At 40.0% G+C, this 576,716-nt stretch overlaps 5 protein-coding genes across 7 annotated transcripts in view; 3 read left to right on the forward strand and 2 right to left on the reverse strand.

Moving 5' to 3' along the window:
• Positions 1-78,919: 78,919 nt before the first annotated feature.
• Positions 78,920-389,013, forward strand: LOC136858107 (sialin). 3 transcript variants are annotated; one of them, XR_010858600.2, is made up of 13 exons: positions 78,920-79,004; positions 203,322-203,507; positions 263,389-263,461; positions 276,577-276,782; positions 290,797-291,045; positions 310,517-310,604; positions 319,329-319,540; positions 320,360-320,509; positions 325,428-325,557; positions 344,217-344,375; positions 353,286-353,371; positions 366,028-366,137; positions 372,648-372,778. XR_010858600.2 is itself a non-coding variant. In XM_067137406.2 (13 exons), exons 3-12 carry the CDS (start codon positions 263,428-263,430, stop codon positions 372,846-372,848), a joined length of 1,515 nt encoding a protein of 504 aa, XP_066993507.2. In that variant the 5' UTR covers positions 78,920-79,004; positions 203,322-203,507; positions 263,389-263,427; the 3' UTR covers positions 372,849-372,856; positions 388,608-389,013. The 3 variants fall into 3 exon arrangements, 2 of the variants coding, with proteins under 2 accessions (XP_066993507.2, XP_066993508.2); XM_067137406.2 differs by lacking the exon at positions 366,028-366,137 and adding an exon at positions 388,608-389,013 and having other exon boundaries at positions 372,648-372,856; XM_067137407.2 differs by lacking the exons at positions 203,322-203,507; positions 366,028-366,137 and adding an exon at positions 388,608-389,013 and having other exon boundaries at positions 78,941-79,004; positions 372,648-372,856.
• Positions 389,014-459,323: 70,310 nt separating this feature from the next.
• Positions 459,324-461,024, reverse strand: PrBP (Prenyl-binding protein). Its single transcript, XM_067150690.2, has 2 exons — positions 460,852-461,024; positions 459,324-460,696 (listed from the first exon to the last, which is right to left on the reverse strand). The coding sequence occupies exon 2, from the start codon at positions 460,601-460,603 to the stop codon at positions 460,160-460,162; it is 444 nt and encodes a 147-aa protein (XP_067006791.1). The 5' UTR covers positions 460,604-460,696; positions 460,852-461,024; the 3' UTR covers positions 459,324-460,159.
• Positions 461,025-461,339: 315 nt separating this feature from the next.
• LOC136858112 (cyclin-dependent kinases regulatory subunit) lies at positions 461,340-538,158 on the forward strand. The gene is made up of 3 exons (XM_067137416.2): positions 461,340-461,486; positions 477,481-477,608; positions 536,881-538,158. The coding sequence occupies exons 1-3, from the start codon at positions 461,428-461,430 to the stop codon at positions 536,973-536,975; spliced, it is 282 nt and encodes a 93-aa protein (XP_066993517.1). The 5' UTR covers positions 461,340-461,427; the 3' UTR covers positions 536,976-538,158.
• Positions 538,159-540,724: 2,566 nt separating this feature from the next.
• Positions 540,725-546,547, reverse strand: LOC136858111 (charged multivesicular body protein 1b-like). The gene is made up of 2 exons (XM_067137415.2): positions 546,533-546,547; positions 540,725-541,318 (listed from the first exon to the last, which is right to left on the reverse strand). The coding sequence occupies exons 1-2, from the start codon at positions 546,545-546,547 to the stop codon at positions 540,725-540,727; spliced, it is 609 nt and encodes a 202-aa protein (XP_066993516.1).
• Positions 546,548-573,307: 26,760 nt separating this feature from the next.
• Positions 573,308-576,716, forward strand: part of Sardh (Sarcosine dehydrogenase) — a 282,041-nt gene continuing 278,632 nt past the window's right edge. The window contains exon 1 of the mRNA XM_067137412.2: positions 573,308-573,399. The gene's annotated coding sequence lies outside the window, so the exon portion shown is untranslated. The remainder of the gene's footprint in view (positions 573,400-576,716) is intronic.

Genomic DNA, 576,716 nt, shown 5'->3' on the forward strand with positions numbered 1-576,716 from the left:
AATAGAAGATTTGTTCCCAGTGATTTCCGATAAATAAGTAGTATTAGGAAAATGTTGCAATCTTTGGGCTGGGGAGACTTGAGAGTAAGGAGGCGATCTGCTCGACTAAGTGGTATGTTCCGAGCTATCAGTGGAGAGGAATAAATGTTTATAAAGGGAAATGTTTTTCGATAAATTTCCCAGTTGTTTGAAAATATTTAAGAAAAAGCTAGGTAAACAATTGATAGGGAATCTGCCACCTCGGCGACAGACTCCTAGAAGAATATGACACAACATATTTTCTCGTAATTTCGAGAGTCTCCAGTAACTGTTTTTACAATAAATGGAACTGTCTGTAACTCTCTAGTTCCAAAGTTACGTTGTTCTGGACTATTACCGTGTCATGCACAACAGAGCAGTGGACTTATCATCATAATACAGGTAATAATAAATTATATACTGTTAATTACGTGCTTTTACATTAATTAAACTCACATTGATTGAAATATCCGTAAAACTGGAACAAACAACCATCAACCCTATCGGTTGTCCCTACGCAGACATCGACACTAGAAATGTGAGAAGTTTCGTTTTATAGTGCCATTCCCACGTGCGCTCGCATCATTTAGCACACTCAAGAAACGCAACCGACAGTATGAGAACATGTTTTCCACATAGTTCGAGCAAAGCAGTGGATTTATGGTTTCTATACTATTCGTAGGGAGAGGCATTATTCGGCCTCCTTGAATTATCCGCAGTCACCAAGGTCCTAAGTAAAATTTACTACAAAAATGTCCCATTCCACTTCCTTTTATCTGGTCAATGCCAACCTCTCTAAACTTGTATTGCACGCTGCCGACGTCGTAACATCAATGTCAACATATTGGCTTCCTACCCAGTTGGACTGGTTTAACTCCAGGTTCTGCTATGAAAGTTTCAAATACTGTAGCTAACGACCATACAACAATTTATATATTACTACATTTTATATTCTATTTAACCTACTATTAATTATATTCATTATTCTAGAACACGCAGGCCTCCCTCTTATCCATCTTATCCTTGTCCTTCATTATTATCTCCTTTGTATTTATTCTGATTTTTTAATTTCCCTTTTCCACATAATTTTTAAAGTACAAAAATATTGCTGCACTTCCGCACTCTTTATTTAACAGTTTAGCAATTGTATTCTTTCTCGCTTTCTATTTTTATTATATATCCAACTAGTGGACCCGTGCGCTGCTCCACAGGTCAGATAACTCATCTTGATATCCCTGTCGTAGTCATATTGTTTTTCCTGCCCATTTCAATAATTTTATTAATACCGATAATATAGTTTATGGATTTTGCAAAAACAAAAACAAAATGTGTTTATTTTTAAAGAAGATTCCAAGTACTGATTTTAACGTCTGTAACATCTTCAGTTGTACGATCCAGCCCGTATGTGTGTCTTACCCTACAGTTTTCTTTCCCAAACAGTACGTCATAATATGTTTACCATACCGATTGGGAACGAACTTTGACTTACCGGTAAACGGCATTCAGAGTGTCACAGTTCATCTTAGCTACCCCAAAGACTATGAATTCGTCACTAATATCGTCATTTTCGGATTTTTAAGTTTCACCCCCTTCCTTTAGGGGTGTTAGGGGTTTCTTGCCCCTACAGTAAGTTTTCCAGGTAAAAGAAGAAATAAGTTTTAACCCGCGAGGACTCGCGCGCGTAATTGTTACGTGAGGACTCGCGCGTGGTCTTAAGGACCACAATTACGCTTAAGTGAAATACCACTTTAAAATGGGCTAATATTGATTTGTTCCTTTTTATAATGTTTTGTTTTAGGCTTCTTTTGATGCTTTTATGATATTTTACTTAATAATATTGTCTTTATTTGCCATTACAACACACAATATAAAATGAAGTAACATAAGCTACATAAAAAAACAACAAAAATTAGATTAATCAGTATACCAACTAAATTAACAATGCTACATAAATTAAACCATCCCTGAAATTAAGGTGGATATAGTAAATGAAATATATTGAATAGAACAGCTACATAAAACAAAAAAATCTGAAATAAAAATGAAGATAAGAAATGAAGTATATTGAAATGTAACTACTAAATAAGACTAAAATTTTCCAGACCATAGTACAACGTAACGTGTCGTCAAGGTAATATTAACACAGGAATAACCAAAAACTCCTCTTAGTCCTCTTCTTCGGGTTTCCCATTAGCACAGTCCAGACAAGCAAATACTGTGTGCTCCCTGCAAATGTAATTTGAACAATGCACACACGTTGTTTTGGTCTTCCTGTTCTTTATCCTTTCACAGTAAGCACTTATTCCTCGATACTGCGGTTCTCTTTCAGCCGGTTTCGGTTCATTGCTGATCCCTAGAAATTCCTGGACTCTCACTTTGATGCCCCGGGGAATGTATGCCAGTGATGCGCGATACTCCATATAGTCTCTACACAATCCAGTAGAAAGTCTTCAGAAACTGCCTTCGGTTCATCCTGTCACTTTACTTCGGAGAATGACGTAAGTGTTTATGCCACCAATATTTAGAAGGGAGTAGAAAAGAGTTAATGACCAACGGTTGCTGACTCTTGAAACAGAGTAATATTGCCCTTTAACTCACCAACGACGTCTACTCCACCTTTCTTAAGGTTATAAAATGTCAACATATCAGGTTTATTGGCATCGCCTGATGAGGGGTCAATTGCGTCATCTCCATGCATGGACGAGTACAATAACACAACCTTGTTCTTTTTCGGGACGTATGATAATAAAACTCCTTCTTGGTCACAACCAAACATACTGATTTTTTCTGGTCTGTTCTTTGTCTCGACGAAGATAGGTGGAGAATCCCGTTTATTTTTCCTGACAGTACCGACCAATGTAAGTCGGTGATTGGTCAGCAGGCCCTGAGCAAGGAGAATGGATGTTTACCAGTTGTCTGTGGTAACATTTCTCCCGCTTTGTGAAATTGGTTTCACCAGCCTCTAAACGACACTATGAGCACTGTTGTTCAATGAAAACCGTCCATCGGGCTACTTGCCTGCGTATACTTCCATGTTGCAAGTATAATATGTTCTTGCGTCTGCAAGGCCGTAGAGATTGATGCCGTACTTCGCGGGCTTCTTAGCAATATACTGTCGAAATTGACACCTTCCCCGGAACCCCTCAAGCATCACATCTATGGTGACGTATTCTCCAGGCGAATAATTTCTTTTGCAGCTGTCAACAAAGCCTTCAGATATTTCCCGTATCGGAGCAAGTTTATCATCTTTCCTCCTTTCCTCCCTGGTATGGATGTCGTCAAACCGAATAGCTTGCAGAAGTAATTGGTATCTTTTCCGACTCATAGTAGTACGGAATTGTTCAACAGCAGTTCCGTCCGTTGCCCATAAATCTTTCAAATAAGTGTGGGAAGATTTTAGTACCCCAGCTAAGTACAACAGCCCGATGACCGCTTTGATCTCGGCTCTGTTCGTATCGACAGCATCCCTGTCCCTTTCATAATTTTCCCTTGCCTGCGCGATCCAAATATTGGTGTATGTAACAATCTGGTCCATTAAACCATCCGGAAAAAAGAGCATCCAGGATTCCACAGGTGAGGTGACATTCTTAGCCCTGTTCGTAGGTCCAGGCAGGTGGGCAACAATATTACGCCGTCTGGTACGCCCGCGGCCACTGTTTGACCTGCACTGCATGTCCCATATTGTAGTCATATCTCTTCCGGTATACTGAGGAATACTTAAGGGCCGGTTGCATAAAAATCGCTAACTGTAGTTCAGTTTTGATCGAAGATCAGAAATGAACTTCGTTCTTTTCTCTGTGTGAGTTGTATAACACTAATCTCAGATCACTGAACCAAGTTCAGTGTTAAACTAAGGTCGACGAAACAGAGTTGACAACATCGCTAAATAAGAGATATTTGCGATTGTATCGAATCGAGTTATATCGAACTTCGATTTAGATAGGAACGATCGACAATTCTCGACGCCATTCGACATTCATTTGTTTGCGATACGTAAACAAAGCAGCAAAATGGAGAAGCAAGAGTGTAGTAAGAAGACGCGTACTGCAAATTTTAAGAAAGAGGAGAAAGATATGCTTATTGATATTGCGTTAGAACACAAGGGAATCATAGAAAATAAAAAGACCGACAGCTCCACTACGAAGTGTAAGGAGGAAGCTTGGAAACGTATAGCACTGGAGTACAATTCCAGGAACGTGGTCCAGCGGGAATGGAAGTCTCTCAAATTATGTTACACGAAGAAGAGGGCAAAACAAGCAAATGCCGAAGATAAGGTACAGTTATACAAAACCGGGGGTGGTCAGTATGTGCCGCCTTCCTTAGACGAAAGTGGGCAAAAACTTATTGCTGCACTTCATCCCATCGTCAGCGAGTTCGACGATGATGTTGGCTTCCATGCGGAAGTTATCACCGAAGTGAAAGACATTGAAGTCATCAATGCAGATCCCGAATGTCCTTCAAGTTTTTTAGTGATAACTGAAGGTGAGGAATTTCAAGTAGATGGGCGAAATGGAGAGACGGTGTACAGTTCCAACCCAGGACCTTCAACTTCACTGCCTGAAAAGAGGAAGAAAGAAGACATAAGGGAGACTTTTTACAAGAGGAGGCTCGAGTGTCTGGAAGAAGAGCATGCAGTGGAAATGAAGATATTGAACTTAGAACTAGAAATGAAAATGAAAGAATATCAGAAAAATGAATAAGCGTTAATGTCCCTAGTGTAATTAAAAGTTTAGAAAGTGTTAATAAATTATAGTGTAATTAAAAGTTCAGAAATACCTGAAAGTGTTGTTAATCAGTGCAGTTCTAAGTGATGTGTTTTCTCTTCCATTTCCCTGATTTACAGCATGTTCAGGCAGTTCCTGATAAATCATCCTTCCTCTGAAAACAGCATCATCAACATCAGGAGTGTCATCATCTGCATTAATGGCCAAGGTATGTAATACAAATGTTGCCACTATGATAGGTGGAACTCGAAGTAACTTTACTGCTAGTTTCATTCTTAAACACGGAAATCGCCTTTGACAACACCGAAAGACCGTTCGATTACTGATCTTGTCTTCCTGTGTGCTCGTTCTGCACGGCTTTCTTCGTGCATTGTAGGTGTAAGTAAATAGTGACAACAGCGGTAGGGTAATTCCGGTAGAGTTCCCGCACTTTTTATGTCTTTTGTTATATCTCGGTATATTTACTTTAAAAGTTGTTGCAAATTCATCGAGCATAATTTAAAAACATGTACATTTGATCAGGGATGAACAAAATATTGGCAATTGAAAGTAAATGGGAGAAAGGAGGGAACAAAGGAATTGTTGCATCTGCGGCGTCTCTCCCTGGATCCCGGTATAGATGCCGATTTTGCTCGGGAGAGATGCCGCAAGTAAAATAATTAATGACAAAATCAAATTTAAGCCAATTTCTTCAACTTTAATATAACCGAACACTAGAACGTTCTACAAGACAATTATATCCACATAATATTATCATTCAATGGAAACAATCTATCTGATAATTTACAACATTAAATTAATCATATTTTAATTTCGATTTACTATAAATAAGCATGTGCAATGGATTCTTCACTGTGTTATATAAAACCCCACGGCACTTAACACCCTTGAAAGGGCTCTGGCCTGCACAGCGACCGCTGCTCAGCCCGAAGGCCTGCAAATTACGAGGAGCCGTGTGGTCAGCACAACGCATCCTCCCGGCCGTTATTCTGGGCTTCCAAGACCGGGGCCGCCATGTCACCGTCAGATAGATTCTCAATTCCAATCAAGTAGGCTGAGTGGACCTCGAACCAGCCCTCAGGTCGAGAGAAAAACCCTGACCTGGCCGGGAATCGAACCCGGAGCCTCCGGGCGAGAGGCAGGCACGCTATCCCTACATCACGGGGCCCTCGTGTTATATAAAGGAAACATCAAAAGCATAATGAATATAATTCTGTCCTGACAAAATATGTAAGGCAGGATTCTTGAATCAAAAACTGATGTTTATCCTCTTACAAATTGTTACAGATTGTTTCTTAAAACGTTGTTCTCTAGCAATTTTGCTGCAATAGTCGTTATATGTAGAGCAAGATTCATGCAGTCACTGTTTGTAACTCAAACACTGGATACAGTCATCCTTTTTTGAACATCATTTTGACTTCGGTGATTATTGAAGTAGCTATACCTGCTGGACCCAGAGAGTCCTTTTCCAGATTTCGTGACTGCATTCTAAGTTTCAGTGTTCGTTCCGGAATTCTGTAGTATCATTCTGCCTCCCTGATCAGTATTTCCTTGGCTTTCAGTCTTTTAACAGCCTTTCTTAAATTTTCCTGTGTCCATTGAGGTCTTTTAACAGTGCCCTTACTTTTATACTGAGCAGGCATGTCGCAAATTTTTATTGCTGAAAATAATATAGTTTTATATAATAAAATAATGTTACCAATGAAATTAATAAAAATATATTATGTATATCAAGAATCGTGAGACGATAAAATATTCGAATAAAATACCGGTACACTCTGAATAGTATTGAATGTTTCCAGATCGCTTGTAGAATCTGATAGCAATGAGGCATCTCAGCCGGATTGTTGTGCGGCAACTCTCCCAACTATCAGGGAGAGACGCCGCACCCTCCTGTTTTCATACCTCAAGGCTTTCATGGCCCAAAATTAGCTTACTCTCAACTACAGTTATGTTTCTGACGTCTACTGTATTAAAAACGTCTGATTTAAGCATTTGAAGCCAACTTAATATACAATAAATTAACACATGCAAAAACTTTGTCAGGAGGAAACATGTACTCGCCTCATGATATCGGCTATAATTGGCGTAATATACGAGCAAATTTCGTCACACTCGCAGACAGTAGTTCTTCCTTAGAAACTGAAAAACCACACATATTGCCATCTAGCTGTAACGATGGGAACCTTTAGCTACAGTGTATGCGGCATCTCTACCGGGGCGGCATCTGTTCCGGATTTACCTTGTGCACTATCTCCCAAGAGCACACCTTGGGGAAATTCTCCAGCTTCAAATTGGGCATGAATTCTAGAATTCCTAAAAATATTGCTGTCATGTGCAGATCCTGGCCACCTGGCAACAATATTTTGAAAACGAAGTTTTGAATCGCAGACAGCTTGTACATTTGAGGAAAACCAACCATGGCGATTTCTGTATATTTCTGCATTATTGCCACCAGGTGATATAATTGGTATATGTGTACAGTCTATTGCACCTAGTACTCCAGGAAATTTGCAAATGTTATAGAAGTCTCGCATTACCCTTCTTACTTCACCCTCCTCAGCAGGCATCTTGATGAATTGAGGTTTCAGAGCTGCAATCTCCCTAGTGACTTTGTGTATAGTCCTACTTGCAGTTCCTTTATTTACATTGAATACATCTCCAATTACTATTTGGAAACTTCCAGTTGCGTAAAATCTTAGTGTGAGAAGGATCATGAACATTGGATTCAGTGCATGATTTCGTTTAGTTTGTGTCCTTAATTGTAGATGTAATCTTTGTTCTAGTTCTTCAACTACACGTTTTCCTAGTCGAAACCTTATTTTAAATTGTCGATCATTTAGTTCTATAAAGGGATTCTTTCTATGTTGAAACACGCGAGGAGATCTTTGGAGTTCATACTCTCCATTCTCGGATGAAACATCAAGAGTAATCTGAAATCTGAAAATAACATAACCTATAGGCCCTAAGCATAAAACAGTAAACAAACAACTTGTTAACAGTAGGATTATTGTTCAAATAATTACAAATAGCATTACTTACCATTTTACTTTAATCAATAGTAGGCCTATTTGTTCTTTTTCTTCGTTATTATGTTATAGACACCTAACAGATTTATTTCTCACAAAAATAATAATTATATTCCTTCTGCTGAACTTAGTTCAACCAGGTTAATCTGAAAAAATTCACCAGTCAGATTTGATCTTCCATCAAGGAGACATGATCTTGGATTAATGTTTATACAACCAAAATTCTAAGTTCAGCTTGACTGGAGATCAGTTTCAGGTGGTTGAACTCAGATTAAATTTTATGCAACCGGCCGTAAGTGATTCATATTCAATCCATTATCTTCAAAGTCAGCAGATTCCTCGGTGTCGGTGTTGTGGTCACTGTTCTCGACAACATCTTCTACATCGTCTGCCTCTTCCTTCGAATAAAAGTCTTCGTCACTTTCACTTTCCTCACCACCGAACAGATTTCTTTTCACTGCACCTAGTTCTTTTTCTAATTGATCATTACGTAACTCCTCTTTTTCAACACTTTCAAGCAACCTGAAAATGTTTTCTTGTTCAGTTGAATTCATGTTGGTAACAAATTATAGCACACGAGCAATCGCGCGTGGTCCAAAACACTACAACATGCGTTACGTGAGAGCACGCGCGTGGTCTAAAGCACCACAGTCTAACAATCTTCACTCCAGACAAGACTCCTGGCGACTGCGCGACTGCTGTAACAGCAGATTTGCTTGGTAATACTCCCACCATGGATATCGTGGAGGGGGTAACAATCCACCAGCCGCACCAACAATTGCAGAGTAAAAGAGGCAGGATGTGGTCTTTTCTCCACCGCGCGAGTCACCGCGTGTTTTAAGGCACACATCATAATCTTCACATACTGTTGGGTAGGCAACCCACTGATCGGACTTGTCTTGCGGTTTGCTTATCTTCCCCTATTTTATTTTTCACCCCTAAGTGCCAAACTACCAATCAGATTTCGTTCAAACCACTTCATAATCCCTCTCAGGTATAATAAGAACAAACTGTGAAAATTTCAGCGAAATCTGTCTAGTAGTTTTTGAGTCTATTAGCTTCAAACCAACATCCAATTTTATATATATAGATTCCCAGATATTTTACTCTCAGTGCTTCGGTTGCCTTAAAAACTCTTAATAGATGCGCTTCTTCCATTTCTTCTCCAGAGAGTAAACAATGATTTTTGTTATCTCTCTCTCTCTCTCTCTCTAACCCTTATATTTTATAAATTCCCATTAGCCACCACACCATTCCTCTCATTTCTCTGTTAGGAAGCCTTTCGTTTTCTCAAATTGTGTACGATTTTACAAAACTCCAGCACTGTACTTTTAGTTCCATATTCTGCCATAATCGTATGTTTCTCAGTATCCTTCACTCTGACCATTACTTTCTTAGTGAATTTCTTATCTTTATACTGAATCTCTTTGCTTCAGTAGCTTCCCTTTCCTATTCTGTCGAGCATCCTTTTCACTTTCGTTAGCCAGTAATCTTCCTTTAAGTGTTCCATCTGTTGTTTGTATGCTAAATTCAGTATTTTCCTTCTTTCGCCCCTTCTTAATTTTAACCATTATTTTCTTACTTTCCTGGCTATATCTGCTTGAATGCTTATATCCGCACATAGTCTTCTAACTCCACAATTAGCCGGGCATCTGGAAGCCCCATAATTATTTTGCAGAATGTATTATTTACTACATCTCATTTTTTCTCTACTTCAGTGCCCCATATTTCTGCTCGTAGGAAATAAAACGAAGTGAATACCGTACTGTATGAGATAAACGCAGTCTTATAAAGTTAGATCAAAAGTCCCCCTTTTTTCTTGACCTTTTTGCCAGTCACTTGGGGTTGGCACTAATGTGGATTAAGACCAGTTTTACGGCCTGATGCTCTTCTGACGCCAACTCTACGATGAGGAGTGTATTCACTATTGCGTGTTTCTCTGATAGTGTAATGTGTTGCGTGCAAATGATGTTTATTGGGACAAACACAAATAAGAAGTCCTCGAGCTAAAGGAATAAATCAAACGTAGCTAAAATCTTGGGCCCCACCGGATATAGAACTCGGAGCCCTTTGAACCTCAGACCACTGCACTGATCGTTTAGCCAAGAAGCTGATGTATCCACAAAGACGCATACACGAAATGCTGTCAGTTGTGTACACTGTTTTATTTACAAATCATTTACACATTATAGATACATCAATAAACCACCAATTTGAAAACTTGACTGCTACGAAGAAGAAGAAGAGACTGCAACACTTGCATGTCAACCAACTACCAACGCAACAAATTCACATACTCGATTAACGACTTGCACTGAAACAACTCCACTCAATCCTCAAGACAGCCTCTGTATTTTAGAAGGCTTCTAGAAGAATATGACACAACATGTTTTCTCGTAATTTCGACAGTCTCCCATAACTCTTTTACAATGTATGGAATTGTCTGTACCTCTCTAGTTCCAAAGACATGTTCTTCTGGACTATTACCGTGTGTTGCCCAACATTGCAGTGGATTTATACATCATATATACAGGTAATAATAAATTATATACTATTAATTACGTGTTCTTCCATGAAATAAACTCATATTAATATACATACAGCAGATGTTTCATGACATAACCTTACAAATAACACACAAGTAATATGTACACGATTTATACCAAATAAAGTCCGGACATAACTACATAAATAATACTAATAGATGTAAACAACTTCATAGCCACACCTCTCAAGTAATAATAATAATAAAATAACAATAATAATAATAATAATAATAATAATAATGAGAATCGATATTTCCATTATTTACCCATGGGTTAGAGAATTGTTTCCTAGTTATACTAGTCCTTTACTCTTACATCAAAGATGGACCGGATCCCAAGCACCTATGCTACATATTTTTATACAGAGTAGACAGTTTTCTATCCGTAGAGGAGTCTATATAAATTAATGCACAAATATTGTAATTGAAAATCTGTGAGAATCGTATGTTGTGTGTTAAAGCAAAATTCTTGTAAAATAATATTTTTTTGAAACGTTAAGTAAATTGTACATATTTCATCTCTTTTTAATATCCTGTCAGTTCTCCGGAGGCATTCTGTCTGTGCATCGGTTTTAGTGTGTCAGCCTCCGAATTTCAAGTTGGTGTGTTGAAATCTAGCAGGGATAGACGGATTTCTGAAGAGGAGCAGAATGTATTTTCTACACGCGATGACGTGCGTAAAAGGTCTCTGGTAACACATTTGGCGTTCACCCAACAAAATTAATTAAAACTCCAATAAACTTTTCTGCTATCTGGTAGAGTGAACTGAGACGTTCGAAGTGCAATGCAGGCAGCTAAAATGGCCTGAAATTAAAAAATGCTAGCGCACGGTAGATGAATCCATACGATTATTTGTTGTTCTTGCCAATGGGCGAAGTAAGGAACATTATGTTTCGAGCGGACGTTGATGTTTGTCCGGTAATAGTACATGCTCTGGCTGTGTGTCTCCTTTGTCCAGAGGGCTCCTGTCTTCTTACACGCCGAATCTCTTTCTTCTGAATGTTGATCGGTCTCTGATGGCACTTCCTCCTATATCCAGTTAGCCACCGTGTCTTCCTATTCTTCCAGTAGGTGAGAAGGCGGTTGGTCAGGTTGCCGGGATTCGTCTTTGAGATATGACCGTAGAAGGTGAGACTTCGTTTCCTGGCCACGTCTGTTATCTTTTCCGTGTAGTTACAGAGCTACCGATTGTGTCGCCTCCTGTACTCGCCCTCTTCTTTGACTGGGAGCTGACTGTCGAAGCGGAAGGACGTACGTGCCTCTCGCTCTGTTTTCTCTCTCCTTGCCAGGCGCTCTGTATTTTTCAAGTATTAGCCAGGCTGTTGTACTTATTAGTACATCTTCGAAAGAGCATTTGTCAGGGCTGAGCACTTTTCAGTGCTCGCTATTTCTCTTTCAGGAGCTTTATTTTCAGGAGGACCAGGATGGATAAGCTAACTGTTCCAGCGAGACCGGCCGACTACGACTGCGGAAGAGCCGTAGCGAAGCTACAAGCAGCGTTCATAGCTGCGGAAGCCCCCGATCTTCGACGCCCGGCGCTGTTGGTGTACAACCGGTGGGGGAAGCACACCTACGAGGAGACAATTTACATAATCGATCTCCTTAAAGCGATCGCGGAGTTCATCGGAGAGTCGCTCTTCGATATCATCAGCGAGGTGATCCCTGGCTGCGCGGTTATCATCCGCCCTAGAGATGCAACCAGCCTCAGGAGCTACGAAGAGCTGGCGGCCCAGCAGCACCAAGTGGTCCGACTACCAGGACTCAGGGAGAACCTGGACGTCTCAGGCTACCAGGAGGCAACCACCCAGATGGAACCAAGGACCGAGGACGACGGCGGCGCTTCCAAGCGCCGCGACGGCGCGTCCCCAGTTGGACCGCAGTACTTTACGAAGTACACGCAGACCAACAAGTCCGCCAACCAGGATCGTCGACCGGCTGCCAGGGCGAAGTGCACGCAGACGCAGGTCTACCAGGAAGGGCCTGTTACCCGGGCGCAATCCAGGAAAGCGCCCGGGACGGCGGACGGCTGCACAGCAGTGGAGAACGACGCCCCCTGGCGTCTGGAGGCTGCTGTCCAGGCCCAGCCCGCCAGTGTGACTGTCGAGCTGCAGACATCGACGTGCGCCCCACAGGACAGGAAACGCAGTCGAGTGTTAGCACCGATCAACGCCACCGTCGCGACGGTGACGGCGACGCAGCAGAACCACCCGCTACCCCGGGATCACCAGGCTGGGAGGAGGGCCACCAGGAAGAGGCCTCTTCCCCTGCCGAGAAGAGATCCCCGGGAAGAAGACGCCGCCCCAGGACCAGGAAGAAGAAGAAGAAGACGCTGGCCCACCAGGAAAGGGCCGCCCAGCCGCAACCCAGTACTGCTCCCATGACAGCAGCCGAGCGGGGAGCCAACAAGGAGAGGGCCTCAGCGGGTAGCGGCAATCAGGTGAAATTGAAACGTCCCCCTCAGCAGCTCTTGCAGTGTTTCCGCTGTCTGCGGTGGGGCCACCGGTAGGAGAGGTGTGGGCTCCAAGTGAAGTGCAATAGTTGTGGGGGTGATCACCACTACACGGCCTGCGCAACAATTAAGGAGGCGCCGGTGTGCGCCAACTGCGCAGGGGGCCATAGCGTGGGCAGAGAGGAAGGAGGCCCGGCGTCATGACCCACCCCCTTCCAGGAGGTCCCTGCCTTGGCGGGCTTGGCCTCACTCTCCGGGATCGGAGACTGGGTACGAGGGACCCCAAGGAGGTGATGCTGTGCGACGGGCCCTAGTGGTACTCGACGCATGGCTCCGCAGCCGGAAAGGCCCGCGCTAGTCACGGCAGTTCCCAGACGGACTGATCCCCTGGCGGATGGAACGGCGAGACGATGGATCTTGGCTGGTGCATGATACCTCTTCTCAACTAACACTACCACTGGACCTTTTCCAGCCCACATCCTTGAATGTGCTATCACAAGATGTCAGGTTTTACATGTAGGCTATTTCTCTTTCTGCCTATGTGGTTTTTCCCTGACCCTTCAATACCACACCTTAACACTATCCAACCAAAACAAACTTTGCCGTGGTAGCGAGTCTGACTCGGAAACCGACAGATACTCCTTGTATCACCTCCCACTCTTTCCCTGCTCTCTTTCTTCTTAGAAATTAATGGCATGTCGGAGGCCATGTAGATTGAGTCGATGGTCACGCGGGGGGAGCGGGCTTCGGCCCCTCCCCCAGAAATAAAAAAATTAAATAATTGACTGGCAGCAGTATCTTGCTCTTCTTGACCTCCAGTTTGTCAGTCAGACCTTTCCTCTAATGGATCTGACACTCAGAGACGTACCGGACTTCTGGGCGGATGACTGCATGGGAGTTTGGTATTACGGAGAAACACTTTATTATTATTATTATTATTATTATTATTATTATTATTATTAAAAAAGCTATTTGTTCGGGGCGTCGACCCATGTGGATCTTTTGCCCCTACTGGCACCATATTGTATGAACCTGTGTGTAATTGGAATGACGGTAGTGTGGAATGCTGTGTGAGGAAAGGAAAATTAGGGACGTCACAAACACCCAGTCCTCAGGCCAGGGATATTAATCATTACAATTAAAAAACCCTGACCCGGCTGGGAATCGAACCCGGGGCCGCCGGGTGACAGGCGGACGCGTTGCCCCTACACCGCGGGGCCTAACATTATTATTATTATTATTATTATTATTATTATTATTATTATTATTATTATTGGATAGCACAGATCTCCTTCACTCAAGGTAACTATGAGACAGAATTCCCACAAGTTCGATTAGCATTAAGTGTATTTAAATGCCAGAGTTGTGTGCGTCATTAGATAAGAAGCCCATTGGATAACACAAATTTCCGCTCTTTTTTCCTTATGTCAATGACAGTGGAATGGCAAAAAGAGGAGCTCAGCTGAATCCGGCATTGCTTGCACTTAACGAGATTTTCTGACTTTTTCATAATTTAATAATTCATCCAGTGTATAGGTGGTTTCACAGAACTGGGGATAAGTCGAGAGATATTCCAATATCTTGAAAACGCGTGTAGGGTAAAACCTTGCAAGTCCATGTAGAACAGGGCAATATTCTCACAAGTCCAGGGAATATAATGGGAAAATTTTATTATGTAAATATTTCTAGCGTGTAGGTCTGTTATAGCTAACTTTGTCATTTTTGACACAAGAAAATGGAGAAATGGAACTATCATGAGTCTTGAAACTTTAAATTTTGTCTCCTGAAAAAAATAAAAATTGAGACTTACCAGGTTTTTCCCCTGGACTTACTAACACGAGGGATGTGTGAAGTCACTACACGAACACTAACAGCAGTGATAAGAGTGTAGTATATCTAAGAAAACTGATAATAATGTGGGGAGTTTTGTTCAAGGAGGAGTACAACTGTGCAACTTGTCACTAATCAGAGCAAAAGTGGAAGAGATCCGAGGGAACGATCACGAAGGGCGTGAAAACGAACAACTTCCTAGCCCTCCCAATATTTTTGGGGTTGCAAGAGAACAAGAGTTGATGAAGGTGGAAACAATGCCAGACTCCGCTAGGACCCCGTGGTTGCTAATACGCACTCCCAAGTTGACAGCCCGTTTGCGTCACTCCCTACAACACCAGTTGTAGTCTGCTTACCAGAAAACTCTGGTACTGTTTCCTCTTATTTGCGCCAAGCTCCTCCATTTAAATATTTCCTACTGGACCTCCCTTGATCAAACATATTTTCTCTTCCGGCCGATACGATACTATGTTTGCGTGGAATGAACAATCTTTCTATTTCCTACCTCTCAAGAACATTCCCTTCCTTTAGCCTTACTTGCATTCTTTGAGGCTTCACATACGTCACATACGACTAACATTATTTTTCTAGTCATTTAATTTCGCACTAATACTAGAAAAGGGCTAGGATTGGGAAAGTAGTGGCCGTGGTCTAGTATTTGTCTAGTGTGAAAATGGGGAACTACCATCTTTCAAGCTATCGACTGTGGGAATCGAACTCACCATCTCCCGAATGCAAGCTTATGGCTCCGTTACCCGAACTGCGCAGCAGAACCACCACTACCACCGTGCTTGTCAACCAGACGTCAGCCCCTCCCCTAGTGTGTATGCGTCTTACCCGGCTATTCCAAGGATTTTTTTCTTTAATTTTGGCTTTCGGTCTTAACGACTATTTAGCCACCTACAATGGTGTATATTTCTGATTGTTGATTATGAATTGACAGTTCTTTAATATTTCTGATTATTAATTATGAATCGACTTTGATGAATTGAACTTATACATTTAGGACGAACACAAACACCCAGGCCCCCAGCCGTAGAAATTAACCAGACGAAGTTAAAATCCCCGACACGGACAGGAATCAAACCCGGGCTCCAAGGATTTTAAAATGGACAGAGCTGGAATGGCGTAAGCTCAGCCTCGTGACACCGACTCAGAATCTGGCTTACCCCGTTCAAGAAAGTCGAACAGAAATCTCGTAACGGTGATCACGTGATCTCCAATATCTGTAGGTCATCTCGCTGGATAGTAGTCTTCATGGCAGCTAATACTCTTAATGAACTGTATCTGTCACAGTATGCCAGCCTCACGGTCTACGGGTAGCGAGATCCTTGGTTTCATTTCCGCCAGGTCATGACTTTTACCAGGATCTGAGGGCTACTTCGAGGTTCATTCAACTTACATAAGACGGTGAGATAGCATCCCGAGTCTAGAAAGTCAAGGCTAACGGCCGAGATGATTCGTCGCGCGGGTCACGTTTCACCTCATAATTTGTAGGACCTCGGGCTAAGCAGCAGTCGCTTGGTAGGCCAAGGCCAACAGGGCTGCAGTCCCATGGGGTTTGGACTGATGTGTCACAGGTGGTTTAAGGCCTTAACTATGGTAGACAGTCTACTTTAGTGACACATTATAAAATCACACCAAATTACCAGAGGCCGCAATATTGTTTACATTTGAGGAGTTCTTGATTACCTGTGAGCCAAAAATGAAATCTCTTCTTCGTATTGTGTCGCTTATCGTATCGCTACACTGTTCTGTGGTCATCAGATACGAATGCTTTGAGTGTTGTTGTTGTTGTTGTTGTGGTGGTGGTAGTGGTGGTTATTATTTCAAGAGAAAGACCAACTGGGCAACCATCCTCTCTGAACAGGAATCAGAAAGGAAAAAAATAAGAGATCCGACACTTCAAAGAATGAAGGAATCGGGAGAAGAGGCACGTAGGGAGTGAAAATAAAAGACTCCTTAGGCCTGGCAAACCTAATACCATCGCGCTCAGAAGAGAACATGTTTTGAGCAAAGGAGTCGGTTAGGAAAGACGAAATCAAAGAGCCTGGCACAGGTGTACGGAAGCAATGTCAGACTCAGCTAGGGGAACTGCGGGCACCAATCCACGCTCCAAAGTTGAGAGCCCCTGGAGGTTTCTCTTTCAGTCGTATCTTACGACAGTCAGGGGATGCCGTGGTTCTCTCCCCACCCACAGAGGTGATGGTGGATCATGAGACCAGCCTTGTTGGTTACGAATATGGACTGTCTAGCTGTAAGCTTATATTCGTGAAGAGATAGTTTCGAGCCTTACCGTCGGCAGTTTTAAAATAGTTTTTCGTGATTTTCCAATTGTACACCAGGCAAATCCCGGAGCTGTGCCTTAAACAAACATTTTTTGCAATTTGCTTTACGTCGCACCGACACAGATAGGTCTTATGGCGACGATGGGATAGGAAAGGCCTAGGAGTGGGAAGGAAGCAGTCGTGGTCTCAATTAAGGGGATGGGTACAGTAAACAACCTTCAAAATTTGGACATTTTAAATAATTTATATATCAGCTTCTACTGTATGTATGACAATGAAACTTTCTAAATGAAGCATACTACATGTTTACTATGCAAGCACATATCTCAGAATTGATTTTAGCATTATCGAATTCGCCAATTAATTATTCAAAATGGTGGCTCCTTGTGTGTCTGTACTCACCGTTTCCTTCATAGCTGGGCCATTTATCAATATATTAGTGTTCTGCTTTTTTTAAGTGTACTGATTGAAGTGACAGCTACAAAATTGACCACTTCCAGAACTATATTTGCCAAATTAGTATTTTTAATTTTGTGTTACTTAAATATTGCATATTTTGGTCATTTTTTGCATGTAGATAATTTTTTTACGAACAATTATCAACCCTAGGTATATGAGTTAGGTCAGTTTTGTAGACACTATCATTAAGATCATGTGAGAAAAGTGGCATTGCAATACAGCATATAATTTAGGAGTTACAAGGGAAATGGTTTTGAAAAATACAGTTTTGAGAAAATGAGCTCCAAAGTTATATGACGCCTGTAAAGACACAGCAGCCTTCCAGTGTGTGCAAAAATGCTGCTGGGGCATAGAATATTCCCTGTAAAACCGTTTTCTCAGCTTCATATTCCAGTATTAATTTTCTTCTGCTTTGTCTGGTCCCTTTTGTGGCTTCTCATACCCTTTTTCCAGCAGACTTCATACGTATCACGTACTCTTGTAGCATTGCACGTTCACAAAAGTCATCAGGATTCAAGCCCATTTTTTGCAGCAGAGCCAACCTACTCTTCACTCCATCACTAAATGTCATAACTGCAACATTTGTGGCAATCTTTAGAGTCGTCTTTCCACAGAATCCAGTTTTTGGGTACATTTTCCAAATCCTAGCAATGTGAGACTCATTAGCATTCTGTGTATAACCTCCTAAATACTTTTTCAACAGTTTAGTAGCAACTAAATCCTTGAAAACAGGCTTAATCACATCCATAACGGCTGATTGTAATGTGTTTTTGTGTTTGTATTCTTGAACTCTGCCTGTTCTGACAGCGCGCTGGTGCGGGCACCAGGAATTTTCTCCTTCTGGGCAGAAGTAATGAAGTGGATTTTCATCAGATGAGTTTTATCGTACCAAATAGCCCAGATAGCAGTTCTCATATCATTTACTGATGTTGAGTTACTTCTTATAGCATTTCCACTGTAGGTCGTCAAGAGTTTTTATTGCAGAATCTGTCAGTATCTTCTTTCCAGACAGTAATTTGCCATCTGAAAGTTTTTTCCCTCGAATTCTTCAGATATCTCAGTCTTGTGCCCATACGTTTCTGAGCATGTTCAACACATTCAGCTTTGGTGATTGATACACTAGGACCATACTGTTGCATATCTTACACAGCTTTGAATGATTTTGTGTCACCTTCATCAATGTATGCTATGTACCGTACGCCATACCTTATCTCCAGAACGTTCAGAGTTCTCTAAATATCCTATGCAATGTCTAGCATTTTAAATCATAACTCCTAAACTAGTGCAGATATTTAAATAATTCTTTCACCAAAATGAACTAGAAGAGTGTAGTTAAACATTAAAAAATACTTTGAAAAATCAAATTTTTGAAGGTTGTTTACTGTACCGATCCCCTTAATGTACAGCCCCAGCATTTGCCTGGTGTGAAAATGGGAAACGACGGGAAACCATCTCCAGGGCTGCCGACAGTGGGATTCGAACCCACTAAGTCCCGGATGCAAGCTCACAGCTGCGCGGTCCTAACCGCACGACCAATTCTCCCAGTCTTAAACAAACGTGATCTAGACCATATCAGATGATATAATGTATTGTAAACACTATATCTCACCAGATGTATCAGGACTTAATAATAATAATAATAATAATAATAATAATAATAATAATAATAATAATAATAATAATAATAATAATAATAATAATAATAATAATAATAATAATAAAGTCGGGTTACGTGGCTCAGATGGTTTTCTGAGCCCTACCTGGCATGTTCGATCCTGGCTCGGTTCGAGGATATTTCAAGATGTTCAAATACGCCAGCTTCATACCGATTGATCTACAGAAACGTAAAAGAAATCCTGAGGGACAAACTTCCGGCACTTTAGCGTTCCTAAGTATTGCGTGATGGAATCCAAACTATTGGGATGTGACATTTAGTCTCACATCTCCTCCTTCTTCTTCTTCTTCTTCTTCTGCTACAGCCTTTTTCCCACACCTGTGGGGTCGCGGGTGCGAACTGCGACGCACATGTGGATTTGGCCCTGTTTTACGGACGGATGCCCTTCCTTTATAGAGGGATGTAATCACTACTGCGTGTTTCTGTGGTGGTTGGTAATGTGGTATGATGTCTGAATATGATGAGTGCTAGGAAGGACACATACACCCAGTCCCCCAGCCAGAACAATTAATCAGAAGCGATTAAATTCCCCGACCCGGCCGGAAATCGAACCCGAGGCCCTCTGAACCGAAAGCCAGTACGCTTGCCATTCAGCCAACGTGCCGGACACATTCAGTCTCACTAGCAATGGGTAATATTCCAACCACAATCACCTTGACAAGAACCTATTGGTGTAATCTTTTAGTAATCACACGAATAATAATAATAATAATAGTAATAATAATAATAATAATAATAATGATTGGACATCCCGCGCAGGGTAATGTATGATTAGGAAATGAATTTGTAGAGGAAGTATAAACATTTTCCTTCTTTTTTTTTTTTACAATTTTTCTTTGCATCACACCGACACATTGTGACGTACCGACTCTCGCACCACGGATGTGCGGCAATATGTGACGTGCCGGGTCACCTTATTTTTAATATAAATACATACTTGCTCATATACTTCTCCATAAGCAACATCTCATGGGCACCGGCCTTCAAACTTATGGCTTGAAGACAATAGCTGATAATTAATAATAATATTTTTTTATACATCGAGTTGAGCCTCTATGGATTGCTTGGTGGTGGTGGTGGTGGTGGTGGTGGTGATTATTGTTTTAAGAGGAAGTACAACTAGGCAACCATCCTCTATATAACACTAATCAGAGGGAAGAATGGAAGGGATCCGACACTTCGAAGAATGAAGATATCGGCCAAAGGAAGACAAGGGCCACGAAGGGCGTGAAAATGAAAGGCTCCCTAGCCCTCGCAAACCTAATAGCATCGGGGTAGGAAAAGAACAAGAGTTGACCAAGGGAGGTCAGATAGTATAGATGAAAGTGAGGAGCCTGGCACAAGAAAGTGGAAGCAATGCCAGGACTCAGCTGAGGACCCCGTGGACGCCAACCCACGCTCCGAAGTTCAGAGCCCCTAGGTCCCCTTTTAGTCGCCTCTTGCGACAGGAAGGGGATACCGTGGGTGTTATTCTACCACCCCCACCCACAGGGGGACGATTGCGTGGTAACAACCAACTTCATTTTAGTGTCTAGGTCTTGTTCTTGTTCCAGCTTTGACTTCCTGCCAGTATCTTCTGAGCCCAGCGACGAATTACTGTTTATGCTCTTCAGATAATAATAATAATAATAATAATAATAATAATAATAATAATAATAATAATAATAATAATAATAGGCAATGCGACTCTAAATACTCCCAGGGAACACTAACCATTAAGTACACACTAACTTGGAAATTAAGGATCGTTAATAAGAATTTCTGCAATAACCAATTAAATAACTATTTATTAGGGTGAAAAATGTGACGGCGCATATATGAACTCTGAACTTACGGAAGCAAGAGAAAAATGGAATGAAATAAAATTTAATAAACTGAACTGCTGTGCGGAGACTTGCAGTAATTTATGCCATTAGCTCACCATTCGTAGACTCTGTTATCTGGACACGATTTACTGTATGTAGCAGCTGATGTTGGACGGACCTCTCGTGCTGGCGTCGTCATCTCTCGTAGGTACCAGCCCTATTTCTGATTCGTGCATAGCTCACTAATTGAACAATGACTTTATGACTTTAACACTTCCTACAGTACTTTTTACATAAAGTTGTAACGAGTCCTAATTTTAATAACAAAATCACCTTGGGGTACGTTCATTGGAGAGAATACACTTGTATTCTTCCGTATTATAGAACTATCGCGTAACTAAATACATAACAAAATTTCTCCTGTCCTATACCAGTCAAAACCGGTCTATCGTTGACTTTAACTATCGTCATTGAGATAATCAGGTCTCAATGAGAGTAATTTTGAGTAGTGCTCTACTCAGATGCGGAGTGATCTAAGTTAAGATCTTCAGTAGTTAAGACTTTCTCTGATGTCAAGACGTACAGCCCTCCTCCGATGTAATGATAGAATAGGTTAGAATTGACCGATAGAATTGCCCTCTCCAGCTCTTGTCGTGGATGTATATATACTCAAAAATCTTCCTCCATGTGCCATGCCACATGGTCTAGTAAGATCTGATGTACAATCTCTTGTCCTATCCATCGTTTTATATCCACAATCTTGTTCCATAACGTCCATTCACATACGTTGAACTTTCCCGGGCAATCAAAGCGACATGTAGCGAACTTCGAAAAACAGGCGTTAACAAGGCTTTAACTGTCTCCTCGGAGTATGGAAGGGGTAATGGGCTAAAATTAGCATGGTGAGTCCGGTCACCTGACCTCGGCTACTGGAAATTTACCACAAGCTATTAATACGATTGATGTTGTAATACCTTACTCAAGAAGTCGTTCGTACAGAATACGTTATAGCCGTGATGCAAAGAAATGAGATGATGTGAAATGGATGACTAAAACACTATACATAAACATAATAATTAAAAAATGACCTACCACTAATTAAATATAGGCTATATATCTTTCCGATTAATTACACAGTTCGATAATTTTGTACATACTGTGATGTACCAAACATCACAACATTTGGCGACGATGGGACAGGAAAGGACCAGAAGTGGGAAGGAAGCGACCATAGCCTTACTTAAGTTACAGCCCCAGCATTTGCCTGGTGTAAAAATGGGAAACCACGGAAAAACATCTCCAGGGCTACCGACAGTGGAGTTCAAACACACCATCTCCCGAATGCAAGATCACAGCTACGCCTCTCTAACCGGACGGCCAATTCGCTCAGTAGTGGAGTGCTGCGTCAGCATTCTCCCACGAAGTCATTGACCCCTAGTTGAGTAGGCTAGGTAGGCTAGGAGGTTTTGACCCGAGGTCACTGACCCCTAGTTGAGCAGTATGGCTATGGTGGTTCGCGGAGTTTGCGTACGAAAGCAAGCCTAAACTCAGACGCCATTTTGGAGGCTCCTAACCACACGGCCGCCATTTTAAGGTTGAGTAGTTAGGCTAAGTGCATTCTACACCCGACTAGTATGCCAATGTACGTTATTTGCGGAATAACGTCATATCCTTGTGTACAAGAGCAAACCTAACCTCACAGACGCCATTTGGAGGGGCCTAACCTCACACAGGCCATTGGAGGGCACCAGTAGTATGGCTAGGGACATTCTATACCAAGCTCGCGTACGTGGGCAACCCTAAACTCACAGGCGCCATTTTGGAGGGACCTAATCACACACAGACGCCATTTTGAGGTTGAGTAGTTAGTCTACGTGTATTCTATACCCGAGTAGTATGCCAATGTACGTTATATGCTGAATAACGTCATATCCTTGTGTACAAGAGCAACCCTAACCTCACAGGCACCATTTTGGAGGGGCCTAACCTCGCAGAGGCCATTGAAGGCCACCAAGAGTTTGGCCAGGGACATTCTATACCGAGCTCGCGTACGTGAGCAACCCTATCCTCACAGGCGCCATTGGAGGAGCCTGGGGTACTTTTTGTCCCCCTGCTAACCTCACTGAGTATTCTTTGGCCGCATGACGTCACGAGCCACTTTGGAGGAGCCGAGTCGGAAAGGTCAGTACGAAAGCAATGCTAACCTTACGGACCCCTTTGGAGGAGCCGAATCAAACTGGCCCCCTTGGAGGTGCCGAATCGAATGGATCCCCTTGGAGGAGCCGAATCGGACGAACCCCCTTGGAGGAACCGAGTCGGAAAGGTCAGTACGAGAGCAATGCCAACCTTACAGACCCGTTTGGAGGAGCCGAATCGATCGGGGCCCCATGGAGGAGCAACTGAACGTACATTGGCTTATTTCTCGGGTATAGAACGTACCTAAGCTAACTACTCACCAATGGCGTCTGTGAGGTTAGGCTGCTGAGAACGTACATTGGCTTACTACTCGGTTTAGAACGTACCTAAGCTAACTACTCACCAATGGCGTCTGTGAGGTTAGGCTGCTGAGAACGTACATTGGTTTATTACTCGGGTTAAGAAAGTACATTGCCTTACTAGTCGGTTTAATCATCCCGTTTAGCCGCTAATATAATAATTGCAGGTCACCTCCTCTTAACTTTATTAGGAAACACTGGGCCTTCTTTGGTACTCTCAACACTTTCTATCCTACTTATTGCTCAAATACTTTTAATAACATTAGACCGAGCGAGTTGGCCGTGCGGTTAGAGGCGCGCGGCTGTGAGCTTGCATTTGGGAGATAGTGGGTTCAAATCCCACTGTCGCCAGCCCTGAAGATGGTTTTCCGTGATTTCCCATTTTCACACCAGGCAAATGCTGGAACTGTACCTTAATTAAGGCCACCGCCGCTTCCTTCCAACTCCTAGGCCTTTCCTGTCTCATCGTCGCCATAAAACCTATCTGTGTCGGTGCGACGTAAGCCCCTAGCAAAAAAATAATAACATTAAAATCAACAGTAGCAATATTATTCAATCATACGTCTTTGCTATTTTAGCCTGCATGTCAATTTCAACGTTTGCATTACTGTTGATAATCACATTAACCACTGTCACATTAACCAGTGGTGGAAATGATAATAATAAAAGTAATAAAGGTAATCAAATGGTCTCAGCTACCATACGCAGTTATTTGCCACAATCTAGGTTGCCTGCGTGTCAATTTCTACCCGTGCCTTCCTCCTCATTCATCTTGCCCGAGGGCACACGTTTAATCAGATGTGCAAAAGGTCTGCTCCTCACCACGTCCCTCCTCATTCACCCCACGTCCTTCCTCCTCCTTATTCACCTGACAAAAGCGTAAAATGAAAAAGGTGAGTAAAAATGCAGAACACAGCGCCCTCCTCCTTTACCCGTGCCATCCCCCTCCTTACTGCGCTCTTCTCTTTTATCCGAGTCCTCCTCCTCATTCATCTTGCACCAGGGCACACGTTTTATCAGATGGGCAAAAGTTCTCCTCCTCACCAAGTCCCTCCTTGTTCACCCCCCTCGCTCCTCCTCCTCGTTATTCACCTGACAAAAGGGTAAAATGAAAAAGGTAAGTGAAAATACCGAACTGAAAAAAACTCGTGCTACACACATGATCAGGAATGGAACCCAGGGCTCACGTCTTATCAGATGGTAAAAGGTCTCGTCGTCCTCACGGTGTCCTCCTCCTCATTTACCCACGCATTTGTATGTTTGAAGCTGATGTTCCAGTTTGATGACATATCGATAATGTAAGTATTAAGTATAACAGACTTGAAAATGTAAAAAGGATCAAAAATGGTAACTGCTTTTTTATCCATGAGTTTAATGAATATTTCTTGTAGTCAACAACTAATTCTGGTGATAAACGGGATGATTAAACCGAGTAGTAAGGCAATGTACTTCCTAAACCGAGTAATAAGGCAATGTACTTTCTAAACCCGAGTAGTAAGCCAATGTACGATCTGAACAACCCTAACCTCACAGACGCCATTGATGAGTAGTTAGCCTAGGTACGTTCTAAAATGAGTAGTATGGCAATGTACGGTCTATACCCGAGTAGTAAGCCAATGTACGTTCAGTTGCTCCTTCATGGGGCGTCCGATCAATTCGGCTCCTCCAAAGGGGTCTGTGAGGTTATCATTGCTCTCGTACTGAGCTTTCCGACTCAGCTCCTCCAAGGGGATTCCGTCCGATTCGACTCCTCCAAGAAGACCCGTTCAATTCTACTCCTCCAAAGGGGTCCGAAAGGTTAGCATTGCTCTCGTACTGACCTTTCTGACTCGACTTCTTCAAGGGTATCCGTTCGACTCAGCTCCTCCCAGGTGGCCCATGACGTCATGCAGTAAAAAAAACCGCTCATTGAGGGTTGCAGGGGTGTCAGAAAGTACCCCAGGCCCCTCCAATGGCGCCTGTGTGGTTAGGCTTGCTCGCGTACACAAGTTCGGTATGAAATGTATCTAGCCATACTACTGGTGCCATTCAATGGCCTCTGTGAGGTTAGGCCCCTCCAAATGGCGTGTGTGAGGTTAGGGTTGCTCTTGTACACAAGGATATGACGTTATTCCGCATAGAGCGCACATTGGCATACTACTCTGGTCTAGAATGCACGTAGGCAAACTAGTCAATATCAAAATGGCGTCTTGTGTGGTTAGGCCCCTCCAAAATTGCGTCTGTGAGGTAAGAACCCTCCAAAATGGCGTCTGTGAGGTTACGCTTGCCCTCGTACGCAAAATCTTCGAACCACCATAGCCATACTACTCAACTAGGGGTCAATGACCCCGGGTCAAAACCCCCTAGCCTACCTACTCAACTGGGAGTCATTGACCTCGTGGGAAAATGCTGACGCAGCATCCATTGTTTCAGAACGTACATTGCCCTTCTATTTCGCTCGATACACATTTTTCTTCGTAGGTAGCAAATTTTCCAAGAAGAGACTCTTTCTTTCGTCTTCTTATTCCGTTTGAAAATATGAAGTATGTTTGAGGCTTAACTTACAATCACGTTCCATGCTAACAATGTTCTGTTAAATTATTTCACTGCAGTCACAATCTCCGAACATCTGATTTTAAAATTTTTCTTCATGGTGATACAACATATAATGAGCTAGATGATGGCACTCGCAGAGGACCTATGTAAAGTCGTCTATGGCAGGAGACTGGTTTTGGAAAATAAAGACAGATTTTATCAAACGTTTGTCCCTAAGACTTAATGATCTTCAGTGAGAAAGCTAACCGTATTAGGAACTGCTTTCGTTTAAATTAAATAGGCTTGCATTCGTCAGAGGGAGTGTTATTGCTGCAGGTTACGCATTCATTTCATCAATTCCCCGATTTACAAACGAATATTTGCCATAGTCAGTTTTCTGCAATCTAACTTTTACTTTATGTGGATTATCTGTCTTACTTCTGTAACAGGACTTTTCTAGTCGAATGTTCAACTCTCCCCAAACGGGCTTATTCGTGTAGACATCATACATAGCACATAACCGTGTTCGTGTCCGCCTGCGTAGCGTAACGGTTAGTGTTATTAGCTGCCGTCCTCGGGGGCCCGGGTTCGATTCCCGGTACTGCCAGAAATTTAAGAATGGCAGGAGGGCTGGTATGTCGTTGAAATGGTACATGCAGCTCACCTCCAATGGGGGTGTGCCTGAAAAGAGCTGCACCACCTCGGGATGAGGACACGAGTTTACTTTTTTATTTTACCGTGTTCGTTTCCTTCTAGCCCCAGCGACTCCCACCGGAGTTTCTCTGTCATACTTGTCACACTACTTCTAGGATTGAAATCATTAAGCACGAATCTTGCAGCCTTTCGCTGTACCATCTCGAATTCATTAATGAGTTCTGTTTAGTATGGCTCCCATACGGCTGCTCCATATTCCCTGACTGGCGTAATGAGTGATATATAGCCCTGCGCCTTCGCGTGGGAACTGCTGCCCTTTAGCACCTTCACCATTAAGTGTAAGGACTTGTACGCTTTAGAAATTACACTTCCTGCGTGGTTGTCGCATTTTAGATCTCTCTTTGCGTGGATACCTAGGTATGTGCACGAGTTACTTTCTACAAGGTCGTCCGGTACAAGACAGTATTTCAAGTTCCCTTGCCTTTGTTTTTGCCATTCTTATAAGACTGCATTTTTGAGAATTTATTTCCACCGGGTGAGTTGGCCGTGCGGTTAGAGGTGAGCAGGTGTGAGCTTGCATCCGGGAGATAGTGGGTTCGAGCCCCGCTAGTGGCAGCCCTGAAGATGGTTTTCCGTTGTTTCCCATTTTCACACCAGGCAAATGCTGTGGCTGTACCTTAATTAAGGCCACGGCCGATTCCTTCCCACACCTATCCTACCGTCGCCATAAGACCTATCTGTGTCGGTGCCACGTGAAGCAAGTTGTAAAAAAAAAATTAATTTTGTTATCGAATGCCCACTTGTGGAGTATATTTAGATCGGCTTGTAATAACCTGTTATGGCCAGCATTCTATACTTTTCTGTATATTATAAAGTCGTCCGCGAACAATTTGCAGTCACTTCGAATTTCGTTAGGCAGATCGTTGATAAACGCCGTAAATAGAAGTGGCCCTATAAAACTAACCTGTACTACTCCCTATGCTATAGAAACTTCGTCGGACTACTTACTTCCCACCTTTACTTTCTGCGTGTGGTCTCTCAAGAATTCCCGGATTCACAGAACCACCCTTTTATCAATGTTTGTTTCCACCAATTTTGGAATCAGAGTGTCATGTGGCACTACATCAACTGTTTTATCAAAATCAATTACAATAGCATCAACTTCCACACCTTTGTCTAATGACTCGCTAATATATTGAAAGAGCAACAACATCTCGCTCTCGCAGGAGAAACTTTTTCTAAAACCATGTTGCCGGCCAATAATCCACGAACTTTTCTCCCATTGTTTTCTTAGATATTTTGAAATGAGGCGTTCCATTTGTTTACAGACAATGGACAAAAGGTTAATGGGTCTATAGTAGTCCATTAGCAGCCTGATGCTCCCTTTAAAAATTGGGACTCTGAAGATGGTTTTCCGTGGTTTCCCATTTTCACACCAGGCAAATGCTGGGGCTGTACCTTAATTAAGGCCACGGCCGCTTCCTTCCCACTCCTAGACCTTCCCTGTCCCATCGTCGCCAGAAGACCTGTCTGTGTCGGTGCGACGTAAAGCAACTAGCAAAAAAAAAAAAAAAAAAAAAAAAAAGGGACTTCAGTTGCTTTCTTCCAGCCATCTGGAATTTGCATATTGTTGAGGGACACAATGAATAGTATTTTCAAATAGCGTAGAAGAGCTCCACCTCCCAGTTTCAGAATTTCCCGAACAATATAATCAGGTATTAATTTCTTAATTCTTTCCTGATTTTTATACGGCTAATTTGGGAAAGAGTACAGTCATTGTTATCGATGTCTATCGCCAGGCTATTATGCTCATTAAATACGTTTACATACCAATTATTTAATTGATTAGTTATTAGTAGATTGTCTAATTACTTCATCTTCACTGTACATTATCATTGGCACATAATGGCGGTTTCCTTTCCTTTTCCTAAAATCTGGTAAATTAAATTTCTTCAAAGTAGCCCGTAGAAATCACGGAGTTTACGGACTTCTGAAAGGGATCACTTTCTTCAAAATATCTAAGTATACAATTTTTAGATATTGAATCTCTATTTTGTCCCCAAGTTTGTGAACCTTTTCTCGTTCTCTGAAACGACAGATAACTGCAAATAACGTTCGCAGGTAACGTTACGTGGCGTACGTAAGTTGATTCAAATGAAGTACCATGACCAAATTTATCTACTTAATAGAAGATCACGCTGTTTACATGTTGTAAACATAACATAAGTTGCATAATACCTTATTTATAGTCTTAATCCTCCCTTTTCTCTCGTTAGTTAAGTTCACAGAAGGTATCATTCCTTATCCTACATACTAACTACTGGCATGTCCGACTCGTTGGCTGAATGGTCAGCGTACTGGCCTTCGGTTCAGAGGTCCCGGGTTCGATTCCCGGCCGGGTCGGGGATTTTAACCTTAATTGGTTAATTCCATTGGCCCGGGGGCTGGGTGTTTGTGCTGTCCCCAACATCCCTGCAACTCACACACCACACATAACACTATCCTCCACCACAATAACACGCAGTTACCTAAATATGGCAGATGCCGCCCACCCTCATCGGAGGGTCTGCCTTACAAGGGCTGCAATCGGCTAGTAATAGCCACACGAAATTATTATTAACTACTGGCATTCTCCCGATTACCCCTTCTTCTCCCCGTTGTCAGCGTTTACATTTACTGTTACATATTTTATGGTGCACATACAGTAGTAATTCAGTATAGGACTGGTGACCTAAATCTTAAGTCCTTTAAACCACAATCATCATTAGTCATTTGGTATATCTGTCAAGTGTGGATATGCGTTTGTTCATTACTTGAATAGTGGCCGATGATCTCGAGGTTAGGCCCCTTTAAACAACGCATCATCATTATCATCATCATTACTTTAAGTGTCCGGCTCCATGGCTCAATGTTTTACGTGCTGGTCTTTGGTCACAGGGGTCCCGGGTTCGATTCTCGGCAGGGTCGGGAATGTTTAACCATCATTGGTTAAATTCCCTGGCACGGGGTCTGGGTGTATGTGTTGTCTTCATCATCATTTCATCCTCATCACGACGCGCAGGTCGCCTACGGGAGTCAAATCAAAAGACCTGCACATGGCGAGCCGAACCCGTCCTGGGATTTCCCGGCACTAAAAGCCATACGCCATTTCATTTTTACTTTAAGTCAGAACCAAACAGTTCGCATCGTGTGTTTTGAAAAAGCTGTTGCAATTAACTGGTTTTCCTCTTTTTCGTGAAAAATAATTTGTTATTGCGGATGAGATAAATTCATTGGTAACCGGATTACTCTATTTCTTTGATATGGTGAACTCGTGTCCTCATACCGAGGTAGTGCAGCTATTTTTAGACACGCCCCCACTGGAGGTTCACTTCATGTACCACTTTAACCACATATCAGCCCTTCTGCCATTCTTAAATTTCTGGCAGTACCGGGAATCGAACCCGGGCCTCCAACGACGGGAGATAATAGTGCTAACCGTTACACTACGGAGGCGGATCTCGGTCATCGGTCCTATGCTGAATTACCACGCGTGCCATAAAAGTAAAACAAAATGGGAACGGTGACAGAATTCGTCATGATACTCCATTTGAATCAACTCACACATGTAGTTATGCCACTGTTAGAAACCCGTGTATTGCCGTTTTCAGATTACAACTCTAAGTTGACATGGTACATTTATCTACACTTCTGTTTTATCATCATCATCATCATCATCATCTGTTTACCCTCCAGGTTCGGTTTTTCCCTCGGACTTAGCGAGGGATCTCACCTCTACCGCCTCAAGGGCAGTGTCCTGGAGCTTCAGACTCTTGGTCGGGGGATACAACTGGGGAGTATGACCAGTACCTCGCCCAGGCGGCCTCACCTGCTATGCTGAACAGGGGCCTTGGGGAGGGATGGGAAGATAGGATGGGATAGGCAAGGAAGAGGGAAGGAAGCGGCCGTGGCCTTAAGTTAGGTACCATCCCGGCATTCGCCTGGAGGAGAAGTGGGAAACCACGGAAAACCACTTCCAGGATGGCTGAGGTGGGAATCGAACCTACCTCTACTCAGTTGACCTCCCGAGGCTGAGTGGACCCCGTTCCAGCCCTCGTACCACTTTTCAAATTTCGTGGCAGAGCCAGGAATCGAACCCGGGCCTCCGGGGGTGGCAGCTAATCACGCTAACCACTACATCACAGAGGCGGCTTCTGTTTTATTTGGTGAAAAAAGTTCATACCTACTTTTAGAGTGTTTCAGATTTCATTGCTGATGGGTGAGGTTACCTGGGTTGAAATGGGCCAATCAATTTTGTCTAAGTGTATAGAAGGGAAGGAGGAGGGTAAGGAGAAGGCGGTAGATTTCACGTTGGTACTGACAATGTAAGGTAAGTAGGTATAGGTGCCACGATAGTTCGGAATGTGTGAGCTCTGGTTAATGGAGCGCGGGAGAAGTTTCAGGGAGCGGAGATTGTTATCAGTGGAATCTATGTAGGAGGGAAAATGACTGGAAGGTAATCGGGGATTTAAATGAGAATATGGAGGGGTATAGGGAGGTACATTCATGGAAACGGGATGGACTAAGGGGCGAATGACAGGAAGCATGATCAGCAAGGGGTAAATAAGTCAATCTGTAAAAGACAGCTGAATCAGAAAGTGATGGAACCAGCTAGAGGGAATAATATTCTGGACGTGGTGCTGCGAAGTCCAGATTAGCTCTGTAGATAAACTGAAGTGATAGATGGTATAAGTGATCACGAAGCTATTTTCGCCTCACTTAAAAATAAATGCGATGGGAAGGAAGATTGTAAAAGCAGTAGCCAGTACAATTTGATTTATGGACAGGCATGACAGAGTTTTAAATAAGTAAGTATGATCGGTGGAAGACGGTAAATAATAATGTAAGCAGTCTGTGGGATGGGTTTAAAACAATTGTTGAGGAATGTGAAAATAGAACACATGTCTAACTGACTGGCCTGTAATTATCGGGTTTATGTTAATCACCCTTTCCTTTGTACACAGAGTATAATATAGCAACTTTCCATTCATTTGGTATAGTTCATTCGTACAAAGAATAAGTACTTCAGATACGGTTCTATATCCCAACACATGGCATTTAGTACCGGTATATCCCCAGTGTAATATCAATTCCAACTGCTTTTCTAGTTTTCAACATTTTAAATCTTATTTTAAATGTCTTTGTATTGTAGGTTGATTTCAGTACTTCGTTATAATTATTCACCTCCTCTACCTGGGCATTATCCTTTTAACCAACAATATTTATATTCTGCTGACTGAATAATTCTGCCCTCTGTAAATCCTTACATGTGCACTCCCCTTGTCTTTGGTAACACTTAATGTTTCAATTGATCTTATATTCTATGTGATTCCAAATTATCATAAATTCAACAGCCTTTGGGTAATTTTCACCATTAGGTGGAAAACTTTCCATTTCTCGGGCATGAGGCCCTTTCACAGTGCATTGTATTAAACATTGAAACATCTTCCGGCACAATATCCGGGGCCCTATCTATTTTGTCAATTTGACCCCAGAACTGTAATCATTGTTTCAAATAATTACCGTCGAATTTTCGAAAGTTTGAACTTTTGCTTACTCGCTAGATCTTCACTGCTACAATCACTGTTGCCGTCCATAGGATCTTCTCTTGAAGTTGGTAAGGAATAGTGAGGACTCGCTTTATTATAACAGAGAAGTAAAGAGACTTAGAAGGAGGTGCAGGTTGGAAAGAAGAACAGTGCTTTTTGTTTTTTGCAAGTTACTTTACGTCGCACCGACACAAGTAGGTCTTATGACGACGATGGACAGGAAAGGCCTAGGAGTGGAAGGGAAGTGGCCGTAGCCTGAATTAGAAAAACAGTTACGAATGGATGTGGAAGAAAGGAAAATTGGAGGAACTTATTCGAAAATTGAATCTAGCGACGAAGTCAGGTAAGGATAACATGATGGTAAGCATGATTGGCAGTTATGCGAATTTTAGTGAAAAATGGAAAGGTATTCTTAGGTACTCAATCAATCACTACTGATCTGCATTTAGGGCAGTTGCCCAGGTGGCAGATTCCCTATCTGTTATTTTCCTAGACTTTTCTTAAATGATTGCAAAGAAATTGGAAAATTATTTAACATTTCCCTTGGTAAGTTATTCCAGTCCGCCTCTGTGGTGTAGTGGTTAGCGTGATTAGCTGCCACCCCCGGAGGCCCGGGTTCGATTCCCGGCTCTGCCACGAAATTTGAAAAATGGTATGAGGGCTGGAACGGGGTCCACTCAGCCTCGGGAGTTCAACTGAGTAGAGGTGGGTTCGATTCCCACCTCAGCCATCCTGGAAGTGGTTTTCCGTGGTTTCCCACTTCTCCTCCAGGCGAATGCCGGAATGGTACCTCACATAAGGCCACGGCCGCTTCCTTCCCTCTTCCTCGCCTATCCCTTCCAATCTTCCCATCCCTCCACAAGGCCCCTGTTCAGCATAGCAGGTGAGGCCGCCTGGGCGAGGTACTGGTCATTCTCCCCAGTTGTATCCCCGACCAAGAGTCTGAAGCTCCAGGACACTGCCCTTGAGGCGGTAGAGGTGGGATCCCTCGCTGTGTCCGAGGGAAAAGCCGACCCTGGAGGGTAAACAGATGATGATGATGATGAAGTTATTCCAATCCCTAACTCCCCTTCCTATAAAAGAATATTTGTCCCAATTTGTCCTCTTCAATTCCAACTTTATCTTCATATTGTGATCTTTCCTACTTTTTTTTTGCTAGGGGATTTACGTCGCACCGACACAGATAGGTCTTATGGCGACGATGGATAATGTTACGGAGTTATCCGTGGTCGTTAGAGGTGAAAGAAGGTGCTGGGATGAATAGGTCTCAATCTACGAAATTAAAGTTAATTTAAAATTTAACAAGGTTATATTTTCTTTTCAGGATCAAGAAATAACAAATATAACAGGTACTCAGTAGCCGAACAACAAATCGAGTATGTACAATTACAGTGTTACAGGATTTGGGCTCCGAGAGCCAGACACACAATTCTTGAGCAGTAAGCCCAACTTTACCCGTATACAAGATTCAACCAAGGGGCAGAAGACCCCAATCATGCTCCTGAGCACTTGCTCCCAATTACATAGCAAAAGCCTCCTCGAGGCACACAGAAACAAATTTCTTTGGAAGAGCACCCGCTCTCAAAGTTCCAGCCTATCAAAGGCCACACCAAACTCCACCTTCAAGTTGTCCTCTAAGGACATAAATACAGGGGTAAAAATACCCAACCTACTGAGGCCGATTTAGTAAATAAACAGGAAAATTACAAGGCCCCAAAATACAAACTTGAGTGGAGGCGAAACTGGCACTCCAAATATACTTTATTAAAACCTAATTTGGCCCTAGGCCACTTATGCAAGGGCTAATCCCATTCTACGGAGGTGACACGATAGAAAACTTTATGACATTACGAGTAGAAGGGAAACTGTTATGAAAACGTAGTCACCTAAAAATAAAATGAATGGGAGCTCGAGAGGGTTAGGCACTCTCTATCCCAATTTGTAGATTAAAAGGACAGAATTTATACCAAGAGTCTTTTACATTTTAGAGGAAGGTTACATGGTAAAAGTATCGAACCTGCCCCGAGAGTTAAACTGCTGAGCTAGCAAGAAAGCCTTTTATTGGACGGCCAAAACATTACATGTCAAAACTGAGGAAGAAAACCAGGATTGGTGGGAAATTAATTACAAAAATTACTCATTGCTCGAATTCAAAACTGGCGGAAAGTGAAGGGTTATACAGCCAACCTAAACAATGACTGAAAGAAATTTAACAAAGAACAAACTTATGAACCCAAAATTTCTCCAAAAACACAGTTCTTTCACTTCGCACTAGGGTGCATAATTGTAGTCCTTCAGTAGTGCTATCTAGAAGAGAATGTTCACACTTCTTACTACAGGCAAAACAAAAATACATCGAAAACGACATAGTTCAGAACACTTCAAAATTTACAAGTAGGGACATCTTCTGAGAAACTTGAGAATTAACACTGTAGTTAAAGTTCAGGCTTCCTCCAGTAGAGGAGTTTCAACTGGCGCAATGTTTGAATTAGCAGAGCGGAGGTTTACCGCCCGGTACAGACAGGAAAGGCCTAGGAGTTGGAAGGAAGCGGCCGTGGCCTTAATTAAGGTACATCCCCAGCATTTGCCTGGTGTGAAAATGGGAAACCACGGAAAACCATCTTCAGGGCTGCGGATAGTGGGATTCGAACCTACTATCTCCTGGATGCAAGCTCACAGCCGCGCGCCTCTACGCGCACGGCCAACTCACCCGGTTCCTACTTTTAAAGACACCACTCAACCTTATTCGTTTACTGATGTCCTCCCACGCCATCTCTCCACTGACAGCTGGGAACATACCACTTAATCGAGCAGCTCGTCTCCTTTCTGCCAAGTCTTCCCAGCCCAAACTGTGCAACATTTTTGTAACGCTACTCTTTTGTCGGAAAGTCAGGAAAGTCAGTCTAAGTCAGGAACAGCTTCCAAGAAGAACATTCCAGGAATCATTAATGAAGTTAAAATGTTATCAATACTCACTTCCATTTCGAGAAATTGACGTCATCAGCCAGGTTACTCTCGTCGTATGTTCCAATTCAGGAAGTTACTACCTAGTTGCAGGAGCTGGTCATTCTTTATCCGAAGTAAAGAAAAGGACACCTCAACTTTTCCTTTCTTCAGCTCCTATCTTGTCGCCATCAGTTTCACCTTGGAGAATATTTAACTGCCTCGAAAACGGTGTCCGCTTCGCAATACGCAGTTTCACAATTTGTTCTAGTTCACGTTTGGCTACTTCCATAATTAAGATCGGTAAGTAGCCTTAATATTTAAAACATATCGACTGTACTGAGACACTTTCATATTTCAGATTATAAGTCCAAGGATATGGCAGACGTACGGTATCCTTGGAGTTATAGTATAATCTATTCAGAAACCACTAATTTTTTTGGAAGTCATGTAGAAAAATTTAGTCATCATTCATACGGGAAGGAAAATATGAACGGATAATTCATGTGTGGAAAAATAAGATACTTGAACATTTGTCGTCTGCCTCTGTGGTGTAGGGATTAGTGTGATTAGCTGCCACCCCCGGAGGCCCGGGTTCGATTCCCGGCTCTGCCACGAAATTTACAAAGTGGTACGAGGACTCGGTAAGTCAACTGAGTAGAGGTGGATTCTATTCCTACCTCAGCCATCTTGGAGTGGTTTTCCGTGGTTTCCCACTTCTTCTCTAGGTAAATGCAGGGATGTTACCTAACTTCAGGCCACGGCCGCTTCCTTCCCTCTTCCTTATCTATCCCTTCCAATCTTCCCATCCCCCCACAAGGCCCCTGTTCAGCATAGCAGGTGAGGCCGCCTGGGCTAGGTACTGGTCATCCTTCCTAGTTGTATCCCCTGACCCAGAGCCTGAAGTTCCAAGACACTGCTCTTGAGGCGGTAGAGGTGGGATCCCTTGCTGAGTCCAAGGGAAAAACCGACCCTGGAGGGTAAACAGATAAAGAAGAAGAAGAACATTTGGTATATTAAAGCAATGAATGAAATTGGTAGACGTCAGTTTTCGCACGACTTGCGTAATACACCCCAGTATGAAGAAGCACTCACTGACGTTAATTTTGGGAGAAGAAACTAAATGGTTAAATTCATTTCTCAGGCTTTGTATGGCGAAATAAAGACTGAATTCTGATGCTAAAATTTTATTAATTAAATAGAGTCGTGTTGGGAAGTTAAAATAGTCTTATCACTGTCACGTCAAAATGATACATGTACATGGACACCAACATCATCGTGGAACAGACAGACTGCATGTAGCTATGGTGCGGAAGTAAAGACATACTTTCCGTGGTTTCCCATTTTCATACCAGGCAAATGCTGGGGCTGTACCTTAATTAAGGCCACGGCCGCTTCCTTCCCAGTCCTAGCCCTTTCCTGTCCCTTCGTCCTCATAAGACCTATCTGTGTCGGTGCGACGTAAAGCCAATAGCAAAAAAAAAAAAAAAAGAAGACATACTTTGGAAGCAGGGGCACAAAGAGCATTTAATTATTTTTTTTACTTTGGAAGCCGAACGTGCTAGATGCAACTCTTTTTGTTTTGTGCTGGATGCAAGTGAAGTATTGTAAATCGGTCTGATGAAACGCGTCACGCGTCATTTTATTTGGAATAACCGACGTGTCTTGAAAGTGGAGAGTATGCTATATAGTGTAGTTGTTAAATTGGACTTTCACGTGTAATAAATGTGTGTCGTTAGATAAGATTTCTAGTAACGTTATTGTTTTAACGTCCCATTTACTAGTTTTTTCGGTTTTCGGATACGCCAAGCTGACGGATTTTTATCCCGCAGGATTTTTTACGTAGAAGTAATCTACCAACACGAAGCTGACGCATTTGAGCACCTTCAAATACTACCGGACTGAGCCAGGATCGAACCTGCCAAGTTTGGGCCAGAAAGCCGGCGCTCAACCATCTGAGCCACTCAGCCCGTCTGCTTTGTAATATAATGTTAAAGTTTCAGTGCCCAAACGACGGAGACCAGCTCTCAGTGTGTGTGGACCGAGACGTTAGCGTAATGGCTATGTGAACTGTGTGCAGTCCGGCCGTCGAGATGATTCCTAGCTGACGACGACAGCTGAAAAACGGGGGTTCGGCATCAAAAAGATAATTAATAATGTAATGTCCACTATGTAATTTTTCTTTCTTTCTTTCTTTCTTTCTTTCTTTCTTTCTTTCTTTCTTTCTTTCTTTCTTTCTTAATCAGCTTACCCTCCAGGGTTGGCTTTTCCCTCGGACTCAGCGAGGGATCCCACCTCTACTGCCTCAAGGGCAGTTTCCTGGAGCGTGAGACATTGGGTCGGGGGATACAACTGGGGAGGAGACCAGTACCTCGCCCAGGAGGCCTCACCTGCTATACTGAACAGGGGCCTTGCGGGGCGATGGGAAGATTGGAGGGGATAGACAAGGAAGAGGGAAGGAAGCGGCCGTAGCCTTATGTTAGGTACCATCCCGGCATTTGCCTGGAGGAGAAGTGGGAAACCACGGAAAACCACTTCCAGAATGGCTGAGGTGGGAATCGAACCCACCTCTACTTAGTTGATCTCCCGACGCTGAGTGGACCCCGCTCCAGCCCTCGTACCACTTTTTAAATTTCGTGGCAGAGCCGGGAATCGAACCCGGACCTCCGGGGGTGGCAGCTAATCACACTAACCACTACACCACAGAGACAGATTGTAATTTATCTTTTTCTGTATTTTCTCTTTGCAGGTGTAGATTTAGTAGGTTATAGAATAGTTAGCGTCTGCCTCTGTGGTGTAGTGGTTAGCGTGATTAGCTGCCACCCCCGGAGGCCCGGGTTCGATTCCCGGCTCTGCCACGAAATTTGAAAAGTGGTACGAGGGCTGGAACGGGGTCCACTCAGCCTCGGGAGGTCAACTGAGTAGAGGTGGGTTCGATTCCCAACTCAGCCATCCTGGAAGTGGTTTTCCGTGGTTTCCCACTTCTCCTCCAGGCGAATGCCAGGATGGTGCCTAACTTAAGGCCACGGCCGCTTCCTTCCCTCTTCCTTGCCTATCCCTTCCAATCTTCCCATCCCTCCACAAGGCCCCTGTTCAGCATAGCAGGTGAGGCCGCCTGGGCGAGGTACTGGTCATACTCCCCAGTTGTATCCCCCAACCAAGAGTCTGAAGCTCCAGGACACTGCCGTTGAGGCGGTAGAGGTGGGATCCCTCAATAAGTCCGAGGGAAAAACCGAACCTGGAGGGTAAACAGATGATGATGATGATGATGATGATAGAATAGTTAGCACGTGTGAATATGACACGAGATTTAGATGGTGAATCAGATAATGGGATCTTCTGTATATGCAGCACAATTATTTTACCATTTGATTGTTATACAGTCACCTAAAATTATACGAAGGGTATCGAAGTAATATATTATTCTATCTGAATCAAGTCACAGACCTAATTACTTAGTTTGGCAGACAATCTTCTAATTTAATAACCAGTGAAAAGCATACATAGGTATTTCGTAATGAACGGTCAAATTTCTTTTGTATTTAGTGAGTTTAGGTCTCATATTCCACAAAGCTACGATGATATTGTCATGTTAACGCGAAGCATGTTAGGTATTCTTCATGATACAGGTTAATGTTGGACCGCGAGTACGTCATGGTTACGATGAGCGTGAAATACAATGATTCCGTACATGGGAATAATTTCTTCTGTGATAATGAAATGTGGTATTGATCATGGCGTAATTCTTCAAGTGCGTAATTCAGTGTGCTAGGCAGAGTCTTCGGATATGTTAAGGGAATGTTGAATCAGTCTACGATAAGGGCATTGACGTAAGGTCTTCGTGTAATAATTATTTATTATAATAAATTATGCTTTTATAAAGTAACCTGACATTAATGCAAAGTGGATTTTTACTAGAGAATATTGTGTGGTTAATGATCTTCGTGAATATTTAAATAAGTGAAAGTTTGTGGGAATCTACGATGATATGTATATGACGAGTAGTCAGGTGCATGACGAGTAGGGAAGATTGGAGGAGATGGACAAGGAAGAGGGAAGGAAGCGGCCGTGGCCTTAAGTTAGGTACATTCCGGCATTTGCCTGAAGGAGAAGTGGGGAACCACGGAAAACCTCTTCCAGGACGGCTGAGGTGGGAATCGAACCCACCTCAGTAGGACTATTAGGCAGTACCATATGGCTGATAAAGCAGGCATGAGGCAGTTTCTAAAAAGTAACTATGATCGGTGGACAACGGTAAATAAAAATGTAAACAGACTCTGGGATGGGTTTAAAGAAATTTTTGAGGAATGCAAAAACAGGTTTGTACCTTTAAGGGAGGTAAGGAATGGTAAAGACCCACCTTATTATAACAGAGAAATAAAGAGACTAACAAGGAGGTGCAGACTGGAAAGAAACAGAGTTAGAAATGGCTGTGGAAGTAAGGAGAAATTGAAGGAACTTACTAGAAAATTGAATCTAGCAAAGAAGGCAGCTAAGGATAACATGATGGCAAGCATAATTGGCAGTCATACAAATTTTAGTGAAAAATGCAGGGGTATGTATAGGTATTTTAAGGCAGAAACAGGTTCCAAAAAGGACATTCCAGGAATAATTAATGAACAAGGGGAGTGTGTATGTGAGGATCTTCAAAAGGCAGAAGTATTCAGTCAGCAGTATGTAAAGATTGTTGGTTACAAGGAAAATGTCGAGATAGAGGAAGAGACTAAGGCCAATGAAGTATTAAAATTTACATATGATAACAATGACATTTACAATTCCCCCTGTGGGTGGGGGCGGTAGAATAACACCCACGGTATTCCCTGCCTGTCGTAAGAGGCGATTGAAAGGGGCCTCAGGGGCTCTGAAATTTGGAGCGTGGATTGGCGACCACGGGGCCCTTAGCTGAGTCCTGGCCATTGCTTCCACTTACTTGTACCAGGCTCCTCACTTTCATCTGTCCTATCTGACCTTCCTTGGTCAACTCTTGTTCTTTTCCGACCCCGACGCTATTAAGTTTCCGAGGGCTAGGGAGTCTTTCACTTTCATGCCCTTCGTGGCCCTTGTCTTTCTTTGGCAGATACCTTCATTTTCAAGGTGTCGGGCCCCTTCATTTTTTCTCCTCAGGGCTAACAACCTTGAGTGGACAAACCGTCACCCGCTAGGGTGGCCTCATCTGCATACTCGTTGGACTCAAACATGAAAGGAAACATTAATACAAAGAATACCCCAGGTGGTAACAAATCCACCCCCACTTGTGATGGGGCAAGCAGGTCATCGGATTCTGGGGAGCCTGCGCCTTCATGTACTCCACCATGCAAACAACAGCAGAAAAGAAAGAGAAATATCACCTACTTGGCTACAGTGAACATCAACTCGTTGCTAAAGACTGGTAAACTTAAATAGACTCTAGACGTGCTGAACAAATATAACATCAAGATTGCAGCACTACAAGAAACACGATGCACGGACGAAGATGCACTTGAATCCCAAGGATACAGAATATACAAGGGGAAACCAGGCATCGGGGTGATGAAGATAGTCCCACATCTTGGCACTGGTTTTGCTGTTCATCACAGCATGATTGATCACATGATAGGGATCACTTCACCTAATGGTAGGACCTCCTCAATATCTTTGAGGTTTCGCAATAGGGCATATACCATAATGAACTTCCATGCACCCACAAACGACACAAATAGAAATGACCTGGAAGCAGTTGAACAATACTGGAGCATTCTAGAAGCAGCCCTGGACAAGATCCCTCAACATCATACCACCATACTTATGGGTGATTTCAATGCACAAGTAGCAAAGGAGAAAAAAATATCGCAGGATAGTGGGCCTCTATCCAGCCCATAAGAGGACAAATAAGAACGGAGAACATCTTATAGACCTTTGTGACAAATATGGTCTTGTCCTAAAATCAACTGCCTTCAAACACCTGCCTAGGAAGGCGAAGACATGGAAGAGCACAAATCCACTACTAGGTGAATTCCAGATAGACCATGTGGCCATGGACAAAAAGCATCACAATGAGATTCAGAATGTCGAGGTGCTAAGGGGTGCTAACTTAGACTCGGACCATTACCTATCTCTGGTAAAAACCATCCTACAACCACTGAGGAGGCCACTAAATGTCGGCAGAAAGGCTAAAATACCAAAGTTCAACACCCTCCGACTGAGTGATGAAGACTGTGATTTCAAAGTCACTCTGAAAGAAAACACACAGAAGCAAGGGTGGCCCAACCTACAAAAAGCTTTACTGGACGCTGCTCAGAAGACCATCCAACAAAGGAAAACATCCATGGTGGACCACTACATGTGACCATGCTATAGAAGATAGACGCAGAGTCTGGGTCACGTGGAACCAATGCAAAAATGAGGCTATCAGGCCTTCCTTACTCAAAGGAAAATAACTGCCAGTATAGTACGACAGGCTAAGAGGAACCATAACAAGGCTCTAATACAACAGGCGGAAGAGGACTTTAAGAGGCACAACTCAAGAGATTTCTACAGAGAACTCAGAAAACAGACAACGAAATACACAGCTCCCACCCTTCATCTTCGTGGACCTGATGGGAAACTTCAGTTCAACAACAAGGATTGTACCAATACTCTTGCAGGGTATTTCAAACAGCTCCTCAACGCAGAGGAACCTAAAGAGAGACTCGCATCCTCTGAGCCTCTTTCCAGAAACCGAGACTCCACACTGCCAACCATTGAACAAATAAGGGAGATTATCAAGAGCCTAAAAAACAACAAGGCCTCAGGTGAAGACGGTATAGTAGCGGAGATGTGGAAACATGCTGACGAACAATCCATTCAAAGCATCCATCAGATCATAGAGGATATTTGGGCAACGGAGACCTTACCTGAGGAATGGACCTCAGCGGTGATCCATCCTCTACACAAGAAAGGTAGTAATATAGACCTCGACAACTACAGAGGCATCTGTCTAATATCGGTTACGTACAAGATCTTTTCTAAAGCCCTGCAAACCAGAGTGGTCAGTCAACTGGATTTCCAATTAGGTGAATATCAGGCTGGTTTTCGCGCAAATAGATCTTGCACAGAGCAGATACAGAACCTCAAGACAATCCTGAGGTACAAGAATCGTGGCGGACACCAATGGGTAGTCATGCTAATGGACTTCCAGAAGGCATATGATTCAATAGATAGGCAGACCCTCTTTTCCACCTTATGGGAATTAGGCCTGGATGAGAAGACCACCAGACTAATCCAGGCTACGCTGAAGAACACCACCTCCAAAGTAAAGTTTAGAGGTGAGCTCTCAGAGAGTTTCTCTAACAGGAGTTAGACAAGGTGATGGAATTTCTTGCATTCTCTTTAATTGCGTTCTAGAGAAGATTATCAGGGAATGGACTGCCACATTACCTCCAGGAGGTGGACTGCAAATTGGCTACAAGAAATATAATCTCAGTGTACCTTGCCTGGCCTTTGCCGACGACCTTCCCTTATTAGCCAACAACATAGAAGAAGCTACTCACCAGCTACAGAGCCTCTATACCATAGCAGCTAAAACCGGCTTGAGGGTCAATATAAAGAAAACTGAGTTCATGACTAACATAAAGGGAGTCGCACCTACTATGCCACTGGAAAACACCACCATTCGTAAGGTTCCTGCAGTGAAGTACCTAGGGGAGTGGATTTCAGCAACCGAGAATGAGACATTAGCAATAGACACCAGATGCACCAAGTTGGAAAGGATCTACCATACCTGTAAGAGAATCTATACATCCAAGTGTCTCTCTAAGAACCTTAAACTCCAACATTACAATTCATTAGTAAGACCGTCCGTACTATACGCCTCTGAGTGTCTTCTGATGAACAGAAAAGGTCCACTGAGGAAGCTAGAGCTCAAGGAACGAAAAATACTAAGGAGGATTTTAGGACCAATAAGAGAAGGGGATGGTACTTGCAGGATAAGGCACAACAAAGAGATCTATGACCATCAAGAAGACATAGTTACATCCATGAGGAAGAGGCGATTGACTGTCTATGGGCATTTGACTCGTATGAGTACTTACAGACTTACCAGCAAGATCTTTACCACTACAGGCAGAGGGAAAGCGTCCAAAAACAAATGGATCACACAGTGAAGTCCGACTTAGAACAGCTGGGGATTTCAGAACAAACCATACAGGATCGTGTATTATTCCGGCAGTTAACCTTTCAAGGTGTCTTTCCAGAGTCTCTCACCAGCAGACAGAGTACAGGCACCACCCGACCGAAGTGGACCGAGAAAAAGAAACAAGCACACAGCCAGAAGATGAAAGCTTTCTGGGCAAAGAAAAAACAGAATTTCCATACAAGGAGTCGAAACGAGCCCCGTGGTCCTCAGTAGGCCCAAACTACAAGAATAAGAAAAGGAAGAAGACATTTACAATAAGATACAAAAGTTGAAAACTAGAAAAGCGGCTGGAATTGATCAGATTTCTGGGGATATACTAAAGACAATGGGTTGGGATATAGTACCATATCTAAGGTACTTATTTGGTTATTGTTTGGCCGGAGGAGCTATACCAGATGAATGGAGAGTTGCTATTGTAGCTCCTGTGTATAAAGGAAAGGGTGATAGACATAAAGCTGAAAATTACAGGCCAGTAAGTTTGACATGCGTTGTATGTAAGCTTTGGGAAGGCATTCTTTCTGATTATATTAGACATGTTTGTGAAATTAATAACTGGTTCGATAGAAGGCAGTTCGGTTTTAGGAAAGGTTATTCCACTGAAGCTCAACTTGTAGGATTCCAGCAAGATATAGCAGATATCATGGATTCTGGAGGTCAAATGGACTGTATCGCGATTGACCTGTCTAAAGCATTTGATAGGGTGGATCATGGGAGACTACTGGCAAAAATGAGTGCAATTGGACTAGACAAAAGAGTGACTGAATGGGTTGCTATATTTCTAGAAAATAGATCTCAGAGAATTAGAGTAGGTGAAGCTTTATCTGACCCTGTAATAATTAAGAGGGGAATTCCTCAAGGCAGTATTATCGGACCTTTATGTTTTCTTATATATATAAATGATATGAGTAAAGGAGTGGAATCGGAGGTAAGGCTTTTTGCGGATGATGTTTTTCTGTATAGAGTAATAAATAATTTATAAGATTCTGAGCAACTGCAACGTGACCTCGATAATGTTGTGAGATGGACAGCAGGCAATGGTATGTTGATAAACGGGGTTAAAAGTCAGGTTGTGAGTTTCACAAATAGGAAAAGTCCTCTCAGTTTTAATTACTGCGTTGATGGGGTGAAAGTTCCTGTTGGGGATCATTGTAAGTATCTAGGGGTTAATATAAGGAAAGACCTTCATTGGGGTAATCACATAAATGGGATTGTAAATAAAAGGTACATATCTCTGCACATGGTTATGAGGGTGTTTAGGGGTTGTAGTAAGGATGTAAATGAGAGGGCATATAAGTCTCTGGTAAGACCCCAACTAGAGTATGGTTCCAGTGTATGGGACCACCACCAGGATTACCTGATTCAAGAATTGGAAAACATCCAAAGAAAAGCCGCTCGATTTGTTCTGGGCGATTTCCGACAAAAGAGTAGCGTTACAAAAATGTTGCAGTGTTTGGGTTGGGAAGAATTGAGAGAAAGAAGAAGAGCTGCTCGACTAAGTGGTATGTTCCGAGCTGTCAGCGGAGAGATGGCGTGGAATGACATTAGTAGACGAATAAGTTTGAGTGGCGTTTATAAAAGTAGGAAAGATCACAATATGAAGATAAAGTTGGAATTCAAGAGGACAAATTGGGGCAAATATTCATTTATAGGAAGGGGAGTTAGGGATTGGAATAACTTACCAAGGGAGACGTTCAATACATTTCCAATTTCTTTGAAATCATTTAGGAAAAGGCTAGGAAAACAACAGATAGGGAATCTGCCACGTGGGCGACTGCCCTAAATGCAGATCAGTATTGATTGATTGATTGATTGATTGATTGATTGATTGATTGATTGATTGATTGATTGATTGATTGATTGATTGATTGATTGATTGATTGATTGATTGATTGATTGATTGATTGATGTAGCTAGCATAGGGTCTTCGAGAGAATTGCATGGAGTACGAGTCAGATATAGACCTACGATGATTTTTATTTATTTCCTTAAATAGTCTCAGTGAATAGCCACATGTGAAGTTCATCACAGATAGGAACCTATTTGGTTACCCATTATGCGCTACGTAAGTTAAGGCATGAGGAAGGTACGTCAATATTGAGTGTTAATATATTCTGACAATATCAATTTAAATACATGCGAGTATATATATTGTTTTACAAGTTGCTTTACGTCACACCGACACAGAGATGTCTTATGGCGACGACGGGACAGGGAGGGGCTAGGAGTGGGAAGGAAGTAGCCGTGGCCTTAATTAAGGTACAGCCACAGCATTTGTTTTGTGTGAAAATAAGAAACCACGGAATACCATCTTCAGGGCTGCCGACAGTGGGGTTCGAACCCACTATCTCCGGAATGCTGGATACTGTCCGCACTTAAGCGACTGTGTCTATTGAGCTCTGTAATAATATATTCTGCAGTCTTAATTTCTTTTACAGGTATCCAGAGACCGTGATGCAGGAAGCAGATCTTCGAAATTATGTTGGTTTGATTTAATGTGATTTACTGGTATTCTCATATAGGAAGTGTATCTTTTATTATATTTGCATTCATTGCGATGTGTATGTCAATATCCCATTATTCGCTTCACGGGAACTTTTACTGCGCCCATGTATATATATATTTCAGATTTGACGTCCTGTGTATGGACCACATTATGTCTGTATTTATGTCCATTATTGTTTAGTGGTTTCCTTGACAACAACCTTGAATCTTATTTGTGTTTTGACATGCGACATTGATGCCACTTTGGTATTCCAATCTCCTTCAATTGAAATTTTTACTTTATTTATATTTTAAAGGCTTATTATTTTCTTAGTTGAGCATCAAAAGAGGCATACACAAAATGATGGACTTACCTCAACTGAAAGTGCAGAACAGCAATGAATTGTAACCTCGAAACGAATGGACAGGTATTCATGTTGTAAATATTTGTCGACACTAATGGTGAGGTGTATACCCGAACACACGTTACTAAATTCTGTCGGTCGAGTTTTTCAGATATGATTTTGATTTCGACTTTAAATCTAACGTAACTTTTGGACAATATATTATGTTAATTTATCGCAATTGAGCTATGGAATATATAATTGTTTATTTACCTGCCTATTTAAGGCACCAATGGGACTTATCTCGCCAGATGAAACTTCCTTCGACCGGGCGAGTTGGTCGTGCGGTTAGAGGCGCGCGGCTGTGAGCTCGCACCCGGGAGATAGTGGGTTCGAATCCCTCTTTCGGCAGCCCTGAAGATGGTTTTCCGTGGTTTCTGATTTTCACAACAGTCAAATGCTGGGGCTGTACATTAATTAAGGCCACGGCCGCTTCCCTCCCGTTCCTAGGCCTTTCTTGTCCCATCGTTGCCATAAGACCTATCTGTGTCGATGCGACGTAAAGCAACTAGCAAAAAAAAAAAAAATAATAAGCCTTCCTTCGAGATCCTTGATGTCAAATTAAATGTCCACCCACATTTTCCCATAATTTTAAATATATGTAACGAAGGTCGCACAGTTTAGTATAACTAGTGTAAAAATTCACGACGCAATTTGCATCCTTCCTGTTGCCTGATAATGCCATTATTTACATGCCGTTGATTAATGTGTCGCCAATGCTAATGCTACAGTAATTAATAATCACGTCGAGATCCTGTCACGGTCACCATTATGTTTTGCTACCCATGCTCAGCGGCATATAAGGATCGATAAAAATGAAGTTGTCATGTTCATTAAAATCAACATTGCTTTAATTATAACTTTCCTGAACATAAATCATGACACATGTTTTGACTGGTCACGTGTCAGTAGTCATCTTGCATTGTTCAACACTACAAAGAAAAAAGAAAGAGTAAGGATGGACTGTTGCCATCTTTGACGTTAACACATCTTCAATTCCGAATCGTAACACTTAGAATATATAGATTATAATACAAAACGTAGACAACTTTATTCTTCAACATTCTCTATCCTCGTCGTTGAGGATAAGCAGGGTATGGTGTAAGTACAAAGTTAATCTATTCCAGAGATTCGTTTTGAGCGGTGATAAGAGTACAGGGAGCTGGAAGTCAAGTAAGGATGACATAAACATGTTAGTGCTAGACTGTAGAAGTACTGAAAAGAAAGGAATATAATTAAATAATTTAATTTGCCTGGTGACCCAAAAGTCCATTAACATTCCTGTCTTTCTTTCTTAATCTGTTTACCCTCCAGGGTTGGTTTTTTCCCCTCGGATTCAGCGAGGGATCCCACCTCTACCGCCCCAAGGGCAGTGTCCTAGAGCTTCAGACTTTGGGCCGGAGGATACAACTGGGGAGGATGGCCAGTACCTCGCCCAGGCGTTCTCACCTGCTATGCTGAACAGGGGCCTTGGTGGGAGATGGGAAGATTGGAAAGGATGGACAAGGAAGAGGGAATGAAGCGGCCGTGGCCTTAAGTTAGGCACCATCCCGGCATTTGCCTGGAGGAGAAGTGAGAAACCACGGAAAACCACTTCCAGGATGGCTGAGGTGGGAATCGAACCTACCTCTACTGAGTTGACCTCCTGAGGCCGAGTAGACCCCGTTCCAGCCCTCGTACCACTTTTCAATTTCGTGGCAGAGCCGGGAATCGAACCCGGGCCTGCGGGGGTGGCAGCTAATCACACTAACCACTACACCACAGAGGCGGACCCATTAACATTTGACAAGGCAATGCTTCACAGAATATTGGAGGTAGAAAGGTAATAATTGACACACATGATTGGCATGACATGGGGTGTTATTGACACTAAAATAAAGTACACAAAATGACCAATAGATGGCCCTGGACAGCAACACGTCACTGATGCCGCATAAGACCCGTGTACGGTATAAAAGGAGCTGTCATGAGAGAGAGGGTGTCAGATGCGCCTGCAGTCGCGGCATGTCATGCTTGGCCTCCCTCGTCCCCCGACTTCAATCTGTGTGATTATTGGTTGTGGGGTTACCTGAAGTCGCAAGTTACCGCGATCGTCCGACCTCATTAGAGACGCTAAAAGACAACATCCGATGCATATGTTGTTCACAACGTTGTCCCTTGACTACAGGTATTGTTGATGAATGACAGCCGACATACTGAGCATGTGTTAAAAGGACATAGTCTTTTGTAAACCTCAATTGTTATGCTAATTATTGCTTGTGTATCGTATGAAGAACCATCTGTTGGTCATTTTGTGTACTTTATTTTTGTGTCATTAAAACCCCATGGCATGTCAAGCCTGTGTGACCATTTATACCTTACATGTTGCTGTCCAGCGCCATCTATTGGTCATTTTGTGTACTTTATTTTGGTGTCAATAAAACCCCATGGCATGTCAATCATGTGTGTCAATTATTACCTCTCTATCTCCAATATTCCGTGAAGTATTGCCTCATCAGATGTTAACGGACTTTGGGGTCAACCTGTATATATATATCAGATATTGTAATAGAAGTTGAATCATGGCTGCGAACTGATAATATGGATGCGGAAAGTTTCGCACGGAACTGGAGTGTTTATCGTAGAGACAGGAATAGGAACGATAGGGAAAGGGGGAGTATTCATTCTGGTGAAAGAATAATTTATAAGCTTCTTCTTCTTCTACCCCTTTTCCCATATCTGTGGGGTCGCGGGTGCGAACTGTGTCGCACAAGTAGATTTGGCACTGTTTTACGGCCGGATGCCCTTCCTGACGCCAACCCTATATGGAGTGATGTGATGTGACCGTATGCTTCATGTCAAGTGGTCGAATGAAGGGTAGTGTGTCAGGAGTCTGGTTCTTTGTCGGCATCGCACGTGCTTGTTCTTGAGCAAGGCGGCAGGCAGTTTCAAACCTGAAGGGGAGAGCACTAGCTGGATCAGAAAATAAAAATAGAAATAAATGAGAAAGAGAGAAGAAAATAGCTGGAATATGTTCGCGTAGAGTTATACTGGATTAAAAGTCAAGAAAATATTACTAATAACATCGACGGCGTGATATGTGTACATACGAATGTGTATAAAAGTGAAATTAGACTGAACAATGGCAATGATATCACGTGAAAACTACAGTAATACTGTAAGTAATTGAACTTATATTTAATTTGAAAGGTGTATTGGCAGAAAGTAATATGAATCTAATTAAAGAAAACTGACAAGAATTTCGTACTTGAAATGACTCGTACTTCCTACGATCAGTGGAGCATTGCCTTACTTAAAGCGAGTCATACGCACGTTCAATTCTTACTTCGTTGCATTTATTCTTCAGCTACGCTTTGTACACTGGTCTACGAGAACGACAGTTGAGATCTAGTCATCACCTGGAATGAATAGTGGACGCATATCCAGTGTTAAGCCTATATTCCAACTGTGCCAGTCTATACGACTACAATTAGTGTGTTCAACCAACAGACGTCGAATGGAGACAGATAAATAATTAAAGTACGTGTTTTCCAGTAATAATTTGCAGGGTTGTGCCTAGGACTTTCTCTAAATCATCGGGAAATGTAGAGTTGAAGAGGACCTCAACAGCATACATCGCAAGAAGATGGGAGTTCGTACCGGAGTCAACACTTATTTCATCATGAACTGCTAAATCAACGGACCGTCGCCAACAGTGGAGAGATGCAAGGATTTCAACCCTAGAAAGTTCGATTGAGGACGCCAAGAGCTCAACATGAAGCCTCAGTATAAGTTAACTCGACAACGTCTTATTTATATTTCTTCTTTGTAGGTAGCAATTTATTTATTTCCTATTCTTTTGGTGTGGTCTTGTAGTCCGTAGATGACTCATTTTTCATGATATTTCATTAATCGTTCCCTAATGTTCGAGTTGGGACATGTTTAATTCGTGTACTTGGTTCATATTCCTAACCACGTGTTACTGAGATCTGAAATGACAGATCAGCTGAAGTTATCCATGTGTTATCGTAACCATCCTTTCTTATTTAACGAATTTCATTACATTAGTGAGTTAATCTGTGTCGTATGAATTTATTGAGATAATATTTTCCCCATATTTTTCGATATTTCCGTGATATTTGGACTTACATTCGTACCTCGTGGTAATTGTAGTATGTCATCAGGATGTTAATTCGGGAATGAGATCATGGATTTATTAGGAGTACGTGAGTAGAGATATATAATTCTTAATGGTATATTTAATCATCGAGACGAAGTTACTGGAAGTAAGGCTTGTTTCTTGGACGATAACATGTTCTTATGTAATTTTCTGACTACACGTTTTGTGATACACGGTTGTGATGAATATTAGTCGTCGTTGTAAGGTTGTAATTGTACTTTGAATTTATGGTGACTTAGTACATGTAATATGAGTCTTCTGATAGTGAATAGTCACGTGTTTGTGCGACGATATTTTTAATACATGATATTGAAAATGGAAGGAAATAGATAATGGTTCTTCGAGATTATATAAAGTGTAGTCACTTTGATAAAGTCTTCTGATGATAATAATAAGTATATGTCGATAGATGTACTCCAGAATTCTGTCTTTAAATTTAGGAATAATCTTATCCTGTGGTAACTTACGGGAACCATTAATTCAAAGCCTCGAATATTTGTGTGGATATTTCTGTGGTGGTTGGTGGTGTTGTATGTTGTCTGAATATGAAGAGGAAGATGTTGTACAAACACCCAGTCCCCGGGAAAGAAGAAGTAATCAGACACGATTAAAATCCCCGACCGGCCGGGGATCGAATCTGGGATCCTATGAACCGAAGGCCTCAAGGCTGACCATTCGGACAAAGAATAGTTTATAACCTAAGGATGAGAAACATGAAATTCTAAGTTAAAGGATCATCTCTAAAGATGACAGGCAACTTAATGTTTTTGGGGTGTACAGACCTGGACAGGGTAGCAGTGATGCTGATGCGAAATTGTTTGATAAGATAATCAGCTACGTGGGAAACGGTACAGAAAGGAACGTGATTGTAGCGGCTCACTTAAATTGACCAAATGTTAATTGGAAAGTAATGCGAATCAGATTCTGAGTATGGTGACGTCATTCCCGAGCAGATGTAAGGTAGCTTTTTAGGAGAAAAACACTTGAACGGTTCTGCTGTCTGTTGGATGAGGAAAGAGACTTTACCAAATCGTATCCTGGGCAATATTATCACGAGATTGATGATACTTCATCGCTAGCAGATTTAGCTTCTTGGCAGATATCAACTTAAAATTAAAGAGTTAAATCTCGAATTTCAAGGAAAAGATAATAATATTTCAGATACAATAAGTGCTTTAATGTATTTGAAAATAAGTTCAAGTTATGGATTATCCACTTGAACAGAAATTCACATTTCCCAAATTTGAAATCTATGGCTGAAAATTATATGGCACCAAGCGTGATTTTTCATCTCTTGCCAAACATATTTAAACTCTTGGGTCCGAACTAGTAATATATTTAGCCAGTTTTCAATGCTTGAACCACTGATAGATGTTTGTCAATAATCCCTCCGCTTCTGATGACGTTTGTGAGCTTGGAGGTATGGTTTGTGAAATATTCGAAAATTATAATCTTGAAGAATTAGAAATGGATATGATAAGGATTTCAGTCACTCTTTTCAGTAAAAGCCTCTTTCACAGCATCTGGCAATTTCTGGACTCTGGTGGACAGTAAAAAATATCCGATTTTCCACAGTGTTGCTCTGAAAATGTACTCTTATTTTGGTTCAACATATCCTTGTACTACGTTTTCGACTATGAACATAATCAAAAACAAATACCATTCCTGCCTGAGAGACTCAGGCATTGATGACGCGTTATGAGCAGTCTGTTCCAGTTACACACCAGATTTTCTTCAACTTGCAGCGAGAATGCAGTGCCAAATTTTACATTTATTGCGTGAGTAAATATAATTTCATTTATTTGTTAATTCTAGTTTCATAATAGTAGTATTATAATAGTAGTTTTATAATAGTGGTATTTTGTAGGTCGCAGAAGTGAAAGAAGGTGCCGGGGTGAATGGGTCTAACTATAATGTCAAGAATTGAATTCAAAACTTAAACTGAAGGTTATATTTTCAGAACTTCACACATGACAAGATTTTACGACAATATTGCAGGTACAAGTAGCAATCATTGAACAATATTGGGAAAAATCCAAGATTAATGGTTTTAACAGATCATGGGCTTCAAGCCCTCGCTTCACTTTCCTGACCTCCTAGCTCAAATTTACAAAGAGCACAAATTTACTCAAGGGCAGAAATCCCACAATACATGGAGCACTTGCTCCCAAAATTACAAAGTCAGGCCTCCCAGAGGCACTTTTACAACACTTGAAAAAGAGCTAACGTGCTCTCGGTTTTCCAAGCCTACTCAAGGCAACATAGCATGAAACTCTAATAATCTCTGGTCTTACCAGGCGCTATTTAAAAATAGAAAACCTAATACACAGAGGTATCTAGTACCCAACCTACAGGGCCTTAGTGAAGAAGAAATAGGTTAAATAAACGGCCCGAGTACAATTTGAATTGAGTCGAGGACTGAGCTCCAAAATCTTAAAACCTATAGGGCGCTTGGCCGACGAAACAGGGGCTGTACCCAAACTACTGAGGTTGAACGCATGGAAATAACTTTAATACATAGCAGAAACAAAACGTGGCACCCCAAACCAAGATGAAGGGGAGCTCGAGAGGGTACATCACTCTCTATCCCCTATTTACAGTTGAAGATTTTATGAAGTTATTACATTAGCCGGCAGAAAGTTACATTTTTAGAAAAGAAGGTTACATAGATTCGGACCTTTCCCTCGGGTTAAACTGCGAAGCTAGCAAGAAAGAAAGAAAGGTGTTATGTGGCCATTGCCTGGTAGAAGTTCTAGCCGCTGACGAAGAGGCCTCCCGCCTCCTGCTCGACACACATACTCAGTAAGATGACGATCAATTGGCCAAGAGACGTGAAAGTCCGCAGTTTATAAACCCTCGGGGAATGTTCGAGACCATTCAAGATTAAACTAGCCACACCCTCTCAATTTTATTGGTTAATTTAAAAGTTACATTCAAATTCGAAGCAGAAGAAGACTGGTGATTGGTAGAAAATTAATTACAGAAATTATTGATTGGTTGGATTCAAAATATTGCCAACCCAAAAAATTAATGAACATCAATTAGTAAAAAAAACTTTTGAATACAAAAGTTCTTTAAATCAAAATTTCTTTCACTTCGCACCCGGGTGCATGATCATAGTTTTTAGTAGCGACCTCTATGGAAGAATGTCCAAACTTCTTGATGAATGGCAAACAAAACAAGTAGAAATACAGTCAGTTCAGGAAACTTCACAATAACAAAATTACATCATATTTTAGTGGTGACATCTTCTGAGTAAATTTATAAGTTGGTGCAGGTTCAGTTTCACTGTTTTACCAGTCGAGGAGTTCTTTTAGGCGCTAGATTTAAATGCGCGGCGTTGGGGTGTACCTCCCGGTACAATTATTATTATTATTATTATTATTGTTATTATTATTATTATTATGATTATTATTATTATTATTATTATTATTATTATTGTTCCGAGGTATCTGCGGAACAGCAGAGGTGAAAGAAGGTGCTGGGTGGAATAGGTCTCAACAACGAAATTAAAATTAATTTAAAATTTAACAAAGGTTATATTTTCTTTTCGAGATCAAGAAATAACAAGTATAACAGGAACTCAGTTGTATATCAACAAGTTAAGAATGTACAATTACAGTTTATTAATGGATTTTGGGCTTCGAGCCCCAGATTCACAATCCCTGAGCAATGAGCCCAACTTTACTAATACACAAGATTCAACAAAGAGGCAGAAAACCCCAATCATGCCAAGGAGCATTTGCTCCCAGTTACCCAGTTAAGCCTGCTCGAGGCACACAGAAAATACAATTTAAGAAAGAGCAACCCGCTCTCAAAGTTCAAGCCTATTCAAAGGCCACACCAAACTCCACCTTCAAGTTGCCCTCCAGGCACGCAAGAACAGAGGTAAAAATACCCAACCTACTGAGGCCTATTCACTAAAGAAACAGGACAATTACATGGCCCCAAAATACCAACTTGAGTGGAGGCGTAACTTGCACTCCTAATACAACTTTTTAAAACCTATTTGGCTCTTAGGCCGCTTATGCAAGGGCTAATCCCATACTAAGGAGGTGACACGATAAGAAAACTTATTTACATTATGAAGAAAAGAAATACGGTAATGAAAACGTAGTCACCTCAGAACAATATGAGTGGGAGCTCGAGAGGGTTAAGCACTATCTATCCCAATTTGTAGTTAAAGAGACAGAATTTTATACCAAGTGTCTTTTACATTTTAAAGGAAAGTTACATGATAAAAGTTTCGAACCTGCCCCGAGGGTTAAACTGCTGAGCTAGCAAGAAATGAAGTTATTAAAAGGCCATTACCTTGTGGAAGAATTGCTGTCCGAAGGAAGAGGCGCTTCCCGCCCCCTGCTACATAATCACACTAGGAAAGATGTTACTGAAATGGCCAGGAGACAAGAAAATCAGCAGTTTATATACCCTCGCGGAAAATTCGAGACGTTTCATGAATGATTACAACCCGCCCACAAAATTTTATTGGTCGGCTAAAGATTACAAGTCAAAACTGAGGAAGACACCTAGGATTGGTGGAAAATTAATTACAGAAATTTTTGATTGGCTACATTCAAAACAAGCGGAAGGAAAGGATTATATTTCCAACTCTCAAACCACAGAACAAAATTTAGCAAAAACAAAACTTATGAATGTTAAATTTCTTCCGGACAGTTCATTCCTTTACACCAGAGAGCGTTATCAGTTTTGGTAGAGACATCTGTTAGAGAATGTTCAAATTTCTAACTGCAGAGCAAACAAATACACATCGAAACAGGCATAGTTCAGAACACTTCAAAATTTACAGTAGAGACATCTTCTGAGAAACCTTAGAATTAATATGGTTGTTAAAGTTCAGGCTTTCTCCAGCAGAGGAGTATCAACTGGCGCAATGTTTGAATTAGCGGCGTGGAGGTGTACCGCCCGGTACAATTATTATTATTATTATTATTATTATTATTATTATTATTATTATTATTATTATTATTATTATTCGTCGAAGTACCGATAACAGTAGTGTCGAAGTGGTGGAATCGTAACCTGGCGCCCGCGTACCCTTAAGGCGGCTACACACGTTACTGTATAACTGTGTGATTTAACTGCACCAACCGAACTGCGGAGATTTATCTCACCTGTGGGTGGTAAATCGTTGCAGTTATTTCTGCTTGCACAGTTCATCGGTGCAAGTTCATTTTTCTAACCAATAAAACTGTGTCGATTGCGTTTGCACAGTTTTATCGCAACGTGTGGACCGTGGCGACTGCCGATTGCTCAGTTCAAGTAAGTCACTAGTTAAGATAGTACATACTCGCTACAAGTTATCACAACATGTCTCAGGAAGACCAAAGCGGATATTGTGAGCATTTGGAAGCTTTCATTGAATGCTATAGAAATGAATCTTGTCTCTGGCAGACGAAGTCTAAAGATTATCACAATCGGAACAAAAAAGACGCCGTCTACAGTAAGTTGAAAAATATAAATTAATTGACTACAAGGCCAACAGAGACGAAGTTGTAAAAAAAAAGATTAATAATCTTAAGAGTTCTTACAAAAAGGAGTTAAACAAAGTTAAACAATCTAAAATAACGGGGTCAGGCACTGACGAGATGTACACTATGCGTTTGTGGTACTTTCATCTATTGGACTTCTTATATGAACAACACATACTACATGTAACGCTAAGAATAATTTTCTCGTAAAATCAACGTTAAAACGGCTACACACGTTACTGTATAACTGTGCGAAACCGATAACTGGAATGTATTACCTGCAGCTGTCTTGGAGTCTTTTCCCCGAAATATAAGATGCTTAAAGGAAATACTGCAATATCCTGTAAATTTCCATGTGACAGTTGTACTTCCAATGTTGCGCCCTGCCAGGAATAGAACCCAGGACCCCTCTGACCAAAGATCAGCACGCTAACCATTTAGCCATGGAACCGAACCGAACAGGACTAACGTGCTGTTATTCTGTGGTACGAAGATGTTATGTGGCCCTTACCTGGTAGAAATTCTAGCCGCTGACGAAGAGGCCTCCCGCCTCCAGCTTGACACACACACTCAGTAAGATGACGATCAATTGGCCAAGAGACGTGAAAATCCGCAGTTTATAAACCCTCGGGGAATGTTCGAGACTATTCAAGATTACGTGTGAATATTGCTTTCTCTGTAGTAGCCAATCTTTAGACCACACACTGCGTGTCTTCTTTTGCTTTTTCATTATACACACACATAGGCCCAACACCGCTAGTACGTCATCATCGTCCGTCGATGACATGTTGCTTTGATGAGTACTGTCGATCGACGCAGTTATCTGTACCGTGTGGAGGCTATAGGGCTTTCAGTTTTACTGCGCAGTTCATCGTTGCAGTTAAATTGCACAGTTATACTGTAACGTGTGTAGCCGTTTTTAGTTTTCATGCGAAATGTGCCCGAGTACAATAAACGTTGGACAGCCGTGGTTTAACGTGATATATAGTTCAGGGTGCCAATAAACGTCGGACAGCCGTGGTTTAACGTGATATATAGTTCAGGGTGCCAATAAACGTCGGACAGCCGTGGTTTAACGTGATATATAGTTCAGGGTGCCAATAAACGTCGGACAGCCGTGGTTTAACGTGATATATAGATTAGGGTGCCAATAAACGTCGGACAGCCGTGGTTTAACGTGATATATAGCTCAGGGTGCCAATAAACGTCGGACAGCCGTGGTTTAACGTGATATATAGCTCAGGGTGCCAATAAACGTCGGACAGCCGTGGTTTAACGTGATATATAGATTAGGGTGCCAATAAACGTCGGACAGCCGTGGTTTAACGTGATATATAGCTCAGGGTGCCAATAAACGTCGGACAGCCGTGGTTTAACGTAATATATAGCTCAGGGTGCCAATAAACGTCGGACAGCCGTGGTTTAACGTGATATATAGATTAGGGTGCCAATAAACGTCGGACAGCCGTGGTTTAACGTGATATATAGCTCAGGGTGCCAATAAACGTCGGACAGCCGTGGTTTAACGTGATATATAGATTAGGGTGCCAATAAACGTCGGACAGCCGTGGTTTAACGTGATATATAGATTAGGGTGCCAATAAACGTCGGACAGCCGTGGTTTAACGTGATATATAGATTAGGGTGCCAATAAACGTCGGACAGCCGTGGTTTAACGTGATATATAGATTAGGGTGCCAATAAACGTCGGACAGCCGTGGTTTAACGTGATATATAGATCAGGGTGCCAATAAACCCCATTTTATAGATAATCACGGTTATTGAAAATGGTGTTGTGTCAAGTAGCTGTTACGAAAAGGCTATACCTATGTCTTACGGCAGCTCAGTGCTAAGGCGCAGTGATCATATTTCACGGACCCGGGTTCGAAACCCATTGCTCACGAACGTTTATGTCTTGATTTACTATACTGTTTTCTCTTTGTTCCATTTATTTTTGTTTCACAATTATTACTCGTCAAGCTCATTTTATTTTTATAGCACTTTACAACAATATTTTTTGACAAAGACTGTTTATCAGTAAAGAGGATAAAGTACCTTGTAACCTCAAGATGATTTCCCCCGCCACCAAATTCGTGGGACTCTGCCGGTCCTGTGATGTATCCTTTCTTTTTCAGATCGGTGAAGTGAATAACTTTAATAAACCATTGACAAATGTTTCGTTTGTTCTGGAAAGTCGACGACAGATTTCATCTAGGACAGAAGCGCTCAAAATGTTTCATCGTTCATTTTCAATGGTCAGCACAAACTTTTAGAGTTAAGGTAGAGTATGCTTGGTATGTGTCGAAATTAATAAAGGATCGAGAAATGTTCAGTAATATAAACCAGAGCTGTCAAAACAGCCCTTCCTGACGCAGCAGCGTGCTAGACACCGCACAAGAGTTCACGGATCAGTCTAACTGTTTGCCTTTCCCTTGCTTACTTGGCATTCACATTCACTCAGCGCTGGTAACAGGGCGAAACGTGTGTGACTGATGGTAGCATTTCAACTATGGCGAACCTCGGAAAAAGAAGGAAGAAAGCTGAAAGACGTCGGTTTTAAAATAGGAGTAATAGGGTTACATTTATTCATTCCACATAGCAAAAACGCTAAATGTCTTTTATGTGGTCTTGTCATTTTAAATTCAAATAAATATTCCCTCCAACGCCATTATAACGAAAAACACAGGGAAGTCGTCCGTCTTTTAAAATAATAATTTTCCACGTGGTTTATTGATTTGCAGAGGTCAAGTCCAATCCTTACTTATTTGTTGAACATGTGTGTGTGTGTGTGTGTGTGTGTGTGTGTGTGTGTGTGTGTGTGTGTGTGTGTGTGTGTGTGTGTGTGTGTGTGTGTGTGTGTGTGTGTGTGTGTGTGTGTGTGTGTGTGTGACTTTAAGCATACCTTGTAGTAAGAGCTCGTACAACTACAGTGCAATATCGGGCTGAAAGTTAGGTTCGACAGCTTCCCTATTTTGCAGGGGTTTTACGGTGAATTCCTTAATAACTTTACCCGAGACTCCATAAGGAGGTGGTAAAAGCTCTCCCCATGTTCAGTTATACTTACTTTTTGTGAAAGTCTTCTTTTGGCTTTAACGCTCATCAAGCTCAGGTTGTGAGGATCTCTCACAAACGAAAACCTCCACGAGGATTGTAAGAAGCTTCGGTCCACGAGGTGTAAAGATCAGGGACACTATACTACACAGGGCCACTTCACTTTTTTTTGCCTGGCCGGGTACCGCCTCATCTCTAAGTTGCACCTCGCCAGCGCCAACAAAGCACATCGGCCTGACACCCACGAAGGAAGTCGGCCTTCCCATCATGTATACCAGCATCGCCCGTGATATTCCTCCTTCTATCTCCGAATATGACATCGAAATGGAACTCCATCTTACTGGGCGTCCATAGTGTTTCAAGACTTCTCGTCGGCCCTGAACTTTCCTCGGATGTACTGTTTTATCCAAAATGCAGATGACTTCCGGTACATCATTAACAACGGAGTGGTTATCCATCGCAACCTCTATCGTACCGACTCTACTCCTCCGAATATTCAGGCTCAGCTCTTGGACAACACACCAGCTCCGCCTTCAGCAGCCTCGCCACCACGGGAAACATCGCCACAACAGACTTCGTCCTCTCTTTACACCGCACCAGTGACTACTACCACCACCACCACCTCCACCTCCACCAACCTCACTTCGTCGGTTCCCATCTCTTCTCCCGTTCCCATCACCACAACATCCATGTCTCATCCTTCCCCCCTAATGATTTCTTCTCTCCCCGTCCGTCCCATCCCTGAACAACCTAACTCCCAGCACGCACCCCTTCTACCTCCTGAAGAGGAAACTGCCACAGCTACAGTTGATACAGCACGTCCACTATCGTCCCCACCGCCGCCCGACAGCACCACCATCTTCAGCTGCGTGGCCCGCGGAGTGGCTCCGAGTATTCCACCGGAAGACATAGCCCACGAACTTTGCCGGGCAGGACTACCAGTCCGCAGGGCGTCCAGGATTTTCGATGCCGATGGCCCTACCTTTTTGGTTCGCCTTCAGCTTCCGACCTCCGCCGACACCGAGCGTCTCATTGAACATGGACTGCCGCCATTATCGTGTAGAACATTCTCGCTCTCTTCCTCAATCTCCAAACCACCCTCCCACATCGCGACGACGTCCCCTGCCAGCCACTCCCCCCCCCCTCCCTTCTCGCCTACGTTCCCGTTTTTCTCCACCCGCTTCCGGTTACTTTCCATCCCCACCGCCTAACTTTGACCTCCTCCGTCTCCTGCTCAAATCGCTCGTGAATATCTCCTCCTTATTCCACCTCCTGGCACTCCTCACTTCCCCTCACACTCTAGTCTAAATATTGTCTCTTGTACAAGAATGCATTTTAATCGATGAAATAAATAAAGCAATTGTACAATTCTTAGGCATAGACACACTTCCTCTCCCATCTCCTACTTCTTCACATCCTTTACCCACCTCCTTCTTCCATCACCCTTACCCAACCCGCCCGCATCTCTTGGCCAGAGAGAGGGCGTTACCCTCTAGGTGGCCCACCCCATCCCTTCAGAGTGGGGAATGAAAACATTTATGGATAGGTAGAGGTATAAAGTCATTTTAACCTTTGCATGGTACGGCCCGTACTGAAGTATGGTCCACCAACTTAGCATTCCACAACAGCTGAGAAATTGAAGAAGATGCAGAGAGAACAGCGCCACGCCGAAAGGTTAATTGACCGTCACTCCCCCGTCCCCCTCCCCTCCGATCCAGTAAGGTTACCTTACATTGAGACAATAGTCAAATAAACTAACCTGATCTTTCTCCGGATATCCCACTCTGCCCCTGCAGATGTTGATCGATTCCATCGTCTATCGATTGTTTACCGTTCAGCTCAGAGAGACGAAGGAGTTACCCTTTTTCCGCCTTTCGCCCGTACCCCTCCTTTCAGAATAGATTTTATTGACGCTCGGCAAAGCTATGGAACTTGCTGTCAGGGGATGTCAAGAGCTTTCCTCTTTCCAAATTTCAGTTTTATATAAAGATAAATGTAATTTAATGGAAGTGCTGCATGTGACTGTGAGTGTGTGGGGGAATGAGCGATTGACAGAGTGGTAGAGTGAAAGGAAGTGAACACAGGCAAGAGTGAATCAATGAGTGGTTGAGACATTATTTAATTCAATTGTATCACCTTATGTCGCTGTTGCTCGCTTAGCACCACCCGGGGGACACGTGCAGGACAATCAATAGGTAAAATCCTGCGGACGTGAGCAACGGTCATCCCCAATGAGTAGTTAGTTAACTATTGATAGAGAGAAATTATGTATACGTGTATACCAGTATTAGTTAAGTATTTTGTAAATCATGTAAATATTGTAAGTAATATCTCAGTTTAAGATGAGTCTAGGCAACATTTTATACGTACGTGGGGCTCCCCTTTTTCTCTAGACACCGAGCTCGATAGCTGCAGTCGCTTAAGTGCGGCCAGTATCCAGTATTCAGGAGATAGTAGGTTCGAACCCCACTCTCGACAGCCCTGAAGATGGTTTTCCGTGGTTTCCCATTTTCACACCAGGCAAATGATGGGGCTGTACCTTAATTAAGGCCACGACCGCTTCCTTCCCAGTCCTAGCCGTTTCCTGCCCCATCGTCGCCATAAGATATATCTGTGTCGGTGCGACGCAAAACCAATAGCAAAAAAAAAAAATTCTCTAGACCTTCTATATTTCTGCTCAGAATTGTGGTATATAAATAATACTGATAATGTGTGCGACTGGCGATTTCATAGACGTTTACTCTCAAAATAGAAAGGAATATAAATAGAACACATCCGCAGTAAATTACTACAGGCAACACACTACTGTACATATTCAAATAAGCACAAAATATAAGCAAAGCCGAAGCCGGCCCCGTACAGGCCATGGAGACCCTTGCACCGATTAAAAAGGACTATTATTACAAAAATTAATTTGCTTCTCCTACGTATTATTCCCGTTACCATATACTTTATGAGCTCCGATATTAAGTGAAGAATTCGAAAAAACAAAGAAAAAATATTTGTTACTAGACTTCCGCAAATTGCGATTATTAACTATATCGGTATATTAATTGTGAAACAATGTTCGGGTCGTGCAGCTGTTAGCTTGATTTCAGCAGATGGTGGGTTAGAAGTAGAGATTGACATCGGGCCAGGAATCTTAACCCAAAGCACGGGTTCAGCGTACGTTTACAGGACCTTCATGCTTCCCTGTAGAAAACGCCTGAATGATTATGCAACACTGCAATGCCGGTCCATTCGAGCTCCGATATCTAGAAGTCGGGACCGGGCCTCTGTCTTCTCGTCAGTGGATAGGGAACATTAGTAATCCCGTTTCAAAAGTGAGCTGGCTGTGCGAAGATTTTTCTATAAAATCATCAAATGGCACTGAAAAATAAAGAACAGGTGAAAGCAAAATTAAATGAAAATATTTTTTCTTACGAAATTTTTAAAATAGTTCAAGTTCAGTTTGGGCAGAATTTTCCCGGATTGTGAAACCTCCGACAAATAAGTACTGTACGTGGGTTATGTTCAATTTCTGCAATTTTTTGCACATTAATGTACAAATGTAGTTTCACTTCGTCTCTCAGAAAACACACGTGTGCCAAATCCAGATCCAAAGAATCCAAGGACAACATTTTGCTCAGTTTTCTGTGCCCTCGATTTAAGACTCTTTGAAGCTGTGGAAGGGAAAGGCTTCATTAATAGAGCAAACGAGCTGCTCGGACCGGGAGTCATGTACAGAATAGTAGCTGATGGAGACATTCTACCATCAAAGAGCACAGTTTCTTGTCAATTACACAATGTTACCGACCAAGTCAAGAGGGAGTTTCACTTCGAGTAAAGGTGGCTGTTCTTAAGAAATAGTGCTCTCTTACAACAGATATGCGGATTGACAAATACAGACAGTATGATTATCTGATAGTTACGTCCCACCACATACAGCTCATTTGGGCCTTTCAAAAAATGCGTTTCTCACGGATAAAAGTACGGATGATAGAACTAAAACTGAGTTAAATATTAGAGAGGAATTAGACACCAACTCAATTTTCATAAGAATGAACTAGAGAATGTAAAATTTGTCTCAGATCAAGGGGCGAATAGTAAATCAGCACTCTCCGAATATATACAGGTAGCGCATTGTGCTCATTACAACAGACCATTCTATAGTACGTATTCGAACCGAAGAAGGAAAGAGATCAAACTAGATTATGAGATCCTTAAAGAGATGTATTTGCCTTCAGAAGCATCGAAACGCACCGTGATTCATTTGAAAAAGAGTGGTTTGGTAACAAAATAAAAACAGCGTACAGCGACCAGGTAGAAAAGCGGCATTAAAATGCTGGAGTCGCTTAATGATTAATGCGACCATGTACATTACAAATACTACTTACCGGGAGAGTTGGACGCGCGGTTAAGGGCGCGCATCTGTGAGCTTGCATCTGGAATATAGTGAGTTCGAACCCCACTGTCGGCAGCCCTGAAGATGGTTTCCCGTGGTTTCCCATTTTCACACCAGGCAACTACTGGGGCTGTGCCTTAATTAAGGCCACGGCCTCTTCCTTAACATTCCTAGGCCTTTCCTATCCCATCGTCGCCATAAGACCTATCTGTGCCGGTGCGACGTAAAACAAATTGTGAAAAAATATACAAATACTCCTAGCCAGCGAATAGAAAGAATCTGTAACGGAAGATTTAACCAAAGCCTTGACTAACAGGTTTTATAGTATTTCCTTCCAAACCATATTGAGTGCAGTTGTAGCTTAGAGTTGGTTTTACGACCGGATGCCCTTCCTGGCGTCAACCTCATCAGAGGAGTTAATGAGATAAAATGAATGGCGTGATATATTATAGTAGGAAGGGAGAGAGCGAACCCCCTGCCGGCACATAGCCTACTCCTGTCTAATAGCACATAAGGTTCTGTTCAAGTCTTTACGTCCCTCACCGACAGACGAATCACCATCAACGTCATATGCCCTCACTCCATATGAGCACTGCGGAGAGGTTTGGAATTTAATGCAGGCTTTTGGCACGCAATATAATGATTAGATAATGTATACCGCCACCTTTCCTATCCGACCGGTGAACGTCGTATTCTTGTTCGATTAACGGGTCTCGAACCGACTAACAACGGTGTCAGGTCATTTAACCAGCACGCCCAAACGATTATCGCCAGCATGCGGGCTGTGCTAACAGTGGAGATAGTGTGTTTTCATACCCCAGAATGGAAAAAAAGATTCAATCATTTCAAGGAAAGATAGTATTTTTCACTAAATAATTCAAGTATGATCGTCATCATTGCATTGGTCTTGTAACCCATATAACTTCGCTGATAGAAAAGTCGTCGTCGTGAGAGAATCGTAATTTTGTTGTAAAGGAGAGATAAGAGCGTCGTATGCCCTCACACCACACAAACACTGCGAAAAGGTTTGGAATTTAATCCGGGCTTTTGGCACGCAATCTAGTAATTAAAAATTGTATACTGCCACCTCTCCTACCCTGTCGGGCAAGATTCTGATGATAAAATACTTTACGACCAAGAGGACTCGAACCGGATAACCACAGCTTATGTTTCATGCCTTAACGACCACGGCCACCAGACGCGCTGCGCATATTAATGGCAATAATGTGTTTCGATCTCCAGAATGAAAAAAAAAAGTCATTCGTTTCACTCAAAGATAGTATTTTTCACTAAACAGTTTAGACAAGGCACGACTCATGGCGGCACACATACAATAATCAGCATGGCCCCGCCGAGCGGAAAAGAGTGAGTCATAGACTCGCCCACAAGGAGATACTACAACTTAGGGCACGTAATTTTACCAGACCGGCGCGGCTGTGAGCTTGCATCCGGGAGATAGTAGGTTCGAATCCCACTATCGGCAGCCCTGAAGACGGTTTTCCGTGGTTTCCCATTTTCACACCTTAATTAAGGCCACGGCCGCTTCCTTCCAACTCCTAGGCCTTTCCTATCTCATCGTCGCCATAAGACCTATCTGTGTCGGTGCGACGTAAAGCCCCTAGCAAAAAAAAAAATTACCAGACCAAGTTTAAGGATTCCAAGACAAAACATTAAAGTAATATAATCTCATGGCGACAATGACGGAGATGGAATCAAATAAACAATGTGGGCAAGGCCACGTAGAAAGTACCAGTTGAATACAAGACGGAAATAATTTCCGAATGACACCAATTTCTATTGCATGAATGCAGGTTCAAAATCTGGTTAGGGAGAGCTAAAACTCGTCACCAACGTGACACAGTTCCTCACGGCATTGTTCCTGTACCATATCTGGTACCCGTTCGAACGTTCCCGTCTCCTCCAAATATTGTGGAAGGTAACAGAAGTCGCGATGCCGGGATGGTACCTAACTTGAGGTCATAGCCGCTTCATTCCCTCTTCCTTGTCTATCCCTTCCGATCTTCCCATTCCCCCATAAGGCATAGCAGGCGAGGCCGCCTGGGCGAGGTAGTGATCCTCCTCCTCAGTTGTATCCCTCGCTGAGTCCGAGGGAAAAACCAACCCTGGTGGGTAAATGGATTAAGAAAGAAAGAAAGAAAGAAAGAAAGAAAAAAGAAAGAAAGAAAATATCGCAGAATGAATTTGTATACTAATCAGCAACGTCCTAGTGCAAAGGGAAAAATTATGACATTTCAACAACATCCACCTTCTTCCTCTCCTTCTTAATCTGTTTATTGTCCAGGGTTGGCTTTTCCCTCGGACTTAGCGAGGGATCCCACCTCTACCGCCTCAACGGCAGTGTCCTGGAGCTTCAGACATCGGATCGGGGGATACAACTGGGGGAATGATCAGTACCTCGCCCAGGCGGCCTCACCTGCTATACTGAACAGGGGCCTTGGTGGGGGATGGGAAGATTGGAAGGGATAGACAAGGAAGAGGAAAGGAAGCGGCCGTGGCCTTAAGTTAGGTACCATCCCGGCATTTGCCTGGAGGAGAAGTGGGAAACCACGGAAAACCACTTCCAGGATGGCTGAGGTGGGAATCGAACCCACCTCTACTCAGTTGACCTCCCGAGGCTGAGTGGACCCCGTTCCAGCCCTCGTACCACTTTTCAAATTTCGTGGCAGAGCCGGGAATCGAACCCGTGTCTCCGGGGGTGGCAGTTAATCACACTAACCACTACACCACAGAGGCGGACTCAACATCCACCTCCTAGTCATTAAGTATCTCGGCTTAATGATGGACCGTGGTTTGTCCTGAAGCAAGAATATAGAACAGGCCACGGCACGGATGAAAACCTTGTTATCTCTGCTATTTACTAAATGTGTCTCTTCAAATAATGTAAGAGAAACATTTTTATTTAGCCTGTATCAGGCCCATCCTCCTGTATGGCTGTGAGGCCTGGGGCTATATTCCCAAAACTCCACTTTTCAAATTAGAAACGTTTCTAAATAAAACATTACGAATGATGTCCACAGCCCCGCTACTGAAATCTAATAAAAAGATACGAACCGAACTCCGTACTCCGCTCATTAGATATCAGAGTGACAAAATAGTAAAGATGACCATACTAGAATCCTCCTTAGTCAGTCTACCGACCCAGGCATCCTACTCTTAAAACGGGTCGTCGGGACCGAGAAGCCGAACTCTCGTTTCAAATACCACGGCCCTTGGCTAACTTATGACCTGTTTTAACTGGTACCTCTCCATTTTTCGGCCTATTCCAAATTTAAAACATACTTTTCATTTATAAACATCAAAATTGAATTCCTGGAAAGGCCCGTTTGTTATGAATGTTAGCTTTCCTCCCTCCCCTGTCTTCAGTCCCAAATTCGGTAACATTATTTGAATTTAAACATTACTAGCGATTGGGGGGGTTTCTTCTCTGACACGGGGAAAAGTACAGCCTCCATGGCAGATCGTTTTATCCCCCGCCAGTGCAGTGCAATGGAGATTTTCCGACTCTTCGGATATTTCTCGGAAGCACATGATTAAAAGGGCGTAGTTTTCGCCCTGGAACTCTCATGCACTTGCCCTCAACAAAAAATAAAAACCTTGCATGATTAAGAACAGAAGATCAAGGAGGGAGTTATTCGAAGTTCACATTTCTTGCGGGGTTTCACTTGCAGTTGCCGAGCTCTAGCACATGGTCTTCACCGAGTTGCTGAAGAAATTAGAGCCTGTTTTCGCAAGACGCCTTCAAGAATCAAAACATTTAAGATGGCCTCTGGAATTCCCTTGCGTCCACAATTAATATTGTTACTCGGTCGGGGACATCGCTACAGGTTGTGGTATACTATGTCCAACATTTCGACAACATTATTAACATAATTCATGCCTTTAACGAGGAGAAAAATGCCGCTCCACGTGTAGTGAAGTCAATAATTCCAACAAATTTCTTTGAAGAGCTTTCATATATTCAGAATAATTTAAAAATGATTGGGACTACAATAACATATTTACAGTCATCTACATTAAAAATTCCAGCAGCTCTTGGCGCAATAGAACAGGTTTCGGAAACACAGAGTCAAGTACTAGCGGGAACTGTTAAAGAAATTATGACAGATAAACTTCAGAGTGCCGGGCTGAGTAACTTGGACGGTAAAGCTCTGGCCTTCTGAACCCAACTTGGCAGGTTCGATCCTGGCTCAGGCCGGTGGTATTCGAAAGTGCTCAAATACGCCAGCCTCGTATCGGTGGATTTACTGGCACGTTAAGGAAATCCTGAGGGATTTTATTTGCTCCTATTACGTCGCGTGATGTGGAACGTAGTTTTTCCACCTGTGTACGTGATGGTCGCATGCGGTTTACGTTCCACGTTTTCTTTCGTTATTTCTTTCTTTCCTTCTTAATCTGTTTACCCTGCAGGGTCTGTTTTTCCCTCGGACTCAGCAAAGGATCCCAACTCTACCAGCTGAAGGGCAGTGTCCTGAGTAACTTGGACGGTAAAGCTCTGGCCTTCTGAACCCAACTTGGCAGGTTCGATCCTGGCTCAGGCCGGTGGTACCTCACATGCTATGCTGAACAGGAGCCTTGTGGGGTATAGGAAGACTGGAAGGGATATACAAGTAAGAGGAAAGGAAGCGGCCGTGACTGTATTTTGTTTTTGCTATTTTGCTTTACGTCGCAACGACACAGACAGGTCTTATGGCGACGATGGGACAGGAAAGGGCTAGGAGTGGGAAGGAAGCGACCGTGGCCTTAATAAAGGTACAGCCCCAGCATTCGCCTGGTGTGAAAATGAGAAACCACGGAAAACCATATTCAGGGCTGCCGACAGTGGGATTCGAACCCAATATCTCCCGGATGCAAGCTCACAGCTGCGCGCTCCTAACCGCACGATCAACTTGCTCGGTAGATACCTAATTAATGAGTTTGTTTGAAATGTGCAATGCCTTTCTTTGGAATATATTGTATTTCGTGTTGTGGGCTAACAGCGGATCGGAGCTACGGTGCATTCTAAGGCGGTTGACAGGCACTAGAACTACTCCCACACGGCCTTTGTTAGTACATGATGAAGCATTCTTTGTTCCATCTTTCTGACAGACATATTTCTCTCCAAATCTAGTCACCATTTTATGTCGTGAACGAAACCGTATATTCTTCAGCTCTCTAATCAAGAAACAAGCAAGTACACACAGTTGCAGTGAATACAATAATAATCCTTGTTATTTAGATATGAAGTGTACGTTAGTGATCTCCATGGCGTGTAGGCTACATTCTCAACCAATCTGTAAACATGTGGTATTTTTGTATTTGCCTCTCGACACAGATCAGAACAAGATGTAGCTCAGTCTCATTTAGTTGTCTACGCTGTTTGCGCCAAGAATATGTTGGCTTGCGTTCAGGAGATGGTGGGTTCGAACCCAACCGTCGGCAGCCCTGAAGATAGTTTTTATCGTGGTTTCCCATTTTCACATCAAGCAATGTTGGGACTGTACTGTAATTAAGGCCACGGACGCTTCGTTTTAAGTCCTAGCCCTCTCCTATCCTGTTGTCACCAAAAGACCTAGATGTCACTGAAGGCAGAAGAGGTGTACTAGGGAAATACGGAGCAGGTAGTTTCATATTGCTTTCCTCAACGAGTAAGCCACTGCTATCCTATCAGTCTGCCAAGCTCACTGAAAATGCTTACAAGAACCCTCTCTATAAATGACACTTCCTCACCATTCATCACGGGGAGTGGTGTTCCTTGCACACTGCTACATCCAAAGATGAGACTGAGATAGGTAACAAACTTGCTCTAACCCCCACCAGAAGCTATAACTTACCAGAGGTTGGATGTATGGGTGGTGCTGAGTAAGGGCGATCAGTGCGTATGAGTTCTGTGAAGTGGGTTATCCAGAGGGTTAGCGGTGCTGCAGCACGACTTTATGGCTCACTGTAACAAACTTCTCATGCTCACCTGGCTTCGAATAACTTTTTGCGGGAATTATGTTAGCCTTTTTTGAAGATTCAACCAACATTCGGAGTGATGACTTATCAGATAAAATCAATATTCACTTTCATTTCTTTCCGTTCTCATTAACCACCCTTAAAATTAATACAAATAGAGATACCGCTCACAAAAAGGGCTTCAATCTCTCTGACGGCAGTCCTCGAAATGGTGACTTCTAATTTTCTTTATCAATTCAAGGAAAGAACCGTTCTCGTGTTTGGATCTTCAGGATTCACACCCAATTCCACTCTCAATTAAGACTGCCAATGCTCAAACCACCATTGATACACGATAGAATTCCCGAAATTATCAGGATATCCTGAGCTGTCAAATGAAACACTTTTCTTCAGCTTAAGTTTTTCAGATATTTCTGAGATCGTTGGAGCCGCCGGTTTCATTTTGGGTATTGGTCGTTTTTTTTTTTTTTTTTTTTTTTTTTTTTTTTTTTTTTTTTTTTTTTTTTTTTTTTTTGCTAGTGGCTTTACGTCGCACCGACACAGACAGGTCTTATGGCGACGATTGGATAGGAAAGGGCTAGGAGTTGGAAGGAAGCGGCCGTGGCCTTAATTAAAGTACAACCTCGGCATTTGCCTGGTGTGAAAATGGGAAACTGCGGAAAGTCATCTTCAAGGCTGCCGACAGTGGGATTTAAACCCACTGTCTCCCAGATGCAAGCTGACAGCCGCGCGCCCCAAATCGCATGGCCAACTCACCCGGTGGCCTCCCCTTTCTGATTAGTGGGAATGGTGTCCGGCTCCATGGCTAAATGTTTAGTGAGCTGGCCTTTGGTCCACGTGATTTTTCAGGTGAAAATTCCAACATAGGACCGACTGGGATTCAAACATCGGTCATCCGGTTAGAAAGCCAGCAGCTAAGACGCTACGCTTAGCACAACTATTACACTTATGACACTTCTTATGAGATAAATAGTAATTTGGTGCTGCCAGTATAAGTCTGATGCAGTCCTTGTAAGATAGAGTGAATGACGTTCGCCGTGTATGGGTAACCACGCGTTGGTTAGATGGAGGCTGGTGTTGTGGGTGAGTTGCAGGCCTCAGTGAAACACACAGTCCTCGTGACTACGATCCGTCTGTTAATTAAACCCAGGATTCCAAGGTCCAAAGGCCAAGACGCTGGCCAATCCGCCACGGACCCTGTCATTATACGAGATTATCTTAAAGGATAACACATGTACGTTGCTCTAAACAATAATACGTCCTAGTTTCTGGCATTGGCATTCGAGCCTTACTGTACAATATAAAGCCACATAAGCATAGAAACTAAGGATCTAGGAATCACGATCCCTGTATTCCTCTTTTCGGTCTACACATGTCAAGACGTTAGCTCACATGTACTCGCGGAGTAAATTACTATAGTTCCACCGAGCGAGTTGGCCGTGCGACTAGAGGCGCGCAGTTGTGAACTTGCATTCCGGAGATGGTGGGCTTGAACCCCCACTGTGTCGGCAGCCCTGAAGATTGTTTTCCGTGGTTTCCCATTTTCACACCAGGCAAATGATGGGCTGTACCTTAATTAAGGCCAAGGCCACTTCCTTCCCATTCCTAGCTCTGCCTCATCCCATCGTCACCATACGACTTATCTGTGTCGGTGCGACGTAAAGTATATGTAAACATTAAAAAAAACTCCTCGTATCTCATGTAACTTGTTAGCAATTCAACATGGTAATGAATCTACAGCAACGTGAACTCCCTATCGTTTCAGCTATTGGTTACAAAGCGGACATTGAAGAACTCCTTCCGGAATATATTATTATTATTATTATTATTATTATTATTATTATTATTATTATTATTATTATTATTATTATTATTATTATTATTGCGTTCCGACCTTCTAAGGACCACGTTACAATTTCAATTCTTCATCCTTAGTTGTTCTTTCCTTTTCTTTCATTGTTTCACTGTGCTTCTTTTTCCTGTCTTCAGTCCACTTTGTGCCTGTTTTCTTTTCCTTCCTCCCCTGAAATCCTTCCATTTGTAAGACTTTCCTCCTAAAATCTTTCCAATAATTCTTCTTCTCGTATGTTGTTCCATTCCAGGTCTTTCTTCACTTCTTGAATCCAGGTGGTAGTTGATTTTTTTTCCAAAGTTACTTGAAGATTCGTTTAGATAGTCTATTGTCATCCATTCTGTAAATGTGTCCAAGAAATAGCAATCTCCTTTTTCTTATTGTTTCTGATATGTTTTCTATGTTCTGGTAAATTTCATTGTTACTTCTTAATTTCCAAAACTCTGCAATTCTTAGAGGACCTAATATTTTCCTTATAATTCTTCTTTCTAATATTTCTAATTTATCAAGCTTGTAGTTCAGTGCTAGACATTCGCTGGCATACAAGCATTCTGGTTTCACTACTGTGCTGTAATGCTTTATTTTAAGTTTTGTTGATAAGCACTTTTTGTTGTAAGTATTCTTAGTTATACCGTAAGCTCTTTCCATCTTTTGTATCCTCTCCTCTATAGCAGATTTTTCTAAACCATTTTCTTGAACTGTCTCACCCAAATATTTGAATTTCTTTACCTTTTCTATTTGACCAATATTCGTTGCTAAAAACTTCGGGGCACTTTTTATATTCCTCAAAAATTTTGTTTTCTCGGCAGAGATTCTCAAGCCTGTCATGTTGGCTGTCTTTTCAAGGAGATTGACTAGCATTGCTGCATCTGTAAGGCTTTCTGAAAGTATGGCAAAGTCATCTGCAAATGCTAGGCAATTTATTGCAACACCTTTGTTCTTCTTCCCCAGCACGAGTGGCAATATTTTGAATTCTTTCCGTTTTCATTCCAAATTCTTACAATTTTCTCAATGACACAATTGAAAAGGAGTGGAGATAGACCATCGCCCTGCCTGACACCTGTATTTATTTTGAAAGGTCGAGATATTTCACCCATAAATTTTACTTTCGAGATAGTGTCTGTAAGTGTTTCACGAATTAGGTTTGCCAATTCATTTTTAACTCCAAATTCACGGATTACTTTATCTAGGGTTTCCCTGTCAACAGAGTCAAAAGCTTTTTTAAAGTCAATAAATGTTACAACTATGTCTTTGGAGTTTATTAATCTGTGTCGAATTATAGATTTCAGGTTGAAAATCTGTTCGGAGCAAGATCTTCCCTCTCTAAATCTCTCTCTAAATGATGATGATGATGATGATGATGATGATTATTATTATTATTATTATTATTATTATTATTATTATTATTATTATTATTATTATTATTATTATTATTATTATTATTATTATTATTATTATTATTATTTAGTTTGTTTCGACCCGCAAAAGGATTACATAAATCAAATTATGATTTGTTGTTATTTTGTCTTGTTCTTCCAGAATTCTTTCATCATGTCGTTATATTTAGCTTTACGTCCGTCAGTCCATTTTCTCCTAGATCTGCTGGGATTATCTGAAGCAACTTCCCAAGTGTAGATCTTATGTCTGAATATTTTGTGGTCTTCGATATCTGTAAGTGTGATGTTGGCGTTTTGAGATCAGTTTGGACTTGTTTGATCCAAACAGTTGTCGTCTTTAATGTTTGTGAGTACATCGATATTTTCTTTTTTAGTCGGTTGTCATCTAGCCTCATAATGTGTCCACAAAATTTCAATCATCGTTTACGGAAGTCTCAATATTTGAGTATTTTTCTGTGATCTTGTGCTATTGTAGACGATATTATTTATCTGTAAGTTTTGGGCCAAGGATTTTTCGGATGATTTTCCTTTCAGCTTTCTTTATATTTTTGAAATCCCATTTATCATTGAGGTATAAGATCTCATGGGCATAGAGTGTTTCAGGTTTGACGACCCTCGTGTAATGTTGAATACTTGTGTTAATGCTCATGCTTTTTTTGTTGCAGATGTTCGCGGTTCTCCCATATGCATTCCGCATTTTGAGTTCACATGTTTTTGTGCTATTCTTTCTGTACCTGTAGGTTCAATGATTTCACCTATATATATTTGAAATGATGATTATTATTATTTAGTTTGTTATTGTGCCGTATTTTGTTACGAACGATTGTGGTTCAATGTATTTTGTAGCCATGAATGCAGCTTTTGTGAAGGAGATCTGTAAACCAACTTTCCCAGCACATTCTCTGAGGACTTCAATCTGGTGAATTGCCGCTTCCTCATCTCCGGAGAGGATTGTCAAATCATCAGCAAAGGCTAAGCAAGTAACGTTGACATTATTCTGTTTTCTTCCTAACATGACAGGTTTCCAGATGTTGCGACTTTACAATTCTTTTTCCCATTCTTTGATGACCTTATCAAGAACGATTTTGAACAGCAACGGATAAAGTCCGTCACCCTGCCGTCACCGGTCTTAATGGGAAAAGGTTGAGAGATCTCTCCAATGAATTTGACCTTGGAAATTGTGTCGGTTAGAGTTTGTTGGATGGGTCTTCTTTTCTTCGCATCGAGACTGTTTTCTTCGAGTATATTAAAAAGAGATTGTCGATCAACGGAGTCATAAGCCTTCCGGAAGTCAACAAATGTACAGATGGTTGTGAGGTTTCGCGTGGCTCGAAGTTTCAAGGTGGATTTCAGATTGAAGATTTGTTCGACAGCTGATCTGTTTGACCTGAAGCCAGCTTGATATTCACAGATGAGGGGCTCGAGTTGTTCTTACGTACGTTGTAAAAGACAGGCGGAGAGGATTTTATAAGCGATGGGTAATGTGGAAATTCAGATTTATCTCCTGGTTTGTGGAGTGGGTGGATGGGTGCACATTCCCATTCGTACGGTAGTTTTTCACTTCACCAAATGTCTTGAATGATCTGTGTGATTTCTTGTAGTGATCGTGGACTTAAATTTTTCAATAGTTCTGCGATGATTACGTCTTTTTCTGATGTCTTTCCATCCTTGAGTTTTTTGATGTGGTGATAGATTTCTTCTTGCGTTGGTGGTTTGGGTTCGGGTCTTATGCGTTCTGGGACTGTGTGTATGAATCGCTCAGATAGTTCAGGGCAATTGAGGAGGTCGAAAAATAACGTGCTAGTTCTTCACAATTTTCTTGGTTAGTGAATGCTAGATTCCGTCTTGATTTTTTAAGGTAAAATCTTGCGGTACGTAACCTTTAATTCTGTTCGCGAAGGTTTTATAAAAAAACTCGACTGTTGCGATTTCTGAAGTCATTCTAGTTTGATTGTAGTTGCTTAGTTTGGTTGTCCTGATAGTTCCGGTTGACTTTTTGCGGACGTAGAGAAAGTTTGTAGGGTTTCTGTAGATTTGTGGCTATTGTATTTTTGAAATGCGATTCGGCGATCAATAATAACTTCAGGACAGTTGGAATCTCACCAGGGGTGTTTTGCTTTCTTTCTTAGTGGAATCACTTCTTAGGCTTTTCTGATAATTTTGCTGCAGAAGTTCGTCCAATTGTTCACTGGTTCTTTATCCCACTCTTCCGCGATTTTTGTTTCTTATATTTTGGATGCGTCAAATTTTGGGGTGCAATGTTTTTTTCATGAACTCGCTTCGGTGAAAATTTCATTTTTATTCTTGTAAGATAGTGATCCGAATCAATGTTTGCCCCTCGTCGGACTTGAACATCATGCATGGTTCTGTAATGGCATGGGAAATGGCAACATGATCAATCTGGTATTCAGCGAGATGTTGAATGGGAGATCGCTAATTTTTCTGTTGGTGTGCAGGTTTCCTGAAATGGATAGACATAACTTTGAGGTTAAATTGATGACAAATGTCAACCAATCGTATGCCGTTGGTGTTCGTGTTATGGTGTATGGAATTTTTGCCGATGATTTTTCGATAGATTTTACTTTGCCAAGTTGAGCATTGAAATCTCCCATCAGGATTTTCACGTCATCTCGATGAATGTTATTCATAACTTTTTCTAATTTTTTTTCAAAAAATTCAACATTTTCAGTATTTTTCTTATTTTCGATGTTAGTAGATGCATGAGCATTGACAAGTGTGTATTTCTTGTTGGCGCACTGGATGCGCATGGTCATAATTCGATCATTAACTGACCGGGCGAGTTGGCCGTGCGCGTAGAGGCGCGCGGCTGTGAGCTTGCATCCGGGAGATAGTAGGTTCGAATCCCACTATCGGCAGCCCTGAAGATGGTTTTCCGTGGTCTCCCATTTTCACACCAGGCAAATGCTGGGACTGTACCTTAATTAAGGCCACGGCCACTTCCTTCCAACTCCTAGGCCTTTCCTATCCCATCGTCGCCATAAGACCTATCTGTGTCGGTGCGACATAAAGTCCCTAGCAAAAAAATTATCATTGACTGGTGTGATTTCTTTATTATTATCATTAATAACAATAATAGTAATAATAATAGTGATAATCTCCTCACGTCCTACTAACTAATTTTGACGGTTTTCGGAGACGACGAGGAGCCGGGATTTAATCCCGCAAGAGTTCATTTACGTGCCAGTAAATCTACCGACACGAGGTTGAAGTATTTGAGCTCCTTCAAATACCACCGGACTGAGCCAGGATCGAACCTGCCAAGTTGGGGTCAGAAGGTCAGCACCTCAATCGGAGAGCCACTCGTCCCGGCCAAAGTAGCATTTGATACGATCGCACTGTGTTATGAAGATGGATAAAAAGTTAGCAAAATGTCCAAAAGTGGATCATGATATATTTTCCAGGATGTCCCCAAGATCGTATATCATATTTCTGGGTAGCTCCATAAGCATTTTATTCCAATCCATTCAGACGCTTAGGGTTCTAACAGCAATATTGGAGGGCTGACACAAACCTATTATCACCCACGTATGTCGGGTCTTAACTGCAGTACTGGAAGGGTAACACATGCCTACTATCACCCAAGTGTGTCGTGTCCTAACTGCAGAAGTGGAGGGGTAACACACACCTACTATCACCCAAGTGTGTCGGGTCATAACTGCTGTGTCGGGTCATAACTGCAGAAGTGGAGGGGTAACACACGCCTACTATCACCCAAGTGTGTCGGGTCGTAACTGCAGAAGTGGAGGGGTAACACACACCTACTATCACCCAAGTGTGTCGGGTCCTAACTGCAGAAGTGGAGGGGTAACACACACCTACTATCACCCAAGTGTGTCGGGTCCTAACTGCAGAAGTGGAGGGGTAACACACACCTACTATCACCCAAGTGTGTTGGGTCCTAACTGCAGTACTGGAGGGGTAACACATGCCTACTATCACCCAAGTGTGTTTGGTCCTAACTGCAGTACTGGAGGGGTAACACATGCCTACTATCACCCAAGTGTGTTGGGTCCTAACTGCAGTACTGGAGGGGTAACGCATGCCTACTATCACCCAAGTGTGTTTGGTCCTAACTGCAGTACTGGAGGGGTAACGCATGCCTACTATCACCCAAGTGTGTCGGGTTCTAACTGCAGAAGTGGAGGGGTAGCACATGCCTACTATCACCCAAGTGTGTTGGGTCCTAACTGCAGTACTGGAGGAGTAGCACATGCCTACTATCACCCAAGTGTGTTGGGTCCTAACTGCAGTACTGGAGGGGTAACACACACCTACTATCACCCAAGTGTGTCGGGTCCTAACTGCAGAAGTGGAGGGGTAACACATGCCTACTATCACCCAAGTGTGTTGGGTCCTAACTGCAGTACTGGATGGGTAATACATGCCTACTATCACCCAAGTGTGTTGGGTCCTAACTGCAGTACTGGAGGGGTAGCACATGCCTACTATCACCCAAGTGTGTTGGGTCCTAACTGCAGTACTGGAGGGGTAACACACACCTACTATCACCCAAGTGTGTCGGGTCCTAACTGCAGAAGTGGAGGGGTAGCACATGCCTACTATCACCCAAGTGTGTTGGGTCCTAACTGCAGTACTGGAGGGGTAACCCACGCCTACTATCACCCAACTGTGTTTGGTCCTAACTGCAGTACTGGAGGGGTAACACACGTCTACTATCACCCAAGTGTGTTTGATCCTAACTGCAGTACTGGAGGGGTAGCACATGCCTACTATCACCCAAGTGTGTTTGGTCCTAACTGCAGAAGTGGAGGGGTAACACACGTCTACTATCACCCAAGTGTGTTTGATCCTAACTGCAGTACTGGAGGGGTAGCACATGCCTACTATCACCCAAGTGTGTTTGGTCCTAACTGCAGAAGTGGAGGGGTAGCACATGCCTACTATCACCCAAGTGTGTTGGGTCCTAACTGCAGTACTGGAGGGGTAGCACATGCCTACTATCACCCAAGTGTGTTTGGTCCTAACTGCAGAAGTGGAGGGGTAGCACACGCCTACTATCATCCAAGTGTGTTGGGTCCTAACTGCAGTACTTGAGGGGTAACACACGCCTACTATCATCCAAGTGTGTTTGGTCCTAACTGCAGTACTGGAGGGGTAACACACGCCTACTATCATCCAAGTGTGTTGGGTCCTAACTGCAGTACTTGAGGGGTAACACACACCTACTATCACCCAAGTGTGTTGGGTCCTAACTGCAGTACTGGAGGGGTAACACACGCCTACTATCATCCAAGTGTGTTGGGTCCTAACTGCAGTACTTGAGGGGTAACACACACCTACTATCACCCAAGTGTGTTGGGTCCTAACTGCAGTACTGGAGGGGTAACACATGCCTACTATCACCCAAGTGTGTTGGGTCCTAACTGCAGTACTGGAGGGGTAACACACGCCTACTATCATCCAAGTGTGTTGGGTCCTAACTGCAGTACTTGAGGGGTAACACACACCTACTATCACCCAAGTGTGTTGGGTCCTAACTGCAGTACTGGAGGGGTAACACATGCCTACTATCACCCAAGTGTGTTGGGTCCTAACTGCAGTACTGGAGGGGTAACACACGCCTACTATCACCCAAGTGTGTTAGGTCCTAACTGCAGTACTGGAGGGGTAACACATGCCTACTATCACCCAAGTGTGTTGGGTCCTAACTGCAGTACTGGAGGGGTAACACACGCCTACTATCACCCAAGTGTGTTGGGTCCTAACTGCAGTACTGGAGGGGTAACACATGCCTACTATCACCCAAGTGTGTTGGGTCCTAACTGCAGTACTGGAGGGGTAACACACGCCTACTATCACCCAAGTGTGTTGGGTCCTAACTGCAGTACTGGAGGGGTAACACATGCCTACTATCACCCAAGTGTGTTGGGTCCTAACTGCAGTACTGGAGGGGTAGCACACGCCTACTATCACCCAAGTGTGTTGGGTCCTAACTGCAGTACTGGAGGGGTAACACACGCCTACTATCACCCAAGTGTGTTGGGTCCTAACTGCAGTACTGGAGGGGTAACACATGCCTACTATCACCCAAGTGTGTTGGGTCCTAACTGCAGTACTGGAGGGGTAACACACGCCTACTATCACCCAAGTGTGTTGGGTCCTAACTGCAGTACTGGAGGGGTAACACATGCCTACTATCACCCAAGTGTGTTGGGTCCTAACTGCAGTACTGGAGGGGTAGCACACGCCTACTATCACCCAAGTGTGTTGGGTCCTAACTGCAGTACTGGAGGGGTAACACACGCCTACTATCACCCAAGTGTGTTGGGTCCTAACTGCAGTACTGGAGGGGTAACACATGCCTACTATCACCCAAGTGTGTTGGGTCCTAACTGCAGTACTGGAGGGGTAACACACGCCTACTATCACCCAAGTGTGTTGGGTCCTAACTGCAGTACTGGAGGGGTAACACATGCCTACTATCACCCAAGTGTGTTGGGTCCTAACTGCAGTACTGGAGGGGTAACACATGCCTACTACTGTACGCCTAGGACTGCCATGTGTTATGTAAGTCCTGACAGCAAGCAAGTTCGTTGGCACGGAGCGGCCAGTGTCTCAAGAGACTGAGCCGCGAACAGCTCGGAAAGCGCTTACACGTGAGGGTCGCTGGCGCGCTACTAAGGTCTGTAACATCATCTCATGTTTTCCCCTAATTTGTTTTCAGTTTAATAATATTTTTAAAACTTTGCAAAGATATGCCAGTTAAGATTCCACTTAATGAAAAAGTTTATTTCTATTTACAAACTTACCAAAATTACCCCATGTCAAAATTACGAATAATTATCCTTAGTTTGTGGACATGTACCCCACATGTGAAAACTAATTCATAAACAGAAGCGATTTCCATCGTTGCAAAAACAATCAAAATTACACTTTGTACGTACGTGGGCTGAAAGGAAAGAACTAACTCGTTACTAGGGAGCGAATTCGTATGTAATAAAAATGGCAAAATTTGCATGCAAATATGCGTTTAAAAACCAAGTTGCACGCACTAAAAATATATCGTTAAAATACAAAAACAAAATGTTTCTTAGCTAATGTATTATATGGATGGTCCTCCTTGGGTGAATGGTCAGAGGGTCTCGGATTCGATTCCTGACCGGGTCTGGACTTTTAATCACGCCTGTTTAATTATTCTGCCTCGGGGACTGGGTATTTGTGTTTGTCCCAACACTTTAATCTTCATATTCAGACAACAAACTGCACTTCCAACCACCACAGAAACACACAATAGTGATTACATTCCTCCATATATCGTTGGCGTCCGGAAGGGCATCCGGCCATAAAACAAGGCGAAATCTACATGTGCGACCCAGTTTGCAACCGTGACCCCACAAATGTGGTAAACGCTGTATATGAATAATAATAATAATAATAATAATAATAATAATAATAATAATAATAATAATAATAATAATAATAATTTACTATATGGATGGATTATATATTTAAATACATGTACACATTTAAATCCTTAAAATTGTCTTAATTTGTTTCTTGGGATTGCAATAAACTACGATATATTCGTCCCTGTTCTGCCAAAACGGCGAATGTTACAATGCTCTTCCTATCCATTATTTCCCTTAAGACTAGTCACGGCTTCCAGCCACATATTGATATTCGGTCCATCAGAACAATTTCCGCTGAGTTGATTTTCCTATGTGCGTGTGTAAAGGAAAATGAACCTTACTGTACCATACTGAAGGAATGTATGTTTGCATGACATTTACCCACTCCTAGAGTGTGATGTATTTAAGGTTAATTTTCCTTTACACACGCACATAGGAAAATGAACTCAACGAAAATTGTTCTGATGGACCGCAAATCAATGTATAGCTGGAAGGCGTGACCAGTCTTAAGGGAAATAATGGAGAGGAAGAGCATTGTAACATTCGCCGTTTTGTCAGAACAGGGACGATATTTTCTAAATTCCCAGGTAATGAATTATTTATTTATTTATTTATTTATTTATTTATTTATTTATTTATTTATTTATTTATTTATTTATTTATTTATTTATCTATTTATTTATTATGCCTTTGTAGGTGGCGAAGTTAGGGCTCTTGGCCCTCTCTTACACTTAACCACTGTAGTGATACATCATTGAGAGCAGAGTTTGAGTACATAATATTATATAGTAAATAATAACCTACACAAAAATACATTACACTTTTCTAACTCACATTCATTCGATCTTCCAGTCATACAAGTTAGTCATGTTGTCCGTAAGAATAATATAAGGTCCTTCCGATGTCACAGAATGTAATGGGACAATATTTAAGCAACAAACTGTGTGAAATTTGTTTCTCATATCATGGTCGTAGCAACTGTCAACACCTTGCGAAGTAGATGATACGGCGGCTTCTTGGTTTAATGATCTGTCCTTTTATTCTCAACTTTTATGTACGAATCATACTGTCCCAATATTATATATTTGCACAAAGTAAACAACGCCTTTAATTACGCATCCATGCCACATATGGATAATATGCAGTACATCAGAACAATGTGCGATGGGTTCATTTTCCTATGCCAGCTTGTAAAGGAAAATGAACCTTACCGTATCCTACTGTGGGAATGTATATTTTCATGAAGTATTTAGAGACATCTACAGTATAATGCACTTAAGGTTCTTTCTTCCTAACGTTAGCATAGGAAAATGAACACATCGCACGTTGTTCTGATGGACTGCAGATCCACGTGTGGCTGGGAGGTGTGACCAGACTTAAGGAGGATTATAGACAGGAAGGGCATCGTGGAATGCGAGGTATTGCTCGCTCGCGCGGTACCGGGCGAGTTGGCCGTGGGCACAGTCGCTTCCTTCCCATTTCTAAGCCTTTCCTATCCCATCGTCACCATAAGACCTATCTGTGTCGGTGTGACGTAAAGCAAATAGCTCGCTCGCACGGCGACGAAATGCATATACATGCACTTTAATATTGTGCCTCTTGTTTTCGAATAACCTGAAACGCATTTACATAATGGTTACTTAAGATTTACAACTAGAAGAATGCAAATGCAAATATGCTAAAATCCTCCCTCTATTCATTACAGACTGCTATCTCACTCATGTTACTAAAATCGCAAGTTTGGTGCAGCGACTACTCTAGACATGGAGACGTGCAGAGGGTGGATCGTTCATCGGGGTAGACGAACTTACGCATTCTCGAAGAAGTGTTAAAAATTGTGAGTGACGTAGCACTACCTGTCTACTTGAGGCATACTTCCTTGCCTAATCACTCCTAAAGAAACCGAAATAAGTTATTTGCGGCGGGAAGGAAGAACTGTAGCTGAATACAACAACTTCCATTAATACTGTACTTATTAACAGCAAGAAAAGCAGTCTCCGAAGGTCCTGGAAGGAGTGGTATGTTAAAACTTACACTATCTATAACCTTGTAGTTCGCTCTATGCCCGGCCACCTTCCTATCAGAAAGTAATATGGTACTCATTTTTAGTGTAGGATGAGTGAACCTCAGAGCATTATCCCTCTTCAGAAGTGGAACTTTCGTGTCTAAATTACTCGTCTTCTCAACGGGGTATCGAACTAACGTCCTTCCGGGTGAACAGACTGCACCTTTACTACCTTGGTTATTATTAGTAGTAGTAGTAGTAGTAGTAGTAGTAGTGTCCAGTTTTTGGCTGAATGATCAGCGTACAGAACTTTAGTTTAGATTGGCTCCGTGTTTGATTCCCAGCCGAGACGAGGACTTAAATTAGGTGTGGTTGTTTTCTCTGGGTTGGGGACTGGGTGTTAGCGTTCGTCTTAATACACTTCTCTTGATCTACACAACACGCCATTCTACCAACCACCACGGAAACACGCAATAGTGAACACATCGCTCAACACAGATTTGGTTCCAGGAAAGGCATTCAGTCATAAAACCGGACCAAATACACACCAAGTACCGAATCTAATAAACCGCAAAACTGTCAAGAAGAAGAATAAGAATAGTGGTAATGGTAAAGTCATTGTTAAGAAATATTTTGATACCTTCTGACTACAGAAACTTTTTTTTTTTTTTGCTAGTTGCTTTACGTCGCACCGACACATATAGGTCTTATGACGACGATGGGACAGGGAAGACCTAGGAGTTGGAAGGAAGCGGCCGTGGCCTTAATTAAGGTACAGCCCCAGCATTTGCATGGTGTGAAAATGGGAAACCACGGAAAACCACCTTCAGGGCTGCCGACAATGGGATTCGAACCCACTAGCTCCCGGATTCAAGCTCACAGTCGCGCGACTCTAACCGCACAGCCAACTCGCCCGGTCAGAAACATAATACTGTATGTTCTGTCAAAATGCATGCAGATAGATTTGTTATTTCTTACAAAGTGGAATTGCCAGACCGTTTCCATTCTCCCCGCGTGTTGTAAACGAGATCGCTTTAGCCTACACACACTTTGCACACAACCGTATTAAAAACCGTCAACTATAACAAATGACTTAATCAGTTAGTAAGAAAATGTATTGTAGCAAATGCTGGATTTGCTTAGCTATAGTCTGCAGACTAGCGATACAGAAATTGAATAGAACTGTCACACCATTTCCTTGTAGTCCTTGTCCACCAATATCCTACGTTTCTTTCTGGGCCCAGTATTCAACAGTATACCACAATTGCAATGATAGGCAGAAGATGATGAAATAAAATTTGGAAATTGTGGATGTGTTAACGATGCCCTTAAACAAATTAATTGTTGTTATAAATTCATAGAATTAAACTGCGAGTTAACGCCGTCACTGGTTGGATGACAGTTTTTCAATATATTTACATTAACCATCGCACTCTTTTTAATACAGCTATCTTCAGCAGAGAAGATAATGAACATGGATAGAGGAAAGGGTGTCTTCATATTATCCATCAATGTTTTAGACCAGGGGTGTCAAACATACGACTGGAGGGCCGCATACGGGACATGATATAATTCCAAATGGTTTGCGGCAAAACATGAAGTTTCTGTTAAGTTAAGCCTTAATGTTTTGAGTGTTTGCTTAATTAAAGGTTATAATAAATAAATAAATAAATAAATAAATAAATAAATAAATAAATAAATAAATAAATAAATAAATAAATAAATAAATCACACAATATAATACCTCGTTCGAATCTAGACTTATAACATCTTCTTCTCTCCGAAAACCGTAAAAATGAGACGTAAAACCAGTAACATTATTACCTTATTCTTCTCAGTCATACATTTTTTGTAGAGGATTATTTAGTCACAAAAAATGGTAATAATGAGGAGTGTCTTTAAATAGGTACTCATCTTCCCCCGTCTGTTACCGTAGTATTCGCATAGAGGTTTGGTTATATATTTGAATCTATAAGTTCGAAAAGCAGTTATCTCCAACAAAACTAATTTTATAGGAGTGTAAAAACGAACATTTTCAAAACACAGCAGATATACAGAGATGTTTACTTTTTCCAAACTCAAGTAGGTTTAGTTACATCAGACTCCATCAAAGTTTTGTAACAATATCATTTATTTTTTGATCTTTCAATTTTAGAAATTGGACATTGTTTTCATACAAAATATTATAGTATTTTAAACAGAGTTAAATTGAAACAAATCATCATCTTTAATTGATCCTTCATATGCTCACTCAGTTTAATAAAGAAAGTTTTAATACATAACAAAGAAAAGGAAAAACAATACTTTACTGTATCAGTTGTAGGTACTGAATGTAAGAATCAATGGTAAGATGTCAATATACTAATAACATGGCCAACTTTATACCCTGTGTATGTATTAATGTATGAATATTAGGATTAGATGTACATTAGGTCTCTAGATTCAGAAATCTCTTTCTGGAGTATCGTTATCATCAGTGATAGGCTTCATGCAAAAATACAGAAATTCACTTGGGATGTTGGCCTACTGAAGAACTTCCCTGATATCTTCCACTTTCTTAAGGTTTATTGGGACCGTTCCAGAGTATACTTCTTTCAGTGGTAGTGGATCCACTCTCAGATAATTCTTTTTACACAATGAACGTAGCTACTTCAACTTCACGATGCTGAACTTTTGTAAGTAAAGGAGTTATAATTCCACTTAGGTGGAAAACAAGTCATCTCCTGGACGTAACATGTTTAAACCACATAGAGATTTCAATCAATCAATCAATCAATCAATCAATCAATCAATCAATCAATCAATCAATCAATCAATCAATCAATCAAGCAAGCAAGCAAGCAAGCAAGCAATCAATCAAGCAAGCAAGCAATCGATCGATCGATCGATCAATCAATCACCACTGATCTGCATTTAGGGCTGTCACCCACGTGGGGGAAATTCCCTATCCTTTGATTCCCTAACATTTCCTCAATAATATCAAAGAAGTTGGAAACTTATCAAACATCTTCCTTAGTGAATTATTCCAATCTATAATTCCTCTGCCTATAAACCGGATTTCTCCTCTTGAATTCCAACTTTATCTTCATATTATGATCTTTCCTATTTTTTAAAACCCCACTCCAGCGTATTCGTCTACTAATGTCATTCTAAAACACCTCACCACTGATAGCTCGGAACATATCGCTTAGTCGAGCTATTCTCCTCCTTACTCCCAGGTCTTCCCAGCCCAAAGTTTGCAACATTTTCGAAACACTTCTCGTTTATCGGAAATCACCTATAACAAATACTGTTGCTTTCCTTTGGATCTTTTCCAGATCTCGAATCAAGTAACCCTGATGAGGGTGCTATTCACTGGAACCATTCTGTAATTGGGGTCTTACCAGTGACTTGTACGCCCTCTCCTTTATATCCTTACTACAACCCCTTAAGTACCCTCATGGCCATATGAAGATGGTTACCACAATGAAGATCTTTCCTTTATAGCTATTTTTGCTAGTTGTTTTACGTCGCACCGACACAGATAGGTCTTATGGTGACAATGGGATAGGAAAGGACTAGGAATGGGGAGTTCGAACCCACTATCTCCCGAATAGAAGCTCACAGCTACATGATGCAACCGCACAGCCTTGCTCGGTTTTTCAGTATTCTCTACGAAGTAGAGGGAGATGACTTGTTCACAGACCAAACTATGTATCTAAAACTTAGACGAATAGGAAACCAAATAAAAGAAAAAAAGATTGAAAAAATGAAGTGCTAAGCTGTGTCTAAGTCACAGGCGCAAGTCTTCCGGGCGCGGAATACGTCACGCGGAAGGGTGTTAGAAATAAGTAAATGTCCAGAGTTAACGTTCAGAGATTGTTTTCTTCGTCCGTCTCTGTGGTGTAGTAGTTAGTGTGATTACCTGCCACCCCCGGAGACTCGGATTCGACTCCCGACTCTGCCATTAAATTTGAAAAGTGGTACGAGGGCTGGAACGAGGTCCACTCAGCCTCGGGAGGTTAACTGAGTAGAGGTGGGTTCGATTCCCAACTCAGCCATCCTGAAAGTGGTTTTCCGTGGTTTCCCACTTCTCCATCAGGCAAATACCGGGATGGTACCTACCTTAAGGCCACGGCAGCTTCCTTCCCTCTTCCTTGTCTATCCCTTCCGATCTTCCCATCCCCCACAAGGCCCCTGTTCAGCATAGCAGTGAGGTCGTCTGGGCGAGGTACTGATCATCCTCCCCAGTTGTATCCCCCGACCCAGAGTCTGAAGCTCCAGGACACTGCCCTTGAGGTGGTAGAGGTGGGACCCCTCGCTGAGTCCGAGGGAGAAACCGACCCTGGAGGGTAAACACATAAAGAAGAAGAAGACGATTTTTCCCCCTTACTGGGTTCTCCTCTTACGAATGTTGTGAAATCACACTATTTCCAACCTCCATCTTTTGCGGGAATAGGTATTCGGATTTATCTATCTCCATGGGCTAGATGAAACCTTCCCAGTCGTGGCTTGCGGCGCCCAACCATCTCAGCTCTCTTACGCATCTTGGGCTTATTCGATTCTCTTTGAGTCATTCTTTGTATTCGTTTGCTGGACTTCCTTTAAATTAAGATATTGCGACGTTTAGGGAATGTTCAACTATTTCACAAATTTTCAAGCACCTAGCCAAGTTTTCTCGCAAATATTATAACAGACGAAACGAACGACACCTCGCGGTACGTGCTATCAGGTCGAGTTATAGTAATTTTACGGGAATCTCCAAACTCAGATTTCACCACGAAATGGTGGATGCGCGCTCCGCCGACTTAACTAGACTGTTTGGACCTTCCACTTTTCAAGTCAGTTATTATATTTTAGCTGCCTTTTATTAACTCTTTTTATACAAATCAATTCCCCTGTGGGTGGGGGCAGTGGAATAACACCCACGGTATCCCCTGCCTGTCGTAAGAGGCGATTAAAAGCGGCCCCTGGGGCTCTCAACTTGGGAGCTTGGGTTGGCTACCACGGGGCCCTTAGCTGAGTCCTGTCGTTGCTTCCACTTATTTGTGCCGCGTTACTCGCTTTCATATAATCTCTCCTACCTTCCTTGGTCAACTTTTGTTCCTTTCCGACCCCGACTGTATACGTATAAGAGCATTCGAAGCCTAGGGAGTCTCATTTTCACGCCCATTGTGGCCCTTGTCATTCTTTGGACGATACCTTCATTTTTAGAAGTATCGGATCCCTTCCGTCTTTTCTCTCTAATTAGTATTATATAGAGGATGGTTGCCTAGTTGTACTTCCTCTTAAAACAATAATCACCACCACCACCACTCTATACAAATCAAGATTCAAGAGGTTTAATATAGCTTTTATAGTTTTGAAATTGAAGAAAGTCTGGTATACAGTTTTTTGAATCACGCGGACTTTTACCGAAGTACCTAGTTTTGGAACGAAACTGCAGACGTACTATTTAAAGGAACATCAATATTGATACAAAAATCTAAGGAGGTAGCAAATAATCAGTCATTACATGTGTAGAATAGGCTATAAGCTTTTATGTAGATCTGTTTCATCTTCTCTCAGTGTTCATGCAGTAAACCGAACGGCAATTTGCGTGTTTACATCAGTAGGCTAATCATTGTTAACCCATGAAGTGACGTTCTGTAGTTACCAAGTGAACCGAACCCCGAGTAGTACCTGTCAACTTTAATTGTAAGCCATTGTATAATTTACTTTTAGGTTCAGTGAAATGAAATGTTGTATGGCTTTTAGTGCCGGGATATCCCAGGAGGGGTTCGGCTCGCCAGGTGCAGGTATTTCTATTTGACTCCCGTAGGCGACCTGCGCGTCGTGATGAGGATGAAATGATGAAGACAACACATACACCCAGCCCCCGTGCCATTGGAATTAACCAATTAAGGTTAAAATCCCTGACCCGGCCGGGAATCGAACCCGGGACCCTCTGAACCGAAGGCCAGTACGCTGACCGTTCAGCCAACGAGTCGGACTTTAGGTTCAGTAAATCTGGCAGACTGGATTTCAGTCTACCGAACCTGCTATGCAAAGTGTTCAAGCTCATAGATTAATTAAAAAACAGCAATAACAACTTTTGTTGTGGACGCTTATAATGAATGAGTGCATGAAAGCTTTCACTCTATACCTTGAACGGGAACGGCGAACCTCATGGAGGGTGACGCCCTCCCTCATGCCAGAAGATGTGTGGTGATTAGCAGTGCAGTGAAGGACGAAAGAGAAGGGATCGGCCTTGGCCTGAAAATAGGAACTGTCCTGCTATTTTCCTAGAAGTGAAAATGAAAAAGTACGGAAAACTCCAGGATAGTCGACGGTGGGGTTTGATTTTTGAACCCACTCGCCCCCTCGAATGCAGAGTTGCACCACAGCGATCTCCTCGGTCCCTCGTATTACAACATCGCCGTCAACAGGCCCGTCTTCTTAGTCCGCCTAATGTGTTATTTGTGCTGGTATGTGTATTCGATAAGGAAGCAGCTGTGACATAACTTCCTGGCCACCTGGATTTCAGCCCACTTCATTCTTCAGTTGTAATTCTAAGAAACTCGAGTGGGGGGTGGTAATCGAACCTACGACAACTAGATGCAGAAATTACTATGAAAACCCCTACTTATATTTTTCTTCTTGGCCGTTTCCCAATTGCCTTGGGTCGGAACTACGAATGGATTCAATCTAGCTTTACGGCCAAATGCTTTCCCTGACGCCAATCCCATATGGCCGGGCGGTTAGGGGCGTGCAGCTGTAGCTTGTATTAGGGAAATAGTGAGTTCGAACCCCACTGCCGATAGCCTTGAAGATAGTTTTACATGGTTTCCCATCTTCATTCGAGAAAAATGCTAGGACTGAACCTTAAATAATAACACCCACGGTATCCCCTACATACCGCAAAAGGCAATTAAAAGGGGCACCAGGGGCTCTTAACTTCGTCATTGCTTACATTTACTTGTGCTTTGCTCCTCACTTTCATCTATCCGATCCGACCCTCCCTTGGTCAACTTTTTCTTTTCCGACCTCGACGGTATTGGGTTTGCAAATCCCCATTTTCACGCCCTTCATGACCCTTGACTTTCTTTGGTCGATACCTTCATTTTACGAAGAGTTCCCCTTCCACTTTTTCCCTCTGATTAATATTAATACAGGATGGTTGCCCAGATTTATTTCCTCTGCTAGCCTTTTGCTGTCCTATCGTCGCCATATGACTTATGTGCGTCTGTGCGACATAAAGCCAACTATATGAAAAAGAGAAAAACAGCTATTGCGTGTTTCTGTGGTGGTTTATCGTGTGATGTGTTGTTTGTATTTGAATATCTGTATTAAGACGAATACAAACACCCAATCCCAAGCTAGAAGGGGTGATTAAAATCCCCAGCCCGACCAGAAATCGAACCCGAGGCCCTCTAAACAGAAGCCCAGTGCACTTGGACAGTACTTGCATAATTAAATCGTTTATTTAAATAACGTATTTATTTACTTTTCTTATAGACAAATTTATGTACATGTATACATCCTTACATTCGGCTTCATTATAGACTGTTATACATTTTAGCCTTCGGTCTAAAAGCCTTTGTGAATGAACTAAGAGCCTCCACAATGCTCTATTTTCAACTACAACTGTGGTGTCACCTAATTCAACATCCCTTATTTTGAAATAATTGAAAACTGAGTCACCTTCGTCTTCTTCTCACACTCCATTTCTGAATCCATTATCCTCGTAGGTGACATAGCCTCCTCCATTCGTAATAAACAGATAAACGCTAAGTTAAGAATGAACTTGATGTGCGTACGAATCGACTTTGGAGTAATTAAGTCCTCCCACATTTCACTCCTGTGAACCCATAAAATGACGTGCTGGATTTAAGAAAAGATCGATCCCCGACTAGTAGTCTACCTGTCAACTTTAATTCTCAACCATTTCGACCAGACTGGATCCCAGTCTACCGAACCTGCCATGCAAAGTTTCCAAGCTCATCATTTCATTTAAAGGAACAGCAACAACAAATTGTATTGTAGAAGCTTAAAGTGAATGTAATGATGAGTGGACGAATGAGTGAAGTCGGATGAAGTGAATGCGGCTATTGCTAGCCTGGTGCAGCCCTCAGGAGGACGAGCGGCGTCTGCCATGTTTGTGTGGTGGAGGATAGTGTTATTTAGTGGTGAATGAGATGTATGTAGAAATGCTGGGGACATCACAAACTGTCTGTTCCCGAGCCAAGGTAATTTATGGTCTGACAGCCAAATCATCAGTCTGGAGGCTGGGTGGACCGAAGGTCAAGTTGCTGACCATCTGGTCATTGAGCCGGACAGCTACTTTCATCTTAGAACTTACTCCACTGTTACAGAATACTGTTATTGGCAATTAGCTTTGCTTCACCTCGATTCATTTTCACTTACTATGCTAAGGAACACTCATACTAAGTACTTGAAATGATCCACTTGTGCCCGTTTCATATTCCCTACCTGTCATCCTCTTAGATTTCTCCCGACTGGCACCACTTCAGTCTTGTAAATGCTAATTTCAGTCGCTACATTCCTTTTGTAGCTACAGACTTTCAGCACAGTCTGCCGTTAAGATCAAGTCGTCGGTATAGGCCAAACCGCTTACTACATTTCCTTCCAACTGGATGATCAAAGGAATATGCAAGAAAGCTGGTTCCAGATCCAGTCAAAGCCATCCTAATCAGCTCTCCAGCAGCTGAGATGCCCAGAGCTATGGGATACCAATTAAACCGTGCACAGTCGGGCCATGTAAGATGAAAAGAGATGTTCCGTAAGTAAGGTGTACTCAAGACAAACTACAATCATCAGATCTGAATGCATATCTAATCAAGTGGCCGCAAATTTGGGCCATGTACTGTAGAGGAAGCGGTATTGGACCATGTTTACATTAAGTTTGGTGTATGTTACACAAGTATCCGGGCAGTAAAGGTTATCTTATCGCTTGAATTCGTGACTTCCTGATCTACAGTTACCCTCTGCACGTGTTAACTAGTCTCACAGATATTTTTATTATAGGCAAGTAAAGACAGTTATGTTTAAATGAAGCTGCAGTGAGAATTGAGAGCAGAATAGTTTATTAGATATTTCTCTCCTCTCCATTCGCAACAACGACAGTATGCGTTTCAGAATTTTTCTGCCAGGTCTCTTCGGCTTTGGAATAAACTTCCAAATGCAATCAAACAACTAACTATCTGAGTTCTCCCGCTAACTAAAGACTAGTAAATGGCAAAACTGACAGAGTGATACCAGTACACATTTTGGATAAGAGAGAGAGAATTTAATTTAATTTAATTTAATTTAATTTAATTTAATTTATTGACATTTACAAGCCAATGAGGTTGAAAGGTTCTTTTACGTAGCGTCAACATAAAATAAAATATAAGTCAAAGAATGAAAATAAAAAATGAAAATCCACGGCCTGTTTCCAGTCATTTGACCGGGTCAGGAGTGGAATTAAAGAAGTGCCCATCTAGCGCCGATGATAGGAATTGTGACGCTGCCGAAGCCTGTCGCACTCCTCTGGGGCAATGATTAATGACTGAAAGATGAAATGGAATTATAGTGGAGAGTGCTGCTGGAATGAAAGATGACAGGGAAAACGGGAGTACCCGGAGAAAAACCTGTCCAACCTCCGCTTCGTCCAGCACAAATCTCACGGGATTTGAACGACGGAACCCAGCGGTGAGAGGCCGGCGCGCTGCCGCCTGAGCCACGGCGGCTGCAAGTCTAAGAATATACTAACTAAATTATTATAATGTTAATTTAATTAAAAATTAAACTTAACCATTAATTTAAGTTAGGATTGTACTTGCACAGATACTGAATCAAGTTAAATTAAAACATAGAGTGAAACTAAAACATTGTTAAAATAATTTTTGGACTAAATATATTTTAAAATAACAGTGATTAAAACAATTGACTCAGAAATATACGGCTTTTGCGATTGAGAAACAACAAGGTTGCATGTTCTCACCCCCGGGCGCACTCCCCCAGAAAAAAGAAGGTGTTAAGGACTGCTTTAGTTGAATACAGTTAGTGGTATCTGTAAAATCTATTTGTAAATATATTATCTCTGTTATGTACTTACTCCATAGATTTTAAATACATTTTATGTAAAAATATAGTCTCAGTTTTCAGAATACCGTGTGTAACAACAGCTAATAAGATCTCGCGACGTTTGTGAATGTCAACCATTGGAACTATACGGTATGTAATGGATGGTTACGTGTTCATTACACCTGACATTCGCAACGTAATGAAACAATTTCATCCTCTGTGATTTCAAAGTTCAAAGCTGAGAGGGAGAGAAAGAGAAAATACTCGAATGAGACCAATTTATTTTACACTTAATCATTCTAATGTGTACTTTATTCACGGAAACAGAAAGACAAATGTATAAGTTTGGCTCGCCCTTTCTTGATTTTATATCCTTAAATTGTATGACAACATTCGTAAAATGAATTGAATAAATTAATAAGACAAACAAACAAACAAACAAACAAACAAACAATAATATTGCTAACACCTAGACTCCGATAAATTTGTGAATATAATGAATTTCTCGAATAATCATAAACCTCCCTCATCTTTGTAATGCTATACATTCGGGGCGTCGACCTAAGAAGATCTTTTGTCCCTACTTTGCACCTTATGTTAGGCACCTGCGTGTATATGGAAATTACGGAAGTGTAAGGTGTTAAATGTGAGGAAAGGAATATTAAGGACGACACAAACACCCAGTCCCCAGGCCAGGGATATTATTCATTTACAATTAAAAACCCCTGACCCGGCCGCCGGGAATCGAACCCGGTTTGGTTGGTCCAGTATAAATTCATGCACATTCGCCGAGATCTGAATATGATTGATATAATCTTTGTCCAGATAATTTTAGAGTTGACCTGGTCCCAGATCAAGAATTCTTACTAAAGATTCTTGAAGAGGAGATAAGAAACAAATGGCCACAGTGGCTTAGCTAATGACCTGTACTCTGACCATGAACGTTTGAATCTCTGTGCTGGTGAGGTGCTGCCAGTTACTCCAGGAATAAGTGACGGCATCCGGCTTTAAATTCCTGACCAAATCTCAAACTGAATCTCTTCGTTCCACTACTCTGTTATATAAATATGGAAGGATTGCACTGGTGAGCCTTGAATGGCGCTGAATCGAGCACGTGTGGTGATTCTGAAGGCCGAGATCCGGTCATGTAACTGCGATGTCAATCGCACGTTTATCACGTGACGCTCGGGATTGCCAAGAGTGAGAAAACAAGTAGTTCTTGAACTCACAGAGGGCTGTAAGACACTCATTTTCAGATTTATATTTTAAATAAGAACTCTCAATTTTTGAGTCGTAATTTCATCATCAATCCGCCTCTGTGGTGTAGTGGTTAGTATGATTAGCTGCCACCCATGGAAGCCCAAGTTCGATTCCCGACTCTGCCACGAAATTTGAAAAATGGTGGCGGGGTCCACTCAGCCGTCCTCGAAGTGGTTCTCCGTGGTTTCCTAATTCTCCTCCAAGCAAATGCCGGGATGGTATCTAACATAAGGCCACGGTCGCTCCCTTCGTGCCCTTCCTTCCATCTTCCTTGTCTATCCCTTCCAATCTTCCCATTCCCCCACAAGGCCCCTGTTCAGCATAGCAGGTCGGGCTGCGCGGAAGAGGTATTGGTCCTCCTTCCCAGTTATATCTCCCACCGTCTGCTTACACTATTGTATCCTACATAGCAATATGCCATTGTGTAGACACTTTCCACAGCAATGTATCATGGGTTTAGTTCGCACTCTACATAGCAATATGTTTTTGTTTAATATCTATATGCAGCAATGCGTTATTGTTTTAATTTCTGATTATTATACTCAGACTACTTTTCTGCCACGGACAACAGACTATCAATAATGGTTGATTTTTGTATCTGTTTGATTACCAGGTGACAGTATTTTTCTTTTCCTTGTGAGCTGGTTTAGGTAAGATTTGTTATTTTTTCTCCACATAAATGGATCATATACATATTATGTATATCTGGAGAAAGAATAAATAAAGAAAGAAAAAAAGAATAACAGTTCTATCTCCGACCCAATAGTCTCGCGCTCCAGGACACTGACTTTGAGGCGGTAGAGGCGGGATCCCTCGCAGAGTCCGAGGACAAAACCAACCCTGGAGGGTAAACGAATGAAGAAAGAAAGAAAGAAAGAAAGAAAGAAAGAAAGAAAGAAAGAAAGAATTCCATCATGATTATAAGCAACTAACACTTATAAATTATATTCCTACATTATATTAGACTATGAAAATTCCCTTAAGATTCATACAACGATATACGTCCTTTTATTTACCTGATGTAGTTTTACCATGGGATGTTCTGTTCATGAAGTGGAAGTGCTTCTTACTGATTAGTGGTGGCTGGTAATCATATTGTGTTATTTTGTCCGTTAAAAAAACAATCACCATCACCACTACCAACTGACTGATAAGTGATTATGCAGTTTCAACTACTGCAAACGTCTGATATGTTTCAATATTTTAGACCGGTTTCGTGTAACTTAAGTAATCTTTAACAAGCAAACCAATACAAAGAGGTAGGAAGTCGAACAAATGTGTCCATTAATTAGGGTAAATAAGTGTTAACATCTGAGTAATATGTTGCCTACCTTCGAGAAAGTACTTTGAAGTAAGTTTATGAAATCGCTCTATTGTATGTGTAACGTATCACTTTCCCCGCTTCTCTTCCCTACGTATGTGTATGATTATTAATCTGAAATGATGCTTGTCTTTCGAAAATGCTTGTTTGAATGGTGGCATTGCTTCTGTATATTTGACATTTGCACATTTTTATTTATTTATTTATTTATTTGATTTATTGTTTAACAGGCATTTCTGCCCACTTACACAACATTTCCATTTCTTATTTCTAATGTTATAAATAATTTACAATGAAACTTAAAAAATATGAATCCTAATACTAATGAACTATTGACAGTGGTAAGTGTGTGTTACAACGTAATATTTTAATTTCTCCTAAAATATGCATTGTTAATCTGAATTAGGAGCCTCCGTGGCTCCGACGGCAGCGCGTTAGCCTCTCACCGCTGGATACCGTGGTTCAAATCCCGGTCAATCCATATGAGGGACAGGTTTTTCTCCGGGTACTCCGGTTTTCCCTGTCGTCTTTCATTCCAGCAACACTCTCCATTCACGTTTCATAGCATCTATCAGTCATTAATAAATCAGTTTGGGAGTGGCGATCCCATCGTACTAATAGCCTATATCCGCTTCGTTCATTACATCCCTCACCCGGTCAATGACTGGAAAACAGGTTGTAGGTTTTCAATCTGAATTAATCTAAGGACTAATCTATTAATGATACACAAGTATGCTGCTCTATTTACTTTATGTCTTCTCTCTGTGTGAGTTCCCCTCTGACTGACCATAAAAGGACACTCTCCTTGTGAAATATGTCCACGTTTGGGTATTTTATTAATTGAATGACTTATTCTATTTAATAGTTAATTCATGTGTGTTTGACCTTTTAATAAAGAAAGTTAAATTATTCCTATTACTTCAACATTATGCATACAGGTTTATTTGGTGGAGTAAATCTCGGTTATCTGCTTTACCTTTGAAAATTCTATGTACGTATTTTACACTCGTTAATGTTCTTTTAGTATGAAACTTATCTATCCCAAAATTTCTTAAGTCACTATATGCCACATATTTTGCACTAGTTTTAGAGATAAAATACAGATATCTTAGAAATTTAGCTTGAACATTTTCTATTTCTTTTATACGTTTATTACATGATGGATTCCAGACTATAGAATTTTATACCTGTTTAATATCTTTGATATTTTTAAATATGTTTTTGTTTCTCATTAGAAATCCTAGGTTCCTATAGGCCTTATTTATGTGTATACTAGCAAGATACACGTGCTTCGGTACGGTATTATAATGAAATTTATAATTGAATGCTTAACGTTTTATATATAATCCGCCGAAATTTGCGATCTAAATCGTTTTCTGAGAGATTACGGCAAAGTTCCTCCCATTTTTCAATCTTTCATTCCAGCAATCGAATTCGTACTTCCCGGGCTAGGTCCAGGTATTCCACCCGGTCAGTTGGGTCCCTAAATCTTTGCCATCTTTTCCTATAAGCATTTTTAATATGGATCAAATCCTTGAGGAAATCCGGCATGGTGTCGTCTTGGATGCCTTGGCGGTACTCAACCCGCGGCCGGACTGCAATCGTAGTCATTACCGGGCCGGGACCCGTTTCCAGCGCGGTCCGCGCATTTTGGCGACGGTCCAGAATATTATTATTATTATTATTATTATTATTATTATTATTATTATTATTATTATTATTATTATTATTATTAATTGTCTGTAACCCACGCAAGACGGCTACTTGGCGGTAAATAACATCCTCTGCCATTGTCATTGCTGATAATGTGACCAGCACCAACGTCGCGCGTAGGCAAGTGCGCGAAATTTCTGGCGACACGAATGATAAACACAATTACGCGGTCAATATCATTCATATCGTTTACTTAAAATGTATTTAAATTTTTATTTATATGCCAGGAGAATCTACTGTAATCTAACTTTATGTTCTCCTAAGGAAAAGATGGCTCTTGAAAAACGAACCCAGGAAAGATTAAAAATGACCAGTCTATGATGAGAATAGTACATTATGAACAGTAAAATCAATTGGTCTCAACTCCTTTTCACCCCACTGCCGTTAAGTTGATTTACTCCCCCCCCCCACACACACACACACAAAAAAAAAGGCGTGTATCCTTATGTTTAAAGGAGATTCAAAATACCAAAGTTCACGTCTGTTACCTTCAGTTCTGAGGTATCAGTATCCCCATAAAAAGAATTAAGTTTTTTCACTTCCTTTCAACCCCCGCCCCCCTTAAGTGAATTTCCCGTTAAAAATACTTGTCTCTTTAATAGTAAAGGTTCTTCTAAATACCAGTTATCACGACTCTAAGATCTTCAGTTTTTGATATATGTGTCCACATAAAAGGAATTCAACTCCTTTTCACCCCGCCCCCAAAGTGATTTCGCCCCAAAACGCCTTTTTCTTTGTTTTTAAAGGAGACCCAAATGTTAATTTTTACGTCTGTAACAACTTTATATTTATTAGATGTAAGTATTCTCCAATTAATTCAATTAATTTTTCAATTTTTCACCCCCCTTCCCCACTTCATTGGATTTTCCGAGAATACGTGTTTGTTTAATTTTAAAGCAGATTCCAAATACCAATTTTCACGTCTGCAAAATCTTTCGTTTTTGAGATAATAGTATCCTCATACAAATAATTCAACTCATTTTTCAATTTCCCTCCTCCCTTTAGGTGGATTTCCAAAAACGAAAAATACGTATTCCTTTATTTTAAAAGGAAATTCCAAATACCCACTTTCACGTCTGTAACATCTTCAGCTTTTGAGATATCAGTATCCTAATTTAAATAATTCAACCCCATTTTCAGTCACTTTTACCCCTTCACCCAAGTGGTTTTGCAGGAAACAAAAAATACATGTTTCTTTATTTTCAATAGAGATAAAAAATACTATTTTTCACTTCGGTTACATGTTAAGTTTTTGAGATATACTGTAAAAATGCTCATTTTAAAATTTTACCCCCTTTTTAGTCCCCTTAAGTGGAGTTTGCAAAAGCAAATAACCTATGTTTCTTTACTTTTACAGGAGATTCCAAATACCAGTTTTTACGTCTGTAACATTTTAAGTTCTGAGATATACTGTAGATATCGTCTTTATAAAAATTCACCCCAATTTGTCACTCCTGTTTAACCCCCATTAAGTAGATTTTCCAAAAACGAAAACTATGAGTTTCTTTATTTTCAAAGGAGATCCCAAATACCAATTTTCAGGCCTGTAATATCTTCTGTTTCTAAGATGTAAGCATCCTCATTTAAGGCATTCAACCCCTTTTTCACTCCTTTTCACCCCTCCTATTGGGATTTTCTGAAAACAAAAAAAATATATGTTTCTTTATTTTTGAAGGGGAATCTAAATACCAATTTTTGCATGTGTACACTTTAAAAGTTTTGAGATATGTATACGCTTATTTTAAAAATTCACCCCCCTTTTCAAACCCCCATTAATTGGATTTTACAAAAACAAAAAATACGTGTTTCTTTATTTTTAAAAGAGAACAAATATACCAATTTTCAGGTCTGTAATATCTTCAGTTTCTGAGATATAAGTACCGGTATCCTGATTAAAGGCATTCAAATCCTATTTCACCCTTTTACACCCCTCCTATTGGGATTTTCCTAAAACAAAAAAATACGTGTTTCCTTATTTTTAAGGAAGATTGTAAATACCAATTTTTACATCTGTAAACTTTTAAAATTTTGAGATATAGATACACTCATTTTAAAATTTCACCCCCCTTTTCACCCCTTAGCGACGGAATATCCAAAAATCCTCTATTAGCGAGCACCTACATCTTAATATGAATGTATCCCCAAAATTTCGTTATGTCTAGTAGTTTTGGCTCGGCGATGATGAGTCAGTCAGTCAGTCAGTCAGTCAGTCAGTCAGTCAGTCAGTCAGTCAGTCAGTCAGTCAGTCAGTCAGTCAGTCAGTCAGTCAGTCAGTCAGTCAGGATAAGTTATTTTATATGTATAGATTGAACTGAAGTTTACTATCAAATATTACTCCTAAAATCCTTCTTTCCTTCAACCCGTTTTAGGCTGATACTATTCATTTATAAGAATGGATTTTTGGTTTTCTTTTTCTGGTAAAGATCATTGATTCACATTTCTTAACATTGAATTTAAAGGAATAATGTTTTCCCCATTTAACAAGTGCTGTGAGGTCTTGTTGCAATTTTTCGTTACCATGGTTTGAGGAAAGTTTAATGTCATCGGCATAACTAAAATTTAGAATTCTTCAATACAGAACCAACATCTTTGGCAAACAGAATGAACAACAATGGACCTAATTTTGAACCTTGATTTATGCCTGAAGGATGAAGCTACCCCTTTGAAACCAACAAATTGAAATCTATTCCTAAAGTAGTAGTTAAATAATCCGACCAGGTCAGAGCTAAAACCGAAACTGTGAAGTTTGTTTAGAGTTTTATGATGATCAATCCTACCGAATGCTTTTGTCATGTCCGTGTATATGACATCCACTTGTCCTCTTTGATCTACAATAGACGACACATAATTTGTTAAGTTCACTAAATTTGAACTTGTTGATCTCCCTTGCATAAAGCCATTTTGTTGCTTTATGATGACTTTCTCAACATGTCGATAGACATTGCAGTAAAGTATATCCTCAAACACTCTGCATAAGACTGATAGTATTGATATTGTTCTATAATTACACTGACTGACAGAGCAAATGCAACACCAAGAAGGAGTGGTCAGAACTTTATGCCAATTGCAGGGTAGACTGACGTCACTGAGGTATGCTCAAGATGTGAAATGCGCCGCTGTGCTGCGCACGTAGCGAACGATAAATGGGACACGGCGTTGGCGAATGGCCCACTTCGTACCGTGATTTCTCAGCCGACAGTCATTGTAGAACGTGTTGTCGTGTGCCACAGGACACGTGTATAGCTAAGAATGCCAGGCCGCCGTCAACGGAGGCATTTCCAGCAGACAGACGACTTTACGAGGGGTATGGTGATCGGGCTGAGAAGGGCAGGTTGGTCGCTTCGTCAAATCGCAGCCGATACCCATAGGGATGTGTCCACGGTGCAGCGCCTGTGGCGAAGATGGTTGGCGCAGGGACATGTGACACGTGCGAGGGGTCCAGGCGCAGCCCGAGTGACGTCAGCACGCGAGGATCGGCGCATCCGCCGCCAAGCGGTGGCAGCCACGCACGCCACGTCAACCGCCATTCTTCAGCATGTGCAAGACACCCTGGCTGTTCCAATATCGACCAGAACAATTTCCCGTCGATTGGTTGAAGGAGGCCTGCACTCCCGGCGTCCGCTCAGAAGACTACCATTGACTCCACAGCATAGACGTGCACGCCTGGCATGGTGCCGGGCTAGAGCGACTTGGATGAGGGAATGGCGGAACGTCGTGTTCTCCGATGAGTCACGCTTCTGTTCTGTCAGTGATAGTCACCGCAGACGAGTGTGGCGTCGGCGTGGAGAAAGGTCAAATCCGGCAGTAACTGTGGAGCGCCCTACCGCTAGACAACGCGGCATCATGGTTTGGGGCGCTATTGCGTATGATTCCACGTCACCTCTAGTGCGTATTCAAGGCACGTTAAATGCCCACCGCTACGTGCAGCATGTGCTGCGGCCGGTGGCACTCCCGTGCCTTCAGGGGCTGCCCAATGCTCTGTTTCAGCAGGATAATGCCCGCCCACACACTGCTCGCATCTCCCAACAGGCTCTACGAGGTGTACAGATGCTTCCGTGGCCAGCGTACTCTCCGGATCTCTCACCAATCGAACACGTGTGGGATCTCATTGGACGCCGTTTGCAAACTCTGCCCCAGCCTCGTACGGACGACCAACTGTGGCAAATGGTTGACAGAGAATGGGGAACCATCCCTCAGGACACCATCCGCACTCTTATTGACTCTGTACCTCGACGTGTTTCTGCGTGCATCGCCGCTCGCGGTGGTCCTACATCCTACTGAGTCGATGCCGTGCGCATTGTGTAACCTGCATATCGGTTTGAAATAAACATCAATTATTCGTCCGTGCCGTCTCTGTTTTTTTCCCAACTTTCATCCCTTTCGAACCACTCCTTCTTGGTGTTGCATTTGCTGTGCCAGTCAGTGTACAAAGTGGATATGCAAGAGCGTCTCCGCATCCTTTCACTACATATTGGTGTATATTATCTGTACCAGCACTTCTTTTAGACTGTAATTATTTTATGGCACATTTAACATTATCAACAGATGCCTCCGAAATATTTAACATGTCAAGTTCCTTATATCGCAGTTCCTCTGAGATGTACTGCTCATTGATTTCGGTGTTACTTTTGTGTATGTACTTTTGAAGTACGAGGCAAATTCATCGGCTATTTCTGTCTTAGAAGTTAAGGTGCTATCATTCAGTACATATCTGTGAAATTCTTGATTAATGGTTCTCTTTTGCTTTAAAAAGTGCCAAAAGTGTTTGCTATTACTAGCTATACTACTTTCTATAGATTTAGTTTATGCTTTATACGCTATTCTTATTTTCTTTTTAAGAATTGCTCTCTTTGTTTTGAACTCTGTCGTACTATATTCACTACGATGTCTTCTTTTCCTATGATACTTCTTATTTCGAATGAGTTGTATTATTCCCTTATTGTACCATACTGGACTTAGTCAGAGGAACGCAGCAATCAAGAATTTTATAGAATTTATTATAGAAGCACTCTAAAGCACTGTTAACGTCCTCTGTGTCATTCAATTCTGACCAATCACAAGTGTTTAGTAATTCAAAGAGTAATTGGAAATTAGCTCAGTTATAATTATGATGCCTGAAAGTTGATCTACTGTCCAATGTACTAAAGTTTCTTAGTTTAACTTCTATTGAGAGAATCAGTGCAGGATGATAGTCATCTTCAGGTAGCAAGGGCTGGTCATCTCGCTCAATGTGAATTTGCTCTGTTGTAGAGGCCAGAACTAAATACCAACAGTATCCGAATTTATTCAAGATAGTATTTCTAGGCGTTACATTAATGAGATTTAGAAAGTTTTGAAGCTAAATTGCTGCCGACTTGCTTTACTTGTACCACCATCCTGATTTGTTTCTTTTAAATTGAAATCTCCTGCAATACAAAATGACTTATTTTCTGGGTTTATTGCTGATTCAACTATTTCAAAAAATTCACATTATTGATCAAGGTTAGAATTTGGTGGAAGATACACTACTCCTATAAAATATGACCTACATTTAAACTGAACTTTAACCATTACAAATTCGAATTCACGAGAGTAAGAAATAATCTGATGAGTTTTAAATATTTTATCAACGGCTATAAACTCCCCTCCGTTTACCTGTTACTTTATGTTCTCTATCTGATCAAAACACAGTAATTACTAGGGTTGATTTCATTATCATATATAGACTTAGCCAAATTTCGGTTATGCAGATTATCTTATGGTTATTTTCAGAGGCAGCTAAACATAGTTCTTGAGTATTTGTCCTAACTCCTCTCATATTCTAATAACTAATAATTACCCCTTCTTTACTACTACTGTATACCTATCTATACTATTATTCGTATTTTGTTTTGGCATTTTGCTGTATCTTTCCAATGTCTTCTGAGCATTTACTCTGTAAAACCGGATCGCCTGGCTTCCTCCTGACGAATATCTTACCATTCCGCATCCAGCAGAACTGGTTATTGACAGCTTTCCTCTTTTCTCTTTCCTGTGCAAAGAGCTTCTTCCTGAAAGGGGAAAGGCATTCATTGATGAATACCGGCTGGCTTGTTGTCCACCAAAGGTCGAGGGTTGTTATGGTCTTTCCTCGTTTAGCTCTGGCATTCATCAGATTCTCCTTATCCGCTCTCCGCACGAACTTCACTAGGATGCCACGAGGTGGTGTTTGAGTACGCAGTCCAGCAGATGTTCTTGAGGGAAATCTGTGACATATATCGATCATTGATGAATCCATATTTACCCCAGTGGCAACAATAACTTTACCGACCGCCTCCTCCGTGCTTTCACCTTGTGTTTCTGGAACTCCGTGGATCTCTACGGAATTCAGTCTGGAGTACTGCTCGATGTCCTCCACTCGTTCCTTTAAGTCATCCACTTCCTGTTTCAGTTTGTTGTTTTCAGATTTGAGAATGTCAATAATTTCCTGTAGCGGTCTCTGCTGGTTATTCACCGCACTCTGTATGTCGGCTACTCCAGGGAGTACCCTAGGTCTTTTTGCTCACCCCTTAGTTCTTTCAGTTGCTTGTAGATGTCCTCCATTGTAACTGTTGAAGGTTTATCACCCTCTCCTGTTTTCATTTATCCTTTGTTACGGTACTCACAAGTCCATGTTATACTTTTATTTTTCGCAATTGCATCACTCTCATTTTTATTTTCACACACTTGCCATGGTACTCAGTTCCACACTTACCACAAGTCACCTTCTGACCTCCTGTGATCGAATCTTCACATGAGGCCATGTTAGAGATTAGGTCTCCGTGTAGTTCTTTGTGTCAGCCCCGTGGTGTAGGGGTAGCGTTCCTGCCTCTCACCCGGAGGCCCCGGGTTCGATTCCCGGCGAGGTCAGGGATTTTTCTCTCGACCTGAGGGCTGGTTCAAGGTCCACTCAGCCTACGTGATTAGAATTGTGGAGCTATCTGACGGTGAGATGGCGCCCCCGGTCTCGAAAGTCCAGAATAACGACCGAGAGGATGCGTCGTGCTAACCACATGACACCTCGTAATCTGCAGGCCTTCGGGCTGAGAAGCGGTCGCTGGGCAGGCCAAAGCCCTTTCAAGGGCATAAGTGCCGTGGGGTTGGGTAGGGGTAGTTCTTTATAAATGTCCGTGTTACCGTGTTTTGGTGGATCAGCAGAGGCGAAAGAAGGTGCGGGCTGGAATGGGTCTAACTACAAGTCCGAAAGATGAATTTAAAATTTAAATAAAGGTTATATTTTCAATAGACAACAAGATTTAACAATTTTCACTAGGTGAAATAACAAAGAAAAATCAGGTACAATGCAACTTTACAAACGAAAGCACAAGTTAAGGGGTCTTTACAAATTCTGGGCTACGAGCCCCAAAGTTTAACAATTTCTGAGCTCTCAGCTCACAACCACAAATTACCAAAGAGCAGAAAACCCCTCAAAACATGGAGCACTTGCTCCCAGCTTCACATCTCAAGCCTCTCTGAGGCACTTTTACCACAACACCATAAAGAGTTGATCCGATCTCAATCTTTCAAGCCTATTAAAGGCAATACAAAGCTTTACAATCACTTGCCATCGAGGCGCAACTTACACGAATTAAACGGGGGTATTTCGTACCCAGCCTACCGGGCCTTAAAAGAAAAATAATAGGTTAATGAAATGGCCCAAAATACCAATATGAATGGAGGCGTTGCTTGCACTCCTACATTCAACTTGTTAAAACCTAAGGGGCACTAGGCCAATTGCACAGGGGCTATTCCCACATTAGGGAGGTTACTCGTATAAGAAAAATAATTTAACACATTAATGAAGAGAAGAAAAATCGGTTATGAAAACGTAGTCACCTCAAATCCAAATTGAAGGGGAGCTCGAGAGGGTAAAGCACTCTCTATCCCCGATTTACAGTTAAAGTAATAAGAAAATGTTTACATAAGCCGGCACTAAATTACATTTTTAAACAGGTAGGATACTTTGAAAAGGTTTCGAAACTTCCCCGGGGGTTAAACTGCTGACCAAGAAAGAAATACAGATGTTAAAAGGCCATTACCTTTGCTGAAGAGCTGCTGCTCGAAGGAAGAGGCGCAACCCGCCCCCTGCTATACTTCCATACACTAAGCTAGATGTTGTTGAAGTGGCGACGAGCCATGAAAATCAGCAGTTTTTAAACCCTCATGGAAGATTCGAGACCTTTCATGAATAATTGAGACACACCCACAGGCGTTTATTGGTTGCCCAAAAGTTACACATTGAAATTGGAGAAGGACACTATTGGTCCAAAATTAATTAAAGAAATTCGGGATTGGCTAAGTTCAAAACTGGCGGAATGAAAGATTAATATTGCCAACCCATAGATGAAAGAACAAAATTTATAGTTAAGACCAAAACTTCTGAATACAAAATTTCTTCAAGAAAAGTTCCTTCACTTCGCACCAGGGTGCATGATCATAGTTTGTGGTAGAGACATCTGTGAGGGAATGTCCAGACTTCTTCATCAATGAAAAACAAAACAATTCGAAATACACACAGTGACATCTTCTGAGAAACAGTTGAGTTTATTCGGTTTTTAAAGTTCAGAGTTTCTCCAGTAGAGGAGTACTTTAAGGCGGAACATTCAAATGTGCGGCGTGTAGGTGTACCAACCGGTACAGTCCGTATAGTCGCTATCCACGTTAATTTTCAGATATTACACTTTACACTGGCCATGCTTTCCTTAATTTACACAAATTTACTATATTTATGGCAATATCCTCGTTGGTGTCGCCTTACTTCGTCCAGTTTACGGAACTTCACTCGCACACACTTCTACACGACCGCCATTATTTACTCAACGGTGACCAAAAATGCTACGTCGGAAGATGCAGAGTGCGTCTTGGCCCAAAAGTGGCCACGGCTGGTACGTGATCCAACAGCTCTGCACTCTGACCGGCCAACCAAACGGCTCTACCGTGGCTCTACGCCTCTGCATTCGGGAGACGGGACAGGGCTGGACCTCACTGCTGGCCTCAACCGTGGGCTGTCCTGAGAATGGTTTTCCGTGGTTTGCCATTCTCCTGCACCAAGGCGAATGCCGGGACAGTTCCTAGTATAGGGCACGGCCGCCAACCCTCTCACCTTCTCCAAGCATCTCCTTCACCGTAACAAATCTCCCGGCCTGAGAGACGGCGTTTTAGTAGTAGTAGTAGTAGTAGTAGTAAAATGGTACCGAACTTCATAAAAACCGCTCAATAACAATCAGCCATGCGTCATTAATGGAAGTAATCCTCAGAAATGTGGATATTCAAGATCTCGTGGGTAGACCACGTTACCAACGAGGAGGTACTCCGCGAGCCGGGGAATCATCTGAAGTCTTAACCCTCGCGAAACGCGAGAAAGCAGCCTTTTTTCGAAATGACAAATACTGATATTATTGGCCATCAGGCGCTGATTCTCGTTGGGTTCAATGGTTCACTGAACCCCCAGTCACTAGGAAGCAATTTTATTTCCTGTTTGTTGTTTTACTAACGACCGGGTGGTGCATTCTTCCGAGTGCACCAGTAAAATTTGGAAGTTAGTGTTAAGACATATAGGGGAAAGGTGTTTAAAATAAATGCTGAAATCCCCACAAAGAGTTGTAACTCATATACTTCATATCTCTGCCAATCACACTCTCCTCCTCTCTTCAAACCTGCCTGGAACCAACAGAACAAAAGCAGGGTTCGTATCTGTTTCGTAAACACTTAAAGGACGGTATGAGAGATTTTTCTTTTCTACAATTTTCTATACGTAGGGTAGGAGTGGGAAGGAAGCGGTCGTGGTCTTAATAAAGGGACCTGGTGTGAAAATGGGAAACCACAGGAAACCATCTTCAGGGCTGCCGACAGTGGGGTTCGAACAGGGAGAGAATTTGGTGATGTATTTTAAGAAAATTGTTCTCGCTCGTAGCTACAAGATTGCTTTCCTATGATTCAGATGTATGCTAACTACTGTCATTGGGAAAAAGTTTTACATATTTTTCTAACAGTAATAGACTTGCTTGCTTGTTGTTAAACGGGGCCTGACAAACATCTAGGTCATCGATCCCAGTAATAGACTAAAACGTGTGTTTTACAAGGGCGAACACAGTGTTAGTGTTCTACAAGAAACTAGCTTTTCAAGTCTTCCATTAGGAAAGAAACCCTTGAGATCAAGGCTTTCGGAGGCCGTTTCTGCTTCTGAATATTTCACAGGACGGTTTATGTATGGGTGAATCGTTTTGTATAGTACTGGTAATTAAACTTTCAAATTTATTTTCGCTAAAGACATATTTTATTTGCAACATCATCGATTTTCACATTTCTTGTTTAGATGAGTGTTTATTTTATTCTTATGATCTAATATTATGTTTATATCGGAACGAGTTAAATCTCCATTGAAAAACGCTACATTAATGTTACAAGAGTTTAAAATATGTGAGACTCCATCACCAAATTTCACGAGCCGCTGCTGCTGATCACAGAATGGAAATGAGGAGTTAGTGTTGGGATAATCGAATACAAAATAATCGATTATTTAATTTTATTATATTATTCCGTTATATTTCCCATTCGATTATTCATTCGAATGAATGAGGGAATCGAATAGTGAATAGTTTTATCATCACCGGGCGAGTTGGCCGTACGCGTAGAGGCGCGCGGCTGTGAGCTTGCATCCGGGAGATGGTAGGTTCGAATCCCACTATCGGCAGCCCTGAAGATGGTTTTCCGTGGTTCCCATTTTCACACCAGGCAAATGCTGGGGCTGTACCTTAATTAAGGCCACGGCCGCTTCATTCCAACTCCTAGGCCTTTCCTATCCCATCGTCGCCATAAGACCTATCTGTGTCGGTGCGACGTAAAACCGCTAGCGAAAAAAAGTTTTACCATCCCATTTTTTTCGAAACTCCATTCAAATGAATGAGGCAATTGAACAGTGAATATTTTTTTCCATCGGATTACTTTTTCGTTTATTTATTCGAAACTCGATTCGAATGAATGAGGATATCCAATACTGAATATTTTATTCATCGGATTACTTGTTCGTTTATTTATTCAAAACTCTATTCAAATGAATGAGGCAATCCAATAGTGAATATTTTATCCATCGGATTATTTTTCGTTTATTTATTCGAAACTCTATTCGAATGAATGAGGCAATCGAATAGTGAATATTTTATCCATCGGATTACTTTTTCGTTTATTTATTCGAAATTCTATTCAAATGAATGAGGCAATCGAACAGTGAATATTTTATCTATCAGATTACTTTTTCGTTTATTTGTTCGAAATTCTATTCAAATGAATGAGGCAATCGAATAGTGAATATTTTATCGATCGGATTACTTTTTCGTTTATTTTTTCGAAACTCTATTCAAATGAATGAGGCAATCCAATAGCGAATATTTTATGCATCGGATTACTTTTTCGTTTATGTATTCGAAACTTCATTCAAATGAATGAGGCAATCGAATAGTGAATATTTTATCCCTCGGATTACTTTGTCGTTTATTTATTCGAAACTCCATTCGAATGAATGAGGCAATCCAATAGTGAATATTTTATCCATCGGATTACTTTTTCGTTGATTTATTCGAAACTTCATTCGAATGAATGAGGCAATCCAATAGTGAATATTTTATCTATCGGATTACTATTTCGTTTATTCATCCGAAACTCCATTATAATTAATGAGGCAATTCAATAGTGAATGTTTGCATTCGATTATTTTTTCGATTATTCATTCGAAACTGCATTCAAATGAATGAGTGAATGCTTTCGAAATAATCTAATGAAAAGTGATGTTATTAAGAGAGTTAATTCACTCATTTAGTTTCAACAGTTGGAGATACGTTTGGAAAAAGGCGTATTTCTATTTTCGTAAGATTTCATCTATTCGCTTATTTCAATCGATTATCCATCCGACACACTCAAACCGAAAAATTGATTCATGACGCAGCCGAATCGAATATTCTATGCGATACAACTGAATGATATTTGAAACTCGTTCGATTATTTTATTCTATTATTTATTCCACTATTTAAATAATCGGAAGGAGGTTATTCGAATATTAAAAGTATTCGATTAAGCCATCACTACAACTGAATGGTATTTGAAACACATTCGATTATTTTTTCGATTTATTCGATTGATATCCACGATACGGCAACTCTGATACGGGAAACATAAAGTAAGGAACATTACACTGTGATGGTTCCCAACCTCCTGTGAGTAGACAGCACCAGAAAAAGAAGAAAACCTGTAGTACTGTTGTATCTGGTATCATGTGTATATTTATATATTTTGGCCGAGTACAGGAAGGGAAGTGGTCTTAGGAAAGGCATTGTCGTAACATTTTAATCGAGGTGAAATAGGAAGTTTCATTTTACGAACGCTGGGCTGTAGGATTCGAATTCTCCGGTTTCACAGATTATTTGACATCTGAACTACAGAGTCGCTTGAGTGGGGGGCACTTCCACCCCCGCAATCATCGGAGAAGTTTAGTGTATTTTACAATGAGAACCAAATTGAGACGAGCAGAAAGTCTCTCAGATAATAAGAATTAATTGAGACTATATTGGTCCTTGTATGAGTACGTTACGGCTCATCATCATTAACTCCGCCTTCCAGAGATGAAAGCTGGCGACCTGTTATGTAACATGTTTGACTAGTTGTCTGCATTGCACCCGATCCTGTCGGGATATTTCCTTCTGTAGGCCACGGCCGTTCCCCTCTCACCTTCTCCGCGCCTCAGATCACGGCAAAACATCTGGCCTAAGAGAAGGCCGAGCACCTCATCAGACTAAGGAATGAAATCACTTTAGTAGTAGTTGTTGTAGCTTTTGGTTCATGGCTCTGTTTTGTTAGTTCTCCTTTTCACCTGTTTTAATGATCGCATTGTCCGACTCCTTGGCTGAACGGTCAGCGTACTGGCCTTCGGTTCAGAGGGTCCTGGGTTCGATTCCCGGCCGAGTCGTGGATTTTCACCTTCATTGGTTTATTCTAATGGCCCGGGGGCTGGGTGTTTGTGCTGTCTCCAACATCCCTGCAACTCACACACTACACATAACACTATCCTCCACCACAATAAAACGCAGTTACCTACACATGGCAGATGCCGCCCACCCTCATCGGAGGGTCTGCCTTACAAGGGCTGCATTCGGCTAGAAATAGCCACACGAAATTATTAAATGATCGCATTGATCATCTTCCTCGAGATAATTGTTCTTCAATATTTTTCTGTATGACTGTGTGACCAAAGAATTGAAACAATATCCGGTAATAAGTGGAGGACTGGTCCTCCTCCCCAGTTGTATCCCCCGACTTAACGTCTCACTCTCCAGGACACTGCGCTTGAGGCGGTAGAGGTGGGATCCCTCGCTGAGTCCGAGGGAAAAACCAACACTGGAGGATAAATGGATTAAGAAAGAAAGAAATAACAAATAGAGGATAGGTACGGGTCCGCCTCTGTGGTATAGCGGTTAGTGTGATTAGCTGCCAGCCCCGGAGGCCCTGGGTTCGATTCCCGGCTCTGCCACGAAATTTGAAAAGTGGTACGAGGGCTGGAACAGAGTCCACTCAGCCTCGGGAGGTCAACTGAGTAGAGGTGGGTTCGATTCCCACCTCAATCATACACCCACCCCAACAAACAGTACACACACACATACTATCCAATACACCGACACTCCCGTGGATACTTACCTACTTACCTTTCTTCTCGGCCGTGGACGGACTGGAATAGGTTAAAACAGCCTGGAGCTGGACTCGTGCGTAGACAGAGCAATGGGGAACAGGAATAGTAAGAACCCGGAACCCTCCCAATAAATGAAAGAACAGGATCAAAAGTATGGGGTTTATTGACAAACATAAAGTCAAAGGGAAGACAAATAAAATAGGTAGCTTCGAATATTACTTACAGAGAGATGCGTAGAATATATATCACGTACTGTGGGGTTAACATCATTGAATACAGGCAAGAGTAGCCATACTCGCCTCTTATAATCCAATATCCCACAACCTATAGTTGACTTGCCTCGAGTAATTTAAAATACGTGACGTGGGACATATCAATCGTAGTAGTAAGAAGTTGGGCAGACTTCAAAATAAATTCACACAACATCAATGCAGTATGTACATCGCAATCGTAAATTATTATGCTCCGAAACGAGCATCACAAGAGACGCGGCTCCAAAGCAATACACCATCTTGAAGACAGCATCCCAAGGAACAAAAATATAAGATAAAGATCATTGCCATAGTTACGAGGCGGGGTAAACAAAGCCATGGAACAGATAAATTCAAAGGAACACAACAAACGTAACTAAAGAAATAGGCCCACAAATAGACCAAAGAACGAAAATAAAGACAAACACAAGCAAAAATTTAAAAAAACATCGTGAGATGCGGAGAATACTATCAGTCAGGCAGACAGACAGAACAAATGCACACACGCACATACCATAGAGACAAAAAAAATTATGTGTGTGGACCAGAATAGGCAAGTATATCAACGTACATTGCGAATACAAACCGCATAACATGACTTGTAATTTCATGGACTCACGAGCTCATATCAGATGCACAAGGATTATAAAGGATCGCCGCATTGAGGCAAGGCATATCCCAACATTAATCGTAGCAATAGTAATCACAATCAACACGCCCCAAGACGCATCCATATCGCCTCGCCATGGGCGAACATGAATACCAGTCATAGCGTAAAAACAGTACCACATATCAAAAACTCAGCCATGAAAGAAACCGACGAGAAACAAGAATGGTAGGTCCCAATGTAGGTCACAGGCAGACAAACCAGTCATACAACGGATTAATACCATCCTCCGTTCTCACGTGTTTATACAAGGACAAAATAGATCACACAAATAAAAAACCTGCAGTAAATACACACGTAAAGTCTGCAGAATGAAAATATAATAATACCCACGCAACTACAGCAAACCAAAGTATAACACTTACCTGCATAGTAGCTGGATAGAGCGCTGAGGCTCTACGTAATCACAAACATCGACTCAAAGAAAGAGTCGGGCAATAGAATGAATAAATCCAAGGCAGGAACAGCAAAAGACATAAGTTATATATCTTGAATCTCGATATGCCCATCTTTTCAAAAATCGCCATGTTGGCTTCACCGATAAACAACCTCTCTCCAAGGAAGGCAAGCATGAGAATGGTGACACTTCGGCTGATGGCCGGAAGCGCCATCTGTCAAGGAGTACATGAGTTATACGTCACGTCTGGAGAAAAATATCGACAAAGACGTCGAAGGCAGTCAAAGAGTGTGATAATTACCAGAAGTGCATCACCAAGGCAAGCTTGGTGTGGCACACCATCCTGGAAGTGGTATTCCGTGGTTTCCCACTTCTCCTCCAGGCAAATGCCGGGATTCTACCTAACTTAAGGCCACGGCAGCTTCCTTCCCTCTTCCCTGTCTATCCATTCCAATCTCCCCATTCCCCCGCCAGGCCCCTGTTCAGCATAGCAGGTGAGGCTGCCTGGGCGAGGTACTGGTCATCCTATCAAGTTTTATCCCTCGACTCAGAGTCTGAAGCCCCAGGACACTGCCCTTGAGGTGGTAGAGATGGGATCCCTCGCTGAGTTAGAGGGAAAAACCGATTCTGGAGGGTAAACAGATAAAGAATAAGAAGAAGGAGGATAGGTATGGTATTCCTTTACACTGAGACGTTACGGCAAACGGAACAGAAAAGTTTGTGAAGAAAGAACTACCATCAGCAATGTTTATCATGCTTTGATTTATTTACACTTTCACGATCAAGAGTAACATTCCAGGGTCTCTCTGGGAGTGTGGTTGCCAACCAAATATGCCTTAGCTGTGTCAGCACTGCTTCTATTTACCTGTGCCAGGCTTCTAGTTTTATCTCTTCTCTACGCTCTCTTAGTTAATACTTGTTCTATTCTGACTCAGACGCCTTAGGTTTGTGAATTCTAGGGAGTCTAATTTTCACGCTCTTCGTGGCCCTTCTCTTTATTTTGACACCGTCAGGCTTACAAGTACGTGTCATTACAGTTGAAACTCCGATATCAATATACAGTAAATCATATCAGGGGAGAATAGATGTTCAATGGCCACTAGGATCTTAACTATAAGCGTATAAAATTCGTGGCTCGGTTACCTGTCTGGACATCACGATCTGCGAGCGGCTAGCTTTTAGACGCTGCGGTAGCTCGGCGCTAAGACGTTTCCCTGCGGTACACACATTCGGGCACCGGACATCCTCAATGTCATTTATTTGCTATTTTCTGAAGCAAATCTCCCACAATGTTTGAAGTATGCCGTATATGAATATTTTCTTTCTTTATTTATTTATTTCTTAATCAGTTTACCCTCCAGGGTTGGTTTTTCCCTCGGACTCAACAAGGAATCCCACCTCTACCGCCTGAAGGGCAGTGTCCTGGAGGCTGACACTTTGGATCGGCAGATAAAACTGGGAAGGAGGACCAGTATCTCGCGCAGGTGACCTCACCTGCTACGCTAAACAGGGGACTAGTGGGGGGATTGGGAGATAGGAAGGAATAGACAAGGAAGAAGGAATAGGCCGTGGCCTTAATTTAGGTGCCGTACCATCCCGGCATTTGCCTGGGGGAGAAGTGTGAAACCACAAAAATACCTCTTCGAGGATGGCTGAGGTTGGAATCGAAACCCCTCTACTCAGTTGACCTCCGGATGCTGAATGAATGCCATTCCAACCCGTGTACCGCTTTTCATATCTCATGGCAGAGCCGGGAATCGAACTCGGGTCTACGGGGGGTGCAACTAATCACACTAACCAGTACACCACAGAGGTGGACAATGTTTTAATGTGCACTGAGGTGGAGGCAGAGTCAGTTACTGTACGTAACGCGTGTTGGCACATGACGACGTTTCGCCGCTCTTTAACTTTTTATATGCACCGCAAAAAAATAATTGGAATGTGAAGGATGTAGTTCAGTAACAAAGTTACAAAATGTTGATTACTGTATCACAATGACACACATCCTAAATGTACATTTTTACAAACTAACATTTTTTCTTCCAATACCTAACGTAAATAAACAGTAATATTGTAAAGGTTACAATTTGTGTGTTTTTCATTTTAGTGGAGGTTGTCACATCTTCACTTTGCCTTAGTATCGTATATGGCCTCCTCTGGCTTTGTTTAGGTTTCTGAAACGCTGTGGTATGCTTACAATTATTGTATTGATGTAATCTTCTTCTACCATCCGGGTAACTCTGATGAGGTCTAGGAGTGCCTGTGGAGATCAAAAGCAGACATTTTCAACCCATCCCATGCATTCTCAATGCAGTTCATGTCCGGTGAATTAGCTGGCCAATTCATATGGTTGATATCCACCTCTCACATGAAGTTCCTCACTGATGCATCTTGATGAGAGCGAGCATTATCGTTGACGAAAATGAATTCAGCACCATACGCACACCCAAAGATTGTACAAATGATCGAAGAATTTCATCAGTATACAGCTGACACTTCGAATTGATGTCAAAAGTTTACGACGCATGCATAATCCTAGACCAAAACATTACACGACCATTTCCAGATGCATGAACTTCTTAACATGCTGGTACTTTCCACCACAACCTTTACGTTTTAACATACAGTACTTTGTTGTCGTGTATTTGGCTTAAATTATATCCGATTTTCATTTGCAGACACCGAGAGAGTTGGCCGTGCGGTTAGGGTCGCGCAGCTGTGAGTTTTCATTCGGGAGATAGTGGGTACGAACCCCACTGTCGGCAGTACTGAAGATGGTTTTCCGTGGTTTTTGACTTTCACATCAGGCATATCCTGGGGCAGTACCTTAATTAAGGCCACGGTCGCTTCGTTCCAAGTCCTATCCCTTTCCTATCACATCACCGCCATAAGACCCATCTGTGTCGGTGCAACATAAAGCAAAACTGTAAAAACAATCATCTGCAAACATTACATTAAGCCATTCATTCAACCCCTCAGCTAAGACGTTGGTGGGCCGATGACCTAGATGTTAGGCCCCTTTAAACAACAACCACAAGCAAGATGCTGGATGGTTTACCTTCTCCTCTCATCTAGTAGATGACCTTACCAAAGCACTATGCAGCCGACTGCGTATAGTTTGTATAAAAAAAACGCACCCCGATTCCCCTCAAGAAGTCATCTCTTAATTGTTGAGCAGTAGAAGTTGTTACGCGGATACACCGATATTGTCGTAGCGTTGTCACCCTCGGGCAACTTTCTCCCAGTCTGTCAGTCACATCACACGTTTTCAAAGCTAATAATAATTTCGTGTGGCTATTTCTAGCCGAGTGCAGCCCTTGTAAGGCAGACCCTCCGATGAGGGTGGGCGGCATCTGCCATGGGTAGGTAACTGCGTGTTATTGTGATGGAGGATAGTGTTATGTGTGGTGTGTGAGTTGCAGGAATGTTGGGGACAGCACAAACACCCAGCCCCTGGACCACTGGAATTTAACCAATGAAGGTTAAAATCCACGATCCGGGCGGGAATCGAACACGGAACCCTCTGAACCGAAGGCCAGTACGCTAACTGTTCAGCCAACGAGTCGGACGTTTTCAACTCTGCTGTTTGTGTATGTCCACTCTGAATCAATGTCACAATTCTGGTTGAAACGCGTAAATACGCATTGCACATGAAATGTAAACGATAGCTGTATCTCGAAACTACCAGTCTTCACCGGAAATGGCACAGTTCACACCAGGCTCAACAAAGACCTTAGGCAAGGGCGTCTGCTGTACTGTAAACAAGCAATGTGCATACAGTGGTCACTATCACTGACAACAGTACTACACACGTACAACTACATTCCACAATATTCCGAACTGTTATAAATATTATTAACAATAAAGTCAAGAACAACTGGCTAAATGAAATAGAATCAGATTTCCAGGAAATCAACATCAACCAGGAAACTGTGAAGAACCGATCTGCTTTCAGAACTCTGATTAATAATCATTGTTTCGCGGTGCCAAAACTAGAAGTATTAAAACCTGGACAGAAGAACGTAAGAAGAATTTCAATGAGAGGATGAAGAGATTTTGGGAAGAGAAGAAGGCAAAATCATCAGCTAAATAAGTTCAAGCGTGCTCCTCAGTTGGGCATAACGATGTGAATAATAATAATAATAATAATAATAATAATAATAATAATAATAATAATAATAATAATAATAATAATAATAATAATAAATGTTATTTGATTTACGTCCCACCAACTATTTTTACGGTTTTCGGAGACATCGATGTGACCGAATTTAGTCCCACAGAAGTTATTTTACCTGCCAGTAAATCTACCGACACGAGGCTGCCGTATTTGAGCACCGTCAAATACCACCGGACTGAGCCAGGATCGAAGCTGCCAAGTTGGGGTCTGAAGTTCAGCGCCTCCGAGCGTCTTTTTTTTAGGTGTATATGACCATTCGTTTCCTTTTAATCTATATAGACCCTACAGTAAATAAAATTTTAGGGGGTCCGCTGTCTGTAATTTCGTTTCTTTTGCCAATTTTTCAGGTATGTATCCTTTTTAGGTCAACTCAAGACGGTATTAGTGGTTTTTAGCTTTCGTGTCTGTGTGTCTATTGTCTGTTCCTCCATAACGGCGAAACGGCTGGATAGATCTCAACCAAACTTCATATTTAGAGTATACTCATCCAGGGGAAGGTTTAAATATGCGTACAATTTAAAAAATCACTGAAAGGACTGGGGGTTTATAGTAAAACCCGAACAGTTTTCTTCAATTTCCTCTTATACTATTGATTTTCTATAAAAATCCGTGGACTATATGTGTAACGTACCTTCATTTTAAACACTTTTGTTATGTATATAATTTCGCTTACACTTCAAATGACGGAGAAAATTGATTTTCGTCGGGTTTCATGCTCTACATTGAGTGATCGACAGACCGGCAATGAACCTTCCGGTTACCATGGCAAACATCTCCGGCAGGTAAGTAACGTAATGCCATTTTCGTCATCACCCCTGTAATATTGTGGTTGTCAAGGATATTTGCGGGATACCGTTGGAGATTACAATCGTCTTGGAGGGTGGCTGTTAATATTTCAACTGTGCCGCGGATTGTAACCCATTATTTCACACCGTAAAGTGTTCTCTGGTATTTGCAATAATGTTGGGTGGATTTCTCTGCTACTTCCGTTTTTTGCTTTACTTTCTTACCTCCGCCCCTCCTCTTTAGGCTTAAGTAATAACACCGTGAGTCTACTTCTCCGTTTACCTAAGAAACCCTGCGCCTAAATTTCTCTTCTGTTTCCCGCTTTCTTAAATCCGTAACTAATATCAACACAATTTAGTAAGGGACATTTCACGTTTCAATACATCCACTTGGTATCTACATATTTGTGTTATCCGGCTGTCCTCAGTTATAATCCTCTTTTCTATTAATGACAACTTTCTTAACTGTATTACCTCCTTCCTTAATTTTCCCGTATGTATGAGAGAGCCATTCCTTAAATCTGTACACTCTTTCCTTTGATGAACATTTCCAAGATGTTCAAATGTATAACATTTTGGCCCCGGAAAGTACCGAGATATGGAGGCAATTTTAATGACGGTGCAGACCTTCGCTTCGGAGTAATTGGTGGCTAACCGGTATACGGTAAGTCACATCACGAAATAGACTACGCAATCGCTGCTCAGTTTGGAAAGATCTACAACTTTTGTCCTATGACTTTTTTCGTATATATTTCCTTATACGTTAGATAGAGCTGCATTGCTGGATAATAATCAAATTTCTCCAACTTGATTGTGACTGGTATTAGGAAAGGGGGCCTGCCTTTATAATGAAAACTCTCTATCACTATTGTGAATTGCAGTTGACAAGTGAGTCGGCCGATATAGTAGAAACTCCTAAACTCGATAGTAAATAGCAGTGGGAAATGTGGCCTACCCAACGCGCACCTTAGATCGGAAACAACTTATGGGGTCCTCCCAGTTTTGTTTCTCGGATAGCAGTAAGAGACATACAATTTAATATAATCTTACTCACTACGAGTATAGTAATTTACGTAGAAATCCGTATACAAGGTAGATTACCGTAGCGAATCACGGGTACATTTTGAAGTATTTTTATAAAGCGATAGCCTGCCAACCGATATCTTGCTATACGTTGTTCCATTGACTGTAATAATGTGTACAGTGTCGTAAAAACAGTAGCGCATCACATGTGTGCTCTTGGCTCTAATATTCGGATTGCAATTTTTCTATTCGATACAAAATCATGTGTGACAATCCTTTACGAGTTTATGTGCACAACAAGACCTGGTTTCGATCTGCCACGAACATGGGTATCCCTGAACAGAATTAGAACTGATCATGGACGATGTGCTAATTTGATGTACAAATGGCAGAAATTACCTTCTCCAGAGTGTTATTGTGGTGCAGCAAGGCAGAGCATCCTACACATTACCCAAGAGTGTGACATAAGAGCGTACCCTGGTGATTTTCGGACTACATCATAAACCTGGACTTTTCCCTGCCACCTATCATTTTATATTTGGTGAATTCCATTGATCTCTTAATATTTTTCTTTCACTTACATACGTAATATCTTGTTATAATGTTATACTAGCAAAGCAAAGTCACCTCCGTACAGGCCATGAAGGCCCTTGGAGGAGTGGAAGGTAAAGGCATCCACCATTGTTAACCTCGGCATGTGATGGGGTAGAGTGGTTAGCTCTACCCCCGGCAGCCTTTGCCCCCAGGAATTAACCTGGTACTCATTTTTGGTGTAGGCTGAGTGAACCTCAGGGCCATATGCACCTCCGTAAGTGGAAAATCTCGTTTCTTAAATTTTGCGATTTCCTGACGGGGATTCGAACCCACGTCTTTCCGGGCGTATAATGTTATACTACCATACGATAAATAAATAAATAAATAAATAAATAAAAAATAAATAAATAAATAAATAAGTAAATAAATAAATACATAAATGTTGTTGCTCTATGGGGTCAAAGACTGGACACTAACGTATTCGTTAATGAATAGAAATGTGTATGTTTTGCAGAATGCTGAAGATGTATGGGTAGAACGTATTACCAACAGGGAGGTACGCCGTCGTGCCGCGAAATCATGTAAAGTCCTGTCACTCGCAAACTACAAGAAACCAGTCTATTTCGGTTACATCTTCAGCAATGATAAATGCAGTTTGATACAACTGATCATAGAAGGGCATGATAGAAGAGAAACATTGACATAGGCAGTGAAGTTTATCCTATACCCAGAGCCTTCGACACCCAGAATACGGTAACACTGCTACGAGAACCAACCTTCTGGACTGAGTAGAGTAGGCTTCGACTTAACAGCGGTTAGTTTTGGCTAACCTTGAAGCTCTAAAATCGGGAGGTGGAGGAGCTTGACCCCACCGTCTCCTGTCTCGAGAATGGTTTGCCGTGGTTTCCCACTCTCCTGCACTAAGGCAAATGCCGGGACGGATCCTTGTATAGGACATGACCGCTAGTCTTTCACCTTCTTCGCTGCTTAAAATTCACCTCTACAACTAACCTTGGCCTGAGAGAGGGCGTTGCCCTACAGAGGGCCCGCCGTACCCCTTCTGGGAACGGAGTGAAAGCTTGCAAAGAAAGCTTCTATCAAGACAAGGTACAAGGAAAAAATAACAACAAACAACAACAGAAATTGTGTAATGCTGTAGGTTGTTTCAGAAAATACTTTACGTTAAAGAAATCACATAGGGTGCAGAGGAGATGATCGAGAATTTACTGAAGGAGAAGGCGTTTATGGCAGGGGAGAAATTGAAAAATGGAATATATTTACCGGTTTGTATCGTTATTTTGATTTACGAAATAAATGAACAAGTTTATACGCAGTGAAGGGCTCATATTGTGTTTCATATCGGTCATTATCAATGAAGTGATTCTAGATTTATACTGCGTAGATAACGTTAATAATAGCTTCCTTCACCGATCATCTCATGTACCCAAAACGTGACTCTATCAAGTTAACTAGGGAATAACCCAGTAGTGGTACATACAAAATAGCGCTCGCAGGCCAGCAGGTACGGTAGTGCAGCTTGTCGCGCGGGACAGTTTCAGCCCCTGTGCTAAAATTGTTTCCTGGCAGTTCACGTGCAGAAGCCCTCAGAGTGCGAAGCCTTGCCCACTAAGGTTAGGTTATATGACACCGGCGGATGAAAACAGCACTGATCTGATACTCCTATACTCATCACACGCATCTGACTTACAAATAAACTTTTAAGGTTTTAACCCATGTATTTTGTCCACCATACAGAGAATGGACCAGAGGAATAAAGATAGGTTCAAGATGGATGTAAAACATTTGAATCGAGTAACAAACATATCATTCCCGCCATGCAATATAAACAATAATTACACAGCCTGAAAAATTGAGATATTTAAATATGTTGAAATATTTCAACTGATTTGTACGAAATTTCATGTGCTGACTTTAAAAGTGACCTTCACTTCTCTCCATCACGCAGGAATTTTTCTCATATTTAACGCTAAAATACAGTAATGAAATATATTAACACATGGAGTACTAGAATTGATTCATGCGCTTGCAAAAACAAACAAAATTGATTCATTCTCGTGATTCGTTTTAGCAGAAAACCATTCCTAACATTTAATGCCCTTCACAAATTATTTTTTCACTTTCACTCTAAACTCCTTCTGGTACTTCTGCTGTTGTAAGCAGCTTGTAGCTATCAGAGCGGCTGTCACTCACTGAAAGATACAACATAGAATTAAGTATTCTGTAAAAATATCATAGCAATTCTTCAGTGCCATTTAATTAACATGAGACTTATAACATGATCTTAAGTAATGAATCCTGTCTTATAAATATGTCTGTATCATCCTAGAGGCTGGTTGAAACGTCAGATAGCACCACCAAAGTCTGTGCAGTTATAGTGAACCACAAAACCCAATGGCATCACCAAAATGAGGCGTATTTGGCAAGACGAGGAGTGAGGTAGTTTGCCATTGTTTTCCTCACTGGGCTGGACAGTGCTATCGTAGCATGGCTAACCCTATAAGCAACACATTTCATAACACTCAGACGCACTGGTCGTGCTCTGAATGTCATTACTCAGCACTGCCGTAACCCAGCAGCTTCCATATTGTCACATCCCTGGATGAGTCTGGGACTTCGGTGGAAGCTACACTTTGCCTGTGTCAAAAGATGAATGCGAAAGTACTGCATCCATCAATAAATGACAGCAGGCAGCCTATAAATATAAATCTTTTTAAACTAGCATATTTAAAATTGTATTTTCCTTATTACTCAGAGTTTCTGTAGACATTACAATTGGAAATACTAGTTTATGAAGAAATGATGGCTGGTGGAATATTTAAGATTTTTTTTACTGAGTTGACACATCAAAATCTTACAAAATCAGCTCTCACTTTTCAGACAATTGTTCCGTTGCAGACTTGGGTTATACAATGTTAAGCGCAATCATGGGCGAGAAATTGCGTAAAGATCAGCGATTTCCATCTTTCCCTCCTTCAACGCCACCTACCGATAGAATTGACTACGTGGTACGGGTCGTATAATTGTAAGTTTCCTTTTATGAGGTGTTGAGTCACATAGTAGCTCATTTTCTCATAAAGCTGTGTCAAAATTGAGGTCACGGGCGCTTCCCTTCCCAATCCCACTGTCGCCGGAGACTTGTATGTGTTCGTACGATGAACCTCCAGGATAAAAAATCAATGCCAGCTTCTTATCTTTAAAGTTCATGAGTTGGTATAGAAACCACATTCTATGTGGGTCTTAGCAGATTGTTTAAGCTCAGGTACTCTTAGAGCCGCAAAATGCTGATCGCATTGAATGCCTTCCGCGAAGTCCTCGGAATTCAAACATGGAGCACTCTCTGTACTACTGCTGCGATAAATATTTCGAAACATCTGACCTAAAAGGTCTGCAGGTCAAGAATAATGTCCGCCAGATAAGTCAGTACACTCATTTGTTCCCTATTTTGTTATTTCGTATCACTAATATTTACAAAGTTTGATTATCGCTGTAATAATGGGTGCAGCCGGTTATAAGACACACGCGTTCGAACAATGATTACATTCTGATACAATTATGTCACTGTCCAGACGTCAACCAAACTGGGTGTGGCCTTCAACACGAAGTATTTTCTGAAAAGAACCACAGTCCAATAGCCTAGAATAAAGGAGGCCTTGTACGCTTGGTGTCCTGTCTTTTTACTAAGGCAATCTAATACCCGAGTGCGCCAAACTCGGTAAAGAGAACACCGCGGCAAACTTCATAATTTACCAGGGTAAAGTCGTATTTCTGTTCCACCAAGCTCGGTTTCGAGTTCACCGACGTTTTACCACGATATTATGTTTACCGCCCATGAAGGAGAGGTCATATAAGAAAACCGCGGTGAAGTTTTATTTATTGTGTTCTGTGGTAAAGATTCCAGAATTGAGATTAACAACTAGCGGTTATATCTCCAGTATCTTAATCAATTTGAAAGGAATGAAGGACAAGTCATAGAAGAGGCGAGATTGATTTGAATAACTAAGCGATGCTTTGTTCCAAAGATGATTTCGATTACGAAAGAAAACAGTGAGTAATATTTTAGATAGGCCTAAATAGGTGAACAATTGGAATTGCCTACTGGGAGAAACTATCCGATTTCGCCTAGAAATCGTCTTCAAGGAGCGATCGGTGGCGTCTGTGATGTTGACAGAACAACAGCATGCCGCATACTACATAAGGTTTCTGAATTAGTTGCCTCCTTATCGCCACAGTTTATTAAACTCCCACTTACGTAACGGGAACAAAGAGAGGTTATGGAGGGCTTTCATAGAATAACTGGATTCCCTGGCGTACTGGGTGCGCTGAACTTCACTCATGTGAGAATAATCTCCCGGAGGTGCAAATGGAGAGGTATTTGAAACAGGAAAGTTTATTTCTCTCTAAACGTGCAAACTGTGAGCGATATAAGAGATATAGTAGCAAGATACTCAGGTTCGGCTCGCGATAACACTGTATTTCACGAATCTCCGCTGAGAGCGAGTCAGCTAATGGTTATCTTTTAGGGGATGGAGGTTATCCACGTAAATACTTCCCCCTTACACCTATTCAAAATCCCACCGGCCCAACAGAACAATGTTATAACAGAGCTCATATTGTCACAAGAAATGTAAGCGAGAGACAAGTGACTGTCGAAACGATCACTGCCTCCTGAATACTATTTCGAATTTCTTCCGAGGGGAATAATAGCGAAAAAAACAAACGTCAAGAAACCGTGGTAACGAGAGCGAGTGATAGTAATGGTGCACTGCTTTTACGAAAATACCACGGTAAAAGTTTTACCACGGTTTCGTAAAGGCTGATAATTACAGGGCTTTGTGCACTTGAACATAATACAGAGCATGAAGGTCCTTGGAGATATAGAAAGCAAAGTCTCCCACTATCTATAAACTCGGCACTAAATAGGGTAGTGTGTGAAGCCCTGTGTCCGGCCTCCGTTGCCCCCAAGAATTAACCTGGTACTGGTGCAGGCTGAGTGAAGCTCAAGACCCCACGTCTCTCCAAAATTAGATGTCTTGATTCCACATTTCTCGACCTTATGATGCGGAATCGAACCTACGTCGTCCTATATTAACCAGTTACCACCTCGGCTGCACAGTCTTCTAGTAACAAGGAAATGTACAAAAACGATCAAAGCGAGTGATTCGGGCCGCCTTGATGCAAACTTGCATTCGGGAAATGGTGAGTTCGAACCCATCGCAGCCCTAAAGATGTTCCTGTATGGTTTTGCGTTTCCATGTCCGGTAAATGCTGGGGCTGTGACCTCGGTCGCTTCTGTCCCATCGTCGCCGAAAACTAAATTAGAGCGACGTTAATCCACTAGAGAAAGAATGATAGAGTACTGAATTTCGGACATTCAGAATAGAACGGCTGTGATTACAAATGGTTTAAATATAATTATGCAAGTAAATGACCCAGCTACTTATTGTTACTCTGAATAATAATTTATCAGTATCTATGGAAATATGTTACTACGCATGAAAATGGAATTTACTAAGATTTTGTTCACGGAAGCATTTTACACGTAAGCATAATTTACTTTTATATTTTCGTAACAGCCAGAATCAAACTATTTAGACATGAAGATAATTTAAAACATGTTTCTGAAGCATCATTAATTTAAAGATCGAGTCATTTGAGAGTTAAACCCCGTAACTCATAAATTATTCCGGGGTTCAAATCCCACCGTAGGCAGCCCTGAAAATGGTTTTCCGTGATTTTCCATTTTCACACCATGAAAATGGTGGAGATGTACCTTAGTTAAGGCCACGACCATTATCTTCCCAATTCTAGCCCTTTCTCATCCCCCTGTCACCGAAAACCTTCGATGTGTTAGTGACGTTAAACCGCAAGAGAAAGAAAATATTTCGATGGAATTCTTCGTTGGTGGTTACACCGATATCAGTACAGTCAAGCACTAATACATACTGACTATTTGTATGGCTCGAATATGGTGTTGAGTGCGTGGAGGGTTAAGTTATCCAGTAGAAGTAGCAGTGTATAACAGTAACACTAATATTACGCGGTTAATGCACATTAACACAACACTGAAACTGTGAAATATAGTCTCCATCGATGTAATACTTCTAAGTTTACACTATTCTAGAAAGCATTGCTCACAATTCTATTACTAAACACACTGTACTTATTATATACTTACGATGTTGATCTTTGCAGTGCCGTGAAAGATAACCGAAGGAACTACAATAGCTATTTACGTAACAAATATCAAAATGTGAGTGTTTTGCGCACCTTTTGGGCGCGTTGCATACAAGATTCTTTAGACAGCCGAGCTATAACCGTTTGGGGAAAGTTTAGTAATTTTTAATAGTGCCTAAATTGTACCGCCTTCTTAAAAGTTACATCATCAGTAGATGCTGCCGTTTGGCTTAAATAGTGTAAGAGAAGGCCTAATGGCCTTAACTATGCCAATAAAGACATTTATATATCATATAATGAAGAATACTGAACCCTTTAGGTCCATATTGAGGGATACCTACCTTCCTTACCTATCAGCAAAGTTCATGAGATCTGTCTCTTGGGTCGTTTCGGGTTCTTCGTCACTTGCTGAGGTAAAGGTAGGGTTCATTAATTCTAATCTATCTACTGGAATGAAAGGTCTGTTTAAAAGATTCCTATTTATTCAGGAAATTCTGAAGCAATCTGTCACTGGTATCATAGAAGTCAACTGTATCCACTGGACACCACAATCATTTTTACATAATGGTCAGAACACTGGTGTGAGACTTTAACGTAACTGCCTGACGGGCATTCATACTAGAAACCATTGTCTCAATTATTAATCATTTAAGAAAGGAAAGTCTGGAAATCCTTAAATTCGGCTTCCATGTGAGACCACATGTACCATCATAGTGATTCGTTATGGTCCAGCCCTCGTAACACGAACTCTGGACTCTGAGTATAATTAAGGTCGTCAAATCGGTGTGTGCCACACAGTGGTTCTACGGCATGGACCCTTAATTGAATCGATGTGACCTGCGTCTATGTCATGGACCGACATCTAATCTTTAAGTTACTTTAAAGTCATTGTGGATGATGACCGCAAGGAAATGATGCTACGATGGCATATGGCCCTAATCTAAGTCACTGAGGTTGATGACCCCCTGACCATCCAAGTTTCTAGGCTGAAGGCTAAACACAATTAAGTTACATCGGTTTATGACCAAAGTTCCACTTTACTATCCCCAGCACATTCACTGCTCAATCAATCAAAGTTCAATAATTACAACAATAGCAATGCTCACAAACTTAGTGACAGAAAAATCCATTTCCTTCGGATATGTCCCCTTAATCGTTACTTTACATGTTAATATTCCCCAGAAAACAAACTAAAATTTCCAGAATGCATCTCCAAGTTATTCGCTTGATTAAAGTTATTTCAAAATGCGGTTTCACTGAATTTAATAAGTAAATAAATTTAAATGATTTAATGAAATGTTAAAGATCAGTAAATTTTATCTCCGCGGACTCTGGTTTCTTCACAAATTCCTACGCAGCTGTGATGTGAGTTCAATATTGCGATGTTTATCTGGCTGGAAAAGAATTTTACATAATTCATGTCCAGCTACATATATCCTATCTCGTGATATCACGCTTAAAAATCTAATCTAGTCCTAACCGTTATTAACACTTGGATATCATAATAATCTACGTACAAACCAAACAACTCGCCATATAATTACGATGTCATATCTCGTCATCACTGAATTTTGCACACCCCTCGCAGACAAACCGATCGTCACGACCATCGCTCTATATTTTGGACAACCCTGAAATTGGGTTACTCTGTTCCTTATACTCAAAGTTCGTGATTTCAAATGTTCACTACGTCCCCCTTTACAGTATTTCACAATACTTTGATCATTACCGGCTATGAATTTCAACTAAATCCAGCATTTTAACGTTTCCCCTGGCCGAGAATTACAGTACAATCTCAACTCCACTTCTTTCCCGCTATCATAGCTGAGGTCTCTCACCCCATGCTCGCTTGGCAGTTACATAAACCACCCGGTTCGTTCTACCTGACTGACTTCTCAAAATGCTCCCTTTAAACTCTGCCGACATGATTAAACAAATACGATATTCTAACCAACAAAATGCACAGATATGCTTCAAGATGCCCACACTAATTATACGCGTTGCCAATTATACCGCTATGGATTTCTATGAATTTCTTTCCATTCTCAACATTATAAATGTTGTTCGGGTTATCATGTCCCGGCTTCAAATGACAGGACTCTAACCTGATTCGCACATCTCATCTCAACTCATATAAAACATTCCTCGGGCTTCCGTGTCCCGGCTTCAATGACAGGTCCAACCTGATTCACAAAACTGACCTCTGTTTCCCAGCTCCACAATTATCCTCGACAAAGAACTGGGATAAAATCCCCACTAGAAATCCCGACGTCTAATATCGCACAATGCATTAATCATGAATAACTTCGCATAAATGATATCGTATTTAATAACTTGATTTTTACGAGAAATGACTGAAACATTCTACTAGATCTTTTATTGTCAGTCAGACACAGTTTAAAAATGGGCATTAAATAAAAACGTTTCTCTCCGTGACCAAATTCATCACCCTAGGTTCTCATCCGACAGCGCGCTTCCACTCGATTGAAAATGAGTGACCATGGATTATTATTATTAACGTCAAATTGCAGACAGAAGAATTTTACGTCGAATGAACATCTTAATTTGACATCACAAAATATAGGCAGTACACTCACACGGATGACGATCTACATTGGACGTGATATCACTTCGGAACCCTATTCAATAACTTTTTACAACATTATACGGCCCTCGCAAGACTTCAAAAATTTATCCAAGTGGAAAATAAAACAAATGACTCTTTTAGTCGTACTCTCACATTTACAAAACTTAGTAGGGTGACCACTGCGTCGTATATCCCCATTCAAATACACTTTAAGAAATCACGAGACAGGATATAAGAGGTAGTAAGATGGAAAATCACCTACCTCATGTCTTCATGCCAGTATTCGTCTTAGGGCTCACCTGCGACCCTGGCATTTTATTTAGCCATTTTTACATTCATGGCTGCACAAATTTTTTTTATTATTTCTTCAGGTTTCCTGGAATAAAGCATAAAAAAAAGAAAATACCCTTCACTTGTTTGCTTGAACGCACACGATGGACTATAATTATTTCCGCACACGAATTACTTAATCACATTAGAATTTATTCAGTACTTTGACCGTCCTATCTGGTACAATTATTTCACTCAAGAAAACTATCTCCTCATGGAGTCAAGATTTAGCCGCAATGGCTAAAATCTGCAGTTGAACTCAGTCTACTTTCGTTGGTTTGCTTTCGCAGAGCAGCTCAACAATTTTTCGTCCGCTTTGTATCACAAATGCCGGAGAGGGAAGGTTCGTCATGGCGTTCCTTCATATTTATAGCAGTTACCCCCTCTCTTCGGATCTCTCCCTTTGCCGCCAAGAAAATTCCTATAAATTTTCTGACTTACCTAAACTGCAATTTCAAGAGTTTTGAAAGTGACTACATGCTTGCTACATTTCTGGCGGTAGTGTTCATGGACATTTAAAAATTTTACGGGTTCGATTTGTGAGATGATTGACCTCCTTTGATAGGCACTATATTTTTTTGACTTGGCGTGGTCACGCCATGTACACGCGCTTTGAAATAGTTCATAAAAATGACTTGAGATTCTTCCGCCGTCGACACGTGTGGTTGACGTCACGTACCCCAGAGCGTGGGACCGAAGGTAATCAGCCCCTCGTCACGTGTCAAATCCATGCTATCAAGAATCCAACTTTTAGTTTAATTGTTACATTATGCATAATGTTCTTAGGGCACGAAGGTCATGGGTTCAATACTTTCTCGGAAGTCCCGTGGTGAGTGATTAATGTTATGGAAAGATTTGTCCTAAATTTACGGACGAAAGTCTACTTTACATCCAGTAAGAGTAACCATCTCATTACACAGCAAGGATAGCATTGTAGTGGTGCCCTGTATTTTTTCTTTTGCTTAGCAACCACTCCTTTAATTTTAAAAATATTTTTAAAAAACAGCTTTGGCAAATCCGTCCGTCCGTTCTACTGGAGCGATTTGCTCCATTTTTATTCTATTATCTCCGAAATTACCTGCAGGTTAATCATGAGACATTGATAGGTCTCTAGATTCAGTCTACTTTGAATAATCATAAAAACAAATCATTAAATGATCACTCCAATAATTGCAGGCGAAGGGTTAACCTAACCCGCAATACGTTCTGTACTTAGCAGGTTGCTAAGCGACTAACATTTTCATTAGTATTCTGATGTATGATTTTGATTACTACCTGTCACGCCAGACCGTATACACTTCCTTTGATTACGGGAGAATACTATTCCCTGCTAGATGCTCTTTGATTCTTTAACCTTTCCCAGCTTCCAAATATATGCAACTGACGGCAGAGCTTTCATAATAACTTACATGCTGCTAAGAGAATAAAATGTATGTACAAACAGACCCCATCATGCCATACGCCTTAGACATTATTTGGGAACACCTATCAGAGGATAACCTAGCTACACAGAAAGAGTGAAGGCAATAAGTTCTCAGCCTAGCAGGAAAACGCTCCTTCGAGACTAATCAATGAGCTCTCAAGACAACCCTTAGAAGAACTGCGATTAAATATGTCATTGCCTTCTACGACACAATATCGAGCTTTACACCAAGAATTGCAGGATTAAGAAAAAGTGAATATATGGATAGAGTTTTACCAAACAGACGGCGTAACGACGTCAGGATGGATGAATTCTGACTACGAACTGTGGCATATCATAACGCGCTTCTTATTAAATGTTCATAAAACCATTGAAAAGGGCAGGAAAACAATATTACTACGGCAGACATATCAAGACGAGTTATCTGACCTGTGGAGCAGCACCGGTCCTCTAGTATAATAATAAATAATATATTTGTTAATTACAAATAATCATTTTAAACAAAGCTTATTCAAGTGATATTGAATCGGCAGCATTCCCCTGAGCAAGACGTTGTCAGTTTGTACAAATTTGAAAAAGTTCCACATTAATTTCAAATAAATCAAGCCCAACCAAGAGAGTCACTGCTCCTTTCTTCCATTTCTTTTTCACGTTCACACTGTAATATTGGAACGTTCATTTAGTGATACCGCACTTGCTCTTGATGAACATAGGCCAGCCAGTTAAGTGGTATATATTCCGAAGCACTTACTTTTCTTGGGACAAGTGAGCGCTTTCCTTATCCAGAGATTTTTCTAAGACCCATGAGTGTCCACTTCTTATTGCCTTACGTGAACCAAGAGACATATTTGGTCCCTTGTGCAACAGAACATGATCCGACCTTTTAGCATATATATATAACTTGTTAAAAACAGGCAAGTAGGACAAGGGTAATCCTGAACAATGGCGGGTTAACAATCTTTCTCCTAATTTTGAAATAAAAAATCGCCTGGTTCTAGATTCATTTTCATTCCCAATAACTAAATATGTTCATAATTCCAGATCAACATGTCTGGTGCGTCTTCTCTTGTTCAATCTTTTAATGTATACATTTTTCTTGAATGGAAGAAGTTCGCCCAAACGTTTTTTGAGCGAGTTTTAATCGACAATGTTGATATCGATCTCCAGAGCCGTAAGTGAACGCTATCATCAACCTTCATGCGCATATCCATAATCCATTCAGTGCCGCCATATTCAATAACATGATTAAGCATGCGTGAATGCTGAATGTGAGGCTTTTGATGCTCCTGACAATGTTATTTGGGGCACTGAAGATTCGAGTTGCTCAATTCCCACTACACAAACGCATTATTCACCCAATGTGTTTATTGTCGTTTATATGTGTACCTAACAGATTTCTACATCAACACTCACAAACAAATATATGTAAGGACATCTAAAATTGGAAGAAGAAGCATTTTTTATAGCTGAGTTTCCTGTCGTATTCATTATTTGACCAATATATATCTAGGCTCATAAACATGTATAATTACCAGTATAGGCAACTAAAAGTCGCACAATAAGCGTTGATTACAGCTGAATTTTACATCGAATTTGGTTTTATACCATTATCAATCAGGCATTTTGCGAATGTTCTCCAGGTCACAACATGGAACTCATTACGTTTGAAAAGAGGAGGAGGATGATGATGATGATGATGACGACGACGACGATTACACCACGTATTTTAGACAAAAACCTATTTTGGTTCAAATATGGTGTTAGAGGTTAATACACCACATTGAATTACCGTCTCCGTCACATGAGGAGGAAAGAAAAACTGAAAACACTAGTTGTATTTACACGTTTCATGTATTTATAAGGTTAAAAACGGGGGTCTTATAGAGACTAAAAATGCCTAAATTGGCGTTAGAATCTATATTCATACAATTCATATTTTATATTCCTTAATTGATTAAAATGCCCTTTTGCATATATTCCTATTTTTATTCCTAAAGTAATTTAATATGTTTTGAATTTATTCCGAGAAACTGAAATATTTGCCAACTCGTTTTAAGTATCTTGAACTGTATATTCTTTAAAGATTTTTTAAAAACAAAATCTTAAAAACGGGAAGCTGTTAACAATGCTCTCCGGAAGTCCTTAAGCACCCCCAGCAGTGCAAGTCTGTGTCACGAGAGTCCATTGACCTGCTGAAAACAAAGTGTCATCTTATTTAAAAGATTGCAGGACTTCACATCGAATGGTAAAATTATATTCTGTGACGTTTGTAGCAAAGAGGCGAGTGTAATTTGTTTTATATTTCCCCCTAAAGAGTTATTATCAATTAAGGAGACTGAAAATGGTATGGTATTTTAATTGAAAAGTATCTACTGAAATATATAAGCTCCCTAAAAAATTTTGAACATATTTTTTCACTTTTAAGACCCTATTTTAGGCACTCAAATATAAACTTTAGCACCTAAAATTCCGAGGTCATGATGATGACAGAAAGAAAATTAAATGTACGGTCATATGGATGTTGTTTGACTCTCCAGAAGAACGAAACGGGTAGGTAGTCCTCCCTGTGGTAGATACAAATCCTCCTCTGTAACTGATCGCGTTTACTTACTACACGAAACTGCATGGCTGAAATATCTGAGCTTCTATTCCCTGCGCTGACAATAACTACCCATGTGTTGTAACACTATACGTGCTAGAAGAGAAACCGATGTCACAGCCCGTGGTATCTACCTCTACCATCAAAAGCAAATCAGATGGCTCAGGTTACCATTCGATCCTAACTCAGTCCGGCAGTACTTGAAGTTGCCCAAATATGTCAGCCTTGTTTCGATATATTTACCAGTACGCAAAATAACTCTGCAGGTCAAAATTCTGGCACCTCTTTGTCTGTAAAAACGAAAAAATAATAGTGAATAGTAGCAATAACATAATTATTAAGTGCATGCTATCTCCGAACAGACCATAGAGGAGTGGAATGCAAAGTCTTCTACTATCCGCAACGTCGACACTAAGTGAGATGGAGCGGTTAGCTCTAAGTCTGGCCGTATTTCATCCCGGAATTAACGTCATGCTGCCTGAGTGAACGTCCTAAATTGGAAGTCTCGTTCCTAAATTCGACTTACTACAGGGAAACGAACTCACGTCTCTCCAGATGATCCGAGCACGCCTTTATCACCTCACCAGCTACTTAATATTATTTATCAATTTAATAGTAAAGGATAAAAAGCAATGACAACGAAACTGTGCGCAAGTTCAAAGATATGAAACATGTCATAAGCTCGAAACAAAAACAAAAAAACAAAAATCAAAGATTCTGTATAGGTATAGGTTGATTATTTATGGCATTATGACACAAGTCTGCACAGTGTTATCCTCCAAGCAAACCAGACATTATGATTGATTGATTGATTGATTGATTGATTGATTGATTGATTGATTGATTGATTGATTGATTGATTGATTGATTGATTGATTGATTGATTGATTGATTGATTGATTGATTGATTGATTGATTGATTGATTGATTGATTGATTGATTGATTGATTGATTGATTGATTGATTGATTGATTGATTGATTGATTGATTGATTGATTTAATGTCCTTTGCCTACAGCCACGGGACTCCAGCAGCTGAGGAAAGAACATTTCATCTAATGGAACCTTAAAACATTCACATGCAATGTAACAACAAATTATATTAGGAAACAACTGTAATTTAAAAGCTATTTAGTTCGTCAAAAACGTTAAATATAGCATATAACACTATAACATACCTGTAAAAATACACATTGTACAGGTATGTTACAGTGTTATATTACTGAACGTGTGTGTCTGTCATACTGAAAAGCTTTTAAGTTACATTTAACTAAGTCGACCCTGGAAGCCTATGGCTTCCTTCTTAAAAATAATAACGACAATAACAATAATACTAACAATCAATATTCTAATTACTACTGTTTTCCCGTTCATTCTTGTAGTATTTCTAACAGATTTGTACCAACCTTATCTATCTGGCCTTAGTCTGCCGTGCATGTATTTCATGATCCTGCAGTTTTCTTGTGTTTTTATATCTAACTGCTAATAACAACTTACTAAGATTACTAGGTTTAGTCCATTATTTGTGTATCATTCTGATGATCTATAACCATTCTCATCTTGACTTAACACGTGTCGTTCATTACTATTCACAAATTTCCTTCTTATAGTTGGGGACAAAACATGACGGCCTCAGTTCTTAGAAGCGAGCTGGAAGCCAGTAGTCAATCACACCCTGCACCCTGCTGAGTTAAAGAGTTCTAAGTAATCCTTGTTTGTTTTGGAGAGGCTGCCAAACCACGTTCTTCCTCACTATGTGTAGTATTTACCCTTTCTTCGTGTAGAATGCAGTAGCCGATTTGGCAACTCTGGCTGTAGTAGAGGTAGCAAATCCCATAAGTCGCTAATAGACACCGAACTGCCGCTGGAAAGTAGTGGTGTGAGGCGAGGTCGTCATGATTTGTCCCCAACTATATCGCTAGAGTTCCTTTACAAGATCTCAGCACGTGAAAATCTTCCCATGTTTTCATCACAGAGAAGGCATGCTATTGTACCCTCTTACCTGATCCATCCTTCATTTTTATAAATTCCCGTTTTCCACCAAATTAGACCTCGTGTTTCTCTTCTGTTAACATGCACAACAGTTATGTTCATACCTTGACTTATGCTATTGAATTCTGCGAATGTCGCCCTGCTCCTACATTCGGACACTAACTATTGTCTTTCAATATCCGTAAGGCTAAAGGCTATGTGTTGGGATAAAGTGCCATATCTGAAATAGTGGATTACTGTTTGCACGAAGGAGCGATACCAAATGAATGGAGAGTTGCAATAGAAGCCCCAGTGCACAAACCCCTCGAGATAAGCACAAATACTCCATTGTTTTTCCCCCTAACAATTTGTGAAAATATCAACCCAAATCTCGTTGGTAATTTGAACTTTAACTTATCCTCTGTCTCCTCCACTTATTTAATTCTATTCCATTTCTTATCAGACTAGACGTTGGATTTTTAGGTGGTAATAGGTTAGAATGTAACCTAATTCGGCTAATAGGAAGTATCGTGCAATCCCTTCTTCCTACTGTAGCAAGAGTAACAAATTCTACGAGTTCCATAGGCTGTACCCCTAGTAGTTATGTAAATCTCATAGCGTAACTGTTGTACAGGGTAGGGTATACTTCTTAAACGCATTCTAACCTATCAGTACTTAAAAATCCGGACTGTGTACGTATGTATCACTATGATTATTTTTAAAATCAGTGTTTATTAATTCCGTCTGCTCCTGTTGCCATATCCTCTTCTGTTCTACTAAGAGCTCTTTGTATTCTTTTCTTAGTTTACAAAACTTCTCTCGTTTATCAGGATCACCCTCTTGCCTGAAGGCCTTTGGGGCTTTAATCACTACAAGTTTCTTAATTTTATCCAATTCATTATACCGCCCTTTTCCCTTAAATTTTACTCTGAATTCTGTTCATGTGAGCTATGATCTTAAAATGTTTCTATTCCAATTCTACCGCCATGTCCACATTGTTACTCATTAACGCTGCCTCTATTCCATTCTTAATTATTTGAAATTCTTCTCTACTTAAATATTATTTTTAGAAGTGTTACCGCACCGTTTATACAGTATTTATTCTTCTATTATTCTCCTTTTCATAATATTTCCACATATTCCCGTAACATAATAAGAATTGGAGGGTGATGTGATTCGACCCACTCTTTAATCTCCATTTTATTACCCTTTCTATAATATATCCTGCAGAGATAATCAAATCTTAGGTTATTTGCGCTCTGATTTGGCGTCTTTTCCCTAAGGGTAAAAGGGAGAAGGATTGGGAAGGAAATCGGCCTTGGTCTTTTATTAAGGTACCGTCCCGGCATTTGCCTGGTGGCGAAAATGGGAAACCGAGGAAAATCATTTTCAGGACGGCCAGCATGGGATTCGAATCCACAACCTCCGAAGTCCAACGTACACAAATAATAATCCACAATGATCAGGTCATATCACAGCACCTATTCATTCACTCACGATGCATTCCAGTGACGAGTACGTTGATATGTTGCTCATTTATGTGGAAACAAGACAGAACGTAGTCCAGTCGCAACGTCTCTGGCATCACGAGCGTTTTCCTGACAAAATACTACCGACTACGAATACGTTCCGAAAACTTGAACGAAGTTTAATGGTCAACTGGGACACTTGGAATGGTACCTTCAGTTAGAGATGCTCCTATAACGTCTGGTCCAAATGAAGAGGCTTTTTTGTACGCTGTCCAGAACAACCCTCGTATTAGTACACAGACACTTGCACAGCAGACAAACATCAGCGGGGCATCATTTATGCGTATAATGCATAACATTAAATTTCACCCATGCAATCTGCAGTTACACGGACGTGATTTCGATGCTAGAGTAACATTATTTCAATGAGCATGACGTAGTGTGACCAATAATGCAGCCTTTCCGCCAAGAGTCATGTTTTCAGAAGAATCACGATTTCACAACAGTGACGTCGAGAATATGCAATATGGACTATTGGAGCCCGGAGAATCCCCATTGGGTTGGGAGTAAATGTCTGGTATGGGATCTTGGGTGACTATCTCATCGGACCATATTTCTCGAAGGACACTTAATGAGAGCACGCTACCTTCATTTCCTTCACAATGAACTCCCACAGTTGCTGGAAAACGTGGCGCTGTGCGAGCATTTACGAATGTAGTGTCAACAGGACGGGGTCACACCTCACGGATCAGTAGTCGTCCGGAACCATCTTCAGGACGGGGTCACACCTCACTGATCAGTAATCGTCCGGAACCATCTTCATGCTTCATATCCATATAATTGGATAGTAAGGCGAGTACCCGTTCACTGGCCCGCCAGATCAACCGATCTAACACCACTTGACTTCTTCCTGTGGGGTCATTTAAAGCAGGTAGTCCATGCACAAGAGCCTGAAAATCCTGGTCACCTTCGGCAACTGATCACCGAGGCATGCCCAGCTGTTACGCCTGACATGTTACAACGTGAAAGAATGTCTGTACGTGATGCTGAAATCTGCATAAACTAAGGTGATCAAAATTTCGAACACTTGTTACACTGAATTTGCGGGGTACCTCACTTCCTATCTACAGACCATTATGTCGAAGTCCAACCTAGACCAAATAAATTTTCACTCTTTGGAACTGAATGATATGCGGCTATATTACAGTCACTGTAAACGGCGTTGACAAAACAAAAGTGTTTCATCCTGTGAATCGAACATACTACTGGACAGCTTGGTTCATGCAACAGCAGTGCTGCGTGATTTAGCCAACTTAGCTACCGCAAGTCGCAGAGCGTAACTAGCACGTTATAGGTCCTTATGGACACTTCCTGCCCAAACGTAAGGTAGTGTTATTCGCAGCTGTGATCAGTTTACACATTGTAGTTTAAGTAATAGAAATAATACTGCCGGTAATGATTTCTACCACATTCGCGAGCTTTAAATAAACGGCATAGTTGTTCTAAGGCCATAAAGAAGCAAGCACTAATGTTTATCGGATGACTATGATACACGCGTTCGTTGGGTTACCTACCTCTCAACAAATAAAAGACTGGTGAACCACCCGGTATATTCCGTTCATTATCCTGACTTCTGCTTCTTCCTATCATTTGCTCTACTCCCTCTTTACGATTTGCCGGGACTGACTCACCGATCCATGCATTCCAGTCTCGAACTTTAATCATTAATGCTATTTTATATTTATTTCTACTTACATTAATTTCTTCCATTCTATCCTCAAAAAAGTACTACAGTATGTGGTTGCCCTTGCGAATGATTATATAGGAAGCCTATGCATGTAACTCTCTATCTTCTTCTTCTTTATCTGTTTACATTCCAGGGTCGGTTTTTCCTTCGTACTCGGCGAGGGATCCCACCTCTACCGCCTCAAGGGCAGTGTTCTGGAGCTTTAGACTCTGGGTCGGGGGATACAACTGGGGAGGATGACCAGTACCTCGTCCAGGCGGCCTCACCTGCTATGCTGAACAGGGGCCTTGCGGGGGGATGGGAGGATTGGATGGGATAGACAAGGAAGAGAGAAGGAAGTGGCCGTGGCCTTAAGTTAGGTACCATCCCGGCATTTGCCTGGAGGAGAAATGGGAAACCATGAAAAACCACTTCGAGGATGGCTGAGGTGGAAATCGAACCCACCTCTACTCAGTTGACCTCCCGAGGCTCAGTGGACCCTGTTCCAGCCTTCGTACCACTCTTCAAATTTCGTGGCAGAGCCGGGAAACGAACCCGGGCTTCCGGGGGTGGCAGCTAATCACGATAACCACTACACCACAGAAACTCCCTGTCTATCACTCAGCTTAAGTTTTTTTTCCAAAATACATCCTCCATATTTTATAAAGAAAGTTGTATGGGGCCCGCTGTCTGTAATGTCATTTATTTTGCCATATTTTGATATATTTATCCGTTTTAGGTCAACTCAAGATCTTATTAGTAGTTTTTAGCTTTTGTGTCTGTTTGTTTCACCATCAATAGGTAAACGGCTGAATACTGTACATCTCGACCAAACTTCATATTTAGGGTCTACTCATCCAGGAGCAGGTTTTGATATGCATTTCATTTAAAATCACTGAATAGACTGGGTGTTTATAGGAAGACCAGAAGCGATTTTCTTCAATTTTCTCTTGTACTGTTGATTTCTGTAATATATGTAGATTATATGTGAAACGTACCTTAATTTTTTTATTTGCATAATTGCCCGCCTCTGTGGTGTAGTGGTTAGTGTGATTAGCTGCCACCCATGAGGCTCGAATTCAATTCCCGGGTCTGCCACGAAATTTCATAAGTGGTACGAGGGCTAGAACGGGGTCCACTGAGCCTCGGGAGGTCAACTGGTTAGAGGTGGGTTCGATTCCCTCCCCAGCCATCCTGGAAGTGGTTTTCCGTGGTTTCCCACTTCTCCTCCAGGCAAATGCCGGGTTGGTACCTAACTTAAGGCCACGGCCTTTTCCTTTCTTCTTCCTTGTATATCCCTTCCAATCTTCCCTTCCCCCACCAAGGTCCCTGTTCAGCATGGCAGGTGAGGCCGCCTGGGCGAGGTACTGGTCCTCCTTCCTAGTTGTATACCCCGACCCAATGTCTCAGGCTCCAGGGTACTGCCCCTGATGCGGTAGAGATAGAATTTCTCGTTGAGTCCGAGGAAAAACCAACCCTGGAGGGTAAGCCGATTAAGAAAGGAAGAAAGAATGTACATGTACGCTTACTCTTCAAATGACGGAGAAAATTACTATTTTCTGTGGGTTTCGTGCTCTACAGCCAGTGACGGGCACACTCGCACAACGACAGCAAATCTACCGGCTGCTGTGACAAAGTCTCTGTATAATTGCCGTCATGGATATAACGTAATGCCATTTTTGTCGTCATTCCTGTAAACGCGTGGTTTTTCGTTGGGTAGAAGGCGAGAAATGCATCAAGCTGCTATTCTGAGGTATATTGTTCCACCATCACAGGTAAACAGCTGAATAGATCTCGACCATACTTCATATTTAGAACCTCCTCATCCAGGAACAGGTTTAGATATGCATATAATTTAAAACTCACTGAATAGACTGGGGGTTTATAGGAAGACCAGAAAAGATTTTCTTCAATTTTCTCTTACACTATCGATCATATTTAAAATCTGTATACTACATGTGAAACTTCCCTTCATTCTAAATATTTTTTGTTATGCGCATAATTTCGCTTATTTCTAAAATAACGGAGAAAATTGCTGTTTTCAGCGGGTTTCATGTTCTGCAGCCAGTGACAGACACCCTCGCAGAAAATTAGTGGTTGCCATGGCAACGTCTCAGTCTGCTTGCCACCAGGGAAGTAACGTATTACCATTTTTGACACCATTCCTTTCAGTTCGTCGTTTTTTTTTTTTTTGGTTAGAAGGCGAGGGATACGTCAAGCTGCCATTCTGAGTTATATTTGTGGAATACCGGTGGAGGTCACAGTCACCTGATAATCACAGATGTAGAAATCGTTATTAAAATAGTCGTGCGAGAATTAGGGCAATTTCCCCACCAAGCAAATGCTGGTGCTTACCTTAGTCAAGGTCACGGTCACTTCCTTCCAATTCCTAACCCTTTCCTATCCCATCGTTGCTATAAAACCTATCTGTGTCGGTGTGACGAAAGGAAGGAATGTTTTATTTTACCTGGAAAGATTAAGGCCTTCAAGGCTTCCCTTCCATCTAACCAGGTACTGATATATAAATATTACATTTTATTACATTAAAATAGTTAAATTAAATACAAATTCAATTAATAATCCAAATAATGATAAATTATTAAATTAAATTAAATTGAAATAAAAATATATTACGAGAAAAATTCATAAAACTAATATCCTACATGTGTACAATATGTAGTGCATGAAATTTAATAACATTTGAAAATTAAAATGATTAAGAATTGTAAACTAATCTTCTACCACGGTATCCATGACAATAGAATGCTTGTGAGTAGCAGCATCAAGTTGACATATTGATTTTTATTGGTGCATAAAATGACTCCAAAGAGCTTCGTTGAAAGTGTGAATAGCACTTAACACACTGATACGTTCAGGAAGGTGGTTCCACTTCCGCCAACCCACACCGATCAGTAAATATATACACACCACAACACGAATACTTACCTCGTGGACTCGGTAGGAACAGGCTGAAAACTGCCTGGAGCTAAACTCGTGCCTCTTAAATTACGGGGAGGAAGTAATAGAGGCATAATCCCCAATAAAAGAAAAGGGATCCAATAAAAGGATTTATTAACATAAAAATTAAATTAAATGAGTTAATGAATAAAAGCTGGGGATACAAATAACAAAAATTTACATGTTCTGTCCAAGGAATACCATGTGCGTAGTCAATTTCCTTTAAATTCAGAAAACTTTATCTTTTACAAACACTAACAGAGTTGTCATGGAAGTGTTGCGATGAGTGAGAATTACATCAATTATAAAACAACCCTTTTCTCGGAACAGTAAGTCAAAATACGCAGTGAAAAGTAAGACATACGTGAAAGAACACATATAACTCAGAATGTTAAGCAATGGAGTATACGGCAATGTTAGGTCTCAACAGCCACGTCCATTCGAAAGACGCGGGCCACTACAATAATAGCTCTATAGAGACTCGCGTTCCCAGCTATCAGGAAAGCACCGAGAAGCAAAACCCTGGCCAAAAAAAAAAAAAAAAAAAGAGGAAGATGATAGGTCGCCATAGTTACCGAGATCAATCAATATCTCAAATAATGAAACATGTTAACTGAAAGAAAAAATTTTGAAAGTAATAATTAATCGGGCATACAAAGCTGAAAACAAATATAATAAAGAAAAGAAGGAAGGCACAAAAACTAATATTCGCGAGATGCGGAAACCAACACGAATCTCATCAATGCACACAGATACGCACATACACACAACCAAGAGACCAACAAGAGCAAATCAAAGTAAGCATAGGGATCAAGCTAGGATACGAGAACGCTCGCACCGCATGACCAAGAAAACCAGAGGCTTGTGAGCTTGAACAAGGCCCCCATTCACAACGTCGGATGACCGCGCAGTAACCCAGGCTCATTTCGAATACAATCGTGATCCACACATATAACGCACGCTACATTCCATACTCATATCACCTCTCTTTTTGGTGAACATGAGATGCGTACCAATAGCGTACCGCACAAGCTCAGCCAGTCGTAGGCTCGAAGAAAACTTAAACAGGGTTTCAAATCAAGGTCACAGGTACACACATAATTTACGCGTATCGGTGTCACTGTCCGCTCTCGCGCATAATAATGATACACACTGAACAAGCAAGATATAAATTAAAACTTACGAGGTCTGCAGCGACCAAAAGGATAGGGGTCTGCAGAATAGAATCTCAGAACACAAGATCACAATAACTATGACAAACCCAAAAGAAAAATGTAAATAAATACCTTAAACCTCTTGTAGAATGAAATTTGCAGTTTATTTAGTAATCAACATTATCCCAAGGCAGGGAGTTGCGTAGGGCGGATAGAAAATCCACATATAATCTTCTTCCTCTTAATATATGTTTACCCTCCAGGGTTGGTTTTTCCCTCGGACTCAGCGAGAGATCCCACCTCTACTGCCTGAAGGGCAGTGTCCTGGAGTTTCAGACTTTGGGTCGGGGATAAAACTGGGGAGAATGACCAGTACCTCGCCCAGGCGGCCTCACCTGCTATGCTGAACAGGGGCCTTGAATAAGGGATGGGAAGATTGGATGGGATAGGCAAGGAAGAGGGAAGGAAGCGGCCGTGGCCTTAGGTTAGGTGCCATCCCGGTATTTGCCTGGAGGAGAAGTGGGAAACCACGGAAAACCACTTCCAGGCTGGCTGAGGTGGGAATCGAACCCATCTCTACTTAGTTGACCTCCCGAGGCTGAGTGGACCCCGTTCCAGCCCTCATACCACTTTTCAAATTTCGTGGCAGAGCCGGGAATCGAACCAGGACCTCCAGGGGTGGCAGCTAATCACGCTAACCACTACACCACAGAGGCGGACAAATCCACATATAATACCATTTAAAATAAAGCATATACATGCTGCTGCTTAACGAATCCATCTTTTTTTTTTTTATATACTAGCAGTCATTGTTGTTGAATCTCTACCCGGGAGTAAGAGATAAGGAAGTTGAGAGAAATGCTTCGCCGATATTGATGGCCAAAGAGCGCCATCTGCCTAAGAGAAGCGAATATTACGTCACAGTCGGGAACATAAACATAGACTGATGTGTCATTGACATATTACATGAAGGTGATGCTAGAATGGTGCGATAAAAGGGAACCTTGGTGTGGTCCACACTCACGGCAGGCAAGTACAATACTGTGAATGTATTATCGTGCATGGTGGCCGGCTCCATGGCTAAATGGTTAGCGTGCTGGCCTTTGGTCACAGGGGTCCCCGGTTCGATTCCCGGCAGGGTCGGGAATTTTAACCATCATTGGTTAATTTTCCTGGCACGGGGGCTGGGTGTATGTGTTGTCTTCATCATCATTTCACCCTCGTCACGACGCGCAGGTCGCCTACGGGTGTCAAACAAAAAGATCTGCACCTGGCGAGCCGAACCCGTCCTGGGATATCCCGGCACCAAAAGTCATGCGACATTTCATTTCATCGTACATGGTAATTATATGGGTAGGTAAAGAAAGGATGGAATTATTAGTAGTTCTAGTGTTAAGACTGTGATAGGATGGGAGGTATTTGAAATATGAAGGAAGGTAAAATGTCTGTGGAGAATGAAGGAATTTATGGAGATGGCATAGGGTATACACAGTGTAATCGGAGTCAAGATAGGGGTTGTATGAAATACCGTAGGTTACAGACGTATCTCACACATTAATTTTGACCACTTTGCAATGTGTTCAATAAGATGCGCCCAGCATCTCTACAAATCGCATCAGGATAGTCTAAATGAGGGAACACTGGAGTTTCTACCAACATTTTTTTAAGGTTTTAGGAAATATGTATATATACCAACGGAGCATGTCCAATGCAGAAAATGTTTTCTGGGTGATGTTCGTAATATGCGTTGTCCATGACATGTCATCGAACGTAAAGCCTAGGACTTTTACTGATGACATGAATAGTAGGTTAGTATTACATAACATTATGTATGGAATCTCAGGTCGATTGATCTTCGCGAGTAACTTCGTATATCCCAGGATGATGGTTTGCGTTTCTGATGGGTTTATCGAAAGGCCACGTCAAAAACCAGGAAGAAAACGATGTTGGATCCTGATTGATCTGGACATGCGTGGAGATAAATGTGTACATTATCAGCGTAAATTTGGTATTTGCAGTCCCTTATTTCTTGAGAGATATCGTTAATGTAAATGGAAAAAAGAAGGGGTCCACAATGCACGGACCACCAAGTTGACTTGTTTATCCTATCCGAAACACAATCCCGAGAGCCTTGCAGGTAGGAATGCAACCAAAGGACGGCACTCTCCTAGAAGTGGCAGGAATGCAATTTAGATAACAAAATGTCAACGTTAACAGAGTCAAAAGCTTTGCTCAAGTCTAGACGTATTAAAACTGTCACTTCCTTATTGTTCATTGCTTCTCGACCTTCAGCAGTACCGCTGTAGTACTGTGGGCTTGATGAAAACCAGATTGTAGTGAGTCTAGTAAGTTGTAAGTCGTCATGTAGTCTGTTATTTGTCTATAAGCGATGAACTCTAACGCTTTAGATAAAGCAAAAAGTTTGCAAATGGCTCTGTAGTCAGATGGTTCAGAAGGGGAAACTACGTTTCTTAGAGGACTTATACCGGTAATACCCGCTTTCCATGTTTGGGAAATGTGCTGTCTACAAGGGAAGAGTTAAGTATGTTAATTAGTGCAGGTTATATCACGTCCAGAATAATTTTTATCACCTTTATTTCTATATTGTCATTTCTTTTCGCCGTTTATGTTATCCAATTTATAGCAAAACTTACTTGTGTGTGCTTTGCTGGTCAAAAGTAGAAGTTTTCTCTGTCTTTTCGCGTCTTTGCGTAATTCCTGTTTTTAATGTGCAGTTTGATGTGAAATAATCGTTCAGTTTTTTCCAAGGTTATATTTATTTCGTCGTCGTCTCGTCCATGGAAATGCCGAAGCTCTTGATGGATTTCCACAACACAGCTGTTGAAACATTTGGTTGAATTAAACTGTGAGCGTGTCGCTAAATCTGTTGGGTCCTAGCGCTTCTCAGTCTCTTATAGTTACGTAAATTGTCAAGAGTGCAATATTTTCTAAGTCGTCTATGAGCAGCTTCGCATTCAGCCATTAGTGCTCTAATCTCATCTGAGAGCCAGGGAGCTGGCTGCCCTGATACTCGAGTCTTCTTTTGAGGGGCATGTCTATCGCACAGCTCAGTTATGTGTTGGTTGAAAAGTTTCACTTTGCCATGTATGTATTTAAGTTTGAATATGAAATGAAATGAAATGGCGTATGGCTTTTAGTGCCGGGAGTGTCCGAGGACAAGTTCGGCTCGCCAGATGCAGGTCTTTTTATTTGACGTCTGTAGGCGACCTGCGCGTCGTGAGAGGATGAAATGATGATGAAGACGTCACATGCACCCAGCCCCCACGCCAGCAAAATTAACCAATCATGGTTAAAATTCCAGACCCTGTCGGAAATCGAATCCGGGACCCCTGTGGACAAAAGCTAACACGCTAACCTTTAACCATGGAGCCGGACAGTTTAAATATGTCTTGCCATGACACTGCAACTGCGTCTCACAAAATATTTTTGTTAATTCCTCGCAGATTTCGATATGACATTATTTTGGGTTTGAACTTCGGACTTTCAATAAAATAGGCCATAAATATAGTATCATGCCGCGATATACCTGGGACACTAATTTGACCATAGTGAAGAACTAATTCAGGTTAATTGGTGGCAATGAAGTCAATTAAGGTGTGTGATGTGTCAGTGACTTATTCTGGTATTTGAGTCTCTATGTCGCATAAAAAACCCGCCTTCGGTGGCTTATACACTACACCCATAAGACATTTTACTTCACTCACGCTTATTTCCAAGAACATGAACTCAGGTTTCCGCTGATAAGACCTGGATACCTATAGATTATTTTAAGGCGTAGACTGGTCATAACATATGCAGCGGTGCCCCCCGGAGGGCTTGTTTAATCTGTCGGATCTAAGCAATGTATCAATCGCCAGCAGCAATATTTCGATTGCGCGATGTGGTTTTAACCAGGATTCGGAAACTAATATTGCGTAGAAATTGGAAAGGATGAATAAGGTTGTAATTTCATCCATTCGCGCCTTCGCAAGGAAGCTTTGATCATTCATATGGCAAAAATTGCATTTTCACACCAGGCAAATGCTGGGGCTGTACCGTAATTAAGGCCACGGCCGCTTCCTTCCAACTCCTAGCCCTTTCCTATCCCATCGTCGCCGTAAGACCTATCTGTATCGGTGCGACGTAAACCAAATAGTTAAGAACATCCAACTTACTAGTAGTTATTAAGAACACTTTAAGTTTATGTTAACTAACTGCACGAATCCAATAACGTATTCAAGCCCTATTCCTTATATTTCTTGTATTCCTTACAGTACAACAGTGAGAAACCTCCACGTGACTATGACCGAAACTCTAAATTGGACGGAATATCCCGAAAAATGTGTGTCAGAAGGTTTTTGCTTCACTTCATCCATCGAAAAGAAACAGACTTCTTACTACCGGACATGCGACAAAGACTACTGCAGACTTTAATAATTCTTCCTATCCTCGACTACTGTGATACAACTAAAGAATAAAAAAATGAAACTGCAGCAAGCTTTCAACTGTTGCCTGTCTGGTGTAGTGGTTAGTATGATTAGCTGTCACCCACATAGGCCCGGGTTCGATTCCCGGCTCTGCCACGAAATTTGGAAAGTGGTACGAGGGCTGGAACGGGGTCCACTCAGTCTCGGGTGGTCAACTGAGTAGAGGTGGGTTCGATTCCCACCTCAGCCATCCTGGAAGTGGTTTTCTGTAGTTTCCCACTTCTCCTCCAGGCAAATGCCGGGATGGTACCTATCTTAAGGCCATGGCCGCTTCTTTCCCTCTTCCTTGTCTATCTCTTCCAATCTTCCCATCCCCCGCAAGGCCCCTGTTCAGCATAGCAGGTGAGGCTGCCTGGGCGAGGTACTGGTCATCCTCCCCAGTTGTATCCCCGACCCAAAGTCTGAAGCTCCAGGACACTGCCCTTGAGGTGGTAGAGGTGTGATTCCTTGCTGAGTCCGAGGGAGAAACCAACCCTGGAGGGTAAACAGATAAAGAAAAAGAGGAAGAAGAACTCCACTTGCTAAAGTCTGACAGAAAACGTAAATATCACAAACTTGTATTAATACATAAACTCCCACATAGCAACTCGCCTCAGTACATTTCATTTCCTCTCCTTAATTCATAGGGGCTGCCTGGCCAAGGCGGTAAAGGCGTGCTCGGTTCGCCCGGAAGGACGTGGGTTCGAATCCCCGCCAGGAAGTTTAAGAAACGAGAGTTCCACTTCCGGAGGTGCATATGGCCCTGAGGTTCACTCAGCCTACACCAAAAATGAGTACCAGGTTAATTCCAGGGGGCAAAGGCGGGCGGGCGTAGAGCTAACCACTCTACCCCATCACGTGCCGCGGTTAACAATGGTGGAAGCCTTTACCTTTCACTCCTCCAAGGGCCTTCATGACCTGTACGGAGGTGACTTTGCCTTTGTCCTTAATTCATAACGATAATACACGCGCTAGTCTACTCTTGAAATACCTCTTCACCATTCATCTATATGTAACAATTATTTTACTGTGACCGCTTCTAGTCCAGTCACTGTCAGGGACAGTGACTCGTTAAGTAAATTCAAGAGATCTTCCCGAGATTACCAGTTGAAAGCTACAGACTGACGTGTGCACTGTACATCTGGCAGTGTGTATGGCGAAACACTTTCTCTGGTATAATTATGTAGACATAGTTGATAGTTATGTAACTGTGCATTTATTTTATGTGTGCGTTTGAGCAATATTATTTCGTATTGGTTAATGTACAATATACTATTCTTGGAATGAAAATCCACAGCCTGTTTCCAGTCATTCGACCGGGTCAGGAATGGAATGAATGAAGCCCCTATCTAGCGGCGAGGATAGAAATTGTGCCGGCTGCCGAAGCCTGTCGCACTCCTCTGGGGCAATGATGACTGAATGACAGATGAAATGATATCGGACAGTGTTGCTGGATTGAAATATGATAGGGAAAACTGGAGTATCCGAAGAAAAAACCTGTCCCTTCTCCGCTTTGTCCAGCACAAATCTCACATGGAGTGACCGGAATTTGAACCACGGAACCCAGCGGTGAGAGTCCGGCGCGCTGCCGCCTGAGCCACGAAGGCTCTAATATACTCTTCTTACTCCTTTATAAATGTGTAATGAGAGTGAGAGCATGTGCAGACAAGTATCTGGTTGAGTGTAAGAGAAGGCCAGGCACACTAACTTCGCCACTTGAAAGAAGACAAATAAATAAATAAATAAATAAATAAATAAATAAATAAATAAATAAATAAATAAATAAATAAATAAATAAATAAATAAAATGACCTGCGAAAGCATATATTAATCAAAAAGTTTTCTATGCCTTTTCTAATCCCTACCCCCTGTGGGTAGGGGGATAGAATAGCATCCCCGGTGTCCCCTGATTGTCGTAAGAGGCGACTAAAAGGGACCTCAGGGTTCTGAACTTAGGAGCTTGGGTTGGCGATCGCGCGGCCCTTAGCTGAGTCCTGGCATTGCTTCCACTTACTTAAGCGAGGCTCCTCACTTTCATCTATCCTATCAGACCCCTCTTAATCAACTCTTGTTCTTTTCCGACCCCGGCGGTATTAGAGCACTAGAGGCCTAGGGAGTATTTCATTTTCACGCCCTTAGTGGCCCTTGCGTTTCTTTGGTCGATATCTTCATTTTTCGAAGTGTCGGATCCCTTCCCTTTTGTCTCACTGGTTACTGTTGTATAGAGGCGGGTTGCTCAGTTGTACTTTCTCTCAAAACAGTAATCATCACCGCCACTTTCTAATCCCTGCGAGTTCACCTTTCAGGTCCTGGATAGTATATCCCTATTCTAGTCCTTATTCAACTCCCTAGTCATGTCTGCTTGGCTCACCTCCTTTACCACATTCTTAATGTTTCAATATCTTCCCAACTCAGGGACCCAGGATGAATCGCTACTCCTCCGATCACCAACAACACAACACCATTTCTAGGTAATTAATTACATTGTCATTTCACATAGCTGGTATTTTAAGCGGTTATTCCATCGGCCAATGGCCGCCCTGTAGAGTTCAAGAGCTATTCCCATTTTGCTTACATACGCTCACACACACGTCCACTTCGCTTGCAAGGTTCCAATCGACTGATAAACATACCAATAATTACATAGTGCATGAAGCTGTAACGGAGGAGGAGTGGAAGGTAAAGGCCCCCACTTTCCATAGCCTCAACAATAAGCGTGAGAGAGTGGTTAGTTCTATCCTCGCTGAAATTAATCTAGTACTCATTTCTGGAGCAGGCTGAGTGAACTTCAGGACTAGCACCTCTACAGAAGTGAAAGCAGGGTTTGCAGGGCCTGCAATGCAGGTGGCCCGGGCCTTTAAGGGGGTCCACAGAGTCCTCGCAAGAAAATAAATATAATATATAGCCTACTGTATCTAGCCTTATGTCGCTCTGGACGGAAATGGTCAAGGCAATTTTGTAGAATCAACCTAAATAGCTCGTTTTACTATTTGTACGTAGAGGAATTGCCATTTAGTTGCATCTAGCAGCAGTTATTATAACTGTTTTGAACGTAACACAGCGCAGCTGTAAACAATGCTTGCCACAGCGACACGTTCCTCACAAAAGAACTGCAGCAAATTATTTCAAAATAATTACAGCAACGAAAATTGTTACAAAAGTATCATATTTAGTTCGAAAAAGATACTTTCTACGTAGTGCATCTGAGATCGTATTGTGCACAAATTTTGCAGAACATTTAGCTTTTATCACACATTTATTCGACAAAATTGTATAATGCAAATACGTAGTAGATGCGGTGACACTCAGTCAATTCAGTTTCGAACGAGCGGAGGTAATAATAGGCTTATCGAATATGCTCTTTGATATTTTTCAATTTTTTATTTGAACAGTGTTTGATTTGATTTTGTTAATATATTCTTCTGTGTTATAATCGAATAAATTATTATAACTAAGACTTCGGTATCGGGTGCAGTGTATGGTTTCATATTTACTGAAGAATGAAACCAATTTTAAGTACGACCAACTCAATGGTGTATGGTTCAGCAACCCCCTGTGGGTGGGGGCGGTAGAATAACACCCACGGTATCCCCTGCCTGTCGTAAGAGGCGACTTAAAGGGACCTGAGGGGCTCTGAACTTTGGAGCGTGGGTTGGCGACCACAGGGCCCTTAGCTGAGTCTGTCATTGCTTCCACTTACTTATGCCAGGCTCCTCACTTCCATCTATTCTATCCGACCTCTCTTGGTCAACTCTTGTTCTTTTCCGACCCCGACGCTATTAGGTTTGCGAGGGCTAGGGAGTCTTTCATTTTCACGCCCTTCGTGACCTTGCCTTCCTTTGGCCGATATCTTCATTTTTCGAATAATCACCACCATATGGTTCAGCAAGAGGCAGTCAAATAAAACTTATTAAAAATGATTCGTTAATAATCTTACAATAGTGAATAATCCCTTCGTTCATATAATTTGACAGTATGTTGCATATTATCTACGTGCTGTTATTAAATTTATATTAGTTATTAGGATTTACATTTTATTTGACATCTCCATCATACTCTCCTCTGAATATTTCAGTTTTGAGAAGAAAGTTTAACAAAGAATTATACTGACATCACTGCTGATTTCTGCAGTCAATGAATTACCTAAACCATCATTACGGTTGGAAAGGTTTTCTGTATATGATTCTATTTCTGGTAAAATATATATATTTTACGGTGCAGTAGTCTTCTGGTATGGGCTAGAAAATCGTTGCTACTCTCACCGAACTGTCTCGGTTTCATCCTTGGATTTGACAGTGTGGTTGGGACTGAGATATTCAGTTCCTTATGCAGCAGTTCCCTGTGAAAGTATCACTCATACGCTCGGTTGGTGTGCGCGTTTCAATAGGCTTGGCGGACTAATACTGCATGTAACAGCACCTTCTACCTCATTCCTCATTTCCCTAGTACTGTACGCCTCTTGAATGTCTTATCTATGACAGCTGATGGGCGGAGTTGTCGATCAAGCCAGCTTTTGGACTGAAAACACAACACGCCCACAGCTGAAACACACTGGAATGCTGTCCTTGATTATGAATATGTATTGCACACCAGGCAGAAAACACGCAATAAATCCCGAAAGGTGTCCTTATGTGTCATGGAACCAGAATATGGTTTCTCCCCCGCAAAGTGAGGGCCAAGCTTGACCACTGTCCGGTGTATGGTTACAGAAATCCGTTGAAGGCTGGTCCGGAGAAGGCGCAGTAAGCAGGTGTAAGTAGGTGCTGGAATCTAAGCTCAAATGTGGTATACATTTAGAACAGATATCTTGTGAATGAACCGTTGCTTCCATTATATTACAGGTCGTGTACTATTAGCCTCAATGCGTGGTCCTGGAGTTACTTGTCGCTAGGGCCTCTCGAGTACAGGTATCCTTCTTGTCAAGAGTTGGTCCATCTTTCTAGCTTTGGTCTCTGGCTTGTGCTCATATACTGGCACGGCTCAACACCTTCAATTTAGTAAAAATCTCAGCAAATGCAAAATCTACTAAACTTTGCATATTTATTTTACAATTTTTCATTACGTCACGGCGACAATGGATAGGATAGGATATGATTGACATACAGCCCCAGAATCTCCCTGGTGTAAAATTGGGAAACTGCGAAATTTAAATTATCAAGAAATAGATAATTGCTTTAATTCTAATGATTTAAAAGCTTACACAAGTATGAACTTCCTGAAACATCATCAAAATGTAATTTGGAACAGGCACGCTGATCAGGTCATTAGAATAGGAGAATTTTACAGTAAAATGCGAAATATGCCTAAAGATGATGATTATGATGATGACGACAGTGGTTCAATGAACTCTGGAATTGCTGACAAGGATCAACTTCAATTCAAAACATGTCAGTTAATCCGTAAGTGAAGGACGAGAAACCGAGCCAAGACTAAACGGCACACGTATGCATAATGTATTATCAAGGCATCACAGAGTTATAAAACAGCCTGGCAAACTACTATTGTCATTAAATTTTATGAATTAAAGCTGTATTATTATTAATGTTTTAACTAATGACGGAAGAAGGTAGTGTTTGTGGTTACTAAGTTACTGTTGCTGGGTGATGTTCTGTTCATTTTGTTATTCCTATTGTTTTTAAGCGATGTCTCATTAAAAAGGAAGTTATGTAATTAATGTTGTTATTAATACTGTGTATTACACAAACTATGTAAACTAGAGGACCCACAGCATTCCTTATCAACAGGTCAGATAACTCACACTGATATGCTTGTCGCAGTCATATTGTTTTATGAACATTTAGTATTGGTACATAATAACTGTTTCATTCGTAATTTAGTTTATAGCACTTCTTTCCATACAATATTCTCTGCACCTCGACTATTTGGCCGTATTCAAACGATGGCGTAACATAGAATTGGCCGTGGTTGAATACTGCTTCGAGTAAGCAGACTACCCACTCTTTCAAGAGTTTGTCCCTGCGTTTTATTAAAGGTCATACAGAAGGCTAGTTGACTTGATGCCTTCCCGTCTGTACGTACGTAGACTATTTTCTTTTAGCAGGACATACGTTATTAGAAACGTTCTATAGTCTGTTGAGTATATTCAAGGTCAGAGAATCAAAGAGTATCTAGCAGAGAATAGCATTCTTTCATTATCAGAGGAAGTGTATACTCTCTGGCTTGGCAGTATTAATAAAAGTGTTAGTCGCTTAGCAGTCTGCTACAGTAAGTATCCTCTTCAGTCTCGAGCCTGTTGATGCATTTTGCTCAAATAATTTTAAAAAATTCACCATTGAAAATTAGTGTGTTTCACTAAGTTGTTTTATTCATGTAGCATATATGCTACATCAGGACTCAGAGTTGACTTTCCTACCATTATTACTTTTTTCCTTAAATTACTTTGTTTTATTGTAAGTAGACAAAACCAAATGTAGAGCATATGCTACATACGGACTGAGGAGGGTATAGAATGTATTGAGTGTAGGGTAGGACATCAGCTGCAATCATTGGAGTGATCATTTAATGATTTGATATCGAAAATAAATATATATTTTCGTTAACTTTTCAAGAAACACAAAAATTTTCCTGTTTATTATTATTATTATTATTACAACTTCCCCCATGCGGAGGCTGCCACAAGGACAAAGTATGTCGACTACGCAGTATTTTGTCTTCTAAGTTACTGTTGACTTCGCTAGTGTGCCAGGTAGAAGATTCACCAAAAGGCTCAGGAATAGATTTGCAATACGGTTCTTCAGATGTTATATAGATGATTGCGCAGTATGGTCACTGAACCTCGTATTGCGGCGATAGCGATGTCGTGAAGTCGTGTCCGGCTGAGACCGAGAGAATCCCATAGCTGTACAAGAAATTTAGGGATTGTGCCTCAAGCTCCGATCATGAGTCCATGGACGGAAATATTGTCTAGGTGATATTTATCCTTGAGATGATTTGGAAGATTTTGGTACAAACCGCACCTTTTAACTCCCTCTGGTATAAGAGCTTGAGTTTTGTGAAACATACACGTTAGCGTTTTATATAATATAGATGATCCGATTTGGAGTCATAGTTACCTAAATTGGGTCTCAATGGGAAGCCGGTAGAAACACTAATAACAAAACAACTTACACGCGGAAGTGCATAATGTGATGTGAATCTCGAGACTCGGATGTGTGGCTCATGAGTAAGGACATGGTTTTTTCGCATTAATTTATGTTCGATTTCGCTAAAAGGAAACAAATTTTCGCGTTATTTCCCTGATCCCATCGCTTTAATTTCGCTTTAATCATTTCCGCAAATTATTCATAATAAGTTTAATTCGCGAGATTTGTGAATTATGTAAGAGAAGGATAGAAAAATAAAGAGAAACAATGTTGATAATAATTCATTATTCCTTATGTAATCTTGATTAGAACTATAATACACGTAATCATGATTAACAATCAATTGCCCTTTCACTCTACATGGCCGTAGGTTTCACCCTATATGACCACACCATTAAGGGGATTCTATAGAATTTTAATACGAAGAGATACTTCTGTCGAAATGAGAAATCCTTATTCTGTCTTCTGTTTCCCTTCACACACGTGATATTGGAACACAGTTTCAAGATCGTTATTTTCCATGAATTTCGCTGATTTTCGCACTTATCGCAAAATAAGTAAATTTCGCTTTAAACTGGCCTTGTCGCTTTAATTCGCAGTAATTTGCGAAAACAACATCACTAATTTCTCAACCATAATCATATAATTTGTTGAGATCCCTCAAAATCGCTTCAAAATATTTGTTGTCGCGCTTATCGTTAATGCAAAAAAAAAATCATGCCTCTACTCATAAGTGATGACCAACAGAGTTTGCAAATATTACTTTTGTGCACCAGGTAGTGCGATGTTTTGCAAAGCCACACCATTGGGTCAGCAACTGGAGGGTTACAAAACCAAGCAAGTCCTCGCCACCACATGTCGGCGGTGGCTATTTCGCTGCTTTCAATTCTCTGGATAAAATGTCTGCTGGGTTTTCAAATCCAGGGTAGCAGTGCAACCGAGAAGGTGAGGTATGTTACTGTATCCCAGTGACAAGATTGCATACAAATGTTTTCCAGTTCCTTGAATCATTACAAATCCATTCAAGTGAAATTGTGGAATCACTGCACAAAAATGCCCGAGTTGTACCACAGTCAATAGCTTGACATGTATAGTGCAGTAGTCTTGTTTCAACCATAGCAGCCAACAATTCTAGACGTGGAAATCTGGCGTTTTTAACGGGCGCTAATCTATTATTATTGTTATTATTATTTTCAATAGAATGACATGTGTAAAACGTAACTTATTTTGCATACTTGTTTTACACTTTTTTTTGTACGAATAAACGTTTGGGTTCTCATCAATAATCCCTGTTTTTTACTTTGTACCAGCTGAAGGCAACGCGCTTCGATGGGTTTCTTTTGTACACTCGTGAGGTTTTCTCTTTAAAATATGGAAGACGTGCATTAAAAGGCCACACTTTACCGGTTCCTTCTTTTAATTTTATTCTTTTTCGGGGTACATGCATAACTTACATACTAAGTAATTTCATAAAAATACATTCTTATACACTACATTTCATGCCTTGTTGTCTGGCGCATGCACAGACAGATTTTCTGCTCGTACGACACGGGAGAAAGCAACGTAGAGCTGACCATGTGTGAAACAGGAATCCTTCAAATTAACTCCGCAATAGTGGAATGTTTGACCCTGAGCCTTACTGATAGTCATACTATAAGTTAATCTCACTGGAAATTGTAATCGTTTGAAACAACATGGCAAATCATTTGAGATCAGTGGAATTCTTGCTATGAAAACCGGTTATCCTATTTCTTTGACGGTTATGATTACTGCCTCAATGATATTGTTAAGGAGCTGTTTCAGTAAATATCTAATTTATATTCAAGAATTACAGAAAACACTCACAGATGTACTCAAGCAGCAAACTGTTATGGTTCTGAGATCACCGTTCTCCTGCCAAATGAATCACAGATAGCATATAAAACCAAGAGTACACATCATAGCCTTCTAGAGTACGCTCTCACTGCGATCCTTCTTTTTAAAACATTCAATGACGAAGTCAGCTAATTTAAAGCCCCACATTTCCGACACCATCACAGCTACAGACGCGCAACGACTATAGCATACGATGGGAGACTTAAGGCTACTACCACACAAAAACATCAATGGTCTGCGGTGGGTATTTGTGGCTGCAAGGAAAAATATACGAACACACACTTCAATCTCTATATATGTATAATAACATGTCCTGACTGACTGACTGACTGACTCACTCACTCACTCACTCACTCACTCACTCACTCACTCACTCTTCATCGCAGAGCCAAAAGTACTGAACATAAAGAAATGAAATTTCGGGGATACACTTATATTAGAGCATAGGTGCTTACTAGGGAGGATTTTTGGATATTCCGTCGCTAAGGAGGTGAAAAGGTGCGGTGAATTGTTTAAATGAGCATAACCATATCCCAAAACTTAAGAGTTTTCAAACATAAAAATTGGTATTTAGAATCTCTTTTAAAAATAAAGAAACACGCATTTTTTGGTTTTCAGAAAATCCCCTAAAGGGGGATGAAGATATGTGAAAGAAGGGTTTGAATACCTTTTTATGAGGATAATTATACTCAAAAACTGAAGATGTTACAGACGTAAAAATTGGTATTTGAAATCTCCTCTAAAAATAAAGAAATATTTATCTTTTTGTTTTTGGAAAATCTAGTTAATGCGGGTGAACAGCAGTGACGAAGGGAGTGAATTGCTAAAAATACTATATCTACAGTATATCTCAGAAACGTACATTGTTACAGAAATGAACATTGGTATTTGGAATCTCCTGTAAAAGTAAAGAAACATAGATAATTTATTTTCGGAAATTCCACTTAAGGGGAACCAGAAAAGGGGGCGAATTTATAAAATGAGAATATCTACAGAACACCTCATAAACTTAACATGATACAGACATGAAAATTAATATTTTTAAACAAAGAATTCAAATCCTTTTTCACCCACCCCTCACACCACTTTAAGTTAATTTCCCCCCATAAAGTGTGTTTCTTTATTTGTTATTATATTTATTTTTTATTATTCCAAATACCAATTTTCACGTCTGTAACCTTCTATTTTTTAGATATAAATATCCCCATAAAAAGAATTCAGATTCTTTCACTTCCTTCACCTTCCTCTTAAGTGAATTTTCCAAAAACAATAAATAGGTGTTTATTTACACTGACTGACAAAGCAAATGCAACACCAAGAAGGAGTGGTCAGAACTTTATGCCAATTGCAGGGTAGACTGACGTCACTGAGGTATGCTCATGATGTGAAATGCGCCGCTGTGCTGCGCACGTAGCGAACGATAAATGGGATACGGCGCTGGCGAATGGCCCACTTCGTACCGTGATTTCTCAGCCGACAGTCATTGTAGAACGTGTTGTCGTGTGCCACAGGACACGTGTATAGCTAAGAATGCCAGGCCGCCGTCAACGGAGGAATTTCCAGCAGACAGACGACTTTACGAGGGGTATGGTGATCGGGCTGAGAAGGGCAGGTTGGTCGCTTCGTCAAATCGCAGCCGATACCCATAGGGATGTGTCCACGGTGCAGCGCCTGTGGCGAAGATGGTTGGCGCAGGGACATGTGGCACGTGCGAGGGGTCCAGGCGCAGCCCGAGTGACGTCAGCACGCGAGGATCGGCGCATCCGCCGCCAAGCGGTGGCAGCCCCGCACGCCACGTCAACCGCCATTCTTCAGCATGTGCAAGACACTCTGGCTGTTCCAATATCGACCAGAACAATTTCCCGTCGATTGCTTGAAGGAGGCCTGCACTCCCGGCGTCCGCTCAGAAGACTACCATTGACTCCACAGCATAGACGTGCACGCCTGGCATGGTGCCGGGCTAGAGCGACTTGGCTTTGTGTAAAGTATTTACGACCAAAATATCAAAGCAAAGCTAAATACCTCCGTCTACACAATGAAGTCCCTTGGAGGAATGAATTTAAACGCTTTCGCTATCATTAACCTCCCCACCAAGTAGGTATATAATTATATTCCAGGCCACTTTTCCGAGGAATTAACTTGTTACTCATTTTCTCTTGTGTCTCTGTTGGTGGCGGCGGTGATTGTTCTAAGAACTTAAGAAGAAGCAAAAGTGGATAACCATCCTCAACATTAATCAGACTAAACTCTTAAGACCAAGCTAGTTGGCTGCGTGGTTCACATCGTGAAACTGTTAGCTTGCATTCGGGAGACGGTGGGTTCAAATCCCTCTGTCGAGAGCTTTGAATATATTCTTCTGTGGCTTTCCATATTCACACCAGACAAATGCTGGGGATATACCTTAATTGAGGACTTGGCCACTTACTTCCCAGTCCTAGATCTTTCTTATCCCACCGTCGCCAAAAGACCTGAGTTGGAGCGACTTCACTAGAAAATTAGAAGAAAAACATACATAAGAGACAATGTCTCCATAAGACATGACTGATTTTCCTACCTTGTCCATTACCTTCCGGCTTCCTAAGGCCTCATTTTCTTAACGGAGAGTGAGGTGCTCTGTGTGAAAAAAAAATTCACTGGCCTCATTTATTTTCGGACCGAAAGAGAAAATTTTAAAACACTACGTTTGAGGTAGCCAGGGTGTGACACATGGTGTCGTACAAAGGTGATGTCAAACAATGAAGACAATATTGAATAAGATATGGGTAAGGGAATGTCAAGCAAAGCAGTTCTCAGTTAACGTTAAAGACTTACCTGTACTTAACCCCAGGAGCCTTAATTTAGTCCATTCTACGTAAGCTAAGAGAGCAGCAAGAAGGCAAACTGAGTAATCAGTTCTACTGAGCATTTATGGAATGTGTTAGACAGAAAAAATCGAGACGGCCCGGTAGCCCCTACAATTCTTTAACATCATTCTGTACGCTTATCTAAGAATGGAGGAGCCTTCCACAAACAGAAGTCGTAGAGACGTAGACCGATCGAGGACATCCTCATAAGCATGAGGAGCCAGGTGTTTCTATTTGACTATAGCGTCAATTACTGAAAAACTTCTACTTAAGTTTGCAACACTGTATTTGAAGAAATGTAAGCTTGCAGTGTTGATATCCTGATATTGCCGCTCGATCTCAAGTTTTATGTAGAATACGACCCACAGAGCCGTAAGTCATCGTTTAAAAAAAATCCCACATGTGATCTGAACCGCGATCGTCTTGGTGTCTCTTGGCTGTCCACCTCTGTCTATATTGTATTTAATTTGTGTTTATAACATAACTTTCTGCAAAGCTGCCTAAAATCACTTACAAATAATAGTTTTCAAATTTTCACTGTTGTCTCTCTAGTTTACTTCCTTTAATTATTCATTTTCTAATCCGAAATAACTATTACCTGATTTCACTCTACTGCATTCCGTTAATTTAGTTCAAGCGTAAATGCTTGTATTTTTACCTCTTAATCTTTCTCCAAGTTTGTCTCCATGATATAAACCCTGGTATAGGCGTAACGTACCTGTTTCTTACCCGAAGGCCGTGGTTTTGGTTCTCAGCCAGTCCAGGGAGTGCTGGAAAGGCGTTCACTCGGCATCATGAGAACAACTGACACGCGAGGCAGCAAATCCGTCAAGAAAGTCAAATAATATGGTTGAGGATGTCATCTCGTTGACCATGTGGCACTCTGCTTGGCAGCTGTCTCTTTAGATCAAGGCTCTAATGGGTCGTTGGATCATTGTTTATTTGTCTGTATTCATATTATTCATCACTGTCCGTCCTCTGTAGACTCAAACTGAATGACAAGTTTACATCCAATAAATATTTAACATTTCTTTTTAATTAGAAGTAATTATCAAAGGTTTTGGTGTGATGATGAGGATGCTGTTGAACATGTTTTTTTATTCTGTACTGAAGATCAGTACTGAAGATCAGTTTTAATTTAGGTCGTGCGTAGTTGGAAAATAAAAGGTAATAATATGTATTTCATGTATTTAGTTTCAACTAGACTAGCAGTTTCCCGCTGGCTCCGCCCGCAATGTACAAAGTATGGTGTTGTTCGTTACTATCCTCACGGATGTATTTGCAAAGTTTCGAGTTAATGAAATAAAGCACATGATCTGCTGTGGTAATAGAATGTAATATTATGTCAACAAAACACTTGAAAATACATCACACAAACAAATTGAATTAAACGTTCCTTGGAATAGCACTACGCACCGAACGGTTAAAAAGTCCTTCAAAGATCTTCGTCATGGAGACAAATGTACTATAACTTTTCTCAGAATCTACCAATTTAAGTCGTTATTGCCTCAAAAGAAAGCGCTTGATCCACTGAGTGTTTTTAGACCAAAACGAACTGCATACCTCAATTACAACGAAATATATGATTGCTTCAATGAGAAAAATGTTGAAGAAATGAGACGTCAAATTGAATGTGCACTCATAACTTTCCTCATAATCAACCAATTTGAATATTTATCAGCTGAAATGAAAGAGCTTGATTCGCTGAATGTTCTTAGGCCAAAACAAACTCCGTACCTCAATTAGAACCAAGGATATGATTGCCTTAAAGAGACAAAAAATTGAAAAATCAAATAATTTGAAGAAGGCGGAAGTTAAGTGATTTATAGTACCTGATAACAAATATGTGCATGAATACCCTTCAGTTAAAAAAAAATGAAGGAAATCGACCTGATAGAATGGCCGGACTGACTGACTTTAGTTTTCATAAAAAAAATTTAGTATATAGATTTCTATTGTTTCAGTTAACATGTTATAAATGGGATACGCTCAAGTGCGTTTAAAATTTTATTTCATTTCCGTGTCCGGTCAGCATTTCCAAAAATTGCAGCTGCGATGTCCTTGTTGTTTCCTCTAAAAGTGATGGGCATAGGTTGTCCAGGAGGGCACAGATAAATAGGTGGCTTGCGTCTTGTTCAGCAACACATTCACACGAGGTGTCTGCGTTTGCCGGAAAAATTCCCCATTTCTTCAGGATGGACTCCCACTCTTGAGCGGTTGAGGGACCTCCGTACAGGGTAAGGTAGGTCGGCGCCAGGAGCTAGTTCTTCCTTTGGTGACATGTCTGTGGGCAGTGATCTCCTCCATCTGTTAAGACGAGTCGTCTCTGGTATTCTCTTGAGCGGCAGAGTCCTAGCAAGGAAGCTCTTGCGGGATCTGAGGCAAGACCTTGCAGCTTGGTGACCATGGAGTGGTTGTCGATGGTCTTTCTCCTCCTTTGTTCTCTCGGCGTCTGCAACAGTGGCCCCCCGGATGTTGGGTGTGGCTATTCGAACAATCGGGTAGAGTTTCTGCACTGGCGTTGATTTTAGGCATCCCGAGATTATCCTTGCAGAATCGTTGACCGCAGTATCAATCAGCTTAGCACGTACAGAAGAATTCCACACAGGAGCGGCATACTCAGCTGCTGACACACACAGCGCAAGTGCACAAGTCCTCAGGTTGTGCGGACTGGCTCCCAAGGTGCTGCCGATCAGCTTCTTAAGTACGCCATTGCGAGCACTGACATTCTGTTTTGTGTTCCTGTACGTTAAAGCGTGGTCTACTGTGACACCTAGATCAACTGGTGTTGGGTAATGTTTCAGTCGTTCCCCTCGCCATGTGATGTTCAGCTGTCGCCGCGCTTCCTTGTTTCGTTCGGGTTTTACTGAGGTTCGGCTTCGGATGGTTGGCATCATAGTATTTGGAGAGTTCATCCATCGCTGATTTCATCATTCCATCTACTTCTTCAAAGGGTGATCCCTGAGCAGCCGCTGATGTATCATCGGCGTAGATGAAGAGCCTGGTGCTTGCTGGAATTGGCTGATCATTTGTGTAGATTTTGTACAGTGCTCAGATAGCAGGCCGCCTTCTTAAAGATAAATCTCCTCTTGAATGGTACCTTTTCAGACATCGCCACGAAATTTACGGTGCAAATGACAGGCCTATATTGAGTGCGAGGGATTGGGTCTCCCATAGTCTTCACACATTGTCCAGATACTTTTGAAGAGACGAAGGTATTGTCTGGATTGTACCCTCTTTTCCACCCACCATTGTTGAAGGAAGATGGGAGCTTCGGATTGTGGATCAGATGCAAGTCATGAGCCTCAGCCCATGTTTCCAGACTTATTCCTTTTGTATCAGAATTTGGGTATCCCCAAGCTGTGCTTCTACAGTTGAAATCGCCAATGGCAAAGTTTACGTCCTGGTGGTTGAAGTTGGTAGGTGTTTCAAAGCTGAAAATTGCCTCGGGATCTTTATAGACATATGAGATTCAGAAGTATGGATTGCGGACTGTAAGTAGATCGATGTCATTGTCTTCAGTCAATGAGGCTGATATGATGTTCAGGTTAGGTGTGGAAAAGATGGCACTGCCGTATTTGTCGTGAGGCCTTTCCAGGATTAGTTCCATACCAGCAATTCTTGGATGGTACCTGGTTCTCCCCCTGTGTGTTTCCTGGACTAACAGGATGTCGCATATATGCATTTGGCACAAATTAGATAATAGGACTTCTTTCTCTCAAGAAAAATCCTCAATGTTTAAAGAGATAAACACAGGTGGTCTTGAAACAGACCGATTTTGTGCAATGCTTTTGGATAGAGACCGGTTATGAAAGGCTCAGCCAACAGCACATTTCGTTGCATCGTTTGACGTTGCTCAGGGTACAACCGATCGCTATTCATTTCTTGTATGTCTATAATTGCAATCTTCGTCGGCCGTGGCCTTAATTAAGGTACATCCATAGCATTTGGCTTGTGTGAAAATGGGAAAGCATGCAAAACCATCTCCAGGGTTGCCGACAGTGGGGTTCGAACCCATTATCTCCCGGATGCAAGCTCACAGCTGCGCGCCCCTAACCGTATGGCCAACTCCCCCGGTAATAGGGATTTAAATGAGACAATAGAGTGGGTAGTCTTTCATTTTCACGCCCTTCGTGGCCCTTGTCTTTCGGCCCCTTTGCTTTTCTAAGTTCCTTGTTTTTTGTATGTTCTGTCTATTATTTCTTGATATTCTAGTTCCATGCTTGCTTTTCGTGTGTCTAGTCCATTTTTAAGGGATTTGGTATAAAAAATGGCGTCAACACATAAAGCCATACAGTATATTACATATTACGACCAATTTTATTTCATTAAATCTTTGGCGATATACTACCTCTACGACCCAACCGAGTGCCTCATGAGCCTTGATGCAAATTTTGGTACTGATCAGTGGAGGCGTGTAGATTGGTATAACGAACAAACAAACGAACGAACGAACGAACAAACAAACAAACAAACAAACAAACAAACAAACAAACAAACAAACAAACAAACAAACAAACACTTTGATTTTATAGATATAGGTGATAGGTGATATAAGTGAGAGAAAACGAACACTCATTTTAACCATTAGTAGTCCCAGGATAACAGAGAACGAATTTAACTACAGTCTAAAAATCGGACACATCTACACCGTTCTCAACACGTCCTAAATTTTGGTACCCACTTAGGTAAGGAAATTTTGATCTACAGTAATAATACGCATGATCTTTTATGGCAATATAATGTAATATTATATGAACAAACACTGGAAAATACATTACAAATGAAATATTACATTTTTTTCTGCAGTTTGGTAACTTTTGAACTTTTTGCGAATTATTGATATCGATTCGTAATTTTCTTATTTTTTTTCTAATTTGAAATCATTAATCTAATGCAGGCATGTGCATTAAGATAGGAATATTATTCTTTTAAATGTCCATTGCATAAAACAAAAACCAGCACGCTTTTTTCAAATTTGATGAAATCTTAGAAACTCGGGCAACGGGGCGGATGACTATAATCCAGCACGTATGGCAACCTTGTGGTGCAGCCGTGAGTAACGAAGCCAGAAAAATAATAGGTGAAGAGGCAGAATGCTAGGGGAGCCACTATTGATGCTCCTGCTCAACAAGTCCATTGAATGAGCTGCTGTTGGTACGGGAAATAAAAGTTTATAGCAGAATGAAGTATGAAATTGTTATGTGCAAACGTTTCATTCTCATAAACAGTGGAATATAGTATCATGTAGCATAAGTATCTCAACATGTAAAGGTCTAATATCTTGATTTGTTAGTGCCTTTTTTTTTGTTAATGGCTTTACGTCGCACCGACACAGATAGGTCTTATGGCGATGATGGGATAGGAAAGGCCTAGGAGTTGGAAGGAAGCGGCCATGGCCTTAATTAAGGTACAGCCCCAGCATTTGCCTGGTGTGAAAATGGGAAACCACGGAAAATCATCTTCAGGGCTGCCGACAGTGGGATTCGAACCCACTATCTCCCGGATGCAAGCTCACAGTCGCGCGTTCCTAACTGCACGGCCAACTCGCCCGGTGTGTTAGTGCCTTTAGGGAGTTACTATTTTACATGAGAAATAAAATATTATATCTCATAATTATGATTCCCTAGCACATTTTGTGACGTATTTTGCAAACATTTCTTGTTACAGCTAATGCATGAAAAAATGGCACAAATATCTACAGCACCGCACTTCTTTGCATTTGCCTCTGTTCCTTGTCATTTCTATTTAGTTTTCTCTTCATTTATGCGTGTAAAGTAAATATGTATATATTGTACCGGTTACGACCTGTGCATAAGTATTTTTTGAGCATAAGTTACGTTTATTTACCACGCGTAATGTTCCGAGCGCGGATGGTTTGTCTACCAACAGCGAGGACCAGCTAGCGAAGTGTATGACGACTGTGAGCTGTGACGTAGCCACAGGGGCTAGCTAGGCCGCCCGCTCGTCTCAACACGTGTTACCAGCCTTGACTGGTATTTTCTGGATTCCACGTCACTTGTTCTAGTGAGTTCGATGGAGAAAATTTGGAAATTTCTATAATAATTGTGCTAGCGAGTCGAGCGATATGTCATCTTGTTTGGGATCACCTAAACGTCCCAATGCTCGAGTTTCAAGCAAATCCATCGAGGGATTCGGGAGATATTCAATCAAACCGTATTATGACGTAGACATCCCGGATTGAATAAAATGGAGACCTACTGTAGCCTATTCACACAGTCTCAGCTGAGTAGTCAGCGAGGACACTCTTGCTGCTACTATCATCGTGGAACTCTGTCATTATACAAGTGTGGGAAGACGATTCTTCCAAGTTTTATAAAAGTGGACTCATAAGACTTCGAGTGTGGTAGAAATTTTTCTAAGTCTTCGTAATTGAACTTGGAATATTTACAAGTGTTCATTGAATGGACTTGTACTATTTACGTGTCATCGAAGTTGGAATTTTTCTAAGTGTTAACTAAATGGACTTGTATAATTTCCATGGGTTCGAGACCCGAATTCTTCTAAGTGTTCACTGAACATTATTTACGTGTCTTCGAAGTTGGAATTTTTCTAAGTGTTAACTGAAGGGACTTGTGTTATTTACGCGTCTTCGAAGCTGGAATTTTCTAAGTGTTCACTGAATGGACTTGCATTATTTTCATGTGTCTTCGAAGCTGGAATTTTCTAAGTGTTCACTGAATGGACTTGTGTTATTTACATATCTTCGAAGTTGGAATTTTTCTAAGTGTTCACTGAACGGACTTATATTATTTACACGTAAACGAGATTGGAACTTTTCTAAGTGTTCGTAAAATGGACTTGTGTTTTTTACGTGGAATATTTGCAACTGTTGAGGAACTCATTCTTCTAATAGACAGTAATTGATTAACATTGCCAGTGATGAACTTTAGCTTTCCAACGGCTTTGAACAAAGTTAGGATTTCACTTGCATTTACTCGAAGACTTGTACATTTGCCAGTGTTGGTTTAAAAGACTTATAAATTTCGTCAGTGAATTTATTTATGCGAATGGACTTGCGTTTTCGTCAGTGGTCACTCAAAGACTTTATGAGTTTCACCAGTGATTAACTTTAACTATATTCAGACTTCCAAGTGAATGGACTTGTGTTTTTACGTTCGAGTTTAGGCAAAGACTTGCACCTTCGCCAGTAATGAACTTTGAGTTTAACTATAATTTCGCAAGAAGGGACTTGTATTTTTCGTTGCCAAACGTTATTCAGAGACAAAGATTTTCCTAGTGATGAACTCTAAAATTATTAATACCACTCATATCATTTTAGGAGTGTTGGAAGTCTTGATGTACAATTATCAAAATCTCTGCTTATAAGTTGATCATCCAAGGTGTTCATGGACTCAGTGCTACTAGTGACCTTGGGAACATCAATCCTCTCAGTCTAATTGGGCTGAGGTAGTACGTGACTATCTACAACATCGCCTGGATCATCGGGGTTCAACCCGGGCCTCAGAGTTCGAGTCATCTCTACTTGCCGTCAACCCAGACAGTCCAGCTGCCTCTGTCTGGAGTATCTGGAGTCCCTGGAATCCCTGGAGTCTTCTGGAACATGCTTCAACCAGCTTGGCTTGGTGAGCTGGAGAACCCAAGCCATACTATTGGGATACGAGGAAGACAGTCCATTTCTACATATTTGAATAAACTCTTATACAATCAGAGTCAAGGTTTTTCTGTAGATAGGACCCTACCTCCTGTACCGAGCCCTAGCTACGATTAACCCAGTTTTTCACCCTGAGAACTCTATTTCATGCCCCTATCAAACTTAATCTGAGAGTCGGGCTCTTTTACTGGTACAATATGGTAAATATTGTTCAAACTGAGATCTATTTAACACTTTCACCCATTTGTTTTACTCTGTTTTGTTGGCAGTACTGTGAAAATGACTGCAGAATAATGAAGGAATCTGCCACTTGTGCGACAGTCCTAAATGCAGATCGTTGATTGATTGATTGATTGCTTGATTGATTGATTGATTGATTGATTGATTGATTGATTGATTGATTGATTGATTGATTGATTGATTGATTGATTGATTGATTGATTGATTGATTGATTGATTGATTGATTGATTGATTGATTGATTGATTGATTGATTGATCCCGAGCCACGGCACTTTTGGGTAACTATCCTACTTATGTTTTGCCCTGCTAACTGTCGTTCCTATTGTGATTATAGTCACGGGACATCCAGTTTTACGTGGAGTCCGAACCATAGGACGTGAATTTTCATTTTAAAATCCTACATGAATTGGCGGGGATTCGAGCCGTGACCACCGTGGTGAGAAGCCATTGACTATCCCACTCGACTATCACATCCCCTCAAGTTAATCCCCAATCCGCAGTAATTAAATTTATGTTCTTACTATCACAGAGGGCAATAGACAGTTTGCACACAAAAATACAAGGGACTGATGACCATGACATCCGATGCATACAGCAAGAAGTAGCTCGTGACCCAAGGTCAGGTAGAACTAAGAATTCATCCGGAATGGTTGTGGTTACGCTTCCATCCTCGGAGGGACTCGTTCGACTCTGTGGTATGTCAGAGCTTTAAAGCTAGCAGGCAGCTGGTATGAAGTGAAAATGTGACAGGAATTATCAGGGATGGTAGGTCGATGTAAAAGAAAATGCAGGATTTCCCGCACTTTCACTTTCTCGTTCAGTGTTTGCACCAGTAATAATGCAGTTTTATTTTCCTTGACAATGGTTTTAATAATATTGTTTATTAAATTACTATATTATTTTGAACTATAACACACGCGAGAATCAACAATACAATTCTCTCTGCTTAAAAATATTGAAGCTGGGATATTCCTTGAGTAAGCTTCAAATGTACATTTATTGTAAATAAGTTCTTCCTTAATCCATTTACCGTTCAGGGTTGGATTTCCCTCGGACTCATCATCCAATCATCCTCATCATGACGCGCATATCACCTACGGCCGTGAAATCAAAAGACCTGCACCAGGCCCCTCCGGAGGCCACACGCCATTAATTATTATTACGGTACCACAGAGATGGACTGTAAATAAGTTACGTAGTTAATTTCTTTTCATTTGAATAATTTAAGTTCCTAAATAGTATTCTTTTCACACAACTTTTGCGCTATAAAAGTAATCTGAACCTCACAAATGTATTAAAGGACATAGACTCGTAATTTAATTTTTACCGGGCGAGTTCGCCGTGCATTTAGAGGCACGCAGCTGTGAGCTCGCATCCGGGAGACAGTGGGTTCGAATACAACTGTCAGCAGTCCTGAAGATGGTTTTCCGTGGTTTCCCATTTTCACACCAGACAGATGCTGGGGCTGTACCTTAATTATGACCAAGGGCGCTTCCTTCCCATTCCTAGGCCTTTCCTGTCCCATCGTCGCCATACGACCTATCAGTGTCGGTGCCACGTCAAGCAAATAGCAAAAAAAAAAAAAATCTGCATTGTGATGAAGTGAGAGCAGCTTGTAAACGTAAAATGAAGGCTTATCAGAAATAGTTCCAAACAAGGGCCGATGCAGACAGGGAATTGTTCATAGATGAAAGAAACAGAGCGAAACAAATAGTTGTTGAATCCAAAAAGAAGTCATGGGAAGATTTTGGTAATAACCTAGAAAGGATAGGTCAGGCAGCAGGGAAACCTTTCTGGACAGAAATAAAGCATCTTAGGAAGGGAGGGAAAAAGCAAATGAACAGTGTTTTGGTTAATTCAGGCGAACTCATAATAGATCCCAGGGAATCTCTGGACCGGTGGAGGGAATATTTTGAATATCTTCTCAACATAAAAGGAAATTTTCATGGTGGTGTCGCGAAAAACCAAGATCACGGGGACGAGTAAAATGATGGTGAAATTACGCTTGAGGATATGGAAAGGATGGTAAATAAACTCCATTGTCATAAAGCAGCAGAGACAGATGAAATTAGACCTGAAATGGTGAAGTATAGTGGGTAGGCAGGGATGAAATGGCTTCATAGATTAGTAAGAGTATCATGGAGTGTTGGTAAGGTACCTTCAGATTGGACAAAAGCAGTAATTGCACCTATCGATAAGCAAGGGAACAGGAAGGATTACAAAATTATCGAGGTATTGATTAGTATAGCAGGCAAAATATTCACTGCCATCTTGGAATGGAGGGTGCGATCAGTGGTTGAGAGGAAGATGGATGAAAACCAGTGTGGTTTCAGAACACATAGGTGCCGCCAGGATCAGATTTTCAATATGTGCCAGCTAATTGTAAAAAGTTACGGGACGAATAGGCAGTTGTGTTTATGTTTCATAGATCTAGAGAAAACATGTGACAGGGTACCGAGGGAAAAGATGTTCGCCATACTGGAGGACTATGGAATTAAGGGTAGATTATTAAAACAAATTAAAGGTTATGTTGACAATTGGACTGCGGTGAGAATTGATCGTAGAATGAGTTCTTTTTTCAGGGTACTTACAGGGGTTACACAAGGCTGTAATCTTTCACCTTTGCTGCTCGTAGTTTACATGGATCATCTGCTGAAAGGTATAAAATGGCAGGGAGGAATTCAGTTAAGTGGAAATGTAGTAAGCAGTTTGGCCTATGCTGACGACTTGGTCTTAATGGCAGATTGTGCCGAAAGCCTGCAGTCTTTATCTTGGAACTTGAAAATAGGTGCAGTGAGTATGTATGGTATGAAAATTAGCCTTTCCAAGACCAAACTGATGTCAGTAGGTAAGAAATTCAACAGAATTGAATGTTAGATTGGTGATACAAAGCTGGAACGGATAGGTAATTTTAAGTATTTAGGTTGTGTGTTCTCCCAGGATGGCAATATAGTAAGTGGGATTGAATCAAGTTGTCGTAAAGCTAACGCGGTGAGCTCGCAAGTAGCGATCAACAGTGTTCTGTAAGAAGGAAGTCAGCTCCCGGATGAAACTATCTTTACACCGGTCTGTTTTCAGACCAACTTTGCTTTACGGGAGCTAGAGCTGGGTGGACTCAGGATATCTTATTCATAAGTTAGAAGTACAGTAACAGATATGAAAGGAGTGAGAATGATTGCTGGTACGAACAGGTGCGAACAATGGCAGGAAGGTACTCGAAATGAGGAGTTAAGGCTAAGTTAGGAATGAACTCGATGGATGAAGCTGTACGCATAAACCGGCTTCGGTGGTTGGGTCATATGAGGTGAATGGAGGAGGATAGGTTACCTAGGAGAACAATGGACTCTGTTATGAAGGGTAAGAGAAGTAGAGGTAGACCAAGACGACGATGGTTAGACTTAGTTTCTAACGATTTAAAGATAAGAGTTATAGAACTAAATGAGGCCACAACACTAGTTGCAAATCGAGGATTGTGGCGACGTTTTGTAAATTCACAGAGGCTTGCAGACTGAACCCTAAAAGGCATAACGGTCTATAATGATAATGTATGTATGTATGTATGTATGTATGTATGTATGTATGTATGTATGTATGTATGTATGTATGTATGTATATGTATGTTTAGAAGGAATGGTTCGTGTCGTGCCTATAATGATGATCGTCTCCCAAACCTAATCCTCTAAATTAAATTTCCGCCACTGCGGTTGAAAATAACACTCCTTCAGACAACTGTTTAGTCTTCTAACCTACACAATGGAAAGGTGAAATCAAATTCTTGCTTTATTTACATCCATGATGCCTGTACATGCAGTTCACCTCCATAAAAATAATAATAATAATAATAATAATAATAATAATAATAATAATAATAATAATAATAATAATCGTATGGCCTCAGCTACCGTGTGCAGACATTTCAATTTGACGCCATCTGGCTGTCTGCTCGTCAATTTCGACGTTCCGTTTTACTCTAGGCCCCCACTAGGTGGCAGACCGAGTAAACCGAAACTCTCTTGGGCGTCTATGGCTGAGATTTAATGAATTTTGTCGGGTAAACACCAAATGTGTCACCAGAGATGTTTTACATGCCGACATCGTACGGCATGGAGTGTCGAATGGACTTTTTACCGCCCTTCAAAAATCCGACTACCTCTGCCGGGTTTGAACCCGCTATCTTGGGATCCGGAAGCCGACACTCTACCGCTGATCCACAGAGGCAGCTAGTTCACCTCCATTGGACGTGTACTTGAAAGGACCTACACCACGATGAATTTACTTTACCAACAGTTCTAACAAGAGTGGACTTGACGGCTTTGAAGTACTCCGTGTAAGGTAGGTTATGGTCACACTCACTATTAGGCAATGAACGATTGTCTATGAATCAGGTTTATATGTAGTTAACCTTTCATTTCAGGTTCATTGTTAATACTCGTGTTGCAGGTGTTAGGCGTGAGGTCACACCGGTTTTGATAATAGGACAGGTTGCAGAATTAAGACGCCATTCAAATGTCTTTGCCTTGAGAAGGTCGTATGACGTAAGGTAGAACGTAGTCCATGATGTACTACTGGACAAGTTAACCGCTTTTTCTTTGTCTCTAGAAGATATAAAAATCGACAAGAGATTCCTGAAATCAACTGGCAGTCATCAACAGTAATTCCCGACATACATACATACATACATACATACATACATACATACATACATACATACATACATACATACATACATACATACATACATACATACATACATACATACATACATACATACATACATGCATACATACATACATACATACATACATACACTACTTGCTTCACATGACATAAATATCTATGGGCAAAGGGCTGAAAATGATGTTTCGGGAGTGAGTGTTAAAAATTAAAATTCTCCCAATAAATCAACGAGCAGTTTTACAATGTGATGAATCTTGATGTCAATACGTGAACATAAATGGGCATACAGCAATGACGCATTATAGAATGTGACATTTTTATTACCATCTGATAGATAGTGGTGGTGGTTATTGTTTTAAGAAGGAGTACAACTAGGCAACCATCCTCTATTAACACTAATCAGAGAGAAAAAATGGAAGGGGCCCGACACTTCGAAAAATGAAGGTATCGGTCAAAGAAAGACAAGAGAGAAAAAAGGGGGGATGAGGTAGACAAACAACAAAGAAAAAGAAAAGAACAAAAAAGTAAATAACACTGGGAGCAATAGACATTTCCAGACTGGATGGAGAATAGAGAAAAAAACCAGAAAGAAGAGGAGGTAATAACAAGAAAAGGAAATCACAGGGCAAAAGAAAAAAGATCAAGATGTGAAAGTTTTTAAGGATGAAATCGCTTGAGCTGATTCAGATGAAGTTTTTTTAGTGTCAAACAAATCAGTAGTAGATTGCAAATATACAGTGACAGGAGTAGGGAAAGACAAAATACGGTATGGTCCAAGCCATCGAGGAGCAAGTTTGGCAGAGGTGGCATTAATTGCCGAGCTGTGTGGATGATTAGCAACGAGGACTAAATCACCAATTTTCAAGTTGGATGGCTTATGACGAGCATTATAAGCTTTTTTGTGGACCTGTTGAGCTTTTAGCAATTGATCAAAGGCGTCTTTCCAGAGTGATGAAGAGGATGGCTGATCAGAAGATTCAAGGAGGTTGTGCAGATCCCAGGTTAGGGAAAGAGGAGTTTGAAGATCACGACCAAGAAAGAGCTTAGCCGGAGTTTGAGCCGTAGAACTATTGATACTGGAATTAAAGGCTAACGCCAAAGAAGAAAGATGAGAATCCCAGTCTTTCTGGAAAGAACTATGAAATATAGATAAAGCAACTTTGAGATTACGGTGATACCTTTCCACGGTGTTGGACTGAGGGTGGTAGGGTGAAGTCAAAATACGTTTGATACCCAGTTGAAAGCACATATTAAAAAAACACTTGAAGTAAAAATAGAAGCATTATCAGAAACAATATTAGCAGGCAAACCGGTAATAGGAAAGATTTGTTCAGTGAGTAAATTAATGATGATCTTAGTAGAAATTTTCCGTAAGGGTCGAAGGACTAGAAATTTTGAGAAGGCATCCAACAAGGTAAAAATATACAAGTTACCACGAGAAGAACGAACTATGGGTCCAACTAGATCAATGAAAAAGGTTTGGGCAGGATGAGTGGGTGGAAGGGCAGAATGAAGACCAGCAGACTTTATGTTTAAAGGTTTAGATTTTTGACACAATTCACGAGTTTGAACAAAGTTGCGAATAGACTTGCGCATTTGAGGCCAAAAGAAAAGAGAGGCTATACGGTTGTACGTTTTAGTGATGTCTAGATGCCCACCCACAGGGGAGGAATGATAATATTGCAAGATCATGGGTTGAAGAGCCTGTGGAAGCACCACTTTAGGAGAAGCTTTCTTAGCGGGTTTGTAAACCAAGAGATCTTTAAAAATGGTAAAGGGACCCTGATAAGAGGGATCAGAGATGGATTGTTTGAGTTGGATGCAGAACTGATCGGTGAGCTGATGCGACTGACAGGATTGAAATGAAAGAGGAAAGTCTGTTAACGAAAAAACAGCATTAATGGAGGAAGATGAAGGCATCATAGAGACATCCGAGGGTAAATCGTCAGTTCTACTTGACTGAGGAGCGGAAGTGTCAAATAAGCGACTAAGGGCGTCAGCTACAGAATTCTCAGTGCTAGAAATGAACTTAAGGGAAAACTTGAATCTGGACAATCGCATGAGCCATCGGCCAGTTCTACCAATCTTATGTGCATTATGTAACAACCATGAGAGAGCCTGATTATCTGTCTTGACAAGGAATTCTTTATGCTCCAAATATTCAGCAAAGTGTTCTATGGAATTTAATAAAGCCAGGGCTTCACGCTCAAAGATAGAATATTTCCTCTCAGTAGGAGAAAGAAGTCGACTGAAATAGGCGATAGGTAGAGGAACATCATTAACAACCTGAGTTAGAACACCATCAACAGCAAGATTGGAAGTATCAGTATGTATTTCAAAAGGTAGGGAGAAATCAGGAAATTGAAGAATGGGAGCATGCATCAAAAGAGACTTAAGCTGAAGAAAGGCGTCCTGTTGAGATTGAGTCCAAATGAAAGGAACGTTTTTACGTTTCAGATAATTGAGAGGCTCAGCAATGTGAGAAAAGTTAGGAATGAACCGGTGGTAGAAAGAAACCATGCCTAAAAAGGTACGCCTTTGCTTGAGATGTTTGGGAGGTGGAATGTTAGAAATAGCAGAAGTACGTTCGGGATCGACAGCTACTCCCTGAGATGACACAATGTGACCTAAGAATTTTGTAGAAGTTTGCGCTAGGGAAATTTTAGAGTGGTTAACTGTGAGCCCAATAGAACGTAATCTGGAAAGAACTTGGTGGAGATGAGACATGTGGGACTCAAAATCTGGGCTAAATATTAAAAGATCATCGATATAAGGATAGAGAAATTTATACTTAAAATCTGAAAATAGAGAATCAACTATTCTCTGCATAATTTGCGAGCCCAAGTTTAATCCAAAAGGAACTTTTGTAAACTGAAAAAGGCCATTTGGGGTGATAAATGCAGTAAGCCTGCTACTACGAGAGTCCAAGGGGATTTGGTAGTAAGCAGAATTAAGATCCAAGAGAGAAAAATATTTATATTTAGAAAAAAAGTGAAAGGCGTTTTGCATTCTAGGAATGGTGTAAGAATCATAGAGTATTTTGGAGTTCAATTTTCTATAATCAATGACCAGGCGCGAAGAACCATCAGGCTTATCGACTAAAAATGCCGGAGATGCGTAATTGGAAGAAGATGGGACAATGGTACCATCCAGAAGCATTTTGTCAATAATGTCATCCATTTTGGCCATCCGAGGAGGGCTAAGATGGTAAGGAGGCGAACGAACAGGTGTTTCATCAAGTAAATCAATGTGAGCCTGATAATGAACAACAGAGACTAAAGTATCTGTGATAACATCGGCAAATTCAGATTTCAAGGCCTCAATTGCATCTAGTTGGGGAGCAGTGGCATAAATATGCTGATGACTGAATACGTGATTCATAGGGAAATCGAGGGGGTCTACCAAAGGAATTTGAACGTGCGGATTGAAAAAAAGGAGATAGAGGCCATGGCAGTATTATAAATAAGGCCAGTATAAGCAAAAAATCATACCCCAGAATAACAGGAAGTGAGCAATTATTAACCACTTGAAATTCAAACGGCCAAGAAAATTGGGAAATTTTAACTTTAAGTTTTAGTTGACCCATGATTTCAAGAGTGTGTTGAGATATGGAAAGACATCTGAGGGTAGAAGGGCGGAATTGAAGATGCGGATGCGTTTGTAAAAGTTGCTGAAAAAAGGAGAAACTGATTAGGGAAATTGCAGAACCTGAATCTAATAAAGCTAAGGAGGGAGTGTTATGTAACTGTACAAGAGTATACGACTGCGATTTAGTAGCAGGCGAGAAAGGTGAGGAAACATAAGGCAGATTTTGCCCAAGAGGTCGTGAGCTGCCTACTGACGACGGGAATTGAAGTTTCCCAAGGTAGAATTGGTACAATTTCGTGCTAAGTGCCCCATAACCTGACACCGATAACAGCGAAGATGAGAGATATCACTCTGAGAAGATGGACGAGTGGTAGAAAGCATGCGAGTTGTTGAAGTGTTAAACTGGGGAGGTGGAGTAGAAGAATAATAAGAAAAATTACTACGGGTATTTAGAATATCTAGTCGAGCAATGTGGTAAAGCTGAGGAATAGTAGTGGGTGGCGTAAAGGGATTGATGATTTGACGGAAAGCTGGAGAGGCATAAAATCGAATAAGAGAAATAATTTCCTGGGGATGTTGAGCAATAGCTAACACATCAGAATAGCCGATAATGGAGTCAAGATAATCGGAAGCTGATTCCTCTGGACGTTGATGACGTCTGATATATTTGTTACTCAGCTGTTGTCTAATTTCATAAGGCAGAAGATAAGTATGTAAAACCGAGCGAAAATGAGCCCAATCATGAGAAGACTTCATATACTGGAGCCAAAAATTACTAAGATGACCAGAGGTTTTTGGGTAAAGCAACGAAAGCAATTGGGAAAATGGAGCCAAGTCAGTCTGTAGAAATTTGCGAACTAAAAAAAGCCATTGTGTCAAAGTATCAGGGTCAGTAGACTGAATGAGGGGTACCTGGTCAAGACATTTAGTCAAAATATGGAAATTAAGTGGTTGATGTGAATAAGGGGTGTGATGATATGGAGATTCATAAAAATATTGCTGAGAAGGGGATGGTGGTGGAGTTCGCAAATCGGGAGAGTAATGCTGTGCTGATTGAGTTTTATTGGGAGAAGGCGGAGGTGCCTGATTAAGTGGAAGTTTGGATTCAGCAGTAAAAAGAGAAAGATCAGGATAGAGAGGGGTGTTAGGTTGAGGCGGGGTTGGTAAAGGTTCAGAGGATGAACTAGAAGAAACAGTAGTAGTAAGAGTACTAGACGTGGAAGTAAGATCAGAATTACAAGTAAGAAAAGGATTATAAGACACATTAGTAAAAGGATTTGGATCAGAAAAATTGAAATGGGGATCAAACGAAATGTCAGAAGTGTCCGAAGTATAAGGAGAAAAATTATCAGAAAAATAAGCCATGTTGAAAGAGATGACAAAAAGAAAGGCAAAGTCTAGCGAGTAGAAACACTAAACCTTAGAAGAAAGAAATAAAAGAACTAAGGCAGTAACAGGGTGAAGATTTAGAGTGGTAGTAAACTGCGACTTTATACTCTGCTACCATGTGTAACCCTTTATGGGGGTATATGCATATATATAATTTATTTATAATAATACTGCCAAGGGAATCAAAGTATCGGTGACACCGAGTACTCTCAAACATTAGGTAGTAATATTATGCAGCGAGTAAAACGCCAAATTGAGAATGGAGGCCGTGGTAAAAAAAAAAGATCTCCAATAAGCATTCCAGAATAACCTCAGATAGCGCAGTGGAAAGCATGCTAGATAATATTAGAAAATTAAAAGAGAATGGGAGGAGAAATAAGGGACATGACGAGAAACCAAGATAAAATTTGGAAATAGATATATTAGAAGAATTAAATCAAGCTTTTACAATATTACATGAATAGAAGTCTGTACAAATACGGAATTTTCCCAACCACATATAATACAAATTTGTTACACCAAGAATAAGATATCCAAGAGAATGAAAGAAAATAAGAGAATAGGCCAGGAGAGGAAAGGGATAGACAAGAAAAGGATGAATACGGTACAAAGAGAAATGTCGAACAACGAGAATAAGAAAAGGATGTACACAGTTACAAGATTGGAGTATACCAGCATGAAGTCATCTAAGCAAAAGTCCAAATGTAATATGAAAGTCAACACCTCTTCAATTATCACCCGAATAGGCACAAATTAACGTTGTCATGCAGGCGTAAGTCACTGTATACTACAATGAAACAGTTTCGAAGTATGCAAAAACATAAATGGCGAAACACTGATTAAGCACAAGTGTGTATAGGAGTCGCAGAGTTGCCGATATACCACACGCACATTTGGAAAGAAAATTGTCACTAGTTAGTCAATAGAGCCTTAGATATTGAAAATACAAGTGAAATCTCGGCCTGGAAATGCACTGCTTCCAGTTAGAATATGCAAAGAAAATAGCTCCAAATGCAACATAGAAGTATTTACAATAAGGACATTATCAGTTTGTCATACCTCATCTTGAACCAAGTAGTTCTGCCCGAAAATGGAGAGTCCAGGGCACATGTCGCTAAGGACGGAGATGACGTTAAAGGTTCCTCCCTTCACACAGGCCAAAGTCCATCTCAACACATTCAGAGGAAGGCCGGGTATTTATAGTGTGGAATAATGAGAAATATGTCTGGAAGATTCCAGAGGTTAGTGGAGCATGCGTGACAAAGCAGGCGATGTCACATGACGTCAGGCGGCGAAAAGGAAGTTAGTTTACCGTAGATCGTAAAGGTGGATAGAGCAGAGTTCATGCAAGGTATGATGTGTGCAAATTCACATAAGTATGTAAGTTCCAGTAGGAGAGAAAATGCGGTTTATATCATGATGAGGGTAAGTCCATATTAATAGTAGAAAAAGGTTATGTGCGTGGCGAGGTTCATAACAGTAGTTGCCGGTGAAGTGAAGAGTCCGTTACAATATGTAATATACTGTATGGCTTTTGTGTTGACGCCATTTTTATACCAAATCCCTTAAAAATGGACTAGACACACGAAAAGCAAGCATGGAACTAGAATATCAAGAAATAATAGACAGAACATACAAAAAAACAAGGAACTTAGAAAAGCAAAGGGGCCGATGACCTTGATGTTAGGCCCCTTAAAACAACAAGCATCATCATCAGAAAAGCAAAGAATATCTATGACACAATTTAGCGATTTATTCTCTGGAAAATTAACCTCAATTCCATAAATGAATATCAAACTATGATTACTTACAGGTGGTGGATTTTTCTTATGATACAACATGGAACTTAGAATAGCAAGGAATATCAATGCTACAAAAATAATAATAATAATAATAATAATAATAATAATAATAATAATAATAATAATAATAATAATAATAATAATAATGTTATCGTCTTTACGTTCCACTATCTACTTTTACGGTTTTCGGAGACACCGAGGTGCCGGAATTTTGTCTCGCAGGAGTTCTTTTACGTGCCAGTAAATGTTCTATGGTACAAGCTAGCGGTTAATTCTCTGGAGTGTTAACCTTATTTGCACGAAAATGAGTATCAAATGATTGCTTACAGGTGGCGGATTTTGCTCTATGATACAACTTAGCAATTTATTGTCTGGAATATGTCTTGAGTGATTGCTTCCAGGCGTGTTTTATTGACAGTACTGTGGCACGTAATATTGTTTATTCTACAGCATTAATGATTTCAAAGTTAGAAAAAAAAATTAGAAAATTACGAATCGATATCAATAATGCGCAAAAAGTTCAAAAGTTACCAAACAGCAGAAAAAATGTAATATTTCATTTGTAATGTATTTTCCAGTGTTTGTTCATATAATATTACATTATACTGCCATAAAAGATCATGCGTATTATTCCATTACCTCGAAACTTGCAACTTTGCAATATGAACAGCGTGACACATTGCGAACCGAACCCGTGGGTAACTGCAAGTGAGTGCTATTTTACAACAATATTTTAATGGGGAAAAAAAAGCTCGGTGAAATCCATAGTTCTTCTATTGCAGAAACCAAAGGGGCGAAGTCCGGCCCTACTTCACCGTAGCCAACGAAAAGTGCCTAATTTGTTGTATGTTTCGGATTTTATCTGTGTTAGTGTAGCACTTCTATTGCAGCTTCTGAAGTACATAGTGTATGATGCAGTTGGTATCGTGCTTATCTAATTCACTAAATCATTTCAAAGGAACTCATGAAAACAAGCTCTTATCACCAGAATACAACGTTCCAACATGGCAAGCATAACAAGAGTGAAAGCTTTGAAGCAGAAACATGAGATGTCGGGGCAGCCAAAGCCCCGTTACATTTTTCACTGTTAATAGCTCTGTGTAGGACGTAGAGTGAAACTTGCCCAGTGGACTGGAGAGCACAGCGTTCAACAAATCCTGCGCGTATAATACATTGCCGAACTTGGTGTAAAGTTTTATTTGGGTTTTTTTTGTTTTTTTTTTTGGGTTTTTTTGCTTTTTGCTAGTGGCTTTACGTCGCACTGACACAGGTAGGTTTTATGGTGACGATGGGATAGGAAAGGCCTGGAAGTTGGAAGGAAGCGGCCGTGGCCTTAACTAAAGTACAGCCACAGCATTTGCCTGGTGTGAAAATGGAGAAAACTCGGAAAACCATCTTCAGGGCTGCCGACAGTGGGATTCGAACCCACTATCTCCCGGATGCAAGCTCACGGCCGCGCGCCCCTGACTGCACGGCCAACTCGCCCGGTACAGAAATGTCAAGAAGTAGAGAAGAGAGTAAGTAGAAAGGAAAAGAAGTGGCAGATATACTTATATAAAACACTGTATGTCCTTATGGCCGGCTGCCCTTCTTGACGCCAACTTCAGTCGAGGACCTAATGAAGATGAAAAGAATGTAGATGAATGAAATTGGGAAAGGAAGTGCAAGGAAGGCGTTTGCCTGGAAGTGAAAATGATAAACCATAGAACATTCTCAGGGGTTCGAATCCACTCGTCTCTCCGCCCCATAGCCATAGCGAGTCAGCACTCACGGCCACTCCGCTTGGTAGATCTTTAATACATTATTTTAATATATTGTATACGCAGTGTTTTTAATTACATAACAACAAACTGCATAACAATTTGCGCAAAACTTTTGCTATGTGCAGTAAGAATGGTGTAATAATTTGCTCAGCCTTCAGTGCGCTATTACGCTGTGCTAACTGGAATACCCCATGCTGCAAGAGAACAAAACACGTTTATATATAACTATATTCTTCCTTCTGTTAAACGAGGCGGCTCTTATTACACCTTTCTCCAGTTTGCCGAGTCCATTCCTCAGAATGGAATCTTTTAGTGTAGGCTGCATTCTCATCCCCTTCACACTTTATAAATCGAATCATTATTAAATCGATTTTCATGTGGGCCCCCTTACCTTTTTGAAAATATTCTTTTTCAATTTCGGTGGCGTGTAGCGAACATAATCATTACCCCAGCTGCAATTGTTTTTTAAATATAAAAAATCGTAGCCCCACTATACTCTCTAAAGTCAACAATACCATTTTATAAAGCTGCATTTTTCGTTGAAAGGTCTGCCTGAGAAAGTTCTTCCAAGAATATTTTCAACCACACGCTCGCACATATTTCCAAATTGATATTCACGGCAGTAACGACACCATCATAACTTAATCTATGGCAGATTTTAAACAATGTACTTACAGTTTCATCCGGTGACGCTTTATGATAGTTCAGTCATGGTTTTCACAAAAAAGCACTGGGACTAACTATTTGTTTTTTTTACTTAACTCATTGCGGACCGTGGACGGCGTAAGTCGTTTAATGTTCCGCGCGAAGCATTGCTGTTTATATTCGTCATCTATGCATTCTTGCACCTTAGCCAGCGTTACTGGTTGTAGCAGGAAGTTGGTTGACCTTTTTGATATAACCGTCGCGTTGAGTGGGCTTATGTTTATCTTAGCTGTTTTAGCGGGAATATCTCAGCACTTCCTCGCGCGTCAAGACGGTACTTGAGATTTCAATGCAGTGCATGTCGTTCTTACCGAGTGTAGTATAATGGCTTATAAAACAAAGTTTCTTACGGAAGAAAAAGTATTAAGTATTGTTCACAATGATTATTCTGGTACTGATCTTATTCCTGAAATAGACTCAGAGAGTGAAAGTGAGAGTGACGAGAAAATTCCGATTCCCGAATCCGATAGGCCTATAGAGAAAAGTGAAGTACCTGATACATACCATCCTAGTTATTGTCCACCCGTTCCACCATTTACAGAGAATTCAGGTATAAACGTTCAAATAAAATATAAGCAGGATATTTTGAGTTACGTGAGTATTTTTATGAATGACGAATTTTATCAGTATGTGTGTGAGCAGACCAATCTATACGCGAGTCAAATGATAAGTGCGGTGCCGCGGCCTTTCACAAAGATTTCGATCATGCAATCGTGGAAACCGATTAGTCCAAAATCCTGATATAAAAATGTACTGGACCGAAGACCCTGTTTTTCATACTCCGATATTTTCTAATACAATGTTCCGAATACGCTTCCTTCATATTCTTTCATTTCTTCACTTCGGTGACAGTAATCATTATGCCGAAAATACAGATAGGCTATATAAAATTAGACGTATTTTGAAACCTGTGGCACCAGATATCACACCCTAAATATTTACTAGTGGTAAGCACAAAGCATCATTTTTCTAACATTTCTAGTTTAGGAGTAATCGTAAATTGTATTAAGTGATGCAAGTCAAGAGGGCCGGGCATCAAAATGGCCGGTACAGGCATTCAAGTGTCCCGCTCAGAAGCTGGTACTGAACGTGTTTTAAAAAGCCTAATCTAAACAGCAAAATTTAACTGGTATTTTACCGTCGTTGAAGTTTTATAGTTTCACTCGCATATTGAGTGTACGCGCATCAACGACAAACGAGGGAAAATATTTGTCACGTATAGCACACGTTATATTCATGAAGAATGCCACGGAACTCGCGATAAACCTTCCCCTATAATCCAAGAGGAACACTACAAAAATTCACTACATACCACCATCACAGACAACCATTCGCGCTTAACTCTGTTCATGCTGGGTAACCTAAATATTTTTCTGCGGCTATCGGAACACATACTCTACACCTGCCATCAGTGAATTGCTCGAAAAAGCTGTATACATGCCGAAACCCAATACTAAAATATATTCTTCTGTATTACAATTGATTTCATATACCGGCTCTATTTTTATTAGCAAGACCATGTGCAAGTGGCTATACTGTTAAAATGTTTGTATTTTTCTTGCAGTCTCTAGTGTGTGGCGCTGAAAACTTCGAGTGTCAAGTATTAAAACTAACACCCCTTACCTAAGGTAGCTGGCCTATCACCGCAAATCGCTGTCGGGGGAGGGAGCACAGCTCCGCCTCGAGGAACTTCAAGTGCATGCGTCACCCAAGAGACCTTAAATTTCGCTGGGGGTAGCTCTCTATCGTGCCGGCAAGGAAACGCAGCTCGCTGGAGAAGCTTAACTGCGGTAGTGCGAGCGGACTGTCGAGACAGCTGTACTTGGCTTCGCTTAGATGTTCGCAATTTTTTAAACATTATAAAAAGCGTTCAAAGGAATAATTAGAAAATGTTAATACAAAGTTGTGTACCCCAGCAGCGCTGGGCTAGATGGGATTCAGTGCACGCCACTGTTCAATTTGCTTAACGTCGCACCGAGACAGATAGGTCTTATGGCGACAAGAGGATAGGAAAGGCCTAGGAGTGGGAAGGAAGTTGCCTTAATTAAGTACAGTCCCAGCATTTGCTTTGTGTGAAAATGGAGAAACCACGGAAAACCATCTTCAGGGCCGAACCCTTTGAAAATATTAAATGAGAGTAAAGAACGTCACTCGACCTCCGATATAGAATGGTGACCGTTACAAAATTCAATGTTAAAAATAAGCTCACAGGACAAAAGTTAGTCACCCCTGGAGAAATCATTACAAGCTTCATTTAATACTGTGTAGCTCCGCCTCTGGACTTGATAATCGCCTGGATTCGGTCAGGAATTGAGTCCACAATGTTGTGTAGGTACGTCGCATCCAGGTTAAGCTACTCGCTGAGGATTTGATGGCGTAATGTCGGCGTTTAACCCGCTGTCCCAACATTTCCCACAGACTTTCAATGCGGCTCACGTCAGGTGATTTTACAATCCAATCGAGATGAAATAGGGTAGAGGAGTGTTCATAAAACCAGTCACATATGCACCCAGCCCGATAAAATTTGCTGTTGTCATCTTGAAACATCGGGGTATCAATAGCATACTCATCATGTAGAAGTTGACTAAAAAGCAACATCTCATCATCCAAAGTGTTAAAATAAACATGCTGGTTCGTGTTAATAGTCAGCTCAGTGGGCGGGTCCAATCCATGATACGGAAAGCACGCCCAAAACATCACAGCCCAACCTCCGGCTTGAACCTGACTTTGCACACATCCAGGATGAAATGCTTCATTTGGCCTTCGCTGCTCTCGCTGACGGGCGTCATTGGCATACAGGGAAAAACGTGATTTGTCAGACTACATTACGTTCCGCCAGTCAACTACTGTCCACGTTCGATGATTTCTAGCCCATTGAGGACGCGTAGCTGTATGTGCCTTTGTGAGCAATGGCCTCTTGCGAGGTGAGCGACTCCAAATGTTCATTGCATGCAGTTTCTGTCGCAATATTCTCTCGCTAACAGGTTGGGATGGGCCTTCATACACTGACTGCAGCAATTCCTGTCGAGTTTGGAAGTGATTTTGATTCACAAGCCGTGTAACGCGTCTCCAGTCCCTCTTAGTTAGGATATTTTTCCGACCACAATTCTGACATAGTGTTTCGTGGCCACGTGTAGTGCAATGCTGCGTGTAGACACGTTGAACAATCCACTGCGAAACACCAACAAATCCAGCAACACCATGTACCATATGCCACTCCGTCACATCCTTATATCTACCCATGTTGACGTACAATGTCTGCTTGAAACATCAGTGTCTCACTGATCGCTACTACCTTATGCTCACGTAGAGGCAGTGCGCGCAAGATAGAGCACGGTACTCGTTCGCAGCGTCATGTGTACAGGCTAACCTTTTGGCCGGTGAGCTTAGTAACAATGATAGACTTGTTTAAGTCAATATCTCCTTAAGCTGTATTCTCAGACCCTAGGCTTTCTGTATCAAAATGTTCAGTAGTTTCTGTTCAATGTTATTGAAACAGCCTGTAAACGTTTCTGGACTCCTGCAGCACTCAATTCTTCTCCTTCAGCACACCACCTTGGTCTAGGAGTTGCATCCCTTGGCAGACACGGATTCCGGTCGAGATTCCGTCACAAATTTAAGGCTATGCACTCGGTAGAGGTGACTTAATTTAGTTGAAATCCGTTAAGATCCAATCCTAAACGCCAGTTCCAGACAGAACCTCACATATAGACTGTATCCACTTCCTTAGCAATCCTAGACTTCATACCGAGACAAGTTGTCAGTCAGTGGTGCCGCCTTGGGGAGGGAGGGGGGGCAAGGCAATTTCTGCCCTCCCCCCAAAATGGTCTTAGGGGGGTTGCCTCTCCAAGAATTCTCCTCCTACATGTTAAGTCCCCTTAAAACGTGAAGTTTGGTAGTCTTCGGAGGCTGCCAAGGCGTTAAATCTGGAGAAGGTGCTAGATGGTTTTTATCAAGAAATGAGATTAGAAAGCGGGCATTCCTTCAGAGAACTACATTCCCCACTGTAGACTGTTCAGGTGGTACATCTGGTGGTAGAGATTTTCACATTTCGTATCATGAAATTAACAATATACAGTAGTGGGACATTTATTCAGAAAATGTGTTTATGAAGCAAGTTCTACTTTTGTTACTTGTGATTCCTTGTGATAGATTCGTACACAAAACATTCCTTCAAAATATGTATTTATGAATCAAGTACTATTTTTCTGTTTACTTGTGAATATTAGTGAAAACACTGTACATAAGACGCGTTCAAAAGTGTATTTGTGAAACAAGCTCCATTATAGTTCTGATTTTTGTTTGTGAATAATGTTATTATATAGGAATGTTTGCATTAATAGTTGTACCCCATTTCACATGCCTGTGTTCATGTTAATCAAGCCCATCCTCGCCGTCAATAATTACCCGAAGCCTGTTGTCAGTAAAGAAAGAAAAATTTCACATGCAAGGGGCTGATGATTAAAACGTATCAAAGTCCCATTCATGAAACAACATCAAATATCCGCCCTCAAATAAAATAACAGAGGAAAGGAATGGGTAAAGAAATTCAATAACTAGACACATATCTACAGTACAGTGTATTAATTCAAAGGATTTGTTTCAATTTTTAACGGACTTAATTTTGTTTATTGTTTAAATTAAAAATTGATTCTTATAAATTATGCAGTTTTGATTAGATTATGTTTATTTTTTCTGACAAGCGTCGACCTCGAACTAGCCCTCGGATCCTCTTAAAAATCTTTGACATGACCGGGATTCGAACACCCAGGTTATATGCAGGCTCGTTACCCGTAGATCACGGGCCCGGCTAAATGCCAGACTTCTCACATTCATCTATCCTATTCGACCTCCCTTGTACTTTTCCGGCCCCGACGGTATGAGGCATCGAGGTCTAGCGATTCTTTCATTTGCACGCCCTTCGTAGTTCTTGTCTTTCTGTGGCCGATACCTTCATTTTTCAAAGTGACGGACCCATTCAATATTTTCTCTCTGATTAGTTTAATATAGCGTCGTTGCTTAGTTGTACTTCCTTTTAAAACAGTCATTTCCACCACCACTAATACAAAACCAGTATTTTTCTCAAACCAACACCATTTATGTTCAAGACGGGAGACTGTTTTATTTTTCAAGATCGGTTCTTACATACTAAGACGTTCTGAGTGGAGCGGATCCATTTCGATGTTCAATCTTGCCCCACCAGGTGGCAGAGAAACTGGAACTCTTAGGGTGACTCGTAACCGAGTTAATATTGCGTGTTTCTGTAGTAGTTAGTAGTGTTACGTTTACATTTAAATTATAAAGTTGTATTAGGGCGAACACAAACACCCAGTATCCGAACCAGAGAAATTAACCAGACGTGGATAAAATACACTGTCCGGCCAGGAATCGAACATAGGGTCCTCTGAACCGAAGGGCTCAACGCTGTTTTTTTGCTAGTGGCTTTACGTCGCACCCACACAGATAGGTCTTATGGCGACGATGGGATAGGAAAGGCCTACGAGTTGGAAGGAAGCGGCCGTGGCCTTAATTAAGGAACAGCCCCAGCATTTGGCTGGTGTGAAAATGGGAAACCACGGAAAACCATCTTCAGGGCTGCCGACAGTGGGATTCGAACCCGCTATCTCCCGGATGCAAGCTCACAGCCACGCGCCTCTAACCACACGACCAACTCGCCCGGTGGGCTCAACGCTGACCATTCAGCCAAGGAGTCAGACAACAACAACAACAACAACAATTATTATTATTATTATTATTATTATTATTATTATTATTATTATTATTATTATTATTATTATTATTATTATTATTATTATTATTATTATTATTATGCCGTGCGCGTAGAGGCGCGTGGCTGTGAGCTTGCATCCGGAAGATAGTAGGTTCGAATCCCACTATCGGCACCTCTGAAGATGGTTTTCCGTGGTTTCCCATTTTCACACCAGCCAAATGCTGGGGCTGTACCTTAATTAAGGCCACGGCCGCTTCCCTCAAACTCCTAGGCCTTTCCTATCCCATCGTCGCCATAAGACCTATCTGTGTCGGTGCGACGTAAAGCCCCTAGCAAAAAAAAAAATTATAATAATAATAATTGTTTAAGGGGAGGTATGACTGAATTTTTCAACTTCCACAGTTTTCATAACATAATTACCAAATTTTAACCACTTTTATAGACTGTTTCTGTCATCTAATGTTATAATTAATGATTTATTAGCTTTATTAGTTTTTGAGTTATTGCCCTTTTTGTATCAAAAACGTGGTGGCATGAAAAAGCCCCATGCGGCAAGGTTTTTGTTTGATCAAGCTGATTTTTAAAACACATATAGGTAATATGTATAGACACAATAATTGTAATTGGTTTTGGTGTTAGATGGATGCTGTTCTTTCCAGAAATGTTTAAACTCTTATTTTATATATTTTAAAAAATCAGGATAAAAAGTTTGAATCTCCCTATGAAAATTCATATTAAAAATCAAAGCAGTTAAAAATCCAGAACTAGTTTACATAACTATACCCTTAACAACAATCTTACCAAGTTACAACAATATCTGATAAGAATTGCATCGCAAGGAGCATTTTGCACACAGCAAAACATTAAAAATGAGCAATGCGAGAAAAAGCCAAGTTAATATTTACTCACTCAGAACTGCCCTACCCCGTACGCTTCCCCCTCAGATCTCCTTGTGGTTTCTTCCTCAGATATCTTCTGCCATTTTACATGTCTCCTAGTCATTTTCTCCTGATCATGGCTCCTCTTCTGTGGCCGACCAATACGTCGAACATAGAGAAACTGAGGTCATAGGGATGGTCGAATTTTTGATAGAGTGATGGGTTTCCAGAGTTTTGCAATGCCCCATATTGAATTCTGAGACAGTCCTGAGGATACCAAGTTCAAGTTTTGTCTTGGAAATAAATGTCTCCTTGGGGCATTTACTCCACACTACATTATGGAGGGACTCGTTAGCATTCTGAGTCTTCCCCGCTGTACAACGCTGGAATATCTGATCTGAGGCCAGTCGTTAATACACAGGTGCTCTATTCTCTACAACAGAAGGTCTAAGCTTAAAACTCATTCTACTGTGGTTATCAGTTGGTTTTCCTTCTGCCTGTTGTCGGTTGTAGAAACACTAGGAATCGACACCTTTAGGACAAGTCAAATGCTGATGTTTGCGGTCAGTTGACATACAGTGTCTAAGAGTTTCAAAAACTGTCCTCTTCATTTTCCCAACATCTAGAATATTATTGACTGGCATGCCTGTAATAATGAGTCAATTTAGCTATAGTGCTCCTTCAAATCGCCCACCCAGTGTCACACCCTTCGCCCTCCATTCCTTTACAGTGTTGTGAAGAGCTTACCAAGGCGCTTAGAAATATGATTTATGCATTCATCTTTCTCAATCGCTTGTTTTAGTCCATACACTTCAATCTCTTTCAAATGGGCATAGGTCTTGGCATCCCCATCTGACAACACTGATTTGTAACGGAAACCATTCTCGGTGGATCTCTTCCACAGGACCCCTCCAAAGTCCTTTCCATTGCATTAAAGGATGTGTGGGTGTTGTTCTGGGCTCATATCAAATGGCTTGTACAAGCTTTAAAAAGCTGGAATAACTGAAATAAAATCATTCTAAAATAGGAAGAATCGGGCTATTTTTGTAAGAATAAAAAGAAAGAGTGATTTTTGGCTCAAAATACGAAAAATTTAGTCATACTTCCCTTAACACTTCCTGTAGATTTAAAAAACGCGGAGCTGTCGCGTTTCGTCCCACAGAATGTCCTTAATGTGCTGTAAGCTGACACATTATTATTATTATTATTATTATTATTATTATTATTATTATTATTATTAGTAGTAGTAGTAGTAGTAGTAGTAGTAGTAGTAGTAGTAGTAGTAGTATTGTTGTTGTTGTTGTTGTTGTTGTTCCTGGGTGTCCGTGATTCATAGAGGGATAAGAAGCGCCTGGACAAGGAATTAACTAGAGAAGAACTTAACACAACAAATTAGGAAATGTTATTTCTTTCCTTTCCTTTTTCCCAGTTTAAAATTGATAGAAAATCTGAATTAATAACAGACAATATAACAAGTTATTAATGATCTCGTCAGCTCTAACAATATCGGGGACTTATAAGTCCGAAAGTCAGATACAAAACTAGTGATAATTACCAAGCAGTAAATTTACATAGAAAATAGCATTATTGCTCTTGACAGGTACAATATTTTACAAGAGCACTACTCAGGAGTCTGTGGTCTGAAATGCCCTAGTATTACCTCGCAGAGGCAGACAGTGTCCTTTGATAAACTGAAATTAAACTAGGTCACATCGGGTGACCTCACTTTAAAGTTTTCATCAATCTAAGAAACGGTTACCCTAAAAATAATACAGGAGACACAGAAGCGTAATTGCCCATACTACATGACCTTAATGGAAATGGTTGCACATAACCGGCCATAAACAAAGTGCAAGGAGGGGAAACAACCTGCGATCCTTCTAGAAATTACGGCCCGAAATTACGGAGGCTAATCCTACACTACGTTAATGCCAAGACAATATTTAAGAAATTTTGAGGTTAAAAGCTTTAGTCACTCAATGCAAGGTTGAATGGGAAACGACAGAGAGCCATCACTCTTTGTTACCTTACATTACACATTTCCCAGTAGGGAATAAATCCAGTGTCCTCAGACTTGCCGAAAATTCTACATTAAAACCATCAGTTTACAAAAATACATTAAAAGAAAGAGGTTGAAACCTTCCCTTCAAACTATCCGCAGGAGCTGTAACATGTCTAGGTAAATTCTGCCACTACCTTGTGCCGCTGGATCGTTCTCACGCAGGCCTCCCTTTGGTCTCCGTCAAGTCGCACTCTCAAGCAATGGAGCGATTCAAACAAGACGGCCCAGAAGTGTCCTGCTTTTATAGTTCCCTAAGGGGAAGTTTCCACAACTTTTTACTGATAGGCTGGATTCCTGTGCACACCCCCGGTTTTAATCGGCTAGAGAACATATTTCCAAGTGTCTGATAGGTTGATTACAACCGAGGAGGAACCAGCAGAAGTGTTTACAACTTTCGTACTTTAACAAAACAAAAAACAAAAAAAACAATTCTCAGAACCAGGTTTACAAACTTCAAAATAAACACTACTCTATCAAGTAATAACAAATCGATGGTCTAGCCATCTAAAGGTAGATGACAAACTCATTGGAAGTTTACAAGTTCAAGTCCGTTGACATAGAAGGCCTTAGAGAAGGAACACAGTATAACTAGCCGGGGAAGGTGTACCTCTGGTATTATTATTTTTTATTATTTTTCTTTCTTTTCCCTTTCTTTCTTTCTTTCTTTCTTTCTTTCTTTCTTTCCTTTCCTTTCCTTCTTCCTTAATCCGTTTACCCACCAGGGACGGTTTTTAATTCGGACTCACACATCTACCGCCTCAAGGGCAGTGTCCTGGAGCGTGAGACTTTGGATCGCGGGATACAATCGGGGAGGACGATCAGGTCAACGCCCAGGTGGCCTCACCTGCTATGCTTAACAGGGCCTTGCAGGTGGATGGGAAGATTGGAAGGGATAGGAAAGGAACAGGGAAGGAAGCGGTCGTAGTCTTAAGTTAGGTACCATCCTGGCCTTTGCCTGGAGGAGAAGTGGGAAACTACGGAAAACCACTTTCAGGATGGCTGAGACGGAAATCGAATCCCTTTTACTCAGTTGACCTCACAAGGCTGAGTGTACCTAGCTCCAGTCCTTGTATCACTTTTCAAAGTTCGTGGCAGATACGGAAATCGAACCCGGACCTCCAGGGGTGCAGCTAATCGCACTAACCACTACACCACGGAGGTGGACTTACCGATTTTTAACCGGACAAAATTGCAATCCACTACCTACGGATCATTGTACAAACTTGTGATTTATTGCCTCCGTAATACGATCAAAGTAATAGAGTATGCCACGTGATCGTGGTAATGGTAGAAATTTAAATGAACGCCACAAGCAATGATTGAAAACTCTGGCACGAATATTAGCTTTCTAGGTGGAAGGGTAGTAGTTCCAGCGAGTTTCAGGTATGTCGTCATTGGGGGCTGAGACAGAAATGTCCCTGTCACTTATGATATCTGAGTATCGGTAGTGTAGTGGTTCGAATCCAACCCTTACGCAGTTTTATGGACGCCAGATCGTGCCCCATTGTAATGTTGACGATATTATTCACCCATACCTTTCAGATTGCATCACAACACTTCTTTCACCCACGATGTGTTCCAGAGACGAGCATGTTGATAATATTGCTAATTTATTCAAAAACAAGGCAGAACGCGTTTGAGACGCAACACCTGAATCGCGAGCGGATTCCTGACAGAAGACTGTGGCAAGTAATTAAAAGAAATAAGTTTCATAATGATAGATCCGTATTGAACTGTGATTACAATAGAGTAAAATAATATATTATTATTGGTCCACCTTTTCAATACAAAATGAAAATTACATAGGGACTAGTTTCGACCTAGTAATAGGTCATCATCAGCCTGAAGTAAATTAAAGCGTAAATATCGAAGAAAACATAAACAATGTAAACACAAGTACAGTCTTTTTAAAGGTACATACCATGTGGGAAGTTGAGTAGAGATATATTAAAAATAATAACTCTTCCAATTGACGAAGCACTGAGCGGAAGTTATGTAAAGTTCGGTGCGCCGTATATTATAAAAGACCACTGTGCACTAAATGATGTAATAAAGAAGAATAGTAGGTTGAATGCTGGCTTCTTCTTAGCTGTTGTATATTCGAAGAAGATTACGTCGTATTTTATAAGGTATTGATAGACGTCAAAATACATGGATGTTGGAAAGGCTCTTCAGTTTTTTGGAACAAGGCAATTGTTGCGCGTGGAGGCTTAGGAAACCAGAGAAGCGCTATATTATGTTAAAAAATAGAGATCCTTAAAAAAGTCCCGTGCGTCGTATAAATTGTGGAAATGGAAATCGAAAAAACTTGGTTCTTAAGCGATAATGTTGTTCATTCAGAGATCAATTGAAAATAAAGAATCGTAACATTGTCTTCTCAAGATGTTTATAAACTAGAATTAATAGACGATGTGAAGTATGATACTAGGAGAAAGCTCTTCTGCTTCTGGAATCTTGTCTGTGCGTTTTGAGTCACTTAGCTATCAGCTTGCATTCAGGAGATAGTGGGTTCGAATCCAACTGTCGACAGCGCTGAAGATGGTTTTCTGTTGTTTCCCATTTTCATACCAGGTAAATGCTGTGGCTGTACAGTCGCTTCCTTCCTAGCTTTTTCCTATCCCATCGTCACCATAAGATCGGTGATGTAAAGGAAGACTACCTACTACCAACACGTTCTGAAACCTTGAATGACGATTGCGCTCAACCGGGACACTTGGAAGTGTACCTCCTGTTAGAGATGTTCTATAACGTCTGATCCAAATGAAGAGGCTGTTTTGGATGCTGTCCGTAATAATCCTCATACTAGTACATGACACTTGCACGTCAAATCAGCCGGCTGTCTGTTATGCGAATTTTGCAATTAAGTACATTTCATCCATCGCAGTTACACCAGCGGCTCTACAGACGTGATTTCAATGCTCGAATGACATTGTGTGAATGGGTATTATGCAACATTTTTGTCAAGATCCCTGTCTTCAGATGAATAACAACAATGCCATTATGAATCTGCACAATTTGCGCCACTGAAACGCGGAGTATCCCCATTAGGTAAGACAGGACGCATTTCAAGTGCAGTGGGGAATAAATGTCTCGTGTAGGATCTTGAGCAGCTACCTAATAGAATCATATTTCTTCGATAGCCATCTGATGGGAGCACGTTACCTTCATTTTCTTGCAAATGATCTTCCACAGTTGCTGGAGAACGTGCCACTTCTCGACCGATTAGGAATGTGGTTTCAGCAGGACGGGATCAGTGGTCTCCCGGAACCATATTCATGTCTCATATCCTAACAAATGGATGGGAAGGGGAGGACCCGTTCCCTGACCCACCAGATCATCCGATCTTACGCCACTTGACTTCTTTCTGTGGGGACAATCTTAAGCAGGTAGTATATGTACAGGAGCCTAAAAATCCTGTCACCTTCGATAACCGGTCACTGAAGAATGTGAAGCCCTTATACAACACATGTTGCAACGAGCAACTATTTACAACGTTCTACTGAAATCTGCATAAACCAAGGTGATCAACATTCCGAGCACTTCCACTGCTTCGTAGTCCAACCTGGCTACGTAACATCCAGTAAAAACGGTCATTTTCAGGACCAAATAAAAAAATTCTTTCTTAATCTGCTTACCCTCCAGGGTGGATTTTTCTCTCGGACTCAGCAGCGAAGGATCCCACCTCTACCGCCTCAAGGGCAGTATCCTGGGGCGTGAGATTTTGGGTCTGGGGATACAACTGATAAGCACGACCAGTACCTCACCCAGGCGGCCTCACCTGCTTTCCAAATTTCGTGGCATAGCCGTTAATTGAACCCGGGCCTCCGCAGGCGACAATCACAATAACCACTACACCATAGAGGCAGACAAATACAAATCACTCGTTGGAACATTTGTATGTAAACGGCATAAAGCGAAAAAAGAAAAGCGTAACAGCCTGGGACTTGAAACTGTTTCCCGTCAGCTTGGCTGAGTATGAGCGTGATTTAACCACCTTAGCTACGACGAGCTGTGGCGTACGACTGGCACGTATGGAATCTGTTCGCAATTCCAATAGACACTTCCTGTCCAGGCGTAAGATAGTGATATTCACAGCTATAATCGTTTTAAACATCCATTATAGTTATTGAAATAACATTGACTCTAATGAAGTCGTCTCTATTCTCGAGCATAACTCAATGGTCTAGTTGTAGGACTGTAAAGGCATCTTAGTATCAGGCACAAATGTTTTAGGTTGCTATGATATACGATTTCGTTGGGTTGCGTATCTCCAAAAAAAGAAACATGCTCTACAAAAAGACCCCAGGATCACACATATATCTTTAAAAGGTTTCCAACAATATCAGTTTGTATGTGTTTCATTCGTAGAAATCCTTTTAGGTACAGAAAGAGCATTCGTGAGGAAATATATCGACAAAATGCATGCATACGAATAATCGTAGAGAAAAAATGCTCTACGAAACAGTTCCAAGGACCCCATATCTTTCTCTTCCCTGTGGGTGGGGGCGGTAGAATAGCACCCCCGATATCCCCTGATTATCGTAAGAGACTAAATGGGCTCCAGGAGCTCTTAACTTGGCAACCACGGGACCCTTAGCTGATTCCTGGCATTGCTTCCAGTTACTTGTACTAGGCTCCTCACTTTCAGCTATACCATCCGACCTCCCTTTATCAACTCTGCTCTTTTCCGACCCCGACGGTATTAGAGCATTCGAGGCATTTTCAAGACCTCATGGCCCTTGCCTTTCTTTGGCCGATATCTTCATTTTTCGAAGTGTCGGACCCCTTCCAATTTTTCCGTCTGAAGGACGGTTGCCTAATTGTACCTCATCTTAAAACAATAATCACCACCACCACCACACATACCTTTCTTTAGAAGTGCGACCAATAACAGCTTTTATGTTTGTTAATTGTAGAAATCCTGCACTAGATACGAGACCAGCATTCTATAACTGCAGAACCTCTGGGGAGATTCTAATACGGTTTTTACTGCTCTCTAAAATATCTCTGTGTTTGAAATATGGAAATTTGATGAAAAGAAGCAGAGCAGTAGGGACTTCTGCTATTTGCTTTACGTCGCACCGACACAGATAGGTCTTATGGCGACGATGGGACAGGGAAGGGCTAGGAGTGGGAAGGAAGCGGCCGTGGCCTTAATTAAGGTACAGTCCCAGCATTTGCCTGGTGTGAAAATGGGAAACCACGGAAAACCATCTTCAGGGCTGCCGACAGTGGGGTTCGAACCTACTATCACCCGAATACTGGCTACTGCCCGCACGTAAGCGACTGCAGCTATCGAGCTCGGTAGGGACTTCTGAGAAACAACGCCAAGTGAAGAGAGATATTGGCTTACGCTGTCTAAACCGTTAAAGCTATCCATAAACTAGTCAAATAAGGACCGCAGAGCATAAAACGTTCTACAAAACGTCTCAGGTACCACACAACTATCTTTAAATGTTCAACCAGAATTACAGTATCTTTGTTAAAGGTATAAATCCTGTGCTGAGTTCGGGAAGAACTTTCTATAACTCGAGTACCGCTGGAGATAATTTTATCCGGTGTTTACTATTGCCTAGATCTCTCAGGGAAGGTTTCCATGTACACTGACTGACAGAGCAAATGCAACACCAAGAAGGAGTGGTCAGAACTTTATGCCAATTGCAGGGTAGACTGACGTCACTGAGGTATGCTCATGATGTGAAATGCGTCGCTGTGCTGCGCACGTAGCGAACGATAAATGGGACACGGCCTTGGCGAATGGCCCACTTCGTACCGTGATTTCTCAGCCGACAGTCATTGTAGAACGTGTTGTCGTGTGCCACAGGACACGTGTATAGCTAAGAATGCCAGGCCGCCGTCAACGGAGGCATTTCCAGCAGACAGACGACTTTACGAGGGGTATGGTGATCGGGCTGAGAAGGGCAGGTTGGTCGCTTCGTCAAATCGCAGCCGATACCCATAGGGATGTGTCCACGGTGCAGCGCCTGTGGCGAAGATGGTTGGCGCAGGGACATGTGGCACGTGCGAGGGGTCCAGGCGCAGCCCGAGTGACGTCAGCACGCGAGGATCGGCGCATCCGCCGCCAAGCGGTGGCAGCCCCGCACGCCACGTCAACCGCCATTCTTCAGCATGTGCAAGACACCCTGGCTGTTCCAATATCGACCAGAACAATTTCCCGTCGATTGGTTGAAGGAGGCCTGCACTCCCGGCGTCCGCTCAGAAGACTACCATTGACTCCACAGCATAGACGTGCACGCCTGGCATGGTGCCGGGCTAGAGCGACTTGGATGAGGGAATGGCAGAACGTCGTGTTCTCCGATGAGTCACGCTTCTGTTCTGTCAGTGATAGTCACCGCAGACGAGTGTGGCGTCGGCGTGGAGAAAGGTCAAATCCGGCAGTAACTGTGGAGCGCCCTACCGCTAGACAACGCGGCATCATGGTTTGGGGCGCTATTGCGTATGATTCCACGTCACCTCTAGTGCGTATTCAAGGCACGTTAAATGCCCACCACTATGTGCAGCATGTGCTGCGGCCGGTGGCACTCCCGTACCTTCAGGGGCTGCCCAATGCTCTGTTTCAGCAGGATAATGCCCGCCCACACACTGCTCGCATCTCCCAACAGGCTCTACGAGGTGTACAGATGCTTCCGTGGCCAGCGTACTCTCCGGATCTCTCACCAATCGAACACGTGTGGGATCTCATTGGACGCCGTTTGCAAACTCTGCCCCAGCCTCGTACGGACGACCAACTGTGGCAAATGGTTGACAGGGAATGGAGAACCATCCCTCAGGACACCATCCGCACTCTTATTGACTCTGTACCTCGACGTGTTTCTGCGTGCATCGCCGCTCGCGGTGGTCCTACATCCTACTGAGTCGATGCCGTGCGCATTGTGTAACCTGCATATCGGTTTGAAATAAGCATCAATTATTCGTCCGTGCCGTCTCTGTTTTTTCCCCAACATTCATCCCTTTCGAACCACTCCTTCTTGGTGTTGCATTTGCTCTGTCAGTCAGTGTATTAAATATTGAAATGTTACCGGTCAGAAATGATGTCTTTGAAAAACAAGTCGAAGGATATGACGAGAATATTTGAGCATAAGAAGTACAAAAATGGTCAGAGGTCCACATACCTATCTTTACAAGGTCGCTCACAACACCAATTTTTATATTTATTAAAAGTAGAAATCCTGCGCTAGGTATGAGAAGACTATTCCTGAGAGTCGACTTAACGCTACTTGTCACTGTACGATGTTTGTGTAAGAATGAATTAGTATGAAATGTTCTATTAAAAAAAGTCCACGAGACCAGACGTGTAGGCTTATTAGCAAGTCCTCAACCAAACATGTTTCTACGTCTTCTCTGTTTTAAAACGATGATGTAAGTTAAGATAGGACGCAAACTAATATTAATAAACTGCAGATAATACCATAGTCCTCCTCTGTGGTGTAGTGGTTAGTGTGATTATCTGCCATTCTCCGCAGGCCTGGGTTCGATTCCCGATTCTGATACGAAATTTGAAGAGTGTTACGAGGGCTCAGAGGAGTGCGACAGGCTTCGGCAGCGGGCACGATTCCTATCCTCGCCGCTAGATTGGGATCTTCATTCATTCCATTCCTGACCCGGTTGAATGACTGGAAACAGGCTGTGAATTTCCATTTATTACGAGGGCTGGAACGGGGTCCACTCAGCCTCTGGAGGTCAACTGAGTAGAAGGGGGAGGGAAGGTTCGATTCTCACCTCAGCCATCCTCGAAATGGTTTTCCGTGGTTTCCCACTTCTTCTGAAGGCAAATGGCGGTATGGTACCTAACTTAAGCCCATGGCCGCTTCCTTCCCTCTCCCTTATCCACCCCTTCAAATCTTCCTATCCCCACCACAAGGCCCCTGTTCTGCATTGCAGGTGAGGACGCCTCGGCGAGGTAGTGGTCCTCCTTCCCAGTTTTATCCTCCACCCCAAAGTCTCACGCTCCAGGACACTGCCCTCGAGACGCTAGAGATTGGATTCCTAGCTGAGTCCGAGGATAAAAACAACTCTTGGGGTAAACGGATTAAGATAATAATAATAACAATAATAATAATAATAATGATAATAATAATAATAATAATAATCGTATGGCCTCAGCTACCGTGTGCAGACATTTCGATTTGACGCCATCTGGCTGTCTGCTCGTCAATTTCGACGTTCCGTTTTACTCTAGGTCCGCTAGATGGCAGACAGAATAAACCGGATCTCTCTTGGGCGTCTATGGCTGAGATTTAATTAATTTTGTCGGGTAAATACCAAATGTATCACCAGAGATCTTTTAGATGCCGACATCGTACGACATGGAGTGTCGAATGAACTTCCTTCCGCCCTTCAAAAATCCAACTACCTTTGCCGGGTTTGAACCCGCTATCTTGGAATTCGGAGGCCGACACTCTACCACGGATTAAGAAAGAATGAAAGAAGGAAAGAAATAGTACCATTCCAATTTGTGTATTTTCGGAATATAATAACACATCACTGAGTGAGAAATTAGCACAAAGATCATCTGTGTAAACCTTGCTCAGCCTTGGAATTAGTATCTCCCAGAAGTTTTCACCTATCCTCGACAGTCAAGGTTTACCTAAGGTTTATTCAAATCCGTTTCACTGCAATAGCTACAATTTTTTGTTCCACCTAGCGATGATTTCACGTAACCAAGGATAAAAACCGCTTGGATTCACAAAATCCGATCGATGCGGGTGGAGCCGCGGCTAGGAGCTAGTACTGTATATTAATAAATAGACCTTGTAAAGTTGAATGAATAAATACATTTTCAAAATGGAACTAACTTTTCCCTCGGCTATGCACACATTTACATTGTTTTGATTGCTTTGGCTCCACAGTTCTGGGAAAGCTTGGTTTCATATTCAGTTAAAATCAGCCATTACAAAAAACGATTTCCTAGTCCCAACTTTCACTGAGTACTGAAGTTTATGGGAGATGTCTGTCAAACCAGCCACCGTACAGCAGTCTGTGCAGTGCAACCTGTGGCTCAGCTTTTTACACGCCTGGTTCAGGTTATCACAAAAGAATCACAATCATTATATAGAAAGGCGAACATATTTTTATTATGAAATCATGAAATAGAATTCCGGAAATTGCGCTATGGAAATGTCTGTAAGACCACAAAAGTACGCATTGAAAACTACCAAAAGGACAGTGGTTAAGAGAGCCACCTGCTATGGGTGGGGGTGGTAGAATACATTCAGGGTATCCATTCCTGCCGTAAGAGGAGAATGAAAGGATAACAGGGTCTCTCAGCTTGGGAGCGTAGCTTAGCTGAGTCTGGCATTGCTTCCACTTACTTATCCCAGGCTCCTCACTTTCATCTATCCTGTGCGACAATATTTTGGTCGACTCTTATTTTTCTCCGACCCCGAAGGGATTAAGTTTTCGAGGTCTAGAGAGTCATTTATTTCCACACCCTTCGTGGCCCTTTACTTCCCTTTCCTTTACTGATACCTATGCGGTTCAGTGGTACAGTGTCGGCCTCCGGATCCCAAGATAGTCGGTTCAAACCCGGCAGAGGTAGTCGGATTTCTGAACGGTGGAAAAACTCCATGCGACACCATGTCGTACGATGTCGGCCTGTAAAAGATCTCTGATGACACATTTGGTGTTCACCGACAAAATTAATTAAAACTCAGCCATTGACGCTTTATTCTGCCATCTAGTAGGCCTAGAGTAAAACGGAACGACGAAGTTGACGTGCGGACAGCCAGATGGTGAAAAATTAAAATAAAACTGTAGCTGAGGCAATACGATTATTATTATTATTATTATTATTATTATTATTATTATTATTATTATTATTATTATTATTATTATTATTAGCTATTTGCTTTACGTCGCGCCGACACAGATAGGTCCTATGGTGACAATGGGATAGGAAAGACCCAGGAGTATAAAGGAAATGGCCGTGGCCTTAATTTAGGTACAGCCCCAGCATTTGCCTGGTGTGAAAATGGGAAACCACGGAACACCATCTTCAAGACTGCCGACAGTGGGATTCAAACCCACTATCTCCCGGGCGCAAGCTCACAGCTGCGCGACCCTAACCGCACGGCCAACTCGCCCGGTATTATTATTATTACTATTATTATTCCGCCTCTGTGTTGTAGTGGTTTGCGCGATTAGCTGCCACCCCCGGAGGCCCGGGTTCAATTCCCGGCTCTGCCACGAAACGGGGTCCACTCAGTCTCGGTGCGTCAACTGAGTAGACGGCGGTTCTACTCCGTCCTCAGCCATCCTCGAAGTGGTTTTCTGTGATTTCCCACTTCTCCTCCAGGCAAATGACTAGATGGTACCTCAAATAAGGTCACGGTCGTTTCCTTCCCTATTCCTTATCTATCCCTTCCAATTTTCCCATCCCCCTCCACAATGCCCCTGTTCAGCATAGCAGGTGAGGCACCTGGGTGTGGTATTGGTCCTCCTTCCCAGTTATATCCCCGACCCAAAGTCAGACGCTCCAGGACACTGCCCTTGAAGCGGAAGTGGTGCGATCCTTCGCTGATTCCGAGGGAAAAACCAACCCTGGAGGGTAAACGGATTAAAAAGCAAAGCTAAAGAATATTATTATTATTATTATTATTATTATTATTATTATTATTATTATTATTATTATTATTATTATTATTATTATTATTATTATTTCCGACATATTCATTTTTCGAAGAGTTGGACCTATTATTTTCCTTCTAATTAGTGTTAAAAGAGGATGGTTGTTCAGTTTTACTTCCTCTTAAAACAATAATCACTAGAATCACCATCTCCACACATGAGTCGAAATGTGAGAAATGTTTTAATTTGCTTCATATTGAACCCATGACCTTTAGGACTAAAGGGTTCAATATCAACTCCTGAATGTAAATTCCGACCAACGATGTGTACGAATAGACATCTTAAGCCTAACATAATGGTACCATTGCGGTAGACTTAGGACAATTAGGGAGAAGATACAAGATGTACGAAGTTTTGAAAATGACCGAACGTGTTGAAACACATGCTCAGCCATTTGAGTCACTAAGGGCCGGTTTCATCAACGTGGGTTAAACCTTAACCCCGAGTTAAACAGTTTTAACTCTGAGTTTGACTGTTCATTCCGTTTCATCAAGGAGGGTTATTATTAACTCTAAGTTAAAACGGGAGTTAAGTTAACCCGTCCTTTCACCTGGGTTAAACTGTTTATTCCAGGTTAAAAGCAACATGGCCACAGTAAATCATGCATTTGATGCAGAGTTGCTTTATTTAGATTTGTTAAACGGTGTTCCTAACAGAAATAGGCCTATAATAAGAAGGAGAGACTTTGAAAATCTATCTGAGGAACAATTTCTGAAGAGATAGACTTCAAAAATCGTCGTCAGTAAATTCGTCGATGAAGTTCGCGAGAGGTTAGAATACACAGCTGATCGAAACAAACTTGGGCTTGCGAACTAAACTAGAAACTACTGTATATTGACCGTAATAGTAGCAATAGCGGTATTACACAATATTGCTGTGGAGACCCGAGATTAACTTCCCCCACAGGACTTGACTCTGCATCAGTATCTCACAGGAAGGAGAAGGAACAGGAATGTTGGAATTGAGAATGACATCATTCTTCACATTGATAACGACAGCACTGCAGTGGCATATAGGAATGCAACTGCACACCACCACTTCAATAGTACAACACTTATGAACATTGTGCCCGTTCACACGTTCGCGACAGATTACAAAATGGCGCCGACTGAAGGTATGGGCCATGTAATCTATTGCAAGCAAGGAATAGTCACCTGTTGTGATGTTATAGAGGGCCATATACGTCATGGAATGGTCAAGTATTCGGGTAAAACGGACAGTGGACGGTCTACAGTATTGTTTTCAAAAAAATAGAAAAAACTTGTTTATTAAAAAGCTTCATCTTGAATTTTTCACGACGTAGAAAGCGGACGCAATTACCGTCAGCGGAATAATTCTTTTAGGAGAAGCAAAGGATCACGCATAAGAAAAGAAGTATTTTCCAACGGTTGAATAAGAATAAAGAATAAGTTTTCGTCAAGATTCAAAAGCAGTTCAGACAGAAAATAGACGTACTGAATTCATTATCTTACGAAATTGCGGAAACGTCGGAGAGCTACGAAGAAAAATAAAAAGAAATAAAATTAAGGATTAGAGACGTCAGAGAAGAATAGTAAAATGGCTGTATACTGCAATATAATCTTCAACTTTGAGACTGACAAGAAGATGATGAAGATGATGTGCTAAATACACATGATGGACCAACCTGGGAACAGTTCATCTTACCATACGACCAGGCAATGACGAGGAAGGCGACGGGTAACCATCCGATCGAGCCATGACGAAGGAAGGCAACGGGAATCCAGATAGTACTTCCAGAACGAAGGAGCGGATGATGTACCATATGTTCAACCCGTGACCGAACCGAAGACCCAACTACATCCATTTGGGAACGAAACAGCTGGACCAGGGACAACCATGAGCGAGCTAAGTCATTCACAATATTTTATCGCATAATTTTTGGTTTGCCTAGACATGTACCTTAGGTATGTGCCGATGGGCTAATTGTAGACCGATAAATATGGCAATGCAAGTGAGGATTACCAACGACGTGTGAGATAATTAAGTTCGTAGTTACGATTTAGCAATATAGCAGTAGTTACTGATGTAATGGATATATACGTCAATATATATCGACTAAAATACTCGTATGAAGCGTGAGGTTGGAAAGAGAAATGTGGAAACAGCTGATTAAAATGACATACTGGGAGATTATAGAGATTTCATAGAAGTAATGTTTAAAGTTGACGTCACGAGTGGTTGTGCGCGGTGTAGAAAGAAACAAATGGAATTACGCATTGTTTGGTTCATAGAAAGGGCATTGAACTCGTCCGTAGGTTATGAGAAGCTGCGACTTGTAAATGTTATATTAAGAATCAGTGTGGTACTTTGACGTAGTCGAGAATTTGGGAACGCGAAAAATTATTATGGAGGCTACGGTGTTAATATTAGATGGGTGTTGTAATAAGGATATGATTATGGTAATTGGATGAAAGATTCGAGTTATATATAGTGACATGAGATGTTTCACGCGATGCAGGGCCAACGTGTACCTGCAAGTTAAGATATGCCACACTACAAGTTTATTTTATGATTCGTTTACGTAAGATTGCCCTCACCGCTGGAGCGACACAAGCCAAGGTACGAACTGGCTTTACTATTATAGATGTATGCTCGTGACGTAATCGTATGTCAGTGTAGATGATTTATAATGAACATCAGAATACTACGATACTTTGAATAGCTGTAGTTAACCAGATGCATTACGACACCGATATATATGAGATTATGTTTCTAAACCTCGTGGCATAGCGCTTCCATACTAATTGCGAGAGAGAAAAGTAGCTTGCATTGTAGTTGAATGTTATTGGAATATAACTAAAGAAAGGGACATTGAACCTAAAAGGACATGTGTATGACAGCCAAAGATTATGTTGAAAATTAGTTAGATAGCTAGATCGATTAATATTCTCCGTTTGAACGTATATTTCTTTAACGAACTTCAGCTAGGGAAAAGCTAGAGTAGGAGCCGTATTTACCAGGCACTAGGAAAGAATGCCTTAGTTCGTAAGTAGTTATCCACATACAACGAGATCGTTGCAACAAAATCATGACTTCGAATTTTACTCGGAATTATCTTAATTTACTCAGATCTGTTTTCGATTTCCTTTAATTTATTCAGATTTATTTAAATGCATTCCAATTTATTCAGACTTAACTTATTAGTGTATTTGAGATGCATTTCGGCTGGATATTGTGTCCAAGTGAAACTGGTTTAATCAGACTAAGGAAATGAACTATCGTAACAAGTTAATGGTGTTGATGTTACACTTACGTTCAAACTGCAAGGTGGACCTCAGATGTGTCCAGTGATCTATTGTAAATGTGTAAATACTTAACTTCTACTTCACTGATCTTCTTAATAATTTTAAATACTGAATATTATTTTTGTTTTATTTTACGAGCTAGCGCTGACTCATTCTCCATACTTATTTTCAGTCAATTTTAAATAATGCGTCGCATAATATGGTAATTTAATAATTCAATATTTATTAATAAATATCATGTTATTTTTCTATAATTGCTTGTGTCATGAATTCTTTAATTACTGTCTAGCTTGTAAGTTAATTAATAGCTAAGAAAGGTACCGTGCAATTGGGTGCTTCATTTAATCATGGTAAGTTCTCTCGAAGTCAATATTCGGAAAAAGTTGTCGACGATTATTATTATGTCATGAGTGTCGGTAGGTGTCACCCGTGAGTTGGGATTCTCTTGAACTCACGTAAAGCGAATTCTACAGTAAGATTACATGTCTTACTTGCCATAAGAAAACCCTGAGGTATCCGCTGAGCGACTCCATTTCGTCAAACTAGGCTGCCCAACGACGAGTAAATAAATGGAGGTATCGGGTAAAGAATGTAATCCGTCGACGAAGCAGTTACAACATTATACTGTGTATTACGTAGTGGTTATACAGAAATGCATTACTTTCGTGTGTGTTATTGCTGTGAAGGTGTACCAACTTTCAAAACAACTCTTGACACAGAGAAGCTAAAATTTTTTATAGAACTGTTTTAGTTGTTTCGTAGATCGCACTGTAACGTGGGCAATATTATTAAATTCCCCTGTTATTCTTTCCCATGTATCCTCCTTTTCTTTTAATTGTATACCGTCAATCTTCTTGCATTCTATAATACTTCGGTACTCGGTGGCTAATTCAATAAGTAATGATTTTTCTAAAGCAGCAAAATTCGTGCCACTATTTCTCTTCTGCACTTCTTCCATTTTTCGTTCAAGATCACGAAAGAATAATATCTACCACGGACCTGAGGGAGAAAACGAAATACAGCGCAAGAAATAAACAAAAGAACCACGCAGGAAGTGTGTTCATGATCTCTGATTTTTAGTCACTGCCTCCTTGATTATTAGGGCAGCTGTTTCCTGCGAGGGTTAACGCGGTGTTAGTTAACCCTTTGCCGAAATAGCTTGGTGAAACGCGTGACTTGTAATAATGAGTTAAAATATTAACCCTAAGTTAACAAACCCAGCGTTAGAGAATATTTAACCCACGTTGATGAAACCGGGCCTAAATGAGCAGCCAGATAAGTGGGTTTTCAATCAATGATATGAATAGCATTCTTCTTTTTCTTATTTCTTAATCTGTTTTCCCTCCAGGGTTGGTTTTTCCCTCGGACTCAGCGAGGGATCCCAGCTCTACCACCTCAAGGAGAGTGTCCTGGAGCTTAAGACTCTGGGTCGGGGGATACAACTGGGGAGAATGACCAGTAACTCGCCCAGGCGGCCTCACCTGCTATGCTGAACAGGGGCCTTGCAGGGAGATGGGACGATTGGAAGGGATAGAAAAGGAAGAAAGAAGGAAGCGGCCGTGGCCTTACGTTAGGTACCATCCCGGCATTTGCCTGGAGGAGAAGTGGGAAACCACGGAAAACCACTTCCAGGATGGCTAAGGTGGGAATAGAACCCACCTCTACTCAGTTGACCTCCGGAGGCTGAGTGGATCCCGTTCCAGCCTTCGTGCCACTTTTCAAATTTCATGGCAGAGCTGGGAATCGAACCCTGGCCTCCGAGGGTGGCAGCTAATCACAATAACCACTACACCACAGAGGCGGACTATGAATAACATAATAAACAAAAACAATTATCCGATATTTATTTATTTATTTATTTATTTATTTATTTATTTATTTATTTATTTATTTATTTATTTATTTATTTATTTATTTATTTATTTATTTATTTATTTATTTATTTATTTATTTATTTATTTATTTATTTATTGACGTGCTCGTTGCCAACTACGATGCCATTCGTTTCTCTCTATAGTTATCATCAGTCCCTTTTAAATCAAACTGTAACCGAGCTTGTTAGCTGCAGTCGCTTAGGTGCGGCTAGTATCCAGTAATCGGGAGATAGTGGGTTCGAGCCCCACTGTCGGCAGCCCTGAAGATGGTTTTCCGTCGTTTCCCATTTTCACAGCAGGCAAATGCCGGGGTTGTACCTTAATTAAGGCCACGCTGCTTCCTTCCACTTCCTAGACCTTTCCTATCCCAGCGTCGTCGTAACACATGTGTGTGTCACTGCGACGTAAAGCAAATAGCAAAAAAACTGTACTGAACTGATTATCTAATTTGTCTTTTATACTTGAAAGGACTCGCTGTACAAATATCGTATGTACTCTTCGAGAGTTCACTTGAATGTTCACACTTGGCTACTTATCGGGACCCAACAGGTATGCAACCGCTCGAACCTGACATGGTTTGTAGCGCGGGCCGGTATGGGAGTAGAGCACAAGGGAACCTGCACCATTTCGGAGCACATCTCAAACGTGTTTCATATGAACTTCTTCGTTCTCAATTAAATTGGTGGTAAGGTTGCTGTTATATCTAGATAGTGTAGGTTATTGTTTGAAATATGTCTTGTGTATTCATCCACTTACTTCATTCGTCCTTCTTTACAGCCTCTTTGTGCCACTCGGGAGTCATCGATAGTTTTGCCCAAGCCACCTTCCGGAGCAAGAAAACTTCTCCTTCTGGATTGTCAGGTCTATTTATCTCCAGAATACGCATACTTCGTAATCCAGGAAAGTGATGTTGTAGGCTGAATTTATCAGCCACCGAACTGTGAACTGTTCTTCAATACTGCTGTAAGTAACTATTGATAAATATAGGCTTATTATGGTCAAGAGACGCATTTAATTACAAACATGTGTAACAGCAAAATGTAACCTTTTTGTGTGATTTATGATCGCATTTGGTAAATAGAAAATATGTGGTAAGTTTAATACCTGGTGTCAACAAATTCCTTGCATCCGGGAGATAGTGGGTTCGAATCCCACTGTCGGCAGCCCTGAAGATGGTTCTTCCGTGGTTTCCCATTTTCACACCAGGCAAATGCTGGGGTTGTACCTTAATTAAGGCCACGGCCGCTTCCTACCAACTCCTAGCCCTTTCCTATCCCACCGTCGCCATAAGACCTGTCTGTATCGGTGCGACGTGAAACCACTAGCAAAAAAAAGCAATTCAATACTCATACTTCGAAGGATAACTGAAAAGTCCAAATCAAATACACTGACACGCTAAAAGTCATGGGATAGCAGTATGTAAAGGTAATAGTCGGTGGCCCTCTCGTACCGTGACGTGTTGGAAGTGCACAGACCTGTATCAGATGATCTGACGTCTCGAGAGTGATTATAAACACCGTCTGTGCTGCATGTGACAAGGTGACGTGAATTGTCGTCTTTCGAGCGGGACATGATGCCGGAGGCAAGATGAATCAAACATCCCATTGTCGAAATTGTGCGGGCATTTAATATTCCTCGATCGATGGTGTCACGTGTGTATCGGGAAAACTCATGAAAGGCATTACCACCCACTGCGAACAGCGCAGTGACCGACCACGGATGTTTAATGATCGCGACGTCTGGCTAGAATTGTCCGTTTTAACAGACAAGCCGAACTACTTCCAATCACATCCACAATTCATTGCATATCCAGAAGATCAGTGCCAGATTCTTTAACGCCAGTGGGATATAGGGGCGGAATACAGACCACAGTCCCCTTATTAACACCACAACAACGGGCACGCTGCTACTTGGACCCTGGAGGACTGGCGATATTTATTTATTTATTTATTTATTTATTTATTTATTTATTTATTTATTTATTTATTTATTTATTTATTTATTTATTTATTTAAATTTTTTATCCAACATAGGACTACTTAGGTTTGTGGAGGTTTTTCTTCTTTTTGTCAGCCCAATACTGTTTCATCCTTTCTGAACGTAATTTTCTTTCTGCTTCTGGAATCACTCTCCCTATTCTTGTTTGTTGATTTTTGTCTGTAGTCTAGTGTGTTTACCTTTCAATATGTTGAGTGTATTTGTTTTGTATTTTAAATCTATTGGAAAGGAAAGGTTTCGATTACAATGCGGTCGTGAAAATTCAATATTCATTGACTTGGCCCTCAATGGGTGACTTAAACGCACTCCACAGTGTGATGGCAGTAGTGCCAGACCTGTAGCTTAGATCCTTTCCAACAGAACAAAGATGGTCTAGGCCACCATAGCTCAATTGGTAGAGCAACCGACGTGAAATCGGGAGGTTGTGGGTTCGGATCCCACTGGTGTCCGATTGGCCACTTTTGTTCTGTACTTAACATCTCTTCAACACGACCTAATAGGTTGAAAGTCGGTTTCGATTACTGTTCATTAATTTATACATTGTTTTCTTTTCTATGGGCCATTTTGTCAGGTTGTTGATTGCTTTTTCAAGTATTTATGGTAAGTGGTGGTGATATCCATTCACGCCTAAGACCTTGCACCTATAAATAGCTGTGAGTAACTATCCAAACGGCATGGGTCATAATCTCTCCACAAATGTTTCTTCCACTTGTGGAATCGATGCCACGACGAGTTGCTGCGAGTTGCGAGCCTACACGATAGTAGAACCCTCTCCCATGACTTTTGGCACGTCATTGTACAGTGCGTTAGACATGAGTCTCCGCAGTGACCTCGGCTGGCGCTGATATGTAGGCAATGCTCCAGCGGAGCCAAGCGGGATGCAATGCTGTTAAAGTGAAGGTCGCGGGAGGGGATCAGTAGCGTGTGAGACTGTACATGCTTATCACAGATGAACGAACGTTTTTGGTGGAGTGGCTTTTCCGAGACGACAAACGGACGCAGTGAAAAGGAGATTACGCGAACGGTTTCCCGACTCAGTTCTACCGCTTCGTGATACTGTGCGAGATTTAATAAGTAAATTTCTTAGCTGCGGTGCCGTATTCGATGTTTCGAAGAGCGGCAGGCCACCAATTTTAACGGAAGAGAAACGTGTTTATATATTCAACAGGTTCCTTAAAAGACAGCCTTAATCCATGCGAAAATTGTCAGAGCAGACTGTCGTATCTATCTTCACAGAGCACAGAGAAGGAAGAAAGAAAGTAATTTTCTGTCGTTCAGGAATTGAATATGGCGTGTGCAGATAAGAGGTTTGGCGAATGGTTTCAGCGCTTTGTTAATCATCATAAAAAGGAAGTGTTACACAGAACATGTTTTACCGATGAAGCTTGGTTTCATTTAATTGGTTGCATAAGCAGTCAAAATACCTGACTCTGGATATCTGACACTTCACACGCAATTCGTGAAACACAGCTTCATTCTCAAAAGATTGGCGTGTGAACTGCAATCTCACGTTCACGAATTTTTATTATTATTATTGCTAGTTGCTTTACGTCGCACTGACACAGATAGGTCTTATGGCGACGATGGGACAGGAAAGGGCTAGGAGTGGGAAGGAAGCGGCCGTGGCCTTAATTAAGGTACAGCCCCAGCATTTGCCTGGTGTGAAAATGGGAAACCACGGAAAACCATCTTCAGGGCTGCAGACAGTGGGGTTCGAACCTACTGTCTCCCAAATACTGGATACTGGCCGCACTTAAGCGACTGCAGCTATCGAGCTCGGTCACGAATTTTTAACAGCACGGTAGATTCAGAAGTGTACTGTAATGAAATTTTGCAGCCGTTCATTGCAAACTGAATGAAAGAGAAATTACGAACTCATTCTTCCAAAAAGACGGAGCCACAGCACATTTCCAATCGCTCCATACAATGTTTAAGTGATATGTTCGGGTAAAGAATGATTTCACGAAGGCTCTGACCACCACGTAGTCCCGATTTGTCACCTAACTATTTTCTAGATAGCTGCTAAGTCCTCAACTTATCAATCAACTCCCAGAACAGTTGAAGCATTAAAATTAGCCATAACAAATTTTGTGAACCCTGTGCGTAGTGAAACCTTGGTGATACTTCTTAATAACAAGTGCAAACGCGTTGCTCTATGCTTCTTCGTGGTAAACATTTTCAAGATCTGCTGTAAACCTAGTAAGTGTACAACAATCATTAGGCTTAAAATTTACTCCTTTACAAGTTACTTTGTTGCTGGCTTTGTTAACAGTCTATATTTGTGAAGTACGTTGTTACAGAACCGTTGTGCTTTTAATCTCTCGATTTACTGTGTTGCGTAATCTGTCCCCTTGCATCTGACTCTGAACAGATATTGCCACCACCCGAACTGTGCGCTCGGATAGGCCGCAGCTGCATTGCGGAGACTCATTTCTAACGCACTGTACAGTATGTTGTATTGAATAACCATAGGTCAGAAATTGATAATTTAAATACTTTTGGGAATGAAACTATTACATTTCAGTTTAATTGTATTCCTTTACAAAATTGTTCTAAAGTGCGGCCGCCTACTGTAATACGGCATCATTCTTCCGAGCTCAGCCCACTTGACTTTTGTGTGGATACACTTGAAGAGTCTAGTGTAGGAGTTTCCAATTGAAACCAAACAAGTGAGCATCATTCGGGTGCTTGCAACATCACATGCTGGGAGTTTTTGAACGTATATGGCAGGCAATGCCATGTTGTCGTAGAGTTGTAGACTGTACCTTTGAAACTTAATTTTTTTTGTAAAGGATTACACTTAAATTGAAATCAGTAGGCAAATTCTCAATCACGTCAGAGATTTCTGACATATGGTATTTATTTATTTATTTATTTATTTATTTATTTATTTATTTATTTATTTATTTATTTATTTATTTATTTATTTATTTATTTATTTATTTATTTATTTATTTATTTATTCATTTATTTATTCACGAAGCACAAGATACAGCTACACTGAGCAAATTTCACTTGCACTGTCAACAGACTATTTAACAAATGTAAACTTTCATAATAAAATAATAATAATAATAAAATATATAATAAAATATTATCCCTAGAAGTCTGAGTACTGAGTTTTGTTACACCTACCAGGTCTATCACAATTTACCAGTTTCTTAGCCATGCCGTTGAAATTAAATAATAATCTCTTCGGACTCCTTCTCTTCCTTCTCTCTCCGGCCAAGTCTATCGTTCTCCTGCTCAGTTTATTCTCGCTCATTTTGTCCCAGCACGTAAAGTGGCCAAATGCTCAGCTTCATCAAATATGTTCGTGTTCGACGTAGTCACTGGACTTTCATTATGAATACATTTCTGCCATGTTCAAAATCTTATATGAGCTTTTCTAAAAACTTCCACATTCACAACTTGAGTAACGATCCTCCTGCTGACCGACTGATTGTTCAGAAATACAAAATCTCTACACCTCGTACAAGCATTACCTTCAGCGTTTCGAAAAGACAGTCACTTGAAGTGATTTTGAAATTCTGAGCGCATTAATGCATTAAAATGTAATCGACAGCAGTTCAAGATGTTATATGGTTACAAGAGAGTAAGCTGACCGTGAATAACATTAACAGCTCAGAATGCAGAACATGTACAGTCACTCGTATCGTGCGGACAAGGAACGCTTCCCAGATACTGAGATGAGCCTCACAGGATAAGAAGTATGTTTTATTCAAATTCCCATGCACAAATGGTTTTGGAACACCAAGGAGGACAAGTTGTCCACAATAAGTTAAATACATACAAGCATAACACATTATTTTGTGTTGTGACTTTCTTGCGTATTGTGTATTTGTTGACTAGCAAAATATAACCATTTTCATACCAAGAAACTGCCGTATTATATTAATACACTATCATTAATGTCCTACTTTCACTAAAGTATAAGAAACTCGCATTCATCGTAATAAAGATGATCAAGTTTTTGGAACTCTTCATTATCTCAAAAGAAGGATGGAATAAATACAAAATACAAGTGCTACTATCTGAAAATACGTGCCGAAAGTCAGCATTCGAATAGTAAGAAAACTTCCTCCGTAAACTACTTACACACATAAAACGATCATTCCTATGCTTTTTTCTCTGTTGGAAACCTGTTTCAGTTTATATAATATGTTGACAACATTTAAGTTATTAATCCCCATTAAGGTGACTTGACTCATACACGGTAGGAAAATAAATGTCTTAGCCTTGAAACATGTTTATATACGTAACACAGTCACAGTGTAGGTAGCCAAGTATCTCATTAGCGACCGCCTGCTCGATATGCATCCGGCAGCCATTGGATGCACATCGAGCAGGCATTGCCCGCACAACAAATATGTCCGAAACTTTGCCGATGAATAGTTGGGTAGCGGTGAGGGGAGGGGATGGGGTTATTGGGAAAGGTTCCTTCTGAGTTATTCTTTCATTGCTCCATTCTAATTAGCATTATCTATTAATCAATCGATCACGGGGTCTATATGTCTCCTCAAGTGTATCATAGTACTAGGAAGTTAGTCGCAGTGTTGCTATCAAAAAGTAACTTTCCCTGATGTTGTAAAACCAGGTCGGTATAAAAAAAGTGGTTTATTTCGTCATCACTACTCCTGTATTTTCGTTATAATCACCAAAGTTATTCAATCATGGCGAAAAATGAGTGTATTCCTCGGCATCTTGCTTGTTGAACACCAACTAATTTAACGAATGGCTCTGGTGTTGGACTACTTCTCCGTTCTTCGTCTTTCATGATCGTTTGAGCCTTTGTTAAATAGACATCGGTTTTTTTCCTCCATACAGGCACAATCCTCGTGTGAATATTAACCATTTCCGTGCGTTTGCCCACAGAAAATGGATCACTGTATGGACCCCCTCCCGTCAATAATCACTTTGCAACGGCTGTGACTGCACACTATCAGATACATAAGTTGGAGCGAGGGCCGTTCCTCTGTTTCTGATAAGAAAACTTCCTTTGCAGTGCATAGTTGAATGGAGGCTGGTTAAGAGACTGGCTGTCTTAGCCCAACTTGCCAGATTCGATCCTGGCTCAGGTGGTGGTGGTGATTATTGTTTTAAGAGGAAGTACAACTAGGCAACCATCCTCTATATAACACTAATCAGAGAGAAAAAATGGAAGGGGTCCGACACTTCGAAAAATGAAGGTATCGGCCAAAGAAAGACAAGGGCCACGAAGGGCATGAAAATGGAAGACTCCCTAGGCCTCGGAAACCTAATACCGTCGGGGTCGGAAAGGAACAAGAGTTCACCAGGAAAGGTCGGATAGGATAGATGAAAATGAGGAGCCTGGCACAAATAATTGGAAGCAATGCCAGAACTCAGCTGAGGGCCCCATGGTCGCCAACCCACGCTCCAAAGTTCGGAACCCCTGAGACCCATTTTAGTCGCCTCTTACGACAGGCAGGGGATACCGTGGGTGTTATTCTACAGCCTCCACCCACAGGGGGAGATCCTGGCTCAGCCCAGTGGTATTTGAAGTTGCTCAAATACGCCAGGTCCATGTCACTAGATTTACCGGCACGTAAAAATAACTCCTGCGGGACAAAATTTCGACACCATGGCATCTCCGGGAACCGTAAAAGTAGTTAGCGGAACGTACAACCAATAAAATTAGTGTTACTTTCTAACTGGAAAAATAAAAGTAGGCCCTGTGGTAGACCTGATCCTAGTCAAAGAGTGCTCAGTTTGTGAAGTGAAAAATCACACCTCATGCTTCGGTTTCCACCAAAAAGTTTGACCGTTTGCCTTACAGTCATAAAATATCTGAAACAAGACAAACAGTAGACAATCATCTTCTTCTGCTCCTTCCTTCCTTCCTTCCTTCCTTCCTTCCTTCCTTCCTTCCTTCCTCGCCTACTTGTAATGTTGATTAGAATACGGCGTTGGTAGTGAAGTAGATACCGCACTACTGTAGCATGTTGTGCCCAACTTCGATCTTGGAGAAGATGGAAGTATTATTTCCTAGCACTCCGTCAATCATCTCGGCATGTAAAGTAACTCAGAGGTCCCTTGGTAAAATTAATGTGATATATACTTTCTTCTACATAGTTTTAATTTCTCTCTACTAGGACCACTGATTGTACATAAGTTAATTGCCGTGAACTGCTAACGAGAATGGCACGTCGAAACAGAACGCATAAAGTTGTCCATGTGACGTCAACTCGGAGAGTTTCATTCTGACAGCTGAGGTCATACTTCTTTATTATTATTATTATTATTATTATTATTATTATTATTATTATTATTATTATCGGGCGATTTGGCCATGCGATTAGGAGAAGCAGCTGTGAGCTTGCATCCGGTAGATAATGAGATCGAACGCATGAAGATTGTTTTCCGCGGTTTCCCCATAGTCATACGAGGCAAATGCTGGGGCTGTACCTTAACTAAGGCCACGATCACTTCCTTACCTCTTCTAGCCCTTTCCTATCAATTCGTCACCATAAGACCTATCTCTCACCGCGCGAGTTGGCCGTGCGGTTAGGGGTGCGCAGCTGTGAACTCACATGCGGGAGTTAGTGGTTTCGAACCCCACTGTCGGCGGCCCTGAAGATGGTTTCCGTGGTTTCCCATTTTCACACCAGGCAAATGATGGGGCTGTACCTTAATTAAGGCCACGGTCGCTTCCTTCCCGTTCCTAGGCCTTTCCTATCCCATCGTCGCCAGTATTATTATTATTATTATTATTATTATTATTATTATTATTATTATTATTATTATTATGGAATAGCCTAGCCGAGGCGGTAAAAACCTGTTCACGTCACCATAAAGTACTTGGATTCGATTCTTCTCCAGAAAACGGAGAATTTTAGAAACGAGATTTCTACTTCAAGATAAGAGCATGGTCCTCGAAATCGTTCATCCTACGACAGGAATGAGGTACTAGGTTAATACCTGAAGAAAGTGTGGCCAGACATAGCCTAGTTTTTATCAATCTATCATATTTAGTAGCGATAATACAAATTATGGAAGCCTTTACCTTTTACTTCAGCATAGGTCTTAATTGCCTGTTGAGATTATTATTATTATTATTATTATTATTATTATTATTATTATTATTATTATTATTATTATTATTATTATTATTATTATTATTGCTTTTTACATCAAGCCATCTATTTCAAACGCGTACACTAGCGTGAGTGAACCAAATATCAGAATTCCCAATCAACAGAGAAGGCCGTCTAAAGGTTCCCAGTTTGTTCATGGTTCTTTCCACAGAAAACATTCTCCGCTACATTACGTAGACAAAACTTTCAGGGCTAATTTGGTTTGAGATCTGTCGGGTAAAAAAATGGCGTATGGGAGTTTCCGAGGAAATGTTCGGTTCGCCAGGTACAGGTCTTTTGATTTGACGCCCGTAGGTGATCTGCGCATTGTGATGAGGATGAAATGATGAAGACGACACATACACCTAGCCCCTGTGCCAGCTGAATTAACCAATGATGGTTAAAATTCCCGACCCTGCCATGAATCGAACCCGCGACCCCAGTGACCAATGGCCAGCACGCTAACCATTTAGCCATGAAGCTGGACACTTTCCGTGTAACATGTAGGTAGTCCTATACACAAGCAAGTTCAAGTCCGTTGTGCTCGCTACTCTAGAAAATAAGCAAGTAAGTAATGAACACTAGTTCATGTATCCTGCGAAGTAAACTAAGTATAACCACATTCTCAATTCACTCAGCTCCTTAGAACAATTAACCAATTTCAAGCCATATAAGTTAACAACGGACTTCCGCCTTTCAGCCTGCAAAGTAGTTGAATGTCTGGCGGTCTTATCCAAGTAAGGCAAGTAGTCATACAGTGTATCTCCACTAATTGAGGACCTCAGCAGCTACCACCAATGGTTTATCGTCCTGTCCGTCCTATTTTCACACGAATCTCCTCGCACCCAACAGCAGACGGTATTAAACAAAAATTATTTTAATTTCTTTCATAAGGCATGATGATTTAATATTTTATTTCTGTCTGTCTGTCTTTCTATCTTTCGTTCTTTCTTTCTTTCTTTCTTTCTTTCTTTCTTTCTTTTCTTTTCTTTTCTTTTCTTTTCTTTTCTTTCTTTCTTTCTTTCTTTCTTAATCCGGTTAGCCTCAAGGGCAGTGTCCTGGAGCTTCAGACTCAGGGTCGGGGATACAACTGAGGAGGATGACCAGTAACTCGCCCAGGAGACCTCACCTGCTAATCTAAATAGGGGTCTTGGTGGCGGATGGGAAGATTGGAAGGGATAGACAAGGAAGAGGGAAGGAAGCGGCCGTGGCCTTAAGTTAGGTACCATCCCGGCATTTGCCTGGAAGAGAAGTGGGAAACCACGGAAAACCACTTCGAGGATGGCTGAGGTGGGAATCGAACCCACCTCTACTCAGTTGACCTCCCGAGGCTGAGTGGACCCCGTTTCAGCCCTCAGCCCACTTTTCAAATTTCGTGGTAGAGCCGGGAATCGAACCCGGGCCTCCGGGGATGGCAGCTAATCACATTAACCACTACACCACACCCTATTAAAATATAATAGTGAAAAATGTAATTCGTTACGTATAGTGCAAATATACTTGAGGCTGTAGGCCTAAATGTTTATTGACCGGGCGAGTTGGCCGTGCGCGTAGAGGCGCGCGGCTGTGAGCTTGCATCCGGGAGATAGTAGGTTCGAATCCCACTATCGGCAGCCCTGAAGATGGTTTTCCGTGGTTTCCCATTTTCACACCAGGCAAATGCTGGGGCTGTACCTTAATTAAGGCCACGGCCGCTTCCTTCCAACTCCTAGGCCTTTCCTATCCCATCGTCGCCATAAGACCTATCTGTGTCGGTGCGACGTAAAGCCCCTAGCAAAAAAAAAAAATGTTTATTGTATCAGATCAAAATACATAAACTGCAGTGAACAGAAATAACTTACTTATTTCTTACAACGCAAATTGAAAATGACGTGAATTTCTGTCGTCTTTCTTTCATTTCAAACTCGGGTATCGCTGCAGAGATCGAGAGTGACTGGGAGAATTCAGTCCAACCTTCACGGCCTGTGACATACCCACGCTCATGGTCTGCCTGCCCGTCCGTTTACAGTGCTGTGTGCTCCCGGCACGAAATGCCCAGCGTGAGCACCTCTGTTATAGAACAAGCTTTGACAAAAACTTGTGAGAACTACATTCAGCGCCCCTAACGGCAGTGGACTGACAGAATTAGATTGACTGCAGTCTATGGCTTGTGATAGTAATTCAAGTCGCTCTTATCAGCATATACGGAGTGTTTGAAAGAGGACTCCCTAGTTTTAATGTGTCCTAGAATCTGTACAAAGTGGCATACAATATTCTAGTTTGTGGTGTGTGATTTATCAACTCTCCAAGTTTGGCTCCCCTGCAGTTGGCAGGACTGCTTCACCTTGAGACGGCGCCAGTGCTGCTTGTTTCCTCTGTTCCGTCAGTTCAGTCAGGCGTGCGTGCAGTGCAGTGCAGGGGTCTTGGTGGTGGATGAGAAGATTGGAAGGGATAGACAAGTAAGAGGGAAGGAAGCGGCCGTGGCCTTAAGTTAGGTACCATCCCGGCATTTGCCTGGAAGAGAGTGGGAAACCACGGAAAACCACTTCGAGGATGGCTGAGGTTGACAAAAACTTGTGAAAACTACATTCAGCGCCCCTAACGGCAGTGGATTGACAGAATTAGATTGACTGCCAACTGCAGGAGAGCCAAACATGGGGAGTTAATGAATCACACACTACAAATTAGAATAGTGTATGCCACTTTGAACAGATTCTAGGACACATTAAAACTAGGGAGTTCTTTTTCAAACAGCCTGTATTTAAAGCTTCAATATTTATGACATTGCCTCAGTATGGCTGGCCAAATATATGTAATGTTTGGACGTTCAATGGCGTTATAAATTAATATAAATCTTATTTTCATTTTCGTTTTTCAAGAGACTTGAACGGGTGCGCATACTTAACATATGCACACCTTTTCTTTATTCCTGACTGACCAATACTGGACTGTATTTACTGATATTTTACGCAGTTATTTGTTTCTTTTGCCGGGTCCCGCTATCTAGGGGTGCCGTGCCTGCCTCTCACCTAGTGGCCCGATATCGATTCCCGACAAGATCAGGGAATTTTACCCGAGTCTGAGGGTTAGTTCGCTTTCCACTCAGCCTACGTGATTATAATAACTGAGGAGCTATCTGACGGTGAGATGGTGACCCCGGTCTAGGAAGCCAGGAATTAACGGCCGAGAGGATCCGTCACACTGACCATTATTCACCCTATAAACTGCTGGCCTTTGGGCTGAGTCACCTAGTAGGCCCATCAGGGCTGTTGCGCCATGGGGTTTGGGGTTTGTTTGTTTGTTTATTTGTTTGTTTGTTTCTTCTATTTGCCCGCCCAGATGTTAATGTAGCCTACATTTATGTTGCTGGAAAGAATATATTCATTATTGCGTGTTTCTGTAGTGGTTGTATGTACATAAACATGTGTGTTAAGAAGAACACTCGAGCACGAGGAATCAACCAGTCAAACTTAAGATCTCCACCCGCCCGGGATTCGAACCCAGGGCCCACTGAATCGAATGCCATAAAACTGTCCATTCAGCCAAGGAGACGGACTTCTCAACTTTTTCCTATTCAATGAAAAAGCACAGTGCAGAAAAAGTCAAGTAATACGCTGGTTTTATAATTGCAGAAATGAATATTTATTCCCATACTACTATTTTGTGATGACCATCTGAAATTACAATGAACAAAATGAAAAACACATGACACTAGACCCCTAATGGGCCTTGGCCTACCTTACGAGGTGACGCATGGTCAGCGTAACGAAACTTCTGGGTCGTTATACTTGGTTTCATAGATGGTGTCGCCATCTCACCGTCAGATGGCTCCTCAAGTGTAATCACGTAGGCTGAGTGGACCTCGAGCCAACCTTCAGGTTCAGGTAAAATACTCTGACCTGGCTGGGAATCCACCCCGGGTCCTCGGGATGAGAGGCAGGCACACTACCCCTAGACCGTGAGACCGGCTAAAATATATTTGTAATACCATCAGATCCCCTTCTGCCATATCTCTGAGACCCTTACAATGAAACTTTTTGTAATTAACATCCGTAAATTACCATTATACAAAGGCTAGAGAAATGTGGCTACTCCACATCCGCTAGATGGTAGCGCCATCAGTCTTCCACTTTACGTCAATGTCGTGTCCATAGATTTACTGGCACGTAAAAGAACTCCTGCGGAACAAAATTTCGGCACCTCGGCGTCCCCGAAAACCGTAAAGTAGTTAGTAGTGTGCTATAGCATATATGACCCAAATAGTAACTAGGTAATATGGTGTAATACTGTGCATTTCATACAAGAAGGAGTCATGGTGCAATATAGAAGTTGCATAATGCAAGATCTTGGCAACGCGTGGCTTCAGAAATACAGTAACTTCTTATCTTCCATAGTGAGAGCGATCAGCACGGGTATTCCATACGATTCAACCGGGGAATTTACGAGAGTGTTTGAGAGCGGCCGATTCAAAAGAGACCAATCACAGCCCTGGAAGAGAAGTTGCGGAATGATAGGAATATACAGAACAAATGAATCCAGTCCTACCAACTTCGAGATTTACAGTGCTGTACTACTCCTGATTTTATTAGGCAATCTGTTATAAAGCCACACTCCACGTTTTTGATATGAAATAGAAGCAAGTTAACGTTAAAAACTACCTGTAGACAGCTACAGTACTTCATTTTGAACTAATTATATAATTAATATATTTTTATTGATTCAGCGCTTTTCCGAGCAAGCGGCTGAGCCATGGCGTCATCACATCAGTGAAATCCCCGATGATATTACTAATACCAGAAGTTTGGTGAACGCAGCATTTTCTGGATATGGGAAGCTCACTCTGTCTTGGAGTTGCTAACCTCACGGGTCGGTGTTTCTTATATTAAGCCAGTATTATATGAAAGTAGCTTTTACAGTGAGGATTTTTAATCAAACAGGTATACATATTTTTTTGAAAGCTGAAACTTTATTTTATGAGAATATATTACCTAAATGCAAGTGATATAATGTAATTACGAAAGTGTATTGTACAGTAACAAAGCAATTACTTTTGCTATATAGATAAGATCACGTATGATGATGCAGTATGCCAGAGAGCGGTTGTGGCACGGGATTTATTATAACTAAGACGATAGTTACTATCGATATTTCCAAACCCGTATATGTATAGTACAAATATTGTGATCGTTACGCGTCCGGTAACGCGAAGAACGTGTGCGAATCGTCGTTATCGTTTCGATATAATTTAATGGTGTGTGCGAAGCACCACATTTCAAATATGATGGAAGAAGAAAGGACCTGCTGTGTATTTGGTAACGCCATGCAGTTTGTTGCTATAATGGCGTAAATTTTGCAGACACAGCGTCCTGGCACCATGAAGAAGCTGAGACGATACGAGATAAGTTCATTTAAAAAAATATAGGCATGCATAGACAGAAGAAATTAAGGTAATTCGATCCTATAGTAGTTTAACTCTAAATGTCAGTCCTTTTGTGGCTGAGCTATGTTTTCTTTTTATAGTTTAATGTCATGTTACAGGGAAGATGCATGTTTGAACCCTGATGTTTTATATCATTTTATTTCATTTTATAAGATGGGAAAGAGGGAAATGATTAGGTGTAGATGAGAATATATGTATGTCAAGAGGTAACTGTATATTCAATTTTTTGTAATAAGATGTAGACTCTTTTATTAAGAAGGCTGCACAGCCTAAAGCTTGTTTGGGAATAAATTTCAGTAGGGAACCTTTTTTTAAACATGTAGCATGTTCACAGGAGTGTATGGCAGTTGTAACCAGCGTGAAAGTGCACTGTTGAACTAGTATCCTTTAGATCGGCAAAGAGAACTAGCTAATTGATTTTGTGTTATAAATTTACGAGAAAACGACAAGATTAGCCTGATACTGAGATTACAATGTGTGTTAATAGAGGACGTGGGTGCCTGGTATATAATAAAGGGGAAATATAATTGTGTTAGCTGCATGATAAGCGAGAGAGGCTAGATTTGCATTGAATGTTCATTAATACCATAAGAGTCGAACTCATGGACTCCGAAGTGTTAGGCCAGATGTGCCGTATGCCGTATCAGAGCCGTGTTAAATTGGAATATGTATTTAAGGCCATACGAATGTGTATTGTGATGCCTTAAGTTGAGTTCGAGGCCTTGTGTTCGTTTAATGAACAGAGAAGTGAATGGCAGCGTTAATTTATGTTCCCAGATATATTAGAATCTCTCAGGCAGAAATTAACAATCCAATTAGTCAGTGTCTTTTCTTGCGAGGCAGGATGTCTCATAGCTGGAACTTTAGAAGTGTCACTTGGTTTATATGCGGCGTGCTAAGTGAAAGACCAACACATGGACATCTGAGCCAGAAGTTCCGTGTTCTTTTTTTTAATATGAAGGAATTTAGTATCTTATTGCTTGTATTTCAGATAACGGATACACAGATGTTTTGTTTATTTTATTTGCATGAATTTTGCAGGTTTTTTGGAGTGTTTATTTTACACTGACTGTCAGAGCAAATGCAACACCAAGAAGGAGTGGTCAGAACTTTATGCCAATTGCAGGGTAGACTGACGTCACTGAGGTATGCTCATGATGTGAAATGCGCCGCTGTGCTGCGCACGTAGCGAACGATAAATGGGACACGGCGTTGGCGAATGGCCCACTTCGTACCGCGATTTCTCAGCCGACAGTCATTGTAGAACGTGTTGTCGTGTGCCACAGGACACGTGTATAGCTAAGAATGCCAGGCCGCCGTCAACGGAGGCATTTCCAGCAGACAGACGACTTTACGAGGGGTATGGTGATCGGGCTGAGAAGGGCAGGTTGGTCGCTTCGTCAAATCGCAGCCGATACCCATAGGGATGTGTCCACGGTGCAGCGCCTGTGGCGAAGATGGTTGGCGCAGAGACATGTGGCACGTGCGAGGGGTCCAGACGCAGCCCGAGTGACGTCAGCACGCGAGGATCGGCGCATCTGCCGCCAAGCGGTGGCAGCCCCGCACGCCACGTCAACCGCCATTCTTCAGCATGTGCAAGACACCCTGGCTCCTGGCTGTTCCAATATCGACCAGAACAATTTCCCGTCGATTGGTTGAAGGAGGCCTGCACTCCCGGCGTCCGCTCAGAAGACTACCATTGACTCCACAGCATAGACGTGCACGCCTGGCATGGTGCCGGGCTGGTGCGACTTGGATGAGGGAATGGCGGAACGTCGTGTTCTCCGATGAGTCACGCTTCTGTTCTGTCAGTGATAGTCACCGCAGACGAGTGTGGCGTCGGCGTGGAGAGAGGTCAAATCCGGCAGTAACTGTGGAGCGCCCTACCGCTAGACAACGCGGCATCATGGTTTGGGGCGCTATTGCGTATGATTCTACGTCACCTCTAGTGCGTATTCAAGGCACGTTAAATGCCCACCGCTACGTGCAGCATGTGCTGCGGCCGGTGGCACTCCCGTACCTTCAGGGGCTGCCCAATGCTCTGTTTCAGCAGGATAATGCCCGCCCACACACTGCTCGCATCTCCCAACAGGCTCTACGAGGTGTACAGATGCTTCCGTGGCCAGCGTACTCTCCGGATCTCTCACCAATCGAACACGTGTGGGATCTCATTGGACGCCGTTTGCAAACTCTGCCCCAGCCTCGTACGGACGACCAACTGTGGCAAATGGTTGACAGAGAATGGAGAACCATCCCTCAGGACACCATCCGCACTCTTATTGACTGTACCTCGACGTGTTTCTGCGTGCATCGCCGCTCGCGGTGGTCCTACATCCTACTGAGTCGATGCCGTGCGCATTGTGTAACCTGCATATCGGTGTGAAATAAACATCAATTATTCTTCCGTGCCGTCTCTGTTTTTTCCCCAACTTTCATCCCTTTCGAACCACTCCTCCTTGGTGTTGCATTGTCACTGTCAGTCAGTGTATATTGCATTGTGTTATATGTATTTCTTGCTGATCATGTCATTGTCATCGTTGATAAAGACTTGTTCTTAAATATGAGTCCGGAGCTCATTTTATTGGGAAGTGGGCTTTCAAGCCATCCAATTTGTAACAGAACGGTCTGTTAGTAAACTCAGTGTAGCTATAAGTTAGGACCCTGGAGCATTCATTTGTTAATAAGTGCTGTAAATATAATTTTTAGTTATGGATCGGATTTAGCATAATTTTATTCTGTCGCGGTATGTCCTATATCCGTAAATTGAACGATATCCGTCAGGATTCGGTAAGATGAACTTAACTGCGTTGACTCGATGCGATGTGTGTATTTCTTCCCCAGGTTGTCGTTTCTATTTTGTAAATATTTTTATTTTAAAATGGGACATTGCTCATCTTTTTGTGACATGTAATAATTTTGTGCTAATTATGTGCACGGCACATATTGGAATTTCTGGCATTTATTTAAGCCATGGTTTGAATCGTTTTCATATTAATTTGTTTATTTTCGAGTTTCAATAATGTTTTCTTAGATAATAAATCTATCTTACCCCCTTATTTTGAATTATATTTCGGAATGATATTACTGTTTCCCGTTCACATACCCATGGTATATTTTATCCTGAGATTTAATTTATTTTTGCCCTGATCTTATTGTTACGAACCGAACACGCAGCTCTCCGAAGCCGCCGGTAGAATATTGTTTTAGACTGGAACGGTACAGTAGGGCGTAAAGCAAATAGCATTATTCATCTTCTACTTTTATTACTGTGCTTTAGCATAGCTCTGTCATGTCTTAGTATACTAGTAAAAAGTATTTGGTAAGAATCACAAAAAATGTCAGATTAAAGACATTTGAGCCTGACTACATTTTTATACTAATAACAATAAATCCTTTATCGATATCCTTTATCAATATTTCTAACATCGAAGCCTGTAAACATTATTCACAACCATTTTCTGCTTGATATTTTCTCTGCAGGAGACAACTCCATCCAGAAGTAATTAAAATCGTGTATTATTTTTACAATTATAACCCTTTATTCTCAGCATAGAGTGAATATAGCATTTTCTCCTTGTCTCTCGAAGGGGACGAGTGTGTGCCCACTGTCTTGGCGCCAGCACGCAATGTCTGCACCTGGTGTACCGGTAGACGCACATTATTAGCACGCAGGGAAAAATGTGAGTGCACATTATTTGATATATCTAACACACGTTTCATCTTCGAGGCCGCAGTCGGTTCCATTACAATCACGGTTGTTTCCACAGAAAATATCCTCTGCTACTCTGCACTGATCGTGCCTGAGCTCCGTTAACAGACTCTCATTTTGCATAAGAAACACTTCCGCACTTGGATGGACATCACGTCCCTCTCGAGGCCACGTTACAACTCAACAGCCATTACCGTGTGAGTTTATCCGTCATTACTGGGGGAAACTCCATACCTTGTCACGTCTAACATTCGTTAGCCTATTATTATTATTATTATTATTATTATTATTATTATTATTATTATTAATGTTACTTGTTTTTCTATCTTTCTTTCTTCCTTAATCCGTTTAGCCTCCAGGGTTGGCTTTTTCCTTGGACTCAGCGAAAGCCCACCTCTACCGTCTCAAGGCCGTGTCCTGGAGCGTGAGACTTTGGATCGGGGGATACAAGTGTGAATGAGGACCAGTACCTCGCCCAGGCGGCCTCACTTGCTATGCTGAACAGGGGCCTTGCAGGGGGATGGAAGATTGGAAGGGATAGACAAGGAAGAGGGGAGGAAGCGGCCGTGGCCTTAAGTTATGTACCATCCCGGCATTATCCTGGAGGAGAAGTGGGAAACCACGGAAAACCACTTCGAGGATGGCTGAGGTGGGAATCGAACCCCCTCTACTCAGTTGACCTCCCGAGGCTGAGTAGATCGTACCACTTTTCGAATTTCGTGGCAGAGCCGGGAATCGAACCCGGGCCTTCGAGGGTGGCAGCTAATCACACTAACCACTACGCCACAGAGGCGGACAATTTGCTTTTACGCCCCATTAACGACTTGTATAATTATTTTGGAGACACCGAGGTGCCGTAATTCAGTCCCGCCGCAGTTCCTTTTACGTGCCGGTAAATCTACCGACACGAGGCTGACGTATTTGAGCACCTTCAAATACCACCGGACTAAGCCAGGATCGAACCTGCCAAGTTGGTGTCAGAAGACGAGCGCCTCAACCGTCTGAGCCACTCAGCCCGGCATTATTATTATTTTTTTCTTTTTGCTAGTTGCTTTACGTCGCACCGACACAGATAGATCCTATGACGAGGATGGGATAGGAAAGGCCTATGAGTTGGAAGGAAGCGGCCGTGGCCTTATTTAAGGTAAAGCCCTAGCATTTGAAAATGGGAAACCACGGAAAACCATCTTCAGGGCTGCCGACAGTGGGATTCGAACCCACTATCTCCCGGATGCAAGCTCACAGCCGCGTGCCCCTGACCGCACGGCCAACTCGCCCATTATTATTATTATTATTATTATTATTATTATTATTATTATTATTATTATTATTCTTTCTTCTTTATCGTTTAGGCCTACTGAGGACCACGGGGCTCGTATCTACTCTTGGGTAAAGTTGTTGCTTTCTTCTTCTTCCAATACTCCTTCATTTGCTGACTATGAGCCAGCTTTCTCTCCTCGGTCCACCTAGTTCCTGTAGTCTTCTTACTTGTAAGGGACGTTGGGAAAACTCCGTGTCGGATGGCTTGACGGAACAGTAGTCGGTCATGAGTTTGTCCCGGTGGTATATCTAGTTGTTCCATATCTGACATTATTATTATTATTATTATTATTATTATTATTATTATTATTATTATTATTATTATTATTATTATTATTATTATTATTATTATTATTATTATTATTATTATTTGCCTAAAAACATCTATGGTGGAATACGGTTTGCAAAATGTACTGTACTGTATCTTCTAGTACGGGCTAGAACAAGTTTGTTACTTTCATTTTTTATTTCTTTTTCATGCTCGGCTTTAACAGCATGAAAGAGACTTTGATATGAACGATGTTACTAACACCATTCTCAACAAAACCAGTCTCTGTGATGAATGGTGTGACAATGTTACTCATGCATTTCAAAAGGCTTATATAACAGCACCTAGACGAGGTGAGGTAAGTAACTGGAAACTACCTCACTCTTCATTTCCCTAGTACACCTCCTCAGCAATACAGCAGTTAATGGTAGATTTGTTAAGGAACCAACTAACCTTCGGTTTGAAGATTTAACACAGTATTATTATTATTATTATTATTATTATTATTATTATTATTATTATTATTATTATTATTATAAGCAGCTCTATAACTGAGTCGTCAATGTCTTAGCCTTCGGAATGCGGGGTTCAGTGTTCGATTTGCGGATGGGTCGTGGGATTTTAATCGTGAACGATTAATTCGCTTGGCTCGGTGACTGAGCGTTTGTTCTGTCTCCAACATTTCTACGACTAATATACTACTCATAACACTATCTTCCACCACAGTAACACACAGGAAACGTCCCCCACCCTCCATGGAAGGATCTACCTTACAATACAAGGGCTATAATAGTCACGCGAAATTATTATAGACTATACTAGCTGTTGTGTCCCGAGGTGTATATTTTCAATTTCAACAGCAGTGGCATCTAGCGAAGATGAATGGCGGCAGACGAGACAAAGCACACTTCAACTAACAACAGTCAGTAGTGTAACGTTATGACTGTGTTTCCTTCTGTCCCCTTTCTTCAAGTGATCGTTCTTTCATGATTTTTTTTTTCCTTTCGATAGTAAACGTGTAGTTGTGAGCTTACATTCAGAAAATGGTGGTTTAGAATCTCCACCGTCGGCAACCCTGAAGATGGTTTTCCGTGGTTTCCCACTTTCACACCACGCAAATCTGGGACTGTACCTTAATTAAGGCCACAGCCGCTACTTTCCCAATCCTAACCCTTACCATCCTTGCATTGCCGATATGTTAGTGTAGTCCGCTTTGAAGATTAAAACATCGGGCACTATCATGTTGAGTAAAGCAAGAATGTGCGACTCAGCGCAGTGTTATTGTTTATATGAATAACGAAACAGTAAAATATGTTAAGTTTAAACATAAGGAAAAAATACACTGAAATGCACTTGTACGGAAAAAATGAACAAGCCTGGACCTGCCGGAATTCACGAGTGGATCTCAGATACCTTACATCTAAACGTCGACCAGATAGAAGCCATCCAGCTGGACAACATAGAGAATGCAGTTTACATCAAACTTACCAACAAACTTCTCGTGGAGAAAATCATCTCTGCAACGAACAGAATCTCACAAGTACGAACATTTTATGGTTCCTTATCGCAAGTGCAAATTACATTCGCAGATGTAGGTAGTAAACGTATCCGGACAATGAATATTCCGACTGAGCTTCCTAACGAAAGAACATCTTTATTCTTCTGCAGATATGGCAAAGTAAGAGACATTAGGAATGAACGTTGGTCAGTAATGTACATATGTTTACAGTGGTCTCAGGGCACTCCGCGTAGATTGTAAAACTCCTGTCCCGTCAGTGATCAGTATAGAGGGATATAGGGCGCAGTTAGTTTACAACGGACAACCGAAGCGCTGTTTTTATTGCATCTTTCCTGATCACTTCAAACAGGACTGCCCCGTCTGACACAGTGAGAGAAGTACCAAACCGGCCTCAAGCCAAACGAGTGATGTTGTGACGGGTCGCAGGAGATACGTGCGTCTGTTGAACAAAAAAAAAAACAAAAAAAAAAACACTGACTCACCGGTACCTGCACAACAGAATGCTGAATTACTAGATTCTCACTCCACGAGCACAGTAGCACAAAACCGGTCGCCATAAACCTGCATCATACTCACACAACAGTCCCAACCGAACTCCTCAGCTTCGGAAAAGAGAAAAGACTCCTCTCCAACAGCACAAGCAACATTACCAGAAAGATATGATCAGGGGGAAAGTTGCAAAAAGAATCTAATATACCCTTCATATTACTCCAAGACACCACGGAGTCTAACCAACAGGCTCGTCATCAATGGAAGTTAGCAGAGGCCGAGAAATTCACATCTTCATAGCACAGCCAGAATGACGTCACAGTCACACAACAGCTTGACACTGCACAGCTCGAAATAGAAACGTCAACATCTGACAATATGCAACCAAGTATAATTTCTTTAAACTCAAATCCCCTTCCCACATTCTCCAAAATGGAACCTACGGAGCTTGTTGGCCATAACGTCCTCATTCTTATAAACTACACTAGTAAACAACAGGTTTACGGGAGAAAAGCATTACAACAGCACAATCCTCTAGCAGCAGGAATTCCGAAACATCTTACGCCCGACAAACATACCGATAATCTGACCTTCAACACATCAAACAGAAATTGGTCTGACGAAATGGATGACAGTATAGATATACAACCAGAAGAAACAGAAGTCTCAGAAGCAGACATTATTGAAGGGGGGGGGGGAGAACGAAACAGCACTCTTCAAGAATCCCACGAAGGTGAAAACAAGACCATCGAAGGATGGCGTTCACAAGTCCCAACCGTCCCATCCAAACGACCCCCGTCTTCGGGGAAATAACGCTATTGAGAGACGACCTAGGACCTAGGAAAGGGCGGACCAACTAGAAGGTAACGCCTTCTCTCTAGCCAGGAGATTCGGCGGGTTAGGAGATTTGATGGAGTTGGGTTAATTACATATACCTTTATGGCTTTAAATTATGCATGGTATATAAATTGCATTCAAGTGGTGAATGGACTCCATCTACTGGGGCAGTTAATACGTGAGCAAGATGTGGATATTACTATGCTGCAGAAAGTGGCAATAGAAGATCTCGTTCCGATTTTTGGTTACGTATATTAATACAAACGTGGCACTGCTACATATATATGAAAGGTAATATTGAATTATCCGAACCAATTTTTCTTGAAAATTCCCGAAGAATTAGTCGTTGTGTCAGTGATTTATTGATCAGGGTACCAGGGGAGATTTGCGCATAAACATTGCTTATGCCACAGACATCATACATATGTTGCAGAAAAATACTGGGAAAATTATACTGGGTGATGATTTTAATCAAGTTCTGCCTGCAAAAGATCAGAGTGGTCAGTTGTAAGGCTGTCCCAAATTATCCGAACTAGTACAAGGCCTCCAGCTAAAAGACCCATGGGAATTACAAGAATACAATATCCAGGCTATACCTACTGCTGCCCCATTGGCGCCTCACGCCTTGACAGGATATATGTACATTAGCAAGAAATGACAGGAATATGTACGAGAAGCTGACGTATGCCCAGTAGAATTCTCAAATCTTTGTGCTTACATACATATGCCAAATACGGCAACCGGCGCATGGAACACAGCATGGAAGAGATACATGGAAACTCAACAGAAGTATTTTACATAACCATAACGAAGATCTGAAGGAACTGTTTCACATGGAATGATTACCGTTTTCAACACACACTCGACTGGTAACTGAGGTATGCAAAACCAAGAAGCGTACATTTATTGAAAAAGATACAGTGCGGAACGGAGATGTAAAATTTATCACATGACAGAATTCTACCATGAAGGCTTGTGGCAGTTATACAAACAAAATCTTTAAAAAATCACTTAACGTATCATCGCATTAAAAAAAAAAGTAAGAGCTCACCTCTTAACAGTGCACCGGAAGAAAACAGGAGGGTTAAAAGTCCGCTCCAGAGATGTAATAATGTTATTGGCTTTACGTCACACTAACTACTTTGATCGGTCTTCGGAGACGTGGAGGTGCCTGCCTTTAGTTCCGCAGGAGTTCTTTTACAAGCCCGTAAATCTACTGACACGAGGCTGACGCATTTGAGCACCTTCAAATACCACGGGACTGAGCCAGGATTGAACATGCTAAGTTGGGGTCATAAGGCCAGCACCTAAACCGTCTGAGCCACTCAGCCCGACGCTCCAGAGATGAACACAACAGAGCTTACTAAGCACCGTCTCTATACCATCTAGTACGAGAACAAAGACGAGGTCGTCGAAAGAGAATTCAGAAACTTGTATCACCATCGGGAGATGAGAGTACGAGTCAACAGGGAATTAAAGATACTATTGAAAACTTTCATTCACTGTTTGAAGAGACCTTAAGACTTTCATAGGAGACGTTGTATACCAACACCAAGCATGTGGAGTTCCGGGTAGATCCACCATTAACACAGTGCGCTATTCGAGACAGAATGAGCGAATCCTCGATCAACACGAAAAGGGAATTTCTAATCACTCTAGACTTTAACCATGCTTTTGATCGAGTCAATCATGCCTACACACTTGAAGCACTTAGAACCCTAGGATTTGTAGAGAAATTCATCACAGTCATAAGGAATGTTCTGCAAGGAGCAACTTCAAGCTTAAGTTGGCTTAAGCTTGTTCCTCGTGGAACATAGGGTAACAACAAAGCATCTCCATCTGGTCCTGTTGACAACTAGCCAGGTCTTGCCTTCTTCCATCCCTTCCATGTAAACAGATCTTCGCCACGTTTGCTTACTGTCCTATGATCCGATGATACCCAGGTCACTTTATGGCAAACACAAAGTTCCTTTTACCCTGCGGGTTCCAGTCCAGCGCCTCTGTCTCCATTGCGTCGTTCCCCTTCCTCAGTGTATGCCCGATCCATTTCCATTTCCGACGCTTTATCTCTATGGCCATCGCATTCTCATTATCTCCTGTCCTACTCCAGAGTTCATGGTTGGAAATTACTTCCGGCCAGTATATGTTAAGAATCCTTCGCAAACAGCGGTTAACAAAGGTCTGCAACTTGGATGTAACTACTCCAGTCACTTTCCAAGTCTCGGGCCCATATAATAGAAAAGACTTGACATTACTTCGGAAGATGCGTAGTTTCGTCCTGATAGATATTCTGTTGTTCTTCCACACTAGATTGAGCCGAACAAAGGCACCATTTGCTTTTTAATGCGCTGCGAGACATCTTGTGCAGCTCCCCCATCTTTGGCAACCACACCGCCCAAGAAAGTGAAGCTATCCACATCCTCAATAGATTCACCATTCAAGACAAATGGTTCTGATGTGTCGGTGTTAATCCTTAGGGCCTTGATCTTCTTTCAGTTGATAATTAGTCCCACCTTTTTCCCTTCCTCTACCAAATCGATCTTTGCCTGCATTTCCCCACGTACCTTAGACAGGAGACACAAATCGTCAGCAAATTTCAGGTCTTCAAGCCTATTGACTAATCCCCATTGGATACCACGTTTCACATTTCGAGTCACATTCCGCATTACCGCGTCAATCACAACCAAGAACATAGTTGGCGACAGGATACACCCTTCAAGAACGCCTGAACGTACAGATATAGGTTCAGATATATCCCATGAATGAATCTACATGTGTAATCATGGTACGTTTCCTGAATGAGATCGACAATTTGTGCTGGCACTTCATACGCTTCACTTCCTTCCACATGGCTTCTATGTTGATCGAGTCAAAAGCTTTCTCAAAGTCAACGAACACTGCGTAGACACGAGATGACCATTCGGCACACTGCTCCAGAATTATCCTCAAGGTGTTTATTTCGCCGATGCATGAGCCATACGGGCGAAAGCCTGCCTGTTCTCGTCGAAGCCTTAAATTGACATACTCTTTAATTCTGTTCAGCAGAATCCTGGTTAAGACTTTGCTTGGGATTGAGAGAAGCGTAATGGCCCTCCAGTTGTTACAATTAGATGTATCAGCACTTTTTGGCAACTTCACCAGCAAATCACATTTCCAGTCTGCCGGCATTTCTCCAGTAACCCATACCTTCTCGAATAGAGGCTGCAATATATTGGCAGTGATGTACATATCAATCTTCATGACTTCTGATGGAATGTGGTCAACCCCTGCTGTCTTACCAATATGCAACTCCCTCAATGCCTACTTGATTTCTTCTACAGTTGAAATCCAGGTTTTAATCCTTGGGTCAGACTGAATCTCTCCTCCTTCTTCTTCTTCTACTTCTTCTTCCCCACATCCGACTGATCTTCTATAGAGCGGTTTAGAACTGCAGAAAAATGCTCCCGCCATCGTTTCAGTTGAACCTCAGAGTTAGTTAACAGGGTTCCATCTTTGTTCCTGACTGGACGGTTTCTTTACATCTGCTTCCTCAACAATTTCTTCAACCTGTAAGGGAACTGCAACCCCCAGCATACTATGACGTACACAATCTAGCCGCCCATATACGTATTCTAGAACTTGAACATAACTATCTCCTTTCTGATATGCTAAAGACTAGGACATCTTCCAAAGTTGTATATACTGCACCCATAACCGTAACGCATGTTCCAAGGGTACAATACCTTCATACAACGTCACAATTACATGGCGCCAAGACTCACGAAGACTGCTCTTGTGGCGAACTGGAATCTAGTTTGGAGGAGCATTAATCATAAAGTTCTCTGGTACATGGTAGTACACGAACTGATCCCAACTAACAACAAATTACAGCGTGCCCGTATGATAGACAACCCAAGTTGCGCTGTATGCAAGAAAGAAGAGGACACCATAATGCACCGTTTAACTCGCTGCACACAAGTTCAAGCAGTGTGGCGGATGATGAGAACCTTAATAGGAGAGTTAACGGGCCAACATACTAGTCGAATAGTATCCGAATAGATAATAAGACCCAATTTCAGCCTCCAGCCAGCACAATTCCAGGCTACAGTAGTATTCTTGGTGTATAGGACTGGACGTGTACGACTGTCTGGTCAACTGCACAAGATATCCAAATAAGGAACACATTTTAGGTGTTTGCCACATTGCAAAAGAACAGCTAAATCAGTGAAATGAACCAATAGGGATTCAACAAGTTTTGATTGTAATTATTTTCATCATATTGATCTTTTGACCTCATTATTGTCAATATTGCCTTTGTTACTGCTAATCTTAATGTTTAAATGTTTTGTTATTACTGTAAAGTGAACTGATGTAAAAAGAGATAAAATAAAACAAAAAATAGCTCTGACCCTAGAAAGAAATTTAACTCTAAACCACTAGCATTTCGATAGTCATTCCGACAATCTTGCTGATCAATAGGAGCTGATTACCACGCGGTATTTCGTCACGACAACACCACCATTGACAGTTCCTTACCATGTCGATACAACAATATTTTTACGTCAGCCTGGTCGCCACTGGCGGAATTAGCAATGAAAATCTAAACTCGTAAGTATCTCTATTATTATGGCCCGTATGGTAAATATGTATGAGACAAAAAATTAGAAATTGGATTTTCAATCATGTTTCTTATGTACGCTTTTTAGATAGAACTAATATTTGCAGAGATATTCGGAAGTCTGTGAAGAATATAATAATTGCGAGTACAGTAATTATATTACTATCCATCGTAGGCCTACAGTAAAACAGAAAAGATGTGAAATTGTAGCCTGCAAAATTTTTGTTGTGTAGGCCTATAGTTCCTTTTTTTACCATCTACTTTACGTCGCACCGACACAGATAGGTCTTATGACGTCGATGGGCTAGGAGTGACCGTGGCCTTTTTAGGGTACACCTGGCGTGAAAATAGAAAACCACGGAAAACTGTCCTCAAGGCTGCCGACAGTGGGATTCGAACCCACCATCTCCGGAATACAAGCTGATAGCTACGTGACCCAAACCGAACAGCCACTTGCTCGGTGTGCATAGCTCTTCGATACAGCTATTAATAACGGAGAAGTTTGACTTTCCCTATTTACTGTTTACCAGTATAACCTAGTGTACAGCCTAGTAATCCGTGAAGTATCGAGGAGTTCTGTTTAGCCGTTTTTCCGTGATAACAGACAGACGAACATTGAACTGAACCTGCTTTCAATTTTTGTATACTAATCCGAGGTAGAACGAAGTACAGTGTTGGTCAAAACAATTAGGACACCCCTCATAGTGACTTCTTCCTCCTATCACTAATACCGGGCGAGTTGGCCGTGCGCATAGAGGCGCGCGGCTGTGAGCTTGCATCCGGGAGTTAGTAGGTTCGAATCCCACTATCGGCAGCCCTGAAGATGGTTTTCCGTGGTTTCCCATTTTCACACCAGGCAAATGCTGGGGCTGTACCTTAATTAAGGCCACGGCCGCTTCCTTCCCACTCCTAGGCCTTTCCTATCCCATCGTCGCCATAAGATCTATCTGTGTCGGTGCGACGTAAAGCCCCTAGCAAAAAAAAACTATCACTAATGTATTGATAATCTACTAATTGAGAATTATTAGTAAAAATGAAATGAAATGGCGTATGGCTTTTAGTGCCGGGAGTGTCCGAGGACAAGTTCGGCTCGCCAGGTGCAGGTCTTTTGATTTGACTCCCGTAGGCGACCTGCGCGTCGTGATGAGGATGAAATGATGATGTAAACGACACATACACCCAGCCCCGGTGCCAGCGAAATTAACCAATGATGGTTTAAATTCCCGACCCTGCCGGGAATCGAGCCCGGGACCGCTGTGACCAAAGGCCAGCACGCTAACCATTTAGCATGGAGCCGGACAGAATTATTAGTGAAAACTGTAGAAAATTAACCAAATTAAAAACCATCATGGATTTTGGTAGAAAATAAAAAGTTACAGGATTCTTGAAGTTTTACGTACAGCAATATACTTAACAATTGTGTGCACTTCTAAACAGGTGTGTATCGAGCAGGACGTGGTAGCAATTAAGCGATGGCGGAAAATTTATTTTTTTAACAGACCATCAAAAATTGGTGGTTCTCCCTGAAAATTCCAAAGAAATATATGACGCTCTCAGTCAACACCACATTTTCCCAACTTTTTCAGGCTACACTTTTGATAGGATTTTATGAGGTTTATTGGTACACCAGATTTCAAATGTCTTAGAGCCAACGTTTTCCATTAACATTGGGTTTCTTTGCCGTAGGCCTACTTAAACTTTAAAAATCCTGTAACTTTCTTATTTTTTAACCAAAATCTGAGGGTTTTTTCTCTGTGGTTCCCACTGATAATTAAAAATCAGTGCAGACGTTACGGACAGAAGTAAGAAGAAGTCACTTTATGAGTGGTGTCCTTATTGTTTTGACTAACAATGATACAGCAAACACCGAATTGAACCTACTCTCAACGTTTGTGTACCTAATCCGAGGTAAAAATGAAGTATGAACCAAAAATATAAAGAGTATAGACAAAATTATAATTTTATTGGAACTGTATAGATAAAAGCTATCAACTAAGCTAGAAGTGCCTGTTAATATCGTGATAATATCGTGATAATATCGTGTTAATATCGTGTTAATATCGTGATAATATAAATCGAATTTCCAATTTAACGTTGTCTCCGAACCCGACGAGACATTTCATTTCACAAATTCCACATGCATTGGTGGGGACTCGAACCGCGACCACTTCGGTGAGAAGCCAGTGACAACATAGCTCGACTTCATCAAACCCTGTTTCTTTTTCTTTTCTTAATATTATGATTCGTTGTGGCGGCCATCTAGGGAGTGTGTTTGAACTTATTTGGCTCACTCTTTCTTCTTTCTACCCAATTTGTGTTCATCCGTTCATTGAGTTTTTCTTTTCATTCTCCTTTTTTTAATTTTTTTTATATTTTTTGCAAGTTGCTGTACGTCGCACCGACACAGATAGGTCTTATGGCGACGATGGGATAAGAAAGGGCGAGGAGTGGGAAGGAAGCGTCCGTGGCCTTAATTAAGGTACAGCCCCAGCATTTGTCTGGTGTGAAATTGGGAAACCACGGAAAACCATCTTCAGGGCTGCCGACAGTGGGGTTCGAACCCACTATCTCCCGAATACTGGATATTGACCGCACTTAAACGACTGCAGCTATCGAGCTCGGTAAATTCTTATGGTTTCACTTAGGTTTTCCAGCAAATGCGTGTTTGTTTATTAGGATTGTTGATTTTGTTTTATCTTAAATGACTTCTTCGTTAATATCAATTTCTTTGTTTATTTCTGCTAACCAATTGTGGTTTTTCAGGGTAGTGCTACATTTATAATTTTCTTTGTTAGCCAATTGTTATACATTCTGCATAGTTGACTGTAAAATCTTAATCGCCTTTTTCGAATTGGATCTGCGCTTTTTTTTTCTGTTATGTGATAGATTTCCTTTTTTCTTTTTCATCCAAATTCCGTTTTCGCTTTTGAGTCTTTTACATTTTTTTTATATTCGTGATCTTCCGCCAGTTATTAGAGTTTCGGTTGCACAAAGTGTTTCTGGTTTAACGAATCTGTAGTGGTGTCGTAATTTTGCATTTTGTGATTTAGATTTTTGTTGTATCTGTTCTAGGTTATGTTTTTGGTAAAAATGCAACGCTTTCTTTGCTTGCTGATTAATCACCACTGGTTGAATACTTGAATGTATCTACTTGAGAGATTATTCCAAATTTCATGATTAAAGGTTGGATTTTGAATGCTGATTCAGTTCCATATATCGCGTTTTTCATATGAAATTTGGAGTCTTGTTTTTTCCGCTACTTCATGAAGTCTGTCTACGGATTGTACTGTTTCTTGTCTCTTGTTGGACAGGATTGCACGGTCATCTGCAGAGGTTAGACAATCAAGATATTTCTTGTTCTTCTTTCTCTGCTGGCTTTGTTTAAAAGTCTGCCAGTAGATATCCCTTTAGTTTCATTTTTCCATTTGCGAATCACTTTTTCCAGAACCAAGTTGAATAGTAGTGGGAACATCCATCTTCTTGTCTCACTCCTGTTTTAATTTCGAAAGATTCGGAAATTTCTTCTAATTTCGCTTTTGATGTTTTGTCGATTACAGTTTGTTTAATTAATTTCCTGTCACCATATTATGATTATTATTATTATTATTATTATTATTATTATTATTATTATTATTATTATTATTATTATTATTATTATTATTATTATTATTATTATTTCTAAGGTATCGAATGAATGTTACTTGCTCGGTCTTGACCCAAAGAGAGGATGGCAGCCCACTTCACATTTACAGTGGCAGTGTGGGACGTGAGTGCCGAGTCACTGTTTTAGACCAGCGTCTCCCACACCATCTCCAGGAGCTCCAAGTCTGGGGTAGGTGGTGAACAGGAAGTTCGGATGAACGAGCGTCCTCATTAGGTCATTTAGCTCACGGATGGTCAACAATTATACAATAACCAGACACATTCGTGCTTGATTAATAGGGCCTAATTGGTTTTATAGAGGACGACCTAGGTGTGAGTACCTCAAAGGGCAATGCTACTTCTAATAAAGCGCCACCACATGAGCGTCGAGAGATTTAAATGTTAACCAACAAGTGTTATTCCAGTCATTATCAAGAGAATGGAGACATCCAGCTCAGCTCTTACCGATTCTCTTACCAGCAAACTACAAGTATCACATCATAAAAATAAGGATGTGGGTCTCAGTACTTTACATACAACTGGTCATTTATCTGAAGAGAATGATTATGTATTATTATTATTATTATTATTATTATTATTATTATTATTATTATTATTATTATTATTATTATTATTATTATTATTATTATTATTATTATTATTATTATTATTATTATTATTATTATTCTACCGCTTTTCCCACACGTGTGGGATCGTGGGTGCGAACTGCGTCGCACATGTGGATTTGATCCTGTTTTACGGCCGGATGCCCTTCCTGTCACTAACTCTATATGGAGGGATATAATCACTATTGTGTGTTTCTGTGGTGGTTGGTAGTGTAGTGTGTTGTGTGAATATGAAGAGGAGAGTGTTAGGACGGACACAAAATACCCAGTCCTCGAGCCAGAAGAATTAATCAGAAGCTGTTAAAATCCCCGACCAGACCGGGAATCGACCCCGGAACCCTCTGAACCGAAGGTCAGTACACTGACCATTCAGCCAACGAGTCGGACAAGAGAATGATTACGTATGTGCTGTAAATATGGTAAAGCGCACCTGTAGCATCGTATAATGAAGAATTGTTTTTACTTTATAAGAGTTATTTCTTAAGCATAATAAATTGCTGCTCTTTTAATAGCAAATGTGAAGTTTCAAGAGATAAACTCAGATTTTAAATTGTCTGCAACCTACTTATCTATTTTGAAGAAATGTGTTAATGTCGCAACAAAAACATGTTTCAGCCTGCATGTTTTCCAGAGAATCAAAAGAGCTATTCTTTCTGAACCTCTTCCCAATGTGGATTAAGCCAATTTTAACGTATGGATGATCTTCCTGATGAAAGCAGCTTAGGGCAAAGCTTTTTACAGTTGGCCTTACGTCGCTCCGACAAAAATAGATCTGGCGACGATGGTTTAGGAAAGGGTTAGGAGATGAAAGGAAGCAGCCGTGGCCTTAATTAAGGTACAGCCCCAGCATGCGCCTTGTGTGAAAATTGGAAACTACGAAAAACCATCCCCACGACTTCCAACAGTTAGGTTCGAAACCACTATATCCCGAATGCAAGCTCACAGCTACGCGCCCCTAACCGCACGGCCAACTCGCTCGGTTTAGGGCAAAGCGAATAGAAGAGGATACGATGGTGAGTACTAAACGAATAGGACTCTAAGTTTCTGGACTTATAGAGACATTCAGTATACTTTGTTCCGTGGTGTCACGTGTGTATCGGGAGTACGTCACTGAAGACTGTGTAGTTGCTGACCATGATTTCTTAATGATCCTGACCAGGTGTGTCTAGCTATAATTCTGCATACAACCAGAGCAGCAACATTAAATTCAGGAGACCGAGCGAGCGGCTGCGTCTGGTCTGGTACCACACTCGTTTTCAACCAACTTACTCTCAACCACTGGTACACTGATCAAGAAATACCTCGATAATTGTTGCCATCCTTCCTGTCCCCTTGCTTAAAGATAAGTGCAATAACTACACTAGTGTCCAAAAGTTAAGCAGAAGTTACGAGTAAGCATGGCAACAGAAATAGACCGCAAATCGCACGACATATGCACCTACCAACCTTACGTGTTTGCTCCGTTTAGGAAAGGGGTGTTCCCTGCTTTGACTAGCGGCGTAACCGCGAGGTAAACACATCCAATGCCTGCGCCCCATATTCCCTCAGTTGTGTTTGCCCTCTTATAGTGTACGGAGTGTAGCCTCGTGGTGAACGTGACAACATAATGGCACAACGACGCCATATGGACCCCGTTTTGCAGGGAAGAATACTCGGCCGCCTGGAAACAAGCCAGACACAGACCGAAGTCGCCGTATCCTTGAATATGCCACAAAGTGTCATTTACAAACTTTGGAGACGATTTCGAGACACAGGAGATGTTAGTCGTAGGCCAGTACCAGGTCGACCAAGGGTAACCACCCCACAGTAGGACCGATATCTGGCCTTAACCGCCCGACGAAATCGGAGTGCACCTGCAAGACAATTGGCGGAGCTTGCAGCCGTCTCAGTGGTTGCCGTTTCCCGGAAAACTGTGTATTGGAGGCTCAGAACAGCAGGGCTGTTTGCCCGACGCCCAGCGGTGTGCGTCCCGCTCACTCCAGCACAGAGACGGACCCGTTTACTGTGGAGCCGTCAACATCGAAATTGGACCATTAATGAAGGGAGGCATGTGCTCTTCACAGATGAATCCCGCTTCAGTTTGCAGAACGATTCCCGTCGCACATTAATCTGGAGAGAACCGGGTAGCCGATACAACCAGAGAAACATCGTGGAACGGGACCAGTATGGTGGTGGTGACATTATAGTGTGGGGCGGCATCATGTTGAATGGTCGTACGGACCTGCACATCTTAATGGGTGGTCCTAGGAACACTGTTAACGTTCGGAGATACAGGGATGAGGTACTGAGACCACATGTTCGACTCTTCAGAGGTATGGTTGGTCCAGACTTCCTCTTAATGGATGATAATCCCCGACCTGACCGCGCTGCTCTGGTGGATGAATTTCTGGCTGGGGAAGACATTCATCGCATGGACTGGCCAGCTAGGTCTGTGGATCTGAATCCTATATAACATGCCTGGGATGCATTGGGGAGGCAAATTGCATCCCGTCAGCCTCCACCAAGGACCCTCCAAGACCTTCACATTGCCCTTTCGGAAGAATGGGATCGACTGCCACAAGAGCTCTTGGTCCATCTGATAGAGAGCATGCCACGTTGCTGCGAAGCATGTGTGGCCGTTAGGGGTAACCATACACCCTACTAACAGCATATTTTGTTGTGAAAGTCATTGCCAAGTTTTGTTAGTTGTTGTCAAAGGTGTACCTTAGCTATCAGAACCTTCCGACAAGTTTGGACAAGTTGTGTGTGATATGGTGTATGAGTCAGCTTCTGTTTCTTCAGCAATCCGTCTGACATTCCTGTCATGCGGTATGGCCTGATGATTATGCTTAACTTTTGGACACTAGTGTACGTCCGTCCAATCAGAAGGTACCGTACTAATATTCCATTGTAATCTCATTACTGCATGCAGCCATTTCATCCAAGACTTCCCGCTGTACTTCACCATTTCAGGTTTAATTTCATCCCTTTCTATAGCTCTTTGAGAATAGAGTTTATTCACCATCCTCTCCATTTGCTCAAGCGTTATTTCATCAACATTATTGTCCACTTCTCCATGAGTGGCTGTTCGCGACGTCACCAGAAACATTTCCTTTTATGTTGAGAAGATTTCAAAATATTTCTTTCACCTATCCAGTGATTTTCTGGGATATATTGTGAGTTAACCTTATTATTTACCCAAAACACTGTTAATTTCCTTTTTCCCTCCCTTTCTACAGTAATATTCTTTATTATTGTCCAGAAAGGTTCCCTGCCGCTTGATCTAGCCTTTCAAGGTTATTACCGAAATCTTCCCACGACTTCTTGGATTCAACGATTATTTATTTCGCTCCCGTTTCTTTCATCTACGTATAATTACCTGTCTGAATCAGCCCTCCTTTGGAGCCGTTTCTGATACGCCTTCTTTTTACGTTTACAAACTGCTCTCACTTCATCATTACATCAAGATGCTCGCTTTTCCCATCTTTACACACAGTTGATCCTAGGCATTCCCTTGCTGTTTCTACTACAGCAACCCCGTATGCCTCCCTCTTTCTATATCCTGAACCCGCTTATTGTCCACTGTTTGGATTTTATTTTCTAATCATATCCATGTACTTCTGTCTAATTCCCTCGACCTGGAGATTTTATATCGTTATTCGCCTGCAGACAGATGTGACTTTCTCTATCCTAGGCCTATAGATACTTAGTTCACTACAGATCAGATAGTGGTACGTATCATCAAAAAATCCCCGGAGTACCCGAACATTCGTAGCAGACTTCCTGAATTCAAAGTGAGTTATGATATATATAGTTTATTATGGATCTGGTGGCCCTACCCTCCTATGTGCCGCGACTAATAGCCTTATGCGTGAAGAATGTATTTTAACTGCTAATCTCATAACGACACAGAAGTCCAGTAAAGGCTTCCCATTCCTGTTAGCTTGCGTATCCTCCCTACATTTACCCATCACCTTTTCGTATCCTCCACTTCTATTTCCGACTCTCGCATTGAAATCGCCCATTAGCAGTATCCTATCCTTCCCGTTGACCCCGACTACGATGTCATTCAGTGCTTCATAAAACTTGTCAACTTCATCCTCATCTGCCCTCTAGCGTGGTGAGTAGACTTAGATCCTCCAACAATTGAATCTGCCCCTATCTCTCGCCCATGTGCATGTCTAATGTTGAGTGTAATAGTATTCCTGATGAACAGTCCTACCTCACACTCTGCCCTTCCATTTTTTACACCTGCTGAGGATATTTTATAATCTCCTCTTCGTTCTCCCCTGATCCGAATACCATTAACTCCTAGCACATCCAGATGCATCCTCTTTGCTGACTCAGCCAGTTCTACTTTATTCCTTCCATAATCCCCATTAATATTGGTAGCTCCCCATCGAATTCTATTTCGTTCGCCAAGTTGTTTCCAAGGAGTCCCTCTTCTTTCAAACGAAAGTCCCATAGGTCCGAGGCGTGCATAAAATGTTCTGAGCTCGATAAATTCTGTGAAGTAGGATGCTACCCTACTTACACATAGTCCAAGTGAGGATCTCTCCTCTAACGGGTTAGGGACCACCGGTGTATTGTACAGTCCTAGCCGTCTGAGCACAGAGGGCCATGACTCAGAATATGTCCGAAATTCCCATTCCCATTCCAACTGGTATCCCGACTCTTGGAATCACTTACTAGGCCACTCAGCCGTTGTCCATGGTTTACGAACTAAGTCGTGACTACAGTAACCCACTCCATGAACTATAAATAATAAAGTAAAGAAAATATGAAAACAGGAGAACTGTTCGAGTTCACCAACGCCCGAATGAAGCTTAGCAGCAACACGGCCCATACCACGCAGCCAACTCTCTCAGTTCAACAGACCAATGAAGTGCTCTATAGGAGGATTCTTCATGAGATTGCCCCTATTAGTAGCGTGACACGGGACTCAAAACTCAGCAGAGTAAGGTACTTTTGGGGATGTTCCGACGAGTTTAGGGATGATTGCATGATGTGAGTTTGAGGACGAGGCCATGGCTCCACCGGCCAGTCAAACCACGACACTGAACCCCTCCTTGGTGAACGTTCATGTCAATATTTTAACGCAGACTTACGTTCCTCGACAACGGGTATATGGAAAGAAAAAGTTTAACACGCTTTTAGTGTTCGGGTAGAACGTGTAAATCGCCAAGAGTATTTACCTTACGATTATGTTTAACGCCTCAATTAACAGATAAAAAAGGAGGCTACTTGTTGCAAATTTAGAAAAATGAAAATCTTAAGCGTACTTTTCATGAAAGTGCTTCAAAGTAAGGCAAAATGTGTGCTAAATATGTGACGTCACACGCATACTCTGATATAAGATGGCGCTGTGTTGACTTGCGCGCTCACTTGGAGATTAGCTGTCGTTGTGAAAACATTCTAGTCAGTTGTATAGAACAATAAATAATAAGTAAGTCTACGAAACCCTCAAAACTCTGCGGCCTTTACAATAGTTACAGCCTACCCCTAATGTTTTCAGGACGATGGATATTACGACAGGACAAGGAAATTTATGTCTCTGGAGGAATAGTATCCCATTATTTCTCGAAAGGCGCTGTCATAGCAGTTCATGATGTGATTCGAGGGAGAGGACAAATTGGGGAAAATATTCGTTTATAGGAAGAGGACTTAGGAATTGGAATAATTTACCAAAGGAGATTTTCAATAAAATCCCAATTTCTTTGCAATCATTTAAGAAAAGGGAATCTGCCACCTGGGCGACTGCTCTAAATGCAGATCAGGATTGATTGATTGATTGATTGATTGATTGATTGATTGATTGATTGATTGATTGATTGATTGATTGATTGATTGATTGATTGATTGATTGATTGATTGATTGATTGATTGATTGATTGATTGATTGATTGATTGATTGATTGATTGATTGATTGATTGATTGATTGATTGATTGATTGATTGATTGATTGATTGATTGATTGATTGATTGATTGATTGATTTCTGGTTTGCGAAACCTTCTGGAGCAACAAATAGAGTAGCCAACACGTTCACCCAATATTAGCTCAATTAGTGGCACATAATGGAGAGGTCCTCAGAACACTCAAGTTTCTGCACCAGTTTTACTTCCTCTTACAACAATAATCACCACCACCACCACCATCTGCGAATATGGGGGAACTGCGGAGAAAAGTTCTGATAACATGGCTTAACATCCTTATAGGTCTTCTTGTGCGGAATCTGTATCATCCTCCGAGCTAAACAGGGCGCTACACGTTATTGGTTAGGTATGCCGTAACTTTTACAATGCCAGTGTAAAGGCCGATTGAGAAGCGTAGTGGGCGTTGAAAGGTTGTCGTATTAAAGATCATTAATATGCAAAAGAACCGCTTCAGTGCGTTTACTGATAAGCTGAACACACCATTAATAAAATACCAGCAATAGACATTTAAATGAGACTGGCCAAAACTTCACTTTTTGACTTTTCGCCAGGTGTATTTATGTCTCTAGAGGAACAGTATCCCGTTATTTCTCAAAAGATGTTGCCATAGCAGTTCATGATGTGATCCGACAGGCTCTGGAATATTCATTTTCTATTGTTGTTACATCGCACTGACTCAGACAGATTTTATGGCGTCGATGTGGTAGGACACGGCTAGGACTCGTTAAGGTAGCGACTATGACCTTCATTAAGGTACAGTCTTAGCATTGTCTGATGTGAAAATGGGAAACCACGGAAAGTCATCTTCAGGGCCGCTAACAGTGGGGTTGAAACCCACCATCTCCCGTATGCAAGTTAACAGTTACACAGCTCGGACGTCGCAGCCATCTCGCTCGGTCAGGAAGAAAGAAGTCGGCATTCATTTTCTATGATGCTCGGATTTACAAGGATGTAGTTAAAAGGGGGAGTTCATGAGGTCTAGATTGTCTCCCTCCCCCCCCCCCCCATACACACACCTCCTACCCCTACCGCTGCCGTATTTTTAAGAATTTCCATCTATATATGAATACTTTCCATTACAAGCTGAAGTCATCGGCTGATGAGCATCCACTAGAATTTGCACTGTCTAGAACAGGGCCTCTCAGGGTGCATGCGCCCGGTGCAGGCACTGTGCACGGTGCAAAAGATGACTTCGCTTGGTTGACCAGAGTGCAGACCCCCCACTCCTCGATTTGGAGTAATAGCGCTTAATCTCCCTTTCCTCACGCCTGTCTCGCTCGTTCCCCCTGTCTCCCTCTTCCACACTTGCTTCGTAGCGCTCCAAATCCGAGCTGAGTTGCGCCGAGTAGAGCCGATGGAGCCGAGCTTAGCCGAGCTTAGCCGAGTAGCCCAGAGACGAAGTGTTGGTCCGAACCAAACCGAGTGGCACCGATGCACAGAGCACGGAGCTCTTGCGCCTCGATTTGCATACGTGAGATTTTGAGCGTTTGAGAGGCCCTGGTCTAGATTATATAATTATATAACGATGTATAGATGTATAGAGCAATTTAGAAATTAAGTTATAAATCTATTCGCAGCCTACAGTGATCTGGACCCGAACATGACAATTTATCTTTCCTTTTGTTATTGGAGTGGTTAAAAATTCAGAAATGTTTACCTAGTTGTACTTCCCCTTAAAGCAATAATCACCACCAGCACAGAGTGAAATGTCAGGGTACTGTGGAGGAAAGTTCTGAAAACACGGCTTAAAATTCTTCCAGAAGTCTTCTATATGCTTGTGCGGAATATGTACCATAATCTGGGCAAAACAGAGCCCTATTCGTCCTTTTGCTGTAGAGATGACTCGAAGAGCCGTGTCATTTCACCTCATCGATCGCTGAGATGCCGAGGACGGAGTTCATGTTCGTTGAAGTAATTGCTAGTGCACAGAAAATACTTATCGGAGTGGTTTACCGACCACCTAAAGTAAAGAAGACCGAGTTTGAAGCATATCGTCTTAACTTGCTACCAATCTATCAACATATCATTATATTAGGAGACATTTTACCACTAATCTACTGTACTACCGGGCGAGTTTTCCGTGCGCGTAGAGGCGCGCGGCTGTGAGCTTGCATCCGGGAGATAGTAGGTTCGAATCCCACTATCGGCAGCCCTGAAGATGGTTTTCCGTGGTTTCCCATTTTCACACCAGGCAAATGCTGGGGCTGTACCTTAATTAAGGCCACGGCCGCTTCCTTCCAACTCCTAGGCCTTTCCTATCCCATCGTCGCCATAAGACCTATCTGTGTCGGTGCGACGTAAAGCCCCTAGCAAAAAAAAAAATCTACTGTACTTACAAAGAAATACGACACTAAGAAATTAGCACTTGTTTTCCTCGTGTGACTTGATTATCCTCCCCTCTGACCCTACTGACTATGTACATACTACCACCATTTCCCACACCTTAAATCTCAAAGTGACAAACAACCTTCAGAAAGTGGTAATTCACGGAAGAATTCTAGTACACGCCGTGTCTCGCTTAATCACTTCGCATTCCAAAATATAAATATAAAGGATTTCTGAAAATAAGTTACGAAAAATGTATAGACATAATAAACCCAATAACATAAGAGAGGATCCGTCATCCATTTTTTCTTACACCCTTTAGTTAATTGCCAGGTGTAAGTGGTTCATATTTTTTTATGTCCTACCACGTAGCGCACTGAATTCGTAACATAACGTTAATGGTGGAGTATTAATATTAGCATTTAAAATTAGTAAATTATTTACTTTTGCAGATTTACCGAGCTCGATAGCTGCAGTCGCTTAATTGCGGCCAGTATCCAGTATTCGGGAGATCGTGGGTTCGAACCCCACTGTCGGCAGCCCTGAAGATGGTTTTCCGTGGTTTCCCATTTTCACATCAGGCAAATGCTGGGGCTGTACCTTAATTAAGGCCACGGCCGCTTCCTCCCCGCTCCTAGCCCTTCCCTGTCCCATCGTCGCCATAAGACCTATCTGTGTCGGTGCGACGTAAAACAAAAAAAAAACTTTTGCAGATTTAAAAAGTCATTCCACGGAAAATTGTAGGTATCATACCTTAATTCATTCGTGCAATATCCTTCATATTCCTCCACGTTATATACAGAATGTCTGACAATAAGTTACGGAAACTAAAAGAGGGGATTGTGTTCTGAACCAAAAAGCGATCTATGGTGTTTTTTACTTCCTCCTCATTAAAGCTCACCGGAAAATCGACAAAGAAATGTAAGTTCAACCCTGGGTAACTTCTGTGTCAGCCCATGTAGTGTGTAGCCGGCCAAGCTGTCTTGCTTGAGAAGGTTGGGCGGTGCGCTACCGTAATATTACTGACGTGTCGCTCGCTCACATGCAACCTTGCGAGTAGGCCTACTGGCGGCGAATCGTTGAGCAACATCTGATCATCATGCCCGGATAATGCAGCGTCTTTATTCTCATTATTATTATCATGCACTAAGGTATCTTGAACCGACTGGCGTACAAAACTGGAATACTAAGTAGTTATAATTGGATGGTCCGGCGGCTCCCGCCACCACACGCCCCTGGACGAGGCCTGATCCCGGGGTTACGTCACAGCGTGGTGCGGGCTGCTGCCTAACAGCGCTCCTAACCTCACATGACGTAACGCTAGCTACATGTCTAGGCTTAACCTTACAGAGCCCGGATTCAACCTCAGGCCTAAGGGGATTAACCGTAGAGACCCTAGTTCGAAGCCTTAGGAGTACAAGCTTAACCTAAGAGGCTCAAAGTTCAACACCCGGGGGCTAACCGCATAAGGGTGTAAGCTTAACCTAACAGACATCAAGTTCGATACCCGGGCTAACTACCTAAAACTGCGGGCCTAACGTTACGCTGACCACGCGTTTACCTAAACTAACCTTACCTCTCAGGCTAATCGCATAAGTGTGTAAGCTTAACTTAACAGACTTTAAGATCCATACCCGGACTAACTGCATAAAAGTGCAGGGCTAATGTTACGCTGACCACGCTTAATCTAACCTAACTTACACCCTGACAAAAGTGCAGGCTTAACCTTACGCTGACCAGGCGTTAACCTAACCGGTTTTCCTTCCCTACACTCTGGCTAATAGTGCAGGCGTAACCTTACGCTAGCCAGGCATTAACCTAACTGGTTGCCCTCCCTTACACCCTGGCTAAATGTTCAGGCTTAATCTTACGCTGACTAAGCGTTAATGCGTTATTCATAGACGTCGTAACGTTGGAAGGCACCCTCAGCGGGCTTGGAGCTGAACTTGGAATCTTGAACAAGATAGCGGCTACACGTTGCACTATAAGACTAAGGAGATGGTGTAAGACTTAATACATATACGTTACTCATAGGGGTGTAACAATGGAAAGCAACCTCAGGGGCTTGGAGCTGAACTTGGAGAAAGATGGCGGCACGGGACTAGGGAGATAGTGTAAGGCTTAATACATATTCTTTCTTCACAGAGGGCGTAACGTTCGAAAGCGACTTAAGGGAGCTTGGAGCTGAACTCGGAACAAGATGGTGTCTGTGCTGACGCGTAACGCGCTGTTCGTTTATTTAGTGTCTGGAATACTCAATTTTTGATTTGAAATTTAGAGCTTATAGATTTGAACTCTAGAGACGGTAGCTTACAATATTGTTCATATCACCCAGAGACTGAACCGTTGTGTTCAAATCCGAAAACTGTTTGTGCTACTTACCGGGTACCTAACTAGAGAGGTTAAGTCTTACCTGATACATACCGACGACATTTCCAAGACATGTAACTAGACCATAATTTTTAAGACGTAAGCATGAAATAATACTTACCAGTACCACAATGCAAAAAATATTATACTGGATAGCTGTGGATATGTTCATTGATGAAAGTAGATTGCGGTATTAGGAATGGCGAATAAATGGATAGCTTATTGAAATAAGTAATTAACTTTTTAGTTTATGACATATATTATCACATCTGAGATACAGCTTTAAAATAAATTTCTTAATTCACGCATGCAGGGTCTACAGTCCTTAATCACTGGATTTGATCCATCTCAATCGGTATTATTGTTTTACCTCGAATCTTGTAGTGTTGCTGGCAACGTGTGCATGCAACTACTTCTAACGATATCTTACAATGGAACGTAGCATTTCCCAAGCGGAATGTATATCGTAAGCAGCGTACGTTGATAGAAAACCACATGGTAAATACATAATAAAATGCTTCGGCATACAGCGTAATCGTTTATGTTTATAGAAAGCTGTAGTAGCCTTATTTACTAGTGTATCATTTGGTTCAATGCAAGATTTGCTCACACAAGTTTTTTTACTTCATCGTATCTGCTTTCTTCTTTCCTATACGTGATCCTCGGTGTAGAAACACACAGACATACTAATAATAACGTAGAAGTATTATTTTTAAATAGTCTTATGACGATAATCGATAGTGGACGGTAAGTGACACCGGTCATGTGAATAATAATGACAATAGGCTGTAGTGTTAGCGGGAATATTTTCAGATGTTTCAAATTCTAGACGAATATTGACAGGAGATTCTTTTATAGACTCTTCATGATAAGAGCAGTCTATAACTGCATTCAGTGATTAGTTTTAAATTATTAAAGAGAAAATACGGCAAGCCAAATTTATTTTTCTTGAAATTAATATCCATGTTCTCGTAGGGATAAGTAACTCCGTTGAGGTATAGTCTGACATTTCTTAATTTGCAGTGATCAAACTGAGAGCTATATTTATCATGGTTGAATTTATGATCCGTTTGAAATCCATGAATAACGTAGAGAGGTTTTTCAGTGAAACGTGATGTTTTTACAGCCCAGCTATGCTTGTTTGCAAGTTGTAACACAGGATGCATATGCATCTTCCAACTTCGAAAACGTATTGATAATGGTGTACCATTTTCTACAATCTTGAGCAAGGGAAGTTTTCCCTATCAGATAATGTTGCATTTGTAATCCTCCACAAGGTTCGTTGAAAGGCATACAGTCTACAGGTACAGGTACCGCTGCTGTTGGAAGCTTTTGGACACCATCCTGCCATCTGTAAAAGATTATTCTTCAGTACTAAAAGAGGGTAGAGTTTCATTGCACTTGTAATACCAATATACTTTGATCTACTTATTACCAGGCAAGTATGCCGTGCGGTTAGGGACGCGCAGCTGTGAGCTCGCATCTGGAAGATACTGGGTTGGAACCCCCCTGTCGGCAGCCCTGAACATGGTTTTCCGTGGTTTTCCATTTTCACACCAGGCAAATGGTGGGGCTGTACCTTAATTAAGGCCATGGCCACTTCCTTCCCATTCCTAGGCCTTCCCTGTTCCATCGTCGCCATAGGACCTGTCTGTGTTCGTGCGACGTAATGCAAATAGCCAAAAAAAAGTCTATTTATTCCAACACTATTTATTCACAACGCGCTTCAGAAAAGAGAAAAACTAGACCATGGTTGTTTATTTGGGATGTGTTCGACCCACTTCCACCAGACTTATCTATTCGTCCTTTCAGCAGGTAGGGTGTATACATCTTGCTGATTTCAATTCTTTCACACACACACACACACACAAGTGGATTTTCTGACGACAAAAGAATGTGTGTTTCGTTATTTTTAAACGGGATTCCAAATACCAATTTTCAAGTCAACATTTGTAATTAAGTATCCTCATACAAAGAATGCAACTAAATTTTCAATTCTTTCAACCCCCTTAAGTGGATTTTCCGAAAACAAAGAAATACGTATTTGTTTATTTTTAAATGAGACTCCAAATACCATTCACCTCTATAACATCTTCAGTTTTCCAGATATCACTATCCTAATAAAAATAATTCAACCATTTTCAGTCCTTTCTACCGCTTCCCCCCCGTAAATCTTCTTTTCGAAAATAAAAAATTACATGTTTCTCTTTTAAAAAGAGATTAAAAGTATCAAATGTCACGCCTGTAACATGTTTAGTTTATGAGATGTTCTGTAGATATTCTTATTTTAAAAATTCTCCCCGTTTTTCAGTTCCCCTTAACTGGATTTTCCGAAAATAAATTATCTGTGTTTCTTTACATTTACGGAAATTTCAAATACCATTTTTCACGTCTGTAACAATTACTGTACAATTTACTGTAGATATAGTCTTCTTTTTTTATTCCCCCCATTTGTCACTCCTCTTCACCCCCCATTAATTGGATTTTCAAAAACAAAACAAAATAGGTTTCTTTTTTTAAAGGATATTCCAAACACCAATTGGCATGGCTGTAACATCTTCAGTTTTTGAGATATAAGTATCCTCATAAAAGGTATTCAACGCCTTTTTCGCCTTTTTCACCCTCTTAACAGGGTTTTCCGAAAACAAAACAAAAATGCGTGTTTCTTAATTTTTAAAGCAGATTCCAAACACCAATGTTCATGTCTTTAAACTGTTCAGTTTTCGAGATATAGATACACTCATTTTAAAAATTCACCCCCGTTTAACCCCCCCCCCTAGCGACGGAATATCCAAAAATCCTCCATTAGTGAGCACCTACATTGTAATATGAATGTACCCCCAAAATTTCATTTCTTTATATCCAGTAGTTTTAGCTCGGCGATGATGAATCAGTCAGGACAAGCTATTATATATATGTATATTATAGATTATTGTCTCCAGAAAAGCACATTACTGACAGTCTGGAAGAACGCTAATCTAATTCTACAAATAAGAACCCATGTTCAAAACTTCTATCCAATTACCGTCCCATTTCCATTCTCCCTGTTCTTAGAACGGTTAGTACATGCTCAAATACTGAAATACCTCACACTCACTCTTTTCTACCGAGCTCGATAGCTGCAGTCGCTTAAGTGCGGCCAGTATCCAGTATTCGGGAGATAGTAGGTTCGAACCCCACTGTCGGCAGCCCTGAAAATGGTTTTCCGTGGTTTCCCATTTTCACACCAGGCAAATGCTGCGGCTGTACCTTCATTAAGGCCACGGCCGCTTCCTTCCCACTCCTAGCCCTTCCCTGTCCCATCGTCGCCGTAAGACCTATCTGTGTCGATGCGACGTAAAACAACTACCAAAAAAACCACTCTTTTCTGTAGCCACTAAAATCTGGCTTGAAGAAGGGCCATAGCACAGAAACTAGCTTGTTCAAAGCGACGGAGGATAACAGATAAACAGTGGACGAAAGACAAGTGACAATATTCACACTCCTTGGCTTCAGCAGTGATTTTGACGCGATAAATACCCAAACATTGTTGAAAAAACAATAATCCTTTTTTTTTTCGGTAATGAGGTTTTAAAATGTTTCACCGCTTATCTTTCAGATCGTATGCAACGTGTTATAGCACAGGATACTGCATCACAGTGGCGACTCAAGAAGACGGAAACCCTACAAGGCTCTAATCTTAAGCCTCTTTTATTTTCCTGTATATTAATGACATCTCCTCAGTAATAAAATGTAATATGCATCACCTTTGTACGGATGATCTCGAAATTTACTGTCACATTGGTATCAAAGATATATCGAACGCGATATGAGACGTAAACACCTACCTACAACAATCCAGTGTGTACGCCAGTGATAACTCTCTACTTCTCAACCCCAAAATTACCCAAGTTATTATAATCGGTTCACAGGGATTATTGAATGTCTTGTATGAAAACCACGCTATTCCTCCAGTGACTTTAAATGCAACTGAAATCACAGTTAGTAAGATAGTTAAGAACCTTAGCATGACTCTGACTGGAACTCTTCACTGATCTGCACCTGTCGGCCTGAGTGGGTCAGACGGTTGACGCCATGGCCTTCTGACTACAACTTGGCAGGTTCGATCCTGGCTCAGTCCGGTAGTAAGTTATTTGAAGGTGCTCAGATACTTCGGCCTCATATCGGTAGATTTACTGGCACGTAAAAGAACTCCTGCGCGACAAAATTCCGGCACCTCGGAGTCTCTGAAAATCAGGAAATTAGTTAGTGAGACATAAAGCAAACAGGATTATTATTTTGTACTATCTGCACATGTACGGTACTTGCAGCAAGATGTACGCGCTGTGTCCCGCCAAATCCACTCAGCGGTAAAAGGACATTTAGACACAAGACGTGAGGATGAAGCTTATTGAGACTCTGATACTACCAACACTTTGCCATTGCGATGTGAGCTCGTTGACGCGACTAGTGAACCAACTATGAAACTGTAAGGAGCATTGGAACTCTGATCTTCGGTTTGCTTTTAATTTGAGTTACTATGTTCACGTAACTTCTAACTACAAAGTTCTTTCCAGGCTGAGTCCTGAAGGGCGGCGGAAATTTGATATATTGACGTCAGTATATAAAATTCTGGTTGAAAATCTCCCCCTGTATATTTCTTTAACATGTCATTTTCTGTCCTCATTCCATAATCTCAATGCTACATCTAGTTCTTCCCTCGCCATTCCCGCCAACCGCTCTTGTATGTACGTGCAATAAATCCTCACTTATGATCGGATCACAACTTTGGAATACACTTCCGGGTGATGTCGGTAACTGTTAGTTATATACAAATTATAAGACTGTTTGTCGATATTTCCTTCTGAACACCACTGACAGTTTCGTGTGATTAATGATGTATGATGAGTTGTGTCGTTGCGTTATTATGGTACGTACGTTATGATTTCACAATTAAAATATGCTGTTCATTCCTACAATAATTACTATTATTATTATTATTTTCTTTCTTTCTTTCCTTCTTTCTTAATCCGTTTACCCTCCAGGGTTGGTTTTTCCCTCAAACTCAACAAGGGTTCCCACCTCTACCGCCTCAAGTACAGTGTCCTGGAGCGTGAGACTTCGGGTTGGGGATACAACTAGGAAGAAGGACCAGTACCTTGGAGCCTTGTAAGAGGATGGGAAGATTGGAAGGGATAGATAAGGAAGAGGGAAGGCTTTAAGCCCTTAAGTTAGGTACCATCCCGGGATTTACCAGGATGAGAAGTGGGAAACCACGGAAAACCACTTCGAGGCTGGCTGAGGAGGGAATCGAACCCCCTCTACTCAGTTGACCTCCTGAGGCTGAGTGGACTCCGTTCCAGCTCTCGTACCACTTTTCAAATTTCATGGACTTCCGAGCCTCCAGAGGTGGTAGCTAATCACACTAACCACTACACCACAGAGGCGGACATTATTATTATTATTATTATTATTAGTAGTAGTAGTAGTAGTAGTAGTATTGTTGTTGATGTTGTTATTGTTATCTCAAAACTAGCGTATACATGTATAACATTTAGCTTTTAATTCGTGTACATAGAATTTAAGAAGTTATTGTTTACCACCAGACCTTTTTGTTTGTATCATGTATAGGACTAGTATGTATATGAACAGTATGCTCTAGTGTTCTGTTATGCTTGTTACCATATCGCACATTACTTGTTTTCATTAAAACGTACTGATTCTCATTACTTTTTAACTATTATGCCTCATAGTTTTCTTTGTATGATGCTTTACTTATTTTGTACTTGGTTGTTTAAAATTGAATGATACTATTTCTTTGTGTTGTAAGTGTAAGAGAGGTCCACGAGCCCAAACTTTACCACTGCTTAAGACATGAATAAACACAAACATTCATTCAGGCACTCCAACGTCTCTTAAAAGGAATAGCAGTTGAAGAGATTCTAAACATATAATTTGTATACTAATAAGAGTAGCTCGTACTCGGATGATGTTCCAGTCCACCTCACGTTTCATTCCCACACTATAGAGCAGGACTGTACAGATGATGTGTTATTGACAGCGAGTAGACAGGCTAGCAGCAGAGGTCTTTGATCCTTATTGCCGTTTTGAACTCAATGGGAAGGCTTGTATCTGTTTATTGAAGCTGAAGGATTGACAAAATGTTTAATCTGCACATAGTATAAAATACAGTCCTCGAATCTGTCTGTCTGTCTGTCTGTCTGTCTGTCTGTCTGTCTGTCTGTCTGTCTGTCTGTCTGTCTGTCTGTCTGTCTGTCTGTCTGTCTGCCTGTCTGTCTGTCTGTCTGTCTGTCTGTCTGTCTGTCTGTCTGTCTGTCTGTCTGTCTGTCTGTCTGTCTGTCTGTCTGTCTGTCTGTCTGTCTGTCTGTCTGTCTGTCTGTCTGTCTGTCTGTCTGTGGCGGCTAATCTCGAGGACAACTGGATGGATTTTGACGCGGTTTTCTTCATTCTATAAATTATTTCTCGATAAAGGTTTCTATATAGAAACATCCATCTACAGTACGACCGAAGGAAGCCGAGAAGTAACGATTTGAGTGGAGTAAATGGAAGGAGAAACGATCGTCCTTGCGCCTTTTTAGTTTGCGCTGGCTAAATCATTAAATATATCCTTACTGTGAGGGTAAGAATTGTTCAGTATAAAAAGTTTTACAAAAAAGTACAGGACGGCATACAGGGTGTATCAACGATATACCGACAAAAAATCACATATGCTTTTTCGTGTTATGTTAAAAAAAGATGGTACAATCGGATTGGCGAGGAAAATGAGGTTGCTTTGTTATTTCCAGGCGCGCGATTCAAATTGACGAACTCGCCGTATTTGCTACGCCAGGGCACAAGAGAAGGGGAGGGAGGAGAAGTGGGGTGTATGATGGAGACAGAGATAAATCTCCGCGCGTATGCGTAAGTTTGCTAGTTGGACTCGCACAGGATTGTCCTTGACTCTTACAGGCAATATCCACAGTTCGTTTATGAAATAGCCTAACTGCACACACAGTGCAAGAACACACTTGTCAGTCAAGGAATGCACCAGATCGTTTTTCCTCTCATCTGATGCCGCAGTTAACATGCTCGAAGATGCAACGCTGCCGCCCCTCGATTGTGTATTCCTTCACTCGCAACATTGTAAATGACCGAGCGAGTTGGCCGTGGGGTTAGGGGCGCGCAGCTGTGAGCTTGCATTCGGAAGATAGTGGGTTCGAGTCCCACTGTCGGCAGTCCTGAAGATGTTTATGCTAGTTTCCCATTTTAACACCAGGCAAATGCTGGGGCTGTAGCTTAATTATGGCCACAGTTGCTTCGTTTCCACTCCTAGCCCTTTCCTATCTCATCGTCGCTGTAACACATATCTGTGTCGGTGCGACCTGAAGTTAAAGAAACATTGTAAATGGAATGAAATGCTGAACGAAGGAAACAATTTGCCCAATAATTGATTACAGTAGGTGTTCAACATGCCCCTTCTGCTTTGATGCACAGTTCACAAGGGCGTAGTAGTGACATTTGGACTCTGTTCAGATGTGTGGTGTGTCACGAACGACCTGAAAAGCTGCCTGTATTCTTGGTACAAGTTCATCTTTTGCAATGGGATTCACATAGCAGTCAGTTTGTGCAGAATTTTCTGTACTCTGCCTACCAGAGCTGGGGGAAGTGACTATGCGAAATGAACGAAAACCTTGTGCTTTCGCGCCGAGCATTACCTCTGTCTCCCACTTCCCACTTCCCTTCCCTTCTCCATCGAGCTCGATATCTGCAGTCACTTAAATGCGGCCAGCATCCAGTATTCGGGAGATAGTGGGTTCGAACCCTACTGTCGGCAGCCCTGAGGATGGTTTCCCGTGGTTTTCCATTTTCACACCAGGCAAATGCTGGGGCTGTACCTTAATTAAGGCCACGGCCGCTTCCTTCCCACTCGTAGCTCTTTCCTGTCCCATTGTCGCCATAAGAGCTATCTGTGTCGGTACGACGTAAAGCAACTTCCTTCCCTTCCCTTCCCTTCCCTTCCCTTCCCTTCCCTTCCCTTCCCTTCCCTTCCCTTCCATCCTCTGACGCACAGCAATAAGGAGCGGCTGACTCTGACTCTCTGGCATAGTAAATGGGCAAGTTCATTCATTTGAATTGCGCACCCGGAAGTAAAAACATAACCTCATGTGTCGAAAAAAATTATCCTGCCAATGCAATGTTAAAATAGACATCGCATAATGGAGGACTGATATCAAGAAGGCTTGTGTCAAAAGCTCTTCTTAAACCACATCATACGGCAGCTCATATGAGGTAGACAACAAATAATAGCCCATTTCATCAGGAACAGTGGAAGCGTACACTTTTTTTCTGATGAGGTCACCATAAGCTTGCACTCTTACAACATGAGCCTTGGAGTCTGGAGACGATCCTGTGAGAGATGAAACGAGCCCTTCATCCCGGTGCGCCACCACTAGCAAGGGACTTCCGGCATGCTTGGTCGACGTATGTTTCTAATTCCTATGCAAGGTACAGTAACATGACTGGTCTGGTATACAGAGACAACGTCCTCCAACCTGTAGTTACAGGATGTACTGCCACTGTGGACAAGGGCTTCACACTAGTGGATGATAATGCTCGTGCCCATCGAGCCAGAATGGTCAACCAGTTCCTTGAGATGCATGACAAACAACGAATGGTATGGCCGGCGTATTCGCGGACATGAGCTGTGTTGAAGATGCATGGCGTAAACTGGAGAGAACAATCGCCAACCGTCCTAATCCTGATGCTAATATTCAGCAACTGATTAATGCTGCTATCCTGGACTGGGATAATCTGCTCCGAATGATCTCCCGAATTACGTAAAATACTCTAAATAGTTTTATATGCTGACGACTTTAAGATATATAGTCAAATTTTAAGTGTGCATCGTCGTCTACCACAGACAGCCCATGTAGGACTGAGGCAAACACAGCAAGAGTACCCATTCCTGCTACTTGACCGCATTCGAATTGTAACATGGTTGCAAGATGGATGGTGATAAGTGCACGTTGTGTTTTATGAAGACCTTTTGACACAGGCCTCTATCAGTCAATCAGTCAAGCAAGCAAGCAAGCAAGCAAGCAATCACCACAGATCTGCTATTAGGGCTGTCCCCCAGGCAGCGGATTCCCTATCTGTTATTTAACTAGTCTTTTCTTAAAGAATGCAAAGAATTTATAAATGTATTGAACATCTCCCTTGGTAAATTATACCAATCCCCGACTCTTCTTCCTATAAATGAATATTTGCCCCAGTTTGTCATCTTGAATTCCAACTTTATCTTCATATTGTGATCTTTCCTACTTTTAAAAACACCATCAAACGTATTCGTCTACTATATCATTCTACTCCATCTCTTCACTAACAGCTTAGAACATACCACTTAGTCGAGCAGCTTGTCTTCTTTCTTCCAAGTCTTCCCAGCTCAAACTACGCAGCATTTTTGTAATGCTACTCTTTTGTCGGAAACCACCCAGAACAAATCGAGCTGCTTTTCTTTGGACGTTTTCTGGATCCTGAAATAATAACCCTGATGAGGGGGGCATAACTGGAACCATGCTCTAGGTGGGGTGTTACCAGAGATTTGGCTACATCTTTTTTTTTTTTTTTTTTTTTTTTTTTTTGCTATTGGCTTTACGCCGCACCGACACAGATAGGTCTTACGGCGACGACGAGTCAGGAAAGGGCTAGGAGTGGGAAGGAAGCGGCCGTGGCCATAATTAAGGTACATCCCCAGCATTTGCCTGGTGTGAAAATGCGAAACCACGGAAAACCATCTTCAGAGCTGCCGACAGTGGGGTTCGAACCCACTATCTCCCGAATACTGGATAGTGGCCGCACTTAAGCGACTGTAGCTATCGAGCTCGGTCCTTTACATCCTTACTACCCTAAATAGCCCCATAGCCATGTGCAGAATCCCGTTTATGTGATTACCCCAATGAAGATATTTCCTTATATATACACCTAGGTACTTATAGTGATCGCGATAAGGAACCTTGACCCCATCAACGCAGTAATTAAAACTGAAAGGACTTTTCCCATTAGTGAAGCTCACAACCTGACTTTTAACCCCGTTTATCATCATACCATTACCTACTGTACATCTTACAACATTGTCGAGGTCATTTTATAGTTGTTCACAATCTTGTTACTTACTTATTGCTCTATACAGTATAACATCATACGCAAAATGCCTTATCTCTGATTCCAGTATAAGAAATCATAAAGGTCCAAAAATACTGCGGTGAGTAATTCCCCCTCTTAATGATTAAAGGATCAGACAATGCTTCACCTACTCTAATTCTCTGAGTTCTATTTTCTAGAAATATAACCGCCCATTCAGTCACTCTTTTGTCTAGTCCAGTTGCACTCATTTTTGCCAGTAGTCTCCCATGATTTACCCTGTCAAATATCGTTATACAGTCTTGACCTCCTGGATCCAAGATATCTGCCATATCTTGCTGGAATCGTACAAGTTGAGCTTCAGTGGAATAACCTTTCCTAAGCCCAAACTGCCTTCTATAGAACCAGTTATTAGTTTTGCAAACATGTATAATACAATAAAGAAAGAATGCTTTCCCATAGCTTACATGTAACACAGTCATGTCATACTGACTGACCTGCAATTTACGGTTTTAGGTTTGTCACCCTTGCCCTTACATACAGGAGCTACTATAGCAACTCTCCATTCAATTTGGTATAGCTCCTGCATGCAAACAATAATCAAATGAGTACTTTAAATATGGTAATATATCCCAACCCCATTGCCTATAGTATATTCCCAGAAATCTTTCCCTTTATAGCAGTCCTCTGTCGTCCAGTCTCAGAGCCCGAGGTGGCTATACACAGTACTAACGTGCCTCACAATGAACGATATGTGTTCAAAATCTCACATTACCAACTTAACGCCTACGTTGCGTTTATTTTTCTCTTGCATTTGCAGAGTTTACTATACAGCATATTGGTTTTTTTTATATATATACCGTACTCTTCGTAATGTTTAATAAATGTACATACACATATCCTAAACTTTCATTCCTTTATAAGACAGGATTAGACGAGCTATGGTGTGTTAATCAAGTAACGATCTTGGAGTTGTGTTCGACAACAGTATGTTGTTTTACCCAACACCCCATCCCACCCCTAAATGCTAAAAATAACAACTGAGTCGTACAAAGTGCTGAGTTTTTTTTATGCGGAATATAAAACCCTTAACTAAGACATTGACTATGATCACTCTATACAACATACATGTTAGATTCAAAGTATTGTTATGTGCCAGCCCTGTGGTAGCCCCGTTCGGTACTTCCTCGAATGAGTCAGCCGACCGGACAGCTCCCAGCTGGCCTGGGGGGCATGACTGACATTTCGGTGTATTGTTCTCTTCGCCAGCTTTCCTCGCGGTGCAGTGAGAATGTTCCCTCTCTAACCACATCGCGAATATTCCGGTACACATCACCCGAGCTGTGGTGCGGTGGAGTCGGTGGCTGGGCTGAGGGTGACAGCGATTTTTGCTGTCACTAGTGTCCCATCGGAGTGTGAACGAGGATTTGTTGTTGTTGTTGTTGTTTTGTTGCGTCAGAGTGTATAGTGAGTGTCTGGACTGGAACGGCTGTCGATGCCCCATCGAAGTCAGGGTATCATTTAGTTGTTTTGTTCAATCAATCAATCAATCAATCAATCAATCAATCGCTACTGATCTTCATTTAGGGCAGTCGCCCTGTTGCTTCCTAGCCTTTTCTTAAATGATTTCAAGGAAATAAGAAATTTATTGAGCATCTCCCTTGGTAAGTCATTCCAGCCCCTAACTCCCCTTCCTATAAACGAATATTTGCCCCAATTTTTCCTCTTGAATTCCAACTTTAATTTCATATTGTGATCATTCCTACTTTTAAAAACACAACTGAAACTTATTCGTCTACTAATGTCATTGCACGCCAACTCACCGCTGACAGTTCGGAACATACCACTTAGTCGAGCAGCTTTGCAACATTTTTGTAACGCTACTCTTTTGTCGGAAATCATCCAGAACAAATCGAGCTGCATTGCTTTGGATTTTTTCCAGTTCTTGAATCAAGTAATCCTGGTGAGGGTCCCATACACTGGAACCATACTCTAGTTGGGGTCTTACCAGAGACTTATATGCCCTCTCCTTTACATCCTTACTACAACCGATAAACACCCTCGTAACCATGTGCAGAGATCTGTACCCTTTATTTACAATCCCATTTATGTGATTAACCCAATGAAGATCTTTCCTTATATTAACCCCTAGATACTTACAATGATCCCCAAGAGGAACTTTCACCCCATCAACGCAGTAATTAAAACAGAGAGGACTTTTACTATTTGTGTAACTCACAACCTGACTTTTAACCCCGTGCATCATCATACCATTGCCTGCTGTCCATACCACAACATTATCGAGGTCATTTTTCAGTTGCTCACAATCTTGTAACTTATTTATTACTCTATACAGAATAACATCATCTGCAAAAAGCCTTATCTCTGATTTCGCTACTTTACTCATATTATTTATATTTGCTAATTGCTTTACGTCGCACCGACATAGATACGTCTTATGGCGACGATGGGACAGGAGAGGGCTAGGAGTGGGAAGGAAGCGGCCGTGGGCTTGATTAAGGTACAGCCCCAGCATTTGCCTGGTGTGAAAATGGGAAACCACGGAAAACCATTTTCAGGGCTGCCGACAGTGGGATTCGAGCCTACTATCTCCCGAATACTGGATACTGGCCGCACTTTAGCGACTGCAGCTATCGAGTTCTGTATTTGTATATATAAGAAAACAAAAAGGTCCAATAATACTGCCTTGAGGAATTCCTCTCTTAATTATTACAGTGTCAGATAAAGATTCACCTCCTCTAATTCTCTATTTTCTAGAAATATAGCAATCCATTCAGTCACTCTTTTGACTAGTCCAATTGCACTCATTTTTGCCAGTTCTCCTTTTAATGCCAATGTATGCCCATCACGTCCCACAAACGAAGAGAAAAGTGGACTTCGAGTGTCGTGCTTTTAAGGCAGAGTAGAGTGATAATTTATTATTTTGTTACTGAGTTAGATGGCAAATTGAATGGATGAAAACCATAACGGTATAAGTAGCATTTTGGTCATTCAGAGAAAAAGGCATTTCAACATCTTAACACTCGTATAAAGCATGCTATTTGTAGTTATACCACCTATCACTAGAGCACAGAATATTACCGCTATCACTTGTATCTCTTTGCTGGTGAAAAGATACATCCTCCCGGAGTTACATCCTGCACTTAACTATTTTTTTAAATGTCACTTATACCGTTATGGTTTTCATCCATTCAATTATTATATTTATTGTGCAGTGACACTATATCTGTACTGAAATAGAGTACAGTACACATCGGCATTATAAGACTAAGCATTCGTCACAATATTCCCAACTTTCAGGGAAGGAATGATCAAAGAAATTAGAAACTTTAAAATGTAGTATTTCATTACAGTGCAGTTTCTTTACAAAAATGAAAAATGAAAATGGGGCTGCAACTGAAGTTTTAGGAGTAGCTCAAGTGTTAGCAAAGGAAGAAAACAGTTTACTGATGGTGAGTTAATTAAATCATATTTGATTGTAACATGAAAAGAAATGTGTCCCAAGAAATTGAATTCATTTAATACAATGAGCCTTTCTGTGGGAACAGTTATTCGAAGAGTCGAAGACATTGAGAGCAACATCAGAAATTAACTAACAATGCATATGATTTTGAATGGTAGTCCTTGGCTTTTGAATAGTCGACAGACTTTTCAGCTGCTGCTATTATTCGAGGAGTTAATACAGACTTCGAAGTGACTGAAGAATTAGCTTCTATGAATACTCTGCATGAAACAACTACAGGCGAAAATATTTGCAAGGAGGTTGAGAAAACGTTAACGAAATACAATCCGAAGTAGAATCAGATAAAAATATATCACAACTGATAGTGGTAAAAATATGTATGGAACAGGCAAAGGCTTAGTTGGAAATATTTTCAAGCTTTCTGAAACTGCAAGGTGTTCAAAGCCTATGGTTATTCGTTGTATTATTCACCCGTAGGTACTTTCTGGGAAATATCTGGATCTATAGTTTGTTTTTCAACCAGTTGTGTTAATGGTGAACTTATTCGTTCTCGTGAACTCAGCCATCGTCAATTCCATGATTTTTCGTCAGAAGTGGAAGCCGAATATCCTGACTTTCCCTACCACACAGCAGCTCGATGCCTCAGTACTGGTAGAGTTTTATTAAGATATTTTGAACTCAGATCGGAGATTGATTTTTTTCTCAACGAGTAAACCACCCTCAAACACCGTTTTCGAACACTGGATGGCTTTGGCAATTAGCTTTCACTGCTGCTATCATATGATTTCTTAATGGATTCAACTTGAAAAATACTAGGCAAACATTGCTAATATGTAACACTTTTATTGCAGTAAAATCATTTTGATGGCAATCGGCTTGAGTCACAAATCATGTCAAACTGCTTCGTGCATTTCATTTCAATCAGTCACTACTGATCTGCATTTAGGGCAGTCGCCCTTCTGGTGTTTTCCTAGCCTTTTCTTAAATGAAATTAGAAATTTATTGAACATCTCCCTTGGTAAGTTATTCCAATCCCTAACTCCCCTTCCTATAAACGAATATTTGCCCCAATTTGTCCTCTTGAATTCAAACTTTATCTTCATATTGTGATATTTCCTACTTTTAAAGACACCACTCAAACTGATGTCATTCCACGCCATCTCTCCAGTGACAGCCCGGAACATACCACTTAGTCGAGCAGTTCGTCTCCTTTCTCCGTCATAAATGAAAAGAAGTGAAATCTCCATTTACACATAAAATTTCCAGGCGATTTATTTGCTAACCTCAAACAACATTTCCAGCAATGTTTTTGGGATCTTGATGCAAGTGCAGATGACATTTCAGTATTTCAAAATCCATTTGACTGTACAATTGAACAACGTCCACTTAACCTTCAATTGGAAATGATTATTATGCAATGTGGTACCGTACTAAAAGGCAAATTCCAAGAGAAGAATCTAACAGAATTCTACAAGCGCCTTCCAAGTGATGAATATGGTGAAAAAAGATCATTTTCTCGGGGGTTTATCTTTGTATTTGGTAGTACCTACCTGTACGAAAAAAACATTTTAAAAGATGACATATGTAAAATCTTCATACAGGTCAGTTTTACGATGAATATTTGTAATCAATTTTCATGATAGGGAATAGTAACTTTAACCCCCAATTTGGTGAAATATCTCCAAAAAAAAGCAATCTCATTAGTAAAGCTGTGGTTTAAACAAATTGTGGTCTACTTAGTATTTGTATTATGCTACATATTAATCAGTAAATTTGTGCAAACGTGTTTATCTTGTTTTTTAAGTATACGTACCTTAAAAAAGTCCTCGAGTTACCTCATGGTCCGCAGAGCGTATGTAAAATATTTAATATGTGGCCCTTTATAAAAAAAATTAGTATGAAAGCCTGTCTTCGACAGTCGAAATTACTATCTATAAAGCAATTCGAAATTCTAAGTGGTCTATCGATATGTCTTATGAATGACAGTTACAATTTCCAGGTTTTATATTTATTTTAATGGAATCTAAACGGGTATTTTAGTATGTCCTTACAAACCATATTGACTACAGTTGTGGCTAGGAGTTTTACTTTGACGTCTATGCACCTGCGTATTCTTGAGAAGGCTACATACAACTTTACAAAACACTGGAGTGGGGAGATTCATCCCAACTTTAAAGCTTGTCTTAGTGGCATTGTGGACAGCGAAGGCTATATTTAGAGGAAATTACCTCCATTTAAGAACGAGTGGTATACCCGGGTTCACAGGTGCTAAATCCATTCTTGTTTACTTTATTTTCAATTATAATTACAAGTATATTGATATTTTATTTTATTAATAAGATCGGATTCATCCACAACTTCATCGGTTACCCTTTTGAATGAACCTCCACGAACTCGTTTCTTCGGCATGACCTTCTTACCGGCCATGAACACAATACCAGTAGTAAAAACAATGTTATATGAGATATCAAGGAAACAATTATGAGAATCTATTATAAAGTCACCTATTGTTGAAATGTTATGTTTAAAACAGAAGATACAAGTACCACAATAAAAAAAAATATTATATTTTAGTCGGTCCTTAGAATTACCAACGGGCGAAGAAGGTCGTCTTTCATTGTTTAAAGATAAGGGCAGAGAAATGACATATGCAAGAGTAGCTCTCATAAGAGTGTTATATTTGCTTCGTTATTTCATGGTTCAAGCGTTCCATTGTTTACTTCATTCTCAGTCACATATGAAGTACATGTATATTGTATTTTATTAATTAGATCATTAATTCAAAAGTGAATTTTTATCCTTTTGAGTGGCTCGAGTAGCTCTCTTAAAGAATGCTGTCTTTACTGCGTTATTTTATGGTTTAATGGTTAGCAGTCTGTGGTCTTAGTTGCTAAATATAACTCTGATTTGTCTTTTGCCTTCAGATGGCTTTCGCACGACATAACAATCGAACTGGGTTATGTTACGGCTAACGCAATCTTACAGAATTTGATGAAGTTGTAGGCAACCCTTCTAACACCTGAAAATAGTGACGTCTCGCGGAGACAAGCTGAACTGAGTGAAGTGTACTGAAGTTTTAAGTTCATTAAAAGGTGTCTGTACTTTTGATGTTGAATGCCACATAAGGACTTGGATTGTGTCCAACTTAGTTGAGAGTTGCTTCTGTTTTAGGGTTGGCACAAAAATGGCTCAAATCATTTGTTTCTTTATTGCCACTACTGCCACTTCATTTGTTTTTCTACACTCTGATTTACGTCAAAACGACAAATTTGGCAGGAAAATGTGAAAAAGGAAGGGCCTATACAATGGACAAAAGCACACCAAGAAAAAAATTAATTTAGAAAATGTGTTCAAAATTATCTTTACTTTTGATCAACTCCCTTTTCGAACAACAACAACAACAACAACAATTGTTCAACAACCTTTAACTAGTAGAATTTACAATACCATAAGCTTTCGAGCTTAGTTAAGAATAAGAGTGGGGGGGGGGAAGAGGAAGCTCCCATTTACAACACAAGACTTTAGAGTCTAGAAAATCTTTGGTATATGTGGGTTAAATGATGCTTGAGCCTCTACTAAGTTACACTTAGAGGGGAATTTATTAAGCCCTCAACTTGAGTAGTGACATGTCAGGAGGGTCTCGAACTCTGAATTACAATTTCAATTTTCAACGACCGTACGGACCAAGAGTTCACATTAGGATAACTCTTATTATACCCAGCTTAGCAGCTTTTAAACCATTGATACTCGCTAGCCTTACTCAATAGGGAAGAAACTACACAATATGTGGTTTGGAAGGATCCAGAATACGGGAGCCGAACTCATACTAAACGGCCAAGGAAGGAAAAATAAAAGGTTAATAGAAAGGCTGAGAACAAAATGGAATGGGATTATGATCACAACCAAGCAATCCCGTGACATGACTTGTCATAAAACCTAATGGGGCAGAAGGCCCGGTAACACTAAGGATAAGCCATACTACGTGTTGACTAAGAAAAGAAAGAACGTTAAAGACCAAAATGCAGGATAGAAACAGCTTTGGAAAAGCTTAGTCACCAGAAAGCAAAGTGAATAAGAGAAACGAGTGTACACGCTCGTACATTCTAAATTACATAGTAGCCACAACAGGATTGCACTCCGTCCGCAGACAGCCTAGAAACCTACATGATACAAACTGAAAATAAAGAACCCTACGTTTAACAGTAAGGTAATTGCAGCACGCTTTTGATTCGGGAACTGGTTGTTTGTCTTCTCTTCATCTACATACAACACATTACACTCCCAGTCACCACAAGAAACACACATAGGGTTGGTATTTTCCCAGTTTACTTGAATCGGCACTTTATGTGGATTTGGTCCAGTTTTAAGGTCGGATGCCCTTCCTGACACCTACCCTATATGGAAAGATGTATGGACTATTGTGTTCCTATGGTGCAGTGGTGGTTGGTAGGACGTGGTGTGTTGTGTGTTGATGAATAATGTGTTAAACCAAACCCCATGGGGCAACAGCCCCGAAGGGCCTTGGCCTACCAAGCGACCGCTGCTCATCCCGAAGGCCTGCAGATTACTATGTGGAGTGTGGTCAGCACAACGAGTTCTCACGGCCGTTATTCTTGGCTTTCTAGACCAGGGCCGCCATCTCACCGTCGGATAGCTCCTCAATTGTAATCACGTAGGCTGAATGGACCTCGAACCAGCCCGCAAATCCAGGTAAAAATCCCTGTCCTATCCGAGAATCGAACCCAGAGCCTCCGAGTAAGAAGCAGGCACACTACCCCTACATCGCGGTGCCGGCTTGAATAATGTATTAAGACTAATACAAAAACCCAATATCAAGCAAGAGGAATTAACCATACGCAGTTAAAATTCCCGGGAAGCGATCGCAATCCTAATTCTATGCACAAGAATGTGAACCATTATTGAAACAAATATTTTAAAATGAACCTGGGTCTGATATGGCCAGGTGCTGTATTTTTGTACGGCATCGACTGAAGGTGTTATAAAAGGTGTTCAACTATTAACTATATTCATAGATACTGCTTCTAGAATTTTAGAATTATTGCTTTTAGAGCTTAAAAACCTATTCTTGAACAGTATATTCTTTATGTTTTAGATTACGACACCTGATACTTGAAAGCCTGCCCCTAGAAGAATGGGCTGCTTGGAGCGTATCACCAAAAGGCGGAGTGAGTAAACATCACATCTTGCAATTCCTCACCTACAACATCTGTCACGCACTGTCATTTAAGAGTTCTTTATTACGATGCCTTCCAAGTAGGTATTTCTACTCCTAAATAGCATGCTTCATTTAACAACGGTGTTAGAGAAGACATGGTGCATCCACAGGCTTGGTAAATGTTGTACGTAAAACAAGTCACTAGCCTGCGAAGGCCAGCGCTGCCGTGGTCTTCTTCAAGGTACTTTTCTCCACGTTTATTCTTTAAAAATGTGTAACACCACCTCCTTCATCTCCCACCCCATGTTAACAACAATTTTCATCAGTTGTGCATGCTTCACAGACATCAGGAATTAAACGTACGCGAATTTCTGCACTACACTTAAGACCAATTTAGAAAAATACTATACATTGTTCTCATATTCTCATTACTCCATTCGTTCCTTTCTTTCTTTCTTTCTTTCTTTCTTTCTTTCTTTCTTTCTTAATTTACTACTTCTTTGAATTGACTTTCCTCTTAGTGCAATTTGTTCTCAACATTTCCTGTCATTCTTCTATACAGTATGTCGTAGTCTATATAAATTAAGTACCGTCATCTGCGTACTTGGATCACATATAACTTGCCCACCTCCGTTATGTAACGGTTGGCGCTATTAGCTGTCATCCTCGGAGGCCTGGGTTCGATTCCTGGTACTACTAGAGATTTAAGATTGGCAAGATGGCTAGTATGTGGTAAAAACGATACATGTAACTCACCTCTATTGGGGGTGTGCCTGAAAATAGCTGTACCACTTCAATGAATATGAGGACACGAATTCAAATTTAACATATATCTTCAATTTGAAAGGGATATGTATTTTGTAAATATTTTGTGACATATGGAACTTTATTTGGGATTGCCTAACCGAGGCGGTAAAGGCGTGCTTGGGTTACCCAGAAAGACGTGGGTTCGATTACCCGTCAGGAAGTCGAGAGATTTAGAAACATAGTTCCACTTCTAGAAAGGCACATGGCTCGGAGGTTACCCAGCCTACACCAGGCGTGAGTACCGACCAATGATTCAATTTCAATAATAATAATAATAATAATAATAATAATAATAATAATAATAATAATAATAATTTCGTGTGGCTATTCCTAGCCTGGTGCAACCATTGTAAGACAACCCTCCAGCGAGGGTGATTGGCATCTGCCGTGTAAGGGAACTACAGTATGAGCTTTTGTAGTGGAGGATAGTGTTGCAGGAATGTTGGGGACAGTACAAACACCAAATACCGTATTACTTATTATTATTATTATTATTATTATTATTATTATTATTATTATTATTATTATTATTATTATTATTATTATTATTATTATTATTATTATTGAAATGAAATTAATGACTAATACTCGCGCCTAGTTCAGGCTGCGTAACCTCCGAGACATGTGTCTTTCCAGAAGTGGAACTATGTTTCTAAATCGCTCGACTTCTTGACAAATAACCATTTAAGGTTAAAATTATCGATTCGGCCGGGAATCGTACCCGGGACCTCTTGAACCGAAGGTTACTATGCTGACTATTCAGCCAAAGAGCTGAATGTCTAGAACATACTATATTCTTAAGTCACTTATTTTCACTGAGAGTAGGAGAGCAAGGCCGGTTGTGGATACATGCGTCAGCATTGTTCCTGCTGAGACAGCACCCGAGGTCACTGACCCCGTCCAAGGTCATTGACCCATTGACGTCATGACCACGTGACCGTGACGTCACATTGTTTGTAAACAAAGACACGTGCTTGGCCACGTGCCTTTTGACTGCTGTCAAGGTGACAGCTGTCATCTTGACGGACCCTAACCTCACTTGTAAGGACAACAGAACATCGCTTACCTCACTGCTGATATCTTAACGGGGCTAAACCTCACTGTTGCCAACTTATGCACCTGGTGACGGGCAATTTAAAAACCGCGTGCTTTTGAGAGCTGTCAAGATGACAGGTCCTAACCACGTGGGAGCGGAATTTAAACAAGTAAAAGTCGCTCACCTCAGAGCTGCCACCTTAACATGACAAAACTTTACAGCTAACACCTTAACCGCGTAGGGGCGCGGAATTTGAAAAAGTGAGCATGGCTAAACTCATAGACGGGAGTTAACCGCGATCTGAGGTGCGCAAGAGTGCAAGGCTAAACTCAGAGAATTTTTGTGCTTTATTGAATTCTGGGGGGAAGGGTAGAGAGGTAGTCCTCTTTTCCCAGCTCCCCTACCAAAAATAGCGGATGGGTGAGTGAGAGATGTGCTCTCTCTCTCTCCCTCTCTCTCTCTCTCTCTCTCTCTCTCTCTCTCTCTCTCTCTCTCCCTAGAGCTCTACTGCCGTAGCGATGAGCCCTCTACAAAAAAAATATTGCCCTGGCTAAGATGTCAGGACACGGGCGCCTCTTACGAGGCTAGCGAGTGAAACTGCAACTTGCAGTTGTATTTATACCAACGTTGAGAGGGTGGGAGGATGCATAGATCAGCATACAGTGGGCGCACGCATTATAAGGCGATGGTTGCGCACTCCAGTAAAAGAAAATAGAAACTTATCTTGAAACTTTCGATTGTCGATGCATGCACTCTGGTAAATGAAAATATAAGCTTATTTTGAATTTTTTCTATTGTCGACGTGCGTGCATCGATTAACAGTTGTTGTGCACTCTAGTAAAAAAGAATGTAAGCTCATCTTGTATGCGTGTGCATCTTAACGGGACTTAGCCACACATCATATGCTTTTAACACATATGTGGCGCGGAATTTTGAAAAAGAGAACGACACTGTCTTTACTGCTGTTATCTTGACGGAACTTAGCCATGTGCAGGCGTGGAATTTTGAATGAACCCTAACCTCACTGCTGTTATCTTGACAGGACTTAGCCACGTGCAGGCGCGGAATTTTAAATGTGGAATGTGCTTTTGACAGCTGTCAGGTAATAACCACGTGGACAGGGATTTTAAACAAGTAAACGTGGCTAACTTCAGTGCTGCCACTGTTGCCGTCTTAACCATGTAGAGGGCACGGAATTTAAAATCCACGTGCTTTTTGACAACCGACAGGTCCTAACTACGTGCACTTGTTTGGAACGTGGCTAACCTCAATGCTGCCATTTTGATAGGACCTATCCTCACTGCTGACACCTAGGAGCGCGGAATTTTAATTTATCTTGCCGGGACTTAGCCACCCTGCGGAATTTTTTGAACGAGGACATAGCCAGGGGGCCTAACCACAGTGGATTTAGGCAAGCTATCCTTCCCGTTACCATCATGGAGGAGTCTAAGTTTTAAGGCAAATTGCCCTTCACGACGAGACACTTCTCGACATAGTTTTCATGCAAACTGCCCTTCTCGACAAGACCCTTCCCGGCATAGTTTTCATGCAAGCTGTCCTTCTAGACAAGACCCTTCCCCGAGCTGCCGTTCTCGACAAGACCCTTCCCAACATAGTTTTCATGCAAGCTGCCCTTCTCGCCAAGACCCAACTCGACATAGTTTTCATCCAAGCTGCCCTTCTCGACAAGACACTTTCCGACATAGTTTTCATGCGAGCTGCCCTTCTCGACAAGACCCTTCCCCGACATACTTTTTATGCAAGCTGCCCTTCTCGACAAGACCCTTCCCGACATAGTTTTCATGCAAGCTGCCCTTCTGGGCATGACCCTTCCCCGGCATAGTTTTAAAGCAAGCTGCCCTTCTCAATATGGTCCCTTCCCTACACCATTTTGGAGAGAGGATTAAGCAATCTGCCCTTATCGACATTAAAAGAGCTACTCATTACGATCTCCTAGTCTAAATGGCAAAGAGAGGATTAGTAAAATATTACCTTTTACCAGATATACTTACATTAAAAGTATGGTGCGGCTTTGTCGTCTTGTTCTTTTTTACCTCATCGCATAGGTTGTTTACTTACCCCTTCTTACTCTTTTCGATTGAGAAGGGAGTGGTAGGAGGAGAATGCGGTAAGGGGAAGGTAATACTTTTTTCCTTTTCGATTGAACGCACACAAGAATATAGAATTGAATGTAGGATAAGCAAATGCTGTATGTCTCCATCCGACAAGAAAAACATGTGTACAGATTCAATCCTGTTACACAATGCAATTAACACACAAGCAAAAATATAGATTTGATTGTTGAACAAGCAAATGCTGTATGTCTCCATTCGACATGACAAAACATGTTGACAGGTTCAATCCTGTTACAGAGGACAGTTGTTATCTTTGAATGGACAACATACATTTTCTAAACCTTACCTTGAATGTATGATAGGAGGAGGTGGACGCGCGGTACCTCGTTGATTGATATGATTTTAAAGTGTACAGTTGCACTTCCTCTTAATCACTACCACTATGCAGATAAAATAATTTTTACTACGTAGCAAGGGATACCAATGAAAAATCTTTGTCCTACCTATATTTTGTTAAGGAGATGGATTTTGCGGGATTCAAATACTGACACATGCAACAGAAACAAAATCTGTATTACGGATATAGATTTCGTTCTCTGATTTAGTTACCAAAAAAATCATGGATTCAATCCCTGTTCTCTTTACGCAAACACAATAGTAAACAAATAATGGGATTCGAACTTTGATCCATTTCTATTAGAAACACTGACGCATGGAACAGAAATGTTTAGAACACTCTATGTTTAATTGCAAACGAATAATTTGCTGGTGTGAAAATGAGAAACCACGCAAACCTGCTGCTGACAGTGGGGTTTGACCCCCGCTATCCCCGACCTACGTTACCCAAACCGCGCAGGCTCTTGTGGTTTTTCATTTTTACGGCAGGCAAATGCTGGGGCTGTACCTTAACCGCAGAAAGCCATTATATGTGTGTTGCAGAGTTTACAATTAAACATTGAGTGTTCTAAACACATGTGCTTGTAATAATGCGGTCGCTACGCAGTTTGGGTGACGTAGCTATCAGCATGTATTCGCGAAATAGTAGGTTCGAACCCCACTGTCAGCAGCAGGTTTGTGTGGTTTCTCATTTTCACACCAGGCAACTTATTCGTTTACAATTAAACATTGAGTGTTCGAAACACCTGTGCGTGTGATAATGCGCTCGCTAGCACAGGTTTCCGTGGTTTCCTATTTTTACACCAGGCAAATGCTGGGGGCTGTACCTTAGCGTAGCTGTAGAATCATAATAATCATATTCGTATACTGTAAATTAGCGTTATGTGTTAATGCCATTGCAACACCGAGCGAATTGGCTACCCGATTAGGGCATGCGTTGAAAGTAAGAGAGGAGGTAGAACCTATGTCATCAGCCATGTTAATATATTGATGTGGCTCGTCAGCCATGATAACAGATTTACGTGGTTTCCTATTTTACCTAGTAATAACAACATTACACTAGACAGTTAAATGTCTCTTGTATTCAGTATCTTATAGATGTTACAATCAAAATTCTGTGTTCAAAACATAACACACCTGTTGTAAGTGGCGACTAAAAAAAAAAGGTGTCACCTGAGTAGCCGTCCGAGCTATTCTGCGTAACAGATTAATTTTTTTATGTTCGATTTATAGATAGATTAGATCGCCTTGCCTGACGTAAGTAGTAACTAAAATCATTTTATAAACAAGGTAAGTTAAAAATACATTTCCAACCACTCTCACAGCTGATGTAAAATTATTTCACTTCCATGATGATAGTGATTATTGATTTAAGAGGAAGTACACCATTCATACTTCTATTTCTCTCCCTTTTATTATAATTATATAAACTAGAATCCCGCAAATCCATCCCCTTAACACAATACGATGTAAAATTAAAGAAGTGTGCTTATCATCATGTTTTCAACAGAGAGATTAGCGTTCGAATCCCATAACGCATGTATTCGAATTTTTCTCTAATAGAAAGGGAAGAAATTTCAAATCCTATATTTATTTATTCTGTCACGGTAACTATTGTGTTTGCGATAAAAGAACATGAGTTTGAATCCATGATTTTTTATTCTGTTACGGTAACTAAATCAGAGTTTGAAATCTACATCTGTAATACGGATTTTTCTGTTGCATGCGTTAGTGTTTCTAATAGAAATGGATCAAAGTTCGAATCCCATGATTTTTACTCTGTTACGGTAACAATTGTGTTTGCAATAAGAGAACAGGGTTTGAATCCATGATTTTTTTAAATTCTGTTACGGTAACTAAATCATAGATCGAAATTTATAATATCTGTAATACAGATTTTTTTTTCTGTTGTACGCGTCAGTGTTTCTAATAGAAATGGATCAAAGTTCGAATCCCATGAATGTTTACTATTGTGTTTGCGGAAAGAGAACAGGCATTGAATCCATGTTTTTGGCAACTAAATCAGAGAACGAAATCTATATCTGTAATACAGATTTTTCTGTTGCATGTGTCAGTATTTGAATCCCGCAAAATCCATCACCTTAACACAATATAGGTAGGACAAAGATTTTTCATTGGTATTCCTTGCTAAGTAGAAAAGGTTATTTTATCTGCATAGTGGTAGAGAGTAAGAGGAAGTACAACTGTACACTTTAAAATCCTATCAATCAGCAAGGTACCGCGCGTCCACATCCACCTATCATACAATCAAGGTAAGGTTTTCCTGTTTAGAAAATGTATGTTGTCCATTCAAAGATAACAACTGTCCTATGTAAAAGGATTGAACCTGTTAACGAGTTCTGTCTTGTCGAATGAAGACATACAGCATTTGCTTGTTCTACAATCAAATCCATATTTTTGCTTGTGTGCTAATTGCATTCTGTAAAAGAATTGAACCTGTTAACAAGGTTTGTCTTGTCAGATGGAGACATACAGCATTTGCTTGTTCTCCAATCAATTCTATATTTTTGTATGCTTTCAATCGTAAAGGAAAAAGTATTACCTTCTCCTTACCACATCATCCTCTTACCGCTCCCTCCTCAATCGAAAAGAGTAAAAAGGGTAAGTGTACAACTTATGCGATGAGGTAGAAAAGAACAAGAGGACAACGCTACACCATGCTTTCCAATTTAATGACGTAAGTATATCTGGTAAAGGGTATTATTTTATTAATCCTCCCTTTGCCATCTAGACTAGGAGATCGTCATGAGTTAGCTCTTTTAATGTCGATAAGGGCAGCTTGCTTAATCCTCTCTCTAAAATGGTGTCGGGAAAGAACCATTTTGAAAAGGGCAGCTTGTTTTAAAACCATGTCGGGGCAGGGTCATGTCAAGAAGGGCAGCTTGCATGAAACTATGTCGCGAAGGGTCTTGTCGAGAAGAACAGCTTGGATGAAAATTATGTCGAGATGGTCCTGTCGAGAAGGGCAGCTTGGACGAAAATTATGTTGGAGAGGGTCTTGTCGAGAAGGACAGCTCGGGGAAAGGTCTTGTGGAGAAGGGCAGCTTGCATGAAAACCATGTCAGGAAGGGTCTTGTCGAGAAGGGAAGCTTGCATGAAAACTATTTCGAGAAGTGTCTCGTCGTGAAGGGAAGTTTGCCTTAAAACTTAGACCACTCCATGATGGTAACGGGAAGCGACATGTCAAGAAGGACAGCTTGCCTAAATCCACTTTGGTTAGGCCCCCTGGCTATGTCCTCGTTCAGAAATTCCGCAGCGTGGCTAAGTCCCGTCAAGATACATTAAAATTCCGCGCTCCTAGGTGTCAACAGTGAGGATAGGTCCTATCAAGATGGCAACAGTGATGTTAGCCACGTTCAAAATAAGTGCACGCGGTTAGGGCCTGTCAGCTGTCAAAAAGCACGTGGATTTTAAATTCCGCGCCCTCTACATGGTTAAGATGGCAACAGTGAGGTTATGATCTGTTAAGATGGCACCACTGAAGTTAGCCACGTTTACTTGTTTAAAATCCCTGTCCACGTGGTTAGGACCTGACAGCTGTCAAAACCACATGCCATATTTAAAATTCCGCGCCTGCACGTGGCTAAGTCCTGTCAAGATAACAGCAGTGAGGTTAGGGTTCATTCAAAATTCCACGCCTGCACATGGCTAAGTTCCGTCAAGATGACAGCAGTAAAGATAGTGTCGTTCTCTTTTACAAAATTGTGCGCCACATATCTGTTAAAAGCATATGATGAGTGGCTAAGTCCCGTTAAGATGTACACGCATACAAGATGAGCTTAGATTCTTTTTTACTAGAGTGCACAACAACTGTTAATCGATGCATGCACGTCGACAATAGAAACATTTCAAAATAAGCTCATATTTTCATTTGCCAGAGTGCGCAACTCTTGTCAGTCCCTGTGCATGCATCGACAATCGAAAATTTCGAGATGAGTTTCTATTTTCTTTCACCAGAGTGCGCAACAATCGTTAGTCGATGTGCATGCATCGACAATCGCAAATGTCGAGATGAGTTTATATTTTCTTTTACTAGAGTTCGCAACAAACCGCCTCATAATTCGCGCGCACTGCATGCTGATCTATGCATCCCCCCCCCACGCGATCAACGTTGGTATAAATACAACTGCAATTTACAGTTTCTCACACAACACACCTCGTTAAGTGGACATACTCTCTGCCGTCGCAACTTCCAAGTTTTTGCTCGGCCAGGTGGCCTTCATCTCTACCTGCTACCTAACCGACCTCAATCAGCATATAGGTTGACGCCTCGCTGGCTGTTGACCTCCCCAAAGCCATGGCCTTTTGTATCATCCCCGGAATGGATCCAGCCATCTCCGAAGAAGACATCATCGATAACCTTCTCTCCGCTGACTTCCTGGTAAATAATGCCTACAGTTTGACGGATGGCCACACCTCTACATCCTCTACGCAGATTCTAGTGCATCTCAGCGGAGAGAACGCCCTCCGCCGCCTCTTCGCTTCCGGCGTGACGATTCATTGTAAGAACTACGCAGTGGTGCCAACCCCTCCGTACATTCGACCCAGCTCTCTGAAACTCCAACCCTTGTCCCAGTTGTTCACGAGCCCACATCCCGGACGACGATTCAGTCATCAACACCCTCCTTCCCAACAACCACCACAATTACCACCACGACTTCCGCTGGTATCCTGTCTTCTCTTCCTGTCACAACGGTTACCACCTCTCACCCATCGCCTGTTATGTTGTCATCTCTCCCAATTTCTTCGCCCACTGCCCTTCAGCAACTCCCTGTTAGCGCGCCGTACTCAACTGTCACCGCTTCGCCATCGATATCTTCGCCAGCCAACACCGGAGCCGCCCAGTCATCATCGACCCAGTCATCTTCACCGTCCCCTCCAGCTGTGTATAGCTGTGTGCTACGTGGAATCCCACCTGAAATCTCCGACAGGGACGTTCTACAAGAACTTCGTGCAGCGGGCGTTCCCGTCCGATGCGCTAATCGGATTCGGAACGTCTATGGCCCTACATTTATGGTGCGGCTCCAGCTGCCTCCTTCCGATGCCATCCACCAGCTCATCACTACCGGTGCCAGTGTCCACCGCCACCATTATCGAGTGGAACCTTCTCATCCTCACCCGGTCGCCAACCCTTTGATCATACGTCTCGTCACTCCCGGCCAGCCCCTCCTCCTGTTTAGCCATCTCCGCCAGGTTGTCCTCCCCTTCCTCCAACTGGTATCAAGTTCCCACCCCTCCCAACGTTTGAACTCCTTCGTCTTCTCATCGCTTCTCTTAATCATATGACAGCTACCCTCCATCTCCTTACCTTGCACCTTTACACCGGCACATCTTTCTGAACTTACTCTCTCCCACTTGCACTCCACTTTCTCCCTCACACCCTTCCGTCTCACATGTACTTCTGAATTAAATAAAGCAATTGTACAATCCTTAGGCATAGGCACAATTCCTGTCCCATCTCCTACTTCTTCACATCCTTTACCCACCTCCTTGTTCCATCACATCTCCCCAACCCGCCCGCATCTCTTGGCGAGAGAGAGGGCGTCACCCTCTAGGTGGTCCGCCCCACCCCTTCATGGTGGGGAATGAAAACATTTATAGATAGACTAGCTGATGTACCCGTACTTCGCTACGGGATTTTCAGAAAGACTGACTTTGTGGTTTTCCTAATATAGCGATTAAAAGCAATGTTTTCATTAAAAATTGTTAAAATTGTTTACAACATTTAAGTCCACGTGAGTGTGTCGTCAAAATGAGTTAACTTATATTTCGATTAAATGAAAAACCGCACATTTTCTCACTTTTAACGAACAGTACTACAGTGCCAATCTAACAGTCCAAAGTTCCGGAGCTGAATGACCAGACCGCAGACAGCCGTAAACACTCCTTTGCCTTTATTCCGTTAAATATGCACTCTGCTTATTCCAATCAGTGCCTCAGAGTAGGGACTGAATAGCTCAAATGCTTTGATGAACCAGTGCGTTACATACCAGTACTACCAGAAAATTTATGAACCACAGGAATGGTATGTTAAAGAAGAAAGTTATCTAACTCCCACCTACTTCCCGCCAATATTCAGGCAGGCTGTTACACTCGGTTCGACCGGGAGAGTTGGCCGTGTGGTTAGGGGTGGTCATCTGAGAGCTTACATCCAGGAAACAGTGCATTCGAACCCCACTGTCGGCAGCCCTGAATATGGTATTCCGTGGTTTCCCATTTTCGCACTAGACACATGCTTTGGCTGTACCTTAATTAAGTCCAAGGCCGCTTCCTTCACATTCCTAGCCCTTTCCTATCCCATCGTTGCCATAAGACCTATCTGTGTCGGTGCAACGTAAGGTAAATTTTAAAAATATACTCGGTACGCAGCAGTAATCCTATCTATAGGAGAAGAGTGGCAACAGAAGACATAAAGCACATCACAACAAACAATGCTCAATGTAATCTTCTTCTTCTTCTTCTTCTTATTCTTCTTCGTCTTCTTCTTCTTCTTCTTGCGTTACGGCCTCTGTAGGACCACGGACAGCTCCTTCATGGATTGCATTTTCTTCTTGTCCTCCCAGAACCTCTTCATCCTTTCTCTTCTTCTCTCCCGCTCTTCTTCCGAGATATTCAGTATCCTCTTCTCTTGTCTACTCCACTGGTGACTCTCAATCCTTTTCCTGTATCCATCCCTATCATTGATCTCTGGCATATTAGTCGGTATGTACTTGCTTTTCCAATTTTCCTTTTCTTCCACCTTGATCCCCAATTCAGACCAATCTTTCCGGAGTTATTGTTGATCAATTTTATGAGCTGTCTATATTGTAGGCCTTCGCATTTAGTTTTCTTTCGACTTTGTGATATTAGGGCGTCTTATAAAATTATTTATAGCATAGACTGTAGTTCCTTACTCTCCGACTTTACAGAACGATTGTCATCAACATCTGTTTACCCATTTTCTTGTGACTCAGCGCTGATATGGATTTGGTAAGAAAAATCCAAATTCATGAATATCTCTGTGATAATAGTCGGTACGGTAACAAGACATAAATGTTCGTAAATTTAATACTATATAACTTTAGTTATGTAGTATTTATATCGATACGAATACTAATAACACGAATTTATGAGAATTAAATTTTAGGCCTTCCCCTAAAATACCATTTCACTCAGCGTGAATTAAACTATTTATGGCCTAGATTATAGCGACTTATTCCCCAAATTTGTATACCGATTTTCATTAAAATAGGACCACTAATAACATCAATATTTCAGAACTAAATTTTAGGCCTTCCCCTAAACTACCATCTTCCTCAGCCTGAATACAATTATTTATGGCTTAAATTGTAGCGAGTTATTCTCCGACTTCGCCTACCGACTTTCGTTAAGATATGACCACTAATTACAAATATTTGAGAATTAAATTTTAGGCCTTTCCCTAAACTACCATCTCACTTAACGTGAATACAATTATTTATGGCCTAATTATAGCGACGCATTTTCCGACTTTGAATACCGATTTACATTAAAATACGACCATCAATAACATAAATATTTGAGAATTACATTTTAGGCCTTCCCCTAAACTACCATTTCACTCAGCGTGAATACAGTTATTTATAGCATGAATTATAGCGACTTAATCATCGACTTTCCATACCGATGTTCATTAAGATACGTCCACAAATAACGTAAATATTTGAGAATTAAATTTTAGGCATTCCCTAAACTACCATTTCAATCAGCGTGATTAAAATTATTTATAGTCTAGATTGTAATGACTTATTCTTCGACTTTGTATACCGATTTTCATTAAATTCTCTTCAGCCGTTTTCTCGTGATGCGTGTGCATACCTAAAGACAGACAGACAGACAGAAATTACGGAAAATTAAAAAGTGCATTTCCTTGTTACTGTGGACACGACTGATACAGAAATACCAACCTTTTTAAATTTTGAGCAATGTACAGACAAAACTATTATTTTATATATATAGATAGTAGTTTAACTCGCCTGCCTAGTAAGAGGCCGTCGTACCCTGGCATCTTAGCCGGGGCAATATTGTTTTTGTAGAGGACTCATCGCTACGGCGGCAGAGTTCTAGGGAGAGAGAGAGAGAGAGAGAGAAAGAGAGCACATCTCTCACTCACCCATCCCCTATTTTTAGTAAGGGGAGCTGGAAAAAGAGGACTACCACTCTACCCTTTCCCCGAATTAAATAAAGCGTAAAAATTACCTGAGGTTACCCTTGCACTCTTGCGCACCTCACAACGCGGTTAACTCCCGTCCATGAGGTTAGCCATCCTCACTTTTTCAAATTCCGCATCCCTACGCGGTTAAGGTGTTAGCAGTGAGGTTTGGTCATATTAAGATGGCAGCACTGAGGTGAGCGACGTTTACTTGTTTAAATACCGCGCCCACGTGGTTAGGAGCTGTCATCTTGACAGCTGTCAAAATCACGTGGATTTTAAATTGCCAGCCACCACGTGCATAAGGTGGCAACAGTGAGGTTTAGCCCCATCAAGATAGCAGCAGTGAGGTTAGCGATGTTCTGTTGTCCTTAAAAGTGAGGTTAGGGTCCGTCAAGATGACAGCTGTCACCTTGACAGCTGTCAAAAAGCACGTGGCCAGGCACGTGGCTTTGTTTACAAATAATGTGATATCACGGTCACGTGGTCGTGACGTCTTGGGGTCAACGACCTTGGCCGGGATCAATGACCTCGGGTGCTGACTCAGCAAAAAAAATGCTGACGCCTGTATCCAGAAACGGCCTTGCTTCCCTATTATTGAGGAATCTCTCTGTTTTCAGATCAAATTCCAGCCCGTCACGTGCTATGTTTCATGCTCTTCCTGGGGTTTATGGCCACATTCCTCTTGCGAGTGAATATTAACTTGAGTATAGTCGCCATGGTGAACCGCACGGGTATGGATAGCGGAGCGACTATCAACACTAAAACTTCCATATCTTCAGAGCAGCAAGAAAATATGACTACTAACACGTCTGACGATGCCCACGTAAGTAAACATATTAGTACATTGACATTTATTTATTTATTTATTTATTTTATTTATTTATTTATTTATTTATTTATTTATTTATTTATTTATTTATTTATTTATTTATTTATTTCTTCTTCTTCTTCTTGCGTTCTGGCCTTCTAAGGACCACGTTACAATTTCAATTGTTCCTCCTTAGTTGTTCTTTCCTTTTCTTCCAGTATTCTTTCATTGTTTCACTGTGTTTCTTTTTCCTGTCTTCAGTCCACTTTGTGCCTGTTTTCTTTTCCTTCCTCCCTTGGAATCCTTCCATTTGTAAGACTTTCTTCCTAAAAATCTTTCTTTCCAATAATTCTTCTTCTCGTATGTTGTTCCTTTCCAGGTCTTTCTTGACTTCTTGAATCCAGGTGGTAGTTGATTTCTTTTCCCAAAGGTACTTGAAGATTCGTTTAGTTAGTCTATTGTCATCCATTCTGTAAATGTGTCCAAGAAATAGCAATCTCCTTTTTCTTATTGTTTCTGATATGTTTTCTACGTTCTGGTAAATTTCATTGTTACTTCTTAATTTCCAAAACTCTGCAATTCTTGGAGGACCTAATATTTTCCTTATAATTCTTCTTTCTAATATTTCTAATTTATCAAGCTTGTAGTTCAGTGCTAGACATTCGCTGGCATAAAGGCATTCTGGTTTCACTACTGTGTTGTAGTGCTTTATTTTAAGTTTCCTTGATAAGCACTTTTTGTTGTAAGTATTCTTAGTTATACCGTATGCTCTTTCCATCTTTTGTATCCTCTCCTCTATAGCAGATTTTTCTAAACCATTTTCTTGAATTGTCTCACCCAAATATTTGAATTTCTTAACCTTTTCTATTCGACCAATATCCGTTGCTAAAAACTTTGGGGCACTTTTTATATTCGTCAAAAATTTTGTTTTCTCGGCAGAGATTCTCAAGCCTGTCATGTTGGCTGTCTTTTCAAGGAGATTGACTTGCATTGCTGCATCTGTAAGGCTTTCTGAAAGTATGGCAAAGTCATCTGCAAATGCTAGGCAATTTATTGCAACACCTTTGTTCTTCTTCCCCAGCATGAGTGGCAATATTTTAGATTCTTTCAGTTTTTCATTCCAAATTCTTACAATTTTCTCCATGACACAATTGAAAAGGAGTGGAGATAGACCATCGCCCTGCCTGACACCTGTATTTATTTTGAAAGGTCGAGATACTTCACCCATAAATTTTACTTTCGAGATAGTGTCTGTAAGTGTTTCACGAATTAGGTTTGCCAATTTAGTTTTAACTCCAAATTCACGGATTACTTTATCTAGGGTTTCCCTATCAACAGAGTCAAAGGCTTTTTTAAAGTCAATAAATGTTACAACTATGTCTTTGGAGTTTATTAATCTGTGTCGAATTATAGATTTCAGGTAGAAAATCTGTTCGGAGCAAGATCTTCCTTCTCTAAATCCACCTTGATATTCACCCAATTGACTGTCCAGTGTCGATTTTACTCTATTTAGTAGTATTGTTGAGAATATCTTGTAAGCAACTGGCAAGAGAGATATACCTCTGTAGTTGTTGACATCCTGCTTGTTACCCTTCTTGTGTAATGGGTGTATTAGAGCCACTTTCCAATCCTCTGGGATCTTTTCTGTTTCCCAAATTTCTTCAAAGATTATTTGTAGATCTTCTATAATTTTTGGTTCAGCCCATTTTAAAAGTTCAGCTGTTATGGAGTCTTCCCCACTAGCTTTGTTATTTTTAAGATTTTTTATTGCTTCCTTTATTTCTTCCGCTGTTGGAGGTGAATCAGCTTCTAGATTTTCCTGAATTTCTGAAAATTCTAATTTATGATTTGGCTCAGGGCAGTTCAGCAGGTGTTCGAAGTGTTTTGCCAGAATCTCACAATTCTCGGCATTGTTAAGGCCAATATTACCATTTGCATCTCTGAAGCAAATGCTCCGGGATTGATAACCTTTCAGGTTATTCTTAAAGGTCTGATAGAAATTTCGGGAGTTATTTCTTACAAAATTATTCTCAATTTCTAATAGCTGCGATTTTTCAAAAGATCTTTTAACCTGCCTTATTATTCTTGTTGTTTCCTTTCTTTGTTGTTTAAATAGCTCATAGTGTTCATTCTTTCCGGAACATTTCCATTTTTTCCACTTTTTCACTCTTTCCATAAGTGCTTCCTCACATACGTTATTCCACCATACTTTCTTTTTAGTTTTAACTGATCCAAATACTTTCTTCGCTGCACTATTAATCTGTTTAGATAATTCTGGCCATTTGCCATGCTGAGTTATTTTAATTTCTTCCTGAAAGTTTTCTATAGTTGCTTGTGTAATGTTGAGCCTATCTATGTTGTATTTCATTAATTTTCTCGGCCTTCTTTGATTCCTGCGAGGTAGAAGCTTTAGCTTAATTTTAGAGAGGTAATGATCTGAGTCAAACTCCCCACTTCTTATTACTTTAACATTCATAATTTCCTTAATACTTTCTTGAGAAATAGCTACATGGTCCAACTGAAACTCACCTAACATCGGATTTGGGGACACCCATGTTTTAGCCTTTCTTGGAAGTTTCTTAAAGAAGGTAGACATTAATTTTAGGTGAAAGGATTTACAGAGATTAATTAGTCTCATGCCATTTTTGTTTGTTCTTTTGTGTGCCGGATATGCCCCTACTGTTTTGCTGAAAACTTTTTCTTTGCCTACCTGTGCATTAAAATCACCGAGTAGAATAATAACATTTGATTTTGGAATTTTTGACATTTCATCATCTAGAAGACTCCAGAATTCTTCAGTTTTACTTGGGTTCTTGCTATTATCTTCATTTATTGGTGCATGACAGTTAACAAATGTATACTTTTTGTTCTTGCATTTAAGTGTGAGAAGAGATAACCTTTCTGAACTAGATTTAAATTCCATAACATTATCAACTATTGCTTTATGGACATAAAAGGCGGTACCTAGTAGTGGCATTCCTTTCATAATTTTGACTGCTGGTTTACCTTTAAAGATTCTATAATTTTTGGTTTCTGTTACATTCTCATCCATAAACCGTGTCTCTTGAGCTGCTAAGATCTGGATTTCATGTCTATCTAAGAAAATTTCCAGTTCTTTCTGTTTGCCAGTTTTTAGCAAGGAATTTACATTAAGAGTGCCTGCAAAGAATTTCCTCTTAAATTTAAGTCTGAAAGGATTCCAAGGATGCTCCGACTCACCCTTATTGCAGATGTTGGGACTCCCCAGAACCCTAGGTCCCAATGCATTGCATAACGCAATGGTGGATTTCTCTTCCGAGCTACCACCTGGGGTAGTGCTTTCATTCCGCGGACTTTCCATTCTGCAATTGAAATTGTACATTGTACAAGGTAGGAAATTAATTCCAAGATAAGATCGGATTGTTAGTCCGAAATGATTTTTTATTCGTGCTTTACTCCACTAGGTTCTTCCGCTCTCTCCGCCGTTGGGACATTAAATTCCTCATCCGCCTTCGAGACCGTTGACCAGGTTTCACCTGTAACCCTAGGCAGGGGCCCTTACAGGGTGCTACCATCCGGAGCCAGATGGACCCAGGTTTTTTTACGAGGTTGTTACTCCTCCCCCTCCTCCTACCCCATCACTTGCAAGATTTAACACGAGTTATTTCAGGAAAACTTTTCAGAGAAAACTCGAGGACGAAACACTCAGCTCTGTAAACTAGCAAGGAAGGAAACCAGACACGGGTGAATATAAAATCACTACATGATGCACCCGTGCTTCGCTACGGAACTCTACATTGTAAACAGAATTCTAGGTGAAGTATTGTGAATAAGATTCTATTAAATTGCAAACCTCTTAAGCGTTACCACAGGGACACGACGGGAAGGTCGCCATACGTCGTTTCTCATGTGAAGCCGGGGTTAGGGAATTTCCATTGTAATGGTAGGCCCCTTTTATACTACCGGTTACAATTGATTTGGGGAGTTTTCGTTATGATGACAGGATCCCTTGCCTACTGCCAGTCAAAATGAAGTTGGGCAGTTTTCTTTATAATGGCAAACACTCACTGTCCACCTGCCAAATGAAAGAAAATCCAGCATGACTAACGCATACAAGTGGTTATTAATACGAATCCTCGTAGGTACAAATTCATATGAACAATGATTAATGGTTCATTTATGATTATAGTCACGTAGAAAATTCATATACACTTGTTTTTTGGCGAATCGAATTTTAAGTTCACTAGATCTGCTACATTGTTTTTAGAACTAATTTTCCGAGCAGCTTATTCACTTTTAAGATTCCCAGACGTAGATTTCCGCTGACTTGCTTCACATTTTCTTTCGCTACATAATGCACTTAAAATACGTGATAATAAATAGCCTGTGTGTTAACCAAGGGTATTAGCTATAAGCTTTCCAATTTTGAGCTTTATCAGTCAATTAGCTTTTACGAGAAAAAACACAGACAGGCAAACAAATTTTGGGATTTATAATTATTGCCATGTTTCCCTTAAATCCAGGTTCTCGTGGTCACCCTTTGATACTCCGGGATTTTACGTAGCTATGGTACCCGAAATTATATTATCTTTCAAATGCTAAAAGAAATGTTAAAATCAGTTCAGTAGTTTCTGAGATTACCCTTTATACATGAATAAACTCACAGTCTCTCTTTATATTTATTATTATTAATCACAAACAGTCGTATCAGCACACTATTTTTAATCATTTAATCCAAAACCGGTTGTCAGACTCTAAAGTCCATTATCACTGTTAAAATTGTTTACAACATTTAAGTCTACGTGAGTGTGTCGTCAAAATGAGTTAAAATATATTTGAAAAAGTTAAAACGGGGCCCTGTTGAGATCAACATAGGAAGGGTAGGCTTATCCTCGTGTTTAACTTTTTAAAACTTATTTTAACTCATTTTGACGACACACTCATGTGGACTTAAATGTTGTAAATAATTTTAACACTTATGATGCACCTCAGAGTCTGAAAACCGGTTTTGCATAAAATGGATTAAAATAGTGTGCTGATACGGTTGTTTGTGATTAATAATAATTACTATCATCAGCACTGTTTACTAAGATGAATTTGATACTTTATAATTATTACAACTCTCTTTATATATTAGTACAGAAGTACAGTTAAGCTATTTTGAAGATGGTTAATATAGTTATCGGGAAGACACGAGAGCTATAGCTCGTTGCGGAGTCCGAAACACACAGCCAAAACAAACTTTTGTCTAAAATAATTTCGGTAACATAGCATTTGAATGCATTTAATACAATCAACTGTACTTCAAGTGTTTCTTTCCTATTACAAATTTTATTTAAATCTACCCATGAACTCTGCACAAGTATTATTCTGTCATTTAAGAAAACAGTCAAATCTTCGTAGTCACCTCAGTGAAATCAGGAATAACGGAAGATACCTGAGACAGTGGTTTACGAGAACGTCCTTCCCATATCCCGAAGACAAATTGCCTTTATTCTATTCCCTAGCCGCATACAGTTGCACAGCGTTCCTTGAAGATACGATGATCGAACTGTACTAGATTCCTCTGGAAACTATAGGTGAAATAATACCGCTCGTTGAGTTCTTCCAACTATGGAAAGATCCTTACCACTCTTCTTATTCTTCCACAGTTTGGTGTGAACACTGTCTCGCAGGTAGACTTTACGCTGCTTTAAATCCAGGTGCCCTTCCTGGTGCTAACTCAAAGTGGAGGGATATATTCACTGTTCCGGAGATCTGAGGTGGTTGGTAGTGTTGTGGTCTATCGCGACAAACACAATCACCCAGTCCCCGAACTAAAGGAATTAATCAGACGCGGATAAAATCCTTGAACCAACCGGTGATCGAATCCAAGTCCTCTGAACTGAAGGCTGCAGTACTGGCTATTCGGTCAAGAAACCGAACGAACCTGCTTATCAGTATTTAACAGAAAAAAATTAACGTTTCGTTAGAAGACAACAATCAAGGTTTTATACAGGGAACATTTTCAGCCAACAGAGTCTTCTATAAATTCCAATTTTCATCTTCACAACTCCGCAACAAAATAAAATATTCCTGATTTCCGAACAGCTACACAACTGAGTGACTCTGGAGTTTTATTATCTGTTAAGTATTTTTCAGATAGAGCCCTGTATCAAGTCAAAGAAATGTGCATTTGAATGTTTCAGTCAACACCAGTCGTCGTCGTCGTCGTCGTCGTCGTCGTCGTCCCCGCTCCCCCTCAACCTTCTATTTTTCTTTTAATCCTCGCTGAAATCAGAAACAGAGATACCAGATTGCAACAGCGAGATATACTCTTGTGAGGTGTGGTTCAGCGTTCCTAATATAACCCAGTATTTCCTGCAAATGCATTGAGGAGAGAGTTTCTTAAGGCAGAACCCTACTGAAATATTGGCCCAGAAATGGAAAGAACCTTGCTTGTTAGTAGATACTCCAAAACTTGGCGTGTGCAGTGATGTCTCTTCAGCTTGAAACGTCATTCAAATTGAGGTCGGGAATCTCCACCGAAAAATCAACGCGACGCTTTTCATGTAACGCTAAAAGTGATTAGAGCTAAAATATTATTACATACTTGTGTTACTTTTCCATGTTAAATTATTGAAATATCATCTATGTAATACTTGTTGTAACTGGAGTATAAATCTGTTACAGGCATATACAATAAATAAGTAAATATTATTTTAAAGTAGAAACATGAATACAAAATCCTGATCATGGTAATGACGTAATGTAGGCCCTATATGACGTCAGCGATAAATGGCCGCCCTGTTAAGGTATGACTTTGGTGATCAAACGTCCGTTAGCGCGCGGTGTAGCTTGGCGTGTAGATGTCATGCAGAGACGATCGATGTGAAATTTGATTGGTCCTTACGAGACCTATCATAAAGCACGAGAAGGAAATAAAATGTAACTATAATGAAGGTTTTATGACAGAAAATAATTGTTTGAATTTTGGTGTACTCCACAAATGAATGTTCAAAAATGTATAAACGGGTAAAAGCCTATATAAAACGTATAGAGGAGGGTAAGGAATCTACCTTGCTGTAAACAAGGATATGACGGTAAAGATGACATACAGAAAAGGAGGAAGGCATGTACCTGCGGATGACGTCCATTTTGAAGGACAACTTTTGACCAACAATAAAAGAATGAAATACCTGGGAATAACCTCACTTAGCAATTGCACTACATACACAGCCGACGTTAAAGATAGGGTAGCAGCAGCTACGGTAGGGTTGAAACTGATTCCTGCCCAGGGTGTCCCTGCTTAGGTACCTGGATTAAAACTCCAGTACTGAACTGAACGTCAGCATTCCAGAAGTATCTACCAGTCAACATGTCCCAATCGCTAGATTCAGAACGGTCTTTATCAAGACCAACACTAACCATTATATCTGCAAATAATGAAGGCTTGTCTCCATCTAAAAAAAAAAAGGAATGTTATATCAGCTTTGTCAAACGTACGAATGTGATATATTATGCCTTCAGGAAACTCACAGGGATGAGCAACTACGGTGACCAAAAATAGCGGGAATGAGACTCGTGGACGAGATGCCCCACAGACAATATGGCACCACTGTTTTTTCCAAACCAGATTTTAAAAAAATTCTGTTGCATCCACCACAGAAAATCAAATAGAGACAATAACTGTGGAACTCAGTAACTGCACCGTTTCGGGTGTCTGCAAACCACCAAATGTAGATTTCTCCTTCCAAACTCCAGATAACTACTGCAAGCAAAAGACAAACTTTGTGGCTGGATACTTCAACAGCCATAACAGTGCATGAGGATATACAGATGATGATGATGATGATAATACGATCATAACGGACGGGCTGTGTTAGAATGACCTGATGACTTCCAATTACAACTTATTTATGACCCCAAACTAACTCCATCCTTTTACAGCAGTAGATGGCGATGAGGCTTCAACCCGTGAACACGTAGCACAGCAATGTGTGAAATTAATGTGCAATCCCATCCCAAATTTCCAGCATCTGCCCATAATGTGTCAACTTTTCTCACCAATTCAACCAATAAAGGTTCCATTTCGAAGGAGGTATAATTTCAAAAAGTCAGACTGGCAGAATTTCAGCTCAACTCTTGATAAAATAATATCAGATATCCATCCAACACCAGAGTTTTATGATCAGTTTGTTGAAGCTGTGAAGGAAGCTTTCCGCGTTCCCATACCACGAGGATGCAGAGCTAACTACATACAAGGTCTAACTTCAGATCCAGCTGCTCAAATGAACACATATATTTCACTGTTTATGGAAGATCCACTAAGTGAAGACACTATCTCAGCTGAAAGGAAACTGCTTTCATCAATTGCAGAGGCAAATAAAGATGCTTGGATCAAACTTACGGAGGAAAGAGACATATCAAAGGATATCTGAAAGGCTTGGAAGCTTCTCGAACGACTCAACAACGATCCAACCAACGGACCAGTCCATACAAATGTTACAGCAATCCAAATCGCAAATGAACGTGGCATCAATGGGAAAACAAATTACCCAATAATAAAAATAGAACGTAATATCATAAACAAAGATAATGTGGCCCAGTAACCTATCCCAGTCATTTGAAATAACGGAATTATAGAAAGCGATTCAATGTAGCAAAAATGTAAAAGTGGCAGGATTAGATAATATCACAATAGAGCAAATAATACACTTCAGTTCAACCACACAGGCATGGCTTTTGAACTTCTTCAACAACTGTTTTACTTCCCTGAAAATTACAAAAATATGGAGAAAATCCGGGGTGATCGCATTTCTGAAACCTGGAAAGGAACCTTCGGACCCCTGAAATTTCAGACCAAACTCCTTACTCTGCCACCTACACAAAATAATGGAACGAATGTTGCCCATTCGCTTAATGGGAGTAGTAGACCAAGTCCTAATCCCTCAGCAATCTGGCTTCCGCCCAGGAAAGAGTTGCACAGCACAAATTCTACATGTAACCCAGCACATTGAGAACGGGTTTGAAATTAAGAAGATCACTGGGGTGGCTTATGTGGATCTCTCGGCCGTCTACGATATAGTAAATCGCAGGATATTATGACACAAGCTTTACAGAATGATTATGGACATCAAGGTAACCAAGATGATAGCTACTCTCCTGGAAAATCGTCGCTTTTTTGTTGAATTCTAAGGACTCCGAAGCCGATGGAGAAATCAAGGCAATGGACTACCTCAAGGCAGTGTACTGGCTCCTATTCTTTTCAACGTCTACACTAATGACCAGCCATTACCAGAAAATACCAAAAGCTTAATCTATGCCGAAAACCTTGCACTTACTACTCAAACTGATACCTTTGATGAAGCAGAGATCTCTTTCACTGCTACATTAGAATAGCTAGATATCAATTATGAGAAAAACCAACTGAAACCAAATCCAGCTAAGACTCAATTTTGTGCGTTCCATCTGCGGCACGCACAGGCCTCTCACAAACTCAAAGTACTATGGAAAGGGAACTTACTGGAACACTGCTTTACACCAAAGTACCTGGGAGTTACGCTGGATCGCACAATAGCATATAAGAAACATTGCCAAAACTTAAAACAAAAGGTAGCTGCTAGAAACAACATTCTATGCAAATTGTCAGGAGCAAGTTGGAGAACACAACCACAAACAATTAGAACAGCAGCTCTACCTCTATGCTACTCTGCAGGAGAATATGCCCCCCCGTTTTGGTACAGGTCAGCCCATACGAAGCAGGTAGACATCGCTCTCAACGAAAGTTGCAGGGTCATTACTGGCTGCTTGAAACCTACACCCATTGAGAAGATCCAACTTTTAGCTGGTTTTGCTCCCGGTGAGATTCGTAGGGATGTAGCAGCTAACAAAGAAAGGCTCCAATAATCTACTTCAGAAGCACATCCTCCATATGGATACCACCCAGCCACATAGGTGTAAAATCTAGAAAAAGTTTTCTCCGCATGTCAGTTAAGCTTGAGGGGAAAGCAGAGAATGCTACGATCGAAATGTAGAAAGAATAAATAAACCACTTTTCCAACTGGGTAGAGCTGAAGGAAAATCTTCCATGTGGACACCAGTAGAAATGGACAATCTGGAAAGCCCTTAACAGACTCTGTACAGAAGTCGACAGAACAAAAGAAAATTTACGGCAGTGGGGTTTCTCAAACGATTCATTACTTTGTGATTGCGGAGAGCAGCAGACGATTCAACATCTATGTCAGTGTGTTTTATGTCCTTCAATGTGCATTGTGAAAGACTTGACTGCAGCCTCCCCCAATGCTACTTTTTTTTTTTTTTTTGCTTTACGTCGCACCGACACAGATATGTCTTACGGCGACGATGGGATAGGAAAGGCCTAAGAATTGGAAGGATGCGGCCGTGGACTTAATTAAGATACAGCTCCGGTATTTGCCTGGTGTGAAAATGGGAAACCACGGAAAACCATCTTCAGGGCTGCCGACAGTGGGGCTCGAACCCACTATCTCCCGATTACTGTTTACTGGCCGCACTTCCCAATGCTATTGGGCAAGAATCATCCAGCTCTCGAATTGTTGCTTTATCTGTGATTGTTTGTATAATAGACCTGTATATTTGTATAGTAGGGATGTAGATATTTTAAAGTATCTATATGTAAAGTTGGTACTTCTGACACGAATAAAGAAAGAAAGCAGGTACAGTTACGATGCGTGGCATTATCTTCCCACAATAAATTTATAGACAGCGCTAAAAGGTTTCAAATCAAAATTGTTCCTGTGCGTATCTACGGGCTTCCAATCATTTGACAATACCTAACAAAAAAACACATAAAAATATTGAAAAAGTAAAAGTGACATTCTTAAAGCGAGTATACTTTCCCAGGCTGAGTGCAATCCGTTCTTGAGTCATAAACCTGTAAATACGTCGTCGAGTCGGTAATCGAACAAGAGCCAATCAGATGGTAGAGGTGGTGGTAGTGATTATTGTTTGAAGAGGCAACCACCCGCAATCAGATGATTAGACACAGTACTATCCCTTGGGCCCTCTGTAGAGCAAAACGTCTGAGATGATTTACCACCTTTTCTATGTACCTCATGCCATATACAAGTCTCAAGTACCGAGCAAGTTGGCCGCACGGTTTGGGACATTGGCCGTGAGCTTGCTTTCGGGAAATGGCGGGTTAGAGCCCCACTGTCAGCAACCCTGAAGATGGTTTCCCGCAATTTCCCATTTTCACGCCAGAAATATGCTGGGGATGTACTTTAAGGCCACAGTCGTTTCCTTTCCAATCCTAGCCTTTTCCTATCCCATTGTCGCCAGAAGACCTGTCTGTGTCGGTGCGACGTAAACAAATAGCAAGTCTCAAGTTTATATCGTACCTCCTAACTACTTTCTCTGATGGCATAGATGATACTGAAGCTCTGCTTGAACTACAAATTAGTTAATTTAGTGGCCCTTCCTACGTCTAATGTTCTGAAATAAATTCAACAGTTTCACAATATTTTCACCTTACAAACTGCTTCACAAGTGCATATAAAACACTAAGTATCTATCACATGCACGACAATCTTCTTTACTCACTGATTCTAAATAAAAGTTTTATCTTTGATGAACTTCGCCCCTCTAGTGTTTCAGATGAACTGGTACAACTTCCTGGAGTGTGGTTAGCACTGATATTATTTAGGTCTATATCAGAGCTATTATGAGAATTATTATACCTATTGCAGTAAAATTTACGCTTTCCAAACTTCTTAATCCTGCCCATCCCTAAAAATGTGATCAAAACCAAAGAATGGGAAAGAACACTATATATACAACATAAATAAAGTACCCCGGCCACGTATTTCTATAGTTTCAATAAAACGATAGCCAGACCATAAAGTAAACAAAGGAAGCCTTCCTACTGTCTATGCACATGACCAGTGCCTCTCTTAGTATCTGCAATATCCTCATGGATAAGTAGATCAAAATAGACACTTAACGTTTTGTCAATGTTGTTGCTTCATGTAAGAAACTTGGAACATCGTGGTCAACAGTATAATGTCCGCCTCTGTAGCGTAATGGTAATTAGCTGCCGTCTTTGGAGACGCAAGTTCAATTCCCAGCACTTTCAGAGATTTAACAAAGACAGGAGGGCTGATATGTGGCTTAAAAGGTGCATGCAGCTCACCTCTATTGGGGGTCTAGCAGAAAAGAGATGCACCTCCCCGAGGAATAGAAGGGCACTAACTTACTTTAGTTGACGGTTTCGCTTCTTCTTCTTTCCTTTAGCCGACGATTGAACGAATTTTACCTCGAAGCCAATGCACTGCTGTGGGGTCCATTGGTTCACGAAAGTTATTTAAAACGATTTTCCAGACCTGGCGACTGAGGGCTTCGTGTTTGGCGTCGGTAAGACTTCCGTTCTTGAGGTGTTTGCCCATATTTTTCTAGAAGCCATTATTTGGACCTTCAGATGAACAGGTCTCTATCGCCAAAAATAATCAGTGCAGTAATCACCGTTCGGACATTTGGCACACATGACCAAACCACCACGATCTCCGATCTTTAATTCATTCTTCGATAGGTGTTTGGTTTCCACAGTGCAGTCTGACGGTTCCATTACGAAGCCGGTCACGCAAAGAGACCCCCAGTGTTCGCTGGAGACTTCGAATTTAGAGTAATTCTAGTTTGTCCATGTTTGCTTTTAGCATTGTCCGCGTTTCAGAACCGTACAGCAGAACTGAAAGAGCACATGAACGAATGATGTGGCTTCTTTACGTCCATTACGTTGGACAGAAGCAGTTAAAATGAACTGTAATGTTATCCCAACTCGATGTCTCCCTGGAAGCATCCTTAATACATCCTGTAACAGAAGATGCAACAAGTTCGAAATCTTACCTCATGTATTAGGATTAACTTCCTCGGAATAAAAAGAAATCTGGACGTCATCCAGACCATAGCGGACTCTATGCTAAAAGATTAATGGCAATAATTTGTAGACACAACGTGTACTCCCTGACCTTAAATACCGTGTAGGACTACTGGATTTTTTCCAGTAAACTCAGAAAGAGAAAATCCGCCTGATGGTTGACAGTTTCAGTTTTGAGTCATCAATCAAACCACTCTTGGAAAATAAAATAAAATATTGTTCATATGTACTGATTAGGAGGCCGAACATTTCGATCCCATAATAAAGGCGGCTATTAAGTGAATTAATTCTTAAAAATTATGTAAGCAAAGAACTGGAATCACACATAAGGCTGTTTGCGGATGATGTAGTACTGTATAGAGTAGTAAAAAAGTTACAGGATTGTGAGTTAACCTCGACGATATTGTAAGATGGACAGATGGTAAACGTGATGAAAAATCAGGATGTAAGTTTCACCTAGAGGAAAATTCCTCTCAGTTTTCATTGCTGTGTTGATGGGGTGTAAGTAACTCATGGGATTACTAGGTATTAATATAAAGAAAGATCTTCATTAGGGTAATCACATCAACGGGGTTGACTGTGGATAGATGGTTCATACGGCTAAGTTAATTTCAATTTTGCCCGGTGATACTAAATACGCCACTAGCGATCTTGAACATGTCAGTAACAATAATTACACCACGATTTCCTACTTCCCTTCAAAAAATCGTCTACCTCAACCGGAATCTTACTCTACCACTGAACTACCGTGGCAATTACCATCCAGTGGCTTACCCTGTCCACTCGGACTAAACTCTCTGAAGAGTCATTTCTTTATAGTTACATAATAATCTATTTTGTCAGACACAACAAACGAGCGAACTGGTTGCGTGGTAGAGGCCACATTGCTGTTAGCTTACATTCAGAAAGTGGTGGTTGCCTCCCCAGTCTTAGCGCTTTCCTATCACATCGTTGCCAAAAATCTATCTGAGTTAGTGCGAAGTTAAAACATCTCCCAAAAAAAAAAAAATCACCAGACTTCCTTAACATTCGTTACATTGAATTATTCTTCATAATTGACCTGCATTAACCTCTTGTGTTTATTATACTGTAATGACTGAAAACCTTGTTGAACACTTGAATATAAACTACAACATGGATGATATTGTGATATTGCAGGCTGATAAAGTGTCTCAAGGAGAATTCAACTGGAACGAAATGCAACAAAGTATCATACTGGGTTCCTTCTTCTGGGGATACCTCATCTTCCAGATTCCTGGTGGACGGGTAGCAGAAGTGTACGGGACGAAGCGAGTCTTCGGTGGCGCCATCCTGTTAAATGGTCTACTCTGTTTACTTCTTCCCATGGCCGCAAGAATGCACTGGTATCTTCTTCTTATTATTAGAGCTCTCCAGGGACTGGCTCAGGTAGAGTTATCAATTTACATCAGTAATTACAAATTATACAAGCTAATGTACATTATTCTATAATAAGCAAATAATCGCGGTATGCATTGTCCTTTACTGCTGTCAATATTGATATTTACTTACTTGATTTACTTGATTTTACTTGAGATATTTCCTAGATTTAGTAAGTTATCTAGTCCAGGACACCGTTTCCTTAACTACATGCAAATTTCTCCGTTTTCACCTACTTTAGATCTTTTTTACAAATTTCTCTGACAATCTATATCTACTGAATATATATAAAAGAACATGTCCTGACTGACTGACTGACTGACTGACTGACTGACTGACTGACTGACTGACTGACTGACTGACTGACTGACTGACTGACTGACTGACTGACTGACTGACTGACTGACTGACTGACGCATTCATCATCGCCGACCCAAAACTACTGGACATAAAGAAATTACATTTTGAGGATACATATATATTACAACGTAGGTGCTCGCTAAGAGAGGATTTTCGGATATTTCGTCGCTAAGGGGGTGAAAAGAGGGGTGAATGTTTAGAATGAGTGTATCTATATCTCAAAACTTTAAACAAAACAGTTAAAAATTGGTATTTAGAATCTCCTTTAAAAATAAACACGTATTTTTTCCGGAAAATCCCACTAGGAAGGGTGAAAAGGGTGAAAAAGGGATTGAATGCCTTTAAAGACGATACTTATATCTCAGAAACTGAAGATATTACAAACCTGAAAATTGGTATTTGGAATCTCCTTTAAAAATAAAGAAACACGTATTTTTTTGTTTTTGGAAAATCCAATTAATTGGGGCTAAACAGGACTGACAAATGGGGTGAATTTTTAGAAAGACTATAATATCTACAGTATATCTCAGAAACGTAAAATGTTACAGACGTAAAAATTGGTATTTGGAATCTCCTGTAAAAGTAAAGAAATATAGGTGATTTGTTTTCGGAAACTCCACTTAAGGGGAACTAAAAGAGGGTTAAACTTTAAAATGAGCATGTCTACAGTATATCTCAAAAACTTAACATGTTACAGAAGTGAAAAATTGTATTTTTAAAATCTCTATTAAAAATAAAGAAACATGTATTTTTTTGTTTTCGGAAATCCTCTTAAAGGGGTGGATTGAAAAATTAGTTGAATTATTTGTATGAATATACTATTATCTCCAAAACTAAAGATGTTGCAGACGTGAAAATTGGTATTTGGGATCTGCTTTAAAAGTAAAGAAACACATATTCCTTTGATTTCGGAAAATCCAATGAAGGGGGTGAAAGAATTGCAAAATTAATTGAATTAATTGTTTGAGGATACCTACATCTAATAAAAACTAAAGTTGTTACAGGCGTCAAAATTGGCATTTGGATCTCCTTGAAATACAAAGAAAACCGTATTTTGGGCTGAAAATCGTCTTGGGGGCGGGGGTGAAAAGGAGTTGAATTCCCTTTATGAGGACACATATCTCAAAAACCGAAGATGTTACAATCGTGATAATTGGTGTTTACAGGATCCTTTACTAATAAAGAAACAAGTATTTTTTCCGGAAAATTCACTTGAAGGGGGGTGAGTGTGAAAGAAAGTGAAAAAGTGAATTTTCTTTATGGGGATACTGAAGGTAACAGACGTGAACATTGGTATTTAAAATCTCCTTTAAACATAAAGAAACACGCCTTCTTTTTTGGGGTGAGGTGGGGGAGGGATCAACTTAACGGTGGTGGGGTGAAAAAGGAGTTGAGACCAATTGCTTTTACTGTTCAAAATATTACTTGATTCTGATCATGAACCGATCATTTTAATCGTTCCTGGATTCGTTTTCAAGAGACATATTTTCCTTTGGAGAACTTAAAGTTAGATTACAGTAGATTCTCCTGGCATATAAATAAAAATGTAAACACATTTGTAATAAACGATAGGAATTATAGAAACATTTAAGCTCATTAACTCTTTAGGCTTTTTCAATCGTGAAATTACCAGCGTTTCACCCCAGTGTAGCAGTGGGCTCTCAGCTGGAATGCTACACCTTTCCAAGTCGCTGGCGCTAGTACGCCGTTGACACAACCACTGCAAGCCTCCTATGTAGGACAATACACTGACGATGCACCAGGGGAAGCATGTGCCTCCACTTACATAAATGCCTCTCTTTGGCCTAAATCAAAAAATAAGGTTCCTAAAAGGAAACCATAATTTAATTTCATCGATTGCATGATGTTAAAAACATTTAAGCTCATTAAGTCTTTAGGCTTTTTCAGTCGTGATTTTTTTATAGGAATGATATTGACCATGCAATTGCTCACCTCTATAATAAGGTCAATAATACACGGATGTATATCATTCGTATCGCCAGAAATCCCGCGCACTTGCCTACCCGTGACAATGGTGCTGATCACATTGTCAGCAATGACAATGGCAGCAGATGTAATTTGCCGCCAAGTAGCGGTCTTGCATCTTGTTGCAGGGTCCAGAACATCAATAATAATAATAATAATAATAATAATAATAATAATAATAATAATAATAATAATAATGTTTTGAACCGTCGTCAAAATGTGTGGACCGCGCTGGAAACGGGTCCTGGCCGGGTAATGACTAGTCTACGAATCCAGTCCGGCCGCAGGTTCAGGCACCCAGTACGACACCACGCCAGATCCCCTCAAGGATTTGATCAATATTAAAAACGCTTATAGGAAAAGATGGCAAAGATTCAGGGACCCAACTGACCGGGCGGAATACCTGGAGCTAGCCCGAGAAGTACGAAATCGATTGCTGGATAGAAAGATTGAAAAATGGGAGGAAATTTGCAGTCAGATTGCAAATTTTGGCGGATTGTATATAAAATGTTAAGCAATCAATTATAAATTTCAGTATAATACCGTAGCGAAGCACGGGTATCTTGCTAGTAATATATAAAATAACTTGTCGTGACATTCATCATCGCTGAGCCAAAACTACTGGACTTAAAGAAATGAAATTTTGGGAATACATTCATATTACAATGTAGGTGCTCACTAAGGGAGGATTTTTGGATATTCCGTCGCTAAAGAGGGGGGTGCAAACGGGGTTGATTTTTTAAATGTGTGTATCTATATCTCGAAAACTGAAATGTTTAAAGACATGAAAATCGGTATTTGGAATCTTCTTTAAAAATAAAGAAACTTTTTTTCTGAAAATCCTGTTAAGTGGGATGAAAAAGGTGAAAAAGGGGTTGAATACCCTTTATGAGGATACTTATATCTCAAAAACTGAAGATGTTACAGACGTAAAAATTGGTGTTTGGAATCTCCTTTAAAAATAAAGAAACACTTTTTTGTTTTTGGGAAATGCAGTTAATGGGGGTGAACAGGAGTGACAAAGGGGGTGAATTTTTAAAAAGACTATTTGTACATTACATTGTACAATAATTGTTACACACGTGAAAATTGGTATTTGAAATCTCCTGTAAATGTAAAAAAACACAGATAATTTATTTTCGGAAAATCCACTTAAGGGGAACCGAAAAAGGGGTTGAAATTTTAAAATAAGAGTGTCTACAGAACATCTCAAGTTACAGGCGTGAAAATTGATATTTTTATCTCTTCAAAAAAATAAACATGTACTTTTTGTTTTCGGAGAAAACACTTACGGGGGAGGGGTAAAAAGGACTGAAAAGGGTTGAATTGTTTTTATTAGGATAGTGATATCTGGAAAACTGAAGATGTTATAGAGGTGAAAACTGGTATTTGGAGCCTCCTTTAAAAATAAACAAAAACGTATTTCTTTGTTTTCGTAAATCCACTTAAGGGGGGTAAAGGAATTGAACATTTATTTGCATTCTTTGTATGAGGATACTTATATCTAAAAAATTAAAGATGTTGCAGACGTGAAAATTGGTATTTAGAATCTCCTTTAAAAATTAAGAAACACGCCTTCTTTTGTTGTCAGAAAATCCACTTGTGGGGGGGGGGTGAAAAAACTGAAAATTATTTGTATGAGGATATCTATGAAAAAGGCTAAAGATGTTACAGACGTGAAATTTTGTATTTGGAATTTCTTTTAAAAATAGAGAAACATGCATTTTGGGGGGAAATCAACTTAACGGGGGTGGGGTGAAAAAGGAGTTGAATACTTTTTTATGAGGACACTTATAACTCAAAACTGAAGATATTACAGACATGAAAATTTGTATTTGGAATCTCTTTTCAAGACAAGGAAACACGTATTATTTTGTTTATGGTAAATCCACGTATGGGGAGTAAATGAATTGAAAAAATAGTTGAATTCTTTGTATGAGGGTACTTATATCTCAAAAACTATGTTATAGATGTGAAAATTGATATTTGGAATCTACTTTAGAAATAAAAAGACAGGTATTCTTTTGTTTCTGGAAAATTACTTAAGGGGTCGGGTTGAAGGAATTGAAAAATTGCTTGAATTATTTGTATAAGGATACTTGTATCTGAAAAACTAAAGATGTTACAGACGTGAAAACTGGCATTTGGAATATCCTTTAAAGGTGAAGGAACATGCATTTTTCTTTTCGGAAAATTCACTTAAGTGGAAGGGTGAAAAGAAGTGAAAAAATTAATTCTGTTTATGAAGATAGGCCTACTTATATCTCAGAAACTGAAGATGTTACAGACTTGAAAGTTGTAATTTCGAATCTCCTTTAAAAACAAAGAAACACGTATTGTTTTCGAAAAGTCCACTTAAGGGGAGAGAGGGGTGGAAAGAAGTGAAGAAGTTGAATTATTTTTATGTTGATACTTATATCTCAAAAACTGAAGATGTTACAGACGTGAAAACTGGTACTTGGAATCTCCTTTTAAAAAAGACACACATAGTCCTTTTTTATTTTCGGAAACTCCACTTAAGGAGTGAAAGGAATTGAAAAGGCACGTGAATTTTTTAAATGCGTACCGGTATAACTACAGTATATGTCGAAAACTTAACATGTTACAGGCGTGAAACTTGGTACTTGGAAAGTCCATTAAGAATACAGGAACATGCATTTTTGTTTTGTTTTCATAAAATGTACTTAACGGGGGTGAAAAGAAGTGAAAACTGAGTTGTATTATTTTTTATGTGGATACTTATATCTCAAAAACTGGAGATTTTACAGACGTGGAAATACTGTACGTATTTGGAATCTCTTTAAAAAAAATAAAGATCTCTTACTTAAGAGAATACTGTTTCTCACATATACAGTTCTATGTCGCATGGTCATCTTAGACCGCTGGGGCTGTACCTTAATTAAGGCCACGGCCGCTTCCTTCCCATTCCTAGGCCTTTCCTGTCCCATCGTCGCCATAAGACCTATCTGTGTCGGCGCGACGTAAAGCAAAATAGCAACCAAAAAAATAGCATCTTAGACCCAAAAGGCAGTACAACAAAGGTGGCTTACAAAGAGATTCTGGGGTAAATGAAACTCAATTTTTCGGTGAGTTTTTATACTTTAGGGATTTTTAGATAATGTCTTAGGACAGTACCGAGGAACGATTACTTTTAACAAATTACGAAATCCATGCGAGCGAAGCCGCGGCGGGTAACTGCTAGGGTTAAATAATTTTGCTGTTATTCCTGAGTTCTTTCATTCTCTGTTTAATAGATTGGCAAGTGTAAAGTTCTGGTTCTGTTTCAATCCATCTATATATTTCTTTCTGACATTTCTCTTTCTTTACAGTCATCAAGCAGATGTGCCACTTTCATATGTGTATTACATAAAATCCACTTATTTTCGCTATTTATCTTCTAACGATTTATTTTTGTCTACTCCCATCAACCACCAAATTATTCCTCTCGTTTCTGTTTTTGTTAACATTTGCGTCCTTATTGCCATATTTTCACTTATTTTGCAAAATTATATTAGTGTTCTCTTGCTGTTACATTCTATTCACGTTATTTGTCTTTCTACGTCTTTCAATCTTTGGACTACCGGTACCTTCTTACACAATCTCCTGTCATTCCTTGATAAATGTATTTCCCAGTAGCACCTCATTCCTAAGTCTTCTAGTAGCTTCTTCACCCCAACCACCCAGTAGCCCACATTTCGATGTTTCATTTGGTGCTGAAGGACATGTCGGGCTCGCCAGGTGCAAGTCTTTCGATTTGACTCCCGTAGACGACCTGCGCGTCGTGATGAGGATGAAATGATGATGAAGACGACACATACACCCAGCCCCCGTGCCAGAGAAATCAACCAATGATGGTTAAAATTCCCGACCCTGCCGGGAATCGAACCCGGGACCCCTGTGCCCAAAGGCCAGCACGCTAACCATTTAGCCATGGAGCCGGACCATTTGGTGCTGATGTGCTATGACTAGAATTTCCCCGCCTTATCGTTTCACAATATCTGTCCGTATACTCATCCCTTCGCACCATTCTCTCTCCACTATCTGCTGTTCAGCTTGGCAAATCCAAAAAACTACGATTCCGTTATCTACTCCTCAAATTTCAGCTCTATACGATACCTTTCCTTTAACTACTGAATTAAATACGTTTCTCTGTACTTTATGTTCTATCTTAGGCAGCGTTTTATCCACTAATTTTAAACCAGCTAAGGCACTTACTCCCTTAATTTTTGCTCTCTTTATCTTTCCTGACCATCTACTACTGCTGCTTATAATCGTCCTAAGTATTCAATTTTTTAACAGTTTCTAGCTTTGTCCTACCCAGCCACCACTGTTCACTCTTTGAAAACTTCTCACCCCTTTTGGAAACCATTACTCTTGTTTTCTCTGGATTAACCTTTAGATTTCACTCTTTACAATAGTTGTTTCTTTCATTAATACTATTTTGCATCTTGACAGGAATTGATGCGAATAGAAGGATGTCGTCAGTGAAGATCAGGCCTGGAATATCTTGATTCTCGAGACATGGAGAAGCTCCTTTCTGAAAGCCTTTCGATTGGAAGATATCATTAACAAACAATTAAAAAAAAGAAATATAGGTGACAGTTTACACCCCTCTTTGAGACCCAATTTTGAGATTATCTCCCCCACTACTACCCCATCTACTTTGATAGAACGTTTACATTCCGAATATGTATTTTTCATTGCTCCTATCATTTTCTCTGATACTCCGATCTGCCTTTTGGATGACAGCCCGTCTGCTCAACGAATCAAAAGCTTTCTCTAAATCGAGTGCAGCAATGTACATCTCGCCTCTTTCCTTCTTCATTATTTATCCATTATTGTTGTTTTCTTTTTCTACCATTATGTTATCACTTGTTCTTATTTCCTTTCTGAATTCTGATTGGAGTCTCAACAGGATTGAACACCCCTCTGCCCAATTTATTAATCTTTTCGCTAATATACCTGTACAGATCTTGTTTTATAAGTCTAACAACGTTATACATCTATGGTTACTTGGATTAAATATTTTACTGCGTTTCTTATTACAGGACAGTTGATTATTTCTTGCCATTATTTAGGAAATCTCGTTCCATCAAAAATCTTGTCAAATAATTTGATTATGCTTCAAAAATGATAAAGTTATTCTTGCCTACTTCCTCCCAGAATTCATTGCTGATACCTGAAATTGCTACTGGAAATGTTTTAGAAATTGATTTCCATTAAGGTTGGTAGATTTCCATTATGTTTTGTAAATTTCGTGGGAGAGTAAACAACTCAGGAATTTAGAAATAATATTGACCCTAAAACCTACCCAAGGACAGGTGAGTTCTAAATATGAAATTTTGTTTAAATATATTCAGTACTTTTTCAATTATAAGAACTCATACAAACAGACATATGGACACCAAAGCTAAAAAATAAATGTTCATTATTACAACTAAACGGATAACTATAAGAAAATTTCGGCAAAATAATCACTCACACGGTCATTAATTATTTATATAGATGATATATGTAATTAATTCCGAAAACCCGTGCTGGTAAATTAAATCATTGTGTGCAGGTATGTGTATATTCTACAATGTTACCAGTCCCAAAATTCTTAACTGTTCTACGAGTAGTTCACGTTCAGAATTTGATCTACGTAATTCATAAGTTGAAAGGAATGAAATAATGATACCTTTTCAAAAACTGCCTATCTTCCTTAGGAATAAAATATGGTGTTACCGAGCAAGTGGCTGTGCGGTTTGGGTCACGTAGCTATCAGCTTGCATTCGGGAGGTAAGGGATTCGAACCCCACTGCCGGCAGCCCTGAAGATGGTTTTCCGTGCCTTTCCATTTTGACACTAGATAGATGCTGGAGCTGTACACTACTTAAGGCCACGGTCGCTTCTTTTCCACCCCTAGTCCTCTACTATTCTATCGTCGCGATAAGGCCTATCTGTGACGGTGCGACGTAAAGCAGATTTTTTTAAATGTTGTTTAATCTGATCGATTGACTAGTTTATTAGTGATACAACTTAATACACAAGGAATGTCTGAAATTCCGGTACTGCAGGTTTATAAAGCCAGATGACTTTCCCCTGATAGTTACGTAGCTCCCCAGACAGAAGCCGTAGTAACAACTGGCGGCTTTACCGAAAGCCTTAAATGAGCCAAGGATATATTTTGCTTTCACCCCTTTGTCAATCCAATTATTCGTATTATACAGATTACCCCTGCTTAAGAAGCGTCACGTTTTTCGTCCAAAAGGATTGAGTCATCGCAGTGATATCATTATCATTATATAACGAACGCAGCGTATCGAATTATGTGTCCGGGAGTCTTGTCTATGCCACCGAAACTAATAACAGCACGGTAATCGGGTTCGTTCATATATCGCGTAGAAATATTTCTTAAATACGGTATATTCTTGTAATGTTATACCTGTTCATTTAGGCCTGTCCACTTATTTATTTATTTATTTATTTATTTATTTATTTATTTATTTATTTATTTATTTATTTATTTATTTTAATGGTAGGCAAGGCGTTCTTCTTCTTCTCATTTAGGACCAGAACTTGGTATGGACTTGGCTAGTTTTACTGTCAGATCGCCTTCCTGACCTATATGGTGAAATGTACTGACTATTGTGAGTTTCTGCGGTGAATGGTAGTGTGGTGTGTTGTATGTAGATGAATAAAAGTGTATTAAGGCGAATCTTGAGCCAGATGAATTAACCATACGCAGTTACACCTGGGCCGGTCGGGAATCGATGCCGGGACTCTCTGAACGGAAGGCCACGATGCTGATCATTCAACCGAGAATCCGGACATATTGAGAAACAACTAGCTGACTGTCATAAAAATCTCATTCAGAAATCAAAAAGGCAAGCGTGTTTAATATGACTATTGATATCATTATCATGTTCATGAAATTCAAACTCTCATATGCATTAACAGAGACTCGAACTGCGCTCGCTTTGGAGAAAAGCTAGTGATAATGTCTCCGAATTACTCGCTATAGTGTCTAATTCATAGTCAAATTCATTAACTGATTAATTAGCACCGGCGGCATAAATGAACTATTGTACAATTACACAAAGTTATACTGTTAGAGTCATTTGGGATTCGAACCTGAAGCTACCACATACACTCTAATCTTTCAACTCGTACCAAAAAGAGCGAAAAAATTGTAATACATGATTATTTCACCGGAATCTCCTGTTCTTTCGCGCTTAGATCACCTCGTTTTAGCCCTATAACCAGTAAATCTGGTAACCCTGGAAATACGGTAAACATCGAAAGACCTAGCTTTCAACTTTACAGAGTCAGAGAAGTAATTCTGCATTGAATGATGAGTGAAGTGACTACAGGCTAATATGAATTGCCAGCTAACCTTGATAGCTGAATCAATCAATCAATCAAACAATCAATACTGATCTGCATTTAGGGCAGTCGCCCAGGTGGCAGATTCCCTAACTTTGTTTTCCTAGCCTTCTCTTAAATGATTTCAATTACATTGGAAATTTATTGAACATCTCCCTTGGTAAGTTATTCCTATCCCTAACTCCCCTTCCTATAAATGAATATTTGCCCCAATTTGTCCTCTTGAATTCCAACGTTATCTTCATATTGTGATCTTTCCTACTTTAAAAGACGCCACTCAAACTTATTCGTCTACTCATGTCATTTCACGCCATCTCTCCACTGACAGCTCGGAACATACCACTTAGTCGAGCAGCTCGTCTTTTTTCTCCCAATTCTTCCCAGCCCAAACTTTGCAACATTTTTGTAACGCTACTCTTTTGTCGGAAATCACCCAGAACAAATCGAGCTGCTTTTCTTTGGATTTTTTCCAGTTCTTGAATCAAGTAATCCTGGTGAGGGTCCCATACACTGGAACCATACTCTAGTTGGGGTCTTACCAGATACTTATATGCCCTCTCCTTTACATCCTTACTACAACCCCTAAACACCCTCACAACCATGTGCAGAGATCTGTATCCTTTATTTACAATCCCATTTACGTGATTACCCCAATGAAGTTATTTCCTTATATTAACATCCAGATAGGCTACTTACAATGATACCCAAAAGGAATTTTCACCCCATCAACGCACTAATTAAAACTGAGAGGACGTTTCCTATTTGTGAAACTTACAACCTGGAAAAGTCCTCTCAGTTTTAATTACGATTCATATTTGCTCAGTAAGGAATAGTTTATGCTTAGTTTTACGATCACAAGACAGCTCCTTCGAGTGCTGACGAACTGCTGAATTCGGAAAGATACTGATTCATTCTAAGAGACGAATGTTTTTACCGCAATTTTCCTGCTCCTCAGTACTGCATCTTGGTTTGGTTTCGTTACCGACATTGAGCATTACAGAGGAAAAAGGAGAATCATTTTTCTACATCTGGATGTATGAGCCCAAATAATAACGAAGCTTCTTAGATAGGCATTTTTACCCTGTGTGTTAATGTATACAGAATGATTCAAAATGTTGCGCAAAAACTGAAGTAAAGGAATCCAAATGCAACTTTCGAATAGAAACCTATGGATTAGGACGAAACCCTGCGTTTTACTTCCCAGCATTTGTGATGCAGGGGAAGAACAGTGACTCATTCCCAGACATCGTGTTTAATAGCCGCAGTTATCAAATACCTGGTCAGGGTGGTGGCCTTTATTTCAGAGGGTCCGGGTTCGAATCCCGGCTGCATTGGGGATTTTAACTTCGTCTGGTTAATTTCTCTAGCTTGGGGGCTGCGTGTTTTTGTTCATCTTAATATACATACTGTATTTACAAACAACACATCACAATGCAAACTACCACAGGTTCACACAATAGTAAATACAGTACATCCCTCCACATGATCAGGAAAGGCCGTAAAACAAGGCTGCATCCGTATGAAGTGCCAATCGGACATAATTGGGAAATGGCCGGGAAGAAGAAGAAGAAGAAGAAGAAGAAGAAGAAGAAGAAGAAGAAGAAGAAGAAGAAGAAGAAGAAGGGTCACTCTATACTACCGCGACATTCAACCGTTTGCCTTTGAGTAAATTACAACCACTAGATTGCAACACTACCTCATGTAGGTTTCCGGTGACGGTGGAAAGGCAGCGGCCGTTGCCTTAATTAAAAATAATTCTCAGCATTCGCCTGGTGTGAAAATGGGAAATCACGGATAATCGTCTTCAAGGCAGTCGAAGGTGCGGTTCAAACTCTCTATCTCCCGAATGGAAGCTTGCAGATACTAGGCCCGTAACACTCAGTGTTGAAGGGTTTCAAAATTATCGAATTAGAAACAATATGTTTCTTTTTCACGCCTTCAAGTCCTTGTTTTGAGTCCATTTTAATATGCTTCCAGATACTTTAAATTCTACTTATTGGTGCTCTGTTGGAGTTTGTAATAACTTATCTACAAGAATATATCTTGACCTTAATGGTCATGAACTCGTAGTAAGTTAGTCACGTGATCTGCGGCCGCACGACGCGCCAAAGTCCAAGTAACCACTGTAAACAATGTTGCATACTTGCCGAAACTTGATATTTCTGGATCTGTATTAGCTCAGTGTTAAAAGATCAAATGCAGCCAGCTCTACTTTCAATTACGACAAGTAAGTTGATTAACGAAGACCGAATTCGATCGAGTTAATATCCGAATTAATTGAAGTTAATCAGTAACAGGTCACCAACAGAAGGCATTGTCCTTAATTCAAAACTGTTAAAACATATTCGTGAGAATGTATCAATTGTCAAGGAGCGATGGTTCGAGAATCGCGAACATTGTCGTCGTTGCTGTTGTTTCTTTCAGACGTATTAGGGCAAAGACAAAAATAATGAAATTCAGAAAAGGAGGAAATTTGGCAAACAATGATAGATTCACTTGCGGGGAAGAAGTAATAGAAATAGTCAAAAGCTACAAGTGCCTAGGACTCACACTGCAAGTGACAGGAGATACCTTTTCCAAGCACATTGAAGACAGAGCTGTAAGAGCAATAAAGGTGACTTTCGAGATAAAGAAACTGAATCTACTATCCGTCACAACAGCCCTGAGACTATTCGACATAAAGATTGCTCCTATTGCCTCATACAGCTTATATGGAACCACCTCACATACTCGAATCTGACGCGATTAGAGGGAATTAAAACAGCCTACCTGAAAAGAATGCTTTGTTTCTCAAAATACACAACCTTCTTTATAGAAGACCTGATGAAAGCCCATAAACTGATACCAACACCACAAAGCACCAGATTCCTAGAAGACAGGCGACAGAAAGCGAGGGACATGAATCCCGGACTCCTCACCACCCCAGCGATGACAGTTATCGGTAACGAATGGAAAAAAGGCCAACTACCAACTGCGCATTTATATACGAGAGTGGCAGCCCACGGACTACATCACCGAATATGCTCAACCAAGGGATACCACAGCCCCACCGACAGATGTCAGTGCACCATATGTGGAGGACCATGCAACACGTATCATATCACTGAGTGCAAAGACAGGACATTGACTTTGTCACACTATGCAAATGATGCTAATTTCGTTTAATTAATTAATACCTTGTACACAATGTGTTTAATAAAATTATTATTATTATTATTATTATTATTATTATTATTATTATTATTATTATTATTATTATTATTATTATCCGACTCCTTGGCTGAATGGTCACTGTTTATGCCTTCGGTTCAGAGGGTCCCGGGTTTCGACTCCCAGCCCGGTCAAGGATTTTAATCGCCACTGATGAATTCTTCTGGTTCGAGGACTGAGTGTTTGTGATTGTCTCAACACTCTCCTCTTCATATTCAGACAACACACCACACTGCCAACCATCATAGAAACACGCAGTAGTGAATGCATCCCTCCGCATACGCTTGGCGTCAGGAACGGTATCCGGCCGTAAAACAGGTTCAAATCCACGTGTACGACACAGTTCGCGACCATACAGGTGTGGTAAAAGCAGTAGAACAAGATGGAGATTATTATTATTATTATTATTATTATTATTATTATTATTATTATTATTATTATTATTATTAGACTATTATTATTAATGAATTCGTTGGCAGTAACCATCCGATTTTTAGACTTAAAAATCTTAGCACAGGCATTGTGGTATCTAACGAGAGCCCCAGAACTTATCCAAAGAGAATCTAGAGCTCGAGTTGTATTTTTTATTTATTTAGTGAATAACTACGAAATGAAAGAAATAATGATAATAAACGTGCATAACTATAAAGCATTCATTACCTGTACAGAGAACAAACTCTTCAGCACTGAAATATACTGTTTTATTGTTGTATCTAGACTCTTCACCTCCTGAATATCCATGAATATCCAAATCAACACCCAATGCCCTGGCTATTTGTATTACGATATCATACACATTTTCTTTTGCCATTTCTGGCACTCCACTAATTAAAAAATGGTTCCTGTTGGTATACTGTCTAAGGTCTTTTGACCCATCTAAAGCCTGTTTGGCATCATTGCTTATACCGGTACTCTCCAGAGATTTTTCTAATTCAGATGTTCTTTTCCTCAACTCACTTGTGAGCGTTTTGAACTTCTCAAACTGGTCATTTATAATTTATGTCGCTTCCTTAATAACAGTGAGTTCAACCATGAATAAAGTTTTCAGTTCTGTAACAGAAAATTGTATCTTCTCCGTAACATCCTTAACTACGGTACGTCACATTCGCTTAGATTAGGTGGCGGGTGACAATCGTCACGTTTACATTTCCATATCTTTTCCGGATCACTTCTTACCGCCTCGTAAGTTCCCTTTGACATTCGTGTGCATTCCTTGTGAAAATTACGTCCACAATCCCCTTAATTAACGAATTCCTCACAATTTCTCACTTTTTTGCCGCACGGAGAACAAACATTACTAGCCGCTGTCGCCATTTTGATTCTGTGCAGGTAGCTAGGCCTATAATAACATTTATATTGCAATACATGTGGCATAAAGTAGTATAGGCTTGAATAATGTATGTGATGCCTGTAAAGTTAGTCTACATTGAAATTTAAAAAATTAACATTACCATATTCCAGATTACATGGTTTTACATGTCAGAATATACAAGGCAGTACCATCAAAATACACATAGAAATGTACTTTTTGCATATGACTTATCGGAATGTATATAATCTTAACACGTGCAGACGATAGAAAATAATTTGATTAGTTAACCGATGGGTAGACAAAATTGTATTACCTAGCTCCATATAGGCCTAAGTTAACATAATATATTTGGTAGTAGTAAATAAGTCCCTGTGAAAATATGCGTACCGGTAACTCCAACTAGAAAATCTCCAGAGAAACGGATGCTAGTTTCATCATAGCCACTTGAAAATGGAGAAGTACCGGTACTAAGTTAGAATGGAAAAGGACGCCAAGGCATTTATTTTTTAATCAACAATTGGATTTCAATCCACTTTATACCAGTCACCAGCTAGAAGTAAGGGCTACCTGTTGAGTGCACTGACTTGGTTATAATATCCCAGGATAAGGGATCCCAGATTTGGGATGGGGAAGAATGCAGTGACTCTCTTTTGTTTTTGTCTGCCGTACTAAAGAAAATGCATCCGCCTGCCACAGACACTCGTATTCCATTTGCTAATAAAGATCACCAAAAGTTTGTGTCTTTGTGTGGTGTTAAACTAGGTTGTGAACAGAAATACTATGTTCAATACATTTTAAAAAAAACTGTTTTAGAAATTTTTTAATACCGTAACTGAGCAATACCGCCTGAATTTGGTTAAATTCCTTGAACAGTTAGAGAGGGCATTATCAATCTTATTAATGAAAGCATGAGCGTTGTGATTGTTAGAAAAACTGTGCTGGTGGAGTGAGCTATTAGAAGCAAGTTCACGTCCTATTTTTCTTAGGCATGGAGCCTTCACATTCTGACGCACCGCTGGCATGGAAAAGAAAGAGGTTTAGGATGGCACTGGTTCTAGGATGAATTGCTCATGATTTGAAACAAAGTGATGACAGTGACGGAGATTTCTCTCCAGTACCTGATGATGACCCTACATACGGCTTCATCTTTTGTGATATTTTGTTATTAAGCATAATATGAAAATAATCAACATACGCGTATCATATTCCCATCAAAACAGATCATTGAATGAGAAACTAACATTTACTGCCGGGGTAATTTCTGGGTCACGCACTTCTTGATTTGGAAAACTGTCCCACAGGTAAATACATCAGAATGTCTCCTCAACAATAACGCACACAACAAGTGCTCCAGCGTTGTTTTGGATTTTATAGAATGGACTAACCGAAGTCAAATTCGTCAGGTGAACCGAACCGATAATACCTACAGGCAGCATCGTGTCACCGGTGGGCCGATATGATGTAAAATTAAGTCATCAAAATTCACTGCCACAGGTAACGTGTTAACCTAGTTCTTAATCAGGATCATCATCGGAATTAGAACCAAAGAATTTCCTTAGCAGCTCTTCATCCTTTTCTTCTTCTGATATTTCAGTTCTTGTGGAAAGAATTCCACATTTGCAATACTGGATCCACACCATTTTCATCTAATTTACTTTTTCTCCATTTTCATGGTGTAATATTTTGTATAAAATTAAAGTATTGCCATTTATAGCATTTATAGGGACTTTTACACTCATAAGATATGCCAAAATTCAGGAATAAATCAACATTTGGATACATTTCAAAAGTTGACAGCAGTGAATTAGTTTTTTTTGGGCGGTGTGACTAAGCAGAATTCTTCTCTTTATCCCTATATCTTATTCTTGTCTGGCTCCATGGCTAAATAGTTAGCATTCTGGCCTTTGGTCACAGGGGTCTCGGGTTCAATTCCCGGCAGGGTCGAGAATTTTAACAATCATTGGTTAATTTCGCTGTCACGAGGGCTGGGTGTATGTGTCGTCTTTATCATCATTTCATCCTCATCACGACGCGCAGGTCGCCTACTGGAGTCAAATCAATAGACCTGCACCCAGCGAGACAAACATGTCCTCGGACACTCCTGGCACTAAAAGCCACACGCCATTTCATTTCACTCTGAAGCTTGTGATACCGTAACCAGTTATAACTGCCTCATTGGGAATCCCCATCTTACATATTCCCTTAGCTTCCCTGATGTTTTTCTTTATTCAACAGCACAATGTGGCACCGCTTCAACCCCCATGCACTCTACACTTAGTACATCTTAGAGTCTTAATATAATGCACATAACAGTTTTAGTGCATATTTGTACATACATACATACATACATACATACATACATACATACATACATACATACATACATACATACATACATACATACATACATACATGCATACATGCATACATACATACATACATTATTATTATTATTATTATTATTATTATTATTATTATTATTATTATTATTATTATTATTATTATTATTATTATTATTATTATTATTATTACAAATTGCTTTACATTGCATCTTATGGCGATGATGGGATAGGAAAGGGCTAGAAGTAGGAAGGAAGCAGCTGTTGCCTTAATTAAGGTACAGCCCCAGGTGTGAAAATGGGAAACCACAGGAAACCATTTTCAGAGTTGCCAACAGTGGGATTCGAACCCACTATCTCTAGAATGCAAGTTCACAACTGTGCCCCTAACCACACAGCCAACTCGCTTGGTATTATTATTATTATTATTATTATTATTATTATTATCATCATCATCATCATCCTTCCAAGTATTGGGCCATGTGTCCCGTTACAGTCTTGCATTTTCTATCTCCCGGATGCAAGCTCACAGCTGTGCGGCCCTAACCGCACGGCCAACTCACCCGGTTTTATTATTATTATTATTATTATTATTATTATTATTATTATTATTATTACACAAAGCACTACTAGATATTCATGATAGAAAAAAAATGATACATTGTAGATCAGTCTAATTGAGAGAAAATTGATAAAAAGATTAATATAAGTGGTTTAGATTTTGCTAAAATGAGACTTTAAAGAAAAATGTGGAAAATTTAAAGTGGGGGAAGGATGCCGAGACTGAACGCTAAAACCAGTATTTAGTCATTTATATTCATGATTCGGAAATTTGTTTGCAATATAATAGAGTTTATGTTTGCATAAACCAGCTTCAATGGTTTGGTCATGTGATACGAATGGGAGTGAATAGGTTTCTTAGATGAATAATGAAGTCAGTTATGGAGGGTGAGAGAAGTAGAGGGAGACCAAGACGGCAATGGTTAGACTCAGTTTCTAATGATTTAAAGATAAGAGGGTATAGAACTAAATGGGGCCATAGAATTGGTTGCAAATAGGGGATTGTGGTAGCAGTTATTAAATTCACAGAGGCTTGCAGACTGAATGTTGAAAGAGTATAACAGTCTATACTGAAGCTGTAATGTATGTATGTATGTATGTATGTATGTATGTATGTATGTATGTATGTATGTATGTATGTATGTATGTATGTCTGTATGTATGTATGTATGTATGTATGTATGTATGTGTGTGTGTGTGTGTGCGCGCGCGCGCGTGCGTGCGTGTGTGTGTGTGTGTGTGTGTGTGTGTGTGTGTGTGTGTGTGTGTGTGTGTGTGTGTGTGTGTGTGTGTGTGTGTGAAAACATTTAAGATAGTATGGATTGACTGGGCTGGATGGTAAAACATCTGGCTGTAATTCCAATCATATCTGCTTTAATGAGAGACTATGACTATTCACTGACTCAGTTAGGTTGTCCATTTGAGTATATACTGTACTTGTATGTAATCCTTATTAGTGTGGTATTGAACACGTGGATCCATTTTACCTTTGTTAAGAAGGGAGCACCATTTTTTGAACTCATTTCTTAGTCTTTCCCTGATAGCTTTGTTATTTGTTTTTGTTATTGTTTTTCCCGCAGCAATGTTCAAATTATGCAAGCAGTCAGCTTTTTCTTTCTCAGTATTTCTTCCATAGAGTGCATGTACGTCGTTAGATTTTTCCAGAATGTTTACCACGTTAAAGTAAACTCGTGTCCTCATCCCGAGGCGGTGCAGCTCTTTTCAGGCACACCCCCATTGGAGGTGAGCTGCGTGTACCATTTCAACCCCATACCAGCCCTCCTGCCATTCTTAAATTTCTGGCAGTACCGGGAATCGAACCCGGGCCTCCGCGGACGGCAGCTAATAACACTAACCATTACGCTACGGAGGAAACTCGTGTCCTCATCCTGAGGTGGTGCAGCTCTTTTTAGGCACACCCCCATTGGAGGTGAGCTGCATGTACCATTTCAACCACATACCAGCCCTCCTGCCAGTTTTAAATTCCTGGCAGTACCGGGAATCGAACCCGGGCCCCCGAGGACGGCAGCTAATAACACTAACCGTTACGCTACGGAGGCGGACTACCACGTTAAGATGTTGAATAAATGCTTCCCACTGGGCCTTAACTAATGCTAAACCTTTGAATTTTGTAGGTAAGTAAATCATGGCATCCAGGACATCAATAGGAAGTAAAAGAATCTCTTTGAGCGCGCTCTTTAACAACTGGTCTATGTCCTTAAGAAATCCTCTTTTGGCAATTTTTCAAGCAGGGCATTCTGTAATACACAAATGTTGGTCATATGTGGTTATTTAGTAACTTTAACTTTTTATCAGCTTTCAGAATTGGAGTGGCAATCAAATTCTCCAGTTTATCTTTCAGATTATTAATAACTTTATTGTGATTTATGGTGATCATCTTAGAAAAATCTACTCCCAAATATTTAATTGTTTCACCATTGCCAACAAACAACAAAAACAGAAAAATAAAAGAGATATACTGATTGTTGTCATAACAAAGAATAGAAACATGTTACCTTGCTCATCTGCTTGATGATTTGAGACATGAACAGAATTATTATTATTATTATTATTATTATTATTATTATTATTATTATTATTATTATTATTATTATTATTATTATTCCAAATTGCTTTACATTGCGTCATATGGCAATGATGGGATAGGAAAGGGCTAGAAGTAGGAAGGAAGCAGCTGTTGCCTTAATTAAGGTACAGCCCCAGGTGTGAAAATGGGATAATTATTTGGTTCCTTTATTTGCACTTGTTTGTTAATTTTTAATAATGCATTATGATAGAAGTATTGTTTGTTGTTAATAGGGGTTAACTGTTTGTCTTTCTGCAGGGAGTGCTATTCCCTGCACTCAGTGCCTGTGCAGCACGATGGATACCATTAAAAGAACGAGCCAAGTTCTTAGCATTCACTTGTTGTGGTGAGTTTTAACCCTTGAATACGTATTATTGTTTTCATGTTGATTACAAGAGAAAATTACAAATATTTTGTCAATTTTATCTTCCCATTGCTTCCCTTACATCATGACATCAACGCAGATCCATTTCTGTTGAGATGTAGCCCTGGTGTGGACTATAACAAGTTTTTTACTTTCATTTCATTGATCTGTCTTAGTTTCATCCTTAGATACGACAATATGAAGGTGACTGAGTTATGACAGTATAAATACTACTAGTAATACCATTCATTATGGTGCCAGTACCTGTGATGAATGGTGTGAAAGTGTTGCTCTTCAGGTTGGTTAGTGTATACATTTCAGTGGGATTGGTAGACTGATATGTAACAGGACCTTCTGGTTCATTGAGGAAAGCAACAGGAAACTACCTCAGTCCCCATTTTCCTAATACACCTCTTCATTGACATCTAGGCTACCTATGACAGCTGATGGTGGATCTGTTAAGGATCCAACCAGGCTTTGTGCTGAGTACTGAAGCAAGCAAGCAAGAAAGAAAGAAAGTAAGTTTGATAGGTAGATATATATATATATATATATATATATACACCAGTATATAAGTTTTATAGATGTCTGTAGACTAAAGCTGATTGGCTGGCAGATGCATGCAAACTTTTTGATGGCTTAATCATTAGCTTATGTAATATGTATAACACTGTAATAGTGTTTCTTTGTTAATATTTCTATATTATACATCTTTCCCTTGCTTTCTTAAACTTTCAGAAGTGATTTTAGTATCTGCATATATTTCCCATATGCCTCAACTAGTTGTGTATTTTTGTCTTCTTTTTTTTTTTTCCTTCTTCACAATTACTATATTGTTTCATACCAAGTTTTGTTTGAGTGTTTTACAAGCATAGCAATTAGAAACAGAGGGTTGATAATTTCACTGTTTTACCCTAAGAGCAACAAATACTGTACCACCACTTACGAAACAGTTCCAAAGCTTCTGTCAAAAAAAAAAAAAAAAAAACTATCATTCAACTGAAACATACTGTAAGTGTAGTGTACTGTAGTCATTGGTTCAATGTGCCTTCATTGGAGTTTTGTTACTACCTGTAACTAGAAGTATATGTTAGTGAATTTAAGTTTAATATAATTAACATCAGTCAATACTGTGGCATTGGTTCCTCCATGCCACTTCCGAGCCAGGTGTACCAAGCTGCTCTGGCCCCGCCCACCAGCAGTGACGCTCTAGCTGGGCTATTCTCTCAGGAAGGAGGAGCTCGTAGTGGGGCATGCCAGTTTCCCTATAGTGTCCCTCTTTAGCCGCTTGCATTGACCAGAAACAATGAGAACCAGAGCCTCTCCAGAGGCTTCCATGGGCTTCTATTGTCCAAAGTCTCTCAAAGGGCCATCCGGCTATATAAGACACGTGAGACTTGCCAGGGGTGGTTCAGTTGAAATGGAGAGATCAGTTGTGTTCTGTCAGTGAGCAAACCTGATGTGAGTGAGTGTTGTTGTGGATATTGACAGCCTGAGGTTGAGGAGACGTCTGTGGAGTATTCTGTCCATGAAACTGAGTGTTCGTTCTGCTATCTGTCATCGTGGAGTTGTCTCTCGGGCCAGCTGCTGTGACTGAACATTGTGCCTGTGGTGCACGGCATGAGACAGTGAAGGAACTGCGGACAGCATACGTCATACCGAGCTGTGAGACTGTCACGTGTGGGCTGTGAAAGTGGGAATGAGTGGGACTGTAAGTGTTAGTGAATGAAAACTAAGTGAGAATTAGTGTGACTGAATACTGAGAACTGTTTAAGTTGTGGTTCTGGTATGCCAGATCACCAATGGCTCCATGGCTAGATGGTTAGCGTGCTGGCTTTTGGTCACAGGGATCCTGGGTTCAATTCCTGGCAGGGTTGGGAATTTTAATCATCATCGGTATAATATTAAGTAATATATAAGTAATAATAATAATAACGTAAACGTTTCCACCTTATGGTACTACCATAACATCTCATTTCACTTGTTATTCTTTAAAATAACATTGTCTTAGGATTTCGCCACAAATGATCTTTGCTCCAATACGGCTGATGATGACCCCTAGATGGGTCGAAACTAGTACCGTATAATTTGTAATTTTGTGAATATATTGTAGTATTGAAAAGGTGGAAACGTTTACGTTATTATTATTATTACTTATATATTATTCTCAGTTCAATACGGACCAAAAACATAAAATTCATAACCATCAATAATATTAAGTAGTTAAGTGGTTAGATAATAAATTTATAGAAGTTAAGCCCTACTGCTTTCTGTGTTTATTTAATTACCCTGCCAACATGCAACAATATATTTCAGATTTAGGATGTGAGTCTCTTCATACATTTTTAGTCTCATGTTATGGCTTCACATCAAGAAACATCGTTAACATCCTTTGGTTCTGTTCTTTATTTTTGTTTCACAAGTTGCTTTATGTCGCACCGACTCAGATAGGTCTTCTGACAATGATGGAATAGGAAAGGGCTGTGAGTGGTAAGGAAGGAGCTGTACCTTTAAGGTACAGCCCCAGTATTTGCCTGGTGTGAAAATAGAAAACCAGCTTCAGGGCTGCCAACAGTGAGGTTCAAACCCACTATGTTCTAATCTTCTCACAGCCGTTATGAACATAATGGCTTTTATTTTTAATCTTTTAACATTTTCCTTTGTAACTCCAGATTTTGCTGAATATGCTAATGAAGTTTCATATGATATTTTTTCAGTGTGCATGGACCAGTCATGTTCTTATGTATACAATAAAATACAATACAATTGAAACACATTCCAATTTACTGAGTCTGGCTGATTGACTAGAAGACTCAATATGAGATGGAACATGCTTGAATGATGATCATCAACATGTTCTTCAGCGCTTGTCCCACCTAATGGCATGGGCCATTACGTCGCTCCTGTATCTCCAATTCATTAAGCAGTTACCTCGAGTTGACAAGTTACTCTGAGATAGCATGTTGTTGAAGTGTTGACCAAATTTTGTCACTGGCAGGCAATCGCAAGATTTCTTAAGAACCAGGAAAGCAAGATAGAGCAGTTTGTTCTTCTCATGGTGTTTCTCAACTATAAGCCATTAGCTGCGAAGTTTTCACAAATCCATCTTGATACTTCCTCCTTTTAACAATTTTACAAACACATTTGTTCAGAATGCATTTTAACATTTTCATTGTATTAGCTTAGGCATAATATTGGCTGGTAATTAGCACATTGATGAGACCCTTTATTTTTGAAGATGGGTTGTAATTTCCCATTTACCTTAATTAAGGCCATGGTCACATCCTCCCTTCCTTTCCTATCTTATCATCGCCAAAAGGCCTATCTGTGTCGATGCGATATAAAGCAACTTGTAAAAAAGAAGATGGGTAGAGTGATGCTCTGTTTTCAGAGCAACAATATATGGTCAAATTTTGTCAGATCATTCACCTCTTACAACTTCATTCAGTTTTCATTTGTGCTTTTCAATTATATTGCTGAATTCATAATTCAAAGGTTTCTATTTTTTTCCTGCACCCAAAACAGTGCAGGAAAATGGTGACGTAAATATCTGAAAATATCTCTGAAGCATTCAAATCACTGATTAAATCTTCCATTTACATAGTAAGTTTTGCACAAACATTGCATTATATTTCACGTACATCCAATAACTCACTCCATGCACACATCTTCAGTAAAGTATTTCTAATATGCATATGTATATTTGAGGTGAGCCAAATTTTTCTTCTTTGTTTGACCTAGTCCCCATTTGATACTAATCTATATTTCTATCATCATTGGTTATTCTACCACAAAAATAACCATATTTCTCCATTTCCATTAAGATTTAATTTCTTAATATGATATTTTAAGGCCACGGCCACTTCCTTCCCTCTTCCTTGTCTATCCCTTTCAATCTTCCCATCCCCCACAAGGCCCCTGTTCAGCATAGCAGGTGAGGCTGCCTGGGCGAGGTACTGGTCGTCCTCCCCAGTTGTATCCCCCAACCCAAAGTCTCACGCTCCAGGACACTGCCCTTGCGGCAGTAGAGGTGGGATCCCTTGCTGAGTCTGAGGGAAAAACCAACCCTAGAGAATAAACAGATTAAGAAGAATATGATATATCCTGAATCACCTGACTTCATTTGACAGCATTCCATTACTATTTTAGATTTAAGCCTATTCATTTCTATCTGTTCACCTTCGCCAAGTCTGTGTCCATACTATTTATATCAGCAGTTTCAAACTTGCAGCCTGCGATAAGTTTATCATTTATTGTAAACAGAAAAGCAACACAGTACCATAATTGAAAGCAAAACAGGTTTATTTTATGTTCTACAATTTAAAAATTACACCAGAATGATAAACAATTCATATTTTATACTGACAAGTTGACTGTCTAACATTTTTTCCATATAAATTTTGGTCAATGTAATGTTTGTGCAAAAATTACTATGTAAAAGAAAGACTTGAAACAGTGATTTGAATGCTTCAGAGATATGGAAAATATTTTAATATATTCATGTCACCATTTTTCTTAGATTTAATAGACTTTCAATCTGAATTTTTGTTGATGGAATCCACAGATGCAGTCCTACAGAATTCTACAGTTAAAACATTGATGACCTAGCCACACAAATTTGTCTGTGTTCAGAATAACATATTCATGAGAAAAATTGTTTTGAAGAATGAACCAAGTGAAACCTCTTTAAAGGAACAATCATTTGCTTTCAGTTGTATAAGTCGCATATTCCAAATACATCTCTTCTAATATTGATTTCTTTAATGAAATGGCTAATGGCTTTTAGTGCCAGGAGTGTCCGAGGACATTTTCGGCTCGCCAGGGGCAGGTCTTTTGATTTGACGCTCGTAGGTGACCTGTGCATCATGATGAGGATAAAATTATGATGAAGACGACACATACACCCAGCCCCGTGCCACCAAAATTAACCGATGATGATTAAAATTCCCAACCCTGCCAGGAATTGAACCCAGGACCCCTGTGACCAAAAGCCAGCATGCTAACCATCTAGCCATGGAGCCATTGGTGATCTGGTGTAAGAAAAGTAACATGTTGCATAGGCCTTCTCTACCTAATAAATTAAAATATCAATGTTTCAACCACCATAGATACAATCTGTGTGATGTAGAATTTAAAAAATTTAATACCAGTAATGTGTTTTCCGCTCTAACATATAACCTTTAAGTCCAGTTCCTTGCCTGTTGTCAGCGTACTGGGCTTCAGTTCAGAGGGGCTCCAGGCTGAGGATTTTCTTTCTTTCTTAATCTGCTTTCCTTCCAGGGTTGGTTTTTCCCTCAGACTCAGCGAGGGATCCCACCTCTACCGCGACAAGGGCATTGTCCTGGAGCTTCAGACTGTGGGTCAGGAGATACAACTGGGGAGGCTGACCAGTACCCTGCCCAGGCAGCCTCACCTGCTATGCTGAATAGGGGCCTTGTAAGGGGATGGGAAATTTGGAAGGGATAGACAAGGAAGAGGGAAGGAAGCAGCCGTGGCCTTAAGTTAGGTACCATCCCGGCATTTACCTGGAGGAGAAGTGGGGAAACCAGGGAAAACCACTTCCAGGATAGCTAAGGATGGAATCGAACCCCCCTCTACTCAGTTGACCTCCTGATTCTGAGTGGACCCCGTTCCAGCCTTCGTACTACTTTTCAAGTTTCGTGGCAGAGCCGGGAATTGAACCCGAGCCTCCGGGAGTGGCAGCTAATCACACAAACCACTACATCTCAGAGGCGGATGCTGAGGATTTTAACTGGTTAATTCATCCTTTTTTGTTTTGCTAGTGGCTTTACGTCACACCAACACATATAGGTCTTATGGCGATGATAGGATAGGAAAGGCCTAGGAGATGGAAGGAAGCGGTCATGGCCTTAATTAATGTATAACCCCAGCATTTGCCTGGTGTGAATGTTGGAAACCACGGAAAACCATCTTCGGGGCTGCCAACAGTGGGATTCGAACCTACTATCTCCCGGATGCAAGCTCACAGCTGCGCACCCCTAACTGCACGGCCAACTTGCCCGGTGTTAATTCATCTGGCTCGAGGACTAGGTGTTTGTGTTTCTCTTAATACACTTCTCTTCATCTGCATACAACACATTACACTACTAACCACCACAAAAACAAACAATAGTGAATTCATCCCTCCACATAGAGTTGGCATCAGGAAGAGCATCTGCCTTTAAAACTTGGCAAAATTCACAAGTGCCAACCCAATAAATTTGGAACAAGGCCAGAAAGAAAACATTTAATTAATAACAGAATTATATATTTCATTTCCAAAAGAACATAATCAATTCTATCAAATCACTTTTATTTTTCATGTTTCAGGCCATGAAGGCACTTGGAGAGGTGGAAGGTAAAGGCTTCCACTATCCATAACCTCTGTACACCTAAGATGGAACCTCGGCCTGCAGGAAACACTCAAACTCATACTAGCCAATGATGAGAGTACTGCTGATCTCGTAATTTGCTATGCATGTGAGAGTGGATTAATGAACCGCATATCAATTTCAAGTGTCCTCTTACTCAGGGAACCTACGTTCCCTTTTGATGTGTTTGTGTCTTTTTTGGTTTTATAAAATAATTTGTTTTATTTTTAAATTCATTTTCAAATGTCCTCATGTAATAAATGATTTTATTTTATTTTTTTGTGTCCAGTTAATTTGCTTAGAGAGGATGGTTCCCTAGTTGAATTTCCTCTTAAAACAAAAATCACCATCACTACTGCTACTACTTGGTGGGGTAGAGTGGTTAGCTCTATGCCCAGCTTTCTTTAATTGATTAAGAATGGGTGATTATAATAAACAAGGGCAAAAACCTGTAATTCCTCTGTTCAGTGCCTCAATGAATGTTGAAATGTTTTTTTAACTTATTGCATTCCATTTACTGTATTCATCTGGCTCCATGGCTAAATGGTTAGCATGCTGGCCTTTGGTCACAGGGGTCCTGAGTTCAATTCCCGGCAGGGTCGGGAATTTAACCATCATTGGTTAATTCTGCTGGCACGGGGGCTGGGTATATGTGTCATCCTCATTATTTCATCATCACAATGTGCAGGTCGCCTATGGGTGTCAAATCAAAAGACCTGCACCTGGCAAGCCGATGTCCTTGGACACCTTTTGGCACTATTTTCATTTCATTTCGTAAAAAAAAAAAAAAAAACCAAACCCCATGGCACTACAGCCCTTGAAGGGCCTTGGCCTACCAAGCGACCACTGCTCAGCCCGAAGGCCTGCAGATTATGAGGTGTCGTGTGGTCAGCACGACGAACCCTCTCGGCCATTATTCTTGGCTTTCTAGACCGGTTTCATTTCATCAACTGTATTATAATGTCCTCTCCTCTCAGTTGTCAAGTCCTGATGGCTCGTACAGTCCTTGTACTGTATATCTGGACTTTCCTTACAAATCCTTAAGGCATCTTCCTCCTTTGCGAGCTGTGCAAGATTTCTCTTGCAACATTTGAGCCTTGACAGTTGCAAAGAGAGGACATAAAAGAGACAGAGTGCAATAAGGTAAGTTCAAAACACATTTCAACATTTATTAAAGCATTGAAAACTGAATTTTAATAAAAAATATGTTTGCCCTCATTCATAATAATCATCCATTCTTAATTGATAATATTAAAAAATTAATCATAATAAAAGTGATTTGATAACATCTGACCATATTTCTTTACGAACAAAACATATCATTCTCTTATTCATTAAATATTTTCTTTTTGAGGTATTTTCTAATATTTCTTACATTAGTTTGGACAGACTGGAAAACTGAAAGCTTTATATTATACTTATGTTAACGAAGTTGAAACTGAAAACAAAATGATTTTGATTTAAACAAAGCATGAACAAAACAGAAAAACCTATATTAAGTACAGTACTTAGGCATGTAAACAGCTAAGTAGAAGTTCTTACCTCATAGAAAATTGTCACTTTGCATGCCATCTGCTTACCCAGAGGCCTTGGGTTCAATTCTCAGCCAGATCAGGGATTTTTACCTGAATCTGAGGGCTGATTCAAAGTCTACCTTTGAGAATCATTGAGCAGCTATCTGACAGTGAGAAAGTGGCTGTAGTCTCGAAAGCCAAGAAGGTTTGTTTTGCTGACTATGCTTTACCTCACAATATGCATGCCTTCAGGTTAATTAACAGCTGCTTTGATAGGTCAAGACTAATCTGGACTGTAGTGCTATGGTGGGGAATGTATCTCTGGTATTGCGATGAGTAATATACTTTCAATGACATGGCTCTATTTCACATGTATATTAGCCATGGATATTCATTAAGCACAGCATAAATAACAGAAGAAAAATAAAGTAGGCTACTATTTTAATCAAATTACTAAAGGGTTTGTTTTGGTATCTATTGTAGATTTGAAAGTTCAAGAGCATCGTTCCATACTTGAGCTTTGTTGTGGATCACTAATAATTGCTGTTTCTTTTCTGGTCCTCTCCTAGGAGTGTCCAAGGAATTATACCTTTTCTCTCAGAATTTGCTGATGACCGACAGAAGCAATTATGATATTCAATCAAAGAATCCAATTATTTAGATGACATCTCCACCCAATCTCTTAATTATATTCAATTAAAGCATATTCACAATATTCAATTTATAATTAAAAGGGTGAAAAATATAACTATATGGGCATATGACAATCACAGGAAGAAACTTCAAGACTAATTTATTGAATGCTTCTTCTTCTGTCATAGGTGCGTCGATGGGAACAGTTGCTTCAATGCCACTATGTGGAGCAATCATTGCTAGCTGGGGCTGGGAAATGGTATTCTATGTCAGTGGACTGTTGACTGTCTTGTGGAGTGCTGCGTGGTGGGTGTTGGTCTATGAGTCTCCAGAGAAACACCCACGCATCTCAGAAAGAGAAAAGCAATATCTGGCCAGTAGCCTTGACAACAAAACTGAGGTAAGGAAGGATGCTTTTAATATGTCATAAACTCAGGTTTGAACATTCATAGTAAATAAGAAACTTTGAAGATTTGTTTCTCTTTACCATTCCATGGTCTATATTAATTTAGGCAAATATGGAACAACTTCTTAGCCTAAAATTGAATATGTTTATATCAGAACATGCGGTAGCTTATTGCTTTTGTGCAGGAAATATTAGATGAATACATGTAACTTTAATAATTTGACTCACATGTTTATACTTAAGTAACTCTCCAAGTATTGGAAAGGAGCAACAAGTGTCAAATGAAGTCGTATACAGAGAGAGAGGAACCTGTTGGGATCCTTTTTCTCCTTTTGTGTTTGTCCTGTGTTCCTAATTTTTTACCACCTGTGTTTACCTTACATTTCTTCCCCTTTTCCTTTATTTATCCAGCTTTCTTCTTATCCTGCAATTTCAGTATTAAGACAAGATCTGTGAAGATCTCCTTACAATGAGTGTTAATGACCATCCTCCTGATGAAGCTGGGAAAAAGCTGACTGAAGACTGAGAAGAGATGGATTTTGAATAACTTGGATTGGTATGGAGAGAGCCTGTCTATCTGAAGACAGCAGTGTATGAAGATGTGGACATTGTCCTTGCCTTCTCTTTTTAATACTCTCTTTTCCCACACTGATCTGCCATCATGTTTGTCCTGTTATGTGCTCCTTTTCATGTTCCTGTCTCTCTATATATTGCTTATGTAACTACAGTATACAATTAGTATTATGTTCCAATTGCTGTAGAATTTTTTATATTTGTGAAATATTTCTCATAATTATATCTATTCGCCAACAGACTTTGCCAGTGCCATGGCGTAAGGTGTTAACATGCAAGCAGTTCTGGTTGGGATGTAGTGCATCCTGGGGTAATGATTGGGGATTCCACACTCTCATCACTCTGGCTCCCAAGTACATTAAAGAAGCCTTGGGTTTTGATCTTTCAAAGGTAAGACAAAGGAAATTGGATAAGGTATTATAACACAGCCAGTGGCATATATAATATGATGGATGGGTAAAGTGTGTTATGTCACAATTTACTAGTTTTGAGAAAATCAGTTTTTAAAGTTTAATTCGAAACCCAAAATCGAGTTGACAGTAAATATGTTGGAAGATGGTCCGCCTAGTCAATACTATTCATTTATTTACCTTTCACCTTAACATCTAGTACATGTTTCGAGAATATTATGCATTCTCTTCCTCAGCTAGTGGATTAAAATTCAGTATACAATAAGACCTGACTAAAATAGGGGGGCCCCCCATTAAAAATTCAAAACAATGAGTATGACAATGTAACACTTAAAAATTTGGATAGTACAAACATAGAATTAAAATCCCATTTTGTCAAGTACAAATTAAAAACACAATATAGTAATGTCTAATTAAATACAACGTCTTGTGATGATATGAATTCACAGAGTCCTTGAAGTTGCCTTGCGTAGTTCAAAAAAGTTGAGTTAGGAATGAATGAAATTGCACTAAAACTTGAAGTCCTGCCGATATCCACCGTTATTGGGTGTTGAAATGATGTCTATTTAAAATTAAAATATTGGACACAGCATCGTATAATGATGTGAATTTACGGTGTCCTAGTTGCCATACATCAGGTGCCTTCCCATCTATCTAACACATGCATGCTACACGTAATATTTACATCATCACACAGACCATTTTAACCTATTTTCAACCTGGCTGCATAATACATCTATCAACCGAAGATAATGGCAGGACTCCAAGTTTTAACGCAACTTCACTTATTCTTGTACAAATGCAATTGAACTACGGAAAATAGTATTATAATTCCTAGGACACCGTAAATTCACATCATTATATGACGCTGTGTCCAATATTTTAATTTTAAATAGACATAATTTCAACACCCATTAACGGTGGATATCCGCAGGACTTCAAGTTTTAGTGCAATTTCATTCATTCCTAACTCAACTTTTTTGAACTACGCAAGGCAACTTCAAGGACACTGTGAATTCATATCATCACAGGATGTTGTATTTAATTAGACATTACTATATTGTGTTTTTAATTTGTACTTGACAAAATGGGATTTTAATTCTATGTTTGTACTATCCAAATTTTTAAGTGTTACATTGTCATACTCATTGTTTTGAATTTTTAATGGGGGGCCCCCCTATTTTAGTCAGGTTTTATTGTATACTGAATTTTAATCCACTAGCTGAGGAAGAGAATGCATAATATTCTCGAAACATGTACTAGATGTTAAGGTGAAAAGTAAATAAATGAATAGTATTGACTAGGCGGACCATCTTCCAACATATTTACTGTTACTAAGTCAATACGGATCCAATCCCGACCATCATGGTCAAGATTATTAATAATTGTGGAATATGAGTAATTTGAATTATATCTTCAGAAACCTAATACTGTTCACAACAATAGGGTAACTCGTCATAATAAATTCCATGTCAATTCATGTAATTAGGAGCCAAACAACTTGGGTTGTCGAATAAATTATGACTTAACACAATTTACACACCCACATTTAGTAATATAATGCAATGCTGCACAGTAATATGGATATTAATGAACAATATCACATCCAGTATTAATGCAGATATTATTTACATAACCTACTCGTAATCTGTTTGTAAGTGTTTGATTAAACACAATTCACGTCACAAAATGTCACATTTTGTTGACAGAAACACCTTATTCACCCAACATTGTGTTGTTCATTATCGCCATCATTGAGGGTGTCGGGGTGCAAGTGTCTTACTGTGCTTGCCGAGGGAATCTCTTTGTAGAAGTTATGGAAACCTGGCAAGATAAATTGGAGGAGATCCATTAAATCTTTCTTCTGCTTGCCAGAGATGGGAACTGGACCATTGTAAGCTACAGGTGGGTTTATAGTGGCATGCTTACCCCTCCTCAAAAACGAGACCTCTTCGAATTCACTGGCATCATGTTTTGTTTTATAATGAATGGTGCCAGTGTCACTTTTGCCAAAATGCAACCATTTCACTTACCTCCAGTTGAGATGACCTCAGTTTTTGTTTACTTTTCTGCATTGCAAAAGCGCTGAAGAAATCCAAAAATTCTTCCCAGTTCATTTTCTTTACAGTAAAGGGCTTATTCTTGGTGGACTACCTAATCAGTTGGGCCCAATTATGAGGGTGATCAATGTTTCCATTGAACCTCTTCTTTGCTTTTTCTATCATATTGTGATCACAATCACATTCCATATGGGTATGGCCAGGGACTAGGACTTTATGTTTGATGCTCTGCAGCATTTCAGAATCTTGCAAAGCCATCATACTCATTGCTGAGACGTAACTGTTTTTGTCTTGCCCACTGACACTTTTCCACTTGTGTTACAGACAGGTCCAGTTTCTTCAAAATCATGAGAAGGTTCATGCACTGACATTTCAACTGTGTGGAATTTTTGAATTAATGCAATGTCACTGACTTTTATCTCAGTACTAGGTTCACTGTCTGAAGGATTTAAGAAAAACCAATCGGACCTTCCTTGTATGACATTCTCTTCATTTTTTCTGGCGTGTACCTTCAATAATATCAGAACATGATGAATCAGATGAAAAGTCAATAATACCGAAATCTTGGTCCTCCTGAGAATCATCGGAGTTCAAAATCTACTGAAGTTCTTCAGGAATACAAGGTGCAGAATTTGAATGTATAAATTAGAGAGAACTACACAACCATTAGTTTTACAGCATGCTATAAGAATCATCTATTCCCCAATTATAATTATCAATAGTTTTAAGTTTTAAAATAACAAATTTAGCACATTCTAATTTTGTGCTTCTCGTGCTTTCCAGTTTTCAGTAAAGAGTTATTATTATTATTATTATTATTATTATTATTATTATTATTATTATTATTATTATTATTATTATTATTATTATTATTATTAATAATATTATTATTGTTTTGTTTCGGCCAACTAAGGACCACGTCATTTCAATTGTTTCCCTTGAGCTTTAATGTTGGTCCAGTACTCCTTCATTCGTATACGGTGTTGCTCCTTTCGTTCTTCCGTCCATTCCTTTCCAGTTTTCATCTTCGGCTTTGGTAGGAAACTCTGATGTTCTTGGAATTTTTTCTTAAGTGGGACACGCTCCTGGATATCTTCAAATGAGATCCCAATCTCCTGCAGATCTTTCTGTACCTCACTGAACCATGCCCCCTTTGCCTTTTTCACTTGGAGGAAATTGAAAATGCGGTTGGTTAACCATGTTGAATTCATTCAGGCCATGTGTCCATAAAATTATTATTATTATTATTATTATTATTATTATTATTATTATTATTATTATTATTATTATTATTATTTCCCTCTTCTCTCTTGTGTTCAAGCATTTTTGAGTTTCAAGATTCTGGCTGTTGGGCTCTTGGATGTGAACTTCATGAATTGATTTTCTGTCTGAATGTGGTCCATGTAGTTGCCAGTGGGTCAATATTAATTTCTGCAAGGTCGTTTTGAGTGTCTACCAACCAGCGTAATTTGGTTTGTCGGGTTCCGTTAATGATGAAGAAGATTTTTTTGGTCAGTCGAGAATCGTCCATTCGAGTTATATGTCTGTAAAATTTCATACATCTCTTCTGTGCAACTGAGGAGAATCGCTCAGTCAGAGAATACAGTTCTTTTGAGCTTTTACACATCCAGATAGCATCTTGAATCTTGGGTCCAATATCTTCCCGAGTATCTGCCATTCTATTTTCTCTATGTCCTTGATGTTGATTGTTAACGATGACATCTCAGTTGCATAGAGTGCTCCTGGCGGAATGACTGTGTGGTAGTGACGAAGTTTGGCTTTGGTGGAAAGTGATTGCTTATTGTACATATTCCAAGTGATTGTGTAGGCTTTACGTAATATTTCTGTACGTGTAATGTTAGCTATTTTTTTCACTTCCAGTGTTCTTGATCATTTTACCTAAGTACTTGAAGTGGTTAACTTGTGTGATGTTGCCATATTTGGTTGCAAGTGGCATCAGGCTTTGGTTCTTGGAGTCCATGTATTATGTTTTCTCGTAAGAGATATGAAGGCCAGTTTTAATGGCGATTTCATGAAGTTTCTCGATAGCATATCTGGCTTCCTTAAGAGTCCAGGTAATTATTGCTAAGACATCAACAAAAGCAAAGCACTTTATGTTGATTCTCTTATCTTTTATTCCCATACTTATTTCAGCTACTACTTTCTCCCAGGTTTTGATGATCTTATCTAGTACCAGGTCAAACAAGAGTGGGACAACCCATCACCCTGCCTTACTCCTGTTCTGATTTGAAAAGTTTCAGAGATTTCACACATGAAGTTTACTTTAGAGGTTGTGTCTGTCAAAGTCTGTTCAAGTAATGCAGTTGTTTTGCTATCCACACCACATTCATTCAGTATACTGAACAGGGTGATGTGGTCAATAGAGTCATACGGTATGTTTTTTAAAGTGTACAAAAGCAACGACTTTGCGGTTCAATTGGCAGTGTTGCAATAACATCTTGGGGTTCCAGATCTGTTCTGCACATGATTGGTGTGGTCGGAAGCCTGCCTGGTATTCACCAATCAAATGTTCTGTCTGTTGCTCCAACCTGGTGAAGAGGACAGGTGGAAGCACTTTGCAGGCAATTGATAGAAGTGAAATACCTCGATAATTGTTTGGATCAGTCTTGTCACACTTTTGTTGTTGTTGTATCAAATACAATAAATGAGTTATAACTAAATTCCAATATCCATTATAAAGTAGCAATCTGGAAAGAAAATTATATATCAGGTAACCAGTCACTGTGTGATTCACAACCATAATGGTGTCTGACAATAGCATGTATGAAATCTTTTCCTTACTTACATTAGTAAACTAATGCTAGTATATTGTCACAGAGCAGCTGGCTCTCATCACTGCCATTCCTGTGTCAGTACCTGTTCTCTACCGCATATGGCATTCTGGTTGATGAACTAGTGGGGCGGGGCATGCCTCTCCTAATGGTACGGCGAGTCTCAACTGTCATTTGTGAGTACACAATATGTTGCATTATATGTAGTGTAGGTACTTACCAACTGCATCAACTTGAATGATTTGTTAAACATTAGAAGTATGTTCTGGTGATTGTTATTTTAAGAGAAGTATCTGTTCAACTAGGCAACCATCCTTTCAACATAAATCAGAGGAAAGATGGAAGAGGTCCAACTCTACAAAAAGTGAGGTGGTAGTGGTGATTATTGTTTTAAGGGAAAGTATGACTCTTATTAACACTAATCAGAGGGGAAAACAATTAATGGGATCAAACACTTCAAAAAATGAAGGTATCGGTCAAAGAAAGACAATGTGATGGTGATTACTGTTTCAAGAGGAAGTACAAATTGACAACCATACTCTGTTAATGCTAATCAGAGAAAAAAACGAGAGGGATCCGACACTTCAAAAAATGAAAAAGAAAGACAAGGGCCACAAAGGGCATGAAAATTAAAGACTCCCTAGCCCTTAGAATCTAATAACATTGGGGTCAGAAAAGAACAAGAGTTGACCAAGGGAGGTCAGATAGGATAGATGAAAGTGAGGAACCTGGCATAAGTGGAAGCAATGCCAGTACTCAGCTAAGGGCGCCAATGTAGCCAACCCACACTCCCAAGTTAAGAGCCCATGAGGCCCCTTTTAGTCATCTCTTATGACAGGCAGAGGATTCCATGGGTGTTATTCTACTGCCTCCACCCACAGGGGGACAAAAAATGAGGGCATCTGCAAAGGAAAGTAACAGACAATGAAGAGCGTGAAGATGAAAAACACTCTACGCCTCCCAAACCTAAAACTGTCGAGTTGAAAGAGAACAAGGGTTTACCAATGGAGGTTGGATAGGTAATATACCACTGAGGAGACTGACACAAGTAAGAGGAAGCAATTGTAGTCTCAGCTAGACGAGATCCCCTCGTGATCCCACTTTTAGTTGCCTTTTATGACAGGCAAGGGAAACGGTGGATATATTCTACCACCCCCACCCACAGAGGATGACAACTGTGTGAAATATCACAGAATAATATTCTCTATAACTGCTCATTTTACAATACATTATTTATACTTCAGTTCAGATCCTCTCATCTTGCCTTGGTCACATCTTGTTCTCTTCCAATTTCAATTGTGTTTTAGTATGAGAAAGCTAGTGCATCCTTCATTTTCTTACATTTCATTACATTTTTCTAACTAAACATTCACTGTTTCCTCTTCCCATAGTGACCTGCCATTATGCATTCAATCTAATATTGTCGAGCTTGAAAAGAGGCGCCAAAGAGTATGATATGAAAATTAGCATTTCCAATACTGAGTGATGTCAGTAGTGAAGAAACCTCAGAGGACTGAATGTCAGGTAGGAAATACAAAACTGGAACACGTGGACTGTTTCAAGTATTTAGGATGTGTATTCATGAAGGATTTTTGTATACTAAGAAGTGAAATTCAATCAAGGAGCAACTATGCATAGATTTTGCAGTTGCAATTAACAGTATTCTCTAAGAAAGAACTGAGTTCTTGGATGAAACTCTTTACATTGGTCTGTTTTGAGACTGACTTTGCTGAATGAGAGTGAAAGCTGGGTGGATTCAGAATATCTTATTCATAAGTTGGAAGTAACAGGCTTGAAAGTAGATTTGGGTTTTAAAACATATGGGATCAATGACAGGAGGGTACTTAAAGTGAGGAGATAAAAATGTAGTTAGGAATAAACTTGACGAATGAATCTGTACAAATAAACCAGCTCCAGTGATGGGCTTAAGTGAGGTGAATGGAGGAGGATACAGTATCTAGGAGAATAATGGACTTGAATAGGGAGGGTAAGAGAAGTAGAGAGAGACTAAGGCAATGATAGTTAGGCTCAGTTTTCTGATGATTTAAAGATAAGCTGTGTGGAATTAAATGAAGTCACAGAGCTAGCTGCAGAGGTGCTTATTCATTCACAGAGCCTTGCAGACTGAATGCTGAAAGACATAACAGTCTTTAATGAAGATGTGTGTGTGTGTGTGCGTGCGTGTGTGCGTGTGTGTGCGTGTGTGTGTGTGCCCGCGTGTGTGCGCGTGCGTGTGCGTGCGTGCGTGCGTGTGTGTGTGTGTGTGTGTGTGTGTGTGTGTGTGTGTAATTTTCTATCTTCAATCAATCAATACTGATCTGCATTTAAGGCAGTTGCCCAGGTGGCAGATTCCCTACCTGTTGTTTTCCTAACCTTTTCTTAAATGATTTCAAAGAAACTGGAAATTCATTCAACATTTCCCTTGGTAAGTTATTCCAATCCCTAACTCCCCTTCCTATAAATGAATATTTCCCTCAATTTGTCCTCATGAATTCCAACTTTATCTTCATGTTGTGATCCCTCCACTCCACCCTAAAAATTGGGGGGTAGAGGATTCTCCCCCTTGGTCCTTCACCAGTTCACCAAACATTTGCCAGCCTCCGTAGATGTCCACCTCCTCCTCCTCCTCCTCAGGCTAGATGCCTGAGGTGTGGTGGACTGATGAGAGAGACCAGCGATGGTTACACTCCTGCTGACCATGGGAAAGTAACAGCTAGTAGTGGGCTCCAGGAGTTTTATAGACTTGGTGTGGATGGGAAATGGATGGTAAGATAGAGGTGGGGTGTTGCGCACGCATATGCTATCATTTATAAGCTTCAGCATGAATTCATCACCTCGCACTCTACAGACAGTCATATATCAGACACCCTAGTGGCATTACTCCCATGAACAGGAGGGACCAGTGAATGCTCACTGGCCAGCAGTTGGTGATTTGTTGGTGGGGAGAGATTAGCCCACTACCCAAACAATAAAGCATAACTGGTTACTGACCTGCCTGTGCTCAAGCTTCTAGGCAAGATGGCTGCTATACATTATTTTTATGGGACTAACTCTGGAGAGCTGGCACAGAGGCTAATGTTTATACATTGCTCTTATAGGTTTAACTGTAGGAATCTGCAGAGGGCTACCTCTGGGTCTCAGAACTGTACTAGAACTACTGAACAAGATGACAACTATACATTGCTCTTATGGGACTAAATCTAAGGAGCTGGCACAGGGAAATACAATTAATCATAACTGGTCTGCTTCCCCCTTTTTTAAGTTGATGATTGAAACTCAATTTTACAGTCAGCTGCCCTTCTCTATTTATAATGTCACACATATTATGGTAATATTTTAAGGATGAATGTCCTTCTCTGTTCAGGGTTTATGAAGGGGGTGTAGGTTTATGCCTGACTACCTTTCTCCGTTTGGAACCTGACCAGTCTAAGTTCAACTCTCCGACCAACCTTGCACGCCAAATGTTATGTGCGCCACTTGTTTTCTGCTGAGTAGTCAGCATTTTGCCTAGTGCAGGCAAGGTCAATGTCATCTGGCCTTCTAGTTGTCCTCTACACAAGACTCTATGTCTGTTGTTGGTGATTAGAATACTCAATTTATTATGTTAACTGTTGAGCTTATAGATTTGAATACTAGAGTTTATGGTAGCCTACAGTAGTTTTTTCATCACTCAGAGATCAAACCCTTGCGTTCAGAACCAAAAAACTGTTTGCACTACTTGCCTTTCTAAAAGAGGTTAAGACTTACGTGATATACTTACGACATTCCTGAGATGTGTAGCTAGAACATAATCATTCAAGATGTATGCATGAAATAATACCTGTAGCACAATACAAAAAAATTAGATAGTTGTACATATTGATCACATAAACTTTGGTGCAGACTGAACCAGTGCCCAAAACCTATGAGACTGCATGATAGAGACTGAGCTCAAATATTATGTGTGGTCTTTAGAGATGAAGGTCCATTTTGTTCATTTCTTGCTTGTGAGATTGATGGGACCAGGTAGTCTTTCAACTCTGTTCTCATAAGAATTATGGTGATGCCATTGCCACGGAGGTGTACAAGGAAATTTGGCGCGGAGATATTTCTATAATAATTAAGCCTTGATAAGATTTAGAAGTAGAAATTCTAGAGGATTTAGAGGTGATTGCTTTTATGAGTGAACCAAGAAAAAGTTATATAAAAATTTCAGGAAAATAAAGATTTCGGAGAGACATGACAATTTCAACAGGAACTATAACATCGTCAGTAAAACCATGGATTTACATGCCTAATTCAAATCTGATCAAACTACTTAAATTATTCTGGATGAGGTCTGTGGATGTCACATTCTATACAACAGTGGAATTACTAAAATGTGTGAAATTTTATGATTGAAAGGATTGGTGACATCAGCGGCCAAGCCTGGAGAGAGCCGCTGAGATGATAAAACCAGGTTAGCCATTTTAGATTCTTTTCAGTATTTTCTGAGAGAGTACCTCTATATAAGGTCAAAAAGCATCATTCTGTAGGCTAAGTCTGAGTTAGGAATTTAGACTTTGATCAAGGTGTAAAGCGGAGAAACATAGCCGCAAAATGCAGTAAGAAAGAACTTAGATGGGGAGACTCATTACAGCTTGTAGTTTACTGAGCACCCTCAACACAAGAGCTTGCATTTGAACAAAAGTAGCTTGTTAACAAAAACACTATATTTGGAAGCAGATTGTCTTTGACGTCAATTCAACTTTTTTTTTTCTCTATTTATTCGGGGCGTCAACCTAAGAAGATCTTTTGCCCCTACTTTGCACCATATGTTGTGAACCTGTGCGTAATTTGGAAATGGCAGAAGTGTAAAGCGTTGAATGTGAGGAAAGGAACATGAAGGACGACACAAACAGCCAGTCCCCAAGCCAGGGATATTAATCATTGACAATTAAAAACCCCTGACCCGGCCGGGAATAGAACCCAGGGCCGCCGGGTGACAGGTGGATGCATTGTCCCCTACACCGTGGGGCCAGACAATTTGACATTACTTTTTCTGTCTAACTTTATCTTCAACAGAGAGGACTCTGTAAAGATTTCTTGGTCAGTCTTTAAAGAAGTATACCAAATATATGCATACATTTTTTGCCAGTTTTTGTGGTAGAGAAACCATGTAATTTTCAAGGGAAATTCACTTTTTGTTTATTCAAAATATTGGCCATCGGCTTCTACACACTTCGCCCATCTTTCAGGTAAGTTATAAATACCATGCCAGAAAAACTGCTTGTCTTTTGCGGCAAACCATTCATCGAGCCATTTTCCAACTTCCTCAAAATTGCTGAAGTGCTGCTCTGCGAGCGCATGCACCATTGATGTGAAGAGGTGATAGTCAGATGGCACAGATCGGAGGAGTACGGCAGGTGCGGAAGGATGTCCCATCCAAGTGATTTCAAGATTATTTCACTGGTTTTGCTGTGTGAGACGACAAATTGTCGTGTGACAAAATCACTTTGCCATGTCTTCTGGCCCATTTTGGTCATTTTTGATCAATGCGTGATTTAAATTAATCATTTGTTGGTGATAGTGTTGTGCGTTAACGGTTTCGCCGGGCTTCAAGAGTTTGTAATACACAATACCACTCTGGTCCCACCAGACACAATGCATGGCTTTCTTGCCAAAGTGATTGTCAAAACCATGTCTCACATGTTCTAATTGATGGAGCGTGTTCACCATATGTTTCTTCCAGCAAACAATGACTTTCCACGGCCTTTTTCTTTTGATTAAATCAGAAAAACAGTGCGTGTCGCAAATGTTCTTTTTCAGGCACAAACGTCAGCGTGATCACTGAACGATATAACACAGACGCTCGTGTTTGGCGGACTCAACTTGTGTGCCTTGGTACGTTAATGTCAGACGAACAAACTGACGTATGTGTCAAATTCATACTCTGCGTACTCTTTGCTGGCGCCATCTCTTAATAAAACCGGAAAAGACTTATGCATACACCTGGTAAATGGCACTTAATGCTTAGGCATGATGGTGAATAGCTGGTTTGCAGACATTTATCACTAGTGCTGTGATTTTGAGTTATAGTGAACACACGAAACATCCTGTATGGAAAAATAATCCGGAAAAATGATTGTCAAAACCAGGTTTGTTTCTTCAAGAGAGAAGAGTAATCATGTGAAGGGGATTTTTTTGCCTCATTATTTTCAGGTAAAATATTGTAAAACAAGAATAAATACTCAAGAGAAAATCCTGAATGAGGAAAGTGATCAATACTAATTATCTTGTCAGGGTGGCTTGCTAAATTAAAACGAGGTAGCTGGTGGGACTCACGATGAAGGAGGATGTTCACTAACAAGGTTGGCAACTCACCATGTCTTCATAAGTGACCTTTACCATGTCTTCATACCGGTAGTGAACTTTCTTTGCTAGGTCACTGTTTCCTTTTGTTGTGTGGTGAATTCTGGTCACCCATTCATTTTTTGTCAAGACTGCAATGATGTGTAATTTCTATGTCATTTTTTTTAATGTGTGGGTAATCTATCATGGGGACAGTGATGTTTTGCATTTGAAGTATGTCACCGTATTATTAACAAGTACTAGGATGATTATCTCCCTGTTAAGACGGACACAATTGTGATAAACTGATATAACTTGAAAACAGTATTCTTTAACCCACGGGTAAATAATGCCAATATTGAGCTTGAATTATTATTATTATTATTATTATTATTATTATTATTATTATTATTATTATTATTGTTACGGAGTTTTTCCGTGGTAGGTAGAGGTGAAAGAAGGTGCGGGTGTGAATAGGTCTCCAGCTACGAAAGCAAAATTAATTTAAAATTTAACAAGGTTATATTTTCTTTTCAAAAACAAGAAATAACAAGCATGGCAGGTACAAAGTAGCAAGTCAAAAAGGGTAGTTACAATATTTACAGGAATTGGGCTTCGCGCCCTGATTTTACACAGCTTGGGCAATCAGCTCAGTTTTACCCCAAACACGAGTTTTAACAGAGGGGCAGAAAACCCCATTCATACCTAGGAGCCCTTGCTCCAAATTACACAGAAAAGCCTCCACGAGGCATACAACACTTAATTTTCAAAAGAGCCACTCGCTCTCAAAATTTAAGCCTCTCCCAGGCCACACCAAACTCCACCTTCAAGTTGTCCTCACTGGACATAGACACAGGGGTACAATACCCAACCTACTGAGGTCTATTAAATGAAAAGGGGCAATTACATGATCTCTAAAATAACAATTTGAGAGGAGGCGATCTTGCACTCCTAATACACTTGTTTTTAAAAACCTAATCTGGCTCTAGGCCACTAATGCAAGGGCTAATCCCATACTACCGAGGTGACTTTAGAAAAGAGCAATTTGTTTTACATTAACGAAGAATAGGTTGAGAAAATAAGTTCACCTCAAGACAATGTGAGTGGGAGCTCGAGAGGGTTAGCACTCTCTATCCCAATATGCAGCTTTAAAAGAGAATATATGAAAAGAGTAGTTACATTTTAGGAAAAGATTACATGGTTGAACGCTTAGAACCCGCCCCGAAAGTTAAACTGCTGAGCTAGCAAAGAAAGAATTTATTAATCGGCCATTACCTTATTGTTGACCGCTGCCGGAGAAAGAGGCGCTTCCCGCCTCCTGCTATGTACTTAATACACTGAAAGATGGAACAGAAGTGGCCCGGAGACCCAAAAATCAGCAGTTTATATCCTCTCGCGGAAGGTTCTAGGTGTTAGGGGAAAGAAAACACCCTCCCACAAACTTTTTATTGGCTCGGGTACAGAAACATATCCAAGTTGGGGGAAGATACATCGGATTGGTCGGAAATAACTCAAAGAAATTCAGGATTGGTTAAATGCAAAACAAGGGGAAAGAGAGGGGTATACAGCCAACTTAAACATTAACTGAAAAAAAATTTAGCAAAGACAAACATTTGAAATAAAAATTTCTCCAACAAAATAGTTCTTTGACTTCGCACTAGGTTGCACTATTGTTGATCTTCAGTAGTGTCCTCTAGAAGAGAAAGTTCACACTTCTTACTTCAAGCGAAACAAAACCACATCAAAAATGACACAGTTCAAAAACTCAAAATTTTCCACGTGGTGACATCTTCTGAGAAAGTAGAGAATTAATAGCGTAGATAAAGTTCAGACTTCCTCCAGCAGAGGAGTTTCAACTGGCGCACATTTTAAATTAGCGGAGTGGAGGTGTACCGCCCGGTACAGACCTCCCCCCCCAAAAGTTCCTCCCGGGGTGACACATGAAATTGTTTGAAAACAAAGTCCAAGTTTTGATGTAGATATGGAGATTAATTGCCAAAAAAAAAAAATTTATAAGATTTTCTTAATTTGGTTTGATTTAGTTTCAAAATTTTGTTGTTGCAGATGAAGTAAAGTTTTTAAGTTTGTAGAAGTAGAATTCCGAAGATAGACTTTTAATACTTAAAAGTGATGAAAAATTTTGCTATGTCCACCAAATATTGCTGTTGAATTCCCGAGTGTAGTCATTGCTTATCGTAACTGTCCATGTAGTTGAGGTTGATGAAGTTGGATGGCCAGACCGGCCGTTGCAGCTTGCGTCCAAAGGAGGCCGCTCGGACCCCTCGAGTACCCTGAGATACCGCTCGCCCGCACTATGAGGGGAGCAGTGGTGTTGAAACACGCCGCGCCCGCGGTGATGGAATACAGGCTGCGGGCAAGTAGCAGGTCGTGCGCCGCACATCAGCCTTGGCCGGGAGGAGAGCTCCGGCTCGCCGTGCACATGTCGTCCTCGCTGGGGCCGAGGGGGCCCGTCCTCGAACCCAGCCGCGGCACAGCGCCGCGCGGCTGCGGGGGCACTGAAACATTTAAGCTAGGCGGCAGAATTGTGTTGGACCATCATGTTTCTTTTGAGGGCACAGGCATGTAGAGAGATAGAGGGGCCAGCGGCGTGCAGATATCCATGGCATTTCATCTAAGCCAGCCACTGTGTGTAGTGGAGCAGGAGACGGGAGCGTGGTAATGGCCGTGGCAAGGACAGGATGGCAGTTTAACAAATCGGGGGAGGTTTTACAGAAATGCTTACATATAAAATAAAATAGAAGGAGCAGAATGCCTTAAGAGTGGAACTCTTTAAAAAAAAATATATAACCTTCATATTCCTATCAAATTATATGAAGCAAGTTGACACAAAATTTACACCGGTTTCACCTGGGACAGGTGAACCCTAAATATCCTCTCGGTGGCTGGATTGCTTACTAACAATGTACCCGGCGTAAGAAAATCGAGAATGATGCATGGCCCATGAAATCTGGGGGCAAGCTTGCCCGCGGGAACAAAATTCTTGACCATCACCTGGTCACCTACCTTCAAAGTGGTGGGTCTCCGTCCACGATCATACTTTTCCCTAACCTTTTCATGAGATACCTTAAGATTGGCTTTAGCCTTCTTCCAAAGATCTTTAATATTATCCGGATCTATTGTCTCGGGTAGAATGTCACTCAGAGACCAAAGGTTAGAGAGCGGCGTGTTGGGAACAAACTTGAACATCAAGGAAGCTGGAGTGAACTTATGAGATTCATGAACCGCCGAATTCAAAGCAAAAGCTAACCAATGCAGGGACGTGTCCCACCTGGAATGATCTTCATGATGATAGGCAATAAGTGCGGACCTGAGATTACGATTAACCCGTTCAGCCAGAGATGGTTGAGGGTAATAAGCAGAAGTAGTTACATGAGAGATGGATAAGTCAAAACAGAATTTACGAAATAAGTTAGATGTAAAAGCCTTCGCATTATCAGATACAATATATTGGCACGGACCAAAAGAAGCAAAAATAGAATTTAAGCAAGTAATGGTAGACTGAGCGGTAGCCAGCTTAGTCGGAAATAACCAAGAAAATCTGGTAAAACCATCTACACACACAAGGATGAACTTGTTGGCATTACCCTTTGACTGGGGGAAGGGTCCTACATAATCAATATACAGGCGTTCCATGGGGCGCGACGCTTGCTGAGAAGACAAGAGGCCTACCTTGGTGGACATGGTTGGTTTACTAAGCAAACAGGATTTACAAGCCTTTACTAGTTCACGGATTTCACCGTCCATACCTTTCCAGATGAACATATCACGAATCTTTTCACGAGTTTTAAAGATACCAAGATGCCCTCCTAATGGGGTCTCATGATAATACTTGAAGATCATAGGTACAAGAACCGCTGGAACAACAACTTTCATCATCTTATCATGCCTCGAAGGGCAACATAGAACACCATTCCTCAGAACATAAGGGACAACATGTTCCCCAGAAGAAAGGGTTTCCATTATCGGAGCCAGCGTCGGATCTTCACGTTGGTATTTCTCGATATCCCTAAAAAGCATGGGAGCCTCTGTTAGGATGGCATTAACCTCAGATAGTATGGACTCAGAATGTGATGAACTGTCGACCGGTTCGTGGGTCTCGACGTCGTTAGAAAACATACGGCTGAGTCCATCAGCAACAACATTTTCGATACCTCTGATATGTCTAACATCAAATTGGAAGGCAGAAATACGGATGGCCCAACGGGCTATACGACCAGTACGACGCGGTCTACCTAAGACCCAGCTTAAGGCTTGATTATCTGTCTCCAGGTCGAATTTGACGTGTTCCAGATAGAGACGGAACTTTTCTAAGGCGAATAAGACTGCCAAACCTTCAAGCTCATATATGGAGTACTTTGCTTCTTGAGCCGAGAGAGTCCTAGATGCATAGGCGATGGGGCGCCTCCCTAGTTCAGTCTCTTGGAGAAGGACTGCAGCTACCGCCGCCGACGACGCGTCGGTTTGGACGATGAATTTCTTCGAGAAATCAGGCATAGCAAGTACAGGGGCATTACAGAGAGCTAATTTAATGTCTTCAAAAGCGGCTTGTTGAGAAGGTCCCCACTCGAATTTGATGCCTTTCCTACGAAGAAGGTTTAAGGGCGCCGCTCTATTAGCGAAGTTAGGAATAAACTTCCTGAAGAAATTCACCATACCAATGAACCTGGCGATACCTTTAATGTCCTTGGGAGGTTTAAAATCACGGATGGCCTGTGTTCTAGAATGATCGACTGCTACACCATCGGGTGACACAATATGCCCTAGGAATGACATAGAGGGCTTAGCAAAGGCAACCTTGGACAACTTAACAGTTAACCCAGCCTTACGAAGGCGATCGAGAACTTCTCGCAGATGATCTAGATGTTCTTCAAAAGTCTCTGAAAATACGACGACATCATCTAAGTAGTGATATAAGTACTCGAATTTGATGTCGGAGAAGACCATATCTAGTAGCCTAGTGAGCACAGCTGCCCCCGTGGGGAGCCCGAAAGGTACGCGGTTGTATTCATATAAATTCCAGTCCGTGGCAAACGCTGTAAGATGTTTAGACTCTTCGGCAAGGGGAATTTGATTATAGGCCTGATTCAAGTCCAAGATGGTGAAGAACTTGGCCTTACGAAACCATGAAAAACAAGAATGAAGGTCAGGAAGGGGCACAGATTGCAACACCACCTTCCGATTGAGAGCCCTGTAATCAATGACAGGCCTGAAGCCTCCTTGGGGTTTCGGGACTAGAAAAATAGGCGATGAATACGCCGACTTAGAGGGCCTAATAATACCGTCCTTCAACATCTGATCGATGATTTCTTTTAGAGCCTTCATTTTAGGTGGAGATAGCCTATAAGGTGGAAAACGGACAGGAATCGAATCCGTGACCTCAATTTTGTATTCAATAAGGTCAGTAACACCAAGAGTATCAGAGAACACCTCGGGAAACGACTGACACAGTTTGCGAATACTATCAGCCTGCTCCTCAGGTAGATGTCTAAGGTCTAACAACATCTCATCCTGGGTAGGCGAAATAGACGAACATGACACAGAATTACACTTTAATAGTGGGATTTTACAATTAGAAGCAAATTTGAATGTGCACGACCTAGACTTGAGATCGAGCACAAGACCAGTGTGAGAAATAAAGTCAGCTCCCAATATAATGGGGCAAGACAATTGCTTGGCCACAAACAATTTAACTTTCCATGTAAACTTAAAAATACGAATTTTGACCAGTAAGGAACCTAGAATTTCTAATGGAGATGAATTAGCCGATACGTATTGAACAGGAGAAGAGACATAGTCAGGAAGTTTACAAACCGTTTTCAATTTAGAATACCATTCAGCCGAAATAATCGAACAAACACTGCCTGAATCTAAGAGAGCTGTTATAGGCTCGTTATTTAACTCAATCTTAAGAAAAGGAACAGGTGCGGGGGTATCCGCCGCAATCCTAAGACATTCTTTAGGGCATTCAAAAGATGAATTTGAAGGCTGATCGTTCTCTGCATTTACAACCTGTTTACTAGGGGCTGAGTCTCGGGAAGATGGATTAGTCGACTCAGCCGAAGCCACTAGTCACTTTTTATTATTGGCATAGTTGGAATTTGCACCGGAAGTTGAGCAGGAGGGGGTGCTATTTGAGTTTGGGCAATTCTTGGCGATATGTGAGAAGGCCCCACACTTAAAACAGCCTTGTGATGACCCGGCTCCATTCCTTGTCCCACTTGACTTGATCAGAGGACACTTGTTGCGCAGATGGTCAGGCGACCCGCAAGCGTAACATTTACGGGGATTGACTGGTCGGCGAGGTGGAGGCCGAGTGTTACTAAAAGAAGGCGGGGGTTCTTTCGCGACACGCAAGGAATCGGCGTATCTAACTCCTTCCGCTGAGACGGCCAATGCTTCAAGTTCAGAGAAACTTTGCGGGCACGCCGCGAAACACAAATATGACCTATAGGGAGGTGAAATTCCCTCTACAATAGCCTGTACAATCTGATCTTCAGGAAAATGAAGGGCAAACACCCTAGTATAAAACTTAATGTCCTGTATGAAATCAGCCAAGTTTTCATCCAAGCGCTGTACACGATAATAGTACTTCTGAATAAGGGAGGACCTGGCCCTAGCTGGGATGAAATTAGCTAGCAAATGGGCATGGAAATCCTCTATAGATGATTGCTCGGCAATGGCTCTTACGATTTTATCTGAGAGAATACCAATAGCATACGGATAGATAATTTGCAAAATTTGACATGGAGAAAGAGAAAACACAAGGGCATGATCCTGAAATTCAACTAGAAATCTTAAAATGAAATTACATCACTGGTGGTATTAACAGAAAATTTAGAAATACCTCTGAGCAACATTGCCAAAGGATGAGGCAAGCTGCTAAACCCGGGTGACATAGTAGGTAAAGGTTTCAATGGCAAGGAAGTTAATTCAGAACGGATGTTACTCAATGATGCACGACGTTCAGATTCGTTGTCCAATGGGGCAGGGATAGTTTGAGCAGCAACGGTTATCCTATTAACTTCTCCCTTGGGAGGCGCTTCCTCACTACCTGCATTCACTATGGTGGGTTGATCAGATTTGGGAGGAACTTCCCCAGTTAACAATTGAGTGACCTTACTAGATAATTCGGAAATATTTTCCAGGAGCGTACTAGCTTCCTTCCTCTGAACGTCATTCAGTTTTAGAGACAACAGATCGTTAACCCTATTCGAAAAATGATATAGCCTGCCTTGCACACGCTTAATTTGATTAGGAGACGGATCATTTTCATCAAAAAAACTAACTACAGAAGCTAGCCCAGTAATATTCTCGACGATCGTGGAAAGAGAGTCATCAATTTCTTTCTCTCCCAAATTGGGGATGGAAATGGGCAAATCAAGGGACTCTCTAAGCTTGTTAGTGTCTACTGCAACCGTGCCTCCAGATTGCACATTTCTGATAGTTAATTCATAGATCAACTCCTCTTTGCGCAAATAATTAAGATGGAGAACATCGCGAGGGCCTGGCATGATGACAGAACAATTTTGAAAAAGTCAAAAAATTCCAGCAACTGAGAAAATGGTTAGAGTTCGGATCAAAACAATGTGTAGCCGTCAAAAAGGGGCTAAATTGAGACCCATTCAACCACGCTCTGCTACCACTTGTTACCGAGTTTTAGCGGTAGGTAGAGGTGAAAGAAGGTGCGGGTGTGAATAGGTCTCCAGCTACGAAAGCAAAATTAATTTAAAATTTAACAAGGTTATATTTTCTTTTCAAAAACAAGAAATAACAAGCATGGCAGGTACAAAGTAGCAAGTCAAAAAGGGTAGTTACAATATTTACAGGAATTGGGCTTCGCGCCCTGATTTTACACAGCTTGGGCAATCAGCTCAGTTTTACCCCAAACACGAGTTTTAACAGAGGGGCAGAAAACCCCATTCATACCTAGGAGCCCTTGCTCCAAATTACACAGAAAAGCCTCCACGAGGCATACAACACTTAATTTTCAAAAGAGCCACTCGCTCTCAAAATTTAAGCCTCTCCCAGGCCACACCAAACTCCACCTTCAAGTTGTCCTCACTGGACATAGACACAGGGGTACAATACCCAACCTACTGAGGTCTATTAAATGAAAAGGGGCAATTACATGACCTCTAAAATAACAATTTGAGAGGAGGCGATCTTGCACTCCTAATACACTTGTTTTTAAAAACCTAATCTGGCTCTAGGCCACTAATGCAAGGGCTAATCCCATACTACCGAGGTGACTTTAGAAAAGAGCAATTTGTTTTACATTAACGAAGAATAGGTTGAGAAAATAAGTTCACCTCAAGACAATGTGAGTGGGAGCTCGAGAGGGTTAGCACTCTCTATCCCAATATGCAGCTTTAAAAGAGAATATATGAAAAGAGTAGTTACATTTTAGGAAAAGATTACATGGTTGAACGCTTAGAACCCGCCCCGAAAGTTAAACTGCTGAGCTAGCAAAGAAAGAATTTATTAATCGGCCATTACCTTATTGTTGACCGCTGCCGGAGAAAGAGGCGCTTCCCGCCTCCTGCTATGTACTTAATACACTGAAAGATGGAACAGAAGTGGCCCGGAGACCCAAAAATCAGCAGTTTATATCCTCTCGCGGAAGGTTCTAGGTGTTAGGGGAAAGAAAACACCCTCCCACAAACTTTTTATTGGCTCTGGTACAGAAACATATCCAAGTTGGGGGAAGATACATCGGATTGGTCGGAAATAACTCAAAGAAATTCAAGATTGGTTAAATGCAAAACAAGGGGAAAGAGAGGGGTATACAGCCAACTTAAACAATAACTGAAAAAAAATTTAGCAAAGACAAACATTTGAAATAAAAATTTCTCCATCAAAATAGTTCTTTGACTTCGCACTAGGTTGCACTATTGTTGATCTTCAGTAGTGTCCTCTAGAAGAGAAAGTTCACACTTCTTACTTCAAGCGAAACAAAACCACATCAAAAATGACACAGTTCAAAAACTCAAAATTTTCCACGTGGTGACATCTTCTGAGAAAGTAGAGAATTAATAGCGTAGATAAAGTTCAGACTTCCTCCAGCAGAGGAGTTTCAACTGGCGCACATTTTAAATTAGCGGAGTGGAGGTGTACCGCCCGGTACAATTATTATTATTATTATTATTATTATTATTATTATTATACTGTTCTTCAGTTCTTGTTTTCCAAATTTTGCCATTTATGGACCACATAAAACGTAAGGCTTCTTCAGTGTGTAACATCTGTTCTACAAATGGCGTCTGTTCTCCAGGTTAGGGGTGGCCTTATGAACTCTGGAGCTTACAACCCCAGTTTTAGCTCTTAGGAGTGGGCTATTACCCACCTTCCCAATTATCTTCAACTTAGGGCATGATCGAAACACTTTTGGTAAAGACTGTTCTTCAATAGGTAACATGCATGATCCGGGGTATTAATTAAAAATATGCTAATATGATTCAAAATTTCATGCAGAATTCAAAAATGTGATCAGAATGTACAAATAATAACTCCAAACATGATAAAAATCTAAATTAAAGTATGAAAATGTCACATGACACAAGTACGCGATCTCATTGGTCTGACGTCATCGTACAGGCTGACTGAATTAGCAGACGAAATAACACATAGTGTACTGTAAGAAGAAGGATACCCTTTGCGTATTTCTACTTTATGTTAGTGTCTGGTATAGTTAAATTCGAGGTCTATACATTGGATAATATTCTGAGTGGTATATTTTAGACTTAAAATGAATCCTGCGCAGACAGTAAGGCAGAAAACTTATAAATGTTGTATAATTCTGATGTGCAATAGCACATCACATACCATCCCAAACAAATTGTTTATTATAAATGTTCTAAAGATGCTAAAACTAGGGAGAAATGGATTTTGGCGAGCCGGCGAAATGCTGGTGATATATCGGAAAAGTCCACAGTCTATTTTTTTGAAGATCATTTTAACGTAAGTTGAATTTGTTAGAATTTTCAATCAGTTTTCCATGTCAGCTCTTCTAGCGGTAAAACTTTAAATTTTAATGTATGATGCTTTAATTAAATGCTTCAATTACATCTTGGAATATGAAAGTAATAAACAGTGCATTAATTAATGCTGATTATTAAAGTATTCTCCAAACCTAACCTATGTTTTGGGTGATCCATGTCAAGGTAATAAACCAAAGGGGTTATGAACCATATTGACAGCTCTAATTATACCAATTTATCTTGGCATGCAACAGTTATTTATGTCTTTATTGAAGAGCTTACATTTGTAAAGAAATTTAGGCTATAGCTAAATACTCTATAATATAACAAAAAAGAGGAGTGTACATCATGAAAGAAAACAACGTGAATTTAACAAATCTATATCTCTACACAAAACCAAATAAATAACATAATTGCACACGGATGAAAATAGTGATGTTGGTGTTTAAAATATTATCCAACTTAGCCTACGTTTTAGGTTATACAAGCCAAGTCAATAAACCGAAGGGTAAAAATACCGGGCAAGTTGGCCGTGCGGTTAGGAGCGCACAGCTGTGAGCTCGCATCTGGGAGATAGTGGGTTTGAACCCCACTGTCGGCAGCCCTGAAAATGTTTTCCGTGGTTTCCCATTTTCACACCAGGCAAATGCTAGGGATCTACCTTAATTAAGGCCATGGCCACTTCCTTCCCATTCCTAGGCCTTTCCTGTCCCATTGTCGCCATAAGACCTATCTGTGACGGTGCGACGTAAAGCAAATAAAAAAAAATAGTAAAAGTCACAGCACCCAAAGACATTCCTGTATTGAATGACTAAAATGTCACCAAGACGCTTTTCTTGCGAGATATGCTCAGCTTGTTAAAAGCCAAATGTAATTAATGTTATTGGCTTTACGCCCCGCTAACTACTTCTACGGTTTTCGGAGACGCCGATGTGCAGGAATTTAGTCCTGCAGGAGTTCTTTTACATGCCAGTAAATCTACCGACACGAGGCTGACGTATTTGAGCACTTTCAACTACCACCGGACTGAACCAGGATCGAACCTGCCAAGTTGGGGTCAGAAGGCCAGCACCTCAACCGTCTGAACCACCAGCCTGACTTGTGAAAACTAAATGAAATCATATTTAATCTTTATCATGTTTAACTTTTTCCCTCCACCAAGATATTTAATGTTTCTCATTCATGGGCCCCGGAAGTGGGTAGGCCAGTTGCCCCAACCATAAATATATATTTGTTAGGGAATGATAGATTATAGACCTATAGTACTATGATCTTTCTTTCTTTGTTAGGGAATGATAGAATATAGACCTATAGTACTATGATCTTTCTTTCTATCTTTCTTAATCGGTTTATCCTTCAGGGTTGGTTTTTCCCTCGGACTCAGCGAGGGATTTACCTCTACCATTTCTAGGGCAGTGTCCTGGAGCGTGAGACTTTGGGTATGGTGATAAAACTGGTGAGGAGGGCCATTACCTCGCCCAGGTGGCCTCGCCTGCTATGCTCAACAGGGGCCTTGTTGGAGGATGGGAAGATTGGAAGGGATAGACAAGGAAGAGGGAAGGAAACGGCCGTGGCCTTAGGTGCCTGGAGGAGAAGTGGGAAAATACGAAAAACCACTTCGAGGATGGCTGAGGTGGGATTCGAAACTCCTATACTCAGTTGACCTCCCGAGGCTGAGTACACCCCGTTCAAGTCCTCGTACTATTTGTTTTCAACTTTCATGGCAGAGCCAGCCTCCGGGGGTGGCAGCTAATCACATTAACCACTACACCACAGAAGCGGACTAATACTATAATGCTACCTATATGTTTATGTTAGTGCTGAAATCCGATTTCTTACTTTAGTAATGCTGAAAGCCCAAAAATATAATGTTATTCTTTAATATGGGAATCAGTCTAGAAGGAAATGTTGAAAGTGATGTGATTTCTATCCAGGTTCGTTGTTATCCTAATACTATCAGTTACAGTACATTGCACGTATATAAAAGATGCCACTTACAAACTTGCTTTTTATCCGCGAATTTCTGCGGCCACAAAAGTCACTATTTTTCAAGAATGATGACATCTACACATAGTAGATTGTCTGACTGTGCTGTTTTGAACCTTTCTTCTGTCATTTTGAAGTTATTCGCGATCACGAATAACAAACAATCGGCTTTTAGTAACAGCTGATGCACAATGGCTGGTATGGTAGAGCTGCATGCGGTACTGGATCGTGACGTCACAGCGCGCCGCTTACGTCAGAGGCCGTTTCACTCGCCTTGCGGAAAGGCACTTTTAAATATTTTTCTAATGATAGAAAACAAGGCAACTTACCACAATGTAATACGTTTACATACTATTTCATTGGTGTACTTTTCAAAAAAAATATTTTTGAAAATTATGCATGTTCCCTATTATAATGCTATATATTTAATGTCTCTTCAACTACTGATAGTCTTAAGAAAATGTTTTCCAATATTAGCAGTTGTCTCAAAAGGTCATTAAATACAGTATTAAAAAGCCAAATCATATTGTTTTATGTTCTAGCTCATCTCCTACCAGCTATTGGCCTTGTTACCTTGGCATCCATCAATTGTGATCAGGTCACCTTGTCTATTGCTCTCCTCACAAGCTCAATCAGCTTTATAGGAGCATATGCAGCAGGATTCTTCCAACATCCACTTGATATAGCTCCAAACTTTGCAGGTAAGTTATTCTAATTTATAAAAGGGTTAAGAATTTTAGGTGCTAATATAAAAAGGGAAATTAAGAGAACTGAAAAAATACTTAAATGATCAAGATCAATTACTTTCACAAAAACTAAAGCATGAAATGGAGTCTATCATGATAATGATTGTTGTTTCAAGGAGTTATTTGGCTCTGAATTTATCACTTGTAGGTACAAAGAATAAAATGTTTTAATAATATTTTGAGAATTAATTTTGAACCATCATAGCTCTGAGCCATTACTTTTACAGGGGACATTTGTACCTCCAGTTAATCTAGTTCGGCAAATGAAACTTGCCTAATTCCGTATACATGTAATTTTCAGATCAGGTCCACAGTGATGGTACCATTTAAATGTAATCATCATTGTATATCCAAATGGCAAAAGCAGCTGATAAGGGCAGCCTTAAGATCTCCATTTACTCTTCTCTTTTCTGTCAAAGTTGCCAAGAAAGAGGTGTGTGAAAAAGTACTGTGGTTGTTCCTCCAACCTAACAGTCAACTGGCCGCCCCTGCCTTTGAATTTCTAATTCTGAAAGCAATTAACCTTTAAGAATATGAAGAGAGTACACTCTTTATGTAATGTGGTAAGAGTGAGTTATGAGTTGGGGGTCTTGTACAACTACATAATTTTAACTGAGGCCATTTATCCTGGCTAGTGGCCCTGCTATCTCTATTTGTTTTGGTTGTAGGCTGTATCAGGGTATAGATTTTTATCTTTTCTTGTCATTGTGTAGTACACTTCACTGTTGCTTATATTATTCATCACTTCATCTAGAATATATTAATCTTTCAGATGCCCACCTCATTAACCCGTGAGTGGTCACTACAAATTATTTTTTATTGTGATATTATTTCACAGTGATGAAAGAGAGGTGACTGTTCCCTCCTCTAGCTGAGTTTATAACTGTCGTGAGTAGAGCGATTCACATTTGAAGTCAGCTTCATGGTCCATATCGCACTTCAATAGATTCACAATGAAGTATTTATTTATTTTCCACCTAGTCGATACAATGATTGCCTAAGGCAATTTTTATTGGTCAAAAGTGGTACATGTTTCGTATATTATCAACATCTTCAGCCACATAACACAGTTTAGATGAAAAATATAAAATTGACAAAGTAATGCTTTAGAGGAAGTGTCCTTGAAATTAACATAAGATTGACAAGATTAAAACAAACAAATAACTCAAGAGAAAATATATAAATTATTTCTACAATAGAAAGCAGTCGTCAAGGAAACACTTGTACAATATTCCATAGAGAAATTGTCCTAATAAATATTCTCAGTGGATTTTTGCAATCTAGTTAAAGATTTTAAACTTGGATCATCTCACACGACATGTTCGTTTGACATAACCAACATGTATACAAACATTCCAATAGAAGACACTATCAGAATCATTAAGAAGAATTTAACGAAGAACAAATTAGTAAGCATACCAGAAATTGAAGATTTTATTAATGTTTTAAAATTCGTGTTAAATCAAAATTATTTTACGTTTAATAATAAAATTTACCAACAAAAAGGACTTTCAATGGGAGCCCCAGCATCAGGAATATTGGCTAATATATACTTAGACTATTTGGAACACACGAAAATTATTAATCAAATAGAGGGTTTGGATTTTTGGACACGTTATGTGGACGATGTTTACGCTATAATAGATAACAGACTCACCGATAGCAATAAAGTTTTAAATATATTGAATAATTTGGATTCCAATATAAAATTCACTTTAGAAGAAGAAGTTGAAAAATCACTGAATTTTCTGGACATAGTCACAACAAGAGAAGAAAAAGGATTTTCTTTCAAAATACACAGAAAATCCACTTTCACACTGACCACTATCAAGAACAACTCGTTACACCCTGAGGCACAGAAAAGATCAGCATATTATAGTTACATTAACAGAGCGTTTAGTATTCCTTTATCCAAATCTGAAAGGAATAAAGAACTGTTGTTTATCCGACAACAAGCCCTCTTGAATGGTTTCAACAATAACATGATTGATAAAATAATTAATAAATTTTCGGAGAAGCAACAATCTAAATTAGCAGTCGAACCTAGTAAAACTGAAAAATATATCAAGTTCACATATAATAATCCAAACATTCATGTAATAACAAATTTATTTAAAAGAAAAAATTTCAAAATTGCATTTTCCACCAATAACAACATGAAACATAGTATTTTCAACCATGATACAATAAATCTCTCGGAAAAAGATAAATTTTTTGATTCCGGTATATATAAACTCACATGCTTTGAATGTAAGAACACATACATAGGACAATCTGGCCGCAATTTTAAAGTTAGATATTTGGAACATGTGAATGCTGAAAAACATAGAAGATTCTCAGCAATGGGATCACACATGACTGCCACAGGTCATAAATTTACAAACATAGAACAAGACCTGACCATCATAAAAAAGTTAAAAAAGGGCAGCTTAATGAACACATATGAAGACCTGTACATTCATCTAGACCAACATGTAAAGAAAAATGATAACCTTAATGAGGCTGTAGAATATAAGAATCCATTATATTATCAAATTCAAGTATATTTGAAAATGCTTGAGAAGGATCAAGAAAAAAGAATTGGAATTTCTCCACCTACAGATAGCCCTACAACTTGTTCCTCCTCAGTTGAAGCTATAGGTGACAGCAAGGAAGTTCTTGACACACCTATATCCCCCGCTCCTCCTCCTCCTCCTCAGGTGCAAGAACAAGGAAGAACGCATCATCAATATTACACCCGGCGCAAAACTGTGAAAGAATGACAGGAGTTACTGTTCCAAAGGAAAGCAGGCTTAATAAGATTTGACAACTAGGAATTAGTTATATTTTCATCTACATTAATAATAAGAGCCGCACTGTGATATCAGGATTTCTTCATTTCGATAATTACTTATAAAATGTATAATTTTTAATTTATAAATTGATCTTTTTTCATGGATTATTAAGAAAAGAATATTTATTAGGACAATTTCTCTATGGAATATTGTACAAGTGTTTCCTTGACGACTGCTTTCTATTGTAGAAATAATTTATATATTTTCTCTTGAGTTATTTGTTTGTTTTAATCTTGTCAATCTTATGTTAATTTCAAGGACACTTCCTCTAAAGCATTACTTTGTCAATTTTATATTTTTCATCTAAACTGTGTTATGTGGCTGAAGATGTTGATAATATACGAAACATGTACCACTTTTGACCAATAAAAATTGCCTTAGGCAATCATTGTATCGACTAGGTGGAAAATAAATAAATACTTCATTGTGAATCACATTTGAAGGGTAAGCACTCCCTCCCCTAGTCAGAACAAAGGTTCCTATGGGTCCGTGCGTGCTGCATGAGAGTTTCTCTCATCGCGCGACTAATGACGTTGGTGTTATTTTGAAGTGGACTGGGAATTACTTCTGTTGTACATGTTAGTATTTGTATTATGAGCACTTCTTGTTTTTGAAAATGTTAATGTGTTCAGAAACCTTGCTTTGTACGTAAATATTACTAGATATAATGCATGTGTGAGATTTTATTTTTTACAACTTCAGGACGGAGTTATTTTTATGTACATTGCATATGTTATTTTAAGTAGTAATTTGTGTCTTTAATAAACAGCTAATCATGGCCGGCTCCATGGCTCAATGGTTAGCGTGCTGGCCTTTGGTCACAGAAGTCCCGGGTTCGATTCCCGGCGGGATCGGGAATTTTAACCTTAATTGGTTCATTTTGCTGACACGGGGGCTGGGTGTATGTGTTGTCTTCATCATCATTTCATCCTCATCATGACACGCAGGTCATCTACGGGCATCAAATCAAAAGACCTGCATCTGCCAAGCCAGACTTCTCCTCGAACATTCCTGGCGCTAAAAGCCATACGCCATCTCTCTCACAGCTAATCATTTCATTTTTATCTAAAATATATAAGGTAGAACTTGCGTTTAATTTCAGAAGTAAATTTCAGCCTTATGCCCCACAAAACTGTGAAAAATGTCATATTTATTTTAATGTGAAAGAAAGTCTCACACGCGACCACTCATGTTACATTTCGGCTAGCGACCACTCACGTTACATTTCGGCTAGCGACCACTCGTGGGTTAAGTTAGCCATTGTCAGCAACTGTACCCCCTAGATATTTGAACTTCATCACTCATGACAGGTCTTCATTTTTTATTTTCTTTGATTTTTGCGGGTCTGGAATTATATATACAGTTTTATTTGTAAGCCATTTAGAGAGAGATAGTAATACAAACAGGGACACACAACAGAATAAGCACAGTGACAGATCAGTACCTATCAGAAGAGGAAGAAACAGAAGAAGAGACAAGGATGAACATGAAAGCACACACACACAAATAAAAGAAAAACAGGGACAATCTCCACATCTTCAAATAGGCTCTCTGCTCATAAATCCCACTTCTTACACATCCATTTTTTCTCAGCCCCTGACAAGACTGTTTTAACTTCCCAGCTTTATCAAGGGTGTTTAGGGGTTGTAGTAAGGATGTAAAGGAGAGTGCATATAAGTCTCTGGTAAGACCCCAACTAGAGTATGGTTCCAGTGTATGGGACCCTCACCAGGATTACCTGATTCAAGAACTGGAAAAAATCCAAAGAAAAACAGCTCGATTTGTTCTGGGTGATTTCCGACAAAAGAGTAGCGTTACAAAAATGTTTCAATGTTTGGGTTGGGAAGAATTGAGAGAAAGAAGAAGAGCTGCTCGACTAAGTGGTATGTTCCGAGCTGTCAGCGGAGAGATGGCGTGGAATGACATTAGTAGACGAATAGGTTTGAATGGCGTCTATAAAAGTAGGAAAGATCACAATATGAAGATAAAGTTGGAATTGAAGAGGACAAACTGGGGCAAATATTCATTTATAGGAAGGGGAGTTAGGGATTGGAATAACTTACCAAGGGAGATGTTCAATAAATTTCCAATTTCTTTGAAATCATTTCGGAAAAGGCTAGGAAAGCAACAGATAGGGAATCTGCCACCTGGGTGACTGCCCTAAATGCAGATCAGTATTGATTGATTGATAGTAAATTTGAAAATTTGAAAAAAAAAAAAGGAAAAAAAAAGAGCCTTCAACACAATGAGGGGCATCTTAATCTTCACAAAACCTTCACTCCATTTTTGGGTTCAACATTAGTGGTTAAGCTTGTTATCAATGGCTAACTTGACATCATCGGTATAAAGGAGGTCCTGGATATCAGCCTCTGCAAGTCTGCAATAACAGTGCCCATTAAAAGGATAAACAGAAGTAATGGTGAGCCAAGCACTGAAATATGTCAACTGTAATGCTGAAGTTATCAGACACTCATGTATCAACTTGAACACCGTTTCTCAGCACTGTATAAAATGCATTCCAGGCATTATTATTATTATTATTATTATTATTATTATTATTATTATTATTATTATTATTATTATTATTATTATTATTACTTTCTTGAGTGTGCACGGATGTGACTAGCTAATCCAATCCTAATCTTATTTGTTTGCACTATGCACAGTACAATATTGTCCAGTGTCATTATATTAGTTCATATACGATGACTTTGGCGTAGTCTTTTTGAGATGATGCTTCGCATCAAGATCTTGAAGATGTATCTGTTCATAGGTCCAGACACCCACCTTGATCTCTTCATGCCACTGTGGGTTTAGTTGTGCATGTCTCTCGCAATTGCTAACCGATATGCTGCATGATATTAGTTGTTGCTTCAGGATGTCTTCATAACACAGGTACTGTCCACCAACCTTACGTTTACCACTCTGAAGTTCTGAATAGATGACATCATTCACGTGCACCAAATGTCCACATCACTTTAGTTGGCCTTACACCAGCAGGGTCTCCATGCCATACATGTTGGATCTTTGCAGAACCTCGGATCTTACCACTTACAGAATTATCGTTAGGCATTTCATGTGGAAACTGTCTAAACATTTATATAGGCATTTATATAGGCACTAGGTCTCCGAGGCATACAAAACAATAGGCAAGATTATTTAATACCTTATAAACAGCCAACTTGATCTTTAAATGTATATCATGTGATTTCCAAACTCATTGGTTGAGCTTACCAAAGGCATCAGCAGCTTTGGAAATACATGCAGCAATCTCAGTTTCCAGCTGGTTATCACACAGTCTATAGTAGGCTATATTATGACTTTCTTCTTTCATTGCTATTCATATCATATAATATTCACTTTCTGTTATACATTTTCATTTTACAAACAAATATGAATGCATTTTATTAGTTTTAGAAATGACCTTACAGTTTATCAGCTAGTCCAGTGATCTCAAAGATTACAATATGCTCATGCTCACGTCCTGCCTTCGTGCAGAACACATTATTTTACTAAAAGGGAAAGAAAGAAAGAAAGAAAGAAAGAAAGAAAGAAAGAAAGAAAGAAAGAAAGAAATCTAATCATGCCAAATGATGTTTACAATCTCAATGCAACCAAACGCCACCATATATGTGTAGACATCTGTTGCATGTTGTCAACTAATAACAGCAAGAAAATCTGAATAAGATAGCACCACACACCAAGGTACCTGGTTCAAGGGGCCACAAGCATGAAAAAAGTATGTGTTAAGAAAATAAATATAATTATTGGGATATTTATTTCAAATATGAACAAAAATTATTCATTGCTCCTTTCCACAAAACTTTGTTGTTGCAGGAACTGTTCAATCATTCATTTTGAACAGCTTATTTGTTGCAAGACAGCTGAGTGTCATTGTTAAAAATTCTAGGAATGTGATCAGTGTCCTCCTCTACTTTCACCACCTGCCCTTCAATGCTCAACACTTGTTTAGTACCATGTCGCATGACGTGCCACTTTACGGTCGACTGTTGTGTCGGTCAGTCAAAGCCAAGCTGCCTGCTCAGTGTGATCATGATCAATGAACTGGACTGTGCTTAGTATTTGTGTATGTTTCTGTTTATGTCATATTCCTTTCATTTACAAGAAAAAATTAAAATCCGTTAGAAACACAACATGCTATTAACAGAATTGCTAGTATTCTAAAATGCAATTTTTTTAAAGGCCTGGTATGTGACTTGTTTTACACTATTAACTGCCTAACCTTCATTTGTCTCTAGCATTTGATAAGTTGAATGCTAGGAAAAATCTATAGCCTAATTTAAAAGTGTTTTATTTCTTAAATATTTTGAAGGAATATGAGAGTACATTGTTTTTAGCTACTGAAATAAAGTGTAATTAATGGAAATAAATAAAAAAATAATTTAAATGGGATATATTTTCACCTTAATGCTTAGAAGAGGTATAATTTTAACTTGAAAAGTTGTTTCTTAAAGGGTTGTATATGTGCATACACCACCACTTCAAATTTTGGTGACAGTGGTGGAGGAAGTAGGGGAGGGGGCTCCTGAGTTAAGTCTTGCCCAGAGTGCCATTAACCTAAGCTCATGCCCCATATAGCACTCTGAGCAACATTAACTGATGGCATATTACCTTGACATGGTGAAGACAAAACTTAGCAATGCTCTTCCAAGCATAAATCACATTATTTGAAAAGGTTAATCACGTAAATTTTACCTTGTAATGCTTCTGGGAGAGTGGTGTGTTATTATCAAGGTTAGAGATTATTATCAAGGTTAGAGATCTGCCAACCTGCCCCAGGAAATGCCCCTTGAAAATATATTAGGTAAGTAACTCAGGGAGATCAGAAGGTAAGCCACATCTTAATATTACACCAGTCATTCACACAATTAATTTCTTCGTACGCGCGTGTTTATACACTTTTCTTTCTTCCCGATTGCAGAGCGGGTTTCAAAGACAATCATAAGACTTCTCAGCATGACAATGGCAACGTTAGAAGCTCCCTTTCAAACACTACAAGAGTAATGTACTAAAGAAGGACACCAAATAATCGTACACTTAGTGAATTATAGCTAGCTTTGCTACGAATATTTTATCAAGAAGTTTTTGCATAACACATGAACAATAACAATGGCAAACTTTATAGCTTTAAACTAATTTTATTAGCAAGATGTTTTAATGAGAATTAGTTAACCATATTCCCTTTCCATCTTTGAATGTCCCCACTCCCCCTTCTTTTTTCTTTCCCTTGACATACACTTTTTTGTATTATTAAGTTTTAAAAATGTTAATTTTTTAATGTGTGTTTTAATATTAAGATAGTAAGAATGTGTCCTTGTTAATGATACAATATTGCCTAAACATATGTAGCCAAAGATGTATACTAAGTAGACGAAACATGTTCTACAGTTTTTAATTTGCCTTAAGCAAATAAACAGCATCGATCAGATGGAACCATTGTGTTTGTTTTACATCTTTTAATGGTTGATAACTTCATACAGTATCATAAACTGTGTGTCATTTTCCATATACCATTGGCATCAAGAGCCACTGCCATTGGTTGAAATTTCTACAATGTGACATCACCCTCAAAATTCATCACAAATAGATGTTATCACCAACTATGGCACAGTAAAAACTCCTAAATCAATGGAGATAAATTAATACACACACTCCCAAATGAAGTCTTAACTCCTAATGCCTCCCTTTGCATGACATATATGCTGAAAATAATCCAATAGTGGTAAGTTTTCAAACCCTGTATGTCGTAAAGAAACCAGGGATGAAAAATTAAACTTACCTTAATGCTCTTACTTAGTTGCAGCTCCAAGTACATCTCTAGCATCCCACAGTGGTACCTGCTGGAGCGATGTGAGCAATGCATGCTAGGGAGAGCATTGTTGTGGTTTACCCAATGATACAGCATTTAAGTAATTAAATCTTAACTCTAATAGGCGTATACAGTACCTATAATATTTCTAAAATTCACAAATTTTCTTGTTTCAGAGCTCAATTTGCTTCTTTGTTGCAGGTTCCCTCACAGGAATCATGAATGGTTTTGGTGCTGTGACGGGCGTCATATCACCTCCTATAGCAGGAATAATTCTCCATAACACTGTAAGTTTTGTTGCCTGAAATTAAACTACCATAGATGTAAAATCTACCTCACTTCAAGTGATTATATACTTTCAAATAATATTTTTAATATTTTTGTCAAGGTAAGAAAGAAGCATGGTAAATTTGAGCATGGACAGGGGGAACATAATTCAAAATAAATTTATTTATTTGACTATTTAAAAAGAACTAAAAGATAATTTTGTTTAATAAATCATAATAATTTCACCCAAGTAAACAGAAATGCAATAAATTGTTTGGGGGTGAAACATCAGGGATATACGAAGGTCGATCAAATATAAACAGGATGTTTGTTCCTGAACATCAACAGTTGGTAGGACTAACCCCACGCTTCTGCTATGCTTAGGCAGGACCGTTAGTAGTAGGGAGAGCATGCTGTTATATATTTTCCGCTGTTTCATCAGTAACGCTCATGATGTCGGAGCAACAGGTGCACCCCTCCACTGCGCAATGCATAATTATCATTTCTTGCTCTTGAAGGAGAAATTTGCCAGAGATTGACTGAACAGTTTGGTGATGAAACATTGTCAAGGATGCGTGTGTTTGCCTGGCATAAAGAGTTCAAGGAAGTACGAGAACGTGTGGAAAATCAGCAACACGATCGCCAACCTCGAACCAGCATTACGGACAAAAACATTCGAGCAGTTAAAGACATTATTGACGATGATCGGCGGGCATGAGCGATGCACAGTCAATGCTGCTTACTAATATGAGCTGTTGAACAAGGCGAGGGTTGCATATCGCCGCAAAAGCAAGGCCAACCGATTCGACAGGGCATCCTCCTCCACGACAATGTGCAGCCCCATACTGCAGCTCTAACCGTCTCCAAGCTACAGGAAATGCACTGGACTACACTTGATCACCCTCCTTACAGCCCGAACTTATCGTCCTGCGATTTCCATTTGTTTGGACTGATAAAGAAGCTCTAGGAGGGCAACAATTTGAAGATGACGGGAGTGTGGTAGACTTTGTGCCTGTTGGCTGTCCTGAGAATGGTTTTCCGTGGTTTTTCATTCTCCTGCACTAAGGTGAATGCCGGGACAGTTCGTAGTATAGGCCACGGCCGCCCACCCCCTCACCTTCTCCGCACATCTCCTTCACCATAACAAATCTCCCGGCCTGAGAGGCGGCGTCACCATCTAAGAGGCCCGCCTCCCCTTCAGGGGAGGAATGAAAACGTTTAGTAGTTAGTTATCTCTAGATGAGCCAATATAGAGTGCACTGCTATTGTGCATGATGTCACAGGGGAATGAAAAATAGTTTCTTCTTTAATAATTTAAAAATATGTTGTTATAGTCAGACCATTTCCTTATTTTAAAGGCTCACTGCCAGTGTTTGAAAGAGAAGTTTAAGACCATTCCGAGGCCAATAGGTTTAGCTGTTCCTTTGAAAGAACTCCTACAAGATTGCTGCTTTGTATTAATTGTGTACTGTACTGGACTGTAAGTTATACCAATACTCAGCTTATTATATATTGATCAACACTACGAATAATTGCAGAACAATCAACGGAATTCCAGTCATTCCTCAACATATTGTTCATCGATTTGCAGAAGCGTTTTGACAGCATTGTTAGACCTAAGAAGTGGAAAACCATGAAGACTTTTGGCATTGCCAAGAAATTTATCAATTAAATTCAGAGCATGTATGACAATTACACATGCTAGTTTGAACACCAGGGTTATCTGACAGTACCAAGTTGAAGTGAACAATGTCATGAAATAAGGATGCTTCCTCCTAAGTATCTTATTTCTTATGGTTCTACACACTGCCATAACAAGTGCAATGACCCTTTTTTTTTGGGTATCCAGTGGAGTAGTTCTCAATGTCTGGAATAATATATACTTGCTGGTTCACAGCTGCATGGATTTGTAAATTAAACTTAAAGACCTAAAAGCTGAAGTTGAGATTAGCACTAAGAAGACAAAAAATATGTGCTCAGAAAATTGAAACAGCATGCAATTACAGGTTGATGGACAGACTACAGAGAAGTTAGAGAGTTTCTAATATTCGAGAAGTATTATTATAGCTAAACGAGGCATAGCTGATGATGTAGCCAGATGCATAAATAAAGTCAGCCTCATGATCTTTCATGTCACACGGAAGTCAACAGAACTCTGTATTGGAACCTAACTTTGGATCTCTATTAGTAATGTAAAGTCTGTTTTGCCATATGCCTGTGAAAAGTGGAAAGTAACCAAGCAACTAACAAAGAAAAACCCAGTCATTTCTTAATAAATATCTTGGAAGCATATTAGGCATACACTAACCTTTGAGGAACAGTGTCCAAATGAGGAACTATAAGAAAGATTACACCAATTACAGATCGACCAACAGGACATGCAGTGCTAAAATATGATGACATCAACAAACAAGCTCTTCATTGCAATCCACAGGGATAGAAAAGGGATAGAGCAGCTTAAATATAGTTGGAGAGAGCTAAAATCACATAGCTCAGTATAGAACCAGGAAGCAAAACCAGGCTTTGGCCATATGCTCTTCTTCAAGAGTTTAAGGAAATACTGTAAGTAAATCTGCTTTTATTTTCCAGCTCAAGGACAAGTTTACAATAAAATGTGTGAACACCAAGTACAGTACTTATATTTATTTCCAAGATGCCTTTTTATTTCATGTGATTTAAGGAAGCTTTATTGCACACAGGATGTCATTTTGAGTTTTGTATGGTCTCAGCTTTTATAGTTAACAGTGTGGGTTACTATAGTCACATCCTAGTTGCTGAATCATAGGCAATAGCTGAGTGGCCTAGTAGAATCAGGATACCAGTTGCTATGGAATAGGAGTGGGCATTTAGGGCATATTCTGAGTTGTGGTCCTCCTTGTACTCAGGTGGCTAGGAATATACAGTCCACCATGGTCCCTTGACAAATGGAGGAGAGATTCTCACTAGGGAAATGTGTACCTAGGGTAGCATTTTGCTTCACAGAAGTTACTGGGCTTAGAATATCTTCAGCAAGTCTCAGGGCTATGGAAGTATTGGAGTCCCACTGTGGAAACTACTTGGCAAACAAAATAGAATTTGATGGGGACTTTCAAAATTAATAGGTCTTATGGAAAAAAGAAAGACAGTACAACTGAGTCAGCAAAGAGGATGTATATGGATGTTTTAGGAGTTAATGGCATTTGGGTAACGGGAGAAAACAAGGAAGAGTAGGAGATTATAAACTGTTCTTAACAGCTGTTAAAAACAGAAGAGCAGGCTGTTCATCAGGAATACTATTGCACACAGCATAGTTTCTGTTAGATATACTGTATAATTGAGCAAATGATGCTGGTAGATTTAGCAGTTCGAGGAATTACCAGGTGTATGCATAAGTTTTTGCCAGTTTTTACGGTGAAGAAAAAACATAATTTTCAAGGGAAATTAATTTATTGTTTATTCAAAATATTGATCATCGGCTTCTACATACTTCCCTCATCTTTCAAGTAAGTTATGAATACCAAGCCAGAAAAACTGCTTGTCTTTTGTAGTAAAACATTCATTGAGCCATTTTCCAACTTCCTCGAAATTACTGAAGTGCTGTTATAAAATGTTATATGTTATAAAATATTATATGTTATAAAATGTTATTATAAACCCCACTTAAAGTATCAAGCATTTCCCTTGCCCCTACAGCATAATTTGAGTGAGCGGCAGAAACGTCTCATTACTAGCTTTAAAATGTATTTAAACTCCACTTGGAGTAATCAGCAACATTCTTCATCATTATTCTGACGTTTGAACTGTTTAGGATCCAAACTTATCTCTAATGCCCTCAACCAACACAGGGCGCCGCTTTACAAGATTCAACGTAGCAATTTGCGTTCTTATAGAACTACCAATATACAACTTGTTACCACATTTTTAGACAAGGACATTCAAGAAAGTGTATAAATTACATCTATTCGTTTGTAAGACTTTATTAACACTTTATTTTTAAGAATATCTTAACTATTTCCTACATCATCCTCACATTCATTTGTATTTTTTTTAAATCAACCACAATTAAGAACAATCAGGATCCTGATTTTTTATCTTTCAGATTGAGATTTAGACTGAAGATGCCCTTAAATAAAGGGCAAAACATGTCCCTATAATTTAAAATCACTTTTTATGTATTGAATAGGTGGAATAAATAAACATTAATATTTCTTTGACTTTATTGTACAATTCTATATGGACCAAAGTATGAGAATTATAACATGTAAGCCTGTAGTAATTGTGCAGCAGTGCAGTTGTTTCACGAGTTATACCTTGAAGGTAGCGTGTCCTGCAGCCTCTGGGAATTGATGCCCGTGAACAGAATTCCATGATATCAATGAATTTGTCATAATCTTGGGGTATAGGAGAAACAGTTTTTATCCTCTCATCCAACATACTGGAAAACCTTTTCCAGTCAGCCTTTCAAAAGTTATATCTCCGTCTGAACCGAACTTCGTGTGGTCTTATGGATGAAGAGAGGTGACATATTAGTAGCTGGTGTTTTCTTGGGATTGGTGAACCCATTTCTTTAGAACATTGCTGCACAAAGCAGTTGCTCACAAAGAGAAGATCTGGGTTATACCCTCAGTGCCATCTTCCACTGTTGAAGGAGGAGGGAAGCTTACTGTCATGAATAAGGAAAAGCTCCCGAGTTTCAGCCCATGAAATGACGATCTCTCCATTCTCATATTCTTCAGTATATCCCCAGACGTGACTATGGCTGTTAAAGTCACCGATTACTATTGACTTTGTTTGATTACCAAAATTTGCAGGTGGTGAGAAAGAGAACTTTTCATTTGGAGGCTTTTACACAGATGTAATAGTCATGTTGCTTAGCTCCACGGTGATTATTTTGATGTCGTTATCTTCAGTATGATGAGTACTGCTGATCTGGAGGTCTGGCTTTACAAATACAGCACTGCCATATTTCGCATGTGGCCTTTCTGCAACTAAAATCATTCCTGAAATCTTTGGACGTTTCTGATGTTCATCCCTATGTGTTTCCTGAATGCAAAAGATGTCACATTTCTGATCTTGGTATAGTAGTTGCAAGAGTTCTTCTTTGGCAGCTGACAAGCCTTCAATATTTATGGATATTATTGTCATGGATGGCTCTGAAAAGAGCCGTTTCTTAAAATACATTTTAAGATTGATTAGTTCTGTTTCTGGTGTGAGAGAATCAGCCGTCTAGGAAGAGTCCTAGTCCGTTGCCCAGGAGACACCCGGATGTATAACAATATCACATGCAAATACACCTAAAATGTTGAAATATAGTGCGAATGTATGTTATGTTGGGTATTCAGCCCGAAGGCTGGTTTGATCCTCTGCAGCTCCGCCAACAGCTGTCATAAATAGCCTAGGCGTTACTGAAGAGGCGTACTAGGGAAATGAGGAGTGAGGTAGTTTCCCGTTGCTTTCCTCTCCGAGCCAGCCGCTGGTATTACATATCAGTCTGCCAAGACCACTGAAATGCATGCACCAACCGACCCTATGAGCGATATCTTCACACCATTCCTAACAGGGACTGGCTGCATAAGCAATGGTATTACTAGCATCACTCATACCTCAGTCACTTTCATACTGTCAAAGCCAAGGATGAGACTGAGACAGGTCAATGAAAGTAACAAATTTGATATAGCCCATACCAGAAGACATAGTGCACTGTAAGCACTACATCTCGCCAGCTAAGGCATTATAGTGAGAAAGTAGGGAATAAATGGCTTCATTGAATAACAGGATCAGTGTGGAATGTTAGTAAGGTACCTTCTGATTGAATGAAAGCTGTAACTGCACCTATGTACAGTATAAGCAAGGGAACAGGAAGGATAGTGATAGCTATTAAGGTATTTCATTGATCAATATACAGTAACATGCAAGGTATTCACTGGCATTTTGGAAAGGAGGATGCGTTCAATGATTGAAAGTAAGTGATTAAATCCAGTGTGATTGCAGACCATAGAAGACCTGTTCAGTACAGTTTTTTTAGTATGTGCAAAGTAATTGAAAAATACCATGAAAGGACTAGACAATTATATTTGTGTTTTGTAGATCTAGAAAAGATCTTGGTTCAATGTAGTTACAGGAGTTAAACAAGGCTGTAATCTTTCACCTTTGTTGATCATAGTTTACGTGGATCATTTACTGAAAGGTATTAAGTACCAGGGAGGAAATAACTTAGCTGAAAATGTAGTAAGAAGTTTGGCTTATGGTGACAACTTAATCTTAATGGTAGACTGTGCTGAAAGTCTGCAATCTTATATTTTGTAATTTCAAAATAGGTGCGGTGAGTATGATATGTAAACAAGCATTCCAAAACCTAAATGGTATCAACAGGGAAGAAATCTAAGAAGAATGAATGTCAAGTCAAGAATACAAAACTGGAACAGGTGGATCATTTCAAGTATTTAGGATCTGTAGAATGTCCATCCATCCGTTCTACTGGATGATAGTATAGTAAGTGAAATAGTTTTGGAAAATAATATCAGCATGGTTTATATTAGACTGGCTATATTTATTACAGACATAAATCACAGACGGATACAGTGAAACAACATGGAGATTATAATCATAACATGTCAGAATGGAAGGAAAAAACATTGTGTGTAGGTAACACCACTCGATGTTGGCTCAGCTGGAGTCATATTATTATTATTATTATTATTATTATTATTATTATTATTATTTCCGATGAGGCCTGCTAAGGTCCACATTTCAATTTCAATTCAGTTCTTCATACTGTGTTGTTTTCTCTTCCGCTCCTTCCAATATTCTTTCATCCTTTCACTATGCTGTTTCCTTCTATCCTCGGACCACTTCGAACCAGGCTTCTTGTTCAATCTTCCTTGGAATCCTTCCATACTTACTACCCTCTTTCTAAAAATTTCTCTGTCCATAATTTCTTCTTCTCTTATATTATTTCTTTCTAAATCTTTCCTTACTTCTTGAATCCAGCTAGTTGTTGCCTTCTTGTCCCAAAGGTACTTGAAAAGCCTTTTTGTTAATCTGGAATCATCCATTCTGTAATTATTATTATTATTATTATTATTATTATTATTATTATTATTATTATTATTATTATTATTATTATTATTATTATTATTAAAAGAGTTAACCAAAAACATTTTTGGAAAATCCATCTGTCCGTTCTACTGGTCCGATTTGCTTCATTTCTGTTTTATTCTGTCCGGAATTACCTGCCAGTGAATCATGAGACATTGATAAGTCTGTAAGTTCAGTCAACTTTGAGTGATCATAAAATCAAATCATGAAATGATCTCTCCAATAATTGCAGGCGAAGGCTTATCCTAACCCACAATACATTCTGTACTGATTTTCATCCTTAGTAATGTCATTGGATGCAGCCATGTTTGATTACTACTTGTCAAACCCGAGAGTATATACTTCCTCTGATCACGGAAGAATTCTAATCCCTGCTAGATACTCTTTGATTCCCTAACCTTTCCGAGCTTCCAAATATATTCAACAGATGGCAGAGCATTCCTAATAACTTACATGGTGCTAAGAGAATAAAAGTCTACGTACAAACAGACCCCATCATGAAATACGCCTTAGACATTATTTGGGAACAAGTATCAAAAGATAACCTAGCTATGCTAGAAAGAGTGAAGGCCATATATCACAAAAAAGTTCTCTCTGCCTGACAAAAGTGCTCCTTTGAGACTAACTTATGAGCTCACAAGATACAGAATAACTGGTCCTGAGAGTTGGGGTAGCACTTGCTATGGATTAGGGAGTGGGCATCTTGGACATATTGTGAGTCATGGCCATCCTTGTGCTCAGGCATCTGGGACTATACAATCCACTGTGGTCCCTAACCCATTAGAGGAGAGAGAGAGAGAGAGAGAGGAGAGAGTAGGGTAGCATCTCCGTCTGAACCAAACTTTGTGTGGTCTTATGGATGAAGAGAGGTGACATATTAGTGGCCGGTGTTGTGTTCTTGGGATTGGTGAACCCATTTCTTTAGAACATTGCTGCACAAAGCAGTTGCTCACAAAGAGAAGATCTGGGTGCCATCTTCCACAGTTGAAGGAGGAGGGAAGCTTACTGTCATGAATAAGGGAAAGCTCCTGAGTTTCAGCCCATGAAATGACGATCTCTCCATTCTCATATTCTTGAGCATATCCCCAGAATTTACTGAACTCAGAATATTTTAAGCAAGCCTAAGACCTACGGGAGTTACAACAGTTCCTCTTCCATTTCACAGGCAAGGGACTTCTTCGATACAACTTGGCAAACAAAATGGAATTCGATGGGGAGCTATCAATATCAGTGAGACTTACAGGAGAAGGACCGTAGAACTGGCTGAGTCAAACAGAGGATGCATCTGGATGGGTTAGGGGTTAATGATATCCGGGTAAGGGGAGATAACAAGGAAGAGATAAGAGATTATAAAGTCTTTTTCCCAGGTTTAAAAACAAGTGAAGGGCAGAGTGTGAGGTAGCTCACAACATAGTTTCTGTTAAAGATAGAAATGAGCGAAAGACAATACCATTTGCTTTTACGTTGCAATGACACAGATAGGTCTTATGGCGATGATGCGATAGTTAAGGGCTTGGAGTGGGAAGAAAGCGGCCATGGCCTTAATTAAGGTACAGCCCCAGCTTTTGCCTGGTGTGAAAATAGGAAACCATGGGAAACCATCTTCAGGGCTTCGAACCTGCTGTCTCCCGAATGCAATCCAACAGCTGCATGACCCTAACTGCATGGCCACTTGCTCGGTTTGAGTGAAACATGTGAGTAGATTTAGTAGTTGGAGGAATTAAAATGAGAATTGTCTCAGTCTATTCACCATGTGACAGTGCAGATGAGAATGAAGTTGACAAGTTTTATGAAGCACTCGTTGACATCATAGTCATGGTCAACAACAAGGATAGTATAGTGCTAATGGGTTACTTAAATGCGAGAGGTGGAAATAGAACTGCGGGATATTAGAAGGTGATTGGTAATTGTGGGGAAGATATGGAACTAATAAGAATGGGGAGCCTTTACTAGACTTCTGTGCTAATATGGGATTAGCAATCATGAATACATTCTTCTAGAAGGCTATTCACAGCTACACTTGGAAGGGTAGGGGCACCAGATACATAATAGACTACAATACATCATAACTGATTTTGAATTCACATAAGTATAGGAAAGGAACATATAAGTGTCAAATCAAGTCGGAGAGAGGGAAGGGAATCTAACTAAAAATGGCAGTGTATGAAGATGTGGAGACTGTCCTTGTCCTTTTGTTTCCATATTTTTTCCTCATCTCCTATTTCTGTTGCTCCCTCTTGCTGCACTGACCTGCCATTGTGTTCATCATATTATGTGGGTTCCTTTCTATTCCCCTCTCTCTCTCTTTCTCTGAGTTGATTTTGAATTCGGTAAATCTGGAATGTGAGGGTATCCAGGAATTCTTCAATGATACAGACCACTATCTGATATGGAGTGAACTAAGCATCTCTAGACCTAGGATTGACAGAGAAAGTGAAATATGTCTGTAGAAAAATAAGAGTAGAGATTCTCCAGGATGAGGAAATTAGGCAGAAGTACATGGTTATGATTACCCAAACGTTTCAAAGAATGAACAGTAAGCAGGTTCAAGACAGAGAAGAAAAATGGGTGGCACATAGGGATGCTGTAGTAGAAACAGCAAGTGAATGCTAGGAACAACTTTGTGTAAAAATGAAAAAATACAAACATCCTGGTGGAATGATGAAGTGAGGGCAGCTTGTAAATGTAAAAAGAAGGCATATCAGATATGGCTCCAAACAGGACTGATGCAGAATTGTACACAGAAGAAAGAAACATAACAAAACACATAATTGTTGAATCCAAGAAGAATTAAAGGGAAAAGGTTGGTAATAACCTGGAAAGGCTTTGTCATGCAGTAGGAAAACCTTTTTGAACAATAATAATCTTAGAAAGAGAAAGAAAAAGAAAATGAATAGAATTATGGGTAAACCAGGCAAACTCATAATATATACCCAAGAATCATTAAACAAGCGGAAGGAATATTTTGAAAATCTTCTCAGCATAAAAGGAAATCTTTCTGGTGATGTTGTGAACAGCAGAATTCATGGGATGGAAGACATTGATGTTAGTGAAATTACATTTGAGGAGGTGGAAAGGATGATAAACTCCACTGTCATAAAGCAGCAGGAATAGATGAAATTAAACTTGAAATAATTAAAAATAGTGGGAAAGCAGGGATGAAATGGCTTCACTAATTCATAAGATTTGCATGGAATGTTAGTAAGGTACCTTCTGATTGGATGAAAGCAGTAATTGCACCTATCTATAAGCAAGGAAACAGGAAGGACTGCAATAACTACCCAGGTACTTAATTGATCAGTATACCAGTCAATGGGTTCACAGGCATTTTGGATAGGAGGGTAGAGTCAGTGGTTAAGAGTCAGTTGGATGAAAATCAGTGTGGTCAGGGTTATATTTTCAATATGTCCCAGGTAATGGAAAAATGCTACAAGAGGAAAAGACAGTTATGATTATGTTTCGTAGATCTAAAGAAGGCAAATGACAGAGTACTGAGGGAAAGTTTGTTAGCTGTACTGAGGGATTATGGGATTAAGGGTAGATTATTAACACGCAAGGGGTCACGCCCGCAGCAGTTTGCTGCACTTTTAAAATATTTGTTAATAATTTCGTTGCTAGCTGCTGTAGGGCTTAGAGCGGTCGTTTCATCCTTCCCCTCCCCCTCTCTCACCTGACATTGATTATCGGCAATGTATTGCCTGCTGCATTCCGGAATAGTTGAAGTTTTCTTTCACTCTTGCATCTGCCGTGGCAAATTGCCTTCGTGCGACCCCTCACATAGTGCATTCTTACATGACTGCATTTCCAAGAAAGTTTTTTTAAGTAAAGTTCACGAAGATTATGGTGGCTTTCAGTGAAGTGTGGTGCTGTAGTTTTATTTTGAATTGTGACCAAGTCATTCATTGAAATATACAAATGCAAATGTTGAGGCAATTTGCTCACGCGCGACCTCTCGCGCTCTTTAAAAACTCACGTAATTTTACCAGATTTTGCAAAAAAATTCATTAATCTTTTTACATTGAGAAAATATTGTTACTGGGTAATTATGTTAGTACTAGTTGAAAGGCAGTTAAACAGGGTTCATATTTATATTTTTATCAGAGCATTCAATGCAAAAGAAACATAGCAGCTCATTAAAATATCAAGCGTGAGCAATTTGCCTTAGCGTGACCTCTCGCGTTCTAAAACGGGCGCGACCTCTCGCGTGTTAAAAGCACTCATAGCCATTTATGCTGACTTGGGCTGCAGTCAAAATTGATGGTAGAATGAGCTTTTGGTTCAAGGTACTTACAGGGTTTAGACAAGGCTGTTATCATTCACCTTTGTTGTTTGTAATTTGCATGGATCATCTACTGAAGGTATAAGTGGCAGGGAGGGATTCAGTTACATGGAAATGTAGTAAGCAGTTTGGCCTATGCTGAAAACTTGGTTTTAATGGCAGAATGTGCCGAAAGCCTGCAGTCTAATATCGCCGCTGCTGAGACAAAACCTCCTATGTGAAATATTTTAGTTTAGAACTTTGGCCGGTAATGTTCTGTCATCTAAGGTGCAATATTGTGTGAATATGGTAAAGGCATTCTCACTCTTCATAATGTGGGTGTTGTGGGTCAGTATATCACCAAAAATATTGTCACAAAGGAGGTTTTGTCCCGGCAACGACAATATATTGGAAGTTGAAAAGACGTGCAATGAGTATGGTAAGAAAATTAGTATGTTCAAGACTAAAGTGATGTCAGTAGGGAAGAAACCTAAGAGAACTGAATGTCAGGTTGGGAATAAAAAACAAAAACAGGTAGATCATTCAAGTACTTAGGATGTGCATTTTTCCAGGATGGTAGTAAGTTACCAGTACAGCAAGCAAGATTCAATCAATGTGCAGTAAAGCTAATGCAGTGAGCTCGCGGTTGCAATTAACAACATTCTGTAAGAAAGAAGGTAGCTCTTGGATGAAACTATCTTTACACCAGTCTGTTTTCAGACCAACTTTGCTGTACAGGAGTGAAAGCTGGGTGGACTCAGGATATCTTGGTACATAAGTTACAAGTAACAGACATGAAAGTAGCAAGAATGATCGCTGTTACAAACAGGTTCCAATGGTGGGAGGATACTTGGAATGAGGAGATAAAGGCTAAGTTAAGAATAAACTCAATGGATAAAGCACTACGTATAAACCAGCTTCGGTGGTGGGGTAATGTGAAGCAAATGGAGGGGGATAGGTTACCTAGGGGAATAATGGATTTGGTTATGGAGGGTAAGAGAAGTTGAGGGAGACCAAGACAATGATGGCAAGATGGAACTAAATGTGTCCACAGAGCTAGTAACAAATAGAGGATTGTGGAGGTGTTTAGTAAATTCACAGAGGCTTGCAGACTAAATGCTAAAAGGCATAATAGTCTATAATGAAGATGATTATTATTATTATTATTATTATTATTATTATTATTATTATTATTATTATTATTATTATTATTATTATTCATACAGATTGTGTGAGAAAGGTCCCTAAGCCCCAACTTCACCTGATATCTAACAGTAATATTCCACCAAGCATGAAAATTTAATTTTTATTTGGGATATAATAATCATGTCTCTTGTACAGAAATGATGTGTGAGAGCTGATACCAGTAATCCTGGAGTCTGAACAAGCATGCATTACTGTAAGAATTCTTGGACTCCAATCGGGAGAGACACTTCAATAACTGAAATAAGGTATTGTCCCAAAGTTTTTGGAAAGTGTGGATGAAAAAACCTTGATAGACATTTATCAAACCACTATTAGTGCCTTTTTTCCCAATCCAGATGCTGCTGGACTGGGACAAATGCAAATCTTTTTACCACAATGTTCCAGTTTCAGTCCTGCCATAACCATCCATCATAATCTGCATCTTCCTTGACTTCTTTTATTTCATTTGTATTTCCATAGTTTGTTTTGGCATTGTTCTTTCATCCATTTGTATTTGAAGTTCTCCTCAGCTTTACCTTTTTCTCTAATTTTCTTTTCTCCTTTTCTTTCTCTTGTTATGTACCCCTAGCTTGCTTTATTAAAAACTGTTCTCATTCTTCAATGAATTTTCCCATTTTTTGCATCAAGCTACTTTCGTACTTCTCTCTCACCTTTATTGAAAATTAGCATATGATCAGAAAATAGCACTGTGTTCATTCTTGTACCTAAATACTGTATATTATGCATTTGCTGGCCTCATCTTTCACAGTTATTAACAGTAAAGATGGCAGCAAACATCATCACTCTTTTTTTATGTAATACTGGAATTTGAAATTTAATGTCATTTTTATAACCGAAATACAAGTAAGCCAAGCTCATTGCATTTTCTTCCTTCAAGGCATCAATCAGATACTTAAAGGGAAGTCTGCACCTCATCTGTGAATAAACAGGTGGCAATGACATTTGCAGTACAGCAGTACTTTGTGCTATTTGTTTCTTCATTTAAAAAAGGAAAGTCATTCTTTAATAATTATGTATAGGTAATTAATAATAGGGAAAATAATATTGAAATGTTTACATAATATATAGAATGAGTCAGCTAAGTTGTTCACCTTAAGTAACACGTAAACTGTTAAAGATATTGAGAATCTGCCTTCGGTTTCATTAATGTTACCAAGGGACTCATAATCAAACATGCAGTATTTTTTCCAGTGTGTCAATATCTGCAACAATTTTGGTACTAACTTTGTTTTGTTAAATGTAACTACATTTTCTACTCCTAGCATTAGAATAATGGACATTACATTTTCAGGGATGTCGTTATTTTCAACATCAAACAAGTAGTTCTTGAGAAAACATAAGGTATTTAATCATTCTTTATTCACTAGCCATGGGCTCCCCTATTTGAATGAATACAAAATTAGGTGGCCAAGGCACACACTCCATATGAATCATGAGTTACTTCATCCTTTCTTGACAGCTAAGTATTTGCCCTAATGTACATGTAAATATTTTATTGATGAATACACTATGATAACATACAGTACAATACACTATGATAACACAGGTAGACCTACTGTAGCATGACCTGAAACATGACATTTAACTAATGTCAGTGAATGTTTAAAACTGAACCAAAGTTATATTTATTCAGTAGTAACATAACATGAATAAACAAAAAATGGTAAAGGTACATGGTTAACATTACATGTCAGGATTATAATATTGTGCCTTAGAAGTCATTGTGTATCAGTAAAGGTTGCATGCTCAATTTTGTCCTCTCTTCCCACTACTCTTCTTGTACATGATTTTCACCTTCACTTGTCTTCTTCTAATATCCTCTTTAATCTGGTTCTTCCATCTCTTTCTTGGTCTCCCTCTCAGTCTCTTTCCCTGATATCTCTGCTCCAGAGTTATTCTTGGAAATCTGTCTGCTTTCATTCTTTTAAGATCCCCAAACCACATATGGTGACTTTTGCTTGTGTGGTCTCCCAGTCTTTCAACATCTAGCACCCTTCTGAACTCCTCATTCCTGACTTTGTCCCTTCTTTTTCTACCTTTCATACTTATGAGGAACTTCATTTCCAAAGCCTGTATTCTATTCTCCTTCTCGTGGAGAAGTATTTGCTCGGTGACATAGGTCAATACCAGCACGTAATACAGCTTGTACAGGGTTTTCTTACAAATCAAATCAATCAGTCAACACTGATCTGCATTAAAGGCTGTCAGCGAGGTGACAGATTCTGTACCTGTTATTTACCTAGTCTTTTTTTCTTAAATAATTGCAAAGAATTTTGAATATTTATTGAACATCTCTCTTGGTAAATTAATCCAATATGTAACTCCCCTTCCTAAAAACAAATGTTTTCCCCAATTTCTTCTCTTGAATTCCAACTTTATCTTCATACTGTGATCTTTCCTACTTTTAAAAACACCACTCAAACTTATTTGCCTACTAATTGTCATTCAACACCATCTCTCCACTGACAGCTCTGAACATACCACTTACCTGCACAACTCGTCTCCTTTCTCCTGTCTTCCCAGCCCAAACTTTGCAACATTTTTGTAATGCTACTCTTTTGTCGGAAATCTCCCAGAACAAATCAATCTGCTTTTCTTTGGATTTCTTCCAGTTCCCGAATCAAGTATTCCTGGTGAGGGTCCCATACACTGGAACCATATTTTAGTTGGGGTTTTACTAGAGACTTGTATGCCCTCTCCTTTACATTCTTACTACAACTCCTAAATACCCTCATATCTATGTGCAGAGATCTGTACCCTCTATTTTCAACCCCGTTTATGTGATTACCTCAATGAAGATCTTTCGTTATATTAATACGTTGCTACTTACAGTGATCTCAATAAGGAATGCAGTAATTAAAACTGAGAGGGCTTTTTCTGTTAGTGAAACTCACAACCTGACTTTTAACCCCATTTATCATATTGCTGCTATCCATCTCATAACATTGTCGAGGTCTTTTAGCTATTGCTCACAATCTTGTAACTTATTTATTACTCTTTACAGTATAACATCACCCGCAAAAAGCCTTTTCTCTCATTCCAGTTCTTTATTCATATCATTTATATATATATATATATATAAGAAAACATAAAGGTTCAATAATACTGTCTTGAGGAATTTCCCACTTAATGATTAAAGGATCAGATAATGTCTCACCTGCTTTAATTCTCTGAGTTCCATTTTCTAGAAATATCCTATTCAGTCACTCCCTTGTCTAGTCCAATTGCACTCATTTTTACAAGTAGTCTCCCTTGATCTACCCTATCAAATGCATTAGATAAGTAAATCACGATACAGTCCATTTGACCTCCTGAATCTAAGATATCTGCTATATCTTGCTGGAATCCTACAAGTTGCGCTTCAGAAGAATAACCTTTCCTAAACCCGAACTGCCTTCTAACGAACCAGTTATTAATTTCACAAACATGTCTCTTATAATCTGAAATAATGCTTTTCCAGCTTTGTGTCTATCATATTTTCCTTTATACATAGGGGCTATTTTTTAAATATGCTATTTGTTCAGGGCGTTGACCTATAGAGATCTTTTACCCCTACTTGCACCATGTAATATGAATCTGCGTGTAATTAGAATGGAGGAAGTGTAGAGTGTTGAATGTGGGGAAAGGAACGTTAAGAACGACACAAACACCCAGTCCCCAGGCCAGAGATATTAATCATTTACAATTTAAAAACCCTGACCCAGCCAGGAATTGAAACCGGACATACACAGGGCCTACTATAGCAATTCTCCATTCATTTGGCATAGCTCCTTCATGCAATTAGTAATCAAGTAAGTACTTCAGATATGGTACTATATCCCAACCCATTAGTATATCCCCAGCAATCTTATCAATTCCAGCTGCTTTTCTAGTTTTCAACTTTTGTATCTTATTGTAAATATCTTCATTATTGTAGGTAAATTTCAATACTTGTTAGTATTACTCACCTCCTCTACCTGGACATTATCCTTGTAACCAACAATCTTTACATACTGCTGACTGGATACTTCTGCCTTCTGTAGATCCTCACTTGCCATCATGTTATTCTTAGCTGACTTCTTCGCTAGATTCAATTTCCTAGTAAATTCCTTCAATTCCTTCATTTTTAACTCTATTTCTTTCCCACCTGCACCTTCTTTTTAGTCTCTTTATTTCTCTGTTATAAATTAGCACGTCTTTACCATTCCTTACCACCTTTAAGGGTACATACCCATTTTCACAATCCTCAACAACTGCTTTAAACCCATCCAAGAGTCTGTTTACTTTTCTATTTACCATTTTCCACCAATCATAATTCCTTTTTTAAAAACTCCCTCATGATGTCTTGTCGGTAGAACCCAGATACTTTTGTAATTACATATTCCACTCCTTTACTTGTAGACAACTGAAAGTAAATTGCAGTTCTGACATTTTATACTTAGTTTAATTTTACATATTTTTATATATTATGTGAAGAATGTAACATTTTTTTACATATATAGGTAATTTCACCCAAAAAAATAAGGTTCAGTCCATTTTATTTTTCTGACGAATTTCCTTTTGTATGAAATATATTTCAATTGCTAAAGTTGGCTTAAGAGAATAATTCCTTTAAAATTGGGATTTCCAACCCTTTGTCTGTGAAATTCAATAGGTCCAAGTGCCTCAACTCTATCACTAATCATCCTTTCTCAGAATACGGGGTTATGATGGTTGACAAGTGTATATTATTAGTGTTCTCTTTAGATTGTTAACTTACATGAAGTGGACTTATTGAAAATGGCTCTAATTACATCTATAGTCTTGCATCAAAACTAAGATTGTAGTTGATTACTAAGGAATGTTTTACAATGAACAGGAAAATGCTAGTGTGCCAAGTGTGTTCCATAAAGTCACAACCTGACCAACATTTACATAGTGCATTGCACACAAACAATAAACATCCTGTGTCTTCTAAGTAGTTACTCTTAAATTAAACAGGACAGTCAGGTTCAGACAGTGAGTTTTTCAAAGATATGTGCCAGAATATTGTTCATTTCTTGAAAAGTATTGCAATAGGTTAATTCCAGACAAGTCTATGCTTTGGAAGAATTATCTGGATGACTGTTACCAGGATATACTGGAATCTGTTTGAAGTGATGTTCAGTACTCCTGTATGTGGATCGCAGTAGATAAAACGACAGACACCTTGGGAAGCTATATTGCCAACATTATTGTTGGGAAACTAGATCCAGAAACTCCCTCCAAGGCACACTTAATCTGTTTGATAATAACCCTGGAGCAAACAAACCATGCAACAATTGCATAATGTGTTAACGAAGGGTTTAAAGTTTTGTGGCCTGAAGACATACAGGTATATACCGTAATGTACTTGCTTTGTATTCATATGCTGCAGCCTATGTACTGAAATCCACTTAAACACTGCAAGTCTTTTTACCCTAACACTGTTCATTTCACATGTTAAAACTCACATTACAACATGTGGCTGAAGAAGTGAGAGTAATTTTACAAATGTAAATTAAATGTAAATAATTTCATAGCGTCAACAAAAATAAGTATTTGTAAAAGACACAATCAGAATTCAATATTATAAAGGACATCTACCACACAATGCCTTCCACCTGAACCTATCTTAACACAACAGGGCACTTGGCTTTTGAAGCTGTTAAGTCACTTGTAGATTAATTTCCTCCTCAGTCAGCATCATCAGTATATGCAATAGTGCATACATTCAGAGCAATTTTACTTGGATTGCAGAAGGCATTACAAAACTAGAGGGCACTGGCATTCCACTTCAAGCATCCATCGCAGTTATGGAGAATGTTTAATTGAAACTTAATAGTACTATATCGGCATCAGAGTTTCTAATAAACTTGATGCGGTCTTATGCAGTCTATCTTTCCTGAAAGCCACAAAAGCTACTTCCTCATCTCTTTTCTACTACCCATGCACCTGTTCCACCTTTATTTTCCTATCCTCTACTCTACATTTCCCTTTCCTCCTACTTCTGCACTCCTCAGCAACAGTTCCCTGTTCATCATCTTCCCTCTGTTGTTCTGTCTGCAGTGACTCATATAAATTTCTAACAGATACCTGTCCTGAATTCTGTTCCTGAATAGAGTCCTTAGCCTGCAATATTCTTCCTTTTAAAACATTAAACCACCTGTCTTCTACAACTCCCTCCTTACCTTCTCATCCCTCTTATACACCTACCGCATTCCATTGGAACATCATCTTTCCATACCAAATCTCTTACTCTTCAGTAGAATCCTCTATCTTACTGTATTCGTTGACTTTTCTCCTTTAATAATCCTACCATTCATTATCACGCTTTCCAAGTACTTGAAGCTATCTACCACTTCCAGTGCTTCTCCTTTCAGTCTGATTATCCCCCCTCCCTCCTCTTCTGTTCCTGTTTTCTCTTGGCATGACCAGGATCTCTGTACTCCTCTAATGTCTTGTTCCAGGTATCCATTTGAATTTGGCTTCCTTTCGACAATCCCCAAAGATTACTATGTCATACCTAGTGCATGCCAGTAAAAAGGTAGTTCATGATTGTGTGGTACTTTAAGTATTGCACAAAATCTATTAATCTATCATTCACCATTGTTCTGGATAATAGGAGAACAGAATTATGTTAACCCATACAAAATAAATGTATCTGTTATAACATAATAACACAGAGTAGACAAAATTCTTCACCTCAGTCTAATCTAATAAACAAGTGAAAGAATAAATGATATTACATGAAATATTCTGAATGTAACTTTTTACAGGATCCAGTGCAGGGTTGGCCCATTATCTTCTGCATAGCAGCTGCCATGTATACAACCACTAGTTTGCCATACTTGCTGTTTGGAAGACCAGAGGTACAGCCATGGAATGATGTAAGAGGTGAAGGTTACACCATGACCTCATCTGCTGAGGACCATGGTGAAGAAAAACAACCTGAACTTGAGAAGCTACAACCAGCATGATATGCCATGTGAGTGTTTCACAAACCTTAAAGACTATAACTGATTTTAAGGCTCATAAAAGCTTCACATTTTATAAATTCATAGAGTGTAATATTCTAAACTTGCTTTACAATATTTCCGACTGCTAGTCTAGCAAGATTGAAAACAATGGAATCATTATAAGCTCTGTTATAGGCTCTATTTACTCCATGATGATCTTAGTCTTGAGTAATTTCTACCACCTCCTTTTACCTTAGATCCCTACTGCATCATGTCCTCTCAACATGGTTAATCATTATTTTGTCCCTCCATGTGTGAGATATCTTCTTTTTGTCCACTCTTCAAAAATTCTGTCTCATTTTGAAACATTCTCCTTAACCCAATGAACTTGGGTGATGAGGCACACCTGCTTGCATTCATATGGCCTACAACTTGGATAACGAAGTGAGCCCACACATTGCCAAGGCTCACATATCTTCTTATAGTGTAACCCGTTTGTAACTGATGGAACTTGTGTTAAGGTTCTTGAATACTATAAGGTTGGGGCGAGGGTTTTTCCAAGTTTACCCCTGTTTGATCTTCACAGCTCATGCACAGTGTGACTCAGAAATATTGCAAATTCCTTCCAAGCCAGTAACCATTATGGCAACTAGTGGCGCACATGTTTCTGTACACAAGGAATTACCGAAATTAATAATAGTGTTTCAGATAGTGATTCAGAGGATATTGTAAGTGAAAATATTCAGGAATTATAAGATGATAATTTTTATGAGGAAAGGGTGACAGACATAAAGCTGAAAATTACAGACCAGTAAGTTTGACATGCATTGTATGTAAGCTTTGGGAAGGCATTCTTTCTGATTATATTAGACATGTTTGTGAAATTAATAACTGGTTCGATAGAAGGCAGTTCGGTTTTAGGAAAGGTTATTCCACTGAAGCTCAACTTGTAGGATTCCAGCAAGATATAGCAGATATCATGGATTCTGGAGGTCAAATGGACTGTATCGCGATTGACCTGTCTAAAGCATTTGATAGGGTGGATCATGGGAGACTACTGGCAAAAATGAGTGCAATTGTACTAGACAAAAGAGTGACTGAAAGGGTTGCTATATTTCTAGAAAATAGATCTCAGAGAATTAGAGTAGGTGAAGCTTTAACTGACCCTGTAATAATTAAGAGGGGAATTCCTCAAGGCAGTATTATCGGACCTTTATGTTTTCTTATATATATAAATGATATGAGTAAAGGAGTGGAATCGGAGGTAAGGCTTTTTGGGGATGATGTTATTCTGTATAGAGTAATAAATAATTTACAAAATTCTGAGCAACTGCAACGTGACCTCGATAATGTTGTGAGATGGACAGCAGGCAATGGTATGTTGATAAACGGGGTTAAAAGTCAGGTTGTGAGTTTCACAAATAGAAAAAGTCCTCTCAGTTTTAATTACTGCATTGATGGGGTGAAAATTTCTGTTGGGGATCATTGTAAGTATCTAGGTGTTAATATAAGGAAAGACCTTCATTGGGGTAATCACATAAATGAGATTGTAAATAAAGGGTACAGATCTCTGCACATGGTTATGAGGGTGTTTAGGGGTTGTAGTAAGGATGTAAAGGAGAGGGCATATAAGTCTCTGGTAAGACCCCAACTAAAGTATGGTTCCAGTGTATGGGACCCTCACCAGGATTACCTGATTCAAGAATTTGAAAAAATCCAAAGAAAAGCAGCTCAATTTGTTCTGGGCGATTTCCGACAAAAGAGTAGTGTTACAAAAATGTTGCAAAGTTTGGGTTGGGAAGAACTGAGAGAAAGAAGAAGAGCTGCTCAACTAAGTGGTATGTTCCGAGCTGTCAGTGGAGAGATGGCATGGAATGACATTAGTAGACGAATAAGTTTGAGTGGCGTTTATAAAAGTAGGAAAGATCACAATATGAAGATAAAGTTGGAATTCAAGAGGACAAACTGGGGCAAATATTCATTTATGGGAAGGGGAGTTAGGGATTGGAATAACTTACCAAGGGAGACGTTTAATAAATTTCCAATTTCTTTGAAATCATTTAGGAAAAGGCTAGGAAAACAACAGATAGGGAATCTGCCACCTGGGTGACTGCCCTAAATGCAGATCAGTATTGATTGATTGATTGATTGATTGATTGATTGATTGATTGATTGATTGATTGATTGATTGAGTTGAGTGTAAATAGTGTAAATGAGTCAAATTTGTAAAAATCACTAGTGTCCCCGTTTCAACCATCAAGGTAATTTGCCCCAGACTAGTCAGCCAATCCCAGGCGTGTTCAGTCCAAACTATGATAAAAAATAATGCCCTAAAATACACACACCCTGGATCTTGATAGGCAACATATAACTAAATACGGACACGGTGAGGTCAATTAAAACTACAAATAAAGCAAGGCAAAGCATGATGTCAGTTTTGGAGGAAAATCTGTTTATTAAAATAAACAAGATAAATATTTTTAAAAAATAGCAAAAGTATCAAATAATCCAGATTTACATTACTTAGATTGTTCAGTTTTTTTCTCAGCTTGATAAAGTCCATCTTGAGAATCAGAATATATTACAAATTTTCAGTGTATGCCGACACACATACTTAACATATCCAATCAAATCTTGAAGTTTCATTAATTTTAACACATGGGCTTGCATGCTCACACTACGCTCCTGGCATTACTTTTTGTTAACACTTTTTAACTGTGGATGAGTACGTTCCCCATTTCTGCACACTTGACATTGCAGTGGGGTCCCTAACCTTAAGAAAAGATGTGATCTAATGCACAAAAGGGAGGACAAAACTAACCTAACTGTACAATATATAACACGCTGAGTGGTAAAACATCCTACGCACACAATATATACATCTCGAGTCATGAGCAATCTCATGAGCACTACAAACAATGTGGATCGGAACCACACAAATCAAAAACAGGTAAATGGCAATATATACATTCAAAGAAACAAAAACATGATATTATATTTTTCAGGGTTCACCAAGGAAAGCATGCGACATTCACGCGACTCGCGTCCACTCAAAGCCTGAACAAAAATAAAGGAAACATAATTACATGTTAAGCAACACTTTCTATTCAACACAGGTTCCTGAAAAAATAATTACATGACACCAAATCAATCAACTGGTGGACTTTACAATATCATGCACAAATCAACGTGGATTCCTGAAATGAAATTACGTGACCCAAATTCATAAAAAATGACAGAGTAGGCTTTACCTTTCAATACCTAATTCAATGTTGTATCCTGGAAGAGATTACATGACACAAATATTCCTCAGTGCGGTTATATCATAAAAGAAAATCTGAACAAAACATCACGATATAAAACTCACGTCAACTACAACAACCATAGAGACATGGACAGAAACGATAAAATCACGAAGTACGGGCCGCTCAAATAAAACTCTCCTCAGTAGACAAACATATCACCCTCGCCAACACACGGCGGAATGACTCAAAGTGGAGATCCACGTCTCCCAAAATAAAGCAGCAATACAAAAACCACAGGGTCCAACCCTTTACACACGCTGCTCAAAAGTCTACCCCAGGCAAGTCACACAATCAAGGAAATGCAGGCCCTTCCGATGAGGAATGCGTCCTCTTACTCAAAATCACACAAAATAATATCTCATGTCCTAAAGTTGCGTAAAACTGAAGAAATATGAAGGACGTCGTCTAACATTCACTCGCATGAAAGAAACACGACCGCGCTGGTCACAAATCAACGCGCTTGTGCACAAAGTAAACATGAATAATAAATTGGCCAACTCTGTAATAAATATGATAAACTGAAACTAAGAAATTGCCACATTGACAATCGGTCATGTCGGAACATCAGAAAGTTACTGAAATATCTCAATCCTACATCGCGAGAAACTCATATTGATAATAGTAATAATAATAAATTAATAATAATAAATTTTACAGAAATTTTATTCTAATATTCGGAACTCGAAATACGCAACAGCGTTCGTGGAACTCGTGAATCCATTACTAATTTACAACCTCGACATACAAAATAGTCATGAAGATGACGCTAACCAATTCGTGGATCCACACTCCACCGTCTTACACACTCTCATTCACACATCGTGCAATAAATCCCAGAAAATGTGACGGCATGTTTCCATACATTTTGAGTTCCCATTAATAATACTTTAATCTACTCCTTCCTGACTTTAATTTGAATCCTTAATTACATTTACAATTAAGCCCCGAGACGTACACTGCGTCTCAAATATCAAAACAAAACAAATCAAAAAAATATATAAGGCCAAAAGAAAAAGACTGACTTGTAAAAATCATGACGCTAACCACTCAGCTAAATAAATCAGAATAAAATGTAAGAAAGCAAGCTGGGACCTCATGCAAATGGTCCACATTTATGTTACAATTTATATTTACATAAACAAGCTTCCTATCATTTACTTTAAACAGGATGTAGTCCTTCCAAACAAAGCTACATCTACAGAAATTAAATATCAAGTTCACCTACCCCCTTTTGCAATATTAAACACGTTCATACTCACATAATTACATTAAAACTCTGTACTCATCTGTTTTGTTGACTTATGGCCGCTCGTCCTCAGGAGACAGCCGACCCCATCTTGTTTTTAGCCAGTCATATCGATGATGATGCTGCCTTCAGGAAAGACTTGGATCAGTCCTTTTGTCTCCATCGAGGGGAGGAAAGGTGATGTCGTATTTTCCGTTGCTGCTTCTGCTCCCGGATGTCGTCTAAAATATCCGCTCGTTCATGATGTAGAAAGTAGGTCAATATCAACCTGCCGGTTACTATAATACTACAGCCGGGGGGGTAAATCCCACTGACCGTGAAACCAGTACCCATTCAGTCGCTTCTCTTATCTACTCCCATAACTAGGTCAAATATTTCCCATTTTATAAATGGCTGGCCTGGAAATTGTATAGTTTATACCCTCGGAAACTATTTACACAGGCAGGCTACTATGCATTTGACATGATTAAATGGAACTGTTCCCTCCCTTTGGTAATCGTAAGTTAAATGCCATTCTCCCAGTATTAGAAAACTTGAGTATATCAAATTCAGACTGAGCGTCTTCCAACAAAATCTTACAAGTCCACACACAATCACTCGCGTGAATAAAAACTTCTTCTTACGATGTTACCTGCACAGAATCTCACTGAATAATAGGGTAACTAACTGACACGATCATTGTTTTTATTAACTCGTCCTCGAAGACGCCATCGTATCCTCGATTGGGGCAACCTCTTCCCTAGATCGAAGCCTTGCCATATCGACGGTGGCTCTATCCTTTCATTGGCTCAACACATCGCGTACCTGACGCTTACTTCAAACATCTCTTATAAGTGACCCTAGTCTCTCGCTGGGCATCGGAAATGTTGTCTGTTGGAATTCTATTGTTCCCTTGTTCGGCTTTGTGTGTGTCATGTCAAAATTCCACCTTCCAAACTTAACTGGTGAGCAAACAAACCAGAGTTCCACGCTCCCTGGAGAAATTGCGACATGTGCTGCTGAATGTAGATGTTTCCTGCCGGTTACTAGTACTTAATAAAATGAAATATTCTCTGTACATTCAAATAAATGACTGATTAATTAAATGAGCACTTCAATAAGGGCTCAGTAGTGATTTGGAAAGTGATGATGAGCATAACTTTCACATTACTTTCATGCTGGACTCCAAACTGTTTCAAGGTCTATCAAACAAAAATCTCATTTTAAGTGAGTAATTGTAAACAGTTACCTACTGCCAAAATTTCATGTTAATATTGTATATGGTTCTCTTTTTTTTTTTCAATATATTTTCCCTTGTGTTGCACAAAGAAGCTCCTCCACTGGGATTTAAATATGAGCCAGTGTGACATGCAGGTATGTAACTATGTATTTGTCAACAACCTTTTTAACACCCAATATTCTACAGCACTCAAAAACAAAGTTTTGCAAATGACGATTTAACACGATGTAGATGCAGAGTGGATCTCTGCCCACAAGTGGCCATGCTTCTACGCCTCTGTATTCGGGAGACGGGAAAGGGCTAGAATTCATGGCTGATCCCCACCATCGGTTGTCCTGAGAACGGTTTACAGTGGTTTTCCATTCTCCCGCACTAAGGCACATTCCGGGAAAGTTCCTAGTATAGGCCACAGCCGCCAAGCCCCTCACCTTCTCTGCGCATCTCCTTCACCGTAACAAATCTCCCGGCCTGAGAGACTGTGTAACCGTCTAAGAGGCCCACCTCCCGCTACAGGGCAGGAATGAAAATGTTTGAGTAATAGCAGTAGTAGTAGTAGTAGTACAAGTTTTTTTTGTGGCAGGGGAAAATCTTCCAAAGACACCACGCTGTGTGGGAGTTGGATTTCCACCAACTAAAAACCCCTGCCCTCTTCACTCAGCCCATTCTGGAACTACTTGATGGCATGACATGAGAATGGAGTGATTTATATTATTATGTTCCTCCTTTCTCTTCTTTCTCCTTCATCCCCATAATGCATGTCGCCATTGCCTTTACTGTGTTCCAGGCAAGCGGACTCTCCAACATGATCTGAATCAGATTCCCTGGCATGAGTTGTCGGCCAAGTTGTTGCCAGGCTTTCCTTCGTTCTTCTTCCCACCGAACACAGTAGAAAAAAGTGCGTTCTACTGTATCCCTTTCAGAACAGTACCAACAACCATTTCCCTCCGTCTTTTCCATCTTCATGGCGTGTACGCCAAATTTTCCATGTCCTGTCAGGACCTGTGACAGGAAGTAACCTACCTGCCAATGTCTACTTTTAAGCCAGCCTCCTATGTCGGGTATTAGCTTTTTTGTCCATTAGCCAACATTGGTTGTGCCATCCCATTGGCCTTGCCAGTCTAGTAAGAGCTGGTTCCTCAAGGTTTCTTTTCTTCAGCAGATATAGCCACACCCCTTTCATGCCAAAGTTTTCTCTTTACCACAAACAGGTCAATTGGAATACTGGCAGCTACAACTTGTAAAGCTGCTGTCAAAACAGTTCGATAAGTACAAATAACTCTGAGCAGCATTTTCCTTTGTACTCTTTCCATAGCTCTTCGGTGAATCTTCTTCCTGAGTGCATTGTGCCAGATAGGTGCAGCATAAAGTAATGGAATATACTGCAGAGCACATAATCTGTCTCTTAACTGTTCTTGGTCCTCCGATGTTAGGCATAAGTCTAGCTAATGCCAATGCCTTCTTCTCTGCCTTTTGAGTTACTGCCTTCACATATGCACCAAATGTGCAATTCCTGTCAATAAGAACCCCAAGGTATTGTACAGACTTCTCTGGGACAATCTCTGTATCATTTAATAAGAAGCAGACATTGTTCCAATTCCTGGAACCTTTCAAAATTACAGCTTCAGTCTTATGTGATGCCAGTCTCAATTTATTATTTACCATCCATAGGTTAACTCGTCTCAGTGATTCGTTTACTCAGAAGGTCAGTTCCTCTACATTCTCTGCTATTATCAATATTGCAAGGTCATCTGCATAACCGATAGATATTGTCCCTTTCGTCAGCTGCAGACGTAGGACGCCATCATATAGAATGTTCTACGAGGTGGGTCCTAGGACAGATCCCTGTGGAATGCCAGCACTCATTTCAAGGTCTTCTAAATCATCAAGCCATATTCTTCATCCTTTGAAGTACTTAGCAATTATTTGTTGTAGATACTGAGAAATGTTCTTCCTACGAATTCTCTCAAAATAATGCTCCAAGAAGCAGCGTTAAAAGCATTTTTGACATCTAGTGTTATCAAAACAGCCCATTTCTCGCTGCTTTCTGCCTGTATTTGAATCACCCTCTCAATAGTTTGGGTTGTGTTTCTGCCCTTTCTAAATCCAAACTGGTTCAAAGAAAGTCCTCCCTGTTGTTCAAATTCTTTCTCCAGTCTTGTTTTAATCAATCCTTCGTAAAGCTTGCTCAAGGTGTTTAATAACCAAAGTGGCCTGTACGCTGATGGATCTAATGATAGTTTCTCTGCCTTCAATAACAGCATTAGCATGGCTACTTTCCACTCATCGGGAAATTCATGCTTTCTCAGTAAGTCGTTGAAGACTGATAAGATCCAATCAAGTACCACCTCAACTGCAAACTTGATGGCTTCTGGTGGGATGCCATCTACACCAGGTGCCTTACCAGTCTTCATATTGCATGCTACCTATTGTAACTCAACCACAGTAAACAGTCCTTCAACACTAAAATCTGACTCCATTTCAAGTCTGTCATTAGTACAAGGAAACCACTCCATCACTATGGCTTTCCTTCCATTAGCTGGGATCTGAACTGGTACCCTGTTGATTAGTCGACCAGTTACTATCTTATATCCCGCCCCCTAGATATCACTGTCCAGATTTCCACATAGCTTTTGCCAGAGATTTCTTTTAGAATCCTTTATTAGCTTCATTAGCCCTTTCAGTCACACATTTTTTCTAATCGACCAACAATTCTAAAATTTGGCACACTTGCTAAATGAAACCTTGTGATTAATTATATCTGAGCTTGGAACACCTATGTCGAGCAGTTTTAGAGATTTTTAATGTGCACTGTAATGTACACTGTGACTCGAAGGTTGCAGAGTACAAGACATAATTAATATTATTTATACAGTTTTATTCAATCTATCCAAGTAAATATTATGTAAATTAGTCATAAAATAAGTTCCAAAACAATATATCAAAGATTCTAAATAAGAATATACCAAAATATTATTACTAAAAATCCACCACAAAAGAAAAAAGAAAATTTTTGAAAAACGGCCAAGAAGTAACACAAAAGTTTGGTATTGGCAATTCAGAGCCTAAGATTGCATTCAAGTTATCTGGAGACACTAGTCAATAGCACAGAAACAGTGCCTGAAGAATGAAAAAACTTTCTTCCTCTACAGGTTTATGGAGTATGATAACTCTGGAGGCAATTGTGTTCCCTCATTATGCAAAGGTGAACTTGACATTTTAGGCACAAGAAGTGCATTCTGTTGTTGCATTCTGAAGCCTTGCATCTTGATGCAAATTTTTTGTCATCAAACCCTGGCACGTGGTTAATTTGATCCAAACGTACTTCATTGATTGGATGCTGCTCAGCTTGCTTGTGTCTCTTCACTTCTGATACATCACGTTCTGCATTGGCACTTGGACGGCCACACTTTTTGAGAGAGGATCAAAGATTCACCGATGTGTTGCCTGAAGTGAACCAGGTCCAGAACGTTCTTTCCTGGTACACCAAGTACTTTAGCATCCTTTTTATATTCCAACCAGCTGTTGGTGCAAGCCTGGGGTAATCATCCTAAGTGTCCACTTTCTTGTTCATATGAAGATCCTGTAAATGCTCATCAGGTTTCATGCATGCCTTCAATTATTGTCGTACTTTATGTTCTTCCTAATACTGACAGGTGGTTCATGACTTTTCTTGTGATGAATAATGTTGCATTTCAGCATGCTTTCACTGTGGTTGAAAACTATTAATTTGATGATAGTCAAAGCAGGGTGGGATGCTGCTTATGTGTAACCAAGGAGTAAATAACACACTAGAGCCAGAAGTTCTGGAGGAATGCTTGCAGTCTGTTGATCATCATTCCAGAGACTATCAAATGTTTTATTTATTTTTACTAGGATATTACCTTTCTAATTTGTTTAATGTATCTTTCACATGCAACAGCATCGTCATCCAGGTTTTCAGAATGAACATTTTGAAAAATATTACCATGATCTCGATACAGAAAGAAATCTCTGCCTGAAAGTTAAGCTTTCAGTTGTGGGAAGTGATCAAGAATTCTCTCACGTAGATGGGTAGTATGTGCATTTTGAAGGTCTTTACTTTCCACACCCTGAAGATTTGCTACTATTTTGCTATTTGCTTTACGTCGCACTGACACAGATAGGTCTGCAATGCCCCCCTTCCCTAGCAATATTCTAAGACGTAAAATCATGCACACGTAGGGAAAAATGAGGTGTGAACCGCGACTAGAAAAGGCCAGCAGAGAACAGTCTTGAGCTGGAAACAATCCTCATTATTGATGAATAAGGATATCACATCAGTCTAAAATACAACAATAAAATTTAAATAAAATTTAAATGGAGGTTTATTGATGAAAGGTGGTGGTGGTGGTGATTATTGTTTTAAGAGGAAGTACAACTGGGCAACCATCCTCTATATAACACTAATCAGAAGGAAAAATGAAGATATCGGCCAAAGGAAGACAAGGGCCACTAAGGGCGTGAAAATGAAAGACTCCCTAGCCCTCGCAAACCTAATAGCGTCGGAGTCAGAAAAGAACAAGAGTTGACCAAGGGAGGTCGGTTAGGATAGAAGAAAGTGAGGAGCCTGGCACTAGTAAGTGGAAGCAATGCCAGGACTCTGCTGAGGGCCCCATGGTCGCGAATCCACGCTCCAAAGTTCAGAGCCCCTGAGGCCCTGTTTAGTCGCCTCTTACGACAGGCAGGGGATACCGTGGGTGTTATTCTACCGCCCCCACCCACAGGGGGATTATTGATGAAATAAGATTGAAGCAGAAAGGTAAAACTGTGATGTCAATAACATTAAAAAAGGGCAAAATATTGTATCATAAGCATACCTCGTTCAATGGATGTCTGAACATTACGGCGTGAGTGCGGCATTTTTACACTCCATGATAGAAATAAATATTACCACAAACTTGCCGCCTCAAAAGTAACCAGGTTACATCATGTGCAGGTAATTATACAGCTCACACGGCCCAACTAGGTCGTTCTTTTTACGAGATTTACTTCATTCACAGCATATCCCTCTTTGCGCTCATTATCCACACAACAACAATAGTCATAGCTCATCCGAAAAAAGGCTCCATGCATAATTGAGGGGGAAAAAGGGTAAAACCAAAACGTTAGATAATAGCACGCCAGAGAGAGAAACGTCTCTAGACCAAAGAAGTGAATTAAATCAAAAGGAGAAAACACAGGCATGCACATACTGTAGCCCAACAGAATAAAAGAAAACAATCATGGCTGCCTCAAGGCAAGCAAGCGCCCGAGACAGAGACCAAGATAGAATAAGCAATACTGTACCAGGAACAAACAGAAGGTACAGTAACAAAATCACAAACGAAAATACAACTGACCGATACATTGTCTTTCCACTCCCCTCACTCACACACACACACACACACGCACCCAGGCACAACACCAATTCATATAGGGTGACTCACCTGGTCTCGAACTCACCAGACAGCAGTGTGCACGACGCAAACAATAATACAGAGGGGTCGGAGGAATCCCGTATTCATAACCATCATGTCACGCGCCTCGTACGACGAGAATGAAGCTTCCAGTCGACACGGAGAGCATACATATATTTGATGGTGAAATACCATACGATGCAGTGCACATAAATAGAACCAAATTTTGAGACCCAGTTACTAACATGGCATAGTCACAAACACACTATCAGACACACGTCCCACTCATGCTGTTTGTGGCAGAAGACGCATACCAATCAGCTATATTCAATAGGGCCAATAGTACTAAAGAAAGGTAAAAACAAAGAAACAAGAATTAACGTACCTCCATTATGAATAATCAAAATATTAAGATGCATGTTAGTATGAGCTTGGTTTGAATACACTAAACGTCCATTTATAAGATAGGAATGCAGCTCTTTTCTGTGCGGGCTCCATTGTTAATTAATCTCTCATAAACAAAGCAAAGATTCCCTTTAAAGAGATAATACTCCTTGTCTCGCAAAAGGAATGATCTTCCATGTTTATATCAGACAGTGCTGCCCTCTCTATTACTTCATCAGAAACGCATAAGTCATTCTAATTGAGGCCATAGGAAGCCATTTACATATTTGAAAAAGTCACATTTATGAACATGCCACCAGGCATGGTTCAGGTCTTATGGCGACGATGGGATAGGAAAGGCCTAGGAGTGGGAAGGAAGCAGCCAAGCCTATGTCTGACAATCAATAAAATTTTGTCCGAGGATTTTATCATGTATTTTTGTGATCAGACAAATCTGTACGCAGAACAGGTAATTAGTACAGTGCCATGATCATTCACGAAGTATTCAGTAATACCAATATTCAGTAATGCCGACATGGAAACCAGTTTCAGAGTCAGAAATGAAGCAATTTTTAGGGCTAATGTTCATTACTGGTATTATTAGGAAGCCAGATGTAAAAATATACTGGGTGGAGAATCCCACTTTTGAAACTCCAATTTTTTCTAAAACAATGCCTAGGAATCGCTTTGAAAGTATAATATCCTTCCTTCATTTCAATGACAACAGACAACACGACATTGCAGATAGGTTCTACAAAATTCAGCCGATACCAGAACAGCTTAGTGACCAGTTTCCTTTAGTGTACACCCCAGAGCAAAACCTGTCGCTAGTTGAAGGAATGCTGGCCTTCGGTTCCAGCGTGGCATCTAAAAATCGCTGGACTGCGAGAGACAGTGCCCATGGATGGAGCTGGGAGCGAAATGTGTTAACAATTTTCCCTCAGGAATTATGACGACCTGAGTCACCTGAAAAGCTGCACTACATCACAAAGGACAAAAGCTGAAATTATAAACTCAGAATTGCATAAAGTTTTGTTAAACATGTTCATCTGTTGCTGAGTTAGTCACCCCTGTCAGGATTTTTTGAGGCAGGCTCAGTGATGTTAGCAAAATATGTTGCGAATTACAACATATCAATGTATTTCTCCTCCAGCTCATTTCATATAGCCCACAAAGGCATTGCTCAGGCACTGATTTCTCTAAACTAACTTATTTGCAAAGGCAATTACTGTTTTTTCTTTATGATCCCAATTGAATTTTGATCAGGCAGAATCTCTATCATGTCAGAGAGAGAATTATTTCACAACTTTTTTCTCGGCACCTTACCTCTGAAATCATAACTGAGCAATTATCAGTGCTAACACCATCACACTGATCCAGAGATATTTCAATTTTCCTCTGGAGAACAATGAATATTCCAGCTAATACCAGTACCTTAGCAATGAGCTATCTTCTGGCCTTGGTAGAGTCGTTGCTGCTGTGCAAATCGATATCCTCAAGTCATGTTGATTGACACACACAGGGATGGGAAAAGTAAAAGAAACAAATAATTGGGCTGAATTACAGTTACATGAGAATTATTTTAATCAGTTACAATTACAGATTACTTTTTCAACAAGTGTAAAATACAATTCCCCAAGCTCGATAGCTGCAGTCGCTAATTGCGGCCAGTGTCCAGTGTTCGGGAGATAGTGGGTTCGAACCCCACTGTCGGCAGCCCTGAAGATGGTTTTCCATAGTTTCCCATTTTCACACCAGGCAAATGCTGGGGATGTACCTTCATTAAGGCCACGGCTGCTTCCTTCTCACTCGGTGCAAAGTAAAGCAACTTGCAAAAAAAAAACAAAAAAAAAAAAAAAAAACAATTACTTCATAGAATATCAGTCTTAAGGAAATCACTTTGCCTGCTGCCATTTCTTGATGGATACAGTACTTTTGTATCCATCTTTTGGCACAGGCCAGAGTAAAGTGTAGCTTTCACCGAAGTCCCAGTCTCATCCATGGCTGTGACAATATGGAAGCTGCTGGGGTATGGGTGGTGCTGAGTAATGGCATTCAGAGCACGACTAGTGCATCTGAGTGTTATGAAAGGTGTTGCTCATAGGGTCAGTCGTGCTGCAATAGCACTTTCTGACCCAGTGAGGAAAGCAATGGCAAACTAACTCACTCCTCGTCTTGCCTAGTACGCCTCATTTTGGTGCTGCCATTGGTTTTTGTGGTTTCCTTGTAACCGCATAAATTTTGGTGGTGCTATTTGAGGATCCAACCAGCCTCTGGGCTGATGACCTAACAGACAGACAGAAGGAAATCACTGACTTTTTTTTTTTCCACATGAGGCTGGAATGATACCAAAGTTCACAAAGAAATCAATTTTAGTTCATTTTTTGAGGGTTTTTAAATTACTTTTTATCATATTGGCTGTTATCACCAAGTAAGACTAAACATGATACCTTAAAACCTTCAAAATTATATTTTTCCATCATTTTTATTTTAGTAAGTGAACTTCAGCATTTCAAATAATTTGCTATTTGCTTTACAAAGTAATTGGTTCTTAAAATTCTCATCACTATTCCTTGACCTCTTGGCAGAAAATACGTTGCTGAATTTGCTGAAAAGATATCCAATAGGAGTCCTTGAAAAGATATGTGTGTATGGGTAATTTAGGATATTTTATTTGGAGTATGGCTTATACAGACAATATCAGTAATATATATATAGACATATTTACAGATGAGAAACAAAGTAATTTGTGCTTCACAATTGTATATCTAGTTCTTCAATCCAGCGTACAGCATCTGGAGTTACCAGCAGGAAGTCAGCTTCATTACCGTGATAGGCTCGAATCTTGCATTCCCTGATGATATGATGAATAGTCTGGTGTGGAGTTTGATGTCTTTGGAAGTATTGAAAACTGGAGAGGTATCTCATGCAGCACTGGTAAAAGCTATTGACTCTGCTGTAGTTGAACTGAAAGTGTTATCATCACTTTATTTTTCTGTTTCTTCTTCCATGTATATCAGTTACTAGAATGAAACAATTACAACTTTATTTCAAGAAGTAAATTTTGAGTAAAAAGTTAAATTTTGTAAGAAATAACAATTACAAGTAAAAATTACTCAAAAAGTATTCATTACAAGTCATTTCAGTAATTTTACTCTGGATACACATTAATAAAGGTAGCATAATTCTTTCCTCATTTTCAAAATTGTACTGGAGGGATAAAAGCAGTCAACACCTAGTCCTGTAACACAGCAGACCATGCAAAGGGCCAGTGTTTAGGGTAGCTTTACTTTAGTTGTCTTACCACTATCCCAATGTCTTAACAGAGTAAGGTTGTATCAAGCAGCACATATCGTAGTTTCACTGAGTATCTGGTTCCTAATTTACTTTTCCTGAATTTCAACCAATTGATAAGAATTAAGGCGGTTGGTAACTTTAATTTTTGGTGCAGTTGGTAGCTAACATATTTCTATCAGCTTCAATAGCATTACAATGATATTGACATGCTTCCTGATACAGCAAAATTCCAGTGTTACCAGACAACATCGAGAAGGTCTTTGAAGCAACTTTCATAAACGTGGCCAGCTGCAACGTGGAATGTAACAACCTCTTTTCTTTCCAGCAAAATAAAAGTATTATGTACAGTGTAACGTGCATGAGAGAACATTAGGCACTAGTTATCCTGATCTCAACATGCTACACAGTACTAAAAATCGTGGTTTGTTCTTCTGATGAAGACAGGTTAAGTGTGTGGTCATGTGAAGACTGTAGAGTATTTTCCTATAGATATTGTATTTTGTAACAAAACTGGTTAAGTTCATATGAAACTTATATCACACTTACTTATTTCAAACAATGATTGGTGACTTGCATCACAAATCTTTGTTCTGCATATTGTTGGTATTTTGAAATACCTATCTTTACTCTTGGGTAGAGTTGAAACTTTAGAAGGAATCAGTAGGAGGTATCATTTTGAAAGGTATTTAAGTTTTTGGTGTCATCATCTGGAGATATCAGCATGGATGAATTACAGCAGTATCCACAATTTACTTGTAGAAAGCCTAAAGGTTCAGCCACATGATCAAAATAACCAAGGCTATCAGATAAATTTCATTTACAATTCACAACCTAGTTTAACTAAGATTTGAGGAGACTCTACCCCCTTAGAATTTAAAAGAGAAACTCTCTGAATCAATTTATGTAATGTTGCAGGTTCTACTTCATTCGGAGAGTTCCAGCTTGCAGAAGAAACTGCCGTAAAATCAAGAGACCTAGCCATGTTATTTGCATGGAATTGGAGATACCATTGTATTTTTGCATATATCTACAACAGAGTTTTTATCATTCATTCATTATTAAAACATCCTACCTAAGTAATTGGTGACAAAAGTTGTAACACGTCCTCCCACTTCTTACAATGTATTGTAGCACATCACTTAGTCTGTACAGTGAGGAAAAGTAATCATCTACTTGTATATATGTCACTGCACATCCATCAGTCTCAGTCTGAAACATTTCTAATTTTTTATACGTATTAAATAAGTACAACAGTCAGAATTTGTATGTATGCATCAGTGTGTGTTCATTGTAGTCAACAATAAATTATTGTTACTTAGAAGGACAGTACAGAACCATACTAATATAGTATGATATTGTAGTTCTGTACATTTCATATACAGTCGACTCTCGATAATTTGAAACTCAAAGGGACCAGAGATAAAGTTCAATTTACTGAGAGTTCAAGTAACCAAGAGGGAGGGAGGGAAAAATTCAAATAAACAAGAGTTTCACTTATACTTACTCATTTCCTTCACAACATTTGTACAATTATGAAATGTTCATACAGAAATGTTCATTTGAATGTTCATACAGAAATGTTCATTTTGAAAAAAAGTCCGTAAATTTCTTTTGAGTGAGCGACTTTCATTTATCATTGTCCAATGAATTTTCGATAGTGGTGAGAGCTGAGAAGAAATCGTCATTTGTGCCCCTTCTGAGGGCTTAGGAGCATAGGGTAGTAAGAGATGTCCTTGCCTCACTCAATGTGACTAGAACTGGTGGGTGTTCTTCTTCGTTTCTTCCTCGTCCTCATCCAGAGAGGCTAAATCCAACAGTTCAGTATCGGTTAGGGTACCGTGGACACCGATGTCATCGTCAGCTTGAATGTAATCCTTAAACGTTAACTCTTCACAATTAGGTAGAAGTCCCCATCCTGAGTCAAAATTCGTTTGGCGGCTCTGGTGGTGACTGTTCCACGTTTTCAGTTTGCTTAAACCTGCACTTTTTGAAGCAGTTATAAATGGTGGTAGGGTTGACATATTTCCAGACCTAATCAATCATGATTATAGTGGTTAAAACTGTTATGTTCGCCTTCTCACCTTTTTCGATGCTATCCAGCACAAGAGAAACAAATTCTCTGTGGTAGAGAGTTTTTAAATTTTGAATAATGCCTTGGTCTAATGGTTACAATCTTTTGTCGTGTTGGGTGGAAAAAAAAATCAGTTTTACGTGGTCTAATGGTGTTGGGTTATCATGCATGGTGCAGTGGTCCAAAAACAGTAAGATTTTGCATTTTTCCTTTTTCATGTCACTGTTAACTGAGGTCAGCCATTCATTAAACAACTCTGCCGCCATCCATGCTTTTTTGTTTGACCGATAAACTGTGGGCAGCGATTTTATTCCTTTGAAGCAGCGTGGTTTCGCAGATTTCCCTATAATGAGTGGTTTCAACTTTTGAGATCTGTCCATGTTACATGCTAGAAGGACAGTTATTCTTTCCTTGCTCAGTTTTCTTCCATGATACTTCTCATCTTTGAATGTCAGAGTGCGGTCAGGAAGACATTTATAAAAAAGCCCAGTTTTGTCTGTGTTGAATATGTTCCTTGGGTCATTTAAAAGTTCATTTAGTTCGTCAATCCATTCAGAACAAATGGAATTATCCATGCTGGCGCTCTATCCGCAGATCTTTTTAAATGTGATGGTGTGTCGGTTTTTGAAATAAGCTTCTAGTTGCTTTACATCGCACCGACACAGATACGTCTTATGGCGACGATGGGACAGGAAAGGCCTAGGAATGGGAAGGAATCGGCCATGGCCTTAATTAAGGTACAGCCTTAAATCATTTTCAGGGCTGCCAACAGTGGGGTTCGAACCCACTATCTCCCCGATGTGAGCTCACAGCTGCGCGCTCCTAACCACATGGCCAACTCGCCCGGTTTTTGAAATTTGAAAGCCACCCCTCATTTGCTGCAAATCCTTTAATCGCAAGAGACTGCACAAAAGACTTGGCTTTTTCCTTCAACATGAAACCGCCCAGGGGCACGTTTTGTCCTCTACACTGTCAAATCCACTTAAGCAAGCACTCTTCAAGATGGGGAAATTTACCCTTACGTGACCTTTTCCTACTCGCACTTAAGGGACTTTCGGTGACGCGATCTTTATTTTTCAAAATCATCGACAATGTCGATGGTAAAATACTGAACTTTTTGGCGACATTTTTTTAAAAATTGTCCATCCTCCACAGCTTGAATCACACGCTTTTTTTTTCACTTATGGAAAGACACTTGTTCTTTCTTGAACTCATTTTGATACATAAAAATTACACAAATCAAACCTTAACATACTGTAACACACTTTAACGTTTGAAAGAAGACTCAAGACTGCAAACTCATTCATACATTTCATTACTGATGTAAACAAACGACAGGTCTGTGCACGATAACAATACATACTGTAATCACCGACTTCAAATTATAGAGAGTAAGGAAGCCCGACTTCAAATTATAGAATGTCGGCGAGCAAGATGCCATTCCTACAACTTCAAGGGGACCAAATAACATTGAATTTTTTCAATTTATCGAGTATTTTTCACAGGACAAGGAAAAAACTTCAAATTATTGAGGGATTCAAATTAACGAGTGTCAAATTATCGAGAGACGACTGTACAAATTTATATATATATAAATATATATACTGTATATATAAAATAAGAGTTTTGTCTGTACACTGCTCAGAATTAAAAGAATGGTATTTCTGCATCAGTCCACATTAACCCTTGAACGCCTGAATTTTTTTCTTCCACAGGATCCTTTTTTGTGTTTATGTTTGTACTTAACAATTACACTTAAGTATGAATTTTCTATTTTGCGTCGCTCAGCACCCCTGCTTGTGAGAAACAGGTGGGTGCCATGCGGCACTACTAGGCACTCCTGTAGTCAACAGATGCAATACTTCCTTAGCTGTTGCAGTATTGGAAGAACTTGGCTGGCCTTTACTCAGTGCATTATATTTATAAGTAGAAAGGGTATTATTATTTATAATAAATTGAATAAATCTACTACAAACTGATGATTATACCTTTCAAAATGCACACACACAAAATCAATGTTATACAGAAACTTATCAATTCTATACTAACATACTAATATATTACAAAGAATGGAGACAGCAATCTGAAATATCCACAATTAGGGAGTACTGCTTGCGAACATGGGACTTAACAGAACATTGCACACAGAGTCCTACTTGACACTTCAAATACTCAGTACGTGACTGAGAGCTGCATTCTTCACACACACATTTCCATCTTTCTGAATTGTGCGAGTCGTCATCCAGTCATTCGATAAATTACCAAGTTCTTTAAAATCATTTTAGAAAATACTAGATAAACAATTTATAGGGAATTTGTCATCTGGACGATAGCCCTAAATGCATATTAATTATGACTGATTGATTGATTGATTGATTGATTGATTGATTGATCGATCGATCAAGAGCTTCCTGTAGTGCAAGAGCAATCCGAAAACAATACAGGAAATGTATGTAACAGATCATAATAATTTATTTTATTGTGTACGTATTGTTGGAAATTGTTAAGAATATTGTTCTAGAGTCTGAAGACAATTAGAAATGTTGTATAGAACAAAATAATTCATATTTCTATCAGGTAACAGACAGTTATACAGATAATAACACTAATGACTCGCTGCTACGACAAACGCCTAATGGTAACAAATGGCACCTGACAACTAAAGCTATAGAACCAAAGAAAGTGCCACATGTACAAATAATGGTAAAGTATATTACAGTATGATGCAAGGAGATACTAAACAAGAAAAGAAATGCTTCAGTCCGTGAATCATTGTTATGAAGACAAATACGCTGTTCAGTTCATTGTCTCAACAATCAGGCTTCTGTGGTATCGGTAGGGAAACAATGACGCAAACACTTAGGCGGCACTCTCAGACATGAGTTGTAATGCCACAGTAATTCACATGAAATGAATTTCATTTTGGTCCGTATTGATGATTTATCACTATCAACAAGGATGAGGAGGTCCACCTATCCAATACTGTATATAATATGTTGACATTATTTATTACATCCTCCTCTGCGAACCATGTGACCTTGCCGCGGTGGGGAGGCTTGCGTGTCCCAATGATGCAGATAGCCGAGCCGCAGGTGCAACCATATCGGATGGGTATCTGTTGAGAGACCAGACTAACGAATGGTTCATCGAAAGGGGGGTAACAGTCTTTCGGTAGTTGCAAGGGCGGCAGTCTAGATGATTGACTGATACGGCCTTGTAATAATACTCAACATGGCTTAGCTGTGTTGATACTGCTACATGGCTGAAAGCAACGGGAAACTACAGCCGTAACTACCTCCCGAGGACATGCAGCTCTCTCTGTATGAATGATGTACTGATGATGGCCTCCTCCCGGGTAAAATATTCCGGAGGTAAACTAGTCCCCCATTCGGATCTCCGGGTGGGGACTACACGAGAGGGGGCGATCATCAGGAAGATGGATACTGACATTCTGCGAGTCGGAGCGTGGAATGTTAGAAGTTTGAATCGTTGTGGTAGGTTAGAGAATCTGAAAAGGGAGATGGACAGACTAAAGTTAGATGTAGTTGGTATAAGTGAAGTATGTTGGCAGGAAGAACAGGATTTTTGGTCAGGCGACTACCGAATTATCAACACGAAATCAAACAGGGGAAATGCAGGTGTTGGTTTAATAATGAATAAGAAAATAGGGCAGCGGGTAAGCTACTATGACCAGCATAGTGAAAGAATTGTCGTCGTCAAGATAGACACCAAACCAATGCCCACCACAATAGTGCAGGTCTATATGCCTACTAGTTCAGCGGATGATGAAGAAATTGAAAGAATATATGAGGAGATAGAAGTTTTAATACAATATGTAAAAGGTGATGAGAATCTAATTGTGATGGGAGACTGGAATGCAGTGGTAGGCCAAGGAAGAGAAGGTAGTATAGTAGGAGAATTTGGATTGGGACAAAGGAACGAAAGAGGAAGTCGGCTGGTTGAATTCTGCACTGATCATAATTTAGTCCTTGCCAATACTTGGTTCAAACACCACAAACGACAGCTGTATACGTGGACGAGACCTGGAGACACTGGAAGGTATCAAATAGACTTCATTATGATTAGGCAGAGATTTAGAAACCAGGTGTTGGATTGCAAAACTTTCCCAGGAGCAGGCGTGGACTCTGACCACAACTTGTTGGTCATGAAATGCCATCTGAAGTTGAAGAAATTGAAAAAAGGAAAGAATGCAAAAAAAATGGGATCTAGACAAGTTGAAAGAAAAGAGTGTGAGGGATTGTTTCAAGGAACATGTTGCACAAGGACTAAATGAAAAGGCTGAAGGAAACACTATAGAGGAAGAGTGGAGAGTCATGAAAAATGAAGTCAGTAGGGCTGCTGAAGAAATGTTAGGAAGGAAGAAAAGATCAACTAAGAATCAGTGGATAACTCAGGAGATACTAGACCTGATTGATGAACGACGCAAATACAAGAACGCTAGAAATGAAGAGGGCAGAAAAGAATACAGGCGATTAAAGAATCAAGTGGATAGAAAGTGCAAGGTAGCTAAGGAAGAATGGCTGAAGGAGAAGTGCAAGGATGACGAAGACTGTATGGTCCTCGGAAAGGTAGATGCTGCATACAGGAAAATCAAGGAAACCTTTGGAGAAAGGAAATCTAGGTGCATGAATATTAAGAGCTCAGATGGAAAGCCACTTCTAGGGAAAGAAGACAAAGCAGAAAGATGGCAGGAGCATATCCAACAGTTGTATCAAGGTAAAGATGTAGATAATTTGGTTCTGGAACATGAAGAGGCTGTTGATGCTGATGAAATGGGAGACCCAATTTTGAGGTCAGAGTTTGACAGAGCTGTGAGTGACCTAAATAGGAACAAGGCACCTGGAATTGATGATATTCCCTATGAATTACTGACTGCCTTAGGAGAAACCAGCATGGCAAGGTTATTTCATTTAGTGTACAAGATGTATGAGACAGGAGAAGTCCCATCCGATTTTCGGCAGAATGTTGTTATACCTATTCCCAAGAAAGCCGGTGCTGACAGGTGTGAAAACTACCGCATCATTAGTTTAGTATCTCATGCCTGCAAAATTTTAACACGTATTATTTACAGAAGAATGGAAAAACAAGTTGAAGCTGAGTTGGGAGAAGATCAATTTGGCTTCAGAAGAAATGTAGGAACACGTGAAGCAATCCTGACTTTATGTCTGATCTTAGAGGATCGAATCAAGAAGGACAAGCCCACGTACATGGCATTCGTAGATCTAGAAAAGGCATTTGATAATGTTGATTGGACAAAGCTATTTATGATTCTGAAGATGATAGGGATCACGAGAACGAAGAATTATCTACAATCTGTATAAAAATCAGTCTGCAGTGATAAGAATTGAGGGCTTTGAAAAAGAAGCAGCAATCCAGAAAGGAGTGAGGCAAGGCTGCAGTTTGTCCCCTCTCCTTTTCAGTGTTTACATAGAACAGGCAGTAAAGGAAATCAAAGAGAAATTTGGAAAGGGAATCACAGTCCAAGGAGAGGAAATCAAAACCTTGAGATTTGCCGATGATATTGTTATTTTATCTGAGACTGCAGAAGATCTCGAGAAGTTGCTGAATGGTATGGATGAAGTCTTGGGTAAGGAGTACAAGATGAAAATAAATAAGTCCAAAACAAAAGTAATGGAGTGCAGTCGAATGAAGGCAGGTGATGTAGGAAATATTAGATTAGGAAATGAAGTCTTAAAGGAAGTAGATGAATATTGTTATTTGGGTAGTAAAATAACTAACAATGGCAGAAGTAAGGAGGACATAAAATGCAGACTAGCACAGGCAAGGAAGAGCTTTCTTAAGAAAAGAAATTTGCTCACTTCAAACACTGATATAGGAATTAGAAAGATGTTTTTGAAGACTTTCGTGTGGAGCATGGCATTGTATGGAAGTGAAACATGGACGATAACTAGCTCAGAAAGAAAGAGAATAGAAGCTTTTGAAATGTGGTGTTACAGAAGAATGCTGAAGGTGAGATGGATATATCGAATCACAAATGAAGAGATACTGAATCGAATTGGTGAGAGGAGATCGATTTGGCTAAATTTGACGAGAAGAAGAGATAGAATGATAGGACATATCTTAAAATACCCAGGACTTGTTCAGTTGGTTTTTGAAGGAAGTGTAGGTGGTAAGAACGGTAGGGGTAGACCAAGGTATGAATATGACAAGCAGATTAGAGCAGATGTAGGATGCAATAGTTACGTAGAAAGGAAAAGGTTAGCACAAGATAGGGTGGCATGGAGAGCTGCATCAAACCAGTCTATGGACTGATGACTCAAACAACAACATTTATTACATCGGGACTAGTTTCGATCCTTGTATTGGATCATCTTCAGCCTTAAATTATAAATGGAAAAGAACATTAAAAAGTAACTTGAAAACACTATCGCTCTATTTGGCATGTCTTGTGTGGTTACACGTGAGTCCATTGAAACTGATGTCTCTTACACATATCACCAACACTTTTGTGTCACTTTTCCACTTCTCACTCCAACAATAATGCAAGATAAAAGCTACACAAAATGGACATCATAATAATTCACTGTTTTATATTAAGACTATGATTTCCTTAAAAGGAAAAGTGACACAAAAGTGTTGAATATATGTGCCTATATCAACGCCAAGTTACAAGAAAATGGCTTGACATAACTGAATGAAAATCAGTATGAAAAGTCAGGAGTAAGGCTATAAATGGGTGAAATGGTAGTTTAAGGGAAGGCCTAACATTTAATTCTCACATATATTTAGAATTTTGTTGAAATGGCATATGGCTTTCAGTGCTGAGAGTGTCCGAGAACAAGTTCGGCTTGCCAGATGCAGGTCCTTTGATTTGACGCCCCTTAGGAGGATTTTTGTTGCTTAGTCCATATCAACACCAAACACCCTTAATATGGAAATATTATTCAATTGTTGGTGATGGTGGCAGTTTCTGTCATAATTGTCTGAAGGTGAAGAGCCGCGTGGTCATCAGCCCATATTGACAAGGAAAATTGTGAAGATAACCACCAAAATGAAAAAAATAAATAAAGGAATGATCACTTGAAAAATAAGTCAGGAGGGAGTTATGAAAGGAGAAAGAAGGACTCCCTTTACATTGGATGCCCTGATATCAGAGAGTCCAAAGAAAACGAAATGTGAAGGTCTACAATATTGAAAGCCCATAAAATTGATCAACAACATTACATTGGCTATTGTTTGTTGTGGTGTGCTTTGTCTCTTTTGCTGCCGCTCATCTCTGATAGATGGTATTACTGCTGCATACTGCAGAGTTACCTACCATATTATCATAATAGCCTGCCTAAGTAATGGTGGAAAGTAACTGGGAAGTTAGATAACTTCTTTTAACCACTCAACGTGGAGTGCCGTACACTGCACGCAGACTCCCCAACGTTCTCTGTCGTGGAGTGACGTACATTGCACGCGCGTAGCATCTGCTGCTTTGTGCTTTTATCTAGTGAATAGTTCTTGAAGTATTACAAATGTAATAAGATGTATCTATAGACGAAGCATCAGTCTTTCATTTGTTGCGCATGTCTATCGAGTTTTTATCGACTGATTTGACATATCGCAAATGAAAAACCAACAAGTTCTGTTGTTGACATCATGGCAGCTAAACGTTTTTTCGTGATCGGGAATTCGAAAATTAATGATGTTTCGCCAACTGATGGTAAAGAAAGTTTAGTTTCGTTAAACAGGGACTAGGATATAGAGTTTGAGAGTAAAAAGTAGTGATCATGATATTGATATTCCTTTTGATACGCGGGAAATTATTGGCCGTAATATTATTGATGATGGGTTTTCGTGAGAACGTATGGATAGTTACAGGGAGCAAAGATAAATTTTTATGTCAGATTAAAGGTCTTGGAATACTGCAAAGAACTGCTTATATGCTGTGTGGAAAATTTTCAGTTGTTTTCTACTATCAATTTCGTAAAGAGGATAGTAGAATAGGCAGATATTTATGCTCAACATCACATGCGGTACACAGTATGTTATTTACGTTCTCAATGAGGGTAAATGAATGTGTACCGGTTTCTGTGGAGAAAATGTATGTAGTTGCATTGTGTATGTTAATAAGCATAGTCAGAAACCTGTATTGAGACCTTATTTCTCAAAAAAATGGGTACTAGCTACTCCTATATTTGGTTCAGCCATATCTCTTGTTCAGCCGGCCCCATGGTTTAGGGGTAGTATGCCTGCCTCTTACCCAGAGGCCCCGGGTTCGATTCCCGGCCAGGTCAGGAATATTTACCTGGACCTGAGGGCTGGTTCGAGGTCCACTCAGCCTACATGATTAGAATTGAGGAGCTATCTGATGGTGAGATAGCGGCCCCGGTCTAGAAAGCCAAGAATAACAGCTGCAAGGATTCGTCGTGCTGACCACACACACCTCGTAATCTGCAGGCCTTTGGGCTGAGCAGTGGTCACTTGGTAGGCCAAGACCCTTCAAGGGCTGTAGTGCCATGGGGTTTGGTTTGGTTGATATCTCTTGTTCGATTTGAAAGCATCAGAAGATTCCTCCACTTCACTGACCTTAGGTAATTCCAGTAAATTGTGCTGTTTGTGTGTTTATGCACTAATAACAAACTGAACATTTTGGTAAAATTAATTTGCCAATCATTTGCGAAAAAGTCTGCTCCTACGCCATAAGAGCAATGCAGTGATACTGAACACTTTCAAAGTTTTTCTGTTTCAAGCTTCTGTCCTTATTGTCAAACGCACTTATAATTTTAGAATATGTATCACTCTTCATTTAAATGTTCATTACTGTGTCCTTCCAGCAACAAATTCTTGAACTAATCTTGATCCACCAACACCATCTTTAACTAGTCTATTTTAAATTTATCGGAAAAACATAAAATGACTTATGTTCCTTCAGACGTACAATCATTCATTTCATTTCAATACCTGCGACAAGCAAAGATTCATACGCCACTGACGGCAACGGCAGTATTGCTAATTATGTCGGAGTAAAAAATAGGTAAACTTTGGATGAAAAGAGTTACAATTGGCTGAAATGGATCTAAATTACAATTATAATATATTTTAATGATATTTCTGTATTTTTGGATGCAAGGCTGCTGACATAGGAAGGAGAAAACATTATTTTGTCACAGCACTTGCGGATATACATAACGCAGATATTTGAATTTGCTGACTGGGACACTTTCTGTTAGCCGATATTTCTATTGATCGACATTCAGATAATTGATACTTTACTGCAGGCATGTTGATTTAGTTTTAAATTTTAATTTCATGTAATGCCAATAAGATAATGGGAATGAGATTGTATTAAGTTCTGTTTTGTAAGTCGATTTTATAGTGATGATAAGACAAATGTAAAATATGTTTTGGCATTATGAAATATTAACATGAAAAATAGAGAAAAATTGTAGTCTATTTCAACAGTTCCCTATCCATCAAGTAGTTCTACAACGACTTCAGTATGCTAGTCTTAGGTGACGTTACGAAGAAGGGGCCCCACATTTTTAAATAGTCCAGGGCCCCCAAACACCTTTATCTGGCACTGCTCACTAGGATTACTTGATTCGAGAACAGGAAAAAATCCGAAGGAAAGCAGCTCGATTTGTTCTGGGTGATTTCCGACAAAAAAGTAGCGTTACAAAAATGTTGCAAAGTTTGGTTTGGGAAGATGTGGGAGAAAGGAGATGAGCTGCTCGACTAAGTGGTATGTTCCAAGCTGTCAGTGGGGAGATGTCCAGCTCCATGGCTAAATGGTTAGTGTGCTGGCCTTTGGTCACAGGGGTCCCGGGTACGATTCCCGGCAGGGTCGGGAATTTTAACCTTAATTGGTTAATTTCGCTGGCACAGGGGCTGTGTGTATGTGTCGTCTTCATCATCATTTCATCCTCATCATGATGCGCAGGTCGCCTACGGGTGTCAAATAAAAAACTTGCATCCGGTGAGCCGAACTTGTCCTTGGACACTCCCGGCACTAAAACCCATACGCCATTTCATTTTTTTAATTCTTAGGGCTTTTTGCCACCACGCCATCTATAAGGCCTTGAGTTTCAGAACTTTCACTTTTTGCAGGGTACATGTTTCTGACCCATATCTTACAACATTCCATACAAAACTTTTCATGAAGTGCTTTCATACCTCCATACTAATGGTCTTAGATGTTAATACACACTTCCTTTTTTTGAGAACGCTTCCTTCATCTGTGCAGTCTCCATGTTTACTTCTCTCGTATATTTTCCATCAGATGTGATCAGACATCCTAGATACCTGAATTCCTTTACTTGATCTATTTTTGCTCCATCCATCAACACATTGGCAATTTGATCATCATCCCTTGTACAGGTCTTCTTGGTCTTCTTTTCGTTTACTTTCATACCACACCTCTCTTTTAGCAATTCATTCATGTGATTTAGTGCCTTTTCCATTTTCTATTTATTTTCAGTTATCAGAGCTATGAGGGCACATCAAATATAAACGGGAATTATTTTTTAAAATTTATTGCATCAACCAAAAAAATTACACATATAGAGATCACTTTTCTACATAGTTTCAAGCCTTCAATACACATTTTCTCTATCAGATTGGTAAGTTATTGATGCCATCCTGATAGAGAAAAGAGGGAGGCGGGCAGAGCCAGTTGCGCATGAACTCTTCTATACTTGCATCATCATCAAACCGCTGTCCTCCTAGGTCTTGTTTGAGTGGGCCAAACAAATGGTAGTCACAGGGCGAAAAAATCTGGGCTGTATAGAAGGTGTTCCAGAGGTCTCCAGTGAATTTCCTCCAGTTTTTCCCGCATTAAAGCGACAGTATGCGGCCTTGCATTGTCATAGAGAAGAATGACATTTCAGATCGGTGCCGGCGTCACTTGTTGCGATATGCAGCTTTTGTTTTATCCAAAAGGCAACAGTAATAGGCTGCATTAAATGTCTTTTGTTTGTGAAGTCCCAGAAAACGGTTGCAAGTACCTTTCCAGCAGATGGGGATGTTTTGGCCTTGACCGGACCTGCTTCATCTCTTCGCCGCCACTCCATGCTTGCTTGTTTTGACTCATAGGGACGCAGGAGTCTCTGACAAACTTCCTGGTATAAAGTATTTGTTCCTGGTTGAGGAGACTAGGAACCCACCTGGGAGACAATTTTCTAAAATGGAGTTCATCTCGGATGATGGTCTGAACACTTCCGTAACTTATTCCTATGGCTAAAACAACTTGCAAAATTTTTATTTGGCGATCTTCACCAATAATGTCCCGAATGGCAACAATGTTGTATACAGTGATACTTGCCTGCAGTCTCCTTTCATGAGGTTCATCTTCCATAGCTTCTCTCCCTGTAACAAATTTTTTAGCCCACTCATACACTTGAGTCTGCAAAAGTGTTTCTTCCCCAAAATGTGCGCGGAGCCATCTCAAAATTTTGGAAGGTCTGGTGCCCTCTTTTGTGAGAAATTTTATAATGATATATAGCACAAGAGACGTGTGCACCTCTTGCTCACTCATGGCGTAGTGAAGCAGCCCAGCTTTCCACTGTTGTTCGTGCGTGCAAACTCTCCAGACAGCCCCACCAACATCCTGACAAAGCCCCGCCACAGAATTATTACTAACAGCAGCGGTACATTCAAATTCCCGTTCATATTTGATCCGCCTTCGGATAATATCTGCAAATCGTATCATACAGTTTGCCATTAACTTGTTTGCCATGATTGTTGGTACTAAAAATTCCTTTATGGCTACTTCTATACAGATTTTTAATGGTAATAGTCCACATCCTTGTCTTAGACCTTTTCCAATTTTTACTTCTACTCTTTGTTTGCCTGGTAATGCTGTCTAGTTCTTGTAAATGTGGTAGAGTATTTTTCTGTCTTTGTCTTTATAGTCTATTTTCAGCTTTCTTAGGATTTCAAACAGCACATTTCATTTTACGTTATGAAATATTTTCTCTATATCAATGAAATGAAATGGCGTATGGCTTTTAGTTCAGGAGCACCCAAGGACAAGTTAGGCTCGCCAGGTGCAGGTCTTTCGATTTGACTCCCGTAGGCGACCTGCGCGTCATGATTAGGATGAAATGATGATGAAGACGACACATACACCCTGTCCCCGTGCCAGAGAAATTAACCAATGATGGTTAAAATTCCCGACCCTGCCAGGAATCGAACCCGGGACCCTTCTGACCAAAGGCCAGCACACTAACCATTTAGCCATGGAGCCGGACTCTATATCAACGAACACAATTAACATTGGTCTGCCTACTTCAAGAGGTTTTTCGATAATGACGCAAATACTTAGGATGGCTTTACATGTGCCTCTTCCCTTCCTAAATCCAAACTGTTTTTCTGAAATATTATCATCTATCTTCTTTTCTATCCTGTAGTAGATAATTTGCTCCTACACTCTTTGCACTGTACATGGCTGCCATGCTGCATGAATCATCTGCAAACAACTTAGGCATGAATATTAAATTTCGTTTTGAAGGAGGCCTTTTCAATCTGGCAAGACTTTGCTCACAAAGACGTACTCTGGTTACCCAGTGACAGAAATGCGGTATGCCGATGACACCGCATCTCCTGCTCTAACACCTGCAGAACTACAACAGTCAGTGAACTGATTTAAAACTGCATGTGATCGCTTTGGTCTTGCCATTAATGCAAAAAAAATGAAGGTATTTGCACAACCTGCCCCAAGATTAACAATTCCTGAGTTCAGTATTTCCATCTTAGACACATCACTGGAACAGGTTGATCACTTTTCATATCTTGGAAGCATCTTGTCTAAATGGTGTACTTGTGAACAAGACGTTGATAAAAGAATTGGGGCTGCTCATGCAGCATTTGGACGGTTAACGCACAGAGTCTTCATGAATAACGACCTAAAACTGCATACCAAACTCATGGCGTACAAAGCTGTTGTCATTTCCACACTGCTGTATGGCTATGAAACTTGGACACACTATCGCCGTGATATAAAAAAAACTTGAGCGATTCCACCAACAGAAAATGAGATTCATCTTGAATATTAAGTGGGAGGACTATGTGACCAACACGGCAGTTCTCGACAAAGTGCAGCTAAATAGCACTGAGGCAACAATCTTCGCTCATTAACTGAGATGGTTAGGCCATGTTCACCGCATGGGTGATACCAGGCTTCCGTGCCAAATTCTTTATGATGAACTTTGCTCCGGCATTAGATGTGGGGTCCTTACTTTTCAGGACATCTGTATCCAGAATTCCTTGGTAGAGTTCTTATGTGTACTCCTTCTAATGTAGTGCAACTTCATTTCCTTCAGTTACGGCTTTGCCATTCTCACTCCATACGATGTTTAACACTTTTTTTCTTGTTCTAAATTGTTTTTTGTATCTCAATGTATTCTCTCTTGTTATAATCTTTCATCATATTTTTGTCTATGTCTTTGCACTTCTTTTCATACCATTCTTCTCTTATGCTACTTGCTTCTCTGTTTATCTTGTTCCACAGACTTGCATATTCTTCCTGGTTTCCTCTTGCCTTGCACTTTCTACTTCTTCTATTAACTCCAGTATATCTCCAGTGATCCAAGGTTTGTACACTGCCTTTTCCAGTCTTCCAATAACAGCGGGCTTTTATCATTATATAATCTATCTGGTATCTGTCACCATTACATGGCATGAGCCATGTGTAGCCTATCTTCTCCTTTTTGGTTGTTCAAAGCATATATTTGTAATCGCTAGCATACGACTTTTGTAGAACTCAATCAGCCTGTCTCCTCTTTCATCATTTATATCAATCAACTAACATTGATCTACATTTAGGGCAGTTGCCCAGGTGGCAGATTCCCTATTTGTTTTCCTAGCCTTTTATTAAATATTTGCAAAGAATTTGGAAATTTATTCATTCCGGTTTCCAAGATCATACTTTCCCACACAGTTGCCTACTCTATCCTCACCTACGACAGCATTCCATGATGATTAAGTGATCATTATCACAGACGCGCAGGTCACCTATACAGCGTCAAACTAAAAGAGCTGCACCAGGCCTCTACGGAGGCCACATGCCAGCATTCATCATCATCATCAATGTCGCACTGCAGTCACGCGGGTGTGGTTACACGCCATTATTATTATCTTTAATTTTCATTAATAATTCCTCCAGCTATTCATATATATCTTCAACTTCATCATCAGTGTGTCTAGATATGGGCATGTAAGTCTGGATTAATACTGTGACCTTAGGCTCTGTCATTATCATCATCATTTCCCATTATCCAGCTGTAGCTGGGTAGGGGCAAATATGGTTCCCCCTCCATTTTCTTTGGTCTTTCCACCACTCCTCCTCCAACACTGTGTCCCAGTACAGGTTTCTTTCTCTAATACTGTGTTGGATTGTGTCCTTCTATCTCAATCATGGTTGTGCGTGGACTCTCCTCCCTTGCATTTGCATTTCTATCACTTTTTTTTGGCATTCTTTCATCATTCATTTGCTTTATGTGCCCAAAGAATCTTAGTCGGCTCTTCTCTTCTCTATTCTATCATTTTTTTCCACACCAATTCCTTTTTGCACCATACTATCCCAAACTTTAGTCCTGGGGACACTGTCACATACCTCTTCAATGTCAATGAACATCATCACCATATCATTCCCATACTCCCATTGTTTTCCATTAGTTGTCTCATAATGAGAATGGGCTCTATTGTTGACCTTCCACTTCTGAAACCAAACTGATTTTCCAGTATCTGATTTTCAACCCTCAACCTTATCCTACTTTCTACAATCCACTCCATTGTCTTAGTAACATGGGATATCGAGTAATTCCCCTGTAATTCTTCAATACTTTCTTATTGCCTTTCTTCAAAATGGGATGATTATTCCTTTTTTGCCAATCCTCAGGGACTTCTTTATTCTCCCAGACCATCCTGAGAAATCAATATGTCCACTGCAGGCCTACAGCTCCAGCTGCCTTTATCATCTCCATTGAAATTTCATCTATTCCAGCAGTTTTTCCATTCTTCATCTTTCTTACTGCCATTTCAATTTCATTCATTGTAATTTCTTTATCCATTTATTCATCAAACAGTTGCCTTTCCTGGTGGTCAATTGAATGACTGTCATTAGTTCTCATGTCCACCAACTTCTGAAAATACTCTCTCCACATATTTCTTCTGGCTTTGTTAATATTATGCCACCTTAATCATTCACAAATATGGTGTTTACTTGATCTCTCTTTTTGTTTCTTAAGTTATCACACAATAATTTCTTGCTGCCCTGCAGATAATCACTCAATTTCCTCTTTTCTTCCTCCACTACTTTCTTGGCCAAATTCTTTGCCTCCACATATTTTCTTCTACTTTCTTCAGTCTTAGATGTTTTTCATGCCATGCCATTTTCTTTTCCTTCACTTTAATCTTTACCCTATCATTCCACCAATGTGCCTCTTTGTCTTTCACATATCCTAATGTTCTACCACATACCTTTCCTGCACATCCAACCAGTACTTCCTTAAATCTTTTCCATTCATCTTCAACATTCCCCATCTCTGTCCTGGGTATCAAGGGTATTATTTCCATTTGAAATTCTTTTTGTATGTGTTTCTCCTTCAACTTCCATTTTTTTCTCTCATCTGAATGGGGGATTTTCAATCTTTCCCACTTTCAGTTTTTCTATCATAACTCTATGATCTCTACCAAAGGCTTCTTCAGGCATGGCTGTAACATCTAACAGGTTCTTCTGGTCTTCTTTCTCTATGATCATATAATCAATCATGGTCCTGGTTTGTCTATTACCTTGTAATCTTCTGACCGTTCTTCTTCCTAAACCAGGTGTTTCCAACAATCACTTGGTTCCTTAAGCAAAAATCCGCCAATAACTCGGCTTCTGGATTTACATTTCTATATCCAAAGGGCCCTACAATATCTTCCTTTCCTTGTCTTTCCATTTCAACTTGTGCATTTAGATCTTCCATCAATAGCACTTCCTTGTCTTCTATCTGTCTCTCCACTTCCTCTAAAAAGTCATCTAGATGTTCATCTATGCAACCCGTTTGTGGGGCATACAACTGAAATAGATCTTTCATCCCATTTTCAAACTGAAGTCTCATAACTATCATCCTATGGCTGACACATTTTGTAGACTCCACATATTGTTGGATTTCTTTTCTAAGTATGATGGCCACTCCATTTTTTTGCTTCAGGTCCTCCGCTGTAATATAGCCTGTATACTTCTTTGACAGGAATCTCTCCCATACTGTACCATATCCTGTCTTAAATTCGGCTTAGCTCAGGGTAAATGCATGTGGTGCATCCGTATGTGGGCAATAAAAATCTCTACTTACTAACATATACTAAAAATATATGGACAGGAAATACATACATATAAATCTGGTGAATGAGAATGCAGGTTAACTAGTAGAATAGATTTATTAAACTAAAAACAAGAATTAAAATCATACTAAATAAATAACAGATATCAAACAAAGTGAAGAACTGACCATTATGTTGGTCAAAGAAAGTGACACACACAGTACATGAATTAACATTGTTAACAATCATTTACAAATTAGAAAAAATGGGTAACGAAGCCGAGAAAATAACAAAACATGTTTACATGGAATGGGTTATGTTATTTCATTATGTTGACTGCCTCGTTAAGTCCCTAGTTCTTAGCCCGAAGGCTCGATCTAAACTGTTCATGAGATGCAAGAGTAATATCCGATACACTAGTAATTGGCCTAATTTACATATGAGCCGTCTAGTATCAAAACTGGCCAAGTCACAAAATTTAAGAAAATGAGTTAACGTTATCAATTTGAAGTAGAAGTATAGCACTATCACATGAAACAAGAATATGCTTTAAAATCGTCCATGTCTTCATGTTACACAGCACTGAATTTTAGGTCATGCAACAGAATGGGCCAAGTCATGCAGGCAGTGAATTCAAAACCGGCCATGTCATGTTGCAGCATTATTGTCTGGAATCTTGTGTTGTTACATTAAGCAACAATGTGATAATATCGGTAGGCAAAATCGTTCCTTATATTATATATTCTTTGAAGTCATAATATTTCGTATTTTGTTCGTTTGCAACACTGATTTATGCATTCGCAGACTTCTTACATCATTTGTGCGAAAGCAATCCTTATTCCAACAAAATGTTTCCTATTTATTTATAATAAGGGATTTTACTTGAACTGTATATTTTAAGACAACATTTTACATGAATCATATATATTTTTAAAAAAGTGTTTACGTAATTGTACTTTTAATAACAGCCCATTTACATGATTTTAGGCCTAAAAGATTCACCTACACATTTTAGATTATACATAGTCGAATTTACCCTGAAGTATGCTCAATTAGAAGTAAGATATATCCTATCATTATGACTATTATTATGGACAAGGCAAATCAACTAATTTGATTTATGTGAAGGTAACAGTGTACAGCTGAGGATGACTACATGTAAAGAGTCGAAACCGGTACTGTAGATACTTGTATAAATACATTTGTATTGATAAGGTGGACCCTTTCTCGTCTATAACTTAAGCAATCCTATTTCCTGTGTGCTCATATTTTGTCATTATTGTGTAGTATAACGTGTATATTTTTCCGAGTGGTGAACTGAAAAATTTCTTTTCCTACCTTGTCCTACAAAATGGAATAAATAGATGAAACCACCAGATCAAGTGCAAAAAAGAAAACAAACAGTGGAAATCACAAACAAACTAAAGTGAGAGTAGTAAGAATAATACTTCATTTTATTTTACTACAGATTATCAGTTTCTCGCACAAAATTCTGTTTGTGTAAATGTTGAGGTATTTTACAATAATGATCTTGGGAAGTACTGAAGTCTGTGTAAAAGAGGAAAACTGCTGGCTTAAATGACACCTCACACAGTGATCAAAGGCATTACTCTTCATGCCTCTAAAATAGAAGGCATAAAAAAAATCTCCTGCAGAACCACTTTGGCTCAATGTGGGAAGATCATCCATCACTGCAGTTTCATAAAACTATAAAATTAGCAAGTGAAACAGCTTTTACTGGTTATGAGAGTTCCAACACTGTCTCTGAAGTCTGCATCAGTAATCCATGTGAAATGTCTGACATAGTATTATAAATAAGAGCAAACTGAAGACTTAAAACAACAATATTACTTAGTATGTGTGGAGAGTACCTACCTTAATAATGATTCTATTAATATAACTGACTATTATTGCTTTTCATTTTCGTTTACTTGGTCAAGACTTAAGTGAACTATGAACTTTTAGTGAGAGAAATCCTGTTTTGTATTCTCCTCAGCTTTCTGCTGTTCTTCTTCATATATTATTATCCCATGTATGCTGAAATGCTTTTTTTAAATTGCAATAAAGAAAAGTAACTACAATGTCAATTTATTTTCATTAAATTGCCCTTTTTCACAAGGGTATGGAATGTAAATTGAATACAGTTTTAGAAAAAAAGCCTAAAATTATACAAAATTGCAACAAAAACGGCCAAGTCAAAATTTACATTACCGTAACAAAAAAGATGGGTTCATTATGAGTCAGATTTCTCAAAACAGCGGAACTTAAATATTAAACCATTAAGGATATAACTATGAAAAAAGGCTTTCGTGACTATCATTGCTTTGTCTCTACATGTTTTTCATCCATACTGAAAAATATGCCTTCAGTGACTTGGCTGGTTTTGATACTAGACGCCTCATGTACATTCTGATCATTCGGACACAAATATATAAAACACTTATTCAAGATTGCATCTAAATTACACATCCAAAACAACACAGATTATAATCATATAGGTTCGCACCCATGAGCACTGAATAAGGACAGAACCTTACTTTGCAAAATTAGCCATCAGACTAAGTCATCCCATTAATCAACAAAAGATAATATCACAACACAGAAATAAATACACTGGACACAAAAATAAACAGCACAAGATAAATATATACAAATCACACCTGCAAAAAAAGCACACAGAATATGAACTGAAGTTCATAGAGGCATCGGGGCTCAATCCCAACATATCCAGGCTCCGAAGATTGCATGTCTCACGTGGACACATTATTTCAGCATAACTCAACACGACAGGGGAGATCAACTTGTTAACAACAAAACCAAGTAATTGGGTTTCATAGTTTGGCATTTCACGCAAGTAACGGTATCCTTTGTGAACACTTTCACTCTCTGTGCTCAGCCTACAGCTGATTCGAGGGATTCTTCCTACCTGGGAAGCAATTATCTCATCAGGGCTTGGCTGACCTTCTTGGTGCTACATAATGGCACAAAATTCTCACTGACAAATATAGCTCAAACCTACAAATTCTCTCACATAAAACAGGTTGGCTAAACTATACATATAAATCATGGCTCCAAATAAAGCACCATGGCTTTCATAGCATTTCTCTTATCATTTTTAGTCCCGTAAATATCTAATGGTAATTCTAGCCTCACACATAAAGGATCCTTGGTTCGATAACTGCTACATTCATGAATTTGCCTGCCACCGCATTTGAAGACCCTATTCTACTTTTGGAGTTGAAAGCTCTCCCGTTCTGTCTCCTTGCAACTGAAAATTCATGCGTCATGCATAGAAACATCCTAACATTATGCTGTCTCTACTCTAATCCTTTTAATATTGCAACCTTGATAGCGTTCAGCCCATTAAGTATTATGAAGAATCTGCCCAACAACTCTTATCTAAAATCAACACATAGAGGAAAACATACTAACAACTAATGCACACACCTATATCTAACCTATTCTGTCCCTTGTTAATAATAATAATGTTATTTGTTTTACATCCCACCAACTACTCTTTTACGGTTTTCGGAGACGCCGAGGTGCCGGAATTTAGTCCCGCAGGAGTTCTTTTACATGCCAGTAAATCTACCGACATGAGGCTGACGTATTTGAGCACCTTCAAATACCACCGGACTGAGCCAGGATCGAACCTGCCAAGTTGGGGTCAAAAGGCCAGCGCCTTAACCATCTGAGCCACTCAGCCCGGCCTGTCCCTTGTTCCCATCTAATTTATACACAACACTTAGCTAGGGGCCTTAACATGCATTCAGCCCTGAACGTATTTAATTTTACTTAAAATGAGCAAAGCAAATGCCACTCAAACTTACATTTAAAAATTAATTTACTTGTTTCAGAGTGACCCAAGTGGATGCTTTTTTGGCTCTGAGAGGAATATTCTTTTCCTAATTTTAAAATTTGTAGAATATATTTTTTCATGCACTAAATTTATTTATACCACAACTGTGTTACGCTTACCTGAGGGTATTGGAAAGTTGAACAGCATCTGTTGGTTGTAAAGTTGAATTTTCTTATTTTTTGTCCTTTCACTTAGTGCAATAACAGCACAAATCACTGCAATTTACATATGTACACTATACACTATAAAAATTAATTACTTGTTTAACACGCACTGTACGAGTAAAACTCAATCATTTCTTCCAATAAATATTTCAACAGGGATAATAACTCCCACTTGACCATCTTTTGGATCCAAATGATTACCATACTAACATAAATAAACATCAACATCAGCTAGCTTTGACATCTCAACATTTTAACATTAGCAACGTCTCCTACAAGAAGTCCCATCGTCTTTTCTATGACTTTCTGATAAATTAACCGTATATATTTTAACGCATTTGATATGTTCACACTTCTATTTTAAATAACTGACATTGATTTTACTATCTTGAACTCATGTTATGGGAGTGGAACAAATATCCCCCTTGGATGATTGTGATTTTACACTCAAGGCCATCATAGTCCTAATGGTGCATAAGAAGAGGATCCATTTTGGTTTTAAACGCTCAAATATTCTAGATTAACCCTGTTGTAATCTTCAAAACTGTTAATTCACACTATTTTTGACATACTTTCTATGCATTATCCTCATTTTAGATGTCATAGTATGACATTTTTATGAGATCACTGTTCAACATTTTATTCCATACCTTAGAAGATTAGAAAGATCCCATATCCAATAACTTTTAAGATTGATATAGGCTGATTATGCCCGTAAAAAAAAAAGGATGAAACATGTACCTATGACTTTTAAGTATTATGTATAAATTTTAACCACATGAAATAGTAGATTGTATTGTATTGAACAGGTGGATCTATAAATATTATTATATTTGTGATATACTTCATGGTTGTCGTCTGCTTGATTCTGGTCGTGTCTGGAACTGATACATTATGTCAGTACATCTACTTCACTGCTTGGTGTGATCGTACACACAATTACAACCTTAGTGTTTGGCTACTAATGACTATAGCCTCCGTGCAGAAATTACAGTAGTCCCATCTGTGCATCACTAATTAAAGGGAACCAGCCTGGTTGTAATCAGTCCTTGACAATAGTTATATCTTACACGACTTGCACACATTATTACCACAATTTGCACACGCGTTAAAAAATACTTATATTATTTTATATCGTCACTAGCTCTTGTGAGCTAACTCACGGCGATTGTACATTAGCCTGACAACAGTTTCACAAATAAATATGTCTAATTTGCTAGCGAATTATGCCACGCCGCACCTGGCATTTCAAAACAGCGGGTTAATAAGACAATGAGACTTTGAGCGATTGACTGAGACTCGATGAGCAAACGTCAAGTGAGTGTCAACTGAATGAGCCGACTGAGACACAAGCAAGCGAATGAGAATCAAGTGGGACACAAGTCAGGGAATGAATGAGAGTGCTTTGTTTTTTGCCGTAGACTGTATAGTCTTAAGAGGACACTGGCATCGAGGGAAAGCTCCGTCTAACAAACCCTTTGTAACAGCCATCCAGAAGTCAACGCCTGCTGCTGTGAACACGCACCTCTCTCAATCCAGCTCAAGTAAATAATGTTATCGACTCCTGGTACTCGATAATGCTGATTTTAATTATGTGTGGTGACAGATCTGTGGAATTTAGCACAGTGGCAGATTAATTGATTGGAATTCAGATGATTCCAGCCCTGGGAAAGAGAAGTTTGTCAACCTGTGGCAATTTTTCTGTACATCCCCTCATTTAAATCTCACCCCCTTCATGTTGCTGTGCTTTGGTTTGGTGGTATAATAGGTATCTACATGATTTAAATTATGGATTGAAGCACAATTCCAACTCGAAGAATTTGTTCCTTCTGGAGCAATACAGGGTTTTCACGGACTATGGCATGGCCATCCAGGTTTCCATCCTTCACTCCCCGTGACTATATGGTGTGCTAAATAAAATTATGCCACAGTGTTCTTATAAATAAATTGGTCTCACAAAGTCCACGTATGGCTATATCCTTTTCTTTCATGAAGTCAACCATTTATTCCGTCTTTCCCATCAGTGTCAGGACATTTACTGTCACAATCTTAGGCTCTGTCCTTAGAGTAATAATTATATTGCTTTGGACTTGATATGCTAGATTCAGTTTTAATACGAAGGTAACACCTCCTATTCCATTTTCACCCTCTGAGTAAATAATTCTGTAGTCACTACTCCAGAAATCTCCACTCTTTGACCACCTCACTTCACTTATTCCTAGTATGTCAGTCTCAAGCCTATCCATTTCCTTTCTCACATTTTCCAGTCATTTTAAAGGATCGAACATTCCATGTTCCTATTCTATAGATTTGATTGTTTCTTTGTATCCTCTTACTTCATCCCCCCCAGACATCCAAGTTGAGAAATTTTTACCATTATGGATGTTCATTCTTGGGATATTCTATGGATCTTTAATGCAGTGGTTTCCTCTTGCCTTCTGCATCCTATACAATTGGCCATCTAGTGGTATATCTGCGTTAGTACAAATTGAAAGGAAAAATGATGATCAATATTAATTTCTTATTATTGGAATATACAAGGGATAATGGCCTGCATGTAGATATTGTGTAAAATGGTTCCCTAAAGAACATGTTTCCAAGAAACATCCCTACAATTTGTCATAATAACATGGAGAATGTTAAAAATCAGAAAGGCTGTGACTGGGTGAGAGACAAAACAATCTCTGTTATATTGTATTAGTGCAGTGTCTTGCAGTGAACCTCCATGCTGTGATAGCTGACCAAGTGTATGTCTGTTTTTGTTTTGTCGTTTGTTTAATCTATTCATGTTTCTTGCCAATCAAAGGCATTCAAAATTAGATAGATTCACTCGTAATGCTGATGTATGGTCCTCAAATTGAAGTGGAGTCAGTAGTATACGGTTCGTACTTGGTTACTGTGTAAAGTAAAGAAAAGGTGAGAGCATGAATAGGCGCTGAAAACTACACAAAAATGTGTGTACCTGTTCCTGAATGAAATAGCACAGCTTCTGACATTTTTTGGCTTATTTTGTTAGTTTAAACTAAGGTCATTGCATTGCAGCCCTCAAAAGTAGACGCCAAACCACAGAAAATAATAATTCTTGGAAATTATTAGAGTTATGAGGTTAATTCATATAAACTTTTTTTCTGACAAATCAAATTTTAAGTACGCCTGCTCTGCTCCAAGGTTTAATAGGACTAACCGTTCCAACAGCTTATTCACTTCTAAGGGTCCCAGGCATACATTTTCCTCTGCCTTACTTCACTTTTTTTTTTCCCACTACATGGCCCGCTTAACAGAGAGTGTGATAGTAAAACACAGAAAAACATATTTTTCTGGAATACTGTTTGAAATACAAACTTTTTTCTAGGATATAAAATAAGTACACCCGCTGACTGCATTATTTAAATGAACTAACCCTTCAGGCTGCCGGCCCCGTGGTGTAGGGGTAGCGTGCTTGCCCCTTACCCGGAGGCCCTGGGTTCGATTCCCAGCCAGGTCAGGGATTTTTACCTGGACCTGAGGGCTGATTCGAGGTCCACTCAACCTACGTGATTAGAATTGAGGGGCTATCTGACGGTGAGATAGTGGCCCCGGTCTAGAAAGCCAAGAATAACAGCCGAGAGGATTCGTCATCCTGACGACGTGACACCTCGTAATCTGCAGGCCTTTGGGCTGAGCATTGGTCGCTTGGTAGGCCAAGGCCCTTCAAGGGCTGTAGTGCCATGGGGTGGGGGGACCCTTCAAGCTGGGTTTTCACTTTTAGGGGTCCCAGGCATACATTTTTCTATGACTTGCTTTTATGTAACCGTAATTGGGATAATACATCTACAAGTAGTAGTAGTAATAATAATACCTGTTACCATTATGTAACATCGTTGTTACACACAAACAGAAATGAACGCAGTTATACATGAATATTAATAATAATAATAATAATAATAATAATAATAATAATAATGCAGATTTGAAACGTTATATGCAGTTAAAGATATTAAAACACATGCACATTTTCACAAGAAAACAACAAACAGAAACGGTCAGGTTAAGCAACATGACGGCTAAGGAAGGAAGGAAGGAAGGAAGGAAGTGGAAAGCGGATAGGAATCATATCCAGGCGTTGAAAGGTATTGGCAATGCTGAAGAAGCTAAATTAATGGGGATTCAAAATTAATGTGCAGTTTACTTGAAAATTTAGATGGAAATAAACACACAAATGATCAACAAAATTACACCTTTTAAAATCTGAAACAATTCGAACAATAATTACAAAAATTAGCTAGCAAGTTCGAATTCAGTTATAAGGAACATCGCACACAATGTACAAGCTTCATGGCGGAACATTTAAGTGACTTAATACTGTCAGAAAAAATAACATTTTAGTAACATAAAACAGTCATTAGGATATATACGAAATAAAGGAAAACACATCTTAACGCAGAGCATCTTTAGGAGGCAGCCCCCTCAAAAACACTTCTGAGAAAGGGTGCCCGTCCTAAATGTGAATACTCTAAGATGACGCAGAACTATGAGACACCCCCAGTGGGGAAATTTACACTTACATCGAGAGGTGTTGAACACACAATTTGTGAAAAGAAATGGGAACTGTCTCCTAACAATATGACGTGACTTGCCGTAAAGCCTTAGTCATATTAAGAAAATATGGCGACTGAAGGAAAAACGGGTAAGCTCTGGCAAAAACAGAAATTAAATGGAACACTACATTTGAAGATTACTAGCCGAAAAATGGATCACTTCCCACAACTGAAAGTTTAACTTTCAGGCAGAGATTTCTTCCTGTACCGAGATCATGGTAATATTTTTCAAAACGTTCATTCTGAAAACCTGGATGATGATGCTGTTGCATGTGAAAGATACATTAAACAAATTAGAAAGGTAATATCCCAGTAAAAATAAATAAAATATTTGATGGTCTCCAGAATGATGATCAACAGACTGCAAGCATTCCCACAGAATTTCTGACTCTAGTGTGTTATTTACTCGTTGGTTACACATAAGCAGCACTCCACCCTGCTTTGACTATCATCAAATTAATAGTTTTCAACCACAGTGAAAGCATGCCGAAATGCAACATTATTCGTCACAAGAAAAGTCATGAACCACCTGTCAGTATTAGGAAGAACACGAAGTACGACAATAATTGAAGGCATGCAAGAAAGAGGCCTCTCAATATCACCAAACAGAATTAGGGAGATAACAGAAAGTCTTGCTTACCTGGAGATTCTCAGAGCTCAAAAAGGTGTCACTTGCCCCTTAAACATGCTTCATGGTCTTTTCGTGATTGGTCTCTAGGGGCCGATGACCTAGCTGTTAGGCCCCTTTAAACAACAAGCATCACCATCATCATGATTGGTGAGGACAACACTGATCATAATTACAGCAGCACAACTACAGAATCATCTTTCTACGAAACAGCAATTTCTATCTTTCAAATTCCTGCCAAAGGAGAGGTCAATGAACCTTGTGAAATTGCCACAAACATTTCTTGTACTGATCGCAGTAACAGAAAAGTGCCAGAACTTCCAGATAACTACAATGTTGTCGAGCGTGTAATATTGCCCTCGACAGTCACCTACGCCAAAAGCAAACCAAACCACCTCTTTCAAAATACCAATTTCAGAATTTGGGTTTGGAAAATGGAATGGGAATGGCTGGACCACATTCATACTGACAGAAAAGATGTTAAAAAACTTATTTTTTCTTCAAAAAGTTGCAGTCTACAAAGTCTGGCCCTCAGCAAAAGAAGCACTAAGGCATCATTGTCTTTGTTCAGCATACCAGGCAGGACAAGTTTGGGGTCATGTGTGCTCAGTGTTGGACAACATTTCAGAACCACAGGGATGGGGCTGGACCATGGATGCTGGGGAGTGGACGCCAGTCTGGTCTTCTCTTCCTTCTATTATGGCAGCCTGTGGAGAATTGGTTAAGTGTAGTTGCTACGGATCGTGTACACGATGCTCCTGTTGAAAGTCCAAGGTTCCATGCACGCTACTTTGTACAAAGCACACTGGGGGGCAAAAAGGTAGCAATACTGAAAATACAAAGAAAGGTATGGTACCGGTATTTGTTTAATTGACTATTTTTAAATTTGTTTCACAATCAAGACCATATTATTTTGTTGATCTAATGCCATAATATAGAGAAACTGTATCTTCACAGAAAACAGGTGGAGATTGCAAGTAAGTCGTTTTAAGTATTATGTTATTAGTTACCTGGTTTAGTTATTTTTCCTGTTTTTTTCCAGGGATGAACTGAAAGATGAAGATGATTGCATGATCTAGAGTCATAAGAGCTGTATAGAAGCAGTCAATATATATGCATATTTCTTAGTATTTAATCATTTTTGATTGTAAAAATTTGTTTTCTTAAAGTAATAAATGTTTTCAAAATAATTAACATTGCTGTTGTTTATGAAAACAGGTCTTTTGTAACATATATGGAACCCCCACATACGTAAACCCTTTTTTGTAGCGATTCAAATTCACTGTAACAGCAGATCACCCTCGTTGAAAAAATATGGTCCCATTATCCCAAAGCTGCTCACACCACACATTCACTGTGAAGGGGATCCTCGTGCAGGATGTGTGGATTTGTATATGACCAGTATCAAAAGTTCTGTTTATTCACATAACCGGAGAGATGGAAATGAGCCTCATCATTCAACATGATAATCATGTCATCATTCATTATTTCCAGCACTTTCACTGAGAAAGCTCTTCGATCTTCACAATCACGAGGACTCAACTTCTATGTAGCCACCAGATTGTAGGGGTTGAACTTTAAATCTTTATGAAGGATTCTCCTCGCCGAATGTTCAGAAAGATGCAGAGTGACGAACGTTCAAGGCTGTTCTGAAATTTTTGCCTCACTGCCTGGATGTTCTCAGGTATAGAGGTGGTTCTTGACTTTCCTGCTGATTTCCATTTGGATGCCGATGCAGTTGTTCTGAAATTGTTAACCCACAGCAATATCGTGCTGTGGCTGGGAACTCGGCCATGTTGACACACACTGAAATGTTGCTGGAATCTTTGCTGTGTAACAGTTATACAGTCACCTGTCTTAAAAAATGTCTCCACAGCAAACACCTGATCCGTAGCGTTCCACGGCTCCATCACAGATAAAATGGCAAGGAAAGTGGACTTCATCCCCTTCTCGCCCGTCTGTGTGCGCCTTTTCCAACCAAAGCTACAGCCAGTCTAAAAACATCAGATCTTTTTGTTGACCTTGTATAAAGAACAAGCTGACCGCATATGGCATCAAAGTGTATCCTTTGGCACGCGAAAAAATATTTTACCCAGTTAATATGGAGGTGTACGCAGGAAAGCAACCTGAAGGACCTTTCAGGGCTGATAATTCAGGACCTGCAGTTGTAAAGAGGATGATAGCACCCATAAGTGGTACAGGGCAGTCAATAACTACTGATATCTGGTATACTTCCACACTTCTTGTGGAGACTCTGTTGAAAGACCATAATCTAACATTAGTAGGAACTCTGAGAAAAAACAAAAAGGATATTCCTCCTGCGCTTATCAGAAAAGGAAAGCCAGTAAATTCAGCTTTTTTGCCTTCAGAGAAAACCAAACTATGGTGGCTTATACTCCAAAGAAAAACCAAAGTCGTGATTCTAATTTCCAGCATGCACAACAGTGATGACACCAACCCAGAATCAGGAGATGCTTCCATACCATGCTTTGTGATGTTTTATAATTCAATTAAATGTGGTGTTGGTGTAGTGATCAGCATAAACAGAATTACTCAGTTTCACACACAAGCAACCATTGGCCAATGACCTTGTATTTTTACTATCTTGAATATTACTGGTCTGGGGGATAAAGTTACTCAAGTCCGTAGCACTCTAAGCTATACGTGTCCCACGGGTGGTGCAAAATGAGTAACAGCGCGGCAACTGTATCTCAATGAAAACCAATTGCCTTTTTCAAGGCAAAATCAACCTATCAAATGAAAAAGGATGAAAAGAAAATACTAAAAATCCTCAAATGGAATGCAGGAGGCCTCTCGAATCCAAAGATGACTGAACTCAACAAGACACTAATAGGAACATAGATATTAATGTAGGATGCTAATTAGTTTATAACCGGGCGAGTTGGCCGTGCGCGTAGAGGCGCGCGGCTGTGAGCTTGCATCCGGGAGATAGTAGGTTCGAATCCCACTATCGGCAGCCCTGAAGATGGTTTTCCGTGGTTTCCCATTTTCACACCAGGCAAATGCTGGGGCTGTACCTTAATTAAGGCCACGGCCGCTTCCTTCCAACTCCTAGGCCTTTCCTATCCCATCGTCGCCATAAGACCTATCTGTGTCGGTGCGACGTAAAGCCCCTAGCAAAAAAAAAAAAATTAGTTTATAATATCACCTAGTCCTCCAAACAACAAGAATCTCGATCTTGATATACTCCCAACACATAAAAACATGAACAAAAATTACACGTCATTGAGTGGAGACAAGAAAATGCAATATTGAAAAGAAAAATCAGCAAAGCCAAGAAAACAACATGGGACAAATTTATTAACACAATAGACTACAGAAAAGATGGATCCATAGCAAACTACTGAGCTCATTCAACAATAAGTACCCAGAAAAATACAGCCACACTATTAAAATAAATGGCAATGTTATCACAGATATGAAGAAAATTGCCAACAAGTTTAATACATTCTACCTAAAGCAATATAAAATAAATAAGAAGTTGAAAAATAAAAAATGAAAACTAAAAAAAAATTGAAAACACATTTGGGAGCACACATCTAAAAGAGGTGTTTACACGAGAGTTCTCCAAGGAAGAAATGGATGAAGCAATTCGAAACATACAAAACAAAAACCAACATGGAGATGACAAGCTCTTCCTAGAATTCATAAAAAAATTTGGCCTCAATGCAGCAAAACACTTCTAAAAATTTACAATGTCTTTTGGCTTAATGATTTACCCGTACCAACATACTGGACTAAAGGCACTATCATTCTAATTCTAAAATCTGGAAAAGATGAAAACAAAATGGAGTCATACCGACTAACTTCAATACTTGCTAAAAATATGTGAAAAAATGGTATCAGCATGCCTCAACTGAATCGGTTATTGCAAAAAGGTCATAAGCCACTTTGTTTTATTTTATGAAAGTTTTGTACAGGAAATATACTTGCAAGGGTAGATCTAACAGCCTGTGCGGTAAGGTCATAATTCATGAAATACACTGAGGGCTGGGCCTCGAAAATCCTGGTCCTTGCAGAAATGTCATGGGTCATGGACTGATGTCCTTTCTGAATGGATCAATTTGAGTTATCGACAGTATGGTAGTCTTATTGCATGCTTAATTTCAAGAATATTAACACTTGTATTATTGAAAAAAATTGTTTACTGAAGTTTAGACATTTACCAGCATGTCACTAAACATGACTGATAGTGACTCCTCGCATTCTCATAGTGAACATAAAGGGAAAAAGAGGAGAACAAATACGAAAAATTATAGAAGGAATGTTATAAGTAATTTAATAGTTGGACTGGAATATAAGAACTGGTGAGGAGAAACTGACTTTCACAGAAAACAGGTGGAGATTGCAAGTAAGGTGTTATAAGTGTTATTATGTTATTAGTAACCTGGTTTAGTAATTTTTCCTGTTTGATATTGTGGATTTATGTTTTGCAGCTGCAAGAAAGGTTGCTTTTCCCTGATGGATGATGGGACGAAGATGGAAATTATTGCTCACCTCAACAATTTAAATGATAAAGATCAACAAGACATCTATCTTCAAGGGCTCATCAAAACAAATCAAATGAAAACCAGATGACCAAGAAAGGACTATCCTAAGGTGAGGAACATTAACTTTTTAAAATTTTATTTTGATAGGAAACAAAAGACTAAACGTGTGCAAGAAAGCATTTATTAATTTGCATGGCATAACAGAGAAAAGAGTTCATAGAATGTGTATGTTGCTATCTGTTGGGGAAAGTCCTCAAGATTTACGAGACAAAAATCTGAACGCTAATGTCACAAAGGGAGAAATATGTCAAAAGGTCTATGATCATATTGAATAATTTCCTAAGAAAACAATACATTATTCAGGTAGGGAGTTGCATTATTCTGACAGCAGATTAGATGTAAAGCAAATGTACAAAATGTTCTTAACGCAATATCCAGGTGAAAATGCCAAGTACAAATTTTATTTGAAGTATTTTCAGGAGAACTTTAACTTAAGAATTGGACGACCACAAGTTGACAGTTGTTCGAAATGTGAAGAATTGTCAGCAAAGATACGTAGTCCACATCTTTCCGAATCTGTCAAGAGAGCTGCAGTTGCAGAATTAATGGTTCATTGTAGAAGGTTGTGCCCGTTCGCATCTCGTAGACCATTTACAAAATGGCGGCGTATGAAGGTATGGCCCATGCGATCTATTAGAGGCAATGAACTTCTCACTAATGCGGTATATAGAAGACTATGCACGTCTCGGAACGGACCAATTTGGAAGCCACTACAGGACAGTAGAGGGTCAATTGGATTGTTCTACGAAAAAAATATAGCAGCGGAGTAACTGTTAAAAAATCTTCACTCTAAAAAAGTTTTCATCGGTGGAGGAAGGACGCAACTTCAAGCCAAGCTTCACATCTGAAGATTATTCAAGATTTCCGAAGAAGATATTGACTATTTTATGATCGACGTTCAAAACAGACGAAATAATTCACCGGCGCACAGTATAAGAAGAGCCGAGATATTACAAAAATAAGTAAAGTACGGTGAGCTACATCTGACTTGGATCCCGTGAGCAACCATTCTGCGATTGGCGAAGAAGGACTCACTGTATCAGAGGACCGATAACTTCGTATGGGCAGAAGATTATCCCTGTTGAATTTAAAGAACAAAAGTACATTTCGAATTCTGAAGAAAAAGGCTGTTACATAAATTAATATATATATACGGAGAACTTATTTCCGACTGAAGAAAATTTCATCCCTAAGAATAAGAAATAGAACAATCGATTGGGACAGATCATCAAAGAAATGGAATATATCATGACTGATTTCTCCGCAGAAAGAATTTTCTTTGCTGTCTGCAGAATTGGAATGATGACTGCTTGCTAAATCTACAAGATGGACTGAACTGGGGAAAGGTACCTTCCCAACCAGACGACCAGCCGATGAGGAAGAAGGCAACGGCCAACCAGACGACCAGCCGATGAGCGGGAAGGCGATGTCCAACCTGAGATCCAGATCCTAACAGAGGGTCTAACCACATCCAAGCAATGGAGCGACAACCAGACCAAACATAACATCTAACGAGCTAAGTCTTTACATTTTCTAGTAGAGTAGTTTCTTTCACTCTGCACCCTCACTCTAACTTTGGCATGTGCTGATTAATTGGTGATATTTATGAATTAATTAAGAACGTGTGTGAATTATAAAGTGAAGTGTGAGATATTTAAGGCTATAACATAAGATGGCAGTGTAGAATTAGAGTTCTATTATATCATATACATACTACCGCACTTGCACACAAATAGTAGAAACTAGCATGAGTAAATGAAAGAAGCGTTTCCTGTGAAGATCCGATAGCAATGAGTCTATACAAGTCGTGAAACTTCGATTGATCTTGTATTAGTTGTACAATGATTACGTCACGATTTACCTGCGCGGCAGACATGAATATATATAAGTTACGTACTCCTTGCTTTATAGAAAGAGGGCATTGAACTTCGATTGCAGTTAAAATATAAGAGGTTATTGAAATGCGTTTATAATAAGGCAATTCTAAGATGCTTGGCATAGAGCTTGAAGAGTAATCGGTGATATGCGTACGGTAATAAGTATGCCAGTGGTATGATAATGTATATTGAAAAGGTGTTATAATATGGTTATTTCTCGGAGTATATTAAGGAATATTTGAAATGCAGAGGTTTGTTTATGTGCTGCGGTATGAAAAAGAATTGCTATTTGCTGCGGAAACGTTACGTTAGATTAATATGAGGTGAGTTCTGTGTCACATAGAAAGAGTACGTTAAAAGAGTGTACATTGCGCAGATGACCCATTTTAAGGTAAGATTGACATGTACTATGGTAGAATTGTGAATCGTGACAGTTTTATCTGACATTGGTAAATGCCGTGTAGTATATACGAGAGAGTTCTTTAACATACGGTTTAACTATGCTCATGGCTAAGTCTACATATGATATTCTTTGGTGCGGTGACATATTTCAATATGAATGAGTATTAATTTCATTCTGTACTGACCATATGAGTTGAGTAGCTCGCATACATGAGAGATATTGAGTAATAGGAGATAGCTAAAGCACATCGAGCCGATGGTAGAGGTGTGTGTGGATCGGAAACTACCTAAACAGTTAGATAGATGATTTATTTCTTTTAACGCAGAGATGAATTGAGTTGAAGTTCTTAAAGAATATAATGAGTAGGAAAATGGTAAGCTAGGAGCCGTATGTCGTAGGCTCTAGGGAGGTATTGTCTTAGCCCGTGAGTTGTTATTTAAGCGTATTCAAGAAGAAGGACCAAATAATCAGAGTTCAGATTTATGAATGCAAACTTAAGAGAGCAGTTTTATGATTTCATAGTCACGCTAGAGTTTACTTGGGAGACATATAAGCAAAGATATGCTCAGATTTAGATTCACAATCTGACTTTAACCCATTTAATTATTATTACGCTTCATTCTAGCAAACTAAACGTTTTTATCACACAGAATTGACTTAAATGTGGTGAGAATAATTAATGTAATTATCGTGACAGTATTCACATTAACAGACAGAAGTATTTATATGGAGACTGTGATTGCTCAGTGATCTATTGAATATAATTAGAGTAATTTAAACTCATTTCGGAACATGATTACGAATATAGACATAAATAATGAATGTGAACTTGAACATTGAATGAGAATGAGTGTAAATAATTTAAAAATATCAATTATTTTACTTTTATTTGAGCCAGCTGACTCTGATCCCTTATGCATACAGGTTATCAAGCTTATACTACCCAGAATCCACATCAACTTTTCATTGAACGTTATCTTATTCAAATAAATCTTGTTATATTATTTTTCTAGAAAGTGTCTGTGTTATGAATTCTTTTTGGTAACACCTAGTTTATAAGTTAGCTGTTAAGTAGACATAAGTAACTGAAGGATTTGATGAATGAAAGAGATTCATTTTGAGGTTTTCGGCCGTTGGTACTTACTCGAGCGAATAGGTTCCCCAGTGATACGTGTCTCAGCAGACCGAGTCTCTTCCGAAACCACATTAAAAACAAACTAATATAAAATCTCAGATTTTATGAGCGATAGATAGAATACCCTGAGAAGAAATAGAGCTACCGGGAGAATAGTGTGCTGACCGCATGACAGCGGGTACAAGGTCAAAGAAATTTTACAGAAAAATAGAAGAAGAATCATCTCATTGCAGGTAGGAAGACAACACCATAAGCTTAACATTTAATTACATGCAAAATTTACCTCTGCTGAACATCCATGTCCAGGAAATTAACGATTAACGAATTCGGTATACACATTCTATAAACCATTATGTGTATCATGAGGGTAAGGCAAAAATACATCCCAGAAAATGTGACAGAGCTACATCTGTTCTCTGATGGCTGTTCTGGTCAGAACAAAAATCATACATTGGTTTGTTTCTGTCCATCTCTGATCTCGAGTGAGAGATTCAAAATAATCAAACATTATTTTCCCATAAGAGGATACAGTTTCCTTCCAAATCGCAGAGATTTTCGCATCATAAAGAAAGTTGTAAGGCACCATGATAGGATCTACCTCCCTGAGGAATACTGTATAATGTTACAAAGAGCATTAAAGAAGTTTATAGTTGAAGATAGTAACACTATCCCAATATTAGACTTCAAACACTGGTGGCCTGTTCATTATAAGAAGACATGTCTTTCAGTTCCAAGCATGGGAAGAATTCCAAAGGAAATGAAAATATCTTTCTCCCCTTCCAAGTGAATGACCTTTGAATACAACGCTCGCACACCTGGCCAAGTGGTCACAGAAGAATTCATTGATGGTCTTAACAGAGAAAGCTTCCATCTCCTTGATAATATGAATGAGAAACCTACACTTCCTACAGATTTTTCATATCAATCAGGTAGAGTGCCTGTCAATATCAAGAAAATAAAGGATATATTAAAATTAAAGAAGCACATAGTTTCAGAATATGTAGAATTTTATGAAGAAATTTTAGTGTGGCCAACTGAAACAGCTAATGATGATATTGATGGGGAAGATTATATTTTAAATTTGTTACTAGCAAATAGCAAGCATAATGTATGTTTTATATTTTTATTCAATTTTCTAGGATAATAAGGACTTTATATAGCATCTCATTGATATTTTACCTTCACAGATTGTTCGTTCATTGCAGAAAGGACATGAGTCTTACCAAGAAGCAAATTTGTTGAACGAATAAAAGATTAACAATCAAAAACTAGTAGCAGCTTTTGGCCCTTTAATGATCATACACCTAATAACATTGTATTGAGAAACAAATATCCATTTACAAACTGCCTAAGATATTTAATGTCTCCTGTAAAATTAAAATCTTGTGACTCATGACCTTTCTGCAATGAACGATTCAATTGGTATTTGGAGAAACAAAAATACCTTTTTGAAGAACACGCAGGATTCAGAATGACCAAGTCAACCTTAAAAGCAGTAACAAAACTTGTGCAAGACGTGAAAAAAGGCTTCGACGACCAGAAGAGTACATTAGCAGTCTTCATAGACTTTAAAGGAGCCTACAATACCGTTTGGAGATCAAAACTTATCAGCAAGTTAAAAACTATGGAGTAAGAAAGAACATGCTGAATTGGTTTGAAAGATTCCTAAATCAGAGATGGACAAAAACAAGATGGGAAGATACGGAATCATGTTACAAACAGTCTAAAATTGGTTTACCACAAGGAGCGACATCTAGCACCACACTTTTCAATATTTATATCAATGGCCTACCAAACAAGTTTTAAAAAGTCAACGGCATTAAGGTCAGCACATTCATTGATGGCGTCGTTATCTGAACATCAGCCATTAACAAAAGCAACAAACAGAAAGAAAGGCTAGAACAAACCATGAATGCAGCCTTGGAGGAACTTACCTCATGGACGGCTGAGAACAATATGATTGTCAGCAAGACAAAAACTGTGTAACAGTTCTTCACATTTAAACATGAAAATACTGAGTTCAAACAAACTGGAACACGACCATCTAGAAAAGAGCAACAGCACTAAATATCTAGGTGCGACACTGGACAACAAATTAAATTGGAAAATCCAAGTAAGGAAAACATCTGAAAAAGCAAATAAATGAATTAATCTGATGAACAGACTATCAGGCACTAAATGGGGATGTACACAAGACACACTCGATATCACCTATAACACATATGTGTAACCTATAATTAAATATGGAAGTGAGGTAATAGTCACAGGAAATAAAACATGTCTAGAACTGGAAAGAATACAATCAAATGCCTTAAGATTAATATCAGGAGTTAAAAAAAAATACCAATCACAGCACAACTATATACAAATAACCCACCGATATAAAGAGAAGAAAAAAGCAAGCTACAATAAACTTAGAATGGAAGCATCCCAAAAAGCAAACTGGATACCGAGAATAAGACACAATGAACGACTAAAAACCCAAGAAACACTGATAACCACTAGTAGAAATATTTTAAAAGCAATAAGTATACAATATGAAATTGAAACCACTCTCTGAACCAATAAGCCCATTGGACTACACCTCAATACAAACCAACCTATCTTTCCCAGATAATCTCAGAAAAGAAATGGTATCCCAGTAATACTGAGAATCTCAGCACTTAGTATGCTAAACGAAGAATATCTTGAGGATCAGTGGTTAAGAGTCTTCACAGATGGCTCAAAAATAGATGACAGAGGAGCAGGCGCTGTAGTTTTCTGCCAATTATTCTCACAATATGCTCCAATAGGCAGATACTATAACTTTGATGGAGAAATAGAAGCCATATACCTTGCCCTACAAAATCTGATTTATAGAGTCTATTCATTTGGAAAAGCAGTCCTATCTCACAGATTCACTAGCTGCCATACAAGCAGTATCCTCAAATACCAAACCTCATTCTTTAAGAATTCACGACATTAAACATCTACTAACAAAATTAAAAACTTTAAAGAGAAACATCACTTTACAACCGACCCCCACACATGTAGGAGTAGAAGGCAACTGGCAGATGGAGAAGAAAAAAAAAAAAAAAAAAGGGGCACTAGTACCTACAGCTACCTCAACCAAGAAGATAATCACAAATAAAAACCTTGAAACATGGAAGAAAGAAACTACCCAACTTACTACAATGAAGAAATGAAAGAAAATAAATGACCAATGGGACAAATATAAAAGAAAGCCGAGGAAAGAAACAGTGGCAATCTTCAGATTGGAAACAGGACATGACTGCTTAGCTGCACATCTAGCTAGAATCAAAATATAGGCTACCCAATGGAAAAGTGTACCATCTGCAAAATTACTGAATCAGTGATGGACCCAAAACACCTACTTCAATGCACAGGACTCAACCCAACCCAACAAGAACAAGGAAATTTACCAGCCCTATACTGGACAGCCAGGAACAAGATGAAACAAGGTTCTGTTCCCTAATACATCTGCACATTATTAATATTATTTGTATATATCTGTTGTTTAGAAAAATCAATTTTGTATTGGAGTTACTTGCCAATAAAGCCATAGGTTACAAACAACAATATTACTGGTCTTAATTCGTATATTATTTACAAGCATGCAAAAGGTAACTTTGACATTCAAAGGCATAATTATTTGAAAGAACTAAGCCAACAGTTATGCAAAAGATATTTGCAAGAACACAATGCTACTCAAACACTCCCCAATGGACTAAAAAGAAACATTTGCCAAATGTTAGGATTGTCTGCAGCTCCACAAGAGCTAGAAGGACCTGGAATATGCACCTACTGCAACTGGGTAAAAACAAAACAGAAAAACCACGAACTAGATACAGTGTTTGTCAACGACATATCTGCAAAGAACACTCAGCAGTGAAATGTATTCAGTCAAGAATCTAGTGATGATGCAGAATGAACGTCAGTTGTTTAACATCCAATCTTTATATTGTTAAAATATCTTTGAACATTATTTATAAGTTGGCTCAAAATTATTTACTACTTGTACTACTTTGCTTAGTGTCCGACTCGTTGGCTGAATGGTCAGCGTACTGGCTTTCGGTTCAGAGGGTCCCGGGTTCGATTCCCGGCCGGGTCGGGGATTTTAATCGCTTCTGATTAATTCTTCTGGCTCGGGGACTGGGTGTATATGTCCGTCCCAACACTCTCCTCATCATATTCAGACAACACACTACACTACCAACCACCACAGAAACACGCAATAGTGCTTACATCCCTCCATAGAGGGTTGGCGTCAGGAAGGGCATCCGGCCGTAAAAACAGGGCCAAATCCACATGTGCGACGCAGTTCGCACCCGCAACCCCACAGGTGTGGGAAAAAGCGGCAGGAAAAGAAAGAAGACTACTTTGCTTAGTGTGTGCTATTTTTTTGTACCCCAGTTTAAACCACCATGTGCACCTCCTCATAGGATTATTTTTGCATGCCTCTCCAAGGTTAAAATAACTATTTGGCATATGAATCGTGAATATTGACGGGCAATTTTACGGCCAGATGCCCTTCCTGATGCCAAAGCTATGAAGAAGGATGTATTCGCTATTGTGTGTTTAAGGGATTGGTAGTGTGGTGTGCTATGTATGCCCTATAGATGAGGAGATGTGTATGTATGTTAAAGACTAACACAAACATCCAGTACCTGAGCCACATGAATGAACTCTGGAGTTAAAATCCCCAGCCCAGCCAGGATCAAACCTAGGGCCCTCTGAACCGAACACCACCATTCAGCCAAGGAGCTGAACAGAAAATGTAAGAACATATAATGCTTAATATTGAGGTCACTGCTTATGGGAGTAGATGGCCGAGGATTATGTAAGATAATTAAAAGGCAAAACGAAAATTTTACCAGGTTAACAAGCTATTTTCTCTTTGGGAGTGGCGACCCCATCGTACTAATAGCCTATATATGTTTCATGCATTACATCCCTGACCCGGCCAATTACTGGAAAACAGGTTGTAGGTTTTCAACAAGCTATTTTTTACTTCCAGGTTAATTTTACGGTTAATTGATATCGTGATCATAGTCACGGAATCTATAGTTTTACTTTGAATCTGAAGCACAGGGATGCAAATTTTCATTTTAAAAATCCCCACATGCACTGGCATCTACAGCTGCCTCAGTCAGAAGTCAATTATGATGTCAACCTGATACAAAATCAATTATATTTTGAGGGTTGGAGTTGGGAGGGGTAAGAAAGTCCCACATATATATAAAACAACAATAAATTCACTTATAATAATTTATTTCACATAACTACAGCTTTAAAATATGTGTTTGTGAATTAATGAATATTTAGGCTTATAGTATTTCGTTTCTGTCGACTATTTCCTTCTCTATGTAGCCTACTACATAGAGATTAGTTTCAAATAACACCAAACAAAACAAAGATGTACAAAAAATTTTACTAGTCATGATTTGTGCTTATTAGAGAACGAATTCCTCAATAAAGCTATGAAGATAGTTCACAGTGGAAACTTATTTAAGAAGTCCCGAAATGGCATGGAAATAAGAACACGAGTTCTGTCAAGTCCTGTCTTCTTTCCATCTAACAGCAGCGTCATACAATAACAGGTATACATTACATCATTTCATGAGGAACCTACATGCAGTGATGGATAACAATTGTGCAGTTCATACCTGGACAGAATCACTGGCTTAGCCTGAGATATACACATACAGTACATATGAAGAGTATAAAATTGGTCCTTCAAAATTGTACCCGTATGGGTGAAATACAAATTATTGTTACGAGAATCCACCTATCATAGGCTGTTTCTCGCAAACTATAAAGAGAGTAAAGGTAAGTTGTCTACAAAAGCACCAAGTTATCCGTTGTATTTTATAAATAATTAGAACACACATTCCAAGCTACACTTCGTAGATGATTCTAAACATGTTCTGATAACTTACAATTCCAATAGCTAAGCAATGTTATAAATTAATTGCTGTGAAAAAGAAGGAAGAATTTAAATAAAAACATATGTAAGAAATTCAGCCTTCAAAAAGAGAGTGGATTAAAATGTATATCTGATGGAATTGCAATACAAATACTTTCCTGTCAATTCACTCTACCTCGAATGTGTTACCAAAGCTTATACTGTACTACAATGAACAAAATTAACCCTCTTTGTCATGCAGTCTTCCTATGCTTATATTCTACATCTTGCATCAGCAAACAAATGTCACAGAATTATGCAACCTAAGGCTCTGTATCATAAAATTACATGTCTGACATGTAACAAGCTACAAAATTTGGATGATAATTGTAACTGTTTGAAACATTTTGAGATCATTCTATAAATTGCCCAAATAACATGTTAATATCATAAAGTTTAGCTGTGACAGGTACAATCTTGACAAATTTGTAGCACAGGTGACTCATTTCTTTGTGCAACATTTAAGTACTCATTTTCTACATGTTCACATGTGTCAAACCACCATGAAAATGAATGTGCAATCGTTATAATGTTCTATTACTTTGAAATATGAACTCATGGATCATGTTCATTCTGTTGCTTTAAGAATAACTTTAAACTGGGGTACATGAACAGTCTATAAATTCTGATTATAGTAAAGGTCCTTGACAGTAATCCTATTGCTGAGTTAATTGAAAGTGTTTTAGACAGTGATTCGAAGGACAGTGATGGCAATTATGATAATACTGAAGAAGAGATTTTAAGTGAAAGTGGCAGTTCAGTTACACTTTACTATGCCGGTTATGAAGATGGATCATTTACCTTTCTGGAAATTTTACACATTTACAATACACTTGAACTAATAAACCACAGGATTAGGAGTTATCCACAAATCTATTGAGTCAGCTTTGATATTCCGCTGTCAATATTTTTATCCCAAATTTTAAAAATTGCTATTGTTTTATATCGCACCAACACAGAAAGGTCTTGTGGCAATGATGAGATTAGACAGGGCTACGACTGGGAAGGAACTGACTGTGGCCTTTATTAAGGTTCAGCCCAGGATTTACCTGGTGTGAAAATAGGAAACCACATAAAACCATTTTCCAGACTGCTGACAGTGTAGCCAGCTCGTTTCGTCCTAGGTAGAACACCAACATTACTGTAGTAGGATTAATCCTTTGCAAGACCTTGGCTGTAATGCACAATATGAAACACAACACCAAAACTCGACTGAACAATTTTAATTAAATTGCTTACTTATATTTAATCTATGCTCACAAGTTGTTGGAAGACACAAGCATAGCTTATGATATTTTTCCCCAGAGTTTTGTGTTTGTATGGCTTATATGTTGATGTAATTTAGCTTTACCATTTATTTATGTACAAACCAAAACTTTTTCTTTATAATAATGCAATGTTTATGAAAAGGCTTAAGGTATAATGTTCATAAGATGACTCTTAAAAGATAATGTATTTTGTCTTACTGATAGCTAGGATCAAGAAAGAAGTGGTTTTAGCCTCTATGAAAGTTAACATTTAAATTTTTGCTCGGAGTTTGCATGAAATGGCATTGGAAACCAGTTCGAGGATGGTCAAGGGTAAGATTCAAGCCAATATATGTCTCTAGTCAATGGATTTCATCACACCAGCTAGTGACTAAATGCATCTCACTATGTTGTACAACCCCAGTGGAGAACATTAAAAAGGGCCCTTCCCGAACTGCATTAAGGCTGTACACCTCAGTATCATTAGTCGTATAGCAATGAGAAGTCAAAAATCTCTTTCACCTGCGACAGAATTGAAGCTTCCAATGTTTGGTCTGGGATAACTTTTTAATTCTCTGTGAATCAGCTTTGGAAAATTCACTTAACCCACTTGCCTAATTTGATGTGAAGTTTATGCAAGCGTTGCCTAAGCCTTCGACTCAAATGACGAGACATTCACGTGCTGCGCCAAGTCATACATACTACAGTAGTTTATATTTTGACCACCCCTGCAAGGGTTTCCCTTTTGCGAACTTCTATGAATAGAACAGGAATGTGGCTTGTTTACAGCTTTCCTTCTAAGAACTTGTACTGTACAGTAATTTACTGCCCAATTGTAGCCACGGAAAGTACAAACATTTCATCAGGTGTCAGTCAGTTTCCTAGCCACGGCCTCGTGCGTAGTACAGGCCATTGACAGCAATCCTATAGCTGAGTTAAATGAAAATGTTTTAGACAGTGATTTTGAGGACAGTGATGGCAATTATAATACTGAAGAAGAGATTTTAAGTGAAAGTGGCAGTTCATCTGGTACAAATGACTGTGAAATCATACCTAAAGTTCCATGTGCGAAAGCAAAACATAGTGACTGGATGTGGGTTAGTAATCACTTTACGAGCTCTCCAGTGGTGTCACGAGAACTGAGAGATAAATATTTAGATAATTCTGTATCAGAGTTGTCTGTATTTTTGCAGTTTACGGACCCGTTGTTTTCCCACATTGCGCAGGAAACAAATATTTATGCTACGGAACAATTATCGGACCCAGATAGGAAAGAAAGAACAGACTATGACAAGTGGTTTGACACTAATGAGGATGAAATTAAGGCCTACTTTGCCCTCTGCATTCAGATCTTCCAGGTTCGTTAAATCTCGCATCCAATAATAATAATTTCGTGTGGCTATTTCTAGCCGGGTGCAGCCCTTGTAGGGCAGACCCTCCGATGAGGGTGGGCGGCATCTGCTATGTGTAGGTAACTGCGTGTTATTGTGGTGGAGGATAGCGTTATGTGTGGTGTGCGAGTTGCAGGGATGTTGGGGACAGCACAAACACCCAGCCCCGAACCACTGGAATTAACCGATGAAGGTTAAATTTCCGACCCGGCCGGGAATTGAACCCGGGACCCTCTGAACTGAAGGCCAGTACGGTGACCATTCAGCCAACGAGTCGGACTCGCATCCAATTATACTGAAGCAAAGATAAATGAACTGAGACCCCAAAAAGTCTAGTGTCTTTACATATACCCAAATGTTTCGACATTTACCACACAAAATCTTCATTCTGATGTCGTTATTAGTTTAATACAATTATTTTTGAATGTGTCCCTGACAACTGTGCATGAAAATTCTGGCTGCTATCCCATTTATGGCATTTATTTCACAGCAGTGCACAGAAGTTTTGACCAATTGGCTTACTCAAGTTGAGGGCAATTTAAATCTGATTTCTAAGCGAGTGCACGGAACCATTAAACCTGAAGAGACTGGGTTAAGAACACACATTTGTTTTGCACATTCGACTACAAGAAAAATATAATAGTTATTATTATTATTAATCGATACGGCCACCTGTGGGCCACGTTTACACAATCTTCCTTCTGTCACGCAGACTGATACCCTTCTCTTTACACTCTCGCCAAAGATTCTTGAGTCTTTGACTTCTTCTTGCTCGTTCTTCCACCGAGATGTTCCGTGGCTTCGCATGTTGCTCTTCAGACGCATCCCTCAATCCCGCAACTTTCTTCCTAAATGATGTCCTTTCTTTTATATCCTCCTCCTTGATACCTATTTCTGCCAAGTCATTGTGCACGTGTGTAAGCCATCCCGGTTGTTTTTTCCACCTTTCCTGCAGAAGAAGTATCCTGTTGGTCAATCTCTCAGGGTTCATTCTTTTGATATGTCCATAAAACGTCAGTCTCCTTTTTCTCATCACAGTCGTGATTCTTTCTACTGTCTTGTAGAGCTCCAAATTCGATCTTAAAATATAACAGTATTTTATCTAATTTTATCTTTCTTAATAGCATTATAGGTATGGCCCAATGCACTGGACCTATACATCTGATGAAGACAAAATTTAATAAAGTCAATATTATAGTTAAATTTATAGTGAATAATAAATAGCATATAGGGTCAATGTAACAACTCTATTTCATAAAGTCTGACTCGTTGGCTGAATGGTCAGCGTACTGGCCTTCGGTTCAGAGGGTCGTGGGTTCGATTCCCGGCCGGGTTGGGGATTTTAACCTACATTGGTTAGTTCTAGTGACCCGGGGGCTGGGTATTTGTGCTGTCGCCAATATCCCTGCAACTCACACACCACACATAACACTATCCTCCACCACAATAACACGCAATTACCTACACATGGCAGATGCCACCCACCCTCATCAGAGGGTCTGCCTTACAAGGGCTGCACTCGGCTAGAAATAGCCACACAAAATTATTATATTCTTTCATAAAAACATAATTGGTGGTATAGGCAAAAATGGTTCCTTATCTAATTTTAGGACCTTGTAAAGCACATCCTGAACAAACAAAGATACAGAACAGCACATTCCATAAAGGCTGTTGAAGCAGACTGTAACAGTGTCAGTCAGGTCTGAACTGAAGAAGTTCATGACATTCTACTGAATCTGAAAAACAAGAAAGCATTGAGACCTGAAGGCATTCCTAGCAAGCATCTCAAGGCATCAGCTGATACACTACTTCCAGTCTTCACAAACCTCATGAATTTATGTCTGCAATTAGGACATATTCCAACTATGTGGAAAATGACCACAATAAAGATGATCTACCATACACAGGGAAAGGTGACGCATGTGACCCTAACTCCTATAGAGGGACTACCTTCAAAAACAACCTACTGAAATGACTTTCTAAGTTAAAAAGAAGATTCTTTGCAGAAATAGACAGTAAACTACCAGAAGAGCAGTCCGGCTTCAGAAAAGGTAGAAATACGACACAAGTAATAAGAAACCTTCTGGATAATAAGGAAAATATCTTTAGATTACCTCAGGTAAAATTCCATAGTGTGTTCATTGACTTTTCAAAAGCCTATGACAGCCTTAACAGGAACATCATCCCCATGAAACTAGAGTCGCTACTAGAGGAAAACAAAGAGCTTACTGTTGCGATCCATAACATGTTGAGAAATAACACTGTCATAATCTCAGACAATGTAACAATTTCTAAAGAGTTTGTGCAAAGCAATGGTGTGTTACAGGGTAACTCCCTGAGCCCTTTGCTGTTTAATGTTGCCACTAATGATGCTGTTCGAACAATAAGAATCAAAAGAAGTCAGGATATATTTATATGCAGATGATATGGCTATAGGGTCACAGTCATCAAAGAACTACAAGCGGCAATAAATGAGCTAGAGAAATGGGCAGACACAAAAGAATTAGAGGTGAATTCAAGGAAGACTGAACAAATGATTTTTAGGAAGGGTGGATAGGTATCCCCATGTGACAGAGCGATCTTCAAGCAAGAGGCATTATGCAATGCAAATAGCTTTTTAAATACCTTGGTTTAACCCTTCTGATGACACCTACCTGACTTCACACAAGGTTAAGAGCAGCAGTTGCAACAAAAGCAATTTACGACATCAGCTTCATAAACAGATTATCTCTCGAGACTGCCATGCCACTATTTGATGCCAAAACAATCCTTATTCTCACTTATGGGATAGAGATTAAAGGGACAAGTTAACAAAGAAAGTTAAACCCAATCATCAGTGTACCTAAAGAAACACATTACAAGTTGTCCATTTCATGACCGTATCGATGAGTATAATCAAGAAGTTAGTATAAATAACCACCTAATCCATACTTTATTATTGCCTCAGGCAAAACTGAATATAAATTAACACTTACAGGACATGTTTCGACCACTTAGAGGTCCTCTTCAGCTGTATAAAGAAAGAATTGAGAAGAAAAAACATTAGAATTGAGAAGAAAAAACATTAGGACAATAAGCACAAATAATTAAAGTTCTTTGAAGACTCCTTTGTTAAAAAATGGAGGTCATCAGATCAGGACATCTTGCCCCTCGTTCTTGTTTGGAAAAGATGTTTATTCTGTGCTGTGTAGAGGGTCTGTCTTTGAGCGCGACCTGGTGAAGTAACGATGTGACACAGTCTGACAGTTCATGCAAAGCTCTGGAGAGAAGGGAAGTAGAGTTTTGTCGTCATCTAAAATATCATGTGAGGGAGGAGGGAGATTGGGCTGTGCTTCTGCGATGTTGTGTTTGATTATATCTCCTGTTCGTCTTGTCTGTTTCATGTCTACCCATTCCAAGTATTTACTAATATTCTCATATAAGATGTTTTCTTGCTCGTTGTTTTTGTTAAGATTCTCTTCACCGTTTTCTAATTTATCAAGAACGATGTGGATGTTTTCCAGGTTGTTCATTAGATTTGCTTTATTTATCATACAGATAATTTGAAGGTCCTGTCTGATATTGGTGAATTTGTGGTTGGACTCTTTCATATGGGATCCCATGGCAGAGAATCTTTTGTATTTTTCGGTCCATGTCCTGTTCAACACGGCCTCTACCATGTAGAATTCTGGTCAGATCTCCTTCCTTTACTTTCCACAATGTTTTTCGAGCTATCCATACAAGGGAGGATAATTTGAATCTCAAATCTTTGATTAGGATGGACTCCCCCATCAAGTTCACACACAAATCTTGAGTCCTCCTGCCACATTGTAAATTCTCTGGTGGTGGATGGCTACCACCATACGGTCTGCAAGTCGTAAGTTCCGAGTCTGACCAGACCTGTGTCTGTGAACTATATGAACTGCATTGTGATGGATATCATGTTGCAGTGTGCACAAAACGAGCAAAGTCAACTAAGTAAACCTCTGTACAATTTGTGCGCTTTATTGTTTAAATACAATTTCAAATTCTCCTCACATACTTCAGAAGGGATTGTGCAATAAAAAATATAAACGTGTCTAGTCTATTTAAATCTAAAATATAAGCTGAGCTGATTTGATGAAACCAATTCCTTTTTTTTCAAATTAATGTTATCTATCACCCTTATATGAACCTCATTTTCTATAGTGATGTCCAAAGCATAAATTACAAGTCTACAATATATCAAAACAGAAAATTTGATACATAGGTCAGTTTGAATCCAAGCACCTCCTTAAGGAATAACTTATTATAAATAGTAGCAAAAGAAACTGAAATGCTACACTCAACTCAACTAGGAACTGTTAAGAGAGAGAATATACATATCAATCAGAGAACAGTCTCCATGCCACCAATTCTGATGAACTTCTCACAAATGTTTAGCCAGTCGGTTTCTTTTGAATTAAACAAAAATAAACAAATATTCTGACATATATAGACAGAAAAAGTTACAGAGAGATATTGTACTGTTTTAAAAATATAAGGGTTGTTCAACTGAAACATACACAAGACTGGCAACATTGCAAATAACTGATGGACCACCAAGAGTTGGCAACACTGCATGGTTTTGTGTTTACAGTAATAGCTCAAAATGTGGTCAGTTCAAGACATGCGTCTAAGTAGTCGAAAAAGTTGAATCAATATTTGTGTTTACTTATGTCTATAAGAATATATGATTAAATTCTTGTGGAAAGGAATACTTTGACTGAGCAAACATCACAAAGTGTGTTTGTGCTCCACAGTAACACGTGTCAACATGCTGCCAATGCAAAAAACAGACAGTCTGTGCTATTTTGCAGTGGTCTTATGGATACCTTCTATCATGCTCTGCCCACTTCAGGGAACTATCGGAGTGAGATAACTTTATGCTGATGCGCTTTAGTTTGTTAAGAAATAAGCCATTTGATGTGATTTAGTGTAAGAGAATCTGCAATCTTTTGTTATGACAGTAGACAGTCAGCTGCAATTGTTATGAAAGCGATGTGTTGTTTTGAAGTAATACAATCTTACCTTGAACAAAATATTTAGCATATTCTGTGTCTGTAAATAATAAATTAAGATTACCAGGTAGGATTTCTGGTTCAAAAAGAATATTAGTGGCGACCATGTCAGGACTGATTTGATTGAACGTGAAGAAAGCCGTAAGTAGGGGAAGATGGATAGACTTGTAAAACTGAAAACCTGTACATGTAGCATTCACAAAAACATTTGACTCATTAATAGTGGAAACACAACCCAACAAAGCAAGATTACTTTCTTTTCTTTTTTTTGCTACTGGCTCAACATCGCACTAACATATAGAAGGTTTTCGGTGGTGGAAGGATGGAAAAGGGCTAGGATTGGGAAAGTAGTGACCATGGCCTTAAGGTACAGCCCCACCATTCGCCTGGTGTGAAAATGGGAAACCACGGAAAACCATCTTCAGGGCTGCCAACGGTGGGATTCAAACCCATCATCTACTGACAAAGTTTTTTTTTTTTTTTTTTTTTTTTGCTAGTTGCTTTACGTCGCACCGACACAGATAGGTCTTATGGCGACGATGGGAAAGGGCTAGGAGTGGGAGGGAAGCGGCCGTGGCCTTAATTAAGGTACAGCCCCAGCATTTGCCTGGTGTGAAAATGGGAAACCACGGAAAACCATTTTCAGGGCTGCCGACAGTGGGGTTCGAACCTACTATCCCCCGAATACTGGATACTGCCCGCACTTAAGCGACTGCAGCTATCAAGCTCGGTTTTGACAAAGTTAGAGAGACTGGCTGTTGAATTAGTAGAGGCTGATGAAAATGAAATGGTGTATGGCTTTTAGTGTCGGGAGTGTCCGAGGACATAATTGGCTCGCCAGATGCAGGTCTTTTGATTTGACTCCCATAGGCGACCTGCACATCATGATGAGGGTGAAATGATGATGAAGACCACACATATGCCCAGCCCCCGTGCCACTGAAATTAACCAATGATGGTTACAATTCCCAACCCTGCCGGGAATCGGGACCCCCGTGACCGGCCAGCACGCTAACCATTTAGCCATGGAGCCGGACAGTAGAAGCTGATGACAAAGTGTTAGACATATTTCTTAACAGTAGCGATTGCACGGATTATGAAAATGAATACAACAAAGTGCAAAAATATCATGACAAATTAGATGAGGCACATCTCAGAGACGTTGATGTGTTGAGCCACAATTCTGGTATCAGTAAGACATTTTTTTAACCTAAGATTGAGCTCGGTAAATTCAGTGGTGAAGTTAAAGACTGGTTAGGTTTCTGGAGCCATTTCTATAGGATACATGACTATCCAGACGTAGAAAGGGAAGATAAGTTCTAGTACCTAATTCAGGTAACTACAGAGAGCAGTAGGACAAGAGACATCGTAAACAGTTTTCCATCTACAGCTGATAATTATGAGGAAGCAATCCAATGTTTGCTGAGTTGGTTATTTAGAATTTCACAATGTCTCGGAGACTCCCCCTCTGCAACTTCAAGATCAATTAGTCACATCTTAGGTTGCTAGAATCATGCTGGGAATGACCAGTGATAAATATGCAGTCTTTTTACACCCCCTACTTGAATCATCACTCCCAGAAGACCTACTATAAAAGTGTGGTTACGAACTACCATTTTGTTGCCTGTCGGTAAAGCACCAGAAAAGCTTTGCGATAAATTGTTAATAACTTTTTCTGAAGAACAAAGTGGAGGGAGAGCAGAAAATTTCTGGAGGGAGAGCAGAAAATTTCTCTCACCCAAGGGGGATTCCATGAATCTCCACAGAAGCTGGGAAAGCAGAAATGTAAATTACCTCAATCTGAAGCTACACTCACTGCTAGTAATTAAATCTGTTTGCAGGAGAAGCAAGAGGTAAATTAAATGGATGCAATTGCTTTTTCTGTAAGAGAAACCATGATGCAAAAGAATGTTTCAAGGCACAGAATGCGACTGTCTGACGAGGGGAACACTAAGTGTAACAACCCGATTTTCTACAAAGTTTGATCAGTGAAGGCGGGGTCAAAATAAGTGAAGATGTTAGCTTATCCGTAGATACTCGACAGTTTCCGAGAAAATGACGGTTGAAGTTTCCGACTTGCTTTAAGAGCCTATTAGTGCGTAGTAAGTTCAACCGACATGGTGATGCAGGGGCTTTTACCGCAGCTTCACACTTTCGTGCTACATGTTCAAATCCTGATGAAATGGGTTTTTTGTTTCATTTATTTACTTTTGTCCGTTGACTATTACTACATGAATGGTTTTGCTTAATGAATTTTAAAATATCATTTTTCTTATTTGTCTATGCTCTATCTGGTAAATAAATTTTACATCATCTGTAAATGAATGAAACAACTTATTTGAAAACGTTTTTGGAAAAATGCTCCATTATGGGCGATATGTCGCAAACTTATTGCCAACACGTGAAATCTTCAGTAATTTTAACGACATTCCTTTCCCGAGCAATATTCCCACCCAGAAATTTAACCGTGGCAAACTTGCCTCCAGGCGATGCTCGTGGTGTGCGAAATTTCTATGTTTCGAATGTTTCTACAATTGATATCATCCAAGGGAAGGCAACTTATCTCCCTGAAGCGTTAATATAAGAATGAACTTTTAAAACATTGTAATCCCTGAAAAATAACATAGGCTACACATATATGTAGGCTATGAATGATACGATTTTTTGTGAAACCCAGTTGTAATTTTACAATCAACATAATGCCCCTATATCCACTAACTTGATAAGAAACATTTGTGTAGTAATCGTCAATGTACATAAGTAGATAAATGAAAAAAAAAAAAGGGGGATTTGAACATGAGGTGCAAAAGCGTGAATCCGTGGCAATAGCCACTGCGCCACAACCCCAGACAAACTTGTTACGCGCTGTAAAAGGCATATAAAGCACATCAGAAACTTGGACCATCAAGTGTCTATGGATAAGCCGAAACATGCGTTCGCTTATTTCAAACCCTCGTTCACTGAGCATAGTTTCTAGGAAATCGGGTTATTACACTTGGTGTGTTCCCCTCGAGAGGAAAAGAGTTTGATGAAAACGGGGTACTGTTACCAGTGTCTGAAACTAGGTCATATGGTTAAAACGTGAAGTGCAAATGTGCAGTATCAGGTATGTGGGAAGAGACATTGTGTTCTTGTGAGTCGAAGCTTGCTATTGAAGGAGATGAATGAAAAGCAAAAATGGGAGGAGCCAAATACAGAAGAACACAGTGCAATGTTGAACGGTTAAAGCTAAGATCAGGAGGTTCTCCTTCAAACCCTGATGGTGAAGATTGTAACTTGAAGACAAGAATGCATTGTCAGGGTCTTGATCGACAGTGGATCGCAGCGATCTCATTTACTGGAAAGAACTGCTGCATCTGTTAGACTTCAATCCTCATGTATGAAGACCTAAATGCATGCTTTGTTTGGAGGTAATGAGACCAACAGGTAGTTACATTTGACTTACCAGTGGAAGATCTACAATGTGGATGGGAAATATTTTCCCGTTTTTTAGTCAGCCTGTGATTTGTGGTGAGATCTCAAGGGGTCTGGATGGAAGGACTGAAATAAAACATTTTTCTTTCTCACTGTGGTCCCAATAGACATGAAATTAAATTGCTTCTGGGAGCTGATGCATATGAGTTGTTACTGACAGGTAAAATCAGTCTACCAGTAAGTTTTCTGGTTTGAATAGAATACCTGCCTAAAGCCTCATTCACAATGCAAACGTAACGTAACGTAAACTTAAAATTAATGTTAACTCAGAAGTTAGCGGCCATCTTATCTAATGGAACCATTCACAATGCGCCGACGTAAACTTAACTGCGAGCCCGTAAAATTAAGGGATTGCAAACTCCAAGCTCTTGCGGTTAATTTTACGTTAACTTTAAGAACCAGCCAATCAGAGCAGAGGTAAACGTTGCATTTTGTGCACGATATAATGACTTCTTTCGATGAAACACTTGTAATTCTCTTTCAGAACAATCTTTGGAGAAAGAATTACAAAGACGCTGTACAGAAAAATTATAGATGGAAATAAATATCCTGTAGCAATGAAATCTAACGGGTAATGGTGGGAGACAAGCTTGCAGCGCTGGTGAACGGACGAGAGACAATCCCCGTCATAAATAAAACAGTGTTCCTGTATATTTCCTAACATTATATGGACTACTAGTTTACGAAAACGATATCATCCAAACAAATAGATCCATACATCTCATCGGGGTGTGATAGATAGGGGCATAGATGTCGGTAAAGGAGACTTTACATTTCGTTTTTATTAGAAAAGAGGAAGTAAATCGTAAGAAAGGCAAACAGTTCAGGTCTCATCCACATATCCAAAACGAACTGATGAGGGTCATTTCTTACCGAAATAGCACTGAGGTAACCTTTGATTCAAGGGGTGAACCCATTTTCTGCACCGTTGTTTAGATCGCCTTTTCCCAGGAGCACAGCAATAGATGTTTGAAGTAATATGAATTCTGCTACCATGTTGTTTGATTCCATCGAGGTATTGAAATATAAAACTGCGAGATAGTCCAAAACCCGACTTTGTGCTAAATAACATGGCAGTGTTTTGATTGCCTGCTGTGTACTCTTTACGTTAATGTTACGTTCCTCCATTGTGAATACCACAAATTTTATGTTAATTTTATGGTTACGCTACGTCGTTAAGTTTATGATTACGCTTGCATTGTGAATGGGGCCTTACACCCATGATCTCTCACCTTGCAACAATCATGTCTTTGGTCTGCTGAAGATTGTCCTCAGGAGTAAGCGTTTCACCACTGACAAAGCAGTTCCTGATGCTGTGAAAGACTAGTTCAACCAGCAACCTTCACTGCAAGGATATAGAGAAATTTTTTTCACCATTGGGACAGGTGCCTGAACAGTGCAGACTATCTTAAACTAAAATCGGTATACTTTGTGACTAAGTTGTGTTGTTAATATTCTTTTCCACTATTTCCAGTTGTTTTGGCATATTGTATTACATGCCATAAAAGATGGGTTTAAAAGGAATCTCCCTATATTGGATAAACTAGATGATGGTATACAAAAGAAGATATGTATCGTAGATCCATTTTTTACACAGATGTACTAGCAAAATCTTTTAAGAATAATCTGGTTAAATCCATAGAGTGTATTTAATACTGAAAGAAAATAGAACAATATGAAAAGAAAGGTCATGAAACATTTAAGCAAACCATCTTCAAAACTATTAAAAATAAAGCTGCTAGTCTTGTCAGACTTTAAAAATGCCTGATCATAAGTTACAAGATGTAAAGATTTATACAAATATGAACCACTTAAATATTACACTTCACTCTAGAAATCCTGCTAACAAACATTTGTTTTACAAAATATATTGAAAAATAATTTGTTTACATACAAGCAACATTACAAAATAATTTTTTTAAATTTGTTTGAAAATCAAATGATTCATCTTTTGTGGTCAACAATATAGTAACTATACAATAAACTAAACAAAAGTTAAGATGTTGTACATAATTCTGTGCTTGGTAATTATAACAATTTTAATAAAATAAAACTGTAAATTTGTATGTTCCTGGACCTTCCTGTCCCGTGATTGTTTTTCATATTTCATTCTAATCAAACTAATTCAAGTTATTAAACAAATAAAAATGTACTTTCAGTTCATACAAATATTGCCTATCATTAATATTTTTTAAAAGAGAGGGAAAAGTTACATTTTATCCTTACAAGTGCCTTGCAAGGATTTTATCATCACCGGTTCTGTCAAAGCTAATAACTGCTTTGCCATCAGGTAAATAAAGGGCCAAAAGAGAGGTTAAATATTTCAAAAACTTTCATAAATGCACAAAAATTGAGTCCATTACAGACTATGCACCATCGTTCATCATGTGTACTCATTCACCTAAACCTGGCATTAATGCATCTACTTGTTTTTCTCCTTCTTGACAACAGAAGGGAAGGGACTATCCATGTTGTGGAACTATAAAAGTATATTATACTGGTAGTGTGTCAGCAAGCACGGGGGGGGGCATGATTAGCTCAGTGGCTTAGCTGCTGGCTTCCTACCCGGAAGGCCAAGGTTCGAATCTTGGTTGATTCTGAGTTTAGATTTTCATCTCAAAAATCTGGTTAAAGCCAAAATGAGCCTAAGTGGCTCAAGTGACCCCAAAAATGACTGGGATAAACTGAAGAAAGTGGTGGTTTTTTTTTTTTTTTTTTTTTTTTTTTTTTTTAGTGGGTCAACCTACCTTTCTCCATTTAACAGCCTTGACAATCAACAGTAATTTCTTCCTTTGTAGGAAACTGGGACATTGCCATCAACAGCTCCAACTACTTATATGTGAGAGCCTGTTAATCACGTATGACTGATGTCCATGCCAGTATGTGCATTATTAATGGAAGCAATAATTGTGAAGGAAACGGACCAAGACCAAGTTTTGTATGATCCATGGATTCCAAGAGCTGAATTCGCAAACCAATTCTAGTATAGCTTTCAATAGGATCTTAATCCATATCATCTCAACAGTCATCATGCAAGCCCACAAACCAGAACAACAGCAGAGTCAAAATTCAAAGATGGACTAACTGGACAATTGAAATAAGACCACTGAACAGCACTGGCAGATGTAGGATAAATCACAAGGTTTTCATACGTTATGGTAGTGATAATAAAGCATTTCACTGTGCAGTCTCTCTTTTAACATTTACAAGACCCATTAGCAGACAAGATGTTCAGTTCAGTTTTTCATCATTTCTATATTCATAGACTGCCACATGGATATACAGTATGTGGATGGTAATCAAGGCCCTGTTATAGATGCATTAATTTCAATAAGATGGTACTCACAGGAAGAATGAAACTCTACAACCCCTGAGCAGGTGCCCTGTGGCATCGAACATGACAGTTTTAGTACTATGTGAAACACGAAGACAAGATAACATAAAATCACTGCAGCTTCCATCAGGAATGCTTTGCTGAGTAGTTTAGATACCAGATTTTACAGGTTCTGCAACTTTCTGGATAAATCTGTTATTAGAATACAAATTCAACTACCTACTATTTCTATGTGGTAGCTGCACTGTGTAGAACTTCAGGGTTCTCAGATAACACAATGCAGACTCCCACAACTCAATGCTGTCTTATTGCTAGCAGGTTCCTTAGATGCTTACACATGATACCAACTACTAACGATATGTCTAGTGAAACATGGCATAATGTCAGCATAAGGGTTAGACTTCGTTTGGATGTGTGTATGTTTTAAGGTTTGAAAGGTCATCTGTTTATATTCCTCACTTGGGATTATTTACTGTGCTATAGTTGGCATTATGACAGACAATGTCATTTGCAGATGATGTTATACTATACAGAGTAGTAAACGAGTTCCAGGATTGTGAGTGACTGCAGGGGGACATAGACAATATTGTGAGATGGACAGTAGATAATGGTATGGTGGTAAACGGGATGAAAAGTCAACTAAGTTTCACCAAGAGAAATCTCAGTTTTAATTACTGTGTTGATGGGATGATAGTGCCGCATGGGGAACATGTAAGTACCTAGGTGTTAATATAAGGAATGATCATTGGGGTAATCATATTAACAAGGTTGTTAAGAAAGGTTACAGATCTCTTCACGTGGTTATGAGTAGGGATGAGATTTACAGACTAAAATAGGCAGGCAATCAGCCACTAAAAATTGCTAACTTAGACAACCAAATAGGCATGAAAAAGTTAATTTAATGTACACTCAATGACGATGGAATGAATGTACAACTAGCAACTTTTCAATGTTTTCAGGTAATAATCGTGTTCTAGTATCATGAAGAATGGTTATATAAATCTGGTCTCTCAACATCACGTTAACTGATGGGAGAAAACTTAATGAAGCCGGTTCATACAAGTCTTCTCCAACTTTGTCCGACTAACTACTTTCACAGTTTTTGGAGACGCCAAGGTGCCAGAACTTTGTCAGGAGTTCCCCTGGCAGCTTGCTGATGTTGCTTTCAGGAATGCCCAATCCGATCAAAGTGATGGGCATGACATGGCTTTCTGCAGTGTTGATGCACATGATATGATTTGTTTGTGTATTTTCTTAGAAAGTCTTTAAATACTGGATGCTACAGTGTTTGCAGTGGGATAATGTCTCCCACAATTGCAGTGGGATATTTTCTCATCAATCACTACTGATCTGCATTTAGGGCAGTCGCCCAGGTGACAGATTCACTATCTGTTGTTTTCCTAGCCTTTTTCCACCATTGCAGTACACAGATCTGAAGTAAATTGTTGGGGGTCGCTGTTCACAGGGTGTGGTAGAAAGTCTGCATTGATACAGTCTTCTGCACTCAGTTCAGATTCAATGCTGTAGTTATACACTGATCTACATTATGTGGTATTTTTTTCACATTTGATCTGAAAAATAATACTGACTTAAGTGACAATGTTCCTATATCTTAACTTTCTATTTCTACTGTTGGGCTAATTGGCATTAATGCTTAGCATACATCATGCAACTGTCTCATACACCGGGCTGATTGGCTCAGACGCTTAAGGTGCTGGTTTTCTGAGCCAAAGTTGGCAGGTTTGAACCTGGCTCAGTTCGGTGGTATTTGAAGGTGCTCAAATAAGTCAGCTCTGTGTCAGTAGATTTACCAGCACATTAAGGAACTCCCACAGGACAGATTCCAGCACCTCAGTGTCTCCAAAAACCATTATAGTAGTAAGTGTGACGTAAAACCAATAAAGTTATTGTCTCATATAAAAAGAGCAAAACGATTAGAGAGGATAATGTTTCCAGAAGTATTAAGCTATACAGGAGTAAGGGAAATCAATTGGTAATTTACAAGGAGATATGTTAAGGGATTTTCAGTTACAATTTAGCAGTCATATAGAGTTCTCCAAGTTCTTATTCTTCAAGAAAGAAATTGGTAAAGTTGCATTGTATATCTTTGGTGGTGTAAGTGTACTGGTTCTTTCCCTCTTTAAAAAACTTACTTCTTGAAATGCTCCCTCATCAAGGGTAGTCTTATAGTAAAGAATGCCCGATCTATCCTGCTTGTAATGTAGTCACTTGACTTCCCTCTAGTTCAGCGTGTTCAAAGTTACCTTCAAGCTTTCTCTTGAATTTTTCTAAAACATTTTGAACCATATCACTTTCCACATGTACCAGGCAAGTTGGCTGCGTGCGGTCAGGGGCGCGCAGCAATGAGCTTGCATCTGGGAGATAGTGGGTTCGAACTTCACTGTTGACAGCCCTGAAAAGGGTTTTCTTTGGTTTCCAATGTTTACACTAGGCAAATGCTGGGGCTGTACCTTAAGACCATGGTCATTACTTTCCCAATCCTGGCCCTTTTCCATCCTTCCACGACCTAGGCCTTTCTTATCCCATCATTGCCACAAGACCAATCTGTATAAGTGCGACGTTAAGCCAATTGTTTAAATTTTTTTTTTTTCCATATGTGTATGACCGGGCACCAGGAAAAAAATTCTTAAACAGATATCCTGAAAGTCTCTTACATTAGGCAAATGGGGAAGAAATTTACAACTAGATATATGGAGCATGTCAATGCCAGTAGACACCGGAAATTTCTTCGATGACTACACATATGGAGAAATGCAGCATTCTTATACAACTACTAGCCAGGGTTTAGCCATCCTTAAGAAAGTTCAGTTTAATGAATGTATACAAAAACATACATTGGAATAGATCAGTTATTTAATAAGAACAAGAATTCAAACGACATGCTGGAAAGTAAAAGTCTGCTGTACGATCAAATACCTCATGCCTTAGATTTATTAGGGATTAATAAAAGACTACAGCCAAGAAGCAAACCTGCCCTCCCTAGTGTCCCTCCCACTAGCAAGATTCCTTCCCATTTCCCCTCCTTCACCTCCAACTAGCCAGGTTCCACTGTGCAAAGAGAAACACAGATATTATACAAGACAAACAGGAGTGGCCAACAAGTTGGGTGAAGTCACTAAAGGTAGTCAGCTGTGTGGAGGAAGAGAGGAGCAAATCCAGTTTCTTTTCTCATAACAACATGCCACCTATACTATTTCAAGTTTCTAAAGGTCTTCTTCCAGACTTTGATAAAATTAGAACACCATATATCTACTAAGGTTCTTAAATAATGGTATACTAGGTCTGTGTTGGTTTATAATACACCTTGAGAAGACCCCTCTTCCCTACAGCTTGCAATAATACTACAGCAAAAACATCAGTTGTTGTACATTCAGCAAATATTGAAGAGTTGTTTATAAAAATATTGTCCAATTTTGCATAAACTCAAGTCCAGTTTTTAACAAGACAAACTAAGTGTGTTTAAATAAATGTCTTAGAATAAAATGTATAAATATACTTAACATTGTTTTTAAGATACTAGTAACCGAGGACTTTTTCCAGAGAGAGAAACTCTACAGGGAAGATTGAAAATAAATATTAAACATATAATAAGAACACTCTCAGCGGTCGCTCTAGTATTGTATATTAGTCTTAATGATCTTTTCCTTTTCTTTTTTTCTTACGGCTGAGGATGTCTCAAAGACAAGACAAAACATGTCCAGTGTTTTAATAGTAAGAAAATAACGCATACGTAATCTATAAGATTATAAGTTTACTGATTAGGTGGAACCTCACTGTATCTGTTAAACAATTTTTTTCAAGTAATATCCTGTCAATACAGACCTAAAAGTGAAGTTTATAGTATGCAATATGTGGTATGTTTCGAGCTATCATTGGAGAGATGGTGTGGAATGACATTAATAGTTGAAAAGGCTTAACCGGAGCTTTTAAAAGTAGGAAAGATCCTAATATGAAGATGAAGTTTGAATTCAGTGAACAAATTAGGGCAAGGAAGAGGAGCAAGTGATCGGAATAAATTATCGAGGGAAATCTTCAATACATTTCCAAGTTCTTTGAAAACGTTTAAGAAAAAGCTAGGTAAATGACAGGAAATCTGCCACCTGGGCAATAGCCTGAAATGCAGAACTGAATTCTAGGAGTGGCATTATTTTATAAAGTTTAGCCAATAGCAGCAGTGACTGACTAGCAGTTGCAAGATTTATGAAATTCTTCTTAGAAAGTATATTTCTAGGGGTAGGTTGGTGGGTCCTTAGCCTTAGCAATAACCACATCTCTCTCTTACAAGTAATATGATCCAAGATTTATGTGGTTACCTTTCAAAATAATGTCATTTAAGCTCGAGGCCCTATAATAAAGTCTTCCTGTACATGCCTGAATGTAGGCAGGAAATTTCTGTTTTTGTTTGGGTCATCAGTCCATAGATTGGTTTGATGCAGCTCTACATGCCACCCTTTCTTGTACTAAACTTTTCATTTCTACAGTTACCTCTCAACATGGTGAATCAGCTGGCAAGTGAGAAGAATCATCTGACCATTTGTAATAATAATAAATATATATATCGTATGGATTTACAAGTACACAAAATATCAACAAGAAATGTCCAAATTTGAAAATCAGTCCAGAGCACTCAGAGTCACTTGGTGTAGAAGCCTCAGATCACTGTTAAATGTTCAAAGTGGGTACTCCTCAACAATGTTTTCCAGTGTCTGCTTCTCCGCTCCGCAGTCGCAGTTAACAGATGAATGGAAACCCCATTTCCTCAACATGTAACCACACCTTCCTTCGGTTCAGCTTTGATCAGGTCTGATGCGAAGTTGAAATCCTTCAACCTTCTTTGTTAGGTCTTGAACAAAGTGAGCATTGTTGAGTGGATGTTCATGCCAATGTCGCCCCTCAGAGGTCATGTTGAAAGAACTGATACTTTTAAAATCAGTCCAGGTGGTTTGCGTGATTTCAGACGAGTTGTTGGTGGGTCTTGTAGGGCATTGTACAAGGCAGACTTCTTATGAGAGGAGATCTTCTTGAGAAAGTTTACCTTAGTTGCTTTCCTCCTTAGATCTTGCAGGGCACTAATAGCTGACAGGTAACCACTGAATGGGAGTAGATCTGACAGTACCAGTGATAACTCTCATGGCTTCATTAATCTGTACATCAATCTTTATTGTGTGAATGCTGTTTTGCCATGCAGGAGCACAGTATTCACCAGCAGGATACATAAGAATACACAAGAGCGAGTGCATCAGAGCACAGGGTATTGGCGTCCGCATGCCAGCTACTTCAGGAGTAGATTCACTCTGGAGCCAAGTTTCTTAGATAACGTGATGCACTGTTGTTTCAATTTATGGAAGTAGTCACTCAATTTTGTCAGTACATTCTCTCAGTGCATAAAATATTTACTCCGGAAGACTAATAATAATGTTATTTGTTTTACGTCCCACTAACTACTTTTTAAGGTCTTCGGAGACGCCGAGGTGCCGGAATTTAGTCCCGCAGGAGTTCTTTTACGTGCCAGTAAATCTACCGACACGGGGCTGTCGTATTTGAGCACCTTCAAATACCACCGGACTGAGCCAGGATCGAACCTGCCAAGTTGGAGTTAGAAGGCCAGCGCCTTAACTGTCTGAACCACTCAGCCCAGCACTCCGGAAGACTAATGCTAGGTCGTACGCATACTGGATTTTCAACGAGTCCAGTGATTCCTAGATATTTTGGATTGTAGTTATGCGGTACTTCAGTTCCACTGAAAGTCACATGTAGCTTTCTTTGGGCTTCCTTATTATTTAGTTGGAATGCAGTAACCTCAGTTTTATTTGGGTTAGGCTGAAGTCTCAATTTATGGAAGTAGTCACTCAATTTTGTCAGTACATTCTCTCAGTGCATAAGATATTTACTCCGGAAGACTAACGCTAGGTCGTATGCATACTGGATTTTCAACGAGTCCATGTCTGGCATATCATGAATATACAAGTTAAACAGAATGGGAGCCAGAACTGATCCCTGAGATAAGCCATTATTTAGAGTCTTCCACCTACTAGATTGTCTATTCAGAAACACCTTAAAGCGTCTGTCAGAGAGCATGTTGTTCACTAGAACCACCAGCTTTTGACATGGGATGAATTCAATAAACTTCAACATCAAGCTGTCCCTCCACACAGTGTCATAAGCTGCTGCAAGGTTCACAAAAACTGCAGCTGATCGAGACCTTGTTGAAATCATGCTTCAACTAGAGTTGTCAATGTTAAAACCTGGTTGCAGCAGCTCCGATGTTTTCTAAAACCACCTTGTTCAACAGGGATGATTTGATCAATGGCCTCTTGAATGCGATTTAGAATAAGCCTTTCTAATAGCTTATAGGTCATGGGTCATGCTGAGAAGCGATACTGGTTGATAGTGAGAAGCATCGGTTCCATCTTTGCCTGGTTTCAGGATGGCAATTATCTTAGCTTGCTTGAAAAGCTTTGGTAATCTTCCAGTCCGTAGAATTTCATTGAAGAATTCAACGAGCCACAATTTTGTGTTAGGTCCGATGGCTTTAAGAAACTCTGGATATATGCCATCAAAGCCAACAGCTTTATTTATTTTCAGCATATTCAAGGATATATTAAGTTCCTCATGCCGAAGTCACCCGAGTAGTCAGGATGGGGTGTTAGATTGGATCTCTTTATGTACAATTCATTTTTCACAATTCGTGTATGTGCCTTATCAATTTTAGCTTTCGAATTCTTCATTAGTCTGGATGCAACAGCAATGGCATTCACACGTGGGACTGTGCTTGACAGCCTTGGATCTGTATCAAATTTTCTTATAAAGTCTCAGGCTTTGAGACTAGAATGTGTAAAGTTAAGTTCTGCCACTGTTTTATGCCATTTTTCTCTTCTGTTCTTATTGAGAGCTCTCAAAAGGTCATCAGCTGTTGTATCATCGTGAGATTCTTGATATTTATTTAGATATTCTTGAGACCATCCGAGAATGTACAGGAATGGATCGAGGAAGAAGCCTCCCCAAAGATTGTGGTTACTGCAATCGGGCATTCCCTGGGCAGTGGTTTAACTGGCTGATTCTTCCACAAAGGTGCTGCTACACAGAAACAAGTATGCAAAAGAACTTATTTGTAATAATAAAGAGGTAATTACAATAAACACAAGGTCAAGGGAAGTCAACAGTAATTTGTCTGCATTTGAGGAAAATGTGATATTGCTACCATATGTTCCGAAGTAGTATAGTTGTTTTGAAGATACTGCATAATAAATATACCATTATCTATACTAATATTATAAAGAGGAAAAATTTGTTTTTAATGAATAGACTCAAAAACTACTGAACCTATTTTAAAAATTTCTTCAACTATAGAAAGCTACATTGCGAGTGAGTAACATGGGCTGTATTTTGTTTTCAAAACAATTTGAAGTGGGGGGCATGGGGGGAGAGATAAAAATAATAGGCTAATATAGGCAAAATATTGAATTTGTCGTATAAGGACGAGACAAAGCTCAATTTAATCCTCTCGACGCAAAGAACAAAACTCGGCAAGCCCTACGGGCCCGAAAACCATGTTTTAAGGCCTTAAAACCAACCGTCACGGAGATATTGGTACCACTCTACCCCTGCTATAGGAAACGGATAAAGTAACGAACTGCAAGGGTTATGAATTTCATGTTTTTGGTCCGTATTGAACTGAGAATAACATACGAATAATAACACAGTAAAGGTGTCCACCTATTCAATACTAATATGTATTTACAATATTTTAAATTACATGGAACTAGTTTCGACCCACCTAGGGGTCATCATCAGCCATATTAAAGCATAAACAACTCTTGTTGAATCCTAAAACATGTTATTTTAACGGTAAGAATCTTATGGATTTAAAATTTATAAAGTGAAGTGTGGTAATGAAATGAGAAATGTTAGTATGGTACAGGTGAGTAATAATTAATAATTATACGAGGAATATGCATACTAAGAAGTTTGGAACAAAGTATAAATGGGGTGCTTAGTGTTGTAAAAATTATACACATACTAAAATTATACTCATACTAAAGAATACAATGTAAAATGACACATATAAAAATATATATACAAGTATGTACAAAGTCTGGAGAGTAAAAGGTGATACTCTTTATATGCCGAGTAACACTGATCAGCTTAAGCAGAGAAATTAGGCATTTGGTGTATTAAAGCTGTGTTGACCGGCAGCATTGTTGATTGTTGGACTTGAAGTTATTTTTGAATTTCTGGTTAAGAAGAAGGTGGATACTGCACGTGGAGATATTAATTCTCAGTTCTTAGCGGAAACCAAATAGAACCTCGCGCTGCAGTGTGTGCAGTTTAGCTGATGGTGTGCGACCAGTATCCACCTTCTTCTTTTACGATCATTGTAACCATGAAACCTCATTTATACTCAGATTCATTATATGATGTGCGACATGAGTGACAAGCCCTGAGAATTATAATTCTCGATAATTACAGTAGTTTCTTTTATGCATCGCATATTTCCTTTATCATTTGTAATAGTTATGAAATGTTGGATCAAACAAATACATTCAATAATATTTATATTTGTGGTTCTATCTGGCGAAAGTATACTTACACTAAACCTGAGCTTTGTGAAGGGAGCAGGTATATCTAAGTGGGAATGAAGGAAAAAGATGGTAGCAAAAGATCTTAGAGGTCGACGCTAATTAGGAACTAATATTTAAAGGCCCCCATGAAGAAACGAAGAAGATACACTATAATTCCAAACATGACAAATAATTTCTACATACTTAAGTAAATACACCAGTGATATAAATATCTAGTGAAGTCAGTCACACCGATAGTACGAGTAACTAAAGCCAGTTTCTGATAACCCGTACGAAGAACGGGTACTTCTGCTAGTTCCCTATTATAATCAAAAAGTAAACCTTTAAATCAAATGAAGCAAAAATAGGGGAATAAGTAATTCTGAATGTAATAACAATAGTGAGTGCAGCACTCACCTGCAAGTTAATGTTGTGACATGTAACGAATGAATGCAATGATGATGAAAGTTCCCAAATATGGATGACAATGAATGCTCCCAGTTATCCGGCTGAATTCTCTAATACCTTTGCTATGCTGTAATTTAATTTTCCCATCTTTACCCTTTTTTTTTTTTTTTTTTTTTTTTTCCTAGTGCCTTTACGTTGCACCGACATAGATAGGTCTTATGGCGACGATGGGATAGGAAACGCCTAGGAGTTGGAAGGAAGGAAACCACGGAAAACCATCTTGAGGGCTGCCAACAGTGGGATTCGAACCCACTATCTCCCGCATGTAAGCTCATAGCCGCGCGCCCCTAACCGCATGGCCAACTCGCCCGGTTCTTCACGTTTTAATCATTCTTCTATTCTGAGAATTTAACTATGCTTTAGCCACAAAAACTTGTTGGTATGTATATATACAGATATACAGTGATGGGAAAAGTACAAGAAAAAAGCAATTGGGCTAAATTAAGTTACTTCAGAAATAATAAACTCAATAAATTACTTTTTCAACAAGTAATCAATAACACAATTACTTCATAGAACTCCAGTCTTAAGGAAAACACTGATTTCTTTCTTTGCACGATACCAAAGTTTGCAAAAAAAAAAAAAAAGACAATACTACTTACATTGTGTTTTTTAAATCGCAGACACATTCAGTGGTTAACATTGCTAAGTAATCATGATACCTCGGAACTTTGCTTTCATAATTTATTTTATTTAGTAACTTTTAGCTTTTCAAATAATTTGCCATTTACTTTCCAAAATTGGTTCTTAAAATTCTCATCACTAAACCTTGACTTCTTGGGAAAAAGCACATCATTACATCTGCTAAAAGATGCCCTACAGGAGCACCTGAAAGAATACCTTTGTTTAAATTTAAGAACATCCCCAGCAGTGATGGATTTCTTAGGATAAGGTTGATGTTCTGGAAGTACTGGAGAGGTAAGGAAGTACCTCATCCAGCACTGGTGGACTTACTGGTTCAACTGTAGTAAAAAAGAACAAGTCATCACCATCATCATCATGTAATTGTTCCCTAGTTCTGGTTGCATGAATTTTTATCGTTTACGAGAAATACCGATTACAATTTTATTTCAAGAAATAAATTGCATATAAAAATTACATTTAGTAAAAAGTAACAATTAAAGTATGGTATTCGCTATGAGTAATTCAATAACTTCCCAACTTTATGTATCTTACACCTCAAATTCCCAGGCAATATTACTGTATCTTTCCTTTTTTAAATTGTGATTTAATTTTGTTTCTTAGAATGATTCTTCCTTCTATTGTGAGCAAAACCGTAGGATTAATTCTGACTAACAGCCCTGAGAGCCATCCAAGTTTTTAAAATAAGGTTTGTAAGGACTGGGATACCTTTCTCCTCAAAATAAATTTCATGGCTCTGTATTTTACTTGGACAAGCCCTTAGTCATTGAGGGATTACAGTGGTCTTCATTCTTTACTATTAACAAGATCGTATATGATCATATTAAATCCTAGAAGATAGCGTAGAAGCCATCCAAAAAATCATCAATCAATTATTAAACTTCTAAAATTATAATGAATTAATCATCACTAATAATCTATTCAACCTAACTTCAGAAAATAGCTGTATCTGTCAATGATATCCCAGCTAGTGTAGTTATAGGATGAGCACAACGCACACTTCTGGGATGAGAAATTATTACCGTATATACCAGACAATCTCTGCATATTTTTTTTCAAAATTTAGTGGCAGAAATTTGGGGTACGGGTATTATTTGCATCAAGGTCGCTACAGTACCCTGACACAGAAATGTGAAACCTGGGAGTTCGTATTTTTTCCACCCTCTCCGTTGGCAAATCTGTTCCTGCCAAAACTGAGAAGCGTGCCACGTGCATACCGAGTCATTTACGTAGTGTACATGAAGTAATATCACATTTATCGGTTGGCCCATGTGAGTTCTCGTCGTAGATCATTCACTGATAAAGGAAAATCCCATATTAATGAAGACAGAACAAAATGGCAATCACACTTCAGGAAGAAAGTATGACATGGATGAGAGTTCCGTCTGTGATTGAAAGAAAAATGAGGCTCATTTTGAACAGACAAGCAGTAACCGCCATATGTTCTGCAGACAAAAAGTGAAGTTTCTAGAAATCAAAAATAGGATTATGCAAATATGCAACTGAAAAGATACAGGGTGAATATGTGATCACAAAAGATAAGTGTTGGCTGAAAACTATAGTAAAAACAAGAGAATTAAGACCAGCCGTGGATGGCTCACGTGTTTCTTAACAAAATAACTTCAGTTTTTATATGGAAACTAGCAGGGTAAGATGTCTCCCAGCCAATTACAAAGAAAATTTTGTGAATTTCCACAGAGTTGTTATCGGTTTGAGCCAGCAAATTTGCAGATAGGTAATGCAGATCAGACAAATCTATTGTAGGCTACTGTAGTTTATGGTTTTCAATAAGTGGTAGTAGAAAAGAGAAGAAAAAGAAGAAGAATGCTATAGTGAGTATGGCATATGGTGGGAACCACATGGTAACGACAGGCTATTTTTTTAAATGCCAAATGCCACTCGAACCTTTATGGGTGTGGGGCACAGATGAAGAATACACCCACGGTATCCCCTGCCTGTCGTAAGAGGCGACTACAAGGAGCGAGCAAAGGATAATCAAATTAGAACCATGATACTACTTGTAATTAGTACCACCACGCAGGGAACACCATGGGTCGCTTTTACTTGCGCGTAGTACCACTATGTTAGGTACACAATAGGTTTGTGACTAGTAGCGACTCTGTGTGCTCAGGATGCATTTTACATACCTGTGATTCGTACCACTATATGAGCGACACCATGGTTCTGCCTTGCCTACGATTAGTCCACTTCTGTCAACACCATAGCTTTGCGTTGCCTGTATAGGTTTGCGATGCCTGTAAATAGCGACACAATGTGCGCATTACATTACCTGTGAGTAGTACTATAATGTGTGGAATACTGCAAGTCTACGCTACTTTTGATTCGTACCGCAACATGACAAATAACATGGTTCTACTTTCCTAGTGATAAGTATCATTATCAGAGGCCAAATACCTGGATTTTGGATCCATTTAGACTACAAGCATCATCGATTCAGTATTGTGCTTCCAAAGCAGTCCCCTGGTGAGTAATACTATTGTTTAACACTAGTTTCAGGGAATGTGGAGCATTGCGGGTCAGATCCACTGATTGTTTTAACTTCTTATCTGTCCACTTATTCTTCGTCCTCACGTTTCGAATTCTGGTCAGAGGAGGATTATGGATTTTTAATTGTCCTTACATTCTGTCTCATTAGGGGCTGATGACCTAGATATTAGGCCCCTTTAAACAACAAGCATCATCATCATCGTAATGCCACTCGAAAATTCCTATATTAAAGTGTGTAATATACATTGGTAACAATGAGAACCCTTTCACCGATTCATCTGTTCTGAGTGACTATGAGCTCTCCTACAGATATTCAAAGGTGCTGTTGAAGTCAATTAGTAATGTTGACTCAGAACGCTGAATAACAAATAAGATGCAGTATGGAAACCATCCACGAAAATGCAACTTTTGAGCTAATTGGTTTCCACTTCATACCGATTTTAATATATTTTTGTTTGCATCTTTTCTGAATTTTATAAAAATAAAATATAACAACAATCCACTAAAGTGAATTAAACATTGTTTGAAAATTTCCTTTCTATTAGGATGTGGGGATTACTTTATGGCAGGGATTATTGCGGTTTATACATCTTAGAATGAAAGTGACTGTGGAAACAGAACATTACTTAATCTAGTCTTGCTCTACTTTACATAACATAAATTTAATACGGATTCACACAGAATCAAACCCAAATTACCGAGATAAAAGATCAACACCTAGATACACGAAGCTTGGAGTAGTCTATGTGTATCAAGTAAGGTGCAGGGTGGCTGACTGTCCTCTGGATGTCGTACTGTAGTATTTCCAGAATATTGCAAGAAATGTCATGCTTTAATATCCCTTAATTCTACAATCTATTTCACATATGTAAATGCAAAATGCAGCTATTACAGAATATAGTACTAATGAAAAATATAAGACTTGTGAGCTAGTACAAATAACACATAGCGTGGTAGGGCAAAGTAATCTAACTGCCAAAATGCGTCAAATCCAGTGATCTATGAGCTGCCAGTGCTGTGCTGAGTGATCTATGTCCAGATATTCTTTCCTCCTACTTTTAAAAACGCCTCAAGATGCAATGCTGTTGCTATGTCCATGACCATCTTGTATCTTAGTGATCTACATCCCACACAGTCACAAATCGCAATTACAAATGCATTTGTTGCATGGAATGCTTCCCAGTTTAGCCACGTAAAGGTTTGTTCTTATTAAGTATTTACGTAGATGGGAAAGTAGTGAAAATGAATCATAAAAGATTGGAAGAAAGTGAAGCTAGAATAATAGGAAATACATAACTGGTTTTGAGATTTAGATCACGACTTTGCTCTGATAATCTATTATTGTGTTGCACAGACTCGGACAGGTCTTATGGTACGAGGGAATAGGAAAGAGCTAGGAATGAGAAGAAAGCAACTGTAGCCTCAACTAAGGTACAGCCTCAGGATTTGCCTGAAGTAACAATGGGAAACCATGTAAAACCATCTTTAAGGCGGCTGATAATAGGGCTCAAACCCACCCTCTTCAGAATGCAAGCTGACAGCTATGTGACCCACATGCGTAGCCACTTGATCGGTTTTACTCCGTTAAAAAAAAAAAAAATCACTAACTTACATAATGTAGAAGTCGTTGAGAAAGCCTACACTGGCATTATGTTCAAAATTTGTGAGCGAAGAAAATGATATCCTGGAAGATATACCAAGTGTCCAGCAGTCACTGAACAGATTTTATTTAGATCATTAGATTATATCAAACACTCAAATTCAGATTTTTTCCTTCATAGACCATAAGGACTTCCATCACTTTTAAAGTAAAGTGTTTATAATTATTTTTTCACATTCTCCTCTTTGTTTGTGCATACCAATGGTTTTAAGACAGTAAACAATTCATAAATAAAAATCTGTTTGAATATTTACTGGCAGACAGCTCCTCTTCCCCCCCCCCCCCCCCCACAAAATATGAAGATAAAGTTGGAATTTAAGAGGACAAATTGGGCCAAATATTTGTTTACAGGAAGGGGAATTAGGGAATGGAATAACTTACCCAGGGAGATGTTCAATAAATTTCCAATTTCTTTGCAATCATTTAAGAAAAGGCTAGGGAAACAAAAGATAAGGAATCTGCCACCTGGGCGACTGCCCTAAATGCAGATCAGTAGTGATTGATTGATGACAAAACGTTCCTCTGGCACTTGGATAACTTTGCCTTGCCATTCTTCAAATGTAATTACCACCAATACCTAATGCAAAATAGGACTTTTGTCAATTAAATTCCAGATAATATTAACAAAATGTCCTTATTTTAACATTATAAAATCTTTTCCCCATTTCCTTTATTAAATAATTATGGTTTTAAATTTCATTACACTAAACATAAAATTGTGTGTAGGCTATGCTTATGGCAATGACTTCCAAAGTAATAAGGTAATCTACACTGCAAAAGTAATGGTTCCATATCACACAATAAAGTTCTATTACAAGGAGGCACTCAAACATTTCTTAGTCAGTCCTTTTAGCGCAACGTCAAATATCAGAAATTTGAACATATTCCCTAAATATGGATTGAAATTTACTATCTATTAAATGGTCACAATTTATTTATTATTATATATTATATATTTTTTACAATTTCCTTTATGTTGCACTGACACAGATAGGTCTTATGGCAACAATGAGATAGGTGGGAAGATATGTTTGCCTGGTCTGAAAATGGGAAACCAAGGAAAACCATTTTCAGGGCTAGGCCTATTTCCTGAATGCAAGCTGACAGCTACAGGACTCCAGCCGCGCAGCTATTTGCTCGGTGCAATTTATCTCAAGAATAAACAATAACAGCACACACATGGAATTCAGCTCCAACGATCACAGCATTTTACCACTATCGAGAAGCCCACTAGGCTGTCACTGGAAATGGCCATGAAGTTATTCTAACTCCAGATATCCCCAATGATAAAATACGGTTTAAAGGAAATCTGGGAACACCTTATGAAGAGCAACCTTAAGGAGATAGAAAAAGCCAAGGCACTGCTCATGAAAAGAATACTGGGCCAATCGAAGTTCACCTACTTACCACTGATTTACATTTTGACAAGGGAGCCTTTCTATTCAGAAGATCTATAACAACAGCTACCATTGCCCTCCACAGAGGTGGATAAATCGTTGATGTAAGAATTTAAGACAAAAGAAGAGTAATATGGCCAGGGTTCTACTCCAATGGATGCAATGGTTTACAGATCACGGCAAACTACAAACTGTGATATCAGGACACTTTGAGAATTTCACGTCATGCACCACCGAGTATGCATGATGGAGAAATTCCAAGACCCAAGTGAGAACTGTGTGAGCAAACTGTGCCAGAAATGCTGTTAACATTATCATTATGTACTACAAGCTGAGCTAAAAGGAAATTATCACTAAGAAACTGAGGAACTATGAAAATTGTCTTGAATAGTATCGATACATCTAAAGATATTATCTAATCTAACAAACCTGCTAACTATAATTACTGTAAAAAATATTTTGTTGGCATTAATCATGCCCATTACAACCTGGAAATCTCAATAATTATGAAAATATATCAGAGAATGTTTTATTTCAATCATATTAGAAATTGGCATTTTCTTCAAATAGAACCAAACCTTATAACAGTATGAAAGCTGTGAGTAGATTTCTTAGGCAAAATAAATATCTTTACTTGTTAACATCACAGCAGGTTTAAAATATTTAAAAAACTGACATTGAAATATAGCACTGCATAGAAGAGATAAAATAAAAATGACAGAGGGAAATTCCTTTGATGCCCATACATACAGGTTTTATAATAAACTTATTGCTACCTTTATCAAATAGCCTATTTACAGTAGTACATGATGTCTATTATGCGGTGTGGGCTGACACATAAAATGGAGAAACAGCTCCTTTCACCTTGCTAAGGTACTCGCAAAATAAGTAAATCAGTGAACTGATATTTGATCTTGATAATTCTCAAAGACACAAGTCACACTGAAGACTGTCTTCATCCTTATACTGCTATAGCTATTTGTGACTAGATGAAACAAAAACTGCTGCTTATAAGCTGTGCTAAATGTTTCTACAACATGGCATGTAAGTAATACACTACACATATCTGTATTGAGCACAGCCACAGTTTTAGTCATTAAATCACAGCTGCAAACTTGACACTGAAATGCATAAATTATACAATGCAACAATCATGTCCTTAAACCATGAAATATTCTGCAGTCCATACTTTACCCTGTAAAATATCAGTAGATATGCACACTTATACATAATACAGTCGAACTCTTGACGTAGATATCAACAGATCATCGTCAAAAAATTTTGTTTCTATCACAACATTCCCATTTAGGACATTGGCTGGCATCATTTGTGATTCAGGTGCAGCTTCTATCATTGACTGCCAAGTATTGGTCGAATTTGGAATAACAAAACCGAACTCAAAAAACCATTCTTCGAGACATCTACCTTTAAATAATATTTTTTGTTCTAATCTGAACTTTTCCATTGGTTCAACTGAGGAGAAGTTAATTTCACGCGAAACAGCTCTACACTTCAGGATCTTCTTGGGCACTCGAGCTTCGTGCTCCAAATCGGGGATTGATAAATCCTGGTATCCTTGCCATAGAATTTTCCCAGTGTCAGCATCTCGCAGCACCATCCAATTAACCTGAAATCCTTTCATAATATCCTCACTTTTCGGAGACATTTCTATCAAATTTTGTACAATGGTTCAGCCCACTAACAGTCTGCAAAACGGCAACTTGTACAACGGGAGCGGTGTGGTAAGATATTTCCAAACCTGAAATTTGATTAAACAAACACGCTTATGAATTTACAATAAACCTCCAGTAGACACCAACCAGGTGCTATGGCAACAACATTACAAAACACAACTCGGATTTGCAACTTTATATCTCAAATACGAAACAGAGAGCGCAAAAAAATTACACTCACACTATCCTAGGTCCACCACTAATATTCAATTTTCTGAAAATTCTCATACTACAGCTCATATGACATATTAGTTACAAAATAAATCGACAACACTACCACACCAGAACTGCATGAAAACGTCTGCGGGTCTGCATCTGGAAAAAACACGACTAACGATTGACAGGAACGCCAGTATGAACAACGTGATAGCAGACAGCACAGATTGGCACAGATCAAGGATCATATGAGAAATACCTAAGATAATTAGTAGAGAAATGCTCATGTGGCAGAGATCAAAATATCCAATAAAAACAGAGAGTAGGTCTGGAGAAAGACTACATTCCAATTCTTTTTATCTTGTTCCTTTGTTAATGTCATAATGACCTTAAAAGTCACGAATCATTAATATGTTGCCATTGACGATGTTACACTTGAAGTTATATTTTTCTGTTTACTATCTTTGACATTGTAAATCGGGCGGGAAAACTGTTTTGTTTACTTCCCTTCACGGCGCCATTTATTTGCGTACTGCATGGCGAGTGTGCGGGTGTTTGTAGAGTTGTATACCGAATTTGAGGACATTGTGAGAAGTCAGAAATGCCAGCTGATCAAATCCAATATTCTGAAAAGTACTGCGATGACCAATATGAATATAGGTAAAGTATTAGGGTTATGATCTTCGTAGCAATCATATTTGCGACATAAAACTACCCTACAGTTGTCATAATTATGCAATAGTTGGTTTTATCTCAACTTTAGTGATAATGGGATAGGTCAGTGCTATTGTAGATTCAATCTATTTCAGAAATTGTGGAATAAGTAATGAATTCAATTGCCACTTTGTTTTGCCGTTAATTCCGTACAGAATGAATCTCATTGTGCAGTGCCGAAATATATCTTATCCATTGTTACTGTTTTCATTTACGATGGTAATTTCACGATGTTTTAAATAATGGCTTATGACCTCCGGAGAAGCCTGGTGCAGGTCTTGCGAGTTGACGCCTATAGACGACCTGCGCGTTTGCAGGGATGTTGCTGTATACATTTGACAAATTCTAATGTTGACGACTGCGCACACACACATACACACCCAGTCGGAATTAACCAATGAAGATTAAAATCCCTGGCCGTACCGGGAATCGAACCCGGGATCCCTTGTACAAAAGGGCAGCACGCTAACTATTTAATCATGTTGTTGGAACACAGATGAACCTTAAGAACTCTCTAAAATAGGAGAAGAGGTTGCACAGTGTGCATGAATACAAGTATACAAAGTATTACACTGACTCACAAAAGTTTCTCAGAGATTCTGTTCTCAATTTACACTTTAGTACTGGTATCTCTTGCAGAGTTCACCACATCTTTTGCACTTAGTCATGGCAGGGGTCATGGAATTGCTTGGATTCACACAGTTTATGGTGAAAGGCATACATGGCGAGCCTTGTTAATATATGTCTTAATTCATAACCCCCTTGCATCCACTCTAAGTTAATCATTGCGTCACCACTAAGGTAAAAATAGTCCGATATGTTGTTCCTCTTTTGATGAAGTTCCTGCAGTAGTGCCTTATACTCCGTGGTGGTGGGGAGCAGGAACTTCAGACGCCGCTCTTCTACATAGAACAGTTCTCTTGTCAGCACGTAAGCGAGGCGTGAAGGAGTGTACTTGGATAGACAAAGTGATCTCTTGAGAAATGCTGATTTTACATGATCTAAACTTTGCAATTGTGCCTTGGTAAGATGCACCCATATGTTTTCTATCCCGTAGGATGCAACTGGACTAACTTGAGATGAAATAACTCTCTGGCCGTCGTCAACGACAAGCTGCTGAGAAGTTTGATATCACCCATTACTTTAATGACTGTGTTTACTCTTTCTTTGACATGAAGGGAAAATTGTTTTCCAGCTGGTTGAAATGTTATTCCCAAGTACCGGAAACTTGATACTGCTTTTTTTTTTTTTTTTTTTTTTTTTTTTTTTTTTTTTTTTTTTTTTTTTGCTAGCGGCTTTACGTCGCACCGACACAGATAGGTCTTATGGCGACGATGGGATAGGAAAGGCCTAGGAGTTGGAAGGAAGCGGCCGTGGCCTTAATTAAGGTACAGCCCCAGCATTTGCCTGGTGTGAAAATGGGAAACCACGGAAAACCATCTTCAGGGCTGCCGATAGTGGGATTCGAACCTACTATCTCCCGGATGCAAGCTCACAGCCGCGCGCCTCTACGCGCACGGCCAACTCGCCCGGTGATACTGCTTTTAACTGCCGGTCCCCATAGTAGAATGTTCCCTTCTTGCCTCCTCTCCTAAAAGTCGGCCTTATCCTCATTCAGTCTCAGCTTAGTTTCTTCTGCTCATTTACTCACTTTGTTAAAATTACTGTGTAGGTCAGACTTTGAGATGGACGTTAAGGCCATGTCATCTGCATACATGAGTAATTTGACATTACTAGACGTTATCGATTTTCTAATGTCTGCTGTTGCAATAATGAAGAACAGAGGACTCAACGGGTCACCTTGGAGTACCCCAATAGTTTGTAAAATAGGATCTGATCTGGTAATGCCGTCACTGATTTCTATCCAATTGCTGATGAGCAGATCTTTGATTGGTGGAAGAAGATAGAAACTCTGGTCGGTGATCTTTTATAATTTTTCTAAAAATAGTTCTGTCAATCGTGTCAAAAGCCGTTGAATAATCAATGAAGAAGGCATGAAGTTTTCCTCTAGGTTGATCCAAGGCTTCCTCTAGGTCCTGTTAAAGGCATTGAACTGCCTGAAGTGTAGACCTACCACTCCTGAAACCAAATTGGGAATCTGGAAGTTTGTCCGCAATGAACTCCATAATGCGTTTATGAACTAAAGCAATCAGGGTCTTTAAGAGAATACACTCCAGTGCAATACCTCTGTAAGAATTGGGATCTGCTGTATCACCTTTCCCTTTATATAACATCTTAATTGTGGATCGTTTCCAACTTTCAGGTACTCTACCTCGACGCAAACATTCATTTAGCAGTAGTGATATAGAGTTCTGTAACACTGGAAAAGTAGCTTTCAAATGTTTATTGAATAAGAGATCAGGGCCACACGCTTTCTTGTCTTTCAGGTTGTGAATGGTATCTGATATTTCATCAAGTGTGAATTCCTTGTAATGGACGCTGGCCTCCGTGTGGGGTAAATGAAGGTTAACCGGCCACGTATCTCTCTCCTGTAGGATTGCAGTTAGATGCGTCTCTCACACACTCATCGGTATATTCCTTGGGAACGGTGGTTGCCTTGGGCGAAGGGCTTTATATGGATTCTGTTTCACTTCCTCAATTAGGAGTGTCTCTGAACTGTTGTTTTTCTCTTTTGCGACAATGACTTGATAATCTCTTCTTAACCTAGCGTAAACTGCTAACCGTTCCTTTGTCCGTTGCACTTTTGCATCCTGTAAGGCTTGTAAAGCAAGTTTCCTTGCATTGAAACACGCCATAATGAACCAAGGCTTCGCTTTTCTTTGACGGATGTCGTTGGAGATGACAGCCTTTTTAATGATCTTTTCTAGTTTTGTTTCTGCCTCTGACAGAGTGCCACTTTGCTGTTTTCAATAACTATCCTATTGTCCGAGTCACCAATTAAGGGCAAATCAATCCGCCTGCTCACTTGAGTTGGTAGTACTTCTGGGCACGAGTAAAAGCTAACTAGTTTCAATCTCTTCTCAACTTTCGTGCGCGTTTGTGTGATTTCTGTCAACATGGCTAGCTTACAGTCGAAGAAAGGGAAGTTTGTTGGGGAACACCGAGTTAAATGAATTCTTAACTCGAGAACTCACTGAAGATGGTTATTCTGGAGTGGAGGTTCGTGTCACCCCAATCTGTACAGAAATCATCATTATGGCAACTCGTGGAACTTACATCTGTTGTTCAGAAACAATTTAACTTTGCAGCTACTTTTAACATTAACTGTGTAGTTTCAACGACATTTGGTATTTACTCCTGTCATGGTAGTAGTAATGGTAATGATAATAATAGGGATAGCTCACAAATACACAACGTACATTTTGATATCAACCTTCCTTACAGAATTGTGTTGGTTACTTCAGTCATTCTTCACAACTTATGACATAATATCTGTCACATTGTTTTTCACTTAACCTGGATATGCACTGATAGTCTGGTTGATGAAAACTCTTGTTCCTAAGTTATTCTTTGGTGAAAATTGTGCACTGAGAATCGGGTCACCACATGTTGCAAGCTGTGCGATTCCTGCGTCCATTTCCGCGAAATCATCATGTCCATGCAGAAGAAGTCTCTCGTATTTCGCTGTGCTTTCGCCCATACTGGTCATTATTTCCTTGTATACTGGTGTAGACGACAGATGCAGTTGGAGTCTCAATTCCTTGACAAAAGGGAGTTCTCTTGTTGAGGCAAAGGCTAGTCACGAAGGTGTAAATTTTGACAACCAAAGAACTCTTTTTAAGAATGTCGACTTAACCTTCTCTAGCTCTGCAAGATGTCTGCATTTCAGATGTGGCCATATGTTCTTTAATGTTCTACCTAGTCTTTTAAGAAAGCAGAGTAATTAATTCTAAGTCAAGAAGAAGTTTTCATGTAGGTTTGAATGTTGGAGTAATCATTGTTTACAGGGTGTCCACCCGTATGGAAAACCTGGGAAACAGGGAAATGTTAGGGAATTCGATAAATAACGGGAAAACCTGGAAATGTCAGGGAATTCAGGAAAAATTCTGGAAATTCATTCTTCTGCCAGATCCATGTAATATAAACACATTTTTCAGTTTTTATAACATTACTCTAGGGCATGTATTTTATGCCAGGAATAAATCGTAATGAAAAGTTAATAAAGTGTGATCTCGAATGTGAAGTAACCAATAATATCAATAGCTATATGATAGATTGATCGAATTTTCAATGTTTTGATCTGCTTACTATTGACTATTCTGTGTTGTTGAGGAATGGCGAGCTTGATGAATTTGGCCTATGTTGCGTTCTCAGTTTTTCTAATCGCTTAAATGCATATAGACAAAATTTCACAACCCAACGGATGACTGGGTTTGTTTACTATGTAATGACTTGTGCGATAGTTACTACCTCGTAAAATGTAAAAACAGACACAAAACACTGACTGAATGCAGAAAAGTGTGAAATTCTCTTAAACTTAATACTCATTCGAGTGCTCATGATCATTATTATTATTATTATTATTATTATTATTATTATTATTATTATTATTATTAATATTAATATTATTAAATGCGCTGACGTAGGTAAGCCTTATGTAAATGTGTAGTGCATCGTAACACCATTTGGGCTGCGCCACGTTGAGTTTCCAACCTATCTGTCGTGTGAGGGGTTCGGAAGTTTTGAGGCACGACTAATAGCTTGTAATATCATGTGTAATTTTGTGAATACAGAACAAGATTTAAAATAGTGACATCACATTGTGAGATGAAGGTTACCGGGCGAGTTGGCCGTGCGGTTAGGAGCACGCAGCTGTGAGCTCGCATTCAGGAGATAGTGGGTTCAAATCCCACTGTCGGCTGCCCTGAAGATGGTTTTCCGTGGTTACTCATTTTTCACTCCAGGCAAATGCTGGGGCTGTACCTTAATTAAGACCACAGCCGCTTCCTTCCCATTCCTAGGACTTTCCTGTCCCATTGTCGCCATAAGACCTATCTGTGTCGGTGCGATGTAAAAATAAAGGATGAAGGTTGTTTGTTGGTTAAGAGATTTTGAGTTTGTGAAGTATGTTTGGATGTATTCGGTCTTGATCCAGCCAATCCCAAGCTGCCATTCATATCGATTTATATCGGTTGAGTGCAGTTTCGAAACCTGGCTGACAATTGTATTGTCTACACCACCATGTGGTTAAGCTACCTCACTCTGTGTGTGTGGTATAGGTTTAATAGTGTTCGGTGTAGATGGAATTGTATTTACATCCGTGTGTTGGTTAGTATATACAGTAGTTAGTCTGTGTATCATACCTCAGTATAGTTCATGAAAGACAAGTGGCAAGAATGTGACTCAGCAAAAATTAGCACCGTGGTCTCGATCAGCCATATAACATCCTTCCTATGCCAGTCATTAGTCGCGAATATTTTTTCTTTTATTCTTATTAATAATGTACCTATTCGTGTTTGTGTCGGATATTGTTAGGATTTGCGAATTTGTTTTCACTTGTGATTCGCATGTGATTTTTGTAGTACGGTATTACATTTTACGAGGGCTGTGTGCCGCAGTTATATTGCATCAGCTATTATTGAAGCAGTAGAGTGCTGGCAGCATAGATAAGGCAGTGCTCACAGCTTTTACGGACTGTCAATTTAGAAGAAAGCTGTGCGGAATTTAGGACTAGTTAAAAGATTTTTACAATATCCTTATTTTTCTTCTTTTTTTCAGCTAACAATATCTTCATCAAAGCCAAGGAAAACTCTGTTTAATAAAAGGTGGCTGCTTGATGGTACTTTCAGAACATGGTTGAAACCCATGCCTCAAGACAAATTTTCAGCATATTGCATAATATTGTAATCTGCGTAATATGTAAAACATCATTTACTGCTAGCAACATGAGGAAGCAGGCATTGAAAAGTCACATGGGAGGAAAGATCATGCCAGTTGTGTCAAGTTCAGCCAGTTCTCGTCATCCCTTTCGAGTTATTTTAAAAAGGAACATTTGAATAGTGAAGTAACAAGAGACTTAAACTCAGTAGAAAATACCTGGCCATGAACAAGTTGCCCTCTGCCTGCCACAGCTACCACAACGAACTTTATCACATGTGACTCCACTTCTTCTTCCATTAAAGAAGGTTCACCAGAGACGAGATGTCTACAGAATTATCTTTCAAGAGAGCAAGTAACGAAAGCTGAGATTATATGGTGCATGCATACTCTCATGCAACACCATTCTTTACGTGCCAGTGAAGCTAGTGTACATTTGTTTCCAGTAATGTTTCCAGACTCTGAAACAACTTCGAAAGTTCAACTGCACATAACAAAAGTTGCGTATAGAATCATTCGTGGTTTAGCTCTCTATTTCCATAAACAAGTTCTTGAGTAAGTGCACACATTTCACCGTTGGATTTGACGAGTCACTGAATAAAGTTTCTCAGATGGACCAAATGGATCTTGTTTTGATTCCATGTTTCTTGGTCACTCTACCTCCTCAAATTTGTTAAATGGTTTTTTTGCAAGCACAGCAAGGACTCTATCTAAAAAAGACGTATAAATCTCAATGGATGGTCCAAATGTTAATAAAAAGTTCCTTCAGAAGTTTGGTAATTTATTAAAGATGATCTAGATGCTCCTATTTTGTTGAACATTGTATCTTGTGGCTTCCATACTGTGCACAATTCATATAAAATGGCAGTAAAAGAAATCCTAAAAGTTTCAGACAGATCTTCCATTTGCATCACTCCTTTATGAATCTTTTATTGATGATAAGTCATGACAAGGTTTGTTAAGTCTGAGTTGCTGCAGTCTTCAGAAAATGTCCTAAAACGAATTTAGACAGTAAAGAAAATCTTCTGCCTGCATCTAAAATTGACATAGGTTCTGCTGCTAAAGCAGCACTTCATGGCACTCCTGGATTAAATGATAGAGATATGTTAGTGTTTCGCACAGATTGTCTAAGAGGAATGGTAGCTTTATGCCAGAAGTTACTGGAAAGGTCACCGCTGGCATATCATAGTCATCATCGTCTGCAGTTTCCATCTGTTGGCTGGGTCTGCTCACCGCTGGCATATAAACTGACTAAATTAATTTCTTGTTTCGATCGAAGTGTAGCCAAGTAGCCTGTAAGCAGCAGGCTGCTAAGGATAGCTTTAAATGCCTTTGTTGAAAACAAATGGATCTCGGGTGATGAAGCCGATCATGTACAAAGAGGGTTCACTTCTGTTTGTGAGAATAATACTTCGAAAGAAGAAGTGAATTCTTTGACTTCTAAAGACGAGAGGTTAGATCACTTTTGGCTTCGCACTGTTTTTCCAACAGTAAATTTGAAAACAGTAAAGTGAGCTTCATTAATCAAAATGATACTAATATTGTTTCATGGAAATGCTTCACTTGAACGTGGTTTTCCTTTTAATAAAGAAATTATAGTCGAGAACATGCTACAAGTATCCCTTGTAGCACAAAGAATAATATATGATGCTATCCCAAACCCTGGTGGAATTGAAAAGGTCTCCATTAATAAGAACATGCTCCATGCTGCAAGGAGTGCTCATGCTTTGTATGTTCAAAATCTAAAGGAGAAACGTGAAGCATTGGAAGTAGAAGATTCTTTGAAAAAAAAAGAGAGAAAGGCCGCTTTGTTGCTGAAAGAATTAGAAGAAAAGTAGCGGAGGGTGATGGCAGAAGCTCGACAGTCGTTGGTGGCTATGAAGAAATTTCTTCGCTGAAGCAGTAATGGTAGTACATTTTAAAAAAACAGAAAAACCTGAAAGTGAATTTAATTAGACTAAATTAAACTTCCAAGTTTTGAAATTTAATATGCACATTAATTGCTTTTTAAAAAATGTATTTTAATATTACTATTACTTCGTTTATAATTTTGTTTTTTGTCATTTTGTGTCAGGGAAAAAACTGGTTTTTATGTCTGGAAAACAGGGAAATGTCAGGGAGTTTTAAAATCTGGATTTGGTGGACACCCTGGTTTAGCTCCCATCAGAGAAATGTAGGCTATATATATATAAAAAAGTACCGAGCTTGATAGCTGCAGTCGCTTAAGTGTGGTCAGTATCCAGTATTCGGGACATAGTGAGTTCAAACCCCACTGTGAGAAGTCTTGAGGATGGTTTTCCGTGCTTTCCCATTTTCACACCAGGCAAATGCTGGGGCTGTACCTTAATTAAGGGCACGGGTGCTTCCTTCCCACTCCTGGGCTTTTCCTGCCCCTTCGTCGCCAGAAGACCTATCTGTGTCGATGCGACATAAAGCAACTTGTAAAAAAATCTTTTAATGTTACCAGTCTATCCGTACAAACAGCCATGACCTTTTTCCGTGATAAAGTAACTCCAGTCTTGACATACGGCTTAGAACTGATCTGGGAAATGCTATATCTGACTGACCTACCTGCCTTAAGGTGCATTTTCCAAGGTGCGATTGTAGCCGCAACGGCAATTGTAGCCTCACGGCGACAGCAGTCTTCCATCTCCGCGCATGCGCAGTTTGAATTTGGTCTGCGACTCGCTGCGGTTGCGGCTTGAGCCACCACACTGGTGCAGTGAGCAGTGCTAGCGGCCGCAGTCTCTGCGACGGAAGTGACAATTGCGCAACACCTCTTCCGCAAGCACTCTCCTCTGTCAATCAAGGGCTGATAAAAGCCGAGCTGTGCTCAGATGTAAACAGTCTTCATATCTTGTCAAGATTACTGGGTCATAATTTATAGGAATTAATATACAGTGTAATATGTACTTCTAAATAAAATGCAAATCCCACACTGCATTCTCATTTTTATGTGTTTTTATTGATTCCCTCATTCCCTACATTACACCGATGGATTGGCATGCAAATAATTGACATATTGGCGCAATTAATGTTGTGTCACTCAATTAAGTTGCGGGTTTGTTAAACTTGAAGTTTACCGGGCCAGTTGACTGTGCTGTTAGGGGCGCGCACCTGTGAGCTTGCATCCGGGAGATAGTGGGACCGAATCCCACTATCGGCAGTCCTGAAGATGGTTTTCCGTGATTTTCCATTTTTACACCAGGCAAATGCTGGGGCTGTACCTTAATGAAGCCACGGCCACTTCCTTCTACCTCCTAGGCCTTTCCTATGCTATCGTCGCCATAAGACCTATGTGTGTCGGTGCGACATAAAGCCACTAGCAAAAAAATCTTGAAGTCTATTACGACCACAGATTTACTGATCATTATGTCTTACTGTAAAAACACTTATTCAGCTGAGCTAAACACTGTTAAAATAAGATTAAAATATCCGTACCTGAGAGTGTGTGCAAGTTTCTCAGCTGGGCCGATAGGCTTCTTGTACCGATTGCACGGGGTTTTTAAAATTTCACTTTTTAAAAGTTACAGAATATAACTAAGCACTCAGTCTGAAATACTTCCTGAACTTTGTCACATCACTTAACAGATGCCTGTTAATTAAATTGTTATAGCGTCCTTCCTCATAGTGGATTCAAATATACTGTTGACTTTCCTTCTTTTCAGGCCGAGATACCACATTGACAGTTCTTCTCCTCCTTCTTCTTCTTCTTCCATTAAAATGTCAAGTAAATCCCTGCCACTAACGAAATCGCCCGTGCTCTGGTCCATTTCTGACGGACTGGACTGCGGGACTAGCGGCTGGAGTCATGTCTAAGAAAACACCCCACGTGCCCGTCGCTTGCGGCTGCTGTCGCCAACGTATATGGCGACCCCAGTCGTTGCGGCACTGGCCGCCGTGGCGGCTACAGTCACACCTTGGAAAACGCACCTTTAGAAGGACGTAAAAGCCTGTTACGTAAAATGAACACTGGGAGTAACCTTAACAGTCCCATTGCGACTTGTGTACAAACTACTGACGGTACCAATCTACATTGAGGACCTACTGATCAAACTGCCATTACTATCTACCATACAGGCGATGAAGCTACTGAAGATAAAGCAACAGAAATGGGAAGAAATACTACAAGACTTTATGCCGCGGACGAAATGCTGGACAATTGAAAATCAACCCCTTGCGCTCTGTCCTAACGATACTTGCAGTTCGCGGTTATCTTCTTTAGATATACCATAGGCCTAATGAAAAATAACATGAACCAAACTGAGTGGATGTGTTTACTGTGCAAAGTGATGATTGTTTTAATGGATGGAACAATATTATCAGCTCTTCATAATATCAAGTTTTACAAATCTGAAAGAGATCATGAGTTGACTAGGGAAGGGAAAATTTGGATTTTAACTTGGTAAATAATAATATATATTGCAGCTGATTGCCATATACAAAGAATAAACAAAATCATTCAATGCAGAACATGTAGTTCCGTTTCTATGAGTTTCGACTTTCGATTTAACCGGAAGTCAAACATTGGTGCCGAATTGTTACGAGTACAAACAGCTGATTAACGACACACAACACGAACGGAAATGCCAGTTCAGCTTAAGCCACAGTCGAGCGCGGACGTATAGTGTGGTGGGTCCCGGGAGTGGGAGTAGGGAGAGAGAGTTCTGAGTGCTGGAAGGTTGTGTGGAGTTGCATTGACAATGATTGGTGTGGAACAATATAGAGCTACTATAGGAAGATGGCAGGGGAGAAAGAAGAAAGAAGTGAAATCAGGTGGGTATAAAATGGAAATGGAGATTAAAGGAGAATTATTGCTTTCAGCAGCGGTGGTTATGATGTTGCTGTGGATTGGGGGGGTCGAACTGAACCCAGGTCCGACATCTAGTAGAAACGAGGAATGGGTAGACTTTGAAGAATTCAGAAGCCTAGTAAAAGAAGTGGTTGAAGAAGCCTGCCCCTTTGGGCAACTGAAAAATATGATTCAAGAACAAACTAGGGAGTTTGAGAAAATGAAGGTATGGTTACGGGAAAGGACTGATGATATAACATCTCAGGTGAGGAGTAATGCCGAAGAAGTGGCAACATTGAGAGAAAAAATAGAACGATTAGAAGAGGAGACGCAGAAGTGGAGGCTAACACTTTAAATCGAAGGAAGAAGTGCCTATTTATATATGGTGTGCCGGAGGAGCGGAGAAAAGACAGAGTGTTTACAACCTAGAAAGTAGTGGACTTAATACAGGGGAAATTGAAAGTTAATTTTAGTGAAGTGGACATAGACGATGTGCAGAGAGTGGGAAGAATTAGGGGCAACAGGTCGATCAAAGTTCAACTATTTTCTACGCTGATGGCTGATGCTGTGATAGACGATGCTGGTAATATGCAGAGGGAAAAAATATGGATTAAGAGAGACGTGGGAAGGGAGGCGATTAGGAATGAAAAAATACTTAGAAAGCACAGGATTCTAGCTATAAATCGGGGGCTGAGAGCAACTATCAAAGGACAAGAACTGGTGGTGTCAGGCAGCAACTGGAAGAGAATCTGGACTGTGAATAGCTTGATGGACTTAGAAAGGAAGATAAAACAAGACGAAGAAAAAGAGAGAAGTGCTGCGATCAGTGGGGAAGAGAGGCAAAATACCAAAAGTAACAGTGTACTGTGTGAACAGAGGCAGGGAGAGGTACCAAGTGAAAATGTGACCAGAAACAGTGAAGAGGAAAGGCAGGAAAGTGAAGGCAGTGTAGTAAGGGAAGCACAGGGGAAAAAGGCAAGGTCAGAGACAACTTGGGGGAGTCTTGACCTGAGTAGGAGCAGAAGCTTAAGGGAGCTGAAGTTGGTGGCAAAGGAAGTCAACAGAGTGAAGATAGTGATGAAATGGCGGCCAAGAGAGATGGTAGAGAAGCAGGAAGGAATAAAAAATTGACAAACATGTGAGGTACAGGTGGAAATGAAGGGGGTGTTATTACGCGAAGTAAAAAACATTAGAGTTTTGAATAGTGATGTCAGAAGCTGAAATTGGTTGTATAATGTGTAGTTTGTGGAGGGCTATTTATTGATGAAATATGTGAGTGTTGAGAGTGAGTAGAGTTGGGATTGTGGAGGTTGAAATGTGGTGACGGAGAAGTGATGTTGTAATTGGATGTATAATGAGGAGTGTGGAGAGGGAGCAGAGTCATGATTGTGGAGGTCGAAATGTGATGATGGAGAAGTGATGGTATAAGAGAGCTTGGTATGAGTGAGTGAAGATGGGAGTGTGAGAGTGATGAGTTAATGATGTGTGGGTGTTGAATTACGAGTAAATTGTTAGTAAGGAATGAAGTCATAAGTGGATGTTGGTAGAGTGATGGTAGATGTGTTGGTATGGAATTTAAGAGCAAGAGGTTGTATATGTATTGTTGTTGTAGGATTTATTGATGTGTAGGTATTGGAAATAGGGCTAAGATGTTAATTTGTGGCGAAATTGTGGAGATGGAGTGGTGTGTGATGTATTTATTGTTATGATGTGGAGATCGAGAATAGATGGTAGAGGTATATCTTTTAACTATATGGTATTTTAGAGAAGTAGTACATAGGTGTCTATATGTATTTGTGAGAGTTGGGAAATTGTGGTTTTGTGGACGAGATGGCAAATTTAATGTTGAGTATGGATTGGTATTTGAATTAGATCAAGCATGGTTAAGCAAGGATGAAGTTGCAACAGGAGAGGAAAAATGTAAACAAAGACACGGCGGGTGAGGTATGGTTGTCTGGGCTCAGCACTCTGGAGTAGTTCAAGCAGAAGAACAATGGCGGTGATGGAATGTGCCGTGTCGACAAAGACAGTTGGGTAGAAGGTGTAGTCTTGCTCCGGGATGGCATATGTGGTATTCTATGTTTATTTTTAAGTATGCGCTGGCCTTTCTTTTTGTCTTTTTTTCCTTCTTTCTAATGATGGTGTAGATGGCAAGGAAAGAGGGACAAGGGTGAGGAGGACTCACCCGTAAGAAGTCGGGGTGGGGAAGGGCCCAAGACAAATATACTTAGGCGGGACATGACATGAAAACACTGAGGACGACTACTGGGTGACCCTATCAGAGGGAGTCACATATCCAGAGTATCCGACGGACTTCATGGCATGTCCAAGGGGTACGTTTAGAAATGGAATGGTGAGAGGGAAAACATTGTCATCTGGTTAGATCTTGGGGCCGTCAGGAGGTCTCCACGGGCAGGGCCGGTCGGGTCATCATCGGGAGGGCGGCCTTCTTCTCACCAGGGGTGATGACTCGGCCGGACAGTAGGTTTTTATGTGGTGTTCTTTTCTTTTTGTCTATGCCTATAATCTGTGGTGTTCTTTTCGTTCTTTGTATGTATATTAACTATGTCTGTTTGTTTTAAAGTTAGTAGAAGTTTGTGTGTGTGGCTAAAGTTGAACGCTGTTATTTTTCTCATTCAATGGATCAATTTGGTATTTGTTTACTGTGATCTAGAGAAAAATAATAATAAAGAACGGAAATGTGCACCATATACTCGAATATGAGTCCAGAATCAATTATTCTTTGTAACAACATGCATAACTCACATAAGATTAACAAAAACACATAACATATTTAGGATAATGCTATAAGATAAAAATAGATCAATGTTCGAACAGATAAAACTCAAGAAAATGAAATGAAATTTCTACTCATCATTTAGAATTGATTCAGTTTCTCCTAAGGAAGAAAAAATCCTACAAGGGGAATACATCACTCATTTCTGAGTGACTGTCGGCATTGTCATCGTCTGTTGAGGTTTCACTCTTGCTTGACCGTTATGAGATAATAACGTCAACATAATCGCCTGTGATAAACTCCTTCTCCCAAGCTTCACTTATCTCGGATTGTGTCTCACAACCTCGCTCCAGTCTTCCTCACTTACACGGCCTGTGGCTTCCCAATCGTCATGCGACCTCTTCAAGTCAGTGTAATGTAAAATAGGAGAAAAATTCTTTTAGGCTCTGATTTTCTCATATATTTAATTCATCACTAGAGATGTTATCTTAAATTGAATAATCATGTGACATAGTTACTGCCCTGCTTATCATCATCATCATCATCATCATCATCATCAGGTGTTCTACTTATTGGCAGGTTTCTGACAACATAGCTGTCTCCATTTTCTCCTGTCCCAGACCAACTGTTTGGTAGTACTGTTTCTGCATACTATCTTTCTGTTGTATACTGCTCAATTTCTTTTTCACTGTCACTTTTGCCAATTGGTCCCTCATAATTTATTCTTCTGTTTTTGACTTAATTTATAAGTTAACGGGTGTGCATTAACCAGAATATAATATGCTTTCCCCTTATGTGTGAAACAAGAACTTTTAATGTCAAAAAATGCTTTCACAGCCGCAGATCTTAAAATCACAGCAATAGAACCAGCTTTTGGGTGGTTAGGCCGTGTGCATTATGCAGAGTTTCGTCCAGACGTGCCATTTGGACTCATCAGCTGGAATGGCACGCCCCTCCAGGACTCTGCTTAGCAGGCAGACCAAACTGTGTGGCCCCGCCGAGTTAGCAAATCAAGTTTGCTAACCTGCTAAAGGAGAAATCATTTCTCCGTTCAAAAAATGCTCCCCCATTGGAGATACAATGTCAAAAAATGCTTTCACAGCCGCAGATCTTAAAATCACAGCAATAGAACCAGCTTTTGGGTGGTTAGGCCGTGTGCATTATGCAGAGTTTCGTCCAGACGTGCCATTTGGACTCATCAGCTGGAATGGCACGCCCCTCCAGGACTCTGCTTAGCAGGCAGACCAAACTGTGTGGCCCCGCCGAGTTAGCAAATCAAGTTTGCTAACCTGCTAAAGGAGAAATCATTTCTCCGTTCAAAAAATGCTCCCCCATTGGAGATACAATGTCAAAAAATGCTTTCACAGCCGCAGATCTTAAAATCACAGCAATAGAACCAGCTTTTGGGTGGTTAGGCCGTGTGCATTATGCAGAGTTTCGTCCAGACGTGCCATTTGGACTCATCAGCTGGAATGGCACGCCCCTCCAGGACTCTGCTTAGCAGGCAGACCAAACTGTGTGGCCCCGCCGAGTTAGCAAATCAAGTTTGCTAACCTGCTAAAGGAGAAATCATTTCTCCGTTCAAAAAATGCTCCCCCATTGGAGATACAATGTCAAAAAATGCTTTCACAGCCGCAGATCTTAAAATCACAGCAATAGAACCAGCTTTTGGGTGGTTAGGCCGTGTGCATTATGCAGAGTTTCGTCCAGACGTGCCATTTGGACTCATCAGCTGGAATGGCACGCCCCTCCAGGACTCTGCTTAGCAGGCAGACCAAACTGTGTGGCCCCGCCGAGTTAGCAAATCAAGTTTGCTAACCTGCTAAAGGAGAAATCATTTCTCCGTTCAAAAAATGCTCCCCCATTGGAGAGGCCACACAGTTTGGTCTGCCTGCTAAGCAGAGTCCTGGAGGGGCGTGCCATTCCAGCTGATGAGTCCAAATGGCACGTCTGGACGAAACTCTGCATAATGCACACGGCCTAACCACCCAAAAGCTGGTTCTATTGCTGTGATTTTAAGATCTGCGGCTGTGAAAGCATTTTTTGACATTGTATCTCCAATGGGGGAGCATTTTTTGAACGGAGAAATGATTTCTCCTTTAGCAGGTTAGCAAACTTGATTTGCTAACTCGGCGGGGCCACACAGTTTGGTCTGCCTGCTAAGCAGAGTCCTGGAGGGGCGTGCCATTCCAGCTGATGAGTCCAAATGGCACGTCTGGACGAAACTCTGCATAATGCACACGGCCTAACCACCCAAAAGCTGGTTCTATTGCTGTGATTTTAAGATCTGCGGCTGTGAAAGCATTTTTTGACATTGTATCTCCAATGGGGGAGCATTTTTTGAACGGAGAAATGATTTCTCCTTTAGCAGGTTAGCAAACTTGATTTGCTAACTCGGCGGGGCCACACAGTTTGGTCTGCCTGCTAAGCAGAGTCCTGGAGGGGCGTGCCATTCCAGCTGATGAGTCCAAATGGCACGTCTGGACGAAACTCTGCATAATGCACACGGCCTAACCACCCAAAAGCTGGTTCTAAGAACTTTTAAGTTTATACTATTTCATTTTTCTGTGTAATGTTGTTTATTTTTCACTGATTGACGTATTGCATTATATTGTGTTTTTTGTGTTAAACAGGCATGTGATTTTGCCCCCTGATGTGGCCCGGAATGTTCCTAAGTCACATCTCATGACTGAAACAGAGTGGCGTAATCTTGGGGTTCAGCAGAGCCCGGGCTGGGTACATTACATGATGCACACCCCGGGTAAGTTACAAATCATCTGTGCTTTGTTATTGGAAACTACATGAGTAAAAATTATTTCAGAATAAACAAGGAATGCTAAATCAATGGGATGGGTCTTTCCTCCACTACTGTAGGGTGTGCATTGTGTGAACACATTCACTCATTATCTGGCACTGGTGTGTAAATGGCCATGTGGTTAGAGGCGCGCAGCTGTGAGCTTGCATCCGGGAGATAGTGGGTTCGAACCCCACTGTCGGCAGCCCTGAAGATGGTTTTCCATGGTTTCCCATTTTCACACCAGGCAAATGCTGGGGCTGTACCTTAATTAAGGCCACGGCCGATTCCTTCCCATTCTTAGGCCTTCCTTGTCCCATCTAAGACCTATCTGTGTCGGTGCAACGTAAAGCAAATAGTGAAAGGTGTATAAATGTGCCCACAACTAACCCATCTGCATCCTGGCTTTCACAAGCTTTTGCGCTTTGACACATGCTCCCTTTTTGTGCATACTAGGGAGTTCTCGATCAAATCTCTTTTTTTTGTAAGGTTCTAAATTTCTGACCTTCCTACCATGCAACGTTTATGACCATTGAACAAGGGAAATAACCATTCAGATATTTCACATGCAGTTCAGCTACCAGGGTTTCATGTAGCAAGTGTCAATGCATATCAGCTTGGGAGTGTGATAAATAAAATTTGCAACAGGTGACGAAATGATTTCACAATTACATGAGCTTGACAGTGATAGTAATGTGATAAAAAATTATTATTGTGAAAGTCCACGTGGTCGGGGCCTCATACATTAGTTGCATGTCGTGTGTTATTATTTTCATGATGATCCATATTGACAAGCAGTTACAATATAAAGTTAAGCAACAGTCCACCTATTCAGTAAATGTGTATTGAATGGGTGGACTTTAGCTTAACTTGATATTGCATCAGTTGCATGGACAGTCTGCAACATTTTACCAACAGTAGGTCAATTTCACATAATTCCTTGACAAAAATAGGTAAAACTAACCCAGTCTCTTTCCTCAACATTTTTCTGGACGGGGATTTACTGAATTCAGTCATAATTGAAATGAATTGGTATGTATAAACGTTGATCAGTACACATGATTAGTCTCCTAACTTGTGATATCGTAACTACTAGGATGTTACTTTGACATGTCTGGGAATTCTGTTTGTGAGAAGTAGACAAACATCCCACTATTGAAGGATATTGGTCCACTAGACCCTCATTTATGTCCCAGAGTACAGACAAAACTGTCTTTACATTGTTGTCAATAGGTGTCAAAAGACCTTTATTTTAAGAATAACCAAGACAACCAGCTGTCAACATAGATTGTACAGCAATAGACCAATTAAGTCCCATTCACAGTGCAAACATAACCGTCAACTTAAACGATGTAGCATAACTATAAAATTTGCAGTATTCACAATGGAGAAACATAAGAACTAAGACTACATAGCAACCAATCAAAACACTGCCATGTTATTTATCATGGAAGTCGGGTTTTAGGCTATCTCGCAGTTTTATATTTTAATACCTTAATGGAATCAAACAACATGGTAGCGGATTTCATATTACTTCAAACATCTGAAAAGGCGAAGTAATCAATGATGCAGAAAGTAGGTTCATCCCTTGAATCAAATAAGGTTATCTCGGGGCGATTTCGGTAATCTACTGCAAGAAATGACCCTTGTCAGTTTGTTTTGTACATGCGGATGAAACCTGAATTTTTGACACTATCTTACTATTTGTGTCCCCTTTTCTAATAAAAAGAAGTGTAAGGTCTCCTTTGCCGACATCTATGCGCCTAGCTATCACACTCCGATTAGATGATATCGTTTTCATAAACTAGTAATCTGTCATAATTTTCAGTAATATAAGTTACAGGGACACTGTTTTATCTATGACGAGGATTGTCACTCGCCCAGTCAACAGTGCTGCAAGATTTTCTCTCGCCATTTACGGTCAGATTTCATTGTTACAGCCTATTTATTTCCATGTATTCTTTTTTGGTACAGGATCTTTGTATTTCTTTTTCCTTTCATCGTACATACAAACAAGGATTGTGTTGAAAGAGAATTGTACAAAATGCAATGTTTACGTCTGCTCTGATTGGCTGGTTCATAAACTTAACATAAAATGAACCGCAAGAGCTTGGAGTTTGCAATCCCTTAATTTTACATACTCACAGTTAAGTTTACGTTGGCGCACTGTGAATGGTTCTGTCAGATAACATGGCCAAAATATTCTAAGTTAATGATAATTTTAAGGTTACGTTACGTTTGCATTGTGAATGGGGCTTTATAGATTCACAGGTGCCTACGCACCTGAAAAAAAGAAATTTATAACTGTTAGGTTCTTTAGTCTACTGAAACTAATTTTGAAGAAAAAAATGTATAAACTATCTGAAAAATAAACCATATGGTAAGAGAATTACACCCACAGACTGGCAATGCTTTAATGTAAAATAGCCAGAATATGAATACTGGATGCAAAATAATGAACAACACATCAATATAATTAATAATAATAATAATAATAATAATAATAATAATAATAATAAATTATTATTATTATAAACGTGTGTGTCAGTTAGCTTTATATCTAATACATGAATGCTTAAACTTAAAAACATACTGGTATCTACAGTATTTCATATAAGACTCTTTAGCAGGTATGTTCTGTTTCATGTCTGCTCTTAAACCATGTATTCTCTCTAAAATCCATCTTAAAAGGGAATGTTCAGGTACAGGAGATCTTGCACATTTTACATACTTACAGTAGGCCTATGTGGAGTTGACTTCTTGAATATAAATGCGAGCTTACTGCATTAGCTTTACTACAACTTGATTCAGTCTCACTATATTATCATCCTGAGAGAACACGCAACCTAAATACTTAAAATTATCTACCTGTTCCAGCATTGTATCACCAATCTGACATTCAGTTCTGTTGTATTTCTTACCTACTGACATCAATGTAGTCTTCAAGAGGCTAATTTTCATACCATACTCATTGCACCTATTTTCAAGTACCATCTGACTGAATACCTGCCTGCCACTTTATACCTTTCAGTAGATGATCCATGTAAACTACGAACAGGATGGGTGAAAGATTACAGCCTTGTCTAACCCCTGTAAGTACCCTGAACCAAGAACTCATGTTACCATCAATTATCACTACAACCCAATTGTCAACATAACTGCCTTTGATTCATTTTAATAATTTACCCTTAATTCCATAGTACCCCAGTATGGCGAACATCTTTTCCTTCGGTACCCTGTCATATGCTTTCTCTGTCTATTCCTCTCGTACTAGTTTTCAATTACCTGATGCATACTGAGAATCTGATCCTGACAGCCCCTCTGTGGTCTAAAACCACACTGGTTTTTCATCCAGCTTCCTCTTAACCACTGATGTCCAACTCGTTGGCTGAACAGTCAGCGTACTGGTCTTCGGTTCAGAGGGTCCCGGGTTCGATTCCCGGCCGGGTCGAGGATTTTAACCTTAATTGGTTAATTCCAGTCGCACGGGGGCTGGGTGTATGTGTTGTCTTCATCATCATTTCATCCTCATCACGACGTGCAGGTCGCCAACGGGAGTCAAATAGAAAGACCTGCACCTGACGAGCCGAACCCGTCCTGGGATATCCTGGCGCTAAAAGCCATACGACATTTCATTATTACCACTGATCGCCCCCTCCCTTCCAAGATGCCAGTGAATACTTTGCCTGGTATACTAATCAATGAGATACCTCAATAGTTGTTGCAATCCTTTCTGTTCCCTTGCTTATAGATAGGTGCAGTTACTGCTTTTGTCCAATCTGAAGGTACCTTACCAACACTCCATGCTAATCTTACTACTCTGTGAAGCCATTTCATCTGTGCCATCCTACTATACTTCACCATTTCAGGTCTAATTTCATCTATACCTGCTGCTTTATAACAGTGAAGTATATTTACTGTCCTTTCCACTTCCTCAGGCGTTATTTCACCACCATCATTTCCCTCCTCCTCATGAGCTTGGTTGTTTGCGACACCACCAGGAAGATATCCTTTTACGTTGAGAAGATTTTCAAAATATTCCCTCGACTTTTCCAGTGATTCCCTGGGATCTATTATGAGTTTACATGAATTACCCAAAACACTGTTCCCTTCCTAAGATTAATTATTATTGTCCAGAAAGGTTTCCCTGCTACTTGACCTAGCCTTTCCAGATTATTACCAAAATCTTCCCACAACTTCTTTTTGGATTCAAGAACTATTTGTTTTGCTCTGTTTCTTTTATCTACGTACAGTTCCCTGTCTCCATCGGACCTTGTTTGGAGCCATTTCTGATAAGCCTTCTTTTTACTTTTACAAGCTGCTCTCACTTCATCATTCCACCAAGATATTAGTTTTTTCCCTTGCTGTTTCTGCTACAGCATCCCTGTATGCTACCCATTCTCTTTCTCTATCCTGAACCTGCTTACTGTCCACTGTTCGAAACTTGTCACTAATCATATCCATGTACTTCTATGTAATTTCCCCGTCCTAGAGATTTTCTACCCTTATTCGTTTTCAGACAGATTTCACTTTTTCTGTCCTAGGCTTAGAGATACTTAGTTCACTACAGATCTGATAGTGGTCTGTATCATTGAAAAATCCCTGAATACACTGAGAGAATTCTCATCCTAATTTCTCCAGCTGCCAAATCTACCCACAGCATTCGCTCATTGACATGCCTAACATAAACTATGTTGCGTGCAGTGGTATTCCTGATAACAGCCCTACCCCATACTCTGCCGTTCCCTTTTTAATACCCATCAAGTACACTTTATAATCTCCTGTCTCTTCTTCGTTATCTCCCCTTACATGAATATCACTTACTCCTAGCACATCCAGATGCATCCTCTTTGCTGACTCAGCCAGTTCCTTTTTTTTTTCTTCCATAAGCCCTATTAATACTGATAGCTTCCCATCGAATTCCATTTCGTTCGTCAAGTTGTTTCCAAGGAGTCCCTCACCTGTCAAATGGGAGTGGGACTCCATTACTTCCATAGGTCCGAGGCTTGCTTAAGATGTTCTGAGCTCGGTAAATCCATGAATCAGGATGCTGTCCTACTTACACATCCAAGTGAGGATCTCTCCTTTAAAGGGATAGGGACCACCGGTGGATTGCATAGTCCTAGCCGTTTGAGCACAAGGACTGCCATGGCTCATAATATGTCTGAGATGCCCACCCCATTCCATAGCAACTGGTATCCCTACTCTCAGAACCACTTACTAAGCCACTCAGCCATTGCCCATTGTTCAGGAACTGTTACATGACTACAGTAATTTACACCATGAACCATTCAACTGTTTTAAATCAACTAAATGTATAGCGAAGTAGCACGTAGCTCAGTAGGTGCATCCAAGTCTTGTAATGAGAGCATTTGCTGGTTCAAGTCCATCTGTGTGGATGGTTTTCTTTTTCTCGCTCTTGTATTCCATTCAGCATATATTCTAGGTAAGCTTATTTATAATTGTTCTAAAGTTGAGTACTGTCCCCTATTTCCCGGACAGGCTCAACCGGTGCACGAGAGTCCCAGAGGTGGATCGTTCGTGGACTGGCTTCACTTATTTTAGGGACATTTTAAGGAACAAGGACTGACAACAATGGAAAAACACACAAATAAAAACAATAAGGCTTGACATTTATTATAAATAACACTCCTTTTAAACAAAATGAAACAAATGTTTATAACAAAATCTTGATGTTTGAATTCTTATCTCTTCTCGTAAGATATTTTGAACAATTCTGACTATCTGCTTCTCCTACACTGAAGCATGATTTACACTGAAAGGTAAATAAAATCAAAATTAGCCTCATCTGACTTGTTAACAAGAAAATAGTTTGATGATGAACCTCATCCTAACGTTCCTGAATTAATTCATTTAACAAACTGGCTATCGCAATACAATATTTTCGATTCAGAAGTATAAATTTCATTTAATCAAAAATAGTTCTGAATTGCTAACAACATCTAGAAAATCTCATAAATAATGCTGAAATATTTGTATCATAATCTCGTCTTAATCATGATTAAATTCCATTTAATCAGAGTGATTTTTACAGCTCAATTTTGAATAAATTAAATTCCTTCGATATGATTCAAAATAATTCTGTCATTTATAAGTTAATGTTGCACAACGCAAAGAAAAATTTACAAGTATTCCTGTCTACAGAACTTTGTTCGTGCGAGGTTGAAATAATACGGGCCTATTCATTTTTACTATCACGTTGACCGGGCGAGTTGGCCGTGCGCGTAGAGGCGCACGGCTATGAGCTTGCATCCGGGAGATAGTAGGTTCGAATCCCACTATCGGCAACCCTGAAGATGGTTTTCTGTGGTTTCCTATTCTCACACCAGGCAAATGCTGGGGCTGTACCTTAATTAAGGCCACGGCCGCTTCCTTCCAACTCCTAGGCCTTTCCCATCTCATCGTCGCCATAAGACCTATCTGTGTCGGTGCAGCGTAAACCCCTAGGAGAAAAAAAAAGAAAAAACTATCATGTTAATATAAAATGTAATTAATTATCCTATAAAAATTCCTAAACGCAATAAATTCAACCAAATAACTCAGCACGAACAATGCCGAAATTCTAAGTTAAGAAAACAGTATTGCTCTTATGGCAACAGGGTTGCCATATTGAACGGCTCTGCTCAACACCATCATGGGAAAACGGCTTCACATAAATTTATGAAATTCAGTATTTAAGTTCAAGACAAAAAGTGGAAGAAACTGAGCTACAAATTAATTTTATGAACTGAAGGGGACGGGGGCTATTTTTGTTTTGTACAGAATCAGAGGTAAACTACGACACACAAAAAACCTCAGCATTGAAATGTAAGGCAAATTGGGGGAGAAAATATAGAAGTATTTTTTATGGGCTCGAGGGGTGAGGAATGCATTTAATCAGGGGTAGAAGAAAATAGAAAAAAAATCAGTAGCCAACCCCTTTTTACCAGGAGCCAGCACATTTTTCGCAAATATACATTACTAGCAAATGTACCCGTGCTTTGCTACGGCATTCTACATTGTATTCGAATATTGAAGTAAATACTGTACATACAGTAAATACGAGGACTATTTTTTTTCAAGCTCCGATTGGTCATGAAATGAAACAGCAGTACAAATTTGACACTTTTCTATTAGTAACACTTACTGATACATCACAGCTATTTTTCAACATAGTCGCCTCGCAGATTGAGACATTTGTCGTAGCGTGGTACCAACTTGTCAATGCCCTCTTGATAGAACGTCGCCGCCTGCGCCTGTAACCATCTTTGTACGCCGGTCTGCAGCGCCTCGACGGTGTCAAAACGCTGTCCTCCTAGCCAGCGTTTCATGTGAGCAAAGAGGTGAAAATCTGATGGAGCCAGGTCCAGACTGTATGCTGGGTGATCGAAAACGTCCCACTGGAAACGCTGCAGGAGGTTCGTGGTGGCAGCTGCAGTGTGCGGCCGAGCATTGTCATGGAGGAGGACAATGCCTGATGACAACATCCCTCTCCACTTATTCTGAATTGCCCGTCGTAGACGTTGAATAGTCGCACAGTATGCGGCTGCAGTGATGGTGGAACCACGTTCCATGAATTCCACCAACAGAACTCCTTTCCGGTTCCAGAACACAGTAGCCCTATACTTTCTGTTGGAGAATGTTCGCTTGAATTTCTTTGGCTTACTCGGGGAGTGCGAATGCATCCACTGTTTGGATTGCTCTTTTGTCTCATGTCTCATCCCATGTGACAATTTTGTTCAAAAAATCCGGTCCTTCATCATGGTAGTGCTGGAGAAACGCTAAAGCGGCGCCTATTTCACTGTGTTTTGTGACGGTCAGACAGCATCTTCTGAACCCATCTCGCACAAAGTTTGCGGTACTGAAGTGTCTCACTCACAATTGTGTAGAGAGCTGACCTGGAAATTTCAGGAAACGAAGCACTCAACACAGAAATTGTGAACCGACGATTTTCTCGAATTGCCTGATCCACACGCTGAACAAGATCATCGGTTGACACATGCTTCCTTCCCTGGCCGCCTGCATCATGGACGTCTGTATGCCCTGCTGTAAAGTTCCTGCACCATCGTCGCACTTTGCTGTCGCTCATGCACGTTTCACCATACACACGACTTATTCGGCGATGAATTTCGGCTGCATTGCACCCCTCAGCCTGAAGAAATCGAATTACACCGCGCACTTAACACTTGGCGGGCGAAGCGATCGTTGTAGCCATGTTTACGAGCGCGCTGCACGTTCACTACTGACGGGACTGAGGTGAGGCGCATAACGGTCATTTCAGAGACGTTGCTCAACACATCTGCGCAGCGGTTCATCATATATTTGCGGGCGTTTGACTGTCGCGACCGATCGGACCTTGAAAAATGAATAGCCCTCGTAAGATTGTTTTAAAATGTCATGTCTCTTAGCGTTATCTGAGAAACAGCATAGGGAGGTTCCCAATATGGTGTTTCCAATGTAAAGTGCTTCTTACGGATTTGTGATGATAACGGCAGGCTCACTTGCCTACTGCCATTCACAGTCGAGTTGGGAAGTTTTCATTATAACTGCAGGCCCCATCGCCTACTGCGCGGTCACAATCGATTTGGGAGTTTTCGTTACAATGGCAGGCCCCCTGTCCTACTTCCAGATAGATTACAGTTTTCATTAGAATGTTTGGCAACTTCCCTACTACCAGTCGAAATTGAGTTGTGCAGTTATAATGACAGGCCCCTTTTCCTACAGCAAGCCAGCTTACTACCAGTCACACCAAGTTGGTGCGTTCCATCAAAATAACAGGCCACTATGCCTAATACCAGTCACGTTTTAGATGGATACATTTGTTTATAAGGGCGGGTACCCTTGCCTACAGCCAAACACAATCGGGTAGGGGACTTTTAAACAATGCATGCTCCCTTGCCTTCTGCAAGTCAAATCGAGAAGTGAATTATTCACTTCAATGGTAGGCCTTCCTTACTAATGCCAGTTACACATGTGTTGGAGAAGGACCCCATTCCTACTGCCAGTCAAAGTCGGTGTGGAGAGTACTGATTACAATAGCAGACACGCCCTTTCTCGATCGCTACAAGACGACATCAGTGAATATATATAGATCGACATGCGATGAGTTACGATATGTCCACATGAAAAAATGAAATGGCGTATGGCTTTTAGTGCCGGGAGTGTCCGAGGACATGTTCGGCTCACCAGGTGCAGGTCTTTCGATTTGACACCCGTAGGTGACCTGCGCGTCGTGATGAGGATGAAATGATGATGAAGACGACACATACACCCACCCCCAGTGCCAGTGAAATTAACCAATGATGGTTAAAATTCCTGAACCTGTCGGGAATCGAACCCAGGACCCCTGTGACCAAAGGCCAGCACGCTAACCATTTAGCCATGGAGCCGGACAAAGATTTTTATGCAGCTCTTTTCAGGTACACCCCCATTGGAGGTGAGCTGCATGTCCCTATCCTGTTAGAGAAGAGATCCTCACTGGGACTATGTTTAAGTCATAATAGCATCTGCTTTGCAGAATTTTCACTGACCATGCTCAGACATTTTACAAAAACCTCGGTGCTATAGAAATAATGGAGTCCCACTCCCATTTGACTGGCAAGGAAACAACTTGGCGAACAAAATGGAATTTGATTGGGAGCTATCCGTATTAATGGGGTTTATGGAAGGAAGAAAGTGGAACTGGCTGAGTCAGCAAAGAGGATTCGTCTGGATGTAAGGGGAGATAGCAAGGAAGAGAGAGGAGATTATGAAGTGTACTTGATGGGTGTTAAAAAGTGAAGGGGACAGAGTGTGGGGTCGGACTGTTCATCCAGAATACTATTGCACGCAATGTAGCTTCTGTTAGCCACATAAATGGTCAAATGATGTGTGTAGATTTGGCAGTTGGAGGAATTAGGGCGAGAATTGTCTCAGTTCATCACCGTAAGACCTTACTGTGTTGGTGCGACATAAAGCAGATTGTAAAGTAAAAATTAAAAAAAATTGTCTCAGTTATTCACCGTGTGAGGGTGCAAATTAGGATAAAGTTGACAAGTTTTATGAAGCATTGAGTGACATCATAGTCAGGGTCAACACAGGGCAATTTCATTGCGAGAGTTGGAAATAGAACTGAAGGATATAAAAGGGTGATTCGTAAATGTCTGGAAGATATGGAAGCTAGTAAGATTGGGAAGGGTTTACTGGACTTCTTTGCTAAAATGGGATTTGCAGTTACGAATACTTTCTTCAAGCATAAGGCTATTCACTGGTACACATGTGAGGGTAGGGGCACGAGATCCGTAATAGACTACAGGGTGATCCAAAAGCCCATTAACTTTTGACGAAGCAATACTTCATGGAATATTGGAGGTAGAGAGGTAAAAATTGACACACATGATTTGCATGACATGGGGTTTTATTGACACCAAAATAAAGTACACAAAATGACCAATAGATGGTGCTTCATATGACAAAAAAGCAATAATGAGGATAACAATTTGAGGTTTAGGAAAGACTATGTTCTTTATAACACATGCTCAACATGTCAGCCATTGTACAGCATATCTGTAAGTGTTTTGGAGCAAGCTAATACAACCAGCATTGAGGCTCTCATAATAAAAGATGAGCTTCAATGGAGAGGTCATGTAATTCGCATGCCTGAGTTACGTCTCCCAAAACAAATCATGTACTGTCATTTGACATTCGGACAGAGAAAACAGGGTGGACAACAAAAATGCTATAAAGACCTTCTGAAGGCAAATCTAAAGAAATGTCAGATTCACCCTGGAAATTGGGAGGTTGTGGCATCCACTCATCCAAAATGGTCGCCTCATCCACGAGGGGCATCTATCCTTTGAACTACAGTGGAGGAAACTTCTGGCTGACAAACGCAGTGCTAAGAATGAGCGTATGAATAGCAGAAGTATCAACCCTCAAGGACCAGTGGTTACCCAAGACACCATGTGCCAATATTGTGGAAGAGTCTGTGGTTCCAGAATTGGATTATACAACCATCAGAAAACTCATGTGATTTGAACTTTACCTTTGGAAGACAATCATACGTGTTAACGAGTGATAGCCTAATACAGTTGAGTCTCGTTAATCCGAACTAACTGGGACCGGAGTCCGTTCGGATTACGAAATTTTCGGATTAACCAGAAAGCCTTTTCTAATAATAATAATAATAATAATAATGTTATTGTTTTTACATCCCACTAACTACTTTCACGGTTTCCGGAGACGCCTAAGTCCCAGGATTTTCTCCCGCAGGAGTTCTTTTACGTGCCAATAAATTTACTTGCACGAGGCTGACTCAAATACCACCGGACTGAGCCAGGATCGAACCTGCCAAGTTTGGGGTCAGAAGGCCAGCGCCTCAACCATCTGAGGAAAATCGTTTCTACAATACAGTACAGTACATACTGTAATTTGAAATGTCCATTCGTTAGCAGTTACATTAATAAAATACTGTGTAAAATTGCTGTAGGATAGTTAAGAACCCGTAGAGAAGAACACGACAATGAAAATGACATTAGTGAGTGGATGGAAGCTGACTGTCATCAATTATAAACAGCTATGGTTGAGAAATAATCTGGAGTTGATGAGGAATAGAGTGACGATGAAGAAGACCACAATGAACAACTAGTGTCACTTTCAGATGCCGCGGCCTACTTAGAACTTACCATATGGTACATCGAGCAACACTCCGCTGCTACGCCCACTGATGTGATGTTTATGAGACGCTGGTTTAACACTGCATCTTTGAGTAGGTTCCAATCACAGCGGCAAAAGAAACTAACAGACTTTGTAAAGATAAACGACCAGTGATTGATGGTTTATGATGTGTAATTATGTTTACCTTAAGTTATTCTAGTAAAATATGACTAATAAAATACAAGTGTATTTCTTCATTCTATAATATGTTCTTTCATTTCAATAAGGATATTTTTTTTAAAAATTGAATATTTCAGTTCGGATTTACCGGACTTTCGGATTAATAGGACTCTAGTGTAATAATATAATACACAGCATATCCTTAGATATGGTGAGCAGTTGGCGTCAGATTTTGTCTATTAGTTTCCCTAATGAGGTCAGATGATTGCAGTAGTCTTGCGACTTCAGTTAACCCCACAACCAGTAATCACACAGATTGAGGTCAGGGGGACTGGGGAGGCCAAGCATGACGTGCTGTGATTTTTGGGGTGAGTCTGACGCCCTCTCTCACGATAGCTCCTTTTGTACCGTACACGGGTTTCATGCGGCATCACTAATGTGTTGCTGTCCAGCACCTTCTGTTGGATTGTTTGCGCACTCTTTGGTGTCAGTAAAACCCCATGTCATCTCAAGCATGTTGTTAATCCGAACCCTTGTCCCATTTCCCTACGGGGTCGAGTATGGGGTGAAATGAATCTGTCGTGGCGAGTTTTTATGACCGGCCATTTGTACCAGACATGTTGCTTTCCAGCACCATCTGTTGGTCATTATTAGAGGCATGATTTTTTTGCATTAAGTTTTGAACGATTTCACGAGAAGGATGCTAATTTTCGCGTTATTTCGCGAAATAGGTATTGCCGTATCACTTTAATTTTGCTTTAATGAAATTCTAAAATAAATCATTAAAGGTTTCATTACTATCACTGATCGTTGATTGTGGAAGTTTAATTGATAGACGGTACATACCTGGTACTTACTTTTGAAGTCATTTCCGGACTGCAGGGTCGTCTGCCTTCTCCAGCGGGATGTTGGCTTTGAGTAGCATTGCTGTTGTTTCGTGAATAAATTCTATTTTTTCACACTAGCTTTCATTTGCATATCTAATAAGAGTTCTATTGTTGCCTGCCGTTTCACTGTTGGAGTGCTAAGTTTACGTTCTGAATGTTCCTTATTTTTAAAACAATGTTTTGAGACGGTATCTTTTTTCTCCCACTGGATATGAACATTACAAAATTTACCCATTAAAATATTGCTTTCCGAAACGTATAAACCTTCACTCGTAAACTGTTTAGCTCAGCTGTGCACCGTAACACTTGTCAAGCGACACTTCTTCGCTACTGTCTGTGATCACTTTCTTAATTTTACGTGACCACGAAGCCGAAATACACCAGTCAGTTGTGCTGCTTGTAGACGTCATTAGAGATTCCAGGATTGCATAATGCCGTGAGCAGACAGGCTGGGGTGGGATTACCAGCCACCACAAGAACAACGTTCCAGATATTTTGTTTGGCAAGAAGCCTGGAATCTAACGGAAACAAGAGAGGTCCACCTATTCAATACTGCGCCCTCCTCGTTTTATTCCGCATGGAGTCCCACTGTTGGGTGGCGCTGCCCCATAGATTAGCACTGGGAGCACTCTACACCCAGGGTCTTGACGGGTTCTTTTATTGTTGTGGGGCTATTTCGGGATCACAGGACTTTGTATGTGCCTCAGCTAGCTAATATGTTCCAGTGAACAAAAATCGCATCAACAGTGGAAAATTGGATTCGGAATCCTATCGGGCGGCTTATTTTCAAATTATTATATTAATGTTTCTAAGCCAATCGCTGTTGTGTTTGCATTACCTACTTTCATAATTTATGACATGCTTATAATAATCGAGACTTTGTCTTGATTTAAAATTGATTATACCAAATATGATCTTGGAATTTGAATTAATTTCATAAGTAAGGCCATAAATATCCATTTTAGAATGAAAAGACGGAGATATTCTGGATCGGATTATATTTATTAATTTAAATAATCCTACTAGTTAAGACGAAACCAAAGTACAACCTAAATTAAAAATATTACCGAAGAACGAATTGGTAATGACATAAATTAGCTGTCGTAATTAAATTAATTTATACCCGATTCAACATAATGCAGTGATTTCAAATTGATCGTTCCTCATTTGTAATGGCTATTTGAGATTCCGAACTTAAATCTATAATTATTCATTAACATGCCTAAACCTGAAAAATTACCATAATGACTGTATTCTTTCTATTACTCCACAAGTTTAGGTATTCTTTTTCCTTCAATTTGATTTGATGTCAGATTTTCAATAGGAGAATTTCGTTCATGTCAAATTCAGCTGATAATAATGTCTTTTTATATGTGATGCCTAACCTAATTAATAATCATCACCACCATAACTAACTCGTACGTCCTGATGAGGTTCGCCTCAACGCGACAATAATTACACGCCCACCCTCGCGCATACCTTCGAGGATCATGTTACCTTAATGTTAATGCATAAAATAAATAATCAAAAAATAATATACATAAAGACAAGAATATATACACTTAAATGTTAATAAAACCACATACGACATCTCTACTACAGCTACTAAACTACCATGTCCATGAAGTAAACATCTAACTTATTAATATCACGTCATATATCCTCGAAGCTGTACGCGTGGTAAGCTTTATGCACGCCTCGATCACGTCGCCGTCATACCGACTAAAAACCCTAATGATTGACATAGATTTTGAATATGACATCCGAAACGTAACGATAATCGATAGGACAATTGTGGCCAACATCTGATTGCAATTAGTAATTATCCGCCTTAACATCTTAGCCTACACTTACATAACAACATTACGATCCCAGCATTCACTCATGTAAGAGCATTATAACCTTGACATCGTCTTATTGTAGGGCATTACAATTTCAGCATTCGCTTATATACAAGTGATACACCTCCTTTTGCTTTATCTAATTTCACACTGGCATAAAGCAATTAAATAATACGTTCCATGCGGCGATATCAAGATAAACCTTCATTATCACCTCCCATCTTATTAAATAATCCACAACACAACACTTTTCACTATTTCAACCACTAAATTATATGTGAGCTAACCCACACACCGATGGCACATCACGATATCTTCCCCACGTTTTATTATTCATCATCATAATAACTATTACCACCACATGCACTTAATACATTTGAATTATTCATCAACACAATGACCACCATCACCGCCGGTACTTAATATATCTGACACTCACACCATTATTATTATTATTATTATTATTATTATTATTATTATTATTATTATTATTATTATTATTATTATTATCTCACGTTGATTCACACCAGTGTCATTACTCACAACATTACTACATTTGTACCACTCACCTGCAATACCAAGGTTAGCTTCGCGATAAATATGCTGATTCTATGTTGATGTTGTTACATATGTATACATAGGCTCACGTTTTCCAGTAATTACGGCACTGTAATATAATATAAACGATATCGAAGTCATCCACTGACATAACCGTTCATTCTCTCGCATGGTATCGTATCATTTCGAATGCCGAGTCGCCTAACGCGTATAATAATTCCTATATTCCAAATAACATAATATCATGCCGCTCGAGATGTAATTACTATTACGTTTTGGCGAACTACTTCAGGACATGTACTACATATACACTACTACCTACATTAAATAAACTAGTAACTAAAATAAAATACAGATGAATGTTGCATCAAATAAAATGCACACAATAAAAAGACATCACTATAATGGAAAGCAGTTACTGACTTGAATAGCCAGGGTTATATGAATCACTGGCTTAAGTTATCCATCCCGGTAACCACATCATTATTTCAGCTGGACCCGCTTGTACATAATTTAGCACTCCATATTCTCCTTTAATTTAGTACTTCCTTTTAGACTCATGCTGATTACACCTGAAAGAAGATAATATTAGTTCTTTGACAACACACAGAGCCACTAGTAAATCAATCACGCATATACTTTCAGTTATACGAAGTTATTTACGATACGGACAATCTCTATTATATATCGTATTGTTCCTTCTGTAATGGCTTGGCCTTTATACAGTCATAAACGTATCACCGTTATTTTAAGCCTGGTGCATTCGCTTAACTGCATATATATAATCCCTATTAATTTCCTTTGCATACAATTTCTAATTTTCACATATCATTTTTATACCACCATCACATTGACAATAACAATTAACAAGAATACTTTTACGATTTTACACAAGTCATAGAATAACAAAATTAGCTACTAGATATGGAACTCTATCTTAGGTGCTTACTTACATCTACTGACATCTAGATGTCGCTACCGTTCTTATTAGCAAATATCGATATTTTGTACTCCGTATATGCTGGGGCTGTACCTTAATTAAGGCCACGGCCGCTTCCTTCCACCTCCTAGGCCTTTCCTATCCCATCGTCGCCATAAGACCTATCTGTGTCGGTGCGACGTAAAGCCCCTAGCAAAGAAAATGTACTCCGTATCATTACTCTATGTGTTAAATCTTTGGTTTCGTCTTGTTTCATACATTATACATTTTACATTTGACTTAATTCTAACATTATTTACACATATATACGCGTTTTCTCCGCTTAGAGATGAAAGTAAAGTCCTTTCTTCACAATCACTTCATTGCGTATTCGACATTTATAAACCAGTCCTCGCCTAAACTGCTCCGGCGCCATATTTCTGGACCTCGCGCTAGTTGGTTTTGTTCGCGCTGTAGCATGTCACACATGAAAACGGCACAATACGATATAATGTTATATGATAAATTATAACATTTTATTATACTTAGTACCGGTTTCGATGCTGGTGTGCATCATCATCAGCCAAAAATAAGAAAAATATACATTGACAAGGTTACAAAAAACAATGCATAAAGTATACACAAATTTTACAAAACTGGCAAGACCTCATTAAAAACAAGATCCATAAACATTAGCTTATGACCTAAACCTAAAAATAGCACCAACTGTCTTAAAACTTTGAATATACGTCCTCTTGACAAAAGTCCTCTGAATCTAAAAACATTAAACCATGTGCAAGCAGATTAAATTGAGCCGAGGGCAAACAACCAATGCTTCACTATCATAAAAGTCCAAGAACAATTTTTATTATTTTGTAAGAACATATGTGTAAAAGCTTTTCTTGCTGAACATCCACTGAGTATTAGAGTAACAGGTGCAAGAATTAAGAAACCATTTTTCTATTGGTTAAAATGGCTGTCATTAAAATAACGTAACCAGTCAAAAGACATAACTTCCAGTACTGGTTACGTTATTTTAATGACAGCCATTTTAACCAATAGAAAAATGGTTTCTTAATTCTTGCACCTGTTACTCTAATACTCAGTAGATGTTCAGCAAGAAAACCGTTTATACATATGTTCTTACAAAATAAAAAAATATGCTCTTGGACTTTTATGATAGTGAAGCATTGGTTGTTTGTCCTCAGCTCAATTTAATCTGCTCGCACATGGTTTAATGTTTTTAGATTCAGAGGACTTTTGTCAAGAGGACGTATATTCAAAGTTTTAAGACAGTTGGTGCTATTTTTAGGTTTAGGTCATAAGATAATGTTTATGGATCTTGTTTTTAATTAGGTCTTGCCAGTTTTGTAAAATTTGTGTATACTTTATGCATTGTTTTTTGTAACCTTGTAAATGTATATTTTTCTTATTTTTGGCTGATGATGATGCACACCAGCATCGAAACCAGTACTAAGTATAATAAAATGTTATAATTTATCATATAACATTATATCGTATTGAATAGGTGGACCTCTCTTGTTTCCATTAGATTCTTGGTTCAGTACGGAATTAACATGAAGTTTTTAAACTTGAAAGAAGCCTGGAGCCAACCCCTTTTCTTTGATGCCATGTCATAAAGAGATTTTCCAGAACATTAATGATAACATATTTCTTTCCTGTTGATGAATCATTCTTCGCTCTTCCGTTTCTTTTCATACATAATCTTGGAACAAAATGTCAAGTTCGTTAATCACTACAGATTTTGCTGTAATATCGCGCTTATCGCCAAATGATTGAATTTCGCTTTAAAATGGCCTTATCGCTTTAATTTGTGAACATAATATCCATATTTTCTTAACCAGAAACATGATTTGTAAAGATGTCGCAAAATCGCTTCAAAATATTTTTTGTTGCGTTTATCGTTAATGTGAAAAAATCATGCCTCTAGTCATTATGTTGGTGTCAAACCCTCATGTCATCCCAATCATGTGTGTCAATTATATTCTCTCTACCTCCAATATTCCGTGAAGTATTGCCTCGTCAGATGTTAATGACCTTTTGAGTCACTCTGTATATTTGAACCAACTTTGAATTCAGGAAATCTGTTGCAAATGTTCAGATTTTCCGGGGTTTATGCAATGACATGGACCACTCTCTTGATCTGAAGGGCCGTAAGTATCTCTAGGCCTAGGATAGAAAAAGTGAAATCTGTCTGCTGATGAATAAGGGTAGAAAATTTCCAGGATGGGAAAATTAAACAGAAGTACATGGATATGTTTAGTGAAAAGTTCCAAACAGTGAAGAATAAGCTGGTTCAGTGTAGAAGGAGAATGGGTGGCATACAGGGATGGTGTAGTAAAAACAGCAAGGGAATGCCTTGGAACAATTGTTTAAAGATACGAAAAAGCAAACATCTTGATGGAATGATGAAGTGAGAGCAGCTTGTAGACGTAAAAAGAAGGCATATCAGAGATAGCTTCAGACAAGGAGATGCAGACATGGAATTGTACGTAAAGAAACAGAGCGAAACAAATAGTTGTTGAAGCAGAGACGTAGTCATGGGAAGATTTTGATAACAACCTAGAAAGGCTAGTTCAAGCAGCAAGGAAACCTTTCTGGACAGTAATAAGGAATCTTTGAAAGGGAGGGAGAGAGGACATGAATAATGTTTTGAGTAAATCAGGTGAACTCTTAATAGATCCCAGGAAATCACTGGGCAAGTGGAAGGAATATTTTGAAAATCTCCTCACCATTAATGGAAATCTTCCTGGTGACGTCGCGAACAACCGAGCTTCTCATTTAGAAGAAGACAATGATGTGGGTGAAATTATTCTAGAGGAAGTGGAAAGGATGGCAGATAAACTCCATTGTCGTAAAGCAGCAGGAATAGATTAAATTAGACCTGAAATGTTGAAATATAATTGGAAGGCAAGGATGAAATACTGTAGCTTTATATATTAATAAATATGATTAGCACGGGGTGGCAGTGAGGTACCTTCTGATTGGACGAAGCAGTAATTGCACGTATCCATAAGCAAGGGAACAGGAAGGATTGCAACAACTATTGAGGTCTCATTGATCAATATACCAATCAAGGTGTTCACTGAGATTTTGTAAGGAAGGATGTAGTCATTGGTTGAGGGTAAGTTGGATGAAAGCCAGTGTGGTTTCAAGCATCTGAGTGGCAGTCAGGATGAGATTTTTCAGCATGTTCTAAGTAACTGAAAAATGCTACGAGAGGAATAGACATTTATCTTTCGTAGATCTGCAGAAGGCATATGACGGATTACTGAAAGAAAAGATGTTCACTATACTAGGGATCCATCGGATTGAGGGTAGATTATTAAAATCAATCACAGGCATTTTTGTTGACAGTTGGACTGGAGTGATAATTGATGGTACAGTAGAATGTGTTCTTGGTTCAAGTTACTTACAGGGATTAGACAAGGCTGTAGTCTTTCACTTTTGTTGTTCATTTTTTACATGGAGCATCTGCTGGAAGGTATTAAGTGGCAGGGAGGGATTCAGTTAGGTGGAAATGTAGTAAGCAGTTTGGTTTATGATGACGACTTGGTCTTAATGGCAGGTTGTGCCGAAAGCCTGCTATCTAATATCATGTAATTTGAAAAAAGGGTGCTATTAGTATAATATGAAAATTTGCCTTTCCGAGACTAAATTTATGTCGGTAGGTAAAAAATCCAAAGGAATTGAATGTCATACAAAGCTGGAACAGGTAGATAATTTCTAATATTTAGGATCGTCGCCGTAAGACATATCTGTGTTGGTGTGACATAAAGCAACTTGTAAATTGTTTAGGATGTGCGTTCTCCCAGCATGGTAATATAATAAGTGAGATTGAATCAAAGTGCAGCAAAGCTAATGCAGTGAGCTCGCAGTTGCAATCAGCAGTATTCTGTAAGAAGCAAGTCAGCTCCCAGACAAAACTATCTTTACATCGGTCTATTTACAAACCAACTTTGCTTTACGGGAGTGAAAACTTGATGGACTCAAGATATCTGATTAATAAGTTAGAAGTAACAGACATGAAAGTAGCGACAATGGTTGCTGGTACAAACAGGTGGAAACAATGGCAGGAAGGTTCTCGGAATGAGGAGATAAAGGAAAAATTTGGAATCAGCTCGATGAATGAAGGTGTACACATAAACTAGCTTGAGTAGTTGGGTCATATTAGGCAAATGGAGGAGGAGAGGTGACCTAGGAGAATAATTTACTCTGTTATGGAGGGTAAGAGAAGTAAAGGGAGACCAAGACCACGATGTTTAGACTCGGTTTCTAATGATTTAAGGGTAAGAGGTATAAAACTAAATGAGGCCACAGAACTAGTTACAAATAGATTGTGGTGGTTGTTATTACATTTAGAGAGGCTTGCAGACTTAATGCTAAAAGCCATCTATATATATAAAATAAGAGTTTTGTCTGTACATTGCTCAGAATTTGAAAATAATGGTATTTCTGTATCGGTCATGTCCACAGTAACAAGAAAATGCACTTTTTACTTTTCCGTAATTTCTGTCTGTCTGTCTGTCTGTCTGTCTGTCTGTCTGTCTGTCTGTCTGACTGACTGACTGACTGACTGACTGACTGACTGACTGACTGACTGACTGACTGACTGTATGTATGTATGTATGTATGTATGTATGTATGTATGTACACGCATCACGAGAAAACGGTTGAAGAGAATTTAATGAAAATCGGTATGTGAAGTCGGGGGATGAGCCTCTACAATCTAGGCTATAAATCATTTTACTCACGCTGAGTGAAATGGTAGCTTAGGGAAAGGCCTAAAATTGAGTTCTCAAATATTTATGTTATTAGTGGTCGTATTTTAAAGAAAATGGGTATGCAAAGGTGGGGAATAAATTGATACAAACTAGGCTATCAATAATTGTATTCACGCTGAGAAAAACGGTAGTTTAGGGGAAGGCCTAAAATTTAATTCTCAAATATTGTTGTTGTTAGTAGTCATATCTTGATGAAAATCGGTATGCAAAGTCAGGAAATAAGTCGCTATAGTCTAGGCTGTAAATTATTTTATTCACGCTGAGTGAAATGGTAGTTTAGGGGAAGGCCTAAAATGTAATTCTCAAATATTTCTTATTAGAAGTGTAGTCGATGAATGCTAGATAACTAAGGTTATGTAGTATTAAATTTCCTATTATTCATGTCTTATACATTGTTACCGTACTGGCTATGATCACCAAGATATTCATGAATTTGGATTTTTGTTACTAAGTCCATATCAGCGCCGAGTAACGAGAAAATGGGTAAACAGTATTTAATGAAAATCGGTATGTAAAGTCGGAGAATAAGAAACTATAGTTTACGGTATAAAATATTTCACAAATCACAGAGTCGAAAGAAAACTAAATGTGTAGGCCTACAATACAGAAAGCTCATAACATTGATCAACAATAACATTACATTGACCATCGTTTGTCGTGATGTGCTTTGTGTCTTCTGTTGCCCCTCATCTCTGGTAGATAGGGTTACTGCTGCGTATAGAGTATTTTTATTTGATTTCCGTCGCACCGACATAGATATGTTTTATGGCGATGATAGGATAGGAAAGGGCTAGGAGTGCCTTAGGCCTTAATTAAGGTACAGGCCCAACATTTGACTGGTGTGAAAGTGGGAAACCACGGAATACCATCTTCAGCGCTAGCGACAATGGGGTTCGAATCCACTATCTCTCAGATGCAAGCTCACAGCTGCGCACCGCTAACCACACGATCAACTCGCCCAGTCAGACAGTGTAACAGCCTGCCTGAATATTGATGGGAAGTAGTTGGGGAGTTAGATAACTTTCTTCTTTAGCATGCCATTCCCCTGGTTTGTAAATTTTCTGATACTACTGGTACGTAACACACTGGATCATCATAGCATTCGGGCTATTCAATCCGTACTCTGAGGCACTGACTGGAATGAACAGTGTGCATATTTAGCGGAATAATGGCAGATGAGTGTTCATGGCAATCTGCGGCCTGGTCATCCCAGCTCTGGAACTATTAGATTGGCACCGCAATCTAACCGCAGCACTGTTCGTTAAAAGTGATAAAACGTGCGGCTTTCTATTTGACCGAGTATTTTATATGATAGCATTGCTTTTAATCCTACATTCATACTTACGTTTTTGTAAAGACCTATGTTGATTTCAGTTAGGAAAACCACACAGTCTTTCTGAGAATCCCGTAGCGAAGCACGGGTACATCAGCTAGTAACAGTATAAGGAAGATCGATGTGTGTGTGTATGTGTTACATGGAATAGAAATGCTGCTCCTGTCCCAAACAATCCTGTGTTCAAGAACTTTCTTACAGCATTCCATGACCTCTTCCGCCATCAACTCATATTTGAAGCTACTCGAATCGCTGAGACCTCCCATTTGACCCTTGGTTTGTTCATTACTCTACTGGTACCTGAAGTATGTTTTCATAATAAATACACTCTGAAGTTAGGTTAACTGACGCTGTTTGAGTAATAAAAATGAAATGTTGGCCACAGAAATTTCAGGAGTGATACTATTTTAATTTTTAAGAATGTAATTGAACATGCCCGTTCACATAGTATCGGAATTTAGAAAATGACTAGTAAGCCGCAGTGTGGAATTGATTGCGTAAACTTTTGAGAAGTTACAAACTAACTGGTTTTCATTTCATACCAATTTGAATGCCTTTTTTTTGTATCTTTTTCGACTTTTAGGAAAAATGGGATACAATGACTATCTGTTAGAGCTAGAGCCATGCACGGATGCTGATATCCGCAAAGTTAGTGTCTTGGTGAATGCAAAAGGTCTTGTGGATAATTTTGCTGATAATTTTTAATTAATGAAGTTTATTGATTTTCACTCGGGTATACTCTTACTTTTTCTTGTGATTAGGCGACCCTTGACATTGGTATGGGAGAATGGTGATTTATAAGGAGCCTTGAGTCCTTATCGTCATAAATTTAACCTAAGGCTAACTGGCTCCTGCTCGCAATTAGTGAGAGGAAGGAACAAAGGTTCCAAAAGGGAACCGTTCAATACGTTGGTAGTTATCGCCAGAGGATATCCCTCATAAACTTGTGACGGTAGATGGTCTGGTGACAGGTATCAGGCATGTTGTTTTGTGTTAACGGATCTATCCATTTCAATAACTTGGGTGTAATACAGTTAAATAGTTGCAATATCCTCGGATAACCATTCGCGAATGCGGACAATATTTTGTATATCCATGCACAGCTCTAGTTATAAGAAATAAATTCTTTGTCATTATGAATTCTTTCTAGAATGGACTTCTACTTTATTAATATTTAACAAAGCTCTCTCCCTCTCTCTCTCTCTGTATATCCAAAGGGCGTACTATTTTGTTTTACACTTTATTTTTTTTTCTACCCAAATGAAGTACATTACTCATCAGTTGTTACGCCCACCTTCTCAACATAATCTCCTTGTAACTGTGTGCACTTTTGCCATCAATGTGTTAGTCTCACCTGACCTTCCTGAAACCATTCTTTCGGAGTGCTGCGTACCTATGCCTTGACAGCTGTGTCCGGTTCTGAAAAATCCGCAGTGCTCCGCATATATAGTCCACTCGGCCATAATTGAGGTGCCACTTGATGGTGAGATGGCGGCCCCGGTTACGCATTTACACATTTCCGTAAATGTGATGCATTTATTTCCTTGGATGGCCTGTTCAACCCGGGCAATGTTGGCTGGTGTTGACACTGTCACATTCCTTCCAGAACTGGTTCCCTTGTCCACCAATGTGCGCCCTGTTTTCCAACCTTCCACCCACTTGTAAACTGTTTTCCGTGATGGCACATGTTCTCCACAGACTGCCATCAAGCGCATATGAATTTCTGCAGTGGTCACGCCTTCTTTCCATAGTAACCAAGTCATATAGTACTGTCGCTGACAGTTGCTTTCCATGTTGTCGGCTCCTACACTGACAATGTTGTTATGAAATGGCTATGACGAGTGCATTCATTGGCCACTGTGCGTGTACTGCTACCAAGAGGTGGAACAAGACTCTAGGTATATCACCACCTTCAAAAGTGAAATGTGAACAATACCCCGACATATTAAAAATAAGATGTACAATATTAGAAGGATCCACCTTTCAATACTTCGTTGTAAGTTGAACTAAAAAGAAGTCACAACTTGTTTATTGGGACCGGTTCTGACACATTACAAGTGTCATCATCAGCCGAATAGTAATGTGTCGAAACCGGTCCCAATAAACAAGTTGTGACTTCTTTTTAGTTCAACTTACAACGAAGTATTGAAAGGTGGATCCTTCTAATATTGTACATCTTCTAATTTCTCTATTCAATACGGAACGATCATATAGTTTTTAACTTTAAAAAAATATTAAAAATAATATATGACGCCCCTCGTATATAGTAGCCGACCCCACAGTATAGGCGTAGCATGCCTGAGATACCCAGAGGCCCTAGTTTCAATTCCTGGCCAAGTCAGGAATTTTTACCTAGTTCTGGGGCTGGTTAAAAGTCCACTCATCCTTAATTGAGGAGTCATTTGATGGTGAGATGGCGGCCCCGATCTAGAAAGCCAAGAATAATGGCCAAGAGAATTCGTCGTGCCAACCACACGACACCTCGTAATCTGCAGGCCTTTGGGCTGAGCAGGAGTCGCTTAGTAGGCCATGACCCTTCGGGGCTGTTGCACCATGGGGTTTGGTTTGTATATCTACAGTAATACGTAGGTGGATCAAAAGGTTAGTTGCACTAATGCACCGCAGCAGTGCGTTGTGTGTCGCAAACGTGGGCACATCGGGGAAAGGGACAGACACTGCCCACACGTCTGTTAGGCAGGTCTCTGTGGTGTCTCGTTTAGTATTGTGGGAATAGCGGTCAAATGCAGTGGCGCGTCGACTGGACGTTCACTCCAAATATGAGGTGCGTGCGACAATCCGATTCCTATGGGCCAAAAGGAAGAATTGCACGGATATTCATTGTGAAATTAGTGCTGTATATGGGGAGCGGGCCATTTCCCGGCAAGGTATCGTAAAGTGGTGTCAGCAGTTCGAAGCCGGACGCACGGATACCACGGACAACCATCGCGAAGGCAGGCCTGCAACGTCCAGGACCCGAGCAAAGGTCAACAGTGTGAATGCGATCATTAGACAGAACCGGCGCATTAAGCTGAGAGAAATCGCGACGCAGCTGGTATTATAAATTTACTCATTCGGGACAAATAATTTAGGTTCCTCATGGGAATCAACATCTACATCATTTGATGGCCAGGCAGGCATCATTTTTTTGAAAATGAGACATAGCTCTCATAGTGCATTGGCACTGCTGGTAGCTTCAAGTAGCCTATGCAGTGGCCTCCACGGTATGCACTAGCCTTGCGTCTTGGGTGGTATGCTAAGTCCCAACTGACGAGCCTAACTTAGCACACGAGGGCGAAACGCAGGCAACCAAGAATGAGTTAGCTGGAAAATTTATAATGTCCAGTAACGGACCATTATATTGGTATTATAAATTTACTCATTCGGGACAAGTAATTTAGGTTCCTCATGGGAATCAACATCTACATCAGCAGCTGAACATGTCGTATGGCAGTGTGTTCGCCATTGTTCGCGAGGACCTTGGATATCGTAAGCTGTGTCAAAGATGGGTCCCACGTCTTCTCACCGATGAGCACATGGGACAACGTTTCCAATCCTCCCTGGCATTTTTGCAGCGCTATGTCGCAGACGGCAGCGGGTTTCTGCGGCGAATCGTCACAGGCGACGGAATATGGGTCCACCACTTCACCCCCGAAGCGAAGCGAACATCAATGGAATGGGTGCACCCCTCATCACCACAACGAAAGAAGGCCAAGGTTCAACCTTCAGCCGGTAAGGTTATGGCGACAGTGTTATTTGACATGGAGGGTTCGCTGCACGTGGAATTCATGCCGAAAGAAACGACGATCAACGCGGCATCATATTGTCAAACGTTGCACCAGTTGTGTAAAGCGATTAAAGTTGAGCACCGGTGTGATTTTGTTGCACGATAACACAACACCTCACAAGGCCCGCCAAACAAGAGAACTGCTGCAGCGTTTCAAGTGGGAGGTCTGGCAACATTCACCCTATAGTCCTGACCTAGCGCCATGTGACTTTCATCTGTTCGGTAAGCTCAAAACGGAGCTCGGTGTTCGACGTTTTCAGACCGATGAGGAGGTGAAGGCCGCTGTCTCCGAGTGGTTGCAGAACGCTGGAGGAAATTTCTATGCATCCGGCATCTACAAGTTGGTTGTGCATTCGCAGAAATGTTAAGAGTCTCTTGGAAACTATGTGGAAAAGTGACGTTACAGTGTATGTCGTTATAGTGTTGCTGTTGTATAGGAGGTGTAATAAATGGCCATAACTGGGAAGTGCAACTTATTTTCTGATCTGCCCTCGTATTAGGGTGCGGGGATTATTTGTGTGTATATGGTATTTATCGTGTACAGTATATTGTATCCGTTGGGCTGATGTGACTATTACCTTGGTGTTATAGACCTTGATAACTTATGTGATGTCATTACATTTGCAAAACTTTTCGGATATTAAAAATGAAAGGCCACAATTTCTATAACACTCGAGAGGCTGCTGATGAACTGCTAAATTTGAAGCACATTGAGATAACCAAGCTTGCAACAATAAGGGTAGACGCTAAATACTCTGAAGTAAGAAGTATCAAGAAAATATCCATAGAGATCTGGGGAATAGTTGATGGCAGCAACATGGTCACGCAAGTAACAAAGGACTACTTTCTGGCTGTGGTTGGTTATTTGCTAGATGGAAAAAAAAAAAAAAAACCCATCAAGTATTTTACCATAGAATTTGTATTTAAATACATTATACTCTTAGTGTTATGGTTTTCAGTGCAAATCTCCATGAGGCGAGTATTTAAAAAAAAAAAAGATAAATTGTCTTATATCTCTGAACTTCTTATTTAAATAATATTGTTACAAGAGATAACCTATGACATTTAGCCCCTTTCAGAAATTGTATTTTTAATGTTGTCATAAAGATTGTTTGTTCGTATGGTTTTCAATAACACTTTCCTGTGAACAGCAATATTTTCCAAGCCCGGGGAGTGGGGCAACTTCAGTTTTAAATGGAACCATGTTAAAAAATAGTTTCACGTGGGATTCCCTCAATAAACTTAGCAACTTTTATTGAATTCAAATGACTGGAAACATGGAAGTATAAATAACAAGAGTTGCTTAAAGGTGAAATCAAAAGTGAATGACGAAAATGCTATAAATATCCTTGCTACTGTAGAAGTAAATCCACAGATAAGAAAGGAAAACGTGCACCATCACGGAAAACAGTTTACAACTGTGTGGAAGTTTAGAAAACAGGTCGCACATCGGTGGACAAGGGAACCAGTTCTGGAAGGAATGTGACAGTGTCAACACCAGCCAACATTGCCCGGGTCGAACAGGCCATCCAAGGAAATAAATGCATCACATTTACGTAAATGTGTAACCGGGGACGCCATCTCACCATCAAATGGCTCCTCAATTAAGGCTGAGTGGACTTTGAACCAGTCCCAGATCCAGGTAAAAATTCCTGACCTGGCCAGGAATTGAACCTGAGGCCTACGGGTTGTCCATAATTATTACGGATTTCACCTCACACTTACGGAATTACGGTCAAACGGGAAATTATTGCGGAAAAGCTGACATTATCTCAAAAAAATAATTTTTTACAGAAAAAAAGAAAGGAAAGAAGGAAAAATCTTCAATCCTTTCAAGCCTTTCTCCTAAATCTATCTCGTTTCAATGTTTGTGAGTTGGCAATGATACTTATTCGATCGTGAGTTCCTTTTGCTACTCATAAGTGTTGTAAAATTCATTGTGAGTGAGGGAGCTCAGGCACTCCTCTTTTCCACTATAAATCCTTCAGTAATGTTGTATTTGCTGCGTTAAGTGTATCTGACAGTTGGCAGAAAGATTGAGAAAGAAGCGAGGCCTACATTAAGCACATCTGCACTGGAATCTCTTATGGTTCAGAAGACGAAAACGTCATCACAGTGGGAAGGATGCTTCAAGAAAAACTACAGTGAAGAGCAACTGCTGCGTGAGAAACAAGCTACAAGGAATATTTTATCACAGAACTAACAGGTTGTGTGCAAATGTTATTGTGTAATATGATATACTTTCGAATAGATTGCTAGAGGGAAGGGCAAAAGGGGTGTCATTACCGAGAAGGAAGGAGCGTGCTTTGGACTTGACTCTAAATTTTTTTTGGGAGTGGAGGGCGATTACTGATAATCCGCTTCAAAGGTTGGCACCTCTGGATTAGCTGCACTTCAGTACAGTGGATACTGAAGCTGCCATAAGTACCAGAGTGTTACTTTGTAGAGCATACATGTTGTTGTTTGAGTCATCAGTCCATAGACTGGTTTGATGCAGCACTCCGTGCCACCCTATCCTGTGCTAACACTTTCATCTCTACGTAACTACTGCATCCTACATCTGCTCTAATCTGCTTGTCATATTCAAACCTTGGTCTACCCCTACTGTTCTTCCCACCTACACTTCTTTTAAAAACCAGCTGCACAAGTCCTGGGTGTCTTAAGATGTGTCCTATCATTCTATCTCTTCTTCTTGTCAAATTTAGCAAAGAAGTTAATTAGGTAGTTCTTTATATTAACTTCTTGATTATACTCATCGATACAGTCATGAAATGGACGACTTGTAACAAATTTAGCCAAATCGATCTCCTCTCACCAATTCGATTCAGTATCTCTTCATTCGTGATTCGATCTATCCATCTCACCTTCAGCATTCTTCTGTAACACCACATTTCAAAAGCTTCTATTCTCTTTCTTTCTGAGCTAGTTATCGTCCATGTTTCACTTCCATACAATGCCACGCTCCACACGAAAGTCTTCAAAAATATCTAATTCCTATATCAATGTTTGAAGTGAGCAAATTTATTTTCTTAAGAAAGCTCTTCCCTGCTTGTGCTAGTCTGCATCGTACGTTCTACTTACTTCTGCCATCGTTAGTTATTTTACTACCCAAGTAACAATATTCATCTACTTCCTTTAAGACTTCATTTCCTAATTTAATATTTCCTGCATCACCTGCCTTCGTTCGACTGCACTCCATTACTTTTTTTTTTTTTTTTTGGACTTATTTATTTTCATCTTGTACTTCTTACCCAAGACTTTGTCCATACCATTCAGCATCTTCTCGAGGTCCTCTGCAGTCTCAGATAAAATAACTATATCATCGGCAAATCTCAAGGTTTTGATTTCCTCTCCTTGGATTGTGATTCCCTTTCCAAATTCCTCTTTGATTTCCTTTACTGCCTGTTCTATGTAAACATTGAAGAGGAGGGGGGCAAACTGCAGCCTTGCCTCACTCCTTTCTGGATTGCTGCTTCTTTTTCAAAGCCCTCGATTCTTATCACTGCAGACTGATTTTTATACAGATTGTACATAATTCTTCGTTCTCGGTATCTGATCCCAATCACCTTCAGAATCGTAAATAGCTAGGTCCAATCAACATTATTGAGTGCCTTTTCTAGATCTATGAATGCCATGTACGTGGACTTGTCCTTCTTGATTCGATCCTCTAAGATCAGACGTAGTCAGGATTGCTTCACGTGTTCCTACATTTCTTCTGAAGCCAAATTGATCTTCTCCCAACTCAGCTTCAACTTGTTTTTCCATTCTTCTGTAAATAATACGTGTTAAAATTTTGCAGGCATGAGATACTAAACTAATGGTGCGGTAGTTTTCACACCGGTCAGCACCGGTTTTCTTGGGAATAGGTATAACAACATTCTGCCAAAAATCGGATGGGACTTCCCATGTCTCATACATCTTACACACTAAATGGAATAACCTTGCCATGCTGCTTTCTCTTAAGGCAGTCAGTAATTCAGAAGGAATGTCATCAATTCCAGGTGCCTTGTTCCTATTTAGGTCTCTCACAGCTCTGTCAAACTCTGACCTCAAAATTGGGTCTCCCATTTCATCAGCATCAACAGCCTCTTCTTGTTCCAGAACCAAATTATCTACATCTTTACCTTGATACAACTGTTGGATATGTTCTTGCCATCTTTCTGCTTTGTTGTCTTTCCCTAGAAGTGGCTTTCCATCTGAGCTCTTAATATTCATACACCTAGATTTCCTTTCTCCAAAGGTTTGCTTGATTTTCCTGTATGCCGCATCTACCTTTCCCAGGACCATACAACCTTCGACATCCTTGCACTTCTCCTTCAGCCATTCTTCCTTAACTACCTTGCACTTTCTATCCACTTGATTCTTTAATCGCCACTATTCTTTTCTGCCCTCTTCATTTCTAGCATTCTTGTATTTTTGTCATTCATCAATCAGGTCTAGTATCTCCTGAGTTATCAACTGATTCTTAGTTGATCTTTTTGAGCATACATTCCTTGACTAATTAAACAGTTTGTCTTGATTAACTGTATTTCTTGTTTTTGGCACTTAGCTCCTTATATTTCAAGCCTTCAATTGTGAAAATGTTGGTGTCGTGCTTAATAATGTGTTGTTTTACTTTATTTGAACTTCGTCCTTAACTTAAAGGTTGCCTGACAAACAAAGCATATTAAAACACCCCATGCGTGCATAAACTTAATGCCTGGAAATGACATTTAAACCTAAGAATTTCATTTTTTGTCCGTATTGAACTGAGAAGGATGATAGGAAAAACTTAAAACGGTCCACCTTTTCAATACAAAATGTTATATTTTATTTATAACATGTATTTGTACTTGGAACTAGTTTCGACGCTGTGTTTGCGTCATCATCAGCCAAAATGGGAAACAGGCAAGCATGCAGGCATTTATGTTACAAAAGGCGTTACATTAAACAATACACATCTTACAAGGAGATAAAAACAGGGACGAATATAGAAAACAAATGAATCGTTGAGAAAACAAAAGTTATACAAATTAAAAATAACCTTAACCACACATCTTGCAGTGCGAAAGTGTTCTTCTTGAATGATTCCTGAATGTAAAAGACACGCGCACACATTTCTGAGGAGCCAGCAGGCAGGACAAAGTAAAGTGAAACCTTAAGAGTTCTTCTGAGAAGAGTTCATCATTTTTCTATGTTCCGACTAACTAATGAAGTCTCCCTTGAGTTCCTGATAAACATACACAACAGGAAATTCTCCTTCACTCTCAACAATAGCTATAAAGAACAACGGTAAAATTTTAAATATTGCGCAGAGACGTGAAAGCATGATTTTGAACATGATATAACTCCTTCAGATAACCCAGTTTTTACACAAGGTGTTACATTAATTAATACACATCTTACGAGGAGATAAAAACAGGGACGAATGTGGAAACACATGCATCGTTGAGAAAGCAAAGTTATACATATTAAAAATAAGCTTAACCACACGACTTGCAGTGCGAAAATATTTGCCTTGAATGATTCCTGAATACAAAACGCACGCGCACACACTTCTAAAGAGCCAGCAGGCAGGAAAAAGTAAGGTGAAACCTTGAGAGTTCTTCTGAGAAGAGTTCATCATTCTTTCTATGATCTGACTAACTAATGAAGTCTCCCTTGAGTTCCTGATAAACATACACAACAGGAAAATTAAACAATACACATCTTACAAGGAGATAAAAAACAGGGAAAGTTATACATATTAAAAATAACCTTAACCACATATCTTGTAGTGCGAAAATATTCGTCTTGAATGATTCCTGAATACAAAACACACGCGCACACATTTCTGAAGAGCCAGGAGGCAGGAAAAAGTAAAGTGAGACCTTAAGAGTTCTTCTGAGAAGAGTTCATCATTTTTTCTATGTTCCGACTAACTAATGAAGTCTCTCTTGAGTTCCTGATAAACATACACAACAGGAAATTCTCCTTCACTCTCAACAATAGCTATAAAGATCAACGGTAAATTTCATTTTAAATATTGTGTAGAGACGTGAAAGCATGATCTTGAATATAATATAACTCCTTCATTTAACCCAATTTTTTACACAAGGTGTTATATTAAACAATACACATCTTACGAGGAGATAAAAACAGGGACGAATGTAGAAACAAATGCATTTTTGAGAAAGCAAAAATTATACATATTAAAAATAAGCTTAACCACACAACTTGCAGTGCGAAAATATTTGCCTTGAATGAATCATGAATACAAGACGCACGCACACACTTTCTAAAGAGCCAGCAGGCAGGAAAAGGTAAGGTGAAACCTTAAGAGTTCTTCTGAGAAGAGTTCATCATTCTTTCTATGTTCCAACTAACTAAAGAAGTCTCCCTTGAGTTCCTGATAAACATACACAACAGGAAATTCTCTTTAACTCTCAACAATAGCTATAAAAGAGCAACGGTAAATTGTATTTTAAATACTGTGCAGATATGTGCATATATCTTGAACATGATATAACTTCTTCATTTAACCACCTTTGAAAGTTTCTCTCTATATTACATAGCTTCATTAACAACCATTCTGTAGATGCACAAATTAATCTTGTAATCTTCATAGGTCCGGTATTCAGCTTGACAAGAATATAAAATAGGTATTAAGGAATACGTTGTTGAGAGTTTGGAGGTTGACTGTGCCAGTATTGGTGGTGTATTGTTGCAGCGTTACGTGTAGGGTAGGGGCAGGTTTCTATGATGTTTATTGCGGGACATAAGGCGGTAAAGCTATGGCGCGAGATGAAGAGGAACAGAGCGTGTTGGATAGTTTAGGTCTGGGCAGCGGCCGTTGTTGGATTAGGAGGGGAGAGGGGAGGAGGGGTGGAAGGGGGGGAAGTATGGAGGGTGATGTGGTGAAAGTGTGTGGCGTGACAAAGTATTATGCATGATTTGAAAGACAGATCTGTTTTTCGGGATATTCATGTTTTTGAAAAATTCAATGAGAAAGTCGAATAGGATCTTTGGTTTCTCTGAGATATCATTTAAGTTTAGGTTGGGATTGAAATATTGGTCTAAATGAATATAGAGGTTTTCAGTGACGTCTAGGAAAGAACCTTTGTTTAGAATATCTAATACCTCAAGATCTTGATTTATTTCAGTAAAGTTGTGCTTAAATTCTTTTATATGTAGGCCGACCGCGGAAAAACGGTTGTGTTTTATGACATTGACATGTTCTGCATATCTGATTTTAAAGCTGCGTCCTGTTTGCCCTAGGTAAGAACTTTTGCAGTCTTGGCAAGAAAACCTATATACACCTGATTTAGAAAAAGGACTACTTTTGTTTATTGATGAAGAGATGTGTAGGATCTCTGTGCTTCTATTGTTAGTACGAAAGGCTATTTTAACGTTGTGTTTTTTAAAAACGTTAGTGACGTTGTAAATTTCTTTATTGAAGGTAAATGTGGAAAGCGTGGCAGTGCTAGTATTGTCTTTTATTAGGGTGGTTTTTGGGCGGTGTCTGAATTTATTGATTATTCTTTCAATAAAGGATTCATTATATCCATTGAATTTTGCTATAGAGCGAATGGTGTTCAATTCTTTATTTAAGTTTTTTCTTGACATTGGAATTTTGAATGCTCGGTCTACTAAGCTATTATATGTAGCCGCTTTGTGTGTTTGGGGGTGTAGTGAGTCATTTCTTATAGTAGTGGCCGTTTGAGTGGGCTTTCTATAGATACTATATGTGAACGAAGAGGGGTGCCTGTTGATTGTTAGGTCTAGGAAGTTGATGGAGTTGTTTGTCTCTGATTCTAAGGTAAATTTAATGTCATGATCAATATTATTAAGGTTTTTGAGGGTGGAAGGCGCGTCTATGGAGCGTTCATCTAGGATTATAAATGTGTCATCGACGTACCTTGCCCAAAATTGGATATTAGCAAATTTGATGTTATTGTCGATGGCGGTGTGCTCTAGGAAATCAAGGTAGATCTCTGCTAAAATTCCTGAGTCTGGTGAACCCATAGCCAAACCATCTTGTTTGTAAATGATCTTATCGAATGTGAAGTAGTTATTGTTAATTAGTAATCTTAATATGGTCATAAAGTCTTGAACTTCTAGTTTACTTAGTTGATTGTTAGCAAGTAAGTTCTTTTCGATGATCGGGAATAGTGAGTTGGTGTTTATACTGGGATACATGTTGACTATATCAAAGGAGTGCATTGAATGATATGGTTGAAGCTTGAAACTGTTTAGTTTGTTCACTAATTCTACAGTGTTCCTGATGGATTTATTTGATGAGAATTTATAATGTTTATTAAGAAATTGTTGGATAAATTGAGATAATTTATATAAGGGGCTTGGTCTGTAGTTTATTATGGGTCGAATAGGGACACCGGTTTTGTGGATTTTGGGTAGTGCTTTAGCTGTTGGTAGGCCTGGGTTCATAGTAATTAACTTTTGTTTTTCTTGTTCAGTGAGGAGAAAAGATGTGCTCTTTAGAATTTGTTTCAATTGCCTTTGAATTGATTGTGTTGGGTCCTTCTTAACTATTGAAAAGGATTCATTATCTAAGAAAGTTTTGGTTTTTTGAATGTAATCTGTTTTATCCATAATGACTGTTGTGTTGCCTTTGTCGGCCTTGGTAATGATGAGGTGGTTGTCTTTGACTTTCTTTTTAAGATTGAGAATTTGTTTTCTTTCAGTAAGGGAGTCTTTGTTGATTTTGGTGATAGGGGTCGCAGTACGGTTTTTTGAGAAAAAACTTTTGTTTAATTGTTTTTTTACGTCCATTCTGAGTTCATCTTGTAGTTCATATGGCATTTTGCTGATAGCAACTTCTGATTCAACTACGAGTTTGGAGGCTGTAAGGGCCGAGTTGAAACAAGGCCAGTTGTGCTTTGGACCTTTCGAAAGAATTCTTATATCGTCCTCATCTAAGTTGGTGGTGGAGAGATTAATTACTGGAGGGTGGATTTGTTGTAGATTGTCATTAACGAGGTTAGGTTTGCTGTTAGGTTTTGGAGGGGAGTTGCTGTGTTTTTCCTTATTTTTAAGTGCTACAAGTTTTTTCTCTAGTGTTATCTGTTTTTTGGACAAAATATTGAACAACTTGATTTGGACTTCGTCTTGAAAAAGATTCCACTGAGCATTTGAAAGTAAGGTGGCTGCCTCTAAGTGAGTTTCATATAAGCGATGATTTAAAAACGACTTTTTCTTATAGAGAAATTTTAGTTCATTTTCTAACCAAAGTTTGTTTGTCCTAACTTGAACATCTTGTTGATGGGGAGGAACAAAACGTTGTTTCGTGACGCTTTTTAAAAAATTAGGGGTTAAATTCTGTGTAATGCACTGTTTGATAAATGCTATATCCTTGCCTATTTCCCCAATTTTGATTTTTAAGCCCAAGTAATGATAGGCTAACGACTTTGCCTGATTGGCTGCTTCATTTAAACCTAAGAATTTCATTTTTTGTCCGTATTGAACTGAGAAGGATGATAGGAAAAACTTAAAACGGTCCACCTTTTCAATACAAAATGTTATATTTTATTTATAACATGTATTTGTACTTGGAACTAGTTTCGACGCTGTGTTTGCGTCATCATCAGCCAAAATGGGAAACAGGCAAGCATGCAGGCATTTATGTGACATACCGTACCAATTTTGCATATGATGGATATTATGGGAAGGAGAACGGCCATCTGGATGACGGTGAATGTGTGCGCCGTTCGCTCCATGCTGGGAAAGTCCCAGGATAGCACCCTCCGTCGGTATTGCCTCAGAGAGTACGAAACTGTTGCCCATGTCCTGGGTGCTTGTCTTCACGGAGAGGTATTGAGAAATTCCTGCCACTTGGTACGGCACATGATCACGAACTCGCTGAGATATCACAGTTTCACAATGCACGAAAGAGGTTTCTGGCCTAGCTACTGATGGGAGTAACAGGTGTATTGGCATGATAATCTTTCAACCAACTAGCAAGCAAGAGCTGATCTTAAGTCCTACACTACGCTTCGAGTCGCACATTGGCCTGCCTGAAGAGGTAGACACCAAGAAGAAGTTGATTTATCAGCCAGCTGTGAACTATTATAATAGCAAATCACTTAGCTAACATCTCTGTCCATGGACTCATGATTGGTGCTTGAGGCACAATCCCTAAATTTCTTGTACAGCAGTGGAATTCTCTTGATCTCAACCAGATATGACTTCACAACATTGCCATTGCCTCAATAGAGCTTCAAGAACCATACTCTGCAATCATCTATATAGCATCTGACGAGCTTTACATTATGCTATGTTCCATATTTAGAGCCTTGTGATTGTTGTTATCTCTATCTGACACATTCCATCAAATTTACCAATATCTTTGTAGTTGATATACTTTGTCTTTGTGGCAGCCTCCTTATGGGGGAAGTGTTATTAATAAATAAATAAAAAACAAAAGGAGTACCAAAGAGACAAAAAATAAGACATAAATCCTTAGAACTATATAAGTGATGGCGTAGAATGGCGACAAATCACTGATCTTGCTGTGTCTTTGAAAGTACTGCACAGGATGCTCGGCTTTATGCAGACATTCACAAATAAACCTGGAATGGTCCCATGAACACCTATGAGCGAACCAGTTTCTTCAGTTTGGCTCAGGTAATATTTTTGTTTGTAATATGATACTTTAGGCTCATAAATGGCCCTTTTCTCTTTTTAGGATGTTCTAAGCCAACCCTGAAACACATTTTATCCCGAATATATCCTTTATTGGACCCAGGTTTTAAAGGCTATGATGTCGATTCACCTTGTACTTCCTTGTTTAGTGATTCCTGTTACTTCCACATAGGTGATGTATCCAGCGTTCTGATGAGAGACAAGTACCATTTGGTGGATGGTGTGATGATTATTTCATAGGGCTTCACCACGTGAGCAGAAACCAAGGATGGCAACACTGACAGTGGTTACTGTCCTGGGTTCTACCCGGCACAGTTCACACTACTGTCACATTGTGGAACATTATATGAGCATCCTCTTCAGAGCTCAATAGACCATTGTGGTGCCAGATCCATTTGTTTACAGTTGTATAGTCCTGCAAAGGATTGCACCTTTACCCTTATGTGTTAGCTCTCACTGTATCTTGTATTTCCTATCCCGGTGCGCCATACCTTACGTTGAAAACATAGTGGAGTGACAAGCAAAGCAGAGAGCAGAGCGTGTTAAAATTTTGCAGGCATGAGATACTAAACTATTGGTGCGATAGTTTTCACACCTGTCAGCACCAGCTTTCTTGGCAATAGGTATAACAACATTCTGCCAAAAATCGGATGAGACTTCTTCTGTCTTATACATCTTACACACTAAATGGAATAGCCTTGCCATGCTGGTTTCTCCTAAGGCAGTCAGTAATTCAGAGGGAATGTCATCAATTCCAGGTGCCTTGTTCCTATTTAGGTCTCTCACAGCTCTGTCAAACTCTGACCTCAAAATTGGGTCTCCCATTTCATCAGCATCAACAGCCTCTTCTTGTTCCAGAACCAAATTACCTACATCTTTACCTTGATACAACTGTTGGATATGTGCCTGCCATCTTTCTGCTTTGTCTTCTTTCCCTAGAAGTGGCTTTCCATCTGAGCTCTAAATATTCATACACCTAGATTTCTTTTCTCCGAAGTTTTCCTTGATTTTCCTGTATGCAGCATCTACCTTTCCTAGGACCATACAACCTTCGACATCCTTGCACTTCTCCTTCAGCCAATCTTCCTTAGGTACCTTGCACTTTCTATTCACTTTATTCTTTAATCACCTGTATTCTTTTCTGCCCTCTTCATTTCTAGCATTCTTGTATTTTCGTCGTTCATCAATCAGGTCTAGTATCTCCTGAGTTTTCCACTGATTTTCTTAGTTGATCTTTTCTTCCTTCCTAACATTTCTTCAGCAGCCCTGCTGACTTCATTTTTCATGACTATCCACTCTTCCTTTATTGTGTTTCCTTCAGCCTTTTCATTTAGTCCTTTTGCAACATGTTCCTTGAAACAATCGCTCATGCTCTTTTCTTTCAACTTGTCTAGATCCCATCCTTTTGCATTCTTTCCTTTCTTCAATTTCTTCAACTTCAGATGGCATTTCATGACCAACAAGTTGTGGTCAGAGTCCACGTCTGCTCCTGGGAAGGTTTTGCAATCCAACACCTGGTTTCTGAATCTCTGCCTAATCATAATGAAGACTATTTGATACCTTCCAGTGTCTCCAGGTCTCATCCATGTATAAAGCCGACGTTTGTGGTGTTTGAACCAAGTATTGGCAAGGACTAAATTATGATCAGTGCAGAATTCAACCAGCCGACTTCCTCTTTCGTTCCTTTGTCCCAATCCGAATTCTCCTACTGTATTACCTTCTCTTCCTTGGCCTACCACTGCATTCCAGTCTCCCATCACAATTAGATTCTCGTCATCTTTTACATATTGTATTAAATCTTCTATCTCTTCATATGTTCTTTCGATTTCCTCGTCATCTGCTGAGCTAGTAGGCATATAGACCTGCACTATTGTGGTGGGCATTGGTTTGGTGTCTATCTTGACGACGACCATTCTTTCACTATGCTGTCATAGTAACTTACCCGCTGCCCTATTTTCTTATTCATTATTAAACCAACTCCTGCATTTCCTCTGTTTGATTTTGTGTTGATAATTCGGTAGTCGCCTGACCAAAAATCCTGTTCTTCCTGCCAAGATACTTCTCTTATACCAACTGCATCTAACTTTAGTCTATCCATCTCCCTTTTCAGATTCTTTAATCTACCACAACGATTCAAACTTCTAACATTCCACGCTCCGACTCGCAGAATGTCAGTATCCATCTTCCTGATGATCGCTCCCTCTCGTGTAATCCCCACCCGGAGATCCGAATGGGGGACTAGTTTACCTCCGGAATATTTTACCTGGGAGGAAGCCATCATCAGTACCATACATCATTCATACAGAGAGAGCTGCATGTCCTCGGGAGTTAGGTGTGGGAAACTACAGCCATAACTTTCAGCTGTGTAGCAGTATCAACAGAGCTAAGCCATGTTGAGTATTATTACAAGGCCATATTAGTCAATCATCTAGACTGCCGCCCTTGCAACTTCCGAAAGGCTGCTACCCCCCTTTCGATGAACCATTCGTTAGTCTGGTCTCTCATCAGATACCCATCCGATATGGTGCACCTGCGGCTTGGCTATATGCTTCATTGGGGCACGCAAGCCTCCCCACCGCGGCAAAGTCACATGGTTCGCAGGAGAGGTGTTTATTCATAGTGAAGAATTTCATGGAACTCTTAAATGTTCAGTGAATGCATCAGGTTTATCTCTGCAAGAGTTTCCTCTCTTGAAAAAGAACAGTACTGCAAGGTTTCCCCATGCAACTCAGAAACTGTATCCAGAAGCCCTGCAAATCAAGGAAGTAAAATTTCGGGATGTAATGGCACTGGCCGAACGCTATGTACCTCCCACTGACGAGTGGTATTACAACAACATAACTAGCCAATCAAAGGAAAATAATGTGAAGATCTCATCTGAAAGTAAATAACATAAACTTAATAGTGGATACACTTAATATTCAAGGTTCTTAAAATTTCTGTGACTTATTATGAAGTGTTTGCTTATTGAAATACTGTCATTTATTTTGCAAAATAATACAGTTTTTGGTAAGTAAAAACATAGAAGTCATTGAATTAAACATTTTCTCTGCAAGAACCAGGTGGCTCCAAAATTAATTTATTGCTATAAAAGACAAGAAAATTGAAATTTCTGCTACAGTACAGATTGAATGCATCAAGGAGGTCATAATTAATGTAGAGACAGAAATAAGTATTTATACCATCATTCATAAATATTAGTTCCTGGAAAATTAAGCAAAAATGGAGCTGCCTGGTTCTTGCATCCAACCCTTCAATTAGAGCAATAAAACAGACAGTGTTTTATACCTAACAGTATGTTTGTAGCTGTGTGAACTGCCCTGAAACAAGGATCAACGTACAATGCTACATCACCGGGTGAGTTGGCCCTGCGGTAAGCTGTGAGCTTGTATCCCCACTTTTGGCAGCCCTGAAGATGGTTTTCCGTGGTTTCCCATTTTCACACCAGGCAAATTATGGGGCTGTACATTAAGGCCATGGGCGCTTCCTTCCCACTCCTAGGCCTTTCCTATTCCATCGTCGCCATAAGACCTATCTGTGTTGGTGTGACGTAAAGCAAATTGCAAAAAAAAAAACAATGCTACATCTCTCTCTAGACCTGGATTCCCTTCATGCCTTCTTCCCTCTAGCATTGGACATACTGCAACACGTCCTCATTGGGTTTTGCTTCTTATCAGTTGGAGGTATCACTGACGGAAAATGGTGGCCAGTAAGTTGCTTTGGAGTTGCTTTGCTGATTGACGACCTGCTGCTTTTGGAGAAAATTCCTCCCTGTGAGGGTGTGCAATTGTTTTCTCAATAACAGCCACACGAAAGTCCAACCATTCTTCTTTCATCCATGTTTTTTGAAGAGGACAAAATAATTCCATACTGCTCATTCCAAAAGGTGAAAAAAATCTTCTCATAAGAATTTTTTCCTCTCTTCTTTGGCAGCGGTTTAGTAGCAGTGTATGATCTACTTTATTCACACACTCCCATTGTTTCGTTCTATGCGAACACAGATTTTGGTTTCACAATTTCTCTTTTCCGTCCTCTGCATTTCTCCTCCATTTCTGCATTATGGATAGTAGATAGGATCCAGATGTCTCTCTTGTATTTCCATTTTATTGCAGTCAGTTTACCTCTCTAGAACACTGGAATCTCCCCCTTCTTGAGTTTGTTGTTCCAGAAAGTTGGAGCAGATTCTGCTCTCTTGGGATGCACGTTGCCGAACATATCTGTGCGAATGCTAATCAGAATGTTGGCCAGTTAGGGAGAACTATAATAGTTATCCACAGTTAGACAGTACCCTTTATTCAGCAGGGATTTCATCAGTGATTAAGAACACTCAAATTTTGCAATTCGCGAAACTCACCAAATTTTCAAAACTGTTAAATATGGTGGGAGAGAGACATATAGGATATGTGTTACAAATTTAAATGTGATTTGACACATCTATTCACAAAATTTTGACATTTCGGCTCCACACACAAATTTTTAGGTTTACTTGCAAAATTTATCGCAACTAGAGAAGCAAGAATCTCTATAACTGTAGCCGACCTTCTAAGAGGAGATGCCAGTTGAAGAAGAAGAAGAAAATGAGAAATAATCATTCATTGAACCATTATCCGACTGTTAAAACCTTTTCAAGGTGTGGGCATAAAACATCATCGGTGAAGATACGAAGATATACAGAAATACCTGAATGTGCATGTGTTAGTGTTTATTTTGTGATTCGCATATGAAGATCGTATCTTAACGGCCAAGGCCCATGCACGTAACACATCGTCATTGGTTTGTTACTTCTGTGATTCTCAATTAAAGCATTGCATCACGGGGTGGCTTGTTTTCAAGTGCTCATCAACGCTTTGCATGGTCTCATTCAGTTCTATTCTGTTGGAGCAGCAGCAGGGATAAGTAAACACACACGCTATTTTTTCAGGATAGTTCGCCGTGCCATTGAAAGTGAGCTTATATGAACGAATAACACAGTTCTTACAGGACGGAATAAAGAGGTGTGGAGAAGTAATGCTCTGTGGCTTTTGCAATAAAAGAATGGCATGGGAAACTTCTGATTGATGGTGTAAAAAAGCACATTTCTAGCCGGCACCACGTTGAAGCAGCAAAGGCACGCAAGCGGCAGACGACAATGTTTGAGGCAGCCGAATGTTCAAAAGGAGCAAAGGACGTAACATTCAATTGTTATATTATTGTGAATACTTTTATTTTGTTGCAGGTGACGTTACAACTAACAGCCGTGGTCTGTTACCTGCCAACTTTGGCAGCAAAATGGGTTAGGGATTGTAGGTAGTTATCTGTTTGCAAAATATCTTTAGTAGAGTTGCACGCCATTTTCCCCGCTCAAGCAGTTGCCAGATAGAAATTAATGGCCTATTTATGCACTGGGCAGCCCGATACGTGTTCCAAGCTTGTGTTTTTGTATAAGCACTTAAATAAGGAAGCTATAAAATATGTGGCTGAAGATGAAGAACTAGTTTAGAAACAAGCTTAGTCTAAACAAAGTTTCTAGTTTGTGTTTCTTATTTAGTCGTGAGACAGAAAAACTAGTTTTAAAATATGTTGTAAGCTAATATACCATACCTGATTTCAAAATAGTTAAAATATTAACAAAATAAATAGGCAAAATTCAGAACAACAAAATGGAGAAACAACTTGTAATAGTAATGGAATTAAAGTTGTAGACTTAGATTAGTAAAAAAATAATGAATACAATTTTTCCACACAAGGATAGCCCCAAGTTCACATGGTCAGGTACGAATCAGAAATCCATCATTGGTTATGTCATCTGCAACCAAAGACTGGTAGAAGATCCTGAAATGGAAATGATAGTAATGTTTTTGGTTTTACGTCCCACTAACTACTTTTACGGTTTTTGGAGATGCCAAGGTGCCGGAATTTAGTCCCGCAGAAGTTCTTTTATGTGCAAGTAAATCTACCAACACAAAGCTGACATATTTGAGCATCTTCAAATACTACCAGACTGGGCCAGGATCAAACCTGCCAAGTTGGGGTTAGAAGGCCTCAACATCTGAGCCACTCGGCCTCGCTGAAATGGAAACAGATTGCTACGTAGTAGTTTAACCAGTCTGCTTAAAGCCAAGATGGATGAAAAAAAAGACATCCTGTTCAGAACAAATTGAAGTATCTTACAAAGTTAGCCTTCTGAGACCCAAGTATAAAATGGCTCTATCAAAATAGACTTAATAAAGTAATTCAGTCAGCATCAGTGAATACCAGTGTAGAGAAAGAATTGTCAAATATTAACTCAGCTTTGAAACAGGCAGCTCTTGAAAGTTTAGGAATGACAAAAAATTGGAAGAGAAAAAAAGGCTTGAGAATCTCGGATGAAGAAATTTGAAATTATATCAGATAAAAGAGAAGCTTACAGGAAATTTTATCAACTGGTAAAATAGAGGAGAAGTTGAATTACAATCATACGAGAGCACTAGCAAAATGGGAAGTAAGACGAAAACACAAAGAAAGTTGGGAAAATTTTGTTTCGACATTAGGAACAGACTTAACAAGACCACAACCACAAACATGTAAAATTCTGAAGAAATTAAATAGGGAAACAAAGGAAGTTATAAAACTTGATGCAATACCATCAAATGAATGGCTTAAATATTTTCAGCATTTTGTAGAAGTCCAAAAGATAAAGTGTCGACTTTGTCAATATCTAACAACTATCTAATAGTAGAATCTATTACTTTAGAAGAATTAGAACTAACCTTGAGGAAACTTAGGATTGGTAAAACACCTACTGTCGGATTTTTTATTATGGACACTCGAGTTTAGGCTTTAATTACAAACGAACCAATAGGCCTATTGCAATGCGAGTTATACCGATGTTTTCCTTGTTTAATTCTACATTAGCGTATATAAGACACATTGTTTTCGACGTTCATTAAATATTTTTTATTTGTGGTTATAATAAATATTGCCCGGGTTTTTGGCTTCTCCTCTAGGAAGCGCTCACTTAGGAATATATACAAGGAAAACTACTTGTCTGATGGTAATGAAATTTTTATATGTTATAACCACATGTATTTGTAGTGTAATACTCAAGTTGCAATTTTTTTCAACCACCCCGAAAAAAGTTCTTATCATTTTTCTAAAACAACTCTTTCTCAGCCCCGGATAAACGTACAACAGCAAGCATGGGCTTGTTTTGAAGCACTCAGTCATGATTATCAGAAACTACAACAACTGTAACCGTACAGTTTGGTACCGAATTTATGAAGAGTAATATTGGAAGGAGGTTTTGTGTACGCCGAACCGTGTGATTAACAGCAGGCCGGGTGGTGAAAACGGGCGCAGTGTTGCCGCGTTCAGTAGTAATCACGCGCGCAACGAACACAGCTTTTCGTTTACTTTCAACCTTTAATTTTATTTCCTCTTATAAATTCCACTTCCCATCACCTTTTCTCATAAGGGCTTTGGACCTTCAAAGGCAGGTTTAAAAATGGTTGACTTATTTAGAAATATCACACTGTACAATTTTTACAAGAGTTATTTGCATTATTATTTACATACATTTACAATATTTAATTCTATCAATTTTCTTCGTCTGAAAAATCACTGTATTCCAATGAATCGGTGCTGCTGTCATTCATGTTGATTATGACTGGCTCGAAATAAGGGACGTTTTCAGACAGTCCATCTTTTTCCCAGTAGTGGTCTTCAATTTTCTTAGCGTGTTTAATGCATTGTTTCCAGAGTTCAGGGGTGACGGTACGTAAGGCTTCTCGGCATAAAGCGTTAATTGCTTCCATACCTCTACCATTTTCTAATGTGTTAGCCATATTTGTTTTTGCTATATTCCCTTTTACGTAATCCCAAATGAGCTCGATTGGATTAAGCTCGCAATGGGCCACTGGTAACCAAACAAGCTGTACATCTGGTCGAAGTCGTTTAGTCAGTTGTTCCAGCTTCTTTACCGGTGTTTGAAAATAAGGCCTGGCAAGGACGATCAGCTCTGATTTCGTTAATTTGTTATAATCGTCAACTCCAGGTGGTAGTGAAATATTCTTTGATGTTATCCAGGATATAATTTCAGGTTTCAGCCATGACATGTTCGGGTTTTTAGATGAAGGATCGACCATCGTATGATATGGAGCTTGATCTATAACGACAGCCGACTTTTGAGGCAATAAACTCAGGACTTTCGTGAACCATTCTTCATAATGAGTCGAGTTCATCTCATTGTGGTAATCACCACTGCCTTTCTTGCCAATAAAACGAAGTTCTGCACCGTCAAGAAATCCTTCTTCACTTCCGATGTGTAAAATTATGATGCGTTTCCCAGCTCCAGACGGTGTTTTGAACCCTCCACGCCATCCATAAATTTGCTGAATGTACCCTCTGTACAGATTATAGTTGTCAAAGTTGTTTTCTAAAGCTTCAATCACGTTTTCTTGCCACCCATATTTCATAGTATGGTTCTGTCCGCACAACGTCTCGTCTGTAAAGAAGATCTTGTAGCCCTGTGCTGTTAAGTCTCTAATTCGTCTAAGGTAGGTATGTCGGGATGCAGCAACTGTCACAGATTCCATTAGCACTGGTTTCCTGTTTAGTTTTTTGAATCGGAATCCCAAGCTTCGAACTACTTTCAAAAGCGTAGAAATTGACATATCGGGAAAATCCGGCATATTTTCTAACAGTTTCATGCGGAGGCTTTTAATTGTGGGAAATATCTTATTCATATAAAAATCGTGCATATTTCTTCGTATTGTGCCCAAAGTAAAATCATCTAGATGGATTTTCGGACGCCCCGGTCTCACACACTGCTTCTTTCTTGACCTGGATGACGTATTTCCATCATTCTCCTTTGAAGCGGCTCCTACTCTCTTCACTGACGACAGCAATAATCCAAGACAATCTGCCACCTTCTTGTACACAGGGAACCTCTTGTCCCCTACTCTTTCCCCCTCACATTGAAAGAAACAAATAGCACTCAAAATCATTGCAAGTTCACCCTCTGATAACGGCGAACTTAGAGGCATCTTGAAGTGACGTGGCCAACATGCAGAACATAGGACAACTGAAAATAGCTTGCGGATAAACCAAGGTCATGGGCATTCCGTTCCACAACTGCCCTGGGCGAGTGTACTGTGTTCGTTGCGCGCGTGATTACTACTGAACGCGGCAACACTGCGCCCGTTTTCACCACCCGGCCTGCTGTTAATCGCACGGTTCGGCGTACACAAAACCTCCTTTGAATATTACTCTTCATAAATTCGGTACCAAACTGTACGGTTACAGTTGTTGTAGTTTCTGATAACCATGACTGAGTGCTTCAAAACAAGCCCAACTTTGCTGTTGTACGTTTATCCTGGGCTGAGAAAGAGTTGCTTTAGAAAAATGATAAGAACTTTTTTCGGGGTGATTGAAAAAAATTGTAACTTGAGTATTACACTACAAATACATATGGTTATAACATATAAAAATTTCATTACCATCAGACAAGTAGTTTTCCTTGTATATATTCCTAAGTGAGCGCTTCCTAGAGAAGAAGCCAAAAACCCGGGCAATATTTATTACAACCACAAATAAAAAATATTTAATGAACGTCGAAAACAATGTGTCTTATATACGCTAATGTAGAATTAAACAAGGAAAATATTGGTATAACTCGCATTGCAATAGGCCTATTGGTTCGTTTGTAATTAAAGCCTAAACTCGAGTGTCCATAATAAAAAATCCGACAGTAGAGAAGATGGAATAAATTCTGAACCGTTCAAGTACTCAGGTGAACCTTTCAAACAAACATTCTTCAGTGAAAAAGCAGAGGGATTAACATTGTTAATTCAGGTTATAAAATTTATACAAATGTCATTAAAGAAATGAATATTGAATTTTCACGGCCGCATTGTAATCGAAACAGACTTTCAACGTATTAGGTCGTGTTACGTACATGTAGTACGTGTTGAAGATGTTAAGTACAGGTTTTGGGTTCGGATCCCACTGGTGTCCGGCTGGCCATTTTTGTTCTGTACTTAACATCTCTTCAACACGTATTACATGTACATAACACGACCCAATACGTTGAAAGTCTGTTTCGATCATTAAAGAAAAATTGCACAAACATTACGAAGATAAAATGGGGAATGAAACAAGGTTTACAAAAAGGTTGCTCCTGCGCTGATGCATATTTCACTATGAAGATATTAATAGAAAAACATAGGGAATTCAATTTGGAAACCCACATTGCATTTGTAGACTTCAAACAGAAATAAATTGCTTGAAATTCTAAATAATGTTTCTCAACAGATCATATCCAATCTTATTTCTGTTAAATTGGTAAAGAATCAGACTGAGTGGAATGGAGGCATAAGACGAGGCTGTGGACTTTCCCCTCTACTTTTTATCATTTATATGTATGCAATAACGGAAACTTGGAGGCAAGGACGTCATCACCATTCAATACCAATCATTCGATGCCTCAAACATTTCGATGCTCTTTACTATGTACATATATATTTAGTTATTTTTTTATTGAAATATGGAATTATATATGGACTTAAAATTACACATATAACATAAATTTCTATTTAATATCGAAGTTCAACGAAGCTAAACAAAGTAGATCTACATGCAGCATAATGTTGCACTTCTCATTTTAAAACCCCCTCTAGGGACACCATGACCTTGAAGTCGGTGTGGGGGCTTGTGTGCTTGTTGATGCCGAGGGCTGTGCCAGCTCAGGGTTACCCATGCTGGATAGGCCTCGGTGTAGGGCCAGACTAACAAGGTCTCCCCCGAGTTGCTTGAGAGGTGTTTGTGCTCTTTATTCTTCATCACTATTTCTACCCCTCTATTCTCACCATCTTTAATTTCATTCCTCTTCCTGTCTGGCCACCCTCTCTGCCTCGGGTAGATTAGGTTAGACATTACAGAAAAATAAAAAATATAATTTTTTTAAATTAAAAAATTAAATTAAAAAAATAATTAGGTTAGTACGGAGGTTTTATCCTCCCCCAATCACAAGTTTCGGGTCGTGGCGAGGTGATGCATGGCTACTGGGAGAGTAGTTCCAAGCGACCCCCTCCAGATACCGGGCGCCCTCTGGAGTATATAGCCTTGCCTCCGGTAAATCTCCTTGGCTCTGCCGGAGGTCGACCTCTTATTTCCGTGAGTACTCGTGGGACAAAAGACGGAACCTCTTTCTCTTCCTTCTTTAACAAAGGGTGGCACCCTTCAAAAAACGGCGTCTAAAATTGGTAAAAAACGTAAGCGGTATACTCCAGTTCCTGTAGACTACATGAGTGACGAACGTCTTCCTCGATTCCTGGTTGCTTCCAGGGTCGATGGTAAAAGTTCCCTTGACGAATGTCCTTTTATGATAAGCAATTCAATTGAAGAAATTGTTGCTGGTGAAGTCGACGAGATGCGCAAGCTCCGAGATGGATCCGTACTTATCAAGACATCTACGGCTGAGCAGTCCAGACGGCTACTTAAAGCCAAGTTATTCGGTAAGGTAGAGGTGAAAATCGAGAAGTACCAAACCCTTAACTCCTGCAAGGGAGTTATATTCCACAGGGATTTGGTTAAGTCTTCCGATGATACAATGATCCGGTACCTAGCACGTCGGGGCGTAACCGACGTGAAGAGGTTGAAGAGGCGTGTGGGTGATAAGCTACTCGATACGGGTGCTTTCATCCTTACCTTCGACGCTGAGACCATACCTGAACGAATAAAGGTAGCAATGTATCGCCTGACTGTTCGTCCGTACATTCCGGCACCAATGAGGTGTTATAACTGTCAAACGTTTGGCCACACCTCATTGCGATGTACAGGTTCGACGACCTGCAAAATGTGTGGGAAGTGCAAGCATACTGGGGTTGAATGCACACCACCACCTGTGTGCGTCAACTGCCCGGGTACGCATGCTCCAATCTCCAAGGAGTGCCCCACATTCAAGCGGGAGAAGAAGATCCAGGAGATAAAAACGCTGGATAAACTATCTTATCCAGACGCCCGGAGGAAGTTCAAGTCCATGGCTGCTCCGGAGTTCTCCATCTCATTCGCGGAAAAGGTCGCAAACGTACGGATCACTCCACAGAGTTTTGTACAGAACACCGGTACTGAAAATGCATTGAAAAGTCAAAGCCAGCAACAAAATTCAGTAACTAAAGAAACTGGAGATTCAGCATGTGAAGCACCGAAAAGAGCGTTACTGTCGACGTTGTCTGGGAAGGGCCCTTCCCAGGAACGTTCGGCTGGGAAGTCCTCTCCCAACAGGGCGGGGGGAAAGACTTCCCCAATTAGGGCTGGAAAGTCCAGCCCTCCTTCCAATGCCCAGATCATAAAGGAGGAGAAGGTGAAGCCACAGAGCTCCCTTAAAACATTGGAGAAGAAGCCTTCTCCAACTCAGTCGGGGTCCACAGGATCACCGAAGAAATCCGGCAAGCCATCTGCCGGCTCTCCTCCCAAAAAGAGAGAAACGGTGGGCAAGAGCGAGAGGCCCCGACGCCCTCTTGTTCGATCACTTTCTGGAGAACCTAGTTCTCCCAGGAAGAAGGCCCACTGTTCCAGACCAATGAGATCACCGTCCGTGGAGGGTCCAGTCACCGCGCCTCCTTCTTCTGAGGAGACAATGGAGACTGAACCACTCATTGTCGTGGATGGTGACGACAATACCTACAACAACGGCGGAAAATGGCAGGTAGTTGACAAAAAGAAGGGCAAGCAATTGTCCTAATTTCGCAACACTACCAATCCACACAATGGCACTATTGCAGTGGAACTGCAGTAGTTACCACTGTCGCCTAGCTGAGTTACGTCAACTGATATCCGTCTATGCGGCCTCCATAGTCTGTCTACAAGAATCTCGTTTGAGACCTGGACACGACACGACTATGAGAGGATATCGTCTTTATTCCAAAGACAGAGTAGCTGTGGATGGCGCGGCAACTGGGGGCGTTTGTACCCTAGTTCGCTCCGACATCTTCAGCGAAGAAGTACCACTCCATACTCAGCTAGATGCAGTTCCAGTTCGCACTCCGTTGCCAGTAATGACAACGGTTTGCAACGTGTACTTTCCACCGGATTATAACCTTGATATGCATGCACTACAAGATTTTATCGCTCAGTTGCCTCCTCCTTTCCTCATGCTGGGGGATGTGAACGCCCGCAACACACTATGGGGCTCTCCGTCTTCCTGTTCTAGGGGGAGGATGCTTGAGCGAATGATCAACCTATTTGATCTTTGTGTGCTCAATACAGGGGAACCGACACATTTCAGTAGCGCGCATGGCACATTCTCACACCTTGATGTCACTTTGTGAAGCCGCGCGCTAGTTCCCCTGCTACGGTGGCAAGTTCACGACAACCTCTGTGATAGTGACCACTTCCCAATAATTATGTCTCTCTTGAATCAAAGACAGTCCGAAGTACCCAAGCGCTGGTTACTTCGGCGGGCAAATTGGCCAGAATTTACAAAACGCGCAGTGATGGCTGATGATATGCTGGAGTCTGTTGACGACCACGTCTCTTCCATTACTACTGGAATTTTGGCTGCTGCAGAGGAAACAATTCCTTCCTCGTCCGGTATTCGTCGCCGGAAACAGGTCCCATGGTGGACGGACGAAATTGCAGCAGCCATACGTGATCGCCGACGGGCTTTTAATATTATTGTCGGAATCCTACGATGGCCAATCATATCGCATTTAAGCGTCTGCGCGCGAAGGCCCGTTTTTTGATTCGAGAAAGTAAGAAAGCTACGTGGGAAAAGTATGTCATCCATCACGGCACATACTCCGTCATCACAAGTGTGGACAAAACTCCGCCGTATTGTCAGCGTACAGAATGTGCCCTCAGTACCCGGAATCTCCATTAATGGAGATATAGTTACGATTCCTTCAGTCATTGCAGACCACATCGCGTCACATTTCGCAGATACGTCCAGCTCTAGGAAATACGACCCTGCATTTCTTCCTATCAAGCGCGAAGCAGAGGCACACCATCTCTCTTTTGCCTCTAGTGCTTCGCATCCCTACAACGTGCTCTTCACGGAGTGGGAGTTGCGAAGTGCACTTGCGCTATGCAGAGATACGGCTCCTGGACCGGACAAAATCCATAATCAAATGCTTAAGCATTTGAGTGACAGATGTCTCAAGGATATCCTCACCCTATTCAACAGAATATGGAGTGAGGGAGTGTTTCCATCTCAATGGCATGAGGGAATTGTAATACCAATTCCCAAGCCAGGTAAAGATCCAAAACTTCTGGATAGTTATAGGCCAATATGCCTTACAAATGGTCTCTGTAAGCTATTTGAAAGGATGGTTAACCGGTGTCTTGTGTGGGCCATGGAAAAGGAGGGTCTCTTGTCTAACTACCAGTGTAGTCTTCGCTCTCATCGGTCTGCCACTGATCACCTGGTCAGATTGGAGAGCGCCATTCAGGAGGCCTTTCTCCGGAAGGAACACCTAGTCGCCGTGTTTTTTGACCTGGAGAAAGCTTACGACACTACCTGGCGATATGGAATTCTCTCCACACTACACCAGTGGGGATTTCGGGGAAATTTGCCAACGTTTATTAAGAACTTCATGTCCCTCCGTCTCTTTCGAGTCCGTGTAGGGAATGCTTTTTCTCAATATTACGTTCAGGAAAATGGAGTACCTCAGGGATCGGTACTGAGTGTCACGCTGTTCGCAATCGCCATCAACGGCATAGTTGCCGCTGCTGGGCCCGCAGTCGTTCCTTCGCTGTATGTAGACGACTTAGCTCTACATTACAGCTCCGGAAGGGTGGCGTTTGCTGAGAGACAGCTACAGCAAGCTATTAACCGAGTCGACAGATGGGCCCTGCAACACTGTTTTCGATTTTCAGCAGCGAAAACCTCTGTTGTACACTTCTGTCGACGTCGGCCTGTGCATCCCGAACCAGAGCTCCGCTTGCGAAACAGTGTCTTACCAGTGGTTGACACCTGCTGATTCCTGGGTCTTCATTTTGATAAGAGACTTACGTGGCAGCCCCACATCCGTCAGTTGAAGGTTGCCTGCATGAAGAGACTTAACATGCTTAAGTTTCTCAGCGGCACTTCATGGGGGGCTGACCGTGCGGTACTGCTGCGATTTTACACGGCTACGGTCCTCTCCCGAATTGACTATGGAAGTGCGGCTTATGGCTCAGCATCAAAATCTACGCTGAGCCTTTTAGACAGTATTCACCATAGTGGAGTAAGGCTGGCAACGGGTGCTTTCCGTACTAGCCCCATTCCCAGCCTGCTCGCTGAAGCGGGAGTTCCACCTTTACGGATAAGGAGGCAGCAGTTACTCCTAACGTACGCTGCCAAAATTCGTGAAATGCCGCTACATCCAAGCTATCAATGCATCTATCGTACTCAATACCACCAGCGGTACCAACACCGGCCAAATGCCACACGGCCGGTTGGTTTTCAGATTGATAACTTGTGTCATGATTTGAATATTGATATCGGTGGTTGTCTTGAAAGATCTGTTAGCGAGGTACCTCCGTGGTTGGTTCCGCGACCGGATATACGTCTAGATCTGCTCCGTGGACCCAAGGTGAACACGGATTCCTCCGTTTATCGGAGGTATTTCCAGGACTTCGTTCACCAATATCCGGCTGCGAGACTTATCTTCACGGATGGTTCAAAAATCGGAGATAATGTTGGTTGCTCTTTCGTCATTGATGATATGAGTACGATGATCTCGCTCCTTAAGGTATGTAGCGTGTATACTGCAGAGCTTTACGCCATCTTAGAGGCTCTGCAGTTTGCACTGCGTGACGAAAGAAGCCACTTTCTGTTGTGTACCGATTCGTTAAGCTCTCTGCAGTCTATTGAAACCTGTTTCTCGCAACACCCACTGGTGCGGCAGATACATGACCTTCTAGCCAGGTTATGGGATGCTGGCACCAGAATCACTTTCACATGGCTTCCAAGCCACGTTGGGATTGCGGGAAACGAACTTGCGGATGAAGCTGCAAGGGAAGCTGTACTTTTACCTTCAAGACCAGTCAATGTACCTGCTAAGGATATTTGTTCTCAGCTACGTCGAACCATCTTGGCGTCCTGGGAATCGGAGTGGCTAGATATCCGAACTTCCAACAAGCTGAGAGCAATTAAGAAGACAACTACCGTGTGGCGGTCCTCTTTCCGACCTTCACGGAGAGAGGCCATAGTACAGTGGAACCTCGATTATCCGTTCCCGGAATATGCGTTCAAATTACGTGGTCCCGCGAGCATCGTAATTAAATCACGTTGTAAAAGTCCCGCATTATCCGTTCTTCGAAGAAATGATTTCCCGGATCAACCGTCCAGAAATTCCAGTCCCATCAACGCTAAATCCTCGATCAATCGTTTTTTCATAAACTGTATCTCACGAAAGGACGGCTATGGCATATTTATGGATCTTGGCGTTAACGCCCCGTCACTGCGATAATTAAAGCAAGTACTGTACCGGCACTGAAAAGCGATCGGCGGTGAACTTGCATAAGGGACGATCTTAGCATCGCATTCGGGTGGTATTGTTTAGAGAATCTCGGAAAATCATAAAGCAGAGAGTGGCCACAACTGCAAGGAGACACGGCGCATTTCGACAGCTCTGCTTGAAGACGGAACGAGTTTCGTCAAATGTTCGCACTTATAAAACGTCCATATTATGTCCAGGGTTAGATGTTTATATTTTTACATTTTTTCGATCGTTCTGCCGAAGAGGTTTTCGGCACTTCGCTCAGGGCACTGCAGAGTAACTGGGCTTTTAGGCAGGAATCGAAACTGCTCCTTCTTAATACAAATTCAGTATTTTTCATATTATCGTACATGATTATGTTAGCGAGACCAAAATACATGTTGCACCTTACATTAAAAAAAAAGAAAGCCATGGGAGGTATTGGGATTGCCTATTACTGTTTAGGTCCTAATGAAAAGACTGGGAATTTTACGTTTTCGTGTTAAAATACCAAAAAACCGCAGTCGTTTTATTTGCGCACGTTACATTTTAAATGGTTGGTATCATTTCAAACTCGTACTGACGTGCAGCGAGCGCGCTTTCCAGATGACCTCAAGGTCACGAATAACCGTAATTTTGATATTTCTTTTATCTCTCCTATTTGATTGGATTTGTGACGCGCAGAATGGAATATAATGCATTCGAGAACTTTTAAGAATCGATACTTACATTCGAAACCATGTTTTCGAGTTCAACATAACCTTTAAAAGTCGATGTAGGCCTAATTTGCGCGGTACGAGATTTCCGGAAACTGACTACGAACAGTATACCGGAGACCAAATTACAATGAAAGATTAAGAAATGAATGGATTTCGCCATCATTTTGGGTGCTTTTGTATCTAATGTGCTTTATTTTATGAGATGAGAGAATTAAAAACTACTTGTGGTCGATTGTCGTTTGGCTTGGCGTTATTAGATTTTTCGAAGAGTTTGGCTAGCCTAATCAAAGTTGCTGAACTGAAAGAAGTTTTCATGGGAAACTGACGAAGATTCCCTTGTAAAACTCGCGTACCGGTAATTAATGCGGTTTCGCGGTCTAACATGCCCGCCTCTCATCCAGAGGGCCCGGGTTCGATTGCGACCAGGTCAGGCAATTATACCTGGATATAAGTCTGGTTCCTGTTCCACTCAGCCTACGTGATTACCTTAACTGTGGAGCTATCTAATGGTGAGATGACGACCCCGATCTACAGAGCCGGGAATATCGGCCGAGAGGATTCGTGGCACTGACCATGCGCACCTCGTAATCTGCAGGCCTTCGGGCTGAGCAGCGGTCGCTTGGCAGGCAAAGTTCCATTGGGGCTGTAGTTTGGTTTGCTTTAGGAGTTTTTGTAAGATTATAATTATAAATATTTCATTTTTGTGATGTTTTGCCAAATTGTTGATGGTTTTCATTCATTCCCGGATTTTCCGTTTTCCCGTGTTGTACGTTTTATTTTCATGGTCCCTCGAAAAACGGAGAATCGAGGTTTCACTGTACTATGCAGGCTGAGGATAGGTCATTTACGATCCACGCACTCTTATCTCCTAAAGAGGGAAGACCCCCCAGTGTGTTCTTGTGGTGCCGACTTCACCGTGGCCCACATCCTCACAGAGTGCGCCGATCTCTCTGGCCTAAGACGGAGCCTCGGCCTGCAGGAAACACTCGAACGCATACTAGCCGATGACGCGACTACTGCTGATCTCGTCATCCGCTTTATGTGCGACAGTGGACTTATCAAGGGTATATAAATTACAAGTGTACTGTTACTCAGGGAACGTACGTTCCCTTTTGATACGTTAGTAATCCTTTCGGTCTAATCCTATAATTGCTTTTTGTTTTATTTTGTACTGTGTTTCCAAATTACTTGTTGAATAAATTATTTCTTTTTTATATTTTAAAGTTCTCTTCCACCTATTTGTTCAGAGAGGATGATTACCTCGTTGTACTTCCTCTTAAAACAAAAATCACCACCACCACCACCACCTCATTTTAAAATATTTGAAGAACACACAATCTTTTATTCTTAATTACCAAAACAATGGATTACAAAATGTTCTTTTATGTGCTGGAAAGTGAATCTTCTATTATCTCTAAGGACAGATTTATGTTGACTGAAACTGCGTTCAACATCGGAAGAGGTAATGGGGGCATAATTCAACTTCACAATATCTGCTGGGGTTAAATCCAATGTTAATTTTACACTTAAATTTCCACTCAGCATTGCAGCAACCTCTGTCATTTCTTAATATCCAGGGTTCTTTGAAAGTACAGTGGCCATCTTCATGTTTGCTACATCTGCAACTTTACCTGTTCCACGATTTAGTTGTTCCACAGTTTTATTCACAATTTCACAACTTTCAGACAGTGAGAGTTGCGAGTTTTGGAGCCTTTTCAATGTTTCTGTGATGCATGAAAAGTTATGCTGAATGTAACATAAGTCATTTCTCACACTTGTATCGTAGACAACTGTTTTTGCGGTTTCAATTGAGGCTGCATCTTCAGAGTCCATGGCATGCAGAACGTTCTTAATACAGTCTATATATTCAACATAATATTCAACTGCTTGCAGCCACGTCCCCACCTAATTAGAATTGGCTTAGGCGGCAATGGAATCTCTGGGTACATTTTTTTCAAAAGATGAACTCTTCTGTGGGCTTTGAGAAAAACTTTTTTCATTGAGGAAATCAATAAATCTACTTTGGGGTAAATGCCTCTTACCACTTCTACCACACGATGAAAGGCATGTGCTATACATATTAAATGAGTCATCTTAGGATATACAACACATAATGTATCTCTGGCTTTTATCATATAAGGTGCGGCATCGCTTAATAAAAAGTAACACTTTATTATACTCAACGCCCTGTGGCCAGAGGATACCCATAGCCTCGTTGAACAGTTCTGCTATAGTTTTGTTATCTCATTTTTCTAGAACATCACAGTGTAAGAGAATCTGTTTACTATAATCTTCGCTTAACAAACCAATGATTACGTTGCCAGTTAGCCTGCCTTCTTTGTCTGTTGTCTCATTAATGGAAACCCAAATTGGACCATCTTTAATCTCTTGCCTTATCTTCCGAACAGTTTCATCGCATATGGCTGAACAGTACGTTTTTGTGAACGTTGACTCATCCGGATGGATCGTTTAGTATATTTCTTGAGGAATTCCCTGAAGCACTGATTATTCAGTTTGAAGAGAGGTATGTCAGCAGAGATGAGAGCACGGCAGAGATCGGTGTTGAACTCGGATGTTACACTGGAAGTTGGTGGTGTGTCAGAAACAACTGTCTCTACTTGGAATCTCGTTGTTTGTTAGCCTGGTGTTGACTGGTTGAAACGTACTGTTGCACAAGGAACCTTTGAGTAGATGTCACTGTACAATGATACAAATTACAAAATAATATCTTACTGTCAGTTGATAAACCATCTTTTTAAAATTCAGATACATAACTTTTCAATTTTAAACTGGTTGACTGAGCTACTTTAGGCATATTGTAACAACGTTAATGTCTTCAATGAATATCAATATACAACTGCACACACTGAACGTACAAGAACATTATGATCCGTCTCACTGCTAATTCAAACTGTGAATGACTGGTAGTGACTAGATGGAGTTATGAAGCAATCAAAGGGAATTCCCGAATTACGAATTAATCCGGAAACCACTAGCACATCGTCGATGAATGAGATTTCCCTAGTTACGAAATTATGGCACAGACACAGTCGATGTTATGTAATGCAGCTTATCAGTGCTGTAAGTGTGATTCAGATAGTCACAGTACTGACCGGCTGATCTTCACCACTTCTGGGCTCAACCTCTCTCTTTCTTCGCACCGCTTATGAGATTATTTTATCAGCCCAGACGTGGACAGGCGTGATGATGACGTACATACCCAGTTAAAATAATAATTTTTCGAATATAGATTAATTTATTTCTCCATTATTGAGAGGACTGCTAATTTAATATAATTTAATAATTTTTAGCTGAAATATGGACTATATTGATCTTAATGACGAAGAATATGGAACATGTGCTAAACTCCAAAATATGGAAAATGAATACTCCATTTTTCAACTCCACACGTCATGATTCGTAAAGATTATGCAAAATATAATTAATTTTAGCTTCCTAAAGAGATATGTATTTACATATAAATCCGTTCCCTGCTGATGATGTATGTCCAACCTTTGTCCCATTTCTCTATGGGATCGGGTATGAAGTGAGTTGAATGTTGCATTATTGGCTTGACAGAAGATGAACTACAGATATCAATATTTAATCTTAGTCATGTTTCCTCGGAATTCAATGTGATTATTTCAACAGAAAATAATGGCCTTCAGGGGAAGAGATCCATCCCTAGCAAAGTATGTTTAAATAATACAATATTAGAAGGTTTAAATGTGTTCGGTTACCTAAAGAACAACTTATCATACCAAACAGAAATAGATATACTTGCAAAAATGAAGTAGTTCATAAAAACATCAGGAATAATCACATCATGAAGCCGTCATGTGTGTAGATGGCTTCTATACACGTGGGGCATGGACATTAAGAACTCAATATGTTCGCAGAATGTAGCACGAGAAGTGACATTCATGCACTGTACTGCAGGATACACCAAGTGGGATCATAAAAGGAACAGAGAGGTGCTAAAAGAACAGAAAATACAACCAATAACTGACCACATCTACAGTTATCAGGAAAACTGGAAAAGAGATATATAAAGGATGGAACCTGGAAGATTGCCAAGAGAGATTCTCTGATATCAACCCAGGGGGAAAAGATCTGTCGGGTGCCCGATAAATATGTGGAGTGACAATGCAAGATCGTGATGGGACACATGGCCTAATGCATGAAAGGAAGATTACGATGATGATGTTAAAACACAGAATTTAGATTGATTCATTGATTATTCATCTTTTGTACTTAAACAGTGAAGCATACATCAGTCCGAAAGTATTAAATAATTAGTAAAAATGTAAAATTGAAGAAAAAGCGATTTTGATTTTTTAAATAAAAATCATTATTATAAATATTCAAGCTCTTTAGTGCTTTTCAGTCGTCAAATTACCCGTGTTTTGCCTCAGTGTAGCAGTAGGCTCATCACTTAGGTTGCTTCACCTTTCCAAGACGCTGGTGGCTAGTGCACCATTGAGACACCTCTGCAAGCCTAAGATAATGCAGTGATGGTGCACTGGAGGAAGCATGTGCCTCCACTTGAATAATTATGTTCCCAGAAGGTCATCATAACTTAATTTCATCTATTGCAAATGTTTCTGCTGGGAACTTAATTTTTGAGATAAAAATCATGATTTTTTTAAACCTTTGTTGTAAATAAAGTTGTGAGGGTATTTAGGGATTTTGTGGGGATGTAAAGGAAAGAATATACAGTCACCAAAACCCCAATTAGACTATAATTTGAATGTATGGGACCTTCGTCAGGATTACTTGAGTCAAGAACTGGAAAAGATTCAGAGGAAAGTAGCGCAATTTGTTCTGGGTGATTTCCGACAAAAGACTTCTTTTATGAAAATTTTGCAAACTTTGGGCTGGGAATACTTGGGAGTAAGGAAATAAGCTGTTCGAGTAAGCAGTATGTTTGAGCTGTCATGAGTAAGCAGATAAGCTTGAATGGAATTCAAGTGGACAGATTGGAGCTAATATTTGTTTATAGGAAGAGGAATTAGGGATTGGAATAATTTACTAAGGGAGATGTTTAAAAAAAATTCCAGTTACTTTGAAATCATTGAAGATAGGGCTAGGTAAACAATTGAGAGAGAATCTGCCACCCAGGCAACAGCCCTAAATGCAGATTAGATGTGATTGATTGATTGATTGATTGATTGATTGATTGATTGATTGATTGATTGATTGATTGATTGATTGAAACTGAATCCAAAAAAGTCAAGATTTCCTGCTGTGGTTCCATTCACCTTTTCACAAAGTAGGTATTTTATAATAATTTTTAGTGTAGTTATTTTTCCATTAAGCCTTTTACTTACCTTTTACGCTTATCACTCTAGTAATTTCATGTGATAATTCAACAGAGACAAACCGACAAAAATTTAATTATGTTAACTGTAATTGATCATTACACACATCATCCAAGATTAAAATAAAGGCTTTCCCTAACTTTGAAATTTACCAGTAAAAGGATGATTTTATAAAGAGAAGTTTTGTCTATTTTTAATTTTTTGTCCTTTTTTTTTTCAGAGCCCCACGTGCTGCTGTTTCGAAGACTTCGTCCTGATGTTGCTCGCCCATCTGCTAAACAAAATGCTGGTGGTCAGTGTGTTTCAGTGAAGTGAAGATTGCAGCAGAACCAATGGACAATAAATCCGTATTTTTCCTTCTCACTTTTAGAACTGGTCTTCCCCCCTGAACTGATTTGGAGAGATATGTCATAGTATTGTGTTCATTACCTGCCAATTATGATCAGAATAAATTGCATTGCTGATGATATGTTTATCAGTAAAACAATTTATTTGATCCTGTGACTTTCTTTCATAAATTACTCAAATTCATATGCTTTTAAGTTTGGGAAGATAAGTTGCCAAATATTTTCACGAAAATAAATGCAATTACTGCCTCCTTTATTTCATGTGCTTCCTTATATGAAATACTGAAATTGTGCTAGAATATTTACCTTATTCTTTATAAATATTATTTTACACATAAATCCTTTTTCCTGAAATTGTGATTCATTTCTAATTTTCTTTTCTAGCAAGAACATTTTTGATACTACTATATAATATTTCTGTATCACATAATTCTTTACATTTGACTGTACATTTTACATGAGATAGTATCCACTCTTTATGTGTAGAACTAGTAACAGCCAACATGGAGTGAGTAAATTTTTTGATCAGTGCTTAGAAAGTTGCTAGTAATACCCAGCAATTTTAGTCTGATGAAATATTCTACAGAAGTACTAAATTGATTGGAAAGCATTAAACTACAAATATTATAAAATCTGTCTTTGTAGGCTGATAACTTCACTTAGAAGAAGACTGTAAAAATGTTAACAACTCAGATACCAGTAGTTTAAAATATTACACAATATTACTGTAAGTAAAAAAAAAAAAAAAGAAAGAAAGAAAAAATGTTGGTTTTATTTTGTTGACATTATTAGACTTACACTTATAATGATTGCCTGTAACAGTATAAAACTTAGAAATGGTCTAAAATGTTATCTTTTCCACCTATCACTATTATTTATCTTTTCCACCTATCACTATTATTTATTTCTTGATCATCAGCCTTATGTAGGTTGAAATGATCAATTTTTACTCATTCATATAGTTGCATATTTGTAATATTTAAAAACTGTTTTCAAAAAAGGTTCATGGGCTGGTAACATGTTAGTACACTTTTGAAACTGTGAATAGAGAGGTGGTGGTGATTGTCTTAAGAGGAAGTACAACTGGGCAACCATCCTCTATGATAGCTATTATATCTTGATTAATGTGATAATGGCAGTGTTTTTTTTTTTTTAAATACGTTAATGAAGCTCAGATACAAAGTTTTACATGAACATAGGAGAGCTGTTGAATACATGCAGTCTTTGCATTTGTCTTTGACTCATTTTGGAAGATAATGATCTAATAAGAAATAATTTTATGGTCATAAATGAGTATCATCCTACTGTCTTTTTAAACGAGAGAAGAATGCCTTCTTCCTTAACATTGCATTATTTTTTCTGTCCATGAGATAGTGTAGTAAAGGGCTTGTCATTCTCACTCATGTAGGAATTTATCCTCATGGAAGCGAGGATTCATTAACACCAGTAAACTTTAAGGTTCTTCTGTGATGTCTGCCATAGCCATAGGAATCAAATTGGAACTCATGGCTTCTAGTCCATAAGCATCGAAACTAGGCCTAAACATATATTTCTGTTAAACATCACTTTGTTCAGCATAATATCTTACCATAGATGGTGAAGGTGTACTTCAGTCTCTTTCTCAAAATCACACTTGTGTTCTGTGTATGAACTTCAAAGAATTTCAGGTAATTATCATTGAAATTTTATATGTAAATTTTGAGGGGTTATTCCCAAAGCTGGCCGGCCCCATAGTGTAGGGGTAGTATGCCTCCCTCTTACCTGAAGCCTCAGGTTCAGTTCCCAGCCAGATCAGGGAGTTTTACCTGGATCTGAAGGCTGGTTTGAGGTTTACTCTGTCTACACTGGAGCCTCTGTGGCTCAGGCGACAGCGCCCCAGCCTCTCGCACTGGGTTCCGTTGTTCAAATCTCGGTCACTCCATGTGAGTTTTATACTGGACAAAGCGGAGGCGGGTCAGGTTTATCTATGGGTACTCTAGTTTTCCCTGTCATCTTTCTTTCCAGTGACACACTCCAGTGTCATTTCATCTGTCAGTCATTAATCATTGCCACAGAGGAGTGTGACAGGCTTCGACAGCTGGCACAATTCCTATTCATACCGCTAGATGTGGGCTTCATTCATTCCATTCTTGACCTGGTCAAATGATTGGAAACAGGCTGAGGATTTTCACTTTTCACCCTATGCTGACACCTCTTAAATGGCAGGCCTTTGAGCTGAGGAGTGGCCGCTTGGTACGCCATCACCCTCCAGGGTTGTTGCACCATGGGGTTTGGGTTTTTGTTTATTGCTAAGTAATTCTTTTAGTAGAGATCACATTTCACTCTGCAACCCTTAGAAGCTAGTTCTGGTGATGAAGGTTTTAAATGCCCTAGGGAACAAGTACCATTGTTGTGTATATGCTTGCACTGATTGCACCAGGAACTTAGAGATGTGGTGAGTAGGTGTGTTAATTTGGTTTGGATGGAAGCTCGAGGAAGCTAGCTCTTCCTTTTGATGTACAGGGTGTAAAGACAACAGGAAACAGGACTTTACTTATCCAGTAACCTTTTTTTTTTAATTAATGAGCTTTAGTGTTTCTTTACCTGTTAATTTGTCATATTTTGTTGAAATTACACAGTTCATGTTGAAATACCTTTGGGATATCTGTCTTGTATAGTCTGACATGCCTGTTACTCTGTTATGTAGATTCCCATGCCTTCTGGCTACCCTTTCCAGTATAAGCTTCTTCATAACATTAGAGAATCCTGTGCATGCCACATTAACTTAGAAAATTGGAATCAGAAACTGCCCTGTTTTATGATTGTTTTGTCAGATTATTCTTAACTTTATGCTTTCTGAAACATCCCATTCCATCATCTCAAAGAACGGTCATTATATAGGCAGTGTTCAACGCAGTTACTGGAAGAACAGTTTTGACAATGTATCATTATCAGAAAACTTGAAAGTAAAGGAGCAATCAAGAGATTAACTTACAGAACCAAAGATTGAAAGAAAGGTGGAAGATTGCTCCCTGTATTATGGCTGAAACAGTTTTAAATAAAGCTCTGAACTAGAACTAAATAGAGGCATAAGAACCATCATGGGATAACAAATAATTGCAGCAGGCATAATTTTATAAAGATGTTATTGCACCTGGACTCTTTGTAATGAACTAACTGAACTGATGTTCACAAGGAAAATTCTTATAAACAGGGTAAGAAACTAATTAATTTCTTTGATTAAACATTCATAAAAGATCTGTATTATGACAAATTCCCTGAAGAATTGCACTAACAAAGTAATTATTGAAGGGAAAATATCATACCATGCCCATTTTAAACCATAAACTTAGTAATTGAATTATACTTAAAATAATCTAAAAGATGATTGGAAGACGTACATGTTTTGAAAACTCTCTACCTGAGCTTCATAAATTAATCCATGCATTTTATGTCTTAGTACTCTTTATTTTTTATTTTCTGAGTGATTTAAGATTTTGTCTAACAGGATTCTACCCATGCTTATAAACATTTTCTTTTCAATATTCTACTAGACACTCTCTCCAAATCAGTTCAGGTTGGGGTGTTCACTAATTTGAAAGAAACCCTTCATTGTACTTTTTTATCACAAGCTGAGTCTAAAACTGTTTTTTATACATTTTCTTGAACAAATGTTCATGGAACATGTTTATATTTTGTACATTTGTATGTTAATAAAACATTACTAAAAGTGAAATGTTAATCTGCTTTTCGTAGTTGATTAAGCCTCCTCTCCAAACTCTCTCGCACTTGTGATGCTCCTGTGGAGATTCCGACAGTGTCCATATTTTCATCAGGTAGTTGTAGTTTTAGTTCCAAACCAGCTTCTTCTGCTATTTGAATCATTAAATGTTCAACATCATCAATTGGTATTGATGTTGTATTAGTCTGAGCTATTGCCGAATCCACTACTCCTGTCTGTACATCAAGGTCTTCACATTGCTTCTCAAAGTTATCTAACAAAGTGGTAAGCTTTTCCAGATTCATTGTTTTTACTGCCGTATCCATTGCTTTGGTAACTCCTGTCATTGACTTGGTAACTTGACGCATAGTCGCAGCAGTCTGCACTCGAGTTGCCACTGCATCCAATCGAGCACTCATGGTAAGGAAATTTAATGCTTGATTTTTCTGTCTGATAGCATTTTCTGCATGTATTTTTGCACATTCTACATTTCCCTTCTGGATTGCTTTCTTACACTTCTCTTTCTCAGATCTTTCTTCTTTATAGCACTTATTTGAATTTCTTTCCATTTCTTTAGCAGCAAATTTTAAATTAAATATGTGTTTATCTAACTTTTTTTCCATTTTTTACTGATTAGTATGTGGCTTATATAACAGTGATGATCATAAGTTACTATTTACTAGCAGTATCATGTTATACCCACCTGTGTTACCTTACATTTTTATTTGATGTACTGAAGAGCCTCACCACTAGCACATTTCTCTGTTGCACTTATATTCTTCTCACTTCTCATCCATGTTTCAGTCCAAGATTCAAATGAGTGAAGGTAGTAAATATTAAGTCCATATTATTTATGGCTCATATTTAATCAACATATTCTTCTGCTATGACACTGGTGTAAAGGTAGATTTTCAGAAATTTTAACTGACATATTCTTGACCTACCCAAAATCAAGTTCATTTTTTTCTTTAAAAAGTTCTTTCATCTTATTCCAGTTCTCTTCATTGACATTTGCTGTAAAAGTTGATTTATGTACCACATAGATAATTTTTCCATTGAAAGAATTTCTATCCTATTTATTGAATCAAGCTGATTTCAGTACCAAAATGTAAATTATCTTGTAGATGGCCTTGGAATGAGCATTTCTTGTTTTGTTTTTTGTTTACATTTTGCATGTTGTTTGATTTATTCTTCTGTCTTCAAATAATAGAAAGTATTGAAATATTACTCCATCTATTGACTGGAGTGAAACCTCCATCCAAAGTATGAATTCCTGTGCATATGATGGTAATATTGTGCATATTTACTGTATTTATCTATTCACATCAGAATAACAAGGAAGAAGAAGAGGGAGAAAAAATTATTACATGCTGGTACTTAATATAGTGATTAACATAATAAATAATAATAATAAAGACAATTGACTGAAGAAACCATTAAATGTTGGCATTATTAGCCTTATGGGGCTCTCTTCAACTTCTAAAGAATCATCTTTTTAACTAGCAGTAATGCCTTGCTAACAATTGCATAATCTTTCTAAATTTATAATGTAATATGTTTACAGACTGATATACTGTAGAAATACACTTGGTCTGGTATACTTTGTCCTGTGGTAACTCATAAATTGGGAAGTATGAATAAAAAAATCAACACAATAAACACAGTTGGCTCAAAATTACTATACTAATATGTAGGGAATAATGGGTTAGATTTTGGTGAAGTAAAGAGAGATTCTTATTTCTTCCCAGTGGTTCTAGTCCTACTGATTTGAGATCGCTGAATCATAAAAAGAAAAGCCTTACTGTATATAAAATTGTACTATCTTTTCAGTTCAAAACAATTCTCTGCAGAATTCTTAGAGAATGTTGATCAGTAGCTTGAGGGATATGTGTTAGCAGGGCCACATTATGATGGATGTTGATCTGTAGCTTGAAGGAAGATGTGTTAAAGTCAAATTTGATTGGATGACCCAGGTAAACTGCAAACTGCTGTCAGCATAGGAAGCTGGGAGAAAAGGTCTTTTTAATAGAAAATTATCAATAAACAGTTTTGAAAATCTACCTTTAGGATACAACAGTACTTAAGGATAATTGGAAACACCCTATCGGAGAACTATCTCATATAAATAGCAAAATAAGATCCAAGACCTCAGCTTCAAACAGTAGGTGTGTTGCAAGATGACCCAATAAGCCCTCTTTTATTCAGTGTGGCAACCAATGATGTAGTTACGGCTACCAAAACTGATAGAGTTTAAAAAAGAAAAAAAAAATTTAAAGAGCACATGCTATTGTGCAAGTTCCTCACAGGTACCTACACATTTCTCAGGAGCAATTGAACATATAGATGCAGTATGTTTATTATGGCTATCCACGGGGTTTGTACCTACTGTACATCGGTGAAATATTATTTTGATAATAATTAAAATTAATGGGCCATGAAAACGTCCGATTCCGGTTATGTAGCGCATTCCTTTCTATGAAATATCACTGTAATATTTGTCCCAAATGGAACCTAATAATGGCTTTTACACAAGGTTCCAAGAACAGGTTCAAAATAAGCTTATTATTTTACTTGACATTAAACAGACAACATTAGCGAAAAAACTTAAAATACTACAGAACGAAGTAGCTTCCAGCAAACCTCCCCTTCAAAAAGTTAAGCTTAGTTCCAATGACAGATCAATAGGTCACTTCCATACTCCAGTAATTAACCTGTCTAAAATTGACTTAAATGAGGATGAAAAGATTATTCTTGCTAAGGGGCCAAAACATAACTGGCCTAATTTTAATTTGGCCAACATAGCCTCTAAACTAGTGACTGAATCTGAAGTTGCAATTCGTAAGATGCCGCATGATTTGCAGGATGATGTCGGGACAGACGTAAAAAGACAATTACACAAAAATTTTATTACAAATAATAATAACAAACCCGGCGTTATGGATAAAGCCTCCCTTACCGAAAGAAAGCATATCCTCGATCTTAGGAAGAAGATTAAAGGCGAAGAGCTTATTGTAACTAAAGCTGACAAAGGTAATACGACAGTAATCATGCATAAGGCCGATTACATTAAAAAAACCAAAATATTTTTCGACGATGGGACCTTCACAGTTTCCAAAGAAAGATCCGACACAACTACTTCAAAAACAATTAAAACAAACATTAAAGAATGCGGTTTTTCTCTTTGCGGAACAAGAGAAGAATAAATTAATTAACATGAACCCGGGACTTCCAACAGCTGAAGCTCGTCCAGAAATCCACAAGGCCGGAGTCCCCATTAGACCCATAATAAATTATAGACCGAGTCCTTTTTACAAAGTGGCACAGTTTATTCAGAAATTCCTTAAACAACATTATAGATTCACGGCTAATAAATCAATCAAGAATACTCTAGAATTAGTTAATAAATTGAGTGATATTAAATTACAGCCCTGTCATGCAATACATTTGTTTGATGTTGCTAACATGTTTCCAAGCATAAATACCAGTAAGTTACTACCGATCATTAATAAGAATTTAAAAACTCATAGTCACCTAAGCGAATTGGAAATACAGGATTTTATGTTGTTCAAGTTGCTAATCAACAATAATTACTTTGTCTTTGACAGTGTAATTTATAAACAAAGTGGGCTATCAACGGGGTCTCCGGCCTCGGGGATTCTAGCAGAAATTTATTTGGACTTTTTGGAAGATTCCATAATAAATAACGGAAACACGTTCAGTAATATACATCATTGGTCTAGGTACATAGTTCTAGATGAGCGGATAACAGACGCGAATGCCACCTTACGAAAACTTAATAATATACCCACATATTAAGTTCACATTGGAGTCCGAAAAGAATGGATCAATTAATTTTTTAGATTTAACTATTAATAGACAACCTTCAGCTTTCACGTTTTAACATTTATAGAAAGCCCATACAGACTAATATTACCATAAGACATGATTCGGCACACTCACAAGCCCAAAAAAGAGCTACATACATTAGTCTAGTAGATCGTGCTTTTAGAATCCCATGTCTAAAGCTGACTTAAACAAGGAGTTGAATACCATCCGCTCTATAGCTTATGCTAACGGCTACAAAGATTCTTTCATCGAAAGCTTAATCAGTACGATTAGAGATCGTCCGCAAACCACGCTTAGCAGAGATAAACCTAGCCTCAATTCCTATTCAACCTTCACATTTAATGACAACATTTATAAAGTCACTAATATATTGAATAAGAATAAGGTAAAGATATCTTTTCGTACTGATAACAGGATTACTGAGGTCTTACATAATGCAGCCACTATAAATAAATCCAACCCTTATCTCAGATCAGGAGTATATAGATTTCAGTGCAATGACTGTGGCAGTGCCTATCGTGGGAAAACTGGGTGCAACTTCAAGATAAGATATGCTGAACATGTTAATGCCATGAGATATAATAGATTCTCTGCTGTAGGCCAACATGTCCATGAATTAAAACATAATTTCACAAGCTTGAAGCAAGACATTCAAATATTAGAGTAAGTAAAGGACCACTGCTGGATGTTACTGAATTATGTTATATCCATCTAGGCCAGTATTTCAATGCAAATCTCAACCTTAATGATATATCCGAGACACCAAGAGTTCTCTTTGATTTCCTTATAGCATTTTTCAAAAATGTTCAAATTCCAAACAAGAATTTAATTTTACATATACGCAACAAGTTTTCCCAACATTTGTTTCGTAGTCCACGCCCACCAGATCCCCTCTACACGCCCTGCTTCGGCCTACCCCTATCGCCCCTCCCTTGTTCCGTCTGGTTATGCATACCTGACTCGAGCTGTTCATTGTTTACTGCACGTTACTTGCAATACGATCGGTCTACGGCCGTATGAGGTGAGTCTTGCATACATTTATATTATATTATTGAGTAGAGCCTCAACACTTCCCGCTTCGAATCGTTAACAGCGTTTATTTATTTTTCATAGGTTTCACATTTGAACTGAGAAACATAAATCATATATCCACCTTAAGGAGCTACTTATATGTTTCCACCTCATAGACCTTAGACATAGAAGAATTCCATCATACCTGAATTTTATCCAGCAATATTTATGATTTTTAAGATGACTCTGCAGTTCGTGAACCGTAGTTGAATGGACACAAAATGTTTTATTAATTTAAACCGCACGTCAAACTTAAGGAACTTACTACTGTATGTCCACAGGGACATCATTCAACTTGAGAACTGTTCAGTATATGTTTTACTCGCAAGTCTTCTACTTGATGTTAAAAATTAAATAACTGGAAAGGAGGTTCAACCTATTCAATACTCAAAAGAAAGAAACGTAACAATCACATTTCTATTTAAATGGGACCGGTTTCGACCTTAGTCTAGGTCATCATCAGCCTAACAGAGAGTGAAACTGACCTCCAACATTCATAAACATTTTACATGTTTTTTATGGCTGATGATGACCTAGACTAAGGTCGAAACCGGTCCCATTTAAATAGAAATGTGATTGCTACGTTTCTTTCTTTTGAGTATTGAATAGGTTGAACCTCCTTTCCAGTTATTTAATTTTTAACATCAATAATTTCAATACGGAACAATGAAATTTTTATCTTTAAGTCTTCTACTTGTGCAATAAGTTTTTATTGTGTGTCATTGTTTTTATTATAGATTTCATTGGGTTTTGTATTATGCACTTTAAGGTATGTCATGAGTTTTATATATAATTTTGCATATTTTCCATTTCTTTGTACAGATGATGACACAAAAATGCGTCTAAACTAGTACTGTATATAATTACTATGTTGTAATTACATCTGTATAACAACATTATTATTGTACTGAATAGGTGGACATATAAAGTTTATTTATTGTAGTTATCTGTCCACATCACTTTTTTCCATTCTTCTCCACAACCATATTTCAAAACTTTCCAAATACTTTGTTTCTTTTTTTCTCAGTGTTCATGTTTCAGCTCCATACGACACTACACTCCACACAAAACACTTTGCGAATCTCTTTCTTAAATCAGTAGGGATTGCCATAGATGTCAAAAGCCCTCTCACCTTTCCAAAGGCTACTTTTCCCATAGATATTCTGCTTCGTATTTCTTCTGTACAGCTTCCATTCCATTTCAACAAACTTCCCAATTATCTGAATGACTTTACTTGTTACAATTTCTTTCCCACTAAGTGTTATATTAACAGCAATCTCTTCCTTTTCTATTCTCATCACCTTAGTCTTCCCAATGTTTATCTTCATTCCAAACTCTTTGCCCACTCTCTCAACATTTTCCAACATGACTTGTAGATCTTTTTCTGATTCAGCTAATACCGCCACATCATCTGTGTATTTTATTGTCTTTATTGGTTCTCCTCCCACTACAACACCTCTTGCTTTTTCCAGGTTCTTCTCTATCAGTTTTTCGGCATATATATTGAACAGAGCTGGTGACATGCAACATCCCTGTCTCACTCCTCTTCCGATACCCACTTCTTCTGTTTCATATTCATCTACTCTAACCATCACCTTCTGATTCTTATACAACTCTTTAATCAGTCTTCTGTCTTTTCAGTCTACACCAGTATCTTTCAGAATCCTCATCAGAATGCACCAGTTCACTCTGTCAAACACTTTTTCCCAATCAATAAAACATATACACATTTCCCTGTTCACTTCCAACATCCTTTCCGCAATCATCATTAGGCATCCAATTGCATCTCTGGTTCCTCTTCGCTTTCTAAAACCAAACTGGTCATCTCTCATATTCTCCTCTATTTTCTTTTCTGTTCTTCTCAGCACTATCTTGGTCACTGCCTTTGTAACATGACATATAAAACTGTTCTATAATCTTTACATTGTTTAGCATTTAATTTCTTCGGTAAGGGAACCATAATGGTCCTAAGAAGATCTTCTGGCCAAATGCCTGTATCGTATATTGTGTTCACCAGATTGGACAGTCTAACTATACCTCCATTTCTTAAAGCCTTTAATGATTCAGATGGTATCTGGTCACAGCCCATCGCTTTCCTTTCCTTTAGGTCCTGGATTGCCTTCTCCACTTCCCATTTTTCTATCCTTGGTCCTCTGGATTCTCATCCTCCAGTATCATTGTTCCATGATCAGCTTGATGATCATATAGGTCTTTTATATATTCCGACCGAGCTCAATAGCTGCAGTCGCTTAAGTGTGGCCTGTGTCCAGTATTCAGGAGATAGTGGGTTCGAACCCTACTGTCGGCAGCCCTGAAGATGGTTTTCCGTGGTCTCCCATTTTCACACCAGGCAAATGCTGGGGCTGTACCTTAATTAAGGCCACAGCTGCTTCCTTCCCATTCCTAGCCCCATCCTGCCCCATCGTCGCCATAAGACCTATCTGTGTCGGTGCGACGTAAAGCAATTAGCAAAAAAAAAAAAATATATATTCCATCCACACCTCCTTACTTTCTTCTAAACTTGATGACACCTTTCTGTCTTTGTTCATTATTCCTTGTTTACTTATCTTCCTTGGTTTTCTCCTCATCAAGCTCCTTGCTGTTTGATACATCTCTTGTATTTTTCCCTCCTTTTCCAACTTTTCTATTTCTTCACATTGGTTTTTAATCCATTCTTCCCTGGCCTTCTCAGTTGTCCTTCTCAGCTCATTGTTTAGTTTTCTGTATTGTATTCTTCCTTCATCTGAGGAGTCGTTTTTCCATTTCCTCTATTTATACATTTTATCTAACACCACCTTTGTTATCCATTCCTTTTTATATCCTTTCCTTCGGACTTTACGTACTTCTTCTTCTCAAGTTTTTACTATTGCAGTCCTGATGGTGAGCATTCCTCTGATACATCCATACTCATTCTCAAGTTTTCCAAATTTTCTACAGTCCTTATATAAGACCCGACATTTTCATTCTTCAGTTTTGTTACATCCCACTTCCTTTCAGGGTGTTTATTTCGGATATGTTTCAGTCGTGTTCTTATATCTGCCACTAGCAAGTTGTGGTCTGTATTTGCTTCTGCCACAGGGAATGTTTTAGCCATTTTGATGCTGTTTCTGAACCTTTGATTGAGTATAATAAAATCAACCTGATGCACTTTTGGTGAGTTTCGATTTGGAGTCCTTGTTCACTGAAGTGCCGATTGACTCGGTCATGTCTCATTGAACACCTGTTTTCTGAGGACATTATTAAGCTATTTTACCACTGCATGACTTCCAGCTATTTCTTGTGGGGTGGGAATTTTTACGAACAGACGGACGGAGTGGCTGTGGGAAGTCCACTTTTACCCGTCGTGGCTAATTTTTTTATGGAGCATTTTGAGGAGGAGGCTATTGCTTCGGCGCCCGTCGAACCTATGATATGGTGGAGGTATGTTGATGATGCATTTGTGGTCTGGACAGAAGGTCCTGAGAAACTTCATCTATTTCTAAACCACCTAAATCAGCAACATCATTCAATAAAATTCACTACGGAGATGGAGTCGGATGGATGCCTTCTTTTCTTGGATGTTCTAGTAAGAAAGAAACCAGACGGCTCCTAGGACATACCGTCTATCGTAAGCCTACCCACACAAATTGCTATCTTCATGCAGATTCTCACCACCATCCCGCACAAAAACAAGGCATTCTCTCGCCACTCACCAAGAGGCCGAGACGAATTTGTGAGCCATCACATATCCAGGTGGAGATGGACACGCTCAAACTCGTGTTCAAGAGTAATGGTGACAGCGATTTGCAGATTCATAGAGCCCTGCATCGCAGGGAAACGACCAAGCAAAGTTCACAGGAGGAAGAAGTGAAGGGAACTGCCTACTTGCCTTACATTCACAACACCACAGTGTGATCGAATTGCCAAGGTCCTCCGCAAACACAATATAAAAACCGTGTTTGGCACCGTCACTAAAATTGCTCACAGTGTGAGTAAAACCAAGGACAAATTGTCCCCACTTTTACAACCTGGGGTATACAAAATTCCTGGTACTTGCAGTAAGGTAGACATCGGCCAAACATGCCGGTCCATTGGTACCCGTATCAAAGAACACGCATGTACAACCAACCAGACAAATCGGCAATAGCTGAGCATGTTCTATCGTCAGGTCATGATGTCATGTTCCAAGATGCTCGAGCTCTTACCCACACTAGACACTACAGGTCCAGGATTATACGGGAAGGTGTGGAAATACGTAGAAATCCTAACAATTTCAACAGGGACACCGGCTATCAATTAAGTAATGCCTGGTTGCCAGCCATTAAGAATTTACGTAGGTAGTTCCCTTCCCTGTCTTTTCACTATTGTTATTTCGTCTCGGTGATTTCCAAATTTGTACGTTCCCCGGTGCCAGATGTTTCATTCCAGGCTTGTGTCTATATCATACACCTGTCAAGTTCATATGTTATGCACACACATTATGTGAACCGCTTAGTGTGATGGTTCGGTCAGCTTCCGCTTTGAATGCTAGCGTTGTGCCACGTCGTGGGGGCCATCTGGTGGCGAATGAACGTACCGTTTCCACTTCTATTGTAATGTCTAAATTTTAAAGAGTCATTGTTTAGGAAGCCTTTCTCATGGACAGTCGAGATTTCTTCTGAGGACGCAGGGCACAGTTCCTTGCGAAACGAAAAGAATTTCACCTTATTTTCTTGACACGGCATAAGCCCAAAAGCCTATACAGCATCATGTCTATAAGTACAGGCTGTGAAAGCATCAGTGGCAACATAATAAAATCTATCTGATATCTGGCTTTATCACCAGGACTCTTCCATGTATACAGCCTCCGTTTATGGTTCTTAAACCAGGTGTTAGCAATCCAAAGATCAAGGCTCTTGCAGAAATCAATTAGCTTTTCTCCTCGTTCATTTCTTCTCCCTAATCCGTAATCTCCGACCATATTACTCTGTCTTCCACTTCCCACTACACTATTCCAATCTCCCATCATTACAGTTCTTACTGGACCTTTTCCATTCTCCTCAAACACCTCCTCTATCTGCTCATAAATCCGGCCTACCTCTTCCTCGTCCGCATTCGTTGTAGGCATATGCACTTGAATGATCAGTGTATCAAGAGGGTCACTCTGTATCTTGATTGTCAGTACCCTATCACTTACAGGCATCACCTTAATTATACTACTATCTAGAACTTTTCTATACAATAGTCCTACTCCTCCTTGCCTGTGTTCTTCTCCCTTATAAATTATCTTGTAATCTCCAGATACAAGCTCTCCTTCTCCTTCCCATTGCACTTCACATAATCCTAAAATATTGATGTCATATTTCTCCATTTTCCTCTTCACATTCTTGAGTTTAGCTTTTTCATTCACCGTTCTGACATTCCAGGTACCAATCCTCAACAGTTGAGATGTCGTCGTCTTCTTCTTCTTCCCATTTCGTTCAATCTTCACATCGGATGGTTCTCCTGATACAGCGCCCACCCGGAGATCCGAATGTGGGCGTATTACTCCAGAATTGAATTTCTTCTCAGGAACAGCCATATACAGTACATGGATTTTGTCCAGTGGGACTAGGAATACTACAAGAGTCTTAAATGCGATGGTTTCCCCATGCCTTCTTCATCCTTTGGCGTTGACTTTCAGTAAGTTCATCTGCTTTTAGGGGTGATTTCTCACCCCAAGGACAAGAGGGTGCCCTTTTCTCCACCCACTCATCCACCCTCTTAGGAGGCTGTTGGCCCTTTGTATAGGGGGACCACTTATACCAGAGGCCGTTGGGTTTCTTTAAATTGTTCTCATATTAATTCCCAAGTCCAGGGTTGCCTCTTCCGCCATCTCCACCGTACCGAAGTCCACCTTCTCTGCCGTAGATGCCGTTGAGGTCTTCACTCGTAACCCTGAGCTGGGTTCCATACCAGATGTTACAAACCGGGTCAGTGTGCTCTGGGACTCACATAGGCATGGGCGCCACTCCCTGGGTAGGGCTGCCTCCGAAGAGGGTCCCTACCTGTTTTCTTATATACATATCTAAATAAAAGAACATGTCCTGACCGACTGACTGACTCATTCATCATCGCCGAGTTAAAACTATTGGACGTAAAGAAATTAAGTTTTGAGGATATATTTATATTACAATGTAGGTGTTCGCTAAGGCAGGATTTTTGGATATTCCGTCGCTAGGGTGAATTTTTAAAATGAGTGTATCTATATCTCAAAACTTTAAAAAGTTTACAGATGTAAAAAATGATGTTTAGAATCGCCTTTAAAAATAAAGAAACACACATTTTTTTTGTTTTCGAACAATCCCACTAGGAGGGGTGAAAAAGGGGTTGAATGCCTTTAATAAGGATACTTATATCTCAGAAAATGAAGATTTTATAGACCTGAAAATTTGTATTTGGAATCACCTTTAAAAATAAAGAAACACATATTTTTTTGTTTTTGGAAAATCCAATTAATGGGGGTTAAACAGGAGTGAAAATGAGGTGAATTATTAGAAATTTTTAAAATGAGTGTATCTGTATCTTAAAACTTTAAAAGGTTTACAGATGTAAAAATTGGTATTTAGAATCTCCTTTGAAAATAAATAAACACGTATTTTTTTGTCTTGGGAAAATCCCACTACGAGGGGTGAAGAAGGGGTTGAATGCCTTTAATGAGGATACTTATATATCAGAAACTGAAGAAATTACAGACCTGAAAATTGGTATTCGGGAATATCCTTTATAAATAAAGAAACACCCTTTTTTGTTTTGTTTTTGGAAAATCCAATTAATGGGGGTTAAACAGGAGTGCCAAATGAGGTGAATTTTTAGAAAGAATATATCTACAGTATATCTCAGAAATGTAAAATGTTACAGATGTAAAAATTGGTATTTGGAATCTCCCGTAAAAGTAAAGAAACATAGGTGATTTGTTTTCAGAAACTCCACTTAAGGGGAACTGGAAAAGGGGTGAAATTTTAAAATGAGCATGTCTACAACATATCTTAAAAACTTACCATATTACTGAAGTGAAAAATGGTATTTTTAATCTCTATAAAAGAAACCTGTATTTTTTGTTTTTAAAATGACTGAAAATGGAGTTGAATTATTTTTATTAGGATACCAATATCTCAAAAACTGAAGATGTTACATACGTGAAAATTTGTATTTGAAATCTCCTTTAAAAATAAAGAAATACGTATTCCTTTGATTTCGGAAAATCCAATGAAGGCGGGGTGGGTGAAAGAACTGAAAAATTAATTGAATTAATTTTATGAGGGTACTTACATCTAATAAAAATTAAAGTTGTTACGGACGTGAAAATTGGTATTTGGATCTGCCTTAAGAACACGGAAAAACCCATTTTGGAGGGAAAGTCATCTTGGGGGGTGGGGTTGAAAAGGAGTTGAATTCCTTTTATGAAGAGACATATCTCAAAAACTGAAGATGTTACAGTTGTGATAAACATAGAGAAACACGCCTTCATTTTTTTGAGGGGAGGGTAAATCAAATTAACAGTGGTGGGGTGAAAAAGGAGTTGAGGCCAATTGATTTTACTGTTCATAATGTACTTGATTCTGATCATAAACCGATCATTTTTAATCTTTCCTGGGTTCGTTTTCAAGAGCCATCTTTTCCTTTCGAGAACTTAAAGGTAGATTAGAATAGATTCTCCTGGTATATAAATAAACATTTAAACACATTTGAAATAAACAATAGGAATGAAATTGACCGTGCAATTGTTCACCTCTATAATAAGGTCATTAATGCATGGAAGTATATAATTTGTATCACCAGTAATCCTGTGCACTTGCCTACGCATGACAATGGTGCTGGTCACATTGTCAGCAATAACAATGGCAGCATGTATAATTTACCGCCAAGTAGCGGTCTTGCATCTTGCTGCTGATAATAATAATAATAATAATAATAATAATGTTCTGGACCATCGTCAAAATGTGCGGACTCCGCTAGAAACGGGTCCTGGCCGCGTAATGACTATGAATGTAGTCCAGCCGAGGGTTCAGTACCGCCAAGACACCCAAGACGACACCACGCCGGATCTCCTCAGGGATTTGATCAATATTTAAAATGCTTATAGGAAAAAATGGCAAAGATTTAGGGACCCAACTGACCGGGCACAATACCTGCACCTAGCCTGGGAAGTACGAAATCGATTGCTGGAAAGAAAGATTGAAAAATGGGAAGAACTTTTCTGTAATCTTTCAGAAAACGAGTCAGATCATAAATTTTGGTGGATTCTCTCAGAAAACAAGTCAGATTGTGAATTTGGGCGGATTATATATAAAATGTTAAGCATTCAATTATAAATTTCAGATAATACCATAGCAAAGCACGGGTATCTTCCTAGTATATAATATGAGTAAAGAACTCGAATGAGAGATAAGGTTATTTACAGATTGTTATACTGTATATGTAGAGTAATAAATAAGTTACAAGATTGCGAGCGACTGTAAACAAACCTCGAATATGTTGTGAGGTGGACATCAGGAAATGATATGATGATAAATGGAGTGAAAAGTCAGGCTGTGTGTTCCGCAAACAGGAGAAGTCCTCCCGGTTTTAATTATTGCATTGATACAGTGAAAGTTCCTTCTGGGAATCACTCGAAGTATCTAGGTGTTAATATAAGGAAAGATCTTCATTGGGGTAATCACATAAACAGGGTTGTAAATAATGGATACAAATCTCTAATAACAATGCTATTGTTTTTACATCCCACTAACTACTTTTACAGTTTTTGGAGACACCAAGGTGCCAGGATTCTTCCCATAGGAGTTCTTTTATGTGCCAGTAAATCTACCGACACCGGGCTGACATAATGAACACCTTTAAATACCACCAGACTGGGCCAGGACTGAACCTGCTAACTTGCGCTCAGAATGTAAGTGCCTTCACTGTCTGAGCCACTCAGCCCAGCGGTTACAGATCTCTTCACATTGAAGGTATTTAGGGATTTTAGTGAGGGTGTAAAGGAGAGGGCATATAAGTCTGGTAAGACTCCGATTAGATTGTGGTTCCAAAGTGTGGGGCCCACACTTGGGTTACTTGATTCAAGAACTGAAAAATAAAAGAAAAGAAAAGCAGCTCAATTTTTTCTGGGTGATTTTCATCAAAATATTAGTGTTACAAAAATGCTGCAAACTTTCTGCTGGGGGAAGACTTGGGAGAAGGGAGATGAGCTGCTCGACTAAGCGGGATGTTCCCTCTGTCAGTGGAGAGACGGCGTGGAGTGTCATTAGTAGACGAATTAGTTTGTTGATTGGTGTTTTTAAAAGTGTGAAAGATTATAATATGAAGATAAAGTTGGAATTCAAGAGGGAAAACTAGGGCAAATATTTATTTGTAGGAAGAGGAGTTAGGGATTGGAATAATTTAGTAAGTGAGATGTTCGATACATTTCCAAATTCTATGACATTATTTTAAAAAAGTTTTACACAAGTTCATGGTCTATTTTTTCTGATTTCCTTCCTTGTTGATATATTAAGCATTCCTCTTAAATCTGAAAACGTTGTTGGTATAAATAATATTAAACTGAGTCATTGGCAGGATATAATGGCCAATCAGCATTATCACTGCCTTTTCACGAAGGTGATTGTGATTCCAATCACAGCCAATGTACTTGGGTCATGTTAGTCAAGCAACATTATTACTGCCTTTTCACCAAGGTGACTCAAAAAGAGCCAATGTATGTGGGATTTTTGAAACAAAATATTGTGTCATCGTCGTTTGGATTCCGTGAACAAGAAAAACAATTAACTATAATGGTCCACCTATTCAATACATGTTTATTGTGTAAATATTACATCACATCTCTCTTGGTGGTTCTAGTTTCAGTCACGAGTGACCATCATCAGCCGAAGGACAATAATTAGACAAGACATAATTATAAAAACTACTAAAGTAAGTGTGTATGTGTATGTATGTTTAGTCCTCAGCCCGAAGGCTGGTTGGATCCTCAACAGCTCCGCCATCAGCTGTCATAGATGGCCTAGGCATCACTGAAGAGGCGTACTAGGGAAATGAGAGGCGAGGTAGTTTCCCGTTGCTTTCCTCACCGAGCCAGAAGTTGCTATTACATATCAGTCTGCCAAGCCCACTGAAATGCATGCACCAACCGACCCTATGAGCAATATTTTCACACCATTCACAGCAGGGACTGGCTGCAGAAGGAATGGCATTACTAGCATCACTCATACCTCAGTCACTTTCATTTTGTCAAAGCTAAGGTTAAAGCTGAGACAGATCAATGAAAGTAACAATATTGCTCTAGCCCATACCAGAAGACATAGTGCACAGTAAACACTAGGTCCCGCCAGCAAAGGCATAAAAATGTGGAACGCTTCACGATTTTGCATGTCATCCTTGCGCAGGGTATAGGCACAATTTGACATAAAAGTGCATCATCAGATCGACTGTGATAATACTGTATAAACACTCCTATGGCATGTGATACAAATTCATGTTGCGGAATTAAAATTGAAGACAATAAAAATTTTAAAAATTTTCCTTCTTGTGCGAGTTGTTACCTACGGCTGTTTGCGCACGGCCGTAGGTGTAATGTACATACGATGCTGAGATAATATAGTTATAGAATTAGTAAATATATATAGCTTAAGCATTCAAGTCGTAGAAGAAGAGGCACAAATAATAATAATAATAATAATAATAATAATAATAATAATAATAATTGAACGGTGGAAACATGCAGTGAGAAGAAACTGGGCCAAGAGAAAATAATTTAGGAGCAAGAGAAAACCAAAGATTAACAATATAAATAAGATATATTTAACAATAAATAAATAAATAAATAAATAAATAATTAAACATTTGACAAAAAGATAATAAATCGAAGACAAGAGTTTGATAGACAGTTTATTTATTTAGCTTATGGCTAGTACATAACTCTACATACAAATATTAAAATATATTACAAACAATATGACACTTTAAACAATCAACCAATCTCAAAACCAGTTCATAAACTCAAATCTAAGCTGTCCAACCAACCACAAACTCCTTCAGCTGACTGGAGTATGACCTCCTTGGACATTCAGTGACAATATGATGGATGGTCTGTTTCTTCTCACCACAGTCGCACTCAGGGGAGGAGCGCATACCCCACATATGCAACAATGACCCACATTGTCCATGATTGGTTCGGACTCTGTTGAGAAGAACCCAAGTTCTTCTGGGGAGATTAAAACCAGGTGGTGGGTGTTGAAGACTAAAGAGTGTCTGCCATTCATCTGGAGCAGTGTTGGTCTGATAGACAGTGAATTATATAGAGGAAACCTCAGAAGATAAGGAAAATGTGGGATTTTTAAAACAAAATATTGTGTCATCCTCGTCTGGATTCCATGAACAAGAAAAACAATTAACTATAATGGTCCACCTATTCAATACATTTTTATTGTGTAAATATTACATCACATCTGTCTTGGTGGTACTAGTTTGTCACGAGTGACCATCATCAGCCGAAGGACAGTAATTAGGCAAGACAGTGAATTATATAGGGGAAACCTCAGAAGATAAGGAAATTGTGCCACATTTACAATAAAGATTATAAGAAATGCATAAAAAACCGTATAAATAAATATAAAGCGTACAAAGAAGAGTAATAAAAGGAAGCAAACCTGAAAGAAAATGAGAAAAGAAGGGAAAGGGGAAATGTAGCAGGGATCAAACTGGGGAAAGGATTCTCTTTTTGCCGGGTGTGTTTACGCTGCAGGATCTGATATTAATATTATTGCAGAAAGTAGCATTGGTCCTAGGAAGTAGATAATGTGATTTCAAAATTCCATTGTCCGTAATACAGTTCGTGATTGAAAAGTTTTAGTAGAAATAATGTCTTGCATATATAATTTTGATGCCGAAATAAGCCGGCAAAAGCGAAGTTCAGCTGGGGCAGATGGCCCAATAAAAAATTTAATGTCCAAATAACATACGATAAGTCTTGATCATCAAATTACTTGAAGAAATAACAGTCCAGATGGTAATGACAATATAGAACGTAGCACAGTTGTTTCGGTGCTCCAGCACTCCGAGACGAAGGCAGACTCCATTTTTAGAGCGGTGAAGCAAGAGTATATATCAGAGAAACATTGAGAAAAGTAGAGAAGCTGAAAGCCAGCATGTTCCAGAAACGTCATAATCACGAGTCCAATAGAGGTAAGCACCAGCACACACACAAGTGGAGATGACGACGTCAGAGTCACGTGATGAACGGGGTAAGCAGATGACAGGTAAGCAGAGCAGTAGAATGAGTGAAGCAGCGGCGGCGTGATCGGAGAAAGAGCAGCATGAAGGTAGGGAATATACGTAGTATTTGAGGAGATCGTAAGAGAGTTCAAGAAATTGTCCAAAAATATTTTTCATATAACATGCTAAAATTCTCATTTCTTATAGCTTCCATGCATGAGGTTAAATAGCACTCAAATGGAATGACCAAGGTCTTAAAAATAAGATACATTAGATTGTAAGTATAGTCCTTGTAAGGTTCCTGTTTGAAATAGAGCTTCATGTGGTAAAAATTAAATAAAAGCAGAACACAAATAATATATCGTTGATGACTGGAGCTTAAGTATCACACATGTGATGCTTAAATCAGACCATTCCTATAAGGTAGTTTTGTGTGTGTGATAAAATTTGCAGTTCCAAATGGATCGTAGACTGCGGAGTATATCTCCAGTTGAAAAGCACATTGTAAAACTCACCCTGAGGACTATACTTACAATCTACTGTATCTTATTTCTAAGACCTTTGGTTGCTCCATTTAAGTGTTGAGAGTTATTGGTATGCTTAAGGGTGTGCAGTATTATTTTCTTTCCCTTGACAAATTTTCATGGTTCATAGAGTGGGTTCCTGTTGTTATGTCCTGGTTTGTGAACCGTGGTCAACAGCTGGGTGTGGTTCTGAGAGTTGGGATACCAGCCACTGGGGAATGGGAATGGGCACCTATGACATGCTGTATTTCCAAGTCATGACCCGTTCTACTGAGGTGGTTCAGACAACCAGTAGTCCCTAAACTGTTAAGAGTGAAAATTCTCACAGGGGCTGTATGTTAGGCTAGCACCCAACTTAATTTACCAAGCATGCTCAGAGTGTGTTCACTAAGCCTTGGATCTATGGGAGTGACGATCCCACATTCATTTGATAGGCAAGGGACTCTGGGAATTACTTGGTGACCTAAATGGAATTAGATGAGATGTTATCAACTGAGGAGCTTGTGGAAGACTGTAGAATCTGTCAGCCAAGAGGATGCATCTGGATGTGTTAGGAGTTAATGATGTTTGGGTAAGAAGAGATAAGGAGGAAGATATAGGGCGAAGCTGCTCATAACAGATGTTAAAAAGAAAAGGGCAGAGTGTGGAAGGACTGTTCATTAGGAAACCCCTAGCAATAACATAGTTTTTTGTGAGGCATATTAATGAACTAATGACGTGGATAAATTTAGTAATTTCAGGAATTAGGATGAGAATCTATTCACTGTGCAAGGGAGTTGAGGATGAAATAAACACGTTTGTGAAGCACTAACTGATTGCATACCAGGACAAGCAGTAAGAACGGGATAGTGTTATGGGTAGTTTCAATGCAAGAATTTTAAATAGAACTAAGGATATGAGAAGGTAATGGGGGGAATGTGGAGAAGATAAGTTATTAGGAACAGGAAGTTTTTATTCGACTTCTGTGTCAATATAAGATAGCCATTAGTGAACACAAGCTCCTTAACAGATTATATTACAAGTGAATTGAACTTATTAGCAATGAATGGGTATTAGGGGATCTTTGTGTTACAGACCACTATCTGATATGCTGTGAACTAAGTATCACTAGGCCTAGAATAGAAAAAGTTAATTCTGTCTGCAGATGGATAAGGGTAGAAAAATCTCCAGGACGAGACAATTAAATGGGCATACATGGATGAGCAGGTTTAGGATGTAGAAAAAGAAAGGTACAACATGGGGTTACTGTAACAGAGTCAGCTAGAGAATGCTTGGGAACAACTGTATTTACATGAATGAAAGAGCTAAATACACCGTTTGTCAGAAAAGTTCTGGGACAAGTGTTGTATTTCTGAGGTTGCAATACAAACAAAGGAACAAATGTTGGTTTTATGTTGCCTGGTATGCATACATTCTGAGATGGCCTTGGCCATGATTCCACGCATACGCACTAAGTGGCAGGGCTGTGCTTAGCAGCACACTGTTTGGTTTAGTGACAGTGTATGGGACCCTCACCAGGATTACCTGATTCAAGAACTGGAAAAAATCCAAAGAAAAGCAGCTCGATTTGTTCTGGGTGATTTCCGACAAAAGAGTAGCGTTACAAAAATGTTGCAATGTTTGGGTTGGGAAGAATTGAGAGAAAGAAGAAGAGCTGCTCGACTAAGTGGTATGTTAATACCAATATAATAGTCCGTTATTGGACATTATAAATTTTCCAGCTAACTCATTCTTGGTTGCCTGCGTTTCGCCCTCGTGTGCTAAGTTGGGCTCGTCTGTTGGGACTTAGCACACCTTCCAAGACGCAAGGCTAGTGCATACCGTGGAGGCCACTGCATAGGCTACTTGAAGCCACCAGCAGTGCCAATGCACTATGAGAGCTATGTCTCATTTCCAAAAATTGATGCCTGCCTGGCCATCAGATGATGTAGATGTTGATTCCCATAGGGAACTTAAAATATTTGTCCTGAATGAGTAAATTTATAATACCAATATAATGGTCCGTTATTGGACATTATAAATTTTCCAGCTAACTCATTCTTGGTTGCCTGCGTTTCGCCCTCGTGTGCTAAGTTGGGCTCGTCAGTTGGGACTTAGCACACCTCCCAAGACGCAAGGCTAGTGCATACCGTGGAGGCCACTGCGTAGGCTACTTGAAGCCACCAGCAGTGCCAATGCACTATGAGAGCTATGTCTCATTTCCAAAAATTGATGCCTGCCTGGCCATCAGATGATGTAGATGTTGATTCCCATAGGGAACTTAAAATATTTGTCCTGAATGAGTAAATTTATAATACCAATATAATGGTCCATTATTGGACATTATAAATTTTCCAGCTAACTCATTCTTGGTTGCCTGCGTTTCGCCCTCGTGTGCTAAGTTGGGCTCGTCAGTTGGGACTCATTCAGGACAAATATTTTAAGTTCCCTATGGGTATCAGCATCTACATCATCTGATGGCCAGGCAGGCATCAATTTTTGGAAATGAGACATAGCTCTCATAGTGCATTGGCACTGCTGGTGGCTTCAAGTAGCCTATGCAGTGGCCTCCACGGTATGCACTAGCCTTGCGTCTTGAGAGGTGTGCTAAATCCCAACTGACGAGCCCAACTTAGCACACGAGGGCGAAACGCAGGCAACCAAGAATGAGTTAGCTGGAAAATTTATAATGTCCAATAACGGACCATTATATTGGTATTATAAATTTACTCATTCAGGACAACTATTTTAAGTTCCCTATGGGAATCAACATCTACATCATCTGATGGCCAGGCAGGCATCAATTTTTGGAAATGAGACATAGCTCTCATAGTGCATTGGCACTGCTGATGGCTTCAAGTAGCCTATGCAGTGGCCTCCACGGTATGCACTAGCCTTGCGTCTTGGGAGGTGTGCTAAGTCCCAACTGACGAGCCCAACTTAACACACGAGGGCGAAACGCAGGCAACCAAGAATGAGTTAGCTGGAAAATGTATAATGTCCAATAACGGACCATTATATTGGTATTATAAATTTACTCATTCAGGACAAATATTTTAGTTCCCTATGGGAATCAACATCTACATCATAAGTGGTATGTTCCGAGCTGTCAGCGGAGAGATGGCGTGGAATGACATTAGTAGACGAATAAGTTTGAATGGCATTTATAAAAGTAGGAAAGATCACAATATGAAGATAAAGTTGGAATTCAAGAAGACAAACTGGGGCAAATATTCATTTATAGGAAGGGGAGTTAGGGATTGGAATAACTTACCAAGGGAAATGTTCATTAAATTTCCAATTTCTTTGAAATCATTTAGGAAAAGGCTTGGAAAGCAACAGATAGGGAATCTGCCACCTGGGCGACTGCCCTAAATGCAGATCAGTATTGATTGATTGATTGAGTGACACAATGGGCACTGATTGTGAACAAAGAGCGAACATTAAGTTTTGCGTTAAGCTCAGGAAAACCCCTAGTGAAACTTGAATCAATCACTACTGATCTGTGTTTAGGTAGCCGCCCGGGTGGCAGATTCCCTATCTGTTGTTTTCCAATCCATTTCTTTGTTCTCAGAGACATGTGATCATGATGAGTGTTTAATATCCAAATCTTTACTTGTCTTGCACTGAATATCAACAATACATGCTTGCTCAGTTTTGTCTATAATTTATGCCTTGCCTTAACATGATTGATTTTGACAGATGATGGTCTCTAGCAAGACCGAAACTAGAATGATTTTGACTGATGATGGTCTCTAGCAAGGCCGAAACTAGTTTCATCATATATATGTAACTCTTTTAAGGTTAGAATAAATAGTATTTAATAGGTGGAAACCTTCAACTTTTGTTTACATTATATTGCTCTTCAGTATGGAATAATGTGAAATTTATTACCTATGAAGAAGTCGTGTATTCAAGAGGCACAAAAGGTTTTGGGAAGGCAAAGATTCAGTGCAAGACGATCCCAGAACTGGCCAACCGTCTACAGGACATTCCGATTCAAATGTGGAGCACGTAAGGCAGTTATTGCAAGAAGACCATCGTGTAACTTTGTGTGCAATATCAGAAGAGCTTAATTTGAATCGTGACATGTGTCATAAGATTTTACACGACGATTTAGGAAAACAGAAACTGAATGCAAATCTTGTCCCGCACACCCTAAAACGCAACCGGAAAGAGGAAAGACGAAGAATTTCTGCGGAACTGTGGATAGAACCAGAACATGATCCCACATTTCCAACAAAGATTATTGCTGGGGATGAAAGTTGGTGTTACCAGTGTGACCCCTACACGAAGTGTCAACGTGCAGAATGGCGGAGTCAACCCTCGAGAACACAGACCACATTGATCCCATTCTTGTTGTAATCACAAAGACACACACACGAAATACTGTCAATTGTATACCCTGTTTTATTTACAAATGATATACATTATACACACACATTAATGAACCACCATTTTGAACACTTGACTGCTACATTAGCATGTCAACCAACTACCAACACAACAAAATCACAACATGAGTTCACACTCTGAATTCAATTAGCAACTTTCACTAACAAGTCTTGCTAACGACTCAAATACACTTGCAAGACTGTCTCTTTACATACCCTGCCTGGCCAGGCTTCTAGAAAAGTATGACATAACATGTTTTCTCGAGTCTCCAGTAAACTATTTACAAATGGATCGAACATTCTACAGAACTTGAGTGACAAAGATTTGTTGCACTGGAATCTTGCCCTGTGTTGCACAACATTACATTGTATTTATACATAAATTTACAGGTAATAATGAATTATATACTATTAATTATATGTTCTTACATTAAATAAAGTCATAATAATGTACATACAGCAGACATGTCCTGACATAACCTCACATGTTTTGTTACACAAGACAGATCATACAACACACAATAAATGGTATGACCACGATTAATGCCAAATAAAATCCGTACATAACTACGTAAATAATACTAATAGACGTAAACAGCTTCATAGCCACACCTCACAAGTCATAATAATAATAATAATAATAATAATAATAATAATAATAATAATAATAACAACACCTAATAATCGAGTTTGATATTTTCACTATTTACCCATGGGTTTAGAGAATTTTTTCCAAGTTATAACTAGTCTATTACACTTGCATCATCCTTTGATAGTAAAGGGTTAGTTCACCATGAGTATGTTCCACCAGGTGAAACAGTGAACTAAACTCTTTACATCAAAGTCTTGAAACGTTTGCGACAGGCAATTCGATATCGCTGCCCTGATTTGTGGCCATTGCTGGACTGGTTCTTACTGCATGACAATGCAAGACCTTACACTGCTTTATCTGTTACAGAGTATCTGGCCAGACATTCTGTCACTGTTGTCCCACATACACTATATTAGCCCGACCTCTCGCCTTGCATTTTTTCTTGTTCCCACGAGTGAGATTGCGACTGAAAGGAAAACTTCATCAAGATATCGCAGACAACAAACGGGCTGTGACACTGAGCCTACAAACATCACAGTTGACAATTTCCCTGCTTGCTTCCAAGACCTCCAGAAATGCTAGCACTTGTGTATAGACAGCCAAGGGGACTACTTCGACAGGAGCTAAGATCATTACTTGGTAAGTGCAACTTTTCTACTTTTTATGATCTCAGTCATGGAACTTATCTGACATAGGTTGTACAGTAATTATTTGTAGAGTACAAGAAGAAATCATGGGAAGATGTTGGAAGTAACCTGCAAAGAGTAGGTCAAGCAGCAGGCAAATTTATTTTTCTTTGATGTGGTTTACCATTGCTATAGCCTAGATAGGCTTTCAGCAACAATGGGCTAGGAAAGGGCTCGGATGAGGAAGAAAGGAAATGTGGCTGTTATTTTTGCCTGGTATAAAAATGGAAATCCATCTTCCCACGAACCTACTATGCTGGCGTAGCAGGGGGAGCGGTTATACTCCTACATGGCGCGTCCCAGGTGGCGGATAACAGAGTCCTAACCGGCTAGCCGGCGGACTTGAGGGAAATAAAATACCTCCCGCGGACCAAACACACAACCCCCTGTGGGTGGGGGATGCAGACGAAGTATACACCCATGGTATGCCCTGCCTGTCGTAAGAGGCAACTAAAAGGGGCGAACCATGAAACTTCTTGTGATTAGTACCACCACGCGGACAACACCATGGGTCGCTTTTCCTTGCGCGTAGTACCACTATGTCAGGTACCAAATAGGTTTGTGATTAGTAGCAAGCAAGAGTGGGACGGCTTTTACAGTACCTGTGATTAGCAGCACTATATGAGCGACACCATGGGATGACGGAACCCATGGTTCTGGCTTGCCTATGATTAGTACCCAGTATATGAGGGACACCACAGGATAGTACGAGTCCCTGTGGTTAGTACACTTAGGTGATGAATACCATAGGTTTGCGTTGCCTGCCAATGGCGCCAGAATGTGTGAAACACAGTAGGTCTGTAATACATGTGCGAACTTCATTACCTGTGAGTAGTACCATAATGTGTGGAATAACGTGAGTCTACGCTACTCTTGATTAGTACCACAACATGACAAATACCATGGTTCTACTTTTCTAGCGATAAGTACCATTGTGAGGGGCCGATGACTTGGATTTTGGACCCCTTTCGACTATAAGCATCATCGATTCAGTATCATGCTATAGAAGCAGTCCCTTGGTCAGTAATACTATTTTACGACAGCTTCTGTGCATGTGAGGCACTGTGGGTCGGTTCCACTGATCATTTTAAATTCATACCCATCCATCCATTCATTCTTCATCCTCACGTTTTGAATTGTGGTCAGTGGAGGATTTTGGGTTTTTAATTTGTCATTTCATTTTGTCTCATTTCGTACCATTAGGGGCCAATGACCTAGATGTTAGGCCCCTTTAAACAACAAGCATCAATCAATCCAAACCATCTTCAGGGCTGCTGGTGGTGGGGTTTGAACGCATCATGTCATCTAATGTAAACTTACAGCTACATGGCCTACTGCATGCAGCCAAAGAGAAATGTTTCTGGACTGTAATGAGGAATCTTCAAAAGGAGGGAAAAGGGAAATTAATAGTGTTTTTGGTCCATTTCCTTGCGAATTCCGACAGCTCCTTCAGACTTCTTTGTAGTTCCCCCTCCTGTTATAGCCATTAGAATGACCGTCTGCGAATATCAATCCTGGGATCTCTAGATTGTGTACTACCGGCACTACCCAGTTTTCTCCTCCGTGCCCTTCCATAATGTTATTATTGAATAATAAAAAAATAACATTGGCAGATCCCACAGGATCTATGAGTTCACCTTATTTGCCAAAAGGCAATAGTTTACAACCTTGTTTCAACCCAATCTTGCAATTTATCGGCCTACTAATTAGATTTTCTTCTAGTTTAATACAACAATATACATTTTGGTAAATCGCTTCAATCACCTGTATCATCTTCCTTGAGACTCCCAACCTACCTCATTTTTCTATCAGCGCTTTTCTACTCACCGTGTCAAATGCTTTTTCATAATCTATGGCCGCTAGGTAAACACAACCTCTTTCCCTGCTTAAGTATTTCTCTCTTATCATTATTACTGTCATAATGTTATCTGTTGTCCTCCTTTCTTTTTGAAATCCTCCCTGGAACACTGATATTATCGAGAACTCTTCGGCCCAAACTCTTAACCTATTTGCCAAAACCCCTGTGTAGGTCTTACTCAGTGAATCTAGAAGCATTATCCCTTGGTAATTGCATGGCAGTTTTTTGTTCCCTTTCTTTTTGTAAATTGGGCAAATAATTCCACCTTCCCATTCTTTAGGTATTTTACCACCATTGAAGATCCTGTTAAATAACTTTACTATTCCCTCCCCCATCTCTCTGTGCTTATTTCTTTCCAAAATAAATTGTTTATACCATTTCTCTCTCCCCCCCGCCGATCTGCCCTTAAGTTTACCTAACACAACCTGTACTTCCTCTATTCAGATTTAAAATCCTTTAAAATCCTCTTTGTGTCTCTCTCCCTTTCTTCCCCTACACTTCTTTCTATCCTTACCCCTACCGGTGCATGGTGCGATTCCAGCCAATCTTCTATTTCTAACCTTATGATTTTCCCTAACATATCTTGCGAACACATTACTAAGTCAATAAAACTTCCCCCCTGTGCTGTAATATATGTCGGTTTACCTTCTAGGTCTCCTTCCCAAAAACCATTTAATATATAGTATTTTCCTGCCTCACAAAATTCCAGGAGCTTTCCACCATAGCTGTTTCTTTCCTCATCTTTACTTTTTCTATTTACCTTTAAGGTATGTGTACACCCAGAAATTGCCAAAAAGTCTCATTTTTTCGAAAGCGACTTTCAACCTATTAGGTCGTGTTACGTACATTTAGTACGTGTTGAAGAGATGTTAAGTACAGAACAAAAATGGCCAACCAGACACCAGTGGGATCCGAACCCACAACCTCCCGATTTCGCGTTGGTTGCTCTACCAATTGAGCTATGGTGGCCTAGGCCATCTTTGTTCTGTTGGAAAGGATCTAAGCTACAGGTCTGGTACTACTGCCATTACACTGTAGAGTGCATTTAAGTTGCCCATTGAGGGCCAAGTCAATGAATATTGAATTTTTATGACCACATCCTTATATTATTATTGAGATTCTTTCAATACGGAAAATAAAATGATTTTCATTACTTGTAAAAATAGGCTTATAGCATGAATCTTGAACAAAATCGAAGATATGATTCCCACTACAGCAGAACTAAAGATGAATATGTAGCATAGTATTTTTCAAAGCTGCCCTGCAGAAAAGTTGACAGTATGCCTAAATGTCTTTTTTGTCTGCGATAAATTAGAGTATAGTAATGTAGTATAATTACAATGGAATTAAAAGAAACAATCTTACTTGGAATTTTTGTAGTGTATTATATATTTTTAATATCTACTACAATTAACCCAGGAGAAGGTAATTAATGAACTCATTTTAAAATATTTTCAGGAGTCAAACACAAAGACACATTCTGTTTTTAAAACTGTTATAACTGTTTGAAATAAAGTTCTCAGGTTTTAATAAACCCTACAGATTTCTGTAACACGTATTTTTATCACCAGGAGGAAACATTGCATTGCTACCCAAGGTACTAGCCTCCAAATTCAAACTTAATTTCTGCCTTTTCTCATGAATATATTTCAATTGTTCCAACAAAACCAGACACTGGTTTCATCAGTTTCATGAACATCTAGTGATGACTGATTGCATTTGTGAGACTGAAATGTTGCACAGGAAGATTGGGGAGATGTGAATTGTGTTGATTCATCAAGTTCTTCTGTCTCATGTCCCTCACGTTTTTTGCTCAAGGTTGACGAAGCACCTGAAAGAATAAAAATGTAGACAAAATCAGTATTTGACTGCAACATATTTAATGCTACAAAGTAATGTAAGAATAATACCAAATTGCTATTATTCCCTTGTTAATTAGAATATAGAGGTAGCAAGTTAGAATTGTAGTGAAACAGTCTTACCTGGGATTGTATGAAGTGTGGATTTCTCCCTCCAGCCTCCAATATTTTCAATAATTCTTCCTCCCATGGCTTCATTACAATCTTCTTACTCCCAGTTGCTTTTAAGTCAGTTTTTCTTTTTAACTCCATTTTCATGTTATTAATTTTTTCTTCACTTGCTCTGTGGAAATGAAAATGAAAACCTACAACCTGTTTTCCAGTCTCTGACCGGGAGAGGGATGTAATGAATGAACGAGATATATAGGCTGTTATTACAATGGGGTCGCCAGTCCCAAGGTGATTTATTAATGACTGATAAATGCTATGAAATGATAATGGAGAGTGTTGCTGGAATGAAAGATGACAGGGAAAACCGGAGTACCCGGAGAAAACCTGTCCCGCCTCTGCTTTGTCCAGCACAAATTTCACATGGAGTGACTGGAATTTGAACCACGGTATCCAACGGTGAGAGGCCGATGTGCTGCCATCTGAACCATGGAGGGTTTCTCTGCAGAAATACATTTTCCAAAATTTTTCTCGTATGCTTTTACGAATCTTGCTATTGAACTACTTTGACCACTTTTCATAGGTGGAATTTGCGACTTATTTAATAATATCTTTCCCTCTTTTAGGAACAGAACAAATACCAGCTGGTAGCTCAAACATTCCTGCTCTTCACTTCAATCAGACGTCGTTCGACCTTTCCACCTTTCTTCCCACCCACTTGGAATACAGTGGAAGCCAAGCACAGTATTGCTGATCAACAATAGGCTTACGTGTCCAGCAAATATTTCCAGTAAATACTCGAAAATTGTAGTAAATACTTGAAGTTTTTCTAGTATGCACTTACAAGTAAGTTTTATGCATACAGATTCAAGGATATACTACTACTACTATTACTCCTACTCCTAAACGTTTTCATTCGTCCCCTGAAGGGGGGGGGGGGGTGGACCTCTTCGACGGTGACGCTGTCTCTCAGGCCGGGAGATTTGTTACGGTGAAGGAGATGTGCGGAGAAGGTGAGGGGCTGGGTGGCCGTGGCCTATACTACGAACTGTCTGATATTCATCTTAGTGCAGGAGAATGGAAAACCATGGAAAACCATTCTCAGGACAGCCGACGGGTGGGGCCAGGGGTGAAGTCCAGCACTGTGCCCCAGGCCATGTCTCCCAAATGCAGAGGCGTAGAGCTACGTAGAGCCGTGGCCAACTTTCCTCTTCAAGGATTTACTTTTAGCTTTAACTTTTATGTTTGTAAATGCTTCTATTTATAAGTATTTACTACAAATATTTACTCACCTTTATGCATATGTCCCAATGATTGCATTTTGCTCAGTCAACTTCCTTTAATGTGCTTTGAAGGCAGCTAACACCCAAGTGCAGTGGCTGGAGCACACTTAGGCAGTACACAGGAAAGAATTCCATTTGGAAACATCGAGGTATCTGTGGTGGGTGGCAACACACCAGTCCATAAGAAGGGTCTTTTTGTTTCTATTTTTCTTGAATTTGTTTGAGTTGATGAAACCATTTTTCCAATGCCAAATTATTTTTCTATAATTTACAGTAAACTCTTTCCAAGGTTTCTTAAAATATCCAGAAACAGAGAAGAATAATGCCAACTGCACATTCTACATAACTATCTTCTACACCAAATAGGGATAAATGCCCTATGCTCCACTTAGGAGATACAGGAATTAAGTCAAGTAAGTCAAATTGGGATGAATCTTAATGTATTTCTTATTGCAAAAAGAAATCATTTGTGAAAATAAAATGCTGTTATATGTGATTTATAAACTATTAGAAATGATATTATGTCCTTGAATTAGAGTAGGAATATGACTTACAGTGTTTCAAAAATGCAGAGAAGAAATACGTTTTCTTCCTAAAAGAAACACTCCACAACTCAAATGTTGTTCTAAGCAAATCAACAATTGCATCATGCACAAGCTTGAACAAGTCCTGGACAACAACAGAAAGGACAAATTGGTATTAAAATTTATGCAGCAAAAGAATCCCCAAATGGGGATCTTGGCAGTTAATGGGTTTTGGATTGTCATCTATCAATATCTATTCACCTTACAGTCAGTAGGAAGGGTCCTAAAACTCTTCAAACATCTTGGATTTATGTTTTCCCAATTATCAGCTGATGAAGCTTATCAGATTCATTGGAAACCATTGCCAGGAGACCGTTATTTTCCAACATGAAAGGGTTCTGCTTACTCAGCTGTAAGAAAATTATGAGAGACTTGTCATTGTTGCAAATATATTCACGTTGACATTTCTTCAGAAGTTCTGAAAGATCATATTTTATTCACTGCTCAAAGACATACCTGAAATTTCAACAAGATCTTTGATTTGTGTCTTCAGGAGAAACTATGACCGTCTTAGAAATGCTTGCTGAGTTGTCTCCCTTTATGCATGAGGGGAATCCAAAGACTGATTCATTGGCATGTCAAGGTGAATTTTATTTTTGGTGAGGGAAGTAGGCTACGTAAAATGTTTGCAGGACTGAAATTACTTACTAATATATAATATTGTGTATACCTGTTTTCATGATTGTGAGGTTTAATTTTTCAATATATTTTTGCAGTAATTAAATAATTTTTAATATTTTAACATAGGACATTGGTTAAATTCATTCTCAAGTAACAGACCATGTCCAGTTCCACCAAGAATGTTGTTATTAAAGCTATAAACACTTGCGGGTATGAGTGAGATAAAATGGAAGGCAGCTCAGCTGCACCAAGCGAGTTGGTTATGCGGTTTGGGTCACATAGCTGTGAGCTTGCATTCGGGAGATAGTGATATTGAACTCTACCATAACAACCTTGAAGATGGTTTTCTGTGGTTTCCCATTTTCACACCAGTTAAAACAAAGAAGCAAACAACTGCCAAGATAGTTTCTCAGTGAAGATTATCTATCTGCATTTGGACAAAGATAATTGCAACAATAAACACTCAGGAAAAATGAAGAAAGACATTAAATTGAGGTAAACGGAAAGAAGATCAATTTCCAAATGTTTGTAAACATCAACATTTTATAATTCCATTTTCCTGGGTATGGTGTACAAGCACTTGCTATCTCTTCTTGTCTGCATACATCTTCTGTTCCATGACATGTTATCTGAGACCTCTCTCCTCTACATCAGATTTCGCTATCTCTATCCAACATTGTCGTTCCCCTTGGTCTTTTTCCTTGTACAGTAAGGTTGAAGTATTGGCAGGTCTCTCGCTCTTCATTCTCATAATGTGCCCATACCACTAAAGCAGGGCCTCTCAAACGCCCAAAATCTCACGCGTGCAAATGGAGGCGCAAGAGCTCCGTGCACTGTGCATCGCTCCCGCTCGGCTCGACTCGGACCAACGCTTCGTCTCTGGGCTACTCGGCTAAGCTCGGCTCAACTCGTCTCAACTCGGCTCAGATTTGGAACACTACGGAGCAAGTGAGGAAGAGGGAGACAGGGAGAGCGAGCGAGACAGGCGTGGGGAAAGAGAGAGACAGCGCTATTGCTCCAAATCGAGGAGTGGGGGGCTGCACTCTGGTCAACCAAGCGCAGTCGTCTTTTGCACCGCGCACAGTGCATGCACCAAGCGCATGCACTCTGAGAGGCCCTGCACTAAAGTCTACACTTCTTTATTATTCTGGGACCTCAGTGCCAACTACCCTCCTATTTACTTTATTCCTGAATTTGTCCTTTTGAGTACTTTGATTCATATTTCTAATTACTTTCATTTCTGTTGCCTGAATTCTGCTGTAGTCACTGTTTATTAGAGTACATGCCTCTAAACCATAGGTGAGAACTGGTACAAGGTAGGTGTGGTGCAGGGTTGTTTTTCCTTTTTGTGGTATTTTGCAGTCCCAGAGTAGGTTTCTGACTTGATTGTATGATGCTTTCTGTTTCCTGCTGAGTATTTTCTGCTTGACAGTATTGTCTTTTGAGATTATGCATCTGAGGTGCATGAAGCAAGAATGACTCTAATGAACTTAAAGTTTTTCCCTTTCATTACTACAGTCTATGTTTTACTCATCTTCAGCTCAAAGTTATTGAATGTGTTGTTCCATTCAGTCAGTTTTCTTCCTGTATTTTGGCTCTTGTTTCTCCCTATAACAGCAAATTATTAGCAAATGGTATTTGCTCTACTGTCCATTACTGTTATGAACAAAAGTAGTGATGAAACACTTCCTTATTGGACACCTCTGTTTGTCTCACACCATTTTGATCATCCACTGCCTATCTGAGCACAGCTGTAGCAATTCTGATATAGCGTCTTTACTTTGTCAATTAGGTACTTTGTAACCTGGAGGTCTGCCAGACATTTCCAGATCTTGTTCTGAGGAACGTTATCGTAGTCCTTTTCAGTGTCCAAAAATGTAATCACAAGAATCTTTCCATGTTGACAGTACTTTTCTGTGAGAATTCTTATGACAAAAATGTGATCCATAGAGTCTTTCTTAAATCCGTGGTTTTTTTTTTCAAGCAATGGTTCCACTATCTTCGATGATCCTTTTCAACAGCTTGGGGATGTATCACAACAAGGTTATGGCCTTGTATTTTCCACATTTCCATCTCTTTCCCTCTTCAAACAGTAGTATGATGACTCCTTTTCTTGAATCATCTGGGATATTTTTTTTCTTTTTTTTTTTTTTCTTCTTTCCAGATCAATGAGAGTACTCTATAAAGCCAGTTTAAACCTGGTATTCCAGCTGCCTTTTTCATATCTGAGGTGGAATCTTGAAGCCCAAGGACTTTTCATTTTGCATGTTCTTTAGTGCTGTTTTGACTTCAAGCCATATTAATGAGGGTTGGTTTTCTTGATTTCATATATTCTATAGTTGTTGGTGGTGTGTCTCCATCTCCATTTAACAACATGCTGAAGTACCTCTTCATTTCATCTCTGATCCCTTCCTCTTTTCTTATCAAACTATGTTTCCAGTACAAGGATGTTTCCATATTTAATTACTTTACTTTTTATTACTTTATGTAGTAGCCTCCTATGTCCTTGACAGTCTTGTGTAAATATATACCATATTTATGTATCTACAAGAAAATTATGCACATAAAACTTCAGTATTTTTGTGATCTTAATAATTATTATTTAAGATAAATAGTTTATATGATTTTTTCATTTAGAATGCAAGTCCTGTTGTGAATAGTGAACACTACTATTATTTTTAAACAGATAATGAAATAATATTTCCATATTAAATACCATAATCAAAATATTCAGTATTTCCTCATGGATTCTAGATTCTGAATATTTTTTCTTAGAATGCTTTATTTTTCGTATAATTTTTCCTTTTCTCTTTGAGATTACTTTTTGTCATATTGTTATTTACATTAAATTGAAATGTGCTGAGAATAAAATTATCAGTTTGCAGTATTAATAATTTTCAGCATCTGAATATGATCGGTTCAAGTATAAAATTCAAAAGCATGTAGGCCTACCATGAGAAGCTGACCGTAAAGGCTATTGACCTACAACTGACCTGTTGTTATCTGATATGACCTGAGATGCCTGGTCTCCTCATTGCCCAGTCAAGAGATCTGCAGGCAAGCTGGGGCACAACACTGCTACGGTAAGTTTCATGCCACTCTATCCCTGAAATATTATTGAAGCTGATGAACTCAAATATTAATCATTATAAAATATTATTTTAAAAGTGAGTTGTATGTACTATGTAACAAAGTATTACTTTCACTGTATTTCCCTATTTAATATACCGGTAAAAGAAAATAGTGATGTTGCAAACATGACCTTCACATGCCTTCCTATGAAGTTTGTTCAATGTTCTCTTAATTGTACTTTAATATTATTACTTTATGTTGAATTAAGAAAGCTGACTGGCATTGGCATTATGTATGTTGTCCTTAATAAGTTACTTTCGGAAGGAAAGTATTATTTATCTGTTGGTATTAAACTCCATGGCTAAATGGTTAGCATCTGGCCTTTGGCCGAGGGGTCCCGGGATCAATTACCAGCCGGGTCAGGGATTTTAACCTTCATTAGTTAATTCCAATGGTTTGGAGGTTGGGTGTATGTGTGCTGTCTTTAGCATTAGAATTCATCGTAGGCAGGGCCCCAACCTCACAGAAGTGCAGGTCGCCTATACGGCGTTGACTCGAAAGAACTGCACCAGACCTCTCCGGAGGCCACACGCCATTATTATTATTATTATTATTATTATTATTATTATTATTATTATTATTATTATTATTATTATTATTATGTCCGCCTCCGTAGTGTAACGGTTAGTACTATAAGCTGCCGTCCTCGGGGACCCGGGTTCGATTCCCGGTACTGCCAGAAATTTAAGAATGGCAGGAGGGCTGGTATGCAGTAAAAATGGTACACGCAGTTCACCTCCATTGGTGGGGGGGAGGTGTCTGAAAAGAGCTGCACTACCTCGGGATGAGGACACAAATTTTATTATTATTATTATTATTATTATTATTATTATTATTATTATTATTATTATTACCGTGTTTTTGCGGTAGGTAGAGGTGAAAGAAGGTGCGGGCGTGAACGGGTCTCAAACTACGAAATTAAGGTTAATGTAAAATTTAACCAGGTTATATTTTCTTTTCAAAATTAAGAAATAACAAGCATGGCAGGTACAGAGTAGTAAGGCAACAAAGTATAGTTACAATATTTACCGGATTTGGGCTTCGCGCCCCGACTTCACAATTCTTGGGCAATCAGCCCAACCTTACTCCAAAATAAGTTTTAACAGAGGGGCAGAAAACCCCATTCATGCTCAGGAGCACTTGCTCCAAATTACACCGAAAAGCCTCCTCGAGGCATACAACACTCAATTTTCAAGAAAGAGCCACTCTCTCTCAAACTTTAAGCCTCTCAAAGGCCACACCAAACTCCACCTTCAAGTTGTCCTCTCAGGACATAGACACAGGGGTAAAATACCCAACCTACTGAGGTCTATTAAGTGAGAAAAAGTTTAATTACATGACCTCTAAAATAACAATTTGAGAGGAGGCGAACTTGCGCTCCTAATACACTTTGTTTAAAACCTACTTGGCACTAGGCCGTTAATACAAGGGCTAATCCCATACTAAAGAGGTGACTTAAGAAAGAAACAATTTACATTACTGTTACGGAAGAATCGGTTGAGAAAAATAAGTTCACCTCAGAACAATATGAGTGGGAGCTCGAGAGGGTTAAGCACTCTCTATCCCAATATGTAGTTTAAAAAATAGAATAAATACAGAGTGTCTTTACATTTTAGGGAAAGTTACATGCTGGAAACGCTTCGGACCCGCCCCGAGAGTTAAACTGCTGAGCTAGCAAGAAAAGAAGTTATTATACGGCCATTACCTTATTGTTGAACTGCTGCCCGAAGAAAGAGGCGCTTCCCGCCCCCTGCTATGTACTTTACACACTGAAAGATGGTACAGAAGTGGCGCGGAGACCCAAAAATCAGCAGTTTATATACTCTCGCGGAAAGTTCGAGGCGTTTTTGGAATGAGAACACCCTCCCACCAAAACTTTATTGGTTAGGGATAAGCAGCATATTCAAGTTGGGGGAAGATACATCAGATTGGTCAGAAATTAATTAAAGAAATTCGGGATTGGCTAAATACAAAACAAGGGGAAAGAGAGGGGTATACAGCCAACTTAAACAATAACAGAAAGAAATTTAACAAGAAACAAACTTTTGAAATAAAAATTTCTCCAAAAAACAGTTCTTTCACATCGCACTAGGGTGCACCATTGTAGTTTTTCAGTAGTGTCCTCTAGAAGAGAAAGTTCACACTTCTTACTACCGGTAAAACAAAAATACATCAAAAGTGGCACAGTTCAAAAACTCCAAACTTTCCAAGTAGTGACATCTTCTGAGAAACTTGAAAATTAATACCGTCGATAAAGTTCAGACTTCCTCCAGCAGAGGAGTTTCAACTGGCGCACATTTTAAATTAGCGGCGTGGAGGTGTACCGCCCGGTACAGACCTCCCCCCCCCCCCCCCCAAAAGTTCCTCCAAGGGGTAACACAGAAGAACATAAACTTTTGTTTGAAAATAAGGTCCAAGTTATAATGTTGATATGGAGATTAACTGCAGAAGCATTTATAAAATTTTTCTAAATTTGGTTTGATCCAGTTTCAAAATACTTGTAGTAACCGTTGAATTAATGACTTTAAGTTTGTAGGAATTGAATTCAGACGAAAATCTTTTAATACTTGAAAGTGAAGAAAAATTTTCAAAGTCCACCAAATATTGCAGTAGAATTCCCAAGTGTAGTAATTGCTGATAGTAAATGTCCATGTAGTTGATTAAATTGGATGGCCAGACCGGCCGCTGCAGCTTGTGTCCAGAGGAGGCCGCTCGGACCCCTCAAGTACCCTGAGATACCGCTCGCCCGCACTATGAGAGGAGTAGTGGTGTTGAAGCACGCCGCGCCCGCGGTGAGCATGTACAGGCTGCGGGCAAGTAGCAGGTCGTGCGCCGCACATCAGCCTTGGCCGGGAGGAGGGCTCCGGCTCGCCGTACACAGGTTGGCCTCACTGGGGAAGGGCGGGCCCGTACCCTGCCTCAGGAGCGGTACGGCGCCGCGCTGCTGCGGGGGCACTGAAACATTAAAGCTCGACGGCAGAATTTTTGTTGGACCAGAATGATAATAGGGTACATTCATTGTGGTGAGGTAGAGGGGCCAGCGGCGTGGAGAAATTCATTTCACGTACAAGCCACTGTGTGTAGTGGGGCAGGAGACGGGAGCGTGGTAATGGCCGTAGCAACGACAGGATGGCAGTTTAACGGATCGGGGAAGGTTTTACAAAAATGCTTACATATAAAACAAAATATTATAGGAGGGGCAGAATGCCTTAAGAGTGAAAACTCAAAACAAAATATAACCTTCATATTCCTTTCAAATTATATGAAG

The sequence above is a fragment of the Anabrus simplex genome, chromosome 1 (assembly GCF_040414725.1).
Source record: "Anabrus simplex isolate iqAnaSimp1 chromosome 1, ASM4041472v1, whole genome shotgun sequence".
NCBI lineage: Eukaryota > Metazoa > Arthropoda > Insecta > Orthoptera > Tettigoniidae > Anabrus > Anabrus simplex.

What these genes read in the sequence shown, in the direction of transcription:
- LOC136858112 (XM_067137416.2), top strand. Translation starts at nt 461,428, where the DNA reads ATGCCAGCTGATCAAATCCAATATTCTGAAAAGTACTGCGATGACCAA. An exon ending in GATGACCAATATGAATATAG is followed by an intron (nt 461,487 to 477,480) that starts GTAAAGTATTAG and finishes TGTGTTAAACAG; the next exon opens with GCATGTGATTTTGCCCCCTG. An exon ending in TTACATGATGCACACCCCGG is followed by an intron (nt 477,609 to 536,880) that starts GTAAGTTACAAA and finishes TTTTTTTTTCAG; the next exon opens with AGCCCCACGTGCTGCTGTTT.
- LOC136858107 (XM_067137406.2), top strand. Translation starts at nt 263,428, where the DNA reads ATGGGCTGCTTGGAGCGTATCACCAAAAGGCGGA. An exon ending in CTTAGCATTCACTTGTTGTG is followed by an intron (nt 310,605 to 319,328) that starts GTGAGTTTTAAC and finishes CTTCTGTCATAG; the next exon opens with GTGCGTCGATGGGAACAGTT. An exon ending in GAATAATTCTCCATAACACT is followed by an intron (nt 353,372 to 372,647) that starts GTAAGTTTTGTT and finishes AACTTTTTACAG; the next exon opens with GATCCAGTGCAGGGTTGGCC.
- PrBP (XM_067150690.2), bottom strand. Translation starts at nt 460,603, where the DNA reads ATGTCTCCGAAAAGTGAGGATATTATGAAAGGATTTCAGGTTAATTGG.